Genomic DNA, 447,262 nt, shown 5'->3' on the forward strand with positions numbered 1-447,262 from the left:
TTGTGATTCATGACCCAGGACACCCAGATCTTTCTCTACCTCTCTCTATTTAAATAACACTCTGCTTTTCCATTCTTCTTGCCAAATTGGACAAGAAGTGATTTGAAGATTTCAGCGTCATGGTGAGGCTTTCCTGGGTGTAGATAGCCAGGGTATATGCCCTCTTGTCCCCGTTTGCAATAAGGTGATACCCGGGAATATGGGCTCAACAGTTGGAGTGACCCAGGATTGGGTTTCTTGCAAGCTGACTATGTCCTCATTCTAGTCAGATAGTTGTTTTGTACATACATCACGTTTTGCCCCTGTTAGGTATTCAACGGTGAGCTGGTATATTCTTGTTTCTGGTCCTAATTATTCTGAACTCTAATGGGTATAGTCCCAACCTGTTCAACCTTTCTGCATAAGAGGAGTCCCAGGAGCCAGTCAAGTGGACTTTTTTTGAATAGCTTCAAATTAAATTATATCCTTCTTTAAGCATGGAGACCAAACCTATACACAGCTCTCCAGATGCGACCTCACGAAAGACCTGATAATTGTACCAACACTTCCCTATGTTTATACTCCATTCACCTTGCAATGAACATTGACCTTCCATTTGCTTCTTAATCACCTGCTGTACTCGTGTGTTTTAATTTTTGTGATTCATGTACCAGGACACCCAGATCCCTCTGTACCAAATGATTTTGCAGTCACTCTCGATTTAAACAATGCACTGCTTTTAGATTCTTCCTGCCAAATTGGGCATATACACATTGCCAAATCATTGCCCACTCACTTATGCTATCTAAATCCCTTTGTAGACTGTCCTCTTGATGACATACTTTTCTACATATTGTTTTATCAGCAAATGTAGCACCCATACATTCTTTCCCTTTGTCCAAGTTATTAATATACATTGTGAATAGTTGATGCATTGACTCCTGTGATACTTTACTTGTTGCACCTTGATAACCTGGAAATTACCCATTTATACCTACTCTCTGCTTCCTGTTAACTAACATAAGAAAATAAGAACTAGGAGCAGGAGTAGGCCATCTGGCCCTTCGAGCTCCGCCATTCAATGAGATCATAGCTGATCTTTTGTGGACTCAGCTCCAACTTCCTACCCGAACACCATAACCCTTTTTTTGTGAGGGCCATGAAGAATCCAGCATGAGTTTTCAGGATACAAAGAAGTAACATTTATTTACAATAACATATATATACACAGCAGCAGCAACTTCCCTTGCTGCTCACTCCTCTCTCCTCTGGTTCCAAACTGGCCAGCTCTATTTATGCAGGGAGTCTGCTAATGATTTCTCCGCCCCCCTCATTGGGGAAGCTCACACTCCCATATGTTTGTGGGATTATCATTAGTCCCCAGCCAATGGTAAGCAGGCAGGTTATACATCCCTCCCCCCCGCCCCCCCCCCCCAAAGTCCAAGGAATCCACCAAAGACCCTGGCGAAGGAGGGCATCAGACTCGTTTTGCCACTGGCCGGACACCATTTGCACGAGGCGCTGGATCGGGCGGCGTGTAATGAGATGGAGACCGGCGCTTCCGTGATGAACGACGTAACGGTTGTACATCCACGGCCCGTGGGCCCGAGGATTCCCCCTCTGAGGTGTCTTGTGTCTCCATCTCGGAGTCAGCGTCTGCTGCCTCCGTCATCTCGGTGTCTCTATCTCCACGCGGTTCTGTCACGACCTGTGCAGGCTTTGAGTGAGGCACCAGAGGAAGATTGTGAGGAATACTTTCCATTGTGTCTGGTCTCTGTGGCTGTAGAAATGAGCTCCTGGGCGGAGAATCTTTGGAAGGGATAAACTTCTGGATCGAACATGGTCTACATGTTTGCGCTGGAGACGACCCTGGGCTTGCACCTAGTAAGAGATAGGGCCCGTTTGGCGAAAGATTATGCCAGGGACCCACTGGGCACCACCAGCAAATTTCCGAACGAACACTCGGTCACCGGGCGTAAACTGCCGAATCGGCCGATGCCGAGAAAAACCATGTCCCTGCCGTTCTTGTGTGCGGCGTACCTTTGTGCCAATGTCTGGGAAAACCATGCTGAGGCGGGTGCGAAGTCTCTGGCCCATTAGGAGTTCTGCGGGAGCTACCCCAGACACCGAATGGGGGGTGGTCCTATATGAAAACAAAACACGAGCCCATCTCGTGTCCATCGACCCAGAAGACTGCTTCTTTAGGCCTTGTTTGAATGTCTGCACTGCGCTCCCCTCCAATCCATTTGAAGCTGGATTGTAAGGGGCAGTGCGGATATGGCGTATGCCGTTTATCTTCATGAACCTCGCAAACTCCTCACTTGTGAACGGAGTGCCGTTGTCCGTAACCAGCACCTCGGGGAGGCCATGCGTACTGAAAGGCAAACACATCTTCTCGATTGTTGCGCAGGACGTTGTGCCTCCCATCTTATGTACCTCTAGCCATTTAGACTGGGCGTCGATTAATAGAAGGAACATGGATCCTTGAAAAGGGCCGGCGAAATCCGCATGCAAGCGCGCCAAGGCCACCCTGGCCATTCCCAGTGATGTAGGGGCACGGCCGGCGGAAGCTTCTGATGCTCCTGGCAAATGGAGCAGTTTTGGGCCACCTTCTCATTGTCGGTGTCGAGGCCTGAACACCAGACATAACTCAGGGCCAACATTTTCATTTTGGGCACACCTCGATGCCCATTCTGCAAGTCTCTCAGTATCAGCCCCTGTCCTTTTTCCGGGACAATCCTACGCGTCCCCCACAAAAGGATGCCGTCTTCCACGCTGAATTTGGACAGCTTGGAGGAAAATGCCCGCAACTCGCCTGGGAATTGTCTATGCTGCCCACCATACAGGACTATGTGCCGAACCTTTGACAGGACTGGCTCCGTCTGGGTCCACTCACAGATCTGCGATGCCGTGACAGGCAAGGTGCCCATAAAATTTAGGGTTGCAACCACCTCACCGGTCATCGGTGTCGACATGGGGCTGGTCGATAAAGGCAATCGGCTCAGTCCGTCAGCATTCCCTATCTGGGTTCCTGGGTTGTGCTCCAGAGAATACTCATATGCAGCGAGCAACAAAGCCCAGCGTTGGATCTGTGCGGAAGCAATGGGTGGTATTGGCTTATCCTCTCTGAAAGGTCCCAGCAGAGGCTTACGATCAGTCATGATAGTGAAGTGGCGGCCATATACGTACTGGTGGAAACGTTTCACCGCAAAGACCACTGCCAGGCCCTCCTTCTCGATCTGCGCGTACCTTTTGTCCGCTGCAGTCAATGTGCGGGAGGTGAAAGCTATCGGCCGCTCGGCCCCGTTCTCCATTTTGCGGGATAGGACGGCTCCAATACCATACGGGGATGCATCACATGTGATGAGCAAAGGCTTTCCAGGATCATAGTGGGTTAGTAACCCAGACGACGACAATTGTTGTTTTACCCGCCGGAAAGCGGTTTCTTGCAGCTGACCCCAAACCCAGGTGTGATTCTTCTTTAGCAGAAGGTGCAACGGGGCTAACGTAGTTGCCAGATTGGGGAGGAACTTACCGTAATAGTTTACGAGGCCGAGAAACGAACGAAGATGCAAAGTGTCAGTCGGGGCGGGGGCCTGTTGAATCGCGTGCACCTTCTCTGCAACGGGGTGCAAACCTTCGCAGTCCACCCGATAACCCAGGTAGACTACTTCCTTCACCTGAAAGACGCTCTTTGTGCGACGTAAACGGACTCTAGCCTCTGAAAAGCGTCTAAGGACAGCCTCCAAATTTTCCAAATGTTCCAGCTCCGACGTCCCTGTGATCAAAACGTCATCTAAGTAGACAGCAACACGTGGTAAATCTCTCAAAATGCCCTCCATAACGCGTTGAAAAATAGCGCAGACAAAGGATACTCCAAAGGGCAAACAAATATATTCATACAGGCCCCGGTGTGCATTAATTGTTACATATGGCCGGGAGACAGGGTCCAGCTCCAACTGTAGGTAGGCGTGACTCATATCTAATTTTGTGAACGAGAGTCCGCCTGCAAGCTTTGCGTAGAGATCCTCTATGCGAGGCATTGGGTATCGGTCGAGTCGGGAAGCCGTATTCACTGTAAGTTTATAGTCGCCACACAAGCGAACTGTGGCATCTGGCTTCATTACAGGTACAATTGGTGCTGCCCAGTCTGCGAAACGGACGGGCCTGATGATACCCAAAGTCTCCAAATGAGTGAGCTCCCCTTCTACCTTCTTGAGCAAGGCGTAAGGCACCGGGCGTGCCCAGAAATAGCGCGGCGTGGCTCCTGGTTCAACTTGGATACGGGCTACAGCCCCTTTTACGTTCCCCAAACCGGGCTGGAATACATCTGGGTATCGTCCTAGCACCTCAGTCAACCCTCCAGAAACTGTTTGGAGGATGTGCTGCCACTGCAGCCGCAAATGGCGCAACCAGTCCCGACCCAACAGGCTGGGCCCATGGCCGCGCACCACGATAAGTAGGAAACGCCCCACCTGGCGTCCATAAACAACAGGTGTCATCGTAGTTCCTGCAATGTCCAATGGTTCTCCCGTGTAGGTGGCCAACCTGGCCTGTGTGTCGGTAATGTAAGGGTCTGTATACCCTGCTTGATGTGGTCGAATGTCCTCTGGGCGATGACGGAGACCGCTGCGCCAGTGTCCAACTCCATCTCAAGCGGGTGACCATTGACCCGTACTGTCACTTTAATGGGGGCCACACGGGGAGCTGTCACACAATGCAGCTGCAGGCAGTCGTCCTCCGTCTCCATGTCCTCGGGAGTAGTCGCCACAGGTTCATCCAAATGAAAGGTACGGCCCCTGGGCTGGCCCCAGTTTTGGTCGGAACGACGGCGCCTCTGGCGCCCCCAGGACCGGCGTCTGCGATGGGTTCGGCGTCTACAAGTCTAATACGGACATGGCTCCTCATCCATTGGTTCTGGAGAAGGCTCCCTTTGGGGAGGAATGTCTGACGGCCACTGGCGTCGATCCGGACGTCGCCTCGCCCAAGGTACCGCAGAGGTGCAGGGGGACGCTTTCGGACGGAAGAGGTTGCGCCTCAAGGCATGCACCTCCATTCCCTGTAGCTCCTGCACTCCTCGTTCTGCGCTCTCTCGGGACAATACTATTTGAATGGCCTGTTGAAAAGTCAATGTTGGCTCGGCTAACAACTTTCTCTGGGTGGCCGCATTGTTAATACCGCAAACCAAACGGTCGCGTAACATTTCTGATAAGGTGTCACCATAGTCACAGTACTCCGCAATCCTGCGTAGCCTGGATAGAAAGTCAGCAAGGGATTCTCCTGGGGTCCTCTCAGCGGTATTAAACTGGTAACGTTGGACTATCGTGGATGGGGTTGGGTTAAAATGTTGCCCCACTAAGTTCACCAGTTCATAAAACATTTTGGTGTCCGGCGCAGCTGGGTACGTAAGGCTCCTAATTACCCCAAACGTATGCGGGCCGCAGGCGGTGAGCAATATGACCACCTGGCGCTCGTTTTCGGTGATGTTGTTTGCACGGAAATAGTAACGCATCCGTTGTGCGTACTGGTTCCAGCTTTCCAGCGCAGCATGAAAAACATCCAAACGTCCATATAGAGGCATGGTGTAATAAAAAACAACTTCCAACCTGTATCCAACATCCAGGGAGGTGGCTTCAGCAGTGCAGACAGCTATTCACATCCCATCCTCGTCGCCAGTTTTGTGAGTGCCACAAAGAATCCAGCACGAGTTTTCAGGATACAAAGAAATAACATTTATTTACAATAACATATATATTGTATATGTACAACAGCAGCAGCAGCAGCAGCAGCAATGTCCTTTGCTGCTCACTCCTCTCTCTCTGCTGGTTCCAAACTGGCCAGCTCTATTTATATCATAGAATTTACAGTGCAGAAGGAGGCCATTCGGCCCATCGAGTCTGCACCAGCTCTTGGAAAGAGCACCCTACCCAAGGTCAACACCTCCACCTTATCCCCATAACCCAGTAACCCCACCCAACACTAAGGGCAATTTTGGACGCTAAGCGCAATTTATCATGGCCAATCCACCTAACCTGCACATCTTTGGACTGTGGGAGGAAACCGGAACACCCGGAGGAAACCTACGCACCCACGGGGAGGATATGCAGACACCACACAGACAGTGACCCAAGCCGGAATCGAACCTGGGACCCTGGAGCTGTGAAGCAATTGTGCTATCTACAAGGCTACCGTGCTGCCCTAGAAACCTGTGAAGGCTATCCAGATTTTTTGTTCCCAATTGAGAGGCAATTTAGCGTGGCCAATCCACCTACTCTGCACATCTTTTGTGTTGTGCGGGTGAAATCCACGCAAACACGGGGAGAATGTGCAAACTCCACATGGACTGTGATCCAGAGCTGGGATCGAACCTGGGACCTCAGCGTTGTGAGGCAGCAATGCTAACTACTGTGCCACCGTGCTGTCCGCTTAGACAGTGACCCAAGCCAGGAATCGAACCTGGGACATTGGCGCTGTGAAGCAACATAGAACATACAGTGCAGAAGGAGGCCATTCGGCCCATTGAGTCTGCACCGACCACTTAAACCCTCACTTCTACCCTATCCCCGAAACCCAATAACCCCTCCTAACCTTTTTTGGTCACTAAGGGCAATTCAGCATGGCCAATCCACCTAACCTGCATATATTTGAACTGTGGGAGGAAACCGGAGCACCCAGAGGAAACCCACGCAGACATGGGGAGAACGTGCAGACTCCACACAGACAGTGACCCAGCAGGGAATCGAACCTGGGACCCTAGTCACTTGTGCTACCGTGCTGCCCAATCACTTGTGCTACCGTGCTGCTAATGATTTCTCCGCCCCCTCATTGGGGAAGCTCATACTCCCATAGGATTGTGGGATTGTCATTAGTCCCCAGCCAATGGAAAGCAGGCAGGTTATAACACCTTTATTCCTTTATTCTTCAAAAACTATCTATCTTTATCTTGAAAACATTTAATGAAGGAGTCTCAACTGCTTCACTGGGCAGGGGATTCCATAGATTTACAAACCTTTGGGTGAAGAAGTTCTTCCTAAATTCAGTCCTAAATTTACTTCCCTTATTTTGAGGCTATGTTCCTTAGTTCTGCTTTCACCCGCCAGTGGAAACAGCCTGCCCCCATCTATCCTATCGATTCCCTTCATAATTTTATAAGCTTCTATAAGATCCCCCCCACATCCATCTAAATTCCAACGAGTCCAGTCCCAGTCGACTCAACCTCTCCTCATAATCCAACCCCCTCAACTCTGGGATTAACCTAGTGAATCTCCTCTGCACACCCTCCAGCGCAAGTACTTTCTCCTTTCTCAGGTAAGGAGACCAAAACTGAAGACAATATTCCAGGTGTGGCCTCACTGACACCTTACACAGTTGCAACATAACCTCCCTAGTCTTAAACTCCATTCCTTTAGCAATGAAGGACAAATCTCTATTTGCCTTTCTAATCACCTGAAAACCAACCTTTTGCGACCCATGCACTAAGACATCTAGGTCCCGCTGCACAGTAGCATGTTTTAATAACTTATCATTTAAATAATAATCCATTTTTCTGTTATTCTTACCTGTTATGGGCCAAGGTTTAGAGAACCCCAAAGTGTATCATGGAGTTCACCTGACCCACAACTTTTAATAGATTGTGGTTATGGGGAGCACATGGGCTTACCTCACAGGTGTCATGCACCAGAGATCCACAGTACCTTTAAATTAAAACAATGTTTATTTATGAAACCAGTTAACACTTTATAAACCCACAGTAAAAATGTTTAAAACTATCAACACCAATCCTCCCCACAGATACAATATTCTATAAATAAACTTTAATATTTCCTTATTAACATCCATAAGACAAAAGACCCTTTTTAACACAGAGATCGGGTTTAAATTCTCTACTGAGAGCAGTCAGCACTTTGAAATCACCCAATTGATGTGGAGACTGTCTTTAGTTTGCAACGAGATCCTTATACAGCTCCTTGTTTTGCCTGAAGCTATCCAGCTCTCAAAAACAAAACTAAACACACCCTGTAGCAAACAGCCTAAAATGAAAGTAAAGCAGACAGACAACCCAGCTCCACCCACACTCTGACATCACTTTTAAACATCCATTTCTTAAAGGCCTATTTCTTAAAGGTACTCTGACATGACATACCAAAATGGATAACGTCACATTTATCAACATTGTATTCCATCTGCCAGACCCTAGCCCATTCACTTAAACTATCCAAACCCTCAGCAGACTTCCAGTATCCTCTGCACTTTTTGCTTTACCACTCACCTTAGGGTCGTCTGCAGACTTGGACACATTGCACTTGGTCCTCAACTCTAAATCATCTATGATCTATGTATCTTGTGAACAATTATGGACCCAACACTCATCCCTGAGGGACAGCACTAGGTACTGATTGCCAACCAGAGAAACACCCATTAATCCCCACTCTTTGCTTTCTATTAATTAACCAATCCTCTATCCATGCTGCTACTTTACCCTTAACGCCATGCATCATTATCTTATGCAGCAGCCTTTTGTGTGGCATCTTGTCAAAAGTTTTCTGGAAATCAAGATATACCACATCCTCTATTCATGCAAATGTTATCATCTGCACCATGAGTGGTGCCTGTTTGAATACCTTTTCAAAATCAAAGTAATCTACATATATAGGATTCCCTTTATCCAGCTTCCTTGTTACTTCCTCAAAGAACTCTAATAAATTGCATCTCTTTCACGAATCCCAGTTAACTCTGCCTGCCTGAATTGTGATTTCTCAATTAACTCCTTAATAATGGATTATTGCATTTCCCTGTGCCAGATGATCCATAGAATCCCTCTTGTGCAGAAGCAGGCCACTTGGCCATTCGAGTCTGCACTGACCCCCAAAATGAGCACTCAACCCAGACCCACCATCCACCACCCCATCCCTGTAGCCACGTGCTATGGTCATGGTCATCCCTCCTAACCTGCACATCCCTGGACACTAAGAGGCAATTTTGCATGGCCAGTCCACCTATTCCATACATCTTTGGACTGTGGGAGGAAACCCGAGCACCCAAAGGAAACCCACGCAGACACAGGGAGAACAGGGCCTTGGTGAGGCCACACAGTATCCTTATCGGAGGAAGGATGTTCTTGGTCTGGAGGGAGTGCCATGATGTGGAGATGCCGGCGTTGGACTGGGGTGAGCACAGTAAGAAGTCTTACAACACCAGGTTAAAGTCCAACATGTTTGTTTCAACACTAGCTTTCGGAGCACTGCTCCTTCCTCAGGAGCGAGTGCAGTGAAGGTTTACCTGACTGATGTCTGGGATGATGGGACTGATGTATGACGAGCAATTAAATCGGTTAGGATTGTATTCGCTGGAGTTCAGAGGAATGAGGGGGATCTCATGGAAACCTATAAAATTCTAACAGAACTAGTCAGGGTAAATGCAGGAAGGATTTTCCCGATGGTGGGTGTGTCCAGAACCAGGGCTCAGAGTCTGAAGATATAGGGGAGACCATTTAGGATAGAGAGGAGGAGAAATTTCTTCACCCAGAGAATGGCGAGCATGTGGAATTCGTTACCACAGGAAGTAGGTTGGGCCAAAACATTGTATGTTTTCAAGAAAGAGTTAGATGTAGCATTTAAGACGAAGGGGATCAAAGGATATGGGGGGAAGGCAGGATCAGGATATTGAATTGGTTGATCAGCCATGATCATAATGAATGGCGGAGCAGGCTCGAAGGGCTGAATGGCCTGCTCCTGCTCCTATTTTCTATGTTTCTATGCTTTATGTCTTTATAGTGGCCCATCCAGTACATAGCTGATCAAGCTCAAGCTTACAACTCTCCATTTCCATGCAGCCTTCATGGGTTTTCTTTTCATTCTTTCATGGGATTTGAACACCACTGGGAAAGCCATCATTTGTTGCTGATGATCTTTGAACTCAGTGGCTTGCTAAGCCATTTCATTTAACAGTCCACCACAATGCTGTGGATCTGGAGTCACATATAGGTTGGGCAAATTTCCCTGCCTAAAGCATATTCATGAACCAGATGGATTTTTACAACAGTCGATGACCAGCTTTTCAATACCAGATTTATTAATTAATTGACTTCAAATTTAACTGGACAGCATGGTAGCACAGTGGTTAGCACTGCTGCCTCACAATGCCAAGGACCCACGTTCGATTCTGACCTCGAGTGACTATCTGTGTGGAGCTTGCTCATTCTCTCCATGTCTGCGTTGGGTTCCTTCAGGTGCTACGGGTTTCTCCCACAGTCCAAACATGTACAAGTTAGGTGGATTGACCATGCTAAATAGCCCCCTAAGATAGGGTTAGGGGGAGGGAGATTGGGCCTAGGTAGGATGGTGTTTGGAAGGATCGGTGCAGACTCGATGGATTGAATGGCTTCTTTCTCCCATGTAGGGATTCTATGATTCTATGAGATTCCACCAGCTGCCACGGTGGGATTTGAACCTGCCTTCCCAGGTCAGTAGCCTGGGCCTCTAGATTGCGAGTCTAGTGACATTACAGCGTCACCATCATCTCCCCCTAACACTTCTTCTTGAGAATTCTTTCAGCATTGTTTGGGTTTTGATTATTCTTGATCTGGCTAGCAGAACACCATCTTCTAGTGAGATGTCATCTCTGATTTGGACAATAAGATCATATTGCTGGCCGTGTTTGCTGTATTTATCAGGCCATCCCTGGATTATTTGCTGAGCGAGCATCTATAACTTTCCGTCTTCGTTTTTTTCATTTCTAATTTGACTCAATTTTGGTGGTGTTACATTAACTGGGCGATGGATCTCTCTGCCCAGGTTTTTTTTGGCCAATCAGGCGGAGAATGGACTGTCCCCCGAAAAACGGATGTCATGTTCCAATCCCCCGCTGGCGGCCTCTGCGTGCGAGCCACCCTGCGCAGACAAGGGATTTGCATCCATTTCAATTTGATTAATAGGCTGGAAGACTGATTCACACCACTAGCCCCCTCCATACCCCCCTCCCCCCGCCACTCCCCCCGCTATGCACTGAACCCCCCACAGCTGAAAATACTCCGGGCGGCCTTTGGTGCAAGCCTGCCCAAGCGTGGCCCTGACACGATGGACTCAAGGTGAGTCAAGGGCATTAGTGCATAACTGAGGTTCTTCCCCAAAAGTCCATTGGAAGGCCCCCCCCACCACTGACAAGTAGGGGCATAGCCCCCATCATGGGAATAATGGGTTACACCCCACAACCCCCTATCCCTCCCCATCAGAACCCCCTAATCAGAACCCCCAACAAAGACCCCCATCAGAGACCCCCATCAAAGACCCCCATCAAAGACCCCCATCAGTGAGCCCTATCAGTGACTCCCATCAGAGACCCCCATCAGAGACCCCCATCAGAGAGCCTCATCAGAGACCCCTATGAATCACCCTATTCTGAAAGCTGAAGAGTCCAGTCAGTGGAGTGAAAAATCGTTGAAATTTTACGTTCCCTTCCCAAACATCTGCTGCCTCAGACCAAGGCATTTAAAACAGTAGCTTTTTCAAGTGTCAGAGACATCCTCAAAAGGCTCAAAGGGCTTCAAATCCCTTGGCAATTTTTGAAATGCAAATCTTTCATTCAATTTCACACAGTAATACATTGCCAGTGATTGGCAGTGTTACAACCTGCCTGCTTACCACTGGCTTGGGACTAATGGCAATCCCACAATCCTTAGGGAGTATGAGCTTCTCCAATGAGGGGGCGGAGAAATCATTAGCAGATTCCCTGTATAAATAAAGCTGACCAGTTTGGAACCAGCTAGAGAGGAGTGAGCAGCAAAGGAGTTACGTCCACTGTTGTATATTATATATATATATATGTTATTGTAAATAATTGTTATTTCTTTCTATTCTTCAACTCGTGCTGGATTCTTTGCGGCCCTCACAAAACTGGCGACGAGGGTTAAAGTGGATAGCTGTCTACACTGCTGAAGTCACCTTCCTTGATTTTTGTTGGATACAAGTTGGAAGTTTTTTTTCTGTTTCACCATGCCTCTGTATGGACGTTTGGATGTTTTTGATGATGCGCTGGAAAGTTGGAACCAGTACGCACAACGGATGCGTTGCTATTTCCGGGCAAACAACATCACGAAAATGAGTGCCAGATGGCCATTTTGCACACTGCCTGTGGCCCGCGTACGTTTGGGGTGATTAGGAACCTTACGTATGCAGCTGCGCCGGACACCAAGACGTTTGATGAATTTGTGAACTTAGTGGAGCAACATTTGAACCCAACCCTGTCCACGATAGTCCAGCATTACTGGTTTAATAACGCTGAGAGGACCCCAGGAGGATCCTTTGCAGAGTTTCTATCCAGGCTACGCGGGATTTCAGAGTACTGTGACTATGGTCAGACCTTGTCAGAAATGTTACGTGACCGTTTGGTTTGCAGTATTAACAAACCGGCCACCCAGAGAAAGTTGTTAGCTGAGCCAACGTTAACTTTTCAACAGGCCATTCAAATAGTATTGTCCCGAGAGAACACAGAACAGGGAGTGCAGGAGCTACAGGGAATGGAGTTGCATGCCTTGGGGCACAGCCCCTTCCATCCAAAAGCATCCCCCCACACCCCTGCGGTACCTTGGCAGGGGCGGCGTCTGGATCGACGCCAGTGGCTGCCGGACGTTCCACCCCGAAGGGAGCCTTTTCCAGAGCCTTCTCCAGAACCAATGGATGAGGAGCCATGTCCATGTCAGACTTGTAGGCGCCGACCCCGTCGCGGATGCCGGTCCTGGGGGCGCCAGAGGTGTCGTCGTTCCAACAGAAACTGGGGCCAGCCCAGGGGCTGTACCTTTCATTTGGATGAACCTGCGGCGACTACTCCCGAGGACATGGAGACGGAGGACGACTGCCTGCAGCTGCATTGTGTGGCAGATCTCGGTGTAGCCCCCATGAAGGTGACAGTACGGGTCAATAGTCACCCACTTGAGATGGAGTTGGACACTTTTGCAGCGGTCTCCATGATCGCGCAGAGGACATTCGACCGCATCAAGCAGGGTGTACAGACCCTTACATTAACCGACAAACAGGCCAGGTTGGCCACCTACACAGGGGAACCATTGGACATTGCAGGAACTACGATGACCCCTGATGTTTATGGACACCAGGATGGGTGTTTCCCACTTATCGTGGTGCGCGGCCATGGGTCCAGTCTGTTGGGTCGGAACTGGTTGTGCCATTTGCGGCTGCAGTGGCAGCGCATCCTCCTCAAGGGTTGACGGAGGTACTAGGATGGTACACAGATATATTGCAGCTCGGTTTGGGGAAAATTAAAGGGGCCATAGCCCGTATCCAAGTTGAACCAGGAGCCACGCCACGCTAGTTCCGGGTGCGCCTGGTGCCTTACACCTTGCTCGAGAAGGTAGAAGGGGAGCTCACTCATTTGGAGTCCTTGGTTATTATCAGGCCCGTCAGTTTCGTTGACTGGGCCACTGCCTGCCAATTTGAAAAAGACCTCTTAATTCGTACCTGTAATGAAGCCAGATGCTACAGTTCGCTTGTGTAGCGACTATAAACTTACAGTGAATACGGCTTCCCGGCTCGACCTATATCCAATGCCTCTCATAGAGGATCCCTACGCGAAGCTTGCAGGCGGACTCTCATTCACAAAATTAGATGGTATGACGCCTACAGTTGGAGCTGGATCCTGCTTCCCGGCCATATGTAACTATCTATACACACTGCGGCCTGTATGAATATACACTGTTGCCCTTTGGGGTATCCTCTGCCTGCACTATTTTTCAACGCATCATGGAGGGCATGAGACGTTTACCGCGTGTTGCTGTCTACTTAGACGCCGTTTTGTTTGCAGGGACGTTGGAGCAGGAACATTTGCAAAATTTGAAGTCTGTCCTTAGTCTCTTTTCAGAAGCTGGAGTCCGTTTATGTCGTACAGAGTGTGTCTTTCAGGCAAAGGAAGTAGTCTACCTGGGTTATCGAGTGGACCGCAAATGTCTGCACCCAGTTGCAGAGAAGCTGCACGCAATTCAACAGGCCCCCGCCCGACTGACACTTTGCATCTTCGTTCTTTTCTCGGCCTCATAAACTATTACGGGAAGTTCCTCCCCAATCTGGCAACTACGCTGACCCCGTTGCACCTTCTGCTGAAGAAGAATCACACCTGGGTTTGGGGTCAGCCGCAAGAAACCGCTTTCCAGCAGGTAAAACAATTGCCATCGTCTGGGTTACTAACCCACTATGATCCTGGAAAGCCTTTGCTCATCACATGTGATGCATCCCCGTATGGTATTGGGGTCATCCTGTCCCACAAGATGAAGAACGGCGCCGAGCAGCTGATACCTTTCGCCTCCCGCACATTGACTGCAGCGGAAAAACAGTACGCGCAGATCGAGAAGGAGGGCCTGGCAGTGGTCTTTGCGGTGAAACGCTTCCACCAGTAAGTGTATGGCCGCCACTTCACTATCGTGACTGATCATAAGCCTCTGCTGGGACTTTTCTGAGAGGATAAGCCAATACAGCCCATTGCTTCCGCACGGATCCAGCGCTGGGCTTTGTTGCTCACTGCATACGAGTATTCTCTAGAGCACAAACCAGGAACACAGATAGGGAATGCCGATGCACTGAGCCGATTGCCTTTATCGACCGGTCCCATGTCGACCCCCACGACCAGTGAGATGGTTGCAACCCTACATTTTATGGACTCCTTGCCTGTCACGGCATCACAGATCCGTGAGTGGACCCAGACGGAGCCAGTCCTGTCAAAGGTTCGGCACATAGTCCTGTATGGTGGGCAGCATAGACAGTTCCCAGGCGAGTTGCGGGCATTTTCCTCCAAGCTGTCAGAATTTAGGGTGGAATACAGTATCATCTTGTGGGGGACGCATGTGATTGTCCCGGAAAAAGGATAGGGGCTGATACTGAGGGACTTGCACAATGGGCATCTGGGTGTGACCAAAATGAAAATGTTGGCCCGGAGTTATGTCTGGTGGCCAGGCCTCGACACCGACATTGAGAAGGTGGCCCAAAATTGCTCCATTTGCCAGGAGCATCAGAAGCTTCCGCCGGCCGTGCCCCTACATCACTGGGAATGGCCAGGGCGGCCTTGGCGCGCTTGCATGCGGATTTCGCCGGCCCTTTACAAGGATCCATGTTCCTTCTATTAATCGATGCCCAGTCTAAATGGTTAGAGGTCCATAAGGTGGTAGGCACAACGTCCTGCGCAAGACTCAAAGATGCGTTTGTCTTTCAGTACGCATGGCCTCCCCGAGGTGCTGGTCACGGACAATGGCACTCTGTTCCACAAGTGAGGAGTTTGAAAGCTTCATGAAGATGAATGGCGTACGCCATATCTGCACCGCTCCATACCACCTGGATTCCAATGGGTTGGCGGAGCGCACAGTGCAGACATTCAAACGGGGTCTAAAGAAATAGTCTTCCGGGTCTATGGACATGTGATTGTGTCAATCCCTGATCCTTTTCACCAGTCTGGACTCAATAAAATCTGAGATGGATCTGCAGGTATCAATTATTGTTTTATTTCCACCAGCTTGCAAGGCTGACTCACTCGTGGGACCTTAGAACACGCAGCTGGCTTCTAGAGCTCCCAAAAGCCAGTGAGAGCGAGGACAAAGAAATCACAGCACATATTGATTGAATCACATCAAGATTCGCATACAAGCTTCCCATAGGTCAATGTATACACCTTCTGACCTGGCCATATATCCTGATTAGCTCACTTCGCATTTCCCAATCCTGGCCTCTTGTTACCCAGCATCCTTTTCACCATTCTCTCTACGAGGCAAATCTCCCTTCCCCCCTTCCTAGCCATGCTGTGCTCATCCCTTTGTTCTCTGTCTGTGAACTCATTACCCTCAGGGTCCTCCTGTCCATCATATTCGTTTGTTCACTTCCTCATTCCCTCCTTTTTTATCATTTCATGATAACCCATCGGTCCAAGCTGTAGCTATGGCCCCTCAGGTAAGAAAACTCGTTGCTGCATTTCTAAATCCTATTGCAGCGCCCCATCGTCCGCTGCACCCTCGTGGATCCTAACAGCCAAGATTCTAGGTGCGGCTATCTGTTCCAGCGCACCCTACATTTTACCCATCACGCATTTAAGGATGCCCAGGCCCACAAAGATGCAGGCGAGATAGTCAAGAGCATTCTGGTTCTGCATGGCAAACAACCGCAGTTGAGAGAATTCCTTGGTTATTGCCCCGAGGGCCCCCAAGGTTTCGTTGCCCAGGATGGCAAGGCCACAAATAACTGAACCTGTCCAGCGTGCCAACTGGTGGTGCAGTATCCACGCAGAGGGGCAGGGGACCGTGGTAGGGACTAGAGTCCCGATAGCAATTCGGCGGGGAAATGGGGGTGACAAAACATTGATCGCTGTGCCATTAAAAATAGTATCCTCGCTCCGTGTACAGGCTAGCATCACAATGAGTATATTGGTGGAGTAGGGATTCCCCAGTAGCCCAGTTCATCCAGCTTCAGAACGCCCATTCGGGCCTCCTAGCAATGCGGAAAGCCCTAGTTCCCACAGTGATATGAGAGACATTCACCCAGCCACAAAGGAGCTGGAGGCCTGCCGTCAGCGGGACGCAAGTGGCATTGTAACAGACGCATTGACCGGATGTCAGGGTTATGTGACACTTTGGATCAGTACAAGTGGAGAACAGACATGTTATATTCATTTTCATCTCTACCAGCAAACAGCCGTACCCCTCACTGCTGAAACAATTCTCGCACGACCGGGAATCTCTATTGGGAGTGAAGGGCTAGGTATATACGCCCTCCACCGTTGCAGCCTATCATACTGTGAGTGGGAATTATCCCGAGGGAGGGGAAGGCAAACAGTAAGCTACCGTTTCGGGGAGTTCCCCAAAGTGGTGAGACGGAAAATAACCTAGACACCAATGCGGGGTTTGGGTAGCAGGCAACCGGTCCCTGGCCATACATGTGGTGGTGGATTTAGTAGAAGAGATTCATGCTGCCCAGGTTCCCTTTGTTCTGGGTCCTAAGTGAAGTAAGTATACCTCCTGATAACCTGTGTTCTCATCGTGCCTCCCTTCTTACTCCTACCATCCTCTTGCTATTCCTTCTCTCTCCCCTATAACCTTTTCCTACCCCCCCCTCCCCCCAACACGGTCTGATTTTACCTTTTATGGCACCAGTCTTATTACATCCAAAAACAAATGTACATTTACTCCAAAACAAGGCAATGTCCATGCAATGTTCCCGTCCCAACGCCGGGACCGATATAAGTGTTTCATGAGCCCTTCATTGTCCTTTAACTTGATAACCTTCCATGAGTCGATACTGTGCCCTCGTACATGGGGGCATCGGAGAATGTCACCTCTGCATAAGTGAAATGTCCTTGTAGTTTGGTCAGGATTACAGGTACCGACGGTGTTCCAAGTGAGGCGAAGTCGAAGACAGCACCATCCGTCATGCTCCACACCTGTAAAACAGTGCTGGGAGAAGGAGGCAGGTTAGTGACCGACCATTGTGCAGTGGTGGAGGTGGACCCAAGCACTCCACCCCTCCACTTTAACTACAGTGGGGGTGGTAAGGAGAACTTGGAAGGGCTCCGTTCACTGTGGCTCCAACCCCTTCCGAGTCCAGTTCTTAACCATGACATAACTACCAGGCTGCACTGAAAGCGAGCTATGTAATGGGGACAGTGACAGGTGAGCCACTCGAACCTGGCTATGGAGCTCCATGAGGGCTTTAGTGAGGGCTAGAACATAGTTAGTCCTTTCTTTAGTCATATGGTGAAACTGGACCAGTCTGGGAACAGGCAGGTTCTAGGGTGTTCTAATGGGCCTGCCGTAAAAGATCGTGGCAGGAGAGAGCCAGGCCGATCCTGCAGGTGTGACCCACAGCTGAAAGAGGGCAACGGGGAGGAACTTAAGCCATGTCAGTCCCGTGTCCGCTCTTAATTTAGCCAATTTAGTTTTGAGGGTCTGATTGTGTCTCTCAACCAACCCGGCCACCTGCGGTCTGTAGCACAGTGTAACTGCTGGCGTATGCCCAGCTGGGAGCAGAACTCCTTGTTAATCTGTCCAATAAAATGAGGCCCGTTATCAGAACTTAACTGAGCCGGTATTCCGTACATAAACACCTCGTCACATTTTTACAGCCTCTGGCTCTCCGTCCAGCTTCCGTCTGGTGTGATGGTCACCAGTAACGAGATGTCATCTTTGGTGAATAATGATGGGCCAAACCTATCGGCATCATCCGAGCCACAGCCAGCGTACAACACATTTTAAGGCATCCAATGATTATACAGTATACAATTATAATAACAAGTATTATCAATCCATGCATCAGGTAAAAACCCCATGACTGAGCTATGAGAGATAACCCTGAGCTAAATCCGACTAGATAGATTGCCATCCACAATGCTACCGTGTTGCCCTTAGGATTTATCCTTCATATAGTTGTACTGACTAGCAATCATCCCTCAGCCTTGTCATTCGTATGTACATGCCATGATTTGTAAACTGTGCACGGAAATCAATGGTAAAGGCATCCATCTCGCAGACCAGTGTCGATAGACCCTTTGTGATGTGCTTTCCTCAAGTCCAATCACCGTGAACCATAGCTGTCGCCGCTCAAGAAGGTAACACAATAGCTATATCCGGTTGGTCCACTAACTCCAAGGCATCTGACTACCTCGGGGTAGCAGCACCATAAAAAGCTTCCTCATGTCCCTTAGAAACAGCACACAACTCAGTCCATCAGGGACCAAAAGGTCTTTATCCCTCACTGAGTTTTTTTTTTATATGTAGGAAGTGTTTTCCGTTTCTCATGGGAATGGTAAATTATGATATCATGTATCATCCACTGATTATCTTGCTTTATTAATTGCAGGAGCTTCAACCGATCCTGTTTCTATTCCTGACTTCCTTACACTAACGTCGAACAGTGCACTGAACCATGTAGCTTGCCGGCCCAGCTTACTTGAGACAATAGCTCAGTTTTCTTCAAACCCCTTTTGTCCGTTATCATTTTCCTTACAGCATGAAGTGTATGCTTGCCATTCTACGTTTTTTTTTAATAACACCACTCGCACACTTAATACAGTTAACTTTTTGTAGTTACAACCCAATTGAATCCATACATAACAGTCCCTAACAACTTACAGGACATTTCATCTGTAATAACTGTTATACTCTACAATGCCATACTGGTTGCTGCATTGGTTACAATTTCCCCTCGCGGCAGCAAGCTGCCAGGATTCTTAAACTATTGTCATTTAAAATACAGGGGTTCCTCGTCAGTCGCTACTATCTGCCAAGACCCTTAATAACTCCACCGCGTAATACGCCCCTCCTGGAGACCACAGATCACCCATCAGCTAACGTCCAGTTAGAGATGTCTGACCGGAGGTTTCACTATTCAGTAATAATTTGATATTTTGATTTGTTGCTAACCCGTACGGTTTTTCTTCTGGGCTCTATCATTGAATTCCCTCAAATATGTGGCCAATTGTATCATTAGTTTTCCCCCCATACTGTCTGAAACATTCTTCTTCAGAGTGTTGCTCAGGTTCTTCATCTGTATTATTGTTGCTTCATCTGAAACTCAAATGAACAGGTCAAAGGCGGAGAGGGCCCTATTTCTTGATTTGTATCTTCCTATCCTTGCTTGGACATTCCAGAAGTACCATCTCCAGGACTTCCGGATTTCCATTGCCACCATTCTTCTTTTTCTAACTCAGTGATTCAATCAGGTCGAAACGGTCCCTGATACATTTTGGATATTGCTACTGCATCTACTTCAATGTTTTTAATTCTGATTGTGACAGGATAAGTTCCGAACATAATGTTTTCACTGTATCATCTGTCCTATTGATGCTGCTAACAGGTTCACTGGCATCCTGACACCCACACCCAAACATTCATTTTTCCCTTGTCTGAACAAGTTGGGGATATGATCTATCCCGTGGCACGGCATCATTGCAGTGATACAGTCTCTAACACTGTTAGCCTAATTTTACGTCCCCAGGTCATCCCAACAGCATAAACTACGTACTTCCTCACGAATCGATACCACAAGTCTGTCACTTGTCCACAAGCTGGCACAGCCTTTTAGAGTCACATTGTTGTCGGCCAAATTATCCTTGCAGTAATTGCACGTTGTCATTAATCTACCATCCCACTTACACTGACACTTCTTGGATTCAAAATCCCCCCTGTGGTCACAAACCTCAATCATTAAAGTTGCCTGATATTTCACAAAACAATCATGGCAAAACTGAATGCCCCAAATCTCCCTGGGGGCTGCAGCATCGCCCCATCGCTGTCTTTGCAAATGCATTATCAATTCTCCTGAATACCCAGTATCTGACAATCTCCTGGGTTTCATATGACTACTACCTGTCCAAACAATTGGGCTACAGAATGCCCCACAGCCCTGACATGTTGTTTCCTCACGCTCACTGTGAATCATTTTAAACTGAGGGCCCTTGATCTATCATTCCATACATTTAATTCTTTACTGATTATGTTCCTACGCTCATTGCCCATAGGCTGCCTATGGAGTATCATAATTCCTCTGTTATCGTTCAATTTGACCAGATTTTTAAAAATTCTGACACTTTTGTTTGCTCCAGACGCCATGGTTCTCTAATTTAATTGTATTCACCCAAATTTTTTATGATTTGTCTGTACCTGTCACCGCCTCACTGATTACTTTCCCTGTGGTTTTATTCGGCAGTTTCACCCACACTTCCTCTCTGTTATCAATTGGTTTTAATATCCTAATTTTTCCTGCATCATCTTAATTTTATTAAATCTTTCCCTGTCATCAGATTCTTATTTCCTGATACTGCAAGTAATTCTCCTAATCTAACTTCGGTCTAACGTTTCTATTGCCTAATACCCCCTCTATAATGTAATCTCTAACTTCTGGTCTAATATCTTTATTCCTTAAAGCTCCTTCTGCAATGTAGTCCAAAAAATTTTTTTTTAAAAATCCATAACCTTTGATGTATGAAAATCCCCGATCAGTAAATTTGAGGTGTAGTGAGTTTCCAGAGAAAATACTGAAATCTCAACAAATTTGAAACACACCGAACAAACAAAGGAACACACCGAACAAACAAAGGAGCACATGGTGGACACCGAGTGCCTAGTCTTCACATTTCAATTTAGATTCCATTGTTCTATTATTCCATAATTAATTTTTTTGCAGCCAAGACTATGCTGAGTTGCAACTAATCATTTACAAATCCCAATTTATACATTTAGATTTCATTTTTTTGTTTGCTCCCTGAGAATTATGTTCTAATTAACTCCCACAACGTTAATCATTATTACTGATTTTCTAAAGAACTTTCAAATACTTACCCCGTTTTAAATCTCACTTTAAAACCTCCTAATTGATGTTCAACTGCGTTTTACAAAACACAACATTTAAAAACTAGGAATGCACGAATTCTTATTAAACGGACTCATTCATTCATTGGAGATCTCCATTCAACCAAAAGGAATTCAAATCATTATACTTTCATTCATCTCAACCAACCAAACAATACAAATTGGTATTATTCAAAGAATTAAAACAGAATCTCTTGTTTTTTTTCTGAAAGCTCTCCGACACGATTCGAAACGTCCCCTTGTCTCTGGTTCCCCTTAGTGGCCATTCATCTCCCAATTCTCTGTTTCACTCAAAAAAAACCATATCTTCCAACAATAGATTTTTAACTTACCCAATTATAATTGTACGGAATTGAACTGTCCGCAAACATTTCATCAGCGGTCTTTTACTGAACTGTTTCGGCGACATCCCAAGACCTTAACCGAATTAAAGTGTAATTTAATATAACCAAATTTAATTTTCTACTCACATGCAACTGACTGACCAGGCAACATTCCATCAGTCACCAGCTGAATTGTTACCTCATTCCAACCCTCAGTCGTACCTGCAATCAATTCTTCTAATCCGCCAGACTGACCTTTGATTTCGTCGAGACGATCTTACCTGATCAAATGCAAGTGATTAGACTGTTAGCAGAATACGAGAGAGAGGAAAATCGATACGGCAAGTTTTATCTACTCATATTGTGGGCCCATTTCCTTTTTCCCCTTCCGAGAGCAGTCCAATTCTGATTTCGCAGATGAAAGGCGAGCATCTAGAGAAATCCCCGATTTCGGCACCAAATGTCAATCCCTGATCCTTTTCACCAGTGTGGACTCAATAAAATCTGAGACGGATCTGCAGGTATCAATTATTGTTTTATTTCCACCAGCTTGCAAGGCTGACTCACTCGTGGGACCTTAGAACACGCAGCTGGCTTCTAGAGCTCCCAAAAGCCAGTGAGAGCGAGGACAAAGAAATCACAGCACATATTGATTGAATCACATCAAGATTCACATTAAAGCTTCCCATAGGTCAATGTATACACCTTCTGACCTGGCCATATATCCTGATTGGCTCACATCGCATTTCCCAATCCTTGCCTCTTGTTACCCAGCATCCTTTTCTCCATTCTCTCCACGAGGCAAAGCTCCCTTCCCCCCTTCCTAGCCATGCTGTGCTCATCCCTTTGTTCTCTGTCTGTGAACTCATTACCCTACTGTCCATCATATTCGTTTGTTCACTTCCTCAACTGGCTCGTTGTTTGTTTTCGTACAGGACCACTCCACATGCGGTGACTGGGGTAGTTCCCGCCGAACTCTTAATGGGCGGGAGACTTCGCACCCGTCTTAGCATGGTTCTCTCGGATATTGGCGCAAAGGTACGCCGCACTCAAGAACTGCAGGGACATGGCTTTTCTCGTCATAGGCCGATTCGGCAGTTTGCGCCCGGTGACCCAGTGTTCGTTCGCAATTTTGCTGGTGGTGCCCAGTGGGTCACTGGTGTTATCTTTCACCTAACGTGCGAATATTAAAAAGCACTCTTGCTACAATTGACAGCTCCTAACCACATAAAAAAGAGCAAAGTGCTTTTTGCTGTGAAAAAGAGCTGGAGGGGGATTCAGGTCACCATCATGCATGCAGGCTGTGGGGGGGGGGGGGGGGGGGGGGGGGGGGGCTGACCCAACCCGACCCGTTTTTCTCATGGTGGTGGGGCTGACCTGTTTTTCTCATGGTGGTGGGGCAGGAGGCCCTTTCCTGTCAGCAGGGGGTAAGGCAGGATTTCCGTTGTTTTGGAGAGGGCAGCCGCCGGACCTCGGTATCAGGTCACCCAATCAAAATGGCGGCGCGATATCGGGATTCTGATGGAATCTGTGAGCTCTCCCCAAGCATAATTAGTATGGTAAAGGGGGAGATGCCTGCACAGTGGGCCCTGCTCCTAGCACCAGCGGAGACCAGTCAAAATTCTCCATTGGCGGGAGCACAAGGTCCAGAACAGAGAATCACACCCTTTATCTTGTGCTTTTCCTGGGGTGAAAACCGAGACAGGGCATCTGCTAACCATCTTCCTGGCTTGTATATCAGAATGAAGTCGAAATTCTGAAAGCTCACATGCCTGTCTTGTTGGTGCTCTACCTGGACATTCTGCTCAATCTGCTGGAGTATGCAATGATCACTCTGCACTATGATCTTTCTCCCATAGTGAAATGCATGAAATTTCTCACCTCCATAAATGACCACCGTAAGTCTCTCTGATGTTGGCATAAATGGTCTCAGCTGATGTTAGAGCTTCGGATATGAATGTTCTCGGTTTTCCCTCTTGTAACTGGGCTCCTCCCATTCTTTTTGTAGAATATCTACATGCAGAGTGACAGATTTCTCTGTTGTAGCAAGAGAGATTTGTCTCCCAGCACATTCTTTCTTTGAATCTGTTGAAATCTCCCTCATCTGACTCTTGCTATGTATTATGACACAATTCTAGCATTGTCAAGAGACTTCAGGCTTAAGGAAGAAAAGGGGCGGTATTCTCCATTCCCTGCCGCCGATTTCGTAATTGCCGATCGGGCAGAGAATCCCCTTTGACGCCAAAATCGGGGGAGGCGCCTAATTGACACAGGTTTTGTGTGCTTCGCCCCTTCTAAACAGCGCCATTGCACCGCACACCGTTGGATGGCCTTAGCACGTCACCTGAAGGCCCTCCACTGATGCTCCACCCCCGATGGGCCGTGTTCCCAACCGTGCAGTTGGCATGAGTTCTCAGCAGTCGGGAACCCGGCATGGCGGCTACGCTGTGTCCAGCGCCGCCACTTCAGCCGGGAGCTGTGCTGCCTAGTGGGGGCATCCAAGACGGCTGGGGGCACTGGTGGTGGGTGGCCAGAGGGTGGACAGGGGGGCGCTATCTAACAGGTTGGATCCGCGCACCGGTGCCATGTTTTATGGCGCAATCGCTGCAGGTCGCTGTCTGTGTGGAGTCTCCCCATATGTGCGTGGGTTTCCTCCAGGTAGTCCGGTTTCCTCCCACAGTCCAAAGATGTGCAGGTTAGGTGAATTGGCCATACTAAATTGCCGATAGTGTCTAAAAAAGGTTAGGTGGGGTTACTGGGTTACGGAGAAAGGGTGGAGGCGTGGGCTTAAGAAGGGTTCTCTTTCCAAGGGCCGGTGCAGACTCAATGGGCCGAATGGCCTCCTTCTGCACTGTAAATTCTATGTTCTATTCTCTGGCTGTTTATATCGTGGGAGCCCGGAGTTTTACGCGCTGCTGATTTTTTTCGAGTAAAACGCCACAGATCCTCCGCACTTAGCCTCAGAAATGGAGAATCCAGCCCAACGTATTTATTAACAAAGAGTAACTTGGTCCAAGAGGTTTTGCAGCACTAAGTAGCCTTGGAGCAGCAGTTCCATGGCCGCTGGATGTATTCTGCCCAAGAGAGGGCTCCGCCACTCATTCTCAGTTCCCATTGGTCCCTCAAGTTGGCTGTACTGTCTTAAAGAGGCAATCACCACTCTATGGACAGGATTCTTCGGTCTCCCAGCCGTATGATTCTCCGCCATGGAAGGCGGTGCGCTGTTTGCTGGTGGTAGGATTCTCTGTTTCCGCCACTGTCAATGGGAATTCCCATTGAAGCCAGCCCATGCCACCGGGAAACCTACGGTCGAGGGTGTGCTGCCAGCAGGACCAGAGCATTCTGCCACGAGTAGATGGTCAGAGAATTCCAGACTATCACTCTGATCATTGCAAGTCCAGCATTTGTTGCACATCTCTCATTTCCCTTGAACTGAATGGCTTGCTCATACACTGAATGAGTGTAGTTAAGATTCAACCATATTATTGCTGTGGATTTGGAGTCACGCACACGTCAGACTAGGTAAGGACAACAGAATTCCCTCCCTAAAGGGCATTAGTGAACCAGATGTTTTTTTTTTACAATGATCAACGATAGCTTCATGGCCGCCATTACTGAGACTAACTGTATACTCCAGATTTTTATTAATTGAATTTAAATTCCACCAGCAGCTATGGTGGGATTTGGACCCATGCATTAGCCTGGGCCTCTGGATTGCGAGTCAAGTGACATCACCACTACACCACCGTCTGCCCCTGCCAGTGCTGGCTTGATCTCTTCCGTGTGGGCTGAGTCACAGATTCCTTTGCCGGATCAATAATGCTGCAGTACTCAAAATCTTAAATGCATCTAACCATCTCATCAAATCACTCTGGATACATTTGTATTCGATCTCCCTTGCTGTTGATTGGAGGGTGCATTTCAATGGGGCTCCTACCTGCAAATCTCAGCCTCACCTCCTTCACCTCATGTTGTACTGAGATAAACTGCAGCACTTCACAACTGCTCAGCTCCAGTATAGCAGGACCAGCTATAGAAGGTACGGTTAATATATATTTTTTTGTGTATTTGGGTTATTCCTAGCTGTTGAATTCTAGTTGCATGTATGCTGCTACTCAGTTTCAGAGCATCTTGGGTAAAGGTTTTTTTTCAAATCTCCTGGGAAGGTTTTCTAGGATAGTCTGAGTGGGATGATGCTACTCTGTGCTCCAGTATCAATCTTCAACTTCAGATTTAGGGTTGTGGACTTATTTCTCATAGAGTCCCTACAGTGCAGAAGGAGGCCATTCAGCCCATTGCGTCTGCACCGATCCTCTGAAAGAGCGCCCACCTACTCCCCTGCCCATCCCCGCAATCCCACCTAACCTGCACACCTTTGGAATGTGGGAGGAAACTGGAGCGCCCGGAGGAAACCCATGCAAACACAGTGAGAACATGCAAACTCCACACAGTCACCTAAGGCTGAAATTGAACTGGAGTCTCTGGTGCTAACCACTGTGCCATCATGCTGCCCTCACCCTCTTCCTCATCTGAATGTGGAATTTATTTTCTCTGGGAACTGGCACTTCCAGCCATTTCATGCATTTATGTGGTCCCAGAGTCAATTGTGTTCTCAAACTTATCATCTTTGAGGGTATGGATCTTTTGGTTTATTTTCCTTCTTTATTGCCCTTTTGCTGTTGCTGTTAACTCCTTTACCATATTCTTTTCCCAATCATTGGGCTTCTCCATTAGCTGTTACTTTTTAATTGCATCAACTCATTCCTTTCTTATGACTTTACTAAAGACAGTTGTTTGGATGGTCAGCATCTTCATCTGTCAATGCTGGCATTGTGCTCTGGCATTGTTGGCAGCCTGCAATTTTGTGAGCTTGTACTTTACAATCAAATCATTTTACACATCAGAGTGTGCAGAGCCACCAGATAAGCTGATATATCAGCCTTTCATCTATTTCCTTGAATTTACTTTTATGACTGTTAAGAAATTGTCAGCAGGCTCACCTAGTTCCTGCCTCAGGCTGAGAAGCTCACATTGCTGGATCTGATGAATTGAGTTTGGCTGGAGATGTGCGCTGATTTCTTTTCAAGAAAAATCTTTTTTTTATGTAATTCTCACCCAGCTATTAAACAAGTGTAGCCCTTTCTTTCCTGTCCACAAAAGGATGTATCTGACCCTTTCCTCTTCGCTAGTTCCTCTTAGAAAGCCACTGAATGTTTTGTTTAAACTTCTCAAGTGGTTCTGTGACATCGGCAGCCTTTCAATTTATCGAAGGCTGGAGCAATGCATTCATCGCTGTGGAGATGGCCATTTTATTTTTGCACGATTCAGTCACTCTCTCTCTCTCCCTCTCTTTGGCACTAATTCGGGTTGAATTTTCTCAATCTAATTTGAAATTTATTGTGTTTAAAATGTTTGTGTTACTCACAGACACGAGTTGTCACCATATTATGTCTTTTGGTTCCCAGCAGTTCGAAATAATCACACTTTCAACTCAAAATGTCGGGGCTTCATTGAGTGTATTTCTTACAGTTTTCCATGCGGCTGGTGAACTGGATTGGATTTGTTTATTGTCACGTGTACCAAGGTACAGTGAAAAGTGTTTTTCTGTGAGTAGCTCAACAGATCATTAAGTACATGGGAAGAAAAGGGGATAAAAGAAAATGCATACTAGGGCAACACAAAGTATACAATGTAACTACATAAGCACCGGCATCGGATGAAGCATAGAGGGGTGTAGTGTTAATGGGGTCAGTCCATAAGAGGGTCATTTAGGAGTCTAGTAACAGTGGGGAAGAAGCTGTTTTGAGTCTGTTCGTGTGTGTTCTCAGACTTCTGTATCTCCTGCCCGATGGAAGAAGTTAGAAGAGTGAGTAAGCCGGCTGGGAGGGGTCTTTGATTATACTACCCGCTTTCCCAGGAAACGGGAGGTGTAGATGATGTCAATGGATGGGAGGCAGGTTCGTGTGATGGACTGGGCGGTGTTCATGACTCTCTGAAGTTTCTTGCAGTCCTGGGCCAAGCATTTGCCATACCAGGCTGTGATGCAGCCAGATAGGATGCTTTCTATGGTGCATCTGTAAAAGTTGGTAAGGGTTAATGTGGACATGCCGAATTTCTTTAGTTTCCTGAGGAAGTATAGGCGCTGTTGTGCTTTCTTGGTGGTAGCGTCGATGTGGGTGCACCAGGACAGATTTTTGGAGTGCACCCCTAGGAATTTGAAACTGCTAACCATCTCCACCTCGGTTGGCTTCCTGAAGTCAATCACCAGCTCTTTAGTTTTTCTTGCATTGAGGGATAGATTGTTGTCGCTGCACCACTCCACTAGGTTCTCTATCTCCCTCCTGAATTCTGACTCGTCGTTATTTGAGATCCAGCCCACTATGGTTGTATCGTCAGCAAACTTGTAGATGGAGTTGGAACCAAATTTTGCCATGGAGTCGTGTGTGTACAAGGAGTAGAGTAGGGGGCTAAGTACGCAGCCTTGCGGGGCCCCGGTATTGAGGACTATTGTGGAGGAGGTGTTGTTCATTCTTACTGATTGTGGTCTGTTGGTCAGAAAAATCGAGGATCCAGTTGCAGAGTGGGGAGCCAAGTCCTAGGTTTTGGAGCTTTGATATGAGCTATGGTGTTGAAGGCGGAGCCATAGTTAATAAATAGGAGTCTGATGTAGGAGTCCTTGTTGTCCAGATGAGTGTAGGGCCATGGAAATGGCATCTGCTGTGGACTGGTTGCGAATTACAGTGGATCAAGGTGTTCTGGGAGTATGGAGGTGTTGCGCTTCATGATCGACCTCTCGAAGCACTTCATTATGACTGAAGTCAGGGCCACCGGACGATAGTCATTGAGGCACGTTGCCTGGTTCTTCTTTGGCACCGGTATAATGGTGGTCTTCTTGAAGCAGGTGGGGACCTCGGAGTGGAGTAGGGACAGGTTAAAGATGGCCGTGAATACCTCTGCCAGCTGGTCCGCTTGAGTGCATGACCAGGGATCCCGTCCGGGCCCGTCGCCTTCTGAGGGTTCACTTTCAGGAAGGCCGATCTGGCTTCGGAAGCTGTGATGGTGGGCATGGGTGAGTTATGGGCTGCTGGGGCACTCGACAGCAGATTGTTGGTTACCTGCTCGAACCAAGCATAGAATGCATTGAGTTCATCGGGAAGGGGTGCGCTGCTGCCGGAGATACCACTCGGCTTCGCTTTGTAGCCCATTATGTTATTTAGCCCTTGTCACAATCGCCGAGAGTCTGTCTGTGACTCTAGCTTGGTTTGATATTCTCTCTTGGCATCTCTGATGGCTTTGTGGAGGTCGTACCTGGATTTCTTGTATCGGTCAGGGTCATTTGACTTGAACGCCTCAGATCTGTCCTTCAGTAGGGAGTCAACCTTCGTGACTGAGCCATGGTTTCCGGTTGGGGAACGTAGGTACTGCTTTCTTTGGCACGCAGTCGTCCATACATTTGCTGACAAAGTCTTGTGACGGTGGTGGCATACTCATTTAAGTTGGTCACTGAGTTCTTAAATATGGACCAGTCCACTGTCTCTAAGCAGTCACAGGACTCAGACCGTGCTGAACTGAAACATGGTTGCTTGGCACCTGACTGCAGTACAGCAATATACGTGACACCCTGGATGTAAACCCACACAACAATTAGTTCCCAGCTATTCATCAATAAATATAACATTATAAAACAGTAGACAGCAGTTAAACCTACAGACAAGAGGCCTTAGAGGTTGTTTGTTTAAGGTGGTACTGAGTATGTTCCTATTTCAAGCTGCAGCTTGTTGATAAGGGCTGTACAATGACAAAGGCTGAATTGTGCATTTGCAGCGTGTTTCTCGTGTGTGTGGAAACAAATTCTGATCAGGAGTTAAAATGGGTGTAAAAATATAGAACCAATCATTTTATAATTTTAACAAGGAACTGATCATTCAACTTGCATTGAAACTGCGGTCTAATAGAATCGCGATCATTTGAAAAGTTACAAATAAAATACTGAAGAATGAACTGACGCTGAATGAAATACCTGCTTCTTTATCTTTTCTGCCTGCCGCAGTAATTTCTTAAACTTTTTTTCACCAATGTTCTCTCCCCTGCCATCCACTTAAAAAGCACCCTTCCTTGGAGTGGATCATTTCCCACTCTCTCACCCAGAGTGCAATCTTTATATCAGGCTATTCCTCCACTTAGGACTTTGCAGCAGATCTGCAAAATGAACATGGATCATTGAATAATGGTGGGGTTGCAAAGACAACTGGTTAACTTCAAGCTCTACTTTCAGACCAAGACTTTACTGTGGATTCATTCAGGCCTCTGTAGCTTCAGAAATAAAGCACTCACAGGCTTTCTGGACAGCGAGCGAGAGAGGTCTTTGGTTGCAGCTTGTAACAGTATTCCTCTAGATTAATTCCTTCAGGCTCTCTGTAGTTCTAGGAATACAGCACCCACAGCCTTTCTGGAGAATACCCGGAGGAGAGAGACTGTCCTCATTCCTGTTATTTCAGGAGTCAAACTGAGCTCCTTGGGACCCTGAAAATCATTCCACTTAGGATAGAATCCAATCACCACCTGCTATCTGGCAGAGTATATCTTTTGGGCCAATTCATTGCCCCCCCGCCCCATCCACCCAAGGCAATCAATCAAACCGAGTCCCACCCCATCTCTCTGGTGCCGAAAGGTCAGGGGCCTTACTGTTCAAACTAGCAGAGTGTTCTCTCCTATAACTTCTGAATTCTTCATTCTCTCTGCTGCTTGACCTAAAGATATATGTCCACAAATCACCCATGGATCAAAAATGATAACACCAAAATAAAAATAAAGAGGAAATAAGGGAATAAGCAAAATTGACCCTTACAAAAGGGACCTTTCTGGTCTATATGTCTCAGTTGGGTTGCTCGTGGATCCATTGGGTAGCTATAAAACAATGCAACCAATACTAGGATTCTTCTACAAGCTCAAAATCCTCAGGAGATGGCACAGCCCTTCAAAACAGCAAGGTAGATCTTCCACCCACTTCAAATCAATCCATGGGTTTACTGTGACTCTCTGATTTTTAAACTTAAAACAAAGTCTTCTGTCTACTATTCATCGTTCAATGATGAAAGAGAAATGACCACTTCCCAGATGTTTCCAACCTTACAAATCGCACTGGGAAGATTATGTTTCACTCCATGCATGTGTTTGAACAAACGTAATTTACTTAGCTTCACAACTACAGCAAGCAGCAATGAAAACAAAGTGGGTGACTGCATCCTAGTCAAAACAAAGCCCAAGTTTTAATAAGATCCAAGCTGGCTGGTTGAGTCAAAACTAAGGCAGAGCTTTTCCTTACTGAGATATGTTATCGACTTTGTTCAGTCTCAACACTCCTCACCCACTTCCCCCAGTGTCCCAGCTGTCCCCTATTTATACGTCCTCCAACAACATAATTAAACAATGCCCTTTACCTATGTATCTTAACAATATAATTAAAATAAAATTAGCAAATTCCCCTTTCTTTCTTTAAACAATAACTTTATAATACACAAATGATTCCAAAACAAATTTAAAAAAAAGACATGATTTTCCACATTTCATATAACCCATCACAATATAAGGCATTCCTCTTCTAGGGCCTTGGGCCTCCAACCATTTCTTCAAACAAGGATTCCTTCTTGTAAAATGATGACTTGTGTTCATTCCGTTTATCTTTGCAATCTCTTTCCTCTCTAACATCTCTTTTCTACCAGCAAGCTCAATCCTTAACCTTGTCTCAGTCACACTAATTGTTGAATATTCATTATCCACATAACTTTAATGGGCAAACGTTTCTTCGAATGACCCTTATATATGATTTCCATCAAAATAATGTAAATTTCTATATCTATCACTTCTGCTAGAGCTAGTGTTTCTGTAGCCAAGATGCTTTTAACTACCCTTTTAGTTTTCTTAGCTTCCCTGGCTAATGGTCACCATTTGCTAGTCTTTCTCATGAAGAATATGATAACCACTGTTATACAAGAATATCCAGCTGGAAGATTGGCGTGTGGAGCATCATTTAAAAATTCTTATCTTCTGGATCACCCAAAGCTGGGTATTTGAGTGCACATTTCTCTGAATTTAATTCATTTTAATGTTCTATTTGCTTCCAGAACTTCCTCAGCTGGAGCATCTTTCATCATAGTACTAGGTTCCAATGCATCATAACTAGAATCCGATTTAATCTGAGTGCCAACCAGTTCCAGTTAAACTTCTTAATAAATCTATTTGTTGCTTGGTTGCAGGATCTTCATTTTGCGAGGGCCTGGCCCGATTTATTGGAAAACAATTGACATTTCTAAAATAAGACTGTTGATTCAAAACCAGTCCCGACTTATTCTGCTTCATATTTAAAGGTCCCTGAAGCTTGACTTCTGATCTTGAATTCCTTCCTTATTTTATCTACCACCCATCCTTCAAATTCTGCAGAACCTCCCAACAGAAAATCATCAATTGCATCATCAAGATGTCTACTCCTTGTGACTGTGATGAATATAGAAATTATTATATATTGTTTTTTATATTCTGCTGCAGTAATGGATTTAAACGCTGGTTTGAAATACATACAAGTATAATGTCTAATAAAGTTGTAATTGAAGAGTCATAAAGGGGGAGTTAATCATTCATTCCAACCACTTACTTGCTTACAGATGAAGGGTTAATGGAACTTTGCATATATTTGGATGGTTCCCTGGAGTGACATTATTTACTTACTTATTTTAAATTTTCCAATTAAGGGCAATTTAGCGTGGTCAATCCACCTACCCTGCACATCTTTGGGTTGTGGGGGTGAGACCCACACAGATGTGGGGAGAATGTGCAAACTCCACGTAGACAGTGACTAAGTGTAGATAATTTATGAGGGATTGTATTTAGTCCTAGCTAAGCAGGTATGGAACTTAGTGGGATAGAGATGATGTAATTAATGGAAGGAGCCCAGTCTGTCTGTAGTTTTGCAGTCTGTTGTAAGAGTTTAAGTTGAACAACAGTTTGCCATAGGTTTTGAGTCTGACAAGACAGAAGTGGTATTGGATCTGCACTTGAAAGTATCTCTCTCCAAAACTCTCTACGTAGCTAAGCAAGTAATCCATTTTGTTAAATTTATTTGTAAGTGTAATTTAAGCTATATTGAGTTGCTTAATTGAAATTAATGGCAGGTGTAGATAGTAAGTTCATTTTCTTCCTTAAGAACAGTTAAACTGATAATTTTTAAGCTATTCTTTACTGTTAATGTTGTTAAATCTGTGTTTAAATTAAAGTTTGTTTTAACATTAAAGATGCCTATTGGTCAGAATCATTACTCCTGGGGTGAATTATCCTTTCCTCACAGTTTTACAAATAGAAAAATTGTTTGGGATTCTCGCCCAGTGTCCTAAAAAACATTGGAGTCTGGTATCCTAACACATACCAATGAAACATTGCTGGGTCTGCTTTTAGCGGAATGTAATGAGTTTTCAACAGAACAGACCTAACTGAGAAATACCACACCCTTGACACATCATTCAACCTCTAAACACACTTGTCTAATTTCCAGTTTCCCTTCCATATTGTCAGCCTCTTTTGGTGGTTTCAAAAACACTTCCCTTCGAAATTTATCACCAGGCAAAACAGAAGCTTTTATATTAATTGGTTTGAGTTCCCAGGGAAATAGTGTCAAAATAGTAAAGAAAGAGCTCACTTTTCCTGCAGTGAGGGAGTCTACTCCAAATCTTGATCACCTAGTCTCTCTTGGAAACCCGACCCACCAGTCTGATTTTAGCCTTGTTTCTGTCATCAGGAAATACTTTTTCTGTGCAGATCCACCTGTGTGATAACGCTGGCTGTCCCCTGCCTGGTATTTCAGTGTATACACCAAATTCTTTCCAAATTTCCAAATCTTTTTGTTTGGCATCCTTTACCACTTGAAACCTCTCAGTCATAAGGGCTTCTACTTCCAGTGGCATTCCTAGCCTGTTCTATGGTCCTTGCTCTTATCAAACTATGACCCCCTCATTTGCCCTCCTCTCGGTTTCTGGACTACTGCTGCACAATCTCTCCCTCCTATGATCAGAGTCCCTTTTGCAAGTCTGTGATCTTTTCTTAGGGCTGCGTTCATTTCCCGGTCCACTTTCAGAACTCACACTGTGTTTTCTGACCTTTCACATTTTAACCTCAATTTGCTAATCCATGGATTTTACTTCCTGTTAATCCTGGATTAAAATCTTGCACCTTCAACCAATGTTTATATTTGCTGGTGGCTTTTCCTGCTCTCCCTGGAATGAGGCATCCCTCCATTCACTAGCCCCACTGGCATATATTTTACTCACATCTTTCGGGACTTGTGGAAGGAAACCGGAGCACCCGGAGGAAACCCACACAGACATGGGGAGAACGTGCAGATTCCGCACAGTGATCCAAGCCATGAATTGAACCTGGGACCGTAGTGCTGTGAAGCAACAATGCTAACCACTGTGCTACCATGCCACCCATCATATATTATGATTCCTGGATTCAAATTTATTTCTGACGGCATCATGCAGTATGGTTGGCGATTTTCTTCTGAAACCTCAACCCTGATAAATAGGGGCTAGTTTAGCACAGGGTTAAATAGCTGGCTTTTAAAGCAGACCAAGGCAGGCCAGCAGCACGGTTCAATTCCCGTACCAGCCTCCCCGAACAGGAGTTGGAATGTGGCGACCAGGGGCTTTTCACAGTCACTTCATTTGAAGCCTACTTGTGACAAGAAGCGATTTTCATTCATTCATTCAAATGCCCTCCTCCCTGCATGCGGGCATATAAGTGCTCAGAAAAATGTAACTAGTCATGGTTCCTTCCAAGGCTGGTAGATGATCCCATATCACCAAAGATATTTAAAAAAATAATAATCTTTATTATTCACGAGTAGGCTTACATTAACACTGCAATAAAGTTTCTGTGAAAATCCCCTAGTCGCCACACTACAGTGCCTGTTTGGATACACTGAGGAAGAATTCAGAATGTCCAACTGACCTATATAGAGAATTCTTCATCCCATACCAGCGCAGATGTCTTTTTACAGGTCAGTTAGGGGCTTAGCCAGCGCTCCCAGACAAGTTTCTAACATTTTTTCCATGATCTTGTCCACAATTACTCCTTTCAATTTACTATATATTACTGTTGACAGGCTGCATCTATTAGCTATGTCTATGGAGTGAAAGAGAAAAATATTTTTGTCCTTATTTCATATCTTCAAGCTACAATTTCATCAGTATCTTGGCAATGGCAGACTACTACGTATTGCCATGGTGTCCTGCTACATTTTTTACATATATTGAATTTATAACTGATCTCTTCTATAGGTTTAATATATTCATCATCCATTACCCCTGCATCCTTTAGTAGGATTTTAATGTATCACAAGTTGGATGGTCAAATTGTTGATGTAGTTTTAAAACAATTTGCCTATTTCCCTTTAAACTCCTACCCCTGATGTCATCAACACTTCTTTAACATTGTAATTAGAAATATTAAGTCTTGTTAAAGGGATACAATATTGTCCCAGTTGTGTAAACTGTAAATATATAGATTTCCCAAAAGCATTTTCCTTATTGTGCTCCATATCTCCTTCAATTGAGTCTTATCTATAGAAGGATTACTCAACAGTAAGAGTATTTCACTGGATACCACATCTGTGCTGATAAAATGTTTTACCCTAGTTATTATTTTACACGGAATCATCAATCTCTTTAGTGACTTTAGCATGGACTTGAAGTAAGCTGCACGTTCCTATTCCTTAAGCTTGATTTGGTCTTCACTATTTAGAAAATCCAGGTAACACTTTAACCAATCTGACCCATGAACTGTGGATGTCCACCCACTGTCTAGCACGGCACAATTTAATGAATCTGCAATTAGAACCTTCATTCCTGAACTAAAGTTTCTGTGACCAATACAGTTGTTAAGAACCCCACTGATGTTACTTGCAAGAGTGCCTCAAAACCCCAAAGAATAACTTGAACCAGTCCAGTTATTGTGTTAACAAATACTAAAGAATATTTATTAAAGTAAAAGAAAAGAAAAAAGCACATGACAAAAGATTAATAAACACTATGACATTTAATTATATGAATAACTAAACACAAGTTATCTTTTGTTCCAAAAATATATCCACTTTCCCTGAACTCACTGAGATACCCGGGCAGAATTCTCTAATAAGGGGGCTAAGTCCCCACGCCCACGATAAAATGTTTCTGGAGAAAGTCCAGAGAGATTCCCCATTTTACAGGGGGCTAGCAGGGCCCGGGGTGCTCCTCACAGCTCCGGCTGCCGACATGGGGCCCTGTACTTCGGGCCGCGGGTCCGGGCAACATGGCGGACCCACACTGCGGGCCGGTCCTGACATTACAGGCACCCCCCTGGAATCGCATGCATCTGCCGATCGGTGGCCCCCGATCAGGAGCCTGGGCACCCTGGAGGCGCCCCCCCCCCCCCACCTGTGATGGATCGCTCCGCCCTCCACCAGGGTTGTCGTGAACTGAGTCCGCAGCCGCCACTCCGAGCTCCCGCTAGGTGGAACCATGAGTGTACCACGCCGGCAGGAACTCGGCCAGTTGTCGGCGGAGAATCGCCTCTTTCAATGACCCCGACCACCGCCGCGTCGACTGAACACGCGATAGGCGGTGATTCTCCGGCCCCTGGAGAATCGTGAGAGCGACATTGGACCCGATCGCAGGTCTGACGCCCATTCTCCGCCCCTGCGCCAAGCACAATTGCGGTGCAGAGGCGTGGAGAATCTTGGCCCCCTTTTCCCAAACAAAGTCCAATTTTCGCTACTCAATAGGTCAAATATAGTTAATAGTTCCCACACAATACTGCTTAGTTGACCAAATCTGGGAATCCATCTCTTCCTTGTTCAATGAAGACCAGATATTTTATTGCTTCTCGGCCTTTTGGCTAAGATGAGCGTGAAATCAGGTGTAATGCCTGGGTCTGTTATGTCTTGCTTGTGGAGACCATGAATTGGATTCAATTTGAATTGGTTTTTGGAGCAGGCAAGGAGCTGGATTTGGAATATGGCCCTGTCCACACTCTGAGCTCTGTCTTTGTAACGCTGATAAGGGAATAATTAAAAAAATACAAAATAGTGTGTCTTTTGGTGGAGAATATACGTTAGATGGAACAGACCCCCATGGCTCGGGTCACAGATGGAACTGGCCTGCCTAACTGTTCACTGGAGAACTAGTCTATCTTCCTAATGGTGGCACTGGCAGTTATACTGTTTTGTCTCTTTGATATTCCCTTCTGTGGATTCTACTATCTACGTCTCTCAAATCCTTACCTTTACAAATTCTCATTTGTATGGTCCCACTAATCTCAGGTTAACAATGTTTCTGATAAGGCCATTTGCACCTCAATGTCTCTAGATTCCTGCTAATCATGTGACTGGGCAAATAGCATCTCATTATTCCTCTAGATGCCTGCTAGTCTTGTTACTTTTCTATTCTTTTATTTCCATCTCAAGTTCACTGTCAATCTTGTTAACATCCCACATTCCGATCATGTACTATTTTTATTTAAGTTTTTATCCCCTTCTTAAAGTTAAAAAGCCACTAAATCATCAAGTTTATGGGACAACGGTTGAGTCCTTGAATAACTTCATGCGTGAGTCTCTGAATTTTTGCAGGTGAATTCTTCATCCTGAACAGCATAACTTTGAATTGGTAAAGTCTGTTTGTCATTACAAATGCAGAGATCTCCTTTGTCCTTTAACAAGTCGATGTTTGTCATGAATTTGCACTGTCCAACTATTTTGGTGCGATCCTCCAAATGTGGAATCGGAAACAAATCCCTCATTCTCCTGTAATCCACACAAGTCTTTGTATTAAATCTGGTTTTGGCGTCAGTACGATAGGGGAGCTCCGATCACTAGAACTCAATTCAATAATGCCATTTCGTAGATACATGGATACATAGAAGACAGGAGCAGGAGAAAGCCTTTTGGCCCTTCGAGCCTGCTCTGCCATTCATCACGATCGTGGCTGTTCATCCAACTCAATCCTGCTTTCTCCCCACAGCCTTTGATCCCATTCTCCCCAAGTGCTATATGTAGCCGCCTCTTGAATATATCCAATGTTTTAGCATCAACTACTTCCTTTGGTAATGAATTCCACAGGCTCACCGCTCTTTGTGTGAAGAAATTTCTCCTTATATCTTTCTGAAATGGTTTACTCTGAATCCTCAGACTGTGACCCCTGGTTCTGGACACACCGATCATTGGTAACATCTTCCCTGCCTCTTCCCTGTCTAGTCCCATTAAAATGTTATAAGTCTCTCTGAGATTCCCCCTCATTCTTCTGAACTCCAGCGGGAACAATCCCAACCTAGTCAATCTCTCCTCACATGACAGTCCCGCCATTCCTGGAACCAGTCTGGTAAACCATCGCTACACTCCCTCGCGAGCAAGAACATCCTTCCTCAGAGAAGGAGACCGAAACTACACATAATACTCCAGGTGTGGCCTCACCAAGGCCCGGTATATTTATCTCCAGGCTCGTCATGACCTCTTTAAATAATCTGGACATGAAATTTCACACTTGATTGGTTTGTATTTCCTTCGATAAACCATATCTGGTCAAGAACTTTGTTAATTCCTCTACCACACTCCTGGTTGTAATGATTCTTAATGGTATGGCTTCAAGAAACCCAGTGGATACATCCATAATAATTAACAAGTATCGATTTCCCCCTTGTGTTCCCGGCAACAGACCTACACAGTCGATTAGAACACTTGTAAAAGGTTCTTCAAATGCTGGAATAGGGATCATTGGTGTTGATTTTATTTCAGCTTGTGATTTCCCTATTATTTGACAAGTGTGAAAGATTTGACAGAAATTACCTACATCTTTATGTAGTCCGAGCCAGTAAAACCGCTTTTGGATCTTTGCTTCGGTTATCCTTATTCTGAAATGTCCACATAATGGAATTTTCAAGAGCTATCTTTCGAACCTCTTTCCTATACTCAGGAGTTAATACAATTTGGTATATTTCTGCCCGTTTGTCCTCTGTACAAACATCTGGTGGGTGCCATTTTCTCATTAGCATTTGGTTCATGATATAATAACATTCAGGAATACACTGAGATTCTAATGTTGAGAAAACGGTCTATAGTTTTGTTTTAATTTGGAGAAACCTTGTTACGATTCTCTCAGTATATTTGAATTAAACACATCTGTCTCTTTATCTTTGTCTGTTTCCTCTTCACTAAGCTGGCTAAAGATCAATTCAGATAACTTGACCGTACTTGTCTAATCTTGTGCTCGCAACTCTTTCCTCTTTCGTCTTATCTTATGAGCCTGTGACCTCGTCGCTACACAATCAGGAGAACACCCCAGATGGTCTCTGTGTTATTTCTCTGTATGTGGGTTTTCTATCTACTGTTCAACCACAATGGGTATCATTACAATCTGTGTTCCTGCTATATCATTCCCTCGAAAGAAGTAAATCCCTGCAATGGACAATGTTCCTATTATTCCTGCAACCAGTTTTCCAATTTTCAAGCTACTCCTTCAGCTTGTTTTTTAACCAAAGGATTTTTTCTTGTTTTGTTGTAAATGCTACTGTTCAGAACCTCTTCCTTCAATAACCCTTCTGGACAATAAATATAATTTCCCACAACATTAGACACTGACTCGTGCCTGTATCTCTTAAGATTTTAATATCTGTCCCTATTCTGGTTTGTCCACAAGGAAATACTTGACCTTTGCACACAAATTTCTTAAACACATTTCAATCTGCTGGGCACTCTGCCCCTGTACCATTTGTTTTTAAAAATAAATTTAAAGTACCCAATTCATTTTTTCCAATTAAGGGGAAATTTAGCATTGCCAATCCACCTACCCTGCACATCTTTGTGTTGTGGGGACAAAACCCACGCAAACACGGGGCGAATGTGCAAACTCCACATGGGGAGAATGTGCAACCTCCACATGGGACAGTGATCCAGTGCTGGGATCAAACCTGGGACCTCGGTGCCGTGAGGCAGCAGTGCTAACCATTGCACCACCGTACTGCCCTCCCCCTGTGCCATTTCTGTACACATTTTCCTTCTTATCGTTTGCTCTTTTCCTCTATGTATAATTCCAACTGCTTCTCCCGTTCTCCAGTCTCTGATTTAATATTTCCCATTTGAAGATTTATAACTCCACCTGCATTCGATGTAAACAAGAATACTGACTTGGTGTGGCCCAGTTTATTACAATGAAAGCATCTAACTTTCCTCATTTCTCTTATCCCCTCAGCACTATCCTTTTTATTTTGAGGTGAAGTCTCTGTGGAAGTTTTAACCATTTTCTCTCTTGCTTGACTGTCCTTTCTTGCACCTTTGCATTTTCTATCTTTCTCTGATGTAAAAGAGTGTCAAAAGAAAGGCTTTGACCTCTGAACTAACTCATAGACATCAGCAAGTTCCGCTGCGTGTCTTGCAGTTTTAATTCATTGTTCCTCCACATGAGTCCTCATTGTAGGTAACAAGTCTTTCATAGGTTTCTTCTGTTTTTAATGCTCTCGCTCACCAAACAAAATTGCTTTGTTTAACCCTTTCAAATTTAATACAAGTCTGTCCAGGATTTCTTATATTTCAAAACTTTTGCCTGTAAGCCTCCGGTACCGCCTCATGAGCACTCAGTTTAGCTCTCTTCACCATCTCCTATCCCCCAAACCTTTCCTCTGACAAATTAAATAGAATTCACTAGCCCTATCTACAAGTTTACTTTGTAAGAGCAATGTTTAATGTTTTGTGACCATTTAATCAGTTTAGCTATTTTCTCAAAGGCGTTAAGAAAAATGCCTCAGCGCCCATTTCATCAAATATTGGATGTGCCTGTTCAAATCTAAACATCTTCCCACTAGATTCCTGTCGAGAATTACTTTTGTCCTCATCCAGCTCTGTTGTTTTGGTTGCAATTCGCTGCATTTTCATTTGATGTTCTCTCTTTCTGCCATTGTTAACTTCTGCTTTTCCAAAGCTCTCGCTTGCTCACTTTCTTTTCATTCCCTTTGGAAAGCTCCCTCTTTGCCTCTTTCTTGCATTTCTAATTTTTTCATTTCTATTCCTCTTTGTAATTGAATTTATCTAATTCAATTTCCCCACTTTTCGAAGTACTGGGTCTGTCTGACCCCGCTTGTATATTTAAATGGGTTCTTATGCTTTCAATTACAACAGATTTCTTAGCCCCTATAGATAATCCTAATTTATCTGCTAATTCCAACAATTTAGCTTTAGGTACACTTTTAAAATGTATTAAGGTTACATTTCTACTTCCAAATAAGCCTGGGCTAGAGCAAGAGCCTTCTTTGCAGTTTCCTTGTCAGAAATAACACATTCTCACTAGGTTCCATGTGCTCCTCACTCTTGTTACATTTAAAAAAATCACAAAGCCCCAAATCTAATTGCTTTTTAAAATCCCAGCCAAGATCCCCAATTTTGTTAAGAAGCTCTCTGATGGTACCTGTGAGAGTGTCTCAAAACCCTGAAGGATAACTTCAAAACTGGTTGTGTAAACAATTAACAAGGAATATTTATTAAAGTCAATAAGAAGAAAAAAATACATGACGATCGATCAATATACACTATGGCACTTAAGTATATGAGTAACTAAACGCGCCCTGTTATTTAAAGTTACCTCTTGTTCCAAAAACATGTCCATTATTCGTCAACTTAATGAGACATCCCTTTTCCCAAGCAAAATCTGATTTTAGTAACCCGATAGGTCAAATCCAATTCACGGTTACCACAGTATCGCCAAGTCTGGGAAACCGTCTCTTCCTAGTTCAGCAAAGGCACAAAACTGTATTTTTTAGCGGAGAATGTCTTCAATCTGCTGTGGTTCCAGATGTTAGATGCAATAGGCCTCTGTGGCTCGGATCACAGATGGAACTGGCCTGTCTGACTGTTGGTTGGCGAACGAATCTGCCTTCCCCGTGGGTGTGTGGAGAGTTATACTATTTAGTCTATTTGATATCCCTCTCTGTGGATTCTCATGCCTATCTCCCACAAATTCCTTGCCTTTAGAAGTTATCATTTGTATAGCCCCACTGATATCTGATAAACAACGGGCGAGATTCTCCGTTCCTTCACACTGGTGGGACTCTCTGAACCCGCTGCAGTGAATGGAGATTTGGCTAAGCGCCAAATTTTCCGTTCTCGCTGGCAGAGGTAGCGAGGCAGACTCACATTGGAGAATCTCGGCCAATACTTATGATATGGCCATTTGCACCTCAATGTCTCTAGACTCCTGCTAATCTTGTTACTGGGCAAATTGCATGTCATTATTCCTTTATATTCTTTCTACTATTGTTGCTTGTCTTCAATTTTATTTAAATCTCAAATTCATTGTTAAGCTCGTTAAATTAACATATTCCTATCACATTTCATCCTGACAGATCAGTATCAGCATCTTCCCCTTCTGAACCTTCTGTGTCATGTGTCATTTCAAACACTAGGTTACTCCATTTTGGACAATTCATCTATCATGGTACCAGATCAGACCTCAAGTTATAATAGGAAACTAGACGAAACCCCAACATTTTTTTAATTTGTAAAACTGTGAGGAAAGGATACTTGACTCCAGGAGTGATTCCGCTGACAAATATAAATCTTTTCTATCAAAACAAACTGTATTATTCATACAGGAGTATCACACATTAATATTACAGAAAATAGCTTTTTAATAACAGTTACACAACTCTTAAAATAAAAGAAGCGCTTCAACTATTAACTACTACCATCTCTATCTACAATTAAACAAAGCCCATTACAGGTCAAAAGGCACTAGTAAATAAAATTAGCAAACACAGGAATACTTGCTGTACTCTCATGTAGAGATTTCCTGGAAAGGCATCTTGGGGAGACTGAGACCCTTTCAGGGACAGCCTGCAAACCTTCTGGCTCTTTCAGATGAAAAACTCCTTCAGCAAAACTGCTTGCGACAGACCTGGCTCCTCCCATTAATTACATCATCTCTATACCACTAGATCCCATGATCTCTTTATCTAAGTCGAAGCACAATGTCTCAAGTTATCTCCAGTGAATCTTCCACAATCATAACAAAGTTCCATTAGGCATCACTTTGTAAACAAGTAAATGGTTAAAATGAATTATTATACCACTTTTACATAGAATTTACAGTGCAGAAGGAGGCCATTCGGCCCATCGAGTCTGCACCGGCTCTTGGAAAGAGCATCCTACCCAAGGTCAACACCTCCACCCTATCCCCATAACCCAGCAACCCCAGCCAACACTAAGGGCAATTTTGGACACTAAGGGCAATTTAGCATGGCCAATCCACCTAACCTGCACATCTTTGGACTGTGGGAGGAAACCGGAGTACCCGGAGGAAACCCACGCACACATGGGGAGACTCCGTACAGACAGTGACCAAAGCCGGAATCGAACCTGGGACCCTGGAGCTGTGAAGCAATTGTGCTATCCACAATGCTACCGTGCTGCCCGACATCTTTTACGACATCTTAGTTTTACCCTTTGCAGGCACTTGTCTGCCTGTATGTTAAACTAAAAATGTTTAAACTTATTTTTGCAACAGATATATATAATACAATCTATATAAAATGTCCTACATTCATTACACATTACATGATGATCTTTCAAGTCACATATGAAACACCCATTTAGCATTCCATAGACATTCCTGGGTTTCAATCCCCGCTATAGTTTCCCAATTTCTGTGGAGCTGCCAAAAGGGTCTTTATCCTCATTCCTTCTGTTTGTAGGTCTTTTTCATATTGATACCTGTGCCCCATATCTAAATGGTCTTGAAATGCTGCCAGCATTGAAACTTCTGCTGAAGGTCCCACCTGGGTTATGAAAATGGCTGGAAATGACTTTCTCCAGAACTTTTTTTAATCTTTCAGACATCTGATCCAAAAGCATATCACTTTCTGACAATGTATCTCAATCAAGACCAGAAGTCTTTCCATGTTCAGTACTTCAGCACAATCGAACACTTGAAGGCAAACACTGCATTAGGGATCTCCAAATAGAATTTCTGCAAGCTTGTATATAACCTGTTAAATTACATTATGGAATAACTGTGCATCCTTCTAAATTTATCAAAGTCCTCATGTGAATTTAAAAGATCATCTTTCTTAAATATATATTTTTTAATGTTTTTATTAGGTTTTATGCATGATTTACTTACAAATGTACACACAGAAAAACAAAAAAACAAAGGAAATAAAAAAACCATAACACATAGCAGGAAAGGGAGTCTTTCACCCCCCTTTCTTTTTTTTTAACAAAACAAAACCGGGTGGATGGGGCACCTGGGCAGTGCCCCTGATGCCATTTCTCTCTCTTGGTCATTTAAAAATTTTTTTGTGCATTGACCTCAGCATCGAACATTGATCGTTCCTTCTTCCCATTCTTTCTTTCTCTCTTTTGCCTTGCTGTGCTTGTTGTGGTCGTTGTCTTCCCCTGTGCACTCCTCCCAGTTTGTGTTCCCTCCTCTTTTCTCCCTTCTGGCTTCCCTCTGTGTCCTCCTCCCCTTGTTCTCCCTCCCTCCCTGACTTTCCCCCTCCTTCTCTCCTACTCCCCTTTCTTTCCTGCTGGGTTCGGCCACCCCCCCCCCCCCCCCCCCCCCCCCCCCCCCCCCCCCCACCCCAGGTCCTCCCTCACGCCCCCATCTTCTGTCATGTCTTGGCTACTTTTCCCTGGCTACTTATTTATTTATTTATTTGTTTGTTTGTTGGCCGCAAAACAGGTCCCGGAACAGTCGGGTGAATGGCTCCCGTGTGTTTTCTTAAATATTTTGATGAGAAATTTTAAGAGATTATTCAAATCTTCCTCACTGTCCAAATGTTCCTTTAGTTCCAAAAATACTTTGCACCTGATCTTGCTTCTGTTGGGAAGTGAATGCGCCAAGGCCATACTTTGCTTTTCCTTTGGTAAGTACGTAATGCGTGGGATAGAGCTGATGTAACCCATATATCCACTTTATCCTTCCCATGGGCATAAGGTTCATCTTCACAGAGCAATGGTGGAAAATCAAACTCTGATTCTTTACACAAGATTTCAGCCATTCTTCTTCAAAATAACTACAATTACAATCTTCTGTTTTGAAAATATATCCTAGTTTCCAACCTTCACCTCTAGGCCAAATGTTCCCTGCTACCAGCGTTAACAGATGCCAAGCGCATGTTAAAGTCCAAACCAAACCACTTTTAACTTTGCTCAGTCTCAATATTCCTCGCACAAACTGTCCTAGCTGTCCCTATTTATATATGCTCCAAATACTTAATTCAACACTGTCCTTCACCCATGTACCTTAACAACATAATTAACATACTATTAACACCAGGGACGGCATGGTGGCACAGTGGTTGTCACTGCTGCCTCACAGCACCAGGGGCCCAGGCTCAATTTGGTCTTGGGTGACTGTGTGGAGTTTGCACATTCTTCCCGTGTCTGCATGGGTTTCCTCCGGCTGCTCCGGTTTCCTCTCACAGTTCAAAGGTGTTCAGGTTAGGTGGATTAGCCATGATAAATTGCTCTTTAATTTCCAAGAATGTGTAGGTTATGTGGGATTACTGGATAGAGTGAGGGATTGGGCCTAGGAAGGTGCTCTTTCAGAGGGTCAGTGCAGACTCAATGGGCCGAATGGCTTCTTTCTGCCATTCCTTCTGGGATTCTATGGAAACCAAGAACATCTGTGGTACTTACCCTTTTCCTCAGTACTTCTCTTTCTCTCCTTCTTATACTTTTGCCTTTTCAGAAGAAAGTCAGAGAATGGGGTATTCCAGGAAAGTAGAGATGAGATAGAAGGTCAGCCATGATCTTACTGAATAGTGGAGGAAACTCTTGTTGCTACTTCTTAAGTTCTTTTCCATTTCTGACTTTTCTTGCTGAATGAGGCTCTGGCTGTTCCTCTTGCCTTTTGTCACTGAAGACTGATAGAAAGCAACAGAATACATTCAAGGCAAAACTGTCCAAACATTGAATAGTCTCTTTTTGATCAACAAACCTCTGACACTTGAGGAAATCTCTCACCCATCTTCAGATTCTCTAAACCAAGTTACTGTGCCACTTATTCTGGCGGTGTTCTTACATTTTTGTAATAGAATGCACATTATTTTCCCCATAGATATACGTCCCACTTACCTAAGCCCAAATAAATTAAACACAGGTTGGCACAGGTTTCTACAGCTAAGTAGGAGGGAATTGCCAAAATATAACCTGTGAAAACAGCAGTTTATGGTTTGCTGTTAGGCTTCCCAATGCCTCACCATCTAAGGGTATCCTGCTCACTGGAACACTGCCCTTGAGCAATATCTAGTGCCAAGTGGAGTGAATTTCAGTCCCCACTGACAAATCTGTTCATCAGGTCCAGCCATTGACCTGACTTGGTTCATCGGTCTGGCTAGCTGGAGTGCGAGCATGATTTCACTATTCCAGAAAATCCCTCCGGTGCAGAAGGAGGCCATTCGGCCCATCAAGTCTGCACAAACCCACTGAAAGAACACCCTATCGAGGCCAAATCTCCTGCCTATGCCCGTAACCTCACCTAACCTGCGCATCTTTGGACACTAAGGGACAACAGGGGCAGCAAGGTGGCGCAGTGGTTGGCTCTGCTGCCTCGTGGCGCCTGGCCCCGGGTCGCTGTCTGTGAGGAGTTTTCACATTCTCCCTGTGTCTTGCAAAGAGACATTGATAGGTTGCAGAGCTGGGCCACAAGATGGCAGATTGAGTTTAACCCTGATAAGTGCGAGGTGATTCATTTTGGTAGGAAAAATTTGAATGCGGATTACAGGGTCAACGGCAGGGTTCTGAGGAATTTTAGCATGGCCAATCTGCCTAACCTGCATATCTTTGTGTCTCTGGAAGGAATCTGAAGCACCCAGAGGAATCCCATGCTGACACAGGGAGAACATGTAAATTCTACACAGTCAACTACGGCCGGGTCCCTGATGCTGTGAGGCAGCAGTGTTTTTTTTTAACAAACAATTTTTAATGAGGTATTTTTGGCATAACAAACAATCACAGTACAAAATCAGTAGAGTACAAAGAACAGTAATCAAAAAGCAATCACTGACATCCGTACCTCCAAGGCACGCCTATTTAACCTCCTACTCTATACTACCCTAACCCTCCTCCCTCCGCTGAATTCTCCGCAAAGAAGCCAATGAATGGTTGCCACCTCCGGGCGAACCCTGACACCGACCTTCTCAAGGCAAACTTGATCTTTCCCAGGCTGAGAAAGCTCGCCATGTCGGTTAACCAGGCCTCTGACTTCGGAGGCCTAGACTCCCTCCAAGCCAGTAATATCCGTCACCAGGCTACCAAGGAGGAAAAGGCCAGAACATCTGCCTCTCTCTCTTCCTGAACGCCCAGGTCTTCCAACACCCCAAAGATCTCTTACCCCTGGACTCATTTCCACCCATGTCTTCAATACCCTGGACATGGCATCTGTGAACCCCTGCAAATATCCCCTAATTTTCGGGGACATGGTTCGCTGGTCCACCCGCACACCTGACACACTTGTCTTCCACCCCAAAAAACCTACTCATCCGGGTCACTATCATGTGCGCCCGGTGCACCACCTTAAATTAGATCAAGCTGAGCATGGAACGGTCGTGTGGACCCTACTCAGCACCTCTGCCCATAGGCTGTCTTCCATCTCAGAGGCAGCAGTGTTAACCACTGTGTCATCAGCAGTCAATTCAGCATTTTGCTACCATGAACAAACCTCTTCGAATCCATTGCACCAGTTTTGCCGATATGTTTTGCTGGGTGTATAACTGAGAGCCGGATAGTTGCATTTTTATCCAGTAATTTATAGAATTTAAACCTGACAGCGACACATAAAGTTAAAAAATATGGAAGTAATTTATTCTGGTTGTTTCTCTTCCTTGTGCACTGGTTGCTAAAAGTTTCATTTCATTTTGATGATTAACTAAGAGATACAAAACATGATTCCAGCCTATTGGTAGAGGTAGATCCCTGTTATTTAAATGTTCTGGTACCTAAATATAGCAGCAGCCAGGGCCAGCATGAGGGTGTTTGCCATCCAAGGCAAAACTTCAGCCTGGGACCACCTTGTCCCATATTCCAGGAGATGTCAGTGAAAGTGACATCACAGAAAGCCAGGGGCAAAGGGTGAGATGGTTCTCAGCGGAAGCCTGTCCTGGAAACCTGTGGATGGGTTTAGGGGCAGCATGGTAGCATGGTGGTTATCATAAATGCTTCACAGCTCCAGGGTCCCAGGTTCGATTCCCGGCTGGGTCACTGTCTGTGCGGAGTCTGCATGTCCTCCCCGTGTGTGCGTGGGTTTCCTCCGGGTGCTCCGGTTTCCTCCCACAGTCCAAAGATGTGCAGGGTAGGTGGATTGGCCATGCTAAATTGTCCGTAGTGTCCTAAAAAAAAAAGTAAGGTTAAGGGGGGGGTTGTTGGATTACGGGTATAGGGTGGATACGTGGGTTTGAGTAGGGTGATCATTGCTCGGCACAACATCGAGGGCCGAAGGGCCTGTTCTGTGCTGTACTGTTCTATGTCTATGTCTATGTTAACATGGTGGTTCACTGCTTCCACATTGAGAACTCAGACTTACTGCTCTGTGAGCACACTGGAGCAAAACATGGGCTGTGGGTTGAAGCTTTGTTGTTTAACTTCCAGTCATAGAATCATAGAATCCCTGCAGTGCAGAAGGAGGCCATTTGGCCCATCGAATCTGCACTGGCCCTTGGTAAGAGCTAAAATCCACGCCCCCACCCTAACTCGGAACCCAGTAACCCCACCTAACATTTTGGACACTAAGGGGCAATTTATCATGGCCAATCCACCTAACTTAAACATCTTTGGACTCTGGGAGGAAACCGGAGCACCCGGAGGAAACCCACGCAGACATGGGGAGAAGGAGGAAACCCACGCAGACATGGGGAGAAAGTGCAAACTCCACACAGACAGTCACCCGAAGCCGGAATTGAACCTGGGTCCCTGGCGTTGTGAGGCAGCAGTGCTAACGACTGTGCCACCGTACACGAAGAGATGTGTGAACATTAACACAGCAATGAAGTTACAATGAAAATCCCCTATTTGCCACACTCCGGCACCTGTGCACTAAGGGAGAATTCAGAAGGTACCATTCACCTAAAAAGCTGTCATTTGGGACTTTGCGGAAGGAAACCAGAGTGCTCGGAGAAAACCCACGCAGACAGGGGGAGAACGTGCAGACTCCACACAGACAGTGACCCAAGCTGGAAATCGTACCCGGGTATCTGGCAGTGTGAAGCAATCATGCTAATCACTGTGCCACCGTGCCACCTGTCACAGTCATGAATTGAAATAATGCAAAAACATTTGCAGTAAACCTCAAAATTGAATCATTGACCCAATCAGAAAGGAGGTGATTCATACCCCTGTTCACACCTATCGTAGTTGAACTAACACTTGTGCCTGATCCCGCAATAAAATCCCACCAATCCCCTCAAGCCCGCCGAAAATCCCAGCCAATCAGCGTCATCCTGGTGTCTATTTTGGCTTAAGGAGGTTTGAATTTGATTGTGCTGTGCTGTATTGCACGTGATGTCACTGTGCAGTAATGCCTCATGATAATGTGGTTGGAGTTTCTTTCCCCCTGGTTACTGATAACAAATTATGGGACTTTAAAATACCAGGTTTCATAGAATCCCTACAGTACCAAAGGAAGCCATTCAGCCCATAGAGTCTGCATTAACCCTCTTAAAGAGTACCTGACCACCCCCCTCCCTATCTCCATAACCCTACCCAATCTTTGGACACTAAGGAGCAATTTCACATGGCCAATTCACCTAACCTGCACATCTTTGGACTGTGGGAGGAAACCGGAACACCCGGAGGAGACCCACGCAAACAATATACAAACTCCAGACAGACATTGACCCAAGGTCAGAATTGAACCTGGTTCCCTAGTGCTGTGAGGCAGCAGTGATAACCACTGTGCCACCCGTTCAGTTCTCATTCTTTTTAAAGTTGGCAGTATTTTGCTGCCCCTTCCTCGACCCCCTGCCGTACCATCAATTACCACGAGACGAGAATGGTGAAACAATCGAGGCTTTATTGCACAAGATGTTGTGCCTCCTGTAGCTGGAACCAGAATGGGAGCAGCACAGGAGAGCATACACTTTTATACGTCACCTCCTGGGAGGAGCCAGCAGGCTGGGATTTACTGTGGTACCTGGAATACAGTGGCAGTACCGTAATACATGTAACGTGTTACCAGTGGTGTTTATAATAACCCCAAGCCTTACCGACATAAGTGATTGCCTAGTTTGCTTAATGATAACGCCAACCCGGAGCTTCCCCTGGATTTGCCCGAATCGTTCAAGGATAATGGAGAACAGTGGGTGGGATTACATGTCCATTTTGGGTAACAACAAAGGGAGTGGTGGGGGGATCGTTATTTTTAAGGGAGATTTAAATAAAAATATTGTTCTATATCCCATTGCCGGTCCTCTGCCCAGTTATCCTTGAACCTGATGTAAGCTCCTGTCTGGCTGCAAAATGGAGTGTCCTCGACACTCATCCTCCAGGGAACAGCACGCCTTCAGCTGGTCCTATCCAGCTGAATCTCTAGCCTCCAGGAAGAGTATTAATGAAAAGGCAAATTGTAACTTTAATATTCATCGCAGTCAGTGCCTGTAATTTGTACCCATTCCTACATCCTGGGTTTCCTGTGGTGAGCCAGCTAGAACGAGCAGGATCTATTTACTCTCTGACAGGATCCTCCCCATTGAATTCAACTGTCATAACTAGTAACTCAATTTAATTATTACTAATCAACTTCTAACCTATTAATTATAGTACTATTGCTTAACTCCCTACAAACTTAATTACAGTTGATTATACTTTTTGTAAGCATGAATGTTTTACATTATTGAAAACCTTTGACAATAAACATTTAACGGATATTTAAAAAATAGTTAATGCTATGATTAATTCGCCAGTTTGCAGAAATGCAGATCTTCACCACCCCCCCCCCCCCCCCGTCAGAATGAGACTGAAACTCGGCAACTGAGGAAGTTTGAGATTCAGCTTCAACAGGAAGCCAAAGACGAACAGCAACGGGGAGAGAGAGCCACTGAGAACATGTTCTGACCCGCAGAGGGAAAGGGAAGCGAGCGTGAGAGAGAGAGAGAAAAACAGAGGCGTAGATCGGCCGGGACACACATGCCATTAAAGATCATCGCACAGCCAAGACGCCACACACCACACAGACCTGCCAGGGTACACCCACCCCGGGGAGGGGGGGAGGTGACATCAACCTTCAAGGACACGCCAACCAAGAAACATTCCCCAGGCAGGAGAATATGCAGGAATTTCAGCCACGGTCAGATGAACCTGTTTGCTGGATTAAGACGTTTGAGCACAGCCCTTTCTAAAAAGGTGTAGAATCATCTCGAAGCTGCAGCTTCAGGTAAAAATCACATCTGCTTTCTTTGGATCAGATGTTAATTATTTACAATTTGCCAGCCCATTTAAACAAGGTTTTTGTTTTGCGTTTCAGAGTTATTGGAGAAGCAATCTCTTTTTAAAAAAAGTTTGAAAATAATAAATGTTGACATTGTATTTTTTTTTGTAAACTCGGGGTGATATCTATTGTTTCGACCGCGGATTCTTGCCGGTTCAAATACAAAAGGTTTGAAAGTGCTCTAGACTTGAGGAAGTATTTCCGCAGCGCACGGTGATGGGTTGCTACATATATTTACAGTAAATAGGGCAGTGCTGGAAGTTTGAAATAAAGATATTTTCCATAAGCCTAGGTGAATTCAAAGCAAGACGATAGCACTGCTTAATCAGGTCACCCAAAAAATGGCTAGCTGTAGCTTAAAAATGGTTACAAATTAACACAATTCCCTTATGTTTCAACCCCATAGTTTACTGCATAATTCATTTATAAAAAAACACAGTTTAGCGTATTTTTAAAGAAAGGAAATACAACGATCTGTTCATTTTTATCTTAACAATTTATATATTAATTGCTGTGATGTAACTCCACTGAAATATTTTGCGACCAAGTCACAGTAATAGCATTGACAATAATTAAACCTTCAATGTGAACGCCTTTACACGTCATGAACTCGGATTGCACTGATGACTATTGTGTCCACACTGACAGTTCATGTTAACATAAACAATAGAGACATTTTGAACCGAACAATCGTGGGAGTGTTTCCAACACGATCTAATTTCAGGGTTCAAAAGATGACTGAAGAGCCAACATCAGGTTAGGTGTCAGAGCAAGTGACACAGGTTGCACGCCCATTCTGAGGGCTGGAGCAGTTTATCTTTTGTTAAGAGCGCCGTCCGTCAGACTGGCATACTTTTCTACCAGAATGAATGATTGTCACTCGCCTCCCGTGACATTTCTTCAGTCGGTTTTGCTATCACTCAAAAGTACCATTTGATTAGTTACTTCCAGGTACCTATTTTCTCTGTATTTCAACCAACTGATGTTCGGTTTTTAAAAATGCTTTTTTAAATGCACTTTAGTTGCAAACCTGAATATACCCCAAAGAGGAAAGTTAAATATAACAGTGTTGAGGCCTGAAAATCCAATGATTCTAATATGACCTGATTGATATCTGCTTAAAGTTTAATCAAATTTACTTTTGTTCCCATTCAAAAGTGAATTTCTCCAAATAGCTGCATTCTCTAGTATGAAGTGGGCAAAGTCTCTACAGATTTCATAGAATTTACAGTGCAGAAGGAGGCCATTCGGCCCATCGAGTCTGCACCGGCTCTTGGAAACCTGGGACCCTGGAGCTGTGAAGCAATTGTGCTATCCACAATGCTACCATGCTGCCCTGACACTGTTAGTATTTACTGAGCAATGTTAAAGTGGTGACTGCCTGCCAGTTATATTACCTCTTTAAGTCTATGTTTTGTGAGGCAATGCTTTTTAACCCATTATGTAGAAAGGGAGGAATTTATTACCAGATTGGACATTCAAGCAGTGAGTCACAACACCGAGTAGGTAAAAATACCATCCAGAGTAGCGCTAAATCTTAAAGATCAGGATATTCAATTCCAAGGGCTATGCTCAGTAACCAATATCAACTAAGAGTGAGGTTCAGGGTGGAGACGAAATCAACCAGATTTTTGTTGTTGGAACTGTGTATGGAGGAGGATCAGATTTGGCTGTGATGCCCTCTGTGATCCAATAGCCTATTGACGATTACCTTTTTGGACTCACACATGAATAATGATGACTTGGGGGAGGTAGAGGAAGGTTGTTGCTGCAACTGAAATCACCACTTGCAGGAAAAGAGAACACTGGAAATAAGCACCTTAAATTCAAATGTTTGCAGCAATGCTGTTTAAATCCAGTTATCATTGAAACAAATTAAAAATGTCAGCATTGCTGGCAAGATACCTATGTAGGTTCCACAAAAGCTTGCCATCTTGAAATTCTTCCTGGATTTGGACATTAAGGTATCTTGTAGCTATACCAAAAACCTCTTGTTCCATTCGCTGACTGCTTTCACAGAACATCGGCAATTGATGTAATCTCTTGACAGAAAGTTGGAGATACATATTTCCAATCTCTAACATTTTACATTCATCATTCTGTCTTGGTGCTGCACACTGATGATGATATTTTCTGTGGTTCCTGCAATTAAGGGAATTTTATCCCATTGGATAGTTGACCCTCTCGATCCTGTTTGTGATTGTATAGAACATAGAAAATACAGCACAGAACAGGCCCTTTGGCCCACGATGTTGTGCCGAACTTTTGTACTAGATTAAGAATAATTTTAGACTTTTTTTAATGTAACGTTGCTTCTGTGGTCTGAGCCCCACCAGTGGAGCAAGAGAGAGTTCTAATGGTGATAGATACTGTGGTTTCAAAAGAATGACAGAAGGTCATAGCTCTTTCAGATTCATTTGTGGACTACTTTTGCAGACTATTGCATATTAAAAAATGTATAGATCCTTTTAGACTGCATTATAACCACCTGCATCAAAATAGAACATAAAATCAATGAGGATTTACATGAAAATGAAATATTAAAGAGGTTTTGGTACTCTTTAAAATCACACAGTGCAAGAAGTAATGATTTAAGACACACTTTTCCTGCTTCTCGTAATATTTCCATTGAAATAGTGAATGCGACTGAAAATCTAATCAGCAATGTTAGCAATGTTATCTCAAAGCAGCTGTACATATGTGTCAGTCACTAACTACAAGTGCTTCAGTAATATTCCCATCAGTATCCCAGTCAAAATGGCATCCATGGAGATTCTCCAAAGTTATTTTAGCCTGATGGTGTAAATAGGAACAGGCCTTGAGCCTGGCTCTGCAATTCCTTTAGACCAGGCGTGTCAAACTCAAATGATCCAAATTTCTGCTTATGAAAGTAGTGATGGACCAGACCAGTAAAGTCATAGAATCATCGAATTTGTGTGCAGAAGGAGGCCATTCAGCTCATAGAGTCTACACCTGCTCTTGAAAGAGCACCCTAATTAAGCCCATGCCTCCACCCTATCCCTGTAACCCATTAACCCCACCTAACCTTTTTGGTCATGAAGGGGAAATTAGCTTGGCCAATCCACCTAACCTGCACAATCTTTGGACTATGGGAGGAAACTGGAGCTCCTGGAGGAAACCCACGCAGACACGGGGCGAGTGTGCAGACTCCATACAGTCACCCGAGGCTGGAATTGAACTTAGGTCCCCGGAGCTGTGAGGCGGCAGCGCTAACCGCTGTGCCACCGTGCCACCCCAAGTACTGTTTCACAAAAGAGATATCCTTAAAGTATATATAATGAGCCCCAGATATTCCAGTTATAAGGACTAAAATATTTCAGTCGTTCCACCAGTGGAAAACTACCTCTGTCTCCGCAAAACACAGTGTGGGGGGTGGAAAATCCTGCCCAAGAATATTAATGAGCGAGTATGTGCATTACAAAGCAAGTCAAATTAATGAAATATTTAACTGTCAAAGGAATAGATAACAAATTTTCTCATCATAGACATGGTTGGGTACATTTTTCTGTTACAGAAAATTCTGCAGCTATCTACAGATGCACAAATGTACTAAATGATTACCAGTTAGCAGCAATATATGCCTAAATGGCACACCCAGGAGAAAACAATGGTATCAGCTTGAAAGCTGCAAGTGCACCTGTGCAGCTCCAACAACACTCAAGAAGCTCAACACGATCCTGGAAGAAACAGCCCACTAGATCTGCACTCCATCCACCACCATACTCATTCATTCCCTTTACCACCAATGCACAGTGGCAGCAGTGTGTACCATCTACAAGATCATAGATTATTATAGAATTTAAAGTGCAGAAGGAGGCTATTCAGCCCATCGAGTCTGCACCGGCCCTTGGAAAGAACACCCTATCTAAGCCCACACCCCAACGCTATCCCAGTAACCCAAACCCAACCCAACCCAACCTTTTTGGACACTAAGGGCAATTTAGCATGGTCAATCCAACTAACCTGCACATTTTTGGACTGTGGGAGGAAACCGGAGCTCCTGTAGGAAACCCACGCCGACACGGGGAGAAAGTGCAAACTCCGCACAGACAGTGGCCCAAGCCGGGAATCGAACCTGGGACCCTGGAGCTGTGAAGCAACTGTGCTCACCACGATGCTACCATGCACTGTTTGCCAAGGCTCCTTCGACAGCTCCTTCAAAACCCCCACCCTCTACCACCTAGAAGGACAAGCACGCACAGCATGCATTGGTACACACAATCTGCAAGTCCCCCTCCATGTCACACACCATCCTGACTTCAAATTATGTCACTGTTCCTTCACTGCTGCTGTGTCAAAATCTTGAAAATCCCTCCCTAACAGCACTGTGGGTTTACGTCCACCATATGGACTGCAGCGGTTCAAGAATGTGGCTCACCACCACCTTCTCAAGGATAACTAGGGATGGACAATAAATTCTGGCCTAACTAACGATGCCCACATCGCATGAACAAATGTATAAAAAAAAAGGATGGAAGTATAGGGGATGAGTGCTAAGAGCCAGTGCTGCCAACGTTTTACACATTAGCAGTCTGTACTCAAGATCTTATTTCTTTCAGAAAATAACAATGCTATCTCTATAAAGTGGATGAGTAATTTGAGATATAGCATTGTAAATATGGAATACCTAGGACACCTCTACAACTGGGATTTTGTTTGTACCATGTCTGGGTATTTTGTAGATTGATTGGTGGAGATGATGCTAAGACTAGTCACAACAAGTTGTTATCATGTCACTACCAGTATGGCAGAAGGCTAGAGGGAGCTGGTCATTTTTCATAAAGTACTTACTAAGATATTATAATTTCTTAAATCCCTGTGACAGCCCTGATTTAATGCCATTGCTTTGTTGAAGCAATAGAGATCCTGTTTTCCGGGATTTACAGTAGATTGTGTGTGATGGTGGCATTATGGATCTTTCTCAGCAAGAAATGGAAGTTGTCATTCTATTACTGTACATTCAACATCTACTTAAATAACACGGTAAAAAATATACCCCAACATGCTTCACAGCAGCAAGGAAAATGGATGCCAAGCCAAAAAAAAAGAAGAGATTAGAGGGAGGGCTTTAACATAGGGTCACAAGAATGGGTTTTGAAGAGGTAGAGACAGAAGAGGTTCAGGAAGCAATTCCAGAGGAAGCTCAGGAAGCAATAAAATGTAGGAGCTTGGCATTTGAAAACATAGCTGATAGCAAAGGGATGGGGAGGAGGCTAGAGTCAGAGGCATGTAAAATGTCTGGGGAGTTTCAGGGCAGGAGGACAGTGTACAAAATGTAGATCAAAGACACTGGGAACCAGTGTTGATCTAGGAGATCAGGAATTCCATGCCATTTCTCCTTTACTGAACTTAGTGCTGTGCTAGCACCACTGCTCGCCAATGGGCAGGCCTAATGCAATAGGTGGCAGTGCCGCAGTAAATTTGCCAGATCGGTGAAGGCTAACCTGAGCCTTCTTGGCACCTGGCCTTGTGAATCCAGCACGTTCATTTTGGTACTGCTGCCAGATGCATAAAGAGTGCGCTTGGATTCTAGGATTTGGTTGCACTAGCTGACAAGGGGAAATGTGCCCACACTGTAAATTGGGCAAATGCTACTGTGCCAGGAGTGCCAACTTAAAAGTATTTTTCCAATAAAAGGCAGTCAACATCACCGAAAACACAAAATAGAAACACTTATGATTTCACTGAAAAGAATGGTGATTCAAAGTCTGTGGTAAACATGGTTTCACCATTCTTGTCGATATAGCTCCATATTTCAGTTCGGGAATTTATATTATTACAAAAACCCTATTGGCATTCCCTTTGAGAGCTTTCACTTCTATGCTGCTTTAGTTTCATTGCATTGCAGCCTGTTATCTATTGACCTTGCAACCACATGCAAATCATCCATCACCCAATCCTAGCCAACATAACTAAGACTTCAGAATACATGAGTGGCCGACACTTGTGAGTTATAAGACATCATCTTCCATAATGTAGGTATTTTCTGCGAAAAGTTGGTATTGTGTACTTTGTTGAAAGGCCTTGGGCTAAATGTCTTTGCGATTGTGCAAAATCTTTTGCCACCCTTATTTATTTCTATGTTGCTTTGGTGATGTCAGGAGAGGCAAGACGGGCAGCTGACTTGCTGCCGGCCATTTTACACCATCACAAAAATGTATCATGTAGTCCAATATGTTTGATTTGGGGAAAAAACTCCCAAGAATGACCCCTGTTGCTACCTGTGATGGTGCCATAAATGAGTAAAGATTTTCCTAGTTGGGATTTCTAGTGCAATAGGAATTCCAGATGGATTCTCCTGTTGTTTACAATGGAGCTATACATCCACAATAATTTTCATCCCCCTGCTTCAGCACACTTGACAAGTTTACCATGGTGCTGCCCAGAACCCAAAGCCAATTTAAAAACCACTTTTGTCTTCTGCTCCACCAGGTTTGGACATATTCATAATAGTGAGACCGGAAACCTGTAATCAAAGCGCAAGCTGTTGTAACCTTGAAAATGCAGTTGATTTATTTTTGGACATAATTTGTTTCGATATTTGGGTATCATTTCTGGTTTTCTGTTCTCTTTGTGCACTTTTACATACACTCAGAATCTGCACCAGAAACTCCCCAGATTTGAAGATACCTTGATGGGGACTTTGTACCCAAGCATTGATGAATGTGTGTAAGATCAGCATAAAAGAAACCCAAAACCGCTGGAGATACACATCACATCTGGCAGTATTTGAGGTGAGAGAAACTGAATTAACATTTCAGGCCAGGGTTCTGATTGCAGGTCATTGACATGAAATGTTACCTCAGTTCCATTTTCCACAGATTCTATCTGCAATGCTAAGTATTTCCAGCATTTTCTGTTTTATTTCCGATATCCAGCATTTAGCAAATAGCAGTATTTGACAAATGTGAGGTCAATGTTTTGGGCAGGCTCCTTTAGAATCATTGGATACGCCATTGATGTTAACTTCCATCTCTTCCCTATATTAGCAACCCGAGGTGTTGCTAAGATACATTTCATGGGCATTGATAACCATATCGTACTTGGCCCATGTAACCATTCTTTATGAGTGTTGGCAGGCTATTTAACCAAGTGAGTCAGCAAGACTGGGCAGTCTCGTTCTCACTCGAAATTCGTATGATTGAGCCCTCCAGCAGGGATCACTGAATGGACGTCAGAAGTGGTTAATTATTCTCCTCCCCAGTTCAGCAGCATTGAGGCCAGTTTCAGCATCTGTACAGCCCAGAGCAGCCACTTCAGCAGTGACAGATCAAAGCTGAGATATGGCACGATTTGCCTCTCAATGAGTGTTCTCACTCCTCCCTGTCTCTTTCATCCCTACAACACTGTAAGAATGCTATTTTCCTCCATATTTTTCCCTTGCGCATCCTTCACTTCTTTTGCGTCATCATTTTCAGCCACGCCTGTGGTGATTTAGACCCGAATGCTGAAATTCTATCGCGAATCCACTCCATCTCTATTGTCTCCTTTTATGATGCTGCTTAAAACATAGGAACATAGGAGCAGGAGTTTCAGCTAGATCATGAGTGATCACCTTCCACATTGCCACTTCTCCAAGCTATCCCCATATCCCTTGATACCATTGGTATCTAGAAATCTATCGATCTCTGTCTTGAATATTCTCAATCATTGAGCATTCGCAACCCCCCTGGGCAGAGAATTCTGAAAATGATCTATGCTCTAAATGAAGAAATTCCACCTCGTCTCAGTCCTAAATAGCCCTTATTCAGAGACTGTAGCCGTGGGATTCGCCATCTGTTCACAGCCGTTGGTATCTCTGGTCCCACTGCAGTGAACGGGAGATTTGTGTGAATTAGCAGTGGTAGCGTGTCGGACTCGCAACGGAGAATCCCAGTCTGTGTCCCCCGGTTATGGACCCTAATCCTGTCCCACCCTCCACCTCAGCCAGGGCAAACATCCTTTCTGCATCTACCCTGTCCCTTAAGAACTTTGTACGTTTTGTAAGTTTCAATGTCTTACCTCTTGGACCAAGTTTTTAGGCATCTGTCCTGAAAGCACCATGTGTGGCTCAGTGTCAGATTTCCATTTGCTAACCCTAAGCGCCTTGGGATGTTTTACTAAAAGGCACTTCTTCTATGCAGATTGTTGTTGTGTCATGTATGCATCAAGTGAATTATTCAGAGGGGAAGTGGATCCCATTTGTTGTATTATTCATTGGGGTTAGGTTGAGTGGAGAGAGGATCTCGGTGGGAAGGGAGAGAGAAGACAAGCAGCCAAAGGGTTTTCACAGCTGATGAGATGAGCTGTCAATTGGTGGGACATGAAGCAGCAGCAAGTGGAGAAATGAAGTAATTGAGAGAAGTATGCAAATATCTGGAGCTGACTTGGATCAGCTGTTCTCATCTCGTTGCTGTTTACTTGTATGGTTGGAATAGCTGTTGCCAATAATTCAGTTGTAAAGGTGGTGAGGTAATGTAGACTGAGCTGTATTCAAACACAGCTCAAACAACAACTATCTTGGGAAGCGTTTTGCGCAACATATCAGAGGGCAGGAAGCAATGATTGAAATGCATCAAGGTAAAATCATCACTTTCATAACCTGGAGGCAAATATTTTAGCACAATTAAGAACTAGAGGTATTTTCTCCTTCACTCTGCATAGCTTGTCTGTTCATGAATGAAATGCAATTAATCAACATGCTATCACACTAAAGGAATACTTGTTCAACCCACATGTAACCACATACATTTTTACAATACAGGGTAGATTGAAGGCAATCTCAATCACTGGTTGAAGGAAAAGAGTTGTGTCTATTTGTACAAAATGGATTTCAACCAATGAATGCCCGGTTAACATGAGCCATTTTAAAATTAAAGAGTATCACTGACATTATTGGTAAGTGAATGATGAGGGCTTTTACACAGTATTCCTTTGCCTGTTATTTCAACAGAGGCTTTAAACACTTAAGGGGGCAGTTTAACATCAATTTTAAATTATCAGCACAATAATGTCCTGCACAATATGTTAAACGTTTGCCTAGTTTAAGTTGCAACATTCAGTTCAAGACACAATGGACTGAATTTTCATAGGGCTGGGTCAAAATCCTGGAACTCCCTCCCTAGCAACGCTTTGGGTGTGCCTACATAGAAACATAGAAAACAGGAGCAGGAGAAGGCCATTCGGCCCTTCAAGCCTGCTCTGCCATTCATTTTGATCAGGGTTCATAATCCAACTCAGTAACCTCTCTCTTCCCCCCCCCCAATATCCTTGATCCCTTTAGCCTTAAGAGCTATATCAAACTCCTTCTTGAAAACATATGTTTTGGCCTCAACTGCTTTTTGTGCTCACAAATTCCACAGGCTCACCACTCTCTGGGTGAAGAAATTTGTCCTCATCTCGGTCCCATCAGTTTTACCCCGTGTTCTTAGATTGTGACCCTAGGTTCTGGACTCCCCCACCAACATCTTTCCTGCATCTATCTACCTGTCTAGTCCTTCAGAATTTTATAGGTTTCTATGAGATCCTCCCCATTCTTCTAAACGTCTGCCAATATAATCCTAGCTGGCTAATCTCTCAGCCCCGCCATTCCAGGAATCAGTCTGGTAAACCTTCTCTGCAGTCCCTTCAAAGCAAGAACATCTTTCTTCCAGTAAGGAGACCAAAACCGTACACAATATTCCAGCTGTGATCTCATCAGACCCTGTATAATTCCAGCAAGAAATCCCTGTTTCCTCTGGTGTGGAGTCAGGGCGGCATAACTTTACCATTAGAGCCAAGCTGTTCAACTGTCATGTTGGGAAGCACTGTTGGGAAGCCGTTCATCACATAAGAGATTGAGTAAATAAACTCTTTCCCCTTAAAAAGCCATTGAGGCTGGAGTTCAATTGAAACATTTTGAAACTGAGATTGATAGATCTTTGTTCGTCAAAGATACTATGGGTTGCAGAACCAAGGCAGGTGGATGGAGTTTTGATCCATAATCTCAATGAATGGCATGATGGTTTTGATGGGCTGGATGACTGGCTCCGAGAGAGGTATTATCTGGTCCCAACTGTCACATGACCGTAAATCCCTACCCAAAGTCTGAGGACCTTTTGTTTGTCAAATTTTCCATCCAGCTGTTGAAGAATCCCACGGTTGGTGGGACTGGACAATTTAGTCCCGGAATTCTAAGGAGTGTTTGTGCCAAACACATAACGACACAGTGACATAATGGTCTGCGGTATTCCAGTTCAATGCTAATGTCTACTCATTATGTTGTGGAGAAGAATTTCATCACAGTGGTTTGAATAAATGCAGAATGTAGCAACAAATTTGGTTTTGATGAGATTTTGATGGGCAATCGGTGGCACAATGGTTGGGAACTGGGACCTGGGTTGAATTCCGACCTGGGGTGACTGTTTATGTGGGATTTACACTTCTTCCCCGTGTCTGTGGATTTCCTTCACGTGCTCACGTTTCCTCCTAAAGATGTGCAGGTTTGGTGGATTGGTCATGCTATATTGTGCCTTAGTGTCCAAAGATGTGCAGGTTAGGTGGGGCTACGGGATAGGACAGGGAAGTGGGCCTAAGTAGGGTGCTCTTTCGGAGGATGCAGGCTCCTTCTGCATAGTTGGAATTCTATTATTAGATAATTATAATCATAGAATTTACAGTGCAGAAGGAGGCAATTCGGCCCATTGAGTCTGCATCGGTTCTTGGAAAGAGCACCCTATCCCAGTAACCCAATAACCCCACCCAACACTAAGGGCAATTTTGGACACTTAAGGGCAATTTATCATGGCCAATCCACCTAACCTGCACATCTTTGGACTGTGGGAAGAAACCGGAGCACCCGGAGGAAAACCACGCACACACGGGGAGGATGTGCAGATTCCGCACAGACAGTGACCCAAGCTGGAATTGAACCTGGGACCCTGGAGCTGTGAAGCAATTGTGCTATCCACAATGCTACCGTTTGCTAATTTTGGTGTTAAAAACTAAATTTGCGTACCAAGTGAGTTTTGGTAGTTTTAACATTTTCCTAATTGACCGTGGTGGAGAGTTGAATTTTTTTTCTGTTTCTTTGGCTATTTTTCATTGTTCTTCATCGCTCCTGATTTCTAACTAGGGCACGGTTTCAAAGGCCCCAGGTATTTTCTGGTTTCTCAGCCTTTTGGTCGAACTGCAAGTGTCTGCAGGAAATTCAAACACGGGGAAGTTCACGAATGAGCCCGATCCCATCTTTATGTTCAAAATGGTTGCTGTGCACTCAGTGTTCAAGGCCCAAAACTCTGTGGAGGCTTCAAGTACCTCATTAGTCATTATTATCATTATGCTTCAAGCTTTACTTTCCCTTAATAAATTTGTGATTGTCCCAATATGGTGTTCTCCAATTTCCTTTGTTTACTTGGTGACAGAATGAGCCACTGCACTGAACAGTTTTCAAGCTGATCTTGCTCTGTTTGAACCTCCAACTTTGGACACTCTGCAAACCTATCATTGCATTGGACCATCTTCTTGGTCGGAATTCTCTGGCCGTTCACTGGCGGCGTGAGTTTCCGATCCCGCCGGCAGTGTGCCCGCGTCCGTGGGGTTCCCAACTGCCTACCCAGCAGCCTGGCGTGGCTTCAATGGGAATTCCCATGGACAGCAGCGGGAGCAGAGAATCCCGCTGCGAACGAAGGGCATGCTACCTCCTGCCACTAAGAAATACGCGGCTGGGAGGCCATAGAATCCCACCCTCCGTGTTACTTTGCTGGAATAATGTCAGCTTTCCAACTCCGCTTTTCTTGCATTGCCATTTTGTTTTCCTTTGGTTGGAACCATTTATATTTAAGGTAAGAGTTGACAACGGGGAACAGTGCCGGATTCTCAGATTTACTCCAGATTAAATAGCAATTCGAAATGCTAACATCTGAGTTTGGCATTGCGTGTAAACATTTGGCAGCATCCAAAATTGCCCATTTCCACCCCTGAAACATTTGTCTGTTGTTATTAACTCAGCTCATTTAGCCTGTTCCACACTTCCTTGCTCGATCTTTTCAAAGTTCCACCTCCTGGCCTCCTCAGATTGACGCTATCTAAGTCATCCATACTCTCTTCCCCGTATTGCGCTGTGTGGAAATTCGAGCTCACTTCAATCCTCCTCTGACTCCCCATTCTCAATGTGTCAAAACCCTCATTCCCATTTGCAGATTTATTCACGGGCCTTTTCTGTCCTAACTCTGCAATCTCCTCAAGATGCCTCACCTGGTGTACTCCACTCAGATTATTGTGTTTCCCAATCTCTCGGCTATACTGTCAATGTCAGCACCTCTGTCATTGTGCTCTGTTTTGGGATTCCCTTCCTAAAATTTCACTAGCTTGCTGCATCATCCTGTACCTTCAAAATCCTCAAAGCTTACACCTTTACCCCATCAATGAATAGTTGCATGGACGACACTTTGCAACCAATGTGCTGATTCTGAAGTCTAGTCACTGCGACATAAGGACATGTAGCAGCTAATTTGCACAAAGCAAGATCCCACAAACAGCAATGACTTTAATGGCCAGATCTTCCTCTTTAAGGATAAATGTTGGCCAGGACAGTGGGGAGAACTCAGTGCTCTGTTCCAAATAGCAGACATGGGATTTTACACATCCACCAGAGAGGGCAGATAGGGTCTCAGTTTAATGTCTCATTTGAAAATGGACTTGGTTACTGTCTTAATAGCTTCTTCTGATCTTGCACTACCTCTCACCTACCCAGTTGTGATTTTTTTTAATGCTTCAGATGTTACATATATGTAACATGGCACTGTTGTGGAGAGGTGTTCCTGACTTTACCATTCCTGGTACCCATAATATCACTCTCATGGAACCAGCCCCAATGTGCAGAAGATTTATATCTTTAGTTCTTACTTTCTGAAAACATGCTTGTTTCCTTCATCTGCTATTTCATCTGAAACTAGAGAGGGTTATCTATAAAGCTTTATATTTTACTAATTCTTGGTGTATATCCATCATTTTAATAGTTTGAAACAAACCTGTTTACTCCACACAAACTTTCAGTGCTTCTGTCAAATCAACTGTGTGAAACCCTTTATGTTGATGGACCTACAGAGTGCTAATATGACAGATTTGGAGTGGGAATATTGTTTTCTGTTGCATCAGATTTTGTTCGGAAGCATTTCGCTGTTTTTCTGTTCTTCATGCTCCATTGTGTATTCCATCGTTAAAACCATAGAATCGCTACAATGCAGAAATAGGCCATTTAGCCCATCGAGTCTGCTCCAACTCTCCGAAAGAGCACCCTACCTGGACCCACTCCCCTGCTCTATCCCCGTAATTCCACCTAACCTGCAATCCCCGGACACTAAGGGGCAATTTATCCTGTCCGATCCACCTAACCTGCACATCTTTGGACTGTGGGAGGAAACCAGCACACCCGGAGGAAGCCCACACAGACACAGGAAGAAAGTGTAAACTCCACACTGACAGTCACCCAAGGCCAGAATTGAACATAGGTCCCTGGTGCTGTGAGGCAGCAGGCCTAACCACCAAGCCACTGCATAGTTTGTTGCATATTACTGTAGCTATTTTAACTTAAAATAATACTAGTCAGCTGTCCACGCAGGGTTTCATCATCTAATGCCATGATGACATGAGACACATGTGGGGAGGCAGACATGTATTGTCTTATATTATGATGCTGTGGCCTAACATGATTGGTGGAACTTACATCATTGCAGTTAGATTAGCGACAGGTACTAAGATGGAGAAACCTGGAGCTGTCCTCCAGATAGGCTATCTAAAATAACATGGAAATGTAACTTCTGTCAGCAACTAGAAGCCCAGGTTACACAAACCCGAGAATCCTATGGAAGTAGCTTTGGGAAAGTCTCTGCAAGTTCTCTTGATATGATTAAAAGCTGAAAAATACAAAACCAAACAAGAGGTACACGGTGAGATTGGCACAGTAGTTGTATCAGTGTAGATGTTGGAGCTCCACAATTACTTTTGAGATCTCTGGATTTGCATCGGAGCTATTGGTGACTCTCCTTCCTTGTTAGTCCTGAAAAGTGTACATGTGTAGATATTGGGTTGAGAATAGGATTGCCCATGACTTCAATATGGTGGAACATTATAGTCAAGGCACTAGAGGTCTTGCTAGAAAACCAAGGAGTCCAATGTCGTACAATGCAGTGCTGAGAGAGTGCTGCCTTTAGGGTGTGATGTTGAACCAAGGCCTCACCAGCCTGAAAGTGATAAAAAATCTCATGGAGTGATTTTGAAGAGGAGCAGGGGACTTTTTCCCAGTAATCTGGCCAATATTTATCCCTCAACCAATATCACCAGATCAAATGATCTGGTCATTATCGCTTGTGGGAGCTTGCTGCACATAAATTGGCTGCTGCATTTCCAAATTATAGTAACAACTACAGTTCAAAAGTATTACAGTGGCTATAAAGCACGTTGAGTCATTTGGTTGTTGTGAAGGTCGCTAGATAAATGTAAGGTTTTTTTTCATTATTAAGAAGATAAAGAGCCCTTTCAGTACATTTAGTAAAGTGATTAGGCACTTGAGGGGATTTAAATGTTTTGAATGGACTTTCATGAATGGGAGTGTTTTTTTCTCTATTGTAAATGCTGTGAAGAGGTCCTGTGGCACAATGATAGTGACCCTGTGTCTAAGCCAGGAGCCCTTGTTCAAATCCAACTCCAAGATCTGATGACCAAAAAGGGGAGGCTGTTTAAAAGGCTTGCCTTGGTTCTCCAGGATTTTGTTCCAGTTGCTGTGTAAATTTTAGGCTGAGACCACCTGGGCTGCAACATTCCCGCCTGATTGAAAGCCAGGCGTGTCAATCAGGCTCTGTCCAGCAGAGGACCTGTCGATGACATCAAACACAACCTTCTGGGATCCCTGGCCCTTCTGGATCAAAGGTTAAAATCCCATTTCTGGGCGGGATTTCCTGTGCAGCCCGCTGCATGCTTTTCAGCGGCAGAGGTGGCCCGCCAGTGGGATTTTCTGGTCTCGCCATTATCAATAAGATTTCCTGTTGAATGTATCCCTCGTTGCCGGGGAACCCAAGGTGAGGATGTGCCATGGGCGTGATTGGGATAACCTGATGGTGCGAACAGCCCCTAAATTCCACCCACAATGTCAGAGAACTAGCTCCTGAATGCTCAAAAATGCCAAACATCTGTGCACTGGGTAACCACAGGTTAATGTGATTACAGTACAGTAATGAGAGGCGGTGGCATAATGGTATTGGCACTGGCCCAGTAATCCAGAGACCCTACTCTGGGGGCCCGGGTTAGAATCCCACCATGGCAGATGGTGACATTTGAATTCAAGAAAATCTGGAACAGGAAACCATTACCAATTGTCGTAAAAACACTCCTGGTTCGCTAATATTCTTTAGGGAAGGAAATTTGCCACCGGTAGCTAGTCTGGCCTATATGTGCCTCTGAAAGGGCCTAGCATGCTGCTCAATTCAAGGGCAATTGGAGATGTGCAATTAATTCCGACCCAGCTGGCAATGCCCACATCTCCTGAAATAAAAATTAAGTCATGTTTTGGTTGATAATTTGATAGAAAACCTTTTGTAAACATGTTGAGTAGAATGTTTTCCATCAGCTCCCAAACCATTTATGATGAAGCAACAAAGGAAGACTGTTGCGCAGTTTCTGATCAGAAGTAGATGTTATGTTTCCTGATTCTGGTTGTGAAAATAAATAATTGAAGAGTGGGAGGAAGCTACATTTATCTCATTTCCTAATACAAAGTGTTTGCTTTTGAGATGTGACGTAACTCATAGAAGTTTATCATTGTTTTGAGGAGTCAATTGACTGTCTAGTTTGTGTTTATACTCCACCAGCCACAATTACAGCATTTTAGAATTCAAACAATTTACTCATTGATTTTAGTGTTGAAGTTTAAACTCTCTCTGCTGGTTAAGTAAAAAGTTTAAATTCCATCGGGAAGAACAAATGCAAGAAAAGAATTGCATTTACATGTGTCCTCAGGATGCCCCAATGTGCTTTACAGACAATATTAAAGTTGGAACAGTTGTTATCTAAATGGTGAGATATTGCAGAGCTCTAAGATTCAGACGGATCTGGGTGCCACAGTGCATGAATCACAAAGGGCTTGTATGCAGGTACAGCAAATAACTAGGAAAACAAATAGAATGTTATTCATTTATTGTGAGAATTGATTACAAAGATAGGAAAAATATGCTTCAGTTTTACAAGACAATGGTGAAACCACATCAAGAGTCATGTGGGAGAGTATAGGACCAGAGGGCATAATTTCAGAGTAAGGGGTCACCCATTTAAGACAAAGATGAGGGTAGTGAATCTGTGGAATTCTTCTTTTAAATAAATTTGGAGCACCCAATTCATTTTTTTCCAATTAAGGGGCAATTTAGCGTGGCCAATCCACCTACCCTTCACATCTTTTAGGTTATGAGGACGAAACCCAGGCAAACACAGGGAGAATGTGCAAACTCCTCACGGACAGTGACCCAGAGCTGGGACCCAACCTGGGACCTCGGTGCTGTGAGGCAGCTGTGGAATCTGGGGAATTCATTACTGCAGAGAACTGTAGAAACTGGTTCAATAAATATATTCAAGGTTGAGATGGATACATTTTTACTCAATAAGAGAATCAAGGGTTATGAGGATAAGGTGGGAAAGTGGAATTTAAAAAAATAAATTTAGAGTACCAAATTATTTTTCTTTCCAATTAACAGTCAATTTAGCGTGGCCAATCCACCTAACCTGCACATCTTTTGGGTTGTGGGGGTGAAATGCATGCAGACACAGGGAGAATGTGCAAACTCCACAAGGACAGTGACCCAGAGCCGGGGTTCAAACCTGGGTCCTCAGTGCCGCAGTCGCAGTGCTATTCTCTGCGCCACCGTGCTGCCCTGGGAAAGTGGAGTTGAGAATTATCAGTCACATCATTGACTGGTGGAGCAGTCTGGGCCGTACGGCCTACTTCTGTTCCTATGCCTTATGGACCTGACCCACTTTCTTAATCAATCATTCATTCTAGTGCTGTTTGTGGGATCTGATTGTTCCTTTCACCTGAGTGACAACAGTCATTGCACTTCAGAATAAGTTGTCAATCATTAAACTCTTGGGTGAGTCTTTGATGTGGCCATTTACTACGCAAAAGCAAATCTTTTATTTGGTGAAGGTAGTGAGGCAGAGGGAGCAATGAATGGCAACAACAAGACCATTATAAGTAACTGGATTTCTGCAATTCTAACAGTGGCCATTCCAGTCAGACTCCCCTGCTCCACCGTGGCTACCATAGGGTCACTGACAGTGTCTTTCAGACATTTAAGGACAACAAGGGGCGCGATTCTCCACTCCCCACGCCGGGTGGGAGAATCGCGGGAGGGCCGGGCGACTCACGACACGCCCCCCCCCCCCCCCCCCCCCCGCGATTCTCCCACCCCCTGCTCGGAAGATTCGCCGCTCACCGTTTTTCACGGCGACCGCCGATTCTCCGGCCCGGATGGGCCGAGCGGCCTGCCGTTCCTGGCCGGTTCAAGACGGCGGCAACCACAGCTGGTCGCTACCATCGTGAACATGGGCGCCAAATGCTCGTTTGATGCTTGTGGGGGACGGAGAGGGGAGTGAGCACCACGGCCGTGCTCGGGAGGGGACTGGCCCGCGATCGGTGCCCACCGATCGTCGGGCCGGCATCTCCAAGGGACGCACTCTTTCCCCTCCGCCGCCCCGCAAGATCAAGCCGCCACGCCTTGAGGGGAAGACGGAAACCGTGCATGCGCGGGTTGGAGCCGTCAGCCGTTGTGACATCAGCCGCGCATGCGCAGGTTGGAGCCGGCCAACCTGTGCATGTGCGGCTGACGTCACATAGGCGCTGCTGTCGCGCAAGCGTCAAGGCCCGGCAGCCGAGATTTACGGAGCGCCGTTCCTAGCCCCCCGGGTGGGGGTGAATTAGGTGCGAGGAGCGGCCTCCGAGGCCGTCGTGAAACTCAGCCGAGTTCACGACGGCCTTCCCGAATCCGCGCGGGAGTGGAGAATTCCGCCCCATCTGCGGGAGTCCATCAGATTTTTCAGGGCCCTCCACACTTGAGAATCTAAATTGTATAGACCTGGATTGATCCATGAATGTGCAACCCTACCCATCCCTGATTTGAGGTGGAAACCCGTATGACCGGAATACATGGATACATAGACAGTACTGGAGCATCCAAGGTTGAATTCTAACAACCACCAGAAAGCACAGCCACATGGTTAGTATTAGAATACTGCACAGAACCTTAATCTAAACTATCCACTGCATTAATGGAGATCTTTGTGGTTCAAATGCAATCAACGCAGCCGAGCCAAAGTGCAATGTTGCTTGTATTGTTGGTTTTCAACTGTCTGTTGAGGCGGATTCCCCGACCCGCCAGCCCTGTTTTCCTGCATGGTGCATCCTTGCCGGCAGCGGGATTCTCTGCTCCTGCAGCCGGCCAATGGGTTTTCCATTTTAGGCCACCCCACATCGTCAGGAAAAGCGAAAGCGTGGGTGCGCTGTTGTTGGGGCGGACGATCCTGCAGACAGAGAATTGGTGTGTGGCCAGATTAGAATTAATAAATCGTGCCTGAAACTTAAGGAGACGAGAGTGGGGTAGCTGGCCTATTCAACTTCGAAACATAGAAAACAGGAGCAAGTGTAGGCCATTTGGCCCTTCGGGTTTCCTCCGCCATTCAACATGATCATGATCCTCTATCTCAACACCATACTCCAGCATTCTCCTCATGCCCCTTGACACCTTTAGGGATATATTCTCCATCCTGGGACGCCCAAAGCACATTTCCCGATGGTATGGATCAGTGCCAGGCATCAGAGGGCACCAATCTGAAAGCGATGCTCCGACAGCCCACCTCCCCCCGCCAACCTCTCCCACAGAAATGCAATACCTGCCCACCCCACCTCTACAAAACCCCCGAGAGATGCCCAAAATGGGAGAACCCCTAAGAAACTCTCTTAATAGGGAGTCCCCTCCCTAGGGACCTCCTTAATAGGGAGACCCCCAGGGACCCCCTTAATAGGGAGGCCCCCCAGGGACTTCCTTATTAGGGGACCCCCCCATCCAGAAACCACCTAACAAAAGGAACCTCCCACGGACACCCTAACCAAAGGGTCTCTTTTCCCCCTCCCCCCACCTCCCCTCAGAAGAGACCCCTGTCTGGAAGCTGGAGAGCTGTCCAGACAGGGGCAGTGAAAATAATTACAGCTGTAGCACTTACCTAGAAGCTCCACATGTCCATTTCTGGAAGGAGACCAACTGTGACCTGTGTTTCAACAACACCGATCCATCAGCTGCAAACCATTCATTCATTTCCAGTCATGGGCTATGATTGACAGCTTCCACGAAACACCTGCAATCTTGATTCATTTATCTCCCTTCGTGGATGAGTGACTCCTAAATGCTGAAATCCCAATGTTTGCAAACATCAACCACATCAAAGAGTGGCAAATGCATTCCAATCACACACTACACTGGTGGCGGAGGAAGATGGATTAAATTTGGCGATTATATTCTGGTTTATGAGTCCGCCACACACCTGCAACTGCCTCTGCCCCTGCCCCCCCCCCACCCCCCCGCTCTTCCCAGGGCCACACTCTCACGTCCCAGTCCTGGAGTTTTTCCTTGATCTTTCTCAGGCCCCTGCAGTGTGCACTGTTTAAAACCCGCTCAAGGCCACGGCACAGTTGTAAGTTTCCTGCGGAACAGAGGTTGGAAATCACTATTCTGTAAATCATTGTTTTTAGCCAGTTGAGGGGCAATTTAGCATGGCCAATCCATCTACCCTGCACATCTTTGGGTTGTGGGGGTGAGACCCATGCAGATACCGGGAGAATGTGCATACTTCATATGGATAGTGATCTGGGGCTGGGATCGACCCCGGATCCTCAGCTCCATGAGGAAGCACTGCTAACCACTGTGTCACCATAGCGCCCTGGTCTGTAAATCTATCCACTTCCTTCATAAATATATTCAATGACTTATCCTCCACAGCCTTCTGTGGTAGAGAATTTCACAGGTTCACCACTCTCCACTTATCTTAGACCTAAATGGCCGACCCCATAATCTGAGACCGTGACCTCTTATTCTAGGCTCCCACAGCCAAAGCAAACAACATCCCTGCATCCAGTCTGTCCAGCGTTGTCAGAATATTACGCGTTTCAATTAGATCCCCTCTCATTCTTCTAAATTCCAGACCTACTTGACCCAGTCTCGCCATCCCAGGGATCAGTCTGGTGGACCTTCACTCTCTCTATGATAAGGAAACCAAAACTGCACACAATACTCCAGATCTGGGCTCACCAAGGCCCTGTGCAGATGAAGTCTGGTACATAGCAGTTAAAATCAAATTCGAGTTTGGGATAATCTTCCACTCCCTGCTTTCGAAGAAACATCTAACACTACATTTTCTAGTCCCAACGGCAGTTAAGATTCTGAACTCTCATATAGGTATTCAAGTCAGGGTGTAGGTATTCAAGTCAGGGTGTAGGCATTCAAGTCAGGGTGTAGGCATTCAAGTCAGGGTGTAGGCATTCAAGTCAGGGTGTAGGTATTCAAGTCAGGGTGTATGGCCTACTGCTCCATGGTAAAGTCAAACAGTTTTGCTTCCTCAGCAGATTGTAAGATAGTGATTTCATATTTTGAAGCCTCTCCTTTAAATCTCCAATAGGCATTATTCATGGGCAGGGCTCTACTATCATCTCCACCCAGTGAGTATTCCCCACCAGTAAGCGTTAGCAATGATTCTCCATGGTCTGTTCAACTACAGATCCTTGGTTGTTTCTTCCCTCCTGAGACCAAAAGCAGTGAGGCCAACTGGTTTCCCCAGTAAAGTCAGTTAACCCAACGCAGGTTAGTATTTGAACCTGAGGCCTTCTTGTCTGTGTGACTCAGTGCTCCTCCAACTAATGCCTCTAGCTTTGGGACTGTGCCTCACAAGGCAAATTTAATCAAATATGCTTCCAATAAGTTTTAAAGCATACATCACTGAGATTAGTGAATACATATCAGTAGAGTATTGATTGCCCTCTGCCTGTAGCCATTAAGATTGTGGAGCCTTTTGTTATAATATAAAAAAGACTTTCATTTATATACCATTTTTCAGTACCACCGGGTGTCTCAAAAGACTTTTACTGCCAATTTAATACTTTTGAAGTGTAGTCATTATTGTAATGTAGGAAACATTGCAGCAAAGCTTCACACAGCAAATCCCACAAACATCAGTGTGACAATGGCCAGATGATTGAGGGATACATTTGGCTAGGATGCAAAGGGTTGCTCTCTTGTTCTTCATTGAAACAGTGCCATGGGATTTTTTACACCCACCAGGCAGTTGAGGCCTCGATGGGGCCTAAAGGCAGCACTCCCTCAGTACTGCACTGGAGCAGCAGCCTTGGTTTTTGTATTCAAGCCTTGGTCTTCTTTGAAATGGTGCCATCTTTTACATTTACCTGAGTGGGTCCTTGGTCCTTGTCAGAAAGACAGCACTAAAGTGGTTTTGTATACAAGGCCTGAAGTGATCTTGAACTTAAAGATGAGACTGAGTGGTGAAACATCTGAACCGTAACTGACAGCTTTACATTTCCCCTTTAATACAACCAAAATTGTCACGTGCAACGACACATTTTAATACCTCTTTTCTTTTCTAAAATGGAAACTGATTACAAAAGAATAGAAAACTTGCATTTATGCACCTGATGTGTTTTGCATGACTTCTGGATGCCCCAAAGCATCTTACAGCCAATGAATTGCTTTTTGAAACGTACAGTTACTGTTGCCATGTAGAAAGGTAATTGAGAGTTTATTTTACACAAGAAACATCCACGTCAGTTTGCATACAGGAGGTTGAAATACGGCTTCATACAATTGATAACCACATGGAAATAAGTGTGCAAACTTTACCCAGAACAGGCTGAGAAAGAACTGCAGTGCAGATGAACCAAAAAGTGGGTCAGGCATGTATTATGATAACAGAGCTTTAGCAAGGCAAGACATCCTGCAACCTTCTGCAAACCACATTTTGCTGCACCACCCTGTATCATAGACCACAACATTCTTGATGGCTTTGACTCCTAAGAGTTGCAGCTTGGTTGATTTTATGCCACAATTTTGAAAACAATGCATTGCAACAAGTTCATTCTTATGGTCTTGATCCCTTGCTCCTGTAATGGTGAAGTAGCTATTAGCCTCAGCGATAAGACCCTGATTATTACTGGGCCTACTTTACAGGAGTGTACTATTTTTGAACAGAGATTGATGATGGTTTTGCAACTTCACATTCCTTCCCTTGGAGAACAGTGTTTTGCAATGAAAGGAGTAGCAGGCTGATTAATAGTCTGATGTGAACACTCCTTCAATGGCTTGAACATCTTATACCAGCTCATAGGGTAGACCAGGGGTGGGCAAACTTTTCCGTGCAAGGGCCACATTCAGAAATTCACAATTTTAAAGGGCCGCATAGTATATTAAGTAAAATAATTAATATTTTAAATAGCCAAAATAAAAGGTCTTTAAAGAAAAAAAAGCACATTTATTTGAAAAACAAAGTAACTCAGTAAGTAACAGAACAATGTCAATGAGAATGATGCATCTGACTGCAGTCATTTACCAGTTTATTGAAATCAGGTGTCAAGTTGCTTGTGCTGATCCTTAACACTGACAGAAGCACAGCCTAGCCGAGTCAACGATAAAAAACGCGCGTAGTGGGGTGGATGAGTGGGGCTGCCTTATTGGTCGGTTTAGTTGGGTGTGTGACCAATAGGAGTCCAGGTTACAAATAATAATAAGGCTTATTGTTTGTAACCTGGACTCCTATTGGTCGCACACCCAACTAAACCGACCAATGAGACAGCCCCACTCATCCACCCCACTACGTGCGTTTTTATGCGGCCCGCCAATGAGGTGCCCGGAATCATAACCGGCATTTTTGAAAAGCCGCCGGGGAAAAGCCGCTGAAGTAAATGCGCTTGAATAAGCGCATTTACTTCAGCGGCTTTCCCCCGGCGGCTTTTCAAAAATGCCGGTTATGATTCCGGGCACCTCATTGGCGGGCCGCATAAAAACCTTTGTCGGTCTGCATGCGGCCCGCGGGCCGTAGTTTGCCCACCCCTGGGGTAGACCAATACAGTGGGAGGGATCTATGCAGTGAGGGGTTTGGGGGCAGGCACTCATACCCACAGCCAAATATTTTCCATTAGAGATGTCAAACCGACGTTCAGAGCCGGACTTACTGGCACAGTCTGGTGTGAATTCTACCAAAGTGGTTCCACCTTTTCATCCAATAAACTAATGCATTTTATTAAAATGTGTCAGTCATTCACCTACGAGTCATACTCTCATTCAAACCTTACAATATACTTTGCCATTAGGTCAAAATCCTGGAGCTTCCTCTCTAACTGCACAATGGGTCCGCCTCCACTGCATGGACTGCAGTGATTCAAGAGAGAGGCTCACCGCCATCTTCTTAAGGGCAATTAGGGATTAGCAGTAAATCTTGATGTTGCCCACCAAAAAACACACACATCACGAAAACAAATTAATAAAAATAATGGATGATAAAGTTCAGGTACGGCTACAGCTTATCTTTATGGTATAACTCTGGTGCTGATTAGCAAACATTCTTTGGCTCGGAGGAACAATTGTTTCATTCAGTTTTGGGGCTGTGACTGTGATTCCCCATTTTGTTATTCATCAGGAGTTGTTTGTTAGCCAGTCAAAATAAAAAGAACTCTGGATTTCCCCAGTCGTGGGGAAGTTCAGAACTAGAATGTCACTCACTGCACTTTTAATTTGTGCTAAAGAGTCCATGGGAATTGGTGATCAAATTGATACCTACAACCTTCATATTCTGCCTTTCCAATTTGTTTTACCTGATGCTGCCACGCGTGAGGAAAACAAATTGGGGAGTTGATTGATTACCACTAAGTTATGATGTTTGGGCACTAATCTTGATGGGGCAGCATTGTGGCACAGTGGTTAGCATTGCTAACTCACAGGGCCGGGGACCCGGGTTCAATTCCAGCATTGGGTGATTGTGTGGAGTTTGTACATTGTCCCCATGTCTGTGTTGGTTTTCCTCTGGTTTTCCCCCACAGTCAAATATGTGCAGGTTAGGTAGATTGACCATGCTAAATTGCCCCTTAGTGTCCAAACATTAGGTGGGGTTATAGGGCTGCAGGGGAGTGGGCCTAGTTAAGGCCCTCTTTTAGACAGTCGGTGCAGACTCGATGACCCAAATGGCCTCCTTCTGCCCTGCAGGGATTCTATGATCTGGACTACACTGCCTGATAGGATGGTTGAAGCAGATTATAATAATAAGTTTCAGAAAGGAAATATATATATGTATATATGAGCACTTACATATATATTTGAAATTATCAAAGTTTCAGGACTATGGGGAGTAGGACTAATCAGAAAGTTCTTCAAAGAATCTGAGCAGGTACAATGAGCTACATAGATTCCTCCCTAGTTGCAAGATTTCATGATCGAGAAAAATAGATGAACATTCCACCAGTCACATCAAAACATAGTGAATCAAGCTCTCACTAAATAAAACTAGGTTGCTGGGCTGACCTAAGCTCAACTTTAGAGACGTTTGCTGAGAAGATTTAGTGACATGCTGGAGGGTTGCTCTGCATTGCAAAGATAGAGAAGCTAAGAGAGGTGGCTGGGAGGGAAGGGAACAAATGGGAAAGAGTATCAGACTTCAGGAATTAATTAAGCGCGGCCTTCGTCATCTGGCTCTGTGATTTACATCTTCTCCCGTCTGTGACAAGGGCATTCACTGTAGAATTGTACTGTTCAGTCACTCAGCATGTTGCAGTGTGGAGACCTAACCAAACCTCTTTGTGGCTTAAGCTACCACCTTTCGATGCAGATAGTTGCTGCCAATGGAAATAAAGCAAGTTTCTGGCATCACTGACACCAGATTTCATGTTACCTTTTGAACTTACTGCCTGATGACCTGGACCTTAAACCACCTTCAGAATTATACACTTTCCTGAGGAAATTGCGCAATAGAGAAGGTAGACTCAGGATCACCACTTGTCCCATTACTTTCAACAAGGATTCACACAGCACAAGAATAAGCAAAGTAATAAAAGTGAAGAGGAAAGTCCTTTAATATTCAACATAAATTAAATAATTTGAATTATTAGCCACGTTTCTTTGAACAAGAAATAATTTTAAATGTAGCAGTCGCCCACGAAAGCCATACTGTAAAGATTAATGCTGCAGTAGTCTTTACACCTGTTGTATCAATATTGCAGCTTGTGATGCTTATTGAGCTGACAATGGATCCATGCTCAGCATAACCTGCACAATGTTTTTTGATTATTAATCTGTTATGTGATAGTATTGATTGAGAAAGGAGACCTGTACATACATGGTGCATATGTAGTGTTAACAGTGGTTCAGTGGGTAACTCTCTCACCTCTGAGTCTGAAGGTTGAGAAATCTAATCCTGTTTCTGAGACTTGAGCACAAAATCCAGGCAGACATTCCTGATCTGCATTGTCGGAGTTGCCGTCTTTCACATGAGATGTTAAACTGAGGCCCTGTTTGCCATCTCAGGTACACAAAATATCCCTTGCCATTATTTCAAAGAAATGCAGGGGAGTTTTCTTAGTATCCTGGCCATTATTTATCCCTCAGCCAATACCAAGAATGTTTGGTCATTATACCATTGCTGTTTGTGGGATCTTGCGGTGTGATAAAATGCCTGCTGCATTTTTTTCCATTACAACATTGACTACATTTCCAGAATTAAGTCATGGACTGTAAAATAGTTTGGGATATCCTGTGTGTCCTGAATCACATACATAAATGCAAGTCTTGTTCTCAGGACGAATGTAATGTTGTAAATTAGATTGCTTTGTTGCCCGAAGACTTGGTTTGTCTGACTGGTCTTAATATAGTTGCTAACCATCTGCTTTTCAAGCATCTGATTGGTTTATACATCCCCTCATTCACATTGTTCAACTACTGAGACATGCCTCTACCTGAAATAGTCATTCAGAGGGCAATCCATGCCTTACAAGAGCACTTATACAGCCTTGATGGATCAGGAAGGGCTCAACAAAATAAAAGCAAGGCAGACTTGAATTTATATAGAGGTTTTTTTGACTACGTGATGTCCCAAGTGCTTTACGGCCAATGAAGTATTTCAGAAGGGGAGCCATTGTTGGAATGTAATGTTTGTACAAAAAGCAATGGAATAATAATCAAATAATGTGTTTCAGTGAATCTGGGGAATAAATATGGGCCAGTGCACTGGGGGAAACTCACCTATTCCAGAATGTGTGTGTTTCAGAGTTACAACTTGCTTTGGCTTGCACGATTCCAACAGGCCTGGACAGGGAGAGGCCAGGAGAGGTGGCGTTTTACTCCTCTGGAGGAGGATCAGCATAGTGGAGGCCTTTGCTCTTAAGGACTATTAAATCCGTGTTGCAGAACCCAACCGAGCAAGGCTTTTCCATTTAATGCAATTTACCTTTGTCACAGCTCCAACAACTCTTTCTCCAGTTTCAAATTAATGGGAAATAGCCATGGAGCTTGGCTGGGTATCATGAAAATTAGTGATGAGTGGGCTCCATCTTGATGTTCCCCGCTGCCATAAATGCTCAGTTTAGAGTTTCACTTTTACACTAAACAATAAACTTGTAATGGTTGCAGAAAAATTGCAAATGCAGCAGTAATCTGTGGTTGGCAGTGAGAGCAACCATGCCCAGATATGGCTTTTTTGTAATGAAACGTCATAACCAGAACCCCATGTAAACATATTTGAATGAAATTTCCCTCCTTGTCATTTTAAAGCAGGCACCTGATAGAAGAAAAAGGTACTTTGTACAAGCATGTTACCAGAAAGTAAAAAGGTAGAATCAGTACAGGTGACATGACGCTATTGAATTGTCATAAAAACCCAACTCATTTACTAATGTCTTTTGAGGGAAGGTAATCAACCACCCTTATCTCGTGAAACTGTATGTGACTCCAGAACAAAGCATGATGATAAATTTTTAACTACCTTCTGAAATGACCCAGCAAGCCACCCAAATGTACCACATCATTTCTAAAAGGTAAAGCAAGAATAGAACTGAACAGGCTACCTAACATCGATCTAGGCATCAGACTCAGACCCAGCAAAGGCCTTGGCAGGAATATCTGGAAACTTGTGCCAAAGTCGGAGAGATGATCCAAAGACTAGTCAAACAATCCGGCATAGTCATCATTGCTGAATCATACATTACAACCACAGCCCAAGTCTTATCCATCATCGTCCCTGGATGTGTCATGTCCCACCAGCAGAACAGACCCTTCAGAGGTGGCCGTGGCAGAGTGGTGACAGTTAGGAGGGAATGGTTCTGGGAATGCTCAATGTTAACTTCAGATTACACAAAGGACCAGATTTACATGTTGTCATGGCAGACGTGACCTGGATCCAGAAGCCCCACCTCAAATTTGACAGGTCCCATGATTTCAGATGGGGGAAGGGAGCGTGGTGTGACTCACACAGGCAGGAAACCTAAACACAGCAGGGCCTTTTGAACCCAGTGGTAAGTTCATGCAAACCCCATCTTCGTTGAAACAAGGGACTTTGAGTCACAATTTAGCCCAAAGTGGGTAGTATAAGTTGGGAAAAGGGACTTAACCTATAGCGTGGGAGGAAATTTTTTAGAGCAGACATAAATGTTCATGAAGGGTCGATAAGATGTTTCGAACTGTCAAACAGTGAAGTTATTTAAATCCCCAGTGATTTAAAAGTAACAAAACAGCCTACCTCTTTCAGTAAGAGATGAAAAATATATATTCGAGCAGTGACAAAAGTTATTTGTCGACATTATTCCAAGGGCTACCATTGTTTCATTATTAATCCTTAACTGCTTTCAACAATCTACAATTATTACAGCAGGGATTCCTAAATTCAAAATTTGACAGCTCATAGAGGCTATTAAAGGATTAGCAGCCTTTGGTGTGGGATTATGAAGGCACATCTGGTTTGTTTTTATAGGAGATTTAAATACTTGAGGGCATTTAAAGTTTTTAATGAATGTGTGTGTTCTTTTAATGGAGTGAAGTTTGGTCGGTGGTTTGGTATGAATTGGCATTATGTTGACCTGCCGACATGGAGGTGGGTAGAGGGATGATGGGGTGCGAAGAGAGCAGAGATGGGTCTTTTACACAGCCACAAAGGCAGATGGCACCCTCTGTGGTCCTCCCCGATCTCTGTCCCAGGATAACAGGCTGACATCATCCTGCATCTGCTACCCCCGGTGTGCAAATCGAGGATGACGGAGTACATTTTCCAGAGGTGGGTGTGGCGAGCATGGAAATTTCCTGACTCGCACTGCCCACTTTGGGGCAAACCTCTGGCTCAAAGTCTTTAGGTATCAGGTCAAATGCAGGCAAGGAAACCCCTTACTGTCCTTCTTCAGTTAAAGAATCCGTACTACTGTACGTTGAACACCAATCATAACTCAGTGGATGCAAGCTTAGCCTGCCCAATCTTTCTTCATGAGGCAACCTGCCCATCCCGGGTATTAGTCTAGTAAACCTTCTCAGAACCGCTTCCAACACATCCACATCTTTAAATAAGGCGACCAATATTGTACACAGTACTCCAAATGTAGTCTCACCAATATCCTATATAACTGAGCATAACCTCCCTACTTTGGCATTCAATTCCCCCCGCAATAAACAATAACATTCTATTTGCTTTCCTAATGACTCACTGTACCTGAAAATGAACCTTTTGCATTTAATGCATTAGGACACTCGATCACTCTGCATCTCAGAACTCTGCAATCTGTCAACATTTAAATGATATACTTTTTTTATTTTTCCTGACAAAATGGAGAATTTCCCATTTTCCCATATATAATGCTCCATTTGAAATGAAAATCGCTTATTGTCACGAGTAGGCTTCAATGAAGTTACTGTGAAAAGCCCCTAGTCGCCACATTCCGGCGCCTGTCCAGGGAGGCTGATACGGGACAGATTTGACAGATATTTGCCCAGACGCCTAATCGATCTTTATCCCTGTTGTAGTTTTCTTATATCCCATTTGCACTTTACTTTCCCAGCTATCTTTGTGTCATCAGCAAATTTAGAAACCATACCTTTGGTTCCTTCATCCAAGTCGTTTATATAAATTGTAAAAAAAATTGAGGCCCTATCACCATATGGCACAACACTTGTTATATCTTGCCAACTAGAAAAATACCCTTTTATGCCAACTCTGTTTCATATTAGCGAGCCAACCAACTGTCTGTGCCAATATGTGACCCGACCCCTCCCCCATAACATGAGTTTTTATTTTTCACAATTTCTGATGTGGCACCTTATCAAATGCCTCCTGGAAATCTAAGTACAGTATATCACCAGTTCACTTTTATCCACGGCATATGTTATTTCTTCAAAGAGCTCCAATTAATTGGTTAAAAGTGATTTCCCTTTCACAAAGCAAAGTTGACTCTTTCCTAGGGTAAGAGAGTCAAGTACTAGGGGACATAGGTTTAAAGTGCGTGGGAAAAAGTTTAGAACTGATGTGCGAAGCAAGTTTTTTTACACAGAGGGTGGTAAATATATGGAACGCGCTGCCTGGAGAGGTGGTGGGAGCAGGTACGAAACTGGCATTTAAGGGGCATTTAGACAAATATATGAATAGGGTGGGAATGGAAGGATACAGACTCCTTGAGTGCATACGGTTTTAGTTTAGGCAGGTAACATGGACGCCGCAGGCTTGGAGGGCTGAAGGGCCTGTTCCTGTGCTGTACTGTTCTTTGTTCTTTAACACCACTTGGAAGAACGATAGCAAGGCTATATAATGTACTCGGATTGAGGCCTTCAGTGTGCATCACCAAGTTACATGAATAGGGAGGAAATAGAGGGATAGGGACTGAGTAAGGGCAAAAGGTTTTTTTTTTAGTTCGGGCAACATGATCAACTCAGGCTTGGAGGGCCGAATGGCCTGTTCCTATGCTGTACTTTTCTTTGTTCATTTTTCGTTGTTCTCCTTGTTCTCTATTTGTTTAACAGCACCATTACTGACTGAGCAGTTTGAGTCCCGATGAATATGTCTGCCAAACTAGGCTTGTAGCTGGAGGTGAAAGAATCAAAGTGATGAAAAAATCTACTTGACCCCACCCTGTCCAATCTATCTGTCACCAATTTATCTGTCACAGATGCTTCTGCCCATGAAAGTATTGGTGGTAGTGAGTACCCCACAGTCTTTGTGGAGACAAGGACTCACCTTCATCGTTGTGTGTGGCACAACGAATATGCTACATGAGATAGATTCAGAACAGACCTGGCAGTTCCGAATTGGGGGCATCTATACGGTGCTGTGGTCCATCAGCAGCAACAGAAATGCATTCCATTACAGTATGTCACCTCGTGAACCAGTATATTCTTCACTCTACCATTGCCATCAAGCCAGGGGGTCAATCCTGGTTCAATGGGAACCATAGAGTCTGCCAGAAGCAGTACCAGGTGTACCTAAACATAAGATGTCAACCTGTTGAATATAACATTTCGGACTATATACACACTAAACAGTGGAAACAGCATGCTTGCTAAGCAATCCCCCACAGCCAGCATAGCAAATCAAGGCTCTGATCACATTCAGTCATGAGTAGTGGGCTCAAGGACTTGATCAGGAGCCAACGTTGCCCATTTGATTTCACCTACCAAGATACTACCAACTATTTCTGAAGGCCCTGGGAAACCTATTTGTGGGAAATACCCTGGTAACCTACCATCTCAGGCTCAAGGATTAGAGGAGGTGAGATGTCAAGCTGTATGAGTACCTTCTGGAACCATGTGACTTTGAGCTGGCATACCAACTGGGGCAGTAATGGTCAGCAAAGGCCTGAAACGTTTCTGCATCTTGTTGCAGGCTGACCTATTTACTGCAGGTTGCTGTGGGATGGCACTGAAGACAAACTTCTCTGGTTGCTATCAGCACACCAAAGAGGAGATCAAATGCTGGGCTGAAGCCTATTGTCTGCAGTCTTGTTCCTGCATTCACATTGCCCCTTTCATCTCTTCCTGGCCTGTCGTATTCTATGCAATGCATCTTAATTCCTTGTTCAGTCAGCCTTGATGAAGGTTGTTGATGAGTTGCCAAGTCCTATAGTGCTTTTTAAAAGCTTTCTGAGGTTTTGGCTGTATGCTTGTTACACTCTGCTTTAATCGTCCCAACCCATCAAAGAGACGAACACAAAAAAATATTGTTTTAAATTCATTCACGGGGTATGGGCATTGCTGGTAAGGTTGGCATACATTGTCCATCCCGAATTGCTCTTGTAAAGATGATGATAAACTGCCTTTTTAAGTAAAGTAGAGAGACTTGCTAGAGCATTTCAGAGACCAGTTAAGAATGAAACGCTTTGAGTGGATTCTCTGTTGCTGAAATCGGGAAACGTGATTGGGCTTAGAACAGGTTCCAACGCTGAAATCGTGGCGGGCACCGATTTCATGCCAAATCTCAATTCTCTCTCGCCTCGACAGTAGCGTGAATGTGATCCAGATCGCGCGTACAGTAAACGCCATTGGCATGTCATTAGCAGACCTTACCCGGTATTCTCCAGCGCCTCCGTGATTCTCCGTCTTCGATGGGCTGAATTCCCGACGGCGAAGTTCACTTGTGTTTTTAAAATTTGTGAAAAAGACTCCATGGCTGATGAGGGAGAGAGAGGGGAACAGAAAGTGCCAACATCATCATAGTTTGCTGACAGTTGTGCCGCTGACTAGGGGGGCTTCTGCCAGGGCCGGAGGGGTGGGTGGCCAGGAGGTGGGCGTGGGGTGTGGATGGATGAACATGGAGCACCATTGCTGTCGCCTGCAAGGCAGCCATGCAGCTGCGCATGCCGCTGACTTCCCACTGTGAACTTAGTGCCACAGGTAATATGGGTGTCCCTCCCAGGGCACTCCCCTCGATGCCCTCTGGCCCCAGCCGACCCATCAATCTTGTTGGCTGGGATGAGTGTGCGTGGGGAGTGAAGTGTGCGGCTGCAGCTTGTCAACCTCCCGAGTGTCAATCACGGACCCGACGAATCCCGCACCATTTTTCATTGGAATCAATTGTTTTCCATGTGGGGCTGGTGCTAGTCCCTCCACAGTTTTGCTGTTGTGAAAATCCACAAATCCTGCCCCAGCGTCAACACTTAGTCACAGAGATGGAGAATCCAGCTGATTGCCTTTGGTCAAATACAGGCTGGAAATGAAAAAAATGAAAATGAAAATCGCTTATTGTCACAAGTAGGCTTCAATGAAGTTACTGTGAAAAGCCATTAGTCACCACATTCCGGCACCTGTCCGGGGAGGCTGGTACGGACGGCTGGACAGGTCAGAGCAGCACAAATTTCTTTCCCTAAAGGAGATCAATGGATGAGATGGGTTTTTTTCAACAATCGAGAAGTTTCATGGCCACCATTCCTAATACGGGCTTTTTAATTCCAGGTTATATTCAATTAATTAGTTTAAAATTCCTTTAGCTGTGGTGGGGTTTGAACTCAAGTTCTGGATTTTCATATTGAATGTCGGAAATGGGAGGCAGGACTAACCCCGCGCTTGCGATCTTGCCTCAGTTGGCAGGCTGCCGGGCAGCGCAATTGTGTGACTACGGGGCCTTAATAGGCATTGAGGTGGGTCTGCCACCTATCTCAGCAGACCTGAGACAGAATAGAGGCAAGCCCATTCCTGAAGGGCAGGGTAAAAGGCTGACCTCTGTTCCACCCCCATGTGGCGACAGGAGGATCAGCACAGAGAGGCTTTGAGCACACTGATCTCCCTCACCGTAAGCAGAACTGAAACTTGTGTTTAAATGTCACCAAGTGCTAGAAAATGGGATTAGAATAGAATAGAATATTAGAATAGAATAGGTTGATGGCTGGCACATGCTTGATGCGCCGAAGGACCTCTTTCTGTGCTGTGAAACTCTATGACTCATTCACCTTATTAGACCTCCAGACATCTCAAATCACTGCACAACCTACTGTCAATTTGAATGATATTATTTTGATTTTTGAAATGCATCCAAATAGTGAGTGGCCCACTTTCCTCTCCGTTTGACACTTCCTTTCTTTCAAATATGATTTCATGTCCCCAATCTGTCAGTATGACCTCCTGACTGAGCACAACAGCAGGGAAATTAACTGAAATTTTATATTAGTGGAATCCTCAGCTGTGGCGTGCTTCCTTTAGAGCCAGCTTCTATAACAGCATGCTACACTGACATTGCACCATAGTATCATAATATTACAAAATATTATCATGGTTATTGGTGTAAATTTAAAAAAAATCCTATTTAAGATTTTTCATACAGACCCAGTTCTTTGAAGAACTCCAACACATTAACACCATCTTGTCGGAAGCGTAACTGGTACTTCATATCAGTTGTATTTTCCATGACATCAGCATTTTTTGGATCCCGTTTTTCCCTCCAGTTTGGGATCAGAATGTTTATTAAAACATAGACAAATGTTAAACTAGTTTGCGGTAGACATGCTCAGCATTCTCAGTTCCTCTTTTGTAAATGAGGCAAGTAGTTTGCTACTTCTGTTTAATGTTTGAAATTAGAAGTATTCAAATGATTAAATGGGACCTTTAACTATAAAAATGCCCTTTAAAATTTACAGAACGCTTTCACTTTGCATTTCAAACAGTGTCTACCTCCATGCCAGGTTTCCCCTCCATCCTGCTGATCTGATTACTGAGGGCTCCGGAAGTCTGGCCACCTCAATCAAAATGTCAAAACTTTATCTGGGGCAGGTTCTTAATGAGGCAACAACGATGTTAAGTGAGTCATTAACAGGCGCGGGTCTGCGTTCTGCTTGCCTTCTTTCCCACACCACACAAAATAACGCTGTGGGTAAACAGAGGCGGGATTTCTTGCCGCCCTATTCGGGGGTAATTTATTTTGCCATCCCATTTCAAATCCACCCCCATGACTCTGAATTATTAGCTAGGGTCTCTGTATCACTAGTCCAGTGAACACAACCACACCCCAGCAAAAGTATCAATCTCGGCCATGCGAAGTTTGCAATTGGACTTGCAAATAATTATGCAAAAGAGGTTACAAGATAAAATTGAGCATTGGCATCCGGACAGATTGTAAAGTGGTCGCAAACCAAAGGAAAGCTGGTTTACATGTGAAGATGAAAATCGACCCATTTCTTGTTTATTGCTGAACAACAGCTGATACAGATGGTGCAGTTCAGAAAGGTTTTCAGCATTACACTTATTTTGTTCTCATTCTATTCCTGTGCTAAGCCGACTCTTTTGGACATCTTCAACGGGAAACTCGTTGTGATTCACATATTGAGCGTAGCTCAGCTTTCCTGCATAAGTGGAATGGGCGACAATTTCTAAAAAAATGTGTAGACCTGATGGAAGGAGACTACAGGTGCAAACAAATGGAAAGGTTTGTAAGTGTCATTGGTGGCGTGTTTTGCTGGGAGTTTCCCGCCCACCCTGCCGGCGTGTTTCTCACTGCTATCAAACCACACTTGGGGTGCGATTTAACTAAATGGGAACAACTTCCCACAGCGAGCGCATTTAGCCGCATGTTCTCCAGAGCTTGCAGCGCCGAGAAACACGATGCTATAAAATGACAGTCGTGTTAGATAGGGGGCCTCAGTGGGGAACGCACAGCCAATGCCGCACATCGCCCCATTTTCTGCACTGAGGAGCTCTGCTTGCTGTAACGCCTCTATGCAGCGAGATCTCTGGAGCCGCCCGAAGTGATCCCCAAATCCTCCAAGCTCCAACCCACTGTCAGTGGGTCCCCGGCTCCCCACCCCCACAAACCCCCCAACACCCGCGCAGGGTACCCCAGGGCCAATCGCCACTGCGCAAAAAATGCCAGCTCGGCACTTTGGCTTTATCAATCTGACACCCTGGCAGTGGGCAGCTGGGCAACAAATGGCATTTTTCGCGTGGTGGCGAAAATGTGTGTGTGTTAAAAATTGCGTGCCAATCTTTCGCTAAGCGGGAGCTCCACAGTGCAGAAAACGGAAGGAAGAATTCAGAATGTCCAATATCAAACATGTCTTTCGGGACTTGTGTGAGGAAACCGGAACACCCGGAGGAAACCTACGCAGACATGGGGAGAATGGGCAGACTCCGCCCAGACAGTGACCCAAGCCGGGAATCGAACCTGGGTCCCTGGCACTGTGAAGCAACAGTGCTAACCACTGTGCTACCAGTGTTCGCTCTGGGTCTTTGTTCCCATTTAGTTAAATTGGGCCCTTAAAATGATTTTCATTACTGGGGTGCTGCACTTGCTAGCCAGACCGGCTCCTCCGAGATCAGGCTGCCATTTTAAAATGGTGCCCCAATCTATATGTCCCCCACACCCTTGACCCATGCACAAATTACCCCCAGACATATGGGCATTACCCCACAGCCTCCCATCTGATGACATCCCGTTACGGGGTTGCTGAGGGTACCCCCTTTTCAGGTCACCCCCTGCCAACTTTCGGTGCCCCCCTTACCAGGACCCCCACTCTTCATACCCCCAATCTTTAAGGGGCCGCTTCACAAAAGATCAGCCATGATCTAATTGAATGGCGGAGCAGGCTCGAGGGGCCAGATGGCCTACTCCTGCTCCTAGTTCTTATATATCCGCCCTCCACTGTCCCACCTTTCATAACCCCCCTCCCACTCCTTCCATGGGCATGGCCCACCTCTGGCCCTGACCCTTGGCCGTGCCATCCTAGCACCCAGGCACTGCCACCCTGACAGTGCTCCTGCCGGCTTTGCAGTGCCATCTGGGCATCTTGGCAGTGCCAAGGTGCCAGGGTAGTAGTGCCAAGGTGCCCGCATTCCAGGGGGAGATTGGGTGGCCAACCTGCGCTGTCTCTGATCACCCAGGGGCCTCCGATGGCCCGGGAAACCCCCTGGGTGGCGTTCCACCTGTTCCACATTTGTGCGGACCAGTGCAGAATGGTTCCCGTTAGGGGCTCCCTGGGGGGGCGTTAGACAATGGCAAGCCGTTAGGTTGGGGCCCTTCCTGTTAATGATATGGCGATTGGCCTCAATTGGTGATTATTGGTTTCTAGCCATGTCTGGGCGAGATCCGGATCATGCCAACAGGAGAGGGCAATTAAATCGGAAACCAATCAGTGCCTGTCATGGATCCCGATTTGGGCCTCTCCTGCAATCTGAAAGGCTCGCCCCGATCCATGTTGGGTGTAATGCGGCTGTTAAATCACACCCACAATATTACAGCAAATCTCAGAACCTGAGAAACTGAAATGGAAATTGAACTTTGAGTAATATAAGCAAACTGTGTCACCATTTTGATACAGATGGATAACTTAGTGATGCTCATTAGGTTCTGCTGGGTCAGGAGGATATCAGTGGCCCAGACAGCAAAGGTAGGCTTCTTACAGGGTTGCTCAATGCGAGGATCCCAATCAAATGGAAATCAATCTGCACTAGTTTTTTTTTTTTTTTTTAAATTTTAGATTACCCAATTATTTTTTCCAATTAAGGGGCAATTTAGTGTGGCCAATCCACCTACTCTGCACATTTTTGGGTTGTGGGGGCGAAACCCACGCAGACACGGGGAGAATGTGCAAACTCCACACGGACAGTGACCCAGAGCCGGGATCGAACCTGGGACCTCAGCGCCGTGAGGCGGTTGTGCTAACCACTAGGCCACCGTGCTGCCCCTAATCTGCACTAGTTTATGGTATTGTTCTTAATTATTTTACGCTTTCCTTCTTGATGAGGCGTTTGGTGCATGGGTGAAATGCCTGAATCATGTGAACTACCAGAGAAGGGCTGCAGATTTCACAATCTGAACTGGTTTCTTTACACTATTAAATGGTTAATTTGTGTCTTGGTCCAGGACCTCGGTGTGATAATCACTTGACTACTGCGCTCCAAATTGCCATCGTGGATTCATAACAGCACAGAGGGAAGCTATTTGCACATTCTTGTGCTGTCTCTTTGAAAGAGCATCTCATTAGTCCCACAACCTTGCTTTTACACTGGAGCCCTGCACTGTTTTCCCCATTGTTGTGAAGCCATGCTTTATATCCAAAAAGATTTTTGAATTTACTGGCTGAAAATTCCCAATTATTTTTTAAAAGACTAATGCCACATTCCAATGACTTGGAATCATAGTCAAAGTTGGCTGAACATTTGCATCATTATTCTTTCGACATTTAAAAAACTATTGAAATGGAGACTATGGTGGCACAGAATTACAGACACAGTGGTTAGCACTGCTGCATCCCAGCACCAAGGACCCGGGTTTGATTCCAATTTTGGGTGACTGTGTGCGGAGTTTGCACATTCTCTCCGTGTCTGTGTGAGATTCCTCTGGGTACTCTGGTTTCCTCCCACAGTCCAAAGATGTGAAGGTTGGGTGCATTGGCCATGCTAAATTGCCCTTTAGTATCCAAAGGTTAGGTGGGGTTACAGAGTTATGAGGATAGGGCCTAAGTGGAGTGCTCTTTTGGAGGGTGCAGACTGGATGGGCTGAATGGCCCCCTTCTGCACTGTTTTCGGTGGAGCAGAGAAGATTGAGGGATGACCTGGTCGAGATCGACAGGGCAGCACGGTAGCACAGTGGTTATCACAGTTGCTTCACAGCTCCAGGGTCCCAGGTTCGATTCCTGGCTTTGATCACTGTCTGTGCGGAGTCTGCACGTTCTCCCCGCATGTGTGTGGGTTTCCTCCGGTTGCTCCGGTTTCCTCCCACAGACCAAAGATGCGCAGGTTAGGTGGGTTGGCCAAGATAAATTGCCCTTAGTGCCCAAAAAGGCTAGGTGGGGTTACTGGGTTACGGGGATAGGGTGGAGTTGTGGGCTTAAGTGGGGTGCTCTTTCCAAGGGCCGGTGCAGACTCGAGGGGCCGAATGGCCTCCTTCTGCATTGTAGATTCTATGTACAAGATTATGAAGGGCATGGACAGGGTGGATAGGGAGCAGCTGTTCCCCTTAGTTGAAGAGTCAGTTACGAGGGGACACAAGTTCAAGATCAGGAGCAGGAGGTTTTGGGGGGATTTGTGGAAAAATCATTTTACCCAGAGGGTCGTGACGGTCTGGAATGAACTGCCTGGGAGAGTGGTAGCGGCGGGTTGCCCTTTAAAAAGCACCTGGATGCGCACTTGGCATAACATTCAAAGCTATGGGCCAAGTGCTGGTAAATGGGATTAGGTAAGCAGGTCAGGTGTTTTTCATGCATCGGCGCAGACACGTTGGGCTGAACGGCCTCTTCTGTGCTGTACTATTCTGTGATTCTGAAACATTGCTCGATTGATTCAAATTAAGTAGAGAGTCATTTCAGATCACACAAACGTAAATTAATGAATTTAAATCAAATGTTAGAAAAGCTGTTACTGAAAGATTGAAAATTATATGGAATAGGAACTTCCGGTGGTGACAAGTAGGAGAAGGATGCACATAAGGTCTTTGTTTTTTGGACTTTTTCTCTTGGTTCCCGGGGATTTGGTTATCAAAACCGGCCATTGTCTGGGATAAGGAATTTGTCGGGAAAATATGTCAAAGTCTATGAAGCAAGGTGGTGGCAAGAAGGTCCTTCGACAAAGCCAGGAAGCCTGCAAAGCTCAGCAGGAGGCAAGGCGCTGGACCCGGCCTTGCGTGTGGCTGCTCATATCACCGTGGAAACGCTGACTGGGGTGATGGCGCAGGAGTTTGCAAAACAGTTTGTGAAGCATTTTTAAAACATTTATTCATGGGATGTGGGCATCGCTGGCTGGGACAGCATTTATTGCCCATCCCTAATTGCCCTTGAGGGGGCAGTTAAGAATCATTCACATTGCTGCGGGGTCTGGAGTCACATGTAGGCTAGACCAGGTAAGGAAGGCAGATTCCCTGAAGGACATTAGTGAACCAGATGGGTTTTTACAACAATGGTTTCATGTTCATAGTCATCATTGGACTTTTAATTCCAGATTTTTATTCAATTCAAATTTCACCACCTGCAGTGGCGGGATTTGAACCTGGGTCCCCAGAACATTCCTCTGGGTCTCTGAGGAGGCACGTGGCCTGTTTTGTGAGAAGCTGGGAAAAACCTTGGGCGGGGTTTTCTCCTACCTGGCTGGGCGGGCCGCACCGGCCCCGAAGAGTGGCGTAAACCACTCTGGCGTCAGGCCGCCCTGAGGGTGCGGAATCCTCCGCAGCTTCAGGGGCTAGGCCGGCGCCTGCGGGGTGGGTGGCGTGCCAGCCAGCGTGGAAGGTCTTGGCGCTGCGCCAACCGGCACTGAAGGGCCTCTGCCGGCCGGCGCAAGTTGGCGCATGTGCGGAAGCGCCAGCGCGTGTTGGCGTCATCCAAGCGCATGCGCAGGGGAGTTCTTCTCCACGTCGGCCATGGCGAAGGTCGACAGCAGCCGGCGAGGAGGGAAAGAATGCCTCCACGGTACAGGCCCGCCCGCGGATCGTTGGGCCCCGATCACGTGCCAGGCCACTGTGGGAACCGTCCCCAGGGCCAGATCCCCCCGCGGACTCTGCAGGCTGCCCGTAGAGCCAGGTCCTGCCGGTAGGTACATGGTTTGAATTACGCTGGGGGGACCGGCCGATAACCGGCAGCCGCTCGGCCCATCACGGGCTGGAGAATCGCCGGGGGGGCCGCTGACCAGCGCGGCACGATTCCCATCCCCGCCAAAACTCTGGCGCCAGAGAATTCGGCAGCCGGCGGCGGGGTGGGATTCACGCCGCCCCCTGCCGTGTCAGAGAATTGGCGGGGGGGGGGGGGCGGCGTGAATCCCACCTGCACTCGGAGAATCCCGCCCCTTGAAGGCGGTGAAGGAGCAGAGAGAGATGCTGAATTAGGAGGCACCTAAATTGGGAATTGGTCACAGTCATTTGGTCGGGGAGTCACGGAGGGTTAAGTGAGGTTTGTGGGGTTTTTTTTCAAGGGTAGGAGTGTCTAAATGGTATTTTGTTTGTATGGATTTGTTTACTTGTGTTTTATCCAATGAAAATTTTAATGAAAATATTTTTAAAAAAGAAAGAGAATGTTTTGAATAATCTGGTGCGGTATAAGGACAGGCTTCAGTGGTTGGGATAATAATGGAATGAGGTTCAGTGGGACAAGTACGGTGCAAAAACAATAGTCTTCAGTGCAGCTGTTAGGGTCTTAGGAAAATTCTTCAAAGGGGAGAATTCAAAATTTAAAAAAAAAATTTAGAGTACCCAATTCTTTTTCTTTCCAATTAAGGGGCAATTTAGTGTGGCCTATCCACCTACCCTGCACCTCCTTTTTTTGGGTTATAGGGGTGAGACCCACGCAGATATGGGGAGAATAGTGCAAACTCCCCACGGACATTGACCTGGGGTCAGGATTGAACCTGGGTCCTCAGCGCCGGGAGGCAGCAGTGCTAACCACTGCATCAGCATACCGTCCTTCAAAGGGGAGAATGAAGGTCCTTCAAAGCGATGGCTTTTAATAGGAGAGTGAGATAACTAGAGGGCTGAGCTACTTCAATGCAGTGTTAATGTAAGCATACTTGAAATGAAATGAAAATGAAATGAAATTAAATGAAAATCGCTTATTGTCATGAGTAGGCTTCAATGAAGTTACTGTGAAAAGCCCCTAGTCGCCACATTCCGGCGCCTGTCTGGGGAGGCTGGTACGGGAATCGAACCGTGCTGCTGGCCTGCTTGGTCTGCTTTAAAAGCCAGCGATTTAGCCTGGTGAGCTAAACCAGCCCCTAGTGACTGTGACACTAATAAAGATTATTGTTATTATTTGATGGAAAAATGAGATATTTGAGAGATGACCTTTATTGGGCGATTTAGAGATTGAGCTTCTTGGCCTTTCCTTACATTTAAAATGCACAGCTGGTACAGTATCGTTCTAGACTGTGACGGTAATGTTAGGTGTTCATACTGCTCAAAGATTTTCACAGCGATATTTCCTGTTATGTTTCTTTGTGGGTTAAACTACCTGTCAGCATACACTAAGTTGTCAGTCCAATGTAACCCGACTGATGGCAGAGATAAAGTGTGCATCAGAATCTGAGACAATTACATTGCCTACTTGAGCCTACGTTATTTCACTTTGCTGTTTTTCTCTGTATGCTATTACTATTCTGGATACATTAGAATTGATATAAAACATCGCTGATGTGATCTGCATTTTCAATGTTTCGTAAATTATAGACGCTGATGCTTTGTTCACCACACTTTCTATCGAATACTCTGCACAGGGGACTGATTTGGTGTGGAGAAACTAAGTTTGAAGCGATGTATTTTTTCACTGTCAGGGTGTATCTTGTTGCTTCTTAAGTCCTTGGTGAGTCCAGTAAGGATTCTGAGGTGAATTGCAGGGACATACAATCCTTTTTTAAATTTAGAATACCCAGTTATTTTTCATTTTCCAATTAAGTGGCAATTTAGTGTGATCAATCCACCTAACCTGCACATCTTTGGGTTGTGGAAGTGAAACCCACGAAGACACGGGGGAATATGCAAACTCCACATGGACAGTGACCCAGGGCCAGGATTCGAACCTGGGTCCTCAGCGCCGCAGTCCCAGTGCTAACCACTTTGCCATTGTGCTGCCCTAGGACATACGATCCTGGCTCACAACCTTACCAGCTGGAATAATGCATAACGGGAATCCCGACACGTCCCTAAATCTTTGCTACATATTCCCTCATTCTAAGGGCACAGTCACAATTTGCCAATGTGTCCTCTAAATCTAAATAGGGGAGATACCATGGGCACAAGGTATTTTTATGAAAAAAGCTTAATTATCAATGTCTAAGTTACTGATGGTATAAATCAAATCTATTACTGTTACCTTTTGGGGCTATCTTTAACTTGGGATAAAAGAAAGGGACCATGCAGCCTGTTCTGAAGTCTGCCTAACAATGTGTCAATCAAAGATTAAATGGTTGTTTTGCTGGCAAGATGGTGTGAGATGTTCACGCTTGGAGACTATGGCAGCAGCAGTCATGTTTACAGTGATTAGGTTGCTAGTTCCCAAAGTTCCAGGAAGGTGTTAAGAATGTCAGGTAAGCAGTTGTGTTTAAACTGGCCCTGTATTTCAAAGATGAGAGAGAATTGGGGTTTCAAGGAAAGTTAATCAGCATTTTTACCCAGATATAAGACCCATGTGATTCATATTGCCATAGAGATGGACTTTGAGAGGGGAAGGATTTCTATGATATTCCTGGGAGTTCATTGGCACATGAAGCCTGCCAGGGTCTGGACGAGAGGAGGCAGCTAGAGGTTGAATATCTCTAATGTTCAGGAATACAGATGGGGGCTCATGCTCCTATTGAAAAGACCAAATTTGTGAGGTTATGAAGTGATGCTGGAAGATTCACCAAGCTTGCGCTAGAAAGAGAATCACCAGGAAAGCCCTCACTATGAAAGATGGTTATAAGGTTAAAAGTTACCAGACTGGTAAAGAGAAAATTTTGACAAAGGGTCACCTGGACTCAAAACGTTAGTTCTTTTCTCTCCCGACAGATGCTGCCAGACCTGCTGAGATTTTCCAGCATTTTCTCTTTGGTTTCAGATTCCAGTATCTGCAGTAATTGCTTTTATCCAAGATTAACTTTGGAATGGGTCTGGGTATCCCTGCGAAGTGAGCTTTTCAGTTGTATTAAAAGCAAAAGAGAGAGTTTTTGTTCTGTAGTTTAAAATATAAGTTGCTTACAAAAATAGTATTTAGTCATTAGTGCTTTTAGTCTGTTGTTTACAGTAAGAGTCTTAAAAATGAAAACTTGTTGTGCTATAATTATAGCTGTCAATGGGAAGTTTCAATTTCTTTAAAGTTATTTAATGAGGATCGTAACAAAGTTGAATTAATTTATGTGTAGAAACTGGAACAAAACACTCAGGCAATACCGCCCACAATTTAGATACTACAGTGATTATATTTACATTTCAGTTGTGTCCTGTCTACATCTGGTTATCCAAAGTTGTTTTATGCAATAAACTGATTGAATTACCTGGTAATTTCAATCAAATGACTGAATCAAGAGAAGACTATGTTTTAATTCCGTGCCCTTCATAGTCCCTGACTTCGCTCCTCTAGAATTTCACATTCAACACCCTTAGCATTCACTGTTCAGGTACAAAAAACTAAAATGGAAAACAATTAAAATCAATCCCAATTCTCCCCGATTTTTCTGTTGAAATCAGCGACAGCCCAAGGCCATTTCTTTATAAGGGACAATGGCCTGATTGAATCCCTCCCTGGTGATTGCCTGTAAAGACTGCTTCAAAGAGTGGAAATGAATCTGAACTGCTTTGTAAAACTTGGACTCTAAAACAGAAATGATAACATTTGTGAATGATTCTGCTCCTGCACAGGTCATGGAATGCACAACTGTGTTCCTTGCTGCACAACTGTGACATGTAATAGTGATAGGGGACAGTAGAGTAAGGGCAATAGATACTTTTCTCTGCAGCCATGACCGGGAACTCCATAGACTGTATTGCCTATTTGGTGCCAGGGTTAAGGATGCCCCCTCATGGCTGGTGATGAACTGGAGTGGGATGGGGAGGATCCAGTTGTTGTGGTCCATGTAGAAATAAATAATATAGTTAGACCTAAAACTAGATGTTCTGCAAAGAGAGTTTGAGGAGTGAGGACCCAAATTAAGACACAGAACATCAAAGGTGATGATCCCTGGATTGTTACCTGAGACATCTGCCGGAGTGTCTGCGTGGGTTTCCCCTGGGTGCTCTGGTTCCCCTGACAGTCCAAAGATATGGAGGTTAGGTGGATTGGCCAAGCTAAATTGCCCTTTGATGAGCAGCTTAGGTTATGAGGATAGGGTGGGGTGGATGGGGGAGTGGATCTGGGTAGTCTTTTGCGGAGAGTCGGTGCAGACTCAAAGGGCCAAAAGGCCTCCTTCTGTACTGTATGGATTCTATGTGCCAATTGGCACTGGGTCAAGCACTCAATGGAACAATTCTCTGTTTCCTGAGTACAGGCGCCAATGCCCCATTAATTGAAACCACTCCTGCAACATTTAACAGCTTCAAAATGTAGCAACATAGTCTGGATGTAACTTAAAATTCTTAAAATATTTCAATTTGGGTGGCATGTGGTGCAGTGGTTAGCACTGGGACTGAGGAGGTGAGGACCTGAGTTCGAATCCCGGCCCTGGGTCACTGACCGTGTGGAGTTTGCACATTCTCCCTATATCTGCGTGAGTTTCACCCCCACAACCCAAAGATGTGCTGGTCAGGTGGATTGGCTATGCTAAATTGCCCCTTAATTGGAAAAGAAAAAGAACTGGCTACTGTAAATTGAAAAAAAAAATTCAGTTTCTTTCAGGACAAGGATCCACTCGTAACTTTTGTCCTTGAAACAATTGATTGAAAGAAAGTGCCTGGTTCGTTCATGAAAAGGTCGTTTTAGTTGTATTTCTGCAAGGTTTGCAAGTAGTAGTTTGGGAGGGTGGCACGCTGGTGTAGTGGTTAGCACTGCTTCCTCACTGCGCTGAGGATCCAGGTTCGATTCCGGCCCCAGGTCATTGTCCGTGTGGAGTTTGCATATTCTCCCCATGTCCGCGTGGGTCTCATCCCCACAACCCAAAAATGTGCAGGGTAGGCGGATTGGCCACGCTAAATTGCTCCTTGATTTGGAAAAAGAAATGAATTGAGTACTTTAAATTTATTTCAAAAAAATAGTGTCTTGGGAATCCTTGGATTCATCCAAATCGCCTCTCAAATTATTCGAGCTAAGTCTTCCCCACATCACTGACTCATTTAGCTTATCGGGACAAAAATGATTAGCCCAATGTCAGAACACAAGCATGCCTTTGCCAAAAAATGTTACAAGTGCAAAACAGGCAGAGACACCCAGTTCCTGTGAAAGGGTGGAGTATTTAATACTTCTTGGAAGAGGAAATTGAAACAAATTTTTTTTTCAACGTTAGTGATGGAAAGGGATAAGTATACCCCGCAGAGCAAGAGTTATAGCTGGGGGAAGGGCAATTATGATGCCATTAGACATGACTTAGGATGTGTTGGTTGGAGAAGTAGGCTGCAAGGGTTGGGCACACTGGATATGTGGAGCTTGTTCAAGGAACAGCTATTGCATGTTCTTGATAAGTACGTACCAGTCAGGCAGGGAGGAAGGGGTCGAGCGAGGGAACCGTGGTTTACCAAAGAAGTGGAATCTCTTGTTAAGAGGAAGAAGGAGGCCTATGTGAAGATGAGGCGTGAAGTTTCAGTTGGGGCGCTTGATAGTTACAAGGAAGCGAGGAAGGATCTAAAGAGAGAGCTGAGACGAGCAAGGAGGGGACATGAGAAGTCTTTGGCAGGTAGGATCAAGGAAAACCCAAAAGCTTTCTATAGGTATGTCAGGAATAAAAGAATGACTAGGGTAAGAGTAGGGCCAGTCAAGGACAGTGGTGGGAAGTTGTGTGTGGAGGCTGAGGAGATAAGCGAGATACTAAATGAATACTTTTCGTCAGTATTCACTCAAGAAAAAGATAATATTGAGGAGGAGAATGCTGAGACCCAGGCTATTAGAATAGATGGCATTGAGGTGTGTAGGGAAGAAGTGTTGGCAATTCTGGACAAGGTGAAAATAGATAAGTCCCCGGGGCCGGATGGGATTTATCCTAGGATTCTCTGGGAAGCCAGGGAAGAGATTGCTGAGCCTTTGGCTTTGATTTTTAGGTCATCATTGGCTACAGGAATAGTGCCAGAGGACTGGAGGATAGCAAATGTGGTCCCTTTGTTCAAGAAGGGGAGTAGAGATAACCCCGGTAACTATAGGCCGGTGAGCCTAACGTCTGTGGTGGGTAAAGTCTTGGAGAGGATTATAAAAGATACGATTTATAATCATCTAGATAGGAATAATATGATTAGGGATAGTCAGCATGGTTTTGTGAAGGGTAGGTCATGCCTCACAAACCTTATCGAGTTCTTTGAGAAGGTGACTGAACAGGTAGACGAGGGTAGAGCAGTTGATGTGGTGTATATGGATTTCAGTAAAGCGTTTGATAAGGTTCCCCACGGTCGGCTATTGCAGAAAATACGGAGGCTGGGGATTGAGGGTGATTTAGAGATGTGGATCAGAAATTGGCTAGTTGAAAGAAGACAGAGAGTGGTAGTTGATGGGAAATGTTCAGAATGGAGTTCAGTTACGAGTGGCGTACCACAAGGATCTGTTCTGGGGCCGTTGCTGTTTGTCATTTTTATAAATGACCTAGAGGAGGGTGCAGAAGGATGGGTGAGTAAATTTGCAGACGACACTAAAGTCGGTGGAGTTGTAGACAGTGCGGAAGGATGTTGCAGGTTACAGAGGGACATAGATAAGCTGCAGAGCTGGGCTGAGAGGTGGCAAATGGAGTTTAATGTGGAGAAGTGTGAGGTGATTCACTTTGGAAAGAATAACAGGAATGCGGAATATTTGGCTAATGGTAAAATTCTTGGTAGTGTGGATGAGCAGAGGGATCTCGGTGTCCATGTACATAGATCCCTGAAAGTTGCCACCCAGGTTGATAGGGTTGTGAAGAAGGCCTATGGTGTGTTGGCCTTTATTGGTAGAGGGATTGAGTTCCGGAGCCATGAGGTCATGATGCAGCTGTACCAAACTCTGGTACGGCCGCATTTGGAGTATTGCGTACAGTTCTGGTCGCCTCATTATAGGAAGGACGTGGAAGCTTTGGAACGGGTGCAGAGGAGATTTACCAGGATGTTGCCTGGTATGGAGGGAAAATCTTATGAGGAAAGGCTGATGGACTTGAGGTTGTTTTCGTTAGAGAGAAGAAGGTTAAGAGGTGACTTAATAGAGGCATACAAAATGATCAGAGGGTTAGATAGGGTGGACAGCGAGAGCCTTCTCCCGCGGATGGAGGTGGCTAGCACGAGGGGACATAGCCTTAAATTGAGGGGTAATAGATATAGGACAGAGGTCAGAGGTGGGTTTTTTACGCAAAGAGTGGTGAGGCCGTGGAATGCCCTACCTGCAACAGTAGTGAACTCGCCAACATTGAGGGCATTTAAAAACTTATTGGATAAGCATATGGATGATAAGGGCATAGTGTAGGTTAGATGGCCTTTAGTTTTTTTTTTCCATGTCGGTGCAACATCGAGGGCCGAAGGGCCTGTACTGCGCTGTATCGTTCTATGTTCTATGTTCTAAAGCTTGTAAGTGAAGAGTTTGTCCTCACACGGTAGCATCTAGTTTTCCATGCTTTGGGTGAAATTCTCTGCTTATTGCTTTCCTTTCACTCACTTGCTTTGCATCCAAGGTTTCCTTATTCCTACGAGGAGTCATCAGTGAAAACCTGTGTTTCACAAGATTACCAACATTCTCAGCACTTGAGGCAAAAAAAAAGAAAAGCAGTCCTCACTGACCATCGGTCAATGAAGTTTTGCCTTAATCCTCTTCTGAGCAGTAAAGCAATTAATCTACAAAAGCAAAATACTGCAAATGCTGGAAATCTGAAATAGAAACAGTAAAACTCAGCAGGTCTGACAACATATGTGGCGAGAGAAACAAGGTAAATGCTCAAGTTCAATATCGCTCGCCGTCACAATGAATCTACTCCACGACAGCTTTTAAACAGAAGAACTTTGTAGAATGTGAAAAAAATGGTGCTATGTCTTTTCGTCCGACGTCATTTCGTCCAACGACACTTCGTCCACGTCTTTTGGTCCAACGTCTTTTTGTCCGCCCGTCTTTTGGTCCAACGTCACTTCGTCCAATTATCCAATTACAAATTAACTCCGTATAAAACCATTCAATTGATAAAATGCAAGTACAATACAGCAAGTGAATTTAGTTGCTAAAATGCAAGTAATTGATAAAATGCAAGTAAAATGCAAGTTGAAAAATGCAGTTTAAAAATCTGAAATTGCAGTTAAAAAATCTAAAAGTTTACTAATAATTTTTTTGTCTAAGACTTTTTGTAACTTGACTTTTTGTAACTTGTACCACTCCACTCCACTCCACTATTTGATAGACGATGAAGAAATACCTGCTGAATTCATCGTTTACTTCGACTTGACTTACATAGGCATTGTGAGAGGACGTGGTGCCAGACGAAGGAGTGAAACACCTACATTCCCGACAGCTGTATGGAATGTTAATCAGCGTGTTCTACAAGATCTACCGAGAACAAATAATGCTGCTGAGGGGTTTCATTCTGCCATAAAGCGTTCGGCGGGTGGAGCTCATTTGAATATCTGGAGGTTAATCAAAACTCTGAAGGAAGAGGAAGGGTTCATAATAGGCAAAAAGGCTCAAATTCTTCGGGGAGATCAGTCGACTTCATGTACGCGATATAAGAAAATAACTGAACGCCTCAAAAGATTGGCCGTTGAATATGATTCTACAACAAAAATTGATTTCTTGAGGAATGTTGCTTACAATTTACATCAATTTTAAGTAATTTCGGGAATTTGAAGTAATTAGTAAACTTTTAGATTTTTTAACTGCATTTTTAGATTTTAAAACTGCATTTTTCAACTTGCATTTTACTTGCATTTTATCAATTACTTGCATTTTAGCAACTAAATTCACTTGCTGTATTGTACTTGCATTTTATCAATTAAATGGTTTTATACGGAGTTAATTTGTAATTGGATAATTGGACGAAGTGACGTTGGACCAAAAGACGGGCGGACAAAAAGACGTTGGACCAAAAGACGTGGACAAAGTGTCGTTGGACGAAGTGACGTCGGACGAAAAGACACGACACGGAAAAAAATCACACTTTATTTGCAGAAGTGAATGCTAATCCCTGTGAAACAGAAACTTCAAGCAGACTCCAGCATTTTGTTCCTTTTTTTTAAAAAGTAAACTTGAGAAACCTAGGTCGAAGGCCAAGGCTCATAAAGCAGGACATGTCACTAAGTTTGAAAACAGAAAATGAGTGGTAATTGACAAAACATTTTGGGTTTTAAGAGTCTCCATATTGTAGATGGAAGGGAAACCTGACAATAGTCAACCCTACAGTTGGCAAAGGTGAGGGGTTTTACTAGAAGAGCGGCTGAGCTGGGAGGAAGTAGGTTGTGTTATGGAGGGGGAGTCTTGATGGAGAGAATATGGGGTCAGCTCAGAGTAGAATAGGACAATCTGGTTCAACCGGACAATGGCTGAGGATGGGAATGGAACCAGCAGCAATACCAAGTCTTCATTCTTCCAACCAAGGTGAGAATGGTTGCCCTTGACATCCAGGCAACATTTGACTGAGTGTGGCATCAAGGACCCCTGGCAAAACTGGAGTCAATGGGCATCAGTGGAAAAATGCTTCGCTGTTCAGAGTCATACTGAAGATGGTTGTACTTTCTATTTTATTCTATTCCTTGGGGGACTGTGGAGATACACAGTGGTAGGGTGGGGTGTTATTCCTGGAGGTGCTCTGCTTATGGTTGGAAGGTAAGAGTGGAATAAGCGAGGGCAGTTCTATCAAAACTGGGCGACTGAGGAATGACACTGGTGGATGATCATACAGTTGACCTGTACATAAGCTGAGACTGGTTAAAAAATGGCGAAGGATGGATAATACACCATGAGCATAACCACAGATTATGTTCTTTGTGACTTGATTGAAGACCATTTTAGCGCTGCAACAGGAGCAGAAGCTTGATTGGAGATATTCAAACAGGAAGTTGTCGGTGAGATAAGCATGAATCTGGGAGGCAACAGCCTATCCAACTTTACCACATGTTTAAAATTCCCCAGTCCTATTAATTTCCTCAACAATCCCCGTGCACTCTCCCTAAAATTGTTTTTATTGAAGCTTTTTTCAACCAGAATTTTTACATAACAGAAAATTAAACTAAAAATATTTAAGAAAACTAGGTGGCTGTTATCATTGTACAAAAAGAAAATATACATTAAATAGACAATTGCCCCCACCTGAGCCCCCCCCCCCCCCCCCCCCCCCCCCAGTTGCTGCTGACACTTTACTGCTCCCCTAGAAAGTCAAGAAAAGGTTGCCACCGCCTGGAAAACCTCAGCAAGGACCCTCTCAAGGCAAACTTTATTCGCTCCAGGCTGAAGAATCCAGCCATATCACTAACCCAGGTCTCCACGCTCGGGGGTATCGAGTCCCTCCACATTAACAAGATCCGTCTCCAGGCTACCAGAGAGGCAAAGACCAACACCTCGGCCTCTTTCGCTTCCTGCACTCCAGGATCCACTGACACCCCAAAGATCGCTATTGTTGGACTTGGCTTCACCCCGTGTGTCCAATATCCTGGACATAGCCCTCGCAAAATCCTGCCAGAATTCTTTAAGCGCCGGGCATGCCCAAACATATGGACATGGTCCATCGGACTCCCTGCACATCTTGCGCACCTGTCCTCCACCTCAAAGTACTTCTCATTCTCGCCGTCGTCATGTGAGCCAGTTGTACCACCTTAAGCTGAATTAAACTGAGCCTGGCACATGTTGCGGATGAATTCACCCTGCCCACGGCATCAGCCCACAGGCCCTCATCCAGTACATACCCTAGCTCCTCCTCCCATTTGCCCTTCAACTCCTCCACTGAGGCTTCCTCCGCCTCCTGCAGCTCCTGGTGTATGTCCGACACCTTCCCCTCTCCTACGCAGATGCCAGACACTACCCTGTCCTGTATACTTCGAGGAGGTAGCCGCGGAAATGTCCCCACATGTTTTTTGAGAAAGTCCCGGACCTGGAGGTATCTGAAAGCATTTCCCGGGGACAGACGGAACTTCTCCTCCAGTGCCTTCAAGCTAGGGAAAGTTCCATCTATAAACAGGTCTCCCATCCGTTTAATGCCTGTCCTATATCAGCCTTGGAGCCCCCGTCTATCTTGCCCGGAGCAAATCTATGGTTGTTCCATATCAGGGTCCAAACTGAGGCCCCCTCCTCCTTCCTGTGCCTTCTCCACTGACCCCAGACCCTCAGTGCCGCCGACACCACCAGGCTTGTGTATCGTGCCGGCGAGAACAGCAGTGGTGCCGTTACCAGTGCCTCTAGGCTGGTGCCTTTGCATGACGCCAGCTCTAGCTGCCCCCACGCCGACCCCTCCTCCATTACCCACTTCCTAATCATGGCCACATTAGCCGCCACAATAGTAGCGACAAAAGTTCGGCAATACCAACCCTCCCGACCCCCCGGCTACACTACAAGAACAGTCTTTTGACTCGCGGGGTCTTGTTTTCCCACACAAATCCCGTGATAATCCTGTTAACCCGCTTGAAGAAGGATTTGGGGATGAAAATGGGGAGGCACTGAAAAACGAACAGGAACCGGGAAAAACCATCATCTTCACAGTCTGCTCTCTTCCCGCCAGGGAAAGCGGGAGCATATCCCACCTTTTAAAGTCTCCCTCCATCTGCTCTACAAGCCGTGATAAATTGAGCCTGTGTAGGGCATCCCAGTTCCTAGCCACCTGTATACCAAAGTAACAAAAGCTCCTCTCCACCATCTCCCAATCTCTCTTCCTGGCCCCGAGCGTGGATTACAAACAGCTCACTCTTTTCCCCACGTTCAACTTGTAGCCCGAGAAGCTCCCAAAGTAACGGGGACAGGGGGCACCCCTGCCTCGTCCCTCGGTGCAGCCTGAAATACTCTGACCTCAGCCGGTTCGTGGACACAAGCTACAGGGGCCTGATACAGTAGCTTGACCCACCCTATGAATCCCTCCCTGAATCCAAACCTACCTAACACTTCCCACAGGTACTCCCACTCCACCCTATCAAAGGTCTTCTCTGCATCCATTGCAGCCACTAATTCTGCATCCCCTCCCTCCGAGGGCATCATATTAATATTCACGAGCCTCCTCACATTCGTGTTCAACTACCTGCCCTTGACGAAACCCGTCTGGTCCTCCTCGATCACTCCCGGGACGCAGTCCTCTATTCTGGTAGCCAGAACTTTTGCCAGGAGTTTGGCATCCACATTCAGGAGCGATATCGGCCTGTGGGACCCACATTGAAGTGGATCCTTCTCCCTCTTCAAAATGAGCGAGATCAATGCCTGCAACATCATCGGGGGAGGGTTCATCTCTCCTTTGCTAAGTTAAAGGTTCTTAGCAGGAGCGGGCTCAGTAGCTCCGAGAACTTCTTATAAAATTCTACAGAGAAGTCGTCCGGTCCCGGGGCCTTGCCCGACTGCATACTTGCTAGTCCCTTAACTCTCTCCTCCAACTCAATCGGGGCCTCCAGTCCCTCCACCCAATCCTCGTCCACCCTTGGGAACCTCAATCGATCCATAAATTGCTTCAACCCTTCCCCTCCCCTCGGGAGTTCTGACTAGTTCAGCTTCCCATAAAACTCCTTGAAGACTTCATTAATCCTCTCTGGGCTCAACACCGTATTACCCTCCTTATCCCTCACTCCCCCGATCTCCCTGACCGCCTCTCTCCTGCGAAGTTGGTGCGCCAGCATCCTACTTGCTTTCTCCCCATACTCGTAGACTGCCTCTTTCACTTTCCTCAACTGTGTCTCTGCCTTCCCCGTGGTCAGCAGATCGAACTCCGCCTGTAATCTCCTTTAGCAGCCTCCCCTCGGGGGGGCCTCATTTTACCCAACATGCGCCTCATGAATTCCGCATCATCCCAGTTCGGGGCATAGACGTTCACCAACACCACCCAGGCCCCATGTAACTTGCCACTCACCATTATGTCCCTGCCCCCCTTGTCCGCCACAATGCTCCCTGCCTCAAATGCCACCCGTTTACTCACCAGAATTGCCACCCCTCTGGTCATTGAGTCTAGCCCCGAGTGGAACACCTGGCCCACCCATCCCCTCCTTCACCTTGTTTGGTCAGCGAGTTTTAAGTGCGTCTCCTGCAGCATGGCCACGTCCGCCTTCAACCCCTTTTAATGCGCGAACATGCAGGCCCTCTTGACTGGCCCGTTCAGGCCCCTCACATTCCACATGATCAGCCTGGACGGGGGTTTGACCCCCCCCCCCCCCCCCCCCCCCAGCCATCTCCTTTTTTCGACCAGACACATGCCCGCATCCCCCGCGCGCTCCAGCCCTCCCGACGGAGGCCCCCCCAACCTGACTCTCCAGCCGTCCCCAACAGTTGGCTCCCCTTCATTCAGCAAAGCAGCACCCCAGCCCCCCATGCCAAGCACCCGCTTAGCACTGATTTTCCCCCCATTACGCTTCCGTAAGTCAGCTGACCCATGCCGACCCTGGCCGCTCCCGCCTCTATCTCCAATCTTACTATTGTCTCCTCCTTCGGGCCCCCAACCCCCCCTTCCCCACAGTGTAAGAGGGCAAGTGCCATCCAGATCCTTCCCGTGCAACAGACCACACAACCCGGGCGTTCCCCCACCCTCTGAAACAAAAACAGGAAAAGAAAAGCAAACAACTTAAATTCTACGAACAGTCTTACACCAGGCCAACACCCGGTTACGCATCTACGCCAGCGTGTTTCACCCACATGTAGCTGCCCCTTAGTTCAAGTCCAGTGTTTCGTGCTTAATGAATGTCCACACCTCGTCCGCCGTATCAAAATAATGGTGCCTGTCCTGGTACGTTACCCAAACTTCACCCTTTTGCTGTGGAGGGTCGTCTTAGCTCGGTTGAATCCCGCACGCCTCCTAGCCAGTTCAGCTCCCAAGTCCTGGTATATGCGGATCGCGCCATTCTCCCACTTACTGCTGCACTCCTTCTTTGCCCAACGCAAGACACGCTCCCTGTCTGTGAAGCGGTGGAACCTTATCACCATCGCCCTCGGTGGTTCGATCACCCTAGGCTTCCTCGCGAGGACTCTATGCGCCCCATCCAGTTCCAAGGGCCGCGGGAAGGTCCCCGCGCCCATCAGCGTCCCCAACATTGTAGTCACATACGTGCTCGCGTCCGCCCCCTCTGCAGCTTCAGGGAGGCCCAGAATCCGCAGGTTGTGACTTCCTAGACCTATATTCGAGATCATCCAGTCTCTCCTGCCATCTCTTGTGTAAGGCCTCGTGCGCCTCCACCCTGACCGCCAGTCCCAGGATCTCATCCTCATTCTCAGATACCTTCTGCTCCACCTCTTTTATTGCCTTCTCCTGCACCTTCTGAGTCTCCATCACCTTTGCCATGGAGGCCTTCATGGGCCCAGCATCTCCGTCTTCAGCTCTGCGAAGCAGCTCCTCGGAAAGTCTTGCTGCTCTCTCGACCACTTGGTCCGCGCCGGCAGCCACCTTGTCCTCCCGGACCCACTCCACTCGCTTCCCCGCAAGTGCTCTTTTAACAGCCCCGCTCCTGGTTCCCTCCATACAGCGGTGGGGGGAACCTCTCCAGCGTCCTTTCCCACACCGGTAATCACTGTCCAAGTGCCGTTGCCGCCCCGTTTAAAGGCCCGAAACTCCGATCCCGGTGGGTGCTGCCGTGTGCACGACCTATTCGGGACATGGCTGCTACCGGAAGAGTGCACTCTCCCTCGTGCAATCACATCATTCCGATAACGTGGATTGGCTGGGATTTCAGCGGCTGAATTTCCTGTTTCTTTAGGAGATGGGAAAATCCTGGCAAGATGGCTGAAGGAAGGCATTTCAATTTGAAAAGACTGACATTATCTGAAGAAAGTGCACTGTTTAAATTGTTGGGGGCTGGTTTAGTTCAGTTTTCTGGACATCTGGTTCATGATGCAGAGCGAGGCCAACAGCACGGGTTCATTTCCCGTACCAGCTTACCTGAACAGGTGCCGGAATGTGGCGACTAGGGGCTTTTCACAGTAACTTCATACATGTGACAATAAAAGGTTTGTGATTCAGAGCGAGGCCAACAGCACGGGTTCAATTCCCATACCGGTCGAGGTCAAGGCCCTACCTTCTCAAACTTGCCCCTCACCTGAAGTGTGATGATCCTCAAAAGGGAAATGCAGCCTAAGGTCATCTGAGACTACGGCGACCTTACTTACTTATTTAGTTAGCTTGTGGGACCAGGGAGAGATGTTTGATGGTCAGCAGTTTTGTGAGAATTGAGTTAAGGGGGTAGATGGTAAGTTTCATGAACAGTATGACACTGAGGAGTGTAGAGGAACAGGGGGACCTTGGGAGTGCATTGTCCACAAATTCCTGAAGGTCATGGGATGGATTGCTAAGGTGCTTAAGAAGAGATATGGGATAGTTTCCTTTATCAACTGCGACAGAGAAAGAGTGGCAGTTATGTCAAAATGTCTAAAAATAGTTAAGCCATTAGAATACTCGTACCGTTCTGGTCCTGGCATTACAGGAAGGATGTAATCACACTAAAGAGGTAGAGGGGAGAGGATGTTGCCAGGACTGGAGAATTTTAGCCATGATGAAAGATTGAACAGGCTGGGATTGTTTTTTATGGAACAGAGAAGGCTGATGGGAGATTTAATTGGGATGTATAAAATTATGAGGGGCCCCAAGGTAAAGTTGATAGGAAGGACATGCTTCCATTAGCAGAGACATCAATAAATAAGGGGGCATAAACTTCCCATTGTTGGTAAAAGCATAAGATGGGGAGTTGAAGAGAGGATTTTTCACCCATAGGGTAGTGGAACTCACTGTGTGAAAGGTATTACATGCAGAAAATTTATTGCCACTACGGAGATGCAGTTGAAGTGCTATGAGCTAAAGGGCTCTGGACAAAGAGTTAGAAAGTAGGATTAGGCTGGTATCGACTGTATGGGCCAAATTACCTCCTATACTGTAAATTTCTGAGATTGTATAATCCTATGAGCTCAGGGAAAGCACAAAAAGAGTTAGAATAAAGCTGCAGACGCTAGTGATTAGGAATAGAGCAGGAGTGAGTCTGCAGCAAGGGAAAGGGAGAAGTAAGAGAAGGAACCGAATGAGTGGTCTCAATCTTAGTGTCATTGAACTCTTCACACTTGATTGTGGTGAGGAAGGAGCGAGACAGGAATTTAAGGAGATAGTTGCTTGTGGGGAAATGGAACCACAAGCTATCTTTGCAGTACAGGATTCTCTTGAAGTAATAATAATCGGTTATTGTCACAAGTAGGCTTCAATGAAGTTACTGTGAAAAGCCCCTAGCCGTCACATTCCAGCGCCTGTTCAGGAATTGAACCCGCGCTGCTGGCCTTGTTCTGCATTACAAGACAGCTGTTTAGCCCGCTGTGCTAAACCAGCCCCAGTAGTGGGCAATTTGGAAAGTAAGGCATAATGAGCCATAACTTGCTATCAATATAACAGTGAGACTAATGGCACGAGGCATTATAAATGGGCCAATGGCACAGAAAATTCAGTTCAGGGAAAATCTGCAAATTAAACTCAGATATCCAAATGTTGCCATCCAATTCAAATTGTGCCCTGTCATCGTTCGGTTTGTGGAATGGAATGTTCCAGCCTGACTTCCTATTGGAATGCATTGAATGGTGTGAAGTTTTTTTAACAAATTTAAATGCCCAATTGTTTTCCCAATTAAGGGGCAATTTAGCATGGCCAATCCACCTACCCTGTCCATCTTTGTGTTGTGGGGGCGAGATCCACGGGGAGAATGTACAAATTTCACACGGACAGTGACCCAGGGCCGGGATCGAACCTGGGTCCTCGCCACCGCGAGGCAGTAGTGCTACCCACTGCGCCACCATGCCACCCAGAATGGTGTGAGGTTGATGTATTTGCATGGCAGATGTGAACATAACTCGTCACAGAAAGTTACGTCATGTCAGTTCAAGTCTTAAGCACTGGTTTACAGATGTGGATAAGCGTTGGTTGCAGCCAATAAATCTTGCTGACAGGAAAATAAATATCAGATATTGGGCGCAATCTAACCAAATTTCAATAAAGTCTCCTGACGAGCAGGTTTAGCCGGGTGTTTCCTGCCACTTGCAGCGCCGCGAAACACCAATCAGAACTTTGTTACAATCTGGGGCCAGTGGGGAATGCTCCACCCAGGCCGCAATTAGTCCCATTTCCTGCACTGAGGAGTTCTTCGGGCCGCCATTTTTAAATAGTGCCCGATCTCTCGACCTTCTGAAGTGACCCCCACATCTATTAGGGAGTCCTCGTGGGCCCCCCCACACCCGATCTCACATGGACAGGGCATCCCCGGGCCTGATCCCCAGCGCGGACAAAATGCCAGCCAGATACCTTGGCGGTGCCCCTGCCAGATGGCAGTGCCTCCTGGGAAACTTGACACTGCCAGCCTGGTACCCTGGTACTGATACCTGGGTGCCAACCTGGCACTGCCAAGGTGCTAGGTTGGCATTTTCCCCACATTGGGAATCGGGTCTGAAGGTGCCCTGACCATGTGAGGTGGGTGGGTGGGGCCCCGCGGACCCCCTTATAGGTGAGTTGGGGTTCTGGTGGGGTTCAGGGGTTGTGTCGGGGGGTTAAGAGATCGGTGCACCATCTCTTTCTGTACTGGGAAGTTCCAGCAAGTGGAGCCCTTCAGTGCAGGAAACAGGACTAAGTGCAGCTTTGGCGTGGCATTCCCCACTGAGGCCCTGGATTGCAACAGTCCCGATAGGCAGCATGGTGTTGCTTGCCGCTGCGAGTGCTGGGAAACACCCGGCTAAATGCACTCGTCACAGGACTTTGTTGCAATTTAGTTAGATCACACCCGAGCTGTTAGATCTCGTGAGGTGTGGCGAGCTGGGTCGATCCTGGAATAGGGATTACTTGGTATGTACTGACTGCATTGTGCCATCGTTCGGGCACAAGGCAGCCGGTAGATCGCACCCATTATCACTGGATGTTAAAGATATCAAGGGATTGGGGGATTTGATCTAGTTGAATAGTGGAGCAGCCCTGAGGGGCCAAATGGCCTACTCCTATCCCGAGGTTTATCTGTTCCTATTATAAGTGTGGAGTCTCATTCCTTCAGCTTGAATTGTTGGAGATTTTTAATATGTCCAATTAAATTTGTATTTATTTTTTCTTTTACTTTTTCTTTATTCCGTCTCTACTGTCTTATTCTAATCTTTCTTTCTCTTTTTTTCACTCTCTTCCCGTTCCTGATTTGACAGTGAATTCACTCCCTCTAATTCACACTGCTTTCTTAATCTTTGCCCTGTTTGTGTCATAATCCTTTAATCTAATTGGTTATTGAGATGCATGGTCACATTACTCACTCAGGTCCCAGATACCCTGTTTCCCTCACTGTGCCTTTATCAGCTCACACGCTAATATGTTATTAAGTCTCAGGCGGCCGAACGGTAAGGTGAATGCCAGTTTATATATGGTCACAAAAGATCTGCCTATGGCAGCACATATATGCACAGAGTAAAGTCCCATTGGGACAATCAACATGCAGGTCCCTGTCCGCGCCGGCCTTTGTACTGGATTCTTATGAGCCTTAGCTGTTCTGGCCTCCATCCACTAGCAGGGAAGCTTGTATCCCACGGGTCCCAGAGGGAGATCAGTCAGAGAATCCCTGTGGGCCTCCTGTGGGTTACTATACATGTCATTCCAAATATTTAAAAGCTTAAACAAGCAAGACCAAGTCAAGCAGAAGATGTTGTTTGATGGCCTTTTATTGTAAATTATGGCTCAATAATGTTGTGAATGAGATTTTACTCCTTTTCTAGTTCAAATCTTATACTCAAGTTAGAGGGAGCCCTGAACCCTGAACCCCAAGGTACTCAGAAATTACTTTTCCTGAAGTTCTATTTGCATGCTGCCAAGAAATGCAAAGTACAATTCTGACAGGAGGAAATCGTGTACCGTCATTGTTCTAACAGAGAATGTGTAATTGGAAGAGAAGTGAGGCTGTTCAATGGCTGCAGTCTGGTCACATTCCTCATGCATCACACTGGATTTTGAGCACGTCCTCAGAACATTTCTCCCCAGCTCGGCCAGCCCCCATCTCAGCCAGCATGTGCCTCACTCAGTCTGGCTCTGAGTCATGCGGATTCTCAGGTCCATCTGCCAGATTGTGCTGAGTTATCTGGAACTAATGGGACCAGCGATAGGGGACATCATTCACCCTATAGGCACACACACAGAGGATGGTTGCAAGGGTATGTTACTGGAGATGAGCAACACCCATGGGACTATGATCCGCATCAAGATGTGTTGCAAAAGACTTTGTGTTTATGGTACAAGTAACTGACAGATGTTTCTTTCTCTTACAGACATGAGGTGACGTTCCTGATAGGAATCTTGCTGAAAGTGCCTATACTGGGATGGAGATGTCTGCAGTCACGGGAAATGTGCTTGTTCAAGTTGAATTTGACTATGAGTACACAAGGGATGGGAAACTAGTCTCTATTAAGCAAAATGAGCAATATGTCCTTGTCTCACGAACCAATAATAACTGGTGGTACGTTCAAAGGCTTGACCAATCCAAACCATTCTACGTGCCAGCACAATATGTGAGGCAATTGTCTTCAGAAGGATCAACCTCTCCTGGGGTTCAGTCACTGAATGGATCTGATTCTTCTGAAAGCCAAAGTGGAGGAGAGGCGCCGGACACAGTAAATGTCTTGAAAAACCATTGTGACGTTAGGAAGAATCACAACGGACAACAAGGACAGGATCTCTGCAGTTCAGATCCGACCCAGGGGATAAAGAACCAGATCAATACAAGTCCTACTGAAGACAAGAATACTGCATTAAATTTAATGGGCAACAATCACCCTCCAATGGTGCATGGTTCAGAAGATCCTTCACAGAGTTCCAGTGTGAACGCACATTCACTACCATGTTACAGTGAAGTGCACAGAGCCCATGTAACCAATAAAGAATCCGAAAATCAAAAGTCCAACTCTGCCAAAGACTCAATACCGCAAAGCTCTGCAGTCAGGGTTCGGCCCAAGCCGCAAGCCAACCATGTCCAAAGATTTAGTCTGGCAGGAAGGCTCAGTACAATACAACACTTACCGGAAAGCCTCAATCCCGACCATAAGCTCAATATGGGAAAAGACGTTAGCCCATCAGAAAGCTTCTTCCCACCCCGGAGTGCCAGCTTTAGCCACGTGATCAGTTCCAAAAACCATTCTTCTCTGGGGATTGGTAATGTGATACTGGAACACCCAAAACCTGCAGAGAAAAAGGACTCTGCAAGTTCCAAGTCCCTTCCGCGAAGACCAAGTTATGATTCTGAAAATGTTTACGAATCAATACCAGATCTCCCGAAGCCAAAGTCGAAAACACAGAAAGGGAAGTCTCATGGCCAACCAAAGGTTAGTTAGTACGCATGAACGAAGCATTGTGGGTTCGGGGAACAGGACAGATGTGTATGAGTGAATGCATTGATTTGTGAGATTTTTGTTTGTGGAGGGCACTGGTCATTCATTCATAACCCCTTTCCTTTACCCAAGTTTCTTTTTCCTTTTTAGTCCTCTTTTCAGTTCAATTCAGTTTTTGTTTCCATGGCCAGTTTTTGTTTTTTTGTCGGTTTGTTCCCTGTTTCTGTGTTCTGAACCCCAGTCTCATCTCCCCTGTCTAATACAGCTATGGAGATTTGCTTCAGTTTTGGACTTTAACCAATATTAGTTGGTTACTTTGCATTTGTTGAGATTCCCAATCATGGATACAATCGGACAGCCTTACTTGAGTACATTGGACAGCCTTACTTGAAAATTTGAAGACCCTGGGCACGATTTTCCGAGCCCCGCGCCGGGCAGGAGAATCGCCGCAACCACGCCATGCCGCCCCGACACCGGCGCGCGATTCTCCAAGGTGCAGAGAATCGGCGCCATTTGCGCCAGTGCGTTTGGCGCGGTGCCGGTCACGGGCCGCTGTAATTCTCCGGGCCGAGCGGCCGCGCAGAAACGGTAGAGTCCCGCCGGCGCCGTTCCCCCTGGGCTGCCAGCGGGAACTCTGCACAAAGAGTCAGGGGGCGGCTTGTGGAGCGGCGGAAAGCGCTTCTCCGTGGAGGGGGGGGGGGAGTGAGGCTCCGATGGGGTCTGGCACACGATTGGGGCTCACCGATCGGCGAGCCGGCCTAGCCTCCCCCGGGCCTACTTTGTTCCGCTTCCGGCCCCAGAACCCCCGCGCCATGTTCCTTCGGGGCCAGAGTGTTGAAGAAGTCCCCCGCGCATGCGCGGGTTGGCGCAGCCCAACTGCGCATGCGCTGGTTGGCGCGGTGCCCATTTGGCGCAGGGAAGGGAGGCTGGAGCGGCGTTCACAACGCAGCGAACACTGAGGGCGCGATTCTCCGCTGCCCACAACGGGTCGGAGAATAGCGGGAGGGCCTTCCCGACAATTTTCACGGCCTCCCGCTATTCTCTCCCCCCCTCCGGCCGCCCCCCCCCGACACGAATCGCTGCTCGCCGTTATTTACGGCGAACAGTGATTCTCCGCAGGCCAATGGGCCGAATACCGCGGAGTTTGCGGTCGTTTTCACGGCCGCGATCACACCTGCTTTCAGCGTTCGGGAAAACGGCCGCAAAGTGCCCGTCCCGGACAACCATGGCACCGATTGGCACGGCCGGCCAAGGATGGCATGGGCCTGCGATCAGTGGGCACCGATCGCGGGCAGCGGGTCCGATACCCGCGCACTATTTGTTCTTCCGCCGCCCCGCAGGATCAGTCCGCGGGGCGGCTGAGGGGCATGACGGCCCGCGCATGCGTGGGTTTGACGCGTCTGCATGATGACGTCATGCGCGGGTTGGAGCCGTCCAACCCACGCACACGCGGCTGATGTCATCGTGCGCGTCAGTGCCGTGACTCTTGGCGGGCGGAGTTAGCGACATTAGCTAACTCCGCATCGCCGTGATTCCCCCGGCCCTGATACTAGCCCCGCCTGGGGGGGGGGGGGGGAAACGGGTCCCGGGACGGAGCTCCGAGGCTGGCGTGAAACACGGCCAGTTTCACGCCAGCCTTCATGGCACGCTGGATTTGCGGAGAATCGCGCCCTTAGTCTCCATTTTGGAGAATCGCACCCCCTTAATTTGAGCTGCAGAGTGAGGCTGGAATGGGTAGAGGGCTAACTTGCTGCTGGAGAGGATAAATATTTTATTTAGGATTGTAAGTCCCAAATTAGCAGAGAAACTTCCAGAAATTATAAGTACACTCACAGGATTGCAATTTGTAGACGGGAATATCATACAACATTAAAATAAGTTGTTGGAAACTGATAAATGTTCACCTGAGTGTACCAACTCAACCAACTGTATCGAAAGCAAGTTAACTTTTTATTTATATTATTTGAAGGATGTTGCTGTGCCCAGGATTATTGCCAAGATGCAACAAGCTTGTTCACTCTATACTGCAGTCCAAGATGTTTTTGAGAGTTTTGATAACGTGTCATCTGAATGCAAGGCCCTTCTCTCTTTAAATGTTTCACTTTCATTCCTCTTTCAATAACCTGTATGTCTGTATGTGCTGGCTTTTCCTTTCCGAGGAGAGAGTGAGACTACTCTGGCCAAGGACCAAGTTGTATTTAGCTGATGGGCTGTGCTTTACTGTAAACTGAGATAAGGCGTTTTGAACAACCCGCTTTTTCTAGGCTGCAGGGTTGTCCCAATGTAGCCCATTCCATGCTACCCTAGAACCAGAGAAACCTGACTACTGGGATACAGGTATGTGAATGACTGTTTTTGGTGGAGATTGGGACCAGAGCCTCTAACAGCATAAATGTCAAGCACTGGATGATCAGTGCTACTCACAACATAACACGTTGCAGAAACTGGTACAGGGGCTGTTTAGCACAGGGCTAAATCGCTGGCTTTGAAAGCAGACCAAGGCAGGCCAGCAGCATGGTTCAATTCCCATACCTGCCTCCCCGAACAGGCACTGTAATGTGCCGACTGGGTGCTTTTCACAGTAACTTCATTTGAAGTCTACTTGTGACAATAAACCATTTTCATTTCATTTTTCATTTCAAATGATGAATTTCTAAAGGCTGCATTTAGCAACACATGTCCCAAGCAGAATGGAGATGATTTCTCATACAAACCTGGAGACCACCCTGCTATAGGTGAATAATATTGACTCTACAAACATAATTTTTGTTCAGTATCTAACTGCATTTTGCTGGAAAGATAATCTTGTTTTTATCAGACTTTGCAGTAGTTCCAACCATGAGTACTGTTTGGTGTAGTTCATGTAGTGCATGGTAAAATGGGACTGAGCACGGCTTTGTCAAAGGGAGGTTGTGTCTGACAAATCTGTTAGAGTTCTTTGAGGAAATAACAAGCAAGTTAGACAAAGGAGAACCAGTGGACGTGATTTATTTAGATTTCAAGAAGGCATTTGACAAGGTGCCGCATAGGAGACTGTTAAATAAGTCAAGAGCTCATCGTGTTCAGGATAAGATCCTGGCACGGAAAGAGGATTGGCTGACTGGCAGAAGGCAAAGAGTGGGGATAAAGAGGTCTTTTTCAGGATGGCAGTCGGTGACTAGTGGTGTGCCTCAGGGGTCTGTGCTGGGACTACGACATTTAACAATATATATTAATGATCTGGAAGAAGGTATTGAAGGCACTGTTGCTAAGTTTGCAGATGATACAAAGATCATCTTTGAGGAAGCAAGGGGGCTGCAGAAGGACTTGGACAAGCTAGGAGAGTGGGCAATGAAGTGGCAAATGAAATGCAATGTGGAAAAGTGTGAGATTCTGAACTTTGGAAGGAGGGATCTAGGCATAGACTATTTTCTGAATGGGGAAATGCTTCGGAAAGCTGAAGCACAAAGGGACTTGGGAGTCCTTGTTCACGATTCTCGGAAGGTTAATGTGCCGGTTCAGTCGGCAGTTAAGAAGGCAAATACAATGTTAGCATTCATGTCAAGAGGGCTAGAATACAAGATTAGGGATGTACTTCTGAGGCTGTATAAGGCTCTGGTCAGACCCCATTTGGAGTATTGTGAGCAGTTTTGGGCCCCATATCTAAGGAAGGATGTGCTGGCCTTGGAAAGGGTCCAGAGGAGGTTCACAAAATTATCCCTGGAATGAAGAGCTTGTCGTATGAGGAACGTTTGAGGTCTGCACTCATTGGAGTTTTGAAGGATGAGAGGGGAGCTTATTGAAACGTACAAGATACTGCGAGGACTGGATAGAGTGGACGTGGAGAGGATGTTTCCACTTGTAGGAAAAACTAGAACCAGAGGACATCATCTCTGATTAAAGGGACGATCCTTTAAAACAGAGATGAGGAGGAATTTCTTCAGCAAGAGGGTGGTGAATCTATGGAACTCTTTGCCGCAGAAGGCTCTGGAGGCCAATTCACTCAGTGTCTTTAAGACAGAGATAGATAGGTTCTTAATTAATAAGGGGATCAGGGGTTATGGGGAGAAGGTAGGAGAATGGGGATGAGAAAATATCAGCCGTGATTGAATGGCGGAGCAGACTCGATGGGCCAAATGGCCTAATTCTGTTCCCATGTCTTATGGTCTTATGGAGACTCTTTTTAAATAGTTTCTGCTGTAAAATAGTCACTGCTGTTAATTCCGCCTTGCCTCTATTTCATTGGCTGACTGAGTGAGTGGTGTTAACACCTCAAATTTTAAAAATAAACCTTTTTACTGGGTGGAAACTTATATGACTTCCCTCCATCAAGCTCCACTTCCCCGACGTTTGCGATTGAATCTGTCACCGCCAGCTGTGTAAAAATGTCATCCTGTGTCACCAGTTTGTGTTGTTACACTAAAACTTAATTTTCTCACTGCTCCTTCTTAAGCATTTTCTTGCTGATCTGTTAATTAAAACATACCGCAGATGCACATGCTTAGAAATGTGTACTGCAACAAAATAGTATCAAAAATTAAAATGTTTTGATGTACCCACTTATAAACCAGGCTGACTGCTATTTAGTCGCAAGGTGACAAGATAATTCGGAATGAAAAATCACCTTGGACTCACCTTGGTTCACGTATCCAGCATCCCTATTCCAGTATCCGATTGCAAATGCTATTCCAGCATTTACTCCGCTACTATGAGGAAGCCCATTCCAAGGCCAGATCTTCTGGTCCTGCCGAAGGTGCCCGCTCTGTGTCAGGTTCCCCTGTGGAGGGATGGGTATGCCACACTAAAACGCTGTATACATCACGGCCAAGGGCGAGCTGCTTCTGCCCTCGGGAAACACACTGCGGGTGTTTGTGAGGGAATCTCCCACTCTAAATGTTGAACATTTTCTGTGTGCAGCAGAATTCCTGGTATTGGTCCTAAATGTTTCTTTAAATATTTTGCAGATGTGTCTCTTCAGTCGAAGTTTAATGTCCTGCCATGGCGAGTTTGGTGGCCATGCAGGAGTGTGGTATCACCACCGCTTTGTCTCTTCCCCCCCCCCCCCCCCCCCCCCCCTCCCCGATTCAATCTGTGCCAGGAAGGTCCACGAATGACTTTCCCACCCTGCTGTCAGCTCAGACCTTTAGCTGGGTACTTAAGAGCACTTAAGAGCCTAGTCCCACCGCCATATTTATTATTAACCGCTCCCCATGCACGGACCATGACAAACAAAACCATGCGGGTTTGCTTGCAGGCTCTCTGGCAGAAGGCACTCAGAGCCTGATCTGACTTGGCATTGCCAGTCCCTGTCCTTGATGCCCCACCCTCTCTGCACCACAATCCCCCCCCCCCCCCCCCCCCCCCCCCCCCCCCCCCACTCCAACAATCCACCTCCTGCCATCAATCACCTGTGGCGTGGGATCCAGTGTCGAATGGCTTGGGTGGGTATCGTACCGACAGAAGCCACCACACCACCTCTCCCCAGTGGCGCTGCTGTTCGATAGTGCTGCTGACTTTTGATCAATCAGCAGTTTTCGGCAGATGAGACCTCTGCCCTGGGAGGACCTGCCACTTTCCGGTTAAGTGCTTGAGGGCACTTAATTCAGCGGGCCTTCCCTAAAAGATGCCACATGGAGTTCCAACTGTCTCAACAGTGAGCCGTCACCTCCGTTAAATACCATTTCTTGTCTACTCTACCAATTCAAATTGCAGAAATGTCCTGGTTTTCCATTCCCTTTTTTACTTTCAAATTGTTGTGTTTCTTCCCACACCTAATGGTGCATAAGGCAAACTTACATCTGTTTCCAAAGCCAGTTATTCGTGGAACAGATCACGAGCCTGTCCTCCGGGGCTTGTAGTATGAGCAATGCCTCTCCATATTAAGCATGGCTAACCAAGAGCCTCACCCGCCCTTATTGCCAGCCATTGGCATGTTGGAAGGATTTTAACAGGTTGACAATCAATCTGTTGGTTGCATAGTGATTACACCTTGGCCATGAAGTGCTGAGGTGGGACTCAAAGGCAGTACCTCTGGCTCAGAGGCAGGGACATTAACCACTGTACCACATTCTCATCAAATTATACAGAGAATGAAATAAAAATAGAAAATTCTGGAAAAACTCAGCATCTCTGGAGAGAGTAATAGTGTTCACCTTTCGAGTGCAATATGATTCTTCTTTGGATCAGCGAATGAGGGCCTGGTAATCAACAACAGTCATCAAAATGTACGCTTCTCTTGAGCTCTAATAGGAAATAATAAATAAAATTGCATTGTACTGGAAACTCTGAACTTAATAACTCGTATAACTGGTATTATTTCCTCTCATATGGGGCGGAATTCTCCGCTCCCGCGCGGCATCGGGAAGGCCGTCGTGAACTCGGCTGAGTTTCACGACGATCTCGGAGACCGCTCCTCGCACCCTATTCACCACCCCCCCCCCCCCCCCCCCCCCCCCCCAAGGGGGCTAGGAGCGGCATTCCGTAAATCTTGGCCGCCGGGCCTTGACGCTTGTGTCAAGGCGGTGCGCCGAGAATGACGCCACGGCGGCACCTAAGTGACGTCAGCCGCGCATGCGCAGGTTGGCCGGCTCCAACCCGCGCATGCGCCGTTGTCGTCTTCCCCTCCGCTGCCCCGCAAGATGTGGCAGCTTGATCTTGCGGGCGGTGGAGGGGAAAGAGTGCGTCCCTTGGAGACACCGGCCCGACGATCGGTGGGCACCGATAGCGGGCCAGTCCCCTCCCGAGCACGGCTGTGGTGCTCACTCCCCTCTCCGCCCCCCACAAGCCACAAACGAAGCTTTGGTGCCATGTTCACGACGGCAGCGACTAGGAGGGAACGTCAGGCTGCTCGGCCCATCTGGGCCGGAGAATCACCGGTCGCCGTTAAAAACGGCGAGCGCCGATTCTCCGAGCGGGGGGTGGGAGAATCGCGGGGGGTGCCAGGGCGGCGTGTCGTGAGTTGCCCGGCCCTCCCGCGATTCACCCACCCGTTGTGGGGAGCGGAGAATTCCGCCCATGGTGTTTCCAATAAGAAAAAGTGCAACATTTCTTGTTGTGCTGGTCACTAAACTTAGCGAGAGCTTTTAGAAATGTTTTAAGAGTGTGGTCACTCATGTTTGTGTTCCTAGAACATTTAAACTTTGCCAATAGAGAGTGGAGTTTGTACACGTGTTCTGATCTGTAGCCCCCGCTCAAACTAGGGAGTTTGAAAAGTGTGCTGCAAAGGTGTAAATTGATTTCTGAATGTAATTGACCGTTGTAATTAAATTTCTCATGTTTGTAGATGATACCAAACCCGGGGTTGGGGTGAGGAGGTTGGGGAGCAGTAGAATCAGGGGAGATAGTTGCAAAATTGTAAAATGAGTTCAACAACATATGCAAGTGGGCCGACATTTAATGCAGAAACAGGGAACGTCTGACACATTGAAGGGAAAATGAAAGAAGTGCACCATGCGCATTGTTTCAAAATCCCTCCGCATGAAACTAAAACACAGCTAGGAATGTTTGTCTTCTTCCTTGGTGATCACTTGCTAATGAGTATGATTGCTTAAGAAACTCCTTGTGACTGGTCATGGCTTCTGTGGGTTCTTGCAAGGCTGATGAGCCTGATCCGAGATTCGCATCATCGGCTGCACACTTGGCAGGTGTTTCTGGACGGCAGGATTGGTCCCTGGTCTCTAGATCGCTGGCATTCCTTTCTCACACTCCTTTTTCGGGCCTCCTCTTTCCGTTGGGTGTCCTCAAAGAATTGTGTCCCTTCAATCAGGAGGTTCCTCCAAGTCGGTCTCTTCTGTGCAAGGGTCTCCAGATGTTGACGTCAATGTTGCCTTTCTTGAGGTAAGTCTTCAGGGTGTCTTTGAAGTGCATCGTTTGCCCTCTTGTTCGGGATCCTTCGTTGAGCTGGGTAGAGAAGATTTTCTTTTGCGGTCGGACTCTGACATCATAAGCACATGGCCGTCCCAGTGGAGTTGGTTTCTGATGATCAATAATAACCAATTATCTTTATTATTGTCACAAGTAGGCTTACATTAACACTGCAATGAAGTTACTGTGAAAATCCCCTAGTTGCCACACTCCGGCGCCTGTTCGGGCACACAGAGGGAGAATTTAGAATGTCCAATTCACCTAACAGCACTCCTTTCGAGACTTGTGGGAGGAAACAGGAACACCCAGAGGAAACCCACGCGGACAAAAGGGAGAACGTGCAGACGTCACACACTCAGTGACCCAAGCCGGGACCCTGGGGCTGTGAAGTAACAATGCTAACCACTGTGCTGTCGTGCCGCCCTGTGATCATGGCCTCAATACTGGTGCTCTTGGCTTCTTCAAGGACACTGATGCCCTTCTAGCTGATGCAGAGAATCAATTTCAGACAGGGTTGATGGTACTTCTCCAGGGCCTTGAGCCACACTTCTGAGCCCAGAGTAGTAAATTTAAAGCAAAACATGTCTCTCCAACAGGCAGCATCAATCAACAGATAAATTAGATATTGTCTGAGCAGTGGAATACATGTCAAAGCTGCTTGTGATCACGTTATACAAGTTCTCCGGTTGGACATGCAGCTCCGATGACCAAGAAGACAGACATTGAACTGTACAGAAGAGAACCATAAGGTTGATTCCAAAGAAGTTACTCCAATCAGGAGAGACTTTGGGTCTTCAACTTAAACTGAACCAATGAGGTACTCTCATCTCATATCATTAAAGATCCAGAAAAAATATGAACCCAGCTTGTTACTTTAAATTAAGATGCAGGAGTCAAAGTAGGGGACTCGTAACAAATCATTTAAAAAATGCCATTGCACAAGGGGCTGGGATTCTCCGACCCCCACGTCGGGTCGGAGAATTGCCGGGGGGGGGGGGGGGGGGGGGCGTGAATCCCGCCCCCGCTGGCTACCGAATTCTCCAGCACCGGAGATTGGGCGGGGGTGGGAATCGCGTGGTGCCGGTCAGCGGCCTCTCGCAGCACTCCCCCCCCCCCCCCCCCCCCCCCCCCCCGGCGACTCACCGACCCGCGATGGACCAAAGTCCCGCCCGTTCTTTGCCAGTCCCGCCGACGTAAATTAGACTAGATCCCTTACCGGCGCGGGCGGGCTCCAGGGTCCTGGGGGGGGGGGGGGGGCACGGGGCGATCTGGCCCTGGGGGCTGCCCCCACAGTGGCCTGGCCCACGATTGGGGCCCACCGATCCGTGGGCGGGCCTGTGCCATCAGGGCACTCTTTTTCTACGCACCGGCCGTGTCAGCGTCCACGATGGCCGACGCGTAGGTGAACCCCCACCCCTGCGCAAGCGCGGGGATGACGTCAGCAGCCGCTGACGCTCTTGCGCATGCACGGACCCGCGCCGGCCGGCGGAGTCCCTTCAGCCCCGCTGGCGTGGCGCCAAAGGTCTTCCACACCGGCAGGCGGGGCGCAAACCACTCCTGCGCCGGCCTAGCCCCGGAGGTGCGGAGGATTCCTTACCTTTGGGGCGGGCCGATGCCGGAGTGGTTCACGCCACTCCGCCCCGCTGGGAACCCCCCCCCCCGCCCCGCCGGGTACGGCTTTCCCTGGCGGCGGGATTCTCTGGTCCCGCCAGCAGCGCATCCCCGTCCACGGATTTCCTGGTGGTGCGGAGTGGTTTCAGTGGGAAATCCAATTGACAAACAGTTGGACTAGAGAATCTCGCTGCAGGCAAACGCCGTGCTCCCTCCCGCTGCTGGAAAATCCAACCCCCTATAAGAAATAAGATGCTAAATGCGTGGGCGGGGTCCAGGACCTCTCCAAACAAATTAATTAAGATGGGGGGAAAATCACCTTCCTCATCCATTATTGTCTTGTGATCTTGGAAGACAAAACCAGATTTATGATTTTTTTATAAAATCATAGACAAAGGGCTAATAATTGTGAACACTTCTTGCGGAATAATCTCTAGTTTAACATGAATTTTCAGAATTACTTCCAGGTGACTAATCTATTTAGGACTTGCGTTGGAAACATCTGGTTCTCATGTGAGGCGCAGGCATATGTCTACCTATTTGGAATAGATAGCTTCTTGACCGAGACAGATACACATATTCCTGAACATCGGAATGCCCATACACTTGGCTGGGACAGGGGAGATGACCTTCATAAAAGTATTTACTGTTTCTGTCTGTAAGAAGTGTGTTAGCCTCAGTAAACTGATGAGGACCAGGGCGAGGCAGCAATGCAAAACCACTTCAATCGGCTGTGAAATTGCCTTGAACCCAGCCCTCAGTCAAGAGTTTGCACAGGCTGAACAAAGTTCACGAGGGAATAGGTTGTACAAGCTTATTGAAGGAGCAGGTTCGATGGGCAAAGTGAACCTTTCCCATTCCATATCTTTTAAATCCACATTTATATTCATCCAGCGACAGACAACAGCACAATCTAACTGAAGCATCCAAATTTGATTAGACCAGTAGCCGGGGATTCTGTTTTTAAGTTTAACTGAGTACTTCAGATTATCACATGTCTCCAGCGGAAACATCTTCCCTGCAAAGTGTAGGCCTGTAATTCTTATTTTTGAAAAGATGAATTGGTCCTGAAGAGATGTAGTGCAGATTCATCCAAATGGCTTTGGGGTGAGGTTGGGGATTAATTATAAGAACAATGTTGCATAGACTACGCTTATATTTCTTTGAATTTATACGGTTGACAGATGACTTGATTGAGCTGTTTAAAATGTTCACAGGATTTGATAGAATAGATGCAGGGTAATTATTTTCTCTATGGGTATGGTTGCCAACCCCCCCAGGGTTGGCCTGGAGTCTCCAGGGGGTGTGCGGTCACAGGGAAAAATCATCGAGACATTAAAGACTTCAATATTTTCCTTGACCAAATATTGAAAATGGAGGGAAAAAAGGTGTTTGGCTGACAGTCAAGCATCATCTAAATGGATAATGAGTCTCTTTGCTTTCCGATTGGTAGAGGAAGCCAGTGCGTCACGACAATCAGTGTGTTGGCTGACTAATGGATGGAACATGGGAGAAAGTCATGTGATGAAACCTCCAGGAATACATTCAATCACAGTTGGCAACCCTAAAAAAAAAGTTCTTTGTTCTTGTTCTTTTTGTTCTAATGTGAGGGAATTGAGCGGGCAGTCTTAAAATTAGAGGTAGGCCATTTTGGAGGGAACTCGAGAAATACTTTTACACAGCAGAAATCTGGAAATCTCTCCTCCCCGAGACGTCTGTGGATGCTAAAACCAAGACTGTGTGGAGCATTGCACTTTCTCTCCGTGTCTGCGTGGGTTTCCTCCGGGTGCTCCTAATTTCCTCCCACAATCCAAAGATATGCAGGTTAGGTGGATTGACTGTGCTAAAGTTTCCCCTTAGTATCCAAGGATTAGATTGGTTTGAAGGGTTACGGGGATAGCGCGGCGGAGTGGGCCTCGGTGGGGTGCTCTTTCGGAGGGCTGGTGCAGACTCGATTGGCCGAATGACCTCCTTCTGTAGTGTATGGATTCTATGATTCTGTGATGTTTGTTGGGTGGAGGTGCCAAGGAATATCAAGTTTGATGGGTAATAGGAGCTGAGTTGCAATCAGTCATGCTCTAACATGGTTCTCCCCCCCCCCCCCTCTCCACTGCGGCATGTTTCCAGTGGCGGAGACGGCTTGCCATTGGCTGCAGGCAGGATCTTCCGGTCCTGCCGATGTCTACAGCGTTTCATGTGGCTCACCTGTCCCGCCACCAAGAAACCCGCGGCAGGGGGTTGCCTTCGGTGGGAAGGGCTGGAAAATCCCTCCCTCTATATTTTGTCACTCTAATCTCTTATGGTAGTCCACTCCTTTCAATCCACTATTGGCAGCTGAAATTTCAGGTGCCTTGGGCATAAGCCCTGGAATTCTCTCGTGAAACCTCTTAACCTTTCGTTCTTCCAATTAAGACATTCCTCAGAAGCTACCTCTTTGACCAGGTTTTTGATCATCTATCCTAATGTCTCCTTCTTTGGTTTTGTATCAATTTCTGCCTGATTATGCTCCTGTGAAGTTTGGAACAATAAAGGTTCTTTATAAATGTAAGGTTTTTCATAGAATTTACAGTGCAGAAGGAGGCCATTCAGCCCATCGAGTCTGCATCGGCTCTTGGAAAGAGCGCCCTACCCAAGGTCAACACCTCCACCCTATCCCAATAACCCAGTAACCCCACCCAACACTAAGGGCAATTTTGGACACTAAGGGCAATTTATCATGGCCAATCCACCTAACCTGCATATCTTTGGACTGTGGGAGGAAACCGGAGTACCCGGAGGAAACCCACGCACACACGGGGAGGATGTGCAGACTCCACACAGACAGTGACCCAAGCCGGAATCGAACCTGCGACCCTGGAGCTGTGAAGCAATTGTGCTATCCACAATGCTACCGTGCTGCCCTTGTTTTGTTGTGATCATATTGGCATCTGCATGCACGTTCTGCTGTTGTCCTGGATGTTTTGGGAGCCTGATGTAAATTATTTCTGAGCTTCTGATAGAAACACATCGTGCAAGCCGTGATGATCAGTCTGTCTGTGAGTGCTGTATACATGGAGACAGGCTGGGGTCTGGAAGTAAACATAAGAGCTGGATTTTCACAGAAACTGTAGACACCAAGGCCCTTTAAAAAAGAAAGCCGGAACCCGAACGTGGGATTCGCAGCCCCACTCCTGATCCTGTCAATTTTCAGCGGTGCAGCAGGGCTGCAGGTTGGTGTGGGTCATGAACCTGCACCCTGCCTTCTTGATCTGGCTGGCCCCATTGTGGGCATCTTCAAGCCCCTCAGCAAATTCTGGGCCATCTTTTCAAGGACATGTGGTTTACGCCTCTCAGAGGTGTAACGAACCATAATCTGGAGGGAACATTTTGAAAGATATGTTCAAAAGGTTTTATTTGTGCCCTCAGGCCAACCTATGCCCATCTTCCCACGTCCCATGGCTGCTCATACCCCCGCATGCCAAACTTAGCTCTTCTCTGTACTCTGTTTTTATAGGGTTGATTGGTTCTGTAAAATCGGCAGATGTGAAAAAGCTTTAAAAGATGTGATTCATTCATAAAAATTGATTTTACAACAACCCTATAAAAGTGTCAATTATCCAAACTCTTTAGTATCAATAGCAGAAACTTCAAGTACTTGAACACTCTTTATCGTGTGTAAAGAAACATTGTGTAATTGACAGACTAGTTCATAGCGTAAGAGCTGTCAATCAAGCACCATTTTCCTTCAAGCACAGCTATTTCAAGAGAGTAATGGAAGTCTGGGCTCTTAGCCAAGGATGCACAATGTGTCTTGTACAAAGGCTACTCTGGGTGAATTGGCATGGAAGTGCTATAGGTTGGCATGGAGCTTATGTGAGGCCATTGCAGTGTGTGGAGGGGCATAATTCGGCCTGGGCAGTATAAGGAGTTGGCGGGTGGGTGGGAAGCATGAGATGGCATGAGCTGGCGGGATGGGGCATGGGGAGTGTGAGCAGGGATGAGGGCTTGAGGGCTACTTTTTTTTTTAGAGATTTCATTGTAACTGGGATCCAGTCCCAGAGCACCAAGGTGGGGCCTTTTAAACAGCATACGTGAGCACCTAGCAGCCCTTGTGGCTGCCCCTGAATTATTTCCAAGGAGAGTGGGCCTGACTCTAGCACGCACCTGTGCCCACCCCCTAATGAAAATTCTACCTTTCCAGGCAATTTCCCCCAAGGTGGGTAGACAGGGCCAGGAAACTTCCTGACTCCCACTACCCACCTTGAGGATGAAAATCCAACACAAGGGGTTTAAATGTGCATTTAGGTCATTCTCCAGAAATAAATCAAACTGCAATATGAAAGCAGTTTTACATTCTTATATTTATGCACCTGCCTTACTTTCAGTTACACCGGAACAGGTGGTGTTTCCATAGAACATACAGTGCAGAAGGAGGCCATTCGGCCCATCGAGTCTGCACCAACCCACTTAAGCCCTCATTTCTTCCCTATCCCCGTAACCCAACAAATCTTTACTGATGGAAAGTATTGAATAGTTAGTACTGTATACCTCATCCAGACATAACCTCTTAATTGCACTATCCAAGTGTTTCCATTTCCATTTAGCCTGCCTAATATTTTAAATTAATATAGAAATATTTAATGGAAAATAAAGTAAGAAAAAAAGCAATAAAAATTGGGAATAAGAATACTGGTCCAAACTGGTCTTGTGTACCTTAAAATGGAATACCAGTAAAAACTGGGAAATAAGAATATTGGTCTGAACTGTTTTCTCCCCATTGGGCATGTTGGCCATCCATTGCCAGCCTTGGCTTAGTAGTAGCACCCTTGTCTCAGAGTGCAGGGATTACAGGTTCAAGCCTCAGGCTTGACACTTGAGCACAACATCTAGGCTGATAGTGGGGCACTGAGGGAGGTCTGCATTGTTGGAGGTGCTGTCTTTGATGTGAGGTTGAATTGAGCCCCTGTCTGCCCTCCCACGTGGACATAAATCCAACGTCACTACTTTGAAGAAGAAGAACCGAGGAGCTCTCCCTGATGTCCTGGCTTGTATTCATCTCTCAGCCAGCTTCACCATTATTGCAGGATCATATTTCCTATATTATAACCATTTCATTGGCTTTAAGAGGCACTAAAGCATTGCAATTCAGGAGAGCGAGATCATGCGCAAAGGACCTATAGGCGCAGTTTCTCAGTTCCACCACTAGGGGACCCCATTGTGTGATGCAGAAAGCCATCCTGAGACAACCAGGCCTCCCATGGAGTTTGAGGCCTACCCTGTAGTTGCTGTTTGAACAGGGATGGACTTCAGCCTATGGTTTGCTTTGAAAATGAGATGTACTCACAATGTGGGCAAGGCTAAACTCCAGAAAAAGTCTCAAAATCTCAGGGGATAAAAACAGAGCTTGACTTAATCATCACCGCCCTTGACCTTTGAGGGTAGGCACCATGCCGACACCTGTTTTCCACAGGTATTTACAAAAAAAATTTTTGAGTTCCCAATTCATTTTTTACAATTAAGGGGCAATTTAGGGCGCCACCGAGCTGCCCTTTCCACAGGTATTTCAGCATTTATTTAAGATTCTCCCTCATGCTGTTCTTCCACTTGCATTACTATTGTTGCAACATCATTTCACCGATGTGATAAGTCTGTGTAAAGAAACAAAAATAGACATTTGCATTTATATAGCACCTGCCATGAACTCAGGATATCCCAAAGTGCTTTATGACTGCTGAAGTGCTTTTGAAATGCAGCAGCTATTTTGCAAGATCCCACAAGCATCAATGACGCTATGGCCAAAAATCGTTTTAGCGATAGCAGAGGGATAAATATCGCCCAGGACAACATGTTCTCAAAGAGTAACATGGATTATTCTCCTGTCATCTGCAGAGGCTGAGTCAGTTTAAAGGTTTAATCCGAAAGATGACAGGCAAAGTTCTCCCAAGCCCCAATGGCGGGTGGGGTTTAGAATTCAGTGGGAGGCCCAAAAAATGTTTTTACGCCAGTGTGAATCGACAGTGGGATCCCCCAATTGTGCCCGCCATAGTAGATTGGAAAACCCGCTGGAGGTTGGCGTAGAACTCATTTGCATCTAATGGGGTTCAGATCAAGGCACAACCACCCACGTCCAATTGTCTGCGGCGCAAGTGGGAAAACACACCGGTGCAAAACCCGTCTGGAACAGCGTGGTGTGTGTGTTGGGACTCGCCTAAACAAGCCTGGAACTGCCTCCGGGTGTGCAAGATGGAGGTCAAAGGCAACCCTAGATCAACCGTACACCACAGCAATGGATGGAGAAAGCTTCTGCAGATGGACCTTGCAGATTTTGGTGTACCGGTGGGGATCCACTTTCCAGCCTCAGAATGTTCCCGGAGATCCATCTTTTTTCTCAGGAAGTCCATCTTCCTTCTTTGATAGTAGGTCAGTGATGTTGGGCGCCTTTTCAATATGACACTCGGATAGGAGGAAGGAAAACACACCATCAGGCCTGCCCTGCCATGGAATATGGCGCAAAACACCTGGCGACATAATTAATGAGGTCGGGGCTAGGAGATTTGGCTTGTTTTCCCACCAGCCTCTGCAACGGGAAACACCCCTCGTTCCCACCCCCGCCACTGGACTTAGTCCCCAGATGGGAGAATTCCGCCCAGCAGCTCAATTCTGTGCTCAGGGCCGGGATTCTCCCCTACCCGGTGGGGTGGGGGGTCCCGGTGTAGTGGAGTGGCGCCAACTACTCCGGCGTCGGGCTTCTCCAAAGGTGCCGCGCCGGAGTGGTTTCCGCCAAGCCGACTGGCGGCAAAACCGGCGCCAACGGCCTTTGACGCCCGCCGCCCAGCGTCAGGGCTGGCCGAAAGGCCTTCACCGGATCGCGAAAGCGCCGGTGCGTCAGCGGCCGCTAACGTCACAGCTGGCGCATGCGCAGTAGGGGGGGTCTCTTCCGCCTCCGCCATGGTGGAGGCCATGGCGGCGGCGGAAGAAAAAGAGTGCCCCCACGGCACAAGCCCGCCCGCCGATCAGTGGGCCCCGATTGCGGGCCAGGCCACCGTGGGGTCCGATCGCCCCGCGCCCCCCCCCAGGACCCCGGGGGCCCGCTCGCGCCGCCGGCACCAGAGGTGCTCTAATTCCCGCCTGTGGGAGAGGCCTGTCAGTGGCGGGACTTCGGCCCATCACGGGCCAGAGAATCGCCGCGGGGGGCACGCCGATCGGCGGGGCGTGATTCCCGCTCCTGCCGATTCCCGGGTGGAGGAGAATTCCGACCACGGCAGGGGCGGGATTTACGCCAGCCGGGGGCAACTTCCCGACACTGTGGGGGGGTCGGAGAACTCTGCCCTCGATCTCTGAGGTGGAACTATGAGCCTGTGACCTTATCACTCAAAAGGTGGGATTGCTGTCAAGGCAGTGATTTATGTGGAATTAATAGGTTGAGTTTTCAAACTGCGTAACTTTCAAAGTTGTCATTGCATCAACTCAAAATACATTAAATTCTGACAGGACCGCTAATGCTTTTCCATCTGTTGCATCCGTGGATAATTTAAATAATCAAAAGAAGAAATAGCTTGTGATGATGTCGCTCCCTTCACACCCCAGAGGAGTGTTACTGCCAATGGGGTACTAACATGGAAATAAAGTATCAGAGTGAACATGTTAAACAGAACTCTAATCTCACTGGATAGAATAAACATTACTGTTGGTGTGCAGTGAAAGTATTGCCAGATTTGTCTGATGAATGACTGTGAATCTTGTTTTGTGTTTCTGGATTTTGCTCATCCATTATCAGGTTGCCCCCAAAGTAAATATTGAGAAAACAGTCTTTTGTAGTTTTGGAATCTCCACATAGATCCATGTGCTGAACGCTTATTCGTTGACTCAGAGATCCGTACCCTCGGCGATTCATGCCCTGGAAAATTCCTCAACGACTTGTCATTCAGGAATTTCTCAATTCTGTGAATGATGAAAGCAAGGAATTTGGCAGAAACCAATTCTTCCATTGCACTAAAAAAAAGCTTGGGATGTGACGATTGGATAGAATGGTGCCACACCTCACAAACTGCGAAAGGCAGGTTCACAGCCTGAACTCTGAGTTCCTGGAATCATTACATTTTACAGCATTGAAGGTCATTGTGCCAAATCTTCAGAACGGACTATCATATTAATCTCAGCAAGTGTGCGTCTATTATTCAGGTTAAATTCACCCTGAAAACAGAATGGTATTATAAAAACTTAAGAGTTAGCTGATCTCACATTGCAACAGCTGGGATGCTGCAACTAACCTCCCTTAGGGAGTTATGACACATTCTTACTTCTTATTCAGTAAAGCTGCAAACGACTGCTCTGCTGATTAGGCTGAGGGTTACATCTGGCTTTGCTGTGGTAACCATCAATAAGCTCCCATAGTTGAATAGTCTGCCAATGGATCCAGTCTCGCACACAGGGGTCCACAGTCTCTGGAACCACATATGGGGCAGTGCCCATCAGGCCAGGAAGGAGAAAATTGCTGGAGGAATAAATTGGGAGGAGGAAATGATTCTCAACTTGCCAGTACCCCTGTTAGACAGAGTAGAACATAGATTTAAGCGAAGGATGAGTAAAAGCTCTCTTGCACGGGAGTCATGCAGAGGAAAATTGGTGCAAGTATTTACAAGCGAGGCCTGGCCGCCATGGCTTTTGAAGGGGTGCGAGAAGGTAAGAAGACTCTCAAAACTCAAACCCTGTGGGGTTTACTGGGGGCTGTCTGTCTGGGCCGAGGACACTAACAGGGAATGACTGGGTGCGCCCCCCTCGGCATTGGGATGGCCTGGCTCAGACTGCCATTGCTTCAGTATGTTATTTAAATACACCCCTTTGGTGCTACTTAAAGGCTCCTGGCTGTCCACACTGCTGACTACTCACTGTATCCTGTAAATACTCTGAGAGCCTCTGTGAACTGACCCAACCTGCCCCTCTGGAAATCCTCAGACCACAGCAGTATCATTAATAGGTTGGGCGTGGTCAAGCTCAAACACGGGCCCACCAGCTGCATTCTTAAGAAATGCAGCACCACTATTGGGCAAGCAGGGGATTAGCAGAGCTCACCCCAACCAAAGAGCATCTGCACCGTGACCTTTGGAGCCCTCCCTGGCACACTGCCCCTCTCAAAGTAGAGGCCTCACCAGTGACACTATCAGTAAGCCCACCCCTCAGGATCACAAGCTATCTCCAAGACATGCCTGTCCACCGGGCCTCTGAACAAAGAACAAGAACAAAGAAAATTACAGCACAGGAACAGGCTCTTCGGCCCTCCCAGCCTGCGCCAATCCAGATCCTTTATCTAAACCTGTTGCCTATTTTCCAAGGATCTACTTCCCTCGGTTCCCTGCCCGTTCATACATCTGTCTAGATGCATCTTAAATGATGCTATTGTGCCCGCCTCTACCACCTCTGCTGGCAAAGCGTTCCAGGCACCCACCACCCTCTGCGTAAAAAAAACTTTCCACGCACATCTCCCTTAAACTTTCCCCCTCTCACCTTGAAATTGTGACCCCTTGTCATTGACACTCCCACTCTTGGAAAAAGCTTGTTGCTATCCACCCTGTCCATACCTCTCATAATTTTGTAGACCTCAATCAGGTCCCCACTCAACCTCTGTTTTTCCAACGAAAACAATCCTAATCTGCTCAACCTTTCTTCATAGCTAGCACCGTCCATACCAGGCAGCGTCCTGGTGAACCTCCTCTGCCCCCTCTCTAAAGCATCTACATCCTTCTGGTAATCTGGCAACCAGAACTGCATACAGTATTCTAAATGTGGCCTAACCAAAGTCCTGGACAACTGTAACATGACCTGCCGACTCTTGTACTCAATACCCTGTCCGATGAAGGCAAGCATACTGTATGCCTTCTTGACCACTCTATCGACCTGCATTGCCACCTTCAGGGTACAATGGACCTGAACTCCCAGATCTCTCTGTACATCAGTTTTCCCCAGGACTCTTCCATTGACCATATAGTCCGCTCTTGAATTGGACCTTCCAAAATGCATCACCTCGCATTTGCCTGGATTGAACTCCACCTGCCATTTCTCTGCCAACTCTCCAATCTATCTATATTTTGCTGTGTTCTCTGACAGTGCCCCTCGCTATCTGCAACTCCACCAATCTTAGTATCATCTGCAAACTTGCTAATCAGACCACCTATACCTTCATCCAGATCATTTATTTATATCACAAACAACAGTGGTCTGAGCATGAGTCGCTGTGGAACACCACAAGTCACCTTTCTTCATTTTGAGACACTCCCTTCCACCACTACTCTCTGTCTCCTGTTGCCCAGCCAGTTCTTTATCCATCTAGCTAGTACACCCTGAACCCCATGCGACTTCACTTTTTCCAACAACATGCCATGGGAAACGTTATCAAACGCCTTTATCTACAGCCCTTCCCTCGTCAATTAACTTTGTCACTTCCTCAAAGAATTCTATTAGGTTTGTAAGACATAACCATCCCTGCACAAAACCATGCTGCCGATCACTGATAAGTCTATCTTCTTCCAAATGTGAATAGATCCTATCCTTCAGTATCTTCTCCAACAGTTTGCCTACCACTGACGTCAAGCTCACAGGTCTATAATTCCCTGGATTATCCCTGCTACCCTTCTTAAACAAAGGGACAACATTAGCAATTCTCCAGTCCTCCGGGACCTCAGCCATGCTCAAGGATGCTGCAAAGATACCTGTTAAGGCCCCAGCTATTTCGTCCCTTGCTTCCCTCAGTAACCTGGGATAGATCCCATCCAGACCTGGGGACTTGTCCACCTTAATGCCTTTTAGAATACCCAAAACATCCCCCTTCCTTATGCTGACTTGGCCTAGAGTATTTAAACATCCATCCCTCGCCTTAATATCCGTCATGTCCCTCTCCTTGGTGAATACCGATGCAAAGTACTCATTAAGAATCTCACCCATTTCCTCTGACTCCATGCATAAATTCCCTCTTTTGTCTTTGAGTGGGCCAATCCTTTCTCTAGTTACCCTCTTGCTCCTTATATACGAATAAAAGGCTTTGGGATTTTCCTTAACCCTGTTAGCCAAAGATATTTCATGACCCCTTTTAGCCCTCTTTATTGCATGTTTGAGATTTGTCCTACTTTCCCAATATTCCTCCAAAGCTTCATCAGTTTTAAGTCGCATAGATCTTATGTATGCTTCCTTTTCCATCTTAGCTTGTCTCACAATTCCACCCGTCATCCATGGTTCCCTAATCTTTCATTTCTATCCCTCATTTTCACAGGGACATCACAGTAGCATGGTGGTTAGCATAAATGCTTCACAGCTCCAGGGTCCCAGGTTCGGTTCCCAGCTGGGTCACTGTCTGTGCGGAGTTTGCAGGTCCTCCCCGTGTGTGCGCGGGTTTCCTCCGGGTTCTCCGGTTTCCTCCCACAGTCCAAAAATGTGCGGGTTAGGTGGATTGGCCATGCTAAATTGCCCGTAGTGTCCTAAAAAGTAAGGTTGGGGGGGGGGGGGGGGGGGTTGTTGGGTTACGGGTATAGGGTGGATACGTGGGTTTGAGTAGGGTGATCATTGCTCGGCACAACATCGAGGGCCGAAGGGCCTGTTCTGTTCTGTACTGTACTGTTCTATGTTCTATGTCTGTCCTGCACTCTAATCAACGTTTCCTTAAAAGACTCCCACATTTCAAATGTGGATTTGCCCATAAACAGCTGCTCCCAATCCACATTCCCTAGCTCCTGCCTAATTTTGTTATACTTTGCCTTTCCCCAATTTAGCACTCTTCCTTTAGGACCACTCTCGTCTTTGTCCATGAGTATTCTAAAACTTATGGAATTTGATCACTATTCCCAAAGTAATCACCGACTGAAACTTCAACCACCTGACCAGGATCATTCCCCAATACCAGGTCCAGTAGGGCTCCTTCCCGAGTTGGACTATTTACATACTGCTCTAAAAAACTCTCCTCGATGCTCTTTACAAATTCTGCTCCATCTACGCCTTCAACACTACATGAGTCCCATCCAATGTTGGGGAAGTTAAAATCTCCCATCACGACCACCCTATTGCTCCTACATTTTTCTATAATCTGTCTACATATTTGTACCTCTATTTCACGCTCACTTTTGGGAGGCCTGTAGTAAAGTCCCAACAATGTTACTGAACCTTTCCTATTTCTTAGCTCTACCCATATTCCCTCAGTGCTCAAATCCCCATAATGTCCTCCTTAATCACAGCTGTGATATAATCTCTGATCAGTAATGCAACTCCTCCACCCCTTATACCTCCCTCTCTATCCCTCCTGAAGCATCTATACCCTGGGATATTTAGTTGCCAATCTTCCCCTTCCCTCAACCAAGTCTCAGTAATACCAATAACAGCATATTCCCAGGTACTAATCCAAGCCCTAAATTCATCTGCCTTACCTGCTACACTTCTCGCATTAAAACAAATGCACCTCAGACTACCTGTCCCTTTGCGTTCATCATCTCTTCCCTGTCTACTCTTCCCCTTAGTCACAATGAGTTTATTATCTCGTACCTTACTGGCTTTAGTCGCTGCCTCTTTACTGACCTCTAACTTCCTAATTTGGTTCCCATCCCCCTGCCACATTAGTTCAAAACCTCCCCAACAGTGTTAGCAAAAGCACCCCCTAGGACATTGGTTCCAGTCCTGCCCAGGTGTAGACCATCCGATTTGTAATGATCCCACCACCCCCGATTCCAATGTCCCACAAATCTGAACCCCTCTCTCCTGCACCATCTCTCAAGCCACGTATTTATACTGACTATTCTTAAATTTCTACTCTGACTGTCTCGTGGCACTGGTAGCAATCCTGAGATTACTACCTTTGAGGTCCTACTTTTTAACTTATCACCTAACTCCCTAAATTCTGATTGTAGGACCTCATCCGTTTTTTACCTATATTGTTGGTGCTTATATGCACCTCGACAACTGGCTGTTCACCCTCCCCCTTCAGTATGTCCTGCAGCCAATCTGAGACATCCCTGACCCGTGCACCTGGGAGGCAACATACCATTCGTGAGTCTCATTTTCGACCACAGAAACACCTGTCTACTCCCTTATGATTGAATCGCCTCTGACTATAGCCCAGCCAGTCTTTTTCCCACCCTTCTGTGCAGCAGAGCCAGCCACGGTGCCATGAACCTGACTACTACTGTCTTCCCTGGTGAGTCATCTCCCCCAGCAGTATCCAAAACGGTATACCTGTTTTGGAGGGGGATGACCGCAGGGGACACCTGCACTGCCTTCCTGCTCTTTCTCTGCCTTTTGGTCAACCATTCCCTGTCTCCCTCACCAATCCTAATCTGCGGTGTGACCAACTCACTGAACGTGCTATCCACGCCCTCCTCAGCATCGTGGATGCTCCAAAGTGAGTCCATCCGCAGCTCCAGAGCCGTCATGTGGTCTAACAGGAGCTGCAGCTGGACACACTTCCCGCACATGAAGGAGTCAGGGGCATCAGCCACGTCCCTGAACTCCCACATTGAGCACGAGGAGCATAACACGGGTCTGGGATCTCCTGCCATTTTTACACTTTACCTTAACTGATTACAAATATAATATCAAATAATGAATAAGTGAAAGGAATAAAGATTTTACTTACCAATCACAATACTTACCAACACATGAAGAGTCAAATTTCTCCCAGCTACTGCTAATTGGAGCACTTTCCTTACCAGCCAATCAGGTCACTGCTTTGCTGTGATGTCACTCTTCAAATTTATCCCCAAAGACCCTGTGGCCGCTGTTTAAGCAGCGAAGCAGCAAGTTTAAATACTCACCGCTCGACTCTGTAGCTCCGCCCACTCCAACAGCTGAATTCCCGCCGAAAAGACTCGACTGCTCCCTGGAGGCGAGGCTGCGAATCCCTGTAATCGGTTCCCCGGCGACCAGGCCACGATTTCTCAAGACTGTTCCCTGGAGACCAGGCCGTGAATCCCCGAGACTGCTCGCTGGGGACGAGGCCGCAGATCCCGAGATGTTGCCTGGTATGGAGGGAAAATCTTATGAGGAAAGGCTGATGGACTTGAGGTTGTTTTCGTTAGAGAGAAGAAGGTTAATAGAGGCATACAAAATGATCAGAGGGTTAGATAGGGTGGACAGTGAAAGCCTTCTCCCGCGGATGGAGGTTGCTAGCACAAGGGGACATAGCCTTAAATTGAGGGGTAATAGATATAGGACAGACGTCAGAGGTAGGTTTTTTACGCAAAGAGTGGTGAGGCCGTGGAATGCCCTATCTGCAACAGTAGTGAACTCGCCAACATTGAGGGCATTTAAAAGTTTATTGGATAAGCATATGGATGATAATGGCATAGTGTAGGTTAGATGGCCTTTAGTTTTTGACTTCCCATGTCGGTGGAACATCGTGGGCCGAAGGGCCTGTACTGCGCTGTATCGTTCTATGTTCTATGTTCCGCAAAGCAGCTAGTTTAAATACTCACCGCTCGACTCTGCAGCTCTGCCCACTCCAACAGCTGAATTCCCGCCAAAAAGACTCGAATCCGCAAAGCAGCTAGTTTAAATACTCACCGCTTGACTCTGTCGCTCCGCCCACTCCAACAGCTGAATTCCTGTCGAAAAGACTCAAATCCACAAAGCAGCTAGTTTAAATACTCACCGCTTGACTCTGTACCTCCGCCCACTCCAACAGCTGAATTCCCGCCGAAAAGCAGCTGTTCAGGAGGATGGGCTTGAGTCTTCGCCCCATCCAGGGGAAGAGGGTGTCCCTCCTCTCTGCTCCCATTCACCCTGCCCCTGGCCAGAAACCTGACCAGCTCTCTGAAACAACTTGTGCGTTACACCCAACCCCCACATCACTCTGCAGTGAAGGTCCCAGCAAACATACACTTTCCTCACTCGCCCCCAGCTGCAGGACTAACCTGTACGCAACCTGTATGATGAGTGGAGCGCCGAACAGCAGCTCCAGTTTGTCAGACTCTTCAAAGCGAATTCCGGCCTCAGCGAATCTGACGCCAGCGAGGCTGGGAATTGCTTCCAATTCATGCTAGCAGAATGCTGGCCCATTTGCATCTCCTGAATTTTTGATCAAACTGTGCCCCCAGTGCACATGATTCAGTTCCGGAGGGTCTTCCAAAAGAAGAACCCAGTGTAGGTGCAGAAGTAGACCAGAACTGCACCACCATCGAATAAGGTCATGGCTGAACCTTTAGTTCCCTCCATTTCCTGGTCCTTAATTCTCTTTTGCTGACACAAAACAGAGCATGCATAAAATGGACCTTTTTCTGATTGGCAGGATGTGACGAGCGGATACTCCTGACGATGTCTGTGCTGGAGCCTCAGATTTTACAATTTATATAAATTACTTAGAGGAGGGGAGCGAAGGCTAGGTAGCTAAATTTACAGATGACACAAAAATAGGCAGGAAAATGTGTTGTGAAGAAAGTTATAAAAGGATATAGGTAGGTAGGTTGAATGAGTTTGCAAAATTTTGGCAGGTGGACTGCAAATGCAGGAAAATGTGAAGTTCTTCATTTTGGCAGAAAGAATAAACAAGCAGAGCATTGCTAAAATCAAGAAGGATTGCTGAATTCCGAGGTGCAGAGGGATCGAGGTGTTCTCGTCTATGAATCACAAAAATGTATCTGCTGGCAGAGCAAGTAATTCAGTAGGCCATGAGAATGCTATCCTTTATTAGGAGAGAATTGAACGTGAAACTAAGAGTATTATGCTTCAGTTATATAGGGCATTGGTGAGGCCATTTCTTTAATCTAATGCAGTATTAGTCTCCTTATTTAAAGACGGTTATAGATGCATTGGAGGAGGTTCAGAGGATGTTTACTAAATTTGTACCTTATCATGAAAGGTTGGACTAACCTGGCTTGTTTCCAATAGACTTTTGATGAGTGAGAGATGACTTGATTTAAATAGAGACAATCTTGACAAAGTGGATGTGGAAAGGATGTTTCCTCTTGTGAGTGAGTCCAGGACTAGGGGGCAGTGTTTTAAAATTAGGACTTGCCCTTTTGAGACAGCAGTAAGGGGACAGAGTTTTCCCGTATTTTTTCAGCGTGTCAGATGCCAACTGAAATTTGGGTGTAGCTCTCCAGCTGCCTAGCTAAGTTTTTAGTCCAGATCCCAGGGGAGATCGGGCCGACAGAGTTCGGGGCACACTTTACAAATGGACTATTAGAAGGATGTCTGGTAAATCAGGGTCAGTATAGTCTCCTGGGATAGTTTAAGGCAGTGGTGGGCAAACTACGGCCTGCGGGCCGCATGCGGCCCGCCAAATGTCTTTATGCGGCCCACCAAGATCAAGTCATAAAAAAAAAAAAAATTTTTTTTTTTTTTTAATAAGGTTAATGTGGGGGGATGTTGGGTTACTGGTATAGGGTGGATACGTTGACTTGAGTAGGGTGATCATTGCTCGGCACAACATTGAGGGCCGAAGGGCCTGTTCTGTGCTGTACTGTTCTATGTTCTATATGAGGCGCCCAGAATCATAACCGGGTGAAGCGCCATTTTTGAAAAGTAGAGATAAAGAGGGCTAAAGGCAGGATGCCGCCGGGGGAAGCGCTGAGGTATATGCCGCATGCTAATTGGTTACAACCGGGACTATTAATACTATGCGGCCCTTTAAAATTGTGAATTTCTGAATTTGGCCATTGCACGGAAAAGTTTGCCCACCTCTGGTTTAAGGTGTGATGAATGTAAGAAAATAATATATATATATATATATATAGTGTTTTATATCTGTTGCAGTAACATTATTAAATAATTTAGGTTATGGTTTCCAGACACTGACATTGCAGAATGTGCAATTAAAATGCTGTAAATTGAGATCATCATTTATTCCAACCATGCTTGTGTTTGTATAGAGAGGCATAATGGATTTTTGTTTATAGAAAGAAGATTCCCCGGAAAATAGATCATTTGAGACATTTTTAGACTTCGGCAAGTAGCTCAGGGGACCTGAGTGGGATAAAGATACTGTAATTAATGGGAGGAACCAGGTCTGTCAGGTGCAGTTTAGTTTTCAGCTTTGCTGGGAACTTTGAACTGAGCAGCAGCTTTTGCCAAAGACTGTCAGGTTAAGTAGTAGCCTGACACAGACACAAGGAATCTGCAGGCTGTTTCCTGACCAGACCTTTCTCTCTCTTCAAGCAGTATTTGCAAGAAATCTCTATTCAAGGATAGAGCAAGTAACCCTGTGTTTTCTAACTGCGTTTGGAAGTGGCTTTTGACCTGTGGTGAGTTTTGCTTGATTGAAGACAGGGATGGTACGAGTTAGAAGTTAAAGTATTTCCTTTTATTGTTAAGAATTGTTTAACAGTTAACTCTAAGTTATTTTCTGTGATGTCAATGTAGTTTAATTTGTTTTAATATAGCATATTCCTATCTGTTAGTGGAATCACTCCTGGAGTGAAGTGTCCTTTCCTCACAATTTTACAAATTTAAAAAACATGTTCAGTATTCTTGTCCAGTATCTTATCAAATGTTGGGGTCTGGTCCAGGATCTTAACAAAGGATTACGAGGGAAAACTTTTCCAGGTTTCCTTGTCGCTGCCTCCTTATCCTGTTGGATCTTCTAACTTGGGTTTTTTTGGCCTATTCTCAGAGATTACATGGCAGGAAGTGTATGTACTGTGATGCATAAGTTCAGCATAGTTGTATTAAACAGGCTGGATGTCTCCCTTTGGGTATTTTTCTGGTCATAATTTTTAAATGGTCCTACTACCATCCAGACCATAATTTAGCCTCATGGGATCAATATTGATGCTGGACCAAGGAAACTCTCTTCATGTTCTATCTGGATTCCTGACCTATTTATGTGTGTGTGTTGAAGGAAAATACAAATAACATTCTTAAATTCCTTCATTAGTTCAGTCACAACAACGTGCATTTATAAAGTGCCTTTAATGTAGTGCTCCACAGGATTGTATTCAGACAAATGTTTACACCAAGCCAAAGGTGGAATGACATGGTGTCACAGTGGTTACCACTGCTGCCTCAGCACCAGGGACTAATTCCAGCTTTGGGTGACTGTGTGGAGTTTGCACATTCTCCCTATATCTGTGTGGGTTTCCTCCAAGTGCTTTGGTTTCTTTCCACAGTCCAAAGGTGTGCAGGTTAGGTGGATTGGCTGTGCTAAATTGCCCCTTTGTGTCCAAAGATGCTGCCGGTTAGATAGAGTTAGGGGCTTAGGTTTGCTGGTGGCCGTTGCTCTTTCGGAGGGTTGATGCAGACTTGAATGGCCCCCTGCATTGTGGGAATCCTGCGGGATTAAGACAAGGAGTGAAAAGATTTTTTCAGGGCAAGGGTGAGCTGGAGAGGCTCAGCGGTTCTGGCTGCAGCTTCCATTGTGTAGGCCCGAATGGCTGAAGGCACAGTTACCAATGGGGGGAGAGGGGACGACGACAAAGGGAATGGAGGGTGTATATGTGGAGGAGGAACGCAGAGTACTCAGAGGCTGGAGCAGGTTATGGAGACACAGAGGGGAAGACCATGGAGGGGTTTGAAGACCCATAAAATAAAGCAGTGCTCATATATCAAATGTTAAATTCTGCCTGTGTTTTTTTCACTTCAGTCAACCAGCCTGCCATCAATCCCTTTGTGAGCTGCAGAAAATACCTTGAACATTATCATGATGATTTTATCCATTTGTTGTAAATCTGTGTCAAAGGGTGTGAGATGAAAGGGATGTCCCTCTTCAGGCACTCCTTGGAAACATTCCTAGCATTCACCCTGTGTATGGTGCAACCGTGTGCCATTCTGCTTTTTGAAAAAACTACTTTTTATTGTCTTCTTCAAGCCTTGTTATGTTGAACCACATTAAAGTTGTTTTACTAATGTAGGCTGTGCGAGTTGATCAGGCTGTTTTGGGCTCGGTTTAAGAATGTTTCTCTTATTACTGTGCCTGAAATGTAGGAAGGTAGCTGAACAATTCAAACAATGAAGATTGTGTGTTGCCTGAGCAACCACCAGTAAGTTTGTTGTGTTGTGGAACTTTTTCCTCCAAATATAAAATCTGAAGAAGCTGTCACTCGGGCCAACACCTAGAACACATAGCAACAGGAGTGAGGGATTCAGACACTTCAGCCTGATCTGAAGTTCAGTTGGGTTGTGGTCTGTCTCTACCTCAGTCCACTTTGTATCTCCACACCCCTCTCCAAACAACATCAGCATATAAAAATAATATTAAAGTAACATTGTAAAAGGGAAGGGCAAAATCTTTGTGATTGGACAGACAGGAGGAAGACTAATTTAAACAGCCCTGATTTCTCTTTTCACCATCAGTCTGCAAACAGAAAAGTGTTTTGAATTTGTGTTTTCAAGTGTTTTCGCTCTTATAAATGGGGCCGTATTTCCCAACCCCTCAGCTTTGCTGTGATCCAATTTCTATTGCCAACTCCACAGCAAACACGAGATAGGGTAAACTCAGAGGTGTTGTTTATTCGCACACACTCAAACCCGAGAGTGTGTTCACTCAGTCTCACAGGTGTCTGTAGCGCTCCCAATGTGACATCTCCAGGCATCATGGCCTAGCTTATGCGATCTCTAATTTAACCCTTGAATCTCCAGTATTATTCTGGTAAATTTATGCCACACTCACCCCAAGGCCACATATCCTTCCTAAGGTGTCGTGCCCAGAACTGCTCACAGTAACTCCAGGTGAGGTCTAATGGCTTTGTGCAGCTTAAGAATTACTTCCACCCACATGCATTCTATTCCTCTAGATATAAAGGTCAGCATTCCATTGGCCTTTCTGCTTATGTTCTGCACCTGTTCATGACATTTGAATGACCTGTGCACCTGTTCGTAACTGTATGTTGTTACATAGGCAGTTATTATTGTTGGTGTTTCTCTTCCCACACCTAGTGGTGCACATGACAGACTTTCTTCTGTCTCCATAGCGACTATTTTCTTGGAATAGGTCGCTAGTCTGTCATCAGAGGCTTATAGCTTGAGGGGTGCCACTCTGCATCAAGCATGGCTGACCGGGAGTCTCGCCCTCTCGTACCGTTAGCCATTGGCATGTTTGGAAAGGTTTTGCAGGTTGGTACTCAAGCCGCTGGCACGAGTTCGCGCATGCGTGTGTGTTCCTGTCCTCGCGCCAGCCCCCGGGCATTATGGCAGAGCCCTACAGGCACCCGGCGTGGAGGAATTTGTCCCGCCCGCCGATCGGTAGTCCCCAATTGTGGGCCAGGCTGCTATGGAGGCCCCCTCGGGGTCGGACCCCCCCCCCCCCCCAACCAGGACATCCCCCGCAGACAGAGCTCCGTGGTCCCGCCGTGTGGGATCATACGTAACCCACGCCGGCGGGACTCGGCTGAACTCGGCCCGTCGAGTCTGGGAGAATCGCCGGGGGGGCGCTTTCAACAGTCCCCGACTGGCGTGGTGGCAGTCCCAGGCCGCCCGAAAATCGGCGCCGGAGAATCAGCAAGCCGGCGTCGGGGTGGTGTGGTGCGATTCTCCAACCCGGCGCGTGGTCGGAGAATCCCGGCCGTTTTTTTTTTGTTTTTTTTAAATTTAGATTACCCAATTATTTTTTCCAATTAAGGGGCAATTTAGCATGTCCAATCCACCTACTCTGCACATTTTTGGGTTGTGGGGGCGAAACCCACGCAGACACGGGGAGAATGTGCAAACTCCACACGGACAGTGACCCAGAGCCGGGATCGAACCTGGGACCTCAGCGCCGTGAGGCGGTTGTGCTAACCACTAGGCCATCGTGCTGCCCCACCCGCCCGTTTTTTAGAGACTTACTGGAATTTGGAATATTGGAATTTGGAACTCTCAACCCAAAAATTTTGTGGTAGCTACTTCTGTAAATAATGTTAAAGGGTTTGGACAGGTACTGGAGGATGGAGAACTTGATGACAAAATATGGTGTTTGGGACTGACTAGGAGAGCTTTGTCAAAGAACCAGCATGAAGAAAATGGGATGAATGGCTCTATGATTACAATAATGCTGAGAAGATGGGTCAATCTTGACTTCTTAAAAGACAATAGCATGCTGTAACATTTGCTTCTACAACAGTTGCTACTTTAAGCTGTAGTTAAACAATATTATTATGAATTTTGGTATGGGCCAGGGTTTAGAGAACCCCAAAGTGTATTATGGAGTTCACCTGACCCACAACTTTTAATAGATTGTGGTATGGGGAGCACACGGTGCACTCTACAGATGTGGGACAGCAGAAATGGAAAAGTATTTTTTGAAGCAAAGCAATGTTTATTCTATGAACTCAAGTTAACCTTTCTAAAAAATACAGTGAACATCTTAGCAACCAATAATTCAAATACAACCCCCAAAGAATACAACACTAAGTAATCCTTTAACCTTTCTTTTTAACATCCATAAAACTTAAAGCACCTTTTACCAGAAGCACATCAGGTTAAAGTCACTACTGTTATTAGTTTTAAATCACCAGGATCGATTTCCAGTCTTTATATTATAAAGAGAGAGACTCTAATACACCTTCTGGCTGTGATTGCAGCTATCCAGCTCTAAAAACGAAACTAAAACACACCCTGCAGCAAACAGCCTAAAACAAAAGTAAAAAGCTGAAAGCCCAGCTCCATCCCCTCTCTGAAATCACTGCAGTAATGAACACCGATTTCTTAAAGGTACTCTCACTACAGATATTTATATACACACCCATTTATAAACACTCATTTCTTAAAGGTACATTTCTTAAACATCCATTTCTTAAAGGTACTCTCACATGACAATTTGTTGCACAGAATTAATTGCAGCGATTTATTGAACAACGCATATTTTTGGTGCTTTTGTTTTCCTCTTGTCTCTGGGAATCTTACTGCACTGCACATGTTATCTTGGACAGCATCAGTCCTCCCCTACCCCTCATGTCACAGTCATTTTTCAATTGTTAACTTGGACAGTGAGTGTTGGGAAGCTTTTTCACCATGAGGGTTATCACAGTCAACCAACAAGGGGTTAGTTGGGGATGATAGGAGGATTAACACTGGCTGATCTTCCTCCCTCTAGCCAGTGGATGCATGATGCCAACTGCAGTGCCTTGGCTACTACCACTGCTAAAGTTAATTATTTGCACACGGATCAGGGACTGAACCTGGGGTCTACTGGTGTGATGGCTTCCTGACCATTCATTTTCACATATTTCCCCTCTGGGATTTTATGAACTCTGACCCATGGTCTTCAGTATAACATTGATAATGTGGAATATGTCAGAAACAAGTATATTTGTGTTTCCTAGTTTCTATAGCAACTAATGACCCACATATAATGAGTAAAAGATATCTAAAATGGATGGGAAAGAAAAATAATTTTTAAGTGAGTGACTACCTGCAGGTGAAACAGGGTTGGGTGATGCACGGCAGTCCACGATCACTATGTGTATGCTGCATTCCTGAACTGCTTATGGTATTGATGAGGTTTGGAAATGCTTAGCTTATGTGTGCTGTCAGTACAGGGTGTGTACTGCCACACCCAGAGCTCAATAACCCGCCCAGCTTTCTTCCCAGCTGTATTCGCTAGAGGTTATGGGCAAAAGTGGAGTGAGGGGGAGTGTTCCCGGGGAGTGAGGAATACTGTTCCCAGTGGAGTTCCTGGGGAGTGAGGATGGGCAGATCCAACTCATTTCAGTCACATTCCATATTTAAAATAGTTGCATGAGGCGCATTCATTAGATACAGATCACACACACAGAGACGAGGGAAGTGGACAGACAGGTGGGTAAACCCATCTAGGCCACAGCAATAGGGGAATATCTCTGTGGCTCTTATCTTGCTCACAGTTGTGATTTAAGAGCAGCTATGGAATTAATGGAACTATTGGGAAATGAAAGGCAATATGATTGTCATTTGTTTTGGTTAATAGACTTCCAAACCAAGGGGAAGTACCTTTGTGCACCATTCTGTCTGATATACAACTCAGACAAACACATACCTCAGCAACATGAATGATTGCAGATAAATAATAACTGCTGCCATCAGATGTATGGTCCTTTGCCATTGCCTCGCCCAGCATATCCCTACCATTGCTGTTATATGCTGAGTGAATAGTGTTGATAACCGAGAGGACACCAGCAGGTCCCTTCTCTTTGTTCAATGAGTATTCTATGTGTTCATTGTGTATACTCTGAAACCTGTGCCCTCTGTGCTTTCCTAGTGAAACTGGCTTGTAATTTGTTGTGAGAAAATGATGGCGATAAGAACAAGATGTCCCATTAACCCAGCAAGGGTAAACAGCCTTCAGATGTTCCCTGGGCCACAGGCTGCTGACCACTACTTTTAAGAAGATAAGCATCATAAAATGTGGAAAGACAAAGCAACACTTCAAGCTTTCACCTTCCATTCTATGTGCCCAATCGTCAATCATTGTCTTCACCCAACCCAGTTAATCATTTGAGAGAAAGTTCTGCGTTGCTTCTTAATCCCCGACAGTATTTTTCACAATGTTCATCCATCCACACATACTTCTCATGGTCTGCTAATCTCCATTCAAGATAATCTCAGGTTGCTCAATCCCAGAACTAAAGAATTAATTGTATCCTATTGAAAATTCAATCATTTTACTTCATGTTTAACCATCACAGGTTTGTACCTTGATCCTGAGAGATTGTGAGTTGATTTGAGTTATTCTGGGCTTTATAGATAGAGGCATGTAATACAAAAGCAAGGAATTACTGGTGAACCATTATATATTTTTTAGAATTCCTACGGTGCAGAAGGAGGCCATTCGGCCCATTGAGTCTGTACCGACCCTCCCGAAAGAACACTCCACGCAGGACCACTCCCCCACCCCATCCCTGCAACCCCACCAAACCTGCACACCCCCTGAACTGTGGGAGGAAACCGAAGCACCCAGAGGTAACCCATGCAGACACGGGGAAACATGCAAACTCCACAGCCAGCCAAAGCCAGGACCGAACTCGGGTTCCCAGTGCTGCAAGGCAACCGCGGCAACCATGTGCCATCTCGCCCAGGTGAACCATTATAAAACATTTGTTTGGCCTCAACTGGTGCATGATGTCCAATTTTGGGCAACATTCTTTGGGAAGGATTGGAGTCTTCAGAGAGAGTGTAGAAACAATCCACAGGAATGGTTCCAGGAATGAGGCGCTTGAGGATAGATTGGCGAAGAGAAGTTTCTGAAGAGGTTTGATGATGGTGTTTAGTTTCATAAAGGGCTTCGACAGACTGGAAATGACTATTCTCTCTAGCAGGGAATCAGAGGACACAGACTTCAGGGGATTGGCAAAAAGAAGCAACAGCAGCAAGAGGAATAACTTATTTTACACATGAATGGTTAGGATCTGGATGGCACTGCCTTAGATTGTGATGGAGGCCGATTCAATCCTGGCTTTCAAAAGCACCTGAATGGAAAATAATTGCAGGACTAAAGGGAAAAGGCTGGAGGTGGGACTAGCTAAATTGCTGTTGGAGAGAGCAGGTACATGTTTAATGGGCCAAATATTATCCTTCTGTCCTGTAACCAGTCAGCGATTCTATGAAACCAGATTCCCAGCCAGTTTACCTTAATTACCTGTGTTAGTCGAAGAATCTCTGATATTGCAATTCTACCATCAATTCTAACAATTTTAAATGAACAATTAATACCAAATTATGTCCCCACTGTGCCTGATATTTTCAGTGTGGAATGGTCAGAAGACTGTGTTCTGATATTTCTGCTCACAAGATGTCTGCCACTGTTTACCAGGGAGTCTGTCATGGCAAAGCATACATCGGAAGAGAAGAGACTAAAGGGATGAAGAGAGTACCTGCTGACACCCCAAAGTCTGTCCACCATCTACAAGGCACAAGTCAGGAATGTGGCAGAATACTCTCCAATTAGGATGAGTGCAGTTCCAACAACACTCATGTAGCTCAACACCTTCCAAGTCAAAGCTGGCCTGCTTGATCGGCACCTCTTCCACTACCTTAAGCATTGACTGTCTCATCAACTGAGGCAGAGTGGCAGCAACAATTCACCAAACCTCCTACAGCGACACATTGCAAACCCATGACCTCTACCGCCTGTGGTGATTGTATATCAGTGTAGATGTAATACGACTGAGCAAGCACTAGAGGGTGCACGGGAGAGCTATAAATACAGAGGAACAGGAAGTGAGGACACTTCACAGAAGGGGGAATTGGTAGCAGGACACAGGCAAGCAGCATCGAGGTAACTGTAAGTTAAGCACTGAAGACAGAACAAACTCACAATAAAGCATCTACTTCAACTTTGAGACTACGAGCTTTATTAAGACACAAGGATCAGCACACCGCCCAGAAGGACAAGGGCAGCAGATGCATAGGCACATCACCACCTGCAAGTTCCCCTTCAAGCCTCAAGCTACCCTGAATTGGAATTATGTTGCCGTTCCTTCACTGCCACTGGGTGAAAACCTTGGAATTCCCTTCCGCACATTATTGTGGGTGTACCTACGCTACATGGACAAAGTAGTTCAAGAAGGCAGCTCTCCACCATCTTCTCAAGGACAATTGGAAATGCAAATCAGCGGTGGCGCAGTGAGCACCACACATGTCCCATCAAAGAGTAAGATTTTAAAAATGTAATGCAGGGTATATCACACGGTTATACATGCCAGGTGTTAGACCATAAGACATGGGAGCAAAATTAGGCCATTCGGCCTATCGAATCTGCTCCGCCACTCAATCATGGCTCATATGTTTTTCATCCCTATTTTCCTGTCTTCTCTCCATAACCCATATCCCCTTATTAATCAAGAACCTATCTATCTCTGTCTTAAAGACACTCAGTGATTTGGCCTCACAGCCTTCTGTGACAAAGAGTTCCACAGCTTCACCACCCTCTGGCTGAAGAAGTTTCTCATCTCAAGTTTAAGGGATTGTTCCTTCAGTCTGAGGCTGTGGCCTCGAGTTCTAGTTTTTCCTACCAGTGGAAACAGTCTCTCCAGTCCACTCTATCTAGGCCTCTCAATATCCTGTAGGTTTCATAAGATTCCCACCTCAGACTTCTAAACTCCAACGAGTACAGACCTAGAGTCCTCAACCACTCCTTACATGACAAGCTCTTCATTCCAGGGATCATTCCTGTGAACCTCCTCTGGACCCTTTCCAAGGCCAGCACAAGCTTTCTTAGATACGGACCCAAAACTGCTCAGAGTACTCCAAATGGGGTCTGACCAAAGCGTTATGTAGCCTCAGAAGTACATCCCTGTTTTTGTATTCTAGCCCTCTCGGCATTAATGCTCACATTGCATTTGCCTTCCTTTTTTACAATAAAGGGGCACCAAGCCCCTTCCGCACCTTCTGGGCGGCCCGACGCCGAGTGGTTCACGCCAGTCCTCGGCGCCAGGACCACCCGCCCCGCCGGGTAGGGGAGAATCCCGCCCTATGTCTCCATTCTTCCTATCAAAGCGCATAGCCTCACACTTTTCCACATTGTAATCCATCTGCAACTTCTTTGCCCACTCTTTTAGCCTGTCCGAGCCCTTCTGCAGCCCCCCCCCCCCTGTTTCCTCAATACTACCTGCCACTCTGCTGATATTTGTATCACCTGCAAACTTAGCAAAAGTACCCTCAGTTCCTTCTTCAAGATTGCCCTTCATGGGTGCAGTGTTGACAGCAGCCATTGTTCCTGCTGGAGGCATGTAAAACTGCCGGCCTCTGATTGGAAGACAGCTCTCGGCGGACAGGACTCCTGTTGTCGGGGAGCTCGAAACTTGGGGAAGGAGAGCGGACGCCGGCTAATTGAGTGCCCATGGGCACTCCTTTCCATCGAGCCACCCGCACGGAGCTGGGTGGGACTTCCTGTCAGTTTTTTCGTCGAGGCCCCCTTTGGCTTGACAGCTTTCTGCTTGTTACGCTTTTTAATTTCTACGGCCCTGATGTGTAATGATTACTTTTGTGAGTCACGGATAGCTAGAGATGTGCAATGAGAAAATGAACATTCTGCCACAACAAACGTGCCTGTCAGTAACTCAATGGAAAATGCACAGGAAGCAGCTTTACCAGGATGTTTCCTAGTTCTGCTCAATGTCTGGATCTCTGAAGAGCAACAGGATATCCTTCTGTGTTATTGAACCTTTTGAAAAAGGTTCAGTCAGGCTTTCTAACCACCATTTGGGAAATAAAAGCATAACAAAATAGAAGTTAATAAAAAAGAAAAGTAACTTCTCATTTCTGTGCATAGACAGGAAAAGAATATACAACATGTTGAGCAGGAATCTCTGTCCCATCGGACCCGTCTTCTGGTGTGGCGCTCGAATCTGCCGGCAGCGGGATCCTCCGTCCCAGCAGCCGGCCAATGAGGTTTATGCATTGCCGGCGAAGTGAAGAATCCCGTCGACGGAGAATCCAGCCCAGTCTTTTATTTGCACCGGTTTGAAATGCAGTTCCAATGGGGGCTGCTCTCAATGAAAATGATAACCAAGTGAATTTCATTGCTATTATTATTATTTTCAGTTTAATTACTCAGGTGGTTGAATGGATAAGGTATTGATAAGGCACAGTGGTATTGTCAGTGGAGCTTTGCATACCTCCAAAGTGATGCTCTGGGGACATGGGTTCCCACCTTAGCAGGTGTTGTTGCAATTTGAATTCAGTTGAAGCCTGGGATTAAACGTTGAATGAAGACTGTTGTATAAAACCCATCTGCAAGGTGGCACGGTGGCACAGTGGTTAGCACTGCTGCCTCACAGCACCGAGGACCCAGGTTCGATTCCGGCCCCAGGTCACTGTCCGTGTGGAGTTTGCACATTCTCCCCCATAACCTAAAGATGTGCAGGGTAGGTGGATTGGCCACGCTAAATTGGCCCTTACTTGGAATTTTTTTTAACCCATCTGGTTCACTAATGTCCTTTCAGGAAGGAAATCTGCCGCCCTTCTCTGGCCTGGCCTACATGTGACTCCAGACCCACAGCTTTGTGGTTGACTCTTAACCGTCTGTCTGAAATGGTTCAGATCCCAAGAAAAAAACTAATTTTACACTCAGTCACATTGTGTTACCACCAGCCCAGTGGTTGAGTGTTATCGTTTCCAGTTTCGTATTCACTTATTCATCCACCTCAGGTCACTCATCTCCAAATAATCAACAGAAGGCAGCCTACACACTTTACCACTTCTTGAGCTGGTTTCACTGTCACCATTTTGTCCTTATTTGAATACAAACTGATGTAAAACGGGAGATTGTGGGACTAATCTGATTGAGGTATTTAAAATGATGAAAGGATTTAATGGAGTCATAAAAATGATTTCCTATGGCGAAGGGATCAAGGGGCCAGCATAACCATTAAAATTAAAGACGGGCTGTTTAGCGTGATGTCAGAAAGTGCTGCTTTACACAAAGGGCAATGGAAATCTGGAACTTTCTGTCCCCACAAAATGTTTTGAGGTCAGGTCAAAGCAAAGATTGATAGATTTTCATTGGGCAAGATTATTAAGATCTCTGAAACCAAATAAAGAGGGTTCAGCTACAGATGAACCATGATCTGATTAAATGATGAAATAGGCTTAAGGGACTGAAGATCTACGCCTTTTCCTATGATCCTTCCTATGTTTATATCCAAGTGGGTAGTTCTAGTGAAATGGGTATGAGTCAAACTCAGATGACACAAAATTCCAATTATATCCAAGTCGTCAATCATTCCCTCTGCAAAATAGCAAATCCCATAGAAGGATGCCCGTGATAAAACATTTCCGCAGAGGTCACTCCAGGGGCAAAATTCTCCGACCCCCAGCAGGGTCGGAGAAACGCCTGGGGGCACCTAAAATCCCGCCCCCGCCGTGGCAGAGATTCTCCGCCACCCGGGAAGTGGGGGGGGCAAGAATCTCACCACTCCGATCGGAGAGGCCCCTACGGTGATTCTCCGGCCCGGATGGGCCGAAGTCCCGCCGCTGGGAGGCCTCTCCCGCCGCCGAGGTTTAAACCACCTCTGGAGCGGCGGGCTCAGCGGTGCGAGCAGGCCCCCGGGGTCCTGGGGGGGCGGGGGGCAATCGAACCCCGGGGGGTGCCCCCACGGTGGCCTGGCCCGCGATCGGGACCCCCCGCTCAGACTGCGGGCCAGTGCCCTGGCTGCGCTATGTTCTTCCGCGTCCGCCACGGCCTCCACCATGGCGGAGGCAGAAGAGAACCCCATATCGCGCATGCGCCGGCAATGACGTCAGCGGCCAGCTGCCGCTGACGTCACTGCCGGCGCATGCGCGGACCGGCGGAAGCCTTTCGGCCAGCCCTGCTGCCGGGGGCGCCGGTTTTTTGCGCCGGTCTTCTGGTTGCAACCGCTCCGGCGCGGGGCTGGCCCCCAAAGGTGGGGAGAATTCCCCACCTTTGGGGAGGCGCGACCCCTGAGTGCTTGGCGCCACTCCCCTACTCCGGGACCCTCCGTCATGCCGGGTAGGGGAGAATGCCGCCCCTTGTCTCAACTTGACATGACCTCACTCAGTAATCACAGTTGACTTATAGTGAAGAGAGCACAAAATCATGGAGTGCTGAGCACCGAGACTGTCTGACTGTTAGGCAGACTGTCTTAAGGACGTAGATTTACTTCCCTAAAGTGACTAAGACGGGTTTCTAATGATAATCTGGTTAGATTATACTCTTAGTGTTACACAGAAACAGTTATGATAGTTTGCCAACTGAGTCTGTTGTTGGCATGCACCGTGTTGATGGTTGGCAGGAGCTTGTACACTGCTCAAAGGCAACTGCTCACATCAGTATACATAGAGCGTAGGCAGTGGCGTGCAGAGGGGGGGGGCCGACGGTGCATTGGCCCCGGGCATCCATTGGATGGGGGCATACAATCAGAGAAGGAAATAATTTTTTTTTTATTTTTCTTTATTTGTTTTTAAAATTTAGATTGCCCAATTATTTTTTTCAATTAAGGGACAATTTAGCGTGGCCAATCCACCTACTCTGCACATTTTTTGGGTTGTGGGGGCGAAACCCACGCAGACACGGGGAGAATGTGCAAACTCCACACGGACAGTGACCCAGAGCCGGGATCGAACCTGGGACCTCAGTTCCGTGAGGCGGTTGTGCTAACCACTAGGCCACCGTGCTGCCCCAGAGAAGGAAATAAGATAGTAATTTTAAAATTTCAGCGGTGATAAATCCATTTTTGGAGGCTCACCACACTGCAGAGGCAGTTGTTAGCCCTTTATTCCTTTAACATGGTGTACCCTTTCTGTCTAGAGAAAATGGTGCTTCTCCCCATTCCCCCACACGCATGCGCATGATGTACGTGGTGCAACCATCAAAAGCAACAAGCAGACGTGGCTGTTCGTTCCTGCGTTTCCTCGAGTCATAACTCGTCTTTTCTTCAGCTTTTTGTGCATCTAGATTAGTTCTTTTACCTACCCAGGTCAGTGAATAGCTCTAGAACAGGTGCAACTACGTTTTTTATAGGTTTTTTGGTGATATTTAATGAAATATTTACGTGGGATGTAGTAAGAGTGAAGCCTGGATGATCAGAGGACTGCTATGGCATTTAATCTCGGAATAGGAGACATTTATTCCTTAACATGCTAATATTCAAATACAGATACCACTAATTTGCAAGTCTATGATATAAATTGCACAAAATTATCAATGGAGAATCAGTGTGAAATAATTTGATACGAAGGAACAAAGAAATGAAATATGGTTTATCCGTCTGCAACTGACCGATTGTTTACCATTTTCTTCCCATTTTCTCATGCGTCTTACGGTTTTTGAGATAGAAAATGAAATGTTATGAGTATTTCGTGTACAACCGAGTGGACCACAGAACAGGAAAAAAAAGGGCCAGAGTCGAAGAAGAGTCCCATCAAAGAGGGGCATTAGATGCATGGATAAAAAGAAGTAAAGAAGAAGTAGGAGAACCTGGAGAAGTAAAAGATGATGTGGGTGCAGAAAAGGATTTTTCTGATACGGATTCAGCTCGGTCAGAACATAATACTCTCTCTCCTCAGTCTCGTTGTCAGGTTGATGATCCATGTGAAGAAAATAAAGAAGATTTTAGCATATTTTTGCAAAGAAGCGATTTTGGCTGTTTGAAGAAACCGATTCCAGATCATTTGAAGATGACAATATTACAACATGGCCCTGAAAGATATCAGAATAAAAGTGGTCCATTTGCTGAGAAGGATGGGAGATCATTTTCCAAACAGTGGTTTGATAAAGTTTCCACAAACGGAGAAATTGTGGAGAGAAAATGGTTGTTATACTCTCCATATCGGAAAGCATGCTACTGTTTTGTTTGCTTTTTGTTTTCAAAGGAGCAATTGTCGTCTGTGTCAAACTTTGGAAAGGAAGACGGTTTCTCCACTTGGAGAAAATTAAATCCAACAATACCTGACCATGAGAAAAGCCCTTCTCATAGAGCTCACATGAGGGAATACCTGAACCTCATAGTTCGACTCCATCATTCAACTACGATAGATGCTGAACTTCAGCAGCAAATGTCTGCTGAAAAGAAAAGATGGAAAGCTATAACTGAACGGATTGTCGAGGTTATATCCTTTCTGGCAAAACAGAATCTGGCCTATCGTGGACATCGAGGAGAAGGAATGTCTGGGTTATCAGAGCCAGGGGAGACAGTCAGTGAAAATACAGGAAACTTTCTAGCAACAATCAGACCTTTGGCCAAATATGATGACATCTTAGCAAAACACTTGCAGAGAGGGAAAGAGAAACCAAAAAGTGTCACCTACTTGTCCAACAGAATTCAAAACAAAATAGTCAATCTTCTTGGTGAAACAGTCAAGAAAAATATAATTTCCGAAATTAAGGACGCAAAATATTTTAGCATAATGCTGGATTCAACTCCAGATATTGCCCATAAAGATCAGGTTTCTGAAATTCTGCGTTACGTTCATATTGATGAAAACAGAAAAGTAGAAATAAAGGAGACATTTCTGGGATTTTTTCAAGTCAACAAGAAAGATGCAGTCAGCCTGGTAAATAAAATTCAGGAAAAATTGGAAGAAGGCAAAATTTCCATGAATGACTGTCGTGGTCAAGCATATGATAACGCAGCAGTTATGGCTGGAGTGAGAGGAGGTGTTCAACAAAAAATTCTTGACGTTAACCCAAAAGCTGTGTTTGTGAACTGCGAGAACCACAGCCTCAATTTGGCCTGTGTCCATGCAAGTGAGGTGCAACCTGTTGTTGTTACATTTTTTGGCATTCTAGAAAAACTCTTTACTTTTTTTTCTTCATCTACTTCTCGTTGGGAAGTGTTAAAATCATTTGTCACTCGGACTATGAAAAGACAGTGTGACACAAGATGGAGTTCCAGCCATGATGCTGTGCAAGTAATCCATGAAGAGTGTGACAACGTTATTGCAAGCCTTCAACACCTGCTGGAAGGAGAATTTTCAAGCGAAACTAAATCTGATGCAGGATCGCTACTGAACTCTATTCAACAGTTCCCGTTTATAGCTTTATTAAATTTTTGGTACTCAGTTTTATCATCAGTGGAGAAAGTCTCAAAACGTTTGCAGGATCCGAAAATGGGGTTCCATGAAACTTCTTGTGATCTGAGAGGACTTATTCATATCTTGAATTTGAAGAATGACGAAATTATCCACAATGCAATAGATTTAGCCAATGAATATTGTGAAAATTGGGGAATACCAATTGCACGAACAAGGAGAAGAAGAATAATGCCTGGAGAGTCAGCAAGAGATAGTGGACTGACGGCACAAGAAGAAATGAATAGAGTAATGGTAGAGATTGTGAACAGATTAAAAACTGAAATTGAAGACCGCAGTGTCCGTCTTCAAAGACTCAGTGACCGATTTTCTTTTCTTCTGAACTTGAATTCAGTAGTGATTGAAGATAAACAAGAAAGAGAGAAATTAAAAAAGGAATGTTCAGACTTTGAAAATTATTATGACAATGATGCGGCTGCAATTCAGTTATATGACAAAATTATTGATTTTGTGATGCTCCTTCGAACTGGAGGGAATAGAGTTCCCCCTGATCCTAAAGATGCTCTGGAGTCTTTACTGCAGTATGGGAGGGATGTCTTTCCGACGCTGTGTATTTCATACAGATTACTGCTTACAATCGCATTTTCAGTCGCAAGCTGTGAAAGGTCATTTTCAAAACTGAAATTAATAAAAACATATCTGAGGTCTTCTATGTCACAGGAGCGACTGACCAACCTGGCTTTAATAAGCATTGAAAAAGAATTTCTCACAGCTGATGTAAAAAGTGAAGTAGTTCAGGTGTTTTGTGACAGGAGGTATCATTTGGGGAAAATAACTTAATAAATTTGATTGATTTATATTAAAATCGAATAAAGCGTTTATTTCATGTTTCATCTGTGTTTATATATTCAAAATGTTTTCCTTTCTCATAATATTTCTCAGTATATTAGGCCTTATACTTGAGTCTTTGGGGCATACAATCAAGATTTGCCCTGGGCATCACCAGGCCTCTGCACGCCACTGAGCGTAGGAATTCTGATTCTGGATTCTCCGCCACGCCACACTGCTGTTTCACCCCACTGGTGGGATGCTCCGTTACGCCGGCCGGTCAATGAGGTTTCCCATTGTGGGGCAGCCCTGGGCTGCCTGCAAAACGGAGAATCCCACTGGCGGAGAATCTAGCTCCTGGATTTCTGTCCCCACTAAAAATCTGTAGATGCTGGGTACATTCGCACGTTCAAGGTTAAGAATGCGAGATTTTTTAACAAGGTAAAGTTATCGAAGGAAATATTGCCAAAATGGATAAATGGGATTGATCAAATTGAATGGCAGATCAATCTCCAGGATCTGAATTACCTCCTGAAGCTATGAGACACACAATGGTTTTTGCTGAAGTTCACGCACATCCATATCAATCATACTTGAACCTGCACGTGTTCTCACCTATAGCATCTTTGAACAGAGCAGAGCCTTAGAACCTCTTTTCTGGATGGGATTTACTCAATTGGTTGGTCTTCCAGGTTGCGAAATGGCAAGACCCAGGTTCACGTACCGCATCTTGATGTGATAGTTGAACTGGTGCAAGTTGCTGATAGAGCAGTGTCAGTTGGTCCATAACTAGTTAACCAGTAGGCTGTAACCTCCTCATAGGTAATTAGAGATGAGTGGAGCCCTTGAAAGAATAAAAGCTGTTAATGTGGCAGCAGACCTCATTCAGCCCTGCATCTGAATGGACTGGAATACAATACCCAGCCAGTGAGTCATGGATGCTGACTAATGAAGTGGGGCAAGGGGGGGGGGGCTTGGGGGCAGGGGGTGACAGGGAGGGAGGGGGGGTCGATGTTTTTTTTGGGGGGGGGAAACCTTATGATAAAAGGTTGAACAGGTTGGGTCCATATCCATTGAAGTTTAGAAGATTGAGAGGGGATCTTATTGAAACATGTAAGATCCTGAGTGGACTTGACAGGGTGGATGCTGAATGGATGTTCCCCCTTGTGGGAACCAGGGGCCACAGTATAACAATAAGGGGTATCACATTTAAGATGGAGATGAGAATAATCATTCTCTCTCAGAGGATTGTGAATCTTTAGAATTCTCTTCCCCAGAGAGCAGTGGCCTTTTTAAGGCAGAGCTGGATAGATTCAAAGGTTATCGGGTTACGTGGATTGTGTAGTTGAGGCCACAATCTGATCAACCATAAATGGGGCAGAGCAGGCTCGAGGGGCTGAATGGCCTACTCCTGTTCCTAAAATGTATGTTCATATAAAGTTCTTTACTCTGCAGTGTGGCAGAGTCTAAATATTTTATAGGGTATTATTTCTTGTCCAAACCTTTTGCCTTTTTGGCTTACATTCTCTGTGCTTAAAAACTGATCCAGTCCAAAACAGATTGGCAGACTGCAGTGTCCCAAATGTCAACCTTCTCACATGATGTTGATGGCCTACTTCTCACGTCCATTTTGTTGTTCTGTGTCTGAAATAGTCCCATATCCACTGACCTTCCTAACGCAGTATTAGATATGACAGAGAAGGGAATTCAGCATTTGCCTTTAAGTTATGTTTTGAGTTTACCAACGGGCATTCTGCCCTATGTTGTGGTTTTGCAAGGAAATGTTAATGTGGCACACTTCCTCAGCTGTTTGAGCCTGTTGTTCCAGAAGATTGTGCAGACAGCACTTGTTGCTGTGCAGCTAGTTTAACAGAAACCAATTGAGGAGTTTCTTCAAAGGAATCAATGATTTATTGGCTGGTTTTAATCCTGTCCATTGTCTGTTTTGCACTTTGCATCATCAAAAATAAATCTCTCTGTATTAATTTCAGTTGCGCTATGTGGGATCTTCCTGTGCACCAACTGGCTGTCACCAAACGACAGAGCCTACCTACACTTCAAAAAGAATTTACAAATCCATTGTGTGTTGCCTCCCTGGTGTCTGGCTAAAAGACATCGCAGAGGGGATGCAGAATATCCTATGCGGGGGAATGGAGAGTTGGCATAGTGGTTAGCACTGCTGCCTCATAGCTCCAGGGACCCGTGTTCAATTCTGGCCGTGGGTGACTGTCTGTGTGGAGTCTGCACATTCTCCCTGTGTCTGCGTGGGTTTCCTCCGGTTGCCTCCCACAGTCCAAAGGTGTGCAGGTTAGGTGGATTGGCCATGCTAGATTTCCCCGGAGTTATGTGGTGCAGTTTAGGTGGGGTTATGGGGATAGGGTGGGAGAGTGGGCCTAGAAAGGGTGCCCTAGAGAGTTGATGCAGATTTGATGGGCTGAATGGACATCTTCTGCACTGTAGGGTTTCTATGGATTCTGAGTTGTATATGTATGGCAAGGTCCTAAGGTCTGATTTACAGGAGCTAGTGAGGAAGTTAAAACGCAGGACCTCAAGGGAGGTAATGCTTGGAGTAATCCCCGGTAATCGATCCCCCCCACCGCCCACCAGGATGGCCGCGGAGTGAATCTGCAACTGCCACCCGAGGTTCCCGACGGCCGATATGTGATTAGAACCTCGCCGTCGCTCCTGCCGGCGGGGTACTCCACCAGCCCTATAGTGGTGGCGGTTTTGCGGATCTGGGGCCAGTGGAGGAGGCATATAGGGGAAGTGAGAGCATCGACGTGGACCCCAATCTGCGGCAATCACCAATTTGCCCCGGGGAACATGGGCGGTGGGTATCGACTGTGGCGGAGGGCGGGGATTGTGAGGGTGGGTGATCTGTTCCTGGAAGGGAGCTTTCCGAGCATGAGGGTGTTGGAGGAGAAGTTTGGGCTGGCGGGAGGGAATGACTTTAGATAATTGCAGGTGTGGGATTTCGTGCGCAGACTGGTGCCGTCCTTACCATGTCTCCCGCCGAAGGGTAGGCAGGACAGGATAGTATCGAGGGGAGAGGTAGGTGAGCGTAGAGTCTCAGATATTTACAAAGAACTAATGGGAACAGAGGATACGCAGACTGAGGACCTGAAGCTTAAGTGGAAAAGGAGCTCGGGGGGGAAGAAGGAGGACGATATTTGGGTAGAAGCACTGGGCAGAGTAAACACAACCGCAACATGTGCCAGGCTCAGTCTGATCCAGTTTAAGGTCATGCACCGGGCCCACATAATGGTGGCCCGGATGAATAAATTCTTCGGGCTGGAGGACAAGTGTGCCAGATGCGCGGTGGGCCGACTAATCACGTGCACATGTTCTGGTTGTGCCCGAGACTCGGGAGGCACTGGCAGGGATCCGCGGACATCATGTCCCGGGTTTTGAAAACTGGGGTGGTAATGAGTCCTGAGGTGGCAATCTTTGGGATGTCGGAACACCCGGGAGTCCAGGAGGAGAAGGAGGCCGACGTCTTGGCCTTTGTTTCCCTGATAGCCCGGCGACGAATACTGTTGGCATGGAGGGACTCAAAGCCCCCGACACCGAAGCATGGCTATCAGACATGGCGAGCTTTCTCGGTCTAGAAAAGGTTAAGTTTGCCTTGGGAGGTTCACTATCGGGCTTTGCCCGGAGGTGGCAGCCATTCATTGACTTCTTCGCGGAGAATTAATCGTCAGCAGGGTGAGGGGGGGGGGGGGGGGGGGGGGGTAGGGTAGCGTAGAGTAGGGGTGGTTTAGGCAGATCCTTGCGCGAATAGAGTCGTAGTTTCCATTATGTGTTATTTGCTTTTCTTTTTGTACGGTACGATTCAAAGTCATTGTTTTATGTGCCAAAAATACCTCAATAAAATTGTTTATTAAAAAAAAAAGAACCACGCCATCGGCAACCCGGTCAGATTTGCGTGGAGAATCAGCAGGTGGGGGGCAGCCTCTGTCAATGGGCCCCTACCTGCGCCGCGTAGATTGTGCGCAAGCGATTCCCAGTGATTCTCTGGGGCCCGGGCCGGAGAATCGTTCAGAGGCGCCGGTCCCAATTTCCGAGTAAACCGTCATTCTCCGCCCCCGTGCCGAACGTGATTTTGGCTCCAGCCCAGGGTAGGTGGGTAGAAATTTTTCCCAGTAAAAGGGGGAATTAATAACTAGGGGCAAAGATTTACGGTGATGGGCAGGAGATTTAGAGGACCCCCATGTGTACCATTCAGTCTGGTCCCCATTTGTCGGGACCAGTACTGAACGACACTCACCCAAAGCCTCCAGGGCGAAGGGGATAGATTCCAACGCCTCAAGAGAAGGCGATGGATCCCAACCTCGCGAAACTGTGTATTACAGTGAGGCTAGCTGCCTTGCTCTTATGTCCTGATTTGCCAAAAAGTGATCCCGCCCTCAATGGGGGCGCCACACATTGCAATGTCTCACGAGATCGCGTCAGACCTCACAACACGTTGCGAGCTTAGTAGATCCTGGAGGTGGGGTCACCCAGCTTTTCTCCGTCATGCAGCGCAGTGGGGAGCTACTTTACAGGTGCAGCGTGGCCATTGGATCGCACCTCAAGTGTTGTTCATCTCCTCTTTGTGTGGTGGAATTTTTGTTTGATGGCTGCTACATTCGCTGACAGAACAGCTGCTACTAACAGTTAGAAAATTAAATAGAGCAGTCTATGGCTGAAACTTTCTGGCCAGTGCCGCTGATGATGTCGCCTGCCAGGGGTTCCCTGGTGCCGGAAAGTCGGAACAATGGGAAAAGCCGTTGAAGGCCATGGGAAGATCCCACTGTTGACCAATGGTGGACTGCCTCCACTACCGCAAATCACATCACTGGGACAGGGGAGGTTGGAAAATCCCACCCATATATTTCTAAACAATATACCAGGGGAGGGTTGGGTATGGGGTTTGCAGAAGACATTGTTGTTGTCGCTATGTTTGAGTTCAATTTAGTTTAAGATAAATCATCTAGATTTATATCAATCTTTATTCTACAGATATCATCTTCAAATATCCAACACTTCAGCGGTCAAGGGCATTCAGCCTCTGATCTCTGGGTAAGCGTTCTCCAAGGCAGCCTTCAGGACGCACTACAACGCAGAATCGCTGAGCAGAAACTTATAGCCAAGTTCCGCACACATGAGTACAGCCTCAACCGGGACCTGGGATTCATGTTGCATTGCATTCACCCCCCACCATCTGGCCTGGGCTTGTGAAATCCTACCAACTGTCCTGGCTTGAGACAATTTACACCTCTTTAACCTGGGGTTACCCCTATCTCTGGATCTGTAAAGTTTTAATTACCTGCAAATGCTCGCATTCTAAGCATTGTCTTGCATCTTTGAATTTGTCTGTATATATGTTTCTGGAACATACCTGTTCATTCACCTGAGGAAGGAGCAGTGCTCCGAAAGCTAGTGTTTGAAACAAACCTGTTGGACTTTAACCTGTTGTTGTAAGACTTCTTACTGTGCTCACCCCAGTCCAACGCCGGCATCTCCACAGCATCTGAAAGCAAGTAGGGGGGAGAAACAGAGCGATTTTGGGATACACATTCACATTAAAGGCAACATATGTGGTTGGAAAAGCTGCAATGAAAATGTTTACAGAAATCTAGGTTTTATTAAAAGAGGGATGGGGAGAAGCACCAACAGCACAGTTTCAATTTCCGCACCGGCTGAGCCTATCCGTCTTATCCACCTTCTCAACCTTGCTCCTTGCCTGAGGTGTGGTGGTCCCAGTTTAAATCACCACCAGTCAGCTCTCAAAGTGGAAAGCAGCCTATTGTCCTCGGGGACTATGGCGGCTTTCATGAGAAAGAGATGAAGCAGAGGTTATACAAAATTATCTTGTGTTCTGTACATAGGATTGGACCTTGCCAATAGGCTTTCGAGAGGGTACAACTTAGGTTCACTGTTTGAGGAAGTGGGAACATGAAGAAATATTTGAAAAATTGCAGTATTTTACATACAAGCAGAATACATTGTGGTATGATATGTTACAAGTATTGAAATTAGGAAAGGATAGGGCAAGGCTGATAAAAGTGGGTGGTTTACACATATCGAGAAGACAAAAAATGAGGCCTAGATACAAGATCAAGGGCATGATTCAGTGGCCTCGTTGTGCTCGGGCGAGAGGCCAAAAACGAGAACTGCGGCACGCGCCAAATCATTTGTAATGCAATTACCCCGGTCCCATCGACGAAATCGGTGGTATGGCGAGAAACCAATAATCACCACATCACCACTTAACCCCTATTTCAATACAATTAATGGGAGCCACGCCATAACCAACAGCCTCCTGTGATCCTGTGACCTCCCCAGCAAGTGGTCACGCTGGCGCTAATTAGTACTCCTTTTGAAAAATGTGAACCTGGCGGATGGACTGCTGTGGGGAGCCAAGGAGTGAGCAGCCATCTTTGCTCATGGCAATGAGGCCGGGGCACTGCGTTTGCTACCCCTGTGCTCGGAGGGGGGTGGGGGGCAACTGGGAGGTGCAGTCCTGGTTGGGGGTGGGCTGTCATGGGGGGCTGGGGATTTTGGGGCTGGAGGGTGCTCTGCTGAGAGGGGGGCAGTGCTACTGGGGTGCGTGGGGGGATGAGCGTCCTCCATGTCAATCCCTGGACCGTGTGTTCACGTGCCGGGGGCAACTCTAGTCCCCGCCTGTTTATCCACCAACCACTCATAACTCCCATTGACCGGGGAGGCCCCTGGCCTTGCGGCTGAAGGCCATTGCTGATGGGGAATTGGCAATCATGGTTAAGTGAGCACTTCATACATCTCAAGTGGGTGGGTGTGCCGTATAGCATGTGGGGCTCATTGCCTCGCATTCCAAATACACCTTGATGCATGGACACCGTGCTTGAACACTCTGAGAGGCAGCACCACAGACGCAGCAGCCAACCTTCGATTACCCCGTGGATGGGCCCCAGCCCGGGCATGTGTCAATGGCCAGTGCTTGTGGGCAGGGCATGTCGGGTGAGGTGGGGGGGAGGGTGGGGGGTGGGGGGGGGTGGGCGTGCAGGGCCCATGCCTGGAGGGCTTGGGCATGAGATTGGTCGTTGGCCTGCAGCGCAGAATAAAGATCCAGAGGCATCATACTGGTTGTGGTGAGGTTATTTTTCAAAAAATAAATTTAGGGTACCCAATTCTTTTTTTTCCAATTAAGGGGCAATTTAGCGTGGCCAATCATCTACTCTGCACATCTTTGGGTTGTGGGGGTGAGATGCACGCAAACATGGGGAGAATGTGCAAATTCCACACAGACAGTGACCCGGGGCGGGGATCGAACCTGGGTCCTCAGTGCCATGAGACTGCAGTGCTAACCACTGCGCCACCGTGCCTCTCGGTGGTGAGACTATTTTAATGTTTCTTGTACAAGTGTACAGCACTGCCCCACTCTCCCAATGTTGCCTTCCCACTATGCCCACCCTGCCTCCCTTACCCCCTATCCCCTTACCCCATGCCCCTTCAGTGATCCTCGACGTGCTTGGCTTTCTTTGCTGTATCGCTATGTTTAAGTGTTTCCTCAGGATGCACATCAGTAGTAGAGGCAGCCAGCTACTTACCACATCTCGTGGCAATGGCTGTTGTAAACCTCGCTGACGTGACATCACATTGGTGAGGGAGAAATTCCATACCTGCGTGGATCCTATGGTGGGGAATCCTTTAAATGTATTTAAATGAGGTCCCCACCCTTTTTGGGCAGGAACCTTATTGTATCCCCAGCAGGGGATGGGGAAAATCTCAGAATGAGATCTCCCCGAAAATGCCATTTTCCTGCACAGCGAGCGTCAGTAGATAATCCCCACTCTCTTTGTTCAAGCTTTTGGGCCTCTGACCTACTATCTCCCTGATGCACTATCAATTACCACAAAGACGAGAGTAGTGGAATAATCGGGAATGGCTGCAGCACCGGCGAGCGTACACATTTATACGCTGCCTACTGGGCGGAGCCAGCAGGCCGGGATTTACCCATGTACGTCTACTATATGGGCAGTGCTGTAATACATGTAATATATTATTAGTGGTGAGTACCACATTCACCCCCTGTTTAAAAAAAAGTCCAGCGGGGGTGGTGGAAAACATTACAAGTTAAGTCGGGGGCCTTGACCCTCCTCTGCGATCGCCTCAGTCCTGATGGAGATCTGGGCACCGACTTGGTCACCTGTGCCTCCGGGAGCGTGTTGTCCGCGTCTTTGTCACCCCTGAGTGGAACCAGTGGGAGGGCGGATCCTACTGGGGCAGGGGTTGCGGTGAGGTTCGCCGGAGGGACGGTGAGTGGCGCAGGGGTGACTGAGTCAACCGGGGGAGGAGGTACAGTGTCAGGTCGGGGGTCGTGGGTTGGGATCCAGCGGGTGTCAGGCCCCGGAGGGACACTGTGTCCTGGCGCCCATCGGGGTGTGCCATGTAGGCATACTGCGGGTTTGCATATACGAGGTGGACTTTTTCGACCAAAGAGTCCGACTTATGGGTCCGCACATACTTACGAAGGAGGACGGGTCCAGGAACTGTCAGCCAAGTTGGGAGCGAGACCGTGGAGGTGGACTTCCTGGAGTGGAGAAGGCAAACACCCGTTCGTGAGGGGTCTCGTTAGTCATGGTGCAGAGGAGCGATCGGATGGATTGGAGCGTGTCGGGGAAGACCTCCTGCCAGTGGGAGACCGGGAGATTTTTAGATCGCAGGGCCTTCCAGATCGTCCCGTTCTCCCTCTCCACCTGCCCGTTTCTCCGGGGGTAGTAGCTGGTCGTCCTGCTCGAGGCAATGCCCTTGCTGAGCAGGAACTGACGTAGCTCATCGCTCATAAAAGAGGATCCCCGATCGCTGTGAATGTAGGTGGGGAAACCGAACAGAGTGAAGATGCTGTGGAGGGCTTTAATTACCATGGCAGAAGTCATATCGGGGCATGGGATGGCTAAAGGGAACCGGGAGAACTCGTCAATCACGTTCAGGAAGTACGTGTTGCGGTCAGTGGAGGGGAGGAGCCCATTGAAGTCCACGCTGAGGCGCTCAAAGGGGCGGGAGGCCTTCACCAGGTCCACTCGATCTGGCCGGTAGAAGTGCGGCTTGCACTCCGCGCAGACCTGGCAGTCTCTGGTGACAGTCCTGACCTCCTCAATGGAGTAGGTTGCGGGCTTTGATGAAATGGAAGAACCAGGTGACCCCCGGGTGGCAGAGGTCATAGTGGAGAGCCCGGAGTCGGTCCACTTGTGCGCTGGCACATGTACCAGGGGATAGGGTATTACGGGGCTTGTTGAGCTTCCCAGGCGTTACAAGATCTCATAATTATAGGTGGAGAGCTCGATCCTCCCCCTCAAGATCTTGTCATTTTTGATCTTGCCCTGCTGTGTATTACTAAACACAAAGGCAACCGACCGTTGGTCAGTGAGGAGAGTGAATCTCCTGCCGGCCAGGTAATGCCTCCAATGTCACACAGCTTCCAATATGGCTTGGGCCTCCTTTTCGACAGAGGAGTGCCAGATTTCAGAGGCATGGAGGGTGCGGGAAAAGAAGGCCACGGGCCTGCCCGCCTGGTTGAGGGTGGCAGCCAGAGCTTCGTTTGATGCATCGCTCTCCACCTGGAAGGGGAGGGACTTGTCGACCACGTGTATTGTGGCCTTGGCGATGTCTGCCTTGATATGGTTGAAGGCCTGGCGGGTCTTAGCCGTCAGGGGAAAAACTGTGGACTGAATGAGCGGGCGGGCCTTGTGCGCATAATTAGGGACCCACTGGGCATAGTAGGAGAAAAACCCCAGGCATCGTTTCAGGGCCTTGGGGCAGTGGGGGAGTGCGAGTTCCATGAGGGGGTGCATGCGCTCGGGGTCGGGCCCTAGGACTCCATTTTTCACGACATAGCCAAGGATGGCTAAGCGGTCGGTGCGGAACACGCATTCCTCCTTATTGTATGTGAGATTAAGGAGTTTGGCGGCCTGGAGGAAATTTTGGAGGTCCTGCTGATCATAGCCGCAGATGGTTACATTATCTAAGTACGGGTAGGTGGCCCGCAGTCCGTACCGGTCAACCATTTGGTCCATCTCTCGCTGGAAGACCGAGACCCCATTAGTGACGCCGAAGGGAACCCTGAGGAAGGGATAGAGGCGGCCATCTGCTTCGAACGCAGTGTATTGGCGGTCCTCCAGGCGGATGGGGAGCTGGTGGTAGGCAAACTACAGGTCCGCTGTGGAAAAGACTCGATACTGCGCAATCTGATTGACAATGTGAGATATGCATGGGAGGGGGTACGCGTTGAGCTGCGTGTACCGATTGATGGTCTGACTGTAGTCAATAACCATCCTGTGCTTCTCCCCAGTCGTTACTACTACCACTTGAGCTTTCCAGGGGCTGTTGCTGGCCTCAATGACCCCTTCCCACAGACACCGTTGGATCTCCGACCTGATGAATGTCCTGTCCAGGGCACTGTACCATCTGCTCCTAGTTTTGCAATCTGGGGTGAGGTTCGCAAACAGGAAAGGTGGATCAACCTTAAGGGTCATGAGGTCGCATATGGTGAGGGGGTAGGGGACCGGCGAATTTTAAGGTTAGGCTTTGGGGATAGCACTGAAAGTCCAGGCCGAGTAACAGGGCAGCGCAGAGGTGGGGGAGGACGTAGAGCTGGAAGTTGCTGAACTCTACGCCTTGGATGGTGAGGGTTGCGATGCAGTACCCCCGGATTTCCACAGAATAGGATCCAGAGGCCAGGGGGATTTTCTGGGTAACTGGGTGTACCGGGAGGGAGTCGCGCATTACCGTAGTGGGGTGGATGAAGCTCTCTGTTCTCCCGGAGTCAAAAAGGCAGGTTGTCTTGTGCTCATCGATCTTCACTGTCGTCGTCGTGGTCGTGAGGTTGAGGGGCCGGGACTGATCCAGGGTGATAGAGGCTAGCTGTGGCAGATGCTGGGAGGTCCCGGGCTGGTCAGCGGCGGTGGAGGTAGTGGCAGGCGATGAACGAGCAGGGGTCCTGAGACGCCATCCAAAATGGCGCGAAGATGGCAGCGCCCACAGGGCGCACATGGCGGGTGACATCAAAGATGGCGGCGCCCACGGGCCGTATGTGGTTTGCGATGGGGAAAATGGCAGCGCCCGTTGGTCGCACGTGGAAAGTGTGGGAACACCGGGCCTGGAAACAGCGGCGACCGACCGGGGCTGGCAAACAGAAACAAAGTGTTTCTTGTTCCCGCAGCGATTGCAGGTCTCACTCTGCGCCGGGCAGCACTTCCTGGGGTGTTTGTTTTGCCTGCAAAAATAGCACTTGGGACCCCCAGAGTTGGCTGGCTGCCGCGCGGCACAGGCTTGCGGTGAGCTGGAGTCGGCAGCTGGTGGGGCCCACGATGCCCACGAGGGTGCTGCGCGGTCGGAGTCGTAGGACTGGACGTTCCGGGAGGCCACTTCTAACGAATTAGCGAGCTACCTAGTTCCCGCAAGATCAAGCGTGGCCCCTTCCAGTAGCCGCTGCAGACGTACGCAGACTTCATGCACGTGACGTAAGCATCTCGAATGAAAAGTTTGATATGCTGGACTGCCCAAACTGCCTGGCAGTCACAGTTCCGACCTAGGATGTGCAGGGCACGCCAGAAATCGTCCAGAGACTCCCCGGGGAGTTGCTGTCTCGTGGCCAGAAGGTGCCTGACGTATACTTGATTGACTGATCGAACGTAGTGTCCCTTCAGGAGCTCCATCGCTTTGGAGTAAGTGGGCGCAACCCGGAGGAGAGGAAAAATGTCAGGGCTCACCCGTGAATAGAGAACTTGGAGCTTCTGCGAATCCGAGGGTTCCTCAGCGAATGTTCGAAGCAGGCTAGCCAGTGGCTGCTTGGGGGCTCAGCTGCAGGCGATCAGGCATAATGCGGAGATCCATCGTTTAAAAAAAATCTTTGCTCAATAAATTAATGCACTATCAATTACCACAAAGACGAGAGTAGTGGAATAATCGAGGCTCTATTGAGCAAAGGTGCTGTGCCCCCTGTAGCTGGAACCAGAATGGCTGCAGCACCGGCGAGCACACACATTTATACGCCACCTACTGGGCGGAGCCAGCAGGCAGGGATTTACGCATGTACTGCTACTATACGGGCAGTGCTGTAATACATGTAATATACTACTAGTGGTGACTACCACACACCCGTTGCCGTTTGGTGTCATACTATATTTTATTATGCTCCTATAAAGCGTCTTGGGAGGTTTCATTATGCTGTTGATGGTATTTAAGATCTTCCTTAATATTCACTTCTTTGGTCAAGCATTTGGTCACCCTCTTAGTCTGATTACTCTCCCATGTCCCCATGAAGCAGTTGGAGGCATTTTAATATATTTAAGGCACTACACAAGTTTCTCTTTTCTTTCTCAGTTGACAAACTAACCTCACTTTTCACTCCAGGCACATCAGCATTGCTCTCCTTACACATGGTGCAGCATCTGCTCTTTTGAATTGTTACAGAGTTGAACAGTGGCCAAAACTGCAGGCCGTTAGTGCAGAGGCAGTGCATATATTTATGCATTTACAGGTTAATTAATACCTGTCCACTGCTACTCCGATGACAAGCACAGCCCAACTCTGCTATTTGCACCAGAAAAACGAGTATTGCAGGTCTCAGCCCAAAGACATATTCAATTTAGGTTTTGCATGATGGTGTCGCCTTGCTACTGTGTGACTGACACCCCAGAAACAGCTCGCTTAGCTGGACAGGAAAACATATTGCAAGATGTTACAACGAGCACACATGATCAGGACTGACAAACAGCTTGAATGTCCATAGTTGTACTTTGGAAGCTTCTCAGAACATGTGAGGTGCATTATTGTGAGTATATCCAAATCTGAGACCCCATATTAAATTGTAAATGGAAAATACTGCTGCAAACAACTTTCCTGTTGGCTCCATAAGAAATGTCTGCTTAATGTGTAGCAGAATCTTACAGCAACGGAATGTTGCAGACTCAGTATCTGGTGACGAATGAGTAAGTGGTCTCCATTCAGGCAGCTATCTGGCCACCTGTAGTGGATCTTCATGTCCCCAAGCTTGGAAGAGGAGAATCAGCCACAGCTTCCAATGTGTGCGCATGTTTACTATTTGGTGTATTCAGAGCCCCTCTTTTAACAAGTGCCTCCCTGAGATTGTCTATGCAAAAGCCACAGTCAGTAGGAAAATCTCCTCAAACATTGGACCATCATTTTGTCTGGCTGGCCCGCTCTCTCTCCCTCCCCCCACCCTCCCTTCCCAAACCTTGCTGTTATGCCTGGTCCACCTTTGTGTGGACCCGTACTAAACGATGCCCTGGCGAGGTCTACCAGGCACGGCCATTGAGTATAGGCCACTGGGAGAATCCGGCGAACGTATATTTAAGCTAGACACAGCTATATTTGGATACACGGTCCTATGAGTCTGAAGGTCCTCCAGCTACACATAATCATGCATATTTGGTGTGTGTCCTGGGTATAATGTAACAAAAATATGTAAGCATGCAGAGAAGGGTAATGAGTATGAGATACTTAATATAAAGGAAATGGGAGAAAAAGGTCAATGAAGTCCAGGGAGGGGAAGATTACAGCGAAATTTCATGAAGTATAGGAAATGCCTTAAGGAAAGCCCGGAGCATTACTTTCAGAGAAATTGGCTGGGATTTTCTGGACCCCGACCCCTTGTGGGAGTGAGAGTGCCTGGGGAGGTGGACTGCACCAATGCTTGTGGGGGGGAGTGATGCTTGTCGGTGGGGTCTGCCACGATGCTTGTGTTAGGGGGAACCCTGATGCATGGGGGTGTTAGTGTCACCCCGATGTTTGTGGGGGGTGGGGTGGTGTGTCCTCCGTTTCTGTAGGGGTGCGGGGGGAGTTTATTTTCAGCGCTGATCCGGACGCCCTTTAAAAATGGTGCCCCGATCTCTGTGGAGCTAGTCTGGTCGGCTCTATCAGGCCCCATCTCGCCACCGTGATGGCGCAAACCAGGGCCCCAGATTCTCTCTGCGCTGAGTACCGGTAAATCTGGAGTGAAATCTGGCTCTGCAGCTGGAGAGATTTCATTCTGAACCTGACATTCTGCCAGATTTGGGGAAAAATCCACCATGTCATCCTGAATAGTTAGTTGTTTTCAGCACCCTTCCCGACCATCCTTTTAAAAATTAACTTCCTTCCTATTTTTCTTCCCATTCTGTGTCCTATTGGCCTGGTACTTAAAATTCCCTTTTTAATGCCATACCCTGTTACTATTTCCATTCTTGGTTCTTTCCTCAGATCTCAGGATTGCCTTTCCTCCTGAATGATTGGTTTATGTTTCCCCACTACTTTATTTCCATGACAACTTTGGCACTCATTGTTTCAATTTGAATGAGCCGAGTACTTTGACCCAGAATCTTTTACAGTCATTCATTGATAGGTAGCTGTAGCTCAGCTGGTAGCAATCTCTCCTCTTAATCAGAACGTTATGGTGTTTCGTCCCTCTCCAGAGCACAAAAACCTAGGTTGATACTCTAGTGCATTACTCCAGTGAGGAGTGCTTCACTGTTGGAGGTGAAGTGTTCTGGATGAAACAATAAACTGAGGCAGGGGAGTTATCCCTGGCCTGGTGTTCTGGACAATATTTATTCTTCAACCAACATCACAAAAACAGGTTATTATTACATTGATGTTTGAGGGCGATTATTTGCATAGATTGGCTGCCATATATGCTATACGTGACTGCACTTCATTGACCGTTAAGTGCTTTGAGGTGTCCTGAGGTTGTGACAGGTGCTACATAAATGCAGGCTTTTTCTCCTTTTACACCTTGGAACATGCATTCACAAAATGGTGGCTCATGGATCTGAGGAAAGAAGAAAAGTTAGGCCAGTCAAACGCTTTGAAAACTTACAGGTGATGGAATTTCTTATGGTGTTAATTATCATAGTGATCACTGTCATAGTTATTTTTATAGTAATGATAACCCAGTTTTAGTTTTAAATTATTGCCTCCCAAAATTGCTAGATAGGAGCACATGGATGGCCAAAATCCCTCTATGGGAGTCATAGTCCCAGACCTGCAGGGAAGGTTGAGGGCCACATGTTGCCTGGTTCTTGATCAGTGGTTAAAATTGCTTAGAGGTCTGAATGGTGTGGGAGGACCCAACCTTTTGACAGTAATGACTTCCCTGCCTGCCTGTGGATGGTTGAAACCCCATCAGTTAAAATGGTGGCTGGTGTAAACTCATTGGGAAGCATCTGACCCCCATTGTATTGAGCCACCCCAGTACCATTACCAAGGGTTCAAATCAGCCCTCGTATCTCCAATTAGCAGATCGAGCTCCAACGGATAATCTTGGTGTTCAGAGAATGAAGAGAAGTATTTGCTAAAGCAAATGTTTGTTACTGTGACAAAAAATATGCCAGATAGCCGTTGAATGTGAAGATAAAGAAAGACTGAGGTAATTTTATTTTCTGGATGAGGAGGGAAGTATCAGTTTTACAGAGAAATAAGTGCATAAAGATTGCAAAATAACAGTGGGAGTTGGCTCAATGTTACAATGTCAAGAACCCAGCATTCGGATTCTTTGTGCTGTAAACAATTACAGTGCAATAATTCAGAGCATTCCTGCTGAAGTTACTCCCTTCTACACTTGAAGCATGATTGTTGCTTTGTGTTTCTATGTCTACCATTGGCAGCCTGCTCCCTCAGTCTAGACAGTGATTGCCAGCAGGCAATCGTTGGGGTCAAAATGTCGGAACTGCCTTCCCAAATCCCCCCCCCGACCACTACCATCCTAGAAGGAAAGACACATGGGAACACCATCACCTGCAGGTTCCCCTCCACGTCACTCACCATCCTGACTTGGAAATATATTGGCTGTTCCTTCACCGTTGCTGGGTCAAAATCCTGGAGCTCCCTCCCTAACAGCACAGTGGGTGTACCGACACCACATGGACTGCAGTGGTTCAAGAATGCAGTTCACCACCACCTTCTCAAGGGCAATTAGAAGTGTGCATTAAATGCTGACCGAGCCCGCAATGCCCACATCCCATGAATGAATAAAAGAAAACTGCAGTATATTGCAAGATCTTAGCATTTTGGAAGTTCCATTTAATGTTTGGGTGGAATATGATGACCCATCCTATTATTTACCATTGGTAGTGTAGAAGGAACATGGTCTCCCCGATGGAAAGAAATTGGCTGAAGAAAGATGCAGAAACTGGGCCGGGCCAAATTATTTGCAGCCGGAACCAATAAGAGTATGATTTTCTTTGAGGAAGAGTCTTTCAGTAAGGAAGACCGAATGATAAAATTAGCTATCAATACGAGATCAGATATCATAATTCAGCAGATCATGCAAATATGGATGTTCTTTTGAGATTTTCTATGAAAATAAATTCTTCTTTAGCTACTGAGTTACTTTACATACACAAATGACTTGTGAGTGTCTGCCAGAGAAACGAGCGCAGAAGCCTGCGAGGATGTGGTGCTTGTTAAAGTGCTAAATTACCCCATGATTGACCCGCCTAAAGAGTGCGAGGATGAGAAATTGCAGGATTATTTCACACATAGAAATGAACTGAGTGTAGATCAAGACTGTCTCCTATGGGATTTAAGAGTAATGGTCCACAGATTACGCCAGAAGAGTAGAAATATTTCTGAGTAAGAATGGAATCAAGCACACTTTAATGCCACCATATCACCCAGCATTAAATGGTGCTGCCGAACATAGTATAAAATTTCTGAAGCAACCTTTGCAGGAGAATTTGTTGGCTGAAAAGCAAAACAGTAACTTCCACATTTCTCTTCAACACAGGTGAGACTTTTCTGTTCTCTTACAGGATAACTCCACACTCTACAATAGCTTGCTCACCTTGCAAGTAAGTGTTTAAACACACTTCTCAGACAATTTTTAGTTTGCTCAAGCCTGATGTCAACAACAAAGTGAAGATGAGGTGTCAGACATGAAATTTAGAAATTTCAATGCGTGTCAGATGTCATGGTGAAAAACTACCAAGGTGATCAGGAGAAGCATGTGTTTGGAGTTGCTGCAAAGAGACTAGGGGTATTCACATATCCAGTGAAGATTGGAGACTCCATCAATGTTGTATGGATCCTTTGCTTGAAAGAAGAAATTTGACAAACAAAAGAACATGATAAACCGTTTATAGTCCAATTCCTCTGCCATTTCCAAGTGAAAATCAGAAAGAATGGAAGTGTAAGTCACAAAGAAACTGAAAGCTTCCCAGTATCACAGAATCTATTGGGGGAGCAAGACAAATCAATCAATGTCACAGTCCCAACCATTGAGTGAAGTTGGTAGCCAATGTCAAAGTTCAGATTGGACACAGTCAGAGATGAGAGAGCAGAGTCAAGCTAAAGGAAATTGAAGGAGATACCCAGACAAAAAGAAAAATAAACCAGATAGGTTAATTGAAAGTATGCAGGAAGGAAGGACAAAAATTGTTCTTTCATGATTTCTTGTAGGTGATGTTTTTTTAGTAATCACATTGGTGTTAAGGAATTTTTTTTATTTACATGTAAATTACTCTGAGAATATTGGTCATATATGTTTTGGTTGCGATTATAGTAAAACCGCACATGCAACCCAACCTGTTAAATTTTCAGGTATTATTGATGTTGGCTAAGTCAGACTGAATTCTGGGAATTTATGTATAAGTTGTTTTTAAGTGTGGAGGGAGTTTCGAATGATGCATTGGGCGCAATCCATCGGCCACGCTGTGCTTGAAAAGCAGCTCACTGTGGTGCAGCATGGCCGATGAAAGCCGGGAGACCCCATTCCCGGGATCTACCCAGCGCGCAATGCCTCATGATATCGAACGCGACCTCATGAGACATTGTGATACTCTCCCCTACCCGGTGGGGCCAGGGGTCCCGGCGTAGCGGAGTGGCGCCAACCACTCCAGCGTCGGGCCTCCCCAAAGGTGCGGAGAATGTATGAATCCCGCCCACAATGGACGGGATCACTTTTTGGCAAATCTGTGTATTAGAGCAAGGCAGTAAGCCTCATTCTAATGTGCAGTCCCCGAGGTACCTGAGGCTTTGGTATTCAATCCCTTCGCCTCAGAGACCTCGGGCAAACGCTGGTCAGCACTGGTCCCCACAAATGAGGACCAGATAGAACAGCACTCCTGGGAGTCTCCCAGGGGATTGGAGGCCCCCATCTGCATGCCCTTTGGGCAAGCTGGTGTCTTGGCATTGCTGGTGCCAGCTGGGTATTCTGGCAGTGCCAATCTGGCACCCTGACAGTGCTAACCTGACCCAGTAGCAGCCTGGAATTGTCAAGGTGGTCAGGTGGCACTGTCAACTGGCATGGGCACTGCCAGGGTGGTACTGCCAAGGTTCCAAGCTGGCATTTTTTGTGCCCACGCGATCAGCCCATGGTTCCCAGAGTGCATTTGGGCTGGGGGCGGGTGTAGGTGGGGGATTGTTTCGGGGGGCCCGCTACAATGGGGATTTCCAGTGAGCGGATCTCCCCACTGTACAAAACGGGGCTATGTGCGGCCTCGGCCATGCATTCCCCCATTCAGGCTATGGGCACGATTCTCCGCAAATGCGGCGAGTCGTAAAGGCTGCTGTGAAATTGGCCGTGTTTCACGGCAGCCTCCGCGCCCCCTCCCGGGACCCGATTCTCCCCCCCCCGGGCGGGGCTAGCAGCGCGGCCCCATGAAGCACGGCATCGCGGGCTTAGCGACCGTCGTCAAGCGTCACGGCGGCTGACGCGCACGATGACGTCAGCCGCACATGCGCGGGTTGGACGGCTCCAACCCGCGCATGCGCGGATGACGTCATCACGCAGATGCGTCAAACCCACGCATGCGCGGGCCGTCATGCCCCTCAGCCGCCCCGCGGACTGATCCTACGGGGCGGCGGAGGAACAAATAGTGCGCGGGTATTGGACCCGCTGCCTGCGATCGGTGCCCACCATGGTGCGGCCGTGCCAATCGGTGCCATGGTTGTCCAGGACGGCACTTTGCGGCCGTTTTCACGAACGGTGAGAGCAGGTGTGATTGCGTTCGTGAAAACGGCCGTAAAGGCCTGGGAACTCGGCCCATCGGCCTGGGGAGAATTGCTGTTCGCCGTAAAAAATGGCGAGCAGCGATTCGTGTCGTGGGACGGCCGTGGGGGGGGGAGAATAGCGGGAGGGCTGGAAAAATGTCGGGAAGGCCCTCCCGCTATTCTCCGACCCGTCGTGGGCAGCGGAGAATCGTGCCCTATGTGTTTCACAGCACTGTGAGATCCGGGAAACACGAGGCTAAACGTGCTGGCTCGGGGACTTTGTTCCATTTTGGGAGAATCACGGCCAGCATGTGAGTATTTCCTTATTCTGGCCTCTCTGCTGCACTCCGTTGGGAAAGTGTAAATTAATTATTCAGTAATAACTTCCTGCTATGATTCACCTTCTCAAGAGCTCCAGGGGATGATCTTGGTAGTCACACACATTCTGAGAATGAAGCAAAATAAAATCCACATGATCACTTTCCAGCAGGAATAGTCATCAGGAATCTTGGATAATGTTTCTCCCTCTCTGGAGCAGAAACACTGCAGCAAAATTCAAAGCCATCTCTACCAGCCAACTTTAGATTAGCCTTGTGAACATGTGTTAATACAAGGTGTCAAACAAGGTAACAGTGCAGTGGAGGCATCTTTGGGTGGAATCTTACGTTCCTCCCTGCCAGTGGAATGTTTCAGTCTCACTGATGTCAATGGACTTTAAATGGCCTGCTGCATTTTACAGGCCCGACCTCACTGTGCCAGGGCAGTAAGATCCCACCCTTCATCACATATAGACTGCAGCAATCAAAGGAGAGGTTTCACCAGAGGTTTTAGCACTACTGCCTCACAGCACCAAGGACCCAGGTTCAATTTCGGCCTCGTGTGACTGTCTGTGTGGAGTTTCTATGTTCCCCTCATGCCTGTGTACGTTTCCTGCGGGTGCTCCGGTTTCCTCCCACAGTCCAAAGATGCCCAAGTTAGGTGGTTAAATTGCCCCTTAATTTAGGGATGTGCAGATTAGGCTCTGGGTTACGGGAATAGGGCGAGGAGGACAGAGGAGTTTAAATGGGGAGAGTGCCCATTCGAAGGGTCAGTGCAGACCCGATGGACCCAGTGGCCACCTTCTGCACTGTAGGGATTCTATGATTCACCTTCTCAAAAGCAACAGGGGGTGATCTTGGTAGTCATACATATTCTGAGAATGAAGCAAAATAAAATCCTCATGATCACTTTCCAGTAGGAATAGTCATCAGGAATCTTGGATAATGTTTCTCCCTCTCTGGAGCAGAAACACTGCAGCAAAATTCAAAGCCATCCCTACCAGCCAACTTTAGATTAGCCTTGTGACACACTGTGCCCTCATTAAAATATTTTATTTTAATTTATTATTATGATTTTTTCGATTTTTTTCCAATTAAGGGGCAACTTAGCAAGGGCAACACAGTGGTGCAGTGGTTAGTACTACTCATGGTGCCGAGAACCCAGATTCGATCCCGGCCCCGGGTCACTGTCTGTGAGAGGTTTTGCACATTCTCCTTGTGCCTGCGTGTGTCTCACCCCCACAACCCAAAGATGTGCAGGGTAGGTTGCCCCTTAATTTGAAAAAAAATAATAGGGTATTCTAAATTTATATTAAAAAAAAGGGGCAATGCACCGTGGCCAATCCACCTACCCTGCACATCTTTAGGTTGTTGAGGTGAGACCCATGCAGACACGGGGGAGAATGTGCAAACTCCACACGGAAAGTGACCCGGGGCATGGATCAAACTTGAGTACTCGGCGCCGTGAGGCAGCAGTGCTAAGCACTGCGCCATCGTGCTGCCCCCTCATTAAAATATTTAAGCCAGAGGCCCACTTACAGAGAGCAGATTGATCGCTTGTCCCTCATCCAGCCTCGGTTAAACCAGAAATGGATGGAGTAAAGTTAGGTTGGATTCATATTTGAAATATATTCCAATTTAACTTCTGAATAACCCACCCAAATCCATCTGCTTTTGTGCTAAAATTATCCCCTTTCAATCTGTCATGAGCATGTCCAAAACATATTAAAAGGCATGTTTCAAGTCTCTACAACACTCTCTCTCTCTCTCTTTGAGCCAGTGGATCTGGGTTCGAGCCCCACCCCAGGACTTGTTGGTGCATTCATAATGCAGTCTACAGGTTGAGTGTCAACCTGCAAAATCTTCTCAACACGCCACTGGTAGGTGGAAAGATTGGGAGAGACTTCTGGCCAGTCATTCTTGGTACAGAGTGGTGCCCCTCATGCTATAAGCCTCTGGTGACAGACTAGCCACCTGTTCCAGGTACAACCCGCTATGGAATCAGATGAAAGTCTGCCTTGTCCATCACTAGATACAGGAAGAGAAACAACAATACCATTATTTTGGCACTAGGTGAAGCCTAGTTTTCATAGAATCTCTACAGTGCAGAAGGGGCTATTCAGCCCATCGAGTCGGCACTGACCCTCCCAAAGAGCACCCTACCTCAGCCCACTCCCTCACCCTATCCCCATAACCCCTTCTAAGCTTTGGACTCTTAAGGGGCAATTTTAGCATGGCCAATCCACCTAACTTGCACATCTTTGGACTGTGGGAGGAAACCAGAGCACCTGGACGAAACCCACACAGACTCGGAGAGAATGTGTAAACTCTACATAGACAGGAGCTGTTGAGGCAGCAGTGCTAACCACTGTGTCACCATACAGCCCAGTTTAAGCCCATTAAAATCTGGCTTAAGTTCGAAACATTTTGTCGTTGATATATAAATATTTGCTTTATATTTATGAATTTATTAATTAATCCATTAATCGGTGGTTCTAATGACAGGTTATTGACCTGAATCATTGAGATGAATTTTTGCACAGATGTCAGGAACACAAGATTGGGAGCATTTCCTAGTCTTATCCCTGCTGTTGTCTGATCTTATGGAGGCCAGCTGCGCATTTGCTATCCAAATAAAGTAGGCCCACAGCACTGGATGGCTGACGCCCAATGAGTAGTTGGATGCTGCTGTGGCAGAAAGAGGACTGTGGGAGTGCCTTAGGATGGAGGTGCTCTTGCATGTCTGCAGAACATGTAAAAATAAGGATGGCTAACAGATGTTCGAGCCTCGTAAGAGCCCCTCAAGCCTGCTCCATCATTTAATAAGGTCATGGCTGAACTGATTGTAACGTCAACCCCACATTCCTGCCTACCCCTGATAACCTTTCACCCACTTATTAATCAACAATCTATCTAGCTTTGACTTAAAAATATTCAAAGACTCTGCTTCCACTGCCTTGTGGGGAAGACTCGCGACCCTCTGCGAAAGGAAAATTCTCAACTCCGTCTTAAATGGGTGACCCCTGATTTCTAAGCAGTGATCCCTAATTCTATATTCTCCGACATGAGGACACATCCTCTCCCCATCCGCACGAACAGTTCAAGAAGGCAGCTCATTGCCACCTTCTCACGGGCAATTCAGGATGGGCAATAAATTCTGTCCTTACCAATAATACCCACATTCCATGAATGAGTAATAAAGAAAGCTGAGTAATAACATAAAATTCGCCTGCAATAAATCATCAAACCTCTGCACTCTTGGTAACAGGATAGACCAGTTGTGTCAGTGGATCTTATTTTTGACTGTCAGGGCAGCTGGTTCCTCTTGTGACCTCAATATATAGTGATGGTTCAGCGTTCTTTTGTCGTTTACACAAAATAGACTTCTGATACAAGCATGCCGATGTTTTGAAATGACAATCACTGTGCAGGACACACCCATTGTCATTCTGTTAGATTTAATGCCTGGTGTGGTATCATTTGCAAAACCATTCTGTCTCATGCCATCCAATTCTGGACTGATGGCCAGGGGAGGCAAAGGGAGAGCATTTCAAAGAATGGCAAGCTCACCCATTGCCTATCCGAGGCCTTCAGAGTCTCTGGCAATTGAAGAAAGAATTGCATTTCATAGAATCATAGAATTTACAGTGCAGAAGGAGGCCATTCGACCCATCGAGTCTGCACTGGCCCCTGGAAAGGGTACCCTACTCAAGCCCACCCCTCCACCCTATCCCTCTAACCCAGTAACCCCACTTAATCTTTTTGGACACTAATCTTTTCAGATTAGGGCATTTCTAAATGCATTACCACCAAATATGTACTTTTGAAGTTCATAGAATTGCTGCAGTGCAGAAGGAGAGCATTCGGCCCATCGAGTCTCTGATGCCGTGAGGCAGCAGTGCTAACTACTGTGCCATTGTGCCGCCAAGTTCAACCATTGTTGGGATGAAGAAAGTGCAGGATGCCAGTTTGCAAGAACCCACAAACAGAATGAGTTAATGACTAAATAATCAGTGTTAGTGATGTTGATTGAGTAATAAATATTGGCAGGACATTGGGGAAAATTCCCCTGCTTTTCATTGAGGGGACTGGCTAGTATTGCCAGATCTTCCGGATTATAGGTGTGAATTAGGAGCAGTAGTAGCCACTCGGCCCTTCGATCTTGCTCCGCCGCTCAATAAGATCATGGCTGATCTGATTTCCCTGCATTCCCACCTTCCCCCTCTAACCTTTCAACTCGAGAATCTATCTATCTCTGCCTTGAAAATATTCAAAGACTCTGCTTCCAATGCCTTTTGAGGAAGAGACCTACTGAGAGAACAATTTCTCCTAATTTCTGTGGACGACCCTTCATTTTTAAACGGTGGCCCTCTAATTTTAGATTCTCCCACAAGAGGGAGCATCCTTTCCTTTATAAGTTTTTCCAATTAAGCGTCAATTTAGCATGGCCAATCCACCTATCCTGTACATCTTTGGGTTGTGGGGGGTGAGACCCACGCAGATATGGTGAGAATGTGCAAACTCCACACGGACAGTGACCTGGGCCAGGATCGAACCCGGGTCCTCAGCGCTGTGGGGCAGCAGTGCTAACCGCTGCACCACCGTGCGGCTGGAAACATCCTTTTTATATCCACCCTGTCAAGTTCCCTGAGGATTTTATATGTCCTGGAGTTTACAATAATTATTCTTCTGGACATTTGTGCAAAAAGTCTAAAGGAGTCTTTTTCGGGATGGCAGCAGGTGACTAATGGTGTGCCTCAGGGGTCTGTGCTGGGACCACAACTTTTCACAATATACTTTAATGATCTGGAAGAAGGAATTGAAGGCACTGTTGCTAAGTTTGCAGATGATACAAAGATCTGTAGAGGAACAGGTAGTATTGAGGAAGCAAGAGGGCTTCAGAAAGATTTGGTTAGGCTAGGATAGTGGCAGTGAAGTGTCAGATGAAATGCAATGTGGAAAAGTATGAGGTTATGCACTTTGGAAGGAGGAATTTAGACACAGACTATTTTCTAAATGGGGAAATGCTTAAGAAATCAGAAGCACAAATGGACTTGGGAGTTTTTGTTCATGATTCTCCTAAGGTTAACGTGCAGATCGCTCGGTAGTTAAGGTTACCATTCATGTCAAGAGGGCTATAATACAAGACCAGGGATGTACTTCTGAGGCTGTATAAGGCTCTGATCAGACCCCATTTGGAGTATTGCGAGTAGTTTTGGGCCCCGTATCTAAGGAAAGATGTGCTGGCCTTGGAAAGTGTCCAGAGGAGGTTCACAAGAATGATCCCTGGAATGAACAGCTTGTCGTATGAGGAACGGTTGAGGACTCTGGGTCTGTACTCATTGGAGTTTAGAAGGATGAGGGGGAATCTTATTGAAACTTACAGGACACTGCGAGGCCTGGATAGAGAAGAAGTGGAGAGGATGTTTCCACTTGTAGGAAAAACTAGAACCAGAGAACACCATCTCAGACTAAAGGGACGATCCGTTAAAACAGAGATGAGAAGGCATTTCTTCAGCCAGAGCGTGGTGAATCTGTGGAACTCTTTGCTGCGGAAGGCTGTGGAAGGCAAATCACTGAGTGGCTTTAAGATAGAGATAGATAGGTTCTTGATTAATAAGGGGATCAGGGGCTATGGGGAGAAGGCAGAAGAATGGGGATGAAAAAACTACCAGCCATGATTGAATGGCGGAGCAGACTCGATGGGCTGAGTGGCCTAATTCTGCTTCTACGTCTTATGGACTTATTTTCTTTGAATAGTTTTGTCTATTTATTATAAAGAATGTGGAAGCAAGATAGTTGGACTGGCAAATCCCAATGGACATTGATGCCTTAAGGCTTGTTTAGTTCCGGCCTTGTATAACTGACACTGACATTGATAAAAATCAAATAACCTCCCTTCCAATGCAATGCCAAATTAACTAAACATTTCCTCATTGAGTTGTGAGTCTACTGAGGGATTTCCTAAAGACTCTCAGGCGCCTGAGTGTGTGTTTTAATCGGGTTGTTTTCACTGCTGTATGGAATTACTGAGCTCCTCCCATTCAGGTGTAGGGAGTGTTGCACCTGTGTCGCAGGCTCTGCTGTCATGGAAGGGGCGGGAATGAAACCAGCCATGCTATGCACTCTCAGATCAGGGGAGGCAGTAAAACTGGATTGTCTGTGTAATCCGCTGAAACGCCAGGCATTTAGCTGGAAGCAGTCCAGAGGCTGAAAGCACCTGCGCAGAAGACACACACACAGGATTTGTAGCACAAACCCAGTAATAACTGAAGCATTTGGGTTGTCTTCAATCATAGCCGGTCCCAGGAGTTGGTAAGGATTTATTTTTCCTCCTTTTGTTCTGTTTTCCTGGGTTAGTGACCGGGAGGTTTCCAGTGAGAGGAGTTTGTGTGTGCAGAGGTGGAGGAACTTGGGTGTGGTGCACTCTGCTGCTGATAGTTTGTGTAGAACTTGTTCACTTCTGTCGTGTTTAGGATTCATAGATCTCTGGGCAGGTTAAGTTCTCAGTCGGCTTTGTGAGTTAAAACTGTTTCTTTTAAGCTTCTTTTCCTGCCTGTGAGCTGCTCAAGGAAGTAGCAAGCATTTTAACAACTGCTGTCCAGTTTTGAGGTGCAGTTATGGCTATTACAGCTCTTGATCTAACAGATTTGGATTGACCAGTGTAGGAGAGGCAGAATTAATGAGTCAAAAACACAGTCAACAAGTGCCAGCCTGTATAGTTAAACATTAATGGTTTGATGAGTCTTTTCAAAGGTCACAGTGATGGTCAGACTGAGGCAGCACAACTTATCAAAAAGTCAAATGACAGCTGGCTGTGTTTGACTCGATCTGAAACCTCATATTCTGAAATAAATAGTGAAGCTAGTGCAAATAGATGTATGTCAAATACAATAGTGCTGCTCTCAAAGTGACACTGTGCTCTCGGAAGATTGCATTACAGGGACTAAGTGCCCTCCTGTCAAGTCAAGTTACTACGGTTTGATTAAGTGTCTCTGCTGGGTCACCTCTGCTCCCTGCTTCTTCCTGAATGCATTGATTCATTGTCCAGTGCTGCTTCTCAGTGATTCATCCAACAAGCCAACTGCCATGTGTGAGTGACAGTCTTTAGAATTCATTGTTGCTATGTGGGCGCCACCTGCCTTTATCGCGCATCCATAATCATAATAATCTCATAATCTTTATTATAATCTTTATTATTGTCACAAGTAGGCGTACATTAACACTGCAATGAAGTTACTGTGAAAAGCCCCTAGTCGCCACACTACGGCGCCTGTTCAGGTACACACAGGGAGAAGTCAGAATGTCCAATTCGCCTAACAAGCACGTCTTTCGGAACTTGTGGGAGGAAACTGGAGCGCCCGGAGGAAACCCACGACACGGGCAGAACGTTTAGACGCCACACAGACAGTGACCCAAGCCGGGAATCGAACTTGGGACCCTGGCGCTGTGAAGCAACAGTGCTAACCACTGTGCTACCGTGAGGCCCTAGTTGGTTGCTGGACCATTTAAGAACACAGTCAGGAGTCAACCACATTATTATGGGCCTGGACACCATATATAGACCAGACCTGGTAAGAACAGCATGTTTCCTTCACCTAAATGACATTGTTCAGTTTCCTTTTTAACAAAGACCTCGCAGATTCATCAACTTCATAATTATTTTGTACTGATAATAACTTATAAACTTAATTCAGCATTGAAAAAGTCCATTGTGAACTCACATTCTCTGGATTATCAGTCCAGTAGTGTAACCATTATACAGTAGTCTGTCAAGCCATTAAACAGGAGGAGGGTATCCTATCTGAGTTAATCTTGTTCTCATGGGCAGGCTTTGCGAAGATAGAGCAGTGACTGGGTAAAATGTCTTCTGCACTATGTGTCGAGGTCACTAACACACATACATCCTACACATAACACAGGGAAGAACAGTGCTACACCTTAGGCAAAACCAGTTCTTGACTGTGGGAGTGCTGCAGTATTCAAGGTGCTGTACCTCAGATGGGAGTTGAATGGAGTTGTCTTATTGCTGCATAAGAGGCTGGGAGAGAAGAAGTGAGATATTGTCTGTCACTGCATGGGAGGCATCAAAACCTTAGATTTAGATGTATTGTCACATGTACTGAGGTACAGTGAAAAGTATTGTTCTGCGTACAGTCCAGGCAGATCATTCCATACATGAAAAACATAGGATGTACAATAAATACAAAATGTAACACATAGACATAGACATTGGGTGAAGCATATGGAGTGTAGTGCTACTCAGTAGAAAAGATGCGTGGAGAGATTAGTTCAGTCCATAAGAGGATCATTTAGGAGTCTGGTAACAGTGGGCCAGAAGTTGATTTTGAATCTGTTAGTCCGTGTTCTCAGACTTTTGTATCTTCTGCCCAATGGAAGAGGTTGGAAGAGAGAATAACCCGGGTGGGAGGGGTCGTTGATTATGCTGCCCGCTTCCCCGAGGCAGTGGGAGATGTGGACAGAGTCAATGGATGGGAGGTGGGTTCACCTGATGGACCGGACTGTGTTCATAATTCTCTTTAGTTTCTTACGGCCTTGGGCCGAGCAATTCCCATACCAAGCTCTGATGCACCCAGATAGGGTGCATCTGTAAAAATTGGTAAGAGTTAATGTGGGCATGCCAAATTTCCATAGTTTCCTGAGGGAAGTATAGGCACTGTTGTGCTTTCTTGGTCGTACCGTCGACGTGGGTGGACCAGGACATATTGTTGGTGATATGCACACCTAGGAATTTAAAGCTGTTAGCCATCGCCACCTCCATCTCCATCTCCACCTGAACAACAAGAACAGCCATTTTTTTCTTTTGAAAATCGTAAAAATTACCATATCTTAAAATCCGCAGGGCAGCGACTCAAAGGCCAATAATCATGAAAAACAAGGCTTCAAATTTTTTTTTACAAAAAATTGTTTCTCACAAGTGTAATATTGATTTTTTAAAATAAAATGAAACAAGATATTCAATTACCATCAAAATGGATTTGATTAATTACGGCTGGGAGCCACATAAGCCCTTAATCAGGCCCATGTTGCTCTGGATCTGCAGGTTGCAAGAGCCCAAGCTTTATGGAAATTAAATTGCAACAAAGCCCTTGGAAAGGGTTGTGGGATATGTGAAATAAAAAAATGCAAATCATTATGGAAAGGATGGTAACTCCATATTCAAATAATTAGCATACTGTACTTTGATGGCACATGTTCCAGCCTGATGCCTTCACTCCTGCTGGTTAATAGTATAATTTTCACCTCTTCTCTAACACGCTACTTCTGAGTTACATGGGAGTTGTGACACTGAAACCCCTAGTTGTATTTAAATTACTTGATCGATCATTCCCAAGTCCTAGTCGATATTGAAGAGGCTTCAGTAGTTAGGTGTGGAGGGAAATTTGATGTCTCTTTCATGGCTGCCAGAGTCCACACAGGGAGAGGAAAAGGCCATTCATCCACCCACTGCCTGTTTGATTATTCAATCAGGATATGGTTGATCTTTACGTGTATCTGCCTAAATTACCTGTCCCTCTTCAATATTCCTCAGCCACCAAAAATCTTATCAATCTCAATTCTGAAAAATTCTGTTGACCCAGCCTCTACAGACTTTAAGGGCACGATCGACCGGAATGGGAACAGAATTCCACAGCGCGATTAGCCGGGTGTTTCCCGGTGCTCGCTCGGAGCACCGAGAAACACCATACTACCGAACGGCCATTCGGATAGATTGGGGGCCTCAGCGGGGAATGCACTTACTGGAACTCATCAGTACAGGAGGAGATCGCGACACAATTTTAAAATGGTGTCCCCCATCTCTCAAACCCCGACATGATGCCTGCAAAGCCCCAACTCACCAATAAGGAGGGTCTTCAGGCGCCCACCCGCACTGGGCAACCTCAGTCCCAATCCACGACACAGGAAAAATGCCAGCCTGGCACCCTGAAATTGCCCCTGCCAGGCTGTTACTGCCAGGGTACCACACTGCTCAGGGAACAATCACCTAGGGGCCTCCGATCCCCTGAGAGAACCCCACGAGTGCCATTCTGTCTGGTCGCTGTTTCTGGAGAACACCACTGAACAGTGCTCGCCAAGGTCTCCAAGGCGAGTGAGTTAAATCCCACGCCTTGGGTAGACTATGGGAGTGCATATTAGAGCAAGATTAGCTGTCTCACTCTAATATGCAGATTTGCCAAAAAGCGATCCCACCCACAATGAGCGGGATTCACATTGCGACGTCTCGCGAGATTACGTTAGATCTCGCAAGGCATGGCCAGTGGGTAGATCCCGGAAGATGGATTTCCCAGCATCTACACGTCGTGTTGTGCCTCGCTGCCTTTCGGGTATAATGCAGCCGATAGATCTCGCCCTCAGTTCCTGATTCACTGACCTTTCTGTGGGAAGAAGTGCTTCCTCATTTCATTCCTAAATGGCCCAAGTGTTAATTTTAAGATTATGTCCTCTTGACATTGATTCCCGCACTGGGGAACAGTATCCTTACTCTCTCAGCAGAATTATGATCCCTCCTTTTCATGGGTCAGTAGTTTGACATGGTTAGTTTGTATTAATGTGAAAATAGGAAACAGCACCAGCTCCCTATTTTTGCACAGCAGAATAGAGAAAGATATAACTGTAAAATATAAAACTGTTGGCTTCCACACTCCAATTACGAAGAAATTACTTGTGTCTTCATAGCATCATTGAGGATCTCACGTCATTCCAAGAGCTCTTTAGCCAATGCAGAACTTTTGAAGTATAGTCGCTGTTGTAGAGACATTTACAGCACAGAGCAGGCCATTCGGCCCATTGAGTCTATGCTGGCACCCACAGAGCAGTCCAGTCAGTCCCACTGCCGCGCTTAAACTCTGTAACCCTGCAACTGCAAATTTATTTCCTTCAAGTACCCACCCAATTTCCTTCTGAAACCATTGATAGTTTTCACTTCTACTAGCCACATGGACAGCAGGTTCCAGGTCATTAATACTCACAGCAAAAAAAGTTCTTCCTCAGTGCATGTCATGTTGAAAATCTTAAATCTATGTTCCATTGTCTTGCACCATTATGTCATAACCCGCAGGGGATGTACGGGGTGGGAATGATTGTCTGCCCCGCGTCCTTTGCAGGGTATGAGCTCCCACGTTAAGGGGGCGGGGGAAATTCAATCGGTGTTGCATATAATGTTCGGCCAGTTCAGCACTGACCTGTCAAGGGCTGTTTGGGAACTACCGTGGGCTGTGTGTTACAGCCTTGTAAATAAACCAAAGTTTCTTTGACGCATCTCAGTGTGGACACTCCGTGACATCCTGAAACATTAGGGTTTGTTAAAAGGCAATTTAGCGTGGCCAATCCACCTGCCCTGCACATCTTTTGGGTTGTGGGGGTGAGACCCATGCACACACGGGGAGAATGTGCAAACTCCACATGGACAGTGACCCAGGGCCAATATTGAACCTGGGTCCTCGGGGTTGTGAGGCTGCGCCACCGTGCTGCCCCACCTAAAATTAGTTAACGGGAGAATTTGTTCCTTGTCCACCATATCTAAGACTGTCATAATCTTGTAAATCATGAGCAAAGTTTCCCTTCAGTCTTCTGTGCTCCAAGGAGAACAAACGCAACCTTTCTAACCTAAGCTTGCAACTAAACCCCTCCCCACCACTGGAACCATTCTGATAATTCCCCCCTGCAGCTCCTCGAGGACCTTCACATATTTCTTAAATTGCAGTGACCAGAACCGGGCACAAAACTCTAACCAAAGGTTTATTGGGGTTTGTTTTTTTACATGTGGCAGTACAATCAGAAAAAAGAAGAAGGGAGTGAAACATGCAAAGTACCCAGATAACATCGCCCCCATTCCAGCCCCCTTGTGTATGTGCATTAGCTGGGCTTGTTTGTAGGTTTTATTTGCATGTTTCCATTTGGGGTGGGGGGAAGTGGCGCGAACAGGGTTAGTTCGGTCTGTGTTTGTCCCCGTTCTGCCTGGGACCGTTTGATCCTGCTGTCAGGTCCTCTTTTTGTGACCTTGCTCTCTGCCCCCTGTCGTCTGCCTCGGTAGCAATATTAGCTGCTGGCTTCAAACAGGTCCTGGAACAAGTTGGTGAATGGCTCCCACATCTTGAGGAAGCACTCTTCCGACCCCCTTATGGTGAATTTGGTTTTCTTCAGGTGAAAATTCCAATAGGCCGGAAAGCCAGTCTACAGCTTTGTATGGTGCTGCTGGTCGCCAGCCAAGCAAAATGCTTCGGTGGGCGATTAGGCAGGCAAAGGCAAAGCACCGGCCCCCTCTCCCCATGAATAGTGGATGGCATGGTAGCACAGTGGTTAGCACTGTTGCTTCACAGAACCAGGGTCACAGGTTCGATTCCCACTTGGGTCACTGTCTGTGCAGAGTTTGCACTTTCTCCCTGTGTCTGCATGGGTTTCCTCCCCATGCTCCAGTTTCCTCCCACAAACATTCCTCCTCGGACATGTAACTTGAATTTTCCCACAACGGAGAGGTGAAAATGGCAAAAGTGGCTGGAAATTTTAAGATCCAGCCCATGAACACGCCACTATAATAATAATCTTTATTGTCACAAGTAAGCTTACATTAACATTGCAATGAAGTTACTCTGAAAAGCCCCGAGTCACCACATGACGGCGCCAGTTCGGGTACCCAGAGGGAGAATTCAGAATGTCCAAATTACCTAACAGCACGTCTTTCGGAACTTGTGGGAGGAAACCAGAGAACGCGGAGGAAACCCATGCAAACACGAGGAAAACGTGCAGACTCTGCACAGACAGTGAACCAAGCCGGGAATCGAACCTGGGATCCTGGCGCTGTGAAGCAACAGTGCTAACCACTGTGTTACCGTGCTGCCAATACTACAGATGGAATTTTTTTTACATAGAATTTACAGTGCAGAAGGAGGCCATTCGGCCCATCGAGTCTGCACCAGCTCTTGGAAAGAACACCCTACCCAAGGTCAACACCTCCACCCTATCCCCATAACCCAGTAACCCCACCCAACACAAAGGGCAATTTTGGACACTAAGGGCAATTTAGCATGGCCAATCCACCTAACCTGCACATCTTTGGACTGTGGGAGGAAACCGGAGCATACGGAGGAAACCCACGCACACACGGGGAGGATGTGCAGAGTCCGCACAGTGACCCAAGCCCGAATCGAACCTGGGACCCTGGAGCTGTGAAGCGATTGTGCTATCCACAATGCTACCATGCTGCCCTACAATGCTACCGTGCTGCCCTACAATGCTACCGTGGGGGAGGGCCGTGCATTTTTACAGGCACGGTTCACAGAGCTGGCTAGCCATTTATGGTATCTGCTGTCTCCACACAATACTGATTGTTGCATCCCTGTAGTGTGAAACCTGGAGTGTGCAGCCTCGACCAGATCAAAGCAGGTCTGAACTTACCATGAGGATAGCCAGGTGCACCTTTGGAGAGGTACGGTACCCCTTTGGAACATTTCCCTGGACACCTTAGAGGGAGGCAAGGGGCCCTTTGGTGGAGGTCAGGAGCCCTTCGGAAATATTAAAAGTTGGCATAAATGTGCATAAGGAATGCATAAACTCATTACTGTCAAGCTCACAGGAACTGTCAACAGACCTGTCAAAACCAATTGTCAACCGACCTGTCAAAATCAACTGTCAAAACTGACAGAGGAACTAGCCAAAGGTCCCCTGTCAAGAGGATCTGTTAAATCTGACTGTCTTTTTCTACATTTTTATTTTAAATTTTTTTTACCCCATCCTTAAAGTTACAAAACCAATGCACAGAGTGGACAAGGCAAACCGTTAATGCATCCCATAGTTTGCTCCAAAAAACAATTTACATTGAAGCCAATTAATGGTCCCCACAAGAGAGATACACACAAACCAAGCTGACATGAAAAGACATTGCACCTCATCTTGGGCTTGATTTGATGCTTCATCTTAGGCAAAAGGCCAAGAAACAATAATTCTGACTGTCAAAGGGAGCTGTCAAGCTGGCAATGCATTGAAAAGTCCTGCTCTTTAAATGTTTGAAAGAACTACTTGGAAAACAATGCTTGGAATGGACACAGGGCCATATGTTGACATGGAGGGTATGGGTGGTAATGGAGCTGGATACAGGGCATACTGTGACATGGAGGGTATGGGAGTGGGCAGGGGGCATGAGGTGGCATTAATAGGGCATGGGGAGTATGTGGAGGAGAGCGGCCCCCCAAAAAAAAGCAAACATTCTGACTTCTGGGACTCTTTTCCCCAGGCCAGGTTTGTATTCGCAACTTGGGGGCGAAGATCTAAGCTATAGCCCACTTACCAAGCTCATTTCTTGGCATCTGGTCCACGAATGCCATTTTGTTTAATTGGGACAGGAACATACTGATCAAGGAAGTTCTCCTGAACACATTTCAGCAATCCCTCCCCCTTCTTCCCTTCATCCAAATCAATATTTGGGTTATTAAAGTACCCCAGTATCATGTTCTACACATCACAAACATTGCTTTGCAGATTTGTCCCCTCCCTTTCTCTCTCTCTTTCACCATTTGGAAGCTGATGAAATATCTCACGTAGCATGATCTAAACTTTTAAGCTCAAACTAAATGATCCTTGCATTGATTTCCCATTTCAATACTGCCTACCCCATCTCATTTACTTCCTTCTCTGAACACGTTAATAAAGGAAGGTATGGGAATATTTTAATGAAATGCAGCTCTTTTGAAAACACCAGCACAGAGGCAAAGTAAGGGTTAATACCCTTGTCATAATCTGTTTGTCATCTACAGAAAGTACGCAAGATTGAAATGCAGGTTGTTTCAAAGAACTGTTGAAATGCAGTGTGAAGAGAGTTTGCTTCCACTTCAGCAGAGGCTGATTGTGTCACAAACTGAATGGATTTTTTTTTAATTTGAAGGTGCATTGTTTCGAGGGTTTCTGTTGTACAACAGAGATTCCTGGCCTTGGTAATGGGGCCTGATCTCAGTAGCTCTAAACCTGAAGAAAGGTACATTTTCTCGTCGGTGGAAGCCTCGATAATTCATTAGCTTATCAATGCACGTGTTTATCTCCCCAAATTCAGCCAGACCCACCAACCACCACTATTCAGGAGTTTCCTGAACAAGATGCAGGTGTAGGAATGCCTGGCCACTTTTATCCACCTTCGCATGGAGGGTATTGAGAGCAGCAATTACATCCTTACCATTACCTAACAAACTAAGCACACAATGGGGATTGAACTTGGGCCTTTATTGATTCATTTCATTCTGGTAAACACCCTTAATTTACTGACTGAGTGACTGAATAAAATACATTTTTTTGGGATTCAACACCACTTGAAGAAATAACTTGCATTTATATAGCATCTTTCATAACCTCTGCATGTCCCAAACCACTTTACAGCCAATCAAATATGGCAGCACGGTTGCACAGTGGTTAGCACTGCTGCCTCACAGTGCTGGGGACCTGGGTTCAATTCCAGCCTTGGGTGACTGTAGTGTGGAGTTTGCTCATTCTCCCTGTGTTTGCATGAGTTCTTCCAAGTGCTACGGTTTCCTCCCACAATCTAAAGTTGTGTAGGTTAGGTGGAATGGCCATTCTAAATTCCCCTTTAGTGTCCAAAAGATTGGGTGGGGTTATGGGGGGAGTGCAGGAGAGTGGGCCTAGGCAGAGTATATTTTCAGAGGATCGGTGCAGACCCGATGGGCTGAATGGCCTCCTTCTGCACTCTAGGATTCTCTGAAATGCTACTGATGTGTAGTCACTGTGTTGTGGTGCAGGAAGCACAACCTCCAATATGCAGACAGCATGCTTCAGATTGTGGGCAACCTGCAGTAAAATAACAAACAAATAATTGAGGAAGGAATATTGATCAAGACACGTAGGAAAGTCCCCAGCTATTATTTGACATAGTGAGATGAGATATTTTACATCCACCTGGGAAGTTTAATGTCTCACTCAAAAACATCTGACAGGGCAGCACTCCCAAAAACTGCGCCAGAGCCCAAGGCTAGATTTTGTGCTCCACTATATCGAGTGGGACTTAAATCCATAACCTTTTCAGCCAGAAGTAGGAGTGCTGCCCACTGACTCACAGCTGACACCTATGAAACATACACCTTTAGCAAAGCAACCCTGGCAGAAGTGAATGAAAATATAGAGCACGAGGAGCACCAACTCTGTATGTTTAAGGAGTTCACCTCTGCTTTATTCGCAACATTTGTTTTAGCATTTGGCTTGCTATACAGTCCTTCGATATATACATTCTTGCTCACTATTGCCTAATTTAACCATTTTTCTTCACCAGGCTGACTGTCCACATATTTGTGGATGAATCCTAACCTTTGTCGTAAAAACTAATGAGTGTAGATTCAAAAATGGTGGAGCGATATCTAGCCTTTCCTCAGAAACCCAACCCGATTGTTGTGGTTACACTAATATTGGAAAGCATATGCTCCAGATTTGGCTCTCTGATACTAAAAACTAGCAACCAATAGGCCCAATTCCTGATAGGTAATCTGTTGTGAATTTGAACTGGGAAAACGAGTAGACGACCCCGACAGCCCATTCTACCTTTTTATTTTATCCTCAACTGATCTGTGCCTCACCTCCATTTGCCTACCTTTGATTGTTATCCCTGGGTATCCCTGTAACTTCAAAAGTACTTTATTGACAGGAAAGGGATGCCAATCTGTTGGTCCCAATCGTTAACGTTTAATTGATGCAGTATCTTTTAAAAAAAAAAATTTTTTCTCCATTTTCACATTTTCTTCAAAATTTACACCCCACCTACAAGTAGTAAACAGTAACAAATACAAAGTCAATTCCCTTATCAACAACAATGATCACATCCTCCCACCACCCCAAACAATGACCCCCCTGGCAATATAAGCATCAAATAAAACAAACCATCCCACTGCGGGACAATCAAAGGAGAAAAAAAAAACAGAAAAAAAGAAAAAGGAATCAGGAATTGCCATTGGTCACCGCTAACCTATAGAGTCCTCCCACCCCCCAACATTCAATGCCATCCAATCCCCGAAAGAGTACCGTACATGACACCCATGCATCGCGAGCCTTTCTCCCCCATCCCCGACTCCTCCCCTACACTTCCTTTTACAAAACTCCTCCCTCCAACCTCTGTTCCTTCCTTCCCAACTTTCCACTCCGGCTAGACTCATCGGGCCCTGGTCTGCCGGGCTCCGATGGCCGCAGCCCCTCCCCCCACCTCACTCCCGGCTTAGCCGGCCAGCGTGGCGGCCCCCGCCCAGGTCTCTTCCCCCTTGCCCGGTCCCAGAAAAACCAGGAACTCCCCTTGAGCACACAGACCCCGCATACACACCCAAGCCGCAAAGAACCATCATTGCAAGCGAAAGTCCCATCTCTTCCCTTGTCCAAGTATATACAACGTTAGGTCATTTTGCACATACACCAACCGCAGTGAAAAAATACAGTTACATGAGGCTACATCGATACATGTCCACTTCTCAATTCAACCACAGTCCTGCCTTTGCAAACTCCTCCGCTGCTTCCGCTGTCCCGAAATAAAAGCCCTTGGATTTGTAGGTCATCCTCAATTTAGCTGGGTATACTATGCCGCACTGCACCTTACTGATGTACAGTGCCTTCTTCACCCAGCTGAAGGCAGCCCGCCTCCTCACCAGCTCCACTGTGTAGTCCTGATATATGCGTATATCAGCTCCAGCCCACTGCACCACCCGCTTCTGCTTTGCCCAGCACAGGACCTTCTCCTTCACACTGTACCTATGAAAACACAAAGTTACTACTCTCGGCGGCTCACTCTCCTTTGGAACAGGCCTCCACGACCGGTGAGTCAGATCCAGTTCATATCGGGAGGGGGTCATCCCCCTCCCCCAATAGCTTCACCAACATCATGGCAAAATACTCATTCGGCCTCGGGCCTTCCACTCCTTCGGGAAGACCCACAATCCTCAGATTCTGTCGCCTGGATCTGTTTTCCAAGTCATCCATTTTGGCTCGCAGATCCTTGTTGATCTCTATCACCTTCCGCATCTCCTTCCCCATCGAGGTAATTTGCTCACTGTGCTGCAATAATGTTTCTTCCACTTCCGGCCCGTGGTGGGCCAAGCAGCCGCCCGTTTTCGGCCGTCGTAAATCAAACCAGATCCTTACTGACGGGGCCTGGCTCTACGGGCGGCCTGTGGAGTCCTCGGGGGCACAGGTGATCTGGCCCCGGGGGGGTGCCCCCATGGTGGCCTGGCCCGCGATCGGCGCCCACCGATTCGCGGGTGGGCCTGTGCTGTGGGGGCACTCTTTCCTTCCGCGCCGGCCGCTGCAACGGTCCACCATGGCCGGTGCGGAGAAGAACCCCCCTGCGCATACGCTGGGACCACGCTAGCACACACTGGTGCTCCTGCGCATACGCCAACCATTGCCAGCCCCTTCGGCGCTGGTTGGCGTGGTGCCAACCCCTACGGCGCCGGCCAAACCCCGGAAGGTGCGGAGGATTCCGCACCTTCGGAGGGGCCCGACACCGGAGTGGTTCACGCTACTCCTCGGTGCCGGTGCGGACTGCCCCGCCGGTTCACGGAGAATCCCGCCCCAGTTTCAGGCACTTGTTCGCGTACCAGTGAGGGAGAATTCAGAATGTCCAAACTACCTAAAAGCACATCTTTCGGGACTTGTGGGAGGAAACTGGAGCACCCGGAGGAAACCCACACAGACACGGAGAATGTGCAGACTCCGAAAAAACAGTGACCCAAGCAGGGATTTGAACCTGGGACCCTGATGCTGTGAAGCAATAGTGCTAACCACTGTGCTACTGTGCTGCCCTTAGGATAGCGGCTAGACTATCTGTCATTGGGATGTTGATGGAGAGACAATTATTGGCTTGGGCACCAGTAATAACTCCCCTATTCATCAAAATATGACGGGATTCTCCTTTTCTGGTGACTAAGTCCCACGCCGGAGGGAAAACCGGCGCCAACCACTCCAGCGTCAATAGACCCTGAAGTACGGAATTCTCTGCACTTCCGTGGGCTAGGTGGACGCTGGAGGGGTTGGTGCCGCGCCAGCCGGTGCCGAAGGGACTGCTTGAGTTCTCGCATGCGCCAAAGGGGTGGCATGATCTTGCGCATGTGCAGAACCGCCGGCGTGTTTTGCCGCATGCGTGGGGTTCTCTTCTCCGCGCCGGCCATGGCGGAGCCCTACAGGGGCCGGCGCGGAAGGTAGGAGTGGCCCCATGGCACAGGCCTGCCTGCAGCCCGATGGGTCCCGATCGCGGGCCAGGCCACAGTGGGGTCCTACCACGGGGTCGGATCGGAACCCCCCCCACCCCCCGCGCCCCCAGAGGACTGTCCCCGCCAACGTTCCTGCCAGGTCCCGCCGTGTGGGACAATGCGTAACTCACGCGGCGGTACTAGCAAAAAACGGACGGACGCTTGGCCCATCAGGGCCCGGAGAATTGCCGGGGAGTCCGCTCTGCTAACAGCCCCCGACCAGCGTGGCGTGAACTCCGCCCGAAAACCGGCGCCGGGGAATACGGCAGCCGGCGATGGGGCGTTGGGGCAGGATTCGCGCCGCTCCCTGGGGATTCTGGAGAATCCAGCTGATAGTGTTCTGGTATCATTTACCTGAGTGGGCGGACAGAGCCTCAGTTGAATGTCAGGAAATCCTCAGCAGGTCTGGCAGCATCTGTGGGGGGAGAAACAGAGTTAACGATTGAAGTCTGTGTAAGACTCAAAACATTAACTCTGTTTCTCCACAGATGCTGCCGGGTTTTTCCAGTTTTATATTTCCTATTTCTAGCATCCAGATTCCTTTATTTCAGTTTAACATCCCTCCTTCAAAATAAGGCGGGGCAGGAAACGGCCCATAAGTGGGCATTAATTAGCTGCTTAAGGGCCTTAACTGTGGCGAGGAAAGTTTTCCCTCCGAGGCCCTGCCCTCCCTAGGATAAAATTGCTACAAGGTCAGGGCGGGCAACAACTCAGAGTGAATCGCACCCATACAATTTCACGTTCCCCTCACCAACCACCAGTTTGCCTCAGAACCCACTGGGGAGCGGGGACAGGGAAGGGTAGCATAGAAATTCTGACCAGTGACAACCTGTAAACATGGGAAGTCACAAACAGGTTCCTTACGACAAGCACCATCTGTTGAATGGCAGGATTTGAACTACCGCGGTGAGAGTGGTCCTTGCTGAATGGCACAGTGGCGCAGTGGTTAGCACCGGTGCTCCACGGCACAGAGGACCTAGGTTCAATCCCATCCCCGGGTCACTGTCCATGTGAAGTTTGCACATTCTCCCCGTGTCTGCGTGGGTCTCACCCCCACAACCCAAAGATGTGCAGCGTAGGTGGATTGGCCACGCTAAATAAAATAACTCATGAGTCATGAGATCAAGGAGGCATAGGCTAGATCTGGTGAAGACAGAGTGGAGGTGTGGTGGAAGACTAAAGTAGTTGGCCGTATTTATGCTCTAAAGAATGTCCATCCAGAAGCCCTTGCGATTGTGTGCCAGCCAGCTGATTGTTTCTTTTGATACAAATATAAAAACTCAAGGACTAATTTAAAAAAGGAAATTCATCAGTTATAGAGGTCTACAGTACAGAAAAGGCTCTCTGGCCCATTATGTCTGCGCCAGTCAAATAAAACACCGAAGTGTTCTAATCCCAGTTTCCAGCACTTGCCCCATAGCCTTGTATGCATCTAAATACTTCTTAAATGTTACAAGTGTCTCTGCCTCCCCCACCCTTTCAGGCAGAGAGTTCCAGACTCCCACTACCCTCCTGGTGATTAACGTTTTCCTCACATCCCCTCAAATGAAGCAAATGATTTTGCCTCTCTGCACTTGGGTGGCAGTTTTGAATGTGTTTGGTTCAGCAAATTTAGATCATGAAGTGCGAAAGTGGTATCTGGTGTCAATAAATATGGGCGGATGTGATTCTACTGTTAATATGTTCGTAAACACAAGAATGATCTCAGAATACCTACAGGTTCTTGAATTTTCTGATGTGCCATTTATAAATACATTCCCTGTGCACAAAGATGAGCTGAATGCGGTAAGCTGAGCAATGATGCATGACAAATCCAGAAACCAGAGGCTGTACCAAATTAGTCGCAAAGTGTTCTGTTCCTTTTTTGTTACACGCACCAACACGATAGACTCAGGAAGCTTCAGACTTCAGTGTGCTTTTTACTCTTGACAGCAGTAAGGTTCCGTTTTGCTGTTTATGTCTTGATCCGAAATCTAACCAGGAAATGACGCCACAGTCAGATGTGGTCGTTAACCTCCTTTTATAGTGTTGCAATGGGCTCCACGATGTGATATGTTTACTGCCTGGAATCAGACTCTCTGTTGACATGACCAGTGTTATTTCCACGGCATTTCAAGGTTCTAAGAACATGGACCACTACTCGACTTTTGGAGCCTATTCACAGGTAAGCGAATCTTGAACATCAACGGGGCACGATTGGCATTAGGTTTCCCTTGTGGTTGCCCATACTTTCAAAAGCTTGCAACTGAAAACACTCAAAGCGCTGGTCACTGTCTGTTTTACGGGCAGCTGCTTCCCTTTTCTTCCTCCTCCCATACCTTCCTGTGCATCTGTGCAGTAGGTAAATATTCTTCAGTATTTTGGAAATGTCATCAGCCAATTATTGCGGTGATGGCTTGTAAACCAAAACGATTTATAAGAAACTCTCATAGACATAGCTGGAGTGAGTTTTGCTCTGCAAGTTTAGAATAGGGTTAGAATCTTTAATTTGCACTGAGCAGTGTCTATTTATCATGTATTAGAAGCATCGCTATGTAAACAGCATTAGGACTGAGTGTGAAGGAGCAGGGTCCACCTGGTCCACTCCAATTGGTCTCTTCCGTACTCTGGGAGGGTATTGATCTATAGGCCGTTAAGCTAGTCGCTGTGCGGTGACTCTCTTATTTAATATACATTAATAACAATAACCAATGGCAAAATGAAGGACCTTCATTTCAATAGCACCTTTCACAAACACTTTACAACTGGTGAGGTACTTCGTAAGTTGAGTCACTGTTGTAATGTCGGAGACGCAGCAGCCAATTGGCACACGGCGAGCTCCCACAAACAGCAATGATAATCTGGTTTGTGATGTGGATTGAGGAACAAATGTTAATCAGGACAGCAAGGAGAGAAGCCCTCAGCACTCTTCCCCCCCCCCCCCCCCCCCCACCTCCCAACGCACACCCTTCTTCAACAAATGCCATGGGATCTTTCACATCCACTTCAGCAGGCAGACATGGCCTCAATTTAACATCGCATCTTAAGACGATGCGTCTGACAGTGCCACACTCCCTCAGAACTACACTGGAGCGTCAGCCTTGATTTTTGTGCCCTGGAGTGGGCTTAAACCTATATCCTTCTGACTCGGGGAGAGTGCTACCAACTGAGCCACGACTGACAGCCAATGCTTTTTCTGGCTGAGTCTTCCTTGACTTTACTGGTTTAGCGACATGTGTAGCATGATGAGCGCTGGTCATCAGCTATCAATTAATTTACATCAACGGATATAAGTGCCATGTTCTGTAGACTGACCAGTATGAATGATACAATACAGAACATCTAGTTCTTGACTAGTTCAAATAATGTATTATAAAACAAACGCGTGGTAATGATAACTGTAATAAATATAATACAAACTAACACAAACTAATTAATCTAGAGCTACTGCAAAATACATCTGTCCACCAACATGACTTACTCCCAACTCCCCTAGACACAGTCACGTGGTAGGTTTTCACTGCCACCTAGTGGTTGGAGGTCATATACATTTAATATACAAGATTGCTTATGCATATCATCACAGTAAGTTGCACCAGCTTCCAGAAAGAAAGCTGATAAATTAGTTTGGCGGGCAGACCTAAAGGGAATGAACTGCTGAGTGAAAGAAATAAAATGATGTCCATTGCCATTGAAAATGAATGCATGGGAAAGGACGGAAATTATTTGGTTTAAAGATAATTGGATTTAACCTCTTTCGGATGGCCAGCAGCAGGCCAATAGTCAGTCATTATTCACAGCAATTCATATTGGTGTCTGGGATCCATATGGGCACATTGTGGTGGGAAATTGAAATTACGCATCTTCTGGCTGTTGGAATTGGCGCTCGAAATAGGAAGCCTGATTCCAGGAATCTCCTGGACGACCTCGGCAGGAAGATTGGGAATCTTTGGACAGGATTTTCCGGGACCACCAGTGGTGAGCATCGCCATGGGCGGGACTGTTGATCACTCTCCAAGTTTTTCTGTCCTACCTATGATGTTACCCGCTGTTCGGGGAACCAAACAATCCTAGCCTTAGTTGCAGATCTGCTGGATAAGAGTGAGGCAGTGGAGGTTTTCTGTCGAAGGTTCAGCTGACACTCTCCTGTCTCACTGCAGTATGTCTACAAAAAGGACTAGGTGAATAATCAGAGAAAGTATTTTGATGGTTGTGGCTACCCATGGCATGTATTGCTTCGACACCATTAAGCAGCCTTGTCGAAGTTACCAATAAATATTTATTAACATTACTGAACTATGCGCATATTTACAGTGGAGGGTACAGATATGGAGAGGAGTCCTTGACATGTCCTTCCATGTCGCTACCTAGTTTTACTTAAGCTCTGGGTCTGGTATCTTGTGGACAGTACTATACTTAGTCCATTAGTATAGGTTCCTTCTGCTAACTTCCCCCCAAGTCTTTATCCCCTGGACATTGGCTGACAATAGTTTACTGAGAATTTGATTCAACTCTTGTGGTGTAGTAAGGCCTGTGTACATAACTTTGGTGTTGCAACTATAATGACTCTGAGCCGCTCCATGATTAACAGCATGCATTAACAGTGTTCAATCCTTAATGTACCGATCCTTAAAAAGATATGGCGCTGTTCCAGAATCACAGTCAGGAAACTGGTGGAGGGGTGGGTTAAATGGACCAATATCTATTGCAGAAAACATAGTTCTGACTAAAGCACAGAGGGCACTGTCTGTGCGATGTGAGCAAAGCAAAAGGAAAATTCTTCTCATAGGATATGTCAAAAACTTTGTCGAAAGCCCAGAATTTTGATTGAGATACATTTACAGTTTAACAGGCATCACGTGTAATGAATGACAGACTATTGAGTTTGTTATCTTGAGTTGTACAAAATTACCACTGACTCATGTCGGAGTGCACTGGGCAGTCCCTGAAGATACATTATCAGGGAGTTGGGGGTTCTTGCACAACTCTGTTATTTCTGGAGATATTCAAACAACACAACAAGGCTTACCATCACAGAACTGTTTGAAGAGCACCTCTCCAAGTACAGCTTCAATGGTACTGCTGTATAATGATACTACTCTCTTCTGTCAAATTTGGACATTCCATTATCTCCTCACATGATTTATCTTTCCATGTCTGATCAGACACCTCTGGTGTTGCCCAGATCTCTACCCTTTCTCCTTCTTCTTCCTTCTTTCTAGGTTTGCTCTTGGTACCAACATGTAGAAGAGGGGGTAAACTTCTCTCTATCTAACGATGCATGACACTGCTTTCTAAATTTTTCCATTGGACCCTGGGCCTTTGCTGTCCTCTCCAATTGCCCGATCCACATTGAGAATTAGAAAAGCTATAACATCCTCCACCTAAAGCTGGCGTGACTATAGCCAATTATCTTTGTTCTTACCAAACTCTACTGCCTCCCCACTGACTTAAAGATGCTTGGTCTTAGCTTCGAGTCTCTGAAAACCTCCCCCTTCGCCATTGCATCAATAATTCTCACTAAGTACTTACCACACTGTACAGTCACATTGCATGGGCTATGCAAATATAATTTGCTGTAATCATTACAGTTATTCCTCACTAGCCTTTGGTTCAAAGTTAAAATCAAAAGCATGTCTTGCTCGGGAGCCAACCTTGAACACTCCAACCCACAGAGTGACGAGATACAAATCTGTGTCTTTGATTTCTCCACATCATGAACCATGGGAACTTATTGTGCAGAGCTCCATCATTTCTTCATCATGCTGAGGGGAGGCGTTGGGGTAGTGACGTTGTCACGGGACTAGTAACCCTGAGACACAGGGTAATGCTTGAATCCCACCATGGCAGAGGGCGAAAGTTGAATTCAATAAAAAATAATCTAGAATTAAATGGCCTAAGGATGTCCATGGAATCATTGCCGATTGGCAGAAAAAAACCATCTGGTTCACTAATGTTCCGAAGGAAGGATATCTGCGGTCCTTACCTGGTCTGGCCGACATATGACAGCTGACCCACAGCAATGTGGTTGACTCTTAAATGCCCCCTGCAATGGCCTTGCAAGTCATTCGGTCAAGGATAATCCAGGATGGGCAACAAATGTTGGCCCAGCCAGCAACGCCCACATCCTGTAAATTAATTTTTAAAAACTGTTTCTGATGAACCATTTGGTCATTGTTGTGCCCCAGAAATGTGATTTACACTCATTGTTTGGCAGAGAATGCTGAGTTAGTTAACTCGATATCCACCAGGGATTTGTTAATGTTACTTCCACGTAACTCACGAATACCGTGTTGGAAGTGGCGCAGTGGTTACCACTGCTGCCTCACGGCGCCAAGGTTCCAGGTTCGATTCCAACTCTGGGTCACTGTCCGTGTGGGGTTTACACATTCTCTCGGTGTTTGCATGGGTTGCGCCCCAGAACCCAAAGACTAGGTGGATTGGCCATGCTAAATTGCTCCTTAATTGGAAAAAATTAATTGGGTACTCTAAAAAAATTTTTAAAAAGGAAGACCGTGTTGGAGAAGGGGCTGGAAATTCATACTGGAGACCTTTTAGAAATGGCTGAAGATTCAGCACTTGAGCTTGTTGTACTTATAATTAAATGGTACCAAAGGCTCAAGTAGGATTTTGATTGAAGAACTTGTCAGAGACACCCAAAGGAGGAGGCTTTTACTGAAATAAATGTCCAGATTCTCCTGGACAAGATGTAGAGAGAAAGCAAGACGCCTGGGTACCCATGGGAGGATGTTTCTGAAGCATGTCTCCTGTGTCATATGGAGAGACGTGGCATCGTCACTTGTCCCCTCAAAACTGCAGATGAGCGCCAGAAAGAGTTCAATGAGCTGATTGTGGCAGGGAAGCTACTATGTTGGTCACTATCATGAAAAGCTCTCGGATGAGAAGGGAACGAGTTCAGTGGCAACCTCTGTCAACGATCTGAACCCGGTAAGGCTGTGAGTTGGATCAGAGACACAGCAAGCCTGCTGAGGGCGATGAGTAAGTAAGCATGGCTTCAAGTGGGTGGCTAGCTACATCCTGAGCATTATTGAGTTGCGCCATTCTTTCAAAGATCTCTGTTGTCTGTTGTCACTGTCACCAGTGCAGTAAATATAAAATGGATGATAAACAAATTTGTTCTGATGACAAAGATAGTGGTGAGAATGAAGTTGCAATAGTTTCAGATATCTTGAGAATCATGGTTGTTTGATGCCATACTACTCAAGTTTTATGTTTTTGGCAATTTCCTTTAAAGAACCTATTTACCAATTAACAACAAATGATAATCAATCAAGTGTTTTCTGAAATTGAGAGTGAAAATGTATACATTCTCCGGCTTCCCAGCCGCGTGTTTTTTGGTGGCAGGAGGTGGAGCGCGCCATTTGCAGGCGGCGGGATTCCCTGCTCCCGCCGCTGTCAATAGGATTACTCATTCAAACCACCCCACACTGCCCGGGAAATTGCGGGTGGGGGTACGATGCTGGTAGGACCAGAGAATCCCGCCGCCAGCGAACGGCCAAAGAATTACGGCATTTGTGTACTGGGGAACAACTGGTCTTTCTGGACAAATGACTTCTCACTAGAATGTGATTGTTCAGATGTGGGTTCATTACTGTTGATTATACTTTTTAACTGTATCAGTTCTTTGTTATTCTCTGGACCATGTGAAGTTTATAGAAATAATGAGAAAACTGGCCTTCCTCTTCCTTGAGACATCGCAAAGCAATTCACAAACAAATGAGTACTTTTGTGATATTGTCAAGGTTGTTATAGAAGGAAATGCAACAACCTATATGCCTGCAGCAATCTCCCACAAACAACAATGAGATAAATGATCAATCTGCCTTTCAGTGACATTGTTTTTAGAATAAATGTTAGCCAGGAGAACTTTAATTCATGCCATGGGATTACTTGCATCCCTTCATGTAATTTAAATGAGATATATTATGAATATGCTCATGTGTTTGGATTTGACTTTATTGGCATCATTTCTTTCCCCTTCATTTGATGAACTCTGCAACACCAACAGGAAAAATATTCTTACTTTCCCGTCCCAACCTGCATCTCAAATAAGTATTTTCTCCTCAGCCCTTCACTGCACTGGCCCTCTGTTCTCTTTTCAGCGGCAAATTGCATGTCATTCACACACCAACATTTCAGCGTCTACATTCCTTCTGTCAGTTTGTTTCATCTAGGGCTGATGCCTGCATGTCTCACTTTAACTGAAGCAGTCAGTTCATTAACTCAAAGCCCAACGCGATTTGTATCCACCGGGAGCTTATTTTAGAATAAAAATAAAATGTCAGTGACCCACTTCTGTAAAGCCATCATTACACCATTGGACCATTAACCAGTTTGCTATGCAGTTGTGCTAGCTCAATGTCTAAATACTCACATTTTATGACATGATGGCACAAACAGGCTATCTGTTTACCAGTATTAAAACTGTAGTTCATTTATATTATACACCTACTTGCATTGGAATCAATTGTGAAATTTGATCCAATCCTTCTAAAATAGCCTGTGGGGTGCATTCAAAGACTATGTGAATGTATAAGTACACAATGTAGAAAACTGCTTCTCTTCAGTAACAGGTCCTCGATACCTGTGTAAGTCATCCTGATGTGACACCAAGTTGTTTGTGTGACTTAACAAGTGGCAAAAATAACTCTTGTTTTAGTATGTTGTACAAAATAAGAAACAATCAAAGGGGCAAGTATTTGGTACATGTTGGCTACCACTTTGGTTGCAATTATACTCCTGCAGACAAGGCACTGTGTTAAAATTAATGCAGCACTACTCACACAGGCACATATCGTGCATAGGTTCTAAAATGATCCGTATACCAGTTGATTCTTTTTTAAGCATCTGAATGTCACCTATCTGAAAGTGTTTTAATTCTTCATATGCAAACCTTCTATTTTTAATGGACTTGCCAGAAGCGCATTTCCTTTCAAATTGTATTAAAGTTCAGTGTTGCTTGATTGCAATGAAACAGGGCTTTCTCCCTCTTGCACGCATGCCTTTTAATTTCCTTAATTTTCTTTCTCTTTTGCCATATGTATCTCATCCATTTCAGCTGTTACTTCAGGTGTACTTTTCTGCCCAGTCAGGTGAGGGACATCAATGTACTTTAATTTTTAGGAGTTCTAGGTATACTATGGAAGGGGAGAGAGGCAGAGCAAAAGCGTTACTGATGTTAATTCCCCAGCTGTTCTCCCCAACCAACTATGTGTGCTAATGTTTCCTGCATGGGCATGTAATTTTGGTGCTAGGATAAAGAACCTGGATTGAGTAGTTTAAATAAACTAAATAAAGACCGGTGTTAATGCAGCTGTTTGGTCAGAAAGTCACTGGCCCCAAAATGATTTCAGTAGATGAAGCATTTTGAGAAAACGGACGACTTGCATTTATGTAGTGTCTTTCATGGCCTCATAATATCCCAAAGCAGTTTGCAACAAATTAAGTACTTTTGAAGTTTATTCACTGTTGTAAATGTAAAATATAAGCCAGTCAATTTGATACAGCAATAATGACCAGACACGCTGTTTTAAAAGAATTGGTCGAGGATTAAATAATAATAATAGTTGCTTATTGTCACAAGTAGGCTTTAATGAAGTTACTGTGAAAAGCCCCTAGTCGTCACGTTCCGCCGCGTGTTTGGGGAGGACGGTATGTGAATTGAACCCGCGCTGCTGGCATTGTTCTGCATTGCAAGTCAGCTATTTAGCCCACTGTGCTAAACCAGGCCCTGTTGGGGAGAACACATTTCCTCGCTCAAAATAGCACCATTAAATCTTTTACATGTGCCTGAGAAGGCAGATGAAGCCTCAGTTTAATGCCTCATCTGAAAGTAGTACCAGTCCTTCAACAGTACAGTGGAGTGCCAGCCTGCACCAGCCTGGATTATGCACCCAAATCTCTGGATTGGGACTTGGATGTGAGTGCTTCCACTGAACTAAAAACACTTTGATATGGTTAGAGGCCATGCTCAGACATTTTGAGAACATATTTTAATCAATTTGGAGTGCATGATTTTCCTTAACATGGAGTAGCAAACAGCTCAAGTGATGTGATCTGTTATAAGAGCCTGCTGTTTATTATCCATTATGATACCAAAATTGAAGGCAGCAGGGTGAATTGTATATATGATAAAGAATAGTGAAAACCTCTCTGCGTCTCTGAGGGATTACCAAACTATAAAAGTGAAGCTCATTTGCTTCATGCTTATTGTGGTACAGGCACTAGCCTGTGTGTTTAGATAGGCAATCAGTTCAGTGATTAACAGATCAAAATACCTCAAAATAAATTTTACTTCAGGAAGCTAACAAGCTCAATCTGGCCTGTGTTGAGTTAACTGATCTCAGTTCGGGCAGTGATGGCTTTCTACAAAGTGACCACAGTAGCTGAAGGGGCTGGTTTAGCACAGGGCTAAATCACTGGCTTTGAAAGCAGACCAAGGCAGGCCAGCAGCACGGTTCAAGTCCCGTCCCAGCCTCCCCGAACAGGCGCCGGAATGTGGCGACTCGGGGCTTTTCACAGTAACTTCGTTTGAAGCCTACTTGTGACAATAAGCGATTTTCATTTTTCAGATAGATAGAAAACAAATCCACTGGGATCCTGTTTTAGAAAATCTATGTGAACATCAAAAGAGATAAAAACTCAGACTGGACGGTGAGGCAGACTAACCTTCACCTGAGCATTGTGGAGCCCTTGTGGAGTCTGCTGGTCACACTTTCTGCCAGTATTTTAGGATTAAGCTACGCTTTCTTTTCCCAAAGAAAACCTATATTTTCTCAATAGGTAAAACGTAGATATTTGCAACCTGGTTGTTCCTGCGTCACTGCTAAATACATTTCCATATAACTCCAGTGGTTTTCAAAGGCTCAGCTGATTATTCAGCAGAAGGAAGGATCGTGAATTTTCACCCTTCGCTGAAGTAAATTAACATTTTGTGTCCAGTTTGGTCACTTTCAAAGTGTTATTTCTCTTTCTGAAGGTCTATCGCTGTCGTACTGTAGGGGGCAAGTCAGGTAATGTGTATAGTAAAGTCCCTGAAACAGCAATAAGATAAATTGCCAGGTAATCTGTTATTTAGTCATGTTGGCTGAGGGATAAAAATTGTACAGGACATAGAGGGGAACTACCCTGATTTTTAAAAGAAAATAGTGCCATGGGATCTTTTATATCTGCACAAGGGGACGAAAAGAACCTACCGTGTAATATTTTCGCCACAAGACTATCCGCAACAGTGCATACACTTGTCAATGAGACTTGAACCTGTCAGATTCTGATTCAGAGATGACCGTGCTCCCACGGAGTCATGGCTGAGAGCTGATAGAGTGCAGCCAAATCAAGTAGAGCATAGACAATTACAAGATAAAGTTCTCTCTTCTCTGTATTACATATACGTTCACAATTGAAGAATACATTTTACTGTGGTGTAAACTTTTAACCCACCTTAGCGGTGCGATTTTCCCACTGCGTTGTGCCCAGCACTGATCCTGTTACTACAGATGCATAGTGGGAGAGGACAAAAATGGGTTTTGATCCTGGTACCGAAAGGCATGCAATGCACCCCACCCGCTATGCCCGATGCGATTAGCATATTTAAACAAACCATTAAGTTCATTTAAATAAGCACAGCCCATTTGAGGTCAGTCTCCTGGCTCCTGGGGTTTACCGGCCTCGCTGGCAAGGCTTCCCGAATTAGTACTGGTCTCCAAAAACGGAAACTAGATGTGATGGTCATGTGGGTGGGCTTGGAGTCCATTAGAGCCCCCAAGTGGACAGGGACAGGGTAGGGCAGTGCCCTGGTAGTGCCCCAGGCACCCTAGCAATGCCAACACTGCATTGCAGGGGTGCTATGTTGGTATTGCCTGGGTGCCAGAGGCAGTGCCAGGTGGGCACTATCAGGCTACCATGGGGTGCTGCCAAGGGGTAGGGCCTGAGGGGACCATTCCAATGAAAGTGGGGGGTGAAGGGGGTTATGAAGGGTAGGGGAGTGAGGGGGAGATTGAAAGCTGGGGGGCCCTCAGCAACCCTATAGTGGTGCATGTTCACTTTGGGGGGGGGAATGGTGGCAATGCCCTGAAGCCAATGAGGAAGGTTGGGTGTGGGGCCAAGTCATCCTCCTGCCTGGGTCGTGTGTGTGTGTGTGTGTGTGTGGGGGGGGGGGGGGGGGGTGCGCGGGGGGGGGGGGTGACCTGGACTTTTAGTGGTGAGGGAAAGGTTGTCCCTCTGGGGTCAAGGGTTGAGGATGTTGCCCATGTCACCGGGGGGTCGCAACTTCCATAGGTGAAGGGTATGGTGGAGACCGTCAACCTCCCTTGGGCACCCTTCACAAATGGCACCCTGATCTCTGAGGAACCGGTCTTGCCAGCATCTTTAGCTCCTCACTGAAGAAAAAATTGAAGCTCCCCAAGCTTCAAAAAAATGACCAAGAGTGGGTGAACACATATCTGGATCCTGCCCAAACACCTGGTGGGAATCACCCTGCGAAACTCGCCCAAATTGACAGTTGCCTTTTTTGGGAGAATTGCATCCTTTTTCACCGTCGCCAAGGTGCCTTTGAATGTAACGTGTAAAAAGGACATGTGCAAGGGCATGGTAAATTATAACATGGAAAAAGGACATAGGCAACTATTCAACAGCCTTGCCAACAGGTAATGAACCAATTCGTCTGAAGACAGCAATTGATCCTCTGTGCCAATTTGCTCAAATGGAGAGGAATGAAAGTAAAACCACATCACCTGAGCTTGTGGAACTGTTGGAGTTCTAAGTTGACACAAAATGTGAAGAGGGACTGTTTCCAAAGTTCAAACAGCGGGAGCTGTTTGTTAAATGTGAACATGTACATTTTTTTCCAGTAAGTGCTATGGGAGTTTTGTTATTTTATATCTAGTTACAATGGCTTGTTGAAGGAAAAGAAAACCTGGGGCGGGAATCTCCCCGACCAAGCGGGGCGGGCCCTACCAGCGCCGAGGAGTGGGCCGGAATCCTCCGGAGAATTCAGAAGCCGGCGACCCGGTGGGGGGTCGGAGAATCCCGCCCCTGTTCTTTTATGTCTGACATGAATGAACGTTTAGCCATAGCAAGGACGTGATTCAGTGGACTTGAGTTAAAGTTCGCTGAACGGTGCTTTGAGGGGGGTGCCCAATGGCACATTGCTGTTTGTTTTTCCCCGGGAGATTCCACCACTGGGGCTGCACTGAGAGTGATTTTTTTTTTAAATTATAAAATTAGGGTACCCAATTCTTTTTTCCCAATTAAGGGGCAATTTATTGTGGCCAATCTGCGCATCTTTGGGTTGTGGGGGTGAGACCCGCGCAGACACTTGAAGAATGTGCAAACTACATAGGGACAGTGACTCGGGGCTGAACCCAGTTCCTTGGTGCCTTGAGGCAGTGCTGCACTTAGGGTGATTGAGCTCGCCAGCAGGAAAGGCTCCTTGCAGATCGGGCGCCATTTTGGAAATCTATTCCAATCTTCTTCCCCGCTCTTTTAAAACGCCCCATCCCTACGGACACCCCAGACTCACCCCCTCACCTCCTTCTACCTGGTAAGCCCCCCATCCCCCCCTCCCCAAACGCACAATGCCTTACAGTGCCAGTCTGGCATCTTAGCACCCCGGCACTGCCAGCCTGGCACATTGACGGTGGCCCCGCCAACCTGGCAGTGCCAAGGTGCTCAGGGGGATAGCCAGGCTTCCACCCTGCCCTGTCCTCAATCACCCGGGAGTCTCCAATGGCCTGACAGAGTCCCGATCCACATCAATTTCATTGACTTTTAACTGCTCTCAGTTCAAGGGCATTAGAGATGGGCAACAAACAAATGCTGTCTTTGCCAGCGATGCCTGCATCCCATGGAATAATGTTGATAAAATCCTAATGTTCCCACTATGAGTACAGACCTGAGTGGATTGAGCCCTAAATTGATACTTTTTCAGTTGGAAAATTTATAAATTGACAAATCTCATCCCCTTATTTTTTTTTGAGGTGCTGTATGATGAGTAAACCCCACCAGACTGATTCTACTTTCACTCTTGCAGTGTTGTTTCAGAAGTACATGACTTTTGTACATGACTTAACGCCTGGAACTTTTTGCCCAGTTACATTTTGACCCTGGTGTCATCAGCGCTTCTGCAGTAATACTCTCACCTCTGACTCAGAAGGTTATAAGTTCAAGTCCCACTTTAGAAGCTTAAGCATAAAAGAAAGGCTAATAGTCTGGGTACTGAACTGTTATTGAATGAAAGATTAAATTGAGGCCTTGTTTATCTTCCTCTGTGATCTCCAGCCTCTGATTATGAAGGAGAACAGGGTCATTCTTCCTAGTTTCCTGGTCAATATTGATCCCTCAACCAGTATCACTGAAAATAAAATTAAATTAACTGGTCATTGTCACACTGCTGTTTATGTGAGATTTCTGTGCGCACATTGGCTGCTGTTTCCAACATTAACAACACAGACTATGGGCAGGATTTTCCACCTCTGTGGTGTTTTTTGCAGAAGCAAAGGTGGCCCGCCATTGATCGGCTGGAGGATCTTCTGGTCTTGCTGCTGTCAGTGGGTTTTCCTGTTGTTCGCACCCTCCTCCGCCTGGGAATCTGTGGCGGAGGGGTTGCTGTCGGCGAGACCAGCAGATTCCATCGGCCTATGTTCAAAATTATATAACTGGCTGTAAAATGGCTTCCTGAGGCCATGAAAAGCCCCATAGAAATGCAGTTAATTTCTTGTCTGCATTGTGCCAACACGTGCACCCTTCATCCTGAGCTCTCACCAGCCTGAAGCTGCTGGAAACCCCAGCACCTGATGGTCTTCTGGGTCACTTCTTCCTCGGAGAAAACTGATTTCTTCTGCACTCATGTCAAGGGAGCTGATATAAAAATTTTGAAGTGAATGTTGTCCTCATCGACATCAGTTTTGTCACTGTGTCCTATGTGTGTGGGAGAGGTCAGAGGCAACTCGAAGCGGATCTGGGTTATCCCTGAGCCAAGAGGAAACCGCAGTTTGTGCTATGGAATTAGGGGGACATATTTTAAGTTTGCTAATGCACGGTCAGTGATGTGTGAAGCATGGCTTAAGATAGTTAATATTTGACATAATACCAGGAAACAGATGGCAGTTCTAAATAAGAATGTTTCAGACTGGGAAGTGGTTCTGAGTGGGAGACTCACTTCAGAATCATGGCCGGGATTCTCCCCTACCCAGCGGTATTCTCCGCACCTTTAGGGGCTAGGCCCGCGCCGGAGTGGCACCCGCTCCGCCGACCGACGCGAATGGCCTTTGGCACCCCGCCGACCGGCGCCACAGCTGGCCGAAAGGCCTTCGCCGATCGGCTTGAGTCCGCGCATGCGGCGGAGCATCAGCGGCCGCTGACGTCACCCCGGCGCATGCGCGGTGGAGAGGGCCTTTTCTGCCTCCACCATGGTGCAGTGGCGGAAGAAAAAGAGTGCCCCCACAGCACAGGCCCGCCCGCCGATCGGTGGGCCCCGATCGTGGCCCAGGTCACCGTGGGGGCACCCCCCGGGGTCAGATCGCCCCCCGCACCCTCCAGGAGCCCGGGGCCCGCTCACACCACCTGCTCCCTCCGGCACCAGAGGTGGTTTAAACCACATCGGTGGGAGAGGCTTGTCATCGGCATGACTGCGGCCCATTGCGAGCCAGAGAATCACCGCCAGGAGCCCGTTTGCCGGCGCGGCACGATTCCCGCCCCCACCGATTCCCAGGTGGCGGAGAATACCGGCCACGGCGGGGGCAGGATTTACGCTTGCCCCGGGCGATTCCCCGATCCTGCGGGGAGTCGGAGAATTCTGCCCCATATTCTTGAAAATCATACTTTATACTGACTGTATGAGTGTTGTTTCAAAAAAATCGAAGGCCTAAAAGAAAAGCGGCAGAGAAATATTAAGAAATAATACGGTTGGATTAAGAGCTATTTAGATTTGTTAAATACTTGGACCAGTTTAGAAATTCCATGCATAAAGTGTCAGGTAATTTGTGTGGATGGTAGAGCCTGAATATGCAGATACAGGGGCTTGTTTAGCTCACTGGGCTAAATTGCTGGCTTTTAAAGCAGGCCAGCAGCACGGTTCGATTCCCGTACCAACCTCCCTGGACAGGCGCCGGAATGTGGCGACTAGGGGCTTTTCACAGTAACTTAATTGAAGCCTACTCGTGACAATAAAGCGATTTTTATTTTTTATTTTCATAAAGTGGTGATATTCAAAAAAAAGGATCCAGGAGTTATTGGCTGAATTTACAAATGGCAGCCTAGCATCCGTTTGCTGTTTAATGAAAAGACAGTTCAGATCTTGAATTACATTGCCCTTGTACAAACCTAAAGAAATTGTTCAGATCCCTCTAGAGAACATTATGTGGTTCTGGTCGCCTAACCACAGGCAGGTTATTGTTGCACTTGAAAGTATGCGGAGACCAGCAGCAAAGATGTTCATGGGCATGAGTGGGTGAGGAAGTAAGGACTAAGGGAGCTGAACTGATATCGTCTGGAAGGAGGTTTAAGGATGACTAAACTGAAGCTTCAAAGTCATCAATAAATTTTGACTTGGGCAATATTTAATGTTATGTTTTGAGGGAATGGGTTAACGAATGTTGGTCCCTGCATGTCAGTCATTGAGCAGGTTTAAGGGAGATTGAGAGATATCTGATGAACAGTAATGTAAAGGGTTTTGGGGATGGTGTGTGAGCAGGCGCGACTTGCTGAATGGCCTACTCCTGTTCCAATGTTCTTATAGTCTTGTGAGGAATTAGACTGTGAATGGATTGTTGAAACTTGTTCACTACTGGGAAATGGCATGGCCAGTCTATGCACAGTGGAGGCTGGTGAAATATTTTATCATATTGCAAATGTAAAAGTATGACTTAAAAACTAGAGTTTGAAAACATTCTGATGTTTCAGCCTCCTTGGCCTCCAGAAAAACAGGTATGAAAGCGGTATGAGGTGACTGAGTATATATTTTCCCTTTTCGCTGAAGAAGGTGCCTCAATAGTCCTCAGACTATCGTCACTTTGAAAAGCAAAGGATTGCAGATATTGGAAATCAGAATTAACAGTGGAATATGCTTGAAGCACTGAGCAGGTCAGGTGGCATCCTTCGAGGGAGAAACAAAGTAATATTTCAGGTCAATGACCTATCATCAGGACCCAAGCTTGTTGGAAACGCGTAGTTTTTGAACAAATGTAGAATTAGAGAAGTGTGTTAATGAGGGAAGGAAAGAAGAAAAGATGAGGGCCGGAGCCTTCTGGCCGTTCACACCAGCGGGTTCTTTCAGTCCCGCCATCAGCACAGCCCCACCGTGGGTTTGCCGGGGCAAGGGGTGCATTTAACGGCAAACCCCATTGCCAATGATGGGACCAGAAGTTCTTGCCGCCAGCCATTGATGGGCTGCATCCGCTGCCATGAAACAAATTGTACAGAAAATCCCGTCTACGGTCTGTGATAGGTGTAAACCAGGAAGATTATATGACAAAGTAGGTAATGGGGATTCCAAACTGGAGTAAGTGGCTGCAGCAGAGTGGAAGAGGAGGAGAAGTTGCATTCATGCCACACAAGTGCCAGGCAATGATAATCTCCTACAAGAGAGAATTGCACCATCGCCCCTTGGATAATCAATGGCATTACCATCGCTGAATTTCCCACAATCAACATCTTGGGGGTTACCATTGATCTGAAACTAAACTGGACTAGCCACAATAATACTGTGTGTGACTATGAGGGCAGGTCAAAGGCTAGGAATCGTACAGCAAGCAACTCGTCTCCTCACCTGCCAAAGCCTGTCCACAATCTACAAGGCACAATTCTGGAGTGTAATGGAATACTCTCCACTTGCCTGGATGAGTGCAGCTCCAACAACACTCAAGAAGCTGGACGCCAACCAGGACAATAACAGCAGCCCTCTTGATTGCTCCCCTTTCCACAAACATCGAAAACCCTCCACCATTGCAAACAGTGGCAGCCATGTGTACCATCTACAACATGCACTGCAGTAGCTCACCAAGGTTCCTTAGACAACAACTTCCAAACCCACAAGCACTACCATCTAGAAGGACAAGAACAGCAGATAGCTGGGAATCCCACCACCTGGAGGTTCCTCTTCAAGTCATTCATTACCCTGACTTGGAAATATATCGCCGTTCCTTCACTGTCGCTGGGGCAACATCCTGGAACTCCCTCCCTAACAACACAGATGGTTCCAGGAGAGATTTAGGTAGACCCTAGAGGTAAAGATCACCCTGCAGACTATAACTCAACAGGGATCCCCACCCCAAGCATCAGGCCACAGCCCAGTATATTTTCAGTGTAATGAGTTGAAGTGTGGATAGCTGGGCCTCCTCACTTCAGGGAGATATGCGTGGAAAGTTCTTTACGCAGAGGGTGGTGGGTGCCTGGAACGCATTGCCGGCGGAGGTGGTAGAGGCGGGCACGATAGCGTCATTTAAGATGTATCTAGATACATGAATGGGCAGGAAGCAGACTGATACAGATCCTTAGAAAATAGGCGACAGTTTTAGATGTTCCTGTGCTGTAATTTTTCTTTGTTCTTTGAAACCTGGGAGGAAGTTGGAGGGTTGAGATTTGCAGGGACTTGACGAAGGACCAACCTCAAAGAGGGAAAGGTTGAAGAAAGGTCATTCTGAGGACCTTGGATGCCTGTCATGATAAAATGGGGCTGGTTGCCTAGAAGACAGCTGAGGAGAAGGACTATTATCCTATAAAAATGTTACACAGCACAGGACTGGGACTGTTACCAGTTGCCCTGCAATTTATTATCCTGTCTTGTCAGTGATCTCTGTGTTTAGCTTTCCTGTTTCAATATTAATGGGAAATAATCATTTGGACGTACAGAATTGGAGTATTGTTTAAAAAAAAAGAGACATGTCAAAGCTTTTCATCTTTTACTGATCAGGAAAGCTCGATAGAAATTACCAACTGTAATGAGGGAAGAACGGTTTATACTGCATGAGACAAGAGTGCACGGGGAATGAGCCAGAAAATCTATTTCCCAAGTGTTTGTTTAGTTGAAAACAGGCTGGGTGATTGGTTCTGCTATGTAGAACATCTGCACTCAGTCTGCACGCATGACCCCCACCTTCCTGCCATTGCCATTTCAATTCGCCATCTTGCTCTCATGCTCACATCACTCCCCTTGGCCTGTTGGATTGTTCCAGTGAAGCCTAATGCAAGCTTGAGGGACAGCACCTCATCTTCCAATTAGGCATTTTACAGCTTTCTGGACTCAACATCGAGCAACTTCAGACCATGAACTCTGCCCTCCATTTTGACCTTTGTTTTATCAATTGCCAGTCAATATCTCTTGTTTTTGCTTTCAGACTGAGCTGACGTTTATTCTGCTATTAACACTTTCTTTGGACCTGTGGTTTGTTACTTTACTGCAACCATTACCACGGCCTTTGTCTTTTGTTTCATGACATCTTTGGTGTTTAACCTCTTTCACCCTTTAACTCACCCATAGTCCTCTCTTTGTTCTACCTGAACCTCAACCATTTTTTCAACAGGCTAAAACATTTCTACGTCACTTCAATTCCAAAGAGTCATATTTCACTTGAAACATCGGCCAGGATTTTCTCTTTTTTTTAAAAGTGTTGGCTCAGGCCAGCAAAGTGATGCACAGCACACCAGCTGCATTGCTGACTTTTCTCACCACATTTTCCAGTGGTTAGAAAAAAACAAATGCTGTAGGAGTCATCCACACCGCCACACTGGTGGGGAAGCTTATTGTGACAGGCCCCATTGGCAATGTTGGCTTTCAAGAGACCGGGGTGCCATTTCTAAAGGGCAACCTGACCTCCAGCACTAACAATCATAGACATAGAACATAGAGTGCAGAAGGAGGCCATTCGGCCCATCGAGTCTGCACCGACCCACTTAAGCCCCCACTTCCACCCTATCCTTGTAACCCAGTAACCCCCCTAAACCTTTTGGTCACTGAGGGCAATTTATCATGGCCAATCCACCTAACCTGACATCTTTGGACTGTGGGAGGAAACGGGAGCACCCGGAGGAAACCCACTCAGACACGGGGAGAACGTGCAGACTGCCGGTGAGGGCAGAGCCAGAGGCGGAAGCCACCGGGGTTCCAGTACAGTACCTGGAAGTAGCCCGTATCATCACTTCCAGGTCATGGGTCACATTATTATACAGGCAGTACAGACAGCTCATGCATTAGGTGAAGTACATTCCCCACAATTCCTGACCTTCCTGGCTGGGAACCTCATTACATCAATGGTGAAGGGCGGGGACGAGCATGTTGTGAGATCTCGTCAGCAAGAATCTCGTTTTTGGCATCCCATGGGATTTTGCGCCCATGCCGCTATTTGCCACGCCGCAAAATCCCAGCCTCTAACTCGGTTTCTCTTTGCAGAGATACTGTTCCCGGACCTGGTGAGTTTTCCCAGCACTTTTAAGTTTTTATTTCTGAATCCAAAGTTTAAATAGTTCTGTTTCTGAGAGATTGATTGCATTGCATTATTAACTGTCACGTTATTGACATAAGCACTTACACTGTTAATTGTCGGACTTAAGGCTCTGTGATGTGTTTATTGGGCCATTAACACGCAAACCAGTAAATTCTTAAAAATCGCTGAGAGATCACGGGCTGCTATTGTTGTGTCATTCATATTGTTAAGGTGAACAGGCGGTGGGTATTGATTGATTTATTGTCTTGGACACAGGGGTTGTAAATCAGCTAAATTGGCCATTCCACTTAGTTGGCTGAAAAAAGTTGCTGGGATTGTTGGGAGGTAGAAGGCAGAGATCTGTAATGCTGCATCCTGTGAACAAATCAACTATCAAGGAAAGGATTGTGTCTAGTTTTATAATTTACTATCTGGCTTGGATCTAAACATCAGCAAGGTGTGTGAAGCAAGTGGCGATAATAGTGTAATTCAAGCAGCGAGCACTGGAGATTTGCAATTCACAGCGTATCCCTTAATCCCCTGAACATTCTGGCTGATTTGCACATTAAATTGCTGTGTGTTGTGAGCATGCCACTATTTTCCAAGCAAGAGCTAGTCCATTGTTTCCGCAAATTAGTTTTGAACATCCCATACGTATTGAGGTTACACTCCAGCTAATATATTTAGACCCGCTTAAGGTTAGTGGAGTACTAGGCGATGAAAGTGGTGTACTAGGCGATGAAGGGTTAATACATTTGCCTGAAATATCTCTTTGAAGAGTTAATACATTTGCCTGAAATATCTCTTTGGAATTTTAGTAGGAACAGTAACACAGTAAATAGGTTAATACCTTCGCTGACAAGGAAGCTTAAAATAACTGCCTGAAGACTGGTAAAGCTTTGTACACAAAGTGGCCAAGTGCTTGGCATTTTGCAAGAATAGCTTCTTATATTGAGGAGGGGAAAAGCTAATGCTTTGTGTGGTGTTTTGTATAGAATTACCTCAAATCAATCACACAGAATTAGGCCATTCAGCCCAACTGGTCTACGCTGGGCCTTTTTTGCCCTGTATGTACCGCCCCTCTCCCCTCTTCATCTAACTCTATCAGCCCTGTGATGGTTGCGTGAGTGAAGTTGAGCATACCTTCTACTCCCTCTACTTGGCGTTGCTTCAGGAAGTGATGAGACCATCAATTCACGCGACACGTGGTTAGAAGTGAACAGTGGTTTTAATCGTCTTACAACAGAGCCTGCCTGTGACGAGATGAACTCTAGATGAACTGGCAGGCAGGCTCCGACTGCCAAGCTTTATACAACCAGTGGGGGGGGGGAGGAGTCATGGGCGGAGCCATGGGTGGAGCCCAGTACAAACTTCCGTACATTCCCAGTACACCTCCCCCTAGGGGCAGAGCCGCGCAACTGCTCGTGTGCCGAGCTTACAGAGGCATGGTACAACATGTGTGATAACAGTGTGAATTATGCTATTATGATTCACCACAGGAAGTAAAGGGTTCTGTTTCTGTATTTGGAGGCTTTTACAGTACTAGAATACAACTGACTGTGAGAAGGTAAACTTTCAAACAATCCCTTTCACAACCATGTGCTAAAAATAAAGATTCAATAGATTCAAATAAAGTTTCAGAGAAGTTGTCCTGTGAATTAAAAAAAACACGTCAGCATTGAAAACCATGATAACCGTCCAAACCCTACAGGGCTTCGACACATTCTAGCTCCAATGGGCAGCCTGAAAGGAGCAGTTATGATGTTGCTAGGACACTTGAATCCTAAACAAAAGCTTTGTCATGGAACAAGATTGGTAGTTAGGAAGCTGGTTTCTTTGATGATAGGTGCAGAAATTATAGCAGGCAAATTTTAAGGAAATAGGGAGTGTTTCATTCCACGAATAATATTGAACCAGTCAGATGTAAACCAGTCTTTTTAACGCAGGACTGTGGCCTTCCCCAATTAGACTTTATATTCTATCAATATGAACAAGTTACAAGGCCAGATTCTTGACCAATTTGTATTTAGAAATTGTTTTTACTCAAGGACCAGCCTTTCTGCTGAGAAGCTTTGATGATGTTCGGTCTTTGGTGAAAGAATATCTAGAAATTCTGAATGTAAATACGTTCTGTTGTATTAAAGATACTGGCTAAAGTCTTCCTTCCTCATTCACGGCTGGGATTTTCTGGTGCCGCGGAGAGTTAATGGAGTTTTGGCTGGAACGCCCGGGGCAGGATTCTCTCAGCCCGGGGCCGGGTCGGAGAATCCCCGCAACCGGCGAAAATTGCACCACGCCGCCCTGACGCCGGCACGCGATTCTCCGCTCTGTGGAGACTCGGTGGCATTGGCACCGGCATGGTTGGCGCGACGCCGGTCGGGGGCCACTCTACGCGGCCGGCCGGCCGATTCTCGGCCTGGAGCAGCTGTCGTAAAAACGCCAAATCCCGCTAGTGCCGTCCACCCCTGCTCTCAGCCGGCGGGAACCTGGCGTGGAAGGGTCGGGGCAGCCTGTGGGGGAGCAGGGGGTGTCTGACCCCGGAGTGGGGGGGGGGGGGGGGGGGGGGCTCCGATGTAGCCTGGCCCACGATCGGGGCCCATCGACCGATCAGAGGGCTGGCCTCTCTGGCTTGGGGCCTCCTTTCTTCTGCGCCAGCCCCTGTAGCCCTGGGCCATGTTGCATCGGGGCCGATGCGTTGAAGGAAGTCACTGCGCATGCGCGGATCCCGCAGCGCCCATTCTACGCCGGGATCAGCAGCTGGAGCTCCAGTGCCATGCTGACCCCCTGTACGGGCCAGAATTGCTGATCCTGAGGCAGTATTGATGCGTTGAAGGAAGTCACTGCGCATGTGCGGATCCCGCAGCGCCCATTTTACGCCGGGATCAGCAGCTGGAGCGGTGTGAACCGCTCCAGTGCCATGCTGACCTGTAGGGGCCAGAATTGCTGATCCTGAGGCAGTATTGATGCCGTCGAGAAATGCGATGGCGTTTCGGACGGAGTCAACACTTAGCCTCAGGATCACAGAATCCTGCCCCATATTTTCCATTCTCGCTCGTAATGGAACCCGTCACGGACGAGACCGGAGAAAACAGCCCATTAATATGGCCGCAAATATTTAGCAGGATTTTGCTAGTTTAAATAGCATGTGTACTGGCTTAGCAAAGTGTTTTATATCTGAACCAGTTTAATTGCTTTTAAGAACATTTTTAATATGCCTTTGTCAGCATAATCAGTTGATTCCTTGTTAGTCGAGAGGTTCTGCATGTGCCGCATGAGCAAAATTACAACGTGTTGCTTGTTTAGGACTTAATGAATCTGTTTTACTGGGCTGAAATTTATGCCAGGAGCGAGGACCTGACACCCCCACCCTGGTGTAAAAGCCTGATGTGAACTCGCCTCAGATTGTCCCGCTCACCTTGCAGCTATCTGACAGCTGCTGAGCTGTGAAGAAACTTGATGTGTGACTTCTGCCTGCAACAGCCCCACCCCAGGAGTGGTGGTCAATGCTGGGACAGCAGCGAGGCCCAAAGGAAAGTGCGCTGCGATGGAGTCAATATTGAAAATAAGCCTAGGGTCTCTTAAGGGCCAGGCTGGAGAGAGAAGGGTGTGGGACTGACTGGGGTGACAGGGCAGGAGGAGAGTGGAAAAATGGGGGGGGAGGGGGGGGGTACATTTGGGAGAGGGACCTCCAATTGTCACACAAGACCCAGCAGGACAAAAGGAGGTACCCTCCAACCACTTGCTCTCTTCCCCCCCTACCTGGTAAAGAGGTAAAGTCCCAGTGGCGTCAGGAGGAGGCACTTAACTGGTCTTTTGTTGCCCCAAAAGCACTCTGGCTGCCTGATGCCACTCCCACCACTGGTAAAATTGCAGTGGGGTAGGCAGGTGGGTGCCGTGAATAGCACCATTGGCACAGGGTCCTATTTTACCCCTCTTTCCTTCCCCCTTGCCTCTGTCGTCTGTCCTTGGGAAGGGCCATATAATTCATCCCAATGTGTGAAGAATAGTTTTAAGAGGAAGTTCTCTCTATTTTATTGGAGTAGTTTTGCAATCTGGGAAAAACATTGGCAAAACTGTTTCAGCTTTAATCTTTTTTAATAGAGTTGACATCCTGGTTCATTGGTTAGATTTATCAGAGAGTTGGGAGCTGCTGTAGCCTCAATGGGGTCTCAATGGCATTTTGAGAAAGTCTTAGACATAGACATAGAACAGTACAGCACAGAACAGGCCCTTCGGCCCTCGATGTTGTGCCGAGCAATGATCACCCTACTCAAACCCACGTATCCACCCTATACCCGTAACCCAACAACCCCCCCTTAACCTTACTTTTTAGGACACTACGGGCAATTTAGCATGGCCAATCCACCTAACCCGCACATCTTTGGACTGTGGGAGGAAACCGGAGCACCCGGAGGAAACCCACGCAGACACGGGGAGGACGTGCAGACTCCACACAGACAGTGACCCAGCCGGGAATCGAAATCTGGGTTGAACTACTCCAGCTGTTGATGGGATGTGTCTCTCTTCTATCTTCATTCTGTTAAGCTGCCATCTGACAGAAGGTGGACAATTTGAGGCCTAGGGGGTATGTGGGCATATCATACAACTGGTGCTAACTGGCAGCCTCGAGGCTGGAGATTGGCTCACACTGGGACCAAAATGTACAGTGATACAAGAAGTGCTGCTGGAGGGGAAAAAGCAAAGCTGCTGACAGTGATATGACTGATGTAAAATAGCATAAGTTGTATTTTAAGCTGTTTTACTGAAGGGAGAGGGTTTGACTGGAATTAGGTCACAAGTCAGCCATGATCTCATTAAATAACGGTACAGGCTCGAGGGGCTGAATGGCATACTGTTCCTACGTTCCTCTGTTCTTATGACTTACACACTGATATGAATGACTTACACACTGATACGTTTTTATTTTAAGCAGTCAATGTATGTTTCACAGATTAGAGTCTCCACCCATCCTACCACTACTGTTGATTTTGTTGTTAACTGATTTAGTTGGTTGAAGTCAGTGGTGAACCATAAATGTGACACCCTCCTCCACCTTTCCAACTTGCTCTCGTCCTTGTTACACTAATAAAAACCAATGTTCTTGAACTTGCTTTTGACCACTTTTTCTAATATCTCCTTCAATATCTCAATGTTTTGTCTCAATCCATAGTCCCAGATGACCATAGTCTGCTTTTCCTTTTGAGGGGGAGAGTTGACTAGTGGTGATTTAATCTCCACCTCAGGTGAGGGGCAACGTTAAGAAGCAGGCCTTCATGAAAAACCTCCGCCGGTACGGGAATTGAACCCATGCTGCTGGCCTCGCTCTGCATCACAAACCAGCTGTCCAGCCGACTGAGCTGAACCAGTCCCCGCAAAGCACGTTTGTGAAGGGCAGAGGACTATTTTACTAAATTAAATCTGCTGTAAAATACAACATGTTGTGTTGGCATCAAAACGGAGAACTCCACCCCTTATCCCCATCAGAGTGTCATCTTTCAGCAATGATATAAATGACGTATTATATCCTATTTCCTTGTTGGTTGTTCCCACCCAACCGCAGGTTAGTCACAGTTCATTCATTATTTTGTTCTGAAGTGGCACATTGGGCTTCCCAGACTAATTGGCACCCAGAGCAGTTCATGTGGCGAGATATTTATGCATCTAGGTGTTGCCCAACAGTTGACAAGTTAAGGTTCAGCTGAACTGCAAAGATGAAGGATAGGAGTACTTAACCGCATTGGTATTCTGATATCTAACTGGCCACTCATCCAATTGTTTGTGAGACAAAAACAAACAATGCTGGACAATCTCAGCAGGTCTGGCAGTATTTTCAGAGAGAGAATGGAGCTCACAGGCGCAATCGTCCCAAAAGGGAACAAAGTCCCTGAGCGAGCACGTTTAGCCACATGTTTCCCAGCACTCGCAGTGCCGAGAAACATGTGGCTATTCAACACGACTCGCTTTGAATAATGGGCCTGAATGGGGAACACATGGTCGAGGCCACAAATAGGGCGCTCCGTTCTTTTACAATAGGGCGCTCCGTTCGCCGGAACTCCCCGTTGTAGCGAGAGGTCGGGATGCTATTTTGAAATGGTGCCCCGATCTCCAAGGCCCCCAAAAGAAACCCCGACCTCCCCCCCCCCCCCCCCAGCCTGAATGTGATCTGGAAGGGTACCCCCCCCCCCCCCCCTTCTCCCGACACCCGCCAACATCCACGCCGAGCAACCCTGGCCTGATTGCACACGCGCAGAAAATGCCAGCTTGTGACCTTGGCAGTGGCAATCTGGCACCTTGGCAGTGCCAGGCTGGAACCCAGGTGGCACTGCCAAGGAACCCAGGTGGCACCTGCAGTGCCAGGGCACCATCCTGCCCAAAGGGCATGCAAATGGGAACCTCGATCTCCTTGCGGACGCCCACGATTGCCGTTTAGTCTGGTCTCATTTGTGGGGACCAGTACCAAACGACACTCGCCTGAGGCCCCCGAGACGAGGGGATTGAATCTCATAACCTTAGGTACCTAGCGAATCTGCACATTAGAGTGAGGCAATAAGCCGTACACAGATTTGCCAAATACGCAGATTTGCCAAAAAGTGATCCCGCCCATTGTGGTTGGGATTCCCCTTGCAATGTCTCACAAGATTGCATGAGGTGTTGCAAACCGCGTAGATCCTGAGAGTGGGATCTCCTGGCGCAGTGAGCTGTTTTTCTGGTGTAGCGATGCTGGAGACCCCCCCCCCCCCCCCCCCCCGACTGTCCGCAGCTGCCAATCAAAGTTGATGAAAATTGAGAGTTCCACACCGTTGTGATCTCAGCGCATTGGGGGAGGGCCTTCAGGTGATGTCCTGAGGCCGTCCCAATGGCGTGCGGCGCACTCACTGATGACGCCATTTTGGAGGGGGCAGAGCATTTGAAAACAGGCGCCGTTCTCGATTCGCTCGGAAAAAGGGATTCTCCGCCCTATTACCAATATCTGCGGCAGGCAACAGAGAATCCTGCCCAGGATCCTCTTTCCAGTTATTTCCAGAGAGCAAAGAGCCACCCAGTCAGCTCCATTCTCTTTCCACAGATGCTGGCCGGAATTCTCCGGTCGTTGGGATTCTCTTTTCCCACTGGCAACGCAACTCTGCCCGTGGGTTTCCTGGCGATGTGGGGTGGCATCAATGGGAAATCCAATTGACAACTGACGGGAAAATAGGATCCTGGCACCAGCAAACGGCACACCACCATGAAACCCACGGCAGGGGGACCGAAGAATCCAGTCTGCTGTTAGACTTGGTGAGATTGTCCAGCATTTTCTCTTTTTATTTCCGATTCCAGCATTCGCAGTAATTTGCTGTTATCATTGTTTGTGGGGCCTCGCTCTGTGCAAAGTGGCTGCGATGTTCAGCTAAAAGTAAAAGTGACAGTACTTCAAAATAACAAATCATCCATAAAGCATTTTGGGACATTTCCGAGAATCATGGCAATTTATTCTACAAGTACCTTCAAGATACTTTTCCGGAATTAATCTGACAATGAAGATATTAATTCTGGGCATACTTGGACTCCTTTGCTCGGGAATTGTGTATCAATAACAATAATCATCTTTATTGTCACAAGTAGGCTTACATTAACACTGCAAGGAAGTTACTGTGAAAGGCCCTGAGTCGCCACATTCCGGCGCCTATTTGGGTACACAAGAGGGAGAATTCAGAATGTCCAAATCACCTAACAGAACGTCTTTCGGGACTTGTGGGAGGAAACCGGAGCACCCGGAGGAAACCCACGCAGGCACAGGGAGAACGTGCAGACTCTGCACAGACAGTGACCCAAGCTGGTAATCGAACTTGGGACCCTGGTGCTGTGAAGCAACAGGGCTAACCACTGTACTACCGTGAGCTAATTGGTCTCCTTTTGCTCCATCTACTGGATACCAGTGATAGAAGATGCTCTGATAATTCCCTTGCTCCATCACAGGATTATATATTCAACTATGGGAGGTTAAAGTTGATCCCGCCCAGTTGCCCATACATTTGCATTTTCTGAGTAGGGATTGCTAGGTAGTGCTTAGGGCTGCTAGGTGGCCAGTTTGGCATTAAATAGCATTATGTTAATGATTCTGTGTCACTATTTCAAGAGCGCAAGAATTCTCCTGGTGCTCTTAATCAACTTTGTCACCCTCACACACCAATAAATGCTGATTATCTGGGCCTTCATCTCATTGGTAACTGTGACCAAAATGATTTGTTTTTATTCATACATGGGAAGTGGGCCTCGCAGGCTGTGCCAACATTTACTGCCTACCCCTTATTGCCTTTGAGGAGACAGTTAAGAGTCAATCACACTATTGTAGGTCTGGAGTCATATGTAAACCAGACCAGGTAAAGACAGCAGATTTCCTTCCATAAAGGACATTCGTGAACAGGATGGGTTTTTATGACAATCAACAGTAGTTTCATGGTCATCATTAGACTTTTAATTCCAGATTTTAAAAAAAATTGAATTCAGATTTCACCATCTGCCATGGTGGGAGTTGAACCTTGGCCTACAGAGCTCTGTGTCTCTGGTTTACTAGTCCAGTGACAATACCACTATCCCACCACCTCCCCATACTTGTATAATAGATGTTACATTTTAAAGTGATTTTTGGATGTAAATCCTTTGATCTCTTTGTGCTTAATGCATATATTCCTCTATATGCTGATTGAATTGATGTATTAATGGTTGCTCATGGCTCCAAAGTCTCCCCCCTAGCCTTGTTCAGATGTATAAATATTAACCATTCTTGGTGATTGTATTTCTCTTGCCCTGTTTCCATATGTTTTGAACTTGCATCTAGTCAGGCAATGCTGACTAGTGGATGAGTCATGAATGAATGGTGAAGGTTATGCAAGTGGAGAAGGCCATTTTCAGGGTGCCCTGGCATTCCTCCCTCAACCAGCAGCACAAAAGACAGATTAACTCATCAGTCATGCACTTGTTGTTTGTAAAATCTGAGGAATTGACTGGTGTGTCTGTTGCCATAACAAATGTGACTATTTTTTGGAAAGTGAACCGGAGGCTATAAAACACTTTGTGATGCTTTGAGGGCACCATAAGTCAATCCAAGTTTTTTTATTTGTTAAGTAAATTATAAAATTACATCGCTCAAAAGCATCACTTGGCTTGAGCCAAAGGTTTACTTTGTCAGTTGTGAAACGGTTTGGGACATCTGAAGTGGTGGAAGATGCCGTGGAAACGTAAGTTGTTCCTTTTTGTTTCTAAATGGATTTAGCGGAATCTCACTTTGTTTTGTTTATTTGTGTTGTTGAAGGGATCTGAAGAAAAGTCTGAGTCGGTGTATCAGAATGTCACAGAGCTGAGGCAGGAGCTTGCAGTGGAACAGACGGATCTTAGCGGTAATTCAACCAGTCAGTTGGAAGAATGGGAAACACATACTGACCAGGCAACTGGACAACCCTTTTACTACAACGTAGTGACTGCAGAGACCACCTGGGACTCTCCATTTGATAGCCCAGACAGGAAGGAGCCGCAAACCCCACCGTCCTGCTCTCCCAGCACAAGCAGTCCCTTTGTGGGATGGGAATCGCATCTCGATGAAGTTAGCGGTCAACCCTACTACTACAACCCTGTAACTGGGGAGTCGACGTGGGAACCACCAGATCAACAGGAGGAAGAAACGACAGATTGCATGGATAATCAGAGGGTATGTGACCATCGCTGTTTTGCTGGAGGGCACATTTTTATGCTTAACCGTTTTGTGTCTCTGACAAGATCTCCCCACTATGAGCGCAGAATCGAGAGTTTGGATTCAAAGATCGGAAGCATCCAGGGCATTTTCCTTCCATTCATTTTAATGGATGGAAAATACTGTGAGGCCATTGATGTTGTTGCTCAGACAAAGCCATTTGCTGAGAAGGCAGATTGATCAAATAGATTGTGTGCATCTATATATAAATAACTATTTTGATGGAGTAAGGCTGGGGCACACACCCAGGAGCTGAACACTGGTAAATATGATCACAGGGTGAAATTATTAAATAAGAACAGAATCATTTTTAGGAACTAACAAACCCATTAAACCTGACAGGCCTCTCACCTTTGTTAACGGAAAACCCAACCACACACCATCTCAACAAATCTCTTTACTCCTTTTCTATCCATTAAATCTATCCAGTTTTGACTTGAATTATTTTTACGCTAACAACTTTAATGACCTTCCCTGCCAATTGACTTCATAAATCCATGACCCTTTAAAGTAAAAGAAAAGATTACAATTTATTTAATCCCCTAACTTCCCGGCTCATTTCATTTTAGTTGAGTCTTTCACTATCTTTGCCTGGATTAACTTGATGGATTCCCTTCATGATCTTGTAGCTTTATGGTTTGACTGGGTTGTGAGGAAACCTCCTGTACACCCTATGGGTGTGATTTTCCGACCCAACCCACTTGCGGCGACAGAGGCAACCCGCTATTGGCCAGTGGTGTGATCTTCCAGTCCTGCCTCTGTCAATGGGGTTTCCCATTGTTTGCACCCTCTGCCACCGGGGAATGTGCGGCGGGGACTCGCTGTCAGCAGAACTGGATGATCCCACTGGCAGGAATGGAAAATCCCACCCTCTCTATTTGTACTGTTGGTCCACGATTTTCTCTCTTGTTAAAAGGAGCAATTTTCTGATTAAATAAAAATCTTTCTTCTGCCTTGATGCCCTAATCTGAAAGTAAACCACTCAATTCTATTTATTTGTTTCTTTTTGCTAAGTATGCAAATGGCTCAGATGTTAGAATTGATTTGAGACATGCTGCATAGTGAGATTTAGTGTACTTTATTTTGCAGTTCACATGAAGTTTTAAATATCTCATAGTTTTGAAATCAGCATCCGGAAAACTATTATCTGACTCTCAAACTGAAAAGGAAGTGAAGCAATTTGTCTCTCTTTGAGGCAGTGGAATATGGAAGGGCAGAGTGACTTTGATATTTCTCCAATTATTTGACGCTTTAATGTCTCTGGTATTGTGGGCAGGAAAAAAATCTCAAGTGAGGGTAGCGACATATCAAAGAAATAAAAGGAAGGAAAGGCTTGCTTTTGTAAATCGGGCTGAAACATCCACTCTCTTCACGATCAGTTTATACCTTAACTGCACTGGTCACAGGATACGCTGCAGCAGCTTCGCCAAGGCCTCTTCATCAGCAACTCTTAAAACTACAGCCTCCATTGCCTAAAAGGGAAAGGTCACGGGAGCAGGTCACGGGAGCACCATTACCTTCAGGTCCCCTTCTAAGTTAGACAACACTGTGACTCGGACAAACGTTGCCATTCCAACTTTTCTCACTGTGCCAAATTCCTGGAACATTGTGGTAGTAATCTCACTGTGTGGATTGCCAGTCATTCAAGAATGGCTTATGATCACCATCTCAAGCGATGGGCAAGAATTGCTGTCCTTGCCGGCAATGCCCACACCCCAAGAATTAATTGTTAAAAAATAGCGACTTATGTCAAAAAACTGCCTTACAACCAATAGGAAACAAGGGCAGCATGGTGGTGCAGTGGTTAGCACTGCTGCCTCACGGAGCTGAGGACCCAGGTTAAATCTGAACCCCGGGTCACTGTCCGTGTGGAGTTTGCACATTCTCCCCATGTCTGCGTGGGTCTCAGCCCCACAACCCAAAGATGTGCAGGGTAGGTGGATTGGCCACGCTAAATTGACCCTTAATAGAGAAAAAAAGAATTGGGTACTCCAAATTTATTTTTTTTAAAAACCAATACGAAACATGTATGATCAGACTTCGCTAGTATTTGAGGAGACTATTGTCTCATCTGTTAAAGCTACACAACTGTCAAAGGGCCAAATATATTGGTTTAGTTGCCGCATTGGTGACCGTACATTAAAAAGTATTTTGCAATGCAAAAAACCCTCGCTGTCAAAGGTCAAACCCAAAACCTGATACCTTATGGTGTGACATTAAAAAAAGGCCAGAATAGTTGTTAGTTTATACTGATAATCTTTATTGCCACAAGTAGGCTTACATTAACACTGGAATGAAGTTACTGTGAAAAGCCCCTCGTCACCACATTCCAGCGCCCGTTCGGGTGCACAGAGGGAGAATTCAGAATGCCCAATTCACCTAACAGCATATCTTTCGGGACTTCTGGGAGGAAACCGTAGTATACTACAACGAAAACAAGTTCAGATGACCACATTTGACAGATTTAAAAGAAAGCTCATTCTCATTTAATACCAAACATTCAACAAGTAGGTCCTCCATTTTCTCAAGGGTATCGAGAGATGGACAATAAATGTTGGCCTTCCTAGCAACAGCTATATCTCAAGAATAATTATTATGTTACCTGCATAACATTAGCTACTGATAGTGGGAGGAATAATTCCTCCAAAATCTCAATACTCTAAGAAATTCTAGACGGTGTCACACTAGGCCACACAAATCAGGTTTGATTCGTTACTTAGTCCGAGCTCGCTGATCTATGTTCTGGAAGCAGTTGAGATGCTTCACCTAGTCACAACTTCCCTCAGAAGAGGGAAAGGAATAGTCAGCCATGTTCCTGATTGTGAAGCTTGCTGGGAATGTGGGTGTGTTGCATGTAACATGCATGATGGAGCAGTCAAGCAACATTTTATAGTAGTGGTGGTCAACCTGTGACCCAGTGCCCATCTGGGTTCTGAGTGCATTGCCCACTCACAGAATTGCCTCATTCTACGAGTTTTCAAGTAGCCTTTTTCCTACCAGTATAACTGAAGTGATATGCATGTAAAGCAAGGGCCAGTGAAGTGAGGTGTGAAGCTGATTGCTCACAACATTGACTGTGAGAACCGTGTGCTTCTTCTGCGTCCAATGAAGCGGAAATATTTATTTTGTTTTTACAGTTTAAAGTTGATGGCAGTTCTATTAATATATGAATGATTAAGCATTTCTATCACTTGTTATGAAATATTTGACGTGTATCAAATGTATTCAATCGGGTCACGGTTAGTGAACAAGTCTGATTTGAACCTTGAGGCCCACTGAGATGAAGGAGGGCTACTCATGCGGCCCACTCACCAGCCTAGGTTGCCCATCACTGCTTTATAAGCTCCATTGTGAATGGTGTTCATGTGGACAATGTGAATGATGCCAAGATATTCTGTCAGAGTGGGACAATATGCATAGAGGATAGCCAGTATGTCTGGAATAATATCCCAGCAAGGTGGTTCTGTCTTCAGGAGAAGAGAACAGGAAACCTATATTTACTAATCATTTATACACCGATAGAAACAGGGATTTTAACAGGAAATGTCTGTGGTGTCAGAGCCGCTCCAGTCCAATCCCCGGAGCCATCATAGCGATATCTTTTCAGACGATAGTTATTTCTCTAACCATTGTTAAGCAGATGTTTTAGCTAACAACATCTAAGGGTTTGGATCGTGAACGTTCACCGCTTGACATTTTCCTTTCAGCCTCCCACTCCAGAAGAGGATTACCCAGAATTCACTGAGGAGAGTCCTCTGGAATACTTGGGGCCTGGTCAGCAGCCCTCGCCCTGGTCGCAGGATGGGCACAGTGAGCCCCAGTCACCAATGGACTCGCCATTGTACCAACCGATAGGTCCGCAGACTCCCCCAGGCTGGTCCTACGAGACGGACCAAGATGGACAACTGCTTTACATCAGTGAAGTTACCCAAGAAAAAGTAAGAATCATTTTTCTATCCTTCTGTGGCTGTAGTGAACCATATACCATATGAAATTGGTCACTTTCCAATTCTGAAGGTTTTTATTTCCCAGAGACTAGGCCCAGAAATGACACCATGGGAGACCAGCACAGCAACACTTCATGCACTCACATTCCTTCCTTTGCTATCTTAATTGACCCATTTAAAATAAATGGCTCTGCAAATCTGTTCAGCCAGTAGAGGAAGGAATCTGAAATTATTGCATTATAAATTGCTAACAATTTCAAGTATTGTGCCTCTTAGCCAGTATTAATGGTCAAAGAATGCAAGTCATTTACCCACCTATCTCAAGGTTACTGCTGACCTCCTCCTGGGGTTATATTGGGCTGGATTCTCCATTTGGGAGACCGTCCTCCTGCTGAGTAGAATCATTCCTGATCAGTGCTGACGCTAAGAGTGGCGGCCAGGAGTGAATGACTCTCTTTAGCAATGCTAATTTATGCAGGGCGGGTAGCTCCTGGGATTCAGTTCCGAACCCACTATTGGGCTGCCATTTTGAACGGGCAGCCCGATACTGAGGTCCAGTAGCTGACCAACCTCCTCCCTCCCACCCCCAGAACAAAAATCCTACCATCCCCCGCCTCCACAGCACATATACCTGAGGGTGACCCAGCCCCAACCAGGGACCCATCAGAGATCCCCCCCCTTTCAGGCACCCCCACCAGACTCTCATCAGAGACTATCAGACATCCCATAGAGACCCCCAACAGAAACCCCACTACCAACCCCCCCCCCATCTGACTCCCATATTAGAACCCTCATCAGACCCCTCCATATCAGACCCCCCATCAGAGACCCCACCATCAGAGATCCTACAATCAAACCTCATCCCATCAGATCCCTATCAGAACCCAATCAGAAATCCTCCCCATATCAGAGACCCTTATTTCAGTGCCCCCCCCCCCCCATATTAGTGGCCTCCCCATATCAGTGACCTACCCATATCAGTGGCCTCCCCATGTCAGTGACCTCCCCATATCAGTGACTCGGTACCGATCCTCTGCGGCATCTGGAACTCCACTATCGGCAGCGTGCAGCGGAGAACCCATCTCTTTGACTGATTGGTCAGATCCATCCTCCACCCATGGTAATTTGCCACTAATCTACTGTAGGCAATTTCCTAGTAATGTACTGTAGGTAATTTCTGAATAAGCTTTTAGTAATGAGGCTTCTTTGTTGAGTTTCTTAAGAGACTGTCTATATCTGCAGAGATTTGAATGTAAATTTTACAAATTCATGCTTCTGTTATGTATTGCCAGCAGCTCGAAACTTTGATGTTGAAATACAGATTTGTAAAATATACCCTTGTGTTAAGGGGTCATTAACTACAGAGAACAAATATTACATCCTCATTTTAAATGTAAGCAGAGAACAGAAAAGCCAGCTCACTCCTGGCTGACATCATCATAGAATCATAAAGGAGTTACAGCACAGAAGGAGGCCATTTGGCCAGTTGTGTCTGTGCTAGCTCTTTGCAAGTTCAACTCAGCTAATCCCACTCCCTGGCCTTTCCGTGTAGGTCAACAAATGTTTCATCTTCATGTGCTTATCCAAATCCCTTTTGAAAACCACAATTGAATCTGCTTCCACCACACTCAGGCTGTATAAGAAAGGCTTTTCCTCCTGTCGCCGTTCGTTCTATTGGCAAGCACCTTTAATCAATCTCCTTTGATTTTCGGCCCTTTGGCCAATGGGAATAATTCCAATTTACTCTGTCCCGACCCTTCATGATTTTGAACACTTCTATCAAGTCTCCTTTGGACCTTCTCCAATCGATTCACATAACTGAAGTCCCTCATACCTAGAATCAATCTTGTAAATTATTCCTGTACCCTTTCTAAAATCTTCACATCCTTTTGAAAGTGCAGAGTCCAGAATTGAGCACAGTATTCTATCTGAGGCGAAATCAGTTTTTTGTCAGGATCATCCCTGCTCCCTTGGTTTTGTAATCCATGCCTCCATTTATAAAGCCCAGAATCCCAGATGATATTTCCAGCACTTTCGTAACCTGCCACCTTCAAAACTTTTGGGCATATATACCCCTCTTTAAAATTGTGCCGAGAAATCAAACACTGATTAATGAACCTTTGCATGTATGTTTAAATATGCATGTGAGGTGTATTGATTTAAAAGCGTGCAGAGACAGTAACGTAACTTGGTGCTGCCACTGCTCAGATTCCGAGAGCTTTATTGCTGTCATCTTGGACCCAGAGCTCAGCATTTAAAATATCCTGGGATCTGCTCAGTGGCTCAGTTCACTTTTCCTTATCAATTCAGAATCTTGGAATTTGTGGTTTTGATTTTATAATAATTCAAGCAATGGCTTTAGTGGTTAATTCTCCAACAGAACTGCTGCCTATTTTTTTTACTAAGGAAGTGATAGTGTGCGACCTTGATTTGTGTTGTGTTATTGCTCTCAGTGGATAAGGCACATTGACTCCAATGGCAAGTTCTATTACTATAATCCAGATGGAGACAAATCCGTGTGGGAACTTCCACAGGTAAGAAATCAACTGAAATATTGGAATTTGATTGAATACTGCCATCCTTAAAGAAATAGGATGCTTGTTATGACCACTGACTATGGCACCTAAAAATTAGACTTCTCAAATCATCCTTTTCAGAGAAGAATGAATCAAAGCAGTTCACAGTCAATCAATTATTGTTGAAGTGTAGTTATAATCATTCTGTAGACTAACGGTATGACACAGCACTACTATGTATTTATGTGTTCAGTGGAAGGTGTTGAGTCAATATGCAGGATTCAAATTCCATTCCAGACAGTCTGACCAAATTCAAAATCTGGTTGACATCCACAAGGGAATACTTACATTCAGTGAGTCTGGGTGGTCCTCATTGTAAGGGTTGTGGGAGCGCATAAACCTTTCCTGCTGCTTAGGGCGAGCCACTCTACGGGCTGATATGAAGGTGGCTACTGCTGTTGAAGGAACATTTCTATCAAAGCCAGATTATTAATCAGCCTGAGGAGTCTACCTATACACCACACTCTTCACTCCAGGCGAAGAGCGTGAAGATGGGAAAACAACAGTAGTGGCATGTTTATCGAGGTGATGACATTCACATTCATGACAGATATGCAGTTGGTGTACTGGGAGTATCAGTGCCCATTCGTGGGAGACGAAGAGTGGGATTTTCCGCCCCTTCCAACCAGCGGGATCGTCTGGTCCTACTGAAGGTGACCCACTGTGGAGGGCTCCCCAGTGGTACGGCTGGTGAGGAATATAAATAGCGGTAGACTTCGGAAGATCCCACTGGTGGCCAATGGATCGCAATTGGTCCACGTGCAGCTGTGGTGCCCCACACTTCCCTGCTGCCAGTAAAATACTCGTAGATGGGGATAGATGATAGGAATGAGATAGAGTAGCATGGTGGTACAGTGATTAGCACTGCAGCCTCACAGCACCAGGGACCTAGGTTCAATTCCAACCTCGGGTGACTACCTGTCTGGAGTTTGCACATTCACCCTGTGTCTACATGGGTTTTCTCCGGGTGCTCTGGTTTCCTCCCATAGTCCAAAGATGTGGAGGTTAGGTGGATTGGCCATTCTAAATTGTCCCTTAGTGGCCAACAGTTAGGTGGGGTTATGGGGTTGTGAAGATGAGACAGGGAGGGGAGTGGGCCTGGGTAGGGTGCTCTTTCAGAGGGTTGGTGTAGATTCAATGGGCCAAATGGCCTCCTTGTGCCCTGTAGGGATTCTATGATATTTTGGTGTCGCTGATTCAATCCAGTCCTCTTTGGCACTTCTTTCTCCCTTTTGCCAGATTTTGTGGCCATGTCGGTCTCACTAACATTGATTGGTTTGTAACCAGAGTCATTGTTGTATTTTGAGAATTGTTGATGTGTTGTTGTTTTAATCCTTCGTGGTTGTTATGGTGGCCATTGTGGATCATCAATAGATCTCCCCATGGCCTTTGTGGAATATGAATTCCCCTATTAAGCAGGCGGTGGCTTGCCCAATAGGAAATGTATGGTGGGAGCTTAAAATTGGGTGTTCCACCCTGGACTGCCATCTCCGTAGGTACCTAGGCTTGGATGCATGTGTTGTACGAAGGGGAGCTGCCCTTTCTATTACTGCAACAAAATCAGTTTGTCATCAGAAGACTGGCCTTGGCAAAGTTATTACAGTTCAAGTTTTTTTATAAGTGTTATGAAAATCTCTCCTATTCTCTCCCCCTTCCTCTTGCCAAGACAGTGACTTCTTATTGGAACACCATTCCAAAGGTGTTACTCACCCTCCAGCACAACATCTATTTGGGGATATAGACAAAAAGTCCCATTCCCCCACTGCCCAACTAAGCTGGCAGAAGATGGACACAATAAAAATGAGGGTAGTCACTTACTCTCTTTGACCCCACTACCTTCCTCCCTTGTGTTACTATGAGCAGGTGAGCATGACACCTGCAGGAAAAAGATGTTCTTCTTTGAAGATTCAGATTGGATTAGAATGATGAAATTTGGATCTGACTGCAATTTTATTCAGATACAGGAGTGACGGAGCGGTGACAGTTTCATGGGGGGAATCATGGTCCAGAGGAGGCCCAACCAGAAAAATTGTAAAGGTTCTGCTCCTTATAAGGAAACCTTGAACCTCACTGGTACCAGTCAACCTCAGTTGTGCCTTTTGGGTTTCTGGTTGCATTTCCTGTCACCAAATGACCACTAGTGGAATTGGCTGTGCTGAGTTGGGACTCTGGAAAGATTGAGGCCCAGCTGTTAAGAACAGCCAAATTTGCATCCCCCTGGATTTGCTGATTCACTTCAGCGTTCATGTGCATCGTCCATCGACCGATTGTCTCTTGTAACCAGGGTTGCACCTTTTCCTGCCTCATGAGGAAGGTATACCTGCCCCTTTTCAGAAATTGGTGTTTTCTATCTACTCAGACCATATCTCTGTGTAACGTGTAACATGTACAACTCTTTAGGCTATTTGTCCCTGTTGGTGCAATAATTGATGCTTTCACCCCTCCTCCAGTATGGAACTCCCTCTAATCGACTTAGTGCAGGGAATGGAGTGGACCAAGAAGGAAATTTTGTTTTCTCAAACTGGCGTCATGGCAACACACTGAAACCAATCTCATCTTTGCGTTTGGATATTGAGGAGAAGGTGAGTAAAGTGATGAACCTCAGCATAGAGATTTGCATGTTTTTAGCCCTCGGAACCCTTATTGACTGGGGCTGGTGGTATCGTTGGGTTAGTTGCTGACCTTTCACCTGCCCCCAAAGGTCCTAAGTAACTGAAGATATTTGATATGGGGGAGTGGGTTCAACTTTACACTAATGTTTAGCTATTGGCAGTCCAGTCCCCAGGATGTGTGCTTACCATTTTTACTTAGTGAAGGCAGTAAGGGTGCTTTGTGTTCGAGTCAAACAGGGGTAAAGTTGAGTGATTGGTGGAATGTTCACTTTGAACCTGATACATTTGACCTGGGATTAGACAGTTTAAAGTTACCAATTACCCAGCATGATTATTCACACTATGATGAACATAAACACATGGGTTCGTTGAAATATCTTGACCGCATCCTCTAACCCTGGAATATAACACAAACTCTGGAATAAGCCAAGTATGAGTGTGTGGAGCGATAGTGCATTTTTCTTCACGTTTATAAGAAATGGTAGCAGGAGCAGGCCATTCAGCCCATCGAGCTTGCTTCACCAATCGATAAGATCATGGCTGATTTAACTGTGTTCTTGGGCAGGATTCTCTGGTCACCGGGGTGGAAGAATCCAAACCTTTAACTTTTCCACGTACCCTCTGCCCTTAACTCCCTTCTTGATCAAGAATCTGCCTGTCACAGCCTTCAATATATTCAATGACCTGGCCTTCACTGCTCTCTGAGGAAGTGAATTACAAACAGTAAGAGAAGAAATTCTTCCTGATCGCCATCTTAAATGGGAAACCGCTGGTTCGAGGTTCACCCATGAAAGGAAACACCTGCCCAGCATCCAGTCTTTCAAACCTTTTGTAGGCCGCAAATGTGTCCGAACCAAGTTGTTAAAAAAAACTTAGTTTACTGCAATTCACTTATATTGGCAATATACGTCAGATCCCAGCTGGCGCTCTTTCGGTTCCATACCTGGCCACCTTTATACAGATCTTAACCATGAGTTACATATGCCTGCCTGTCTCCTTAGCAGAGGACTACATATTCAGCTAGACTCACGGGGTGACTGATTGCTCCAACCCCATAGGTCTTGTGCAGGTTATAACAAACCTCCTTGAATCTTGTGTGTTTCAATAAGGTCACCTCCCATTCTTCTGAACTCCAATGAGAATGGCATTTTCCCAATGGCAGAGGCCAGATGATCGGGCCTTCAGTTTTTTGCCTTCTTCCTCCTTTCTTGAATACCACTGTTACATTTGCAGTTTTCCCATCCCGCAGGTGTTTCCAGAATCTAGGAAACTTTGAAAGATTAGAACCAATGCACCCAGTTGAGCTGCACTCATTTAAGCTGCTAGGATGCAGGCTATCAGCTTCAGGGGACCTGTCAGCCTTCGGGTGGAATTTATCATCCCCTCACGCTGGTGGGATTTTCTTGTCCTGCCAAAGTCAATGGTCTGTCGAACGGCAATCACATTGTTTACCGCCTTGCCTCCACCGAGACGAGCTGTCAAATTCCACCCTTAGTCCCATTAAATTTCCTGGGGTGCGATTTTAATAAATGGGACCAAAGTCCCATTGCAAGCACATTTAGTCATCTGTTTCCCAGCATTCACTATGCCAAGAAAAACATCGCCATAAAACACCAACCATGTTAGATAAGGGGCCCTCAGCAGGGACTGCATGCCCGAGGCTGCACATGGCCCCGTTTTGTGCACTGAGGATCTCCGCTCGCTGGAACGCCTCAGAATGCAAGTGCCAGGGTGCCAAGGTGCACCAGAAGTGCCAGGATACCATTCTGACCAAAGGGCATGCACCTGGAGGTCCTCTGATCTCCTGGGAGACGCCCACGCCTGCCATTTCATCTGGTCCCCGTTTGTGGAGAAAAGTACTGAACGGTGCTCACCCGAGGTCTCCGAAGTGAGGGAGATTGAACCCAAGCCTTGGGTAACTCGAGAATCTGTTCTAATATGCAGATTTGCTAAAAAGTGATCCCACCCACAATGGGCAGGATTTACATTGCAGCGTCTCACGAGATTGCATTGGATCTCGCGAGGTGTTGCGAGCCAGATAGATTCCAGGAGCTGGGTCACGCTGCACGGCGGTGATCTGATGTTTGGACACAGCGTGGCTATTCAATCTTGCCCCTAGTGTTTTTTCTCTATTGATCGTGTTTGTTTTAAATTCCTCCCTCCCTTTTGCCTGTTGATTTTCTACCATTCTTGGAAAGCTTGGGCGCAATTCTCCGCACTCACGACGGTGCGGAGAATAGTGTGGCTCGTAAAATTTTACGGCCACACTGGCCCAACGCCCTCCCGCTATTCTCTCCCCCCCCCCCCCCCCCACGCCCGACTCCCGATACGAATCGCTGCCGCCGTTTTTTTACGGCCAGCAGCGATTCTCAGCTGTCCGATGGGCCGAGTTCCCAGCCCTTTACGGCTGTTTTTACGAACGGCAAACACACCTGCTCTGGCCGTTCGTAAAAACGGCCGTAAACTCCCGATTTTTAAAACCATGGCACCGATTGGCACGGCAGTACCACGGCCGTGCCAAGGGTGCCATGGGCCCGCAATCGGTGGGCACCGATCGTGGGCAGCGGGTCCGATGCCCACGCACTCTTTGTCCCTCCGCCGCCCCGCTGTATCACTTTGCGGGGCGGCTGAGGGGCATCCCGGCCCGTGCATGCGCGGGTTTCGCGCAAATGCGCGATGATGTCATCCGCGCATGCGCGGGTTGGAGTCTTCCAATCCGCGCATGCGCGGCTGACGTCATATGACGCGTCAGCCGGCGCTAACTCTGGCAAGCGGGCTTAACAAAATTCGTTAAGCCCGCGATGCCGGAGTTTACGGCGGCGGCATGCTAGCCCCGACCGGGGACCAGAATCGGTTCCCGGTCGGGGAGGGGGGGGCTGGCGTCAAACCCGCCCGGATTTGACGCCAATCTTACGATTTCTCCCCCTATGGGAGAATCGCGCCCCTTATTTTTGTGTTCTGCTGTGAAGACTGACACAAAGTATTTCTTCAAAGCCTCCATCATTCCCTTGTTTATCATTATTAATTCCCTAGTCTCTTATTATTAATTCCCTAGTCTCAACCTCAACACTTTAAGTTATTTCCTCCCTTTTTATGTACTTGCCAAAGCTTTTACTGTCTGTATTATGTTTCTTGCTGGCTTTCTCCTACTCCAGTTTCTCCTCCATTGTTATTCTATCTGTCATCCTTTGCTGGTTTCGAAACCTTTCTCAAACTTCTGGGCTGCCACTTGTATTTGCAGCTTTGTTTCAATTCGATGGCATCCTCAGCTCCTTTCGTTAACCGTGGATGGTGTAATGAGGTCAGCTCGTCCTTTTTCTGACAAGTTCTTGGACAAGGATGCCAATGGTTATCCTCTGACCTAGTTGGGGAAGAGGCTTGTGTTCTGCTTTTGATTCATGTCACCAGTTCCTGAACAAAATTGGAGTTTATGCTCCCTTCGCAAATCATGAGCAATTTTGCAGTTTGACAACTATTTTACCACACTGTACTTTCATTGAAAATGACTGGTGCTGCTGGTCACGGGCCAGTCTGAGCCATGTTTCAAATGGACGTTTGCTAGCGAGTAAATCTGGTTTGTTCTTTTCGCACTACCTCATCATTGCTTTACCTCAGCAATATCGCGAGCAGCAGGCTCACTACACCAGTAAGATCACCATATTTGCTGCATGTTCTGAGTTGCAGACTGCAATTTGTCAATGTACTTTGTCAATTATTCATTTTGTCTACTATGTACGTACTGTGTACGTTCCCTTGGCCACAGAAATATACTTTTCACTGAACTTCGGTACATGTGACAATAAACCAATCAATCAATCTTCCTCAGAGACCTAGGATGAGGCAGGCCAAGCTCACTTTATAATTATCAAGTGTAAGAAACATTTCATCGTTCTGGCAGTGTTCATCAGTCCAACCAATAATTGACCGTCCCTGCGTTCAACAGGATGCACCAACATGCAGAGAACTAACTAGCGTCACAGCAGCTTGGATCCTACCAACCCCATCCATAGAGACCCTCAAGAACCCCCATAACTCGCCTCATGGCTCAATAAAACCATTTATAGATACAAATCAAACATCTCCAACTGCATAACACTGATGAAACTTTATGGAAAGTGTGGGCATTAAGTGAGCTTTAATTGTGGCAGGGCAGGAAGGCCATTCATGGGGGTTTCCACCAAGAATTTCATTAGGGCAGTAGAGTCCCCAATCACCACCCTTCCGCCTGATTAAATATAGTCCCCGCAAACAAGCACCCAACGGTCGAGGAGGGCATTCATCTCCGCCATTGGTTGGGATGAATAGGGCCATTTACTTGATTTACTTGCCTCATCCTGCCGCTGCGATTCAGCCAGCATCAAACAATTCCTTTAAAGAAAATCTTATCAGGAATGCTTGTGGGCTTCTGCTGGGGATTCTCTAATTCAAGGTCACTCGGTGCCTGATCGAGTGACCCGCCATTGGAAATGGACTCACTAAGAGCCACCACCCACCCCTCCCTCCCCGCCTTGCTGCGGATCACCCTCTCCCACACAACCCACTCCGTAACTGCCCTCCCAATGTCACTCATCTGCGCCTGCGTCCCTAGGTATTCCTCAGTTGGGTACAGTACTGGTACCAACCAGCACATTCCCAGTGGCTCTGCCGAGCAGTGAAGAGCTGCTGGCTTCTATTTGACCTGCAGCTCTTGGCGAGGGGTACTTGTGCCCCCTAGGGTCCTTGATCCTGGGGAATGCCCTCCACTGCCCAGTTAAGTGTCTAAAAGGAACTTAATATAGAAAATCTTCCCAAAAAGAAGGAACCTGGAGAGTCAAGGTTTTTAGCATCTGCAAAAGTAGATAAATCGACAGGCGCAAATGAAATGTGTCTTCAGCTACTTAGAAAAGGAAGGAAGGAAACCGTGGCGACTCTGAACATAATTTTTCAATCCTCTCCAACTATAGGTGAGATGCTGGAGGATTGGACAATTGTAAAGTTGTACCATTCTTTAAAAAGGAAGGGAGGGATAAGCCAATTAACTTTAGGCCAGACAACCTAACATCTTAGGGTGAGCAAATTATTGGAAAAGGTCCACATGGAGAGTATGCATCATCACTTAGAAATGCACAGATCAATGAGGGTCAGTCAGCATGGATTGTTAAGGGTGGCACATGTTTGCATAACCTGATTGACTCTCCTGGTTGCCTCCTCAAAGAACTCAATGAGGCTAGTGCATTCAGTGAGAATTTGCACAAAACTTTTGACAAAGTCACACATGGCAGACTGACCAGAAAAGATAAAAGCCTATGGGATCCAAGGTCAAGTGGTAGGAAGCAAAGGTTGGTGGGTACTTTTCTGTAGAGTTCAGTATTAAGTTTCCCATTTCTCATGATGTATATCAATGATTTTCACTTGAATACAGGGAGCATGATGAAGAAGTTTACAGACGAGACAAAAGTTGGTCTGGTTACTAGTCATGAATCATAGAGTTTTAAAACACAGCAAGAGGCCCTTTAGCCCATTGTTTCCACGCTGGCTGTCAGCAGCTTGTATTCTATTGTAATCCCATTTTTCAGCACTTGGCCTTGTGTGCTGTGGAGTTTCAAATGCTCATCTAAATGCTTCTTAAATGTTGTGAGGGTTCTCGCCTCCACCACCTTTTCAAGCAGTGACTTCCAAATTCCCACCACCCTCTGGGTGAAAATCTTTTTTTCCTCTCTAAATCTCCAGCCCCTTACCTTAAATCTGTACTCCCTTGTTAATGCCCTGCTATGAAGGGGAAAGGTTCATTCCTATCTATCCCATCTACCTATCTCATAATTTTGTGAACCTCAATCAGGTTCCCCCTCAGCTAAGGAGAACAGACCCAGCCTAACTAGCCTCTTTTCATAGCTGAAACGCTATTGAAAAAGAAAGTTGAAGGCCAGGTGGGCAGGATAGTGGCAAATGGACTTCATTCTGGAAAGTTTGGGGTAATGCACTTGGGAAAGGATGACAAGGTCACATAGTACGAAATAAATGACACAATGATGAGAGTGGCAGGACAGGTCGATAAGGAGGCTGGGAAGACATACAGAATACTTTCTTTAATCAGCCGGGGCATTGCATATAAGAGCAGGAAGGTTAGACTAGAACCACAGGCTACAGCTGGGCAACTACACATGGGTTCTGGTTAGCACATCGCAGGAAGGATGTGATCGTGCTCGAGCGGATGTAGAAGATATTCACAGAGATGTTACCCGGACTGGAGAATTTTAGTTATGACCTCTGTTTGGACAGGCTTGGATTGATTTATTTGAAACAGAGGAGGCTGAGAGGAGATTTAATTGAGGAGCTGAGATAGAGTGACTAGAATTGACCCAATCCTTTTAGCAGAGAAATCACTAAATAGGAATATGGATTTCATACATTGGCAGAAGCATTAGAGGAAGTTGAAAAATATCCAGAGGGTGATGTAAGTCTGCAGCTCATTGCTTGAGCTGGCCCGTGTTAAGGGAGGAGAGAGGGGAATAAAGGTTTAAGGTGAGAATCCCAGACCATAGGGCTTGACAGCCTGGCCATCAAAACTGGATTGCAGGAAAGGGAGGGTTGACAAATGGCTAGAATCCTGAAGCCACCCAACTTTGATTCTATGTAGAGTAGCTCAAATTCCTCCTTAACCTGTTTGGTGCCAAGCAGCCTGTGAACTCGGAGGCTCAACACCACCATTATATTGGCAAATTACTGGCCTGAATTGGGTCCAGAATATTGGCAACTATTTCTGAACATTTAGAGAGGAGACATTGGGCGGAATTCTCCGCTCCCGGGAAAAATCGGGAGGGCCGTCATGAACTCGGCCGAGTTTCACGACGGCCTCGGAGGCCGCTCCTCGCCCCCTATTCACCCTTCCCGGCGGGGCTAGGAGCAGCGCTCCATAACTCTCGGCCGTGGGGGCGTCGCGCCGAGAGTGACGCGGCCGGCGCGCCTAATGACGTCAGCCACGCATGCGCAGGTTGGCCGGCTCCAACCCACGCATGCGCGGCTGACGTCACGACGCTGACAGCTCGAACCAGCGCATGCTCGGTGGCCGTCTTTCCCCTCAGCCGCCCCGCAAGATGTGGCGGCTTGATCTTGCGGGGCGGTGGAGGGGAAATAGTGCGTCCGATTGAGACGCCGGCCCGACGATCGCGGGCCTGTCCCCTCCCGAGCATAGTCGTGGTGCTCATTCCCCACCAGGCCCCCTACAAGCCCCAAATGGGCATCTCCACACCCGCTTCACGACGGCAGCAACCAGGCGTGGTTGCCGCCGTCGTGAAACGGTCGCGAACGGCAGGCCGCTCGGCCCATCCGGGTCGGAGAATCGCCGGTCACCGTGAAAAACGGCGAGCGGCGATTCTTCCGAGCGGGGGGGTGGGGAACCGCGGGGAGCGCCAGGGGGTCGTGGAATTAGCCGGGGGCCCTCCCGCGATTCTCCCACGTGGCGTGGGGAGCGGATAATCGCGCCATTATCTTTGTCCTGTGTTTGTTAATAGATGGTGTAATTTCATCAATAAATGGTTTTTAAATGCAAAAAGGTGTCTTGGGATATTTGAGCAAGATGTGAACTTATGCATGGGAATGTGAATCATGGATCATTCAGTTAATGGTGAATTCAGATTGTATTTTTTTAAAAGTATTTTTATTTAGGTTTTGCAAAATTTTTCATAATAAAACAGTCGTAACCATAATAACAAAACAAACTAGAGTGAACATTAACATAGTGAAAAAAGAGAATATGCAATAACAATTAAATAGACATTACCCCACGCGGCCCAGTCTTCCCACTCCATCCCAATAAAGCACTCACCCCCCCCCCCCCACCACCCCGCCCCTTCCCCCCCCCCCCCATGGATTGCTGCTGCTGCTGACATTTTAATTGGCCCCAAGAAAGTCGACGAACGGCTGCCACCTCCGAGAGAACCCTAGCGTAGACCCTCTCAAGGCAAATTTTATTTTCTTGAGGCTGAGAAACCCAGCCATGTCGTTAACCCAAGTCTCTACACTCGGGGGCTTCGAGTCCCTCCACATTAATAAAATCCGTCTCCAGGCTACTAGGGAGGCAAATGCCAAGACGTCGGCCTCTTTTGCCCCCTGAACTCCCGGGTCTTCTGACACTCCAAAGATCGCTATCTCTGCACTCGGCACCACCCATGTGTTGAGCACCTTGGACATTGCCCTCGCCAATCCTTGCCAGAACACTCTAAGCTCCGGGCATGCCCAAAACATGTGGACATGGTTTGCAGGGCTGCCCTTTCACCTCATACAACTGTCTTCTACCCCAAAAAACTTACTCATTCTCGCTGCCATCATGTGTGCCCAGTGGACCACCTTAAATTGAATTAGACTGAGCTTGGCACATGATGAGGAGGAATTAACCCTGCCCAGGACCTCTGCCCACAAACCCACTTGCAACTCCTCACCTAGCTCCTCCTCCCACTTGCCCTTGAGCTCCTCCACTGGGGTTTCCTCCGCCTCCTGTAGTTCCTGGTAGATATCCGACACCTTCCCCTCCCCCACCCAGGTGCCGGAGACCACCCTGTCCTGTATCCTCAGTGGCTTCAGCGTCGGAAGGCCACTACCTGTTTTTTCAGGAAGGCTCGTACTTGCAGATATTTAAAGGCGTTTCCGGGCGGCAGATTAAATTTGCCCTCTAGCGCCTTCAAACTGGGAAAGCTTCAGTCTGTGAACAGATCTCCCATCCTTCTGATGCCTGTCCTCTGCCAGCTCTGGAACCCACCATCCATCCTATCCAGGACTAACCTGTAATTGTGGCATGTCGGGGTCCACACCGACGGTCCCTCCACCCTCTTGTACCTCCTCCACTGTCCCCAGATCCGCAGTGTCGCCACCATGAATTCAGATTGTAACCCGAGTATGGGAATACAAATGGACTTCAATGTGTTGAAACACAAATGGTTCCTACTGTTGAGTAAAGTCGTTAGGTGATCGGTATTGTGTGTTGCATCATAAACAAAATACAGTGGATCTCGACAAAGATTTTATTTTCACAAAAATTCCAGGAAATGCAGTTCAAAGATGTGCAGGGAGGGTAGATTGGCCATGCTAGATTACCCTCGGTGTTCAAAGATGTGCAGGGAGGGTAGATTGGCCATGCTAGATTACCCTCGGTGTTCAAAGATGTGCAGATTAGGTGGGATTACGAGGATAGGATGGGTTAGTGGGCCTAGGTAGGATGCTCTTTCAGAGGATCGGTGCAGACCCTATGGGCTGACTGGCCTCCTTCTACACTTTCAGAATTTTATGTTTTAAGATTCTGCAATTATATATACATATATATATTTGTTCACTCTGGATGGAAAGTCTAGTTAATGGTGAATCGGGTATGTGCCTTATTGCTGTTTTGGTGTGATGTATCTGTGTGTGTATCTGTCTGTGTGTGTATTTGTCTGTGTGGTATGTGTATATCTGTATGTGTGTCTGTGTGTGTGCGTAATATATTCCAGGGCGTTTCAACACAACTATTTCACATCATTCTCCTACTGAGCTTCTGAAGGGAGTGGAAGAAATATAATTCAGTGAATCAAAACATACTTAAAAATGACAGGAATAAGGCGCTAACACAGTTAATTCCGTCTGGTCCCTGACATTCTCACTGGAAACTTCACTAAACACTGGACACATCACAGAGACTCAGAGATATCGGCCGGGATTCTCCGATCCCCCACCGGGTGGGTCTAATTCTCCCGCCCCCCAAAAATTGCCCCGGCATGAGTCGCACCACCCGCCTCGGAGAATGGCGCGGTCCGGCACGACTCAATGGGCCCCGGGGCTGACCGAATTCTCCGGCCCGCGATGGGCCGAAGACCCGCTCATTCTTTGCCGGTCCCTCCACCGTAAATTAGAGTAGGTCCCTTACCGGCGGGACCTCGCGGCGCATGCGGGCTCCGAGGTTCCTGGGGGGTCGCGGGAGGATCTGGCACCGGGAGGTGCCCCCATGGTGGCCTGGTCAGGGCCCACCGATCTGCGAGCGGGCCTGTGCCATGGAGAAATAAATCATTACTCAGTCTTACATTTATTTACAGAGTGAAATATTACAAGCATATACCTCCTACCTCACCACCCAAAGTTTCAGTGAGTGTCTCTTTATATGTGCTCAAGTGAAACCTCAGTTAATGGCCTCCGACTGCATATGATTCAACAACTGATGCACAATCAACAATCATCCCCAAATGCTCTCAGGATTTGACTAAAATCCATAACTTTGGGGCCCTCCTGCCCTCCCATACCCTGTTTCGAAATTCCCATAATCAGGTGGGAATTGCCACATGATGTGAACATGACCAACTGATTGAGAATGATTTTGGTGTAAATTAATTTTTGTTCTGTTTCTTAAAGGCATCACATGCTACACACAGGCGAAATGCGTCTGATTTCAGTGCCGAGCTTGCACTTGGGAACCGTGTTGAAATTCTCCTCCCGCACGTTAGTGTTTTCTGTTTGTGAGCGAGGCCATCTCATTCTTCACAATGGTGCACGTTAATACTAACACCATGACCTGGTGGCCAGCTATATCCCCAACAAAACATGCTTTTTATATATGATTTTTTAACAGGGGTCCTGTCTTCTGGTGACATCTTTTTACATCTCTGGATTCTTTGCTCTATCTGGTTCTTTTCTAATAGTGACCTCCACTTTAGGTCTGATGCTCTTTTCAAGCCATTAGCTTGCTGTTGCCTGGGTCTATCTATTGTTATGCAGGTTCTGACCATTTCCTGAAGGGACACTTTGTATCTGCGGATGTATGTAGCTTTAATGTATTCCTTTCCTGAAGCTATTTTCTGTTCACCAGAGCTATTGACTGGGGAGTTTGATGCGGCATAGAAAAGCACAGGATTGGCCCTGTTGCTCCTGCATTTCAGCGTGTACTCATTTGCTTTTTTTCTCTCTTGAACTTATTTAGTCTCTGTCACTGGACAAAGCTGGAATTCTAAACAAAGCCAAGGTGGCAGATAACGGGAAGCGCATAAGGTAAGAAGCCTTTCTGAGCTCGCTCCAAAACTTTTGTGGGGCTTGTGTCGCTGCACTGGCTCTGGAGGCAAACTTGTGGCTAAATTTGCAGATGTTTAGGTGGCTTTCACGATAAGCGTGCTGCGACTAAAGCAATGTGATAGACTGTTTCCTTCCTGTGTCTCTTATTCTCAGATGTCTCAATGTTAATAATCCAAGTTGAAGATAAAAGCAAGTCCTTTAAAGCATATTTCCTTTCAGTTCTGTGATATAACACCGGGTGCATCAATTAGATCATAACTAGACCTTTCAATTTGACATCCTCCTGTTCCTATTTTCTATGTTTGTAATAAGACTTAGACGAGCAGAAGTAGGCCATTCAGCCCATCACATCTGCTCCGCTCTTTCAATGAGGTCATACATTTTAATTTTATTTTTCTCTTGACAAATATTATCCTGACATTCGCCTAATAAGGTGGAAGTGGCAGAATTTCCTTTAACTTGAGTACTATATAGTTTAAAATGGTGTTTTTGACTTTCACATTTCTAACCTTCCTTTCCCATAGATTGTGGCCAACATACCCTCTTATCACAGGGGTGAACACCATGCCAATAATTCCTTTATGCTCTGGTGTTTCAAGCATGAATTTACTCCTGTTACTCTGAGACATTACTCCTGTTTCTCAGGGCATTATTCCTGCACTGGGGATTTTACTGTCAGAGCTCGGAGATTTACGTCTGATATGAAGGACTTTACTTCTACCACTGAGTGGTTTTATTCTCATCATTCAGGACCATTCACAAATTAAGCAGACCCCACTATTCATTTGCTCCTGTTAAACTCAGAGTTAAATCCCACACACAGGGGCCTGACTCGCATCATCGAAAATATTGTCTGGGTTTTTCCGATCTAGCTGCAGTGGATACAACAGGGCAGCTAAAAGTCCCGACCAAGGTGGGGCCAGAAGTGCCTTCCAGCTGGTGGGACCAGAAATCACACCCCCCCCCCCCCCCCCCCCCCCCCCCACACTTTATTACCAATAATTTTGGTTCATTTGTAGTCACCAAAAACATGGGACGATATGACTAACCATAGGCCTACATTTTCAGGATGATGGGCACTTGGCACCCACCATCCGGAAAATGTTGTCAGGAAGCACATTGCTGCTGGCTCCGACAGGCCTACTGCCATTTTATGCTCTAATGAGCAATCACTGGCTGCACGCAGGACTTCTGTCCTCACTTGGAAAGAAGTTCCTACCTCAGAGAGCTGTTGACCCATCCAGGCACAGCACTGCAACGGCTGGAAGATGTACTGCAGTACCATTTCTGGGACTAAGTGCAGGAAGCTGGTATCAAGGTAAATGGCAAGGGTCCTGGGGAGTGAAGGGTAGGGGTTGTCCTGGGGGGTAGCGAGGAGGGTGATCTCAGTGTCGCGTTAGGCTGAGTGGGTGTGTCGGCAGCGAGGAGGTCCAGCAATCTCTGGTGCATGAGATGAGGGTGCCCCAGTCTGAAAGTGGTCTGTCAATGGAGATAATTCCCCCTTCCTCCCCCCTTCCCACCCAAAATAGAAACTGAAAATCTACATCCACCCTCAATCATCAGGTGCCACCTAGCCTGAATTGAGGCTCGTTGGGAAAAGGCGCATAAGTAGGTATTAAGTGGCGACTTAAGAGCCTTAATAGGGGCAGTAACGGGCTTCCTGTCTGCCCCACCATAACATCGCATCTGGTCCAGATCTCTACGGAATCCCGGCCATGTAATTCTTTGCTCCCCCACCCCCACCACCTCAAAACCCACCGTCTTTTTTTCAGGTGCTTAATTTTTGATGCCTTAACCTTGAAAGTAAAGGTCAAGGTAGTCTGCCTCAGGTTACCCAGCTGTTACAGCTGGGAGACTGGCTTTGGCTTGTCAATGGTCAACCTAACGGATATGTGTTACAGTGTGGATATTAGGGATTCTTGGAGGAAGCTTAATTCAGGAAATGCTCATTTATTATTTTTTGTTTGCTTTGGTATTCTTCACTGATTTTCTCTCCTCCAATCCTCTCTCAAGGATCACGCTCCTTATAGCATTAGCTAAGCTGACAGGCTGTTATTCATGTGTGAGCATTGATTATTTGACCATATGAGTAACCAGAGCCAAGCCCAATTCTGCCTTCATTCAATGTTCTTCATTTCAAAAAGGGAGTAAAGGTATTGTTCAGAATTGGGAACCCAGCAGAGATTAGCTACTTAGCAACCGATCAAACCTGGCACCTTGCTGGTGTGAATAAATCAGTAACTCAATGACTCATCCCACTGAACATAAGGAGAGTGAAATATATGCACCCGAATAGCACTTGCCTCAAACATTGTCTTAACCACCATACTGAATTCTGATCTCAACAGAGCTAAACTGTCTGTTAACTGTTATTTCCTCTCTTTATTTGTTAATCCTTTCACCGGATGGGGGTGTAGTTGGCTAGGCCAGCATTTGTTGCCCATCCCTAATTGCCCCTGAGAGGGTGATGGTGAGCCACCTTCTTGAACCTCCATAGTCCATGCAGCGCAGATATACCCACAGTGCTGGTAAAGAGAGAGCTCCTGGATTTTGACACAGTGACTGTGAAAGCACAGCGATATATTTCCAAGTTAGGGCAGTGTGGCGTTCGGCTGAGGAATTGCAGGTGGTGGTGTTCCCATTCATCTACTGGGGTCAAGGTTCACGGGAAAGGCAAGCAACCCCAATAATCACTGCCTTGATCCCTCCAAATGATTTTAGATTGAAGTGAGCGTTTCATGTGACAGAATGATAATGGGCTGGATGACGTTGCTTGGTGGGGACGAGATTGGAGGCAGGCGTGAGCTAAAAATAGCTGCAGCATGCTGGTTTCTCAGCTCCATTCCAGCTCTGGGCCAGTTTTGGGGAGTGGGATGTAAGGGCCAGCAGGGCTATCTACTTACATGTGGCTGAAGCTAATCATAGTCATTAAAAGCCCAATTAAGGCCAATTAAAGGAATTGTCTGGTCATTCTCCCGATTTTGCAGTCAGTGAAGGCCAGTTTAGTTGTCCAGACGTGGGCTTCCAGCAGCCCGCTGGGAGATAAGCGCACTGAGCAACATCTAGAGGTCCTACTTGCCGGTCAGAGTGCAGGTGACCCTGTGGAAGGGTCCCCAACTGCCACCACAACACTCCACCCCAGCTTTTCAATCTATTTCTTAATCAAAGATGTAAGACAGTTGGAAAAAGGGCACCTCCATATTGAAATGCCCTCTCTCTTACTTATCTTCCGTGACAACTTCCTGCTGCTCTCAAGCGAGAAGGCCTCTAATTGGCTCTCCTGCTCTGAGGGGCCTCCAACGTCCTTAATTGGATGGCAAAGCTGTTTCCAGGCCAATTACGAAGGCACAAATGAAAATCACAGTAGAATCATAGAATCCCTACAGTGCAGAAGGAGGCCATTCTGCCCATCAGGTCCGCACCGACCCTCTGAAATAGCACCATACCTAAGCCCATGCCCCCCCCCCCCCCCCCTCCCATCCCCATAACCCAGTAGCTTGTCCTCTTTTGGACACTAAGGACAATTTAGCATGGCCAATCCACCTGACCTGCATCTTTGAATGCGACCGTTGAGTGACAGTTTCCCCAAGGGAGTGGCTCTGGCATCTGGAAATATTCCCCACCTCTGTTTCCTGCTTCAAGAGGGACAATCCAGCCCATCATCACACAACAGCATTTTTATGTAGATTGTAAGATTTAATTCTATACTTTAGTATCCCAGCACAGAGCTTTACGCAATAGGAAATGCATATTAGTAATTTTGGTTAGCAGGGGGACATAACATGTGGTTTCAATGGATGGAAATTCATGTCCTCTGCAAATCAGGATACTGACCTTTGTGCTCATACAGCTGATATATCCACCTTTGTTTTGAAACTCTGTGCTAGGATTGTTGAACCATAAAACCTATCCCTTAATCCACATTCCTGCTGTATAATATTTCATTGCTGAACTTTGATTACTGTAACATTTAGTGAACAAAAAGCTTGTAGGGAATTGCTGCTTTTCCTCAGTATAACTGAATAATGTTGTCATTAAGAGTGAACCCTCAAGAATGCCCAGTTCACAGGTACTTGGATTCTATCCATTCAAGATCTGGAAATACCACCCAAGCATTTTTCACTCTTGAGTAACCAGGATGTTTCCATTTTGTAATTCCTGGCAATTGAATGCTGGCAATTAATTTGTTTGACTAAATCCGCCTTTGAATATCACCAACATCACATGATTAGCTGCACCCTATCCACAATAATTAATACATTCCAACTCTCCTAAATACCAATGGGTTTCATCCCTTTAGTAAACCACTTGAACTTCAGTCAATTACACAAAGTTACAGTCGCCAGAAAGATTGATTTTCCAATTTCTCGCAAGCCGTTAGCGCACGCTGGAAAATCCTCCAGAAAGCCGGAACTTCCGGTTGCGGCTATGCCTAGGTAGGTCGCACGGTTGGCAGCTCCCGCCGATAACGGACTTTTAGGCCCTTTTACGGAGCTCCAGCGGCACTTGGACGACGATTCCCAGTGTGGGTCCCCCAGCGCTGTATGGAGTGGACCAGGAGTGGGGCGATCAAAAAAGCGGCTTTGGAGAAGAGAGGAGAACGGGTGCGAAAATCCATAGAAACCCATCATTCCCCAATGTGCGCTTAAGCCACAAAGATGCAGATGAGGATTCGGAAAATCTAACTCATAACATTCTTCTTCGGGTGAAAGCTGGGAAATGTAATTCAAGTGGACGGCACCAATGCAGAGCTACCACTGCTGTACTGAAGCTTAAATCAGATGACAGTACATTGTATGGTCCCATGAAAATCATAAACCCTGACAAGACCTCAAGAACAATCAATATGCCTGTGTGTAGGGAGCAGCAGGTGGGGAAATACGGTCCTTTGCCTTGTGTTGGTGGTTCCCCATTGGAGTGGGTCTGGCACCTGGAAATCCTGAGATTATTCCCTTTGAGACCCTGCTTTCTAATTTATTTCCTAGATCTCTATGTTCAGCTTTCAGGACCTCATCCCTCTTCTTCCCTACATTATTGGTGCCGATATGGACCAAAACCTCTGACGGTTCACCCTCTCCCTTCAGAATGTTCTGCAGCTGCTCAGTGACAACTTTGACCTTGGCACCTGGGAGACAAAATACCATCCTGGTGTCACACCTGCAGCCACAGAAATGCCTACCTGTTCCTTTGATGGTAAAATCCACTATTGCTCTCCCATTCTTTCTTCCCCCGCCCTGTGCATGGACCTGGTTCTTGCTGCATTCCTCTAAGAAACCACATCCCCCAACATATCCAAAACAGAGAGAGTGAGAGATCAAGGGGACTCCTGTCCTACCTGCCTAGTGTTTTGCTCTGTCTGGTAGTCAACCATTTTCTTTGTGCCTGTGTACTCTTTTACCTGCAATGTAACCATCTCACTGTACATGCTATTCTTGAAGGTCTCATCCTTGAGGATGCTCCACAGTGACTCCAGTTGCTGCTCCAGCTCTGAAATGCAGATTTCGAGTAGCTGCAGCTGGAGACATATCCTGCACGCTGGAAGTGCCTCTGATTTCTCACGTCGCACAAGAGGAGCATTCCACATGGCCGCACTGACTTGACATGACTTACCCTTAAATTATTCCTTTTACTTCCTCTAGTTTAGGACATGTTACCAAAGATGTCGGTCTTCCTTCTGAGGAAAGGTAGAAAAGGAAAGGATCACCTTGCTCCATCCTCACCAAATTCCCTCAGTCTCCAAACTCCAACTTTAGCACTCTATTGCAGTCTCAAGCAGCACTCCAGTGCATTCATAACATTCATAATTTACTGAACAAGTGATGAAGCAAAATCTCTCTTCCCCCAAAGTATGGCGGGAGTCGTTTAAATCGAGGTTCCTGGGGTGTTCACTCCGAGACTAACACTTCATGTAATTGTTCAAAACCTGCCTCCTTGATCAGAATTGTGCTTCACATTTATACTATGTGTTTAGATATATCACCCAAACTACAATGATCTTTGTGTTTTATTTTAGGAAGAACTGGGGATCCTCATGGACGGTACTGCAAGGTGGAATTCTGACGTTTTATAAAGATCCAAAGAATCAGTCTGCAGGAAGCCTGGTAACCAGATTTAATTGGGTGTATCACTGAAGAGATAGTGCATTTGATAGGGGTCATTTTGAACTTCACCACCTGGACTGTAATCTGAAGGAAGGTATTAGTTGGCTGTTGTGGAGCCCACCTGATTAGCAGTGCATAAGTGTCATTGTCATCATCAATATCAGCATCTAGATCATCAATGACAATAACTTTCCTCTCCAGAGCACCTGTAACATGGCCCAGGATTTATAGGATAGCAGGTTTTCCCTTCAATGGAGAACACATCCTGTGGATACTGGCTGCCCAGCAGCCATTTCACATTCCAACAAACGTTGATTGGCCGGAGTCAAAACAGAAAATGCTGGAAAAACTCAGTAGGCCTGGCAGCATCTGTGGAGAGAGAAACAGAGTTATCGTTTCAAGTCTGTGTGACATCTTCGGATGAAGTAGAGTCATATAGAGTCAAAATACTAACTCTGATTCTGCCACCACAGAAACTGCCAGGCCTGCCAAATTATTCCAGCATTTCCTGTTTTTATTTCAGATTTCCAGCATCTGCAGTTTTTTGCTTTTAATTTAATGGGTGGAGACATGGTTTTCACCCCTCATTCGGGAGAAGTTCCACCTCAGAGAGCTGCCAGCCAATCAGAGTAGTCAGCAGCTCTCTAGTCGCTGCAACCTGCAGAAGCTCTAGTGGACAGGATTGGGACTGCATGCAGTCCCTGGAGCCGAGGTCATGGGAGTCCAGGACCAGATTAATGTGGGGTCTCGGGGCGACGAGGAGAATGGGCAGAGGGTGGTTGAGATGTCGGTATAGAGAGGCTGGCGGTAGGGGAGGGAGAGGGTGGGGTGAGGGAGCCTCCACAGGGGCCAGACCTTATGGGGGAGAAGGAGGTGCCCGATGTTAAAATAAGGCTGCTGATGTAGGTGATACCTGCCTCCCTTCCTGCCCGAGGCCTGAACCCTGTTTATTTTCATGTTTCCCCCGCCTCCGACCCAGAACTTTTCCCACCAGCCTGAAAATTGAGACTGGGTGGAAAACAGGCTTTAAGTTGTCAATAGTTGGCCTCATTTGGGGCAAGGGCAGGCGGGCTGGCCTCAGGCATCACCCATCCAAGCCTAAAATTGCAGAGGAGTTTGGGCAGATCCAATGGGAAGGCCATCCGAGAAATTTTACGTTGTAGATTGCAGGGCTGTAGGAAAGTGGAGAAATAAGGATTTGACCATGAAGGTGGGAATCTGAGACGTTGGGGACCACAGGGGCCAATAGTAGCAATGGGTGATCAGAATTACAGTGAGATTGAGTATGGAAGCAGAGTTTTTATGAGCTGAAGTTGATACGGGTGTGGGATGAATGATTAGAGAGATCATCATGTCTGTGTCTAGAGTTGACAAAGTGTTGCATGAGGCCGCTGGGGGTGGGGTGGGGGGGGGGGGGCGTGGTTTGTGGATCAAAGAGGAATACCAGCTGACTACACAAAACATTTTCAATGCCGTTGGGCTTCTTTTCAGTGGCCTCTGGTGATCCCTGCTGGTTAAATTCTTCCAACTCCCATTGCAGCTTGTACTTCGGTTCTGTCCAATTACACATTAGGATCCTACAATCCTCAACTCGATGGAATCCCTACAGTACAGAAGGAGGACATTTGGCCCATTGAGTCTGCAATGACCCTCTGAAAGAGCACCCTACCCAAGCCCACTCTCTTGCCCCATTCTTGTCTAACATTCACATCTTTGGACTCTTAAGGGACAATTTATCATGGCCAATCCAGCTAACCTGATGATCTTTGGACTGTTGGAGGAAACTGGCGAAAACCCACGGGGAAAATTTGCAATCTCCACACAGACAGTCACCCAAGGCCAGAATTGAACCTGGGTCACTGGCGCTGGTGAGGCAGCAGTGCTTACCACTGTGCCACCATGCTGTCCATCTGCGATCAATCAGGCATGGGAGATTGCGAACTAATTTTAGACCCGATTTTGCCTATTTCTGAAATGGCTCATTGATATCCAGTTCCTCTTTGATACATAAGTGTTTTTATCATTGTAACATTATATACCACACACAATTCTCCTCTCCCATTGGCCAATTCAACGTCATCCACTTTACGCCATTATCCACGAGATAAATTATCCCCAATTAGGAACTGTTTAATTTAGACAGCCTTTTGAAATCATCTCAGATCATCCCAGGTCCGGGATATCCAGCAGTACTCTATAGGATCCATAGAATGCCTACACTGCAGAAGGAGGCCACACGGCCCATTGAATCTGCACCGACCTTCCAAAAGAGCACTCCAACTAGGTCCACACACCCACCAAATCCTCATCGTCCTGCACAATAATCATGGCCAATGCACCTAATGTGCATATCTTTGGACACTAAGGAGCAATTTAGCATGGCCAATGCACCTAACTCTTTGGACTGTGGTAGGAAACCGGAGCATCCGAAGGAAACCCACGCAGACACGGGGAGAATGTGCAAACTCAACACAGTCAGTCACCCAAGGCAGGAATCGAACCCGGGTCCCTGGGTGCTGTGAGGCAGCAGTGCTAACCACTGTGCCGCCATAGGCAGAGAGTCAAAAGGCTTGTTAAATCATCCCACACAAGTTAGGATATGGCGGTGTTAAAATTCACATTCTTTTTCATAAATGCAATGCACCATCCTGAAGAGAGTTCAATCTCATTGCACAGAAACAATTGATGGGATGTTAGAAATTGAACTTCAGCCTCTTTAATATCATAAGCCCTCTTTGTTTAGAAACAAGCAGCTGGTCAATTCACACCTGAATATACAGTTGAACTGAAAGGAGCAAATATCGGATGGGCAACAAAGGACAAGTCGAGCAAAAAAAATGTGTTGGAGGTGAGAAGATGCACTTTTAATATAAAAGGGATAAAGAAATGATCCTCGGTTTTCATTGAACTATTTGTCCAACAATCAGGTAAATGAAAAATAGGGACAATTTGAAAAGTAAAAGATTGAAATGGATTTTTTCCCCCTGTCAAATTGAAGGCAAAACACCTTTATCTAACACTGCCACCTAAAAATAAAACTTTACTCTCTGAAATGCAATCTAAAATGACCTTTGATTAAAAGCAAATGTTTCAGCAAAGGTTTGTGAAGTTTGAAATCTGTTTGACAAGTTGCACTGGGCTGGATTTTGTGTCCCCTGACGACCTCTTCTCTCGCCCCATTCCCCGGTGTGAGGTGGGGTGACAGGTGCAAAATTGGGCATGTGGTACTATGCCCGGCCCATGGCTATTTTACTTGTGGTGGGGGGGGCATCAGGCCCTTACAAAAGTGGCCAATTCAGGCCCTTTTCCCACCTCCACTGCCACACTAAGGGAGGCCCACAGCAAGTGAATCCCTTGGTGGCCATGTCAAGGGGTTGTCTCCTGTTGGGGCATCCAATGCCCATCAGAGGCCCTATCCAAAGTATTTCCCACAACACCCAGCTCTTATTTCTCCCCCCGAGAGTTGCATCCATATGGTCTGCTAGCCGAGACCTGGTGAGCCCCAGACTAAGTTAAAAGAGCAGTTCTATGGCCTGCAGTCCCAGCACTGGCCACCTCTCCCAGTGACGCTGATGGGCCAAAGAGCTGCAGGTCATTTGATTGGAGGCAGAAATTCCACCTCAAGCCAACTAAAAGTCTGAAATTGCTGTAAGGCTCACCCTCGCTTTTCAGCTGAGGCACAGGAACCCTGCCTCACCCCCTCTCCCCCTAACCTAAAATTTAGTCCACTCGTGTCAAAAAAAGGCATGCGGCACTTGCCACATCGCTTCTCAGTAAAGTTCCCTTTGCGAGTGGACATGTTGCCAATCAGCAGCCCACTCTGCACATGTTTGCTTTTCTATTCCCTTGACCTGACTGGAAAAGAAGGTGGCTCATCTTGCAAAGCAGCTGCCATTTCTCTATCGGGTTGTCTTGCACAGCATGGCAGGAGCAAATCTCAGCCAGCTCTTGGGGCTGAATTCTCCTGCCTCTTTGGGGATGGGCTGGGAGGCAGGAAGACTAGCAGCATATCAAAGGAAGGTGGGGACAGAGAGCCCAACGTCTTCCTGTGGCCAGGCCATTTGCCAGCAGCAGGACCTTTGGCAGCTCAGCTGCCCGATTGAGGCACTCCGTGGCCAAACAAGGTGAGTTCCGTCACCATGAGAATTTTGTTCATGTCGGGAGGGCCTGCCACTGTGTGGGAAGATTGGGTGCCCTCCTTTGTGGCCGTTACCTGGCCCAGCGAGGGACCCCCTGGCAGCCCTCACAGCAACGGCCGCCAATAACCTCATCACTGCTCCCACATGCCCCTGACCCAGGCTTTGTCCCAATGTATTTGAAATTCCTTCAAAAGCGCTCAGCCATTGAGGTGCCTCTCTCTGTGTCTGCAACCTTTGCAATGGCCACTGCTTATGATGGCACTGCTGGGCCACTGATGGTGCTGGTAGATCTTAGGACAGAGCACTGTCCGTAATTGGATGGCAACTCTGGCGCTGACTTCTTAATTGGCCGGTAGCAGCACCATACCATCCCAGATTCTGCCGTTCACCGAGGCAGGGTCACTTCCTCATTTAGCCCCAGTGACCAGGACTTGTTGACAATCAGCAAAACTCCACACAATGGGTGGAATTTACCCATTTTGTTTTGTCCAGGTGTCATCTTGGCGGGAAATGTAGAGGGTAGCCTGTTGCCATGTTTCCCCGCCATATTTTTAAACTCTTTGCCGGAATGAATAATGAAGAGGCGGGTTCCATGACATTATGCCGTTGGAACCTGCCCCGCCAGCAACTTAACCTATTAGAAGATCGGGTTACCCCAAATAGAAATGGAGACATCCCCCTCGCCATAGAACGACACCCCTCTCACCACATCCCCACACTATGGAATTCTCCACCTTCCCCTCCCTGACACTGCCCCCTGGCACTGCGTTTTCTGAGCAGTGCCAGGGGGCAGTGCTGGGGTACTGCCTGGGCATGACCCTCTCTCCCCGGGGGCTGTACCCACATATCTGCCTGTAGCGGATTCTGCCAACCAGGTGCACATCGTGGGAGACCTGTCATGATTCACGTTGACCGATATGAATGGACAATTTAATGTGGGGGGACTGTCAGGCGTAAAGGCCTGATAATGATATTTAAATTGAGGCAAATTAATTTCCCAGCTTACAAGTCAGGATTCTTGTCATGTCATTGGCAGAGTCAATTGATCGGGGAAACCCTGACAGGGTAAAAGCCGTTTTGGGACACCTGCACTCTTCTTTGTGCTCTCCACCGATCCTGCCTTCCAAAAATAGGGGCGGATAATCCCCCCTCCCCCCAATGTTCTGTGACCTGTTCTGTGGACGAAAGGCAAAATGTACATCAAATTATTTTCTCCCATGAGGGTACACTCACTTGAGAACCAGTTAGAGACATAGCTACAACACTTCAATGCTGCCTCTGCTCTCTCTGCTATGTATGGTAGAGATTGCAGGTCCAGTGAGTCTACCCTCGTGCCTTTTTATTCTGGTCTCCCCTGGACATGAAATGCAACATCTTGACATATATCGGAACCAATATATTTCCCACAGAAGTATAAATAAAACCATCTCCATAATTTTAGTCATGTACTCTTGCAGATAAATGGCACGATTGCCCCAGTTTATTTGTTCCAAGGCTATTTTCTCTGTTTGTTTGAAAGGTTCTGGAAACGGCTTTTATGGTTGTCCAGTACCTTATCCAACTGACTGCTCTCACTGTGTGAGCGAGGATGGTTATTGGGCGACTCAATTCTGTGGGGAATGATTCACAGCTGAACCCAGTCTGAGATACTTCCCAGTGATCAGGTGTGGAAACCCAAAGAATTTTCCCCTGCTGAACTATTGCATTCAACCTAAAGTAATGCCTCTATTACCTCCAGACTGTTTTCTCAGCTTCATACACTCAGGATAGTAACAGTGCATACTTTTGTTTTCAGTTGAAAACCCGAAGAGGTTCAGAGTATCTCATACAGTACGATACAGAGTCTGTCATCGGGGATTGGTACAAGATGATCAATGAGAGTATCAATTTTCAGGTACGTAACTAAAACTGAAGCAAGACATCTTTTACATGTGATTGACAGGGGGCATTGTATTGCAGACAGAGAACATTCGCCTGCAGTAAAACTGTCTTCAAACCATAAGAAAACGTCTTTTACACTCTTCAACAACTCCTAAAATTATTACGACAATCGGGTGTGGTTTTCCGGCCATTCCCGTCAGCAGGGTATTCCGGTCCCGCCAATTGAGACCGCCTGCTGTAGGTTCCTGAGCGGCAGAGTGCGCAGACAACGGGAAACCCCATTCACAGTTCCAGTCCAGCTACCAGCCAATTGCAGGACGTCTTCGCCGGTGCAAAACATGTCGCCTGCTGGGGGTGGTGGGGTGTGTGTGTGTGTTGGGGGGGGGGGGGGGGGTGAAATCCCACCTGATGTGTAGTTACTTGTTCAGAAATGTATCTCGCATCCTGCCTTCCCAGGGTCCTGCCAATTAAGGCCGCCCCCGTCCTTCCTCCCAACTGCTCTACGATGCAGGCTATGGGAAGGGTGCTCGTGTGTCATGCCACTTCATTGACGGGTGGTTGGTCTCGAGGCCAATCCCAGACGACGCTCTTTCCATTTCAAATGTTAGAAAAAATCTGACCTGTGCCGTTGACTGTTTTTCCAGAAGCTCTGATAAGCTGCCTGCTGGTTGTTAAGGCTACAGTTTAGAAAATCTTGATTGCGTTCAATAACTCGATAAAATTGGAAAAGCCTCTTTCCAGGCTGACATCTAGATTTTCCAAATTTGCATAATTGGGATGGCTTTATGATTAATTCTTAGGGTATGGCGCTGCTAGCAAGACTTGCATATGTCATCCATCCTTAGATATCTCTCAGAATAGCCCTCTTCTAGAACTTGGCTTTATTTAGCCTATCGTGTCTGCGCTAGCCAAGAGACTGAAAATAGAAACTAACCTTCATTTTAATCCAATTTTCCAGTACCTGGTCCATAGCCTTGCAGGTTATAACACTTTAGATGGAGGTCCAAGTACCTTTTAAATGAGTTGAGTGAGGGGCAGCACGGCAGCGCAGTGGTTCGTACTCCTGCCTCACGATGCTGAGGTCCCAGGTTTGATCCCGGCTCTGGGTCACTGTCCATGTGGAGTTTGCACATACTCCCCGTGTTAGTGTGGATTTGTTCCCCACAACCCAAAGATGTGCAGGCTAGGTGGATTGGCCACACTAAATTGCCCCTTAATTGGAAAAAATTAATTGGGTACTCTAAATTTATTTTAAAAAAGAGTTGAGTGTTCCAGCCTCAACCATCAAGTTAGGCAGTGAATTCCAGGCTCTCACTACCCTCTGAGTGAAAAAAACTTTCCTCATGTCCCGTCTAATCATTCTACCAATAGCTTAAATCTCTGCTCCCTGGTAATTGACCCCTCGGCTAGGAGAAACAAATCTTTCCCATCTACATCTCATAATTTTGTACACCTCAATTGGGTCAACCCTTAACCTCCGCTGTTCAACGGAAAATAACTCTAGCTTATCCAATCTCTCCTCATAGCTGCAATTTTCAAGCTCTGGCAACATTCTTGTGAATCTCCTCTTCACTATCTCTGGAGAAATGATGTCCTTCCTATAATGTGGTGACCAGAACTGAACACAAAATCCCAGCTGTGGTTTAACCAGAATCTTCTACAGTTCCATCACTACATCTCTGATTTTATATGTAATACCTCCGCCAATAAAGGAGAGTCTTTTCCATATGCTTTCTTGCCACCTGCCCTGCTACCTTCAATGATCTGTGGACATGCACTCCAAGGTCTCTCACTTCCTCTACTCCTCTCAATATCTTCCCATTTATTGAGTATTCTCTTGCTTTGTTTGCCCTCCCTGAATGCGATGCCTCACACTTTTCAGGACTGAATTCTATTTGCCACTTCTTTGCCCACTCAACCGAACCATTGATATCATTCTTGTGCCAACAGCTATCCTCTTCGCTATCAATTACTCTGCCAATTTTTTTGTCATCTGCAAATTTCCCAATCATGCCACCCACACTTAAGTCTAAATTACTAATAAACAACAAACAGCAAGGGCCCCAGCACTGAGCCCTGTGTAAAAACATCCACCCTTTGTTTCCTGTCACTTAGCCAATTTTGGGATCCAACCTGCCACCTCCCCCATCTTTCATGAGACTGCTCACTAGTTTGCTATGTCATGTGCCTTACTGAAATCCTTGTAGACCATATCCACTGTACTACCCTTAACAATCCTCCTTGTTATTTCCTCAGAAAATTCTATTAAGTTAGAATCTTTTCCGAACAAGACCATGCTGATTATTCCTCATAAATCCGTGCCTTTCTAAGTGACAGTTTATCTTGTCTCAGAGTTTTTTACACTGATGTGCCCAACACCAAAGTCAGACTGACTGGCCTATAGTTATCAGGCCTATCCCTCGCACCATTTTAAAATAATGTTACAATGTTTGCAGACCTCTAATCCTCCGTTTCCTCACCAGTATCCACTGAGGACTTGGAAATGATTCTCAGAGCATCCGTTAATTCCTGCCTGTCTTCCTTCAACAGCCTGAGATACAATTCATCTGGCTCTGTTAATTTATCCACCTTCAAGCATGCCAATCCCTCTAGTATTTCCTCCCTCACTATACTTATTGTATCTAATGTTTCACGCTCTTCCCCTTTAACTAGAATGCCTGAATCATTCCTCTCCTTAGTGAAGACAATGACAAAGTACTCATTGAGAACCCTGCCCACATAAAATCATTCCATACAGAAGCAGGTCATTCGGCCCATTGAGTCTGTGCCAACCAACCCCCTCGCTCATTCTTAGACACTAAGGGGCAATTTCTTTATCATGACCAATCCGCCTGGTCTACATATCTTTGGACTGTGGGAGGAAACAGAAGCACCCAGAGGAAACCCACGCAGACACAGGGAGAAAGTGCAACTCCACCTGAGGCCAGAATTGAGCCCGGGTCCCTGATGCTGTGAGACAGCAGTGTTAACCACTGTGCCACCCTCAGCTTCTGAATTAACCCACAAGTTATCATGTACATCTCTGATAGGCCCTGGATGAGATTCTTCGGTCCGCCAGCCGCGTTTTCATGTGCAGTGTATCATCGCCGGCAGCGGAATCCTCCATTCCGGCAGCTGGCCAGTGGGATTTCTCATTATGGCCACCCCACACCATTGGGAAATTAGCTGGTGCGGGTGTGCTGCCGGCAGAGCGGAGGATCCAGCCGATAGAGCAATCCGTTGCCTACCTTGTCCTAGTTATTCTCTTCCTCTTGATGTATTGGTAAAACATCTTAGGATTTTTTTGGTTTAACCTACCAATAATTTTTCATATCCTCGCTTTGCTCTCCTAATTTCCATTTTTATTTCACCCCTGTACTTTCTATATTCTAGGCTTTTTAGAGTATTAAGTGTTTTGTAACTGTCATAAGATTTCTCTTTACTTTCTCCTGGCCTGCATTGACATGGATAACCAGTGGATTCTAGATTTGTTTGTGGGGATATGTCTACACTGTCCATAAAAGTTTGCCTTTGAACGCCTCCCGCTGCTTTGACCGTGTTTCCTTCTGGTAGCTGTATTCAGTCCCTGCTTGTCAGCTCATCTCTCGACTTTGTAAAATTGTCTTCCCGAATTTATTTAGAACTTTTACCATTCTTCTTTCGTTGCCCCTTTCTATAATTATACTAAATCTAACTATATTATGGTCACTATCTCCAAAATGGTCCCCCACTACTACTCCATCTACTTGCCCAGCTTAATTTCCTAAGACTGAACCTAGAATTGCGTCCCTTCTCATTGGCCTTGTTACGTGTTGGCTAAAAAAGTTATCTTAAACAGTCCAAGAATTTTGCCCCTCTGTGCCCTTCACACTGTTTGTATTGCAATTGATATTAGCGTAGTTGAAGTCCCCAACAATTACTGCCCTATTGTTTTGCACTCCGACATCTCTCCGGAGGTATGAAGTGAATAGTAGGGAAGTTATGCCAAACTTTTATCGAACCTTGGTTAGACCACACAGGCTTGATAGCTGTGTAGTGTTCTGGTCACCATATTATAAAAAGAAATAAAGAGACTGGAGAGGGTGCAGAGAAGATTTACAAGGATGATATTAGAATAAGCAGATATACATATCAGGAAGGGTGGACAACTGACCCTTTTCTTTAGTGAAAAGAAGGCCAATGAGTGACCTAATACAGGTATTTAAAATAGAGTGAGAAGAGAAAGAGAGAGAATGTTTCCTCTTTGGGAAAATGTAACTGGAGGCCATCAGTATAAGGTAGTCACTAAGAAATCCAATTCAGAAGAAACCGCGGGTGGAATAATACGGCAAGGACTGACGACGCATCCCCACACACCCCCCTGCCTGGAAACCACATCGGTGTGGGGGTGATTAATGGGTACCTCTGCTCCTCATTGGGGAGTTGCTGGCCAATCCAATTGGCCAACAACTCCATCAGTCCAGGTATTGCCAGGAAAGCATTAGTGGTCACTGCTGGTGAAGTGACCCCCAGTGCCTCAGAACCCCGGAGCAGATCTGCCCAGAGTCTTGCACCAGGAGGGTTTGGGTTGATTAGGGAGAGGGGAGTTGGGAGGGATTGGGTTTAAGAGAGGGAGTGGGTAAGAAGGAAGGGGGAATTTCAATGTAAGGAGGGGGGCTTCCCCACAGAGCGGCAGACCCCAGTGAGCATCTCTTCCCTTCTCTCCTGCACTTTAAACATTTCAGTTAAAAATCAGCCACCCCTTCCTATGGATTCATACCTGTTTCTTTCTTACATTTTGTATTCTGGAAATGTTGTTACAAATGAATGCAATGCCAATCAAAATATATTTTTTTAAATCAGCCACCCCAATCCCATCCTGCTGCTCTCACGGGAAGCTTATTGTCACGGTCAATAGGCTTGATAACAAGCCCTAATAGACCTTTAATTGTCGATTTTACTACATTGGGCATTTTTCACCTGCCAGCATCTCACTACCCCCCACCCCCCTCACTGCTCTGTATTATGGGGGGTGAACTTTGGTTGGACGGGTAGGTTGTGGGATGGGAACCGACACTATTTTCCGTGCCTTCCTGGTGAGGAACCCACTTGCCATGGCATGTAAAACCCAGCCCCCATCATTCAACAGAGAATGGTGAGAATTTGGAACTCACTACCACACGGAACGGTTGAAGTGAAGCGTATCAATGTATTTAAGGGAAAACAAGATAAGTGATTGAAGAAGGAAATAAGTGTTTGCAATGGGAGATCTTGAAGAGGAAAGATAGAAGGAGGCTGAAGTGGAGCATAAATACTGGTTATGGCCTGGTTGGGCCGAATAACCGATGCGGCAGCTAATGTGGTGAAGGTGCTCCCAGAATCCTGTTATGTGGCGAATTCTAGCATTTTGGCCCCTGCAATGTTGAAAGTATGAGTGATATTTCCAAATCTGGGTGATGTATGGGAAGAGGGAAACTTGGAGATAGTGGTGTTCCCATGTGCCTGCTGCCCGCCACCCCCCACCCCACCCCTAGATGTTGGAGCTTCAGGAGGTGTTTTTGCAACTTTGATCCTGAAAGACATCCCATTTTTATCTCCTTCCCCTCATTTGTCCATTTTTACCATATGCATGGCAGGCTGCCAAAGTTTGCAGACAGTTTGGAGAATATGAAAATGAATATGGCAGTGGCAGAACATGTCCTAATCCAGCACCCTGCTGGTTGCAATTCTCAGAAACATTCTGCAGTGGCTGACTGAAGCTACCCCATAAACATTCATGAGTGTTGACATTGCCTCAATGATTTTCTCTTTTGATTTCTATTGAAGTTGGAGACAGTCAACGCAGATGACGTTGATGCTGCTTCTGACTCAGCTGGACCTGAGAAACACAACAGCAAAGACAGGGATGAGAGGAGAAATCGCAGTAAGTCTCTGAATGTGTTTGTAGAGTTTATTTATTTACCAATAGCCATGGTGGGATGACAGATTAATTGCCCATTCTCTTATAGAGTTCTAGAATTATAGAACAGTACAGCACAGAACAGGCCCTTCGGCCCTCAATGTTGTGCCGAGCCATGATCATCCTACTCAAACCCACGTATCCACCCTATACCCATAACCCAACAACCACCCCCCCTTAACCTTACTTTTATTAGGACACTACGGGCAATTTAGCATGGCCAATCCACCTAACCCGCACATCTTTGGACTGTGGGAGGAAACTGGAGCACCCGGGGGAAACCCACGCACACAGGGGGAGGACGTGCAGACTCCACACAGACAGTGACCCAGCCGGGAATCGAGCCTGGGACCCTGGAGTTGTGAAGCATTCATGCTAACCACCATGCTACCCTGCTGCCCATCTTCATATAGAATTAAACCTAACAGCCCCAAAACCACAAGTGGGTGGTTCTCCTTCCCTCTTCCCGCCACTATTTTCACTATTTTTTCGCAGTGTTTGGAAGATTGCCTCATTCGGCCCGTGCCACTGGACATTGACATCCATTTTGGGAATGACAATGCACTCTGCTTCTTTCCTTGGAATTTGAAGTGTGGCAAGTCTATATCTACCCTTGGCCTTTCTACTTTTTAATGCAATACGCAGTGATTCCCCATTCACAATAATTTACTTGAGGGGGCATACATAGGGCGACGTAGTAGCACAGTGGTTAGCATTGTTGCTTCAAGGTCCCAGGTTCGATTCCCAGCTTGAATCACTGTCTATGCGGAGTCTGCACGTTATCCCTGTGTCTGCATGGATTTCCTCTGGGTGCTCCGGTTTCCTCCCACAAGTCCCAAAACGCGTGCTGTTAGGTAATTTGGATATTCTGAATTCTCGCTCCGTATACCTGAACAGGCGCTGGAATGTGGCGACTAGGGGCTGTTTACGGTGACTTAATTGCAGTATTAATGTAAGCCTACTCGTGACAATAAAGGTTATTACTATTATTTTGACTTTCACTGATTTTTAAAATTTTATTATTTATTTTATTTTCAATTATTATCAGTGACAAGACCAGCAATCATTGCCATTTCCTAATTGCCCTGGAGAAGGAATTGGTGAATCACCTGATTGAACTTTTTATAAATTAATTCAGGTGGCACAGTGGTTAGCACAGCTCCCTCACAGAGCCCTGGACCTGGGTTCGATCTGGTCCCGGGTCACTGTCCATGTGGAGTATGCACATTCTCCCCATGTCTGCGTGGGTCTCACCCCCACAACCCAAAGATGTGCAGGGTAGATGGATTGGCCATGCCAAATTACCCCTTAATTGAGAAAAAAAAGAATTGGGGTATGTTAAATTTTAAAACAAGATTAATTAATTGGATGTGGGTATCACTGGTTGGGCCAGCATTTATTTCCCTAATTGCTCTTGAACTGAGTGGCGTGCTCGGCCACTTTAGGGGGCGTTTAAGAGTCAACTATATTGCTGTGGATCTGGGGTCACATGAAGGCCAGAACATGTAAGGACAGCAGATTTCCTTTTTTAAAAGACATTAGTGAACCAGATGGATTTTCATAATACTTTTATTCCAGATTTTACTGAATTCAAATTTCACCATCTACCATGATGGGATTTTAACCCAGATCATTATCCTGGGTTGGTGAATTACTAGTCTAGTGCAAATACCCTTGCACACTGCCTCCGCTGCAGTCCATGAGGTGCATGCATCCTTAACAGTGCTGCTAGGGAGGAGGTCGCAGGATTTTGATCCAACGACAGTAACGGAACACAAATTTCCAAATCATGATTCATCCCAAATTGCTACATCACAAGGTCAGTCTGGATGAAGAAGACCCTTTAGATTATTTGACCTCCTCTTCCCACAATGCGAATCCCTCCATCTTTTCTTCATATTATCCAGCACTTTCTCCAATCATAGTGAGTTAGCGTCTGGGGGTTCAGGGCGTCAGGGACTCCAGAGATCGGGGCGCCATTTAAAAATGGCGTCCTGATCTCTCACTACACTGAGGAGTTCTGGCAAGTGGAGCATCCTTGGCTGCAAGTTCCCTTCTGAGGCCTCCCATCTAACCTGAGTGATAAGCATGTTTTTCGGTGCTATGAGCATCGGGAAACACGCAGCTAAACACTTTCGCTATGTAACTTTGTTCTCAGTGAGTTAAATCGTGCCCCCAGTTTTGCGTGGGACATTTTTTAAAAAGTCCTAATTTTCCTTCCCGGGTGGACATCAAAGATCCCATGGGAATATTAAATGGAGAGCATAGCAGTCCTGGCCAATGTTTAATCCTCAGGCAACCTTACTAAAAAGAATTATCTAATCTTTTATCTCAATTACGTTTGTGGGATTTTTCTCTCCGTATTTTGACTGTCATCTTTTCCTAGTTTGCAAAAGGAACTGTAGTTGAAAAATATTAAATAGAATTAAATCCCTACAGTGCAGATGTAGGCCATTTGGTCCATCAAGTCTGCACCGACCCTCTACCTAGGCGCACTCCCCTGCCCTGCTTCCACAACCCCGTAACCCCATCTAACCTGCACATCATTGGACACTGAGACTTTGACGCTGTGTTATACTTTTAGCAACCTTGCTCCCTCTGTACTGGAAGTGATGCCAGGATTAACTATTCCTTTTGATCCCTTCACTTCAGGTGCTCGGAACGTCGTAAGCAGCAGCGCTGAGAATGCAGACCACAAGAAAGTGAAGACCAAATTAAAAAAATTCCTGCTGCGGAGACCGACCCTGCAGAGTGTGCGGGAAAAGGGTTATATCCAAGGTAAGGAAGAGATCGCAAGATTGCATGGCAACAATTGAAGAGCGCCGGGGATTCCACAGGCCACAAGTCCCTGTCAGCCATCTTTTTTTAGCCAGTGCACACTGACAACAAAGAAATGCAGCAATTTTATTCAAGACTTCAAAACTGGCATAATCATTGACCGGTAAACTGTTGATCTCACCCCAGACCTTTCCGATCTGTTTTCACCCTGTCACCACATTGCAGTGTGAGGGGTAGGCATTTGCTTTTGCACAGGAAACCCCCAAAACCAACAAGTCAGCATGATTTTACAGTCCTGCCTGTTTACTAATTAACCACTGTGCTATAGTGAGTTAAGGATCAACATTTTGACATCCTGTCTCAAGCCAGTGAATAGAGAATAGATGAAAATATACGCAATCATGAGAACTGCAGAAAGCAAAACAAGTAAATGGTTATAACGTTTTGCATATCTTGTAATCTTTTAGTAAATCCATTACCTTTGTTCTAAGTTCCAACATGTCTCTGTGCACCTCATAATGTCACAGGAATTAACGGTCAGCAGGAGGGCGTCTGGGCCTATCATGACTATTCCCAACAAAGTCTGTGTTCCTATGGAAACACGAGGCAAAGGACAACACAAAGGGAGCAAAACATACTGGGGAAAAATATTCTTTGGCACTGGAAATATCAGATGGCTATCTATAAATGTAAGAGCAGAAGAAATAGCAGCTGCAGAAGGCCATTTGGCCGATCAAGTCTGCTCTGCCAATCAACAAGGTCATGGTTGACCTTCCACACCAACTCTGCCTCAATCCCCACATCTCTTAATTCCCTTATTACCCAAAATTCCACCGACCTCTATCTTGAAGATGCTCATCCGATCAGAAGATATAGGTGCAGAATTAGGCCATTCGGCCCATCAAGATATCGATCATGGCTGAGATGTTCCTCATCCCCATTCTCCTGCCTTCTCCCCATAAAACCTGGTCCCCTTGTTAATCAAGAAATTCTCTTATTAATTAAGAACATCAGATTTTTGCTTGACAGGGCTACAGACCAAGAGTTGGAAGGTAGAATTAGACAGAATAGTTCTTTCTCAGAACATAAGAACTAGGAGCAGAAGTAGGCAATTTAGCCTCTCGAGCCTGCACCACTGTTCAATACTATCATGGCTGATCTCATCATGGCCTCAACTCCACCGTCCAGCCCATTCTCCGTAACCCTTCAACTCATTACTAATTAAAGACCTGTCTAATTCCTCCTTAAATGTACATACTGTCCCAGCATCCACCGCTCTCTGTGGTAACGGATTTCACAGATTCACTATCCTTTGGGAGAAGTTTTCTCTTCATCTCAGTTTTAAATTTGCTACCCCTTATTCTGAGACTATGACCTCCTGTTCTAGAATGCCCCATAAGAAGAAACATCCACTCCACATCGTCTTTGTCACACCTTTTATCATCTTGTGTACCTCAATTTGAACTCCCCTCATTCTTCTAAACTCGAGAGAATATCGGCCTAAACCACTCAATCTATCTTCATATGACAAACCCCTTATCTCTGAAATCAATCCAGTGAACTTCCTCTGAACTGCCTCCAATGCCACTACATCTTTCCTCAATAAGGGGACCAAAACTGTGCACAATACTCCAGGTGTGGTCTCACCAATGCTGGTACAATGACACAGCTCAATGACAGAAATATTCAGCGCGATTTAACTCAATGGAACAAAGTCCCATAGCAGGCACGTTTAGCCGCATGTTTCCCGGCACTCACAGCACTGAGAAACCCAATGCTATTGAACATCAGTCAGATAGATAGGGGACCTGAGCGGGGAATGTGCAGCCGAGGCCGCAAATAGTCCCATTAGCTGCACTGAGGAGCTCCTCTCGCCGGAACGCTTCAGTGTAGCGAGAGATTGGGATACCATTTTTAAATGCCCCTAATCTCTGGAGTCCCTGACACAACCCTCAACTTACCAACTCACTATGAGGGGGTCCTCAGGCCATATCCCCCCCCCCCCCCCCCACCAACACCCACGCAGGGCACCTCCGGCTCTCTCGCCGCCACACAAATAATGCCAGCTTGGCACTTTGACCATGCCAACCTGCTATGCTGGCAGTGCCCCTGCCAGCTTGCAATGCTTGCAGGGCACCTTGGCAGTGCCAGGCTGGCACCCAGATGGCACAGAAGTGCCAGGGTTCTACCCTGCCCAAAAGGCATGTACCTGGGGACGCTGATCCCCTGGACGACCCCCACAAGTGCTGCTCCGTCTGGTCCCCATTTGTGGAGACTAGTTTTTTTTTCAAAAAAAATACTTTATTTATAAAATCTATAATAAACAGGGGCTGGTGTAGCTCACTCGGCTAAATCGCTGGCTTACCAAGCAGGCCAGCAGCACGGTTCGATTCCCGTACCAGCCTCCCCGGACAGGCGCCGGAATGTGGTGACTAGGGGCTTTTCACAGTAACTTCATTGAAGCCTACTCATGACAATAAGCGATTTTCATTTTTCATTTTCATAAACATTACAGAACATTTTGAATTGCCTTGACTGTACATTACCATCAAAGTTACACATTCCCTTGACTTTCTTCCATTCAATTGGGATGACATTACAAACATATCCCCCTTTACATTACAATTCTTTCTTAAATATTTACATTGTCATATTTCTTTTATACATTGGAGTGTTAATGACACAGACCGAGGGGTTTTACACAGTTACCCACCCCTCGGTGTACATTTGTTGGAAGACCTTACACAGTGGCCTTTCTCGATTGCGTCTTGGCGGCAGCTTCCCCAAGTTTGAGTGCGTCCCTCAGCACGTAGTCCTGGACCTTGGAATGTGCCAGCCTGCAACACTCGGTCGAGGACAATTCTTTGTACTGGAAGATCAGCAGGTTACGGGCAGACCAAAGACTATCTTTCACCAAGTTGATGACCTTCCGCCAGCAGTTGGTGTTTGTTTCAGTGTGTGTCTCTGGAAACAGTCCATACAGCACAGAGTCTTGTGTCACAGAGCTGCTCGGGATGAACCTTGACAAATACCACTGCATCTCTCTCCAGGGGCGGAATTCTCCGACCCCCCACAGGGTCATAGAATCGCCCGGGGCCGGCGTAAATCCTGCCCCCGCCGTGGCCGGAATTCCCCACCACCCGGGAATCGGAGGGAGCGGGAATCACGACGCGCCGATCGGCGTGCCCCCCAGCAGAGATTCTCCGGCCCGCGATGGGCCGAAGTCCCGCCGCTGTCAGGCCTCTCCCGCCGACGTGGTTTCAACCACCTCTGGTGGCAGCGGGATTGGCAGCACGAGTGGGCCCCCGAGGTCCTGGGGGGGGGGGGGGGCGCGGGACGATCGGACCCCGGGGGGTGCCCCCACGATGGCCTGGCCTGCGATCGGGGCCCACCAATCGGCGGGCGGGCCAGTGCCGTGGGGGCACTCTTTTTCTTCTGCCACGGCCTCCACCATGGCGGAGGCGGAAGAGACCCCCCCTACCGCGCAAGCGCCAGTGCTGACGTCAGCGGCGGCTGACGCACCGGCGCATGCGCGAACCGGCGAAGGCCTTTTGGCCAGCCTGACGCCGGACGGCGGGCGTCAAACGGCATTGGCGCTGGTTTTGGCGCCAGTCGGCGTGGCGCCAACCACTCCGGTGCGGGCCTAGCCCCTCAATGTGAGGGCTTGTCCCCTAAAGGTGCGGAGAATTCCACACCTTTGTGGAGGCCCGACGCTGGAGTGGTTGGCGCCACTCCGCTACATCGGGACCCCCCGCCCCGCCGGGTAGGGGAGAATCCCGCCCCAGATCTTCTTTGCAAAGGCACATTCCACAAGGAGGTGGGTGACCGTCTCATTTCCCTCACAGCCACTCTGAGGACAGCGTGCAAAGGTGCTGAGCCTTCGGGTGTACATGAAGAATCTGATGGGGAGGGCCCTTCTGACCTCCAACCAAGCTAGGTCTTGGTGCTTTTTTGTAAGTTCTGGTGATGAGGCATTCTGCCAGATGACTCTGACAGTCTGCTCAGGGAACCATCCAACGTCCTCCACAGTCTCCTTTTCCCTGAGGGCCTCGAGGACATTACGTGCTGACCACTGCTTCATTGCCTTGTGGTCAAAAGTGTTTTCCTTCAAAAAATCTTTCCACGAGGGGCAGGTGGTACGGCACGTTCCAACTACTTGGAGCGTTCCGCGGCAATGAGACCAGGCCCATCCTTCGTAACACCGGGGACAGGTAGAACCTCAGTATGTAGTGACACTTGGCGTTTGCATACTGGGGGTCCACGCACAGCTTGATGCAGCTGCACACAAAGGTGGCCATCAGGATGAGGGAGACATTGGGTACGTTCCTCCCTCCTTTATCCAGAGGTTTGTACATGGTGTCCCTTCGGACACGGTCCATCTTGGATCTCCAGATGAATTTGAAGATGGCCCAGGTGACTGCTGCGGCGTAGGGTCGGGTAATGGGCCAGACCCGCGCTACGTGCAGTAACACCGAGAGTACCTCACACCTGATGACCAGGGTTTTGCCCGCAATGGAGATGGAGCGTTGCTCCCATGAGCCCAGTTTCTGTCTTACCTTGGCAATGCGCTCCTCCCAGTTTTTGGTGCACGCCCCAGCCGCTCCGAACTATATCCCCAGCATCTTCAGGTAATCTGACCTGACAGTTAAGGGGACAAAGGACCAGTCGGCCCAGTTTCCAAAGAACATGGCCTTGCTCTTGCCACGGTTTACCTTGGCTCCCGAGGCCAATTCAAACTGGTCGCAGGCAGTCAAGAGACTAGTTTTTTTTTCAAAAAATATACTTTATTCATTAAAATCTCTAATAAGCATCACAGAACATTTCAAATTGTCTTGACTGTACATTTCCATCAAAGTTACTTATTCACTTTCATCCATTCAACTGGGATGACATTACACACATATCCTTCTTTATGTTACAATTCTTTCTTAAATATTAACATTGTCATGTTTCTTTTATACATTGGAGTATTGAAGACCCAGACCGAGGGGTTTTACACTGTTACCCACCCTTCGGTGTACGTTTGTTGGAAGACCTTACACAGTGGTCTTTCCCCATTGCGCCTTGGCGGCAGCTGCCCCAAGCTTGAGTGCGTCCCTCAGCACGTAGTCCTGGACCTTGGAATGTGCCAGTATGCAACAATCGGTTGAGGACAATTCTTTGCACTGGAAGATCAGCAAGTTTCGGGCAGACCAAAGACCATCTTTCACCGAGTTGACGATCTTCCAGCAGCAGTTGGTGTTTGTTGCAGTGTGTGTCCCTGGAAACAGTCCGTAGGGCACAGAGTCCTGTATCACAGAGCTGCTCGGGATGAACCTTGACAAATACCACTGCATCTCTCTCCAGACCTTCTTTGCAAAGGCACATTCCACAAGGAGGTGGGTGACTGTCTCATTTCCCCCACAGTCACTCCGAAGGCAGCGTGCAACGGTGCTGAGCCTTCGGGTGTACATGAAAACTCTGACGGGGAGGGCCCTTCTCACCACCAGCCAAGCTAGGTCTTGGTGATTGTTTGTAAGTTCTGGTGATGAGGTGTTCTGCCAGATGACACTGACAGTCTGCTCATTCAAGACACTAGTACTGAACGGCCTTGCCTGAGGTCTCCAAGGCAAACAGGATAGATCCGAATGCCTCAGGTGCCTCAGTAAACTGCATATTACAGTGAGACTAATTGTCGTGCTCTAATGTGCAGATTTGTCAAAAAGTGATCCCGCCCATAATGGGAGGGATTTACATCTTGACGTCTTGCGAGATCGCGTTAGATCTCGCGAAGTGTTGCGAGCCAGGTAGATCCTGGGGATGCGGTCTCCTTTCTTCTATCGCCATGCTGCATTGTGGCGTGCTGCTTGGGCTGCCAGGGTTCCCAAGTAGAGCTGCGAAGGTGTCTGGCTAACTGTGCCAAAGTGGCACCAGCAGGTGCCAAGATCTGGTTAGATCTCGCGAGGCGTGACGGCCGTCAGGAATCCCAGGAGTGGCCTTTTTCAGGACCTACCGACCATGTCCCGCTCGATTCCGACGGATGTGCCTGGTAGATCACACCCACTAGTCAAATGACTTTTGTGAATGATGCTCTATATACTCATCGAATGATCCACACTTTGCATGATCAGGTATTTCACTTTCTTTTGATTTATTCCTTGCAGGGATGTGTGCATCGCTGCTAGGCCGACATTTATTACCCATCACTAATTGCCCCTTAGAAGGTGGTGGTGAGCCTTCTTAACCTGTGCAGTCCACATGGTGTGGGTTTACCCATAATGCTGTTAGGGGGAGAGTTCCAGCGATAGGGAAGGAATGGCTAATACAGTTCCAAGTCAGGATGGTGAGTTATTTGAGGAGGGGAACTTGCAGATGGCAGTGGTTCATTGTAGTTGCTGCCTTTGTTCTTCTTGGTGGTAGAGGTCTAAGGTTTGGAAAGTGTTGCAGAAGGTTAGGAAAGTGTTGGTGAGTTCCTGTAGTCGCTCTTATATATGTGCACATTGCTGCCACTGAAAATGAAATGAAAAATGAAATGAAAAAATGAAAAATGCGCACCATGATGGAGGGAGTGAATATTGAAGGTGTTGGATAGAGTGCCAATTAAGTGGGCTGCATTATCCTGGAGAGTGCCCAACTTCTTGAGTGTTGTTGGAGCTGCACTCAACTAGGCAAGCAGAGAGTATTCCACCACACTCCTGACCTAGTGCCTTGTAGAAGGTAGCCAAGCTTTGGGGAGTCAGGAAGTGAGATACTTGCCCGGGATACCCAAACTGTGACCTGCTATGTTAATATGACCGGTCCAGTTCTGTTTATGGTAAATGGTAACCCGGAGGATATTCATAGTGGTAAATTCAGCAATGGGAATGCCATTGAATGTCAAGGGGGGGGGATGGTTAGATTATCTCTTGTTGGACATGTTCATTGCCTCTGTGGTGCAACTGTTACTTTCGACTAATCAGCCCAAGCCTGGATATTGTGAAAGTCTTGCTGCACATGGACATGGACTGCTACAATATCTGAGGAGCCACGAATGGTGCTGAACATTGTGTGATCATCAGCTGACGTCCCCACTTCTGATGTTATGATGGGGAGAAGATCATTGGTGAAGCATTTGATGGTGCTTGGGCCTGAGGAACTCCTGAAATGACATCCAGGGGTTGAAATGATTGAACTCAAACCACTACAACCATTATTTGTGCCAGGTCCTCACATTATGGGCGGGATTCTCCGACCCCACGCAGGGTCGGAGAATTGGCGGGAAGCGGCGTGATTTCCGCTCCCGCAGGTCTCCTAATTCTCCCGCCGGTAAAAAACCGGCGTTGTGCAAATCCCGCCGGCAGCCTGTGAAAACAGCTGGCGCCGGCGGGATTTCTTTTTTTAACAACTAACCTTAAATCTCCGGCCCGGATGGGCCGAAGTCCCGCCGCTGGGAGGCCTTCTCCCGCCGCCGAGGTGTACACCACCTCGGAAACGGCGGACTCAGCGGCGCGAGCGGGCCCCCGGGGTCCTGGGGGGGGCGGGGGGCGATCGGACCCGGGGGGGTGCCCCCACGGAGGCCTGGCCCGCGATCGGGGCCCCCCGCTCACTCCGCGGGGCAGTGCCGTGGGGGCACTCTTTCTCCTTCCGCGCCGCCACGGCCTCCGCCATGGCGGACGCGGAGGAGAACCCCGCATCGCGCATGCGCCGGCAGTGAGGTCAGCGGCCAGCTGCCGCTGACGTCACTGCCGGCGCATGCGCCGACCGCCGAAAGCCTTTCGGCCAGCCCCGCTTCCGACTGCGCCGGGTGTTTGCGCCAGTCTACCGGTGCAAACTGCTCCGGCGCGGGGCTGGCCCCCAAAGGTGGGGAGAATTCCCCACCTTTGGAGGAGGCGCGACCCCTGAGTGGTTGGCGCCACTCCCCTACGCCGGCACCCTCCGTCACGCCGGGTAGGGGAGAATCCCGCCCTATATGTGTCAGAAACTCTCCAGCCAGTGGAGAGTTTCCCCCGATTCCCATTGACTTCAGTTTTGCTTGGACTCCTTGATGCCATATCCAGTCAAATGCTACCTTGATGTTAAGGGCAGTCACTCTCGCCTCACCTCTGGAGTTCTGCTCTTTGGTCCATGTTTGGACTAAAGCAGTAACCATGTCAGGAGCTCAATGGCCCTGGCGGAACCCAAACTGAGTGTCAATGAACAGGTTAGTGCTGAGCAAATGCCGCTTGATAGCACTGTCACTGACACCTTCCATCACTTTGTCTAATGATCAAGGGCTGATTGATGGATGGTAATTGGCTGGATTGGATTTGTCCAGATTCTATTGTGGATAGGACATACCTAGAGAATTTTCCACATTACTGGCTTGATATCAGTGTTGGAATTGTACTGGAGCAGTTTGACTCGGATTTGGAGCACATGTTTTCAGTGTTGCCCGAATATTGTCAGGGCCCATATTGCAGTGTCCAATCCCTTCAGCTGTTTCTTGATTTCACGCGGAGTGAATCAAATTGAATTGGCTAAAGACTGACATCAATGATGTGGGGACCTCCAAGGAATCTGAGATAGATTACCTACTTGGCACTTCAGCCTTTCTTTTGCACCGATGTGTTGGGCTCCCCTATCATTGGGGATGGGGATATTTGTGGAGCCTCCTCCTCCTGTCAGTTGCTTAATTGTTCCCCAGCATTCATGACTGGATTTGGCAGGAATACAGAGCTATGATCTGACCGTTGGTTGCGTGATTGCTTTACTCTGTCTATCGCATGCTGCTTCTACAGTTTGACCTGTGATTTCTGTGTTCTAGCATCATCAGGATGATGCCTCATTTTTTGGTATGCCTCGTGCTGCTCCTGGTATGCCCTCCTGCACTCTTCATTGAACTAGCTTGGTGGTTCTGATAGAATTGGAGATATGCCATGCCATGAAGTTACAGATTGTGGTCAAACACAATTCTGCTGCCGCTGATGGTGCACAGCGCCTCATGGTTGTCGACTTTTGCGTTGCTAGATCTGTTCAAAATCTATCCCATTTGGCACGATGATAGTGCCACACAATATGGAGGGTATTCTCAATGCAAAGATGGGACTTTGTCTTCACAAGGTTATGCGGTGATCACTCTCGGCGGCGCGCCATTCACTAACGGCAGAATAATCCCATTGAAGCCACCCACGCTGCTGGGAAACCCACGGGCGGTGGTGCACTACCAGCGGGAACAGGGAATCCCAATAGTTAGAGGATTCCACCGTATGTCACTGCGTCCCCTCATGTTAGTATCTTTCTTGTATCAGTGAATTCATGTATGTTAGTACTCTGCCATATCAATACAATTAGTGTGTTGGTATATTTATATTGTGAACGTTAGTGTAATCCTATACATCATTTTGAAAATATTTAATTTGGAGACAAGTGTGTGTACGTATCATATGTTAAGGTATCTGTAGTCTGTTTTGAATTATCAGCCTTATTAATGTAATTTAGTATATGTACATGTAAATTTTGTGAGATAATATAGCATGGGTATATCTGTAGAGTTTGCAGCACTATCTCTGGCCATGCTCTAACTACTCTGATGCCCATTCACTTCTCGGACTTTTCCATTGTGTTAGTCCAGTAAGGCTGCACGGGATTTTTTAAGTAGTCAGAGGCTCAGCATAGTGCACATTGTGTTTTACAGATCAAGTATTTGGCTGTGGTTTGGAGGATCTGTGCCGACGAGAGAACACCACCGTACCTCAATTTGTCATAAAATGCATTCAAGCTGTGGAAAAACGAGGTAATGGTTGTGACTCATGTAACCTACCAGTGCAAGGTGCATCTCTCAGTCACTACTCCGGCTTGCTGTCAATGGAACCTAATTTCAGCTCTATTACTCCATTTTCAATTTTGCATGCTGGTCTCGCAGAATAATAATCATTAACAGAAACAAAACTCATCTTTCTCTTCCTGCAACAACCTTTTTGATCTCTTCCAATCACAAAACTTTTTCTAACTCTCCAAATTGTTATATCTGACTCTCTCTAACTCTTTCTACCTCTATCTTTGCTTTGCACTCTTTCTGTCTCCTGAGACGACTCATAACCATCTTCATGTCAGCTCCATACCTATTCTTATTCTCTCTCCTTTCTGTAAGTCCTTCTATCCTGTTGCCTGCACTCTCTTCTGTGTGTCACCCATACTGTCCACCGCTCCAACAGCTGCAGATGTGACCTTGCTGCTTTTTGAACACCAAGACAGAGGAATGGCAGGGCCAGAGTCTGAAGTTGGGCCTGAGCGCTCGGGTGGGAAGAGAAGGGTGGGAGAAAGGGGCCAGCACTGACCGGGAACAGATGAGAGTCTGGAGTAACCAGTGTCGCTGCTCTGGGCCATTGATATGATGGGGCTGTGGCTGAACCAATGATGACATATCAGGGACCTGATCTAAAAGATCCAGAAAGCAAGGATTTGAATGGAATACTGGGCCAGATGTTGGATCATGAATTATTGTACCAGTAGAGATTAGGAACTCAGGCTATGGGGGGAGAGGTGGAAGCAACTGTTCAGAAAGGTAGGAATAGGATGAGATGTGAAGCTGGCGTACTTTTGTTTGTCTTTTCTCTGCAAATAAATAACAAACTAACCGCAGAACCTTTGGTGGAGTTATAGGCTTCCTGTATTGGAACTGGCTGATTCTCAAGTCTCCAATCTGGCTGCTTGTAAAACACTGAATTTTCCAGATTATCAACCAGAATTATCACTTATGAAGCTAAATGAATTCATTGCTCATTTACTCCTCACACCACAGATGGGGCAAAGCTTGAAGAGGGGAGAGCTGACAAGAAGCCTGGAAGAATGGCTTCTGCCAGAAATGCAAACATTGGCCATGAACAAGGCAGCCACATGGTGGCATAAAACCTTTCTGATAAAACCTGCCTTTTTGATATCCAATTTTTATTTATCCCTGGCTTTTAAAAAATTAAGTGAATAATAATTATATAAGCCAGCATTTATTGCTCTTGAATTGAGTGGCTTACCCCATTTCAAAGAGGCAGTTAAGACCCACATTTCTGTAATTATATGTAGGCCAGACTAGAACAGGCAGATCTGAAGGGCATTATTGAACCACATGAGTTTTTAAAAAATAAATTTAGAGTACCCAATTATTTTATCCAATTAAGGGGCAATTTAGCATGGCCAATCCATCTATCCTGCACATCATTTGGGTTGTGGGGGTGAAACCCACGCAGACACAGGGAGAATGTGCAAACTCCTCACGAACAGTGACCCAGGGCCAGGAACAGTGAACCCGGGTCCTCAGCGCCATAGGCAGCAGTGCTAACCACTGTGCCACCGTGCTGCCCTCCGCATGAGTTTTTATGACAATGGTTTCATGTCATCAATAGAGTTTTAATTCTGGATTTTCATTGAATTCAAATTACACCATCTGCTGTGATGAGATTCGGACTCAGATCCTCAGAACATTATCCTGAATCTTTGGATTACTAGTTCAGTGGCGACACCACTATGCCACTGCCTTGGTGTCAGACAGGCACTCTGACAGCATGGAGATGGTTGTAGGGGTGAGGGGGATGGTGGAGCTATTGAGAGGGTTTCATACAGAAATGACCCATTTCCTACAGGCCGTGTCGCTCATTTGATGACTCCTAAGGTGACAATACAAGAGCAGGAAGGAAACCAGAATGAAGATACTTGGAAAAATGAAAGTGGGACTTTGCACATCTAGATCGACATGTGCTTTCTCTGTGTGATACTTTCAGGCGTGACAAATGTAATATTTTGGGGTGTGATGGAAAAGCTGCATGTCATCTAAATCTTATCCATATTTCCCCACCCTAAAGCCAAAGCATGTAAAATCTCGGCCACTCTCGTGATTATGGATTATGACGGATTGTCAAGAATGTATTTAATGGTGAATTGATGTGGTGGCTGGATGTTGGAGAACAATTTTCTTCTGTTTGGCCCAGGTATACTAAAGTCTCACCATAAAGAAAGATAAAAGAAAGACCTATGTATAATTTTTTGACCTGTGAAAGAGAGAAAGGTAGAATACTATTTAAATGGAGAGCGATTGCAGAACGCGGTGATATAGAGGGATATGGGTATCATGGTGCATAGATCACAAAAATGCTGGTGTGCAGGTACAGCAAGTGATCAGAAAGACTCATGGAATGCCAGTGTTTATTGCAAGAGGAATGGAATACAAATATAGGGAAGTTTTACTGCAGCTGTACAGGGCCTTCGAGAGACCACGCCTGTGTTTTGGTCTCCATATTTGAAATAGAATGTAATTGCATCAGAAGCAATTGAGAGTAGGTTCACTGGACTCATACTGGGATGAAGGATTTATCCTGTAAAGAAAAGCTAGACAGGTTAGTTCCAAATGCATTGGAGTTTAGAAGACTGAGAGGAGAACTTAGTGAAATGTATAAGACCCTGAGGGGACATGATTGGGTTAATATTGGGAGGATGAAGACTACAACAAGCCACAGTTTAAAAATACGAGGTCACTCTGTTAAAATGGAGATGAAGCGATTCCCCCCTCCCCTGAAAACCATTTGGGTCAGGAGGTTTAGAGGGGACGTGAGGAAAAACGTTTTCACCCAGAGGGCGGTGGGAATCTGGACCTCACTGCCTGAAAGGGTGGGAGAGGTGGGAACCCTCACAACATTTAAGAGGTATTTAGATGAGCACTTGAAATTCCATCGCATACAAGGTTTCGGACCAAATGCTGGAAAAAGGGATTGGGGTAGATAGGTGCTTGATGGCCAGTGCTGACACGATGGGCCAAAGGGCCTCTTTCCGTGCTGTAAAAGCTCTTTGACTCTGTTAGTCTGTGAATTATGTTCCCGAGAGAACCGTGGAGTCTGGATCATTCAACTCATTCAAGGCTGTGTTAGACAATTGTTCTTCAGGGTTTTGGCCACGGTTGGTATCAAGACCAGTACAGATTTGGAGGGCAGAAGGGTCTGTTCCTTTGCTGTAGTGTTCTTTGTTCTTAAGGGAGCTGAGGGTTATGGGGGGAAAACAGGAAAGTTGAGTTGAGACCGCAATTAGATCAGACGTGATCTTATCAAATGGCAGAACAGACTCAGAGGACTGAATAGCCTACGCCTGCTCTGATATTCTATATCCCTACATTATACCCAGAGAGTGACTGGATGGTGAAACATTATACCACAAGAATGGTTGAGGCAAATAGGTCGATGTATTTAAAGATCTGCTAGATTATCACATGAGGGAGAAGGGAAGAGAGGGATATGCTGAGGAACAGACTGAGATGAAGATGGGTGGGAGGAGCCTGTGGAACATCAATACCAACATCGACCAGCTGGACTGAATGGCCTGTTTATGTGCTGTAAAATCTATATAAATAGTCCAGATTATGCTTCTGGTACCTATAGTTTTTGATATCTACTTCGTATTTGACACTGAATATGATATTGTCATTCTTTGGTATACTTTTGTCAACCCTTTTGGCTTGTTATCACCAGGATTCTGTGATTTTTGACTGAAAACTGTGCCACACAAAGACTTCTCAATGACCTCTTTTTCTCTCCTGTTAGGTTTGGACATTGATGGCTTGTACCGAGTGAGTGGCAATCTGGCTATCATACAGAAGCTACGTTTCAAAGTCAATCATGGTGAGAGTCCATTGCATGTTGAAGAGCTTGTTCAAAACTGCATCAGCAACTTGCCATTGTGTAGCACATTTAACAAGTAAAACCTCCCCCAAGGTGCTTCACAAGAGCACCTCTTGTGGCACCAAATTTGACACCACCCCATGCGAGACAACATTCGGAGAGGCAACCAAAAGCTTGAATAAATCGGTAGCGTTTAAGGAGAATCTTCAAGGAGAAGGAGGAAGCGGAGTGGCTTTGGGATGGAATTCCAGAGCTTCTAAAGCTGAGACAGCTAAAAGCCTGGTCACCAGTAGTGAAATGAAGGAATGTAAGCATGCATTCGAGGCAATTCAAGTAATATGGAGTTCTGAGGCTGGAGCACATTCCTGAGATAGGGAGGGGCATGGCCATGATGGAATTTGAAGATCAGGATGAGAATTTTAAATTTGAGGCATTGCTGTACAGGCATCATTGTAGGTCAGAGAGGTGATGGGGGAACAGGACTTGGTATGCATTAGGATCCAGGCAGCAACGTTTTTCTGTTTTAATATCTCGATGGCCCTGATTCCAGAGTGAATGTTCAAGCGGAGTTCCCTCTCTTTTTAAAACCTACTTTCAAATCATTGTTTTGGCTTGAAGCCATGTCGATCTGATGGGTAGAACAGGGAAAATTAACGATTGCAGCCAATTGATGTCTTGATGTATTTCAATTGATTCATATTACATTCCTAAATGATGCAGCCTTACAAAGTGTTGTAAATCCAAGCAGTTCAGTGGTAAATTATACTGTCGTTCATCCCTATTGATTCAAGGGCCTCCTGGATCGAGCTAAAATCGTTCCAAAATTGATAACATCATAGAATTTACAGTGCAGAAGAAGGCCATTCGGCCCATCAAGTCTGCCCCGGCTCTTGGAAAGAGCACCCTACCTAAGGTCAACAACGCCACCCTATCCCCATAACGCAGTAACCCCACCCAACACTAAGGGCAATTTTGGACATGAAGGGCAATTTACCATGGCCAATCCACCTAACCTGCACATCTTTGAACTGTGGGAGGAAACCGGAGCACCCGGAGAAAACCCACGCACACACGGGGAGGATGTGCGGACTCCACACAGTCAGTGACCCAAGCCGGAATCGAACCTGGGACCCTGGAGCTGTGAAGCGATTGTGCTATCCACAATGCTACTGTGCTGCCCCATTTTTAAATGCTGGCACAGCCAGTGGCGCATTATTGCCCTTGAGGGGCAGTTAAGAGTCAACCACATTGCTGTGGCTCTGGAATTGCATGTAGGCCAGGTAAGGGCGACAGATTTCCTTCCCTAAAGAACATTAGTGAACTGAATGGGTTTTTAATGATAATCATTCGACTTTTAATTCCAGATTTTTATTGAATTTAAATTTCACCATCTGCAGTGGCAGGATTCGAACCAGGTCCCCAGAGCATTACTCTGGGTCTCTGGTTTACTAGTCCAGTGACAATACCACTACGCCACCGCCTCCGCCTCATCATATCACTATTGAACACGGACGTGAAAGAATTGGCTAAGTTGTTGGCGGGGAGGATGGAGGATTGTGTCCCAGGGGTGGTGACAGAAGATCAAACAGGCTTTGTGATGGGCAGGCAGCTCGCGAGTAATATAAGACGGCTGTTGAATGTGGTGATAAATCCGTCGGGGTCTCTGGTACTGAAGGTGGTGGTGCCATGGACACAGAGAAGGCATTTGATCGGTGGAGTGGCGGTACTTGTTCGACGTTTTGGGAAGGTTTGGGTTTGGGCCGAGATTTGTGGCATGGGTACGGTTGCTGCATGTGGCACCAAGGGCAAAGGGTGAGGACGAACGATATGAGCTCACAAAGCTTTGACTTACACAGGGGTACGAGGCAGGGATGCCTGCTGTCCCGCTGCTGTTTGCGCTGGCCACAGAGCCATTGGCGATGGCCCTCAGGGGGTCGGCAGAGTGGTGAGCGATTATGAGGGGACAGAGAGAGCAATGGGTGTGGCTCTATGCCGATGACCTCTTGCTGCATGTTTCAGATCCATTGGAGAGTATGGGAAGGATTATGGGCTGTTGGGGAGGTTTGGAGGGTTCTCAGGGTACAAGCTGAATGTAGGAAAAAGCGAGGTATTCCCGGTGAATGAACTGGCACAGCGGGCTAATTTGGGGGGATGCCATTCACGGTAGCGAGGGTTAGGTTTAGGTATTCGGGGATTCAGGTAGTGAGGGAATGGACGGGGCTCCACAAGTGGAACTTAACGAAGCTGGTGGAGGAGGCTAGGGAAGATCTTAAGAGGTGGGATACACTGCACTTAACTCTGGCAGGGAGGGTCCAAGTGGTGAAAATGAATATTCTGCCGAGGTTCTTGATTATCTTTCAAGCTCTCCTGATCTTTATACCAAAGGCATTTTTTCGGAAAGCGGACGCGATCATTTCTGACTATGTGTGCCGATGGTGGGGAGGACCCTGCTGCAGAGGCAAAGGAAGCAGGGGGGTTGGGGTTGCCGAACTTGCTTCATTATTATTGGGCGGCAAATGTGAACAAGGTGCGGCAGTGGTGGGTAGAGCGGGTTGGGATTTGGAGGAATCATGGAAGGGGTCTAGTTTGAGGGCTACGGTGACGGCAACGTTGCCAATGTCTCCGAGTAGGTATTCAAAAAGCCGGGTGGTGCAGTCCACAGTGAAGATATGAGTCGAAAATCCCGCCCCCGCCGTGGCCGGAATTCTCCACCACCCGAGAATTGGCGGGGCGGGAATCGCGCCGCGCCGATCGGCGAGCCCCCTGCGGCGATTCTCCGGCCCGCGATGGGCCGAAGTCCCGCCGCTGAGAGGCCTCTCACGCCGCCGTGGTTTCAACCACATCTGGTGGTGGCGGGATTGGCGGCGGGAGCGGGCCCCCGGGGTCCTGGGGGGGTGCGAGGCGATCGGACCCCGGGGGTGCCCCCACGGTGGCGATCAGGTCCCACCGATCGGCGGGCGGGCCAGTGCCGTGGGGGCACTCTTTTCCTTCCGCCGCCGCCACGGCCTCCACCATGGTGGAGGGGGAAGAGAACCCCCCTACCGCACATGCGCCGGTGGTGATGACAGCAGCAGCTGATGCACCGGCGCATGCGCGAACTGGCGAAGGCCTTTCGGCTAGCCCCGACACCGGCCGGCGGGCGTCAAAGGCCGTTGACGCCGGTTTTGGCGCCAGTCGGCGAAGCGCCATTCACTCCAGCGCGGCGCCAACCACTCCAGAGAATTCCACCCCTTTGGGGAGGCCCATGTTTGAGGGGCTGTTCGTTATGGGGGAGGGGGGTGAAAAAGAGGAAAAATCTGTACAGACTGATTGTCGGGTAGCATGTTACCCGGGGTGTTTGTTCTGACACGTGTTTGTAATAAAATACATTTAAAAAAAAAACTAAATTGATAAATTTCCTACTGGGTCTCCGAGAAATGTCCACCGGAAATAATTTAAACAATGAATTTTATGTGAAGATCACATGGTCTGAATGGTGCAATTATTATTGTTGAAGAGAAGCATGCAAGCCAGAAAGCAGGTGGTTACAGGTGGAATTCTCCTATTTTGAGACTAAGTGCTGAGGTGGGGGTGGGAAAGGAGAACATTTCTCGCTACGGAGTCTGGCGGAAAAACACAATAAATCTTCCAGCCTCGACCTAATTAATTGCCATGTTGAAAAGGTGCCTACCACCATTGACCCACTACTGAAGAAAAAAGGTGGACCTCCTGAAAATGAAGAAACATGACTGGGAGCACCCTGAGACCAGAAGATGGACCACCTTAAAAAGAAGATGGATCTCGAAGAACATTCTGAGGTTGGAAGATGGACCCTTCAGGATACCAAATCGGGAAGATTCACCTGCAGGTGCCAGCCTCCCCCCTCCCCCCACCCCCCCCCCCCCCACATCCAGCCCATTCCTATGGTATTCTAGAATTATGGGCTGCCCTCATCCTGAACTCCAGAGGCAGCCCCAAGCCTTCTTCAGATGAGTCCCGACATCTGCACGCCAAATTGTTTCAAATGTTTTTCACGCTGGCATGTATTCCAACCGGCATTGTGGAGAATCTGGCGTGATGGGGCTTGACCTTCATCTGCAGCCTATTTTTAAAAAATATAATTTATTCTCCTCCTTTTTCACATTTTCTCTCAAATTTACACCCACCAACAACAAACAATAATCAGTAACAATTATGTCAATCCCCATATCAATAACAATGATCCCATCCTCCCAGCAAACCCCAAACATTAGCCCGCATGTTCACATAAACAAATGACAAAATGGAATCAGGAATCACCCATAGTCACCATCGACACCCACTGCCCCCCTGCCCCAACTCTCCCACCCGCCTCCCCCAACTAATGTTCGATGTTATCCAGTTCTTGAAAGTGCTTAATGAATAATGCCCATGAATTGTAGATCCCCTCCATCATTCCCCTCAGTTCAAACTTAACCTTCTCAAGAGTCAAGAATTCCAACAAGTCCCCTCGCCATGCCAGTGTACAGGGTGGAGCGGTTGCTCTCCATCCCATCAGAATCTGCCTTCGAGCGATCAACAAGGCGAAGGCTATAACATCTGCCTCCGCACCTGTTTCCAACCCTGGCTGGTCCGATACCCTGAATATGGCCACCTGGGGGCCCGGGTCCAGTTTCACGTGCACCACTTTATAAATTACCCTTAAAACCTCCTTCCAGTAATCCTCTAGCTTTGGACAGGACCAAAACATATGAACATGATTAGTGCCCCCCCCCCAACTTTCACACACATCTTCTACTCCTTCAAATAATTGCTCATCTATCCCCTTGTGAGATGTGCTCTGTATACCACCTTCAGCTGTATCAGCCCCAACCTCACGCACAAGGTGGAGGCATTTACTCTCCGGAGCACCTCACACCAGAACCCCTCCTCCATATCCGCTCCCAACTCTTCCTCCCACTTTGCTTTGATCCCTTCCAGTGGTGCCTTCTCCTCTTCCAATATAGCTCCATAAACCACTGACACCAGCCCCTTCTCCAGTCCCCCTGTCGTCAGCACCTCCTCCAGCAATGTGGAGGCCGGCTCCACTGGGAAGCTCTGTATCTCCTTCTGGCAAAATCTCGAACCTGCATGTATCTAAACATTTCCCCCTGTTCCAGCCCATACTTCGCTCAGCTCCTTCAATCCTGCAAACCGACCCCTAAGAAACAAATCTTTTAGTGGCTTAATCCCATTCTCCTCCCATTTCCGAAAATTTCCATCCCACTTCCCTGGCTCAAATCTGTGGTTCCCCCGAATCGGCATTTCCCTTGACCCTGCCCCCAACCCGAAGTGTTGGCGAAGCTACCTCCAAATTCTCAATGAAGCTATTATTACCGGATTCCCTGAGTATTTCCCCGGGGTTATCAGGAGCGGCGCTGTTGCTAGTGCTTTCAATCCCGACCCCCTGCACAAACTCTCCTCCATTCTGACCCACTGGGAATCAACCCCTGACCCAGCTCCGCACCTTCTCCACATCCGCCCATCTGCATCCTATTAATGGTATGCAAAAGAGGTTCTCACCGGTCAGTCTCTGGTACTTTTTCTGACCCGCCATGGCGTGCACCAATGGAAGATGTTGTATTACTGGATAACAATTGAGAAAGGAAACTTTACATTTCTTCCAACTGGAATGGCACAATTGCTGAGATCAACCAGCATAGGGGTGACTCAGCACCATGCAGGATTTGAACATAGGAACTCCCTGGGCCGCATTCCCTTAGTAAACAGCAACAAATGAGGATTGAAAAAGCCTATTGATAAGGTTGAGAACGGTGAGAGTTTCTCAGTGGTGGCTCTGTTGAAACTTAATTTGTTCGATCCTTCCTTCTACTTTGCCTCTCTGCGCAGATGAAAATGTGAACTTGGAGGACGGCCCATGGGATGATGTCCACGTTATCACTGGAGCCCTGAAACTCTTCTTCCGAGAGCTATCTGAGCCACTTTTTCCATTCAGCCATTTTGAGAGCTTCATTTCTGCAATGAGTAAGTAAAATTGGAATGTTTATATTCGGAGTAACACTGTCCTTTTTAGCTCCCAGTTGCTGCTTTTATGAACAGCTGATGGATATGTTAAAATTGGTAAGTAGCCTGTGACATTTCCCATGACCAGTTGATGTTTATATGTTATATATATATTTAAAACAGGATGGTGCCAAAATTGGGAGAGAGATTACAGAATTTTACTCAACAAAACCCACTAGCAATCCAAACCTGTAACTATACCATTATTATTTTTTAAAATCATAAATTTAGAGTACCCAATTAATTTTTTTTACTTGAGAGGCAATTTAGCGTGGCCAATCCATCTACCTTGCACATCTTTGTGTTGTGAGGGGAGAACCACGCAGCCACAGGGAGAATGTACAAACTCCGCACGGTCAGTGACCTGGGGCTGGGATCGAACAAAACCATGTTGCCTATCACTAACAAGTCCATTTGCTTTCAAATGTGAATAAATCCTGTTCCTTCTCCAACAGCCTCCCCACCACTGACGTCAGGCTCACCGGCCTATAAATACTTGAGTTATCCCTGCTTCCCTTCTTGAACACAGGGCCAACTTTGGCTATTCTCCAGTCCTCTGGAATCTCACCTGTGGTCAAAGATGATGAAAAGATGGCAGTTAGATCCCCAGCTATTTTCTCTCTTGCCTCCCACAGTAACCTGGGATATATCCCATCTGGCCTAGGAGACTTGTCTACCTTAATGAGTTTTAAGATATCCAACACTTCCTCCTTCATTATGCTGATATGTCCTAGAGTATTCACACACCCATCCCTAACCTCAACATCCGTCATGTCCCTCTCCTGGGTGAATACCGGGTATCCAAAGTCCTTATTAATGCTCTCACCCACTTCCTCTGACTCCATGCATAACTTCCCTCCTTTGTCCTTGAGTGGGCATACTCTTTCCCTAACTACCCTCTTGCTCCTTATATATGTATATAAGGCCTTGGGATTTTCCTTGACCCTACTTGCCAATAACATTTCATTGCCTCTTTTAGCCCTCCTAACTTCCCATTTGAGTTTGTTCCTGCTTCCCCTATATTCTTCAAAAGCTTTGTCTGTTTTTAGTTGCCTAGACCTTTTGTATGCTTCTTTTTTCTTTTTAACTCGGCTCACAATTTCCCCTGTCATCCATGGTTCCCTCATCCTGCCATTTCTGTCCTTCATTGTCACAGAGACAGCGGTCAACAAACCAGGGGCTGGTTTAGCTCACTGGGCTAAATCGTTGGCTTTTAAAGCGGACCAAGCAGACCAAGCAGGCCAGCAGCACGGTTCGATTCCCGTACCAGCCTCCCCGGACAGGCGCCGGAATGTGGCTTTTCACAGTAACTTCATTGAAGCCTACTCGTGACAATAAGCGATTTTCATTTCATTTAAATGGTTCTGTCAAATTTTCCGTCCCGCCCAGGATGATTACCGTGGCTGGCGCGACCAGAAAACTTACCCCAACATTTCACCCTGATGACCTTATATAAAATAAGCAAATCTCATCCACTCACTGGGCTGAATGTTATGGGGGTGGAGAGGGGTGTTGTACCGCCTGCAGGCCCCCCTCCCCCACCCCCGGAAGAAATGTCAGTCCCAAAGTGATCAATGTCAAAAGAGGCTGCCCCTCTGCTATAACACACTGTCAGCAGCATTCGCGATGTGAAAGTGGGACTTCCCATCCTAGCGGGTGCTGGTCCCACTCTTAGGAATTGCTGGCCAGCAACTCTAGCAGTCTCAGCTGCACCAGTATTCAGAAGTTGGTACTGATGGGATTCTGACTAGCCCCACGGATGTGGAGGCCATGACCTACACAAAGAGGTAAGTTCAGGGTTTTGAACTGGGAGGGATTAGGGAGCCTGGGGAGGGATGGTAGGAGCGAAAGGGGCGGTGGGTTTTGAGGGCCATGTGGAAAGGTATAGTTGCGGAGGGAAGAGGATGGGATTGTAGGGGGACGCCCCCAGTGTGCACAGGACACCCCCAAAGGACGTAGCCTGCTTGGTTCTCACCTTTTAGCCATTTTGGTTAATAAAAAGTGTGCCCACCCCTTCCCATACAAACTGCATTATGGTATGGGCAGCTTGATATTATCCTGGTAACAAGCTCAATTGGCTGATAGTTAGTTTTTTGAAATGGTGGATGAGTTACCAATTCTGGCACCCTCCTGCCTATTGTTTAACGGGGAAGGGGATCAGGGATGGGCAGGAACGCAGTGAGCTCGGCACCTGCCTTATTTTATGGAACATGTTCATCGAGGTGGAGAAAGGGGCGTAAAATCCAGCAACTTGTATTCCTTTGGTGATAACCATCCATAAACTGAATTAAATGTGAAAGGTGGTTCTCTTGTGAAATGCAGTAATTGGTTTTGTCTCATTGTTACCGTATGCACCATCTCTTGAGTTTATGTTGAACTGCCACTCAGATGAACCCTTGACAGATTGACATTTGCGGGTCTGGAAGTAAGGTGCCTGTCAACCCTAAACGGTCACGGCACAAGAAAACAGAACTGGCAAAATCTGAGGCAAAGTCAATTTTTTCCCCCAAAAAAACTGGATTGAATATTCCTGACTCCTTTTAAAATGTTTCCTTTTTTTAAAACAGAATTGGGAGATCCTGGTCAGCGCTTGTCATATGTAAAAGACTTAATCCACTCACTCCCGATATCCAACCATGATACAATGCAAGTTCTCTTCAGACACCTGTGCAAGTGAGTACCTGCTTTCACTCCAGATAAAGTGCATCATATGAAACCCCAAAAAGCAATGAGAGTGAAGTTACCCTATTTCCAAGTTCCTGTTGCTCCTCAAATCTTTTGTGTTGGTTAATTGTATTTGCTAACGTAGCAGCTTAACATATTTGCAACAAGTCAGATGTCTCTTGGATATGGACCCTGATGGTTGTTGACACCGTAAAGCAATATGAAGATTTAGAGAAGAAAGCTCCATTTGAACTGACAAGCCCAAAGCAGTTGTTTAGCACAGGGCTAAATCGCTGTGCTTTGAAAGCAGATCAAGCAGGCCAGCAGCACGGTTCGATTCCCGTAACAGCCTCCGCGAAAAGGCGCCGGAATGTGGCGACTAGGGGCTTTTCACAGTAACTTCATTGAAGCCTACTCGTGACAATAAGCGATTTTCATTCCATTCATCTACTCTCCTGATCCCTCCAGTCAAATTCTCTCCGGAAACATATTCATTTGTTGCTCAAACCCATTCAAAATGTTTTTACCATCGTTTTTAACTCATTCTATAGGTGGAATGACCAGCCCTGATTCTCCATGAGATCGTCCATTGCCGCCAAATGTTAACGGACTCTGGGCTGTGCCGCCAAATTTCCCACGTCAGGTCCCCCCACAGTGAGACCGGTGATAAATTTTGGCAGATTTTCCCACGGTAGAGGTGACTCGCCTTCTGGGCCAACCAAAGCCAGTGTCGATTTGCTTGGCTTGCCTATCCTGCTGCTGGGCAGCCCGTAACAGTGGGTTGACTTTGTCGGGACTGGAAGATCTCGCCCCGCAGGAAGGACTGGAAAATCCTGCCCATTATGTCAAACAGCTGCAACTTTTATTTATTCTTAACTTCTAAATGATGTCCTTTTAAGTTTTGGAAGCATCCATAAGTGGAGATCATTTTCTTGGTCAATTTTCTCCATCTCCATCATCTTCTTTCAATAAAAACTGGTAGACACAGGACGACATCAGGCGGGGATTCCAACCACCCCCCCCCCCCCCCCCCCCCCCCCCCGCCCCCCCCAACCCCGCGCGGCATGTTTTTTGGCGGCAGAGGCGGCTCGCCATTGGCTACCAGTGAGATTTTCAGGACCCACCAATATCTACGGTATTTTGCATGGCCCGCCAGTCCTGCCACTGGGGAACCCGCCATGTGGGGGGGGGGGAGTATGTGGCGACTAGGGGCTTTTCACAGTAACTTCATTGAAGCCTACTCGTGACAAGCGATTTTCATTTCATTTTTCATTTAATTTCTTTAATTCGGGTCAACTATTCACTCTTTCTTCACTGAGGACTTCCATGTTTAGATTTTTTAAAAGTCTTCAACCAAATACAAACAAAGATGGGAAGCATTGTAAGCTGTGTCAACTGAAGCATAACCTTATGAAGAGATGTGCTCTGTGGATATAGGGTGATGGAAAAGAGTGTGCCCGGGAAAGTATACTGACTTTGCAGAGGCTATCACTGGGTTGGAGTTCTTGAGTCACAGTGGTAGTGTCCCTACCTCTGGGCCAGAAACTCTGAGTTCCAATCCCGTGCCAGGATTTGTTGGCTGCAGAAGGCTGCAATCAACCCAAGAATCCTACCAATACCTCTCACTATTCCCCAAGGACACCCCCCACTATTCCTCAAGGGGACGTCCCATTATTCCCCAAAGGGGAAAAACAAGTGTGTGAAGATATGCTAAAGAAAAACATTAGGTTGTAATAAACAAGGAAAATGCAATCATTCAGATGTGAACTGGCCGAAGATTGACCCTCAGTCTTTGTTGATTTATTGGATCTCAGTTGGGGTTAAGGTAAAGGTGCTATAATTTGCCTAATTGTTCTCAACCTCAAAGATGCAGGAGCAACTGGGGGTCCTAAGGCATGTTTCGAAGTTGTGTATGAATCTTGTTGCGCCTGATTTGGAGTTGGGACGCGATAGTTGCAAAACCTCGCAAGAGTTTTTAAATAGGTACCCCCACTCAACCCTATCAAACGCTTTTTCAACGTCCATTGAAATAATCATTGGGGAGGGGGATAGAACGACTTTTAACAATCTCCATACATTGGCTGACAACTGCCGGCCCTTAACAAAACCAGTCTGCTCCTCCGATATCACTTCCAGAAGGCAGTGCTCCAAATGCATTGGCAACACCTTCACCGACAACTTAGCATCAACGTTCAACAGCAAAATGAGTCTGGCCGACCCACACCCGTAAGATTCTTATCCTTCTTCAGGATGAGGGAAATCAATGCCTGCGCCAATATGGCCGGCAACACCTCACAAGCCAAGGAATCATTGAACATATCCAGCACCACTGACCCGCAAACCTTTAATAAAATTCCATACGGAACCCATTCGGACCGGAGCTTTAATCCGAAACACTTTATAACCCCCTCCCAACTCATCATTGCCTCCATCTCTTCCCTTCTCCGCTGCTTCACCACCAGGAAGGACAACCCATCCAAAAATTGCATCATTAACTGTCTTTCCTCTGGAGGCTCTGACTTATATAACTCTCGGTAAAAGGCCTCAAATGCCGTAATAACCTTCCCTGGCCGGAAACCAACCCGCCACTCGAATCCCTTATCTGCATTATCTTCCAGGAGGCAGTCTTCTGCCTCAGCTGTTGCGCCAAAAGACGACTCGCCTTCTCCACATATTCGTAGAAGCTCCCGTTTGAGAATCGCAGCTCATTCACCGCTTTTCCCATTGAGAGCAGCTAAAAATCCATCTGCAGTTTCTTCCCAGTTACCAACAACTCCAGTGCTGGTGCAATCAGTACTGGGTGGTCCACCACGAGAACGTAATCTACCTGCCTCTGCCTCTCTACCCTTCCAGATGTATCCCTATGCGCCTTGTAAGATATTAACCCCTAGCAACCACCTTCAGAGCTTCCCAGAGTGTGGAAGGCAAAACTGCAGAATCCCTTGTCCACGAGCAACCCTGTATTCAATCTCCACGGGGATCGCTGAGCGGGGCCCAGCTCCAGCATCAGATCCACAAAATGTGGAGCATGATCCAAGATAACGATCGCTGAGTACCCCGCCTCTTCACCCCAGAAAGAGTTGACCTACCCACCAAAAAGAAGTTGACCAGGAGTATTCCCAACGGACGCATGAGAAAAAAGAAAACTCCTTAAATCTCCATGGGTCTGCCCCCAATCTGCTCCATAAAGACCAACGTCAGTTTGCTACCCCTGATTGACTCAGACTTAGGACTTGACCTATCCAACCCGGATCCAAAACACAATTGAAGTCCTTCCCAGAATTAATTGATGTGAATCCAGATACAGGATAGAAGCCAACACCTTATTGATAAACGCTGTATCACCCCAGTACAGCGCATACACCTGTACCAATACCACCAACGTGCTCGCCAACGACCTCCTGCCTGGGGACGGCAATATTTTAGCAGTTGAAAAAGATACTCTCTTGTTAATCAACAATGCAGCCCCCAGGCCCTACCATCGAAACCCAAATAGTATATCTGCCCCCACCCATCTGTTTGGTAACCTTGTTTGGTCCTTGATACGCAAATGAGTCTCGTGTAAAAATACTACATCTGCCTTCAAACTTCTCAGGTGTGCAAAGACCCGTGGCCTTTCTACTGAGCCATTTAGCCCCCTTACATTCCAAGTTATCAACCGAACAGGGAGCCTTCCGTACCACCACTCCCCCGCCCCACAGTCAACCATACCCACCATGTGAGCTAATTCAGCTGCATCTCGGCGAGTGCCAATACCATGCCCACCCAAGATGGCCGCTAAAGCCCCCATAAGACGAGAACAAAAACAAATAATCGTCACCATCAGCAATTCACCCCTCCCCCTTCCCACCTCCCTACCCCACCTCCCAACCACACCACAATAAACAAGCAAACAGCCAAAAGGAGAACAAAAGCCTCTCCCACCCCCAACCCCAAACAAAACAAGAACAAAAATCTTAAACTCTTTACCTAAAAGAAAAATCCTAACGTATTGAGCTGCAGATATTCCCCCACTCCTCCGCTCCTGTTAACCAACTTTACAGCTAGCAAGGTGACCCCCGCACAGGGTAAAACCAGAAAAATCATCTTACCGAAAAATAACCCCCACCCCCACCGTCCACATCTAACTTTAATATAAAATGATAGAGGCGAAAAAGAAAACCAACACCCATCCTCCAAACAATCCCAATACAAACTCCAAACTTGTCCAGAAAAGCCCCAGCATTTCCCCATAACTGTGTCCTCTCACCTACAATACAAATATCCCACAATAAATACAAGCACAAATGCCCCTAACAATTCACATATTAGTTCGCCCCCAGTCCATGTTTCTTTACAAACTCATCCGCTTCATCTGGTGCATCAAACTAATAGTCTCTCTCTTTAAAAAGTCACTCAAGGACTGGCCGGGCACCAGACCGAACCGCACATTACTTTTGTACAATGCGGCCTTGGCCTTGTTGAATGCCGCACGCCTCCTAGCCAGCTCCGCTCCCATGTGCTGATATATGCTGATGGTGTGGTCCTCCCATCTAGAGTCTTGATGGTCCTTCGCCCACCTCATGACCTGTTCCTTGTCTTGGTATCTGTGAAACCTGATGACGATCACCCTTGGTGATTCCCCAGATTGGGCTTCAATTTATCAACTGATGGGCCCAGTCCAATGCAGGAGGGGATGGCAGTCGCCCTCCCCCACTATCTTCCCAAACATCTTGGACGTATCGTCCGTAGGATTTGGGCCCTCTAGGACCTCCAGCAGCTCAACGATTCTTAAATTCTGCTGTCTGGAGCCGTTTTCCAGATTGTCCACCTTTGCCTCCAGGTCTTTATGTCTTTCAGCCATCGCCACCTCCAGGGAAACAATCCAGTCACTCTGGTCCAAGTGTATCACCTCCACCCTTTGTATCACCGCACCATGCTCCTCCACCTTCTGATCCGTCTTCACCTAGGCAGTGCGGATGGGGGCCAGAGGTCCTTCATTGCGTTCTCAAGGTCCTCAGGGAGTCCCTACCACTGACTTTTGAATTCATAGCTTTCCACAATCTTGACAGTCCATGGAGAAGCCAGTCGCAGCAGGAGCCTCAGCCATTTTCTCCACCAGCGAGGCTTGAGGGACTTCTGAGTCCGACGCCACTTTTTTGCCCGACTACTGCCTTGTGTTATTTAGAACAGTACAGCACAGAACAGGCCCTTCGGCCCTCAATGTTGTGCCGAGCCATGATCACCCCACTCAAACCCACGTATCCACCCCACACCCGCAACCCAACAACCCCCCCCCCCAACCCCACCTTTATTAGGACACTACGGGCAATTTAGCATGGCCAATCCACCTAACCCGCACATCTTTAGACTGTGGGAGGAAACCGGAGCACCCGGAGGAAACCCACGCACACAGGGGGAGGACGTGCAGACTCCACACAGACAGTGACCCAGCCGGGAATCGAACCTGTGACCCTGGAGCTGTGAAGCATTTATGCTAACCACCATGCTACCCTGCTGCCCCTATATTTTATGTGGGGACCTTATCCCATTTAAACTACTCAAATTCCCCACCAAACATCACCCATAAACTGTGAAAAGGGCCAAAATCAAGGTACCCTGGTGGGAGCCACCGCGTATGTGACTGTTTACCACAAGGAAGCTGAAGGGAAGAACTTTGATGCCCATGACAGCATTTTCTTAACTTTTTTTTTGTCCTCATTTTGTTTTTTTACATAGAATTTACAGTGCAGAAGGAGGCCATTCGGCCCATCGAGTCTGCACCGGCTCCCGGAAAGAGCACCCTACCCAAGGTTAACACCTCCACCCTATCCCCATAACCCAGCAACCCCACCCAACACTAAGGGCAATTTTGGACACTAAGGGTAATTTATCATGGCCAATCCACCTAACCTGCACATCTTTGGACTGTGGGAGGAAACCGGAGCACCCGGAAAAACCCACGCACACACGGGGAGAACGTGCAGACTCCGCACAGACAGTGACCCAAGCCGGAATCGAACCTGGGACCCTGGAGCTGTGAAGCGATTGTGCTATCCACAATGCTACCATGCTGCCCCATGGTAGCATGGATTCATCGACAGCTCCACAGGGACTGGCCAAGGAACCACAATAGAATAGTTTATTGAAGTGGTTATTCTTGGGATTGGTTCATTGCGAATCTAAGCGCTTTAATTTGGGTGTATTTTAGGATCGAACAATAATGTCATAAAATGAAACGTAGCTTTCAAAGTTGTATTAATCTCCTTCACTCTCTTCCAGTGTGATAGAATGTCGCAACCAGAATCGGATGAGCTCTCAGAGTATGGCCATCGTGTTTGGTCCAACCCTCCTGAAACCTGAGACAGAGACAGGAAACATCGCGGTCCATATGGTCTACCAGAATCAGATTGTGGAATTCGTCCTTAACCAGTACCAGCACCTTTTCAACGATAGCCAGGAATTGGCAGTTATTAGATGAGCGACACAGTGGGGCAGTCCAGCCTCACACAGTGACTGGTGTGTTTGTGTGTATGTGTGTGTGTGTGTGCGCTTACATAGAGTAATGAGGATGTAGAGGTATCTGCACACATTGGACCTTGCCAGACATGGCCTTATGTAAAAAGAAGGAAGGCTGTTCTTCAGAACATGGTCTGACTCAACTTCAAGACTATTGGAGAAGAAGCGTTCAAAGTGGGTAGTATTCTTAGTGGACAGTGCATTGGACCCTGTATGAGTGAGCCTCTCCTTCCGCTGGACAATACCGCTTTGCTGCCATGCCTATTTTTAAAAAATATTCGGCGATCCTTGTATCTGGATCCATGAAGAGGTGCCAAGCTTATTTCAACTTCCACCTGGAAGCAATTTCTGCAGAGCCGACTTTACGTTCATGGTGGCCCTTGGAATTCTGTTGACCAGGAGTATTTTGCGATGAATCGGCACACAGCACTTTAAAGTGTGCTTCCCTCTCTGCTGGATGAGACATTTTTACATGCGATCTGACATCAGTAATCAGAGCAGGGTCCAATCCCCAAAGCATTGGATGTTCATGTTTAGCTATTTCTATTTATTGGTATCGTATTTAATTTTTAAAGAAAAAAATCATTGAAGTGGGATAAAGGTAACGCTGTAGATTATATCACAGATGGGCAGCTGAAACCTGTGGAAGAAAGTAGCGGCGGAAATGATTTTCCTGGGCTGGTGAGTCAGACAGCCAAGTAAGCAAGGGATTGCACTGTTAGAACTGAGCTCAGTTCCTGCAGCAAGTTAATGGTAAAGGGCCCATTATGCAGAATACCAATAACGTTGAGAAGAGTAAGAGGTAGAATGGGGTAAATGATGTGGCCGTGGTCCGATGATTTCAAATTTAGGTTTTAAACTTGCATGTTGTCGGAAGTAGAATGGTGAGGAGGTAAGGTATTTCGGGTTTCCAAGCTCTTGGAAAAAAATTAGTTTGGAGTAGCAGACAGCACAATCCAATCTTTCTGAATTCCATATGATCGTCTCAATGGTAGCCCATTTGAAATAATGCCAATTGGAAAGGAAGTATTAATCTTATCTTCCGACATTAAGGTTGCTGATTAGAGCTGATATTGCTTTCCTGATGAGGAGCCTCACCCACCAACCAGGCAATCTGTGGGTACTTTGCCATGACTTCCTATAGCGTAGAACAGACCTGGATGTGGGTGGTGATATGGCCAGATGAAGTCAGTATTGTTGTGGGATTCAGCCTCAAGATCTGTGAATCATCCAGAAGGTCGATTAGTAGAGAAAGTGACGGTAGGCAATCTCAGAAAAGTCACAGAAAGAAGCAGAACAATTAGAATGAACACGAGGAGACAATATGGGGAAGGTTGAGAGCATTTGGCAAAGGAAACAAGCACAAAAAGAAATGCCGAGCATTCTGCAGTGATGTGATAGAGGTGTGTACATTTTTGAGAGTTCTGACGCAGAACATGAGGTAAAGCTGCTTCAGAAGCAGGAGGATCAGTAACCAGAGGACAAGGATTTCAGATCATTATCAAAAGAAGCAGGTAAGGAGTGAGCAATAGTTTTTAATCCTGTGAGTTGTGATCTGGATGTAGTAATTTTTAAAGGTGAAATTATATATATATATTTGTATACTCAAAAGTGTTAAAATTAGGGAAAGACAAGGTGGTGAAGTTAATTGTATCGCTCTTTCAAAAAGGCAGTATGAGCCTATCGGGCGGAATGGCCTTTTTCGTTGGTGCAAGATTATACGGCTGTCTGCAGTTAGGGTTAAGGCCATTGATTTACCATTGGAAACAGTTGTCGTAGAGGTGTGACACATTGTGGGCAAATGTAATATTTGTGGTATAACCTGTAGCGAGCGTTTGAGTACAACAGCAGGGATCTGGCATCCTTAATTGTGTGATTCAGTGTCAGAGCTTATAAACAAAAGCAAGACACTGTGGATACTGGAGATCTGAAATAAAGACAGAAAGTGGTGGATAAACCCAGCAGGTCTGGCAGCATCTGTGAACAGAGAAACAATTAGCATTTCATGTCCATATTGCGGTGCAGACTTGATAGGCTGAGTGGCCTAATTCTGCTCCTGAGACTTATGGTCTAAGTCCAAAGAATCGTTTTTTAAAAAAAATATTTTTATTAAGGTCTTGTCATTTTATACAAAAATACAAACAACTAAAAAGGACAATAAACCAATCTACGCAACCCCCTCTCTCAAAACGAGCACCCTCCCCACCTTCCAGCCCCCTCTAGCAGCTAACAGTGCCAAAGAATCATATTGAACTTGAAATGTTAAATCTGATTCTCTCTCCACAGATGCTGCCAGACCTGCTTGAGTTTATCCAGCATTTTCTGTTTCAATGGAATTTAACTATGCTTCTATGTCTTTGACCTGCTCATAGAATGAGCCACTGCTCTTTTTGAAATGCAAAGTGTTTGTAAGATTTGCAGAGAGGGGTTAAAGAGAAAAACTGACAGATGTGGGGAATGTGGGGAAAACACTTTGGGGATCTACCTGACCCACCCGCCAAGATCCACCTCCACCACCACCATTCAGATCTCTGCAGAGCAACATTCACAGTCAATGGAGACAGCTATTGTCGTCCTGTGTCTCTCAGCCAGTGTCCAGAGCGCATTGTCAACTAAACCTCCAAGAAGTCGAAATTGATCACAACATTGATCTGACACTGTAATCTTAACAAGTCTCCTGATTGATCTTAAAGTATCCTATTGATAACTCCTGACACAAATATAATCTCTACCCAAATATCACCTCCTGACCCATATTTAATCTCCTGACTGCCCGGTTGCATTTGGTTCTCTGAGACGTCTTGTGAGAGCAGCTGTTATGAAGAGGTGCTCATAGCACAGAACCATGCACTTTGGAAGAGGACCAGGAGTTAGCGCGACACCACCCTCAATTTAAATTTAAATTAATTGGGTGAAAATATATTCTATTATGTGCAAAATAATGGTGCAGGTTGCTGATAGGCGTCTGCAGGATGACACAGAGCACACATTCATAATATGTACGCTGCAAGCTTTATCTGATATCTCCTAACAGGTTTCCTCCCAATTCTCTTTGCCCACACCTTACGGTTTCAGTTAACTAAGATGCTACGGCATCAGGGCAGTTCCTGTGTAACACAATGCTGAATCTGCCGATCCAAGAAGCATAAGAACATAGCAACAGGAGTAGGCCATTCAGCCCATCGAGCCTGTCCCACCATTCAATGAGATCATGGCTGATCTGTGGCCTAACTCCATATCCCTTTGGCCCATGTCTCTTAATATCTTTGCTTAACACAAATCTATCTCGGATTTAAATTTAACATCTGTTCTAGCTTCAACTGTTGTTTGAGTGAAGAAGTACTTCCTAAATTCTCCCCTGAATGGTCTAGCCTTAATCTTTACACTATGCCCCCTATTTGAAGAATCTCCAAACAGAGGTCATTGAGCTCACAAACACAAACACTGGAGCTGTATGTACTGTATTTATTCAAAGTTTCCTCATTGATTTGAAGCCGTTAATTTGACTGAATTGAGGTGGGAGTGTTTATTTTCCTTTAAATGAACTCCACACAGTGTGAGACTAACTGCAGGATCAGGTTTGGCAACTATCGCTCTAGTAGGATTCAAAGTGAGAACTTCAGCCCGACTCTTAAATTCTGCTGCCCCTTTCATCTTTAACCCTTACAAAACCACTTCTGTTCATCTGGAAGGGTAAGATAACCAAGGCCTTTGGCAACATAGTCTGTCTGCAGAATATCCTGTTTTCTGTGCGAGATAATGATTGGATTGCCTGGAGAGCAGTGAGCAAATGACTGAGCATAGCTTACGATGCAAGGAAGTGAAAAGATTGAAGACTCGTGAAACAGAGCAGTTCTCAAAAAATTACTTTTTAAAAAATAAAATGGGCAGTCTGGATAAGATTACTCCACTTAAAAGGAAAAAGTTCTTACCAATGTAATAAAACCCATCAGAAAATTCAAGCTCTTTATTTTTTTTAAAAGGGGCCTTACCCACAATGTAATGGATTGTATGATTGTAACTTTAACTTGCTTCCTGCACTATTTTGCACACACTGTTTAACACCTTCATTGGGCAGTAATTTCTTGTGCTTGGCGTTTTAATGGAGTTGTTAAGCCAGTGTGCTAAACTTGCACACACAATGTTTGCAAAAACCAGTCTGGGTTAAGAAGGAGCTGTTTTGAAGCTGCCATTGAGGAAAGGCGGTTGCTAAGCAATCCATTTAATGCAGCAAACACAGAAGCCATGCATTTTCTTGTGATCAAACCTACTCCCAAGTCCCATAAAATTCGAAGATACGGTTCCATTAATCTGCAGATTCCTTCGAATGCACAATTGCGTTATTTGATATGTGTCTGTCTTGTTACCTTTTGAGAACGTAACTTTCGGGAGAAATTGTAAATAACTTTAAAAAACGATTCAAAAGTTATGTATGTTATTTAAAATCACTTCAGGTGAAACCGAACTAAGGTTCTGGGTTTGTTATTTTAAGAAATGAGTAATTCTATGGGGTTTGTTCTGAAACTGGCTCTTGCCTCAAATGTAATGGATATCGTCAACCCCAGCTCTTAAAGGGAGCGTTGGTGTTAAACTTTTCAACCTTTACCTATAGTGCTGGTTGCTTGGAGAAATTCAAAGCTTGAAATCCCGTTGTCTTAGTATATTGAATTTAAAGTCCAGCATGAAAATACCGACGTGATAAATATCTAGTATTAGCCAAGGAAAAATTCTATGATGATGCTTCTAATGTTTCCCGAAGGCCATTGTACAAAGATCAGCTGTTGCAGGACCCAGGTTCAACCCGCAGTCTCACGCGCAATGTGCTGCACACATTGTAATTGGACTCAATTCCTCTGGGCCGGGGAAGGGGGAGCAAATATCAACTGTGATTCCTACTCCAGATCAATGTCCATTGACCCACTGCTCATTTGAACATGAAGGTGAGGACATTGGTAGGATTCAGTTGAAAAATACCTCCCACAGTTCACTAACCTTGCCCACATTCGCACAATGGTTTCCTTGAGTGATGGAGCCCTACCACAGGAGAATGGAAATTGGGAAAATGTACAATTGGACGCTCCAATGCTATTTTTATGGCTGGTTTTGTATATACTAGACAAGTCAGCAGTCACGTTATGTGTACTCTGCCCAGAGGCATGTCCTCGGCTCATTATTTGCTGATGCTTCATCTTGAGCCATTGTACTGATATTTTTGTCAGTGTTGATCTGCCATTGCCTTCCACTCTCGGGGGAAGTGCAAAGAGGCAGGTGCCAAGTTTGTCTGAGCTGGAATGGGAATTGAATCCATGCCATTGGTATTATTCTGCACCACACGTTAGCCATCTAGTCAACTGGGCTAAATAGCCCCATCCAGTTGGCAGGATATATTGGAAAATAGTGGGTCACATGACCATTAGCTCCCTTTATATGATTGCCATTCGTGGGGACTCTAATGCAATTGGGTATCTACCCGCATAATGTACAAGGCCAGCATCCTCTGACCGTGAGCTGAACTTCCATTTCACCTCAGGTCAAAAATCGCACCCTTTCACCTCTGTAACATTGTCAATTTACACGTCTCCCTCAGCCCTCCATTTCTACAGCCCTCATCACGCCATCTTTACCTCAGGGATTCATGTCCCAAACAGTCTATTTGCTGTCCTTGATTGATCTCAAGATTCCATTCACCACAATATCCACCCCCCCCCCCCCCCTCCCCTGACCAGTCCCCTGCCCTTCAGCCTCATTTAATCTATAAGGGGAAACCTCTCCAGCCAAAACATTCCGTTTCTTTGACTTGGAAGACTGTCCTCTCCCCACCACTAACAGACTGGGATGTTCCTCAGTCACTGCACCTCACTCCACCGGGATACCTTTTAAAACCACTCCACCTTTCCTACCTCCCTCCAACTCCTCAGCTCCCCAGACAAGTCTATCATTTGATTATGGTGCCTTCAGTCTCCCCCTCAGCAAATTCCTTTACTTTCTGCTTAGTGACCCTCCCCTCCCCCATGAAGCTTGTTATCAAGTCGCTCATGCTCAGCTTGACTTTCCTGCTTGTGAAACGAGATGTCACCTCGCCCTCTTAATTTATGACCCCCCCTATGTATAGTGCACTGAAACCTTTCTTTGTATAAATACGAGTGCTTGTATATATTTAAGTACGATTCTGTTTAGGAATTGTAGCTTCGCCTCCACTTTATCTATCCTGCCAGTTACCTCTCTGGCGTCTCACTGCTGTTACCTGCAAGATGATTTAATGAATGATGGAATTATTGGAGCTTTATTGCACAGGTCGGCAAAATGTGTACATGAACATTTTTCTGTAATAAATGGATATATTGTAAAACTTTGGAAAATTCTCAAATTTGTTTGAATGTTAATTAATTGTTTTTGTCTCACCAGATTGTTTGGGGGTGGGGGGAAGGAGGGCTTGCATTTAAGTAGCACCTTTCACATCCTCAGAATATCCCAAAATGCTTTAAAACCCATTAACTACTTTTGAACTACTGTTATAATGAAAGCAATGTAACAGGCAATTTGGACACTGCAAACTCCCACAAACCACAATGAGATTACAATAAGTTAATCTTTTGATGCTAGGTGAGGGATAAATATTGGTTAGGGCATGGTTTTTCATCAAGTTGTGACTATGGGAACTTTTTTATCATCCTGAGAAAGCAGATGGGAGCCTCAATTTAACATCTCATTTGGGAGACAGCACCTCTGGCAATGCTGCACTTCCTCAGTCTGCCATGGGAGTGTTCAGCTGAATTGTGCTAACGCCTCTGGAGCGGCAGTTGAACCCAGATCCTTCTGCCTTAGAAATAAGAGTGATACGGACTAAATTCAAGCTGACAGGGTATTGGGCGGCTTTTATTACTTGACCCAAGTGTCCTTCACATAAAATCTTAAAAACCATTAAATGTTTGTGTGCTCTACAGCCATGTTGATGATTGGGAACCTCATGATCTTGAATCCACCTTTGTCCCAATACCCACACAAACATACGTGCCTCAAAATGACATTGACACGGAATAGCCTGGTCTACTTCCCTAACCCAGGGCACTGAGGCTAATGCCAAATGTTTCACCAGTAACCTGGCTTAGATCCTGTCATCACACCACTGTTTTAATCAGATCAGAGACATCTGAATGAAATAACTTTGACAGGAAATTCCAGTTGTGATTTGTATTGAAACCTCAAGGTCGGGATTCTCCGGTCTCTGACGCTGAAATCATGTTCGTCGATTGGCCGGAGAATCCCTCTTTGCGACGAAATCTGGGGTGGTGCTGTTTTTGCGATGCCCCGCCCCCTTCAAAGCCGTATTGACGGCCTCAGGATGGTACCTGAGGACCTCCCTCCCGATGCTTCTCCCCTGACTGGCCGAGTTCCCGACGGCGTTGGTCTCTTATGCTATTTTTATGACCGAAACTCGGCGTGGCGGCTGCGGACTCAGTCCAGCGGCACCACAGTCGGAGGAGAGCAAATCCGCGGGGAATGGGACTTTGGCAGGGGCTGGGGGCACTGTTGCAGGGGGAGGGTCTGTGAGTAGCGAGCCTGGCCAAAGGGGGGGGCACCATTTGGCAGGCCGGGTCCGTGCGCGGCTGGCATCATGTTGCATGGCGCGGCTGCTGCAGGCCGCCGCCGTGTGCATGCGCGGCCACGGATCTGGCAATTCTCCTGCTGGAACTGCAGCTAGAGCTGGGTGCTTTATGCAGCCTGCCTGCTAGCCCCCTACCAAATGGAGGATCGGTGGCCTTTTTGCGCCGATTTTTCAGTTGTAAAACGCCACCATTCCCACGCCGGCGTGGGGACATAGCCTGAAAATCGGAGAATCCAGCCTCAGGTCTCTGATTCATTTTTTCAGAGCATGTCGGGCTAAAACTACAGCCAGGATCTGGTGTGTTGCCACGCAGGTGCCTGGTGATAACATTGAACAAAAGGACCATTATCCAACACGAGGCAATACACAAGTGTTTCACATATTGTGCCACAAGTCACATTATGTGATTATCACTGTGGGTCTTAGATTTGTGATCATGGACCAGGATTTACCGGTAATGCCGGAGGCTAGGCTGTTGCTCAACTTTATATTAATTGAACATTAGGTAAGCTATCTACAATGCAGACTTAGATCGAGGCTTCACGTAGAAGTATCTCTCTCCTGCCCTGTTGTCATGTGATATCATTACACTGATGATAAAGATATGGGCGGGATTTTCCATGCAACCCGCTGCATGCTTTGTGGCGGCGGAAGTGGCACCAGTCACATTACCCAGTGATTCACAGCGTGTGGCATCAGTCACATTACCCAGTGTTTCACAGCGTGTGGCACCAGTCACATTACCCAGTGATTCACAGCATGTGGCACCAGTCACATTACCCAGCGATTCACAGCGTGTGGCATCAGTCACATTACCCAGTGTTTCACAGTGTGGCACCAGTCACATTACCCAGTGATTCACAGCGTGTGGCACCAGTCACATTACCCAGTGATTCACAGCGTGTGGCACCCGTCACATTACCCAGTGATTCATAGAGTGTGGCATCAGTCACATTACCCAGTGATTCACAGCGTGTGGCATCAGTCACATTACCCAGTGATTTACACAGTATGGCACGAGTAACATTACCCAGTGATTCACAGCGTGTGGCACCAGTCACATTACCCAGTGTTTCACAGCGTGTGCCATCAGTCACATTACCCAGTGATTCACAGCGTGTGGCATCAGTCACATTACCCAGTGTTTCACAGAGAGTGGCACCAGTCACATTACCCAGTGTTTCACAGAGAGTGGCACCAGTCACATTACCCAGTGTTTCACAGAGAGTGGCACCAGTCACATTACCCTGTGTTTCACAGAGAGTGGCACCAGTCACATTACCCAGTGATTCACAGCGTGTGGCACCAGTCACATTACCCAGTGTTTCACAGAGAGTGGCACCAGTCACATTACCCAGTGATTCACAGCGTGTGGCACCCGTCACATTACCCAGTGATTCATAGAGTGTGGCATCAGTCACATTACCCAGTGATTCACAGCGTGTGGCATCAGTCACATTATCCAGTGATTCACAGCGTGTGGCATCAGTCACATTACCCAGTGTTTCACAGCGTGTGGCATCAGTCACATTACCCAGTGTTTCACAGAGAGTGGCACCAGTCACATTACCCATTGTTTCACAGCGTGTGGCATCAGTCACATTACCCAGTGTTTCACAGAGTATGGCACCAGTCACATTACCCAGTGATTCACAGCGTGTGGCACCCGTCACATTACCCAGTGTTTCACAGAGAGTGGCATCAGTCACATTACCCAGTGATTCACAGAGTGTGGCACCAGTCACATTACCCAGTGATTCACAGAGAGTGGCACCAGTCACATTACCCAGTGTTTCACAGCGTGTGGCATCAGTCACATTACCCAGTGTTTCACAGAGAGTGGCACCAGTCACATTACTCAGTGATTCACAGCGTGTGGCATCAGTCACATTGCCCAGCGATTCACAGCGTGTGGCACCAGTCACATTACCCAGTGTTTCACAGCGTGTGGCACCAGTCACATTACCCAGTGTTTCACAGCGTGTGGCACCCGTCACATTACCCAGTGATTCACAGAGAGTGGCACCAGTCACATTACCCAGTGTTTCACAGCGTGTGGCACCAGTCACATTACCCAGTGTTTCACAGCGTGTGGCACCCGTCACATTACCCAGTGATTCATAGAGAGTAGCACCAGTCACATTACCCAGTGTTTCACAGAGAGTGGCACAAGTCACATTACCCAGTGATTCACAGTGTGTGGCACAAGTCACATTACCCAGTGTTTCACAGAGTGTGGCATCAGTCACATTACCAAGTGTTTCACAGCGTGTGGCACCAGTCACATTACCCAGTGTTTCACAGAGTGTGGCATCAGTCACATTACCCAGTGATTCACAACGTGTGGCACCAGTCACATTACCCAGTGATTCACAGAGAGTGGCACCAGTCACATTACCCAGTGTTTCACAGTGTGTGGCATCAGTCACATTACCCAGTGTTTCACAGAGTGGCACCAGTCACATTACCCAGTGTTTCACAGCGTGTGGCATCAGTCACATTACCCAGTGTCTCACAGAGAGTGGCACCAGTCACATTACCCAGTGATTCACAGCGTGTGGCACCAGTCACATTACCCAGTGTTTCACAGAGAGTGGCACCAGTCACATTACTCAGTGATTAACAGCGTGTGGCACCAGTCACATTACCCAGTGATTCACAGCGTGTGGCACCAGTCACATTACCCAGTGATTCACAGCGTGTGGCACCAGTCACATTACTCAGTGATTCACAGCGTGTGGCACCAGTCACATTACCCAGTGATTCACAGCGTGTGGCACCAGTCACATTACCCAGTGATTCACAGCGTGTGGCACCAGTCACATTACCCATTGTTTCACAGCGTGTGGCACCAGTCACATTACCCAGTGTTTCATAGAGAGTGGCACCAGTCACATTACCCAGTGATTCACAGAGTGTGGCACCAGTCACATTACCCAGTGATTCACAGAGAGTAGCACCAGTCACATTACCCAGTCTTTCACAGCGTGTGGCATCAGTCACATTACCCAGTGTTTCACAGTGTGGCACCAGTCACATTACCCAGTGTCTCACAGAGAGTGGCACCAGTCACATTACCCAGTGTTTCACAGCGTGTGGCACCAGTCACATTACCCAGTGATTCACAGAGAGTGGCACCAGTCACATTACCCAGTGTTTCACAGCGTGTGGCACCAGTCACATTACCCAGTGATTTACACAGTATGGCACAAGTCACATTACCCAGTGATTCACAGCGTGTGGCATCAGTCACATTACCCAGTGATTCACAGCGTGTGGCACCAGTCACATTACCCAGTGATTCACAGCGTGTGGCACCAGTCACATTACCCAGTATTTCACAGTGTGTGGCAACAGTCACATTACCCAGTGATTCACAACGTGTGGCACCAGTCACATTACCCAGTGTTTCACAGTGTGTGGCAACAGTCACATTACCCAGTGATTCACAGCGTGTGGCACCAGTCACATTACCCAGTGTTTCACAGAGAGTGGCATCAGTCACATTACCCAGTGTTTCACAGTGTGGCACCAGTCACATTACCCAGTGTTTCACAGAGTGTGGCATCAGTCACATTACCCAGTGATTTACACAGTATGGCACAAGTCACATTACCCAGTGATTCACAGAGAATGGCACATTACAGATTTACACAGTATGGCACCAGTCACATTACCCAGTGATTTACACAGTATGGCACCAGTCACATTACCCAGTGATTCACAGCGTGTGGCATCAGTCACATTACCCAGTGTTTCACAGAGAGTGGCACCAGTCACATTACCCAGTGATTCACAGCGTGTGGCACCAGTCACATTACCCAGTGATTCACAGCGTGTGGCATCAGTCACATTACCCAGTGTTTCACAGAGAGTGGCACCAGTCACATTACCCAGTGATTCACAGCGTGTGGCACCAGTCACATTACCCAGTGTTTCACAGCGTGTGGCATCAGTCACATTACCCAGTGTTTCACAGAGAGTGGCACCAGTCACATTACCCATTGTTTCACAGCGTGTGGCATCAGTCAGATTACCCAGTGATTCACAGAGAGTGGCACCAGTCACATTACCCAGTGTTTCCCCGTATATTGTCATCTTTATTGTGTGAAAGCCACTAATGCTTGTTGCAGGCTGGCTGACATATTTCTCTTAATAAAAATGATCCTGGCTCTTGCTCTGACTTCTAGTCAACAGCTTATCCTCCCAATTGCGCCTCATAGAATCATGGAAACACTATAGTGCAGAAGGAGCCCATCAAGTCTGCACCAACCCTTGGAAAGACCACTCTTCCGAGGCCCAATCCCACACTCTATTCCTGCAACCCCACTCTAACTGGCAATTTTATCATGGCCAATCCATCTAACCTATACTCTTTGGACTGTGGGAGGAAACCGAAGCACCTGGAGGAAATCCATGCAGACACAGAAGGCGGGATTCTCCAATCCGCTGCCGGGTCGGAGAATCCCTGGGGGGTGGCGCGAACCCCGCCCTGCCGCTGGCTGCCTTATTCTCCAGCTACGTGCGAACCACTGTGCCACCGTGCTGTCCTTTATTCTGTCTGATATTTACCTGAGATGTCCAGCAGATGTCGCTGTGTCACACACCAGATTCCTGAAGCTACCAGTTTACAATTAATGTGAGGATTACTTCTGACCTGTAACAAGTTTTGTCTAAGGATTCTTCCTGTTGAGATAATTTTCAGTACAATTATTCTGAAATAACTTTCTGACCCTTGTAGCTTGGTGGGGAGGGGGGGAGGGGGGGAGGGGGGGGGGGGAGGGGGGGAGGGGGGGGGGGGGGGGGAGGGGGGGGGAGGGGGGGGGGAGGGGGGGGAGGGGGGGGGGGGGAGAGGGCGGAGGGTGCGGTATTTTAATGACTCTAGCTGTTTCGAAGGAGAAATATAACACTTCTCCCTGACGTGTATAAACGTTAAAAATGGTCAGGTGAAAAGAAATGGCAGACCTGAGAAGATGGGTATTCAGAGCAAAAATCTTAACCATGGAACTGAAGAGCCATCAATTGAACGCGAGACGAGTTGCTGTAAAAAAGTTAGGCTTTAATAAGCTAGAACTTAGCCCTGCGGTCGACTACAGAAAATGGCCGACCGCCGGGCGTTCTGACTATTTATATCTCGGTATGGAGGCGTGGTTAACTCAGCCTCTCGACCAATCGGAGAGCTGTCACATAACTGGTCTCAACCAATCGGTCGAGAGGCACATGACCGACCAGGGCCAATGGTAAGCCGGTGTTCTGCACCAATGGCAGACAGCTATGCAAATCATACCATCACATTCACCCCTTGCGGAGAAAGAAGCCGGGGGGGGGGGGGGGGGGGGGGGGGTGATATCAACGAGAGCCAGGGGGTCGGGGGGGGGGGGTGGGGGGAAGAGAACTGGTGGTATGAGTAGCAGCCGGGGAAGGGAGAGAGAACATAAATTTTGTCTTCTTTTCTTTTATTACATTTTATTTTGGGCTTCCCACTGGCCCAGACAATTAACAATAGTACACAAAGTCCCAACAAAGTCCATGGAGGTGTTGTAATTTAAATTGATTCGATCAGTCTTTTCGTGGCCCGTGACGTCCTGGCAGACCGCCGCAGTGGAGTTGGTGACGCTGGTTCAGCCGATGGTGGTGGTTCCACTGACGTCCTGGAGTCCGGGAGCGATGGTCCTTGAACTGTCTCCATCACCCGGGCTGGTGGTGGAGACGCCATGGATGGGGAAGGGGTGGCCTGGGTGGGGCGCTGGGGGGGAAAAAAAACAGGGGGGGGTCTGTGGTGAAGGGGGGGAAGGCCGCACGCCGGCGGGTGCCAGGTCCCGGAGGGAGACCGTGTCCTGCCGACCGTCGGGGTGCTCCATATACGCATACTGCGGGTTAGCGTGGAATAACTGGACTTATTCCACCAACGGGTCGGACTTGTGCACCCGCACATGCTTCCGGAGCAAGATGGGTCCGGGGGCGGCCAGCCACGTCGGGAGAGGGGATCCGGAGGACGACTTCCTGGGGAAAACAAGAAGACGTTCATGAAGTGTCTGATTAGTTGCGGTACAGAGGAGTGAGCGGATAAAATGTTGGGCATCAGGGATAACCTCTTGCCATTGGGAAATAGGGAGATCTCTGGACCGGAGGACCAGTAGTATGGTCTTCCAGATGGTACCATTCTCCCGCTCGACCTGTCCGTTACCCCAGGGGTTATAGCTGGTCGTCCTGATAGAGGCAATGCCCCTGCTGAGCAGGAATTGACGCAGCTTGTCGCTCATAAATGAGGACCCCCGATCGCTGTGTATGTACGCGGGATAGCCGAACAGGGAGAAGTTGGAGAGGAGGGCCTTGATGACGGTCGATGTGGTCATGTCGGGGCAGGGAATGGCGAAGGGGAAGCGGGAGTATTCGTCGATTACCATCAGGAAGTAAATGTTGCAGTTGTTAGAGGGAAGGGGCCCCTTGAAGTCAATGCTGAGACGTTCGAAGGGGCGGGATGCTTTGATCAGGTGTGCGCGCTCGGGGCTGTAGAAGTGCGGTTTGCACTCTGCGCAGATGTGGCAGTCACGGGTTACTGTCCTGACTACCGTGATGGAGAAAGGCAGGTTGCGGGCCTTAATGAAATGGTAGAGACGGGTCACCCCTGGATGGTAGAGGTCCGCGTGGAGGGAGCGGAGGCGGTCTATCTGCGCGCTAGCGCAGGTACCGCGGGACAGGGCATCAGGAGGCTCATTGAGCTTCCCAGGACGATACAAGATCTCATAGTTGTATGTGGACAACTCGATCCGCCACCATAAGATCTTGTCATTCTTAATCTTGCCCCTTTGTGCATTATCAAACATGAAGGCCACTGACCGTTGGGTTGTGAGGAGGGTAAACCTCCTGCCGGCCAAATAGTGCCTCCAATGTCGCACCACTTCGACTATGGCCTGGGCTTCTTTTTCCACAGAAGGGTGGCAGAATTCGGAAGCCTGGAGGGTTCTGGAGAAGAAGGCCACGGGTCTGCCCGCTTGGTTCAGGGTGGCCGCCAGAGCTACTTCTGATGCGTTGCTCTCGACCTGGAAAGGGAGGGACTCGTCGATGGCGCGCATTGTGGCCTTTGCGATGTCCGATTTGATGCGGCTAAAGTCAACGGCGGGAAGGTCGTGGTTTGAATGAGGGGACGGGCCTTGTCAGCGTAGTTGAGAACCCATTGGGCGTAGTAAGCTAAGAAACCCAGGCAGCACTTAAGGGATTTGAGGGTATTGGGGAGAGGGAGAGGGAGTTCCATCAGGGAGTTCCATCATGCGTTCGGGGTCGGGGCCTATCACTCCTTTACGCACTACATATCCGAGGATGGCTAGACGGTCGGTGCTAAACACGCACTTATCCTTATTGTATGTGAGATTAAGGAGTTTTGTGGTTTGGAGGAATTTCTGGAGGTTGGCGTCATGGTCGTGCTGATCGTGGCCGCAGTGGTGACATTATCAAGATACGGGAAGGTAGCCCGTAATCCGTACTTGTCGACCATTCGGTTCATCTCCCGTTGGAAGACCGAGACCCCATTTGTGACACCAAATGGAACCCTAAGGAAGTTGTAGAGGCGCCCATCTGCCTCAAATGCGGTGTATTTGCGGTCACTCGCGCGGAGGGGGAGCTGGTGGTAAGCGGACTTAAGGTCCACAGTGGAGAAGACTTTGTATTTCGCGATATCATTTACCATGGCGGAAATATGGGGGAGAGGATACGCGTCCAGTTGCGTAAACCGGTTGATGGTCTGGCTATAGTCGATGACCATCCGGTTTTTCTCCCCAGTCCGGACCACCAGCACTTGGGCTCGCCAGGGACTGTTGCTGCCCTCGATGACCCCTTCCTTCAGCAGCCTCTGGACCTCGGACCTGATGAAGGACCGGTCCTGGGTGCTGTACCGTCTGCTCCGTGTCACGACGGGTTTGCAATTGGGGGTGAGATTAGCAAACAAGGAGGGGGGGTCCACTTTGAGGGACGCGAGGCTGCAGACAGTGAGGGGGGTATAGGGCCGCTGAATTGGAAGGTCAAGCTCTGCAGGTTGCACTGGAAGTCCAGTCCTAGGAGTGCCGGTGCGCAAAGGTCAGGGAGGACAAGGAGTTTGTAATATTTAAAAACCTTCCCCTGGACCGTGAGGTCCGCGATGCAGCAGCCGGTGATGCGGACGGAGTGCGAACCTGAGGCTAACCCGATTTTGTGTTTTACAGGATGGACAGGGAGCGCGCAGCGTCTTACCGTGTCAGGGTGAACGAAGCTTTCCGTGCTCCCGGAGTCCAGCAGGCAGCCCGTCTCGTGGCCGTTGAGGTGGATCAGCGTTGTCGTTTTTGGCGAGCGTGCGTGGACGTGACTGGTCGAGCTGAATGGCCGCGAGCCGTGGAGAAAATCCATAGTCGTCGTCGTCCTAGTAGGTGCTGGAAGAACATTGCGTACCAGCCCCGGAAGGTGGTTCCCAGGATCCGCACGTGGAGTCGGGATCCCAAGATGGCGGCGCCCAGGACCTGCACGTGGAGTCGGGACCCCAAGATGGCGGTGCCCAGGATCTGCACGTGGGGTTGGCCCCCCAAGGTGGCGGCGCCCAGGACCCGCACGTGGAGTCGTTGCCCCAAGATGGCGGCGCCCGCGGGGCCCTCGTGGTTGAGGGGGGGCGGAGTTAGCGGTGCCGGCGAGCCGACCGGAGCGGCTGAGAGCGGGGGCAGAGAAGCGCGCAGGCCAGACGCAGGGGCCCGGGGGCGGCGAGAGGAGAGGTGCGCGGTGCGCTGGAGGGGCCCGGAAGGGCCCGGAGGAGAGAAAGAGGCGTGCAGGCCGGGCGCATGGGCCCGGGGGCGGGGGGGGGAGAGATTGGCGCGGCGTCCTGGAGGGGCCTGGGAGGGCCTGGAGGAGAGAGAGAGGCGTGCAGGCAGGGCTCAGGGGCCCGGGGGCGGGGGGGAGAGATCGGCGCGGCGTACTGGAGGGGCCAGCAAGGGCCCGGAGGGGGGGATCCCCGGTCGCTGCACGGTACAGCAGCGACCGTTTTGGCCCGGCAGACGGAGGAGAAGTGGCCCTTTTTGCAGCAGCTCTTACAGAGGGCGGACCGGGCTGGACAGTGTGGGCGAGGGTGTTTCGTGAACCCACAAAAATAGCAGCGGGGCCCCGTGGACTTGTCGGGGCGTCCCGCGGCACAGGCCTGAGGGAGGTCGGGAGCGGCGGATGGCGGTGGGGAAGCGTGCCAGGAGGCCCAGGGTGGTGCAATGCGGCTGGGGACATAGGCACTGGCGTTTAAATCGGCGACCTCCAGGGAGGTGGAGAGAGTCCGTGCCTCAGTTAAGCTGAGGTCGTCTTTCTCCAGCATCCGCTGGCGGATAGTGGGGGACTGTACCCCAGCCACGTAAGCATCTCTGATCAGCAGTTCCATGTGCTCCGTGGCTGAAACTGCGAGGCAGGAGCAATTCCTCCCCAGGACAGCGAGGGCCTGGTAAAATTGGTCTAATGACTCACCGGGGAGCTGTTGTCTGGTGGCCAGCAGATGTCGGGCGAATACTCTATTGACTGGTTTAAGAAACTGTCCATTCAGTTTAAGCATGGCCGCATCGTAATCTTTCTCTTCCTTGATCATCATGTAGGCTGCTGTGCCCACGCTGGAGTGGAGGATGTGAAGCTTCTGTGCCATGGTGGGGGGGGGGGCGCTGTTTGCAAACTCCAGGTATACTTCGAGACATGCCAGCCAATGTTGAAAAATTTCTGCAGCGTTCTGAGTTTGCGGGCTGATGAGGAGGCATTCGGGCTTGATCCGGACCTCCATCTTCAAAAATCTAGCTTATTAAATTGATGAGCCATCAATTGAACGCAAGACGAGTTGCTGTACAAAAGTTAGGCTTCTGGGTGGTTCGGAGGGGGGGGGGGGGGGGGGGGGGCAGTTGAATGGAGGGTCCCAGGGTGGGAGCCACTGCTGTTTGTCAGTCTAACACCCTCTCCCAATGCCTTACAGGTAATGAAAGATATAGACGGGATTTTGGATCCCGCAGACCTGCTGCTGCTTGGTCGAGCGACCAGACACCAGAGACGGTGGCAGCAGCAGCATCTGCAGATGCTCGAAGCGGCGGCCCATGTGACGGAACCCGCCTCACACCCTGAGGACCCGGCTGCCCATCAGGCCAGGGAGGAAACCAAAGGGGGCGTCCCACGACAGCCCAGGGTATCCCGCAGCGCTGATCATTTGAACAAATGAAGGACAGCACATGCTGTGGGAGGTTCTGCCTCAACAAGAAGACAGTGTGGCACCTGTGCCATGTCCTCGCCAACTTGGAACCATGTGGAGGAGGAGATAATCTGCTGTCTGTGGCCGTCAAGGTCACCGCAGCCTTAAACCTCAATGCCTCACAATCATTCCAGGGCTCAAGCGGGGATCTGTGTAGCATCTTGCAGGCCACAGCCCACAGGTGCATCCGACCAGTCATGGATGCCCTGTTTGCCTGGGCAGAAAACTGTATAAACTTTGACATGAATCAACCCCAACAGGATGCCTAGGCAGCCATTGCCGGGATGCCACAGGTCTAGGAGGTAGTGGATGGCACGCATGTTGCCCTGCTCTCAACGGGCCTTCTGGGAGTGCCCTCCATTAACAGGGAGGGCTTCCATCCCCTGAACATACAGCTCATATGTGGCCACCACATGAAGATCTTGCATGTGTATGCTGCTTGTCAGGTGAGAGTACCTTTAAGAAATAAGTGTTTAAGAAATGTACCTTTAAGAAATGGGTGTCTATCAGTGATGGCAGAGTGTGGGTGGAGCTGGGCTGTCTGGGAGCTTTTTACTTTCGTTTTTGAGCAGGCTGTTATAGAGTGAGTTTTTGGTTTCATTTTCAGTGTTGGAGCTGAAGCCAGACAGAGCAGGTGTACTGTTGATCTCTCTGCCATGAAAAGACTATCTCTTGATCATTTGGTGAACTCAGAATTATAACTGTTTTCAGTAGTGAATGTAAACCTGATGTGCTTCTGTTAAAAGGTGTTTCTTTTGTCTTCCAGCTGTTATTTCGGAAGTTATTAAGGATTACTTAGTGTTGTATTCTTTGGTGGTTGTATTTGAATTAATGGTTGCTAAGATGTTCACTGTATGTTTTAAAAAGGTTAACTTGAGTTCATAGAATAAACATTGTTTTGCTTTAAAAAGTACTTTTCCATTTCTGCTGTATCACACCTGTTGAGTGGGCCGTGTGCTCCCCGTACCACTATCTATTAAAAGTTGTGGGTCAGGTGAACTCCATGATACACTTTGGGGTTCTCTAAACCCTAGCCCATAACACGCTTCTCGGGACCGTCCACAACAGCTGTATCCAGAGGCAGTCGGTCACCTCCAGCCTCTTCGAGGACCACCCCAGGATGGGTGGCGGGCCCCTGGTGTATATGGGGTACTGTCGATGACAGGGGAGTGATGACAATCCGCAAAGAGCTGAGCGCATGTGCTCCTCAAACTACGCCATCGTCTAATCCTTGCCTGTCTTCTGTGCTCATTCACACCCATCACCTGCATGCGGCGTGCTCGGGGCCGTGGGGGCAGTGGGTGGGGGGCTGATGCCTGCAGTGACAGGCCAAGAGTTTGGAGGTCAGCCACATTACGGAAGAAAGTGACAGAGACGTCATTCTGTTTGTGCTCAAGAGATTTTAACGTGTAACACAATTCCCCATGCTCCCGATGGTGCCGCCCCACTCTCCTCACCACGCTCTCACCTCCGCCCTCCCCCCTCCAATGCCCTAACTACAAGCCCTCCCCACCCTCTACCCCCTCCTCCGGTGCCCTCAGTGATTCTCAATGTGCTCGGCCCTCCCAGCTCTGCCGCTACGTCCAAGTGTGTCCCCAGGATGCACATGAGAGTTGGAGGCAGCCAGCTGCTTACCACGTCCCATGGGCATCGATGCTCCTGGCAGGTGTCCTCTGGGGGCTCTCGGACCAGCACATGCACAGCCGTGCATCCCTGTCCCGTGTGCTGGCTATGAGGCGCAGCCTCATCAAAGGGGTGGAACTCAGGGGAGCTAGTGGCCACCATCCCCACTCAGTGGGATGGGTCCAGGTTGGCATCCAGCGCCATCTCCTTCCAATCGGTGCCCATAGGGCCTTTGGGTTCATATTGGGACAAACGGGCAGGTGGTATGAGCCTCGGCTGCCCCTGCATCATCTGACTCTACCAGCCCTGATCGTTCCCCCTGTCGACAACCGCGGCGATGCTCATCAGTGATTGGGACATGCTCTCAAGTGCATCAGCAATGCCCATTTGCAACTGGGACAAGCTGTGCAGCGCCTCAGCCATGCCCATCTGTGAGCGGGACATGTCCCGCAGAACCTCATCAAGGTCAACCTGTTTCTGGGTAACATATCCCAGCGAGGCGGTCATTCTGCCAAGGGCCACAGCCATGGCCGTCACCGACCGCGCAACACCTTGGACACCTTCACTCATGGTGTTGGTGTCATGCACCAGAATCTCCACTGCGGTCGCCACCCTAGCAGTGTTGGCCTTGGTGCCACTCATTGCCGATGACATCTCCTGCGCCTGTAGCCTCTGGGACTCTTCCAAACGGCTATGAATCTGCTGGTGTGTCGCTGACATTTCCGTGTGAAAGTCCTGGCCGCTCCCTAACATCTCCATCAGCTCCGGGTGTCGTGATCACAAGTTAACTAGATGCAATTCAACTGAGCAAACACTAGAGGGAGCACGGGAGAGCCATATAAATAGACCGGGACAGGAAGTGAGGACACACTTCACAGAGGGCAGAACTTGGAGCAGGACACAGACACACCAGTGGTAGCACTTGAGGTAGCCGTAGGTAACAGCTCTGAAGAGAGAACGAATTCACAATAAAGCATCTTCTCCACATTTGAGACTATGAGCTTTATTAAGACACGAGGAACAACACATGGTACCCAGGAGTGGCTTCAGACGCTTACTACAGGACAACTCAGCTGCAGACACAGAAAGCTCAAAATGGCATGGAAATCTCCTACTGGACATTTGACTTGGGAAGACATCGCTAATTCAAGGATGTGGTTTGAATACCCATATCAGCTGGACCTGACTGGCAATGTAAGAAATGTCTGGAAAAGGTTTAAACAAATGTTCGATATTTATCTCATAGCTAATGATGTAGCAGCAGCCTCAGACAACATTAAAATAGAAAATTGAAAACAAGACATTTAAAGTGGTAAAAGCAAATTTTCTTGCCTCAGAACACAGAAAAACGCCTGAACTTAAACCAGCAGTTAAAAATAACTCGCACAACACCCTGGAAAAAGCAGTCTGCACCACCCAAAGTGAAGAGAACAAAAAGAATTCCGAAACAACAAAAGATGATTTGTTTTTCGAAGATTACCTCTCAGACATGGCTGAGTCAGTCGGATATGCTTATCACAGCATCAGCGACACGGTCGCAAAGTACAACACGAACCAACTCGTGGTAGATGAATCCAACCAAGATGATTTGGTTTTCAAAGAATACTACTCAGACGTGGCTGAGTCAGTCGGATATGCTTATCACAGCATCAGCGACACGGTCGCAAAGTTCAACACGAATCAACTCGTGGTAGAAGAAGCCAACCAAGATGATTTGGGTTTCAAAGAATACTACTCAGAGATGGCTGAGTTATTTGGATATGCTGATCACAGCATCAGCGACGCCGTTGCAAAGCTCAACACGAATCTACTCGTGGTAGATGAATCCAACACCATGATGCCATGGCAGCTCGTCGATACATTGGATGACAGCAATACCCAAGACGAAGACGACGCCACACAGAGAGTACAGAAAGACTCCACAGAGCGAGCGATGACAGGCTCCACAGTGCGAGTGATGAAAGACTGCAACAGGGATGCAAGCAAACACTCCCTGGTGAACACCATGCATGAACAAGACCATGAAGGTAAACCCGCTGTATCTGAGCAACCGCAAGCAGACTATGAAAGTCTACCAAGCTCACATGAACAAGAAGAAGACAACGTACATCTAACCACTGACACCATGCTTGAACAAGACCATGAAGGTCAACCCGCCGTATCTGAGCAACCACAAGCAGACTATGAAAGTTTAACAAGCTCACATGAACAAGAAGAAGACAATGTACCTCTACCTACTGCATGCGAAAACAGTGACAAGGTGATCACACTCGACGTACAGGATCACAGTGAGACTGACAGTTCTCAGCTTGTCTGTACAGAAGCACAGAGTCGGGCCACCCAACAGTCCAGAGAGACAATGCCGAAAGAAAACATGCAGATTTTGACTCCAGAAGAGGAGCACCTGGAGTCCAGAGAGACAACGCCGAAAGAAAACATGCAGATTTTGACTCCAGAAGAGGAGCACCTGGAGTCCAGAGAGACAACATCAACAGAAATCATGAAGATTTTAACAAAAGTCAAAAGAAGCACAGCAGAAACGAGAACAACAACAGCAAGAACAGAAGCAACATGAAGCGGGATAAGACCAACAACAATAGCAAGAAGCACAGCAGAAACGAGAACAACAACGGCAAGAACAAGAACAGCAACAAGAACGGCAACGAAAACAACAAAGTCAGGAACAACGACGGCGACAACACCAAAGACAGAAACGACAAAAACAGCAACAAGTACGGCAACGAAAACAACAAAGACAGGAATGACAGAAACAACAGCAATGAAACAACGACTTGTACACAATGGTACTACTCGGCACATGAAGGACAATGCCACAGCGCACTGCAAAACGATGACAAGACTACAAACATGTCATGGGATGACAACGAATCGCACAAACTCACATCTGCTCCAGAACAAGCAAGCACACCAGCATCCAAGGCGGATGAGATAATAAATCAATACCACAAGCACAGGAAAAAGTCCATGCCAGTCAACATCAGTGATGTGACCATGCAAACACCTCGGGATGATGCATTGGGTACTTAAAATAACAAGGAACACCATCAACATTCACAACGGAGTTGCAATATCAATCTCACCACGTCATAAACAACAAAAAGAAAAAAAAACTGAACAAATTCATCAAGTTTGGACTCAGAAATGTTTTATTAAGTTTGGACATATAACTACATTGGCTTTGTAAAAATATGCAATAGCACCATCACTTGTATAGATACGCATATCATAAGTAACTGTTTTGTATAATTTTCTTTAACAATGTACAGACAATATGTAAAGAGAAAAAGGGGGATGTGGTGATCGTAGATTGACTAGATACAATACAATTGAGCAAACACTAGAGGGAGAGCTGTAAATACACCGGGACAGGATGCACAATTTTCTTTAACGATGTACAGAAAATATGTAAAGAGAAAAAGGGGGATGTGGTGATCACAAGTTAACTAGATGCAATACAACTGAGCAAACACTAGAGGGAGCACGGGAGAGCCATATAAATAGACCGGGACAGGAAGTGAGGACACACTTCACAGAGGGCAGAACTTGGAGCAGGACACAGACACACCAGTGGTAGCACTTGAGGTAGCCGTAGGTAACAGCTCTGAAGAGAGAACGAATTCACAATAAAGCATCTTCTCCACATTTGAGACTACGAGCTTTATTAAGACACAAGGAACAACACACCGGGTAACCCTATGCCACAGGCTCAGCATCAGGCTGGGACCCAGCTGGGCCCTGGGATCCAGCAGACCTCTGACTGCTGTTTGGCCTGGGGGTTCCTGCCTCCACCTGATGTGCATCAACAACTGTGTGGTGCATTGGATTGTGCCTAGAAGCCTGACAAATGTTGACCACTGAGGTGCATATATCTGCACAAGGCGAGGGTGGGGATGACAGCTGTGACGCATCGATCGTGTCTTCCTCAGAGCTCTCCCCCGAGGAGTTCTCCTGGGAGGCTGTAGAGGGGCCACCCGGGATGGGCCGGCACCGTCAGCTGGAGGACCTGCAGAAGAATGGACATGTGGTCAGTGCTAAGGATGTGTCTGTGTGTATGGCAGTAACAACTCACTGCCAAGAGGGGCAGCAGGGTAGCATGGTGGTTAGCATAAATGCTTCACAGCTCCAGGGTCCCAGGTTCGATTCCCGGCTGGGTCACTGTCTGTGTGGAGTCTGCACGTCCTCCCCCTGTGTGCGTGGGTTTCCTCCGGGTGCTCCAGTTTCCTCCCACAGTCCAAAGATGTGCGGGTTAGGTGGATTGGCCATGCTAAATTGCCCGTAGTGTCCTAAAAAAAGTAAGGTTAAGGGGGGGGGGGGGGGTTGTTGGGTTACGGGTATAGGGTGGATACGTGGGTTTGAGGAGGGTGATCATGGCTCGGCACAACATTGAGGGCCGAAGGGCCTGTTCTGTGCTGTACTGTTCTATGTTCTATGTTTGTCAGGTCTGCCGGGTGGGACCCGGTGGATCCTCACGTCTGTGGCTTCCGCCAAACTCTGCGTTGGGGACTGCACTGTCCTCGGCCACACCCGTCACCTCCAGGATCCGTTCCTCAAAGGTACTGAGGATTCTTAAGTCCGACATGCCTCCACCATGGGTGCAATTAAAACATAGAACATAGAAAAATACAGCACAGAACAGGCCATTCGGCCCACGATGTTGTGCCGAACCTTTTCCTTGATTAAGAACAAATTAATCTATGCCCCATCATTCTACCGTAATCCATGTCCCTATCCAATAGCCGCTTGAAAATCCCAAATTTTTCCGACTCAACTACTTCCACAGGCAGTGCATTCCATGCCCCCACTACTCTCTGGGTAAAGAACCTACCTCTGACATCCCCCCTATATCTTCCACCTATGTCCCCTTGTAATGGTTTGTTCTACCCGGGGAAAAAGTCTCTGACTGTCTACTCTATCTATTCCCCTGATCATCTTATAAACCTCTATCAAGTCGCCCCTCATCCTTCTCCGTTCTAATGAGAAAAGCCTAGCACCCTCAACCTTTCCTCGTAAGACCTACTCTCCATTCCAGGCAACATCCTGGTAAATCTCCTTTGCACCTTTTCCACAGGTTCCACATCCTTCCTAAATGAGGCGACCAGAACTGCACACAGTACTCCAAATGTGGCTTTACCAAGGTTTTGTACAGCTGCATCATCACCTCACAGCTCTTAAATTCAATCCCTCTGCTAATGAACGCTAGCACACCATAGGCCTTCTTCACAGCTCTATCTACTTGAGTGGCAACTTTCAAAGATCTATGAACGTAGACCCCAAGATCTCTCTGCTCCTCCACATTGCCAAGAACCCTACCGTTAACCCTGTATTCCGCATTCATATTTGTCCTTCCAAAATGGACAACCTCACACTTTTCAGGGTTACACTCCATCTGCCACTTCTCAGCCCAGCTCTGCATCCTATCTATGTCTTTTTTCAGCCGGCAACCGCCCTCCTTCTATCTGTTAGCCAGTTCGTTATCCAACTGGCCAAATTTCCCATTATCCCATGCCTCCTTATTTTTTGCATAAGCCTACCATGGGGAACCTTATCAAATGCCTTAATAAAATCCATGTACACCACATCTACTGCTTTACCTTCATCCACGTGCTGGTCACCTCCTCAAAGAATTCAATAAGACTTGTGAGGCAAGACCTACCCTTCACAAATCCGTGCTAACTATCCCTAATCAAGCAGTGTCTTTCCAGATGCTCAGAAATCCTATCCCTCAGTACCCTTTCCATTACTTTGCCGAAGTAAGACTAACTGACCTGTAAATCCCAGGGTTATCCCTATTCCCTTTTTTGAACAGGGGCACGACATTCGCCACTCTCCAATCCCCTGGTACCTGGTACAAAGATCATTGCCAACGGCTCTGCAATTTCATCTCTTGCTTCCCATAGAATCCTTGGATATATCCCGTCAGGCCCAGGGGACTTCTCTATCCTCAGGTTTTTCAAAATGCCCAACACATCTTCCTTCCTAACAAGTATCTCCTCGAGCTTACCAGTCTGTTTCACACCGTCCTCTCCAACAATATGGCCCCTCTCATTCCTGAATACTAATTCTCCAGAAAGATTTCTAAGTGTGGGCCCTCTCCCGACGATTGTGGGAGAGCTTTTCCTAGGAGCCACAGAGAGGGCATTCTTAGCCACATGCGTGGTTCACACTGGTGGAGGTGGTGTGAAGGAAGGGTTGGGGGGGCTTGAAAGGAGAGGGGGTGAAGGGAGAGTTGGGGACCGCATGGAGAATTCGGGGGTGAATGCTCACGTGGTTGTGGTAAAGTATTTGGGGGGGGGGAGGGGGGCGGGGGAGGTGTTGGGAGTGTTGATGTCTCCTCACCTATGCTGCCCAGTGTAGGTCGTTGACCTTGTTATGGCACTGGTGGCCAGTCCTCCTGGTCACTCTCCCAGAGCTTATAATCACTGCCACTGGGTCCCAGGCAGCACTGGATGCCCTGTGTCTCACCCTATGGGTCGTTTGGGGAATAGGATATCCCTCCTGGCTTCCACTGCGTTCAGGAGCCTGGCCAGGTCTGCATTGCCGAATCTTGGGGCTGGTCGTCTCGGCGCCATGGCTGCGAGCTGACTATAATTGACAGAGCAAGTGCTGTTTAAGTGCTGCTTGACCTCGTTAGCTGTCATTTGCAGCGAGAAGCCCGTGAGGCCACATTAATTGGACCAATTAACGTTGAATAGTGATGCCGGCCTAGCTGGGCCGAACGCTGGGAAGATCCCGCTCGCTACCACGCTCAGAAATCTTTCCGCAGAATCGAACCTATTATTTCTGTTTCGCAAAACCATGTTGACTCATCCTGATTGCCATGAAATTTGTCAAGTGGCCTGCTATAACATCTGTAATAAAGGTTTCTAACATTTTCCCTATGACAGATGTTAGGCTAACTGGCCTATATCTCGTTAAGCGACACTTTCCAGGTTCACCTGAAAAAACAGAAGGGGAAACATGGCAGGAGTACTCTGCTTCTTAGGCAGTCCATCAGGATCGAGGATGACTTCCTTCCTCTCCATTTTGATGGGTTCTGAGATGGCTGATAAGTCCAATGCGTGACCTGCTGACTTTGCCACATGCAGGACAGCAGGTGCCTGAAGGTTTGGGTCTATGGGCAGTCTGAAGGGTTATGCACTCCCTCCAATGCCTCATCTTTGCCTCTTAGCATTCCTGACAAATTCTCTCAATGCATTTGGTACCTTACTGGGTTAGGCTTTGCAATTTTGGTTGGTCATGAGTCATATTCTCTTCTGAGTCAAAGGGGATCTCTTCAGGGATGCTTTCAGTACATCCCCAAAGAAGGAGCGCTGTGAAAATATTGGGTACATCCTCCCAGAGGCTTGTCTAATATTCCTGCCACAACTAAAACCTCTGACCACAAAATCATTTGACGACTCATTTCATTTGCTGTTTTGGAAGCTTGCTGTACACAATGTGATGATCACATTGATCTGTACGATAAGAGAGAACCTCAATTTGTACAGCACTTTTCTCAACCCCAGGACGTCCCAAGTGCTTTATGACTGATGAAGTACTTTTGGAGCGCAGTCATTGTTGTAATGTAGCAAAAGCTGCAGCCAATCTGTGGACAAGATCCCACAAACAACAAAGTAATTCTCGGATCCAATGGAAGAGACGCACGGTAGGATAGGAATGAACAAAGCTTTATTACGGTATACACAATAATTACAAAGTAAACAACTCCTGTTCCCGGCTGGGTCACTATCTGTGTGGAGTCTGCACGTCCTCCCCGTGTGTGCGGGGGTTTCCTCCGGGTGCTCCGGTTTCCTCCCACAGTCCAAAGATGTGCGGGTTAGGTGGATTGGCCATGCTAAATTGCCTGTAGTGTAAGGTTAATGGGGGGATTGTTGGGTTACAGGTATACGGGTTACGTGGGTTTAAGTAGGGTGATCATTGCTCGGCACAACATTGAGGGCCGAAGGGCCTGTTCTGTGCTGTACTGTTCTATGTTCTATGTTCTATGTCCCAGAAGAGCCACCCTCCCTGACCTACACCCAGGTAGGGCTTCTTATACTGAGAGTTTTCCCCCTTGTTTTTTCACATTTCTAATTAAGGGGCAATTTAGCGTGACCAATCCACCTACCCTGCACATCTTTGAGTTGTGTGGGTGAAACCCACACAGACACAGGGAGAATGTGCAAATTCCACATGGACAGTCACCCGGGGCTGGGATCGAACCTGGGTTCTTGGCGCCATGAGGCAGCAGTGCTAACCTCTGCAACTTCGTGCCACCCCGAGGTTTCCCCTTGTTAAGGGAAAACCACGCCCCCAATTAACTTGGAGTTCATACTCTGTGGTAAAGGCAGAGAATCGTATAAAGCATAGTCCTTGCCTCCTGAGGGGGTCATAATGCCTCTCCCCCTCAGGTCCTGGCCAGGCAGAGGCGGCCTTGTTCGCTTGGGGAACAGATGATGGTCTGAGGTCGACGGGGCGAGGCCAGGCGGTGTGTAATGCATCGGGGACAGCCATTTTCATGCGGAGTGCCGGAACGGGAAAATGGGCCAGTAAGGGCGCTGCCATTGACAATGGCTGGATGACTACGTCGGCTGGGCCAGTGTCCATGTTGGAATCAGTGGCGGAATTCTCCAAGGAGGGGTTGGGCATCTCAGCATTCTGGGCCTCAATGGGCGGAGGTGACGGCAATCCGGGCGGAGCTCTAGGGAGCGATCTAGGCGGTGATGGAGATCACAGGCAGTCCCGGACCAGTGCATCCTGAGCCTGCTGCGGAGCTTCCTGCGTGCGTGTGGCGGATGTGGTCCAGGTGGCAGCTGGCTTCATGCCCCTGTGCCCAGATCAAATAGGAAACCTGACCAGTTACCCTGAGCACCACGCCCAGGATCCATGTGACACTGGTGCCAAAATTCCGAACGTAGTCAGCGACCCTGGCTTGAAGTCATGCAGCTGCGTGCACCGGCCAATGTCCTTCTCTGAGCGGTCCTGTCGCTGGCGGATTCATGCACTATGTCTGGGATAACGAGGCTGAGGAAAGTCCTGAGCCGAAGTCCAATTAGCATCTATGCCGGTGACACTCTCGTGGTGGCATGAGGGGTAGTTTGCCAGCAGAAAAGGAATCAGTAGCACTGCTGCCTCACGGCGCCGAGGCCCCAGGTTTGATCCCGGCGCCGGGACACTGCTTGCCTGGAGTTTACATGTCCTCTCCGTTTCTGCGTGGGTTTCACCCCCACAACCCAAACATGTGCAGGCTGGGTGGATTGGCCACAATAAATTGCCCCTTAATTGGAAAAAATGAATTGGGCACTCTAAATTTATAAAAAGAAAGAAAAGGAATTGGGTCAGCCACATCTCCAAAGATCCAGTGGTCAGCTTCTTCATGGCCCGCTTGAAGGTCTGGACTGCCCCTTTGGCAAACCAGTTTGAGGCCGGATGATATGGGATAGCGTGGTTCCTACGTGTCAGATTCCATTCGAGGCGACAAATTACTCGAATTCCCTGCTGGTGAAAGCCACGCCGTTATCGGACACCAATACTTCAGGGATTGCATGAGTACTGAACATGTTCCTCAGCCTGTCTACGGTTGCCTACGTGGTCACGGTCTGCACCTTGTGGACCTCGAGCCACTTTGAGCGGATGTCCACCATGACGAGGAACATCACCCCCTGGAATGGGTTGGTGAAGTTTATGTGGATGCAGGAACAAGGTTTTCCAGGCCACGCCCAAGGTTGCATTGGCGCTGTAGGTGGGGCCTTCTGGGTCTCCTGGCAAGTGCTGCAGTGTTGGGCCACGTTCTCAATGTCAGAGTCAATCACAGGCCATCAAATGTAGCTGCGGACAAGCATCTTCATCTTGGATACCCTCACGTGTCCATTGTGGAGGTCGTGACTACCATCCATGTCCCCCATAGCAAAACACCATTTTCCACGTTTCGTTGTGTCGGCCAGAACATCTTCAGCAGGGCTCTGTGTTGGGCCCCATACTGGAACTTGTCCTGGACCCGGGATAACTGCGGGCCCATCTTTCCGTGAATGACAAAGAGTCCATGAAGTAGAGGCCATTATTACTTCTGCGGCTGAGGCGGGAGCTTGCGGCCTTGTGGGGAGGGGCAGGCAGTTCCATGCCTCGGCATGCGGGATTCTCATACCCAGGCGGTGTTCCAGTGTTCCTATACACAGCTAGGAGTAACACTGGAGCCTGCCGGTCACAACCGGGGGAATCACCCAATCCTCTTTGAACAGCCAGGGCAGAGGCTTGTGGTCGGTATAGACCGTGAATTATGGCCAGAGAGGTTTCAGTAGGGGAGCATTTCGGGAACAGTGTCCACAATTCAGTAAGTTCTAAAGTGCTGGTGGACAAGGATAAGAGCGGTCCTAGGGTGAATGTGCTAAATTGGGGAAAGGCTTATTATAACAATATTAGGCGGGAACTGAAGAACCTAGATTGGGGGCGGATGTTTGAGGGTAAATCAACATCTGACATGTGGGAGGCTTTCAAATGTCAGTTGAAAGGAATTCAGGACCGGCATGTTCCTGTGAGGAAGAAGGATAAATACGGCAAATTTCGGGAACCGAAATATCGAGATATTGTAGGCCTCGTCAAAAAGAAAAAAGAGGCATTTGTCAGAGCTAGAAGGCTGGGAGCAGACGAAGCCTGTGTGGAATATAAGGAAAGTAGGAAGGAACTTAAGCAAGGAGTCAGGAGGGCTAGAAGGGGTCACGAAAAGACATTGGCAAATAGGGTTAAGGAAAATCCCAAGGCTTTTTACACATACATAAAAAGCAAGAGGGTAGCCAGGGAAAGGGTTGGCCCACTGAAGGATAGACAAGGGAATCTATATGTGGAGCCAGAGGAAATGGGCGAGGTACTAAATGAATACTTTGCATCAGTATTCACCAAAGAGAAGGAATTGGTGGATGTTGAGTCTGGAGAAGGGTGTGTAGATAGCCTGCGTCACATTGAGATCCAAAAAGACGAGGTATTGGGCGTCTTGAAAAATATAAGGTAGATAAGTCCCAGGGCCTGATGGGATCTACCTCAGAATACAGGAGGCTAGAGAGGAAATTGCTGAAGCCTTGACAGAAATCTTTGGATCCTCACTGTCTCCAGGTGATGTCCCGGAGGTCTGGAGAATAGCCAATGTTGTTCCTTTGTTCAAGAAGGGTAGCAAGGATAATCCAGGGAACTACAGGCTGGTAAGCCTTATGTCAGTGGTAGGGAAATTACTGGAGAGAATTCTTCGAGACAGGATCTACTCCCATTTGGAAGCAAATGGACGTATTAGAACATAGAACATAGAACAGTACAGCACAGAACAGGCCCTTCATGTTGTGCCGAGCAATGATCACCCTACTTAAACCCACGTAACCCGTAACCCAACAATCCCCCCATTAACCTTACACTACGGGCAATTTAGCATGGCCAATCCACCTAACCAGCACATCTTTGGACTGTGGGAGGAAACCGGAGCACCCGGAGGAAACCCACGCACACACGGGGAGGACGTGCAGACTCCACACAGACAGTGACCCAGCCGGGAATCGAACCTGGGACCCTGGAGCTGTGAAGCATTGATGCTAACCACCATGCTACCGTGAGGCCGGTATTAGTGAGAGGCAGAATAGTTTTGTGAAGGGGAGGTCGTGTCTCACTAACCCGGCAGAGTTTTTCGAAGAGGTCACAAAGATGATTGATGCAAGTAGGGCAGTGGATGTTGTCTATATGGACTTCAGTAAGGCCTTTGACAAGGTCCCTCATGGCAGACTGGTACAAAAGGTGAAGTCACATGGGATCAGGGGTGAGCTGGCAAGGTGGATACAGAACTGGCTAGGTCATAGAAGGCAGAGAGTAGCAATGGAAGGGTGCTTTTCTGATTGGAGGGCTGTGACGAGTGGTGTTCCGCAGGGATCAATGCTGGGACCTTTGCTGCTCGTAGTGTATATAAATGATTTGGAGGAAAATGTAACTGGTCTGATTAGTAAGTTTGCAGCCGACACAAAGGTTGGTGGTATTTTGGATAGCGATGAGGACTGTCAAGGGATACAGCAGGATTTAGATCGTTTGGAGATTTAGGTGGAGAGATGGCAGATGGAGTTTAATCCGGAAAAATGGATGGTAATGCATTTTGGAAGGTCTAATGCAGGTAGGGAATAAACAGTGAATGGTAGAACCCAAAAGAGTATTGAAAGTCAGAGAGATCTAGGTGTACAGGTCCACAGGCCACTGAAAGGGGCAACACAGGTGGAGAAGGTAGTCAAGAAGGCATACGGCATGCTTGCCTTCATTGGCCGGGGCATTGAGTATAAAAATTGGCAAGTCATGTTGCAGCTGGAAAGAACCTTAGTTAGGCCACACTTGGAGTATAGTGTTTAATTCTGGTCGCCACACTACCAGAAGGATGTGGAGGCTTTAGAGAGGGTGCAGAAGAGATTTACCAGGATGTTGTCTGGTATGGAGGGCGTTAGCTATGAGGAGAGGTTGAATAAACTCAGTTTGTTCTCACTGGAACAACGGAGGTTGAGGGGCGACCTGATAGAGGTCTACAAAATTATGAGGGGCATAGACAGAGTGGATAGTCAGAGACTTTTCCCCAGGGTAGAGGGGTCAATTACTAGGGGGCATAGGTATAAGGTGTGAGGGGCAAGGTTTAGAGATGTAAGACGCAAGTTTTTTACACAGAGGGTAGTGGGTGCCTGGAACTCGCTGCCGGAGGAGGTGGTGGAAGCAGGGACGATAGTGACATTTAAGGGGCATCTTGACAAATACATGAATAGGATGGGAATAGAGGGATACGGACCCAGGAAGGGTAGAAGATTTTAGTTTAGTCGGGCAGCATGGTCGGCACGGGCTTGGAGGATCGAAGGGCCTGTTCCTATGCTGTCCTTTTCTTTGTTCTTTATTCCTAGATGTACTGGTGGAACCTCCGCACACCAAACACGACAGCCAGACTCTCCTTTTCGTTCTGGGCATAGTTCTGTTCAGCGTTGGCAAGTGTGCAGGAATCCGAAAGCAAAGCTCTGACCCGTTGAGCATCCGGTGTGCGAGAACGGCCCCCACGCCATAAGGGGAAGCGTTGCACGTTAGGAGAAGTGGTTTTTCTGGATCAAAGTGTGTCAGCAACTTCTCAGAGGACAACCTCTGCTTGACCTCTTGGAATGCCTTCTGGTGCAGGAAGGGGGGGGGGGGGGGGGGGAGGGGGCACAATAATTCCCACTGGTGCCCTTTCTTCAACAATTGGTGTAGTAGGATAATCAGCGTGGATAAGCTTGGGATGAATTTCCCTCAGTAATTTATGAGCCCTCAGAAAGAGCGGAACTCGGTCGGATCTTGAGGGATGGGAGCCTGCCGGATGGCCCGCACTTTGTCTCCATCGGGTTATCTGTCTATGCGGTACCCCAAATAGATGATTTCAGAGGCGTCAAAAACGTACTCTCTCTGCGGAGATGGACGCCGGTCTGTTCAAACCGCCGGAGGATGTCGGCCAGATTCTCCAAATGCTCCTTGCCTGAGGCCGCGGTAATGAGTACATCGTCCAGGTGTACGGTCACCCTGGGGAAGCCCTGCACGATATTTTCCATCACTTGCTGGGAAATTGCACAGGCTGGTGCAACCCTGAATGGCAGCTGGGAGTATTTGTACAACCCGCTGTGGGTGTGGATGGTGATGAACCTCCAGGAGATCGAATCTAGGACCAGCTGTAGATACACATGTCTCATTTAGAGTTTTGTGAACGTTGTTCCCCCTCTGAGTTTGGCGCACAGGTCTCAATGCGAGGGGCCGGGTAACTAAGGCGAGAAACCCGGTTGACTACCATCTTGTCAACCCCACATAAACCCATCGGGTTTTAACACTGGGACCACTGGCTCAGCTCAATCGGCAAAGTGGACGGGGCTGGTTATGCCCAAATGATAGAACTCTGCGTCGACCTTGGGGCTGAGTGTGTATGGTACAAGGCGGGTGCGGAAATAACGGGGTTGTGCTTTTTAATCCACAATGATTTTTGCCACTGCTCCTTTTATCTTGCCAAGGCATTCGGCAAAGTCTCCAGGTATTTTCATCAGCAGTTCATCCGGGGGAACATGCAGCAGACGCGGGGCCAATCCAATTTTAAATGGTGCAGCCGGTTGTCGCCCTGTAAGCTGGGTCCTCGACGGCAGACATACCAACTGGTCCCCATATGTCATGGCGACATGGGCAGTGCTCTCAATGGCCAAGCACTCCACTGTATGTGTAATCAACCGGGCATCCATGACTCGAAGTTCCAAGGTCTGGAGACCTGGCCTGGATCATGGCAAACGTCCAGCGGCTGATGACCGACACTACCACCATTGTCAAGCTCCATGCCAATGGGTGTCCATTTACCTACAGTGCAATTCGAGTTGGCGCGACACTGGGGTCTGAAACTCAATGCAACAGCTGGTATGCGTCCTCCTCGACTTAATATGCTTAGCCTCTAGGCGGGGCGGTCACGCCTGTGGGTTGGCCGGGGATTGACGCCTCCACAGGCCCACCTGGCATCACAACCCTGGTCGCGGTGCCCAGCCTGGTGCCTGTGGCCGCCATCTTGATGCTCCGGCTCAGGGGAGTCGCCCCGATCGCTCCCAGGTGCGTCATGGTGACAGCCTTGGTTCCCGTGGCTGGTTTTGCTTTGCGAAGGTTTGCGTCTCCCCGGTCTGGTCGCGGCTGGTCGGCGGTCACTCTGGCGGCTGAGGTTCAGGGCCACCAGGCTCTGTACCTCTTGGACTCCGCACTCAGCACTCTCCCGGGAAATGGCGACGTCTACGTCCCGTTGGAGGGTTAAGTGGGCCTCCATAAGGTGTTTCCTCTAGGTGTCGGCGCCGCGGAGTCCACAGATGAAAGGACCCCGTAGTGCTTCAGACAGTGCAGCCCCCAACTCATACGAGGCAGCGAGCATCCTCAAGCGTGCCAAAATGTCACCATTGGATTCCCCTTGGGTGATGTGCAAACAAAACCGGCGGACCATTATTTGGGGGCTACGGGTTCAGCTATTTCTCAACCAGGGCTACCAATGCGGCAAAAACTTGGAGTCTGGCCTGTCCGAGTGGGTAAGGCTGTTCATGGGCACATAATTGGGCTCCCCAACTATGGTAATAGAGCAGTTTATCGCTCATCCCCAACAATCACATTGGACCGACAGAAAATACTGTACCTGCTCGATGAACTGGATCCAGTCATCGGTACCAGCATCGAGCTGTTCAGGTTTTCCGATATTCGGCATCCCTCTGGTCGGAGTGGAGGCCGCTGTGGGCCTGGATGAAGCTGGTTGGCAGTATAAAGCACGATGGCTGTGACAGCGCTACTTCACCCTCAACGCCAGTGCAGAATCCAACGGAGTAGACGCAGGAACGCACGGTAGGATAAGAAGGAACAAAGGTTTATTACAGTACACACAATAATCACAAAGCAAACAACTCCTCTCCCCGAAGGGCAATCCTCCCCGACTTGCATCCAGGATGGGGATTTTATACTGAGAGGTTTCCCGGGGAACCGGGGAGGGTTTGTACTCTGAGGTAAAGGCGTCGAATCTTATAGAGCATAGTTTTTGGCCCCCACGGGGGTCGTAACAGTAATAATACCCAAATGATAGTTTTGAGATACATCTCTGACCCCAGTGATGCAAAATGGTTGCATTGGATCAACCACCCACTTTATATTCAGTTCCATTGGCTGCAGTGGCATATTTCTGCCCCAATCTGTTCTTTGTGCTATTCGTTGATGGATAAATATTGGCCAAGGCACCATGGAGATCTCCATTGCACCTCTTCAAAATAGTTCCCTGAAATTATTTGCAATTATATAAGATGACTGAGGGGGCCTCATGCGAATATCTCACCTGAAAGATGGCCTCCCTCAATACTCATTTAGTGAATAGTGAATATTTTCCTTTGTAATTGAAACAGCTCTGTCACAGTTCAGTATCAAAGGACCTACACATACTTGGGCTTTGCAAACATTACTTTTTGTAATGTATTATAAATGTTAATGAGCCATTACCTTTTTGTTCTGTTGTATTCAGCAGTGTAAGGAGTGACTGTTACTCCCATCACAGACATTCTGGCTGACTGCTAGAGGCCCAAGTAAACTGCACAGGGAGCAGTTTAAGGCACAGGAAATGCAAGCGACTGGGGCAAGAGGTGAGGTCCAACACGATACAGCTGGGCTGAAGACAGTTTGTTGGGGGGTTGGGGGGGGGGGGGGTGGGGGGAGTCAGTTTGGGGTGGAGTTGAAGCAAAGTTCAGCTTCTTCACATACACGGTTCCCTGCTTGAGGTGCTGCATGGGGATATAAACTCGACGTGAATGCAATTCTGACCCAGAAACTATCAACAGCAAGAAATCATTACGATGTATTTGCTGAAAACATATTGTATCAAAAATGTTTTTGAATGAAACATGTATCGAATATATCAGAATAGTTTATGTCAGATACGTTAATACAGTCTCTCGCCGTAGTTGAACTAAATTTCAGCTTTTCCAGTGAACCTGGAGAGCAAACTAACAGCTTGCATTCGCCTTTAATACAGTGAACATCCCAAAGCACGTCCGAGGAGCATAATCAGCAACTAAATAAGGAGATATCAGGACAGATAACCGAATGCTCAGTCAGTTCTGGTGAAAGGTAATCAACCTGAAAGGTTAACTCTGATTCCCTCCATGGATGCAGTCTGACCTGCTGAATATTTCAAGCATTTTCTGCTTCTAACTCAGTTAAAGAGGTTGGTTTCACATTGCAACGGCTAAAAGACATGGATTGGCCCCTTCAGTGGCTCAGTAGGTAAGGGCACTGCCCCGGATGAAAAAAGAAATGGAAAGACCAATGATGCATTGGGTTTGATTCTGGCCTGTGTTGGGTTCATTGACTTCAGCCTGAGGCTGGGGATGGGTGGGGCGGGAGGGGGGGGGGGGGGGGGGGGGGGGTGTCATTAAGGATGTTAAATCTGCACCAGCAACTGGGAGAGAACAGCCATGGGCTCACCTTCAGCACCAGCCATGGTTCAATAGTCTGCAAGCACTGTTTCAGCTCCAAATGTGAGAATGGGCTCCCTTATTTGAGACTAGTACAGAAGTTCCCAACCTGTTTAGTCTGTAGAATCTCGGGTACTGCAACCAGTTGGGCTCTTCTTTTGTTGGAGGATTGCAGTGCGGGAGAGGGAGAGAGATCTAGTCATTGTGACCTTGTCGTAACCACAGGCATTCTCCTGGTGATGTGACCATCAATTCACTCGGAACACGATTGGAAGTAAACTGTGGTTTTAATAGTCTTACAACTGAGCCTTCCTGTGACCAGAAGAACTGAGGGCAGGCTCACACGGCTGCAGCACTTAATACTTCGGGTAGTGTGGGGGGGGGGGGCATGGGCGGAGCCATGGGCAGAGCCAAGGGTGGAGCCCTGTACAAGCTCCTCATCTCCCCCTATGGGCAGAGCCGTGCAACGGCTCACAGACAGAGCCCACAAGGACATAATACTATACAATACAATACAGTGTGAATTACATTCACCACATTCACCCCCTGTAAAAAAATCAAGTCCGGCGGGGGTGACGGTCTACAGGTTGAGCGGAGCACCGAGGTTGCAGCCTCTTCGGGTGACTGGGTGGTGACGGTCAGTGTGGGTATGATGGTGGACTCCGGGGGTGTTTCGGTTCGAGCTTCGTTCCCGACCGGTGCGACGGGCAAATGGGGGCGCAGGAAACCTATAGGCGCGGGGGCGCAGGGCGTGGGGGGTCAGGTGGGGTGTAATGTTAGGGGTACCTTGGCGGTGGTGATGGTAGTGGTGGATCCTGCAGGCACCAGATCCCGGAGGGAAATGGTGTCATGATGGCCGTCGGGGTATTCAATAAAGGCGTAGTGGGGGTTCGAGTGAAGCAGCGGGTCCATTTTGTGTGTCCGGACGTGCTTCCGGAGGAGCACTGGGCCCGGTGTCCTGAACCAGGATGGGAGCGAAGCCCCCGTGGTAGTGCCCCTAGCGAAAACAAATAATCGTTCGTGAGGGGTCTGGTTGGTGGCGATGCATAGGAGGGACCTAATTGCATGGATCGCGTCGGGGAGGACCTCCTGCCAGTGGGAAGTCGGGAGATTCCTGGACCGTAGGATCAGTAGGACGGTCTTCCAGACCATCGCATTCTCCCTCTCCACCTGCCCGTTCCCCCTGGGGTTGTAGCTGGTAGTCCTGCTCGAGGCGATGCCCTTGTAGAGCAGGTACAGACGCAACTTGTCGCTCATAAAGGACGAACCCCTGTTGCTGTGTACGTAGCTGGGGAACCCGAACAGGGTGAAATGACTGTGCAGGGCTCTGATGACTGTGTGGGAGGTCATATCGGGACATGGGATGGCAAAGGGGAAGCGGGAGAATTCGTCGATGACGTTGAGAAATTATACATTTCGATTAGTCGAGGGGAGTGGCCTTTTGAAATCGATGCTCAGGCGTTCAAAGGGCCGGGAAGCCTTTACCAGGTGGGCCTTGTCTGGTCTATAGAAGTGCGGTTTGCACTCCGCGCAGATCGGGCAATCCCTGGTGATGGCTTTTACCTCCTCGGTGGAGAAAGGCAGATTTCGGGCTTTAACGTAGTGGGTGAGCCGGGTGACCCCCGGGTGGCAGAGGCCATTGTGGATAGCCTTCAGGCGGTTGTCTTGCACGCTGGCGCACGTGCCGCGGGACAGGGCATCTGGGGGCACGTTGAGCTTCCCCGGTCGATATATGATATCATAATTATATGAAATGAAAATCGCTTATTGTCACGAGTAGGCTTCAATGAAGTTACTGTGAAAAGCCCCTAGTCGCCACATTCCGGCGCCTGTTCGGGGAGGCTGTTACGGGAGAGTGTGATCTTCCACCGCAAGATTTTATCGTTTTTTATTTTGTCCCTTTGTGAGTTGTGGAACATGAAGGCAACCGATCTTTGGTCGGTGATGAGGGTAAACCTACCTGCGAGGTAGTGCCTCCAGTGCCATACGGCTTCCACAATGGCTTGAGCTTCTTTTTCGACTGAGGAGTGTCGAAGTTCCGAAGCGGAGAGGGTCCGGGAGAAGAAGGCTACTGGTCTCCCTGCCTGATTCAGAGTGGCGGTGAGAGCGACCTCTGAGGCGTCGCTCTCCGCCTGAAAGGGGACGGATTCATCCACCGCCCACCGCCCGCATGGCGGCTTTGGCGATGTCCTCCTTGATGCAGTTGAAGGCCTGGCGGGCCTCAGCTGACGGTGGGAAGAGTGTGGTCTTAAATAGTGGGCGGGCTTTGTCCGCATACTGGGGGACCCACTGGGTGTAATAAGAGACGAATCCCAGGCACCTCTTGAGGGCCCTGGCACAATAAGGGAGAGGGAGTTGTAAGAGGGTGCGCATACGGTCCGGGTCAGGGCCCAGAACTCCGTTTTCCACGACATAGCCGAGGATGGCTAGTCTGGCAGTGCGGAAAACGCATTTCTCCTTATTGTAGGTGAGATTGAGTTTCTGGGCAGTTTGGAGAAATCGGTTGAGGTTGGCATCGTGGTCCTGCTGATCATGGCCGCAGATGGTGACATTGTCCAAGTACGGAAACGTGGCCCGCAGCCCGTACTGGTCCACCATTCGGTCCATTGTTCGTTGGAACACCGAGACCCCATTCATGACGCCAAAGTGGACCCGGAGGAAATGGAAGAGGCGGCCATCTGCCTCGAACGCCGTGTAGTGGCGCTCCTCCGGGCAAACTGAGAGCTGGTGGTAAGCAGACTTCAGATCCACCGTGGAGAATATGCGGTACTGGGCGATCTGGTTGACCATGTCTGCAATTCTGGGGAGGGGGTACGCATCGAGGTGCGTGAACCGGTTAATCGTCTGGCTATAATCAACCACCATCCGGAATTTTCCCCCGGTCTTGACAACCACCACCTGAGCTCTCCAGGGACTGTTACTGGCCTCTATGACTCCCTCACGTAGGAGCCGCTGGACTTCGGCTCTGATGAATACTCTGTCCTGCAGGCTGTACCGCCTGCTGCGAGTGACTACTGGTTTACAGTTAGCCGTTAGCCGTTAGATTAGCTAAGAGTGGAGGGGGGTTGATTTTTAGAGTCGCTAAGCTGCATATAGTGAGTGGAGGTAGGGATCTGCCGAAGCTGATTGTGAGGCTCTTGAGATTACATTGGAAATCGAGCGCGAGTAAGAGTGGGGCGCAGAGGTCGGGGAGTACGTACAGATGGAAATTAGAGTAGCTGGCGCCCTGAATCGTTAGGGTCGCGATGGTGCTCCCTTGTATGGCACGCTGGCGCTCCATAGTGAGTGGGTGGCCGCGCGGCGCAGGCCTGGGGCAGTCGCTGGCCAGGGGCCCACGAGGGGGTCGCTTGGTCCGCGGGGAATGAGTTTAGACTGCGGAACGTGACCTCCATAGTAGTTGCTAGCTTTCCCGTGTCCTCCAAATTCTGGGCCCTTTTCTCGAGTAGTCGCTGGCACACATAGTTAGACTGGAGCCCCACAACGTATACATCACGGACAGCGAGTTCCATATGCTGGGAGGCTGTTACAGCCTGAAAGTTGCAGTCCCGAGCAAGGGCTTTTAAGTCGTGCAGGAAGTCCTCTAGGGACTCTGTGGGCGGCGGGTAGTGAAAATGTGCCGCGCGTAGACCTCATTTATCGGCCGCACGTACAATCGGTCGAGCATAGCAAGGGCCTCAGTATAGGAGGTGGTACAATTGAGTTGCCTAGAGTTGCGATGGCTCACCCGTGCATGCAGTAGGCTGAATTTCTGCTCCCCTGTAGTCTCGGAGGTGCTCGATTCAGCCAGGTAGGCCTTGGAACACCAAAGCCAGTGTAGGAAGATTTCCTTCGCCTCTGCAGCCTGCGGGTCAAGTTCCAGTCGATCAGGTTTGAGGGCTGATTCCATAGTAGTGACCATCAATTCACTCGGAACACGATTGGAAGTAAACTGTGGTTTTAATAGTCTTACAACTGAGCCTGCTTGCGACCAGAAGAACTGAGGGCAGGCTCACACGGCTGCAGCACTTTATACTTCCGGTAGTGGGAGGGGCCATGGGTGGAGCCATGGGTGGAGCCATGGGCGGAGCCAAGGGTGGAGCCCTGTACAATCTCCTCATTTCCCCCTTTGGGCAGAGCATAATACTATACAATACAATACAGTGTGAATTACATTCATCACACCTGGGTCAGGGGATAATTTCTTAGCCAGGCTGAGTCACTACAAATGAGAAGAAACCCATTGCTATAGGGCGAGGTAAACATGATAGTGCTGCAGTGGGACCACTACCAACAGCATCTTTGACAATCCATTCGCTCGCTGCAAACTCCATTCCTCTCCTTGGCAACTCTCCCAGGCACAATCAGATTGTTTGCTGCCTCAGTTCCCTTTTGACCTTGAGCTGACTTTCCAACTCCATATCTCCTCCACCACCAAAGTCATCCGTGACATTGTCCATCACCATCCCTGCTTCAGCTCATTTACTATCATCCAAGCTTTTGTTGCTTCCAGACCTGATTATTCTCATACTTGTCTGGCCCATCCGCCACTCAGCATGAGGCTGCATTGAATCCATAACTCTGCTGCCCATACCCTAACCTGCACCAAAGCCTGTTCATCTATCAATCCTGTAATTACTTATCTACATTGGCTCCAAATACATCATCGCATCGCACAGTGGGCAAAATAGCTGGCTTTTAAAGCAGATCAAGTTAAGCCAGCAGCGAAGGTTCAATTCCTGTACCAGCCAACCCAAACAGGCTCCAGAATGTGGTGACTAGGGACTTTTCACAGTAACTTCATTTGAAGCCTACTTGTGACAATGAGCGTTTTTCATTTCATTTCATTTCATTAAAATAATTTTTATTGAAAGAATTTTTTACATGAAGATATTTACCCCAACTAACTATGAAATATTACAAAATATTCCCTCTTAACAAATACCCCCCCCCCGCCCGAACTCGCGCGCGCGTTGTCCCTTCCCCCCTCCCCCCTCCCCCAAAAACACACAAAGCAACAATCAACATCAAACATGAACTGCGAGCAAATTTGCCCGCATTTCAACCGTAAATAACCCACCACAACCTTTGTTGCCATCCCCCCCCCTCCCCTCCCCCCCGGGTTGCTGCTGCTGCGACCTCTGTGCCCTATCTCTGAGCCAAAAAGCCGAGGAAAGGCTGCCACCCGCCTGAAGAACCCTTGTACCGACCCTCTCAGGGCGAATTTGACCCTTTCCAACTGAATAAAGCTTGCCATGTCATTAATCCAAGTTTCCACGCTTGGAGGTCTCGCGTCCTTCCACTGTATTAGTACCCTTCTTCGAGCAACTAGGGACGCAAAGGCCAGTACTCCGGCCTCTCTCGCCTCCTGTACCCCCGGCTCCACCCCAACCCCAAAGATCGCAAGTCCCCATCCTGGTTTGACCCTGGATCCCACCACCCTCGACACCGTCCTTGCCACCCCCTTCCAGAACTCCTCCAGTGCCGGACATGCCCAAAACATATGGACATGGTTCGCTGGACTTCCCGAACACCTGACACATCTGTCCTCACCCCCAAAGAACCGACTCATCCTTGTCCCCGTCATATGGGCTCTATGTAGCACCTTAAATTGAATGAGGCTAAGCCTCGCACACAAGGAGGAAGAATTAACCCTCTCCAGGGCATCAGCCCATGTCCCATCCTCTATCTGTTCTCCCAGCTCCCCCTCCCACTTGGCTTTCAGCTCCTCTACTGATGCCTCCTCCGCCTCCTGCATTACTTTGTAGATGTCCGATATCCTCCCCCCTCCGACCCAGACCCCCGAGAGCACCCTATCACTCGCCCCCCTACTGGGGAGCAAGGGAAACCCTTCCACCTGGCGTCTAGCAAATGTCTTCACCTGCAAATGTCTAAACATGTTTCCCGGGGGGAGCCCGAATTTCTCCTCCAGCTCTCTCAGGCTCGCAAACCTCCCATCTACAAACAGATCCTTCAGCTGCCTGATGCCCACCCTGTGCCAGCTCTGAAATCCCCCGTCCATGTTCCCCGGGATGAATCTATGGTTCCCTCTTAACGGTGCCTCCATCAGACCTCCCACTTCCCCCCTGTGTCGCCTCCACTGCCCCCAGATCTTGAGGGTGGCCGCCACCACTGGGCTCGTGGTGTACCTCGTGGGAGGGAGCGGCCATGGCGCCGTTACTAGGGCCCCCAGGCTTATGTTGCCACAGGACGCCCTCTCCATTCGTTTCCAAGCTGCCCCCTCCCCTTCCATCATCCACTTGCGCACCATCGATACATTTGCCGCCCAGTAATACCCCGAAAGATTGGGTAATGCCAGCCCTCCACTATCCCTACTCCGCTCCAAGAAGACCCTCCTCACCCTTGGGGTGCCGTGCGCCCACACGTAGCTCATAATGCTACTCGTCACCTTTTTGAAAAAGGCCCTAGGGAGGAAGATGGGCAAGCACTGAAATAAAAACAAAAACCTCGGGAGGACCGTCATTTTAACGGACTGCACTCTGCCCGCCAGCGACAGCGGCACCATGTCCCACCTTTTAAATTCCTCCTCCATCTGTTCCACCAGCCTGGAGAAGTTCAGCTTGTGGAGAGTCCCCCAGTTCCTTGCCACCTGCACCCCTAAATATCTAAAACTCTTTCCTGCTCTCTTAAACGGGAGTCTCCCGATTCCCTCTTCCTGGTCCCCTGGGTGTATCACAAATACCTCACTCTTGCCCAAGTTTAGCTTGTACCCCGAAAAGTCCCCAAATTCTGCTAGCAGTTCCATCACCTCCGGCATTCCCCCTTCTGGGTCTGCCACGTATAGCAGCAGGTCGTCCGCGTACAGCGATACCCGGTGCTCCTCCCCGCCCCTTGTCAACCCTCTCCACCCCCCTGAGCCCTTCAGTGCCATCGCCAACGGTTCAATTGCCAGTGCGAAGAGCAGGGGGGACAAGGGGCACCCCTGTCTGGTCCCCCGGTGGAGCCCAAAATACTCCGATCTCCTACCATTCGTCACTACACTTGCCGTCGGGGCCGAATAAAGCAGCTTCACCCATTTAATAAATCCCTCCCCAAATCCAAACCGTTCCAGCGTCTCCCACAGGTACTTCCACTCCACCCTATCAAATGCTTTCTCCGCGTCCAATGCCACCACTATCTCCGCCTCACCCTCCACTGACGGCATCATGATGACGTTTAGCAGTCTCCGCACGTTCGTATTAAGCTGCCGCCCTTTAACAAAACCCGTCTGGTCCTCGTGTATCACCCCTGGCACACAATCCTCTATCCTGGTAGCCAGGATCTTTGCCAGCAACTTGGCGTCCACATTCAGGAGCGAGATAGGCCTATATGACCCACACTGCACGGGGTCCTTGTCCCGCTTCAAGATCAGAGAGATCAGTGCCTGCAACATTGTCGGGGGCAGAGCCCCCCCCCTCCCATGCCTCGTTGAAGGCTCGTACCAGCACAGGGCCCACCAAATCCGCATATTTTTTGTACAATTCCACCGGGAACCCGTCTGGCCCCGGCGCCTTCCCCGTCTGCATATGCCCAATCCCCTTGACTAGCTCCTCTAACCCTATCGGCGCCCCCAGCCCCTCTACCAGCTCCTCTTGGACCTTGGGGAACCTCAATTTGTTCAAAAAGCCCTCCATCCCCCCTCCCCTCGTCGGCGGCTCTGACCTATACAGCTCCTTATAGAAGTCTCTGAAGACCCCATTTACTTCTGGCCCCTTCTGCACTACGTTCCCACCCCTCTCCCTCACTCCCCCAATTTCTCTAGCCGCATCCCGCTTGCGGAGCTGATGCGCCAACATCCTACTCGCCTTCTCCCCATATTCATAAATCGCGCCCTGCGCCCTTCTCCACTGTGTCTCTGCCTTTCTGGTGGTCAACAGGTCGAACTTAGCCTGCAAACTGCGCCGTTCCCCCAACAGCCCCTCCTCTGGTGCCTCCGCATATCTCCTATCCACGTCCAAAAGCTCCCCCACCAGCCTCTCCCTCTCCTGTCTCTCCCTCCTTTCCCTATGTGCCCGTATGGAGATCAGCTCCCCCCGGATCACCGCCTTCAGGGCCTCCCAGACCATCCCCACCTGCACCTCCCCCGTGTCATTAATGTCCAGATATCCTTCAATGCTCTTCCGGACCCTCTTACACACCTCCTCATCCGCCAGCAACCCCACATCCAGGCGCCACAGCGGACGCTGGTCACGCGCCTCCCCCATTTCCAAATCTACCCAGTGTGGCGCATGGTCTGAGACCGCTATGGCCGAGTACTCCACTTCCCGTACTTTCGGGATCAGTCCCCTGCTCAATACAAAGAAGTCAATTCTAGAATAGACTCTGTGGACATGGGAGAAAAAGGAATACTCCCTCGCCCTCGGCCTCCCAAACCTCCAGTGATCTACCCCTCCCATCTGCTCCATAAACCCCTTTAACACTTCTGCCGCTGCCGGCCTCCTACTCGTCCTTAAACTCGATCTGTCCAGCACGGGGTCCAGCACTGTGTTGAAGTCCCCCCCCCATGATCAGGCCCCCTGCCTCCAGGTCCGGAATGAGGCCCAGTAGGCGCCTCATGAAGCCAGCGTCGTCCCAGTTCGGGGCATACACGTTAACCATCACCACTTTCTCCCCCTGCAGCCTACCCTTCACCATGACATATCTACCCTCTTTATCCGCCACCACCTCCGCCGCCACGAACGACACCCTCTTCCCTACCAGGATCGCCACCCCCCGGTTCTTTGCGTCCAGTCCTGAGTGGAACACCTTTCCCACCCACCCCCTTCTCAGGCGGACCTGGTCCGCCACCTTCAAATGGGTCTCTTGTAGCATTGCTACATCCGCCTTCAGTCCCTTCAAATGCGAGATTACTCTTGTTCTCTTGACCGGCCCATTCAGCCCCCTCACATTCCAAGTGATCAGCCGGGTCGAAGGGCCGCCCGCCCCTCTCCCCCGCCGACTAGCCATATCCTGTCACCTGCTCGCCCCGAGTCAGCCCTCCCCTTCTGACCCGCTCCCCATGGCGATGGCGCCCTCCCCCCACCCCTCCGGTCCTCAACTTCTCCTCCCTGGCCTTTTCAGCAGCAACCCGGTAGCCCCCCCCTTCCTCCCTCCCCCTCCCCCCCCAGGCTAGGACCCCTCCTAGCCGCGATGCACCCTCCATAGTACTTCCGTAAGTCAGCTGGTTTACGCTGACCTGGCTGCCCCTGCCACAATCCGACTCCTCCCGGCATGTGGGACATCCCCCCCCTTACCACCCCTCCCTGACCCCGCTCCAGCGTGGGAAAGGGAGCCATTGCTGACCACGCCCCTTCCTCCCACCCTCCTCCCTCCTCTGCCCCGCGCGCGGGAAACCAGAGGAAAGCCCGCGCTTTCGCCCTGCCACTCCCCACCCCTCCATCTTCAGTTCCACCCCCGTCCCCGATCCCACACCGATAAAAAAACCCCCACAAAAAACACATACCCCCGGTACTCCCCCCCACCCCGCCCCCCCAACATAACATTATAAATAAAGGAAAAAAGAAGAAAAAACCTGGTAAAGAGAAAAAAAGGGGTCCAAACATACAGCCAAGTAAAAATCCAACCAAAAGAAAGCCACGTGTCCAGCTTAAAGTACCAGAGCGGCAACGACCGCCAAGTATCCCCTGGTTCTAGTTCGAGTCCAGCTTTTCTTCCTGGACAAAGGCCCACGCCTCCTCCGGGGACTCGAAATAGTGGTGCTGGTCCTTATAGGTCACCCACAAGCGCGCTGGCTGCAGCATCCCGAATCTGATTCTCTTGGCATGCAGCACCGCCTTCGTCCGGTTGAACCGGGCCCGCCGCTTTGCCACCTCCGCACTCCAGTCCTGGTAGATCCTCACCGTCGAGTTCTCCCATTTGCTGCTCCTCTCTCTCTTGGCCCACCTCAGCACCCTCTCCCGGTCACTGAGTCGCTGGAACCGAACCAGCACCGCCCTCGGGGGTTCATTTGCTCTTGGCTTCCTGGCCATTACTCTGTAGGCCTCCTCCAGTTCCAGGGGCGAAGGGACGGTCCCTGCCCCCATCAGTGAGCCCAGCATTTCTGCCACGTACCTCGGGAGGTCCGACCCCTCCAGCCCTTCTGCCAGGCCCAGGATCCTCAGGTTTTTCCGCCTCATGCGGGTATCCATCGCCTCCAGTTGGTTTTGCCATTTCAGGTGGAGTGCCTCGTGCACCTCCACCTTTCCCACGAGGACCGTGGCCTCCTCCTCCCTCACAGCCATCTCCTGCTGCAGCTCCCGAATTGACGCCTCTTGGGTCGCCTGGGCTCCCATCAGCCTGGTGGTCGTCGCGTTCATCGACTCCAGCAGCTCCACTTTCAGCTCCGTGAAGAAGCGCAGGAGAACGGCCTGCTGCTCTTCCGCCCATTTCCTCCAGTCCTCGGGTGCGCCGCCGGCCGCCATTTTGGATTTCTTCCCCCGCTTTTTTCGGGGAGCTGCTGCCGCTTATTTTTCTGCCCCACTTCGGGTGACAACCATAAATTTTACAGGGTTCTCCTCTGGGAACCTTCCCCCACCAGGAATCGTCGTATCAGCGCCGTTAGGGGCCCTCCAATCGGCCCGAAAACACCTTCCTCGCAGGAGCAGCCAAACGTGCGACTTAGCTGGTCATAGCCGCAACCGGAAGTCTCATTTCATTTCATATTGTCAATGTTGTGGTCAAAGCATCCATGGCTTCAACCCTTTGCATTTTTGGAACATTGAACACCAGAACAATGTACATTATTCCAATTCTAGCTTCTTTTCCATCTCATATTTCCTTCTGCTCACCATTAGCTATTGTGCCTTCAGATGCGTAAGCCTCTCAAACCCTCCATCTGTCTCTTCTTTAACAATCTCATTAAATCCAATTAATTGGATACTCTACCAGTGGGATCCTCCGTTCAACTGGCAGTGCATTCACACCCGCAGATTTCCCGACATGGGGTACCCAAGGTTTCAGCCACAAAATGGCTTCTACCTTCACTCATTGGGTGGGAGTTTCCAGCTGTGGGATTTTCAGGTTCCCCTTGCCAGTGGCGGAAGGTGTGAGCAAAGGAACCATCATCGGCCAATCGTGGACTGCCTTCACCGCCGCAAAACGGTGGAGGGGAGGGGGACGGAACATCCCACCCATGATCTTGCCCGATTATGCATCATTGAAACACTTTGCCATGTTTCCCTCTTTTATAAATGTACGTTGTTTGTTGTTGCCACACCTGAAGAGATGGAGGTGAATTTAAAAGTGAAGAAGATCCTTGAAGAGTGGATTCTGATCTCAGCTGGGACCTCTTGGCATTTATCATCACCGTCTCAGGATCGACTGACATCTTTCTCTTCGCTGAGAGTGAGGTTGGCAAAGGTAGTGGAGAAACGTAGGGAGAAGTCCATATTGCCTCTCAGGTTTCAATACCTTCCAGCATTTTGATTGCTCCAGGCAAGGAGTAGCTGGCAACCATTTGAACATTAGAGTGGTTGGGTTGGGGGGACGTGTCACTATTGAAATGGAGCAGCAGGTCTCAACGCCTGATTTTGGTTCATTTTCCTGCACTGCCCTATGGCAGTTAGAGCAGAGCAGCCCTTAAATGCTTCAGGTTGATGTAAGTTATCACAACTACCAATCTGACTACAAGGGACCAATAATAAACACCTCACAAGAGAAGTTCCCAGATTCAATGTTCGGCCTGTGTTGAGTGCGCTGATGTCCTAATGCAACAAGATCTGGACAATATCTAGCCTTAGGCTGGCAAGTGGCAAGTTACATTCACGCCACAGAATGACCATCTCCTACAAGAGAGGATCGAACCACTGCTCCTTGACATTCAATGGCATTACCATCACTGGATCCTCCACAAACAACATCCTGGGGAATACCATTGATCAGAAACTGAACTGGACTAGCCATATTAATACTGTGGCTATCAGGGCACAGGCGAGGAATCCAATGATGAGTAACTCACCTACTGACGCCCCCCCCCCCCCCCCCCCCCCCAAAGCTTGTCCACCATCTACAAGGGACAAGTCAGGAGCGCAATGGAATACTCTTCACTTGTCTGGATGAGTACAGCTCCAACAACACTCAAGAAGCTCAACACCATTCAGAACAAAGGAGCCCACTTGATTGCTCACCCTTCCGCAAACATTCAAACCCTCCACCACCGACGAACAATGGCAGCGTGTGTTCCAACTACAAGATGCACTGCAGTAACTCACCAAAAGTCTTTAGGCAGCACCTTCCGAACCCACGACCACTGCCAACTAGAAGGACAGGAGCAGCAGATACCTAGGTACCCCACCACCTGGAGCTCCTTCTCCAAGTCACTCACCACCCTAACTTGAAATATATCGCCATTCTTCCACTGTCATCGGGGCAACATCCTGGAACTCCCTCCCTAACAGTACAGTGTTTGTACCAACACCTCGAGAACTGCAGAGTTTCAAGAAGGCAACTTACCACTACCTTACGAAGGTCAACTAGGGATGGGCAATAAATGCTGGCCTAGCCAGCAACACCCACATCCCATAAATGAATAACAAAATGCATCATGTGAGAATCCTTAAACTGGCTTCACTACTCTTGGGTGAGGCAGTGTGATGAAAAATCAGTCAAGGCTTTTGTTCCTGGTCACCAACAATTACTTGCATTAAAAGTCTGAGTTGCAAGTACACACAGAATGACAATAGAATCAGATTTTGGATAACATCTGAAGCACCTGCAGACACCCACTGGCTAAAAGGGATAGATAAAGCTGACATTTATATAGCATCTTACACAACCTCAGGGGGTGGGATTCTCCAATAATGGGGCCATGTCCCTACTCCAGCATCAAAATGCAGGAAAATCACTCTGGACTTACCTGAAGAAAGTCCAGAGTGATTCTCCTACCTGCAGGGGACCCTGGTGTAGTCCTCAAAGCTTCAGTTACCAATACGGGGCCCTGCACGTAGGGTCGGGGGTCATGGTGGACCCACACCGCGGACCGGCACCAAAGAGATTGGCCTCCCCGAGATTGTGTGCGTCCACGGACTGTGGCCCCCGATCGATAGCCTGAACGTCTGTGAGGGTCCTCCCCCCCAACCAGGGCAGCCGTGGACTGAGTCTGGCGAGTTCCCAATGGGTGGGACCATGAGAGACCCACGCCGTCAGGAACTCAGCCAGTTACATTTGGAGAATCATCATGAGGGCCTCTGTCGATGATCCCCGACCCACAGTGCATAGACCGTGCGTGCGCGCGATTCGCGGCGATTCTACGGGACCGGTGTCACGCCAGATTTCAGTTCTACTGCCCATTCTCCGCCCCACGCCAATCGCGATTTCAGCGTGGAGGCTCGGAGAATCCCGCCCAGGATGTTTCAAAGTGCTTTAGAGTTAGTTAAGTATGTTAAAATTGCAGTCACTATTATAATGCAATATGGAATTTAGTTAGGGCGGCGTTAGCAAGGGGTGTTAGAAGTCCACCACCCAAAATGGCGTCATTTCCACTAATTTGAGCTCTGAGAGCATGGAGAGAATTCAGCCCCCAATTGCCATCGTGGAATTCTATTGACTGGACTGGGCTGGGCACAAAGTCACGGGGAGATTCCTCCATTTTCTAGCTGCAAACATGCAAGGCAAGGAACTGTGGAGAATTAAAGATGGATTGTTTTGTTATAAGGAAGAGAGGGCCAGAGGCACAAACTGGCAGTGTACCTCCTGGCCAGGAACTCACAACTGAATCTGCTGAGGAGAGCTGCTCAGTAGAGTCCACAGCAGAACAAAGCTGTGCTAGTGTTAATGAGCTTCAGGGCTTTTGGTGAACAGCCAACATAGAAAATACTGAAATTGGGAACAAAGCAGTTTAAAGATGATTTATTTAGGTATGGCTTTGTTAATTGTGCCAATGCAAATCAGGATCCAAAGCCCATGTGTTAATTTCAGGGAAGTACTGACAAATATGAGTTTAAAACCTTAAACTTCAAAGGTATTTGAAGATTAAGCATGACGAGTTCAAGGAAAGACCTCTTGATTTTTTGCAATGGATGCAGTGAAAATTGAAATCGTCAGCTGAAGTCCTTAGGAGAAGTGTCACATTGAATGACAAAGCATGTGAGACCATGAGGACCAAGCAGGCTCACCTGTCACATTAAAGGTGAGCAAAGATGGTGTGTCGCAAAGGTAGGCTGGCATGGGTTGCAAAGGTCGGCCGGTGTGGGTCCCGAAATTTGGTAAAAATGCGTCCTGGGAAAAAAAGATTGAAAAACATTGATCTACAGAGAGCTGGCATGGACTAGATGGGCGGAAAGGTCTCAATCTACACTGATTCCCTTTTATCTCTATGCACTTATCAAATGACCATTACAGCCTTTGCCCAGTAAAGCAACAAATTAGTTCTGGCGCAGACCACTCTTCCTCCTCCACACCCATCCACCCACACCTCTCTCATGGTCATTTAGTACAACCTGCTTTGAGTAGATTTGTTTTAAATCGGAATCACACAACTCTGATCTTTTGGCTGGGTATGGGGAGTTAATAAGTAACATGCTCTCCAGCTCACACACAGCTCAGTGAAAGTTCACAGAGAGCAGCGAACGCCTGCCTGTTGCGTGAAAGTGCTTTCTTTATGGATATATTAGTGGGTGATGGGGGATGGGAAGGGGGGGGGGGGGTGCTGATGTATTTGGATTTGTGGAGTTGCTCAGTCCTGTCGGAGGGAGGAGGAGCCAGCCTTTGCTGCATTGTGCACTGATCCTATTAAAGGCATTAGCAGCATTCCAGGGTACCTCATTCTCTCTGCTATCCTGTTTCCTGCCTGTGATCTCGTTACCTTCCCGGATTTTTTAACAGCACCGAGTTAATGAAAGTCCTCTGCCTGCCATGCAGGGTGCTCCAGCCGTGCAGTGTAAGTACCTGTTCTGAGATGTGTGTGTGTTAGTAGCTTGCCATCTTTCTGTGTGAGGGTTGGCCCCTCTCTGCCTTACTTTGCTATTGTCAGACTTGCTGCTGTGCAGGAATTCCTCAGGGCTGCCAGAATCGTATCCTAGGGCTCTGGCTTGACTCAGTTGGATTCTGTCAAAATGTTGACGGGCCCCTTGTAAACTTATATATTTTTAATCTCACTCCCTTCAGAGGCCCAGTGGGTGGAGGAATACTGTCTGAAGTGAGAGTTCTTCAGTCGCAGAGTGTGTTACGGCTAACTACCAACGCCTCCCCCCCCCCCCCCCAGTACTGAGTTGTGATGTGTCTGATATGGTCTGAAGCTGCAGAGTCTGTTAACAGGCATTTCTGGAGAGGTTTGGACTGGCAGCGGTGTTTGTGGGGCAACCTGGGGGGCTTTCTGTACTGCCCCATCTCTGCAGATTCTGCTGCACCTCATGTTAGACTTGGGCAACTCCCCACCCCCCACAGTTTTGATAAGGTTTGAGCCCGGACCCATTTTATTTGTTTTTTTTTTTCTCTTTTTAAATTTAGAGTAGCCAATTATTTTTATCCAATTAAGGGTCAATTTAGCGTGGCCCATCCACTTACCCTGAATATCTTTGTGTTGTGGGGGTGAAACCCTCGCAAACACGAGGAGGATGTGCAAACTTCACACGGACAGAGACCCGGGGCTGGGATCGAACCCGTGTCCTCAGCGACGTAGGCAGCAGTGCTAACCACTGTGCCACCGTGCTGCCCCAGTCCCATTTTATTTGTGATGTAAGTTGCTTCAGAGCCGGGTGAAGAAGCTTCCACATTCGGCATTGAAGTATATCCAGCAATTTAATTTTTTCCTCTCTCCCTGTACTTTATTTCCTCAATGTTCATTCATCAAGCACTGATGAAGGGCTGAGGTTCCCAAAAGATCATAAGACGTAGGGGCAGAAGTAGGCTACTCGGCCCATTGAGTCTGCTCCGTCATTCAATGAGATCATGGCTCATTTGATAGAATCCTTGCAATAACCCTCATGAGGCCCACGGGACACCTTAATCGATCTCCCCATGAAATTCGATCTTCCACACTCGTGGGCAGAGACCCGCCCAGCTGGGTCTCATTATTAGACTATGTAAAATCTGACCCAGACAGGGACCGACGTTCTGGTAGTTCCGACAGGGACATATTGTGTGTATGCCGCTGTAGTGGCCATTTCCTTTGACCAGATTATACCACCGTTTACTTAACTGCTCGGGCCTCCTGGGTCTTCATACTGGCAGCGAGGTAAAAGCAGCAATTATGCTTGGGCCACTTTGGGATTTTGCCGCACAGTAACATGTTCGGTGAAGTTTAAAAATGGTGCTCTTTCGGAAATTAAAGGCCTTCGATGCAGGCTTGGAGAATTGGGCCCAATATGCTGAGCGAATGCGGCACTTCCAGGCGATTGGCATCAGTGGAGAGGACCAACGGAAGGTAATCTTCCTGACATGCTTCGGGGCCCCAACCTTCAGCATAATCAAAAGCCTAACATCCCGCCAGTGCCGGTTGGAAAGGCCTTTGATGAACCATAGAGCCGTAGAATTCTGACAGTGCAGAAGGAGGACATTTTGGGCTATAGAGTCTGCACCGACCCTCTAAAACAGCAGGCTACCTAGGCCCATTCCCCCACCCTATCCCTGTAACCCCACCTAAGCTGCATATCCTTGGACACTGAGGGGCATTACAGCATGGCTAATCCACCTAACCCACACATCTTTGCATTGTGGGAGGACATAGTAGAATCTGGAGGAAACCCACACAGACATGGGGAGAAAGTATAAACTCCACACAGACAGTCACCCAAGGCCGGAATTGAACCCGGGTCTCTGGTGCTGTGAGGCAGCAGTGCCAACCACTGTGCTGTCCCTCTGCCACCCCTGGTGGAGCTGGTGAACTTGTGGAGTTGGTGTCCAATCATTGTCATAGAATCATAGAATTTACAGTGCAGAAGGAGGGCATTTGGCCCATCAGCCTCCATGCTATCCCGATAACCCAACCTAACCTTGGGCCCTAAGGGGCAATTTAGCTTGGCCAATCCACCTAACCTGCACATCTTTGGACTGTTGGAGGAAACCGGAGGAAACCCACACAGACACAGGGAGAAAGTGCAAACTCCGCACAGTCACCCGAGGTTTGGAATTGAACCTGGGTCCCTGGTGCTGTGAGGCAACAGTGCAAACCACTGTTACATCATGCCGAAGTTTTATCAGGATTACTTAAAGTCCAGCGCCTGGTCGGAGTATCGGCGGTCATGCCGGAAAATCCTGCCATGCCATTCCGATGCCGGGACGCGATTCTCCGGCGACCGGAGAATTGGTGCCAGTCGCGCACGCGCAGTCAACGGGTCTCCAGTCGGGGGTCGTTCAAAACGGCCCTTCACGGCGATTCTCCACAGTCGACCGGCCGAGTTCCCGCTGAGTTCCGCTGATGTGGTTTCAATCTGTTAACACCCGGTGGGAGCTCGGACCCGCAGCTGCAGTGGCCGTCCTACTGGGGGGGTGGGAGGGGGAAATCAGACTCCGGGCGGGGGCCTGCGCTGCGGCCAGGCCCGCGATTGGGGGCTACCGATTGTCGGGTTCGCGCAATCTGGAGGGGGCCTACCTCCTTTCGTGCGGGCCCGCTGTGTGGCTCCACCATGTTGCACGCCGTTGGCGTGAAAACGGCCATCACATGCATGTGCAGACCTGCGTCGGCAGTGCAAGGCCGCTTATCGGTGCTGGAGCTGCGTGCAGCACTCCGGCGCCATGCTGGCCCCCTGTGGGCCACTGAATCACTGGGCCAAGAGCCCGTTGACGCCGGCGAGAAACACTCCGGTGTTTATGCCGGCGTCAACACTTAGCCGGGAAACTGTCCACTTTTATGCAACTGTACCGATTTAGCCGGCTGCACAAACTCCAGGGAATTGGTAACGGACTTTCTGACGTGACCTCAAAAGCTGGCAGAGCCTTGTGAGTTCAGTCCATCCCTCTCCGAGACGTTAAGGGACTGTTTGATGTGCAGGATTAATAACCTGGCAACTCGGAGGAAGTTGTTGACAGAGTCAACATTGGACCTGAAAAGTGCCATTGAGCCAGCCCTGTCACGTGAGAATGCTGAGAACAGGGCTCAGGAATTCCAAGTATTCTGACTACAGTGTCCATAGCGTTGGACGACCCCAATACAGGCGTGCAGCACCCCCTCGGGGCAGTGTTTACATGGCCATATTGCCACCGAAACAACAACCAACTACATAACGTTGCATCCAGACTCACTGGTCAAGGGCCACCACAGACTACTGTGACACCTCCCCGGAGGACGAGGAGGAGTACCAGCGACATTGCTAGGCTTGCAGTTGCGTGGCAACCAAGGCCGCCAGAATCAGCAAAGAACGCATCGCCCTGGGCAAATGACAAGGTCGCCTCGGGCCAGGGCCATGCATGTGGCCCAGCCTGAGGAGGTAACCTGATGTAGCTAAATTGCATCACGGTCCCTGAAGTGGCACCGATTCGGATTAGACTTCAAGGCAACGGGCACCCCCTGGTAATGGAGATTGAAGCAGGGGCTGCCGGCTCCATCAACGGTCAACAAACCTTGGAGAGGCTGAACATTACACGGATCACCATGACCCAGTCACCCAAGGGCAGCAGACATTAGGCTGCAGCTAATAGTGGTGGAAGGGCACTACGGACACTTTGACTAGACGGGCAGCAAATCTTCTGGATGGGCACCGGTAGTCGATACGAAGTCCTCAGAAAATATCCAGATGTTTTCCAGCTGGGCCTTGCTAAAACAAAAGGGGGCAGGGCAATAATTTACGTCAACCTGGAGGCCCAACCAAATACTTCAGGGTACGATCATTCCTCTACGCCTTGATCGCGAAGGTGCAAACTAAATTACATGACTTAGAGAGCTTCGGCATCATATGCCCTGTCTGATTTGCAGAGTGGGCTGCACCAGTGATCCCAGTGTTCCAACTGGATAAGTTGGTTCGTCCCTGCAGCCATTATAAATTGACAGTGAGCAGGGCCTCCCGCCTGTCCCGATATCCCAGGGGTGGGCAAACGTTTCCGTGCAAGGGCCACATTCAGAAATTCACAATTTTAAAGGGCCACATAGTATATTAAGTAAAATTATTAATATTTAAAATAGCCAAAATAAAAGGTTTTTTAAAAAAAAACAATTAATTTTTATTAATTAATATTTTAAAGTAGAAACTTTACATGAAACACATTTATTTGAAAAACAAAGTAACTCAGTTTAAAGAAAAAAAAGCAATTAATTTTTATTAATTAATATTTTAAAGTAGAAACTTCACATGAAACACATGTTCTGCTGAGCAATGATCACCCTATTCAAGTAAACGTATCCACCCTATACCAGGAACCCAACAGCCCCCCCCCCCATTAACCTTAAAATTAAAAAAATAATTAAAAAAATTAAAAAAAAAAAAAAAAATTTTTTATGACTTGATCTTGGTGGGCCGCATAAAGACCTTTGGCGGGCCGCATGCGGCCCGCGGGCCGTAGTTTGCCCACCCCTGCGATATCCCATGCCGCTTGTGGGGGCTCTGTACGCAAAGCTAGCTGGGTGGCCACTCGTTCACAAAACTGGATATGAGACACACGTGTCTCCAACTAGAGCTATAAACAGCGTCTTGAAAATACATGACCATCAATGCCCAGAGGGGCCCATACGAGTATAATCGGCTCCCTTTTGGGGTCTCTGGGTATTCCAGAGGGTGATAGAAGGCATCCTCCAGGGGCTAGCCAAAGTAGTGATATACCTGGATGACATGCCCATTGCAGGGACCATCGAGATGGAATACTTGGACAATTTGGAAGAGGTCCTCAGGTGGTTCTCCCAAGCAGGCATCCGCCTGAGGCGAGTGTGTGTTTCGGTTGAAGGCAGTCACGTATCTGAGATACCGTGTGGACAAGGATGGCTTGCACCCAGTAGAAGAAAAGGTCCAGGCCCGAAAGGGAGCTCTGACACCAGAAATTACGACCAAACAGGTCATTTTTGGGGCTCATGAACTATTATGGGAAGTTTATCCCAGATTTAGCCTCTCTGTTGGCACTTCTTCACCAACTGCTGAAGAAGAGTCAAAGATGGGGATGAGTAGTGCCACAAGAGGAAGCATTTACTATGGTGAAGAGGCAGCAACCATCTTCCCAGCTGTTGACACATTATAATCGTTCAAGGCCGCTCATCCTCTCGTACAACGCTTCTCCGTATGACATTGGAGCAGTGCTGTCCCATTGATGGAACAACGGCACGGAACACTCAATAGTGTATGCTCCTAGAATCCTGGCAGATGCAGAATGCTGCTACGCTCAGATAAAGTTTGGCTGTGATGTATGCAATGAGAAGATTTCATCAGTACATCTATGGGCACCACTTCTTTAGCATCACTGACCATCTTGTCAAGGAAGACAAGAGATTTCCCCCATTACCTCAGCCCGGATCCAGTGCTAGGCCTTATTATTAGCGGCGTATGAGTATACATTTCAACATTGCCCAGGTTTGCAGATAGCAAACGCTAACGCCCTCAGTTGACTTCCACTGTCTCTGAGACCCCCCCCCCCCTCTCCACCAGTAACGGTTGAAGTCGGGAAAACGCTGAATTTCATGGCTGCTCTGCCAGTGAACGACGCGCAGATTCGTACGTGGACCCAGAGAGAACCCATGTTGGCAAAACAATGCCATGCCACCCTGCACGCCGGGTTACAAGCAAGTCCCCCAGCAGCCCTAGCCCTACATCATGAAGCAGCAGGAGCTTAGTGTGGGGGTTGGTATCCTCCTATGGGGAGCTTGCGTGGTCATCCTGCGGCCATGTCAAGAGGCAATCCTGCAGGATTTGCACAGTGGACACTTGGAAGCGTCGAAGATCAAGATGCTAGTGAGGAGTTATGTGTGGTGGCCTAGAAGTGATGGCCACATTGAGAGAGTGGTAAAATGGTGCACAGCATGCCAGGAACACTAGAAGCTCCCTCCGTCGGCCTCACTTTATCCCTAGGAATGGCCAGGGCGCCCCTGGGTGTGGTTGCATGCTGGTTTCGCTGGGCCTCTCATAGGGTCCATGTTCCGTCTGGGTTCTTGTAGATGCCCAATCCAAGTGGCTGGATGTCCACTGGATGTGTGCCAATGGGGTAAGGCATATCCAGTCTGCCCCATACCACCTGTCCTCGAATGGTTTGACGGAATGGGCGGTTCAAACAGTCAAACAAGGCATGCAGAAACAGACTACGGGCACCCTTGATTTTGTTTTTAAGTAATTTTATTGAAGAGTTTCATTTACAACAGAAAATAAAATAAAATATAACCGAAATAACAACATTAGTGATAAGAAAAGATGGAAATTCATTAATTCGCAGTAATTTTACTGTAATACTGCTTGTTAGCGCCCGTATCACATTTTTTTCTTTGTAGTGGTGTGAATGGATGCAAACCTCTCCCCTACCCTCCTCAGCTGTCATCATGCTATTAGGGAGGTGAAGGCCCCTCTCCTTTCGAAAGCTCTGCATGCTCTGATACCCCGAAGACTGCTACTAATGGACATGGTTCCACCCTAACTTCCACGACCTCTGACATGGCCTCGAAGAAGGTGATCCAGAATCTGGTCAGCCCAGAGCAAGACCACAATATGTGGGAGTGGTTGGCTGGACCCACCCCCCCACAACACCGCTCGCATCTGTCTTCTACCTCAGAGGAGAACCCACTCATGGCCAGGTGTACCCTGTGTACCACCTTCAACTGCACCAGACTCTGCCTTGCAGAGTTCACACTCTGTAATATCTCGCTCCAGTGGGTTCCCTTTATATGAGGCTGGCAAGGCTCCTGTTCTATTATCGGTCCATGCCTCACGCCACAGCAGGGGTAGCACCAGCGGAGCTATTAATGGGTTGCTACCTCCGAACCTGCCTGAGCCTGACATTTCCAAGCCGAGACAAGGAAGTAGAGTCAAAGCAGGACCTTCACAGGAAGTACCACAACCACTGGATGCCTGGGAGAGGCTTTAAGCCAGGAGACACTGTGTACATGCAGAATTTCAAGGATGGCACCTATTGGGTCCCTGTGTGTTGGAGAAAAAAAAGGCTCCATTTCAAGGTCAGAACCCAAGAGAAGACCATGTGGAAACATGTGAGCAACTTCCAGGACAGGGAACCCACCTCAGAGGAAGCCACCCCAGTCACATCAGTGCCTCTTCCGCCTCTGGTCACGCCGTGCAGTCAAGAGGCACAACCCACCTTGGACCAAAATCCGGACCGAAAGGACAAAGGATACAGACACTGAAGCATCTGCACTTATGGACTATAGAAAACCAGGGCCGAGCTTCCAGTAGTGACCCTCCATTGTTCATCACGGAAAAGGCAGTCAACAAGTCGATACACACCCGCCAACTCAGTCCTACCGCTGGCAGAGGTGCAACCACATGCGAAGAAAGCCCCTTCAGCTGGCCACTGGGAGGAAGGTTTGGATTGGGGAGTGGATGTAATGACCCTCACAATGTCCATGCGGAGACCCCAGTTGATCTCCCTGTGGCATTCATGAAATACAAGCTTCCCCGCTAGTGAGCGGAAACCCGCCCAGCAGGGTCCTGTAAAAGCCGGCCGGGATCGGGACCGGCATTCTGGTAGTCTCAAAGGGGACGTATTGAGTATGTGTCTGCTGTCATAGTTGCTGCTTCCTGTCACCTAAATAAACCACCATTTACATACCTACTCGGGCCTCCTGGGTCTTCATAATCTTCAACTCCACTTTCCTGCCTTATTCCCATAATCCTCGATTCCCTTACTGATTAAATATCTGTCTATCTCAGCCTTGAACATTCTTCACGGCCCAACCTCTACAGCTGCAATCAGCGGCTCATCTATATACAGTTTTACCTTGTGACTCATTTATTCCCCACTCCTTCAACCTACCCCCCCCCCCCCCCCCCCCTTCCCCCCGCCCTCTCACCATCACCAATGAGACTGGGAGCCTCGGGTTTAACCTGCTTTCTCAGGTTTAACTGTGCCCAGCTGGGTTCTACACTTGCAGTGAGGTGAGGACAACCTTAGGGATAGTGTGACCAAGTCTGAATTCCTGGAGGTTTCATCACCCTCCATCCATTAGTTGCCGAATACATCCATCTTTGTGACTCACGGCCTTCCGATCCCAATTGAACGATGTTTGACTGCCAGCAAACAGTTGTCCTCTTTCTTTTTTGCATTTTCAATATCTTTATATCTGGCCAAGAGAAATGTTAATGAAGCGCCTCCATGAATTTTCTCCAAGCTTGGGTTGCACACAGCAGTGTCTTGGAGATAGATCTTCAATTCCTGGAGGCACCAGGCCAATCCTGGAAGGTAGAAAACCCTACTTGGAGAGAGGACAGATGCTTTCACGGCGTCCCATTTGGGCCAGGAGGAGCAGGAATGTTTCATCCTGGACCCCCAATCTCTCCTACCATCAAAACACCCCCATCCTGCTCTACCATAATAGGACCAACCCCCTACTGCCCCCCCCCCCCCCCCCCCCCCCCCCCCCGCCACTTTGAGATCGAGAACTTCTTGGTTACCCAGCATAGAATTTACAGTGCAGAAGGAGGCCATTTGGCCCATCGAGTCTGCACCGGCTCATGGAAAGAGCACCCTACCCAAGGTCAACACCTCCACCCTATCCACATAACCCAGTAACCCCACCCAAAAGGGCAAGGTTTATAATTGGGGGAAGGGTAAATACAATGCTGTCAGACAAGAATTGAAGTGTAGAAGTTGGGAACATAGGCTGTCAGGGAAGGACACAAGTGAAATGTGGAACTTGTTCAAGGAACAGGTACTGCGTGTCTTTGATATGTATGTCCCTGTCGGGCAGGGAAGAGATGGTCGAGTGAGGGAACCATGGTTGACAAGAGAGGTTGCATGTCTTGTTAAGAGGAAGAAGGGGACTTATGTAAGGCTGAAGAAACAAGGCTCGGACATGGCGCTGGAGGGATACAAGATAGCCAGGAGGGAACTGAAGAAAGGGATTAGGAGAGCTAAGAGAGGGCATGAAAAATCTTTGGCAGGTAGGATCAAGGAAAACCCCAAGGCCTTTACACATATGTGAGAAATATGAGAATGACTAGAGCGAGGGTAGGTCCGATCAAGGACAGTAGCGGGAGATTGTGTATTGAGTCTGAAGAGATAGGAGAGGTCTTGAACGAGTACTTTTCTTCAGTATTTACAAACGAGAGGGGCCATATTGTTGGAGAGGACAGTGTGAAACAGACTGATAAGCTCGAGGAGATACTTGTCAGGAAGGAAGATGTGTTGCGCTTTTTGAAAAACTTGAGGATAGACAAGTCCCCCGGGCCTGACGGGATATATCCAAGGATTCTATGGGAAGCAAGAAATGAAATTGCAGAGCCGTTGGCAATGATCTTTTCGTCCTCACTGTCAACAGGGGTGGTACCAGAGTATTGGAGAGTGGGGAATGTCGTGCCCCTGTTTAAAAAAGGGAATAGGGATAACCCTGGGAATTACAGGCCAGTTAGTCTTACTTCGGTGGTAGGCAAAGTAATGGAAAGGGTACTGAAGGATAGGATTTCTGAGCATCTGGAAAGGAACTGCTTGATTAGGGATAGTCAGCACGGATTTGTGAGGGGTAGGTCTTGCCTTACAAGTCTTATTGACTTCTTTGAGGAGGTGACCAAGCATGTGGATGACGGTAAAGCAGTGGATGTAGTGTACATGGATTTTAGTAAGGCATTTGGTAAGGTTCCCCATTGTAGGCTTGTGCAGAAAGTAAGGAGGCATGGGATAGTGGGAAATTTGGCCAGTTGGATAACAAACTGGCTAACCGATAGAAGACAGAGAGTGGTGGTGGATGGCAAATATTCAACCTGGAGCCCAGTTATCAGTGGTGTACCGCAGGGATCAGTTCTGGGTCCTCTGCTGTTTGTGATTTTCATTAACGACTTGGATGAGGGAGTTGAAGGGTGGGTCAGTAAATTTGCAGATGATAAGAAGATTGGTGGAGTTGTGGATAGTGAGGAGGGCTGTTGTCGGCTTCAAAGAGACATAGATAGAATGCAGAGCTGGGCTGAGAAGTGGCAGATGGAGTTTAACCCTGACAAGTGTGAGGTTGTCCATTTTGGAAGGACAAATATGAATGCGGAATACAGGGTTAACGGTAGGGTTCTTGGTAATGTGGAGGAGCAAAGAGATCTTGGGGTCTATGTTCATAGATCTTTGAAAGTTACCACTCAAGTGGATAGAGCTGTGAAGAAGGCCTATGGTGTGCTAGCGTTCATTAGCAGAGGGATTGAATTTAAGAGCCGTGAGGTGATGATTCAGCTGTACAAAATCTTGGTCAGGCCACATTTGGAGTACTGTGTGCAGTTCTGGTCGCCTCATTTTAGGAAGGATGTGGAAGCTTTGGAAAAGGTGCAAAGGAGATTTACCAGGATGTTGCCTGGAATGGAGAGTAGGTCATACGAGGAAAGGTTGAGGGTGCTAGGCCTTTTCTCATTAGAACGGAGAAGGATGAGGGGCGACTTGATAGAGGTTTATAAGATGATTAGGGGAACAGATAGAGTAGACAGTCAGAGACTTTTTCCCCGGGTGGAACACACCATTACAAGAGGACATAAATTTAAGATAAATGGTGGAAGATATGGAGGGGATGTCAGAGGTAGGTTCTTTACCCAGAGAGTAGAGGGGGCATGGAATGCACTGCCTGTGGACGTAGTTGAGTCGGAAACGTTAGGGACCTTCAAGCGGCTATTGGATAGGTACATGGATTAGGGTAGAATAATGGAGTGTAGGTTAACTTCTTAAGGGCAGCACGGTAGCATTGTGGATAGCACAATTGCTTCACAGCTCCAGGGTCCCAAGTTCGATTTCGACTTGGGTCACTGTCTGTGTGGAGTCTGCACATCCTCCCCGTGACTGCGTGGGTTTCCTCCGGGTACTCCGGTTTCCTCCCACAGTCCAAAGATGTGCAGGTTGGGTGAATGCCCCCATGCATGACTGGACCTCACTCCCACCATCATGATAAGTAAAAGTTTGTCCCAATAACTAAACTAGCTGCTTTAGTTTAGTAACTTACCACATCACTGTCCTTGTGAGATTCAGCTGATTTTTACACTCAGGAAAGCTCACTCAGAGCTTTGTTTTTAAATTTGGGATTTTCCATGTTTACTTCCTCTCCAAAGATGTGGGGCGGGATTCTCCGAGCCTCCACGCCGAAATTGCGATCAGCACAGGGGTGGAGAATGTGCGTTGACACTGAAAACCGGCGCGACGTCGCTCCCGTGATTCTCCAGTCCCCAGAGAATCACCGTGAATCGTGCGCGATCTATGCGACGTGGGTAGGGAGCCATTGACAGAGGCCCCTACGGTGATTCTCCAAGTGTAACTGACCGAGTTCCCGATGGCGTGGGTCTCTCACGGTCCCACCCATCGGGAAATCGGTGTGGCGGTTGTGGACTCAGTCCACGACCGCCCTGGTGGGGGGGGTGGGGTTACCTCACAGACGGCCAGGCTATCGATCGGGGGCCACCGATCTGCGGGCTCGTGCGATCTCAGGCGGGCCTATCTTTTTGGTACCGGTCCGCAGTGTAGGTCCGCCATGTCGTGCGGGGTGGCCAACGCAGGCTGCCACCGTGCGCATGCGCGGACGCCCGGACGTACGTGCAGGGCCCTGTATCGTGGAGCACTCCAGGGCCCTGCTCGCCCCCTCCAGGTAGGAGAATCACTCTGGAAGTCCAGAGTGATCCGTCCGCGTTGTCACACTGGAATGGGGACATAGCCCCATTATTGGAGAATCCCACCCATGTTAATTTTTTTGTCATTTGTGGACTGTATTGACAAGCAACAGGAGAGAGTACCAAAGCAAGCTGGAATGAATCACCCTCAGCATCCATCCGTCTTATGCTATGAGAAGCCTCAGGGTTGGTCTTCTTCTGGTGGGATCCATATGGTGGCAATCATAGGTATTAGGTTGCTTCCAATCCATTGGTACATCCAACACATCACATCTACACCTCCCACAACGCCACTCCTCCCTACCCCTTACTCCACACCCCTCTCCACCTTCCAGATTTGGCAGCCACATTGCATCATCCTAATTGAACAACATCAATTTGTGTTGATCTGATCCTCTCTTGTGACACAAGGGATAATGTCCCTGCCTCTCAACCATAAGTTCTAAGTTCACATCCATTTTTAAAATTTTAGAGTACACAATTATTTTTTTTCTCAATTAAGGGACAATTTAGTGTGGCCAATCCACCTGCCCTGCACATCTTTGGGTTGAGGGGGTGAAACCCACGCAGACACGGAGAGAATGTGCAAACTCCACACGGACAGTGACCCAGGGCCGTGATCTAACCCGGGTCCTCAGCGCCGCAGACAGCAGTGCTAACCACTGTGCCACCTTTCCGCCCCTAAGTTCACATCCAACCCCGTTGGCCAAGGATTGTATGTTCGTAATGTGACCAAACAGATTTGAGTATCAACTTGTGAATCTTTCCACCATGCTAATTGTAAGGCTTTAAGAACGGGAGAGATTCTTCATTAGCTGATGTGATGGGAGCCCTATAGTGCAGAAGAGGCCGATCGGCCCATCGAGTCTGCACCGACCCTCCAGATGAGCACTTCAACTAGGCTCAATCCCCCGCCACATCCGCGTAACCCAGCGCACCTAACCTGAACACCTTTGGACTGAGGGAGGAAACCTGAGCACCCGAAGGAAACCCAAGCAGACACTAGGAGAACATGCAAACTCCACACGGGCAGTAACCCAAGGCCAGAATTGAGCCCTGACGCTGTGAGCCGGCTAACCATTGTACCACCGTGCCACTCCTCTACCACCCTTACCCATAGCTCCAGAGTGCAACATGCAAGTGAACTGTCACCCACCATTTCCTGTATTATGCAGAAGTTTTATTAGGATTACTTTAAGTCTAGGTGGGACACCTGGTGACACCGAAAGAGTAACCTTGCATGCAGTGCGACCAGATCAGTGAGCAGAGCATTCCTTTAATAATGGAGCGCCACTACACCAGTGTATAGCTTTATTATACTTTATCTTGTTCCATGCAATAAAACAGCATCAAGCATTTTACGTAGTCAGCAAGCCGGGGGGGGGGGGGGGGGGGGGGGGGGGTGGGGGGGGAAGGGGGGGGACTCTTCGTCATTACATGGAGCAAAGGATCATGTTCGGCAACAATAAACAGACTTCCCAGTCTTTTTTTTAAATGACTAATTAAGGAAAGAGACCAGTATAATTGAAACAGCCCCCGAGCAGTTTGTGCTGGGAACTGTCACTGTTCTGTGTGAGGCTGCGTTTCTTAGTTAGTGATTGGGTCAAATGTCAAACCAAGCCTGTTTGCTTTCCAAATGATTGGAGACGGTGCGGAAGTGACTGTTCAGCCCGAAGACTAGACGAAGAATTACAGATGTTAAGAAGTAAGATAATACAGGATATAATTGAACAGAGCTTGTAACTCCCGCAGGAATTGTTCTCTCAGATGAGGCCTTGTGTATGTGTGTGTGTGCGTTGTGCTGTTCCAGGACAGAGCCAACAAGGGGGCATTAAATGGAATTAATGCCCTGTATAAAGCTTGGGATTGACTGTGCGAGTGAGTAGTTGGTGATACCTTTCAAACTAGAAGTGGTTTGATGGCCACAGGCGAAAGTCCTGTACTGACCTGGAGCTGATAGGCAGTTTCTGATTTGACTTGAAGCAGTAATCGTAGAGGCAGAACTGATTTTTCACTTTTTCTGTGTGGCTGCCTGCTCACCAGCCTGCTTGCTTGCTGTTACTTCAGATAATGCACCGCCTGAACTAAAACTGAACCTCGCAGACCAGAAAACTACTGCCCTCAGTACTTAGCCTGAGATGAATTCATTGATCTCAGTGACAGTGGGTTGACATTCCCATTCCTGATCCCCACACAGTAACCCCTGATTGATAATGCACATGTGTGAGGGTATTGGCGGGGAGCAGAGTCAGATTCAGTTGTGATGCTCTCCATGGTTGAATAACCCCCGACATACTGTTATGGTTTGCACATTAATAGTAATTATGTAGGTGACGTACCTCATGGGATATCATGGAATGTGAAATCAGTGTGGTCAGGAGAATTAAAAGGAAAGATTTTCATTTATATCACGCTTTTCCAGTCCACTGGTCATCTCAAAGTGCTTTGCATCCTATTAAGTTATTTTTGAGGTGTAGTCTTTGTTGTAATGTGGGAACGTCAGCAGCCAAGTTGTGGGCAACAAGCTCCCACAAACAACAAGGCGATAATAACCAGATAAACTGTTTTTTGTGAAGTTTACTGAGGGATCAATATTTGCCAGGACAGCAGGAATAATTCCCTTGTCTCTTCAGATTGTTGCACACACTACTTGGGGCGGCACGGTATCACAAGTGGATAGCACAGTTGCTTCACAGCGCCAGGGGCCCAGGTTCGATTCCCAGCTGGGTCACTGTCTGTGCGGAGTCTGCACGTTCTCCCCGTGTCTGCGTGGGTTTCCTCCGGGTGCTCCGGTTTCCTCCCACAGTCCAAAGACGTGCATGTTAGGTGGATTGGCCATGATAAATTAACCTTAGTGACCAGAAAGGTTCGGAGGGGTTATTGGGTTACGCGGATAGAGTGGGAGTGAGGGCTTAAGTGGGTCAGTGCAGACTCGATGGGCCGAATGGCCTCCTTCTGCACTGTATGTTCCATGTTGTCTTGGGATCTTTCATATCCATCCCAGCAGTCAGCTTGGGCCTCGGTTTAACAGCTCATCCTAACGGTGCCATCTCCAACAGCAGAGCACCCCCCCCCCCTCTCCCCCCCCCTCCTCCCCCCCCCCCCCCCCCCCCACACCCCACTGTACGAATATCGTGGGGGCGACATGTTATAACGTGTTCTTTTGGAAACTGATTAAAATCAGTGAATAAATCCTGAGGTGCAGCTCTGTGTTATCTGATTGTATTGAATTGAGCTCAATTTGTGGTAAAGTAATTGTGGCTGCACTGCAGGAACTACTGAAACCCACTAATTACTTGAATTGGGCGAGGTGTCAACGGTGGTGTTTCCGGGAGGGTGGTGGCAGGATGGTGAGAGGGTGTGCGGTGATGGTGGCAGGGGGTGTGTCATGATCGTGGGAGGGGGTGTGTGTTGATGGTGGGAGGGGGGTGTGGTAATGGTGGGAGGGGGGTGTGGTGATGGTGGGAGGGGGGTGTGGTGATGGTGGGAGGGGGGTGTGGTGATGCAGGGAGAGTGTGTGGTGATGGTGGGAGGGGATGTGTGGTGATGGTGGGAGGGGGTATATGGTGATGCTGGGAGGGGGTATGAGGTGATGGTGGGAGGGGGTGTGTGGCGATGGTGGGAGGGGGTGCATGGTGATGGTGGGAGGGGGTATGTGGTGAGGGTGGGAGGGGATGTGTGGTGATGGTGGGAGGGGGTGTGTGGTGATGGTGGGAGGGCGTGTGTGGTGATGGTGGGAGGGGTTGTGTGGTGATGGTGGGAGGGGGTATGTGGTGATGGTGGGAGGGGGTGTGGTGATAGTGGGAGGGGGTGTGTGGTGATGGTGGGAGGGGGTGTGAGGTGATAGTGGGAGGGGGTGTGTGGTGATGGAGGGAGGGGTGTGAGGTGATAGTGGGAGGGGGTGTGTGGTGATGGTGGGGGGGGTGTGAGGTGATAGTGGGAGGGGGTGTGTGGTGATGGTGGGAGGGTGTATGTGGTGATGGTGGGAGTGGGTGTTAGGTGATAGTGGGAGGGGGTGTGTGGTGATTGTGGGAGGGGATGTGTGGTGATGGTAGGAGGGGATGTGTGGTGATGATGGGAGGGGGTGTGTGGTGATGGTGGGAGGGGGTGTGAGGTGGTAGTGGGAGGGGGTGTGTGGTGATGACTGGAGGGAGTGTGTGGTTATGGTGGGAGGGGGTGTGAGGTGATAGTGGGAGGGGGTGTGTGGTGATGGTGAGAGTGGGTGTGTGGTGATGGTGGTAGGGTAGTGTGGTGATGGTGGGAGGGGGTGTGATTATGGTGGGAGGGTGTGTGAGGTGATAGTGGGAGGGGGTGTGTGGTGATGGAGGGGGGGTGTGAGGTGATGGTGGGAGGGGGTGTGTAGTGATGGTGGGAAGGGTGTGAGGTGATGGTGGGAGGGGGTATGTGGTGATGGTGGGAGGGGGTGTGTGGTGATGGTGGGAGGGGGTGTGTGGTTATGGTAGGAGGGGGTGTGAGGTGATAGTGGGAGGGGGTGTGTGGTGATGGAGGGAGGGGTGTGAGGTGATGGTGGGAGGGGGTGTGTGGTGATGGTGGGAGGGAGTGTGAGGTGATAGTGGAAGGGGGTGTGTGGTGATGGTGGGAGGGGGTATTTGGTGATGGTGGGAGGGGGTGTGTGGTGATGGTGGGAGGGGGTGTGAGGTGATGGTGGGAGGGGGTATTTGGTGATGGTGGGAGGGGGTGTGTGGTGATGGTGGGAGGGGGTGTGAGGTGATAGTGGGAGGGGTGTTTGGTGATGGTGGGCGGGGGTGTGTGGTGATGGTGGGAGGGGTGTGTGGTGATCGTGTGAGGTGCGATCATGTGTCTGTCGACATGAAACATCCCTTCCTCACTTTTGCTTTCCAACCACCCATGAGATAAAGTTAAACATCCTTTTGCCTTGTTGAATACTTATTGTAGCAGTGCACTAGCTTTTAGCGATTCTTGTATTTAGACTCCGCCACAGTTCTTTGTCTCTCACCTTTAAGGAAATATTTGGATCTGACTTTCTCAGACCCAACGTGATGTAACTGTCACTCACCCACATTAAATCCCTTTCAGTGTCCCTTGAGAACAAAAATCTGGTCTGATGGTCTGAGGGACTGCCTCACTGTCCAAGGCTCCATCTTCTCAATTAAACCTTGAAGTGTGGACCTGCCTGCCCTCAGAAAAAATCCTCACGGACTAACTGGAAAATATATTGGCAAGTGGAATCAAGTGAAGCACGAAGATGTTTTATAAATGCATAAAGAGCAAGTGGGATTCAGTAACTAAGGAAAGAGTAGGGACAATTAGAGACCAGAAGTGTGTATGGAGGCGCAAGATGGTTTCTAAGAAATACTTTGCACCAGAGGTAGAGGAGACATTGTAGTTAATGACAAGGTCTGTCAAATATTGGATGGGACAAACATAGTGAGGTATGAAATGGAATGTAGCCCTTGCTGCAAAGAGAAACAAGGGAAGAAATAGCAGACACTATGACCATCCTTTTCAAGTCTCCTCTAACTGCAGGAATATTCCTGCAGGGCTGTTGATGTCGCACCCTTGTTGAAAAAGGGGTGGAAGGAATAGTCCGAGTAATTACAGACCAGTCAGTCTAACCGTGACAGCAGGAAGATTACTGAACATAATTCTGAAGCATGGTGTAAATTGTCATTTCGAGAGGCATGGATTAATAAAGGATAGTAAGCATGGATTTGCCAAGCGAAGGTTGTGTCCGAGTGCCATGATTGATTTTTTTAAAGAAAGTAACAAAGGGAATGATGCAGTAACACATTTGACATGGTCTACATAGGTTTCAGTGAGGCTTTTGACAAGGGCCCACATGCTGGACTAATGAGGAAATTAAAAGCTGATGGGATCTAAGGGAAAGTGACATGTTGGGAAATTGGCATGGGTTATGGTTGACTGTTGTTGGCTGGGAGGTTCGCCAGTGAGGTTCTGCTGGCCCTTTGCTGATTGCGGTATGAGGCAATGAATTAGACATAACTTATAGGCTATCCCTGCAAACGAGGTGATTTTAAAAAAATTCATTTATTGACTTGGGCATCGCTGGCTAGGCCAGCTTTAATTTCCCATTCCTAGTTGCCTTTCAGAAGGTGGTGGTGAGCTGGCTTCTTGAACCGCTGCAGTCCCTGAGGAGTAGGTACACTCACAGTGCTGTGAGGGAGGGAGTTCCAGGATTTTTACCCAGTGACGGTGAAGGAATGGTGATATATTTCCAAGTCAGGATGATGAGTGACTTGGAGGAGAACTTCCAGGAGGTGGGTTCCCAGGTATCTGCTGTTCTTGTCCTTCTAGATCGGGGTGGGCAAACTTTTCCGTGCAAGGGCCGCATTCAGAAATTCACAATTTTAAAGGGCCGCATAGTATATTAATTAATAGTCCCGGTTGTAACCAATTAGCGTGCGGCATATACCTCAGCGCTTCCCCCGCCGGCATCCTGCCTTTAGCCCTCTTTTTCTCTACTTTTCAAAAATGGCGCTTCACCCGGTTATGATTCTGGGCGCCTCATATAGAACATAGAACATAGAACAGTACAGCACAGAACAGGCCCTTCGGCCCTCGATGTTGTGCCGAGCAATGATCACCCTACTCAAGTCAACGTATCCACCCTATACCAGTAACTCAACAGCACCCCCCCCATTAACCTTACAAAAAAATATATAAATAAAAAAAAAATTTTTTTTTAATTGTTTTTTTTTGATGACTTGATCTTGGTGGGCCGCATGCGGCCCGCGGGCCGTAGTTTGCCCACCCCTGTTCTAGATGGTAGCTGTCCTGAGTTAGGAAGGTGCTGCCTAAGGAACTTTGGCAAGTTCATGAAATGCATCTTTTAGGTGGTACAGACAGCTGCTATTGTTCGTCAGTGGTGTAGAGATTGAATGTTTGTGGAAGGAGGAGCAATCAAGCGGGCTGCTTTGTTCTGGATGGTGTTGAGCTTCTTGAGTGTTGTCAGAGCTGCACTCAGCCAGGCAAGTGAAAAGTATTCCATTACGCTCCTGACTTGTGACTTGTAAATGGTGGACAGGTTTTGGGGGGGTCAGGAGTTGAGTTACTCGCTGCAGGATTCCTAGCATTTGACCTGCTCTTGTAGCCACAGTTTAAAAAAATATTTTTTTTTAGTGTACCCAATTCATTTTTTCCAATTAAGGGGCAATTAGTGTGGCCAATCCAACCCTGCACATCTTTGGGTTGTGGGGGCGAAACCCATGCAAACACGAGGAGAATTTGCAAACCGCACACGGACAGTGACCCAGAGCTGGGATCGAACCTTGGACATCGGCGCTATGAGGCAGCAATGCTAACCACTGCGCCACCGTGCTGCCCTGTAGCCACAGTTTTTATATGGCTAGTCCAGTTCACCTCTGGTCAATGGTAACCCCCAGAATGTTGATAGCGGGGGAATTCAGCGATGGTAATGCTGTTGAATGTCGAGGGATGATGGTTAGATACTCTCTTGTAGGAGATGGTCATTGCCTGGCACTTGTGTCCTGATTTCCTTCGATGAATCAAAAGATGGTTACTGGGGCTGACTCATGATCTGCACACGTTATGGCATATTGAGCATTTCTTGTTATGTTGGATGTCTGGCCGTGTATTATCAGTTTGGTGCAATGAGTGTTGTTTTCACCCCTTGCATCTTTCCTCTTTGGTTTGTTATTGTTGGGTCTCAAAATGTTGGGATCTTTCCCACAGACTCTGCTGCCATCTGGTTCAATCCAAAATTATGCTGCGGGATGCTCCATCGGCGGGATCCTGCGCCGCGCCAGCAGCGCACCCATGCCCTCACATTTCCCGACGGTGTGGGGTGGCCCACAATGGGAAACCCCATTGGCCGACTGTGGGAATGGAGAATCCCGCTGCCTTGCTGGAAAACGGGGCTGGTGGGACGGAGAATCCCACCCATGGTCTCCAATGGGGTGATGTCAATGTTCCCTTTCTCCATGTTAGTTTTCAGCACATCCTTGAAGTGTTCGTTCTGTCCTCTCGTGCATCCTCCATGACTGAGCTGGGAGAAGAAGGCCGGCTTTAGGAGCCTGATATCTGACATCCAAACTATATGACCAACCCAATGAAGCTGATGGTAGATGATCATAGCTTTGATGCTTGTGGTGTCTGTTTGTGAGAGGGTACTGATCTTGGTACATCTTTCCGTCCATTTAATATGTAGGATCCTCCATTGATGGGATGACTCCAGTGCATTGCGGTGCCTCCTATACGTTGCCATGTTCCAGCCCCATTCAGTAAGGAAGGTAGACCAAGAGTTTTGTTTCAGTTTTGATGCCGTCATCTTCAAACACTCGCTTCCTCAGGCGGTCAAGAGGCTGCACCAGCAGATTTCAAGCGTTGTTGGATTTGTTTGTCAATGTCAGCCTTCAGTGAATGTTAACTTACAAGGTGCTGGAAGTGTTTCATATTGTCCAGGCACACATCATCAATCCTAGTATGGGGCTGGGAAGTGTGCATTTGGAACTTGCTGATGGAGGACTTTGGTTTTCTGAATGCTGTGTGTAAGTCCTGTCTTCTTGCACACCTCAGTAAAAAGGTCAATGATTCTCTGAGATCAGTATCCAACACAAATTCCACTGCAGCACCCTCAATGAGGAGCTCAATGATTGAGCTGCGGGTGATCTTCATTTTTGATTGGAGATTTTGACATTAAATAGTTTACCATCTATTCAATAAATAAGCTGCACTCCAGCAGGGAGCCTGTTTCCAGTCAGATGGAGCAAGGAAGATCGAAAAAGAGTTGAGGTGAGGGCACAACCTTGTTTGACTCCTGCCGTAACCTCATAAGGGGCTGTGATGGGTTCATTTCTGCAGGAGTCTGCACATCCCTTCCTGTTTGTCGTATAAAGCAATGATTTAGACTGAAACGGAAGGGGTTTGATTAAGAAGTTTGAGGATGACGCACACATTGGACATTTGGTTAATTGTTAAAGAGGAAAGCTGGAGGCTGCAGGAGACTGATCAGACGGTCAGCAAAGTGGCAAATGGAATTCCACCCAGAGAGCTGTGAATTCAGGCAATTCAGGAGGACTGACAGGGCAAGGGAATGCACAATAAATGGTAGGATTCTGAAAACTGCAGAAGAGAAGGAGTTTGGAGTTTATGGCTACAGGTTACTGTGAGTAGCTGATGGTCAAGAAGTCATAAGGAAACATTTCCTTTCTTGACTGAAATCAAGAATGTAAGAGCAGGAGATATTTTATAGATTAATTCAAGTGATTTTGGTGTTGCTGGCATGGTCAGCATATGTTGAGAAAGTGGTGGTGAGCTGCCTTCTTGAGCCGTCACAGTCCATGTGGTGTAGGTACACCCAGAGTCCTATTAGGGAGGGAATTCCAGGATTTTGCCCCAGCAACAGTGAATGAACAGTGATGTTGTGGTGAACGTATTGCTACTACAATTCACCACTGTATTGTGCCGTATTATGTTGATGCCCTTGTGGGCTCCGCCTGTGGCTCCGTCCACTCGGGGGTGGTATATAAATCTGCAGCCTGTAGGCGGCACTCAGATCAGGGCAGTCGCAGGCAGGCACAGATCTAGCTTTTTAAAACCACTGTTCGCTTCTACTAATCCTCTCTTGTGAATTGATGGTCGCATCAGATATTGTTTGAAGTCAGGATGGTGAGTGACTTGTAGGGGAACATGCAGGTGGTGCCCTTGCCCTTCTAGGTGTCAGGGGTCACAGGTTTGGAAGGTGCTGGTGGAGGAGCCTTGTTGAGTTGCTGCAGTGAATCATATAGGTTGTGCTGTCTGGTGATGGAGGGAGTGAATGTTTAAGGTGGTGGATGGGGTGCCAAACAACTGGGCTGTTTTGCCCTGGATCGTCAACCTGCTTGAGCGCTTTTGGGGACACACTCATCCAGGCAAGTGGAGAATATTCCACCACACTCTTGATTTATACTTTGTAAAGGGTGGACAGGCTTTGAGTAGTCTGGAGGTGTATTACTCATCACAGAATTTTCAGTGCCTGACCTGCCCTTGTAGCCACAGTATTTACATGGTTTCAGTTTCTTCTCAACGGTATCTCCAAGGATTTTGCTAGGGGGGGAACAGTGATGCTAATGTAATTAAATGTCATGGGGAAATGGTTGGATTCTCTCTTGTTGGAGATAGTCATTGCCAGACAACTGCCGACGGATAGAACAGTACAGCACAGAACAGGCCCTTCGGCCCTCGATGTTGTGCCGAGCCATGATCACCTCACTCAAACCCACGTATCCACCCTATACCCGTAACCCCCCCCTTAACCTTACTTTTTAGGACACTACGGGCAATTTAGCATGGCCAATCCACCTAACCAGCACATCTTTGGACTGTGGGAGGAAACCGGAGCACCCGGAGGAAACCCACGCACACACGGGGAGGACATGCAGACTCCACACAGACAGTGACCCAGCCGGGAATCGAACCTGGGACCCTGGAGCTGTGAAGCATTTATGCTAACCACCATGCTACCGTGCTGCCCAGAAGAGGATGTTTCCTCTTCTGGTGAGTCCAGAGTTAGGGGTCACTGGTCATAAATTAGGAGTTGCCCTTTAGGCCAGAGATGAGGAACATTATCTTCTCTCAGAGGATTGTGGGACTTTGGAATTCTCTGCCTCAGAAGGCGGTGGAAGCAGGGTCATTGAATATTTTGAAGATGGAAGTTGATAGATGCTTTTTAGGCAACGGAATCAAAAGTTATCAGGGGTAGATGGGAGCATGGAACTTGAAACGCAAATAGATCAGCCATTAACTTATCGAATGACGGAGTAGCTTGATGGGCCAAATGGTCTCCTTCTGCCCCTATTTCGTATTGCCTGGCACATGTGTGACATGAATGTTCTTGCCACTTATCCCCAAGCCTGAATGTTGTCCAGTTCTTGCTCTATATGGACCTGGACTGCAATCAGTGATTGTGCAATCATCAGCAAACATTCCCATATTTGTCCTTATAGTAGAGGGAAGATCATTGATGAAGCAGCTGCAGGTGGTTGGGCCTTTGACACTACCCACCCTGAGGAACGGCTGCAGCAATGTCCTGAGATTGAGATGATTGACCTCCAAGAACCACACTTGCCTGATAGCATTGGCGGGGAGGATTGCTGAAGAAAGGAACAGGCTGTTAAAGCTTTTTGTCTTGCACAGATACAAGATTACAACATTCAAAAGGAGCCACAATTTAGACTGTGTGAGAAAAGGGTGTGATTGGTTGGCAAGTCGACTCTGACTGGTCATGGCGTTCGTATGGAGAATACACCATGTTGTTCCCCCATGCTTTTGTTTAATTCAAAAAGAGGTAATGCTTGGGTATCTCTGCTTTATCTCCTATGTTCCTTTTTCCTAGAGAGATAGGTCCCTGAATATGAATATATGTAGCTTTAGCAAATGTAAGTTAGCCTCGTTGTTTACACGTGAATCCGCGATTGGACAGCTCTTGCTTAACAAATCCAAGTGTGGTATGAGTTACATTATACAATGCATTTAAGATTATCATGATGTGGAGATGCCAGCATTGGACTGGGTCAGTAAGAAGTCTTACACCAGGTTAAAGTCCAACAGGTTTGTTTCAAACACAAGCTTCGACAGTTCCAACGCGCCACAGGAAAAAACCGCACCGACCTCCTCAGAAGACAAACACCAAAGTGGGGGACAAGACTCTCCCAAACCCATTCCAACATCCTGCAATATTGTGAGCTTGTCCCTTTCCAATTCTTTTCTGCTCCCACCTGTGCAGAGCCAAATGATCTGATCTACCGTGCCATTAAATTTAAATTCCCTGGCTGCATTTTTTAATCTTGTTATGAAATTGTCAGCAGACTCACCTGGTTCCTACCTCAGGCCTTGACATTCATATTGGCAGATCTAATGATTTGATTTAGGCTGGAGATGTGTGCTGAATTTTTCAAAATGGAGCAGCAGGGTAGCATGGTGGTTAGCATAAATGCTTCACAGCTCCAGGGTCCCAGGTTCGATTCCCGGCTGGGTCACTGTCTGTGTGGAGTCTGCATGTCCTCCCCCTGTGTGCGTGGGTTTCCTCCGGGTGCTCCGGTTTCCTCCCACAGTCCAAAGATGTGCGGGTTATGTGGATTGGCCATGCTAAATTGCCCGTAGTGTCCTAATAAAAGTAAGGTTAAGGGGGGGGGGGGTTGTTGGGTTACGGGTATAGGGTGATCATGGCTCGGCACAACATTGAGGGATGAAGGGCCTGTGCTGTGCTGTACTGTTCTATGTTCTATGTTTGTCTGGGTTTTTACTGTCATTTTCACCCAGCTTCCAGCTATTCAACAAATTTAACCCTTTCTCCCATGCCCAGTAAAGGATTGAGCTGACTCTTTACTCCTCTCGTACCTTATAGAAAGTTATTGAATTACGTGCTAGACTTTTGTTTAAACTTCTCAAATGCCTCTGCGACATCATCAGTTTTCTCATTCATCATGGGTTGTAGTTGTGCGTTCATTGCTATGGCGACCACCATTTAATTTTTGCACAATTTACTCAGTGTTCCTCTCTTTCTGGCAATAGGTTAGGTTGATTTTGTCAATCAGTTTTGGCATTAGATTCATTTAAAATGTTTGCTCACTGACAAACCGCTGCCACCAGGTTATACCTTTTTACTCTCATTCTTTCAGAGGAATGCGGGCATCCCATTTGTTTCACCGGCCCTCATTGCCCTTGAACTGAGTGGCTTGTGAGACCATTTCAAATAGAAGTTAAGAATCAACCACATTACTGTGTGCCTGGAGTTACATACAGGCCAGATCAGATAAGAACAACAGATTTCCTTCCCAAAGGAGCATTAGTGAACCAGATGGGTTTTTACTACAACTGATGACAGTTTCATAGTTGTTATTACTGAGTTTAGCTTTCAATTCCAGATCTTATGAATTGGATTTAAGTTCCAACAACTGCCAGAGAATTAGCCTGACCCTCTGAATTACTAGCCTAGTGACAGTATTGATATGCCACCATTCTTCCCCATAAGTTAAAAATAATCACACTTTGGATGCCAAATGTTGGATCTTCATCAGGTGTGTTTCTTGCTGTTCTCTCTGTGTCTGGTGGACTGAGAGACTGATACAGTGTTACTTGGCAGATAACTGCAATTCAGCAAAAAATGTTGCATCACACGATGTATATTCATGTTATTATTAGTTCTGAGCACTTTATAAATAATACAACAGCAACAAAGGGTATGGAGTTTGTGACAAGGGTGGAAATCGCTGGGCGGAATTCTCCGCAAGGCTGGACGCCGTCGTGAAACCTGGAGAGGTTCACAACGGCGTCAGAAGCCTCTCCCAGCCCCCTATTCTCCCCTACCCGGGGGGATAGGCGGGCCGTACTGGGAAACTCGGCGGCCGGGCCTTGTCCCTGGCTTCAAGGCCCGGCGCGCCAAGAATGACGCCGCGGCGGAGCCTAATGACGTCAGCCGCGCATGCGCGGGTTGGACAGCTCAAGCCCGCGCATGCGCGGTTGTTGTCTTTCCCCTCAGCCGTCCCACAAGACTTGGCGGCTTGATCTTGCGGGGCGGCGGAGGGGAAAGAGTGCGTCCCCTTGAGACACCGGCCTGACGATTGTTGGGCACCGATTGCGGGCCAGTCCCCTCCCGAGGCTGGCCCCTACCTGTGCCAATCATTTATTTGATCCGTCAAGATTAGACGCAACGTTCGGGCTGTGGGAAAGGAAGGGTCTAGAGAGATTTGGGGATCTGTTTATAGAGGGCTGGTTTGCCAGCTTGGAGGAATCAATGGCAAAGTTTGAGCAGGCAAGAGGATTGGGGAGCGAATTTGGTTCCTGAGACACTGTGAGTGTCTTTGTCGGAAAGGATATTTTCACTGGCGGGGTTGGAAGAGGGGAGCACATCTGGTATCTATAGGAGAATTGTGTCTGAAGGTTTGGCAGAAGGAGTGAAGGCAAAGCTGGAGAGTGTGCTGGAGCTATAGTCGATGAAGAGGTGTGGAGTGAGGCCCTACGGAGGGTGAACGCCACGTCTTTTTAAAAATTATATAAATTTAGAGTACCCAATTTTTCCACTTAAGGGGCAATTTAGCGTGGGCAATCCACCTACCCTGCACATCTTTGGGTTGTGGGGGTGAAACCCACCAAACACGGGGAGAATGTGCAAACTCCACACGGACAGTGACCCAGAACCGGGATCGAACCTGGAACCTCAGCGCCGTGAGGCAGCAGCGCTAACCACTGTGCTGCCCTACTCCACATCTTCATGTGCATGGTTTGGTCTGATGCAGCTTAAGATGGTGCACTGAGCGCACCTGACCAAAACTGGGTTGAGTGTTTCTTTTTCCTGAGTTACAAGACAGGTGTGAGCAGTGTTTTGCAGGGGGTGGCTAATTATACACATTTTTTCTTGCCCCACATTGGTAAGCTTTTTGGCCTCCTTCTTCAACCATTTCGGCAATTCTGAATGTTGAGCTGGAGCCTAGTCCTTTAGTGGTTAGTTTTGGAGTGGCGGACTCACCAGAGCGGCAGAAGGGAGTTAAGACAAATGTCCTTGCCTTCGCTTCACTGATCGCCTGGAAGCGGGTTCTGCTGGTGTGGGCGTCCTCTTCTCTCCCCAGCACCTTGGTAAGGTTGGGGGACCTAATGGAATTCTTGTACCTACAGAAAGTCAAGTACACTGTCAGGGAGTTGGTTGAAGGGTCCTGCTGGAGGCGGCAGCCATCCATTACCTACTTTAGGGAATTATTCACCGTCAGTTGCTGGGAGGGGGTGTTGGGTGTGGGGGGTTGTTTTGTTTGTGTGGTTGCTTGTAGTTTTTTTAAGAATATGGGTATTGATGTAAACTGTATTGTAAAAATTGAAAATCTTTGATAAAAATATATTTTTTAAAATCCAAGTTGTTCACTAGATTGAACCCTATTGAACCGTTTATTAATTTGCAAAGAATTTTTGTATGGTTCAGGCAAGATATCTGCACAATGTTAGTGTGAGGGATTAGCACATTGCAATTTATGCTGGGATCTCAAGTATTCTTAGATTAGTAATTGTTTGTCCTCAACTCCACTACATTTGTTTTCCAACATGTTCCTTCAATGAAAAGGGGTTGCTATTCAAGCGGACGTACAGCACGGAATAGAAATTGGGCTTTGTAATTTTGACAGTGACTGATTTGTACTTAGTGTTTCTTTACTTCTCTCCTAACATTCATTGTGGAAGCCTGAACTCTCGTAATTTAACCCTTTGGTTGACAAAATGTCTTTGGACTTTGTGAAGCTGATCCTGCAATTTGTTGAGCGCTTAGCCTTAATCAGTATGCATGAGGAGCTGCAGAGTGGCTCAGTAACCATACCAGTTCCACAGTGGCCAGAACGATTCATAAACTGAAGGAGAAGTTTATCATTCATTTTGGCTTCTTAATAGTTGATTGGTAGTCCAGAACTTCAGTATTGTTGGAAAAAAAAATTATTTTGTCAAAGCTTTTCATTATGTACTCATCAGGAATGATGGAGTGGACTCTGATTGGTTGTCATGGAGAATGCACCAGTTGATGATGATTGACAGTTAACTTCCAAACATTTGCAGTCCATTTTCCCAACCAATCATCACTCTCTTCTCATTTATGAAAATGAAAAAAATAAAAATGAAAATCGCTTATTGTCACGAGTAGGCTTCAATGAAGTTACTGTGAAAAGCCCCTAGTCGCCACATTCCGGCGCCTGTCCAGGGAGGCTGGTACCGGAATCGAACCGTGCTGCTGGCCTGCTTGGTCTGCTTTAAAAGCCAGCGATTTAGCCAAGTGAGCTAAACCAGCCTCTAAATGAATGGAATGAAAATTGCTTATTGTCACAAGTAGGCTTCAAATGAAGTTACTGTGAAAAGCCCCGTCCTCACATTCTGGCACCTGTTCGGGGAGGCTGTTACGGGAATTGAACCGTGCTGCTGGCCTGCCTTGGTCTGCTTTCAAAGCCAGCGAATTAGCCCTGTGCTAAACAGCCCATGCCCAGTGCACATTTGTTGATTTCCATTACATTTTATTCTCGCAAATGCCCTGATGAGTGCACGACAAAAAGCTTAGACAAAAATGTCTCTTTTGTTTCAGCAATACTCCCAAATTTGGCTTATGTTTTCTTGTTTTAGGTTCATGGTTCATCATTCTATTGAGCTCATTGATTGCTGCTCTGCAGCGGTGGAAAATTTGGAGTACGATGTCTCGTAAGATTCCTCTCAATGTCATCCCAAGCTTTTGCGCACTATTCATTCTGCATGTTCCCTTTGATCTGTGCTAAAGAGAAACATAATGTCGTGTACTGCCTTTCGCAATCTGCAGAATCATAGGGCCCGGATTCTTCCGCCCCACCTGCCACAAGATCGCCATGGGTGGGACACGGACCATGCAAAGGTCTATTGACCTCGGGTGGGAATTACTGGTCACCGGGCGAAAGCGGCCAGAGAATCCAATTAAACAGCATAGAAGGATGCCATTTGGCCCATTGTGCCTCTCCTGGCTCTTTCAGTTTGTCCAATTATTCCCCTGTCCAATTCTCCCATAGTCCCATAATTCTTTTCCTTTTCAAGTACACATCCATTTTCCCTTCAAAGGTCACTATTGAATCGTTTCCACCACCCATTCGGCATCTGCTGTAATAACAATTTGTTGCATTAAAAAAATTCTCATCTCCCCTGCTTTTTGTGTAAATTACCGTAAAGTGATTGTCTTTACTTCTGACTACTCTCCTAATATGAGTACTCTATAATTGGGGCAGATTCCACAGTGCTTTCTCGCAACATTCATTTGAAGGGCTTCTTCAACCTTCTACAACGTAAAATGGTTCTCAAAGGGTAAACTCTTCCAGTATACACAGGACAGATTCTCCACATTGGAGCACGTCCAAGATGCACTTAAAAGGCTTGTCAGAGTTGAAGGGGATGTAAAACAGGAGCTTACACAATAACTCTGCAATAATGCGAATGTGGAGCCATTCCACTTCCTGACTTCGGTGGTGAGGCTTGTGAAATGGCAGAACAGCGCGTTTGCTTACATGGAGAACAACACGAGGACCAGACAGGAGAGCCTGAGTTAAAATCTGTCATGAAATCAGTGATAAAATAGCGTTTAGTTTTAACAAAACATTTATTACTTACCCCTTCTGCCATAGACCAACCTATGTAAGGCATTCCTGTGTTCAAAGTGGTCATCCTGAGCACTAACAAAACCCATGTTTAAAAAATGACCTTTGTATAGTTGCGGTTGTCTCAGTTTAAACACAACAAATCAAATTAACTACATGCATTGTGGCACGAAACTGCTCTGTATATGGTGAAATTTGTTCCGACTCATAGACCTAAGTTTACAACTGACTTTTCTTGAATAATTTTTTGTGTGCACTTTTCAAAAGCATGCACTCACAGAGCAAATGGGAAGTTATGTGAGGAAATGCTGGTTTATATTTCAGGGATGGTGACTGCTTGAAGAGTTCTGAGATATTCCACTGGCTAGAGCAGGGGTGGGCAAACTTTTCCGTGCAAGGGCCACATTCAGAAATTCACAATTTTAAAGGGCCGCATAGTATATTAAGTAAAATAATTAATATTTAAAATAGCCAAAATAAAAGGTTTTTAAAGAAAAAAAAAGCAATTAATTTTTATTAATTAATATTTTAAAGTAGAAACTTTACATGAAACACATTTATTTGAAAAACAAAGTAACTCAGTTTAAAGAAAAAGAAGCAATTAATTTTTATTAATTAATATTTTAAAGTAGAAACTTCACATGAAACACATGTTGTGCCGAGCAATGATCACCCTACTCAAGTCAACGTATCCACCCTATACCAGTAACCCAACAGTCCCCCCCCCATTAACCTTAAAATTAAAAAAAATATATTAAAAAAAAAATTTAAAAAAATTTTTTTTTTTTTTTTTAATGACTTGATCTTGGTGGGCCGCATGCGGCCCGCGGGCCGTAGTTTGCCCACCCCTGCTCTAGATGTTCATCAGTGCAAAGCGGCGGAGTGTGAGTGCCTCGTGTCGTTTATAGTCAAATCCCACCCTTGAGTGTCCTGCCTGCTTATTGGTCATGTCCTGTTCTCTGTTGTCTGTATATCGTTGTGTGTGTCTGCATATCATGACAGAGACCAAAACTGCACAAAATACTCCAGGTGTAATCACAATTGCCCAACAATAATGTGACTTCTTATAACTCCATACTCTGAGTAACAAAAGTTAAGTCTACCCAATTGATTGATGTGTCTGTGTGTTAACTTTCTGTGATCCATGACGAAGGACATAAACCAGATCTCTACGTATGACATTTCCCAGTCTCGCACTATTCAAAAATATTCAAATTTTTGCTATCAAAATACTACATTTTGCCAAATGTTATTCCATCTGCCATGTCCTTGCCTGCTCACTCAACCTATCTCTCTCCCCCTAACCTCTGTGTCCTCCTCACTGCTTGCTTTCCTACCTAGCTCTGTATTATCAGCAAACTTTGATTGCTACACTCAATTCCCTCTTCAAAGTTATTAACAGTGGGTAGCACTGTTGCTTCACAGCTCCAGGGTCCCAGGTTCGATTCCCGGCTTGGCTCACTGTCTGTGCGGAGTCTGCATGTTCTCCCTGTGCTTGCGTGTGTTTCCTCCGGGTGCTCCGGTATCCTCCCACAAGTCCCGAAAGAAGTGCTGTAAGTAATTTGGACATTCTGAATTCTCCCTTTGTGTACCCGAACTGGTGCCGGAATGTGGCGATGAGGGGCTTTACACAAAAAATTCATTGCAGTGTTAATGTAAGCCTACTTCTGACAATAATGATGATTATTATTATTATAAACTATATTGCAAATACTTGAGGCCTAAGTACTGATCAGTACTGATCCCCCGTTACTTACAGCCGGCCAGACTGAATTTGTTATCTGGACACTAAAAGAGCAGTGACAAATGCAGAACTGGGAGGCTTTCATTTGTTTTTGGGATGTTGACAAGTCTGTGTTTGTTGCTCATGCCTGGGAAAGTGGTGGCGGTGGCTTTTTAGGTGATGGTACTCTCACAACATGTTTGTAAAGTCCAGGTAATTGAGCTAGAAATGATGTAACAATAATGGTGTACGTCCACCAGGATACTGTGTGACTTGGAGGCACTGATATTCCCAGGCCAATGATGCTTTTCATCTTGGTGGTTCGAGTCAGTGGGCCAGTGGGAGAGGGAAATATTAGGACAGCCATTTCTTCCATCTTCCTTGGAGTGAACCAGCAATCCACACATAGGCCTATTGGAGGCTTTATCATAGAATCTCCACAGCGCAAAAGGATGCCATCCAGCCAATCGAATCTGCACTGACCCTCCAACCCACCCTACCTAGCCCCACTCCCCCGCCTTATCCCAGCAACCTCACCTAACCTGCACATCTTTGGACACTAAGGGGCAATTTAGAATGGCCAATCCACCTAACCTGCACATCTTTGGACACTAAGGGGCAATTTAGAATGGCCAATCCGCCTAACCTGCACATCTTTGGACTGTGAGAGGAAACTGGATTACCCGCGTGATCCAGTGTAGTAATGAACCGCGTAGTAAACCTACGCAGACACAGGGCGAATGTGGAAACTTCACATTGATCAATGCCAGAATAGAATCCGGTCCCTGGCACTGTGAGGCAGCAGTGCTAACCACTGTTTTACTGTGCTGCCCTGTGGATATGGAAACTCAATAGGTATGTTTGTTGATGATAGGAATGTGTTCTCCCACCACCCTCAAACTCTCGGCACAGATTAGTGATCAGAAACTGGAGCTTTTCCCTTGCTGAACTTGTTGGTGTTTTTCCCACCGGAGACGCCAATAATGTTGCTCTGCTTCGGTCCCAACAGCATCGCCAATACTGTGGATATTTCTATTTATCTTGGTGAACCACAAGCCTTCCCTTATATCGATCAAATGACCCCACAACCAGTTAGTTAGTTTATTTACATACACAAGAGTTATCTCAACATGCAAATACAATATCTACTACGAGTTAAACTACACTTATCAGCTACAATAATCTTCAGGGTGACCTGCACTGTGCAAATGGATAAGGCCTTTATCTGGATTTCACTTGGCTAGTTCGAAGAAAGTCTCTGCTGGGCTCATCCATCAGGTAGCGATCTTGGTCTTCAACTTAGCTGGCTGACCCTGCTGCAATTGGGTTGGCACAGGCCGTATCCAGAAGAGACAGAACACTTGGCTGAGTTCTCTTTTATCCCTCTGGGATTTTGCACTCTTTGGGGCGGTCCTTAACCTTGGACCCAATTGTTCAACAGGGCTCTGATCACTCTCTTCGATTTCGGCCAATAAAGGGGCGGGTGCCTTGGTAGCTGGACGGGTCCTTAGCAGTCATTGACATTGGCAGTTGTGCTTTCTTTTTTTTTTAAATTTAGAGTACCCAATTCATTTTTCCAATTATGGGACAATTTAGAGTGGCCAATTCACCTACCCTGCACATCTTTGGGGGCGAAACCCACGCAAACACGGGGAGAATGTGCAAACTCCACATGGACAGTGACCCAGAGCCAGGATCAAACCTGGGACTCTGCACCGTGAGGCAGCAGTGCTACTCACTGCGCCACCGTGCTGCCCGACAGTTGCGCTTTCTGAGTAAGGGGAGTGGCGCTGATCAATCTGTGGTTATACCGGTTGCTTGATTGGAGTTCTATTGCACTGGGAAATGGGCCATTAAAATGCAAACGAGCGGAGGTTTCGATCAGGTTTGGTTACCTGTGTTTTAATACACATAGACTGTGTATCTGTCTGAGTCCTGGGTTGGCCATAATTCCCATGGTCCTTTGCGGGTGGCCATCTTAGATGGCTACAAACCCATGGGTCGTGAGAGCAACTGTACATAATCAACAGTGCTGACTGCAGTCACAAATTTTCTGGTCTCTATCATGACAACGACTAATTCTGGAATTCCTAGAACTGTTCAGCTGACAGTTGATCAATATTTGGCAGAAATATTAGTGCTGATGATTTTGGGGTCACTGATTTCAACGTCGACATAGAAACATAAAAATATTGAAAATAGAAGTAGGCGGAGGCCATTCAGCCCTTCAAGCCTGCTCCTCCATTCATTATGGTCATGGCTGATCATCAAGTTCAATACCCTGATCCTGGCTTCCCCCCATATCCCATGATTCTTTTAGCCCCAACAGCTATATTTAATTCCTTCTTAAAATTACACAATTTTTTGGGCTCAACTACTTTCTGTGGTAATAAATTCTACATATTCGCCACTCTCTGGGTGAAGAAACCTCTCCTCATCTCAGTCCTAAAAGACTTACCCCTTATCCTCAAACTATGACCGCTAGTTCTGGACTCCCCCAGCATTGGGAACATTCTTTCTGAATGTAATCCTGTTAAAACTTTCCAAGTTTCCATGGTCCCCTCTCACTCTTAATGAGAGATCCCCTCTCACTCTTCTAAACTCCAATGAATATAATTCTAACCAACTTAATCTCTCCTCATATGACAGTCCCGCCATCCCAGGAATCAGCCTGGTAAACCTTTGCTGCACTTCTTCACTAGCAATAACATCATTCCTCAGTTAAGGACACTAAAACTGCACACAATACTCCAGGTGTGGCCTCACCATTGCCCTATACAATTCCAGTAAAACATCTCTATTCCTATATTCAAATCCTTTCACTATGAAGGCCAACATACCATTTGCCTCCTTTACTGTCTGCTGTACCTGCGTGCTTACTTTCAGCGACTTATGCACAAAGACACCAAGGTCTCGCTGATTTTCCACCTCTCTCAATTTACATCCATTGAAATAATAGTAAAATAGAAATATATTTCAACCCTTCAACCTGGGAATAATTTTAATTTTGGGTGTCAATGTGAAATGAGTGATATTGAATTGGGCCCTCCCCCCTGATTGAAACCATTGCATCCAGAGAGGTGTATTATGGGGGCCTTGTCCGATGTTGTCCATTTACTTTTGCTGCCCAAATTCGTAATTGACTGAACTGAGTGTGGAATCAGCAGAATAAATCGCATATACAAATTCATGCAAACAATCCTTTCATCAAACCACAGACCACAAGGAAATCTTGTCCAACTCCACAATTGACAATAAAGACTGGGACTAGAAGTCTGAAGTACAAGACAGAATGTGCTGAAATGCAGAGCGAAAAGCTGATGAATGGTTCGGAAGGAAGGTCTTTGTCTAAAATCTCTTATTTTGCAACCAGATGGAAGATCACACACTTTATAGATAAGTCGAATGTGGTGTTGTGCATTGTGTGGACCTTAGGGCAGAGAAGGCTAAGAGGAGATTTGCTTTGTTCTTGAGCTGTTTAAAATCAGGAGGAGTTGAAGTAGAGGAAATAAAAGAAACTTAGGCCGTGAGTTTCCCACCCCGTTGTGCCAAAGGTTAATTGACTTTGGCAGGACTGGAAGATCTGACTGGTGGGCGGGACTGGAAAGTCCCAGCCAAAATGTTTCCATTGCTTTTTTTATAAATGTTTTTATTCAGTTTTCGTATTTTATATTGAACAAATTACAAATTGTTAGGAGAGAGAAACAAAAAAAAAAGACAAACAAAAACAAACACGCAAAAATTAACATACATATTTACAGGTAAGCATCTTCGTAGTAGTAACTGCGCCCCCCCCCCCCCCCCCCCCCCCCCCCCCCCCCTCAACATGTTTATTTAGCTTGGTTTTGGGCCTTAGCTAGCCATCGAACCCCCGTAACGAACCTGTAGCCCCCCCCCCCCCTCCCGCTACCTTCCCCCGACTATTCTTCCTCTTGTACATTGGCCACAAATAGGTCCCGGAACAGTTGCATGAATGGCTCCCACGTTCTGTGGAAGCCGTCGTCCGACCCTCGGATGGCAAATTTGATTTTCTCCATTTGGAGAGATTCCGAGAGGTCGGACAGCCAGTCCGCAGCTCTGGGCGGTGCTGCTGACCGCCAGCCAAACAGGATTCTACGGCGGGCGATCAGGGAGGCAAAGGCAAGGGCATCCGCCCTCCTCCCCAGGAATAGATCTGGCTGTTCTGAAACCCCGAAGACCGCCACTATCAGGCATGGCTCCACCCTCACTCCCACCACTTTGGACATTACCTCGAAGAAGGCTGTCCAGTACTCCACGAGTCTGGGGCAAGACCAGAACATGTGGGCGTGGTTGGCCGGGCCTCTTTGGCACCGTTCACATCTGTCTTCCACCTCCGGGAAGAACCTACTCATACGGGTTCTTGTTAAGTGGGCTCTATGTACCACTTTTAGTTGCGTCAGGCTGAGCCTTGCGCACGTGGAGGTGGAGTTGACCCTATGCAGTGCTTCGCTCCAGAGTCCCCACCCGATCTCCATCCCCAGGTCGTCCTCCCATTTCCTCCTTGTTGCGTCCAGTACGGTGTCGTCCCTATCTACCAGTCGGTCGTACATGTCACTACAGTTCCCTTTCTCTAGGATACTTGCGTCCAGTAGGTCTTCCAGTAGTGTCTGTCGTGGCGGTTGTGGGTACGTCCTTGTCTCCTTTCGTAGGAAGTTTTTGAGCTGCAGGTACCGTAGCTCGTTCCCCCCAGCTAGCTGAAATTTCTCTGTCAGTTCGTCCAGTGTTGCGATCCTGTCGTCCGTGTATAGGTCCCTGACTGTCAGTGTCCCCCCGTCCTGCCTCCACCTTTTGAAGGTGGCGTCGGTCAGTGCTGGTTTGAACCTATGGTTGTTGCAGATGGGAGCCCTGTTCGACATTTTGTTCAGGCCAAGTTGCTGCCGCAGTTGGTTCCAGGATTGGAGGGTGGCTGTCACCACTGGGCTGCTGGAGTGTTTTTTGGGTGGGGATGGGAGTGCTGCCGTGGCGAGGGCCCGGAGGGAGGTTCCCATGCAGGAGGCCTCCTCCGCACGCACCCACTCAGCTTCTGGCTCCTGGATCCATCCCCTTACTCGCTCGGCTGTTGCTGCCCAGTGGTAGAATTGTAGATTCGGGAGGGCTAACCCTCCCCTGGTTTTTGTTTTTTGTAAGACCTTCTTTGGGATCCTAGCATTTTTACCCCCCCATACGAACGCCATGATGAGTTTGTCCAGCGCTTTGAAAAAGGCCTTGGGGATGTAGATCGGAATGGATCTAAACAGGAAGAGGAACCTGGGCAGTACGTTCATTTTGATCGTCTGAACTTTCCCCGCGAGGGAGAGCGGGAGTGTGTTCCATCTTTGCAGGTCCTTTTTAACTTCCTCCGTCAGGCTGGTGAGGTTCCATTTGTGGATCCCTTTCCAGTCATGGGCTATTTGGATCCCCAGGTAGCGGAATTTATGTCGGGCTTGTTTGAACGGCAGCCCCTTTAGTGCTGCCCCCCCCCCCCCCCCCCCTTGCGGGTGTAATGGGAAGATCTCACTTTTGCTCATGTTGAGTTTGTAGCCCGAGAAGGCTCCAAACTCTTTCAGGAGCGCGATGATTCCGTCCATGCTGCTTTGTGGGTCCGAGATATAGAGGAGCAGATCATCCGCATAGAGTGAGACTCTGTGCTCTCTACCTCCCCTTCGGATCCCCCTCCAATTTTTTGCTGCCCTGAGCGCGATTGCTAGCGGTTCGATTGCTAGTGCGAACAGCAGCGGGGACAGTGGGCATCCTTGTCTGGTGCCCCTGTGCAGCTGGAAGTATTGGGAGTTGGTATTGTTGGTCTGTACACTCGCCATGGGAGCGTTGTACAGGAGCTTTACCCAAGCGGTGAACCCTGTTCCAAGCCCGAATCGCTCCAGTACCTCTATGAGGTATATCCATTCGACTCTGTCGAAGGCCTTTTCTGCGTCCAGGGAGACGATCACCTCTTGTGTTCTCTCCCCGGAGGGGGTCATTATCACGTTCAGCAGGCGCCTGATGTTCGCGGTCAGCTGTCTACCTTTGACAAAGCCCGTCTGGTCCTCTGTGACCACCTCAGGTACACAGTCTTCTAGCCTTTTGGCTAGGATTTTGGCCAGTATTTGGCGTCTGCATTCAGCAGAGATATGGGTCTGTATGACCCACATTCCGTTGGGTCTTTGTCTTTCTTAGGTATCAGCGAGATTGAGGCCTGTGCTAACGTGGGTGGCAACGTGCCCCTAGCTAGCGAGTCTGTGAACATCTCCCGCATGTGCGGGGCCAGCGCTGTCGCAAATTTTTTGTAGAAGTCCGCCGGGAATCCGTCCGGTCCCGGCGCCTTCCCCGCCTGCATGGAGCTAATGCTCTCCATGATCTCTCCCAGTGCTAGTGGTGCTTCCAGATCCCGTTTTCTGCCCTCTCCCACAACTGGTATGTTCAGTCCGTCAAGAAACCGGTTCATCCCAGCCTTCCCCGTTGGGGGCTCTGAGGTGTACAGCTCTTGGTAGAAGGCCTTGAAGGTTTTGTTAATCTTCTCTGGTTCTGTTTCCAACGTGCCTCTGGTATCTCTGATTTGCGCAATTTCTCTGCTGGCTGCCTGCTTTCTCAGCTGGTGGGCCAACAGGCGGCTGGCTTTGTCTCCGTGTTCGTATAGGGCCCCGCGTGCCTGGCGGAGTTGGTGTACTGCTTTCCTGGTGGAGAGCAGGTCAAAGTTCCTTTGTAATTATGTTTCCATTGCTGAAGTGCAAAAAGACAAAAGGGGTGATGGTGCAAAGATGACTATAACGGGATAGGTAAGAAACAAAGGATGATTCTGGAAGAGCTGTAAATGGGAGTAGCAGTGATATGATCAGATCCAGCTTTCTGGGGGGAAAGGGGGACTGTGGATGAAATGAAATTAATTTGAAAATCGCTTATTGTCATGAGTAGGCTTCAATGAAGTTACTGTGAAAAGCCCCTAGTCGCCACATTCCGGCGCCTGTTCGGGCAGGCGGTTACGGGAATCGAACCATGCTGCTGGCCTGCCTTTGTCTGCTTTCAACGCCAGCGATTTAGCCCAGTGTGCTAAACAGCCCCTGGATGTTAACGAAAGGACACTGATTTAAGGCGATTTGAGGGAAAGCACCAGAGGCGATATGAGGAAAACCTTTTTACGCATGAATGATTAGGGACGGAATTTACCAAGCAACCCGCCGCGCATTTTTCGGCGGTGAAAGCGGCTCGCCAGGTGTATTTCCTGGTCGTAACATTGTCAACAGGATTTCCCGTTGACTGCACCCCTTGTTGCCGGGAAACCCATGCACCATGAACAACTGGAAAAATTTAACTCTAGGTTTTTCATTGCACTCACTGTGAGGATAGAGAAAATGGATTCAATAGTCCCTTCAAGAGGAAATTAGACTCAATACTTGAAGGGGTAATAATTGCAGAAATATGGGGAGAACGCGAGGGACTGTTTTCGGAAAACAAAGGCAGTTTTAAGGGATTTATATTTCTATTGTTAAACATAAGAAATAAGGTATAGTTTTAGATTTAATATGTTTTTGTATAATTTAATATAATTAATGTGTTTGATTTAATATTTCTGTGCCTTGAAGGGTAAAACCTACAGTTAGATTCATGCTGGACAAAGGTATCTGTATATGCAGAGATTGGTTAAGTTCCATCTGGGTTTTTATTGTGCTTAGAGAGGGCTACGATGTGAAAAATAAATAAAAGTCATAGGCATTGTGACCATTGCTTAGTAACTGGATATCGTTGTAAGGTAAAACGCTTTAAAGTTTTAGTTTCTACAATTTGAGAGCAGTTAGAGACAGGATCTTGAAAAGTGATGATCTCTCAACTCTGCCAGAGAAAGACTAGATGGGACAGGAGTTGCAAAGAGGCAGGCTTCCTACAGTACAAGTTACAGTCCAGATAACTATGGAATTAGGATAGAAAGAGTGTCCAAAAAGTCTGGATTCAAGTGAACAGAGACCAAGGTATTGTTCAGAAGAATTTAAGGAAAAGTAACCATGGTGTTCTTAGTTAAAGAGACAATTGCAGTAACTAAATTTAACATTGGGCAGGAGGCTTCAGATATGTGGGGCTGGATTCTCTGCTGGCGGAATTCTCCATTGCACCGGCAGCGCACCCACGCCCAGGGATTTCCCAACGGCATGGGGCTGCCCACAATGGGAAACCCCATTGGCTGGCTAGCGGGAAGTAGAATCTCACTGCCACCAGGGGCACATTGCACCAGAAAACTGCTGCGGTGGGTGGGAGAATCCTTCCTGCCCATGATGTCATTTCAATGCAGTCCGGGAATTGAAAGTTAAAGCATTGTGTGCAGTTTGCACAGCAATCAAGAACAAGAAACCCTAAAGGGGTTGGTGTGAAATCCAGGACTGGACTCATATTATTAAAAGTGGAGCAGAAGTGTTTCAAAGTATCATTTGCAAAACATGAGGCGAGATTCTCTGATCCTGAGGCTAAGCGTTGACGCCGTCGTAAACGCCTTTATGTTTCCCGACAGCGTCAACATGGCCTCAGGACCAGCAATTCTGGCCCCTACAGGAGGTCAGCACGACACTGGAGTGACCCATGCTGCTCCAGCTGTCGATCCGGGCGTCAGATGGCCCTGGTGCCAACACACACATGTGCAGTGGGGCCGGCGCGATTTCTGCGCATGAGCGGTGTGTCCCCACTCCGCGCCGGCCCCGATGCAACATGGCACAGGGCTACAGGGGCCAACGCAGAACAAAGGAGGCCCCCAGCCCGAGAAGCTGGCTCTCCGATCGGTGGGCCCCGATTGCAGGCCAGGCCACAGTAGAGGCCCCCCCCTCCCCCACACAGGCTGCCCCTGGACCCTTCCACACTGAGGACCCGCCGGATAAGACTAGGTTAGAATGGCGCCGGCGGGACTCGGGTTTTTTGGTACGGCCGCTTGGCCCATCCCGGGCGGAGAATTGCCGGGGGTGAGCCCGCAGAGTGGCCCCTGGCTGGTGCTGTGCCGGAGCCAATGGCACCGATTCTCAGCTCTGCGGAGAATCGCGGCCTGGCGTCGGGGTGGTGTGGTGCGATTCACGCCGGTCGAGGTGATTCTCCGGGCCGGCCCCGGGGTGAGAGAATCCCAACCATGGTCTGGATTTTAGAATGCAATCAACCGAGGGAATGCATTGTTATGAGAGAAGAACTTAAAGCGTCTTTTTGGGAATGGAGTTTGGAAACTCCCATGTGACAATCATGTGGGGAATTATGAGGAGAAAACCACAGATACTAATCTAGGTTCAGAGTGCAGTGTATTTGACCACAGTCATTTTGTGTGCTTAAAAGGTGCTTTTAGTGTTAAAGAGACCGTTGAAGCTTAAATTGTATTTTGTAATCCATGGTAACCTATAATCTGTGTGAATTTACTAAACTAAGAGGGGAGTAAATTTGTATTGTATCATAATCAATTTTTTACGTCTAATAAATGTTTTTTTTTGTTAAAACTAATTAGCGGTCCTGTGACTCTGTTCCTCCACATTCTATTTTTAAAATGTAAAAGCTGTGGGGCGGCATTCTCCGTTCAGCGACGCGGAATCGTAAAATGCGATAGGGTGGAGAATCGCTGTCAGCCATCAATCGAGGCCAGCGCTGGCTGCCTGATAGAATGCCATGCTTTGATGCCTCAATAATGGCATGGATGCCTTCCATGCCACACGCCAGTGTGTGCATGCAAATTGTTCAATAAAAGCCGCTGGCATATCGTGAACGGGCCTGATCTAGCAATTTCTTGCCCCCCCCCGCGATGCTCCACCTCCGCCAGGAGGAATTACCGATGACAAGGTTCACTTGTGGTAGATAAAATCGAGAAACAGGTGCCGTGGGTGCTGAGGGAGAGAGAGAGGGTTCAAAAAGTTTCCAACATCACAATAGTGTGCTGGCAGTTGTGCTACTGGCCGGGGGGCTCCTGCCAGGCCCGGGGGGTGGGGGGGTTCCCAGGGATAATCAGGAGGTAGGCCATGAGGTGGGGGTGGATGGGCATGGACCAGGCACACAACCTGCAAGGCAGCCACGCGGCTGCGCACGCCACTGACTGCCCAATGAGAACTTCGCACTTGGGTCAAATGGGTGCCATCCCAAGCCATCCACTTTGGTACCCTGTGGCCCCAGCTGACCCATTCACGGGATGGGAAGCTCCAGCGCACTCAGTGCCATCTTCTTGGCTTGGATGAGAGTGTGCGGGGAGTGGAGTACCTATATGCAGTTCTTGCTTAACAGGCTCTCGGGTGCCAATCCCGACTCCGGCAATTCACATGCCAGCGTGTGAATTGCACTAGTTCCATATAGCGCCTGTGCTAGCCCATTAGGATGTTCTGTATTGCTCCGGGGACTTTCATCACCTGAGAACTCTCATGGTTCAGTCGGTGCATGCACCATGCGAGTTGGCGCATGCACAGAACCACCGGTGTGATTCCGCGCATGCGCAGATCGGCTGGCGCATGCGCATGGTGGGGTCTTCTCCGCGCCGGCCACAGCGGAGCCGTACAGAAGCTGTCGTGGAAGGAAGGAGCGCCTCCACGGCACAGGCCTACCCACAGATTGGTGGTCTCCGATGGCGAGCCAAGCCGCCGTGGGAGTCCCCCATGCCAGATCACCCCGCGCCCCCCGAGGACTCCACTAGACGGATTTCCAGCCAGGTCCCACCGTGATGGACCATGTCCATTTCACGCCGGCGGGACTGGCCAGGAACTGACGGCCGCTCGGCCCATCGGGGCCCGGAGAATTGCCGGGGTGCCGCTGCCAATGGCCCCCGACCGGTGTGACATAAACCCTGTGCAAAAACCGGCACCGGAGAATACGGCAGCCGGCATCGGAGCGGCGGGGTGGGTTTCACGCCACTCCCTGGGGAATCCTGCCCCATGTGTGGTGAATGTAGGAATTGCAGATAAATTGGACAGGATTCTCTGTTTTGGAGACGATGTGCAGGATCTACCAGTCACGTTGCACCCGAAAAGCAGTGTGGCGCAACGCAACCAATAGATGCTGGGATATCCCATCTCCAGGATCTACCCAGCAAGCAATGTCTCACGAGATCTAATGCAATTTCGTGAGACACCACGATGTGAATCCCGCCCATTGTGGGTGGGATCACTTTCTGGTAAATCTGCATATTGGAGTGAGACAGCTGGACCTACTCCAATATGCATTCCTGATATCTAATCAAGGTGTGGGATCTAGCTCCCTCGCTTTGGAGGGCTTGGGTAAGCGGCCTTCAGTGCTGGTCTATACAAATGGGGGCCAGACGGAACGGCATTTGAGGGGGTCACCCAGGAGATTGGAAGCCTCCAGGTGCATTCCAGCTGGGTAGGGTGTATACTGGCATGCTGGTGCCACTTGGGTATCCTGCTGTCCCGATCTCTAACTGCACTGAGGAGCTCCGGCACACAGAGCTCGCAGTGCAGAAAACGGGGTTAAATGAGGCCTCATTGGGGAGTTTCCCGCCGAGACTCCTGATCTACCCAGATGGGCATTAGATAGCGGGGTGTTTCTCATTGCTCCGAGTCCCAGAAACACCCGACTAATCACGCGCTACGGGACTCTGTCTCCATTCAGGTAGATTTCACCCGATGTGTTAAAGCTGGGACTGAATAGCGTGTGGTTAGCGTTTCCAATGGAGGCGGTATTCGGTCAAAGAGTCAGGGCATGCAAATGTGTCAACACTCTGCCAGTGTGAATTCAGAGCAATTCCCGGCCCAGCAGATATTCGAACCATTGGGGCCAGAGTTAGCGCCAAAGAGCCTGGCAGCTGGAGCTGTTTTTAAACACTCCACTTACCGCCCACAGTGCAGCCACGAAGATGGCTCAGACTTGCCCCCTGAAGTTGGGCAGCCAAAGTGGATACACAAAACATGCCAATGTGGAGTGGAGGGGCACCCTCTTCTCCAGGGTGGGCCCTTGACTCAAGCCTGCCCTCCTGAACATGGCCTGGGAGGTGGTAGCAGAGGCAGTCAGTGCTGCCAGTCTCACCAGGAGGACACAGCTGGTGTTCTGGAAGGGTGGGGATCATTGGTGAGGCTTCTTCCTTCAGAGGGGCAGATAATCGGGAGGGTTCCAAAGGCTACAGTGCAGGTGCCCTCTGGTTGGGATGAGCTCTGCTGATAGTCTGCTTCCTCTGCAATGGGACAGCACTTCTGACGGATGCCAACACCTGGTGGTCCACTGATTGTACTTGGACATCCCCTTGATGAAACTTCTGGGGTATGAGGGTGTCCAGAAGGGAGGCCTTGATGAGCTCCCAAATGACCAGAGGCCTTCTGAGCATTTAAAGGACTCAAGCAGCACCCAGGAGTGTGGGCAGCCAGGAGCCTGTAAGTAGCACCAAAGGGCTGTGTTTAAAAGACAGACTGCAGCAATGGCCGTCTGAGCCCAGCCACCCTGATCCCAAGGGGGACACCCTGAGTCCACAGACTTGGCACCAAGTTACTCCCCGCTGCTGCCCCCTGTAGGGGTCCTTCCTGTTTATTCCCTTATTTCCCCTTTCTTTTATTTTTGCCATTACATTTTTCATTCATGGATGATTCATGGACATGGTCTTTAAGTCAAGTGGCCTGTAACTTTAATTCAAGCAGGAAAATTCATCATCGATAACAGAGATCAGCTTGGGCTCGGTTTGATTGATTTGGCTGGTGGCCAATGAATGGGCCCAGAGGGTTGTGCTTTCCCTGCTAATAGGTGGTATTTGGGTTATTATTCCACTGGAAGCCCTTTCAGTGTCTCGAGGTTCCAGTTTGCTTTCAGTTTTGATTCTAGCAGCCTGATGAAGAGATCTAACTAACTCTCTCCAAAAAGCTCCAACTAATTCTCTCCAGAAATCCACTATGAGGGTTGACTCTCTCTCCAGCAAGTCTTGAGGCTGCACAAAGCTGAATTTGATTTGATTTATTGTCATCTGTACCGAGGTACAGTGAAAAGTATAATTCTGCGTTCAATCCAGACAGGTCGATCCATACATGGAAAAACATAGAACATACATAAATACACAATGTAAATACATAGTCACAGGCATCGGGTGAGTATATTGAGTGTAGTATTATTCAGTAGAGAAGATGTGTGAAGAGATCAATTCAGTCCATAAGAGGGTTGATCAGGAGTCCAGTAACAGCGGGGAAGAAGACGTTTTTAATAATAATAATAATCTTTCGTGTCACAAGTAGGCTTACATTAACACCAATGAAGTTACTGTGAAAATCCCCCAGTTGCCACACTATGGTGCCTGTTCGGGTACACTGAGGGAGATTTCAAGAATGCCCAATTCACCTAAGAAGCACGTCTTTTGGGACTTGGGGGACGATAACGGAGCACCTGGAGGAAACCCACGCAGACACGGGGAGAACGTGCAGACTCCACGCATACAATGATCCAAGCCTGTGAAACAACAGTGCTAACCACTGTGCTCCCGTGCCGCCCATGTTCTCAGACTTTTGTATCAGCTGCCCGATGGAAGACATTGGAAGAGAGAATAACCCGGGTGGGAAAGGTCTTTGATTATGCTGCCCACTTTCCCAAGGCAGTGGGAGGTGTAGACAGAGTCAATAGGCGGGAGGCGGGTTTGCATGATGGACTGAGCTGTGTTCTCGACTCTCTGTAGTTTCTTACTGTCTTGGGCCGAGCAGTTGCCATACCAGGCTATGTGGCAGCTAGTTAGGATGCTTTCTATGGTGCATCTGTAAAAATTGCCGAATTTCAAAAATGCCGAATTTCCTTAATTTCCTGAGGAAGTATAGGCGCTGTTGTGCTTTCTTGGTCGTAGCATCGACGTGGGTGGACCAGGACAGATTGTTGGTGATGTGTACACTAGGAATCTTCTCCTCGGCACCATTGATGCAGACAGGGGTGTGTACGATACTTTGTTTCCTGAAGTCAATGCCCAGCTCCTTCATTTTTCTGACTTTGAAGAGAGATTGTTGTCGTTACACCATGCCACTAGGTTCGTCATCGCCCTCCTGTACTCTGACTCATCGTTGTTTGAGATCCGACCCACTACTGTCGTGTCATCAGCAAACTTGGAATCGGTGCCAAATTTTGTCGTGTGTATAATAGGGGGCTAAGTACATAGCCTTGCAGGGCCCTGGTATTGGGGACTATCGCGGAGGAGGTGTTATTGTTTATCTTTAATGATTGTGGTCTATGGGTCAGGAAGTTGAGGTTCCAGTTGCAGAGGGAGAGCCTAATCCTAGGTTTTGGAGTTTTGATATGAGCTTCGCTGGGATTATGGTGTCGAAGCCAGAGCTGTAATCAATGAATAAGAGTCTGACGTCGGACTCCGTGTTGTCGAGATGCTCATAATGATAGATGTCAAGGCCACTGGACGGTAGTCATTGAGGAACTTTGCCTGTTTCTTCTTTGACACCGGGATAATGGTGCTCTTTTTGAAGCAGGTGGGAACCTCGGAACGGAGTAGGGAGAGGTTGAAGTTGTCCACGAACAATATGCCAGCTAGTCCACGCAGGATGTGAGTCCATGATCAGGGACTCCATCAGAACCCGTTGCTTTCCAAGGCTTCACTTTCAAGAATGCTAATCTGACTTCGGAAGCTGTGATGGTAGGTACGGGTGTGTCCGAGGCTGCTGGGGCAGTTTACAATGCTTGGATGATATCCTGCTCAAATCGAGCGTAGAATGCATTGAGTTCATTGGGGAGGGGTGCGCCACTGCTGGAGATTTTACTCGGCTTTGCTTTGTAGCCCGTTATGTTGTTTAAGCCTTGCTACAACTGAAAAGAGTCCGTGTCATTAGTCTGTGACTCTAGCTTAGTCTGGTATTGTGTCTTGACATCCTGATGGCTTTAGATAGGTCAAGGTTGCCTGTCTTGAACGTCTCAAACCTGGCCTTCAGTAGGGAATGAATCTCCCAATTAAATCACGGTTTCTGCTTGGGGAATATATATACTACCTTCTTTGGCACGCAATCTTCTACACACTTGCTGATGAATTCTGTGACGGCATTGGCATATTCGTTTAGGTTGGCCGCTGAGTTCTTGAATATGGACGAGTCCATTCACTCCAAACAGTCGCGTCGGAGCTCTTCTGTTGCCTCGGATCAGCATTGCACGACCTGAAGTCAAACCACAAGCCGAAAGCAAGGTTTGAGGTGAAATAAAGTGTCGCCCCAGAAAGGTAAAGGCCTGAATGCGAACCTTGAGCTGAAAGCAAGATTTGATATGCAATAGTGTCTTTCCAGATAGATACTGCATTTTCTTAGCTACAGGGACCCTGAATTTTTTTAAATAAATGCTTTTCTTTGGGTTTTTGAACAAAGTATATTTGCCGTTATGTACACAGGATATGATATATATATAGAAGAGAAGGGCACACACAAACATAACACAAAACAAAAAAAAGGAATAATAAGAAAGAAAGAAAAAATCAAATAAAGTAACTGGTAAGGTATTATGCACCAGCTCAACAGCAGAAACTCTGTACAGTTGGCAAAATTATTTACAACACATAAATAGGCATCTGTTTGTGGGGGGGGGGGGGTTGTGGAGACTTGGGGGTAGATATACATTTGGGTGCCGGAGAAACAATTACAGAGGACAATACTCGAATGGGTCTGGTGTTGGTGTTGTCACTTGCTTCACCCAGACGGATTTCGCTGCCGTTGTCGTCTCGCGCTCACCTCTGTTTTAGCCATTCCTCCCATCTTCCACCTGTATTCTCCTTTTTCTCTGTTCCTGTGGATGCCAAGTTTGTTATCGTTTCCCTGCCTCTCCTTCCCCCCCTCCCCTTCCCCCTCCTCCCACCTCCCTGGTTCTCCTCTATTGTTCCCTGTCTCTTCCCTCCTCCCCCCGCTTCTGCCCCCTCCCCCCCTCCTGTGGTTCGCCTTTCCTTCCTCTTAGGTTTAGCTGTCCCACCCCCTACTCTCCATCTCATGCTTTGGCTACTTTTCCCTGATACTTGGCTACCTGGTTATTCTTCTGCTTGTTCGTTGGCCACAAACAGGTCCCGAAACAATTGGGTGAATGGCTCCCACGTTCTGTGGAAGCCGTCGTCTGAACCTCTGATGGCGAATTTGATTTTCTACATTTGGAGAGATTCTGAGAGGTCAGACAGCCAGTCTGCAGATTTGGGTGGTGCTGCTGACCGCCAGCCGAATAGGATTCTGCGGCGGGCGACCAGGAGGCAAAGGCAAGGGCGTCCGCCCTTGTCCCCAGGAATAGATCTGGCTGGTCTGAAATCCAGAAGATCGCCACTTTCGGTCATGGCCCCACCCTCATCCCTACCACTTTAGACATTGCCTCAAAGAAGGCTGTCCAGTACTCCACAAGTCTGGGGCAAGACCAGAACCTGTGGGCGTGGTTGGCCGGGCCTCCTTGGCACTGTTGACATCTATCCTCCACTTCCGGGAAGAACCTACTCATACGGGTTCTTGTTAAGTGGGATCTATGTACCACTTTTAGATGCATCGTGCTGAGCCTTGCGACGTGGAGGTGGAGTTGACCCTATGCAGTGCTTCGCTCCAGAGTCCTGACCCTATTTCAATCCCCAGGTCTTCCTGCCATTTCTTTCTTGTTGCGTCCAGTGCGGTGTCGGCCCTTTCTACCATTCGGTCATACATGTTGCTACAGTTTCCTTTATCCAGTATGCTTGCGTCCAGTAACTCTTCAGTAATGTTGTCGTGGTGGTTGTGGGTACGTCCTTGTCTCCTATCGTAGGAAGTTTTTGAGTTGCAGGTACCGTAGCTCGTTCCTCCTGGCTAGCTGGAATTTCTCTGTCAGTTCGTCCAATGTTGCGATCCTGCTGTCCTTGTACAGGTCCCTGACTGTCCGTGCCCCTCCGACCTGTCCCCACCTTTTGAAGGTGGCGTCAGTCAGCGCTAGTGTGAGCCTATGGTTGTTGCAGATGGGAGCTCTTTCCGACATTTTGTCAGGGACCCTGAATTAATAAATCTACAAAGAAGTTCATTACCGAATGTATACCAGAGACTTTAATCAGCAAGTCTGTTGTGCAGAAAAATGTGCTGAAGAACCACGATCTAAAGCAAAGGCTCTTTTGACCTTCATCCTTATTATATTTGACCCCTTTCCACCCCTCTGTGTTTGACTGTCTTGTGTGTCTATGGATAGAGGATGGGACAAGTGGGTAGTAGGTCTTAGCTTGTCGTTAACCAGTTGTATTTGCTGCATATTTAATGATAATGCTTGTTATAAATAAACAGTAATCGTGTTTATATTTACAAACCTGGTGACTATCATTATCAGGTAGCCAAGAGCCAAAGTCACCAGGAGCGGGATTCTCCGTCCCGCCGCACTCGTTTTTCAGTGTGGCCCGCCCCCGCCGACAGCGCGATCCGCCATCTGGCAGACAGCCAATGGTGTTTCCCATTGTCAGCACCGCCATCGGAAAATCCGCAGGCTTGAGTGCACTGCCGGCGAAGCAGAAGATCCCGTCGACAGAGAATCCAGCTGCAGGTATTTTTATAAGACTATTGGTTAATTCACTTGTGCTGTGATTCTGGAATTGACCATGCTCTAGCCCAGGGTGTCGCAACACTCGGGTCCGTGCAGCCACTCCCAACAAACCAGACAGTTTTCACTGGTGTTTTAGTGTTTTTCCAGCCTCCTGCTCCCCCTCTGCAGGCATGTCGCCCAGTCCCCATTTGTAACTACTTCTGGTAATTAGCGCCCATGAGGCCTCCGTCTGAGAGTGTGGAGCTCCGCTGAAGGGCGGAGCATGTTCAGTTCAAACCGCTAATCACCTTTAAATTCTGCCTGAGGCGGAGTGTTGCGGAAGGTCTGAGCATGATTCATCGAAGCCGCGAATCACATTGCTGCATGCCCCCGCTGGTGCGAGGCGCAAACCTTGTTTTCGACACTGGGGAGGGACTGAAGCATGGTGCCTGAATTGGCATCAGGCACAGATCTCAATTATTGCCAGACATCAAATTCACTTTTCCGGCTTCGTGAGGCGGAGAATCCAGCCCATTGTATTGTTTACATTTGGTGCAGTAAGGGATAAAAATCTGGGTTAGTGTGTGTATGACTGCTGCAGCAGTGTTTTGCGAAATCCTGGTTTGAAAGACAGCTAGACCTTTTGGGAGCCAGAGGTGCAATTAAAAAGTCATAAAAGTTGGCCGGAATCCATGCCGCTGGCCGGGGTGGGGGTTGTCTGTCAGGGCTGGGGATACTGTAGGGGGTGGCCAGGGGGCGGCCAGGGGGTGGGCTCTGGGGTTACGGTCGGCGGGATAGGTTTAGCGCACTGCCTGCGCCATGTTTTACACCGCGGCCGGTGCAGGTCGTCAGCCATGCGCATGCGTGGCCCGGGACCCGGCCATTCTCCGGCCGTTTTCAGCGCGGGACGCAGGTGTTTCAATTGCCGTCGGTGCTAGCCCCTCACTGGTCCCAGAATCGGTGAGGGGTCAGTGCTGAATTTCCTGTTGGGAAAGTCGACACATTCTATGCTGGCATCAGCACTTGGCCTCCAGAACAGAGAATTCAGCCCATTGTGTTCAGCTGAGCAAGATGCTGTAATTAATGAGAGCAGCCAGGAGATGAAGCAGTCAGCTGTAGAGGATCAGTTTTAGTTTGTGGCTGAAAGTGAGTTGAGAAGTTATTCTGAAGAAATATAGCCAGAGATTATCCATTGTTCAGACATGGGGTGGGCTTCTCCGATCCCCGCCGGGTTGGAGAATCGCCGGGGGGGACGGCGTGAATCCCGCCCCCGCCGGCTGCCGAATTCTCCGGCACCGAAGAATTGGTCAGGGTGGGAATCGCGCCGGTCGACGGCGCGATTCTCCGGCCTGCGATGGGTCGAAGTCCCGCCAGTTCTATGCAGGTTCCGCAGCGTACATTGGACTAGGTTCCTTACCGGCGGGACTGGCCCGCAATCGGGGCCCACCGATCTGCGGGTGGACCTGTGATGTGTGGGCACTCAATTCCTACGCGCCGGCCGTGTAAGCCTCCACGATGTCCAACGTGTAGGTAAACACCCCTGCGCATGTGGGGGATGATGTCAGCAGCCAAAGGCCTTCCACGCCGGCCGGCAGGGCGCCAACCACTCTGGGGCGGCCCGATGCCGGAGTGGTTCACGCCACTCCGTCCCGCCGGGAACCCCGCCCTGCCGGGTACGGGAGAATCCCGCCCATAGTGTCAGGTCTCTTTCTTTAAAACAGCTTCAATAGACCCCTCTGTCTCAAAGTGGAGTATTCCTGAAATCTCTGTACAGCAAGTATTCCTGAAGGCTAATGGGATTTAAAAGTAGATTGTGACCTTAGATGGTTTTGTGGTTTGAGTGGAAGTAAAGATAGCAGTTAAGGGTTATTGTGTCACTGTATTGATTAACATTGTGCAAGGAGTAATTACAAGCTATATTCTTGTGTGATGTTAAAAATATTTTAATAATGTGTTAGTAATAAAGTATTTTTAAAAGACAATGGGCGGGATCTCCGACACCCCGCCGGGTCAGAGAATCGCCGGGGGGCGGCGTGAATCCCACCCGCCGCTCCGAAGCTGGTTGCTGAATTCACTGGCGCTGGTTTTTGGGTGGGGCAGTAGGGAAGAAGCTGTTCTTGAGTCAGTTAGTATGTGACCTCAAACTTTTGTATTTTTTTCCTGACGGAAGAAGGTGGAAGAGAGTATGTCCGCGGTGCGTGGGGTCCTTAATTATGCTGGCTGCCTTTGTGAGGCAGCAGGAATTATAGATAGAGTCAATGGATGGGAGGCTGGTTTGCGTGATGGACTGGGCTACATTCATGATCTTGGGCAGAGCAGGCTCCATACCAAGCTGTGATACAACCAGGAAGAATGCTTTCTATGGTGCATCTGTAGAAGTTGGTGAGGGTCGTAGCTTACATGCCAAATTTCCTTAGTCTTCTGAGAAAGTAGAGTCATTGGGGGGCTTTCTTAACTATAGTATCGGCATGGGGGGAACAGGACAGGCTGTTGGTGATCTTTACACCTAAGAACTTGAAGCTCTTGACCTTTTCTACTTTGTTCCCATTGATGTAGACAGGGGCATGTTCTCCACTACACTTCCTGAAGTCGATGACAATCCCCTTTGTTTTGTTGACATTGACTGGTGTCATTGCACCAGTTCACCAGATTCTCTATCTCATTCCTGTACTCTGTCTCGTAATTTTTTGAAATTCGACCCACTACGGTGGTGTCATCAGCAAATTTTAAAATCGAGTTGGAGTGGAATTTGGCCACACAGTCATAGGTGTATAAGTTGTATAGTAGGGGGCTGAGGACACAGCCTTGTGGGGCACCAGTGTTGAGGATGATCGTGGAGGAGGTGTTGTTGCCTATCTTTACTGATTGTGGCCTGTGGGTTAGAAAGTTCAGGATCCAGTCGCAGAGGGAGGAGCCGAGGCCAAGGTCACGGAGTTTGGAGATGAGTTTCGTCGGAATGATGATGTTGAAGGCTGAGCTGTAGTCGATAAATAGGAGTCTGACATAGGTGTCTTTGTTATCTAGGTGTTCCAGGGTAGAGTGCAGGGCCATAGCGATTGCGTGTGCTGTGGACCTGTTGCAGTGGTAGGTGAACTGTAGTGGATCAAGGCAATCCGGGAGGCTGGAGAGATTTCTGCCATGACTAACCTTTCAAAGCACTTCATGATGATGGATGTCAGAGCCACTGGATAGTCATTAAGGCACACTGCTTGACTTTTTTTGGCACAGGGATGGTGGTCGTCTTCTTGAAGCAGATAGGGACCTCAGATTGTTGTAAAGAGAGTTGAAGATGTCTGCGAATAGCCCCGCCAGTTGCTCCGCTGAAGACCTGAGTGCTCGTCCGGGTACCCCATCCGGGCCAGTGGCTTCCCGTGGGTTGACCTTCGAGAAAGCTGCTCTGATGTCTGCAGTATTGATCTCAGATACAAGTTCATCCACGGCTTCTGGGGTGGAGGGCTCGCTCTCGCTGACCTCTTGCTCAAAGCGGGCATAGAATGTGTTGAGCTCATCAGGGAGGGGTGCGTTGGAGCCGACGATTTTACATGCCTTCATCTTGTAGCCCGTTATGTCTTGCAGACCTTGCCATAGATGGCGGGGATCCGTGTGGCTCGTCTGGGACTCGAGCTTGGTTTGGTACTGTCTGATCCGGGATCATAATAGCTGTGCTGTTGGCTCCAGTCTGACCCACATTGGCCATCCAACCAACCACCCCAACTCCAACCCGCATCCCCTCCCAAGGAATCCGGGTTAAGTGGTAACATGCACTTTCACATGTATGTTGTAACCGTGAGGTATGGACAATGATGATAGAGTCTCCAATTTTCTTTCATTCTCTTGGCTGGCCAAGAACATCTTCTGCTCTCACCAGCTGCCGTTGGCATGTGGTGTTTGGATTTGGAGGTTGATGCTCAACCTGTTCGGCCGTGTTATGAATGCACTTTCCTTGGCATCAAGTCTTGGAGTAGGATTTGAATCAGAGCTTCTGGCTCAGCGGCAAGGATGTAACCCACGGCCCCACATGACCTCCTCATCATTACATTGAATCACAGAATGGATATTTCACAGAATTTGGGCATTTGGTCCAGTGTACCCTTGTCATCTCTCTACAAGACCAACTTAGCTCAACTCACGCCATGCCTTTTCCCCCACATCCCTTCTGAATTCTATTTTCAGTTTCTTACCCAATTCTGCTTTGAAAGCCATATTTGAATCTGTCTTCACCACATTCTCCGGCAGTGCATTCCAGATCCTAACTGTTGACTTTGTAAAAATGTTCGGTGTTGTGTTCTCAACGTATGGGAACATTTTCTTCCTGAAAAACCTCCATGAATTTCTGTCGCAAACTTCTCTTCTTTAAGAAGAAAAGCACAGCCTCTCCAATCTGTAGTCACGTAACTGAAGTCCTTTACACCGGAACCATTATCCTAAATCTTTTCTGCACCTTCTCCACTGCCTTTGCGTCCTTCCTTAAGTGTGACATCCAGAATTGGACACAGTACTCACATTGAGGCCGAATCAATGCTTCATAAAGGCTCACCATAATTATCCCGTTTTTGTACTTTGTGTCATGTTCTGTAGACTGGTCGAAGTGAGTGATGAACTACAGAATGCGCAATTTAAAATAATTTATTGTAGAACAACTGCGTGGTAAGACAACGAGGATAAATAAAATAACAAACAACTAACACTAGACAACTATGGTGAAACTACTGCAAATACGTCTATCTCCCAGCATGACCAACTCCCAACTCCCCGATCACAGGGTCACGTGATGGGTTTACAATGCCAGCTAATGGCCGGAGGTCGTGCATAACATTATGTACAAACTCGCCTTATGCATATCATCACACTCTGTGCTGTTATTTATTAAGCCCAAAATTTCATGCGTCTTTTCAAATCCTGCCAGTCACCTTAAACAATTTGTGTACCTATAGCTCCAGATCTCTCTGCCCTCCTCCCCTTGCTTCAGAATATCCTTTATTCTGCATCTACTTGATATTGCAATGTCTTTATTATTTGGATTGCAGATACAATGAAGCCGTAGCAAATTGGGAGGACGACGATACAAGGACAGTGCGCCAGCCAACTTGAAACATTTCTCCTGTGTAAATTACCATGGAGACAGTGGTTATAGTAGCAATTGGAGTCCTTGCAACAATCTTTCTGGCATCCTTTGTGGCCCTTGTGGTTGTCTGCAGACATCGCTATTGTCAACCCAGCAACCTGTTGCATCAGTTCGAGTCAAAGTAAGTGCTAACTAGGCCTGAGGCCTATTTTGAATTTGGTTTAGTTAATTTTAGTGCTAATAATTGTTCTGCTACAAAGATTATAACTACTATGAGAAACTGTTAATTCACAGGAGGGGCCAGTCAGCCCAAAGGGATTTCATAGGTTTAATACAGAGCATCCTTTGCAGCAGTGAAAGCCAGGATCGACCTCTAGAACTATACCAAATAGAAATGAGCAGCTGCATTTGACCACACAGCATTGACAAAATGTAACGATGTTCGCTCGATTCAATTTTGGGATATTCCCTAAGAATGTGAAATGTTTGATTTGAATGCAAACGTTTTCTTTACAGAGTCATAGGGCATTAGCAGCACCGAAGGAGGCCATTTGACCCATCAAGTCCATGCCAGAGACCCGCGGAGCAAACCAGTCAGTCCCACTCCCCCGCTCAATCCCCATAACCCTGCTAGTTTATTTCCTTCACGTACCCAGCCATTGTGTTATCAAAATCATTGATAGTTTCAGATACAACTACCCTCACGGACAGCAGGTTCCAGAACACCACTTGCCACCCACTTGCCACAACAACCCCAGATTTTCCAACCAAAACTGGCAGCTAAAATTCTCCATCCCTTGAACCATTCTGGCAAATCTCTTCTGGGCCCCCTTAAGGGCCTCCACTTCCTTTCGAAACTGTGGTGACCAGAACAGAACGTGAACATCTTGGGGCCTAACTGTAGCTTTATAAAGGTTGAACATCACTTGTGTTCAATGGATGCATTTCTGGCCGGACCTGGAGGTGAGGTCTACAGTGTTCACAGCCTTTGCCACCAGTGCCCAGGCCCAGTGTACGGTGGCAGGTGGCAGCCTTCTTCCCATCCCGGGAACAAGGTGCCGTGCCTCTTCTCCACGTTGCCCAGCAGGATTTTGAGCTCCGCATCTGCAAAACTGGATGCCCCTCTTTGGGTTGCCACCTTGTTGGCTGCAGTGAGTGTGTGTGGGGAGTAGAGTGGTGAGTGCTGCAGCTTGTCAGCCTCTCGAGTACCGACCCTCATCCTGACAAATTGGACACCGTTTTTCATCAGAATTGCGCTAGTTACATGTGGCACTGGTGTTAGCCCATTAACGGATCATGAATTGCTCGTGGACCAGCACCGCTTCCGTAGTCATGGAACACCAGCTGTTCAGTCCCGTCGTCAGCACTTCGGGCTGGATTCTCCGATCGGTGTCACCTAAAATCATGGCTGGGATTTCGGAGAATCCCAACCAAGTGTTGGCGCGGGTGTCAAAACTGGCGCGAGCGACACCGGCATCAACGGGTCTCCAGGCCCAGTCATTCACCCCTTTCTTGGGGGCTAGAACGGCGCTGTAGTGCTGTGCGCTGCTCCGGCGCCGAAAGCTGGCCCTACACGGCTGGTGCAGATCCGTGCGTGCGCGCCACGGCTGGCACGGGTCCGTGCATGCGCGCCATGGCCGTCTCCGTCCCAGCCCCCGGGCAACATGGCGGAGTCCAAAAGGGGCCCGGCACTGAGGAACATGGGCTCCCCAGGAATGTGAGCACCCACCGATCGGTAGCCCCCGATCGCGGACCTAGCCACCGTGGAGGCCCCCCCCTGGAGTCAGCTCCCCCCGCCCCCCCACCAGCCATCGCAACCAGAACGCCGAGGTCCCGCCGGGTAGGACCATACGCGAACGATGCCGGCGGGCACTCGGCCCGTCGAACGTGGAGAATCGATGCCAGGGCCACTATCCACGTGGGGCTCAGAGAATCCCGCCCCACGATCGGCGATTGGCCGGAGAGTCCATTTTTACGCTGGCATCGGAGGGCAGCGCCGTTTTTCTGATGCTCTGTCTCTTCAAAAAGAGGGGCTGGAGGGATTGGTGGGTGGTGATCCAGTGGTGGGGAGGGTGGTTACAGGGGGGCAATTTTGGCAGGCTGGTTCCGCACGCAGCCGGCGCCATGCTGTACGGCGTGACCGCCACAGGCTGGCGCACTGCGTATGCGGGGCCACGGACCGGGTCATTCTGCGGCTGTATCACAGGTAAAGCAATGCAGCTTTACATGGTGCGGCTGCTAGCCCCCCCCCCCCCCCCCCCCCCCCGGGCGGAGGATCGGTGCGGGGCCGACTTTTTGACCGTAAAACCAGACGGATACTGCGAACAATTCACCTGACTGACAGCATTTGGCAGTATTATGGCCCCGATCCTCTGGCCAGCGTTGATGCTGCAATTAGGAGGCATTGAGGATCCCGGCTGAAGCATCAATGGATCAGTGCACCCTCTCCAGCAGAAGACACACCGGGGGCGGTGTGACGCTGGTCGGGGGCCATTGATAGCGGATCCCCCCCCCGGCGATTATCCAGCCCGTGATGGGCCGAGTGGGGGCGGGTCCCGCCGGCGTAAAATACACCAGGTCCGTACTGGCGGGACTTGGCTCTGAGGGCGGCCTGCGGGAACCTCGGGGGGCGCGGCGGGATCTGGGATCTGGCCCTGGGGGGCCCACCCCCACGGTGGCCTGGCCCGCGATCAGGGCCCACCGTGCCAGCCGGTGTAACGGTCCGCCATGGCCGGCGCGGAGAAGAACCCCCCACGCATGCACTGGGATGACGGCAGCACATGCTGGCGTCCCGCGCATGCGTCAACTCGTGCCGGCTGGTGGAGGCCCTTCGGCGCCAGTTGGCATGACGCCAAGCCATTCGGCGCCGGCTGGCGCGGTGCCAACCCCACCGGCGCTGGCCTAGCCCCTGAAGGTGCAGAGGATTCCGCACCTTCCGGGTGGCCCAACGCCGGAGTGGTTCACGCCACTCCTCGGCGCCGGTGCAGCCCGCCCCGCCGGGTGGGGGAGAATCCCACTCCCCAAACACTAACCCCCCCTACCAACGCCCCCTCCACACACAAACGCACTAGACACATACTCGCACACACATCACACATACAACACACTCAGGCACAACAGCGCACTTTACAAGCAAGTATTTAAAGGTCCAACTTCTTCAGTAAGTGAGAGGGTGGATGGATGAAGTGAGTGGGTGGGTGGATGAGTGGACGACTGGGTGGCTGAGTGAGGAGAGTAAGAAGGTAGTCAGGTGGGGGGGTAGTTGGGTTGGAGCAGGTGTTAGTCTGGTGGGGGTGGATAGTCAGGTGGTCGGGAGAAGGGTGTAGTTGGGCGATTGGGGTAATAGTGAGGTGATCGGAGGATAGTCAGATTGGGGCGGGGGTAGTGGAGCCCTTGGTGGGTAGTCAGATGGTGGTGGGGTGGGGGTGGGGTTAGCTAACCAGGTCAAGTTAGGGTGTTTAGATAGATGATGCCAGACCTGCCGAGTTTTTCCAGCGTCCTCTATTCTTGCTTCAGGTTCGAGGATCCGCAGTATGTTGCTTATTTTCAGGTTAGGGGCATGATTGCGGGAGGGGTTGGCTGAGTTACAGCAACTGATCACTGATTTAAAGCAGGTATTTACCAGGATAACCTTTCCTGCATGCATATGTAGGTAATTCTGCATGTCTAACCCTTACTAAATCTCTCAGAGACACTGAGTTCAGGAACATTTGAGGAGGGTCCAGGCCAGTGGAAATCAGCCTATCAGACGTTTAGGCAGCCTGGGTAATTCTTGTGCACGTGTTTGCGTGTGTGCGGCAGAACATCCCCCAGGTCCTGACGTGTATCTTTTTGTTACTCGTTCACAGGATGTGGGCGGCGCTGGCGGGGCCAACACTAATTGCCCATCCAACTGAATGGTTTGCTAGACTAATTCAGAGGGCATTTAAGAGTCAACCACATCACTGTGGGTCTGGAGTCACATGTAGGCAAGACCAGCTACAGATGGCAGATTTCCTTCCCTAAAGGGAATTGGTGAACCAGATGAGTTTTGACGATGTGGTAGTCGGTATTCAGAGTATTACGGTACCCAGGTCGATGCTGTAAGACCATTGGTGTGGGAGGTACCTGAGACAGCAAGATCATTGGTGAAGCCCGCCTGCTGGTTCCGCCCAGTAAGGCGGAGTATAAGAGCCTGTGTCTCCCCAGCTGCTGCATTCTGTATTGTGCTGCTGGGGGAAACATCTAGTCCAATAAAGCCTTCAATCGTCATCCAATCTCGCTTCTGGAGTTATTGATCGAGCATCAGACAACAATCGGCAACTGCTTCATGGCCATCATTAGGCATAAATCCAGATTTTTATTGAATTCAAAATTTCAACCTTTGCTGTGGTAGGATTTGAACCCAGGCCCCTCGAGAATTGGCCCCGGGTCTCCAGATTATTATTCCAGTGATAATACCATTATGACATTGCCTCCCCAATTTAACTCTCCCAATTTAAGCCCAGTCTCTAACAATCTGTTTGCTGGAAGATTTAGACTCCAAACCTTCGGTGGCTTTCAGACTGAAATTCACTGAAGTGCTGTCTTTACCATAAAGAAAACATTTCTTGTGACTGTGGACAGGGTTTTCCGTACTCCCATCTTTATGTTTCTCAGCGGCGGGAGACGGTGTGCTGTTTTCTGCAACGGGATTCTCTGCTCCTGTAGCTGACAATGGGAATTTCTGTCGCAGCCACCCCGCGTTGCCAGGGAACCCGCAGGTGGGGGTGAGCTGCCGGCGGGACCATAGTATTCTGCCGGCAGGACCACAGTATTCTGCCGCTAACGACTGGCCAGAAAATACCGGCCTGTGTGTGAAAAGATTTAATTTTCAAGTGGATATATAGTCTGCACCACACCTCCCAGCTCAGTGTCATCGAGCTGGGTTAAAGATGAACTCTGTTTGCTTAAAGACCTCGGTTTTCACCTGTGGAAAACAATGAATCATGAACCATGAGTCACATAGTAGATTGGCTCGCTGAGGAGAGTGTATGAAAATTCTCAAACCTGGCCAGAAATTCTAAAAATAGGAACGTAGCCAAAGAAAAGCAAAGGTAAAGGCAATTCATTAGAAGATCAGCACAAATAAACTTAGAATAAACTACGGCAGTCATCATTGCTGGACAAACTGCAGTTGCTTAAGGCATTTTTAAATGAAAGGAGTGTCTTGTTCATGGACTCCCTCTGCTGGAGGTCTGGGATAAAAGCGCTGATGGAGCCTGTTTCTTATACCATTGTGGACAATTACGTATAAGGAGGAGCTGATACTTTCTTGTTCTGTGTCGGTGGATTAATGCTAGGATTTTCAGTAGCTGTTCCTTTTCCCCTCTATCCTGATTAAGCTTTTTGCTGATTGGCAGTTTGAAATGGCAATGCAGCAGCCATTATTTTTTCTTAATATTGAACATTTTAACTGTTGACGTTGGCTCACGTCTTGTATCTCTGGGGCAGTGGGTTGTGCGGTCGAACCACATACCATGGCCATGAGGCCATTAATCTAGGCTGATACTCTAGCGTTGGAGGGAGCTTTACCAGTGTCGGGGGTGCATGTTAAACTGAGGGTTGCTGTCTGTGCAGGTGGCAAAAAATTAAAGATCTCATGGCAATTTTTGAAGAGCAATGATCCTGGCCAACACTCCTCCCTCCACGGTACCAAACATTCATCGCATTGCCATTCTCCATTATTTTGGCCAAAGGAACCACTGATTGAAACTTAACCAGCAGAAATGTTAAAAACCTGTCTGTGGAAAATGATCCTCACCAATTGAATCATGATCAGTTGTGAATAAACCTCGGGGGCCCATTGCTAGTCATGAGGAACAGCTTTCTGTAGACATCAAGAAGGAAAATGGACCCAGACTAATTTCTACACCAAAAGTATTGGAAAGTTATTCAATTTGAATGTTTTTTCAAATTCCTTTCTCAGAGTTACAAAACCAATGTGCAAAGTGGACAGGAATAGCCCTTAATCCATCTCCTTGCTCCAAAAACCAAGTCAACTTCAAAAGATCTCCACAAAAGATATATAATAGGGCCAAGCTGACAACAGGTGTTACATGCTTGATCTTACGCTTGATCTTCGCCAAATGGCCAACTACACCCACACCCTTGCCTAACATCCACACACATCCACTTGTATCAGGGATCTTTGGAGCAGCCAATGACCCTCCTGCTAAGACAGGAGGGCGTAGCCAAGTGTAGCATCTATTTTCCACCTTAGGTTGAAACGATGACAACCTTAGAATAGACAAGATCTAGATATTGGTCTGCCCATCACAGCTGCTCGCTGTCGTTGGTGTTCCACCCGCCTCCCCAAATGTATTCCGATTTACCAAAATGGTTTATTTTGTCTCGCAGGCCTACCGTGGATCTGATTGGTGCAATGGAAACGCAGAGTGAGCCCTCAGAACTGGAGCTGGATGACGTCGTTATCACAAACCCTCACATTGAGGCCATTCTGGAAAATGAAGACTGGATAGAGGATGCCTCGTATGTACTGCACGCTCCTTTATTGCTGATATAGCAGTGCTGCCTGAACAAATACTGAGCAAATCTTTCTCACACTCTCAGCATAAAGAAAAATAAATACTGTGTATTCCCTGCCAGGCCAAGCCGACTGCATCCAAAGAGCAAGTGGGTCGCCTGCTTTTAGATGACCACCAAAGACTTGGCTGGTACTTCAGTGTGGCACTGAGGGAACCCTTGTAGGTGCTGCCGTTTGGATGAGATGTTAAACTGGGTGCCAGAGCTGGCTTCTCAGGTGGATGTCAAAGATCCCAAGGCACCTTTTCGAAGATGTGCAAGGGGAGGTCCTGATGTATATTTATCCCTCCACCAATATCACTAAAACAAATTATCTGGTCACTATCTCCTCGTTGTTTGTGAGATCTTGCTGTGCAAAAATTGGCTGTCACAATTAGAATTCTTCATTCTACAGTGACTACACTTCAAAAGCACTGCTTCGGGATGTGAAAGGTGCTATATAAATGCAAATTCTTTCTTTAGTTACCAGGAAATGAACAAGAAGAGCTGAGTGGCAAATTCTCGTGTGATTTTGCTTCCTCCTTCCATATTCCATGTCAGGAAGTGTCAGGCATCCGATTGGTGTCTCCTAGCGGAGTGAAGCTAAGATTAAGGGCTGGTGGATTAATTCCAAATTTCTTTAGTCCATCTGATTTTCTTTTGGAATTATATGAGGGCAGGTTACCGCTGGTATTAAAATAATGTTCATCTGAAAACATGTTGATGTTTGATCACTAGGGGCTGGTTTAGCACAGGGCTAAATCGCTGGCTTTGAAAGCAGACCAAGGCAGGCCAGCAGCACGGTCCATTTCCCGTACCAGCCTCCCTGAACAGGCGCCGGAATGTGGCGACAAGGGGCTTTTCACAGTAACTTCATTGAAGCCTACTCGTGTCAATAAGCGATTTTCATTTTCAGTTCATTTTTATTTTCATTTTGTTTCAAAATAGAGACCAATATGCGCGAACGCTTTGCCAACTGACATAAAACTATACCGGTGATTGAGAAAATCTTGTGGCGGGAATATCTGATAATGATCTGAATCTGAGTTTCACCTGTATCTGCATTTAGCTGATAAGCTAACAGTGAAGGCGTTTTCCTCAATCAAACCTTATACCACTGGTTTTCAACTTTAAATTGGTGCTGGAAGCCAACAGATCAATGACTGAATTCCTGGCTTCTGATGAAATGCATTCGTACAAACTTGGGAACCAGGAACACATTTTAAAAAGAAACACCGATGCAACATGTAAAGAATTATAGTCAAAATCTGAAACAAAACTTAGAGTTCTGCAAATATTCAGGAGGTCAGCTAGTGTCAGTGAAGATGCTTTGGATATGAAGAAGACCCATTTTCCTTTTGTGCTTCTGTAATGTGTGGAAAAATGTGGATAATTCTGCTGGCTAATTCAATGTGTCTGATTGGATTTGATTGAATTTGATATCTGTAATGTGAATTTATAAATTCCAGCTCCTCTGCTCCCTTATCCATGCCTTCATCACCTCTAGACTCGACTCCTCCAATGCACTCCTGGCTGGTCTCCCACAATCTGCCCTCGAGAAACCTCAGGTCAGGTACGGTGCCACAGTGGTTAGCACTGCTGCCTCACAGCGTCAGGGACCCGGGTTCGATTTTGACCTTGGGTCACTCTTTGTGTAGAGTTTGCACTTTCTCCCCAATTCTGCGTGTGTTTCCGGGTGCTCCGGTTTCCTTCCACAGTCCAAAGATATGCAATTAGATGGATGACCATGATAAATTGTCCCTTAGTATCCAACGGTGGGGGAGTACGCGTGGGCTGTGGTGCTCTTTCAGCGGGTCGATGCAGACTTGATGGGCTAAATGGCCTCCTTCTGCACTGTCATTAATACCCTGATTTTTGAAAAATTAATTTACGAGGTGTGGGCGAGATGCTGGTTCGGCCAGCATTTATTGCCCATCCCTAGTTGCCCTTCAGAATGTAATGGTGAGCTGCCTTCTTGAACCGCTGGAGTCCCTGTGGTGTAGGTACACCCATAGTGCTGTTAGGGAGGGAGTTTCAGTATTTTGACCCAGTGACCATGTCCATGTCTTAACTCACTGCAAGTCTTGTCCCCCGATCATCCCTGTGCTCCTTAACCGACAATGTCTCCCAGCCAAGAAATGACTTGATTATAAAATTCTGATCCCTGTTTTCAAATCCCTCCGTGGTCTGGTTCCCCGAACACTCCCACCCTCCCAACTCCATAAACTTCTCCGGCCCCACAACCCTCTGAAATATTTGTGCTCCTCTAAATCTGGCCTCTTGTGCATCGCCATTGGTGGCCATGCCTTTAGCTACTTAGGCCCCAAACTCTGTCCTACATACACCACTCAGCCTTGCTACCTCATTTTTTTTCTTTAGGACACTTCTTAAAGCCTACCTCTTTGAGAAAGTCATCTGATCTGATATTTCCTCATGTGGCTCAGTGGCATAGTTTGTTTTATGAATGCTCCTACAAAGTGATTTAAGGGATTACATTAGGGGCTGTATAAATATAAGGTGTTGTTAAATCTGTGCAACTAAAATAGCCTCTTCTCTTTTCTAGGGGTTTGGTGTCACACTGTATTGAGATTCTTAAGGTAAGAATTGTGCCAGTTTTCATTAGAGACCGAGAACCAGATTTTCACAAAGTCTCCAAGGCCCTTTAATAATGGCAGGTGGGATCTGATTCTGGGATACCCCACCCCCATTTCCGACTACGGCAATTCTCATTGGTGTGGGACATTCATTTTGGAGCTGGGACTTTTCGAAGACTTGTGTCAAGGATCCTCAGAGGAGTCATGAACCACAATCTGGATTTGGACACCTTTTGAAAGATATGTTTTTGTTTTTTTCTTAAATATTTTTATTCTCCATTTTCACATTTTCTTCAGAATTTACAAACAAACAGTAAACGGTAACAAATATAATGTCAATTCCCTTATCAACAACAACGATCCCATTCTCCCACCACCCCAAACAATTACCCACCTGACAATATAAGCATCAAATGAAAAAAACCCTCCCAAGGTGGGAAAAAGAAAAGGAAAAAATAAAAAGGAATTGCCTACGGTCACCATTGACATATACAGTCCACTCCCCAACCCCCTGCCCCGAATATTCAATGCCATCCAATCCCCGAAAGAGTACCGTAAATGACACCCATGAATTGGAGACTCTGCTCCCCCGCCCCCCCCCCCCCAGACTCCTCCCCTTCACTTCCTCTTGTAAACTCCTTCCCCCCAACTTCGGCTCCTTCCCCCAACTTGTCACCCCGGCTAGACTCACCGGAACTTGTTCTACGAGGCTCCGATGGCCGCAGCCCCTCCCCTAACCTCACTCCCGTTCACTGGCCGGCTTAAACAGGCCAGCGTGGAGGCCCCCGCCTGGGTCTCCTTCCCCCTTGCCCGGTCCCAGGAAAACCAAGAAATCCCCTTTAGCACACAACCCCAGCATACACACCCAAGGCCCAAAGAACCATCATTGCAAATGAAAGTCCCATCTCTTCCCTTGTCCAAATATATACAGCGTCGACTCATTTAGTACATACACCAACACGCAGTGAAAAAATAAAGTTACATGAGGCTATATCAGTACACAACCAATTCTCAATGCAGCCACAGTCTTTCTGCCTTTGCAAACTCCTCCACTGCTTCCGCCGTCCCAAAATAAAAGTCCTTGGAATTGTAGGTCACCCTCAACTAAGCTGGATATACTATGCCGCACTGCACCTTACTGATGTACAGTGCCTTCATCACCCGGCTGAAGGCAGCCCGCCTCCTCACCAGCTCCTCCGTAAGGTCCTAGTATATTCGTATACTAGGTCCAGCACACTACACCACCCATTTCTGCTTTGCCCAGGACAGGACTTTCTCCTTCATGCTATACCTACTGAAACACAGTTACTACTCTTGGCGGCTCACTCGCCTTTGGTGTAGGCCTCCACAGCCGATGAGCCCGATCCAATTCATATCGGGAGGGATTGTCCCCCTCCCCCAATAGCTTCGCCAACATCGTGGCAAAATACTCTGTCGGCCTTCGGGCCTTCCACCCCTTCGGGCAGACCCACAATCCTCAGATTCTGTTGCCTGGATCTGTTTTCCAGGTCTTCCATTTTGGTTCTCAGACCCTTGTTGGTCTCTATCACCCTCTGCAACTCCTTCCCCATCGAGGTGAGTTGATAACTATACCGCAAAAATGCATCTTCCACTTCCTTCAGTGTCTCACCTTGCTCCCGCACCTCCGCCACTGCACTTGATACTGCCGTCCTCACCGGGGCAATCATCTCCTCCACCACCACTTTCAATACCGTCCCCATCTCTTTCTTCATCGCTTCCATGTGTTTTGTGAACTGTTTTTCAAGTTCCACAGCCATCACCTTGGTAATTTCTTCTGCTGTGAGCGATGCGGCCTCCCCTGGTACTCCAGCCTCCGCTTTCCTTCCAGTTCTGCGCTGACTTTTTCACTCACCAGCGAACTTCCGTTAACCCCTTTTTCACAGCCATTTTTCTCCCAAACTTGGACATTTCTCATCCCTGTGCCTTCTTACAGCCTTTTCAGCCTCTGTTGCCCCCGGGACCGGGCTTTAAAACTCCGAAATTCCTATTCCCGAGCGGGAGCCCTCCAGTGTGCGGCTGCCTTCCACCCGCCATCACCGGAAGTCCCTTTGAAAGATATGTTTAAAAGCTTTTATTCATGGCCCCTCCATTTCCCCATGCCATTCTTGTGCCCACCCCATGTCCACGCGCCCAATATGCTCCATGTACAGAGCCAGTGAGCCATATAGTAACCCTGGCAAGTCTTAAAATGCTCACGATGTTGGCCATCTATTTCTGTTGATACATATCTCAGATTGCCTCATTATAAACAGATGGTTCAGCTCCAAGACTCACTCAAGGATTAGATCAGCAAGGGTCTGTTTAGACAGCTTGAAGAATAGTGTTAGTTTTGATACATTGACATCTTTATGAGTAAGTTATTATTTCTTTGATATGTATTCTCAATGCCTGTATGTTTATTTGGTCAAAAGTGAGAGGATGGAATGTGGTAAAGCTTCTATGATTGAAAATATGCTGTCAATGCATTTTTTTCAAATATTTTTATTCAAGTTTTTGCATTTGAAACACCCAACAATACAAAGCAAAATTAATACAAACCCCCAACCTCCATCCCCCGATACCCTCAACCAAATACTACACTTTGCCCCCACCCCACCTCCTTAGCAGTTGAAGGTGACCAGCTACTTCAAATGAAATACAATCAAACCCCATCTCTTCTGGAACCCTCACTTGTCCCCCTCCTCCAAAGTAAATTTCACCTTTTCCAAGTACAAAAACTCCAATAGATCCCCCAGCCAACCGAGGCACAGGGTGGAGCAACTGACCTTCCCCCCCCCAACAGGACCTGCCTGTGAGTGATCAATGAAGCAAAGGCTAAAGCATCTGCCCCCACTTCCATCTGCAACTCTGACATCCCACATATGGCCCACAGGGGACTGGGCTCTAAATCCATGTGCAAAATCACCGACATGGTGCTGAAGAACGACGTCCAAAATTTCTCCAATTTCAGGCAGGACCAGAACATATGCGCATGATTGGGCGGGGCCTTCCCACACCGCTCACAAGTATCCTCTGCCCCCTCAAACAACCGGCTCATTTTGACTTCATCAGGTGCACACGAGGTTGAGGCATTCACCCTCCGCAGCACCTCACACCACAGTCCCTCCTCCAGCGCCATCACCTGCACTTCCTCCCATTTGGCCCTCTAGAGATGCCATATCCTCCTCTGAAATCATCCCATAGGTCATCGAAATGACCCCTCCCTCTATGCCCATCACTGACAGAAACCCCTCCAGCAACGAGGAGGGCGGTGCCACAAGAAAAGTCGGTAAAATCTTTATCGCAAAATCCCTCATCTGAATATACCTAAAAACCTCCTCCATATGGACACCAATCTCCTATGAATGGCAGTATCTGATTGACACTTTTATAAGGCTGTGAGTAAGCAGGCGTTCTTTTTCAAAGCAGATTTTGGGCTGGATGTTTGTGTGATCGTTTCAAGACTTGCCATTGCTATTATCCATTGTTTTTATATGGTTCATTGGTTCTGTACATAGTGCATAATGGATGAGTGGCCGTGGGGGGGCCATGAAGATGGCATGGAGGCATGAGGGGTGGGTGGGTGTTGAGGGGGTTTTAGGAATGGGGTCTGTTGGGACTAACAGCCTTTAATACAATTGGGCTGAATTCCCAATGGGTCGAGGCAGCTTACCTTGGCGCTTGCCTACCTCCATGGCCGCATAGAAACTGCTTCGAGGAGCAGTGGGCCTGGCTCGACCCGCCCCGGCCCTCCAAGTGTTGTGTATGTGGGGGCTATTTACAAGAAGGTGGGTTTGCCGACAACTTGAGCTTCCTGCCTCGTCAGTGAAAATCTAGTCCCAAGTCTTGGGCGAAATTCTCCCAATTTCGCAGGGTCGGAGAATCGCCCGGGACCGGCGAAAATCCAGCCGTCGCCGTGGCTGGCCAGTGCCATGGGGGCACTCTTTTTCTTCCGCCGCCGCCACGGCCTCCACCATGGCGGAGGTGGAAGAGAACCCCCCTACCGCGCATGCGCCGGTGTTGATGTCAGCGGTAGCTGACGCACCGGCGCATGCGCGAACTGCGAAGGCCTTTTGGCCAGCCCCGACGCCGGCCGGCGGGTGTCAAAGGCCGTTGGCGCCGGTTTTGGCACCAGTCGGCGTGGCGCCAACCACTCCGGTGCGGGCCTAGCCCCCAAAGGTGCGGAGAATTCCGCACCTTTGGAGAGGCCCGACGCCGGAGTGGTTGGCGCCACTCCGCTACGCCGGGACCCCCGCCCCGCCGGGTAGGGGAGAATCCCGGCCCTTATATTTGGAATGTGGGAGCAGGAGTATGCTAACTAACTCGATCATGGCTGATTTGTACCTTAACTCCATTACCCAGCTTAGCTTCATGTTGCTCCTGCCATACCAAAAAAATTATCTTGGTTGTAAAATCTTTAATTGATGTTTTCTGGAGTGAGAAAGTGCTAGATTTACAAAAACGTCTGTGTGGAAACATGCTTTCATATTTTCCTCTTAAATATCCTGATTCTAAGTTTAAGATTGTGCCTTCTTATTGTGGAACTTGCTGCCAAAAGACAATGGTTTCTGAGTCGATCATACTGAATCCCTTTATCATTATTCTCAGTGTAGTGGCAAATGTGAAAGAAAATATTAATTATAAAGTTATGGGGCGGAATTCTCCGCTCCCGGGAAAAATCGGGAGGGCCGTCGTGAACTCGGCCAAGTTTCACGACGGCCTCGGAGGCCGCTCCTCGCCCCCTATTCTCCCCTCCCGGAGGGGCTAGGAGCGGTGCTCCGTAAACCCCGGCCACGGGGGCGTTGCGCCGAGAATGACGCGGCCGGCGCGCCTAATGACGTCAGCCGCGCATGCGCAGGTTGGCCGGCTCCAACCCGCACATGCGCGGCTGACGTCATGATGCTGACAGCACGAACCCGCGCATGCGCAGTGGCCGTCTTTCCCCTCAGCCGCCCCCAAGACATGGTGGCTTAATCTTGCGGGACGGCGGAGGGGAAATAGTGCGTCCGATTTGGACGCCGGCCCGACGGTCGGTGGGCACCGATCGCGGGCCTGTCCCCTCCCGAGCACAGTTGTGGTGCTCTTGCCCCAAACGGCCCCCTACAAGCCCCAAACGGGCATCTGGCGCCCGTTTCACGACGGCAGTGACCAGGTGTGTTTGCCGCCGTCGTGAAACGGTCGTGAACGGCCGACCGCTTAACCCATCCGGGTCGGAGAATCGCCGTTCGCCGTGAAAAACGGCGAGCGACGATTCTTCCGAGCGGGGGGTGGGGGGGGGGAGAATCGTGGGGGGCGCCGGGGGGCCCACCCGCGATTCTCCCATGGCACGTGGGGAGCGGAGAATTCCGCCCATGGTATTTTTCTTAAAAATGTAAGTTTGCAGACTGTCAATTTAATCATTAAATTATAAGCAACTGTCCTCAATGTATTAACAATTAGTGACAGTCTACAAACCAAGCAGATATAAGATTGGATGTCGGGCAATCTAGGCTGGATATAATTTTCTTCACTTTCATTTACACCTACCGAGTCTCCACTTGCATCTGAACCCACTCTCATTAGGGCGTTCTCTTGTGGTAATATTACAGAGGAACCAGAGAGTCATTGGCGAGATTTTAACTCGGTCAAAATCCCATTCACTTACACAGAGTTAAAATCGAGCCCTATCAGACTGGGGAACATTACACTGGAACCATTGGTGAGATTGCGTGGACTTGGTAAACCCTTGGTACTGGTTGAAAGATTTGATATGTCAATCACCCAATCACATTTTTAATTCGACAAACAAAACGTGACATCTGAGGGCAAATTCTGTTTCTTTTTTCTGGTCAGTTTTAGACTATTTGCTTTGAGGATTTAAGAAAAGCTGCCCTTTACAAGTGTTGATTCTTCCACACTCCTGTTTTTACAGATATGTCACACTCTCACTGAGAAACTTGTTGCCATGACGATGGGATCAGGGGCAAAGATTAAATCGCCAGCCAGGCTGAGTGACATAATCGTGGTGGCAAAGCGGATTAGTCCAAGGTGAGAGGGATCTATCCCAGGATTGCACAACAGAGCTGCTCAGTGTACCTTGTTATGGATGATCAGATGTTAATAAATAGGAAGAATTACTTGACTGAATGTCTACCAGCTTACTCAGTGCAATATCTTAAAGAAATAACAACAAAAAACCCCCAGAAAAATAAATTACTCCAAAAATGATTATGAGGAAAGTATTGCCTCTTTCTCTTGCCGAAGAATCTGCCGAGTAGATCTTCCCTCAGTGATGGTTTTAAAGGGCCACTACCATATGGGTCGAAATTCTTCCTCCATTGGGATTCAATGTTTCCACCAGCAGTGCAACTCCGCATGCAGGCGGGCTACTTGGGGTGGTTTCAATAGGAAATCCCATTGACAAGCGGAGGAGTAGTGAATCCCCCACCAGTGAATGGCACACTGCTAAGAAACCCACGTCCAGGGGATTGGGGAATCCTGGCCCCAGTGTCTCCTGAGTGGTAACTAGGGAAAAGTGCCCTGGCCATGATTTCAGATCCACCTGAAGCCTTTTAAAGCCCTGGACATTGTTAAACCATCAAATACCCTGGGACCATCTTCTCACTTCCATTCACACCTATAAACAGTTGTTTCTGGTCTCCATGCTCTCCTCAATTTCACTTTTCTATTGAAAATAACTTGACGGGTGCAATCTAACTAAAAGTAAATAGAGCGGGAATGACCCCGCTATCTAATGGGACTCTGCATCCTCTTGGTGGCCCCCTTCCCCCAGCCCCATGAAACTTACTGTCATTTCCTGCACTGAGGAGCTTGAACAAGTGGAGCTTGTCAGTGCAGGAAGAGAATGGGGCGCCATTTTAAAATGGCAACCCGATTCCTCGACCCCCCCCAACACGACCCCCGAATTACCCAATTACCCAACCCCCAACTCACCTATGAGGGGGTCCCTGAAATCCACCTCACACAAACAGTACACCCCTGGGCTCGATTCCTGGCATGGGCAAAATGCCAGCCTGGTGCCTTGGCACTGCCAGTCTGGCACACTAGTAGTGCCACCTGGGTGACACTGCAGCACTGTCAGAGTGCCTGGCTGGCAGTGCCAAGATGGCAGGCTGATACGGCGCCTGGGTGGTGGTCTTCTCAGCGAGCTGGTAGATTATGGGTTGCCGTTCATTTGGATTTGATCGGATTGGGTTTGTTTATTGTCACGTGTACCGAGGAATAGTGAAAAGTATTTTTCTGCAAGCAGCTCAACAGATCATTCAGTACATGGGAAGAAAAGGGAATTAAACAAAATTCAAGAAAATACATAATAGGGCAACACAAGATATACAATATAACTACATAAGCATTGGCATTGGATGAAGCATACAGGGTGTAGTGTTAATGAGGCCAGTCAATAAGAGGGTCATTTAGGAGTCTGGTGACAGTGGGGAAGAAGCTGTTTTTGAGTCTGTTCATGCGTGTTCTCAGACTTCTGTATCTCCTGCCCGATGGAAGAAGTTGGAAAAGTGAGTAAGCCGGGTGGGAGGGATCCTTGATTATTCTGCCCACTTTCCCCAGGCAGCGGGAGGTGTAGATGGAGTCCATAGATGGGAGGCAGGTTCGTGTGATGGACTGGGCAGTATTCACGACTCTCTGAAGTTCCTTGCAGTCCTGGGCTGAGCAGTTGCCATACCAGGCTTTGATGCAGCCCGATAGGATGCTTTCTATAGTGCATCTGTAAAAGTTGGTAAGGGTTAATATGGACATGCTGAATTTCCTTAGTTTCCTGAGGAAGTATAGGCGCTGTTGTGCTTTCTTGGTGATAGCATTGACGTGAGTGGACCAGGACAGATTTTTGGTGATGTGCACCCCTAGGAATTTGAAACATTTTTGGAGAAACTTACTTTTCTGTTTTTTTGTTGTTGTTACTTTCTTTAAGCTATTGCACTGAGGAGGCTGGTAAATAGTCAAGTAAATATGGTTGGATGATATGAGCAAGAGGACTAATCGCAATTGTGTTGGTCTTGTTTGGAGACCAGCCATAGGCCCAGACAACAACTGATAATTTACTGATACGTCATGTGTGTTCCATTACAGGAAGAATATAGAGAAATATATCAATTATAATGTTGATTTACCTGAATTGTACCAAAGATGATGGTTTACAAGAGTTGTAAAGTGAAGGATTATGTCACTGAAGTTGAGGGACATCTTCAAGATTATAAAGAGCAATGGGATTGTATCAATGCTCAGTGGGATGGTACCAAGGGAACACAAATTTAAGTAACTCAAAATAATGTGCGTATATATTCCAGCATTCTGTTTACACTCTTTAAATGTTTTTACTTTCATTCATTGCTTTCTCTAAGGAAATAATCCTTATAATAATCACATCCTGTCTCAACATGGGATAAGTTCACAATAAAGTATTTTGTTTCTTTGTCCCATTGTTATAGGGTGGATGATGTTGTAAGATCGATGTACCCTCCACTGGATCCCAAGCTTCTGGATGCCAGGTCTGCAACAGTTTCTATTAATTCTAAAATGTTAACATTGATATAGTTATAGACTGAAGCATGTGTGGACATACATCTCAAACTGAAATCCACCTAACCTGCATATCTTTGGACTGTGGGAGGAAACCGGAGCAGCCAGAGGAAACCCACGTAGATCAGGGAGAATGTACAAATTGCACATGGGCAGTCATCCAAGGCCGGAATCGAATCCACGTCCCTGGTGCTGTGAGGCAGCAGTGCTAACCACTGTGCCACCATGCCTGCCTGATACCTGCCTGCACAGGTGCAGAAATCCAGTTATGTCACTCTGTTGTTCCCAGCATGTCCATACCCTGTGTGCATGTGTCAACATTGTCACTCTGCACATGCACCTGTTTCTGGGAATCAAAAGTTCTTCCCTTGTTCACAGGATGAGGTTATGTTAGCCATTTCTCATGGGTAACTCGCAGAAGCTGCATTTGCATGTAGCAACATTCTTTTTTCATGTTATTGAACTTTAGATGGGCTTCACCCTTCAATGAGGCAGCTGTGTGCTCTATGGAAATAAGCTCAGTGGATCAGGAGCAGCTTCCTGCCAGACATTCAGATGTACAGGACAAATTTGTAAACTGACTGAATTAATTCAGTTACAGAGATAGGACAGGATTCCCCCCACCCCACCCCCCCCCCCCCCCCCCCCCCCTCCCCCCCTCCACCCGTGGCACATTCAGCAGCAGTGGAGGACGGCTCATCCATAGCCGGCAGCCAGATCTCTGGTCCCGCTGTTGTCAATGGGGCTTTCTGTTGAACGCATCCCTTGCGGCTGCAAATCCTGTGACCAGGGGGGTGCTGTCGGTGGGATGGTAAGATCTCGCCAACGTGAACGGCCAAAATTCTGACCCATAAAAATATCAAATGTCTGGAAAAATCTCAGCAGGTCTGGTAGTTTTGAGGAAGACTCAAACAGGCTCAGATCATAAACTCTTGTTTCTCTCTCTGCGGATGCTGCCAAACCCACCCAGTTTTTCCAGTTTCGCAGTTACAGAGATGGCCAAGCAAAAATAAAGAACAAACAAAGCCATTGAGATATACCAAGGTGGCTAAAGCACAGTCCTGATGGTTTGACCAGCTCCTCTGCTATACCTACTCTCGCTCACATTGGAGTAAAACAGTACAACTGCACATGCAGGGCATTGGAGGAAATGCAGCCTTTCAATTTAATTAATAAATGAGGAATTTGAAGCTAGTCTCAGAAATGGTGGCCATGAAGCTAATGCCCATTCAGGAAGGAAATCTGCCATCCTAACCAGGTGTGGCCTATATGTGACACCAGACCCACGGCAATGTCGTTGACTCGTAATTGCCATATGAAATGGGGGGGCACAGTGGCACAAGGGGTGGCACGGTGGCAGTGGTTAGCACCACTGCTTCACAGCGCCAGGGACTCGGGTTCAATTCCAACCTCGGGTGACTGTCTGTGTGGAGGTTGCACGTTCTCCCCGTGTCTGCATGGATTTTCTCCGGGTGCTTTGGTTTCCTCCCACAGTCCAAAGATGGGCAGCTTACATGGATTGGCTATGCTAAATTGCTCCTTGGTGTCCAAAGGTTGGATGGGGTACGGAGATAGGGCGGGGAGTGGGCCTAGGTAGGGTGCTCTTTCAGAGAGTGTTGGTGCAGACTTGATGGGCTGAATGGCCTCCTTCTGCATTGTAGGGATTCTATGATTCTATAAAATGACCTAGCAAGTCATTCAATTGTATCAGACCACTAAAATGAAACTGGATGGAATGAAACTGGATGGACAACCCAGCAACGACCTAGGCATCGGAAATGGCAAACCCAATCCTACTGATCCTGCAGCAAAGACCTCCTTACTAACAATTGGGGGATTGCGCTAAAATTGACAGTACTGTCCTACAGACTAGTCAAGCAACAGCCTGATATAACCACGGAATCACACCTTGCAGGAAATGTCTCAGATATCACCATCCCATCCCTGGGTATGCCCTGACCCACTGGCAGCAAAGACCCAGCACAGAGGCCACACAGTGGTATACAGCCAGAAAGGAGTTTCCCCAGGAGATCTCAACATCAACCTCAGGCGCTATGCAGACTCAAAGCATCAAGACAAATGTGGGCAAGGAAAGCACCTGTTCATTACCATGCATGTCCACCCCCCTCAGCTGATAATTCAGTACTTCTTCATGTTGAACACCAATTGCATTGATCTTCATTGTCCATCTTTGTTCAAAGATGTGCAGGTTAGGTGGATTGGCCAGGCTAAATTGCCCTATAGGGCACGATCTACCCCAATAGGAACTGTCCAAAAATGCAAAGGTTAGGTGAAGTTACAGGGTCACCGGGATAGGGTGGAGGAGTGGGCTGAGTAGCGTGCTGTTTCGGAGGGATGGTGCGGACTTGGTGGGCTGAATGGCCTCCTTCTGCACTTTAGGGATTTTATGATTCTTTGAGAAGTGTACTGGATTTTCTTTCGAAAGGGTCTCTCTCCAAAGGTCTGGACAGGTAAGCAAGTAATCTGTTTTGTTAACTTTATTTCTAAGTGATATTTGAACTGTATTGGGTTGCTTAATTTGAATTAGTGGCAGATATAGATAATAAATTAAAGGTTTTTCCTTTTATTTAAGGACTGTTTAATTGATAATTGTAAAGCTATTTATTTGATGTTAATGTACCATAGAGGCACCATAGAATTGCTACAGTGCCATTTGGCCCATCGGGTCTGCACTGACCCTCTGATAGAGCACCCTACAGAGGCCCATTCCCCACCTTATCATTGTAATCCCACCTAACCTGTGCATCTTTGGATACGAAGGGGGCAATTTAGCATGGGCAATCCACCTAATCTGCACATCTTTAGCTTGAGGGGGGAAACCGGAGCACCCGGAAGAAACCCACGGAGATACGAGGAGAAGTGCAAATTCCACACAGACAGTTACCCAAGGCTGGAATTGAACCTGGGTCCCTGGCGCTTTGAGACAGCAGTGCTAACCACTGTACCACTCATTCTCCTGTCTCCTGACATACCTCAATAGCCGAGTCCTTTGTGCGTGTCTTCCCTGTTTAATTTTCCTCACAGAGACTTTGGAAAAGTTATGAGCTCATAGCCTTCCTTCCAACAGCAAAAAGAAACAACAGAACTAAACTGAAAAGTAAATGATCTGTTGCCTTTAAAGTTGATTCCACCACTATGTCAAATGAAAACGTATTAAACGTTAAGGCAGAACCACTGTTCCTGAGGGGGGGGGGGGGGGGGGGGGGTGGTCCTGAGGGGTATGGGAAGGGGAAACTGCAATTTCTATATCAAGTGTTGTGGTTACTCAGAACAATCTGCTGGAAATCAGAGACACATAATCCTCAGCGGTAAAAGTAAGGGATGCAGGTCCACACTTTTGCTTGTCAATGGGGACCAAAAGCACAACTTCTAACTTTCATCATCATTGAATTTGCAGTGAACAGTAAGAGATTTTTCCTGGTGTGAATCCACCTTTAACCAGTTAGGTAGAAACTTCTTGCTTCAATTTGCACCAAATCTTTTCTTACCACTGACTAGTGAGCATCAAAAATTAGAACTGTATAATTCTGCTCTATCAATGATGCACTTGTGAATGCTATGAATGCAAATGTGCTCTAATATTTATAGTTGATATGATAATTATTCATTAGTGACAGTAAAGGCACAAAATCGGAGTCAAAAAGGAGACTGAAAGCAACATGATTTCCAGAATTAAAACTATTGGGTTTGTAAAAGTTGACGATAGCTCCTTTGATGGGCCTGTCAATAAGGGTAGTAAGTACTGGAGCTGTACATGTTTGGGCAGCACGGTAGCATGGTGGATAGCACAATTGCTTCACAGCTCCAGGGTCCCAGGTTCGATTCCCGGCTTGGGTCACTGTCTGTGCGGAGTCTGCACGTTCTCCCCGTGTGGTGCGTGGGTTTCCTCCGGGTGCTCCGGTTTCCTCCCACAGTCCAAAGATGTGCAGGTTAGGTGGATTGGCCATGCTAAATTGCCCTTAGTGTCCAAAAATTGGCGTCAGTGTTGGGTGGGGTTACTGAGTTATGGGGATAGGGTGGGGGTGTGGGCTTGAATAGGGTGCTCTTTCAAAAAGAGCCGGTGCAGACTCGATGGGCCAAATGGCCTCCTTCTGCATTGTAAAATTCTATAAATACCAGGTTCATTTGAAATATTTTCTAAATTGATTGATCTTAGGCGCAAATTAACAGAAATGAAACATAGTCCCATATTGAGCGCGTTTAGCCAGATGTTTCCGGCACGGGCAGAGCTGAGAACGACCGCTCTATTAAATGGGACTCTGCTTAATTTCCAAGCTTTGGCGCAGAACACCCCGCCGAGTCCACACTCAGTCCCATTTCCTGCAGCAACGAGCTCTGCTCACCGGGGCAGGAAGCGATTGGGGCGCCATTTTAAAATGACATCGCAATCTCCAGACCCCCCCCCCCCCACTGTGGCTTCCGGATCCCCCCAACACCCAAACTCACCTATAAGGGCAGTGGAGTTCCTCAGTGCAGAAAATGTGACCAAGTACAGCCTCGGCCATGTGTTCCCCACTGAGGCTCCCAATCTTTCCAAATGGCCATTCATAGTGTGATGTTTCTCGGTGCTATGGGACTCTGGATTCGGGAAGATCATGCCCGTCATCTGTCAAATGGAGAATTCCGCCCAGAGTACCTTTCCTTGGTCAATGTGGCCTAATCAAAAAGGAAAATATATGCATGGTCCTTAATTTTGGGAAAGAGATCTTTAAAATCTATACAGCATTAGACACCTAAAGGCACGTTGATAATGAGCTTCTCCCAAAGTCCCAACACACACCAAAAAGGCTTCACACATTCCCCTGTGCTACTCAGAGATACCATTAATCTTAAACCCAACTTTAAGCTAGATATTAAGCAGAAGCCCATAGAATGTATAATTATTGCAGTCCCTGTTTCCATTCATATTTTACTGAAGGGCTTTTTCTGATGTATGACAATACTTTTCCATTTCTTGCAGAACCACTGCCCTCCTCCTCTCTGTTAGCCATCTTGTATTGGTCACCAGGAATGCATGCCACATGACTGGAAGCCTCGATTGGATTGACCAGTCCCTCTCCTCAGCTGAGGAGCACATGTTAGTGCTGAGGGAGGCAGCTCTGGCGAGTGAACCTGAGAGGAACCTCATGGGGTGTGAGAACCTTTGTCAGGAACAGTCTTCAATCTAGCCCTTGGGGCCTGACTGGTGATGGAACAGGGGAAGGCCAAGACTTTCCCAATGTGAACAGCTCAGTTTTAACATAAACCTTTTCTATCCGCAGTATAGGACAGTGTAATCAATCTACGAAGTATGTGCCTTAAAATTATTTGAAGACTTCGCTTCACTATTCAAATGATTTTTGGACATCATTGGTGAGATATCAATGTCAATCATAGTCCCAAAATCTACGTGATTGTTCACCTAATGTTTACAGTAAACACTTTGGCAATAGCGTGGTTGCATGTGAAAAATTCATGTGCCTCTGTCTGTTGCTTTTTTTCACTTCACTGTTTATCAGCTCTTTATTGACAGAAAGTTCCATTGGCCAAGTATCTCTCGCAAATCCCAGGTTTGATCTTTCTTCAAATTTTTATGATGAAAGTTTGAGACATAAACCTGAAGAAAATATATATTAAGAGAAAGCGCACAATGAGTGTGACTGAGATACATTCATGTCTGCCAGAAAAGGGTTGACTATAAACTGGATTAATTATTAACTATTTGCGTTTCTCTGCCACGGTGAAAATAGAGTTGATCTAGAATTTACTTAATGAACCAGGCATCTCTTAGGTTGCTTCAAATTCAGCTAAGGACTTTAGTGATATTGGAAAATTTTGTGGACACGATTCTTACTGATATGTCTATTAAAAGCCGTTTGTGCCAAGATAATGAGCAAGAGCGAATGAAACACCTTTACTAGTTTAGCACAGGAGTTAACCAATTTTATTTCAGCACATTGGCAGCTTTAAGATATCAAAGAAAGGAAGTTCATTAGACCAGGTTTGTCACTAATTGACACCGTGTGATTTAAACCCAATTAGGTTTTCAGGGTAAATCGCGCTACCGGAAAATCAAAGGCACTTCAAATTAAACAGGCTTCTTTGACCCAAGCTGGGCAAATATCCCATCTGCATTCCTCCAAATCAGCAGTCAATGCCCGAGCCTCATATTGTGCAATTAGTTGTGAGACAGAGGCAGGATTATTTATTGAAATGGTGGCTCCTCCAGAATGTAGCCTTGATCGTATCATTGTCAATTTGTAATCAGGCTTTTCTGCATGTAAAGTGTGCGTAGGACCATAAATGTGACCGAGGGGGAATGAAATTTTTTTCACATTGTTTTATTTGGCAAGTCCCAGTAGTACAGACCACCACCTTATGTGTGCAAATACTACAACATTAGAACTAGGAGCAGGAGTAGGCCATCTGGCCCTTCCAGCCTGCTCCGCCATTCAATGAGATCATGGCTGATCTTTTGTGGACTCAGCTCCACTTTCTGCCCGAACACCTACATAACCCTTTATTCTTCAAAAAACTATCTATCTTTATCTTGAAAACATTTAATGAAGGAGCCTCAACTGCTGCTCAACTGGGCAGGGAATTCCACAGATTCACAACACTTTGGGTGAAGAAGTTACTCCTAAGCTAGGTCCTAAATCTACTTCCCCTTATTTTGATTTTGATTGGTATAATATCAATTTAGTACTTAAAGCAGTAATGTTGTCTATTTGAGTGAAGCAAGACCCATTGGTGTGCATGTTCTAATCATTCCAACTATTGATAGGTCTATTGCTACTTTTGACTCTTGTCCCCATTTGTCAGCCAGGTACAGTGTTCAGTGTGGAGCTTATGCCTGTTTCCTGATCCTGTAACATCCTATAGATTGCTTGTTTGCCAAATGCGCTCTTAAAGCGACAGATTCATCCATGAGCCTCTATATAGAATAATAGTTCCTGAGTTTTACATCCCACTTGTATTTTTAATCTTTCATTTAAACCCACAGCTAGAAACAATAATGTTACCATGTTACAGAGTAGCAATGTGTACAACTCCTAAGCCCTGGCAATGTGGTCAGTGAAGCTTCAGCACTTTAACCCTGTTTATACTGACATGTCCCATTGGAGCTAACATCAAGTTCAACAATTTCAGGCCATGAACTCTGTCCTCCATCTTGATCCCCCCCCCAGGCTAGTCTGTAACTTGTTCTCATATTTTGCTTTCAGAAAGTGCCAACCCTTGTTCTGCTCTTTAAGCCAGTATAAACCCTTGCTTTAGTCTTTAACATTATCATTACAACTCTCATTACTTGTGTTCATGACATCTTTATCACTTACTCTTTCCTGAGCTCTAAATTATCCTTAACCTTTTATTTTGCTCCACCTGCTTCACTCCATGTTTTCAACAGCATAAAACACTTCGTATCGCTACCTCTTCCTCAACTCCACCGAAGAGTTATAATGACTTGAAACTTTAAACTTCTCTCCATAGATGCTGCCACACCTGGTAAATTTTTCCACCATCTCTTGCTTTCAATTCAGACTTGCATCATCTGCAATATTTAGCTTTTATTTATCATTTGTTTGTTTGCCTCAGTGTGGTGGATTTCTGGCTTTGGAAAGAGCTGTTCTTGGTGCATTTGCCACATTGGTGGATAAATCCTAAATCAGAACAGCAGGACTTTTTGTTTTTAATTCTTTCTTGTGGGCATCGTTGGCTAGGCCAGCATTTATTGCCCATCCCTCATTATCCTTAAGAAGGTGGTGGTGAGCAGCCTTCTTGAACCGTTGCCGTCTACGTGGTGTAGGACACATGCAAAATGCTTTTTGGTCAGAGTTCTAGAATTTTGACCCAGCAACAACTGAGGAATGAGTATTTTTGTCTAAGTCAAGATTGTGTGTGACCTGAGGTGTGTGATGTTTCCATGTACCTGCTGCCCTTGTTCTTGTCCTTCTAGGTGGTGGCGGTGTGCGTTGTGGCAACTTTTGGTGGAATGAACGGACATTTAAGCCAGTAGATATCAAGACAGTTTTGAGTTTTTCAGTTGCTAATCTCAGCAACCTGGCATAGTAGTTAGCACAGTTGCCTCACAGCGCCACGGATCCGGGTTCAATTCCAACCTTGGGTGACTGTGTGGAGTTTGCACGTTCTCCCTATGTTTGCGTGTGTTTCCTCCAGGTGCATCGGTTTCCTCCCACAGTCCAAAGATGTGCACGTTAGGTGGATTGGCCATGATAAATTGCTCCTGTGTGTACAATGGTTGCAGGGATAGGGTGGGGGAGTGTTCCCAGGTAGGGTGGGTGCTCTTTCAGAGGGTCGGTGCAGACTCAATGGGCCAAATGGCCTCCTTCTGCACTACAGGCTTTCTATGGAAACACAACCAAATTAAATGGAGGCAGAGGTTAAACTTTATATGTTGTCCCAGAAAGGCAAAAAGCTTGGACATCCTTGGCTGTGCTGATTGGGCCCCCAGCAGAAAACTGATAATAATCTTAGGAACTCATGATGATGGACTATAATCCTGGAATATTCCTGAACAAAAGTTAAAACGAAAAGTAAGAGAGTGCTGATTGGCTGTCACGTGGACTCTGATAGGTAGAGACGTTGCCATGGAGAATGCTCCAGTTCATGCTGACTGACAGTTAACTGCCAAGCATTGTTGAAATAGAGTCCACATGCTGACCAATCAGCACTCTCCTGTCATATGGTATAAAGTTGGTGTTTCCTCTGACATTGGTATTGTCCTGATGAGAGCAAGATGAAAAGCTTCAACAAAAGGGCAGCACGGTAGCATTGTGGATAGCACAATCGCTTCACAGCTCCAGGGTCCCAGGTTCGATTCCGGCTTGGGTCACTGTCTGTGCGGAGTCTGCACATCCTCCCCGTTTGTGCGTGGGTTTCCTCCGGGTGCTCCGGTTTCCTCCCACAGTCCAAAGATGTGCAGGTTAGGTGGATTGGCCATGATAAATTGCCCTTAGTGTCCAAAATTGCCCTTAGTGTTGGGTGGGGTTACTAGGTTATGGGGATAGGGTGGAGGTGTTAACCTTGGGTAGGGTGCTCTTTCCAGGAGCCGGTGCAGCCTCGATGGGCCGAATGGCCTCCTTCTGCACTGTAAATTCTATGTTTAAAAAAAAATGTATTTTTTCAGTGATAATCAGGTTGATGTTAAGTCAGTTAGTACTGATGTCTCATTAGTGTCCTTTTTGATGAGGCTTTAAGCCTCTCCTTAGCTGTAGTGAGGTTGGTTTAATGTTCAGTGCTTGCAGCAGATGTATTTAAGCAGACGGTGTTCAGAACTTTACATTCTCCACAGCACAAACAATTTTGTCATTGCACGATCTAAATCTATAGATATAAATCTAACAGCTCTGATCACAAAACAATCATCCAAACAATATCCAATCTTTCTACGGTTCAGAAATTTTTTTAAGGTTCCTTTTTTAAGATTTTTAAGTGTCCTTGTTCTGGTGTGAAGATAATTCATGTTTAATCAGCAGAGTGAGGACTAAGTGGACTTCCTATCTGCACATTGACAGAGGTTAACTTGAAGAGAGTGACTTATTTTAATCTCGTGATCACCGGTGCTGGGGGTGGTTTCATACACGATATTGCCCTGTTGCACCAGGACTCAAGGAGGGGGGATATTTTTCCAATTAAAACGGGACAGAGCCAGGAAAGGCAGGAGTGATTAGAGTTGAAAGAAGGAGGTAGGGTGAGGCGATGACAGAGCAATCAGCTGCACCTTGTCGAATAGCTGAATTATTGGATAAACTCTTCTGACAGAGCTGGTGTCAGTGACACATTATTAACACCATGCTTTGGATGATGGTAAATGCCTGCTAATCATTAAATACAATGTTGAATTCAATTACAATTATAAACAATACGAAACACACAGGGGAACTTATATTCTTGGCCATCACCAAAAATAAAGGCAGGAAGGTGATCATTAATTTCATAAAACTCATTGAGAAAAGAAACCTGTGTGAAATATAAACCAACGTGCATTCTGTTCTATATGCCTGCCTGCATTTATCTCTCTCCTGGTAGGCCAGTGGCTTTTCCTTGGCATGTTGGCAACATTTTCTTTTGAGCGCTTAAGAGTTTATGTTCTCTCTTTTCTTTGCCTCATCACACACTGCTCAAGACTCTGTACCACGGAGAGTGGCTGATCTACATAAAGATTTGGCTCCTACATCTTATTGCGTGCTGTGAACATCAGTGAATGCTTAATGCTGTTTTGCAAAGTTTCTTGATTCATGGTGTAACTATGCGCCTGGTTATCAGAAGTCAATTTTCACCTTTTTCTCCCCAGATCCTACCATGTTCAGCCACATTTGAATTTATACAGAGGCTTTGCTCTAAATTTCTCTCCCTACCTCTGTAACCGCCTCCAGCCCTACAACAATTCAAGAACTCCACTTTCCTCCAACTCTGGCCTCTTGGTATGTCTCACTTCTTCTACCTCATTATTGACTCCATGTCTGCAGCCCTAAAGTTCTGGAATTCCCTTCGCAATGCTCTTCCACACTCCATCTTTCCCTCTTTTAGACAATCCTTAAATTCTACCTCTTTGACCAAGTCCAAGTTACTCACTATCCTGACTTGGAAATATGTTGGCCGCTCCTTCACTGTCACTGGGTCAAAATCTTGGAACTCCCTCCCTAACAGCACTGTGGGTGTACCTACACCACATAGACTGTGGTGATTCAAGCTCATCACCACCTTCTTGAGGGCAATTAGGGAAGGCCAATAATTGCTGACCCGGTGAACGACACCCACATTCCATGAAATAAAGGCTTTTGATCTGCTGTCCAAATATTTCCTCCTTTAGCTCAGTCAACCATTGCCTGATCATACTACTGCCTCAGGATGTTTTAATGTTTAAAATCATGTCCTTTCTGTTTGCAACAGAGTGAACAATCCTACAGTATGAGAAGGGGATGTCCATTGGTTTTAAAGTATATTATACTATGGACAAGCTCTGCAGCGTCAGATGGTCTGTTTTTATGTCAAGAATATAACAAATTTAAGTGTGAGAGTTATTGATTTCTATTATTCAGTTAATGTTTACGTCTGGCTTTGACTTGTGTATTACTAATCAGTGGGAAGTGCTGCCAGAAAGGCTACTCCACCACACTACACTAAACTACTAAGAACCATACTGTTACATCTGTTTTGTTATGCTCTTGACGTAGCATAAGCTGCTTCCTTGATGTGCACTCTGACAAAGGAAGGTTCAGACTTGGAGATAGCTTTAACAAACTGATTAAACTGTTAACAATTCTCCTACTTGGATTTGACTCTCCTGTTAATCCTGCTATAGCTACTCAGACTGACAAACCAATCTGCTACAATCCAGGTGGTGGGTATGATGTGTTTCAAATCAACCCTGTGTACACACTGATTGTCTCCACTGGAAAGAGGAAAATCATGTGTGTTGTGTCCTTTAATATGGGTTGGTGTAATGCACCCCTGTGGTAGTGTCACCTCTGTGTGTATCGTGAATGCCCATTGGTCGTGTCCTATCTTACTGACCTATTGGTTGAATGTCTGTGTCATGATGTCTCTGGTGCTACCTCTAGTGTCTATCTAGTCTACGTGTATTTACATTAACCCCTTGTGTATTTACAGTGATGCGTATCACCACAACATCACTTTATAAAGATGATACCGGAACAGAGAGGGTATATCTAGCAGGAAAGGCTGAACAAGCTGGGGCTCATTGCTCAGAAGGGTGAAGGCCAAGGGATGACCAAATTGAGATGTTTATGATACTAAAAGATTTTTTCAAAATTCATGCAAAGGATGTGGTTATCACTGGCTAGGCCAGCATTTATTGCCCAATCCTAGTTAACCTTGCGAAGGTGGTAGTGAGCTGCTTTCTTGACCCGCCACAGTGCCTGAGGTGTAGGTATAGCCACAGTGCTGTTCATAGAATCATAGAATTTACAGAAGGAGGCCATTTGGCCCATCGAGTCTGCACCAGCTCTTGGAAAGAGCACCCCACCCAAGGTCCACACCTCCACCCTATCCCCATAACCCAGTAACCCCACCCAACACTAAGGGCAATTTAGCATGGCCAATCCACCTTACCTGCACATCTTTGGACTGTGGGGGAAACCAGAGCACCCGGAGGAAACCCACGCAGACACGTGGAGAAAGTGCAAACTCCGCACAGGCAGTGACCCAAGCCGGGAATCGAACCTGCGACGCTGGAGCTGTGAAGCAATCGTGACAACCACAATGCTACCGTGCTGCCGTGTTAGGGAGGGAGTTCCCGGATTTTGACCCAGCGACGGGGTAGTCATACAATCAATAAATTGCACTCAAAATTGTGCTGGTTTTGAGCAGAGGACTTTATGATTCATGTTTCCGCACAAATTTAACATTGAGATTAACATGCACTTGAAATTCCGTGATTGTTTCTGGTGGTTTGGTCACCTTTGGACAAATTGAGCTGGAAACACAGATAGAGCCTAGTGGAAATCCTATTCCAATGTTTCCACATGTGGGTTGTATAAAATGAGCCCAGTAAATATAAGCTATTTACCAATATATCCAGAAGGAAATTTAGGAATAGGTTCTTCTCTGAGAGAAAGGTTAGAATGAGAAACTCACTACCACATGTAGTAGTTGAGGCAAACAGTGTAGATACATGTACGGGAAAGCTGGATAAGCACTTGAAGGCAAAAGGTTATATTGGTAGGGTTAGATGAAGTGAGGTGGGAAGAGGTTCATTTGGAGCATGAACATCAGTATGGAACTCTTGGGCCTTATGATCTGTGCTGCAAATTCTAACTAATGTGAACAAAACTTCCTGCCCCCCCCCCCCCCCTCATTGGACCATATAATCTCCCTCCACCAGAAAACAAAAGCGAGCACAGGAATATTTTTGTCAATACTGGCTGATTCAGCCACTGCAGTCATGTTAGTTAAATTTCTCTCTGCCCTTAAACCTTCACTACCTTCCGAATCAATGGGTCCAACAGCCTCCACGCTGGCTTCCTTCCAGAAGTTTCAAATTGTGATATTGGTTGGAATTTTCGACTTAAAAATTAAGGGGTCGAGTGAATACTGTGGCTGTGATTTAACGAAAATGAAACAGAGTCCCGTTTTGGGCGCGTTTAGCCGGGTGTTTCCCGGCACTGAGAATGACCCCACTATTAAACGGGAACTCTGCTTCTTTTCCAGCCTCGGCAAAGAACGCCCCGCCAAGGCCACACTTAGTCTCTGAATCCCCCCCCTCCCCCAAATGCACCAACTTACCAATTAGGGGTTTCTTGGGTCCTTGAGCCCCCCCCCCCCCCCCCACTCTCGTATCTCACCTAAAAAGGGCAGGGCACCCCCAGGCCTGATACCACCATGGTGCTACCAACCTGGCAGTGCCACCTGGACACCTTGGCATTGTTCATGTGATGCCCAGATGGAACTACCACGATGCCCAGGTGGCATCAGGGGTGCTAGTATACCACCCGGGATCCCCGATCACATGGGAGACCCCCCTCAAGTGCCAGTATGCTTGGTCCATGTTTATGGAAACCAGTGCTAAACAGCACCCGCTCGGGGGTCTCTGAGGCAAGGCCGTTAGATCCCATGCCTTGGTTAACTCCAGCACAGACATAATCAAGTGAGATCAACGACTCACTTGAATATGCAAATCTGGATCCCGCCCATTGTGGCCTCTCATGAAATTGACCGGCCTTGTCGCGTCCCAGGTCAGGGGCAATGAGTCCGATAGATCATGGCCAGTGTATCTGGCACATTGACCATTAGCTGGGTTCACAGTTCACACGACTATCCATCCCTAATATACAGATTCCGAAGTGCTAATTAAATATACTTTAAAGATCGTATTAGTGTTCACATTCTCACTTCCGGAAGCTTTACAAACACAAGGCATACAAGGTTATGGTCCAAGTGATGGAAAATGGGATTAGAATAGTTAGGTGGTTGTTTTTGACCGGTACAGATGCAATGGGCCACTGGGTCTTCTCTGTGCTGTGGACCTCTCTGACTCTATCACTTTGTCTGACGGAATGATTGTGATTACCGACCAGAAGACCAGTAAATGTTTTGAACACGATTTCTGAGGCAATAAATTTCTTAGTTTCCAATATTTTCTAACACTACAAAAGGTCTTACAGTGATAAAATGATAATGGGAACAGGAAATAAAATCACTGCTTGACCTCATGTTCAAAGATTCGAATAGGAACATTGGGGCAGCAGGAGGCAATTCAGCCCATTGAGCTTCCTCCACCATTCATTGTGATCATGGCTGATCATCCACTTCAATGTATTATTCCCACACGATCCCCATAGTAACAGCTATGTTCACAATAACTTAGGTCTTGGCCTAAGGCCTCCAGACCTGTATTCCATCTTGGTCAATGAGATTCGTTGCTTTGCCTGGCCCTACAGTGTTAAATTTAATGCAGAACTTGTGGCTGAGGTCGTCTTTGATCTATTTTATATTTAAAGCATTTTTGGCAAGGATAGAAATGTGAATATTCTTGTAGATACTGTTTGATTTTGTCGCCAAGTAACTGATAGACTAAGCATTCTTACTTTTCATGCTGACCAGTAACAAATCTTTGGACGTTAAGATATGGCGGTCCCACCATTTTAAAGAGTTCAGCACTGTGGCTGTTCAGAGTTAAGATATGGAAAACAAGAAGAAAACCAAGCTTCAAATTTTTAGTACGCTTCATGGCTTGGGGTTACTGTGAATTTCCACCCCTCCTCATGGTATATGTAATAAGAGCACTTATTCTTGTTTTGTACTTTAATATATTAAACATGCTGCCTTTTTGTTTAAAATTGCTATGTATTATTGAGTGTGTCTTCTAACAGGATAATAAAATAAGTTGTAGGACTGGATCCTGCGTGAGTGGGTTTCTTTCTGGAATATTTGCTCCTCACACAATTCTGACAGGTGAAGCAAAGATGGAAACATAGAAAATAGGAGCAGGAGGAGACAATTCAACTTTTTGAGCCTGCTCCGTCATTCATTATGATCATGGCTAATTATTCAACTCCATAACCTAATCCCGCTTTCTCCCCATATCATTTGATCCCTTTTGCCCAAGAGCTTCATCTAACTCCTTCTTGAAAACGTAGAGGGCGGGAGTCTCCAGTTCAGAGACTAAGTGCTGATGCCGGGACAGAGTCGGTGGACCTCTACGTCAGCACAATTGGCAGCGGTCCCGAAGCAATTCAACAACTGTTAATAGGCCAGCACTAACGCTACGTGGAACACGAGCAATTCCAATGAAAAATGGTATTGGATTCACCAGGGTTGGAATTGACACTCGAGGGGCTGACAAGCTGCAGCCTCATATTAGCACTCCGTTCCACACACACTCATCCCAGCAAACAAGATGGCAGCACGGAGAGTGGCACACTGGTTGGTGGACGCAAACAGTGTAGATACATGTACGGGAAAGCTGGATAAGCACTTGAAGGTGACTGAACAGGTAGACGAGGGTAGAGCAGTTGATGTGGTGTATATGGATTTCAGTAAAGCATTTGATAAGGTTCCCCACGGTCGCCTATTGCAGAAATTACGGAGGCTGGGGATTGAGGGTGATTTAGAGATGTGGATCAGAAATTGGCTAGTTGAAAGAAGACAGAGAGTGGTAGTTGATGGGAAATGTTCAGAATGGAGTTCAGTTACGAGTGGCGTACCACAAGGATCTGTTCTGGGGCCGTTGCTGTTTGTCATTTTTATAAATGACCTAGAGGAGGGCGCAGAAGGATGGGTGAGTAAATTTGCAGACGACACTAAAGTCGGTGGAGTTGTAGACAGTGCGGAAGGATGTTGCAGGTTACAGAGGGACATAGATAAGCTGCAGAGCTGGGCTGAGAGGTGGCAAATGGAGTTTAATGTGGAGAAGTGTGAGGTGATTCACTTTGGAAAGAATAACAGAAATGCGGAATATTTGGCTAATGGTAAAATTCTTGGTAGTGTGGATGAGCAGAGGGATCTCGGTGTCCATGTACATAGATCCCTGAAAGTTGCCACCCAGGTTGATAGGGTTGTGAAGAAGGCCTATGGTGTGTTGGCCTTTATTGGTAGAGGGATTGAGTTCCGGAGCCATGAGGTCATGTTGCAGTTGTACAAAACTAGTACGGCCGCATTTGGAGTATTGCGTACAGTTCTGGTTGCCTCATTATAGGAAGGACGTGGAAGCTTTGGAGCGGGTGCAGAGGAGATTTACCAGGATGTTGCCTGGTATGGAGGGAAAATCTTATGAGGAAAGGCTGATGGACTTGAGGTTGTTTTCGTTAGAGAGAAGAAGGTTAAGAGGTGACTTAATAGAGGCATACAAAATGATCAGAGGGTTAGATAGGGTGGACAGCGAGAGCCTTCTCCCGCGGATGGGGTGGCTAGCACGAGGGGACATAGCCTTAAATTGAGGGGTAATAGATATAGGACAGAGGTCAGAGGTGGGTTTTTTACGCAAAGAGTGGTGAGGCCGTGGAATGCCCTACCTGCAACAGTAGTGAACACGCCAACATTGAGGGCATTTAAAAATTTATTGGATAAGCATATGGATGATAAGGGCATAGTGTAGGTTAGATGGCCTTTAGATTTTTTCCATGTCGGTGCAACATCGAGGGCCGAAGGGCCTGTACTGCGCTGTATCATTCTATGTTCTATGTAAGGCGAAAGGTTATATTGGTAGGGTTAGATGAAGTGAGGTGGGAAGAGGTTCATTTGGAGCATGAACATCAGTATGGAACTCTTGGGCCTTATGATCTGTGCTGCAAATTCTAACTAATGTGAACAAAACTTCCTGCCCCCCCCCCCCCCCCCTCATTGGACCATATAATCTCCCTCCACCAGAAAACAAAAGCGAGCACAGGAATATTTTTGTCAATACTGGCTGATTCAGCCACTGCAGTCATGTTAGTTAAATTTCTCTCTGCCCTTAAACCTTCACTACCTTCCGAATCAATGGGTCCAACAGCCTCCACGCTGGCTTCCTTCCAGAAGTTTCAAATTGTGATATTGGTTGGAATTTTCGACTTAAGAATTAAGGGGTCGAGTGAATACTGTGGCTGTGATTTAACGGAAATGAAACAGAGTCCCGTTTTGGGCGCGTTTAGCCGGGTGTTTCCCGGCACTGAGAATGACCCCCACTATTAAACGGGAACTCTGCTTCTTTTCCAGCCTCGGCAAAGAACGCCCCGCCAAGGCCACACTTAGTCTCTGAATCCCCCCCCCCCTCCCCCAAATGCACCAACTTACCAATTAGGGGTTCTTGGGTCCTTGAGCCCCCCCCCCCCACTCTCGTATCTCACCTCAAAAGTGCAGGGCACCCCCAGGTCTGATACCACCATGGTGCTACCAACCTGGCAGTGCCACCTGGACACCTTGGCATTGTTCATGTGATGCCCAGATGGAACTGAGCACCCACCACTATATACCGGACTGTGGCGCCATGGGCCCCACCGCCTGGACCGGACAGCAGTGCAGGAAAAGGCTGCATGACCTCCTCAGGGCGGCCAGGGTGATTAGGCAGCACTGTGCCCCCGTGCTACAGTCCTCCAAACCACATGACTGGACCCCACCGCTGGGGTGTGCGCTCGCCACCCTGATCCACAGGCCTGGGAGACGCGAGCAGCAGCCGGGCCCATCCAGGCTCGGTCTCTCCACAAAACGGCCATCAAACGGGACCCAGGTCATAGGTGGCCTGCTGCCGTTCCCGCCCTCTATGCTGATGTACTACCTGGAGATCCACCTATATGTAGTGTTAGGGCCCGTAAGGCCAGAAGCGTCGACACCAGTTAGGTAGGCATGGGTGCAGGGCACAGTATAGCGTTAGGAGGTAGGGCATAAACATGTACATAAATGTTCACCGTTTTGCAATAAACACCTGTCCATAACTTTGCAACCTGCCTCTGTGCTCTGCCAAAAGTGTGTGAGGGACGGCCTGGGCTGGGCTGACTGGAGAGAGGGCCCTGGGGTTTTGGGGGGAGAGGGGGAAGAGAGATGGGTGGATATTGGAGATGGGTTGGGCCAGGGAACCCAGTTCAGCCAGAGCCCACCGCTCCGGTGCCCCACCCCCATCCCTCTTCATCTCATACCCATCCCCGCACCTCCGCCACCGAGGGATTCCAAGGGACCGTGTGACGGAATGGCCAGCTCGCATGCAGGATCACCCAGGTAGATGGTGGAAGATGCTAATGTGGGTAGGAGTCAGACGTTGTCAAACGATGTAGAGCACCAGAGCTCACCGCAGAGCGGATCATCATCATCCTCCATCCCAAGGACCAGACCCGCTGTTACTGGGGGATTTTCACAGTAACTTCATTGCAGTGTTAATGTAAGCCTACTTGTGACACAAATAAAGATTATTAGGTTATTATACTCCTCTAGCACGTCGCCGTGCTGCTGCGCGACATTGTGAAGGCCCCAAATGAAGGAGACCCTCCCAGCACGGCACTGGAGGGCTCCTCCAGAGCGGTTGAGGCATCTGAACCGATGCTGAACTGATGTTCAGGATGCCGAAGCACCGCTCGATCCACTCCTGGTCTCTGCATGAGCATCGTTGTAACTGGGCGTCGCGCCTCTCTGTGATCTCCGGATAGGCATCAATGGGCCGCATCCACAGTGGATAATCCCTGTCGCCCAAGAGCGGATATTGGAGATGGGTTGGGCCAGGGACCCCAGTTCAGCCAGGATGCAGCTCAAAGATGTCAGGAACAGTTGTGTGTGCTAGAATGAAGTGTCGTACACACAGCCCGGGTGCAGATGTGCATCTCAAGTTCACATACCAGCTGCACATTCATTTTTCTTTAGTATGGCCAATCCACCTTACCTGCACATCTTTGGACTGTGGGAGGAAACTGGAGCACCCGGAGGAAACCCACGCACACACGGGGAGAACGTGCAAACTCCACACAGACAGTGACCTAAGCTTGGAATTGAACCTGGGACACTGGAGCTGTGAAGCAACAGTGCTAATCATTGTGCTACCGAGCCGTCCTTCCAGCTGCCCATTCATGGAGTGGAACCCCTTTCAGTTTGTGTAAACCGGCCTGTCATGGGCTGGTGTTGTAGGGCGACATGTATCCCGTCGATCTGCCCCTGGACCCGGGACATCTTGGCGATGCCAGCAAACCCTGCTACCTGGGCATCCTGGTGGGCTCGGTCCACATTGAATTTGATGTATTGTGTTGACCGGGCAGAGAGGGTGTGGATGATCCTGTGAACTGAGGTCTGCGAGATTCCGGACACGTCCCCACTTGACGCCCCCCCCCCCCCCCCCCCACAACTCCTCCCCAGCTAGCCTTGCAGCGGCATGGAACATAGAACATTACAGCGCAGTACAGGCCCTTCGGCCCTCGATGTTGCGCCGACCTGTGAAACCACTCTAAAGCCCATCTACACTATTCCCTTATCATCCATATGTCTATCCAATGACCATTTGAATGCCCTTAGTGTTGGCGAGTCCACTACTGTTGCAGGCAGGGCATTCCACACCCTTACTACTCTCTGAGTAAAGAACCTACCTCTGACATCTGTCCTATATCTATCTCCCCTCAATTTAAAGCTATGTCCCCTTGTGCTAGACATCACCATCCGAGGAAAAAGGCTCTCACTGTCCACCCTATCTAATCCTCTGATCATCTTGTATGCCTCAATTAAGTCACCTCTTAATCTTCTTCTCTCTAACGAAAACAGCCTCAAGTCCCTCAGCCTTCCCTCATAAGATCTTCCCTCCATACCAGGCAACATTCTGGTAAATCTCCTCTGCACCCTTTCCAATGCTTCCACATCCTTCCTATAATGCGGTGACCAGAATTGCACGCAATACTCCAAATGCGGCCGCACCAGAGTTTTGTACAGCTGCAACATGACCTCATGGCTCCGAAACTCAATCCCTCTACCAATAAAAGCTAACACACCGTATGCATTCTTAACAACCCTCTCACCCTGGGTGGCAACTTTCAGGGATCTATGTACGTGGACACCGAGATCTCTCTGCTCACCCACACTACCAAGAATCTTACCATTAGCCCAGTACTCTGCCTTCCTGTTATTCCTTCCAAAATGAATCACTTCACACTTTTCTGCATTGAACTCCATTTTCCACCTCTCAGCCCAGTTCTGCAGCTTATCTATGTCCCTCTGTAACTTGTAACATCCTTCCGCACTGTCCACAACTCCACCGACTTTAGTGTCATCTGCAAATTTACTCACCCATCCTTCTACGCCCTCCTCCAGGTCATTTATAAAAATGGCAAACAGCAGTGGCCCCAAAACAGATTCTTGTGGTACATCACTAGTAGCTGGACTCCAGGCTGAACATTTCCCATCAACCACCACCCTTTGTCTTCTTCCAGCTAGCCAATTTCTGATCCAAACTGTGAAATCACCCTGAATCCCATGCCTCCGTATTTTCTGCAATAGCCTACCGTGGGGAACCTTATCAAACGCTTTACTGAAATCCATATACACCACATCAACTGCTTTACCCTCATCCACCTGTTTGGTCACCTTCTCAGAGATCTCAATAAGGTTTGTGAGGCACGACCTATCCTTCACAAAACCATGTTGACTATCTCTAATCAAATTATTCCTTTCCAGATGATTATACCTCCTATCTCTTATAAACCTTTCCAAGACTTTTCCCACAACAGAGGTAAGGCTCACTGGTCTATAGTTACTTGAACAAGGGGACAACATTTGCTATCCTCCAGTCTTCTGGCACTATTCCTGAAGACAAAGATGACTTAAAGATCAAAGCCAAAGGCTCAGAAATCTCCTCCCTAACTTCCCAGAGAATTCTAGGATAAATCCCATCCGACCCAGGGGTCTTATCTATTTTCACTCTTTCCAGAATTGCTAACACCTCCTCCTTATGAACCTCAAGCCCTTCTAGTCTAGTAGCCTGTATCTCAGTATTCTCTTCGACAACATTGGGCGGGATTCTCCCCTACCCGGTGGGGCTGGAACTCTCCGCACCTTTAGCGCCCCACCAGCCGGTGCCGAAAGGCCTTCGCCGGCCGGCATGAGTCCGCGCATGCGCCGGAGCCTCCTCCCGGCGCATGCGCGGTGGAGGGGGTCTCTTCCGCCTCCGCCATGGTGGAGACCGTGGCGGCAGCGGAAGAAAAAGAGTGCCCCACGGCACAGAACCGCCCGCCAATCGGTGGGCCCCGATCGCGGGCCAGGCCACCGTGGGGGCACCCCCTGGGGTCAGATCGCCCCACGCCCCCCCCCCCCCCCCCCCGGACCCGCTTACGCCGCCAATCCTGCCAGCACAAGAGCTGCTCTGATTCCCACCGGCGGGAGAGGCCTGACAGTGGGGGGACTTTGGCCCATCGCGGGCCGGAGAATCGCCGTGGGAGCCCCGCCGACCGGCGCGGCGCGATTCCCACCCCCGCCGATTCCCTAGTGGCGGAGAATTCTGACCACTGCGGGGGCGGGATTTACGCCGGCCCCGGGCGATTCTCCGACCCCTGGGAGGTCGGAGAATTCCGCCCATTGTCTTTTTCCTGCGTGAATACTGACGAAAAATATTCATTTAGCACCTCTCCTATCTCCTCGAACTCCACGCAGGAGCCTGCTAGCAGGACTAGCAGCCCAAGGTTGCGCCGCTGCATTTCCTACCTCCTCCCCCTCCCTCATCAGTCACGGCGCCTGTTTTCGATTGTTAAAACCACAAGTGAAACTCACCATCAGTAATTGCTCCCGGCAGAGCTGGAGCATCATGGAGACTCCAGAGAATACCGGGTCAGACCCGTTAATGATATGCCAATGGCGTTTGCTGTACGTGCGGAGTAGAACGCATTACCGCCATTGTCGAGGCACTGGAGCATGGCATTCTATTGGGCGCCTGGCGCCGGCCATAATCTTCGCCTCACGCGCAAATCTCCGCCCAATTGCTTTCCCTGATTCAGGTGTCAGCCGACGAAGAATCCACCCAGCTACTCCCTGACCTCAACTACTTTCTGTGGTAGTAAGCTACAAAGGCTCCAAAGGCTCACCACTCTCTGGGTGAAGAACTTTCTCCTCATCTTAGTCCTAAATGGTCTACCCCTTATCCTCAGACTGTGACGCCTGGTTCTGGACTCCCCAGCCATCGGGAACATCGGGACCCGGGCATCGGAGCTCCAAACCCGGCCTAACTACCGACGCCAGCCCCCAGATCACCCGGCCTAGTTCCCAGAGCTCCCGACCCGACCCCCGACGGCAAGACACGGCCCAACGCGACCCCGAGAGACCCGCCCAGCGACCCGACCCGGAGAGGCCCGCCCAGCAACCCGACCTACCTGGTGATGGAAGAAAGAAAAATCCACATGGAGGCCCCAACGTGCCGACTTCAAGATCCGACCCCAGGAGCACCCAGGGAGGGAACAGACCATGGGACCTAGCCCAACCTGCCCCAGGAAACCCCCGCCCATGACCCGGAACCCCAAAAACAACGGAGACCGTGTGCGAGGACCTGAACATGCTGCAAGGTATTCTTGCGCCCGCAGAACGCCGGGACCCATCTGGATCGCAAACTCGCCCCCCAGCAACCCCTTTACCTCAACCAGTGCCCAGGACCCTGCCAGACGCAACCCCAGAAATGTAAACAGCGCCCTGGACCCCGCTAGCGCCCTGGACCCCGCCAGACGCAACCACCTACCTTCCACAAGGGCTGACGTCTCCCATCGGATCCCAGGATCATCCAGCAGCAGCCGCCAACCGAGGAAGCGAGTGAAACGCAGCGGTCTGCAGGTTAGACTGAAGCAACGCAGTTTCAAGACCCCTCTCCCCAGCATACTCCTGGCAAACGTCCAAGCGATTGAAAACAAGCTGGATGAACTTAACGCCAGACTTACCTCTCAGAGGGAAGTAAGAGACTGCTGTGTGCTCTGTTTCACAGAGACATGGCTCACCCCCGTCTCACCGGACTGTGCCATACAACCTGAAGGCGTCTCTATTCACCGGGCGGACCGCACGGCATCTTCAAGCAAAGCGAAGGGTGGAGGGATTTGCCTCCTCATCAACTCCTCCTGGTACTTGGATGTGGTGACCCTGGTGACCTACTGCCCCCCAGACCTGGAATACTTGACCGTAAAGTGACGCCCATACTATCTTCCACGTGAGTTTACTTCAGCCATTATCACAGTGGTCTACATCCCACCCCAGGCAGAAGTGAGGAAGGCGCTGGATGAACTGTACACAGTCATAAACAACTATGAAACAGAACACCCGGAGGCCTTGTTCATTGTGGCCGGAGACTTCAACAAAGCCAACCTCAAGAGTGTACTGCCAAAATTCCACCAGCACATCTCTTGTCCCACCAGGGGCGACAAAACTCTTGACCACTGCTACTCAAAAATCAAGGGCACCTACCGTTCCATCCCCCGACCGTATTTTGGGAAATCAGACCATAAGACTGTGCTCCTTCTCCCGGCTTACAAGCAGAAACTCAAGCGGGAGAATCCAGCTAAAAAGGTTGTGCAGTGCTGGTCCGAGGAGACAGAAGAACTCTTATGTGACTGCTTAGAGACAGTGGGCTGGTCCATATTTAAGAACTCAGCGACTAACTTAAATGAGTATGGCACCACCATCACAGACTTCATCAGCAAATGTGTGGATGACTGCGTGCCAAAGAAAGCAGTACGTTTGTTCCCCAACCGGAAACGATGGCTCAACCACGAGATTGACTCCCTACTGAAGGACAGATCTGAAGTGTTCAAGGCAGACGACCCTGTCCTAGACAAGAAATCCAGGTACGACCTCCGCAAAGCCATCCGAGATGCCAAGAGAGAATATCAAACTAAGCTAGAGTCACAGACAGACTGTCAGCGGTTGTGGCAAGGACTAAACAACAGAATCGAAGTCGAGCAGTATCTCTGGCAGCAGTGCACCCCTCCCCAATGAACTTAATGCATTCTATGCTCGGTTTGAGCAGGTAACCAACAATCCGCTGTCGAGTGCCCCAGCAGCCCATAATTCACCCATACCCACCATCACAGTTTCCAAAGTCAGATCGGCCTTCCTGAAAGTGAACCCACGGAAGGCGACGGGCCCGGACGGAATCCCTGGTCGTGCACTCTGAGCCTGCGCATACCAGCTGGCAGAGGTATTCACAGACAGCTTTAACCTATCCCTACTCCACTCCGAGGTCCCCACCTGCTTCAAGAAGACCACCATCATACCGGTACCAAAGAAGAACCAAGCAACATGCCTCAATGACTACCGCCCGGTGGCCCTGACGTCAGCTCTAATGCAGTGCTTCGAGAGGCTGATTATAAAGCACATCACCTCCATACTCCCGGAACGCCTTGACCCACTTCAATTCGCATACCGTCGCAACCGGTCCACATCAGACGCCATTTCCCTGGCCCTACACTCATCCCTAGAGCATCTTGAAAACAAGGACTCCTACATCAGACTCCTATGCATTGACTACAGCTCTGCCTTCAACACCATAATCCCAGCCAAGCTCATATCAAAGCTCCAAAACCTAGGACTTGGCTCTCCACTCTGCAACTGGATCCTTGACTTTCTAACCAACAGACCACAATCAGTAAGAATGAACACCAACACCTCCTCCACAATACAGGTAGTCCTCAATACCGGTGCCCCTCAAGGCTGCGTACTTTGCCCCCTACTCTACTCCCTGTACACACACGACTGCGTGGCAAAACCTGGTTCCAACTCCATCTACAAGTTTGCTGACGATACGACCATAGTGGGCCGGATCTCGAATAACAACGAGTCCGAATACAGGAGGGAGATAGAGAACCTAGTGGAGTGGTGTAACGACAACAATCTCTCCCTCAATGCCAGCAAAACTAAAGAGCTGGTCATCGACTTCAGGAAGCAAAGTACTGTACACACCCCTGTCAGCATCAACGGGGCCGAGGTGGAGATGGTTAGCAGTTTCAAATTCCTAGGGGTGCACATCACCAAAACTCTGTCCTGGTCCACTCACGTCGACGCTATCACCAAGAAAGCACAACAGCGCCTATACTTCCTCAGGAAACTAAGGGAATTCGGCATGTCCACATTAATCCTTACCAACTTTTACAGATGCACTGTAGAAAGCATCCTATCGGGCTGCATCACAGCCTGGTATGGCAACTGCTCGGCCCAGGACCGCAAGGAACTTCAGAGTCGTGAATACCGCCCAGTCCATCACACGAACCTGCCTCCCATCCATGGACTCCATCTACACCTCCCGCTGCCGGGGGAAAGCGGGCAGCATAATCAAGGATCCCTCCCACCCGGCTTACTCACTTTTCCAACTTCTTCCATCGGGCAGGAGATACAGAAGTCTGAGAACACGCACGAACAGACTCAAAAACAGCTTCTTCCCCACTGTCACCAGACTCCTAAATGACTATCTTATTGACTGACCTCATTAACACTACACCCTGTATGCTTCATCCGATGCCAATGCTTATGTAGTTACATTGTATATCTTGTGTTGCCCTATTATGTATTCACATGTATTTTCTTGAATTTTGTTTAATCCCCTTTACTTCCATGTACTGAATGATCTGTTGAGCTGCTTGCACTTTCCACTGTACCTCGGTACACGTGATAATAAACAAATCCAATCCAATCCAATCCAATCCGTGTCTAGTCCTGTTAGAATTTTATAGGTTTCTACGAGATCACCCCTTATTCTTCTAAACTCAAGCAAATATAATCCCAACTGATTCAATCTCTCCTCATATGTGGGTCCCGCCATCTCAGGAAACAGTCCAGTAAGCTTTCTCTGCACTCCCTCCAGAGCAAGAACATCCTTCCTCAGATAAGGAGACCAAAACTTCACACAATATTCCAGGTATGGTCTCATGAAGGCCCTGTATAATCAGAGCATGACATATCTGCTCCTGTACTTGAATTGTCTCACTATGAAGGCCAAAAAGAACTGACTGCTGCACCTGCATGCTTACCTTCAGCAATGGTATAGCAAAAAATCAAATGTGTGCTTCTCAAAAACCCCCATACAGAATGGCATATTTCCGCAATCTGATTTTGCTGCCGCGCGGGCATTGCGGGAGGCCACATCTAGGGAGCTAGCGAGGGCCCATGCCTCCTTGAAGCCTAGTGTCTCTCCAGCAGCCGCTGACAGATTTGGGAGGACAGCATACCTGCAACGAATGCGTCCCGGATTAAAAGTTCTGTGTGGTCGCTGGCTGAAACTTGCAGACAGTCACAGTTCCTTTTTTAAAAAAATTTTTATTCAAATTTTTCAACAACAAATTTTCTCCCAACAATAAAGTAAACAAGGTGTAAAAATAAACAGAAAGAGAACTCCCCCCCACCAATACAAAGCAATAAATTAATAACTTAATAACAATACAAAAAAGAAGAAAATAGCAAACACACCATCGCAAAAACAAACCCGCTTAACAGACCTCAAACCCCCCCCCCCCCCTCCCCCCCACCCCCAAACCTCCAGCCGGGTTGTTGCTGAGATTGACCACACTCTAACCCTCCGCCAGAAATTTGAGAAAGGGCTGCCACCGCCAGAAGAACCCTTGTACCGACCCCCTCAGGGCAAACTTAACCTTCTCCAGCCTGATGAACCCGGCCATGTCATTGATCCAGGCCTCCGGGCTTGGGGGCTTCGCGTCCCTCCACTACGCCGGGCTACTAGAGACGCAAAGGCCAGGGTACCAGCCTCTCTTGCCTACTGCACTCCCGGCTCCAATGCTACCCCAAAGATCGCGAGCCCCCAGCCCGGCTCCACCCTGGAACCGACCACCTTGGACAAAGTCCCCACCAGCCCCTTCCAAAACCCCTCCAATGCCGGACATGCCCAGAACATATGTGTGTGATTCACTGGACCTCCCGAACACCTCGCACACCTGTCCTCTCCCCCGAAGAACCGGCTCATCCTGGCCCCAGTCATTTGCACCCTATGCAGCACCTTCCCCAGGGCGTCCGCCCACGTCCCATCGTCGATCTTTTCCCCTAGCTCCTCCTCCCACTTCGCTTTCAGCTCTTCCACCGAAGCCTCCTCCCCCTCCTGCATCACCTGATAAATTGCCTAGATCCTACCCTCACTGACCCACGTCCCCGAGAGCACCCTATCCTGCACCCCCCTAGGCGGCAGTAGCGGGAACTCCGCCACCTGCCGCTTAACAAACGCCCTAATCTGCATATACCTGAAAGCATTCCAAGGGGGGAGGCCCCACTTCCCCTCCAACTCCTCTAAAGTCGCAAACTTCCCATCGAGGAAAAGGTCCCCCATCCGCCTGATGTCTGCCCTATGCCAACTCAAAAACCCACCATCTATTCTACTTGGTGCAAACCGGTGATTGCCCCGTATCGGGGCCCACACTGAGGCCTTCACTCCCCCCCTCTGCCGCCTCCACTGCCCCCAAATTTTGAGGGATGCCACCACTACCGGACTCGTAGAGTACCTTGCCGGGGGGAGTGGGAGCGGGGCCGTCACCAATGCCTCCAAACTCGTACCCACACAGGACGCCACCTCCAACCTCTTCCATGCGGCACCCTCCCCCTCCATCACCCACCTACGAATCATTGCCATGTTCGCAGCCCAGTAATACAGTACCCACACAAGTTGGGCAACGCCAAACCGCCTACCTCCCTTCTTCGCTCCAGGAATACCCTCCTCACTCTCGGGGTCTTCCGCGCCCACACAAACGGCAGAATACTCTTATTAACCCTCTTAAAAAAAGACTTTGGAATCAATATGGGGAGGCACTGGAAAAGAAACAAAAACCTCGGGAGCACCGTCATCTTAACCGACTGGACCCTACACGCCAAAGAGAGTGGCAGCGTGTCCCACCTCCTGAACTCCTCCTCCATCTTTTCCACCAGCCTCGAAAAGTTTAGCCTGTGCAGGGCCCCCCAGCTCCTAGCTATCTGGACCCCAAGATATCTAAAGCTCCTCTCCGCCCTCTTCAACGGCAGCTCTCCTATCTCCCTCTCCTGGTCCCCCAGGTGCACTACAAACAGCTCACTCTTCCCCATGTTGAGCTTATAGCCCGAAAAATCCCCAAACTCCCCAAGTATCTTCAACACCTCTGGCATCCACCCCCCCCCCCCCCCCCCCCCCCCGGGGCGGATCCACGATGTACAACAGTAAATCATCTGCGTACAGCGACAACCGGTGCTCCCCCCCCCCCCCCCCCCCCCCCCCCATCGCACAATCCCCCTCCAACTCTTCGAATCCCTCAGCGCCATGGCCAAGGGCTCAATTGCTAATGCGAAGAGCAGGGGAGACGTCCCTCGGGAAAGCCGAAAGTCCTCTGACCTCCTCCCATTCGTCACCACACTCGCTACCGGGGAGCTATACAGCAACCTCACCCAGCTGATGAATCCCTCACCAAACCCAAACCTCCTCAGCACTTCCCACAGGTAGCTCCACTCCACCCTGTCAAAAGCTTTCTCCGCATCCATCGATGCTACTATTTCCGCCTCCCCATCCGCCGACGCCATCATCATAACATTAAGAAGCTGCCGTACATTTACATTCAGCTGCCTCCCCTTCACAAACCCCGTTTGGTCCTCATGGATAACCATAGGGACCACATCTTCCACCCTCCTGGACAGTACCTTAGCCAACAACTTTGCATCCACGTTGAGGAGCGAAATCGGCCTGCAAGACCCACATTGGAGGGGGTCCTTATCCCGCTTCAGGATCAGTGTGATTATTGCTCTAGACATTGTCGGGGGCAGAGCCCCCCCTCCCTTGCCTCATTCAGGGTCCTCACAAGCAGCGGGCCCAGCAGATCTGAAAACTTCTTATCGAACTTGTGGTGAATTATTAACAGTAATTAACAGCGGGCTCCCAGACCCTTGACCCGCTCATCCTCTACTCTTGGGAACTCCAGCTTATCCAGAAAGCGGTCCATCCCGCCCACCTCCCTAGGGGGCACCGCCCGGTACAGCGCCTCGTAAAAGGATCTGAACACCCATTAATGTCCCTGGCACTCCGTACCAAGTTCGCTCCTGCATCTGCGACTCCCCCTATCTCTCTTGCTGCCTCCCGCTTCCGGAGCTGGTGGGCTAGCATCCGACTTGCCTTCTCCCCGTACTCATATACCGCCCCCTGCGCCCTCCTCCACTGCGCCTCCGCCTTCTGGGTAGTCAGTATATCAAACTCTGCTTGGAGACTGCGACGCTTCCTCAAAAGCCCCTCCTCCGGGACATCCGCATACCTCCTGTCCACCCTTACCATTTCTTCCACCAGCCTCTCCCTCTCAACCCTCTCCCCCCTCTCCCTGTGCGCCCGAATGGATATCAGCTCCCCTCTAACCACTGCCTTCAGTGCTTCCCAAACCACCCCAACTTGCACCTCCCCGTTATCGTTGGCTTCCAAATACCCCTCTATACCCCTACAGACCCGCCCACATACTTCCTCCTCTGCCAGAAGCCCCACATCTAACCTCCACAGCGGGCGCTGATCCTTCCCCTCCCCAGCTCCAGGTCCACCGAATGCGGAGCATGGTCAGATATGGCTATCGCCGAATACTCCGCCCCCACCACTCTCGAGATTAGCGCCCTGCTGAGAACAAAAAAGTCAATCCGGGAATAAGCCTTGTGGACATGGGATAAAAAGGAGAACTCCCTACCTCCCGGCCTCAAAAACCTCCAAGGGTCTACCCCTCCCATCTGATCCATGAACCCCCTCAGCACTGAGGCCGCCGCCGGCCTCTTACCCGTCCTTGATCTCGAACGATCCAGGGCTGGGTCCAACAGTGTTAAAATCCCCTCCCAAGATCAAGCCCCCCGTGTCTGGGATCCGGCTCAACATTCGCCGCATGAAGCCCGCATCGTCCCAATTGGGGGCGTACACATTGACCAGAACCACCCGCTCCCCTTGAAGTCTACTACTCACCATTACGTATCTACCTGTGCTGTCCGCCACCACACTCGACGCAATAAGCGACAAGCTTTTGCCAACTAAGATCGCCACCCCTTGATCCTTCGCATCTAGCTCCGAGTGAAACACCTGCCCCACCCAGCCTCTTCTCAGCCTCACCTGATCCGCCACCATAAGGTGCGTCTCCTGGAGCATAGCCATTTCCGCGCCCATCCCCTTCAGGTGCGCCAAGACCCGGGACCGCTTCACCGGTCCATTCAGCCCCCTCACGTTCCATGTGACCAGCCGAATCTGGGGGTCTTCCCCCTCCCTCTGCGCCATAGCTCTACCTCGGCTCACCCCGTGCCCGCAGAACCCCCCAGGCCCGTTCCCCATGGTGGCAGACCCCCACCCCCCAACCTCCCCCTTCACCAGCCGTTCCCCTATAGCCCCTGCAGCAGCAACCCGGTACCCCACCTACTCCCCCCCCCCCCCCCCCCGAGCCCCCCCACTGCCCCCCAAGCTAGGGCCCCCCCCTAGCTGCGTAACCCCTTCCATTGTACTTCCCTCAGTCAGCCGACTCCTGCTGTTCCCGGCTGCTCCCGCCATCCCGCCGACCCCCCCCCCACCCCCCCCCACCCCCCGATGCAACACAACCACCATTCCCCCCTCCCAGTGCCGGCCCTGCCCACTACTCCTCCAGCGCATGAAGAAAGCCCACGCTTCCATCCCAAACCCCGCCCCCCCGACCCAACACGCGGGAAAAAGACGGGCACATGACCCAGCAGGACCGCGAACAGCTCCCCAACCCTCCACCAGTGAAAAAACAAAAAAGCACCCAAATAAATAAATAACAGGCCCAAAAAGCGAAAAAGCAGAACAGCAAAAAGGCAACATCAAACACAGCCAATAAAAACGAAAGTATACCAAGGAGGACAGAGCCTCCGGTCTATGTACATCACTCCCCAGCCCCCCAGTCCTCAGTTCGAGTCCAACTTCTCTGCCTGGACAAAGGCCCAGGCCTCCTCCGGAGAATCAAAGTAGAGCTGGCGGTCCTTGTAAGTAACCCAGAGGCGAGCCGGCTGTAGCAGGCCAAACTTCACCCCCTTCTTGTGAAGCACTCCCTTCGCCCGATTGAAACCAGCCCTTCTCTTCGCCACCTCCGCGCTCCAGTCCTGATAGATCCTGATCTCTGCGTTCTCCCACCTGCTGCTCCTTTCCTTCTTCGCCCATCTCAGCACGCACTCACGGTCAACGAAGTGGTGAAAGTGGACCAGCACCGCCCTAGGCGGCTCGTTCGGCCTGGGCTTCATCAACAGCACTCGATGGGCCCCCTCCAGCTCCAAGGGTCCTTGGAACAACCCCGCGCCCATTAATGCGTTCAGCATTACAACCACGTAGGCCCCCAAATCCGAACCTTCCAGCCCCTCCGGGAGGCCCAAAATCCGCAGGTTCTTCCGACGGGAGCAGTTCTCCATCTCCTCTATCCTAGCCAGCCATTTCTTGTGAAGCACCTCGTGCAACTTCACCTGCACTGCCTGGCCCAGGAGTTTGTCCTCGCTCTCTGAGGCCTTTTGCCGTAGCTCTCGGATCTCCGCACCCTGAGCCGTCTTGAGTCGCCATGAGCTTGTCCAGCGAGGCCTTAAACGGTTCCAGAATCTCAGCCTTCAGCTCTCTGAAGCAGCGATGGAGCAGCTCCTGCTGCTCCTGCGCCCACTGCTGCCACGCTGCCGGTTCCCCACCCGTCGCCATCTTGTTTGTCCTGCCTTGCACCTTTCTCTGCTCCAAAGCCGATTTTTTGACTGCTCCGCTCCTGGTCCAGTCCATCCACCGGCAGATAAGCACAGTGGATGTGTTCCCACCCGGGGAAAAGTCCAACCAGCACCGCTGCGGGCCCTTAAAAGAGCCCAAAATACCAAAAGTAGCGGGAGCTACCGAACGTGCGGCTTAGCTCCGCATCACCGCAACTGGAAGTCAATCGACAGTCACAGTTGCTACCTAGTACCAGAAGTGCGCGGTAGAATTCGTCTAGCAATTTCCCCAGGATTTGTCATCTTGTCGCTAGCAGATGTCAGGCATAAATCTGATTTACTGGGCAAATGTACTGGGCGCCATCGCGGCCTCAAAATCCTCGATTAGCGTGTAGGTCTCTGGGGTCACCCTCGAGTGGAGAACCTGCAGTTTCTGGTCCTCCGTGGGTGTAGTCGTGGCCGTACTGAGGTACCCGTTGAAGCACGCCAGCCAGTGTTTGAAGGTCGCCGCTGAGTTTGCCGCGTGGGGGTTAAGTTACAGTCACTCTGGCTTGATGCGGAGCTCGATTCTTCAAAATCTAGTCCAATAAATTGATGCACGATCAATAACTCTCGAAGCGAGATTGGAGTACAATTGAAGGCTTTATTGGACTAGATGTTTCCCCCAACAGTGCAGGTACAGAATGCAGCAGCTAGGGAGACACAGACTCTTATACTCCGCCTTACTGGGCTGAACCAGCAGGCAGGCTTCACCAATGATCTTACTGTCTCCGGTACCTCCCACACCAGTGACCTTACAGCATCAACCTAGGTACCGTAATACCTCTAATACCGACTACCACAGTGTTCCAACTGTAATTTTTTCACTGCCCCTGTCTGGGCTGCTTTCTAGTTTCCAGACAAGGGCCTCTTTTCTTTGGGGGTCTGTGAAGGGGTCTCTTTAGTAGGGGTCCTGTGGGGGTCCATTCAGTTAGGGAGTCCCTTTAGTTAAGGGTCTCTGGGGAGGGGTCCCTTTAGTTTGGAGGTCCCTTTAGTTAAGGGGCCTGTGAGGAGGGATCCCTTTAGTTAGAGCATCCCTGTGGGGGTCCCTTTGGTTAGGGGGTCCCTGTAGGGGGGGTCTCCCTATTTAGGGGGTCTCTGGGGGTCCCTTCAGTTAGGGGTCCTCTGTGGGTGTCCCTTTAGTTTGGGGGCCCTTGTTGGGGGTCTCTACTCATAGAAACAGAGACTCATAGAACTGCTACAGCACAGGAGGCCATTCAGCCCATCTTGTCCATGCCAGCCCAAGGACACTCAGTTGCCCCTTCTAATTCCACCTTCGTGTACCCGGTCCATAGCCCTGTAGTGTACAGTTTAGGGTCTCTGCCTCCACCACCAACTTGGGCAGTGAATTCCAGACTCCCACTACCCTTTGTATAAAAATGTTCTTCAACATGTCCCCACTACACCTTCTGCCACGTTTCTTGAATCTCCAAGGAAAATAACCCCAACCTAACAATCTCTCCTCATAGCCACACCTTTCTAGCCCTGGTAACAGGGGATCTCTTGGGGGTCTTTTTATTTGGGGTGGGGGCTCTATAGGGGGCTCTCCC

At 47.6% G+C, this 447,262-nt stretch overlaps 2 protein-coding genes across 7 annotated transcripts; both read left to right on the plus strand.

Annotated features, from left to right (window-relative positions):
* The first annotated feature begins 50,719 nt into the window (after nt 1-50,719).
* Nucleotides 50,720-292,751, plus strand: LOC119954069 (rho GTPase-activating protein 27-like). Of its 5 annotated transcripts, none has more exons than XM_038778892.1 (18): nt 50,720-51,080; nt 110,095-111,144; nt 221,978-222,370; nt 226,120-226,350; nt 228,813-228,893; nt 231,386-231,517; nt 241,901-241,987; nt 242,466-242,533; nt 248,568-248,655; nt 251,399-251,503; nt 254,590-254,688; nt 260,481-260,577; nt 263,266-263,391; nt 273,023-273,121; nt 276,909-276,986; nt 282,834-282,968; nt 285,575-285,680; nt 291,933-292,751. In XM_038778892.1, the coding sequence occupies exons 2-18, from the start codon at nt 110,146-110,148 to the stop codon at nt 292,129-292,131; spliced, it is 3,123 nt and encodes a 1,040-aa protein (XP_038634820.1). In that variant the 5' UTR covers nt 50,720-51,080; nt 110,095-110,145; the 3' UTR covers nt 292,132-292,751. The 5 variants fall into 5 exon arrangements, with proteins under 5 accessions (XP_038634820.1, XP_038634822.1, XP_038634821.1 ...); XM_038778893.1 differs by lacking the exon at nt 50,720-51,080 and adding an exon at nt 57,293-57,889; XM_038778894.1 differs by lacking the exon at nt 241,901-241,987.
* A 50,516-nt stretch (nt 292,752-343,267) lies between these two features.
* tmem98 (transmembrane protein 98) lies at nt 343,268-419,633 on the plus strand. 2 transcript variants are annotated; one of them, XM_038779653.1, is made up of 7 exons: nt 343,268-343,435; nt 396,419-396,637; nt 402,835-402,966; nt 405,563-405,596; nt 411,505-411,620; nt 414,035-414,094; nt 419,107-419,633. In XM_038779653.1, exons 2-7 carry the CDS (start codon nt 396,507-396,509, stop codon nt 419,312-419,314), a joined length of 681 nt encoding a protein of 226 aa, XP_038635581.1. In that variant the 5' UTR covers nt 343,268-343,435; nt 396,419-396,506; the 3' UTR covers nt 419,315-419,633. The 2 variants fall into 2 exon arrangements, with proteins under 2 accessions (XP_038635581.1, XP_038635582.1); XM_038779654.1 differs by lacking the exon at nt 343,268-343,435 and adding an exon at nt 356,776-356,901.
* The last annotated feature ends 27,629 nt before the right edge of the window (nt 419,634-447,262 follow it).

The sequence above is a fragment of the Scyliorhinus canicula genome, chromosome 19, assembly GCF_902713615.1.
Source record: "Scyliorhinus canicula chromosome 19, sScyCan1.1, whole genome shotgun sequence".
NCBI classification, from domain to species: domain Eukaryota; kingdom Metazoa; phylum Chordata; class Chondrichthyes; order Carcharhiniformes; family Scyliorhinidae; genus Scyliorhinus; species Scyliorhinus canicula.

Coding starts and splice junctions, on each gene's coding strand:
- tmem98 (XM_038779653.1), top strand. CDS start 396,507: ATGGAGACAGTGGTTATAGTAGCAATTGGAGTCCTTGCAACAATCTTT. Junction 402,967..405,562: donor GACTGGATAGAGGATGCCTC/GTATGTACTGCA, acceptor TCTCTTTTCTAG/GGGTTTGGTGTCACACTGTA. Junction 405,597..411,504: donor ACTGTATTGAGATTCTTAAG/GTAAGAATTGTG, acceptor CTGTTTTTACAG/ATATGTCACACTCTCACTGA.
- LOC119954069 (XM_038778892.1), top strand. CDS start 110,146: ATGGAGATGTCTGCAGTCACGGGAAATGTGCTTGTTCAAGTTGAATTT. Junction 242,534..248,567: donor GATAACGGGAAGCGCATAAG/GTAAGAAGCCTT, acceptor GTTTTATTTTAG/GAAGAACTGGGGATCCTCAT. Junction 263,392..273,022: donor GGAAAAGGGTTATATCCAAG/GTAAGGAAGAGA, acceptor TGTGTTTTACAG/ATCAAGTATTTGGCTGTGGT.